We start from the raw sequence: 576716 nt of genomic DNA on the forward strand, positions 1-576716 counted from the left end.
CTCATGCTTTCATTGAATCTTAGCCAAATCGTAACAGAGCCCACACGTGTTCAAGGAACTACTTCCAACACACTTGATTTAATTTTTTTGAGCCATCATTTTCCTTTAGAGCAAACGCGCCTTGAACTCATTAATGGCATGTCTGATCATAAGATTACTCTATGTGTTGTACCTGCTCAGAATACATTTTCTTCCCAACCACGCATCACTTACCCGGACTTCAGTAGAGCAGACGATACGAGTATTATTGACTACTTATCTAACGAACTTACCGCCTTTGAAGAACTTTCAATACGTTCCACTACAAACATCGAAACGTTGTGGCATGGTTTCAAAAAAATTATGTTTCATTGTATTTCTAAGTATGTACCTTCTAAAGTTAAAAAAACGAGAAAGCACAATCCCTGGATCTCACGTGACATCATTCATGCCAAACGTAAAGTCAAACGTCTGAAAAAATCAATGAAAATAGCACCTAAACCTTCATCTCGAAGTAATCTTACTCTGGCTATCCAAGACATGAAATCTAAAATAAAGACAGCGAAGTCAAACTTTTACACAAACACACTTCAAGGATTTCTAAGAAATTCACCGAGCAAATTCTGGAACTACCTTAATCCTAAGGCATCAAGTGATCCCCAAGTGTCACCCGAAACTAGCAAACAAACCGCTAATTCACTAAATAACTACTTTTCTTCTATCTTCACATCTGACGATGGGAAACTACCCCAAATTGACATCACCGTTAACAGCACACTAAGCCCCCTCACCGTCACGGAGGCCGGAGTACTGAACCTTCTCCTAAACCTGGACACAAAAAAAGGGCCAGGCCCGGATAAAATACCCAACGCTTTCTTGAAACGATACGCAGAATGGATGACGAAGTACCTTTGTATAATATTTAACAAATCATTATCATCATCTGTTCTTCCACAGGACTGGAAATCCGCAAAAGTTGTCCCAATACATAAGTCAGGCTCCAAAGACGACCCGTCCAACTTTCGGCCGATTTCACTTACGAGTACCGTGTGCAAACTTCTAGAACACATCATACTAAAACACATAACCGTTTTCTTAGACCAGGAGAGTATCATATCACCATATCAACATGGCTTTCGCAGAGGCCTTTCTACAGTCACTCAACTACTGGAACTAACCCACGACATATCATTTAATATCGACCAACACAGACAAACAGACCTCATCCTACTCGATTTCTCGAAGGCATTTGATCGGGTATCACACAAAAAGCTCATAAGGAAACTTCAGGCTACATTAGGTACAGGCCCCATAATTGACTGGATTTGCGACTATCTTACTAACCGTACCCAGTTTGTGGAAGTGAATGGACAGATTTCCCAGACAGCCCGGGTAACATCGGGAGTCCCCCAAGGAAGCGTTCTGGCTCCCCTTTTATTTCTAATTTTTATTAATGACCTACCCGCAAAAATCACAGGAAACATTAGGCTATTTGCAGACGACTGCATCCTTTATCGAAATATTAACTCATATGATGACCATATAACATTAAACAACGACTTGAAAGCTGTGTCTAACTGGTGCGCCCACTGGCAGATGACCATCAATACTAAGAAATCTGCTGTTCTTTCAATCACCAGAAAAAAAAATAACTCGAGCTTTATGTATACCGTTAACGACGTGCCACTAATACGAGTTCATGAACACAAGTACCTCGGATTAACGTTAACACATGACTTCAGATGGAACTCCCATATAAATAATGTTACAGCAACTGCAATGAAACGCCTTTTCTTTCTTGGAAGACACCTCCGACTAGCACCACCCGATACAAAACTTCTTGCTTACAAAACTTTCGTCAGGTCAGTCCTTGAGTACGCAAATGTTATCTGGTTTCCACATACTAAACAACTAATTAAAAAACTAGAAGGTGTACAAAGGAAAGCTCTACGGTACATATACAATAAACATAAATTAACAGACTCGCCCACCGAACTACTTAACAAAGCCGGAATCCTAACAGTACAAAACCGAGCTGTACTAGCCCGTTCTAAACTTATGTACCAGCTGTTACACAACAAGCTTAAGATTGATACCTCTAGATACATCTCCAGAAATGAAACACGGCCAACGCGGCATAAGAACACACAAACACTCAATGAGCATTCTTTTCATACCGATTGCTTTAAGAATTCATTCTTTCCTTTAGCGATAAGAGAATGGAATCAACTGAGTGAATCCATTAGTAACAGCTCCTCATTAGATACATTTGCTAATTCAGTGGAAGAACACCTTCTTGCCTTACAGCTCTGACTTACATAGTCAGGTTTGTTACCGATCTTCATAGCCTAACACTTTAATCTATGAGTGTTCCTTTTGTATGATGCATCATACGCATGACTGCATACTGTTTGTCATGTTCATTAGGTATTGTATATCACAGGTGATTTCAGGTGTTTCTTTTTCTTTTTTCGTGTTTGGTTTCTTGTTTCCTCAGATTCTTCCTTGTTATAGTATATTGTACCCAAATATTGCATTTGTGATGAACTGCTTCATTCTTTTGTTTAGTGAAACTAAAACCTTTGCAATAACACACTTATGATTATATAATCTATATATACACTTGTTCGCAAATACTACCATATGTACTTGCCCTTCCTGTTATAATCCCATGAGGGATTGACAGTATGTGAAATAAATAAATAAATAAATACTTTGCCTGATGGAACCAGCAAGTGGGTCAACCAGATGTTCAACAGGCTTTCCACTAGTTTTCCCAGAGTCTCCTTTACCAGGGTGCTGCTCACAGATATGTTTTCTTGACCTTGCACTGCACTTCAACTATGGCCACACCTGCTAAACTTATAGCATGCGATCAAAATTGTGCTATACATCATGTAGCTCCAAACTCCTGAAATGTGCTACAAGGCCTTGAGAAACACCCTCATTTATTTCCGCCCTCATCATACTGTACGAAGCTTCGCATGATAAGTGCGACAATTAACATCTGCTGACTTTTCAGTGTTATTCATGTCCAGCTTGCTGAAGGCTATCCTGAGTGTTTCAAAAGCAAACGACCACTGCTGGACAAGAAGTGCTTAAAACAAGGGTCGCTATAACCACATGTCACACGAAATGAAGAAGGCCACTGAGTATACAGGTGGTTTACTTCATATCCAACAAGCTTGGTTCTCCCTTTGCTAGTGAGTAAACTCAACTTGCCCCGAATACATGGCTTGTAACGAACTATGTGCCAGATGCTGTGTCCCCTGCAAAGCTAAAGATGTGTATGAGATCCTGACACCCTGCAGCGGCTTCTACACTGGGCAGACAGGCTACTATAAAAATGACTGCCTTTACTAATACGCTAATAACATGAAAACGGGCAGAAATTTGGCTATTCATTGGACCCAACTGCAGGTGCAAGCCACTCTTCAACCAGATGTGTGTTGTTCACAGAAACTGGAGTTATAAAAATGCACATAAAAACAATGATGTTTGAAGGTAGAAGAGTTGAACTATATTCTGCACAAGCAGTGCTACCTGCAGCGCTGGTGCCTTATAGCCACAATTCATGGCTCCATCACCATGCAAAGGCACTATTCTTGAATTAAATAACTTCTATTATATTTATGGTGGCCATATATTGCAATTACATATCATCCACATTGTGTGCAATATGGTTAAATGTCAATTATGATAGCCATTCCTAATCTGAAATGCAACAAAAGAGCAAATATAGGCAACAAATTGCAATTCAAAGAGAACCAGTGCACAGGATAAGTGACAGACTTCCTTTTATTGAAAAATAAATGTCACATGTGTCATGCCACCAGCAGTAGGTAGCAATCTTTCAAGCTTGGGTGACAGAGGCAAAACTTAGCAAAATGCTACAATCGCACTGTAAAATGGCCTTGGACAAAAAAAAACGACATCATATTGTGCAGAATGAAAGGGCAAGACTCCATCTAAGAACAGTCTATAATAATAATAATATTTGGGGTTTTACGTGCCAAAACCACTTTCTGATTATGAGGCACGCCGTAGTGGAGGACACCGGAAATTTTTACCACCTGGGGTTCTTTAATGTGCACCTAAATCTAAGCACACGGGTGTTTTCGCATTTCGCCCCCATCGAAATGCGGCCGCCGTGGCCGGGATTCGATCCCACAACCTCGTGCTCAGCAGCCCAACACCATAGCCACTGAGCAACCACGGCGGGTGGGAGAAGAGCAGTCTATGGCACCACATACTTGACATGGTGTAAAAAATGCTGACATGCCCTACCCATAAAGAAAACGCAACAAACACAGAAAACATGCCTTAAATGCAATGTGCAGAGTCTGAAACCAAGAATAAACAACCCGAAAAAGGCTTCACTAAGGCTTGCAATGATTAAAATTGCCAAACTTTCTCATCACTTCTTAATGAACCTGCACAGCTGAAAAGGAAGGAAAGCCCAATAGCAGGGCTGCAGAAAATGTCACCGAATAAATATACTTTGCTTAGCAACGATACCTTTGGTTTAGTTGTGGTCTGTGTATAAACTAATTGCGTATAAACTTTTGTTTAGAATGGTTTAGCGGATAGGAAAAAAATGACCATAAGAGCACCAGGTGTATGCATAGTCTATGCAACAAAAGCCACTGCTTTCTTACTTTTATTTTTGTTCTCTCTACTATTATTCATGAGTATTTAAGTGCCTTAATAGCACTGCTAACATCCTACTGCAAAACACAAAATTGGGCAAGTTGTGGCATAAAGAAAATTGCAGTTTCACTCCTAATTTGAAACAATGATGCAGTAGCTGGTAAAATATGCACAGGAAGCTTACTTCATGCAGTGTTTGTTGAAGTGAACACTTGCCAATGCAAGTCGGTAATCTCCTTAAAAAAAAGTAAAATAAGTAAGAGTCGTATTTATTCGTGGGAGCTGTGCCTCCCAGTGTTGAAGTGGAAAGACTCGGCTTTTCTTCCTCCTCTTTCATATCCGGACTTGGCCAGTGGTCTACACCGAAACAACCCTTTAGCTTCTTACTGCTGAATTCGTTTTGGTTTTCTCAAATCTATATTTGGGCTACCCATTGCTAGGTCTCACGCTTAATCAAAGAATGAATCACTGAAATGAATCATTTCTCAAAGAGCATGAGCAGTCCAGCCAAGAGCAGGTGCAAGAATCCGCATTGTGCTCCTGCATTGAAGGTGAATAACACGTACCATAATGGCGAATGTGCTTTCCCTGCAATATTAATTTGTAATGTACAAATAATTGTCAATGAAGCTTACCACGAGCAAAGATGCACTTGCAAATTATGTCACAATTGAAAATAATGAGCACAGTGTAAACCTATGTGCCCTTTCCACTCTTAGTATGCTTTACTGCACGATGCTTATTTACACCCCTGTATTGCGGTGTAGCAAGCTACAAAAGAAACATTGCATAATTAGGCTTTTTACGATTATCTTTCTCGCAATACACTAATATTTCGCGGTGAAGCCTAAGCAATGTACTGCGGTGACGCATACTAAAAGTGAAAAGGGGCCACTGTCACTGGACATACTAGGAGTTCTTTAATTATACACTCGCGCACACGCCGCTTCTCAGGTCGCCTAAGTGGACATACTATGTTGGCTGATAGCGGCCCCCTCCCACTTTCAGTATGCTTCACCGCGTAACTAAAATGTACTGCGGCGAAGAAGCCGTACATTTGTATAGAGTGAATAAACAAATGGTTTTTACAACAGTACAGCAATTAGCGCGCACCATGCACCAGTCTACCACACGGAAGAGCGTCGCAGCATATGGTAGCTGATCCACACAGGCCGTGTAGCCCACTTATCAGTCGTGTCGTAAAGGGTATTATGGGTAATTCAAAATTTCAGACACACATATGTGTTTATGTTTACGTTCGCACTCCTTGCGTAATAAGACTCCCAGAACTTCCACAATAGAAAGTAATTTACAACACACAAATGCGAAGAACACCGGCATAAGTCTCGTTTTCAACTCGGCCGTCATGCAAACGACATACAGCGCGGAAAAACGTGAACATGCAGTGTGTTAGCGTCGTAAACTTCATACTAGGCAAGGAGCTAGCACACCACAACCGCGCGACAGCCGCTAATGAGACCAAGACGGGAGCACATATCTGTGAACACGAAAACGGAGCCCCTAAGCCACTCTGCTCCTCCGCCACCCCATCTGCACGGCTGCACCACTCGTTTCAAGCACAGCACACCAAACACACATTCAGCGCTGAACAGTGGGAGGTCGACGCAGTTGCATTTACATGACTTGCAGCGAGCACATCCCTCGATGTCCGTTAAGCAAAGTCGGACACGGCGACGCCACATCGCGGTTCGCTGCCAAGGCGCTAGGCCATTTCATTATTTCAATTGTCACCACCGCCGGGTTCTCAAGCAAGCACGGGTCACACAACGCAGATTCTGTACTGCCAGAGCTCACCGAGGCCAAAGCCGCACTGCCGCACCGCCACTTGTCACGGCTTTCCGCCAAGTAATACAGAACCTACAACCAACACACAAGCAACGCACGCACAATCACATAAGCAATGTTGAACAACGCGCGGTCCACAGAACCATAGAGTTTCCTGCAAAATTGTAGGAAACTCTATGCAGAGAACGATATCACAGAACACCTATAGACGATATCACGCCGCGGGATGAACACGCCACGGCGTAGCTCGGCGCCAGCATCGCGCCTTCTCAAAGATCTGTAAACTATGCTGTCCCTAGGCACCTAGGATCAGGTCACGTGAGGGATTTTTGTACGACAAATAGACGCACGCCTTTGTACGATAGACGCGCGCATAGTTAAGGTACAGTGAACTAGAAAGTATTCTAGTACACTGTAGTTAAGGTCATAGAGTTTCTAAATAAATACTATGGTCAGTGTAGAGTGTGTAATTTTGTAGGAAACTCTATGGGTTGAGTGGACTGAGCGGCGCTTTCCCACTGAGGCGCCGAGTGTGGAAAAATTTTGCGAGGGCGCTGCGAGCGAACTGAATTGGGACGGAGACGCGCTTCGCGGTATAATAAACAAAATTTCGCTGCGGGCGCTAAGACCGATTACGCACGTACTCTCTTATTTCATTTATTTTCACCTTAAAGACCCGGAGGTATTACATAAGGGATGGCTTTAATCCTTCTGAGAATGTTAGAACATATGTAAAGAGCACTAAAGAAACAGCAATAAACAAAAACAAGCCATGAACAATTGTGAGAAGGGGGAACATCGTGTTGGAGTAAGGGTGGGTAACGGTAATTAAACGGTGTGGTTATTTAACATTTCGCGGAACGTTTTACGGTCAGTGCATAACACGATATCTTCTGGCAGACTGTTCCGATGGGTTATTGCTTCAGGGAAGAATGAAGTGTTCATGACAGATGATCGGGTGTTAATGTGTGCCGACTGTGGCTTAAACGAGAAGTACGTAAAGGTGGATTCAAGGAGGATATATAGAATTCTATACATCCTCCTTGGGTGGATTCAAGGAGGTTACATTAACCTCCGTGGGTGGATTTAGCAGGGAATGCATGGAGTGTGGATGGTAATAAAAGGTGTGAAGCAAGCAGAGACGAGAGATGGGATCCAGCGGGAAGAAAGTAAGTGATGGTAGTTCAATTATACGCTTTATTGCGGTTATGCTGGTTTCACGAGAGTAATTGGAAGTTATAAACCGAGCAGCGCGATTTTGTATTGCTTCTACGCCATAGGTAAGATATGATTGGGAAGGCTGCGAGATAGATGGCGCATATATATTCTAAGTGCGGACGTTCGAATGTTAGATATGCTAGCTTTTTTTATTTCTGGTGATGCGGCTTTCAGCTAGGTTACGTTTTGAATATCCAAAGGCACGTGAAGGATTAGAACAGATGATGTTAATATGAGTTGATCATGATATTGTCGATGTCATGTTAACGCCGAGGTATAGACATGATGACAGGAGCTGAATTTATAAGTTTCACTGGAATCGAGATCCTGTTGAAGTGCGGTGATCTCATTCGAGCCTTTAATAGGGGATTATAGGACACAGTCGTCCGCGAAAAGAAGTAATTTATTCTTATCGTTAGCAAGTAAGTCATTAATGTAAATGAGAAAAAGTAGAGGCGATAAACCAGCGCCACACCAAATGTTACGCTGCTAAGGGACGAGTTACGGTTATTTGCAGAGGTAAGCTATCTGTGTACGCGCTTTTAAAAAGCGTTCAAGCCAGGTAGGCAAGCTATTTGGGATTCCGATAGATGCTAGTTTTTGATGTAGGTGATTGTGGGAAACGCGGTCCAATGCTTTCGAGTAATCCAAGAAAATGGCATCAATCTGCAATGAAGGTCCATGAATTGCAGAATGTCATGGGTGAAATCGGCGAGTTGGGTCTAGCATGAAAATATCTTTCTGAAGCCGTGCTAGCTGGTGAGGGTAAAAGAAGTTGATAGATTCCAGGTGAGCCATTAGGGAGATTATATATGTTCTAGTAGTTTGTAAGGAATGCTGGTCAGAGAAATTAGGCGATAATTTATAGCGCTGGAGCGGTCGCCAGTCTTAAAGATTGGTACGATATGGGCCTTTTTCCAGCCGTCGGCCAAGTTCTCCGTCTTTAAGGATTGCGTAAATATTAGGTGTAGTATCTGGCTAGAAATGTTACTGGTGTTTTTGGCGTTAAGGCTGTCATCACACCCAGATGAGGTGGTTAGTTTCAGTGAATTAATAAGGCTACATATGCCATCAGGGTTCATCCTGATGTAGGGCATTAATTTTACTTAAAGTGGTGGTATTGGTTAATGGGAACGTCATTAGTGTTGGAGAAAACTGAGGTGAAGTATAGTCGTTAAAAGCTGACGCACATTTCTCAGAATTAATAATGGTGCTTTATTCGAACTCCAAATTTGTATTGACACCCTTTTGCAACGTATATATACTACAAGACGACGTGTTCAACTTTGCTGTTCCGGTGCGTCGTCTGCTAGCGAGAGCGCGTTCGTTGCGCGGACGGACGCCCCGTTTTTTTCTCGCAGAGAGTCCGCGTGCAGCGTGGTTTTACCTGCTTTGGTGCGCAGCTGTGACTCTTGTCGGCCGGTGCAATTGTGGCTGTAGGCAGGTAAACTGCTATTTTAACGCGATAGCGTTAAGGAGCTCTTGTCGCAGAAAAGCCGGTGTCGTCGGTGTCGGCGTTGGCCGTGAGCGATAAATCACGGCAGGCACTTCATAAATAAAAAGCAACTTCCAAGATGGGCTGGGTGGGAATGGAGCCAGGGTCTCCGGAGTGTGAGACGGAGACGTTACCACTGAGCCACGAGTTCGATGCTTCGAAGCGGTACAAAAGCGCCTCTAGTGAACGCGGTGTTGCCTTAGAAACGAGCTGTTTCTAAGGCTCAGGCGTGCGTCGCTTGCTCAGGCGCACATTTCTTTGTCGCGCCGAACGCTGCGTTGCTCGACGCTCACCGCGTCCGATGCGGGGCGCGTAGTCGCTGCGCCGTAGCCCATTGTCTTACACCCCTTGGCGGGTCGACGGGAACGCTGTCGCGTTCCACTCTTGAAGGCGAAGCTTAAGCGTCCTCCAATTTTTAATATTGTTTCCTAAAAGTAACACGTAATTTTTGCCACAGAAGTCGCCTAGCTATCTGCAACATGAAGCTACGTAAGAAAACTTTATTGATATCGTATCATTTTACGCGCGTTTCTTGTCGGTGGAATATCGATAACGTTGATTAAATATCGACAATGATGACAGAAAACAACATTATAGTGGAATAAATAAAGTTTATTGACTGCATGGCGCGAAGAGATGCGTGAGCAATGCACTTCTATGTAAATCTAAGGATACGAAAGCATATGTATCCACAACATATATGTAAGAGAAAAATGGTCAAATATTATAAGCCCGCTTATTTAAAAAGTGAGAACTCCCGACTGGAATAAGCGTGTTTCTTTTAAAAGCTGCAGTCCTGCAGGTGAACCAATCTACTTTCCGAGAAAAGGAATCAAGGCAATTATTGGACGTTAATAATGTGAACGACAGTGTTATGGAAAAGATATTGCTTATGTGCTCAGATTGAATCGGGGAGACCGGAAAGTTTTTACCAATGTGAGCTCCGTGGCTTGTCTGGCGATCTCCTTCAACCTGCCAGCATGCGAAGTAGAAACATGCAGTCTAATCGAATGGTATTTGCTATTCAAATCGTATTTGACTTCAAAATTCACTATTAAAAAGACCTAATAACCGTTTCCGTTCGAATGTAACGCTTAACATCATTCGAAGGTGAAGGGTCGAAGCAAGTGAGGACTCTTATTCCGAATGATTGTGCTGCTGGAGCGTCGTGGCTGTCGATTGCGCAGAGGCGCACAATTCCCGAGAGAGAACACGCTTCTGCCTTCTTAGCTGTCATTCAATATGTTTTGGGGCAGACTGGAAATCTGCGAACTTGATTCTGGCAAGGAAACCATTTTTCTGACAGTCTCACCATATATGCAACCCATTAAAACTGGGTGCCCGGTGTGGTACCACATTTACCTTCAACGAACGCAGCAAATCTACAAATATATCTACGGGTATATATATGTGAGGCATGGGGAACCAGCGCTGGAGTTTTCACGGCGCCTGCAGCGCCGCCCTGGCGGTCAGAACGTGCACAATGCAGCCTCCCCCGCGGACGAAAATTACGTTGCGTGCCCTTAAAGTCGAAGGAAAACAAAAGGGCGCCGACGATACTGTTGCGTATACAAGTGCCACAACTAAGTCGGGATGAGGGAGGATGTATCCTTCTGCGTCTTTCCATCTAAACCCTACGAACAAGAACGGAGGCGGCGTTGGATCCAAGCAGTCAGGCGAGCGGAGTAAGCTCCCGTCTTGTCGCCCTGTCAAGCGGTGTCGGGCTGGTTTCTAAATCAAATTTTGCGTGTATCCTTGGTTTATTCGATAGTGAAGACGGTCAGCCATGGCAGACAGTACCAAACAGCAGAATCTGCTGTCGGTATTTCGTCGGAAACAAAATGAGCAATAGCATGCACCATCCGGTACATGTACCATTTTTCCTTCGCAATGCCACCGCCAAGCCCCTTCCAACGCCACCGCACCAAGTGAACGATACGAAAGGTAAAAATTATCCATTCATTGCCAAGAATTATGTAGGAGGGAAGCTGCATTGTAATACGAGTTGTATGCGCATAGTGCCAGCGCACGCGCGACTAAGCCACCTATGTGTTTATAAATATGCGCATGCGGATGAGGACTCGGCGCTGAGATGCATCCGGCAAATTAATGTAATTAGTGCTAAATATAGCCAGAATTGTTACGGATCAAGCAGCCGAGCACTCAAACCTTTGCTTGCGCGAGTCAGCTGATGCGATAAAGCTTTCTTCTCCATTGACTGCTGTGGCGAAGTAACATCAGAATTTTTTATGTCTAGCCAGAGAAATATGGAATGTCTTCAGGCCAACTAATACTTCCGAAACCATAGCGCAGCACGACCGGAGCCATAACTGCTAGATTTGCGAGGCAGGCAGCCACGCAAGCATGGCATCGATACACGACGCAACCGTTAAAGAAACACACGTGCTCGCCGCGACGCACTGTGAAAAATGTATAAAGCTTAGAAAGCTTCTTTCGTCATTTCTTCACTTGATGGCGCTAGCTTCTTTACAAAAACTCCACTTGAAGCGGCGCGAAAACGGAAACATACGAACTATAATACGACTGCGTATGCGTGTGTCGTCTGGTTGTGTGGCTGGAATATGCCGCGTTTCGTCGCCAGGGCGGCGTGCAACGCATTCTTTTCGACGCGCCGCCTATCCAGCGCTGGTTCCCCATACCGTTCCTTTATTTGCTTAATTATTTTCCTTGTAATGCTATACCGGATCAATGAAAGCAGCCGTATATTTAACGCAGAAGCTGTTCAGTTGAGCGGACGTATGTTTGGGAACGGCATTACATTTAGGCGCGGAATATGATAGGCGCAACATGTCTTTTTCTCAGAAAGCGAACTCGAGAATAATTTCTTTCGTTTACACCCATAGAAGAAAGCCGAAGGATGCAGGTATACCTTCTATTTTTTTTTTTTAGTTGAACAAGTTCGGGCGTGCTAGGCCTGGCGATATGATTATGAGACAGCCACCCTTCAGTTCTCACCACTTGGGGATCTTTAACGTGCACCTTAACAGAAGTACGAGTTTTTCTTTTTCATTTCATTCCCATAGAATTTCGCGACCTGGTTTGAACTTGTGAGCTTGAGTTTAGCAGCGTAACGCCATATCCACTATGTAACCAATTGTTGGGCTACCGCGCCGCTTTTTTTTCCTTTTTTATTTTTGTTAAAAGCATGGACTGGACAAAAATTTTACGCGGCTTACGAACGAACGAATACCATATATGATATGGCTTCCTAAAACTGTTTTCAGCGCCCGAGGTCCGACCGCAATAAAAGAACCCGCACCAATTACTCCGCATTCTGTTATGTGAGGAAGACGGAAACATGAACAGAATGTTGCACCGCAGTTTTTTCTTCTTTTCCTGTAAATCTGTGTACAGCGTGCCGGATGGGGCACATAAGTTTTATTTGTTTGAAGCGGCAAGGTGGAAGTTTACATATGTCTTTCCGTCTCGCCCGAGCTACTGATGGAAAACTATATGCACAAAAATACACACGAGAGGTGCATACTGCTTGAAGAACAAGAAAAATATTTGTTCTCCAGAGGGAACCGTCGATAACATAGTAGAATGAAAGCCGGCACTGCGGTTGCAATGCACGCGCAATCACAGAGCGGCACTTAAAAAAACGAAACAAAGAAACAAAAGAAAGCCACCTGTCGCTAAGGCATAAATACATGTCATATTTAATTATAAACTCCGTTTGAATTGTCTGAACGCATATATCAGCGCGCGAAGTAGTACGAATGGCCCTTCTGAGAAGGATCACCAGCAGTTTCCAACGGCGCGACTTTGTTGAGGCCTAATCCACTTCGATCGCAGCGCCGCCACAGTATTTTTCGTCGTCGCGTGCACGAAGCATGCGCCAGCCCAGCCGCTCGCCCCACTCAACCACATTCTAGAACACTGTCTTACGGACATCGAAACTGAATATTTATGTAACGTTACTTTCGTTCTTGTTTTAAGAAAAGTGTCTACATAGATACAAAGTTATCTTATTTCTATTGTACTACATTTAAAATAACTACGGCAATATAACAAGCCGTATAGATGTACGTGTTAGGCAGCGCAGCGTCCTTGCAAGTAGATAAGGGGGCCCCGCGCAGTTAAACACAGAATGGCCGCCATTTGTGTAGTACGAGTGTTTGAATGTGTGTCTCCCAAGTGCCTGGAGAGCTTGAAGCGCTAGAGTGTTCCTAGGTGCGTGACTTCGGAAGTGTGCGTTCGTAATTTTTCAGCCAAAGAAGACATCCGGAGACCATTCAAGTGATTCGGCTCGGCGAGCAAGTCGTAAGCATCGGTGGTGTAGCCGAGTGGGCGCTCGCTAATCAAAAGAACACCCGATTGCCTCTGAGGGAGCGATAGTTGCTCACAACTTCGTGCACAAGGCATGCATACTCGACCGTAGGCTGCGGCTCTTCACAGAGCTCAGGTGAGCAGACTTGTACGATGCCTGCGTTTTGAGCCTTGACGCTTCGCTCGCTACAACCATTTAGCTCATGCGAAAATGTCAAGCATTGACGAATGGAGATAGTTTTGCTTATGCTGCACGTTTAGATTCTTTTTTCAGTTGTCTGTCGGCGTCCTTGTGTGTCTGAACTGCTCTGCTGGTTGTAACGACAGCGCTGAATTAGGTGATGGATCCATGCACAAGTGCCCATGCTGTGCTGTCATGAAAGCAGTTTCACTTGCGATTACGCACTGCGTAAGCACGTCTGACAACGTCTGACACACCCTTGAACCTGCTTGAAAGACAGCGCAGTCGACGGCCTTGCGATTCGTGTTTCTCTATGTCTTAGGCTTAAGGGGCCAAATGCAGCACAGAGATCGCATCATGCTGTCGAGACGAGCGTTGGAATGCACTTTTTCACATTGACATATCATGTAATATGCGCTTTCAGACATCGCATTCGGCGTGCATGTTCGCCACATCCAGCAGCACCTGTTCAGAGTATGTTCGTAGACGTTACCATTTGTACTCCTGTAGCTTTCGGAAACGCTTTCCCACTTGGCTGCAAAAGGGAGTCGCGGTGTGTAAGCAGCTGAGACGTACTTCGTAGACATTGTTTTTTCGCGAGTCTTTCTACTGGCAGGAGAAAACAGTCTTGAGCGCTTGCTCCATAGTCGGGATAGACATTCTTTGCACTGTGACCGCCATTGTTGTCGCGTCATTACGGGATCCATGGTAGCACCTGCGTTATCGTTGTATGCATAGTAAACACTACTGTTGCTGCGTGCCTACATTCACTCGCGCATCTGCGGCCACGGATCTCCACTGTCTTACCACAATGTCACCGCTTGGGTTCGATTCGACCCACGTCACTTGTTAGTTGCAACCCGTTAATGGGTGATATTGCCTTCCGCGACACGAACCCAGCTCTTTCGCTCGCTTGTTCCCGGAAACGCTGACCGAGGCCCAAAAAAAGCGTGGGAATGTCTGTGGCGCCATCTCTCCACTATTGCTGCAATTACTGTCGTCTGCTCGTTTCGGGCAGCCGCTTCACACACGGCGCCAGTGCGTGCGACAAGGACGCACTGCGGGAAACAAAAAAGCGTTTCACGCAAATTGCATTCTGTTCTAATGGTGCATTTCTAAGCGCTGCCCACATTTTGCATCCGTGTAATCATTTTCCGTGGCGGCGGGCTTGACGGCAGTCTTGCCCCCTCTGTGAGCCCGGCCCATCCTGGGGGGATAGCCGCCATTGTGTTCCGAACAGCGGCTGCCCCCTTTACGTGTGGACGCCCCCCCCCCCCCCCCCCCCCCCCTAAAGCCCGCTTTTGTCTGTGACCGCCTGTTCGATTCGTCGCTGCGCCTTTCCACGCTCGCGTTGTTGGTTTCACTTTCAGTTTGATCGGTGTCCGCTTGCATTAATGCTGTGTTATCTCGAGGGATAAATGGCTCATTGGTACCTCGCGGCTTGCTCGTACCCCTGGGTGGGCCCCGATATTCTAGCGCGCATTCATGATGCTAGCGAATCTGCGTGTTCAACAAATGAAACGCGCTGCTGACAAGCCAGAAGTAAGCTCGTCAACAGCCACAGAGGTGAACTTAGAGCCTTGTGCTCTTTGTACATGGCTTCATTTATAAAGTACGCTGGGGCTTTCTTTTTGTTTTTCTTGATGCTTGCTTCGCAACTCCTCTTTCTTTCTTTTTGAGGAGGAGAGGCGCTACAGCTTCTCCTGAACAACAGAAAGTGATCTCGAATGCTATTCTTTTGTAAGGTTTCACGCCCCAGAAGTGATAGGTGATATCTAAAATATTGGGACCGTGATGTCTTTCAGGCTCCTGCAATCACTTCCAGTGCATGCAGTACACAAAAATATAGCCTTAGACATTGGCTACTGTTCATGGAGGCCATAATATGAAGCGTGAAGTGACAATCTGGAAGCCCATTCATAAAAAAAAAGTGCGGATACATTGCAGTGTTAGAATCTGCATGATGCAAAGTTTACTTGAGTTAGCAAGGTAGCAGCAGTGGTGGTTGTCACAAGGTTGGAGGCTCTATAGGGGAACGTTGATGAGTGTGACTATGTCGCACATAGTCACGCCAAAGCCATCCCCGGGAGCCTGTGCAATGGAGCTGCACTTCGGAGCATGCACGCTGATGTGAGCAGACCATGTCACTGTCTGGATCACTTGTCTGGATGCCATAGCCCTCCTCTACCTCGGCCTACATAAGAAGACCAGCGAGCCATCAACACTTTAGTGGGCATGTCAGCTGGCCATCTGTCAACGTCTTGACAAACCCCCTTGCGTTTTTCATGCAGGTTAGTGACATGTATTCAACCATCAAATCAAGCAACTGATTTTTGATCCAGCTGACATCCCCCAAACTATGTTTGCGGCTTTCTGACGTGTATATGAAACATTGTACTGTCCTTGCTTATGCTTTGTGGCCATTGGCCATACCATGCTGAATACGCCGGTTCTCGTCCGATCCCCGAAGCTAAGCAGCATTGGGCTCGGTCAGTACTTTGGAGGGAGACCACCTGGGAACACAGAGTGCTGATGGCACCGTTCTTTTCCCCGCAGGGGTGTCTGCGTCAGCAGGCGTTTGGTGTGTTGCGACACCACGTATCCGAGCACATGAGGGTTGGACCCTCCCGCGTGTAGCCGTGCGCGGCTTAGCCGTGTCCGGGGAAAGGGGGATCCTGGGGGTTGATCCAATGCCGGGTGTTTGGACCTTTAAGGCCCCCCGGCGGAGGCAACACACCTCTTTGGCCTCTGCTTCACGTAGACGGCACCCCCGGACTGACCCACCCAGGGGAAATCGGCAGTCGCCTTTTCCTGTCCTCCTCTCCAATCTTCGTCTTTCTCTCTCGCCTTTCTCATCTTTCCTGTCTTCTCATCACTTCTCCTCACTTCCTAGTTTCCCGGCGGCAAGGGTTAACCTTGTGTAGCTAGCCAGCCTTGGTTATGCTGTATTTGGTTATAGCAGCGATGTACGGCTGGCGTTGGCAGGGTTTCTCTAGCAGGAACTCTTGTCACGTCCCCCTGTTGGGCTCCATGGTGGGTGGTCGGCATCGCGGCCGAAAACCCAACTGTACTTATGGAAAACGCTTTTCCTAAACTCCCTGATCGCCCTCAGAAACGAGGGCGCACCGAAGAGATCTTTCAGTTTTTCGGACGCCAAGTCCACAATTTTCCTCGTTTTCATGTGATCCACGCAGAAAAACCAGCTAAACAAGTGCGAACAATCTCCCCTTTCCTTGTTTCTAAGTGTCTTACCGAAGTTTTTGGTCCAGGATATAAGGTGTCGAGGATGGCTACGGTGACCTCCTCTTGGAGCTCCGCGACCTGAAACAATTTGAGAAACTGCCTAAACTAGTATCATTTGGGGAGACCCAAGTAGTAGTAACCCCGCACCGCACGATGAATACCACCCGCGGCGTTGTCTCGGACGATGATTTGCTGGAGCTCACTGAGACTGAACTCTTGGAGGGCTTCAGTGAACAAAATGTCATAAATGTCAAAAGAATCAAGATGAGGCGAGACGGTAAGGAAATTGCGACCAAACACCTAATACTCACCTTCAATTCAAGTGTCCTGCCCGAGTAAATCGAGGCCGGGTATATCAAGCTTCGTTTAAGACCGTATGTGCCAAATCCCTTGAGATGTTTCAAATGCCAACGTTTCGGCCACAGCTCGCAGAGCTGCCGAGGCCGCCAAACATGTGCGAAATGCAGTGCCCTTGAACACGCCACTGAAGCATGTAAGAACTCTCTACACTGTGTAAACTGTGATGGGGATCACGCCGCGTACTCGCGGTCGTGCCCCTCCTGGAAGAAGTAAAAAGAAATTGTAACCATAAAAGTAAAAGAGAATATATCGTTCAAAGAGGCACGAAGGCGGGTAGCATACCTGCCAAAGAAAAGCTTTGCCGAAGTGGCGCGTCAGGGGGCAGCGTCACAACGGCCTCCGGCGGCTGTCCGACCCACAAGCAGTGAGTCGGCAGTCACGCCATCTGCCCCCGCGGCGGTTGCAGCTAGCGCTGCTCCGTCAACCGAGGAGAAGGGACCATCGACCCCGAAGGTGGGCGCAGCCGAGGCTGCCTCAACCTCCCAGGTCCCTTCCAGCGCTGGCAACGGCCGGCGTAGCCAAATCCCTCAGGGAGCCCCATCGACCTCCGGGCTGGTGGGCGCAGGGGTCTTGCCGTCCAAGGCGGGACTCCCCCCGACAACTTCTTGCTCGCAAGAGCATGTGTCCGGCGCCTCACAAGAGGCAATGGATACAACACCTATCCTCAAGGCGCACCAAGCGCCTAAGGAGCGGCGAGGCTCCCTCGAACGCTCCAGAAAGGGCAAAACTCCCGTTACAGGGCCTCGAAAGGGCTCTGTAATTTAATCACTTTAATTTCCGTAATCACTACTTCCGTTTCTGTACACACAGCACCTATTAACTCCCAATATGGATACACAAATAATTCAATGGAACGTCAGAGGTCTTCTCAGAAACCTTGATGATGTGCAGGAACTTATACAAAAACACAATCCAAAAGTGCTGTGTTTACAGGAAACACACTTAAAAAACAAACACACAAACTTTCTTCGACAGTATCAAACTTTTCGCAAAGATCGCGATGATGCCGTCGCATCATCGGGCGGTGTTGCCATAGTCACTCATAGGAGTATAGCTTGTCAACCTTTACAGCTACAAACGCCCCTTGAAGCAGTGGCGGTTCGAGCTGTCCTACTAAACAAACTGATCACCATTTGCTCGCTTTACATACCTCCGCATTACCAACTAAACAAACATGAATTTCAGTCCTTGATAGATCAATTGCCAGAACCTTATGTTGTTCTTGGCGATCTCAATGCGCACAGCAGCCTGTGGGGAGACTCTCATATCGATGCGCGAGGTCGTCTCATTGAACAGTTCCTTTTTTCGTCCGGTGCGTGTCTTCTGAATAAGAGGACACCCACATATTATTCTCTCGCAAACAGAACATTTTCTTCAATTGACCTCAGCCTAGTTTCCCCTTGTATACTGCCTGAACTCGAATGGGAAGTTACCAACAATCCTTACGGGAGTGACCACTTCCCCATACTGCTAAAAACACATAAAGAAAAAGAATGTCTATCACAGGCTCCTAGGTGGAAGATCGATACAGCCGACTGGGAGAAGTTCCAACACTTAACTAGTATTTCATGGAATGACATGTCTTCTTTAGGAATTGATGCTGCTGTGCAGTATCTCACAGCCTTCATTATAGACATTGCATCTAAATGCATATCAGAAGTAAATGGCTTGGCATGTAAACGGCTGGTCCCGTGGTGGAACCAAGATTGTAGGATCGCTCGTAAGAAACAAAACAAAGCGTGGGGGTTGCTACGCGCTTCTCCCACTGCACAGAATCTAGTCAACTTTAAGCAAGTAAAATCCCAAGGCAGGAGAACCCGCCGACAGGCCAGAAGAGAAAGCTGGCAGAATTATTTATCGAGCATTAACTCGTTTACAGACGAGGCCAAAGTCTGGAACAGGGTAAATAGATTTAGAGGGCGACAAACATATTCACTCCCTCTGGTAAATACACAGGGCGATACACTGCAAGATCAGGCAGACTCACTTGCGGAGCACTTTCAGAGCGTGTCAAGTTCAAACAATTATTCGCAATCTTTTATAATATATAAACAAATAGAAGAACGTAAGCCATTAACAAGAAAAAGTCGAGAGAATGAGCCTTACAACCGTCCTTTCAGTATTGCCGAATTGAGAGCTGCCTTGAGCGCATGCAAGAGCTCAGCACCAGGATCTGATAGAATCATGTACGAAATGCTGAAAAACTTACACAATGACACGCAAGTGACACTACTTACACTTTTCAACACTATCTGGGATGCAGGGTACCTTCCGACCGCACGGAAAGAAGCCATTGTGGTCCCTGTTTTAAAACAAGGCAAAGATCCTTCCTCAGTGGCAAGCTACCGCCCGATAGCCCTCACAAGTTGCATGTGTAAGGTATTTGAAAAAATGATAAATCGGCGACTGATCCATTTCCTTGAACAGAACAAAATGCTTGATTCCTATCAGTGTGGCTTCCGAGAAGGGCGCTCCACAACCGACCATCTTGTACGTATTGAAGGAAATATCCGGGATGCATTTATACATAAACAGTTCTTCCTCTCGATATTTCTCGATATGGAAAAGGCGTATGACACAACGTGCCGTTACGGAATCTTAAGAGACCTGTCAGAAATGGGCATCCACGGTAATATGCTTAATATAATAGAAAGCTATCTGTCAAATTGTACCTTCCGGGTAAAAGTCGGCAATGCACTCTCACATCCTTTTACGCAAGAAACGGGTGTACCCCAAGGAGGCGTGCTCAGCTGCACGCTTTTTATCGTGAAGATGAACACGCTTCGTGCTTCATTACCACCCGCCATCTTTTACTCCGTCTACGTGGACGACATTCAAATAGCTTTCAAATCTTGTAACCTCGCAGTCTGCCAGAGACAGCTACAGCATGGCCTGAACAAAGTGTCAATGTGGGCAGACAGGAATGGATTTAAGATCAATCCTAGCAAAAGCTCTTGTGTTCTTTTTACAAGAAAGAGAGGACTTATCCCAGATCTGTGCATAGAACTGCGTGGACAACAGATACCTGTAAACAAAGAACACAAATTTCTAGGTGTCATACTTGACTACAGACTCACTTTCGTCCCCCACATTAAACATCTTAAAGAAAAATGCCTAAAAACAATGAACATAATTAAACTTCTATCCCAGACTACATGGGGTAGTGACAGGAAGTGCTTAATGACTCTATATAAAAGCCTCATTCGATCACGACTAGACTATGGCGCCGTGATTTATCACTCTGCCGCCCCGAGCGCACTAAAGATGCTAGACCCAGTCCACCATCTAGGAATCCGACTGGCCACTGGCGCTTTCAGAACGAGTCCCATACAAAGTTTTTATGTAGAATCAAATGAGTGGTCATTCCATCTGCAGAGTACATACATCAGCCAAACATATTTTCTGAAAGTCCACTGAAATCCTCAACATCCCTGTTTTAATACCATTAATGACATGACATATGCTACACTCTTTCGCAATCGTCCCTCCGTAAGACAGCCTTTCTCGCTGCGTGTGAGGGAGCTTAGTGAAGAAATGCACGTTCCACTCCTCAAGCTTCGCCTAATGCGTCCAGCCAAGCAGCTACCTCCTTGGGAGTGGCAGCTCATACAATGTGATATATCTTTCGTGGAAGTCGCAAAGCATGCTCCAGAGATTGAAATCCAAATGCATTTCCGGGAACTCCAGCACAAATACTCCTGCGCGGAGTTCTACACAGACGCATCAGTCACACGACGGGGTGTCCTATGCAGCCGTCGGTCCATCCTTCTCGGAATCCGACGTACTGCATCCGGAAACTAGTATCGTTACGGCTGAGGCCTACGCACTGCTGTCGGCCGTAAAGCATATAAATAAATCACAACTCCAGAAATCAGTTATATATACGGACTCCCTCAGTGTTGTGAAGGCCTTGATGTCTTTCTGTAATCACAAAAATCCAGTATTTATTGAACTCTACTCCGCACTATGTAAAGCATACATATCTAACCAACATGTGATTATATGCTGGGTGCCTGGACATAGGGGCATCGAGGGAAACGTTCTAGCCGACCAGATGGCCACATCAATTTCATTGCGTGCAGTTAACCCTACTGCTTCGGTCCCTGTCACAGACCTGAAGCCTTTGTTAAGAAGGAAACTACGAAACCACTGGCAACGCATGTGGGACGAAGAAATAATAAACTGCATGTAATAAAGCCACAATTAGGTTTCTGGCCTCCTGTAACAAAATCCCACCAGACAGATGTCCTATTCTGCCGTCTAAGAATAGGACACACATTTGGCACACATAACTTTTTACTCACGGGAAACGAGCCTCCAACCTGCGGTAGATGTGGGGAGAGGCTGACCGTCCTCCATGTCCTCCTGGAGTGTCGGGTAGCCGAATCTGAGAGAAGGAAACATTTTTCCCTTGCATACCGGCAGCACATCCCCCTACATCCCGTAATGCTACTCGGCCCAGAACCTTTATTTAACACCAACACAGTCCTAAGTTTTCTGAAAGATGTTGTCTTGTATGTTGTTAGCCCCACATGTTCGTAGCGGGTCCTCTCTTCAGAGGATGCCGCTGTGATTGCTCTTTCATACAGCACATGCCTCTAGGCCCTTGTGCTTCAAGGGCTCTGGCGAGGCAGCAGTGCTCCAAGTAATTTTACCATCCTATATTTTTCTATTTTGCATCATTCTCCTACGATTGATTTTAATGTTCATAGTATTCGTCATTAATCATCGCCATAATTTTATAGCACGTAGATTTTATGCACGTTACAGCGACTATTTTTAGGCCACTTTACAGCCAAGTCACATCTTCCATAATACATCGTTAACACTACCACTTGTCATGGCGCTCTTTGGCCAAACCTGGCCCTTGCGCCATAAAACACTACACATCATCATCATCATCATCATGCTTTGTGGAGACATAGTCTAACCCTGGTCCGAATGCTGTACTGGTTTTACAACAGCTACTTGACGGTCAAAAAAGCATGCAGCAAATATTTTACGCAATAGAGAGAAAACTTAAGGGCGTCTCTGGCTGTGGTGAAAGAAGTTCGTGAAAAAATGACTTATATGGAAAGAAATTTAGTTTACCTCGAGGACTGAGGCAGAAGAAATAATACCCAACTTTACCAAATACGAAGTACAAAATTTTTCTTCAACTGCGAGGCTTTTCTTTCAAGGAACCTGTATGGGTTTTCTTTGTAGCAATTGCTACGATTGGGCGGATGTCTCATTTTCCATTTATTAATTACTTCTCTCCACCTTGCTGGTTTCCGCAGAACTATTATGCCAAACTCTTGCCTTTGCTTTGAGTTGTCGAAAAATTGACTTCACCCTGCCATCTTCTAGCCGCCTGGTTAGTTGAGATGGTAGTGCGACTGCCCCAGAAAGGCAGTGGTCCTGGGTTTGAGTCACGGACCAGGATGAATTTTTCTTCAGCTATGAAGCTTTTCTTTCGAGGAACCCGTATGAGCTTCCTTTGTAGCAATTGCTACGATTGGGTGGATGTCTCATTTTCAGTTTATTAAGAAATAATCTAATCATATTTGGTATTCCTGAAAATGCTCGGGAAATGCCTGAATCTTTCACAGAGAGCGTGGTTGACCATCTATTTTGGAACAAACTGGGCTTGCAAGTACTATCTGTCAAAAGAATTCACATATTGGGAACGAGGAAATCGAATAGACTGTGACTTTTGATACTGAAATTGTTCAATCATCGCGCAAAAATTATGTTGCTAAAAGATAGCTTTAAGCTCAAAGGAATCAGTGTATTGATTCTTGAAGATTTTTCAGCCGCAACCAGACAGCTTAGGAAACACCTTTGGGCTAACACTGCTGACGAGAGACGTAAGGGCAAAAAAGAGGCTGGTTCACAATAAAGTCAAAATTGACAATGAATTATTTGAATAAAACACTGCTGAAAATAGCATTGTCCCTCTTCATAAACACAGAAAGGTGTGTGCACAGCCAAAATGACAAGGAAGTTGCAACGAAAGAAAACTTTGTTGTGTGAACATAAATACCCACAGCAATAATGTCAACAAATTGGCAGACCTTGAAACTATTGTGATTACTCATAACCTTGCGACATTAACAACTCGGAAATTGCACCAGTCGGGTACAGAATTTACAGGAAAGATAGGGGCTCTCGTGACGGTGGTGTAGCAGTTACGTTTCGCAAATATGTGACTGTGACTGGGTTACCAGATATCGCGTATGTAGAATGTGGCTTAGTACAATTTCCTTCAGGATATTTTTACCTTCTGGTTTGGGCATTTTATCACCCACCAAGTTCAACAAGTGTTTTCTTTCAGAGACCTAATGAATTCCTGTGTGTACGTAGAAATGGTAAAAGCAATTTATTGTTAGTCTGAGATTTCTACGTTCCGCGTGCCAGCTGGGCAGACGAGTTCCCTGAAGCACTTTGTTTCCCCTGAACCACTCGTTGACGTCAACTGCTGTTATCATTGTCAACTGCGATGTTGACATCGTCAACATTGCCATGCTTTAACCTAACTCAGTAAAACTGCCAAAGTGCATTGACGGAAACAGTGCCTCAGTTTTAGACTTGTTCCTCGTTAACGATACACTGCTCAAGCAAAGCCGGACAGTGCCTCTTTTTGAGGGAATATCAGATCGTAGGCACCGACTACGATCTAGGTGCTCGGGGAGGGGGGGGACTGAGCCCCCCCTGTTTCGCCATTTCTCTACATGAGTAGTCGCTTCCTGGTCTGTTTGTTTCGCTTTTTATTTTTTGACAGGAACCTGTCTTAGCACCATGTGTAGGCTTTCATGAAAAATAAAATGCTCCCTTTAATTGGGCTTTGGTACGAAGCAAGTTTCTGGTGCGAAATATAACTTTGCGCGCACTCTTTCGATGCAGTGCGAGCAAAGCCGGAATTTTGAAACATTCTTTGCCTGTTACATTGCTTTTTGGCAAGGTGCGCTGCGGTGACCATAGGATGATAAGATCTCGAATTAGCCTGGACTTGAGGAGGGAATGGAGGAAACTGGTACATAAGAAGCCGATAAGTGAGTTAGCGATAAGAGGGAAAATAGAGGAATTCCGGATCAAGCTACAGAACAGGTATTCGGCTTTAACTCAGGAAGAAGACCTCAGTGTTGAAACAATGAATTATGGGCATCATTAAGGAGTGTGCAATAGAAGTCAGTGGTAACTTCGTTAGACAGGATACCAGTAAGTTAACACGGAAGACGAAAGATTAAGAAACCCCAATGTATGAAAGCCTCTAAACCTACAGCTAGAATAGAACTGGCAGATCTTTCCAAGTTAATCAGTAAGCGTAAGATAGCTGACATAAGGAAGTATAATATGGATAGAATTGAGCATGCTCTCAGGAATAGAGGAAGCCTAAAAGCAGTGAAGAAGAAACTAGGAATAGGCAAGAATCAGATGTATGCGCTAGAGACAAAGCTGGCAATGTCATTACTAATATAGATAAGATAGTTCAAGTGGCTGAGGAGTTCTATAGAGAGTTATGCAGTACCAGTTGCACCCACGATGATAATGGAAGAGGGAATAGTATAGATGAATTTGACATCCCACAAGTAATGCCGGAAGAAGTAAAGAAAGACTTGGGAGCTATGCAAAGGGGGAAGGCAACTGGAGAGGTTCAGGTAACAGCAGATTTGTTGGAGGATGGTGGGCAGATGGTTCTAGAAAAACTGGCCACCCTGTATACACAATGCCTTATGACCTCGAGCGTACCGGAATCTTGGAAGAACGCCAACATAATCTTAATCCATAAGAAAGGGGACGTCAAAGACTTGAAAAATTATAGCCTGATCACCTTACTGTCCATTGCTTACAAAGTATTTACTAAATTTACTAAATTACTAAATTTACCAATTCGTAAAGGCTACTCAACAATAGATCATATTCACACTATCAATCATGCGATAGAGAAATGTGCGGAGTATAACCAACCCTTATATATAGCTTTCATTGATTACGAGAAATCGTTTGATTAAGTCGAAACCTCAGCAATCATGCAGGCATTACGGAATCGGGGCATAGACGAGCCGTATGTAAAAATACTGAAAGATATCAATTGTGGCTCCACAGCCACCCTAGCCCTCCATAAAGAAAGCACCAATATCCCAATAAAGAAGGGCGTCAAGCAGAGAGACACGATTTCTCCAATGCTATTCACAGCGTGTTTACAGGAGATGTTCAGAAACCTGGATTGGGAAAAATTGGGGATAAGAGTTAATGGAAAATATCCTAGTAACTTACGATTCGCTGATGATATTGCGTTGCTTAATAACTCAGGGGACCAATTGCAATGCATGCTCACTGACCTGGACAGGCAAAGCAGAAGGGTGGGTCTAAAAATTAATCTGCAGAAAGCTAAAGTAATGTTTAACAGTCTCGGAAGAGAACAGCAATTTACGATAGGTAGCGAGGCACTGGAAGTGGTAAGGGAATACATCTACTTAGCGCAGGTAGTGACCGCGGATCTGGATCAAGAAACTGAAATAATCAGAAGAACAAGAATGGGCTGGGGTGCGTTTGGCAGGCATTCTCAGATCATGAACACCAGGTTGCCATTATCCCTCAAGAGAAAAGTGTATAAGAGCTGTGTCTTACCAGTACTCACGTACGGGGCAGAAACCTGGAGGCTTCCGAAAAGGGTTCTACTTAAATTGAGGATGACACAATGAGCTATGGAAAGAAGAATGATGGGTGCAACATTAAGGGGATCAAAAGAGAGCAGATTGGATGAGGGAACAAATGCGAGTTAGTGACATCTTAGTTGAAATCAAGAAAAAGAAATGGGGGGGGGGGGGGGCATGGACAGGGCATGTAATGAGGAGGATAACCGATGGTCATTAAGGGTTATGGAATGCATTCCAAGAGAAGGGAAGTGTAGCACTGGGTGGCAGAAGGTCATGTGGGTAGATGAGATTAAGAAGTTTACAAGGACAACATGGCCACAATTAGCACTTGTCAGGGGAAGTTGGAAAAGTATAGGAGAAGCCTTTGCCCTGCAGTGGATGTAGCCAGGCTGATAATGATAATAACATCGCTTTTCACATTTTGTGCATGGACAGAGCGGCGCTTTGGCCGCATTAACAAGGGGCTTTTATTATCAATGTGATCAGTCGGTACCATTATCAAGGTGGTGTGCTGTCTCTTAGGGTTTGCGATAGGCACTGCAGTTGCTTTCAATCAGCTTATTTGAGGGCGCAACTTATGATGTTGGTGGGAGTTCACTTACATGGTATTTTTCATACTTTGTGAGGTTTCTTTGCTAGTTGGAAAAAATTGTACGCAATTATTACGTCGCTGACAACATCGCAGTTAGATGTCATTTTGGGTGCCTACAAATGCCTCATTGACACTTTGAAAATTGGGACAGTACTACTCTAATTGGATAATTAATTGCAATTACTAAATAATTACTGGCACCTACTCCACTGTACTGGAAATAATATGCACTAGGCTTTCTTCGAGCAACGCAACTGCTCTTTTTTTAAGTAAGTCTTAGTGCATGATAGTTGGGGAACACTCCATGATTCACTCAGTAACCGAAATTAGGCCAAGTTGGATTCACTCGAAACCAGAATCAACGGAAATCATGCTCAGCAGCGCTTATACTCGGACTCACAGAAAAAGAAAGAGAGAGAGGCTGCGATTCTGCCGGTAAGGCGAAGCAGTTTTAGTGATAGCCAAGTATGTGACAGTTACACAATGAAAGATTACACCACTGAGAGGACTCAGGCTGTGAAATTGTACTGTCTCCTACTACAGTATAAGGTCTTGTATATAGGTACTCATATAACACCATCACTTCAGCGCTCAATTTTTCGAGGTCACACGAAGTTTCTTCTAGTACAAGAAATATGGATTCGGGAAGCTGGTCGGGCCCCAACACCCCCCCTCGGAAAAATGAAAACTCTCTGCCCGTGTATCGGATCATAAAATGACGGTGTCTCACAATGTGCCCGAAGAACAAAAAAAAAGGGAGGCTAATTCCCTTGTTTGCACAAGCCAACAATATTGATATACTACAGTGAACTCCCATTAAGATGAGAGAATTGTTCCATATAACGAACAACATGGAAAGGTTCGTTTGGTTTTCCATAGGCTTAATGCCAAAAAAATATTCACTAAGGTGAACCACCTCAGACATACGCTTCAGTTAAGAGGAACGTTCGGATTGACCGCCACCGCTACTGATCCTGTAGGCACCTTACTTGACCATGATTTTGTAGCAATGCCTTTCCTAACACTTATGCCTTTTGGTGCTTTTCGCATTCGTAAGTGGTAAGTGGTCAAGAGACGCTTCACACTGGGTGGAGCATCGAAGGCGGCCTCTAACGAATGTGAAAAGTGCCAAAAGGCATTAGCATTGAGAAAGGCATCGCTACAAAATCGTGGCCCTGGAGGCCTGTGGTGCATATCGCCCGTGAACAAAGGTTAGTGACGTTTCACTTTGCGAACGTGGTTGACGTGCAAGCGTATGGGTGCTATAGCGCACAGGAACTATCGGTCCTTGGTGCACCTAGACGCGTACACTGTCCGCATTGCAGATCATATTCAAGACAGGGCTCGTGTGGCGGCGTCATACGCAGCAGCCGCTGGAGTAAAATACCCCCTTGTAAACATTTGCTTACTAATTTAACAGGCATGGTGTCAGCGTGGACTGGCAAAGATGAACACATCACACTCGATGACCGCAGACGCTCACTATCAAAACGTTGCCGTGGGGAATTGGGGAAGCAGCAGCGAGCAAAATGACCTTTGTGTTGTCTATTGCTTCAACGCAAACTTAGCAGTGAGAACCAGTGGCGTAGCCAGAAATTTCATGCGGGGGGGGGGGGGGGGGGGGGGGGGGGGCTCACAGTGCTCCTCGGCCTCCTCCCCATAAAATTTGTCGAGGGATCAAATACATGAATCACTACGTTGCCATTGCCAAAGATGCTGCAAACGAATTCTTGAAGGCTACACATTATCAAGACAAGTAAAATATGTAATGTTTTACAAAAGAATATTCTCGTATGTCTCAAAAATTGCGCCTGAAATAACTGGTGTCAATGCTTCCACGTTTTGTCTCTTTAATAAGTAACAAAAATATCACACAAACTTATGAACTACATCAGTTCGAAACCAGCAAAGCAGTGTATGCTGCTGATATGAAAAATGTAAAGGCCATGAAATGAATAAGCTGAGGACAAATATTTTAATGAAACTTTGTCATTCAAGAACCTTTACATTTTTGTACATATGCAACGGCCAGGGAAAAATATCAGTGATGCTGTCCTTTGTTCCGATGTATTGTGCAGGAGCAGCTGTGACCGGTTGTGTATTGTGAGTAATTGCACTGAAATTATAGTCTCAACAGAGAGAATATATAGAAAGCAGAAGTTGTGAAAAATATACGAAAATGAGGCAAATGAAAGTGAGCCAATGCAAATATATGAGAAACGGGGCACTTTGTTTAAAAGTAGCCTCCATGAGCATTTAGACGTTTGTCCCATTCACTGAGTCACCTGATTCCTGACTCAGAAAGCTCCTTTGGTTGCTGCTTCAAAAAGTCTGACTCTTTCACATCATCGTCTGACACGAATCAGGTTCCCTTGAGCTGTTTTTTCAATTGCCCCAAAATGTGGAAGTCCCAAGGCGACAGGTCTGGACTGTATGGCGGACGTTGCAGCTTTTCCCAATTAAACTTTGCCAGTTTTGCATTAACCACATCAGCGACGTGGGGACGGGCATTGTCGTGGAGCGAAATGACCCCATTCATCAATTTTCCACGTTGTTCTTGATTTTGACACGCAGCCAATCTGGCGTTTCAGAGTACCGGAAACAATTGATGGTCCAGGTCCATGAAACAATGATGGTCCAGGTTTAGCAAATTCGATCAGTAATGGCCGCTGGCGATCGAAAAATATAAAAACTAAACAGCACTTTTCTGGTGGAAATGATGGCCTTTGCTTTCTTTGGGGTGGTGAATTCAAATGTTTCTACTGTAAGCTTTGCCATTGTATTTCAGGCTTGTAGTAATGGCACCATGATTCGTCGCCCAGTCCCTATTGCAGACAAGAACTAGTCACCCTCATTGTGATACCGGATCAGATGAACCAAGGCAGCACCGAACTCCGTCTTGTGGAGGTGGTTCAAAATGTTGGGCATCAATTTCGCACACAATAGCCGACAACCAAGATGTTCATGAATTATGGTGTGAACTGAACCGTGACTGATGTTCACACGCTCTGCCAGTTCATCAGTGTTTATCCTCCTTTCTTGTCTAATCAGCTCATGCACCTTTGCAATTGTGTTGGGGATGATTGCACGGTGGCTTTGGCCGGTCTTGGATCGCCTTTGCAAATTTCACATCTGTTTTTGAACCGTTTGCTCCAACCCTTCACAGTGGCCAATGAAATGCAATGTTCAATGTAAAAGGCAGCCATACAGCTACTAATTTTTTCGGAAATACCTTTAGATGTCAAAAACCTCACTACACCATGCTGTTCAAATTTTTATAAATGAGAGATGCCTAGTTGCTATGCGCATGCCTCACAGATAAATGAACTGAACCATTATTGGGCAGGGTGGGTTGTGTCACTTTCATTTGATACGGCCGCATTAGAAATGCAGAGATACAATGGAACGTACAAATGCAAGGATACAGCTTGATAAAAGGCAAATGAGTGTCACTGGAAACAAAGTTCACTGCATGTATACACAAAACCTTGCACAAAAAAAATTGAATATGCGTAAAAGTCTCCGATACATCTAGGTATCTAAGGAAAAGTCACTATATATGATGCGTCAAACAAGGCAAGTAAACATGTTGGGAAATCAGATTCACAGATCACCGAATCCTAAGCCCCCCCACCCCTCCCTCCACTCTCCCTGATAATCGCGTGTGACGGAAGGCGGTGCCCTTCCCCGCCACTTTTCTCCCTTGTGCACACAAGACAGCCACCATCGTCGGCTCACCCATGCAACCTCCCACCCGCCGTGGTTGCTCAGTGGCTATGGTGTTAGGCTGCTGGGCACGAGGTCGCGGGATTGAATCCCGGCTATGGCGGCCACATTTCGATGGGGGTGAAATGCAAAAACACCCGTGTACTTAAATTTAGGTGCACGTTAAAGAACCCCAGGTGGTCGAAATTTCCGGAGTCCTCCACTACAGCGTGCCTCATAATCAGAAAGTGGTTTTGGCATGTAAAACCCCATTATTAAATTTTTTTTAACCTTGCCCTTCCCCCCCTCCCCACTTTCAATTGCACATGCAGTATGCGGCGCATGGTCACGATGTTATCGCCCTTGGACTTTATATGGAACATGAGGGCAACGGCAGGAATGCGCCTGGAGTGTCCATATAATTGCTGCCGCAATAATATAATAAGAGTATCCGGCAACTGAAGCGTCCTGAGGCCCATTACTTACCGCAAAAGAAGAAGTAACAAAATTGAACTTTCACCATACGACAATTCGTAGCGCCACAGCAATGTCTTTTCCTTTGTGGGGCTGGGGCACCGAAATGAAAGAGCGCAAGGTATGTTGGCCACAATCAAATGCCCACTTTGGGCACCTAACGTAGCTACACGAAGAAAATCAAAGAAAACGTGAGACGCTTGGTCCACCGAGAACCATATTCACATGCTTGATATCCTACTCTGGCAAGATGAAGACTTTCCGGAGAGGTGGCGCTCAAGCGAGCACGTTGCAATCCGTTGAGTCCCCACAGTGATGGTGGTGAGCGACCATTGTTGGTTTTACTCGTCTGCTAGTCAGAAAGCGTCCCAAACTCTGCCAGGGGAAAATCGACTCGGCCATAGAAAAATGAAAGCGCACCGAAGTGTTCCCCGCGGTGGTTGAGGCAACACAAGAAAAATGCATGCGCTCTAGCTGGCTCCGGCAGCCCGCGGGTAGTGAGAACGAGCAAATTGAAAAAGCTCAATGTGTCCTCATGAATAAAAGTTAAATTAGAAAAATAAATGAGAACCTAGTTACCTTTGTTGGCTTTAGTGTCTTCACATGGATGCTTTGGAGCAGGTGAAAAAAAATTGTGATATTCTTTTATGTGACATGACGGCACAAATGAACCACCACAATGCTTTGACTCGTGAAACCTCGCTGTGTGCTTTGTCAACTTTGGAGTAGTACACTCTAGTCAACTTGTCTGATAGTGTATTGATTTGACTTGTCTCGTTGTATGGGTACGACTTCAGAAAAGTCACTGCACGTTTGGCGTCAAGTGTTTATAACAACATTAAACACACAAAGTTCCGGAACTAAAAATTTAAAGTATTACTTTGGAAATGTCAATGCACCTTTCACATCAAAAGTTTATAAAAACTTTGCACCCATAAACTTTCGGAATTGAAATGCAATGTCTCTGTATATTCCGTGGCCTCTGCGAGATGCCGCGACAAGCCCGCTCGCCATCGAAACGTCCTTGAAATTTCGCACTTGGATGGGGGCTCCTTGCTTTATGTGACTCGTGGTGCATACACGTTGCCACAAAATCCAGAGTCCGCAGTGATCGCGCCAAAATGTCTTTTCGAGCATAAAAAGACATTCTAGACAAAATCCGAAAGATTTCTGGCCACAGAGGCTGTTTTGGTCGGCGGTGCATGACAGCATGAAAAAATTTGTAGGGGGGGGGGGGGGCTGAAGCCTCCCTCTGGCTACGCCCCTGGTTAGAACACTGTGCAGGCAAAACTACGCACCATCGGCCCACCTACACTGTGACCCCAAAGCAGATCGCTTTGGGGGTCACTTTGGCCCACACGACCGTGTACATCTGAAGTACGCTTCCCTCCCTTCCCTCGCTGCCGTGCATGCGACAGAATAGGGTGTGCTTCCTCCTCTTTTGTAATGCGAGGTTGAGCCACTATCATAGGCTCACTGTGGTACGCTTTCACTGGCATACACAGTGCATGATTCGCAAGGATGATGTTATCACGAGACGAAGCCGGTACATCCATATCACAAACAAAACCTGTAGGAACTCCTAGAGGAGGTCAACCCAGCGCGCCTTTGCTTACCTTCCTCCTCTGCGATGCTTCGCCTCGTTTTTCGTTTCTTTATTAAGTTTTCTATTTACTTCAGCTAAATAAATGCTTTTTATGTCATTTTCTCCCCTTTGTAAGTCTACTTCATTTACTGTTTTGAAGTCAGATATTTTGGTGCACCTGGTCATGTTGCCAATTATTCTTCTGATAAGACGAACAAATTTTCATGGTCCCTTCAAGTTCGTCTACTGTAGATGCGTTAGATTTTTAATTTTCTCTTTTTCTGTCGCTGTGTGAATCAAGCATATTGTTGCAGGAAGAAAGCAGGCCCACAAGTGTAAACTAGTGTATATTTACAACTGGTGTATAGGTGTTCAGGCAACTACCAGACTTCGTCTTCCTCTAGTCCATGTCACCTTCTTCTTTCCCTTCACCGTAACATCGCCCTCCCGGCGGGGTTAGCGCCGTCCCGGTGCAAGTTATATAGCCTCACTTAATGGGGGGACATAGGGCTTGAACCTGCCAACGGGAACAACATCGCTGGTGACGTTGGGAGTCACTGAAGGCTGACCGACTGGAGCGATCTCGTATGTCACGTCGAACATTTGACGTAAGATCTGCTACGGACCAGAATAACAGGGAGGTAGTTTTTCCGACAAGCCGACGTGACGTGGAGGCGCCCAGAGAAGGACAAGGGAACCAGGTGAAAAATGGTGGTCTCAGTGCTGAAGGTCGTAGCATCGCTTTCGAGAAGCTTGTGAGACTGTGAGGTGATGACGGGTGACATCTCGGGCCTGGACGGCTAAGGCAATAGCATCGCGAGCATAATCAGTGCTGGGTGACTACTGTGGAAGGTAGCAACGTGTCGAAGGGCAAGGTGGGGGGTCGGGGCCACACGATAGGTAAAATGGTGAAAATCCAGCAGTGACGTGATGGAATGAGTTTTATGCGAAAGTGATGTATGGTAAAGCGTCATCCCAGTCGTGGTGATTGTCGGAGACGTACATGGCCAGCATTTCAGTTAGTGTGTGGTTGAGTCGCTCAGTGAGGCCGTTCGTTTGAGGGTGATACGCGGTAGCAAGCTGGTGTTCTGTAGAACAGGAGCGGAGCAGATCATCGATGACTTTCGACAGCAAGTAGCGGCTGTGATCTGTGAGGAACTGGTGAGGGGCACCATGGTGCAGGATGACGTCGTATAGTAAGAAGTCGGCGACATCTTTAGCATAGCTGGTTGGCAGCGCTCGTACGATGGCATATATTGTGGCATAATCTGTTGCTACAGCAATTCATTTGTTTCCTTTGATGGAAATTGGAAAGGGGCCAAGGAGGGCAAGGCCCACACGGAAGAAGGGCTCTGTAGGGATATCAATTGGTTGAAGCAAACCAGCAGGAGGCCTGGCAGGCGTCTTCCGGCACTGACACTGGTCACAAGAAGCGACATAACGGCACAGAGTGATAAATGCCGGGCCAGAAGAAGCGGCGCCGCAGTGCGAGTGATGTAAGTACGAGTGATTTCAAGATGTCCAGCAGTAGGAGCGTCATGAAGTTGCTGGAGCATGGCCAGTCGAAAGTGCTTGGGAATGACTAGGAGGAGCTCCGGGCCATCGGGACGAACGCTACGACTGTATAAAGTTCCATCGCGCAAGGTGAACATCTAGAGGGACGGGTCATTGGGCGAGGAGCTTAGGCAATCCATAAGTGTTCGAAGAACAGGATCTTGGCATTGCTCGTCACCAATATGGAGGAAGCCGAAGAGGGATAGAACACTGATGTCCGAGTCTGCATCAGTATCGACCGGTTGATCCACGGGATTGCTGGACAGGCAGTCAGTGTCTTTGTGCAGGCGCCCTGACTTTTACATAATGGAAAATGTATATTCTTTTAGACGCAATGCCCAACGTGCAAGTCGTCCAGTTGGGTCCTTCTAACAAGAGAGCCAGCAGAAGGCGTGATGATTGGTTACGATGCAGAAGCTCCGACCAAAACGGTACGGTCAAAACTTTGCGACCACCCATATGAGCACGAAACATTCTCTCTCAGTAATGGAGTAATTTCGCTCGGGCATGGAAAGAAGGCGGCTGGCGTAAGCGATGACACGGTCTTGGCCCTGTTGATGCTGAGCAAGGACAGCGCCGATGCCATGACCACTCACATCAGTTCGTACTTCAGTGGGTGCAGAAGGATCAAAGTGTGACAGAATCGGGGAAGTTGTGTGCCGCTCAATCAAGGTAGAGAAGGCTTTCTCCTGCAGTGGTCCCCAAGAGAGACATCTTTCTTAAGAAGGTCAGTGAGAGGGTGAGTGATGTCGGCAAAATTTTTCACAAACCGCCGGAAATAAGAGCATAAGCCCAGAAAACTATGGACATTGTTTGTTGAACAAGGTACAGGAATATTTCGCACGGCGTGAACTTTCTGTGGATCAGGTTGGATTCCGGCGACGTTTACGAGATGGCCAAGCATGTTAATTTGACAGTGACCGAAATGGCACTTGGAGGAGTTTAGCTGAAGGCGAGCCCTGCGAAACATGGAGAGTATGGTTGTGAGGCACTGCAGGTGGCTCTCAAAGTTCGGTGAAAACACAATCACATCGTTTAGGTAACAGAGGCATGTAACCACTTCATGTCGTGCAAGAGAGAGTCCATCATGCACTTGAATGCAGTTGGCGCATTGCATAATTGAAAGGGCATGACTTTAAATTGGTACAGATCGTCCGGTGTGACAAAGGCGGTTTTCTCGCAGTCGATCTCATCGACGCTAATCTGCCAATAGCCGGAGCGGAGGTCACTTGATGAAAAGTATTGGGATCCATGAAGGCAGTGAAGAGCGTCATCAATGCAAGGCAGGGGATAAACATCTTTCTTTGTTATCCTGTTGAGGTGACAGTAGTCAACGCAGAAGCGCAACGAGTTGTCTTTTTTCTTCCCTAAGACAACTGGTGATGCTCACGAGCTACTGGAAGGTTCAATGATGTCCTTGTCCATCATCCTGTCTACCTGTTTCTGTATGATGGCCCTTTCTGTTGTGGAGACAAGATATGGCCGCCTATGAATGGGGCTGGCATCACCGGTGTTGATGCTATGCGTGACAACAGATGCTTGGCCCAGTGGACGATTGTCCAAATCAAAGATAACCCGATAAGATGACAGGAGGTGACGAAGAGCTGTTATTTGCTCGGAAGGAAGGTCAGGGGCAATCATCTGCAGAGATCATCTGCAGGCGTTGAGTATGAAGGAGTAGGTGACAAAGGTCCGTTGGTACTGAGGTGGTAGTGACAAAGGTCCGTTGGTACTGAGGTATTCAGACGTCAAAGAAGAAATCTCAAATTCATCCAAAGGTGTGATATACACTATGGCGATACCGTGTGGTACCACATGCGATGAAAATCCAAAATTGAGGATGGGCACGTGAGAGCAGTTTTTGCGGAACCGGATTAAGGTGCTCGGTAGGGCAATATTGCGTGACAAAACCACGTCAGTAAGCGGCGACATGACATACTTGCCATCAGGTACCGGAGAACAGGGCGTCAGGAGGACGTTTGCAGCCGCCTGTGGAGACAGCCTTGCAAACTCAGCAGAACATAAGCGGTGTGAAGCAAAAGTTGTTGCGTCGGCAGGAAGTGGCAGATCTAACTGTCCAACACCTGCAGAGCAGTCAATTTGGGCAGACTGTTTCGAAATGAAGTCGAGGCCGAGAATTAGGTCGTGTTGACAGTGCTCAAGGACGATAAATAAAACAATGGTTTAATGGCCCCCAGTGGTCACACGTGCTGTGCACATTCCAAGAACAGGGGAAGTACTCCCATCGGCGACTCTCACAGTGCACGGTACGGCAGGCGTCAGAACCCTTTTGAGCCTTCGGCGGAGAGCAGTGCTTATAATTGAAAGCTGCGCTCCTGTTTTAGCGAGAGATGTAACAGGAACGCCATCAATTTCAATGTCCAGTAGGTTTCCACATGTAGGCAGGGTGAACAGAGGATTTGTGGGCTGGGTCGGAGTTGCAGCTTCACCTACGGCAGCTGCACTGCCTACGGTAGTTTCCCGAAGTGAAGCGACCGGTTGCAGAAGGGGACGAAGAGCAGTGAACGAGAGGCGAACAGGACCTACGACCTTGTGGAGACGGGGAGCAGCTGGATCTTAGTGGAGCACTGTCTGCGTTGATGTTCCTAGTCAGCGTATAGACCGAGAAAGTACAGTTGTCTGGTGTTTGGCAGTAGTGACTCGGAGACGACCACTGAGGAGGTGACGACCAGTGGTTGTGGCAATGACGGGCGATGTGTCCAGTACCGGAACACTTGAAACAAAGGGGTTTATCATCTGCTGTGTGCCAGTCAGCTGGGTTGCGACGGAGTGGCAGAAACTTTGCGTCTGGGAGCGAGCAGCGTGAGTAATCTGGTAGGTGCTTGTATGGTGGACTGAGCAGAGTGATGGTATGCCCAAACTTGCTATTTCCTCGCGGACAACCGCTTGTATAAGGGAGATAGTGGGCACGCTTTCCTGCCAGTCAGAACGAACTGGAGCAGGAGCCATGGCCTCAAGCTCACAGTGAATGATGCGTGTTATTTCTTCCAGTCCTATCGGCTGAACGAACTGTGGCGGGTATTCGCAAGAAGATGTCGCGGCAGTATTGGGCAATCTGTCGAAAGTATGAGCGACGCGGCGGCCCTTCGCTTGTTCGAAGTATCGGTACTCCTTTTATAATTGCATCCACAGCGGCACAATCGTTACACATCAGGAGATTGAAGGCATCGTCTGCAATACCTTTTAGTATGTGACCAATCTTGTCTGCCTCAGTCATGTTGTTAGCAGCCTTGCGACAGAGGACTAACACACCCTGTATGTACACGACATAGGATTCTGTGGACGTCTGAGCGTGGCACGCAAGTTCTTTTGCTGCCAACTGACGACTGACAGGTCTGCCAAACATGTCTCGCATTTTTTCTTTGCAGACATCCCAGCTCGTTAGGTCATCTTCATGTGTATCGTACCATTGATTCGTAGTTCCTGCTAAACCTGATAAAATATCAGGTTTGCTAGCATCATTGTTGGATCCCACCTGTTGTTGTCGCACACTCACTCGTACATCGTAAGGCAGTCCTCAACATCGGCATTGTCCGTGCCACAAAATGTTCCCGGGTCCTGCGGATGAGTGAGGATGACGTTGGCATGGGCTGCTGAAGCGTTGCATGTGTCGATTGATTTGCCATTGTCGCAGCAAGTAGATGACGTCCGCTGCAAAGTTCCGTGATTGTAGCCCGCACCTTTCACCAAAATGCTGCAGGAAGAAAGCAGGCCCACGAGTGTAAACTAGTGTATATTTACAAATGGTGTATATGGCGTTCAGGCAACTACCAGACTTCGCCTTCCTTTAGTCCATGTCACATTCTTCTTTCCCTTCACCGTAATAATATTATAAGCCAACAGACATTGACACCAAGGACAACATAGGGGAAATTATTTGTACTTACTAAATGAATTCAAGAAAATGAAAGTGGATGAAGAAATGAATCAAGCAACATATGGTGTCGACAGCCTGTGGTGTTTTTTCAAAGAAACGGTTTGGCAATGCATGAACATTGTCCCTTGGAAGTGTAAACAGCGGCATATTACGAATCCTTGGATGGGAAAAGATATTGCTCGACTGGGAAGGAAAGTAAAAAAGGCAAGTAGGCAGCATCGGCGACACCCTTCTGCTCATAGTGCTGATAAGTTATCTCAACTGCAAGCTTGACTAAAGCACGACATCGAAAGGGCAAAGGACTATTATCAAAGTGTATCTTTAAAACATTTTCTTTCTACATCCCTTGAAAAATTGTGGTGACACCTATCCCCCCCCCTCCAAAAAAAACTATCATGAGTCTCCTAATTAATGGCACGGCTAGAACTGATAAAAAGAAAATGGCAGATGCGCTTAAATATTACTTCTGCTTGGTGTTCACTGACGACAACGGTATTGTCCCACATTTTGCAACGCTTGAAGAAGTACCACCCATTGATGACATCACTACCAGTGAGGAGGGAATGCTATCGATTTTACTTAAACTAGATGTCAAAAAGTCATTTGGGATAGACAGAATCCCTAACGCTTTCCTACACCGATATGCTTCATGATGTGCATTATCACACCTGGAAATTTCCAGTGATTGGAAAGAACCACAATACCTAAAAATGGGAATCCATCCATTGTTACCTCATATAGGCCTATTACTATTCTCTGCACTTGTGCCAATGTATTTGAACACATTATTTTCAAGCATATTTAGTACTTCATTGGAGATAGTAAAATAATTTATGGTCGCCAGCATGGTTTCCGACGAGAAGTTTCTACAAAAACGCTACTAGAGAGCATTAATGACTTTGTCGCAGTGTTGGATAAATCTGGTCAGGTTTATATCATAATCCTCGACTTCCAGAAAGCTTTTGACTGCATACCACATCCTAAACTTCTTCTGAGACAGACCTATACTTAAAAATGGTGGATTGCAGCATACTTCTCTTTTAGGCAGCAATCAGTGTCCATCGATGATGTGAGTTCAGATTCTGACTCCATTCATTCAGACATCCTACCAAGGTTCTGTTCTTGTGCCTTTATTCTTTTTGATCTTCATAAATGACATTGCTCAAGACAAACTGGTAAAAACCAGTTTATTTTCAGACGATTGCATTCTTTATAACGAGATCCATAATTCTCATGATCAGTTTCTTTTAATAAATCCTTAGCCCAGATTAAAAATTGGTGCATTTCGTGGCAGATGCAAATAAACCACAGCAAAATGGTAGCAATGATACTTACACGTTAGAGCAATCCACTGATTTCACCTATACTATCAGTGGTAACAGTCTGTCTGTAGTCTTAAGTTACAATTACCTGGGGGTAGTTATTACATCTGATCTTTGATGGAAGGGTCACGTCGCCTACATATGAAAGAAAGCCACGAGACAATAGGCTGCTTACGGCGAACACCTCCCAAAGCTTAGAGGGATGTAAAACTTTTGGCTTATAAAACGTGCAAAAACGCACATGTACTGTGCATTGCGTGCACGTTAAAGAACCTCAGGTGCTCAACATTAAAGGGACTGACAACTGGCCAGAATGTCATGTGAGACTTGATTTATTTATACATACTGCAGCCCCTTTATGGGGCTATTGCAGGAGTGGGTTAGACAAAAATAAGTCTCACACAAAAAAACAAGTAAACAATAACATATTAAAAATTCACAAGAATAAGGCAGATGACACAAATGAAACTCAAAATAACAGCAACACTGAGAGTCAGTACAAAAACGAGAATGAGTCAATACACTGTAACAACAACAAAATACATAAAATCAGGTGTGGTTAACTTTCAACAGGAAATTATTTAATGGCAGTGACCTAATTGCTCCGGGAATTAAGCTCCAGAATTCAATAGTACGTGGGAAAAAGCTGTACAGTGAACGACTGAATTTTCGGACGCCCAAATTTTCGGACATGCCTGATATTTCGGACGTCTTCGCGGCACCGCCACGAGCCCCATAGAATCAATGTATAAAGACATCTGAAGTTTCGGACGGTCGAACCCCCCGCCGTCCATATTTCCGGACTTTTTGACGCGGTGGAAGGTCCTTTGGCTCCTCGCGCAGCGCCCTTGCGAAGGAAATCGACTTGCAGCCGAAGCATATCACCGCTTTGAACCACAACTAGCCGAATCTAGCCGTCACACACCGATTTGGTCTGGCCACGCTGGCTATGTTTATCGCCGCACTTCCGCCAAGGTAAATGTACCTGGTAGCGAAGCTTCCATAGAAGCCCATACGTTCAAAACATGGCGGTTCATCAGCAGCTCATGGGGCTTAGCACCATCTGTATGTGGTGGGAACACTTCCGGCGGAACAAAAAATACAGCGGATGTGACGCAATATGATGACCATATAACATTAAACAACGACTTGAAAGCTGTGTCTAACTGGTGCGCCCACTGGCAGATGACCATCAATACTAAGAAATCTGCTGTTCTTTCAATCACCAGAAAAAAAAATAACTCGAGCTTTATGTATACCGTTAACGACGTGCCACTAATACGAGTTCATGAACACAAGTACCTCGGATTAACGTTAACACAAGACTTCAGATGGAACTCCCATATAAATAATGTTACAGCAACTGCAATGAAACGCCTTTTCTTTCTTGGAAGACACCTCCGACTAGCACCACCCGATACAAAACTTCTTGCTTACAAAACTTTCGTCAGGTCAGTCCTTGAGTACGCAAATGTTATCTGGTTTCCACATACTAAACAACTAATTAAAAAACTAGAAGGTGTACAAAGGAAAGCTCTACGGTACATATACAATAAACATAAATTAACAGACTCGCCCACCGAACTACTTAACAAAGCCGGAATCCTAACAGTACAAAACCGAGCTGTACTAGCCCGTTCTAAACTTATGTACCAGCTGTTACACAACAAGCTTAAGATTGATACCTCTAGATACATCTCCAGAAATGAAACACGGCCAACGCGACATAAGAACACACAAACACTCAATGAGCATTCTTTTCATACCGATTGCTTTAAGAATTCATTCTTTCCTTTAGCGATAAGAGAATGGAATCAACTGAGTGAATCCATTAGTAACAGCTCCTCATTAGATACATTTGCTAATTCAGTGGAAGAACACCTTCTTGCCTTACAGCTCTGACTTACATAGTCAGGTTTGTTACCGATCTTCATAGCCTAACACTTTAATCTATGAGTGTTCCTTTTGTATGATGCATCATACGCATGACTGCATACTGTTTGTCATGTTCATTAGGTATTGTATATCACAGGTGATTTCAGGTGTTTCTTTTTCTTTTTTCGTGTTTGGTTTCTTGTTTCCTCAGATTCTTCCTTGTTATAGTATATTGTACCCAAATATTGCATTTGTGATGAACTGCTTCATTCTTTTGTTTAGTGAAACTAAAACCTTTGCAATAACACACTTATGATTATATAATCTATATATACACTTGTTCGCAAATACTACCATATGTACTTGCCCTTCCTGTTATAATCCCATGAGGGATTGACAGTATGTGAAATAAATAAATAAATAAATAAATATCCGGTAACAAAGTGACGTCATCTTGTCGGCACTGGCGCGAAATTTGACCTTAAGATTGTTTTCGTAGGCCTGCATAGCCAAGGACTCGCGTCGATTGCAACCGCAACCGACGCGAGTCCTTGGGGTGTTCGCTTCAAGTTAATGTCAGCTTTCTATCTCTAAGCTAATATACACTACTGACTACACAGTTGTGTTTAAGCATACTGCCGTTGAAATTGCCTGGGTTTTACTAGGAGGTCTTATCGCCTTCCCGGCAGCTTCCTCAGCTGCAATAAAGGAAGCAGCAGTGTACCACTTATATTTATAGCGTTGTTTATTTATTTCACAGTACGCAGGTATCTTAATGTGTACATTGCTTGTGTGGCTTGTGCTCTAACAAGCAAAAATAACGCCTGGTCATGCCCAAAATTACGACAACGTTTCAATTTTATTGACTCAAATGCACAACACAAGTTCACGATCAGCACCGACTGGACAATAAATATAAAAAGTGCGTCTACACAACATGCACTATGCGCTGATAAATTGGCCTTGCCCATAGCATATAGCACAACGCACAATCAACGTCTCGATAGCAACTGCTTTAAAACAATAGAAAATATCCCGAAAATCGCCTCAACAACCATAACATATATATATATAGAGACGCCAGTGTCAACGTCTCAAAAATAAAGATCGACCGTCCGCTTGTGTATCTAGAACTAATATATACACTGACAATATTTGATCGGCAGGTAGGCTAGAAAGATTTCAATTTACGGTCAGGGTGGCCATTTTGTACTGTTAATATGGTTAATTTTACAGGTTTTCAAAACAAAGCAATGTGTTTCCAACATCTTAAACGTATTACTCAATATTTCGCCTTTGTTTCAGGATTGCAGGAAAAAAAGCATGCGAGCGCGGCATCACACATTTGCCTATCTGATGTTGTGCACAAGTGCAATGTAAAGCGCACCTAAAGATTTTGCAATGGGAAATGAAAAGAAGGCTGGTGCACTCCAGTAACAGCAGGCGGAAGAACATCAGCCGCGACGAAATAAGCAGCTCCGAGTTGTTGCTTTTAGCAAGTTATGCTGTTTTTGTCTTATTACTCGCACTTACATGCCTTATAAAAAGACGGCGACAGAATTGCCGACACTCAGTCACCAATCAATCAATCAATCAATCAATCAGCAAATGAAACGTGTCGTGATGGCAATGCAAAATAAGGAGCGTATACGAGAAAAAAGGACTATATTCTGCAGCAAGATTCACTCGATTAGTCGTTTTTATATCTGCAAGCTTCCATCACAACAGTACAAAAATGCTTTAGATGAAGTTTATAAAAACATTAAATGTCCACTGACTCGAGTTAATTGAAAATCGTGTTTCGCAGAGCAGCAGCCGTGATTTTACTCCTCAGTCAACCCGCCGATGTTAATGGTGGTCACGCCTCTAGCACTATGAGAGCATCACGTTGTGCCCTACCACTCATCTGTAAACGAAAGGAAATTTGTCACTTAAATAAATGCAGTGGTAAAATGGCAAGGCAGGACAGAAACGAAGAGGAAGAAATTGCCCCGTCTCTCTCCTTTACCACTGGTGAACCCCCAAGTACACGTTGGTAAAATTTAGCTTCTTTTCAGAAGAGGATATCGCTCCGGGTACGTATGCAAATGTCTACGTGTTTACTGTTACAACACCGCACGAAATAGTGCAAGCCTTACTGCGCGTAATTGCTACAACAAAAAATAATGATGCACCAGGAGAGCTACGATTGCGTGAGGCCACGAAGCCAGCGCTAAGAAGCGAAAGGCAGGAAAAGAAAGAAAGAACAACCTGTGTCTCTTTACTTCACCGCCACGGAGCGCCACCTCTACAAGCCAGAGGAAATGGAAGTCGACATTAAAGGAAGTTTTCTTTTTTGGAACCAGATTGCTCGTCCACATCTCCGAATATTTGTTCCATCCGATAGTACGCGAAAAAGCATAGAAAGAGTGCACAATTTACTACTTATATACCAGCCAATACCAGCTATCATGTTACTCCTATGTTACTCCTTCAAATTATATACCAATCTGCTTTTTTTTCTCACATGTGTTTGCCTTCTTTGTGAGGAGACTCACAGCCACACTCACCGCCTGGCATATACCCTGGAAAATTTCATCTGCTTAGCCTTTGGACTTGTTGCTTAGCTTGACGCTTCACTTGTGCACATTGAAATTCAACATTTCTTTTTCATGCAAACCAATGCAACCTGACTCGGGTAAAGAGAGAGAACAAGGCGTTTATACACATCCTCTTCACAAACGGTGAGTGTCTTTTCTACCTTCTCATGAAGACGTGTACACAACGTATGTCCTACTCTCTACATGGAGAAAAGGCTACCGATGCCTTCCTGAAAAACATTTTCGCAGCTTTCAACAAAAGATACGAATGGAGGGGAAGGAACTGAGAGGCTTCCAAAGTCAGATTCCGCAGTACCTTTTACGCTTAAATAAAGCAGAACTTGGTTGCCCTTAGTAAAGGATGCATCTTCTACCCTCAGAAGACATTTCTGTAATGTTCCAACGCAGGCATGGAACCTCAAAAATTTCGCCGCTAACCAACCAGCAAAATAAACGAGGTTATTTTGCTCTACGTCCAAAAGTTCATCTGAGGAAGAATCATATGTAATACTAAGCGTGACTGTGCTTCCGATACCAAGAGTGGGAGACGGTGCCGAAACGCCAGCAGGAAGAGTTGCCAAGACCGTTGTCATGTCCTCGGCACAGTTAGAGTTGTCAGACAGCTTGAACAGGTTATTTATCAAAAGATGTCTGAAAGCCGCCTGAAACTGACGAGCTGTAGTGTTAGTGTTCGCGCCTGATTTGGACCTGATAATGGAAAAGCTGTTTTCAAGTGCGTCCTGATTTAATCGTCTGGCCAGAAGAGAATCTATAATTAATTGTGAGATAATCAAAGAGCATTAAAAGAGACCGCATGCTTAAACAGAACCCGCGTATGCAAGGTGGCTGCCTTGGACAGCCAGCTACTTGCAGGCCTTCAAAGACTGCAATACATTCCTCCAGAAACTCTCTGTGAACAGAGCCTTTGCACATCGAAGATGCATAAGGTGTCTTTGCAACCCTGCGTGAACTGTTAAGGCAGTCAAACAAGCGATCTATCCTTTCTACAAATCGTGCAGTATGAATTGCCTCAGCGGGAAGCTCCTGAAAAGTGACCAGGGTGTACATTGCAGCAGCACAATGGTTGCTGAAAACTTGTGCGGCTAATTTTACAGACATCTTTGATGTGAAGGTTAGGTTAAAATGTCTGTCGTTCAACCTCAGAATCGAACGTATCTCGTGCGTGCGGTCCTTTTCATAAGCCTGCCTAATGTAACGGCTCTTAACAAGGTGATCACCTACTCTGAAATCATACTTAAATAGCATGTTTCGGAGGCATTTAAGTAAGTGCGGAGCATCAAAAAGGAAGAAGAGCCGGCTTCCATCTATGTCTCTATACGGCTCCTCGGTGGTGACTAGGCTTGCAAAAAGGGACACGTTCTGGCTTCCCTGGTCACAGACTACCGCTACTGGCTGCAAGCCAGAGTCCACAAGGGACTTGCAGCATTGCAAAAAGAAGGTCCTTCAAAATACTAGCGGGTCTTCCTCGATGGGCGAAAAAATAACCAAGTGGTTGTTTCCAGGCCGTTCGGATTCCTTTTGCCATAAAGACAAGAGCCTTGTTGCAGAAGTTATTGCCTTGAAAACCATTATATTCTTCAAGACCTTCAAACCTGTCATGCGATGGGTTGTAGGAAAGTTCCTTTTTAATGTGCATTTCATCGAAAACAATGCAACAGGCTCTGTCACTCATGGAAAAGCTAGTCGCTCGTCTCTTTATAAGGTCAAAGATTTCCGTGAAAAACCCAGCCCTTAGTGGCACACGCTGAAGCCATAACTACAAGGATCGCACTGACGGCAGCCTAAGAAGTCGCCTGCAGTACCTACAGTGAAACCTCGTTAAACCGTAGTTGGCCGGAGCTCGGGAAAGGTATGTACTAAAACGGTAGTACTGTTTAACCGAATAGCATGAGATCGCCCACTTACCTGTTGAAAACGGAACTCAGAGAGAGTGCGATGAAAGGGGAAAAAACATGCAGTATTTATTCGCTTCGCGCGACAAAAGCGTTATTTTCGTTTTATGCCACGGCGGCCTAGCACGCCGACGACAGCGGCCTCAAACTTACTGAAGCTGCGTGCCAGCTTTTCAGCCAGCCCCCTCTTCTCGGCAAACACTCGCATGGCAGATTCCTCGTTGGCGTTACGTATTCACCGTGCACGTGCGCAGTAGTGCTGCAGAAGTCCCGGGGGCGCCTTTTTCATTACGGGTGCCGGAGTTTGGAATAATTTTTATTTGGAATAGAGTTACGTTATCGCGCCCCTATTGTCGTCGCGACGATTGCATTCATGAGGCTGACGCAACGCGCAGCTTATGCCACTGTCGGGCCTGAATCGCCCGTGCTATCGCTTTCCGTGTCGTCCTCGTCACTGTCGCTAGTCGACACTTCGGCAACAACAGAGGCAACGATGGCGAAAAGTCAAACCTCGTAGCCGACATATCTTCGCGGTCACAGCAGCGCTGCCGAGCAACTTCTTCGCATTCCAAATGCCACACACTGTAGTCAACAGCAGATACCTGTTGCATGTCAGCGCCGACTTCTTCGTGTCACGTTCGATAGCACAGACGATGTCTAATTTTTCTTCTATGCTGAGCACCCGGCGTCTTTTTTATCCAAGCTTCGGAACGACGAGAGTCCTTGCTTGCACGACGCCATAACGCTCTCTGGCACCGCGTCGAAATGATGTTGATGTTGATGTGGCTTCACGCGCAAACGCACAGGGCGCTTGGAGGCCGTTCCGATCTCTGAGGCGTGTTGTTCTGCCGGGCCGCCCGATGGAGACGGCGCAGCGCCGTGTTTGCGCGACGAAAAGTTCAAACGCTACGTTTTAACCGATGCGTACACAGTAAGCTGGTACGGTTTATGCGGATACGAAACACATTATGTTCATTGGCCGCTGAGTCGGGGACTTGACTTTACTACTTATAAAACGAAACTACTGTTTAAGCGGGTACGGTTTAACGAGGTTTTACTGTATAACCCTTCGGACTATGGAAGTAGAGCCCTAAGGCAAAGGATTTGTTTTGGCTTGACCATTGGCGACCAAACCGGCTCACATCGTTCTTTCTCAGCTGAGCCTCCACAAGTGCAGCAACAGCTGGAGACACGTGTGAGCGGACGCTCCGGATGACTTCCTCAATCGTTAGGGCTTGACGCTGCCTCTGCAGTCTTCTTTGTAGCCTCCGGTTCAAATCCTACTGTTTTTGCAGTTTTGCCTTGAGCTTCTCGGTTTTCCTCCGAGCATCGGGATGACTGCACTGGTTACTTGTACAGGGCGCTGTGGGGGTGGAAAGATGCGAGTTTTTTAAGAAGTGTGCTTCGTTGATGTTAAATGTATGTTAGAAGCCTTTAAGATGAGCATGTGATATTTGCCACTTTTTATGACAGGGTTCTGAGCTTTGAAGGCAAATACTTCAATCTTTCCTAAGTAAAAGATGCAAAATGCAAAGCACATGCTGTTTGTGATATGCTACTACGAACAAGTGCTCTGTGGAAAAAGGAACAGCCGGCGGCAATTACCCAGTGCGCGTTGTCTTACACCTCTGCAAAAAAAAAAAAAAAAAAAAAAAAAAGAACCCTAGGACATCTGCTGTTATATTTAACCTTTTCGTATATGCGGATGTCAATGCAGAGAAAACAGATAAGGTGACTGACATGAAAAATACATATAATAACTGCGTCAGAACACAGCTCGCAAACCCAACAGGTCACTCGTCTCGCCAATACACACGCATGACTAGATTGTGTTTTACTTTTTACAAAGCTATTTATGTAACATTAAGGAATACTTATTACTCTAGCACCGGACGACATTTACATCGTTGAATAAAATTATGCGAATGTTTCTGCGTACTTGAGAAACGAGGCGTCCGCTTGGCAAATTGTTCATGGCGCACCGGCAGAGTTGCTTTCTGCACATTTCATGTTGTATGAATTTGCTCTCAGCGCAGTGACACTAAGTAAAATTATTGCTCGAAAATAGACAAACATTTAACAATGCACTGGAACATAAGCCTATCTTAATGCCCCCCCCCCCCCTCCTTTTGTGGCGCGCACACAAAAAGCGTGACAGAAATAGCAGAAATAGATCTTCTGTTTTTACATATTGAGCCTTATATAAATGTGTGAAAGAACGACTGCTCTCCTGAAAGACTTTCAATTGTTTTCTTATCATTATCGCCTCTATGTACATACCTTTAGATTTTTTCTTTTGCGTTTTGGTAAAACTTTTCCATTATCTTAATTTAGCTCAACACAAGCAGCCGATAGCAGGCGGCCACATCAACAGACGTCTTGTATTCGTAAAAGGGTGCTGTCACGATTCTTCAAAATGTATTTCTGCACCCGTGAGAAAAGTTCCATATAGCTTGTGTCTTGTTTGTTTCTTACACTTCTGTAAAATTAAAATGACACGTTGACGGCCCAGATGATATTTCATGATGTAATATGCTCACAGTTGCGAACAGTCTCAGCAGCTGTGCCCGGGACAGAGCTTTTCCTGGATGTCTGTCCAAATGACGGAACCTGGGGAGCCGCGTCACCGCTGGCTTCTTGTGCAGGAACGGAGTCCTTCAGCTGAATTTTAATGGAGTGTTCTGCGGAGGAGGGAGAGAATATGGTGCATTTTAGCTTGTGCAACCTCTAACAATAGCAAAAGAGGCAAAAAAAAATGAGAGTGGCTCAAAGATAACATTGCACCAGAAGTTACCAGCGACTTCCTGCGGTGCTGCGGCGCATCGAAGTGAAGGACTGGCGTACGTGTGATCCCAGTGGTCCCTTAGTGCGCTCCACCCTGCAGCTTCTTTTTTTTTTTTTCGGGAAATTATTTTTGGGAACAGTGGTGTCTTCCCTCCTTAAATATGGCCTTAATATAAAGAGGCACAGTTACCTTCTATACCAGGCAATTCCTTCTCTGAGGTGCTTCTTTCGGCAAGCGGGTGAATTGTCGGCTCAAGAACTGTCGGAACTTGGGGAGGCGCGTTACTGCTGGGCTCTCTTGCAGGAGCAGTGTTCTCCAGCTGCATGTTGTGACGGTGTTCTGCGAATGAGGGAGATAATATGGTGCATTTTAGCGTGTCGAGCACGGAACAAAAAAAGAAAAAAAAAAGGAGGCGAAAAGATATGACGATTGAGAGTGGCGCAGAGAGCAGCACATTGTGCCAGGAGTTACCTGGGACTTCCTGCGGGGGCACTACAGATGCAAGTGAAAGGCAGGAGTATGTGTGATCGCCGTGGTACATTAGCGCGCTCCACCCTGCAGTTATTTTTTTTTTTTTTGGGTGCGGGGAGGGGCGACTTATTTTCGGGGAACAGTAGCGACTTCGCTCCTGATATGTGGCCTTAACATAAAACAGCAAGGTTACCTTCTACATTGGATAATTTCTTCACGGCAGGGCTATCAAACAATTGGCCGCCCCTTGGCGAGACACCATCCGAGATGGACGAGCTCACGTGGCCTGACAAACTCGACTCAGCAAACGTAATGTGGACGATTTATTTTATGCCCTATGTAGCTATACGTGACAACCTAAAATGAAAGTCACCTGCAGTCTTGGAAGGCTGGACAGGGTTCAGGCCAACGTTACCACAGCTGTCGTCATGGGTGTTAGATCCGTCGCCTGTCATAAAGGTGTAGTAAACATACCTTGTTTTTTTACATAGGAATGCGAAGGCGATTATTTCGATCAATTCTCTCGATGTATTCCTCTTGTTCTATTAAAGATAAGCACACTGCTTTACAGACGACTTCAACTACAGGCATGCCTATTGTCGCGCAATAGATGGCTCAGCGATATGCTTACGGATAACAGGAAATATGGTAGGCTCTGCGTCTTGACGAAGTAATAATAATAATAAGAATATTTGGGGTTTTACGTGCCAAAACCACTTTCTGATTATGAGGCACGCCGTAGTGGAGGACTCCGGAAATTTTGACCACCTGGGGTTCTTTAACGTGCACCTAAATCTAAGCACACGGGTGTTTTCGCATTTCGCCCCCATCGAAACACGGCCGCCGTGGCCGGGATACGATCCCGCGACCTCGTGCTCAGCAGCTCAACACCATAGCCACTGAGCAACCACGGTGGGTAAACCGTGGGTAAACGAAGTAAACCGGGCCGCACAAATGCTGATCCATCAAAGTGCAGCGAGCACACAACTCTGTACCGTAGTTGTCGCGGCGTCTTATCTAGTAGGCATGGGTTCCTACAAAATTTCACCCAGGATTCGCGCCTGCAAATTCATAGTAGCAATGTTTAGGTGAGCGTTAAGATAAATGAGGAAAAAAAAAGAGAAAAAGTTTCATTAAAGTCAAACAGAGCAATGACAGCAAATTAAAAAGTTATGGCAGTAAAGATTTGGCTGCAGCACAGAAACTCAAAGTATGAAGTGCTACGTTTGAGAGATTAGTTGTGCATCTAAACACAAGAATAACGATCACAAGCCTTGTTTTTATACAGACAACTAAAGCGATGCGAATTTGAATTGACTGAAACACAATATTTGCGCTATTGGAATAGGCTGTGAAGCTCAGACGTAGTTCACACCAAAAGCTCCGAGCCAAAACTGAGGTCAAAACGAAGAGTTAATTGTAAAATAACAGAAGCATCAGAAAGATTTCTTTTCCAAGCGCTACGGAAACACGCCACACAGCCCTACAGGAAGGCATTAATAGTAATAGTGTTGTCTCACCTTGGAGAAAAGAGAGAAAACCGGTGCAGTGGAACGCCAGCCGTATGGGTGTTGGTATTGCACCCTTGCACAGCACATCGTTTCCGCGGGTACCGAGGAAAGCATTCGGTGTCCACTGTTGGTCGCATCGTCCCGTGGGACGCCGTGCCCGTCGGACACAATAGTCAACACATTCACCCACGATAAATGCACCTCACAACACCACGCTCAGCAAAAAGTAAATCCGCGCCACAATAATTCACAGAACGCATGCGGGAGCGAAACACCAAACATGCGAGGGGGCGTGTCGTAGCAGACAAACTTTACGAGCGCGCCTTTCCGTGCACTACAAGGGCTGCACTGCATAATTATGGCGTGCGCCCTTTCTTCAGATGGCGCTGAGAAAAAGGTATATTTTGATAATGATAAATCACTGTCATAATTTATTTACGGATTGCGCCTAAATCAAATTCACTGGGAAATAATTCTCGAATAATATAAAGAATTCATTCGCCCTTGACTAAAGGTTTTTTTTTTTTTTTAATCAGTGGTTGTTCCCTCCTCCCCTAGTCGCGCTTCAAGCGCAACTCCCATAACTCCGCTTGTTGATGTCGCTGGCAATAGGTTCTGAACCACTTTTCGCCCGAAGCTTTGCGACCTATTTGAATCGACCTTGCTTCCGCCTCCGGCGGAGTTTCCGGAGCAGCGCCATTTCATTTGTTTACGAAATGGCTGGTAGGTAACCTAGGTAGAATATTAGGCAGCATAGTAGCAAGAGCTTGGTGGCGCAACCCACCGCCCCGTTCCAAAGGGGACGCTCATAACATCCATCCATCCATCCACGCCGGCCACGTTTTGGCTAGCGTGGTGTGTGGTTGTGCTGTTCAAGTGTGCTCTGCGACGCTAGGCCTAGGTGCTTCGACGCTCGTCGGCGAGCTCCACTGTTCGCAGCTTGAGGATTTCGCTTGCCTTCGATGGCCCCTACTCCGTCTTCGTCGTCCTCGCTGATGGCATCGAAGCGCAGAAAGCAGTACCGTCGTTTAACGATGGAGAAGAAAGCTGCCATTATTAAGCAAGTCGTGAGCGGCCGATCCCAGGCTGGCGTGAGCAAGGAGTTCGGCGCCCATGGACGACGTGATCAACGACCTCCGCTCTGCTGGGGTTTCCATACCCACGGAAATAACTTTCGAACAGTTTGTTGACGCTGACAACGAGCTCGACTTCTGTGCAGAACTGACTGACGAGGAAATAGTCCGTCAGGTTGTGAGGGATTCAGAAGACTCCGATGTTGAAAATGAGGAGCCTATGCCTGCACCGACTACAAGCCGAGTTGACGCGTGCACTGTTGACTCTTTCATCGGTGTACAGTGCTGACATGACCCTTGCTCAGATCGAGGCGAATATGATCGCATGCAACCGGAACGCCGTCCAAACAACAAGCAACAAGTTCTTTAAGCCACTGCAGCAATAACACCGGCTGCCCGACGATGCAATGTACATAATAAAGCGGCAGTCGGCTGCATACAGTGTTTTTGAACGCCTCGTTTTATAGCCACTTCACTGATGCTTTGGCAGGGTTTCGGAAGCCTGGTACTTTGCCCTTTACCTCAAGATCCGATAAAAAAAGAAAAAGTGCGTTTTTTTTTCATGCATTCATTTTTTCGAACTGCCTGAATTTTCGGACGTTTTTACGTTCCCTAGAGGGTCCGAAAAATCGGTCGTTGACTGTATTTAAATTTATTAGATCGAGCAAAGTAAGGCTTAATATTAAAGGGACACTAAAGGTTACTATTAAGTGAACGTGGACTGTTGAAATACCATCCCAGAAACCTTGAAATGCTTGTTTCGTGCCAAGGAGAGACTTATTTTAAGAGAAAATGCGTTCTGAAGCGTCCGCGTACCTCTAGCGCAGTTCAAATCGCCCGCCCTCCCATCGAGGAGTACTGACATCATGGTCTCATAGTGACGTTGCGCCATCGGCGAGTAGAACGGCGTCCGCAGACGGCGCTACGGCTTTTCAGCGCAAAACGCAAACGCGTGGCCAGAAACAGAGCCAAGACAGAGCCGACAGTAGAGCGAAAGCGGGAGTATGGTGGCTAGCGGAAGGAGAAACGCGCGACCATAAGCTGGTACTTTATTCTACGACGCGAATTTCGACGCTCGTCGCAATGGACCTTGACAACGACAGACTGGCTCGTGATGCTGGGCTCAACTTCAGCGATTTGAGCACTGACGAGCGCGGCGTGCTGCTGAGGGCTCACGCTGCCGGCATCGTTGTGTACTACAACGGCGGCCTCGACACCGGCTCTCCGGAGCGGGAAAGCAACGAGGGCTTCCCACCACGACATCACAAGGACGTGGCATTCTCACTGCTTGTTCGAAATGAAAGTTTCGCGAGCCAGCAGAGCCCACACAGCACGACGCGATAACGAAACTACTGAAACTCCAAACCGTTCGCGGCGCAGAGTCGAGCGAAAATGAAACCTTTCAACCACCCATACTACTGAAGGGTAACGTCAAAATGTTATTTTTTCTTAGAATCGAATAGATGTAGACAAGTAGCATTTTCTTCCGTCTTATAATCGAATGAAATGATATTTTCAATATGAGTAGTTGAGTATTAGTGACACAAATTATGAGGAGTGCTTTCATCATCGGGCTAGTACCGCAATGTCGCTGGGGGGTCTCAAATCGTTTCATGCATTTACCTCAATTTCTCGGTTACTAAAGCTCTGTTCGCTATTATATTGACGCCTTAGACGTTCTAGAACATTGCTCTACCACTTTAATTTGACTTTCTGGTAACCTTTAGTGTCCCTTTAAGGTTATGGTGACTCCTACTTGACCGAGGAATGTCTGAAGGAATATATATGGGATGTGAGACACTATAAGAAAAATCGACGATGCCATGCAGAAACTTCAATGACTCAATGTGACGGCTTATGGATAAAGGGGTTAGGTTCAAAGAAGATAAGGCACGAGAGGGTGAAAAATAGTGATCATAGCGACAATATATAAACCGAATAGATTTTCGTTGTATGCTCTCAAGGGAGTTAATGTCGCACTGCTTATGAGGGTTCCAGACAGGAGAAGCATAATCTAGGATTGGGCGAATTAAAGTTTTATACATTAGTAACTTAGTTTCCTTTGGAGAATTGTTAAAATTGCGCCTCAAATACCCGAGCTTCCGGAGTGCTGTAGTACAAATGAAATTAATGTGTTTTGACCAGGACATGTTAGTGGTAAATATGACGCCAAGATATTTGTATTCTGAGACCCTGTGCAAGGATAAGTCGTTGAAAGTGTAATTGGTCAATGAAGGAGAGGCACTATTAGAAAATGACATTATCACAGTTTTAGTAAAATTTATTTTCATTTGCCAAGTGTTGCACCAGGTAAAAAAAAATGAAATGACCATGATTTATAGTGATAAGAATCCAGCATGCTGTTCGGGATTTAAGTAGAAAATATAATTTTAAATAGGCAAAGAAAGTCGGAAAAAACAATAAATGGCGAGGCCTGGTGGTGAAATCCTGATACTTTGAAATGCAGTCAAGAGATTAGTGTACGTAAGTCGACTGTAATTAAGTACTGTATAATTACTGCTTAAAATTGCAGTTAATATATTAGACACTTGCACTTTATTCTATGCACATTATGAAGTAAAAGAAGTCCATGCTACTGAACGGCACTTGCGTTGTCTCGCATGCTGTTGTTCGCACATAGAGCGCGCCGATGGATGTGCCACTAGTGGTGCCCTTTCGCAGAACACTCTGGAAAGGATCCAGTCGTGCGCTGTAGTTTGCTGTGTCATTGGTCGTGCTTCTCTGTCTTATTTACGTTTTAAAAGTTAAATAGGCAACATCCTTCGCACACGTGTGATGGCCAAAGCTTCAAGAAATGTCGGAAGATTGTTGCATGGTGGAGTGCTCAAATACCATCGATACGGTTCTGATTATTCTCCGCAAAGCCTCATCAGCGGGAGAAACAGTAGCAATCGATCTTGGCCTTCGGTGGGGAATTTCTTGTTCTCATGCTTTCCTTTGTCATATTGGTGTTTTTTCCACTCGATCATATTTGGACGGGTAAGCGACGAAGTTCGTCTGCAGTGCAGCATGCCGTTTAAAGGCATTTCACTAAAGTTCGTGGGATCTCACACGCATCCCGATATCTCCGCAGTGGCCACGCGGTTATCACGCAATAATCACGTGCTCACTCGCGGAGGGTAGCAGGGAGAGGGCACTCCCGCTGCTCTTTGCGCCTGGCCGCGATGCCGCAGCCCAAGGCCCTCCTTTCCCTTTCTTGGAACCGGGGAAACTCCCTCTCCGCCGTTCAGGGAGAAGCGCTATTCCCCCGATGCACCTTTGTCTTTCGGCTGAGGAGCTTGCGACTGGCCGCATCTCAATTCAGCCGCTGCGCTCGGCCTTCGTGAGCAACTGACCACCCTAGGGCCTGAGCACGGATCCACTCTGGATGAGCTGAACTCTTATCAGCCTCTTTTGTGGTTCCAACATTGTGCGGTTTCTTTCACCTCAGACGTGCGGAACGCTCCGCCGCTGTGGTTTTGTATTTGTGTTTGTGGTTGCTGTTGCTGCTTGTTGGTATTGTACTATAACGTGAATAAACACCTTAGGTCAGAGACTCACCCTGTCCCCCTGGCCTGAATCCACCGGGGTCGCAACTCACTGTGAACCGCAGGTTAGGAGTCACAGCTCTGACTGTTAAGGCTGCTGCGAAAGTGCTAGCGAGGGACTGGCGCTGTGCAATCCAGAGAAGGGCCAGGTGCGCACGTGCAAACTTGAGTAATACCCCTATAAGTTCTGAATGCCATTTGCCGCTTTTACTGCTTGCTGCTTCTTTACTGCGTTGCGCTATCTAGGCAGCACGACTGCATGAGCGCATTGTGCTGTATGTTAAAGCTAGTGAAGCTTGCAAGAACAGAAATTATTGGTTTTATGCCACCTGGTAAATCCTTGCACCAGCTGTTGTACACTTCATGCTTTTGCATCTATTTTATGTGTGGCTTCACGCATGTTGAACTGTTGCTCCATCTATAACTGTTCCTGATTTTTTTGAAGTGCCACGTTTTCACTTTTCCTCGTTTATGCCAGACTCTATGCTACTCCGATGGAGGTCCAAGCGTGCTCCATGCTTTACTGCATGGGCCTGCAAGCCAAGGTTGTCCTTGCGTCCACTACGCTGCGAGAGGTGGAACTGAAGGATGTCACTGCAGTGAAGACATTCACTGACCAATTCGTCCACCCGCCGAATGAGCTGTATGAGTCAGCGTGCTTTCACTGCCGTACACAACAACCGGTTGAGACGGCCGGCGTATTTTTTACTGTGCTCCGGACGATGGTCAAGTGCTGCGACTACACTATAAAAATAGTTTACATCCTGGGTTGTATTTTATCCCCAAACAATAATAGCCATCTGTCTTGCCCACATTTCCTTCCTTTAATGCTGCGTGCTCGGTACTTCCTAGTCATGAATGGCTTGTGTGTTATCAGCTTGACACAGCATCTTCAAGGGGAGTATGGGAAGCACCATCAAATGAGAAGCACCATCAGCCACAACAAACTTGCCGAAATTAAAGCTCAAGCAGGTCGGCATGAAATTTTATGCGTATAAGACGTACCTGATATCCTGCTTTTTCATGTCTTGTGAAGTGATGACAACGCCAACTCATCAATGTCGCCGGTAGGCGACGCGATCGCTGCGAGCAGGGATCCTCGAGCTATCGCTTTCAAAGATACAATCGCGCTCGGATTTTGTGTCTTGTCACCGGACGCGTAGGAGCCCATCTATTGCGCTGCACAAGGTGACGTTGGTCCAGGGCGCGTCCTGTGCCGAGTTGCGCGAAACCGCACGAAAGTGGTCATATCCCTGAATACAACTATATATTTTCGCGCTGGCAATGTATAAATGGGCAGACTACGCCGAGCGCGCGCCGGCCTCGCCAGGCACTGCATACTCACTCCGTACTCCCCTTGAAGATGCATTACCAACAAGCCTACATTGCAACCCTCGTTGACCAGCATTCTTGACAGGAAAGTAGTAGTGCCGAGTTTTCAAGAGAGGAAACTCAAGCAAGGCAGATGACGATTATTGTTTGGGGACAAGATAAGCCCCAAGGGGTGTAAACTTTTTTTTAGAGTGTACTCCTCGCCCGACGTTGAAGAGCAGCTTGTCCAAGACCGTTTTCTCGTAGGCTTGCTTGACCGCAAGCTCTCGCACCAGCTTTGCCGGAATCCGAGAACGACATTGCACGAAGCGCTCACGCATGTTTGCCAATATGAAGACGCTAATAACGAGCACAAGCCTCGTGACTCGGCTGATTCATCATCGCTTGCCGTCGCAAGGGAAAGCCAGCGCCAGCTGATAAGACAACTCAGCAGCTGCGCGCATCACACCCTTGCGCCGACTGTATGGCTTGCAAAGCGTCCTGCCACTTTTGCCGCAAGAGTGGCCACTTCGTGTGCCTCAAGAAAAGCATCAACGGGAAGCACACACAGAAGCCTTCTGCCAGTTCCATCGAGCTACATGCAGTTGAGGGTGAGCACCTGAACGTAAAGTTTGTCGAGGTACTCATCAATGAGTGGCCACTTTTCTTCAAGGTGGACTCCGGCACCGAAGTTGCTTCATACCCAGTACATTTCCTGGCATCCCTCAAAGCTTCAAGACCCCAAGAGCTAGTTGAAAGGCCCTGGCAACAACATCCTGCCTGTCATAGGCACTTATGTTGCTACCCTGTCATGGCATGGCAGGTCCACCAAGAAGCTGCTCTACGTCCTGGCAACCAAGATGGTCCCGCTGCTGGGCTTCCCGGCACTCCAAGCTTTGGGCGTCTGTCTCGGGGACTCCACAGCCCACAGGCGACTTGTGTCTATCCCAGCCTCTTCCGAGGACTTCGGACGCTCCCCGAAGCCTACACTGGGCCTCTGATTTTCAGAGTTCTGGTAGCCTGCTGGCAGCCAGGTGGTGGCCAGCTAGTTCCGGTCCTGATAGGAAGTCACGTGAGCTGGGATCCCAAGAGAACCCAAACCTGCCCAAAGTTTGCAATATTGAACGTCGGGACAGCTGGCCGAATGTTAACATGCTACCAGAATGGCAGTGCCTGGCGAGGCCGGCGCGCGCTCGGCGTAGTCTGCCCATTTATACATTGCCAGTGTGAAAATATATAGTTGTATTCAGGGATATGACCACTTTCGTGCGGTTTCGTGCAACTTGGCACAGGACGCGCCCTGGGCCAACGTCACCTTGTGCAGCACAATAGATGGGCTCCTACGCGTCCGTGACAAGACGCAAAATCCAAGTGCGATTGTATCCTTGAAAGCGATAGCTCGAGGATCCCTGCTCGCAGCGATCACATTGCCCACCAGCGACATTGATGAGTCCCCCGCAGGGGTGTCTGCGCAAGCAGACGTTTGTTGTGTTGCGACACCACGTGCCCGAGCACACGAGGGTTGGACCCTCCCGCGTGTAGCCGTGCGCGGCTTAGCCGTGTCCGGGGAAAGGGGGATCCTGGAGGTTGAGCCAATGCCGGGTGGTCGGACCTTTAAGGCCCCCCGGCTGAGGCAACACACCTCTTTGGCCTCTGCTTCACGTAGACGGCACCCCCGGACTGACCCACCCGGGGGAAATCGGCAGTCGTCTTTTCCTGTCCTCCTCTCCAATCTTTGTCTTTCTCTCTCGCCTTTTTCATCTTTCCTGTCTTCTCATCACTTCTCCTCACTTCCTAGTTTCCCGGCGGCAAGGGTTAACCTTGTGTAGCTAGCCAGCCTTGGTTATGCTGTATTTGGTTATAGCAGCGATGTACGGCTGGCGTTGGCAGGGTTTCTCTAGCCGGAACTTCTGTCACGTCCCCCTGTTGGGCTCCATGGTGGGTGGTCGGCATCGCGACCGAAAACCCAACTGTATCCATGGAAAACGCGTTTCCTAAACTCCCTGATCGCCCTCAGAAACGAGGGCGCACCGAAGAAGTCTTTCAGTTTTTCGGACGGCAAGTCCACAATTTTCCTCGTTTTCACGTAATCCACTCAGAAAAACCAGCTAAACAAGTGCGAACAATCTCACCGTTGCTTGTATCGAAGACTCTTACCGAAGTTTTTGGTCCAGGATATAAGGCTTCGAGGATGGCTAGCGGTGACCTCCTCTTGGAGCTCCGCGATCAGAAGCAATTTGAGAAACTGCCTAAACTAGTATCATTTGGAGAGACCCAAGTAGTAGTAACCCCGCACCGCACGATGAATACCTCCCGCGGCGTTGTCTCGGACGATGATTTGCTGGAGCTCACTGAGGCTGAGCTCTTGGAGGGCTTCGGTGAACAGAATGTTATAAATGTCAAGAGAATTAAAATGAGACGAGATGGCAAAGAAATCCAAACCAAACACTTGATAATCACCTTCGGTTCGAGTGTCCTGCCCGAGTCAATTGAGGCCAGGTACATCAAGCTCCATGTCAGGCCGTACGTGCCCAATCCTCTTAGATGCTTTAAGTGCCAAAGGTTTGGCCACAGTTCACAGAACTGTCGAGGCCGGCTGACATGTGCCAAGTGCAGTGTCAATGAACATTCCTCCGAAACGTGCCAGGAAACTCCACATTGTGTCAACTGTGATGGCGAGCATGCCACATACTCGCGGTCCTGCCCGTCTTGGAAAAGAGAAAAAGAAATTGTGACAATCAAAGTCAAAGAAAACATATCTTTCAAGGAGGCACGTAGGCGGGTGTCATACCTATCTAAGAGCAGCTTTGCCGATGTGACGCGTCAGGGGGCAGCAACACAACGGCTTCCGGCGGCTGTCCGACCTGCAAGCAGTGAGTCGGCAGTTACGCCACCTGCCCCCGCGGCGGTTGCAGCTAGCGCTGCTCTGTCACCCCAGCAGACGGGGCCATCTAGCTCCGGCAGGTGACCTCGATGGTCTCGTCGTCCAACGTGCCGAGGCCTTCACGTCAAGCAAAGCGCTCGGAAGAGCGCGTGTCCAGCGCCTCGCTAGAGGCGATGGACACAACCACCAGCAAGACGGTGCCACCACCGCCTAAGGAGCAGCGAGCATCTCTCGATCGCTCCAAAAGAGATAAAACTCCCGTCACGGCGCCTGCAAAGCGCCGGTGAACTAACCTTTCCTTTCCAGAACACACAGTAACCAACTCTATCAAAATGGATACACAAATTATGCAATGGAATGTGAGAGGTCTCATCCACAATCTTGACGATGTAACAGAACTCCTACACAAACTTAATTCAAAGGTACTGTGTGTTCAGGAAACGCACTTAACAGCTACACAGACAAATTTTCTCCGGTAACACATTATTTTTCGTAAAGATCGTGACGAGGTCAACACCTCATCCGGCGGTGTAGCGATAATTGTCCATAAAACTGTTGCTTGCCAACACTTGCCGCTTCGGACGTCCCTCGAGGCAGTTGCGGTTCGCGCAATTCTTTTTAATAAGTTAGTAGCCGTCTGCTCTATCTACATACCTCGAAACTATCACATGAGTAAAATTTAATTCCACGAACTCATTGATCAACTTCCAGAGCCATTTCTTATTGTCGGGGACTTTAATGCGCACAACAGTCTCTGGGGAGATTCCAGGACTGATTCGAGGGGTCGACTGATCGAATCCTTTCTTGTTACGTCCGGTGTGTGCCTCTTTAATAGGAAAAACCCACCTACTACAATGCTGCGCATAATTCATACTCCTCCATAGATTTAGCACTTGGATCTTCCATACTTTTCTCTTACACTGGAATGTTATAGAAAATCCATTTGGGAGTGACCACTTTCCGATAACTTTAAACTTACTAACACGATAAGACACTCGCCCACAGGTACGTCGCTGGAAACTTGACTCCGCTGATTGGAAGGGTTTAAGGAATCTACTTACTTATCACAAGATTTTATACGCGATTTTAGCATGGATAACGCTGTAGCATATTTTACCGCTTTTATTATTGATGCAGCTCAAAAGTTCATTCCACAAACAAATGGTCACTCATCCAAGAAACGAGTTCCTTGGTGGAATGAAGACTGCAGGGATGCACGAAAAAGACAAAATAAGGCGTGGGGCAGATTGCGCCAATATCCTACGGCGGAAAATTACATCGCATTTAAACACATCAAGTCACAAGGACGGCGCACAAGACGGCAGGCTAGAAGAGCAAGTTGGGAGAGTTTTCTTTCAGGCATCAATTCCTATACCCAGGAGGCTAAAGTATGGGATGGGCTGAAAAGGCTAAAAGGGCAGCAGATCAACCCATTACCTTTGATTGATGAGCGAGGGAATACATTGGAAAAGCAGGCCGATGCCCTTGGATTACATTTTGCACGTGTATCAAGTTCCATAAGCTATTCACAAACATTCATTCAATATAAGCAAATAGCAGAACTTCAGTCAATAAACCGTAAATGCAGACCAAATCTACCGTACAACTGTCCTTTTAATATTGCCGAGCTTAGAGCTGCGTTGAGCTCGTGCATGAGCTCTGCACCTGGAGTTGACAAAATCATGTATGACATGATTAAAAACCTACACACTGATACACACATGACACTTCTGGCACTTTTAACTCTGTTTGGGCTGCTGGATACCTCCCATCCTCATGGAAAGAAGCTTTAGTAGTGCCGGTCTTGAAACAAGGCAAGGACCCATCCGACGTTTCAAGTTACCGTCCAATAGCACTGACAAGTTGCTTATGCAAACTGTTCGAGAAAATGATAAATCGTCGTCTTTTACATTTCCTTGAATCGAATAAAATGCTCGACCCTTATCAGTGCGGCTTCAGAGAGGGTAGGTCGACTACTGACCAGCTCGTGCGCATAGAGGCAGGCATTCGTGACGCCTTTATCCATAAGCAGTTCTTTCTTTCTGTTTTCCTAGACATGGAAAAGGCATATGACACGACTTGGAGATATGGGATATTGCGAGACCTCTCAGAAATGGGTATTCGAGGGAATATGCTTAATGTAATTGAAAGTTACCTATCAAACCGTACATTTCGAGTAAGGGTGGGCAATGCTCTATCCAAGCCATTTACGCAAGAAACCGGCGTGCCGCAAGGAGGGGTATTAAGCTGTACCCTTTTTATAATCAAAATGAATTCCTTACGCTTATATATACCGCAGAGCATGTTTTATTCGGTGTACGTAGATGACGTGCAATTGGGTTTCAAGTCATGCAACCTTTCTATATGTGAGCGACATGTCCAGCTTTGCTTGAACAAAGTGTGTAAATAGGCAGAGGAAAATGGCTTTAAACTGAATCCTGTTAAAAGCTCATGTGTACTTTTCACGCGAAAAAGAGGCTTATTTGCAGAACCCAGCCTAGAACTACATGGACAGCACATACCAGTTTTCACACAACACAAATTTTTAGGAATCATATTAGATTCAAAACTGACCTTCATTCCACAGTTAAAGCGCCTAAAAGAGAAATGTCTAAAAACAATGAACCTTCTTAAACTTTTATCACATAAAACATGGGGCAGCGACAGGAAATGTCTGATGAACGTTTACAAAAGTCTTATACGCACGCGCTTAGACTATGGGGCCATAGTATATCAATCTGCCAGTCCAAGCTCCTTGAAGATGCTTGACCCTGTGCTGGCTGACCAAATTGCCACATCGATAGCTTCACAAGATACACATTCTACCACTGCACTACCTGCCTTAGACCTAAAGCCTTTCATCCGAAAGAAACTCAGAAGCCACTGGCAGCGCTTATGGGATGCTGAAACAAATAATAAGCTTCACTTGATTAAGCCAAAACTGGGTTATTGTCCCCCCGCAACAAAAACACGACGAACAGAAGTCCTATTCTGTCGTCTCAGAATAGGACACACATATGCCACACACAGTTTCCTGCTAACTGGAAATGAGCCACCATCCTACGGTAGATGCGGTGAAAGGCTCACCGTCCTCCACGCCCTCCTGGAGTGTCGGGAAGCCGAAACAGAGAGAAAAAAACACTTTCCGCTAGCATACCGGCAGCACATCCCTTTTCATCCTGTAATGTTTCTTGGTTCAGAACCGTTGTTTGGCACCAGAGCAGTCCTAAGCTTCTTAAACGATGTTGTCTTACATGTTGTTAGCCCTACGAATTTGTAGCACATCCTCTCTCCAGAGGATGTCGCTGCGATAATTTATTCTTCTACAGCACATGCCTTCAGGCCCTTCAGTTTCAAGGGCTCTCTAAGGCAGTAGTGCGTCTTGCAAACATTTTCCTACATGTATTTTAAAATATGATCAATCTATCACAATGTATCTCTTGTGTTCTTAGTAGTACTCACTAGTCATTGCCATAATTTTATTACATATAGCTTTTATGCACATTACAGAGATCGCTTTTAGGCCCCTTTACAGCTACGTCACAATAACTCACGGAACTCATCTACCCACTGCAAACTCATCAACACAGACCTGGCGCTCTTTGGCCATAATTGGCCCTTGCGCCATAAAACAACAAATTCATCATCACATTGATCAGTTGGCGTTGTCATCACTTCACAAGACATGAAAAAGCAGGATATCAGGTACGTCTTATACGCATAAAATTTCATGCCGACCTGATTGAGCTTCGATTTCAGCAAGTTTGTTGTGGGGTATGGTGCTTCTCATTTTGACCCTAAGGAGCTGGGGTTGCGGCTGGCACATGAAAATGCGCGCATCCTGTGACCAGCGTAAAGCTTCCCACGAAAAACAATATTGGTCGCGATCTTGAGAGCAATAAGCCAATGTCTGTGTGTCTAATGTACTTGTGCCTATTACTTAACCAGTTCATTTTCACCAATGGCCTGCAGTTCGAACACATATCGGTTTTGAGCTGCCACCCAAACATACGACGGAAAGACGGAGCGAACACGGGCTAGCAGCAATGCCTTCGCTAACTGCAGAAAAAGGATACATATGCTCGCATACATATGCGAGATATGTGAAAAGGAACACCACCAGAGAAAGACGAACCGAACATGTACCGCAATATGTGTGAATGAGCATCTACAACTTGCATAGAACACAATGCAGATAACATGTACACATGAGAATGCAGCGCACTGATCGCCGCGAAGAAGCCTTGGGGACGCACCCACATACTGTGGGGATGCGCGATTTTCACGCGTCCCCTGCTATGTTGTTTCCCCGCATAGCTCCTGTCTCCTGTAATCCGACTACGCCGCGTGGTCTGGTGCCCGCGGCAGTCGGTATGGTTGAAGTGCAGTGCGAGAGATGGCGCGAGTGTTGCGCTGCTAACGCCACCTAACAGCGGGGTTACTTGGGCGTGGAAAGAAGGCTCTTCCTCTTTGGTTCTGGTTCGGCAAGCAGTGCAGACGTTTCGCGCTTGCCCCGATCCATGCTTCTGCAAGACCGTCTTGCGAGGGCTCGTTTAACTGCACCGCCGTTCGCGTGACCGCGTATGCGCGAACGACCAACCGTTAGTGTCCATCCAGCATGGGGCGAACATATTTGCTCGCTATCCGGTTGTGGTGAGTCGGACTTCCGACCATCGGCATGTTTTGTGGATAGCAACTCGGCTAGCAGGCATTGATCTATGAAAGGTGCAATAAATGCCCTTGTGATTGTTGGCACTACTGTGTTGTCGTACCTTAGCCCAAGAGCACAAGTGAGGACCCCACAATACACACACAAAAGCTTCAAACAGTTCACCACTGCTCGTATCACATCGCTTCGCAATGTGTAACAGTGCGTTAGCACCTAAAAAGATAACGCTAGAAGTAAGGAAATCCTAAGATGACCGTAGACAGTTGGCTGAGCAAGGTAAATAAATTTAAGTCCTCAAGCGCCCGCGTTGCAATCCGTGAAGTCCCCGCAAAGATGGTGGCAAGCGCCCATCGCCTCTTTTGGTCGTCTGCTAGCCAGAGAACTTCCACAGAGCAGCCAGACCAAATCGTCCTGGCAGGTTCTGGCAGCGCGCAGGTAGCGAGAACCGTCCAGCCCAAGCAAAACGAACGCCCAGTGGGCTGAGCAACCCAAGAAAAACGAAGGCATTCTGGCTGGCTCTGGCAAACCACGGGTAGCTAGAATTGGAAAATCGAAGAAGCCCACTATCAGGCTGCAACCCAATGCTACGCCTTTCTCCTTGAGCGTACCCCGGCTCCTTCGACTCCCTCTTCGGGATGTCGTCAAGACTGAGCTAGACAAGCTAGAAGCAGAAGGTGTGATTCGTTGGGGGGTGGACACACTCACCGACTAGTTTGCTGCACTGGTTGTCGTCCCCAAGGTCTCGGCATCGGCCGGCTATCGGCTCTGCGTGGACCTGACTGGCCTCAACAAAGTCATTCTCAGAGAATGTCGGGTCCTTCCTACTGTAGAGCAATGCCTCAGGTTGCTCGGAAAAGCTACAGTTTTCTCCAAGTTAGATGTCATGTCGAGCTTCCACCAGGTCAAGCTGCCCCCTGAATCTCAAGAATACACCACGTTCATAACCCCGTTTGGACCGCCACTGCTTCCTCCAGCTGCCATTTGGGATCGCATCAAGCTCACTCAGGTCTTCGAGAAACGATATCGGAAATCAGAAGCGCATGCTTGGCTACAGCAACACGAACCCTGTATCACGTGTAAATGAGTAATTTCATTTTCGATGCACTTGGGTTCACTTTGACTAGTCAAATAAACACCAAAGCAGTTGGACAGGAAACTGCAAAAACGTGTAGCCATTATCGCAGAAATACTTTAACACTTTGGAAAACATGAATCGCAGGAACATCGACTTAATAAACAAAACCTATGGCCTCACTTGTTGTCTACCTCCCACTAGTGCCGTCCTATAATTGCTACCGCGCTCACCTATCTCAGTTTTCAGCATGCTTTAACCCATTTGCTGCCGCGCGCACATGCCGTCCGTCCGTACCGTGCATTTTTTTACCGAAACGGCGCGCGCATGCCGCACGCTCATCTTTCTGTGTGTAACGAGCCACCAAGCAAAACATTTGCTGGACAATTATAGAAATACATTTATTGACATTTGAGAAATATTCACATCTTATTCTGTGAAGTTTTTTCAAGTCATAGGCATTTCACTGTGTGAAAAATCTTGAAACACTCTGGCATGTGCAGAGCAGCACCACACTTTTCGCACTCCCGGCGGCTTTGGCTTTTCTTTCCTCTGGCCTTCCACACCTAGCATTGCCTTGAGGGGTTCTGCTTGACAGGATTTGGCGGGATTTGGCGTCGGAAATGGGCCCATTCGGTAGCCTCAAGGCGCATTGGAGATGGTCCCGTAGTGTGTGCACCTCGCCTTCGATATCCCAGCGCCGCCGTCTTTTAAATGATTCCTTCTGCAAGACTGTTCTTCCATTCAGTGTAACACTGTTTCTTCCCAGTTTTCTTAGCTTGCAAAACGTATGAATTGTAGACGGCAATATCAAGAACATAAGTGTATCAAGTGGGCATGGCAGCAGCAGACACGGCGACATGCTGAGCAATCCTTTTTGCTTTGCGCTGCAGGTCTTTCTCGGAGCTCTGCTGGTGCCGCATGATTTTCATCAAAGGGCACGTGGCGACCATTTTCAAGAATTTGATGCTGTATCAGTGACACTGCTCTACGACGGTGTCATCTCAGGACCGGATCATCCCTGGCTATCAGCGACTATACCTTTGTCGACATCGGCGACGTCATGTCACGTGGCACTTCCAACGACTATAAGAGTACTGTCGGAGCCGTTCTTCGCCAGTGGGCATGGCAGCAGCAGACACGGCAACATGCTGAGCAATCCTTTTTGCTTTGCGCTGCAGGTCTTTCTCGGAGCTCTGCTGGTGCCGCATGATTTTCATCAGAGGACACGTGGCGACCATTTTCAAGAATTTGATGCTGTATCAGTGACACTGCTCTACGACGGTGTCATCTCAGGACCCGATCATCCCTGGCTATCAGCGACTATACCTTTGTCGACATCGGCGACGTCATGTCACGTGGCACTTCCAACGACTATAAGAGTACCGTCGGAGCCGTTCTTCGCCAGTGGGCATGGCAGCAGCAGACACGGCGACATGCTGAGCAATCCTTTTTGCTTTGCGCTGTAGGTTAGCGATTTTAAATGTGAACATTGCTACCGAAGTGACTACCGTTTTTTAGTGCTGCTGCCCTGCCCACTGGGTGTTCAGAGCTTTCTGTCTTCTGTTTTTTCATTATCGAAAGATCTGTTGTCTTGCGGCGATATTGAATCAAATCCTGGTCCGGCAGAAAAAGAGATGCTAGTGGAAATACTATCTGGCCAGACCAAGTTCAATTCAACCTTGGAATACCTGCAGGTATCCCGGAACGAGATACAGGACAAACTTTCCTCTTTAACTGAGCGGATTGACTGTATTGAGAGGCAGTTATCCAGCCTGAAAGTCTTAGCCACGAAGGTACAAGATATGGAAGCTGCAATATCAGAACTTCAGGGGCAGCTTACTTCAGTTAGTAACCAGATGGACAACTTGGAAAACAGAGGCAGAAGAAATAACCTGATCATTTATGGTATAGAGGAAGATAGCATGGAGTCTGGTCAGGAACTGGAAATGAAATTAACCCATGATGTTTTTCAGAAAAAATTTGGTTTAACTGTGAGTGGTGTCGAACGATGCCATAGACTGGGGAAAAAGCAAGCAGGCCGAGTGCGACCAGTCATTCTGAAACTTCTCGACTTTCTTGAAAAAATGTCAATACTATTACAATCATGTCATAAGCTTAAAGGCTCCGGAATATCGATAGCCGAGGGCTATTCAAAGCGAGTTCGGGAGACACGTAAACAACTGTGGAAAAGTTGCGAAAAAGAGAACGCAGACGGAGCCAAGGTAAAACTAATTTTCGACAAACTAAGCATTGATAACGTCTTATTTGGTTGGGACAAATCAACGGGTTCTCACTACAGGCTTAAAAAAAATTCAAACTGACTTTTGACTAAGACATCTCGAACCCTGAAAGTATTAAATGTCAATTGTAGGAGTATACTCACAAGACCACTCAGTTGGAGGCTCTTCTGGTCTTGCACAACCCAGATATAGCGGTCTTGACTGAGACTTGGCTTAATGACACCATCTTTGACGGTGAGTTCGTTCCCACTGGCTACAGTTCGTATCGGAAAGACCGTGATGGTAGAGGTGGGGGTGTTAGCATACTTTTTAAATCATCCTTGCAAATTTTTTTAATGCCTGAAATACCCAATGTAGAGTGTATTTTCTGTACAGCTTACTATGCAAATGTTAAATATGTTATTGCAGCAATATACCGACCCCCTAATTCCACCATTGCCGTATTTGACGCGCTTAGGCAATTTTTGTATGCGAATGTAAAACCCGGTAATCGTATCATATTATCCGGAGATTTTAATTTGCCTAATGTCGACTGGCAAACATTCTCACTTAAAAAACATGACCCTCTAGGGGAAGCTATGCTGGACATTGCTTTTGCTTTGGCTTATGGCAAATTGTGGAACAAAACACACGAATTCAAGGCAGTTCTCAGTCAATGCTTGACCTTTTTTTTGTCAGCGGATCCATTAGTGCCAAAACAAATTGCGAGATAGTATCTGGCATATCTGATCACGAGGCTGTACTACTCATCGTTAAAGACACCGTGTTAGATAAGAAATCTGAATGTTCATCTTACCGAAACTTCTCTCGAGCCGATGATGTATCAATTATTGATATACTTTCGCTAAATTTCGACGACTTTTCAAGTAGCATGGAAGACGTAATGTCATTGTGGTGCAGGTTTAAAAAAATAGGTAAAGAGTGCATTGATTGTTTTGTCTCCTTGTCGACTAAAAAGAAAAATCACAATAATCTCTGGAGCACCCGCGAGACATTGAGGCTCCAAAGGAAACTGAAACGTGTAAAGAAACAATTTAAAATCGAAAACGTGCAGTCGGTAAAACAAAAGATGGGCGACATTTCTTCTCAGCTCAAAAGTCAAGTGCATGCCGATAAACAACGCTACTATGGTGAATCGCTACCAAGTTTCATAACCACGGCTCCAGAGAAATTTTGGCGTTCTATTTCTCCGACCTCCAAGGAATGTGATTTATTTCATGTTGATGGTAAGGCAGGCAGTTCACGAAAGCAAAGAAATAGCAAATGCGTTTAACAAACAATTTAAGTCCGTCTATACAAATGATAGTGATGTAATACCACCTTTCGAAATGTGTGTGCCGCCTATACCTGATGTTCAATTAAGCGAACCAGGCATACTCTTCATGCTTTTGCAATTGAACACTAAAAAATCTTCTGGCCCGGACAACATTACAAACACATTTTTAAAACGGTATGCAGAATGGACATCAAAGTACTTGCACGTTCTGTTCACAAGGTTATTGTGCAAGGAACAAGTACCGAGTGACTGGAGGACAGCCAGAGTGAAGCCATTACATAAAACAGGAAAAAAGCACTGCATTCAAAACTACCGTCCAATTTCTTTAACATCTGCAATATGTAAACTTTTGCAACACATAATCCATAATCATATCTCAGAATTCTTGGAAAACAATAATGTACTAACAAAGCATCAACACGGATTCAGAAAAGGCTACTCTACAATTACCCAATTAGTTTTAACACTGCACGACTTTGCGAAAGCAATTAATAATGGAAAACAAATAGATGCTATTTTCATGGACTTTTCAAAGGCTTTCGACAGGGTCTCTCACAAAAAACTACTTTACAAATTGAGCAAGATACTGAAAAACTCCAGACTAATTTATTGGCTCACAGCATACCTTGATAGCAGAGAACAATTTGTTGTTTTTAATAATCATTCTCCTGAACGACTTCCTGTAGACTCTGGTGTTCCCCAGGGCTCGGTCCTTGGACCTCTCTTGTTCCTTTTATTCATTAATGATATGCTGCATGGTATTCCAGTTATGGCTAAGCTTTATGCAGATGACTGTGTATTGTACTCAGAGATAGACAATATTACTGACCAGGAGTTGCTGAACGATGCTTTTTGACAAATTGTCGACTGGTGCGCTGCCTGGCAAATGTCAATTAATTTCGAGAAAACAGTTATGTCCATCTCGCATAAGAAGCATAAACTAACGTTTCCATACGGTATTAATAACATAATTATTTCTGAAGTAACACATAAGTATCTAGGACTCTGGATCACAAATGACCTCACTTGGGCTAAGCACCTTGAATATGTAGTAGCTAATGCTAACTGCAAGCTTTATTTTTTTAAGGAGGGCTTTGAAACTTTCTACTCCCATTGTACGCCTACTCGCATGTAAAGCTGTAATACTGCCTATGCTAGACTATGCATGTGTAATTTGGGACCCTTTTACTAAAACTGGCACTAACAAGATAGAAATGGTGCAAAGAAAAGCAGCTCGTTTCATTTATAACAACTTTGGACGCACTTCAGTGTCAGACCTCTTAACAAAAGCAAACCTGCCACCATTAATGCAAAGAAATCGTGTATCACGACTAAAATTTCTTTTTCAACTTATTAACGGTCATTATAAGACAGATCTCACGGGAATAATTATTTTTTCATCTGGTTATGCTACTAGGCAGCAACATAGCCGAACAATAACCCCATTTAGTACACGTAATAATTGTTTTACGTATTCCTTCTTTCCTCGAACAGTCGTTGATGGAATCATCTAACCAATGACCAAGTTTTAAAATCATCACTTTCAGCGTTTGTTTCAAGTATTGAGTAACAATTTGTTATCTTGCTGTGCCACTGCTATGTTCAAGCTCTGTTAACCTGATTTGTATTGTTTTTGTTGCCTATGCTATAGTATTCTTTAGATATGTATTGTTTCCCACCCTGCTAAAATCCCCAATGGGGATTGCAGTATTGATAAATATAATAATAAATAAATAAAAAAATATCTTCTTGTACCCTTTCGCATACCGCTGCGTAATGGGAAAGGAAGCCAACTGCTGGTCTTCACGGTCAACGCCTCCCATTCCCTTGTTGTAGTCTTGTACAACTCGCGGTTTCAGCACTGGCTCATTCCCCTTGTGTCGCCCTTTCCCAGTGTCTATGCTGTCTGCTTCTCTGTGGCAAGTTGACAGCATGGTGACGGGCTTTCTGTCCTTCCACTGCATCGCCATGATTCCATGAGAGAACGAAGTTTTGCACTCGCCCTTCTTCGGCTTCAGCTCTTTGAATTCTTTCGGCATGTTCTTACTATTCGTCCTCACGGTTCCAACAGCGTTTGAACCAGCACTTCTGAGAGCCAAGAAGAGATTCGGTGACGAATACCAGTTGTCCGTATAAATAGTGTGCCCGTCGGCAATTCTGTCTCCAAGAAGATTAATTACAACAGCCTCACTGCACAGCATTGAGCTGGTAGCACTTGACTTCCTGTCTTGACCTGTACAAGTTGAAAACCTTAAGCAGTATCCGCTAGAAGACTCACGTTTGTAAAATTTTATACCAAAACGAGCCCGCTTGCTTGGGTTGAACTGGACATAGGGCAGGCGTCCGCGGAACTTCATGAGGCTTTCACCAATCGCAAGGCTCTCATCAGGGAAGTAAGCACTCTCAAATGCCTTTAGCATATAATCTAGGACAAGGTGCAGCTTGCGAAGCCTGTCTTGGGTGGCGGTTTCCTCTGCAGTGGAAAAATGTAGGTATTTTGACAGCTCCCAAAAATGTTTTTTTGGCATTACTGATAGAAAAATTGGTGTGGTTATAACACTCCTATTAGACCAGTATCAGTTTATATATGATTTCCTCACTTGACTCATCAGTATACACAACGCAATGTACACTTTGACTTCCGCGGGCGTTGTGGTGAACCAAGCCGGGTCTGGCGCAGAATGCTGCTTCTCCAGGGCAAATGCATTTGTGCACTCAGATACCGACTCCAAAAACTCTTCCTTTATCAATGCATTTAGAGATTCAAGAGGTGGGCTGTTGTCATCCAGGGCCGAGCTAATTGCTCTTTTCAAGCCCGGTGGTCCAGAGAAGGGAATTTTGCTCACATTTTTGGAAGAATCGTTGACATTCCAAGTCCATTCGTCAGTCTTGAATTGCTTTGGCATGGTAGGGCATGGAGTGCCTTCCTCTGATGAATCCGAGTCGCCATTACCATAATATTCATTTTCTTCAGAAGAATAAGGCTCAGAGCAAGCATTGTCACCGAAAGGCTGCTCCTCGTTGTCGCTATCAAAGAGGATATCCAAAATCTCGCGCTTGGAGAGAGCATGCCGTCCACTGGGCGCCGCCATGCCTCCTGCCTCCGGAGATCACGAAAAACAAACAGCTGAAAACATTGAAAAGTGCATTCAAACAACACAGGGCAGTACTGCCATCTATCGGTAATATATCCAAGTATCTTCAGATAAGGTGACAAGTGCTGCTATCTGTAAACAGCTTCAGGAAATCCTAAATGCTGCAGCCTCTGCAGGTATACTCATCGATTCGCCATCTTTGGTAGCCAATGGGTTAAGTGAACGACTTCATCCTCACTGCAGATTGAAAAATTCTGATAAAAAATTTTCCACGGCGTTTTTCACTTTACTGCTTCATGATTAGACGCTCAGGCCAGTAAGCTTTCCATTGCACTAAAAAACGTGCATACCACGAAAATTGGTTGTCTGTCCCTTTAAGTCAAAGCAGGGGAGTGGTAATGTTGCACAGGCCATAACTGCCCTTTACTTTTATCGCTGAGTAAAATGGCACTTGTTGGATGGCACTTCGGTTTCGTGGGGGAAATGCAAACGCTCGGCCATGGAGAAACCAAGCCAAGGCAGAGCGTCGAATTCACCGCTGCCGCTGCTCTTGGTCAAGTGGCATGGACCGTTCGGCCAACCCGTGGCATTACATGGACCACATGCTGTAGTGCTTGCAGTTTGTGTGGGTTTCATGAGCCAGGAAAACCAGTGCAGCACTATGCGATAACAAAACTACTGAAGCACGAAAGCAAGGGCAGCGCTGAGCCGAGCGAAGATGAAACCTTTTGACCGATTGTGTCGTCGTCAGCTGTAATGTCAATGAACCATTAAAAAAAATTTTGTAAATCTAGAGAAGTAAGATTTTCTTCCATCCTATTATAATAAAATGCAATGATCGTTTGGTCATGAGCGGTTCAGTACTTTTGACACAATTATAATTAGGAATGCCTTCATCATCGGGCTAGTAGTTGAATGTCCCAAGAGAGTCTCAAATCGTATCCTGTATTTGCCTCGATTTTTCAATTAATAAAGCTCTTTTCTAGATAATTTTGACGCCTTAAATGTTCTCTAGCATTATTCTATCACTTTAGCATGACTTAATATTTGCCTTTAGTGCACCTTTAAAGCCTCTATTCTTGTGTTTACCGCTGCACATAACCTCGCATTGGCTGGGTGCCTTCATAACTGCATAGTCGTCATCCATGATTGCATCGATAGCCACCACGGTTTTGTCCACAGTAGTTGCGGCAAACAGTACGTACATATTGACTCCGTGTGCGAGTAAGCAAAACCGCAAGGCCGCCGCCGTCCGTGATTGCGTCGATAGCGGCTGTGGCTTCTTCCACAGCGGTTGCGGTAAACAGATGTTTTGGACTCTGTGCAAAGCTGTTGAGGATGAAGAGCACCGGTTACATTGCGATGGATGGATGATATGTTGGCAGCAACTCAGTGGAGAAAAAAGTAATTGGGATGTCCACACAGTAGTTGAAACCGTGTCTCGGATAAAGGAAGCGTCTCTCACTGCGAAGGAATTCGCAAGGACTTCGCCACAGCGAGAGCCAAATAGTCGCAAGACGATGAGCACTGCAGCTTCTGCATTGCTTTTGTGGAAAATTGAAACGGTTTGCTCATTAATTCAGTAAATAAAAGCTAATTCAGTAAACCCTCATTAATTCAACATGCGATTAATTCTGAAATTTTTTTGAGCCCCATGAAATCTGAAATAAGGAGGTTTTACTGTATGTCCTCTGCTAACCTCTTTCTCGCCAGCTTGGGTCGCTGGGTAGCCTATGGCCAAATGGGTAGAACATGGGGCTGCTGTGTTGAGGGAATCAGGTTCAAAAGGAACCCTTGGACCAACTTGGTTTGCTGGATATGTTCCACTAGGTACGTGCTGCTCTTCAGTGACCTTCTTTCATGGTAAGGCTAGTGTACACAGCGAACAAAACAACATGTAGTTTACAAACTAGCACTGACTTGCAGATGAGTTTATTTCGGGAACAAATTTTACATACTCCTGCTAACTGCAATGAGTATGTGCACCATATTCACAGCCCCGGCTACATTCCAGCAAATGATGGACACTGTCCTCACTGGACGGAAATGGCAGACTTGTGTACCTCGATGATGTCATATTTCCTGAAACGTTCGAGCAGCATCTTCACTGCCTGTGGAGTGTGCTAGAAGCCATCCGATTGGCAGACCTCACACTTAAGTCTGAAAAGTGCCAGTTCGGTTATAAAGAGCTGAAGTTCCTCGGGCGCAAAAGATGTTCGACCCGATCCAGACAAGCTTGCCGCTGTGGCCTCATTTCAAACTCCTGCTGATAAGAAGGCCTTCCGGCACTTCCTGGGTTTGTGCGCCTACTATCGTCGGTTTATTAAGGGCTTTTCGAAGGTACCGGAAAGCCTGACTCGCCTTACAAGGGATGGCACACCATTTGTCTGGCATAATGAGCAACAGACAGCTTTTGCTGAAATACGACACTGCCTACAGTCAGCGCCGATTTTGATGATGATGCCGATACAGAGGTGCATATCGACGCCAGTAGTAATGGCCTTGGCAAAGTGCTCGTCCAGAGCCAAGATGGAGTGGAAAGAGTTACAGCCTATGCCAGCTACTCACTGTACCATGCTGAGGTAAATTATTAGACTATGGAGAAGGAGTGCCTCGTAGTCATGTGGGAAATTATCAAGTTTCGCCCCCACCTCTATGGTCATCTCTTCAAAGTAGTGACGGACCACCACGCCCTCTGTTGGTTGGCAAGCATGCACGATCCTTCAGGGCGACTTGCACGGTGGAGCTTGTGGCTACAGGCATTTGACATCACCATAGTTTATAAGTCTAACTGCAAGCACGAAGGCACTGATACACTGTCCCGCACACCCATTGATCTTGTCAGTCCAGAAACAGAGGACGATCACAGCTTCCTGGGCTCCATTAGTTCGTTGGACATGATCAGATGGCAGTGTAATGACACTGAGATTCAATCGATCATCAATTGTTTAGAGGGCCGTGGCACAGCCGTACCATGCCACCTGTCCTGCTCTTTGACATCCTTCTTTCTAGGAGACAATGTCCTGTATAAGAAGAATGCCCATTGAAACTGCTGTGTTTACCTCCTCATGGTTCCAAATGACATGCAAAACAATGTCCTCCTTGCTTGCCATGGCGAACCCACATTGGCATTTAGGCTTCTCACGAACACTCGCTAGAGTAACTGAGATGTACTATTGGCCTGGGCTTTTGGCAAATGTGAAACAACGCATTAGAGGCTGTCGTCAATGCCAGCAACAAAAAACACCGTCCGTTGAGCCGGCTGGCTTACTCCAGCCAATTGAAGCACCTGACACACCTTTCGACCAAGTTGGCATGGTCATTATCGGCCCATTTCTTCTGTCTGCCAACACCAACAAATGGGTGATCGTCGCAACTATTTAACATGCTATGCTGAAATGCAGGCGAGCCCATGAGCCATGGCTTCAAAGGTAGCGCAATTCATGCGTCACATCTTATTGCATCACGGTGCTCCTGCCACTGTCATGACAGAGGGACAGCATTCGTCCACAGCGCAGCATATGGACAAAGTTTTTGAATTAAGCAACACCAGGCATCTAACGACGACTGCATGTCATCCACAGACCAACGGACTTACCAAGTGACTGAATAAGATGGTCACAGACATGATCTCAATGTACATCGACGTCCAACACAAAATATTGGATTGGATCTTGCGTGACCTTCGCATAGAACCCCTCACTGCAAGAGATGATGCGATTCATACCATTTCGCCTTCTCCGTGGTTGTGAAGTTGAGACGATGCTGGAAGCTATGCGGCCCTGTCAAGACACTGACCATATGACAACTGACACCAAAGAATTTGCTGAGTGTAATAAGAAAGCTCAGCAGCTCGTGTGGCTGCACATCAGCCAGCAACAGCAGACAGATGCATGACGCTAAATCTGCCACAGGTACATATCCTACAACCCCGGAGACCAAGTTTGGGTCCCCTGTTTGCTGCCGTGGCCTCTGAAAAGTCGCTGAGGCAGTATTTTCGTCTCTATAAAGTATTCTGCCAAGTCAGTGACGTTAACTACGAAGTGGTCCCGGACACACCATCGCAGACACGGACCAGTACACAAGGACAACCGAGTTCAGACATAGTTCATTTTATGCGCATGAAGCTGCACATTGTGCATTTGTTATTTTTTTCTATCATTCACTCTTCTTTGTTACTCCTTTTCATTTATCTTCGTGAGTTTGCCTCTTCGTTCATTGACTGAGTCGGCGGTATAATTTTTTTTTACTTTCGCTTTGTCTGCATTTACTTTGTTTACTTACATGTATTTTACTGCATCGAGACTTTGCTTTTGTTCAGAAGAGGGGATAATGCCACATGTAGGTAGTGCGTCAAGGGCAAGAGTGAGTCGAGCCTAAAAGAACAAAGATCATGTGGCTCCTTCCTGCTCGTGAGCCAGCCCCAACTAACGCGCTTTTCAGGAGCCAGCTGTTCTACGGTTTATTAAACCCCCAAGAGTACTTCTGAAGGCTCGTTACAATATGTGCCTCTAGGTATGTGCTGCTCTTCAGTGGCCTTCTTTCATGGCAAAACTAGTGTGCACAAGAAATGAAGGAGCAGGTAGTTTGCAAACATGTGGTGACTCGCAAATCGGTTCACTTCAGGAAAAGATATGTACATATTCCGGCTAACTGCAATGAGCATGTGCACAATATTCACAGCAATAAAATTAAAAGGCCACATTCAAGGTGAGTTTTTTGTCAATGAGTAGAACGCATGGATCACTCGTGCTCAAGGACGTCTGCAGAATTTTTTGCAGGGCGGGGGGCATTGGTTGTTGGCGCCCAAGGGGGAGGGTGCAGCGGTATGTTTGCAACAAAAAGGCGCGATTTGCAGAGTAAATTTATTTATTTATTTATTTATTTATTTATAGATAAATAAGTAAAATACACACATGAAAGAAAAATTGCAAACAGCAAATTAATGCATGGTTTGGAGAGATACATTAGAGTTTATTAATGAACAAACAATTAAAATTAATAAAGAAATGCAAAAAGATACTAGATACTCCTTGAGTGCTTCAACTATGGCCACGTAATGCTGAGCGAATATTTTAATAGATTTGTATTTTGCAGACCATCTTGTCTCACACAGCATCGAAATGTTGGGCACCAATTTTTCCCGGAGCATGCTCTCGCGGAAGAAGTTTGTGGTTTGTTTGATTATCCCAATTGTGTTTCGAATTTCAGAGACGTCATTCAAATCGCTGATGACGAGATTTAGTTTGTGACTTGCGCATTGGAAAAATAGTGCCTTCGGGAACTGTTTCTGTATTATTTTGTTCACTCCAGCTTCTTTTCCAGCCATTGTAGAGCATCCATCGTACCCCTGTCCAATGAGGCTCGAAAGAATCGGCTTGGCATTCGTCAAAAGCTTCAAGATTGCTGCAGCGATGCAAGCGGAGTTTAATTGCTCCAGCTCTACAAATCCTAAAAACTGCTCTCAAACGCACACTTCGGCTCCTGCCTTGTCAATAAAGCGAACACCTATAGACATCTGCTCTTTTCCTGAAATATCTGCAGTTTCGTAAGCAAGAACGGAAAAAGCAAATGCTGTGTTAGCTTCGGCAAGTATCTGCTCGCTCAGGATGTCACCACAGATTGTGATGATCTCGTTCTGGACGCGGACAGAAGTGTACTTAGCATTGCCAGCAGAAGAAGCGAAGTGCTCCTGAAGTCTAGTATCTCCAGCTTCTACCCGAAAGCCAAGGACATCATTTAAGGCTCCACTATCGGATTGCTTGCCGCGAATTGGCAAGTCATGCGTTGCGCAAAAGACAATGGTGGAAACTATTGGAAATAGTTTCTCACGATTCTTTTCAACTTGCTCGTGCAGTACTCTGTTCAGCTGCTGTACAACGGGTAGCTGCTTGCCTTTCATCACATCCATAAAGTTTTGTGAGGCCGTCATTGCCTCCTGGTGCCATTGGGATTTTACGTGATCCCTGCATGCCTCATGCATTTTTCTGTAGTTACTGAAAGCGCGCATGATAAAACTACCTAGAGTACCCCAGTGAACACGCGGAGGAAAAGTGATGAAGCAAAAACGACAAAGGGCGCCTTTCGCTGTCACTGAGTACGCAAGCCAAGAGGCGTAATCTCCCAGCCATTGGTGGCGAAAAGGCCTCTTTCCAAGTGTTGCATCTTTCTTAGTGTCGTGTGTAACATTTGGCGACCATGGCTTAGTAAGAAGACGTAACTTCAAAAAGTCTGGGATGCCAGTGAGTTTAGCTTTGCCTAGAAACTCTCCTAAGTCATGTTCTTGAGGCAAGTTTTCTTGCTGGTTTCTTGCTGTTGTCTCTGGACTTCAATCCCAAGAAAGGAGAAAGGGAGTCATCTCCGCTTACTGCGTGACTGGCGCTCGCTGTTGGTAGAGTGTTGGTGGAGTTGGTGGTGTTGGTGGAGCTCGCTGTTGGTGGAGTCAACGACATCAGCTACTGTCCTGTGATGAAAGCTTGCATCACTCTGGTCAAATGCTACACCGTTGTCACATGTTACACCAGAATCTTCAGGGGCACAGCTGGATATTGCTTCGTCAGACAACCGCTGACCCTTGAAGAAGCGTCGGATGTCCATCATTTGGGACCGCGCGAGACATAGCTGGCTATGGAGTTCATCGTGGTTGATAGTGTTAGAAAATATATACACATTGATTGGAAAAACAGTTTAACGCTCACTTTGAAAACAAAAAATGGCTATATATACAATGAAAACTTATTTACAGGTTAAATGCACGCTCACAGCTTCATACACCTCGCTCGATCTTGCTTGTGCATCCGCACAGTCGAGCAACCGCACACACACTGCTCGCCACTCGTCGCTCTCTCGTCCACTGTCTTGGTCGTTCTCAGCTCCGTTGACAACCGGCCACTTAAAAAGACCGAAGCAGAAACAAACACGGAGGCATGCATACGTGCAAGGGCTTACTTGCCGCAATGTCCCCGAGTGCGCATTTTGGGGGTATGTCTGCAACAGGTCGCACTTCTGCAGAGCTAACGATGGCGTCGTTTCAAAACAGCGGAACGACGCGTGCCCAGACCCGGCATTTCGCAGGTGTGACCCAAAGCATGGAAGTGGGGCTGCTTTTACCCTTTTGGCTGAGTGCACCGCCACCCCTAGCGTGCGGCGCTTTCCCCTACGTTTTCGCCATTGACGCAGCCATCACTCACGGTTCGAGTGAGGAGGCGCGTCGCAGTAGCACTCAATGCGAGGATGACAGTGGTGATGTGCGGGGGGCGAAGGAGAAGGCTCCCGACAGGAGAGGGCTCGGATGCCTTTTCAGGAAAGAGGGATGTTGTATTTAGTCACGGTGTACGAACATAATGCACCATGTATTTGGTTTTACTTTGCTTTGTGTTATTGGCCAGGCGCTGTGTTTGAGGCTGTAGCATGGTGACCGCTTTGAAAGCAGGATCTGCTCATTGTCGGTCCCTCGGCTCCCTGTTAAGTCGCTGACTCGCTGGTCATTAAGAGCGTTCTGCCGTTTGCCAGCGCCCGTTCTCGAAGAGTGCCGGCTATGTTCTATGGCCATCATTTCCCCTCTTTTGCCATTTCATATGCTTTTACTTGTTCTCTCCGAAGCCTAGCTGCGGCGTTCCTTTATACCTGTTTTCATTACAGTACGGAAAAAGCGTGTGGGCCTCCATTTTTGGTGTTTCTCTCGAACACTTCTTATATATGAGAAAAAACGTTACCTCCTTCCCTTTTCTCCGGCAAATCATACCGCAGACGCACTGCAGCCGTTTTCATGGCAGTGTGGCTCTCTGGGTGTTTACACTATAAATTTGTCCGAAGCACCTGACAATCGTTTTCATAACCAGAAAATGAAGCAAAGCATAGACTCCTACAAATTACACTTTTCCATTAATAAAAAAGCTTATTTAATTGACTATTCTATTTTGATAGTAGCCATACCCAAAATTTAGTTGCGGTTGCATTTATCTGGGACCAAAATAATTATGTGTTCCTATCTGAATTCGTTGAAATGGATCGCATAATGACACTACTGGCCTCGGCTTTCAGTGCACTACAAGCGTACAAGCTTTTTGAGGGGCGGATTTATATAGGCTTTGTTTGGGTGACGGGGTGGTCGAAATTTCGTCATTTCGGCAAGGAGTGTTTACAAGCAAATGTGACGCCACAGGAAAGTGTCACACTTTTCTTACTAAGTGTGGCGTTCTAGACTTTTTTCTAAATGTAGCCGGCAATTTATGAGAAAGCGGAAGTTCTTGCGATAATACACTCTAGATCTCGAAGTTAAAGATAGAAAACCTCAAGTGTTCCTCTCAGAATTGTTCGCTATCTTCAGCCTGTCATTCTTTCACTGCCGTGCCATCACTAGCAAGATTATGTCATAGTGGGCAGAGTGCGAAGTTTGCTCGCAATCCTTAATGGTGCTTTACGAATATGAGGAACCTGAGTTGCTAATCAACTTTTAACTAGAGCGAAAAAAATTGTCTAAATTTCAGGGGGGTGCAGCCGCGCCCCCTCTTGCCTCCCCCATCTGGACGCCCATGCTCACGCTTATATCTGCACACATTCTGATATGGGAGGCCTCTGTTATTTCAGGTGCTAGATTATTTTTATGTGCAAACAGAACCGTTGTCTCACAGAAAACAAGCTTGCAATGACAGCATTTGTAGTGGTTGGCTAAGTGTCAATGGCTATCTTTTCCAAGTGATTGAAGATGCTAAGGCGTGAATTAATACACTGGCCAGTTTGCCCTCTGCAAACATAGCTGTAAGGTAAAGGCAACAAGTACACTGCACCTGTTTTACATTTAGTGAACATTGATTTTTTTTTTTTTTTTTTTCAGAGCACATACACATTGACTTTCTGTTTTGCAAATAGTTTTGCCACAGCTTGGCAGAGTTGTAGCTTGTTAGAGGCGCTGAAGAAATCAACACCAAGCCGCTTAGCTACGCTAAATATGCCACGAGAAAAGCAATGGACATAAGGCATGACTGCGACGTGCTTCTGCTCTGTGCCTTCTCTGCGCTTTCCCGACCTTCTTGGTCCCGCACCTTTGACCATTTTAACAACTTTCTCTGCTGTTCTGCATATAATGTGCTGTGGGAAACCTGCCGATTTTAGTTTAGTTACTTGATTCGAAAAGCTTTTTGCAGTCCCGATACGAATTGAGCAAGGCCGCAATTCCGCTTTTTACAATTTTCGAATGACTGGAGTTGTAGAGACTGTAGAGTGCTGGCAAACAGTGCCGCCAAACAGTGCCGTGAATGGCAGCAGTGAGAGCATTGGCATATGAAGCAGATAATGCAGCGAAGGTATACATAGCGCATCCAGTGATTTTGCACTTTGAATTTTAGGGTGTGATGCGCCGGAAAATCCATTTTCCTGTTTCTGCTCATGAGAAAGAGCACCGCTTGTACGAGGCCGGTCACATTTATGGCATCATGTAGTATATAAAGTAGAAAGGAGAGCTAATTGCGATGCAAATATACCCCTTAAACAGCTCACCATGGCAACCGAAGATGTAGAAGTGCGGCAGTTATAGTCCAGATAGTATATCTCTTTGCACGTGAAAATTGTCACGCATTTAATCATGTTCATTGGGGAAGCAGCACAAAAATTATTGACAAATTAAAAGACTTATGTTCCCATTTTTACTTTTTACTTTGCTTCACTGATTGCGCGGATCACCAAGCGGCGTCCGCGCCCACTGCCTCACTGCGCGGGCAGCCAGCGGCGGAGGGTATAAACCAACTCGACCGAACTCTGCAATGCCGGCATGTCTAGGGGACAAACGAATACAACGCGCTCTAAGAAACCTCCTCCGTAGTGCCTAGGCTGAATCATATATTCAAGGAGCAAAAGCCCCCAGATTTTCTCTCTCGCGCCCGCTCTTACTTGCGCCTGCGCAGAAACGTCGAGCTCCGTCAAAAGTGGCACCGCCCCGCTGTATCTACGAGCAATTCTAAATACGCCGCCTGGAGCCGTGTTCAAATTGGAAGTGGACGACCGTGTACATTGATCGTGCGCGCCTTTAAAAAGTGCAGCCTGTCTAATGCGCTTGACGGTACCGAAGATAGTGCACTGTTTGAAGGTGACAGTGACAAGGAACACAGCGACGAGTCTAGCAGTGACAACGACATTGAATGAGCTCTGCACGTTGAGATTCAATAAATGCTGTTTGCATTTTGTGAACATTGTCCTCGCTTTTTTTGTTCGGCCTACATTCGAGGTAATATATATATATATTTTTTTGTTGGCTTTGGGACTTTAGGGGGTCAGTTTAGCATCGGGGTTGGCCTAGATTCGAGTAAATACAATACTAACTGCGGGCCTATATCTATCCTCTGCCCTTTGTCAAAAGTGTTTGAATCGGTATTGCATTCCTTGCTTTCTCTTAGTGTTAGGAACTTTTTAATAAATGAACAGCATGGGGTTGTATGCCGACAACTTAAAGCTGTTTGGGGCTGTCAACAGTGTTCACCACTGTATCGACCTCCAAAAATAAATTTTTTGACTACATCCAGAATAAATTGACATCCATCTTCAAGCACTACTTTTGCCATTCTGGCAACCATAGTCCAGCCTTCTCGAATATACCTCAACTCGCACCTCTAGACTCAAGTCTTAATTACATTTTGCACCTGTATAAGGTGGTCCGTGGCATTACACATTCCCCTAAGCTACTTGACCATATGCATTTGTTTGTGCTGCAACAGTACATCAGGCAGCATTCCACATGCCATTCCATTTGCCTGGCCTTATTGCAAGACTGTGCTATATATGGCTCGACTCTAAAACACATGTAACATATAACTGTGCCTGTATTGACATACTTCAGAGCTCATTTCCTGTGTTTTGTGTATCTGTAGATAATTGTGTGTGATTAACTCCCTTTTCCTCTTTCTCGTTTTCTTTTTTTTCCTATTTGTTTCTCTATCTTGCATTTTTTTGTCTACCACATTCATGTTTTCTGTATGTTTTGTCTCACATATTACACATATTATTTGTCTCATTTTGTCTCACTTTAAGTGCACCAGTACAAAGCCTCTCTAGCTGTTCCTGGGCACTACAATGAAAATTTGATCGATTGATTATTATTGTAGTATAAAATCATGCTTTTTAAGTATGTATTAGTATACTATTCCAGTACAGTAGCTTTCGTGCAATTAAAAAAGAATTCATGAATTAAGAAAGTGCAGTAAAATGCTATGTGCCTGATCATATGCATTGTGCTATTAATTTCTTCTGAGTTTTAATTATGGTTGGCTACTGTATCCAGTGTTGTGCAATAAAATAATATGCCACAGCAATTATTGCGTGCTTCACAGAACAAATTGAATGTCTTTCTCAGTCAAAAACATCATAGTAGGCTGAACACAATAAACTGGTATTTTTTTTGTGTGTGTGTGGTGACAACGCATATAAATTGTGAAAAAAAAAAACTGTTTATATATATATATTTCTTATATTATGCAAATGAGCTGCCCCACACATTAGAATAAGCACTTCAATAGTACGTATTGGCAAAGGGCAACAAAAGACACCTATAAAATCCACATATTCTCAAGCTTGTATTATCTGACGGTATAGGTCGGGCATGGGTAGGTGCCCGTCTGAAGCCGCCAGTACTTGTACTTCTTGTGCTTTGAGTGCTTTGTGCGGTAGTGGCATGGTTCTCTTGATCAACTTATAAATCTGATGGTATGTCCTTTCATAAATGTCCAGAAAAACAAACCTGACATGTTCAAACCAGTTAGAATAGAACATGGCCTTTACACTGAAAATTTTTTCTAGCAATACACTCAATATGAAGGCCTCCCAATGCGGTGTTCATGCATCAAAACAACCTAGAATAATGAGGTTCTCCAGGGGCCAGATTTGACAGAATCGAGCATCGGATACACAGATATTTTATCTGTATCTGTATATGTATCTGTTATCACCATGCCTGGCACACGTGTATGGTTCAATATGCAAATGTTTTTTTTTTCCTGTCACGTTTGTTTCCGCTCATACAATGTATATACATTGATGTGTGCAAAAATAAAATCTATAGTTGAAAGTGAAGCGCTGTCTCTATGTATCTGTTTCTTTCTACACCCTCGTTCAGTCGTGCTTATACACTCTATCATGTATCCGGCGACCGTGTTTCACCTGCTAAAAAATGTTATCGCTTGGTGCAGGACATGCCTCCATGTATTGGAAGTTTCACGAATGTTATCGACGGTTCTGTCGGTTGTCTGTTATTGACAAACCTTGTATAATCTGATTGCATACGCTACATGAATTGTGTAGTAGTTTATGGAAGGTGCAACAGCACCAGCGAATATGCTAGAACTTTCTACGACTGATATATCAAAACTGACGTGCTTGACTCGCAGCTGAAATTTTTGACGATCGCCGACTTTGCTCGCCACTATCGTTGCGACTGAATGTTGCTTTTGCTGTGCACAAATTCGCCTAATAAGGACTTAAATTTGCAGCTCCCAGTTTTGACTCTGCATCATTTTCACCATCACTACTATGTGGCAATATTTCTAACACGCATTATTTTTCAGTGATACTTTGCACGCTTAATTCTTGCATAGTTGGCTGTGCAATGAGCTACCTAAAATAAAATGGTACAACAGCTTTTGATATGATATGGCATCGTCGTGCAGGTGTTTGCAAAGCGATCTTGTAGACAGATGGGGGAGGACGCGCGAGCATTGGTGTCAATATTTTGTGCACTATTGTTACTTTAAAGATACAAAGAAACTGTTGCAGCAGCGTACATTCATTAATCAGATGTGTTTTTATATCTAAAAGAGCACACAGATCACTAACTTATTGTTTCAAGCTTAGTTTACAGCAGGCTGTTTAGGCCGGACTTGGACGGTTGAAGACAACATAGTCCAGCAACAGTGCGCCGCAGCCGAAGAGCGAGCATCGGCGCGCGTCAGCGCTTGTGCTCAGTTCTTGCGGACCCTCTTCCTTCGACCAACACGAAGCGAAGCATTCGCTTGTCGGCGCGCGCCAAAGCTTGCCGATGCGTGCCAGTGGTTGGGCCTTTAGGTATGCCAGCATGTGAGCAGGTTTCCTTGCCAGCACTTAAATTGAGCACGATGTGTGCAGGACATTGCTTTTTCAGAATTGAGCTTGCATTAAAAGAAATATGCCATCAAATGGACTGCCTATTTAATTGAGAGGTCATGGAGTGCATGCTCGGCTAGCGTCACCCCCAGCAGAACTTTGGTAGCCGGAATAAGCATTGTTAGACACGGGACCCTTTCCTGAGCCTCCTTCGAGTTCACCAGACCACATTGAATCGCGCCACACCTAAGTAAGGAACGCAGAAGCAAATCTACCCTGTTCCAGAGGCGCGGCACATGCGAACAAGTTGGCGCTCCCCACCTTGTGTGCCGCAGGTGGAGCTATTCACTGCTTGACTCTTCCCGAAAGTGTAGCGGGCGCCTGGCATGGTTCCAGGTAACGTGGTACCAAGGCAAGATGTCTGTAATGCACCGTGAAGCCCTGGCAGCAAACCCCCTATCTGCCTTTGTGAATGCAGTTGCAAGCCAGGAAGGCAATACTGCAGAGAGAAGTAAGCCCTTGGACAATTAGGGCCCAAGGAGCGGACCCTCTGCGCCGGGTGTGACACAATCGCACGGGCGCCTACCATTGGCCGAAAATGACGTCACCTGAGCGGGCTCGCCGATTGGCCGAACATGGCATGCCTTCGAGACACCGAAAGGGTTAAAAGCCAGAGACCGAGAGCAGTAAGAGAGCATTCCTTCATTCATCTCTTTCACGCTTCTTGCCACGGGCCGCAGCTTCCGAGTTGCTGCAGGCCCGTAATGGCTTTATGACTATTAATTTCTTTGTACTCTCACTGTAAATAATGTAAATAAACCTCCAGTTTTCATCTCAAAGTCCTTCTCAACCTCAGCCAACTCCCGCACCGAACGGCAAGGTCCAAATATCTGGGGGACAGCAATGCGGATTGTCCTCCAGATCCTACAGCATTATGAAACATCGTTCCAGTGCACAATTGAACACTGACGAGAAGAGAAAGACAACACGAACACCGGACTACAACTGAATTTTATTCATGGAAAACAGGGCTTTATGTACACAGATTTGATGTTTTACCTGCAAATAAAGTCTATTTATAGATACTGACACAGCGAATTTATAAAGAGAAACTCCACAGTATTTACACACCTGTCTTGGTGCAATATGACATCCGTAACCCCAAACGCAGAAATAAAAAAGTCAGAACAAATTATGGAAAACAAGATCTGGAATATCAGGTAATAGACATGTTAAATAACTGTGCTTCTATTTTGGATTTCTGCCTACCCAGAAAAACGTTCAAACGTGAACTGCGGTCAATTTTGTTTACCGTCGATCTTGTTTTCCGTTGAAATTGTTATGTTACAATGATAAATGTAAACTTCCATTTCACTTGTTGACTTCCTTTTAAGTATTTTTGTGATATGAACGAATCTTCAATGTGACTTTTAAAAAATCAACGGTTCATAGTGCTTAAGAACACCCATATTGTATAGGATGTATGATGTATGTATGGTGTAGGCTGTATGCATGTACTATTTGTTACGCCGCTTCTCTTTTGTTACCAGCTCTCTGCTGTATTGCTGTAGACTGCTCCTTTTGTTACGGGGGCAGAGACCTCGTCAGGCAATCGTGCCTTTAGTCTCTGCCACCCGCAGGATGATGTGATTTTCCTGCAAATCAAAACTGACTGACTGACTGACTGACTGACTGACTGACTGACATGAGGAAGGGGGGGCTGCTAGTGCGCAGGACCACCCAAAAATATCTCCTTGATCCAGGCAACAGTCATCAGAAGTGTCAAACCAAAAGAAGAAAGGAATAAAAGCAAGAAGTGAAAAAAAGGTGAAGAAAACGTTTCCCTCTCTTTTCTTCCCCTCTTTTTTACATCACTCAGTACAATCTTGCTCATCTCCTTTTTGGGTGGTCCTGCGCACTAGCAGCCCTCCCTCCCCCTGTGTACATAAAGCCCTGTTTTCCATGAATAAAATTCAGTCGAAGTCCGGCGTTCGTGTTGTCTTTCTCTTCTCGTCAGTGTTCAATTGTGCACTGGAACGATGTTTCATAATGTTAATCACAACCAACTAGCCCAGCTGTCCATACTTAGCCCTAATAAGGTCCTTTCCTTCATTAATAAGAAGGCGTTATGCTCCTTTGAGCGGCTCAATGCCAGACAGCTCGCAGTTGGAGTGGCTTTCTTCAGCGTCATCTTCACCCAGACGATCGGTTGGATTTGGTCATTCCCAGACATATCAAGTCTGAACGTTGCTTCTAGAACCATCATATGCTGAATGTTCTTCCTCCACTCTTCCTCCGTTGCATACTTTTCTCCCTCAAGATGTCTTTGACCATGGACAGCTGAAGTCGTTCATAGCCATGCCATTTCTGATCTTTGTCTACATGAGCTCGATGGGATTAAATGCACAGTGGTATGGCGGGAGTCGTAGTACAGTGCAACAGGCCCTCAGCAGGGGTGTCTACGTCAGCAGATGTTAAGTGTGTGCAACACCACGTACCCAAGCACATGAGGGTTGGACCCTCCCGCGGGTAGCTTTCCATGGCTTAGCAGTGTCTGGGAAATGTGTGTGTGTTGGGGGGGGGGGGGGGTGTTGAGCTGATGCTGGGTGTTCGGACATTTATGGTCCCCTGGTGGAGGCAACACTTCTCTTTTACCTCTGCTTCACATATGCTCACTTCCTTTTATTTCTGATTTTCTGGGTGGCAAGGGTTACCCTTGTTTGGGTAGCCAACCTTGGGTATACCATATTTGGTTATAACAACAAACACGGCTGGTGCTTGCAGGTCCTGTTTTCCACATTCTGTGGCATCCTCTTGTTGGACTTGATTGTGGGTGGCTGCCAAAAACTCTACATATCCTTATGGCTAGTTCCTTTCCACTACTCTCTGATTGCTTTAAAAAAGAGGGCACACTGAAATTGTGTTTCAGTTCATTGAACGTAAAAAACAATTTCCACGATTCTGTCATTCACTAAAAAAATAAATACAGAAATACAAGTACCAACTCCCCTTTTTTTGTTCCTAAATCACTGAGGCTCATTTCAAGGAATCGTTTCAAGGAATGTATTTGCTTATCATAACATTTTATTAGTGAATTTATTATTGATGCAGCAGCATATTTTACTGCTTTTATGATTCGGGCAGCAAAAATTCATTCTACAATCAAGCCGTAGATCTGGTGAAAGGATGAGTGCAAGAAGGCACAGAAGCAAATTAAAGCGTGGGGCATACTTTGCCAATCCCCAACTGCAGAAAATTTGATTGAATTTAAAAAGCATTAAATCACAGGGAAGGCATACGTGATGGCTAGCTAGAAGAGGTTCCTCTCCGGCATTAATACATACTCACAGGAGGCGAAAGTATGGAACAGGCTAAGGAGCCATAAGAGGCAAAAATAAGAGGCCATAAGAGGACCAGGCCGACGCTCTTGGTGAACACTTCGAGCATCTGTCTAGCTCCACCCACTATTCGGATACCTTAATGAAATATACAGAAATGAGTCGCTGAAGCAGAAATGTAGCCCAGATAATCCTTATAGGCATCGTTTTAGCATTGCCAAACTTAAAGCTTGCCTGACCGCATGTCATAGCTCTGCACCGGGTCCCTTGACAGAGTCGTGTACAATATGATAAAGCATCCCCACTCTGACATGCAAATCACACTACTTGCACTTTTCAATACTATCTGTGCTGCTGAGTATCTTCCATACTCGTAGAAGAAAGCTATTGTTATTCCAGTTTAAAGCAGGATAATGACTCTTCCTTGGCAGCAAGTTACCACCCGATAAGCTCTCACAAGTTGTAAGCTCTTTCAAAAATAATTAATCGTCCCCTTATACATTTCCTTAAACTGAACAAAACGCTTGATCCCTATCATTGTGGTTCACAACTGATCGTGACCCGCCGTGGTTGCTCAGTGGCTATGGTGTTAGGCTGCTGAGCACGAGGTCGCGGTATCGAATCCCGGCCACGGTGGCCGCATTTCGATGGGGGCGAAATGCGAAAACACCCGTGTACTTAGATTTAGGTGCACGTAAAAGAACCCCAGGGGGTCGAAATTTCTGGAGTCCTCCACTACGGCGTGCCTCATAATAAGAAAGTGGTTTTGGCACGTAAAACCCCATAATTTAATTTTTTTTCTCAACTGATTGTGTGCACATCGGAGGAAGTATGTGTTGTGTACAGATGCTGGTCGCTGAGTTCAGCGGATGACTTATCTTTGTCAGTCAACCCTGGTGTTGAAGAGTGCCCTCTTCCGGCCCCAAGAGTGTATATATTCCAATTGTTATCAAGTTCCCCTGTTCAGTGTTTTGTTTTGTGATGGCAATAAAAGGTTATTGCCGATACGCCTTGTAGCGATGGTGCCTTGCGATATGACCCATGCAGCAACTGGCGATGAGGGTGGGATTAAATGAGACCGCCGCAATGGGAAGCTAGCTCCGTCCAATACGTACTCGTTCACAATGATGGCCACCACAATGGAGGGGCTCGAGCCTTTCAACATCACTCACCCTGAAGAGCGGGAGGACTATGCAGAACGTTTCCAGTTCTTTCTTGAGGCACAGGATGTTACGGATGCCAGCAAGAAGAGATCGACATTCCTCAGCTGCTGTGGTCCCGCCACATTTTAATTAGCCAGGGTGCTTGTGGCACCAGCCCAGCTGAAGGATACACCGTTCGAAACAATCCTCGCTATTCTGTGCTACCACCTAGCGCCAAAACCAGTGGAGCTTGCCACACGATATGAATTCCATCGCCGCGGCCAGGCACCAAGTGAGTCTGCTGCCGCCTACTTCGCTGCTCTTTGGACGACGGCACAGCACTGCAACTTCAACAACCTCGACACCGTGCTACGGGATCGATTCATGTTCGGACTGCAGAATGACATGGTGAAGAGGCAACTACTGGCCAAAAAAGAGATGTCTTTCACCAGTGCTGTCGAGGAAGCAGTCGCCACTGAGGCCATTGCCCAGGAAGCCAGCTTACCCACGTTTTAGACCACGAACATGCCACCTTTCGAGCCTGTGCATCAAGGGATGACGACTGGCGATGATGGTGAGCAAGACACCGCCGAAGATGTTCTTCGGTTACGTGCAAGCCCCACTCAGCGACGGGACACCGAGAGATTGGTAGGCGGCCCCTGTGCCAGCTGTGAAGGCCCGTACGAACGGCACTTGGTGTCGGTTCCATGGTGCCCAGTGCAGGGAATGTGGAAAAATCGGGCACATTGCTAAGGTCTGCCGGTCCTGGAGGCAGCTTAGCCCACGTCGAAATTCCAAAACCCAAGCCCGGGCGCAACAATTCAAGACTACTCCTCGCACAAAGATTTCATACTGTGACGACTTGACAGTTACTGCTATCAATGAAGTGTCTAAACCCGCCAAGAGGATGATACGTGTAAGTGTAAAAATCGAAGGCACACAATGTCAGATGGCAGTGGATTCGGAATAAACCTTTTTCGTTATCTCTGGTGCCACAGCCAGACGCATTTTTCCATAGGGGCGTGTCCAAAACTTGCAGCCACTTCACGTCATCATGAGGGACTATCAAGCCAACCGTATCGCTGTACGTGGAGTTGGTTCCGTCTGAGTGCAGTTCAAAGATACAGCCCATTGTCCCTGGTCATTGTCAAGTGCGAGCGCCCAAGTCTTCTCGGGCTGGATTGGTTTCCGGCACTTAGTACCAATATCACGGGAGTGCAACGCATCGATCAGCAACCATCCTCACTTGACAACATATTCCGGGCCTTTGCCTCTATGTTCGACGGGAAGCTGGGCTGCTACAAGGGATCGCCTGGGCAGTTTGCAGTTAACCCTGAGGTTGTGCCTATCTGCCTGAAAGCAAGAAGGGTTCCTTTCGCACTGCATCCAAAAATCGATGCTGAACTGGACAAACTGATACAACAAGGAATCCTTGAGCCGGTTGACCACGCTCGGGAAACCCCTATTGTTACGCCATTGAAGGCAAATGGGGACGTCCGCATCTGTGCAGACTACAAGTGCACCATCAACAAAGCCTTGCAGCAGCACTCATATCCGGTACCAGCTGTCAATCACCTGCTGACATCCCTCTCTAGTGGAACTGTCCTTGCGAAGCTAGACTTAGCACAGGCCTACCAACAGCTCCCAGTGACTGATGAATCTGCTAAGGCGCAGACCATTGTGACACATCGGGGTGCTTTTTGCATTCAACGATTACAATTCGGTGTCAGCGTTGCACCTGGCATTTTCCAGAGTTTAATGGAGAACCTACTGCGCAAACTACCAGGCGTCATTCCATATTTTGATGATGTCCTCATTTAAGGTGCATCGCACCAGGAATTGCTTATTGCCTTCAAGAGGTCCTTCAGTGGTTCCAAGATGCAGAGCTTAAGGTCAAGAAGGAGAAATGCCAGCTAGGAGTGACTCAAGTGGAATTTTTGGGTTTCCAAGTCGATGCTAAACGAATGCACCTCACACTGGCCAAGACGCAAGCCATCCTTAATGCACCGCGGCCGTTGAAGCCGAGCTGAAGACCTTCCTGGGTCTTCTTAATTTCTATCATGCATTCCTTCCACACAAGGCCACTGTCGCTGAACCCCTTCACCGTTTGTTGAACAAGAAGGTCCGCTGGCTGTGGGGAAACCTACAACAAACTGCGTTCGACAATGTGAAGAAGCTACTGGCATCCGAACAGTTGCTGACGAGAAGCCGGTAATCCTTGCCTGTGATGCGTCCCCGTATGGAATAGGAGCGATGTTGAGTCACAGAATGCCGGATGACATGGAAGTACCAATCGCTTTTTATTCAAAAACCTTGTCCTCTACAAAGCGGAATTATGCCCAGATTGATAAGGAGGCACTCGCTGTGATTGCCAGAGTAAAGGAGTTCCACGACTACGTATTTGGCTTCCCATTACAGATCCATACAGACAACAAGCCACTCCTGGGGCTCTTCACATCAGATTGGCAAATGCCACAGATGCTTTCACTGCAAATGTTGCGTTGGTTGATTTTTCTGGATGGATACCAGCATACTCTCCACCACCGACCAGGAAAACAGTTAGGCCACGCAGATGGTCTCAGCAGACTGCCTCAAACGGACCAGTGCCAGGATGACCATTCATCAGCAGAGGTCGTCATGCTTCTGGACATACTTCCAGAATTTCTAGCCCATGCAGACGATGTGGCTAAGTACTCTGCCAAGGAAGCTATCCACTCCCGTGTCCTCAACTGGGTGTGGAGGGGTGGCCAAGGTGTGCTCCGAGTTCCGAATTCACACCAGTCGTGTCCAGGCAACATGAGCTGGCCGCCCACAAGGGATGCTTACTGTGGGGTGACCGTGTGGTGGTTCCACAGAAGTTCCGTTTCCGGGTCCTCGAAGCTCTACATGTCGGACGCCCTGACATCGTCAGAATTAAAGCACTTGTCCGCAGTTATGTATGGTGGCCCGGCATAGACGCAGCCATTGAGGAGTGGATCCGGCGGTGCTTTCCTTGCCAGGAAACATGGCCAGAGATGCCTTGGGCAGCTGTGCACCTATGGGAGATGACCCAGACTACATGGTCACGCCTGCACTTTGGTTTCGCTGGTCCATTCCAAGGACAGACCTTGATTGGTGGATTCTTATTCCAAATGGCTGGACGTCATACCAATGTTGACGATGACATTGAGTGCTGTAATCACTACCTTACGAAGATTGTTCGCAACTCATGGCCTGCCAGATACCCTCGTCTCGGACAGTGGCCCACTATTCACTTCCACAGAATTTCGAGGGTTCCTGAATGCCAACCTCATCCGCCAAGTGACATCTGCACCGTTCCATCCATCCATGAACGGGCAGGCTGAAAGGATGGCGCGGACCACCAAAGAGGCATTATCTCGGATAATCCGAGGAAGCTGGGCACAGCGCCTGGCAGACTTCACTCTAAAACAGCATGTAACTCCACACACAGTCACGGGACGCTCCCTGTGCGAGTTGTTGATGGGCCGCCGACTGTCTACCATGCTGGACCGGCTGCACCGTGGGCCCCTGACAAGTCCTCTCGGTTGGCAGAAGCTCTGCCTACACCACGCACATTCCAACCCGACGACCCTGTATTTCTACGTAACTACAGCCAGGGCCCACCATGGGTATCTGCTGTGATTTCCAGAGCAACTAGCTCGATCTCTTATGCGGTTGCTCTTCTGGATGGCTGTGTGTGTCTCCGGCCCGATGGCCGGAGTTCAGCGGATGACGTATCTTTGTCAGTCAATCCTGGTGTTGATGAGCGCCCTCTTCCGGCCCCAAGAGTGTATATATTCCAGTTGTTATCAAGTTCCTCTGTCCTGTATTTGTTTCGTGACGGCAATAAAAGGTTATTGTCGATACGCCTTGTAGCGATGGGGCCTTGCGATATGACTCACGTAGCAACATAACAGTATCCGTGACACATTTGTTCATGAATAGTTTTTCTTATTGATAATGCTCGATTTGGAGAAGGTGTATGACGCAACATGGTGTTACAGAATTTTGAGAGACTTGTGGGAATGGGCATCCATGGATATAGGCTAAATGTAATAGAAAACTATTTGTCTAATCGTACCTTCCATGTCAAAATTGGTAATGTATAGCCAGTGTCTATTTATACAGGAAATTGGTGTAAACCGGGGGGGGGGGCATGCGCAGCTGCACACTGTTTTTCGTTAAGATGAACATGCTCCATGCTTCATTACCAACAGTTATTTTTTGTTCCATCTATGTAGACATACAAATAGTTTTCAATGCCTATAACCTTGCAGTGTGTGAGAGGCAAGTACAGCAGGGCTTGAACAAAGTGTTAAGTGGGCAGACGAAAATTGGTCTAAAGCTAACCCCCACAAAAGCTATTGTACTCTTTTTACAGAAAAGAGGCCTAGTTCCAGATCTTAGTGTACAACTGTATGGACAACAAATACCTGTCAACAAAAAGCACGAACCTTTAGGCAAAATAATTGGCGCTAAACTTACTTTCATTCCACACATAAAATATCTCAAGGTGAAATGCTTGAAATATATGAACTTACTGTAAATGTTATCTTGCACAACATGGGGCAGTGACAGGAAGTGTTTCATGAACCTTTACAAGAGCCTCATTCAGTCACAATTGGATTATGGTGCCGTGGTATAGCACTGTGCCTCCTCAAGTACGCTGAATATGCTTGATCCTGTCCACCATCTTGCTATCTGCCTGGCCACTGGCGCTTTCAGAAGAGGCCCCATCGAAAGTTTGTACGATAAATCAAATCAGTGGTCACTCCATCTGCAGAGTATATACATCAGCTTCATATATTTTCTCGAAGTGCGCTCTAATAATGAACATTCGTGTTCTAAAACCATTAATTATTAATGCGACAGCGTTAAGGAGCTCGCGTCGCAGAAAAGCCGGTGTCGGCGGCGTTGGCCGTGAGTGAAAAATCCCGGAAGGCAATTCAACTTGCAAGATGGGCTGGGTGGGAATCGAACCAGGGTCTCCGGAGTGAGACGGAGATGCTACCACTCAGCCACAAGTTTGATAGTTCAAAGCAAGACAAAAGCGCCTCTAGTAAATGCGGTGTTGCCTTAAAAATTTGCCGTAGAAAGTTATACTGCGGTGTATATCGGTAATTATGAGCATGTAAATTACAGAAGTCGCAGTTACACGAGTAGCGAAGTATGTTTTCGCTACATTTCTTATGCGCTCTGCGCACACGCAGAGCCATCTTGCAGCAAACACAGAAGGCCCCCTCCTTGCAATGTACGGCGCTGCTCTGACACGTGGCGCGCCACTCGCCCCATGATCGTGTCCGCCTTTATGGCGCGTCGCGGCCCTGCTGTCCGTGCCGATCACAACGTTTGGCTCGCTTAGATCGTTTTGAGTGGGCGGTGCGAACAGGGTGCGATAACGCTATCGCGTTCCACCCTTGAAGGTGAAGCTTAAGCATCCTCCAATTTTTTTACATATGCTACACTTTTCATAATCAACGCTCTGTGAGACAGCCTTTCTCACTGCGTGAAGGGGAGCTTCGCAAAAGAATGGATGTCCCACTCCTCCAACATTGCTTAATGCCTCTAGCTAAGCTGTTACTGCCTGGGGAGTGGCAGGTGATAGAATGTGGTCCATCTGAAAGTAACAAAGCATGCTCTAGAGCTAGAAATTCGGATGCATTTCTTTGAGCTGGAATCGAAGTAGTCTTGCTTTGAATTCTACACCAACACATCAGAGTCGCATTGCAGCGTATCCTACGTGGCTGTTGGTCCCTCTTTCTCTATATCTGGCATATTGAGCCCCGAAACAAGTATCTGTACTGTAGAAGCCTATGCAGTCCTGTCTGTGGTGAAATGCACAAATAAAACTAGAGAAGGCAATAATATTCAGACTCGTTAAACGTTGTAAAAGCGGTAATGAGTTTATAAAAAATTACCGACGATTACGTTACTTCCTAATGCGAAATTTGAGCGCAGCAAATAAGCTGTTTCACCTTTTCGATAGATTGAGGCAAAGAAATCGAGCAACACATGTATGCGCTATCACAGAATTTTTTTTTTATTTTTCACACGTATTCCTTTAACAAAGACTCCACTAGGTAAGCTTCTGCTTCGGCGGCATGCACCTCTGGATTCTGACGGCGACGGCGCTGGGCCTCTGCTCTGGCAGCTCGTTTAGCAGCAGCAGCAGCAGCAGCAGCAGACGGAGGACTTCCATCGGTCGTCTCGCTCATGGCTCAGAAAGAACTGGCAGATAATTTCGCAGTGGCGAACGGCAGCGGCAATTTCGGCTCGGGCGGTGCACATATACAGATCCGCCGCCACCGATCTGGCTCTCTGATTGCCACCGCACAGGGCGAACGGCAGCGGCAATTTCGGCTCGGGCGGTGCACATATACAGATCCGCCGCCACCGATCTGGCTCTCTGATTGCCACCGCACAGGGGTTGCATTGGAGGAGGAGCGAAGAAAGGAATTAAGTTCGAGCCGGCGCTTTGACAACCGGAGACTCGCAGGAAGAGGGGGGAGGGGGGCGGCGTGTACACCCAGCGGCAAACGATGGGGGCAGAAGCGCGCGCAGCAAGCGGACAACACGATAAAGGGAGGAGGGAAGAGATAGCAGCGACTGACTGATGCCGCTGACGCCGATAGTGAGTCAACCCCAGCTGCGGAGTTGGTTTCAGGGACAACGCCGCCAATGCCGACACAAACAATATGATACCCTCGCTTCCGCAGCGCTAAGAACCAGGTCTAGCCGTGGGAAGGTGGTCACGTATTCGTCGACGTGCCGGGGCCTACGTGAAATAACCGGCGCGTCTGCAACTGAAGAGCACCCTATCCGCCACACAAGAACAGGGGGGGGGGGGGGACCCTTTCCTCCTCTTTCTGCATGGCGGCGACGGTGTACTATGCAGTCACGTTATCTTGAGACTCTAGCGGCGTCAGCGGCATCCAGCGGTATCAGTCGGTCGCTGCTAGCGCTGGGGGGATGAAAGGGGGGCGGAGCTGGTTACGAGGCCGACGACAACGCCAACGACGACGCGAAACCCAGGAACGGACGCCAAAGAGCTGCGCTCTAAAACATAAAAATACAGTTTTTATTGAGCTTTGTTCACTCTTATCTGCATTGTATGTACATGACATTCTTACTCTTGTGCAACGTTTATTCATCTCGTAGTATGTAATAGGATGTTGGGTTCCTGGGCACAGAGGAATTGAGGTACTAGAGTGCTTGCCAATGAAACTGCCACAGCAGTAGCATTGCATGGTATTAATCTTTCCACTGCTACTCTCGCTGCAGATATGAAGCCTTTCTACAAACAAAACTGCAAAGCCACTGACAATGCTTGTGGGACGCTGAAACGAACAATAAGCTTCACAGGATTAAGCCGCAGTTAGGTTCCTAGCCCTCCACAATGAAAACACGACAAACGGATGTCCTATTCTGTCGTCCCAGAATAGGAGACACATATGGCATCCACAGTTTTTCGCTGTTTTTTGGTAATGAACCTCCAACTTGCGATATATGTGCTGAGAGGCTGATTGTCCTCCACGTCATCCTGGAGTGTCAGGAAGCAGAAGCTGAGTGAAAGACTTTCCTGTAGCATACCGGCAGCACATCCCTTTTCATCTGTTAATGTTTCTTGAATAGCAACCAATAGCACGTAGAGGATGCGACAGCAAAAACCAGACACACACGAACAGTATGAGCGCTTGTATTGTTCTTGTGTGTCTGGTTTTTACTGTCTCGTCCTCTGCGCACTACTTGTTGCCATTCAAATCATGCACCAACAAGCCCAAAGAGTTATGCTGCTGAGTGTTTCTTGGTCAAGAACTGTTTTTTTTTTACACCAGAGCAGGCCAAATGCCTAGGTTTCTTAAACAATGTTGTCTTGCATGTTATTATACAGTCAGCACTAAAAAACTCGGACGAAGAATAAACATGAGCGCTGACTCATGACTAAAAGTTTATGGCATTTAAACACTCATACATATAGGAAAACTCAACATGTGTACACCCGCACACCAACATTCCCCAAACCAAAAGCAAAGCAAGAAGTCCGATAATTTTAACGATTAGATGCTCCTAAAAAACATTTTCTTTGTTGTGTAGTGCGAATGACGCCCTGCTTACACACCTGTCGCCACATTTATTGATTAGGTAGGCCTCTGAAATGAGGCGGCCCTTTTCATTTTTGTTTGTCCAGACTATGTGTGTGCATTCAAAAAATGGGCTTGCAACTGCAAGCTGCGCAATGGGTGGCCAAATTTGATAGACCAGCATTCTTTAATCTGGAGGAACATTGATGCATCACATTTGGCCACTCATTGCGCAGGTTGCAGTTGCAAGCCCATTTTTGAACGCACTCACGTAATCTGGAAAAACGAAAATGAAAAGGGCCGCCTCATTTCAGAGGCCTACGTAATCAATGAATGTGGTGACGGGTGCTTAAGTCAGGCGTCACTCACACCACAGAACAATGAAAAATGTTGTTTAGAAGCATGTAATCATTAAAATTATTGGACTTCTTGCTTTAGTGCTGCCTTTGTTGCTTTGCTTTTGGTTTGGGGAATGTTGATGCACGGGTGTATGCATGTGTGAGTTTTCCTGTATATATACATGGGTGTTCAAACTGAAAGACTGAAAGTCTGAAAGCCTATATAAAAAAAAGCCAATGGCACAGAGTTTATATATTCATAATATTGCACCAAAAACAGTTGCTATCATCTGTTCAAGCTTCTGCAGTGGACAAGTGTGTGTGCATATGAATTGATAGCCCATGTGAAGTTGTTTACCAGAGCTCCTTGCTATTCTAAAATTATAGATGCATACCACATCAATTTTGTCGCCTTAAATGTAAATTAGGTGCACTGTACAGAATTGTGATGTCTTTTCCCATTTATGAGTTACATTGGTAATTTGATAGTTCCATTTTTTAAATTTAGCAATTTTTTAACAGTTTTATTAAATTTATTGGTAGTTTAAGTGCAAAGTTCGGCAGCATGCCACACTCCTGTAACACATGAAGGCAAAAGCCTGCTGTACACTTCGTAATGCGCAGTCTCGCATCGTTGTGTTGCTGCTTTTGCAGTTCGGCATCTTCGGCTCATTTTCTACGCTTAGCTCCGCCATAGTCCATCAATTTTTTTTTTTTTCTGGTCACGAAACTGCCGCCTCAGTTTCATATAGAGCCAGCGCCCGCTGCTAGAGGTGCAACCGTGCATGAGAGGGCATGCGAGCACCGCTACCACTGTGGTTGTGTGTGGGGCAGCCGCGGTATTCTAGCTTTCTCAACTTCCTCAACCATCACTTTAGTTTGTCGTAACTATTTTTAACATTGACTATGCTTAAATGACTGCCTGAGCGCGTCTTCTGCCTTGATATGAGTGCCCGGGACGAAAAAAAAAAAGCCGCTCACAACATGGAGCTTGCGGCGATCTCAGACAAAAAAAAAAAAGAAAACTGGGATTTTAAGAGCCAGAACCATGAAATGATTATGAGGCACACCGTTGTGGGGGACTCAGGATTAATTTTGACTACTTGGGATCCTTTAAAATGCACCTAAATTTAAATAAACGGGTGTTTTGCACTTTGCCCCCTTCTAAATGCGTCCGCTGCGGTCTCGGTCCAGATTTCTTCATCATTGCCGTTCGCCTCAACACTTTGGTGGGCTTCGCTTTTTTATATTTGCCTGAAATTAAACACCGCGCATTCGCAACAAAGCGCCAGTGGTCCCACTTATCACCAGATGCAAACATATGGGCTGTTGCACCCCCGCTTATCCGTAAGTAAGCGCCAACTCTCCGTTGTGCATAGCGCCAGATTGTTCGCCGAGCACAGCTGTTCACTTTCTGTTAAACTGTGGTAGAGAAGGACTGTGGCAGAGAAGTATGTTATAAGGAGATCAAAAGAATGAAATTGTTATTGCAAAGGGCTGCTACCGTAGAATACTTAATGACAAAGAAAAGGAAATTGAGCTGCTCCGTGCGCTGAAGATTTCTCTGCAAAGCGATGCCATTTCTGAATGAGATTTAGGTAGGATTAATGCAAGACAAACTTCGCTACTAAATGTCTTCGGTGCGGCTTTTAGCAATGGATTAAGGCGAACGTGAAGTGTTAGGACCTGCATAGTTGGAACTAGCTGTATTGTAATTAGGCAATTGCCTTAGCAAGCAGTTGTTTAGAAGCGTCAGTAAGCCCAGCACTTATTCACGCTGCTCGTGGTTTTGACGCAGAAACGACAAGACTAAGTATTTTGGTTCTTTTTGTGCAACTATTTACAATATGTTAAAATGCTGTAATCACCGGTCCTGATATTCTTATCATGATTTAAAAATGAAAAAAGAAACTTTGTAATTCAATTAAGAAAAGAAATAAAACGTGTTGATGCAAAAACAACATACAAGCACGATCATTTATTTATCATGGAAAATAAGCGGAGCGAAATACAGACAGCACAGAGGCGTCTGGTCACGAACGGTCCACCATTCACAATGCAAGAAGTTTGTTAAAAGCATGACACTGATATAATAAGCATAAAGGAATAACATCAAACGTGAGAGATATGCATTGGGGTGCAGGAAACAAACACCAGCAAACGAATGGCAACAAATACAGAATGCATAATCGATTATTTCTATAAACAAGAAAGTGTAAAGCATAAGCATTTCATAACACATGGCAAAACAACTCTCAAACGAACACAAGTAGCCACGTCACAAATACAGCATTTTTTTTTTTTAAATGGCTTGTTAGAGATACCACCATTCTACTTGTTCAGCTGTTACTTGCAACACGTGTTCAGCATCGTTGTCCCACTCCACCACTTCAACTAAACAGCCCAGCACTCGAAAAATAGCGCGGCACATGCACAGAATGCACCCGATCACTCAGCTCGCTTTGTACTGTGCACGCGTTTCAGTACGCGAACGATGCCCTCTGCGGCACAGTGGCGCCGCGTCGCGACACCTTTGGGCAGCATATGAACCTCTCCCATAGCGTGACGGCGGAGTTTCGTGACCAGAAAAACATGGAAGGACTCCGGCTGCGCCTTCGGGCGCCCGTATAGTGGGGTCAGACTCGCACCAACGATGTTTCTCTTCGACTTTACGTTGCATCCTCTCAGCAGGGTATTGAAATGTATGCTGTTCTGTGTGTTATATAGGGGATTTCAATGAATGCAGTTGCACTGTTCGCTTTGCTTTGTTGAGCGCTTGTAGCCTCTACATTACTAGAGGGATGAGCCATTGCATATTTTGTTTGCCTATTGGGGTATGAGCCATTGCTGATAAGTTTTTGTACCATTGGACCAGACAATGCATTTTTCTCAAGGCCATTGGTGGTATGAGCCACTTGAGGCTTTCGCCTTAAAAAAATTTGCTTCCTACAGTCACTAAATGTAACTTTTTCTTTTAAATATAACAAGCCTCATAAATATTCTCACAGTACCTGCTGAGAAAAGCAATTTCTCTGTTCCCATGTATTTAGATAGGTGCCTCCAAGCTAAAGCTTCCTCTTAGAACTCTTCGGTGGCCCTTGTGCCAAAAAATAAAACGCCGCCACATAAATCATTAAAGCTTCCTGGACTTTTTTTTTTTTGAATGGCAGAAATGAGTAGTCGCTGTCAAGGCCAGCAATGCTATCGTGAAAATGTGTGCAGCCACTTTTCATGCTGTGCAGTTATGGTGGCCATTCCAGTATGAAGAGAATTAAGCTAGATATGGCGCTTCAGTTGTTAAGTACTCATAGGTCTGTTACTCATTTATGCCTAATACAGAAATACATTTGTAGCATAACGCTGTTCCCATTGCCACATGAAAAAACATTTTAGGCACAGGCAGGCATCTTTAAATCAGCTTTGCATCAGGCTTATGTCTGGCGAATATTTTCACTTGTTTAGCGTAGCCATCAACTATTACACTTTGGAATGATCTTCCAGATAACATTGTTTCAATACCAACCATGGACTTTTCTGTGAGCATTTGTAGGCACATTTCTGCCATTAAACACCTATGCGTTTTGCTGCTAATAATTATTTTTCTTTGCCTTGTGGTTTAATTTTATTACCAGTAGCTTAATGCTTTGACCATGTGTAAAGCTGCACAGCCGTGTACATTTGCACCAGTCAGGTCTGGGTGGGTTCACAATGCCACATGACCGACAGTGGCAGTCCGTGTGTTTTCTGGCGAGCGGGTCTGGGCGTGGTGGTTCAGCGCCAATAGAATGTCTACTCCACCTTGGTATGAATAATGTAATGCCTTTGCTTAGGCTTTGCTGAAACAGCTGTGTTTGTCCTTGCAGACCACCATGGTGGCGCGGCCACCCTTGAGGCCTGGGCAAGCCCGCTGGAGCGTGGCGGCGGCAGCAGCGGGCTGCTGGCTGCGGTGGCGGCGGCCGAGGAGCTGGGCAGCATGAGCCTGGCCCTGACGCAGCAGCCCCGGTGCCTGGGGGGGCCCGACTTCCTGCTCGACACGGTGGCGAGGTGAGCTCTTGCATCAATGTCATGAAACATGTCAACATCTGCTTATGTGTTTTGTTTCAGCGTGGTGGACGGTGTTCCAGCGGCCATGGGGGCGGAGGAGGAGGCCTCGTCAGTGGAGCCAGTGGCCTCACCCCCTCCACCTGCTGCCAAAAGCCGCACTTCACACCACAACTGCTTCGGCCTGCCCTACCAGGTGTGTGTAGTGCTGATCTTCACATTGCATTGAAGATGCATGTGGCAAGCAGGACTCCAGTAGTGGCCTGTGTGCACCTAGTAGAGTCGGAGAGTTTCCAGGGAAAAGGATCGATTAATGCCCACATGCTTACAAATTCATGTGGGTTGGTTACCTCACAAATCTTTTAGGTTTCTTGCAGCACAAGAATTCTGTTTTCAGTCTCCATAATAAAGGCATTGATCAGCAAATTATAGGTGCAGCACTGGCTTCCATCTTCACACAAGTGCTCACTTAGCCTCTGCATGCACCTGCAAGACTGCACGACCTTCTACTGCAGTAAAGTTGCTTGTGTGCAGAGCTTGCTGTCGTGGTGAACCATATTGAGAGTGGCAGGGGTGAACGTGCCATTTGAGTTCCCACGATGAACAGAAGGTTTTAGTTTTTTTAGAAGCGGTTTCCCTATTTTTTTGGGAGTTGGTGCCATATAGCAGCTACATCGTAGCCAATAATATGCACTTTTATTACAGACAGTTCTTATCCAGTGGGATGAAACTTGAGCATTGGAATGGTAATGGGGAGCCGTGCCTCGTGGCACATCGACTCTGGGTCATGTTAGAGAGGTCAGGATGGAGACTGGCGCAGAGGAGGCGTGTCAGTACGGTGGTGGAATACTTGAGGTTCAGGCTGATTGCATTCAAAGGTTGCATAGCCATGGTGTTAGTCTTATTTGCATAGTACGAAAAAATGGTAAGTATGGTCTCTGATCCCACATAGTAGCACATTGTGCATCGCAGTCACCAAGCAGATGAGTAAGGTGGTCCAGACGCTTGGACCCTCAAGGGCTCATTCACACTGGAGGTTCGCGATTAAGTGGTTTGCAAATGGCCGCTTAGGTAGGAAAGCAACTATTTTGAATCAGTTGCGCACTGTGCAGTTTTCAGTGGCGCAGTTGTTGCAAACCCTTATGGACAAATTAGCAGCACAGGAACAGGGTGTCTGTGTACGCTGATGTTACTTTTGACATACTAGTTCTGCGGAAACCCGCAAGGTGGAGAGAAGCAATGAATAAAGGGAAAATCAGAGATCCACCCGATCGCAGCAATTGTTACAAAGGAAACCTTTGTAGCAATTGCTACGATCGGGTGGATGTCTGATTTTCCCTTTATTGATGTTACTTTTACGTGGCAATGGCAGTGCAGCATCAAACTGAAGACATTTCAGCATCAGTTGCGAGATATTTCGTTATGACGATGAGCAGGTCGTACTAGCTGGTGTGCATACTGGTCACTCGACAGTCACTCCTTGGTTACCAGTTGTGGTCGGCTGTGCAACCTCTGTCGATTGCTGGTGGTGAACAGGCACAGGTGACGTGACTGGAAGGCAGGCAGATGGCATTGAAGTCGTCTGGGTGTACAAAGCTTGTGGTAGGCAAGGGGAAGTGTCCGACTTATTGGTGCTGGTCACAGAAGCCAATTCCTCTGTAGTTACGCCACCTACACCGGTAGCAGCAAATTCAAAAGGAGCGCTGACGAGAATGGTCAGGTCGAGTGCTCATAATTTTGTATGAATTTGAGCTTGAATCAAAGTTGAGAGCTTTGAACTACTGACGAAGTGGGTACCAGCCATTTCAGATTGTAAACAGGGAACTGTAGCGTATTGGGGTACTGGCACATAAAAGCAATGTTGGTTACAATAGTTGGATTTTGCGCTGCTAGGGCATTGAAAGCAATAGACCCAATGCCTATGAGAAAGATGCTGCACTAGATGAGTTTTCAAGGTAGCACTGTCAACACAGCGGCAAAGTGCGAGAACATCTTCTTGCACAATGTGTATGATTCACTGTAATACTTAGTGCACTCGGACAGCTTCCTCTTTGGGATATCTGAACAGACAGTGAGCACTCCAAAAATTATGTGGAGATTCTCCTAGATAGAAGGCATATTACAGAGTCCCACTCGTGGTTGAGAAACCAGGTTGTCTGTGAGGAAGAAGGCAGCGTTAAGTAATTTTGTAGCATCATCCCATTGGTCGTAGTTGTCCACCCAATCTTCCATGTCATTGCCAAGAAGCCCCTTAGAGGTTGGGTTGGCTGGGACTTGATATTGTGGCTTCTCAAATGCAGGGAAGAAATCAGGTTTTTTCATTTCATTTATTGAAGCCTTAAAGGCCCAGAGGCATTACATAACGCGGGGGCAAACAAAGTGTGAGGAACTCTTCATCACGCAAAGGAGGGAAAAGAGGAAGAAAAGATAGACGAAGAATAGAAAAGGAAAAAACGCTCAGGAGGGAACCGAGCAAGCGGTACTATCATCAAAATCACTGTAAAAAACTATAAAATATAACAAAATACACACTACATAAATACTAGTAAATACATACTATGCATGAGAACGAATCACTATCGATTACCGTATAGTGCGGAATATAGGTCGAGGTTTTTTCCAAAAAATATTGCTAAAAGTTCACCCCTCGACTCATATACCGGCCCTTGGCACAACATGAATAGTCGTCTGGCAACATGTTGGAGCGCAGACCTTTCGGCATCCGCATCGTTATCGCACCCATGGTGACCGAGCGACGCGGCCCAACTCACGGGCGCCGCGCGGTTCTTCATTCTATGGCGCGGTGCACCCGGAGCTCAAAGACAGGGTGGCGGATTTCGTTCGCGAGCATCATACCAGATCTTTGCCAGTGACAGCAGAACTCATCCGCATCAAAGCTATTGAGATCGCCCGAGAATCCGGACTGCCCAAGGAACAATTCAAGGGCTGCATTTATTGGGTTCGTCGCTTCATGCGACGCAAGGGATTCGCACTTCGACGGTGCACATCAATCTGCCAGAAGCTGCCAGAGGCATACGAGGACAAGCTGGTCAAATTCCAGCGCTATGTTATCCGTCTCCGGCAGCAGCATGGCTGCATGTTGGGACAGATCGGCAACGCTGATGAAACGCCGGTGTGGTTCGACATGCTGTCGCCCAGCACAGTGTGCGAATGCGGTGCAACAGAAGTCAAGCTTCTTTCTACGGGGAACGAGCATTCGCGCTTCACGGTATGGCTCGCGTGTACTGCAGATGGCAGAAAGCTGCCCCCATACATAATATTCAAGAGGAAGACGCTGCCGAAAGAGGCTTTCCCGCGGTATGTCATCGTTCGCGTGAATGAAAAGGGCTATATGGACAAGGCCCTTATGCTCAATTGGATTAAGACCGTCTGGAATCAGTGACCCGGCACACTCCTGCGGTGTCCGAGCATGCTTGTCTTGGATGCCTTTCGCAGGCACTTGACCGCAGGTGTGAAGCAGGCACTCCGCGACGGAACTCGCCGTCATTCCGGGAGCCATGACGTCAACACTTCAGCCACTGGACGTTGTGCTCAACAAGCCCCTTAAAGACCGTGTCCATGAACAATATAATTAGTGGATGGCCGGCGACAACCCGACGATGCCAACCGGTCGGCTGCGCAGGGCGCCTCTCGCCACTGTGGCCACATGGGTGTCGCAGCCTTGGCGCTCACTGCCCGACGATATGGTGGTGCGGGCATTCAAGAAGTGTTGCATTAGCAACTCCTTGGACGGCACCGAGCATGACATGTTGTGGGACGAAGCCAGTGAAAAGCAGTTGTCTTCGGACAAGAGTTCAGACAGCTCAAACGAATGAGCAGGTGACAAGTCTGGCGGCACCACTAAATAAAACGAAGTTTTGTGCCTTATAATTTTTATGTTTACTTCTTTGCTTCAATGTGAGGGGGTCGACCTATATTCCGCCTCGACCTATATTCCGCATTGTACGGTAATTACTTAAAAGGGGTCAAGTAGCAAATGCATTTTTAACAAACCTTTCTAGGTGCAGTGGATTGTTAGTTTCTCACGGAAAGTCGTGTGGTCGGCGGAAGAGACAACACAGTCGGGCAGAGTGTTCCACAGCGCTATTGCATTTGGAAAAAAGGAATCCTTCATCGAAGACGTACAGCACTGAATGTGCACGATTGGACAGGTGTGGTTGAGGCGGGGAGAGATTCTAGGCGGGGGTTGTAGTCGAGGGTGTCTGGCTACTGGGTGATAGTAGAAAGGGTGAAGCATGCAGAGACGCATAAGCGACAGGTGTGCAGGACACCGGCATCGTGCAGACCCGTCCGACCGCTCGATTTGTGCTTGTGTCTGGAGTCAGCCAGATTGCACGTTTCTCACCATCGTCTGCTTGCATAATCTCTCACTCACGCTTGTTTTGTCTGGCTTGGTTTAGTCTCGTTTGTGCTTGCTTTGAGTGCTTTCTTCGCAATGATGAGTTTAAACCGATGTGTCCAGATGGAAAAGTTTTCATATCCGATTCTGTACGACCACACGGACCCTGAATACAAGTATGCGGAGGCGACACCCAGTATGTCATTCTCCTTGTCTTTTGAATGCGGCGACACTGCTACAGAAGGGAGCACACCAACGTGATTTTGATCAGTGGAAACGTCTGCACCTTCATAGGACATGACTCGCGTTAAGAACGAAGGACGTAGACAGAGTGCCGATCTGTTAGCAGATAAAGCATGCGACATCTCGCACCTACGCGCAGACGCGAGAATTTTATGCTGTCCTGCCGCAGCGCCTCACCACCAGATGGTGTGGCCGTGCTGCTGCAGCTGAGTTTTAATGCCACTAGTATGAATGGGTCCCTGCATGTTTTTTTCACCTTGACCTGATCAGTGACCCTATCTTCTCATCATCATCATCATCATCATCATCATATTACCTGACCAGAGAAACTTTTGTCGAACTCTCGACTGTATCTAGCATTTTGCCTACCTGATCTTGATCTTAACTTTCATATTTAAAACCTCTATCACTGTGCTGTACCATTACCTGCACTTAGAGTGATTCTGGTTCTGTCAATCTCTTCCCTGCTTTTCTTGCACCAATACTCTAATCATCTCTAATAGTCTGTTACTCTAATCGTCTCGACTGCTGACCAGTTAAATCTTCCATCTTTGAATAACAGCGCTTTTGGAAGATGGTACACTTCCTGTGCGTCTTGCTGAGTCAATATCTTGACATTCCATTACAATGTGCCGAGTCAGTCCCGGGCATTTTCCTTTTTTTTTGTAGCACGCACGCACTTCATCCTGTGGTGTATATTTGCTCCAGTATGTTTTTGTCCTCGGGCAGCCAGCTTGGGCCTCAAATTGTTTTTAATTTGTGGGCGCCATGCGATGACAGCTGTGAGCATTAGGTATGGTCAGCCATGGTTCCAAATCTCGGACACTGTGCACCATGCCGATGCATTGCTCTTGTCGGGATTTGTACTGCACATGCTGGTGCTATTGTAGCCCGACCTTCTTGCAGTTTGTTGACAAGTTTTTGCTGATAAGACACTATCCAGCAGGAATGTTCTGGAAATAGGTGAAGTTATTTCTACTGCTGAAACTTTAAAACCTTGAAATAATGAAAGTTGCTGTTTAACCAAGTTTTTCGCTGCAAGTACAAGTTTTATTATATCGAGGTTTGACTGTATTGCATAAAATTTAGAATGCAATAGTTCGTTCAGGAAAAGAAATCTAGCCCTGTGAAATGTGGCCATTTCCCCACATCAAAAAAAGAATGAACCATTTCAGAGTTATACTCAGGGTGTCTACCAACCGGGAAAACCGGGAATTCTCAGGGATTTTTAGTAGTCTGGAAAAACTCAGGGGAAACTCAGGGAATTTGTGCCTCTATCAGGGAAAATTATCTGTAATTTTATTGAAAGGGTAGAAAGTCGTGGTAATGCTGGCTCGAGTAACAGACAGGAATTGTAACGAATCGTCTTTGACGCCCTGTCGTCGGCTGGAGGAGTTGCCAGTGTAGAGTCAACGACCGACTTTCCGGATTCCCCATAATTTGGACGGCTTCGCAGCACCACCCATAGACTCAATGTATCAGAACGTCTGAAATTTCGGACGCAAGAACTCTTTGTCGTCTGATTTTCCGGACGTTCTGCATGACCGCAGGTCCGAAACGGCATTAATCAAAGCCACCACCGCTGCCATTTTGATTACCTCGCCGCCTCGAACCGGTGCTATTGCACGCAGAACCGCAGGCAGCCGTAGCCACCACTGCGGCAACGCTACGCCTAGCTGCTTCGACATTCGATATTAAGCATCTTGCCGTTTGGTGCCGTGTTTCTTCATTTCTCCGCTGTCAGCAATAATTTTGGCTTCGAAGCTCGGAAAGCACGACACATTCCATAATGCTGGTTCCTGGAAGTTAGTTTCGCTTCAGTACAGTTGTGTGACGCGGTGAAGCATTAGCAAAAGTATTGCGGTGAAGCTTAACAAGTGTAGAAAGGGGCAATTGTCACGGGACACAGTATGTATTCCTTAATTTTACACGCATGCACCCGCCCTGTCCTGTCACAGTATGAGCACCGCTATGCCTAATAAGTGTACTGACAGGCATTCAGAGCTTTTCCAGATGTGCATATGTCGATTTGAGCCCTTAAGAGCAGTAAAAGACATGCATTTATTTTTTCGGATTGCTTGATTTTTCGGAAGTTTTCACGGCCCCTAGGGGGCCCGAAAAATTGGACATTGACTGTAAACTGACGAAGAGTATGCTTCAAATGGTCCGTAGTGCGAACGCGTGACAAAAGGAGCACGAGAACAGAAAGGACCGACGCATTGTGGAATGAACGGGGAATGAAGTATGCGAGCGCTTCTTTGAAGGAGCCTGAGCTCAAAAAACACTCTTGGCTGATGCTGAGATACAGGTGTCCCTCATACAAACCAAAATAAACTCTTTAAAACCGTGAAACACAACACTGAGGCATCGTGCGCGGGCTGAGAGTATGTCAGGACAGTTGAGGTTGACTTACGAGCTGTTGAGAGAGACTCTCAATTGTGACAAAATTCGGGCCTCATACCACTGAGCTTGCTATCAGTTGGTATAAATAGCTCATATTCGAAAATATTTGCTTCTGTATTCATCTCCTTTTTATTTGTATTTGAGAATGTCTGACTCGATTTGCAATTTCTTTCGAGGACATTTTATTTGCTGTGCATTTTACTAACCCCCTGCCTTATATTCTTTTTTTGAATAATATAGACACTACTCCTTAGTATTCATATTGGATTAAGTCGGTTCTTTTAAAAAAAATTTTTCATATGCTGACTAAAGAGTGACAGCATCGGGCGATATGGTTCCAGCCCGTCTTGACATAAAACATAGTTCTGCATCACTCGGGAAATTTCGCAATGGCACTCAGGGAAAACCTGGAAAACCCAGGGAATTTGGAAATGTCAACTTGGTAGACACCCTGATACTGAACCATGGGAACTGTGTACGAGTTTCATAGCATTTCAGATTTAAACGGCTGCGAGTTTGACTCGATCGAATTTAAGTGAAAAAAATACATAAAATGGCCCCAGAACTTGCAATTCATTTTTTGTGCCTGCATAGTCTCCTTTGTTATAACGAGTAAGCATTTTCTTAGTTGTTTTGCTGGAGAGTAGATTACAAGGAAAAGTATTATGGACAACACTGTAATTGTAAATTTTTGGTAAGTATGCGAGATAGAAGTTATCGGTGTGCTGCTTAAAGCAGGCTGCTGCGAGTGTTGGAGAATGGGTAGTCATGCATGTTGATTCACTGAACGATTGGGATAAGCCAAAGTTTATATGTGTGCTCAAGAACTCACTAGCCAAGTTGTTTCTTGATAGTGTAGACATTAGATGAGCGCAGTCTATTGAAGGGAAATCAAAATGGCCAAAAAGCAGAACAGGCAAATTTGGGTATGTAGCAGAAATAGCGTCATGGAACAATGACATGAACGGCGAGTCGTGCGTAGAAGGGTAGCTTTGCAACATACCCAGACCATTTCCAAAGGTTTTGATAAGCTAACAGGCAATGTGCAGCGATGGGTACACCACTATCAGCCCATAGACTGCTGTCTCTATATCTACGAAAGATGGCATAATTATAGAAGGCTGATAGGATCATTGATGAATCAGTTGAGCCATGTTTCTGTTAGAACTAGATGAATGGATGAGATCACATAAGGAGCCATGCTTAGGAATGATGCTGCATATATTAATAAAAAAAAGTAGGGACTGGGTCTGGTTGGGAGTGATGTTTGTGCGACAGTTGGTTGAGAGCTACAGGCTGGGTTCTTTTTGCAATGGTTATTTTTTTAGGTAGCAAGGTCAAACGCATAAGTTTTGTTACCGCATAAGAGTTTGTCAAACCCGGGTCAAACCAGTGTCAAACCAGCGTAAATGGGACTTGCATGGATTTACTCAACTTAAATGAGTGTTTTCGAGCGAGGCGTATACGAGGCCAGAAACCTTAGCTGATGCTGAACCACTTAGCTTACTTCCTAAAGATATCAAGTGATTTTTGGGCTTGAAAAAGGGCAAATTTGGCAACGATTGGCCTTGACTTACCCTGGCGAAACGACCCTAGATGGTAAGCATGCTCAGGGTTATGAGGTGCACTTTGCCATGTTCAATTAGGTGTTTTTCAGAATACTTCCATGTTTTGTTTTGTGTGTCCTTCAGGCTATAAAGCATAAGATTACACCGCTGAAATCTGCAGGGACTGCCAATGATGAGACTGGGGGCATGCAGCCTGTGCTAACAGTCTTTATTCACTTGCCTATTGAAACAGTGCATATTCACTTGTCTTTGTAACATTGTAAAAGACGCAATCCAATTCAATTTTAGTCAGTACAGTTTCAAGTCACTGAATTCCTTTCATGGTCATTGAACATCTGCTTGATTTAATTGATTGATCAAGTTTTGCACGTTTGGCTACACGGCAGTTTTTTCAATGTATTCAACAGTTCATTAGGGTTGGATCCAGGGTTTACTAATACTGCATGAGTTGGTCCTCTTATCGAGGTACATTTGACCTTTTTGAGATAAAGCCTACACTGTGCAGGATCACAACTATGGTGCTCCACCGCCTGTGACGCCCCCCCAGAGCCCACCACCATCACCACTGTCTCCACCCAGTGAAGGACAGCCAGCCCTCAATGGCACGCCCCCCCCGGGACTTCTGCTTGAGGTGGGCAGTCCTCCCCCGCTGACTAATGGCGGGTCGCCTGCCGACAGGAAAGAGGAGTGCGCCCCCAACGAGGAAAGTGTGACGCGCTGTATCTGTGGCTTCAACCAGGACGACGAGTACATGATCTGCTGCGACCAGTGCCTGGTTTGGCAGCATGTGGACTGCATGGGCCTGGACCGTAGCCGCATACCTGAGACATATCTGTGTGAGCGCTGCTGCCCAAGACGTGTGGATCGGCAGCGGGCCCGCTCTCTCCAGACACGCAAGAAGCATCAGATGGCCCGTGAGTGTGATTGCTAAAACATTGGCAGTTGTTTCTTAAAAACACTGGAAGCATAGCACGCAAAGGAAGATCCACAAAGACTAGACAGGACAAGTGCTAACTTTCAACACAGCGTTTATTGCGAAACAGGAACATATATACGCAACTGATTCTCCTAAGGGAAAGAAGGACATAAAAGCTTCACAAAAAATGCCATGTCGTCATGCCATGAATTCAAGCTCTATAGATGATAATGCAACAGACGGCCTGCTGACGCATAGATGACCTGCCCGTGCAATCTTGGATGCTTCCTTGATTTCCCTTGTCAGGTCATTGCGGTGCCAATACAAAATGACCGTCTTATTGAGCGAAAGATGGCAAGGTGGTTGTCCAACACACTTCTTACAATGGGCTGCCAGATGACCGTCTGTGGAAATATTGCCCACTTTATTACTGTGCTCTTGGAGACGGACATTCAAACATCTGCCCGTTTGGCCAATGTAGTACCTTCCACACGAGAGTGGAATTTTGTGCACAACCCCTCTCCTGCAAGGCATGTAGGCATCTCTGTGTTTAATTGCGCATTCAGGCTTCCACAATCGAGTAGGGTAGCTCTCTTTGCAGACACTCAACAACTTTCTTGGCACCGTGAAAACCCCTTTTATGCCAGAATGTTGCCCTACCCTCCTTAGATTGCGTACACCTTATGCAGGTAAGGTATCATGGCTACTTTTTCTTTCTTCCTTTTTCTACCATTTTCTTTTTCTCTTCCGCTCTCTGCTCGTCTTTCATGCGTGATGCAATTTTCTTCCTGTGATGCAAGCCTCTGGCGACAGAAACAATAATATGTTTGGGATAACACGCAGCCTCCAAATGCTCTACCTGCTTTTGTACACTTTCTTCGACAGCATGTTCGCATGAGTTGCAGAGTGCGCTCGACAAGAAGGAAAGAACAATGGTTCTCCCTTACGAGCTTTGAGTGAGCAGAAATGAACGGCAAAGGAGGCTTGTTAGCCCTAGCTCATACACCCAGCAAGCATGATTGTTGTTAAGACGGAGCCGCGTATCTAAAACCTAATGCTGCCCTGCGCGGGCAATCATGAGTAAACGTAAGCGGTCTAAAGCATGCGATAAGCAAGTCTAAAATACGAGCAACGATAGGGTCTGAAAAAACCGGTCCATTTAAAACAATTAAAAATTCATGAACATACCGAAAGATTTTTAAAACCCTAAGATCATCTAGTCGCTCAAAAAGAGCCTTGCCATAATGAGTTAAAAACAAATCGCTTAAAGCCGATGCAATACATGATACTATGCAAACACCCTGCTTTTGCAGGTAAATGTTATTGTCAAAGGCACCAAAAGTTGATGTCAAATACAAGGATAAAAGCTCTAAGAAGCCTGCTGTACTCATACCACAGGCATTCTGGAAATTGACGGTACCGCATTCATCAATTGCGACCTCAACACAGCACAGCAGACCATCGTGCGGCAATGAATAAAACAAGTCCTTGATATCAACAGAAAAAGCTTTTATATTTTTGTGGTCACTAGATCTGATAAAGTCAATAACGGCTGAAGAATCTTTTGTCAAGAAAGGATCAACCACACTAAGCACTGTCAGGTGCTCTTGCAAAAAACTTGTGACACACTCTGCCATGTACCTGACTCTTACACTATGACGCGAAACGGGCGTTCTACTTTATGAGTCTTGACCGAAAAAACATGTCATGACAGTCATAGTCGCCACCCTTCATTTGCTTCAGAACGTTCATCAGGTTGAGCTGCTCACACAAGTTCTTTGCTCGCGACTTGAACTTCCTCAGTGAAACGTGTGGAGTTGCCTTAAAGGGACACTAAAGGTTACCCGAAAGTCAAGTTAAAGTGATAAAGCAATGCTCTAGAACGTCTAAGGCATCAATATAATCGCGAACAGAGCTTTAGTAACCGAGAAATTGAGGTAAATGCACGACACCATTTGAGACCCCCCAGCGACATTCCGGTACTAGCCCGATGACAAAAGCACTCCTCATCATAATTTATGTCACTAGTACTCAACTACTCGTATTAAAAAGATCATTTCATTAGATTATAAGATGGAGAAAAATGCTACTTGTCTACTTCTATTCGATTCTAAGAAAAAAACATTTTGACGTTACCCTTGAGTAGTATAGGTGATCGAAAAGTTTCATTTTCGCTCGACTTTGCGCCGCGCGCGCTTTGGAGTTTCAATTGTTTCTTTATCGCGTCGTGCTGCGGTGGTCCTGCTGGCTCGCGAAACTTGCATTTGGAACAAGCCGCGAGAATGCCACGTCCATGGGATGTCGTGGGATGCGCGAACGGTCCGTGGAACTTGACCAAGGGCAGTTGCAGCGGCGAATCCAACGTTGCTTATCACTGTGTGCCAACGAGTGATCCTCTCCATTCGAAGTGCGCTGGCAAAGAGCCAAAAAATCACGTAGTGTGCTCACTGCACTTTCGTCCAGAGGATTACGAGTTCAACGCCGACTTACTGAAATCGTGTGAAGTGCCTTTCAAAGCAGGCCGTCGTCGTAGTAGTATGCAACGACGCCGGCAGCGCGAGCCCTCAAAAGCAGGTCACGTTCATCAGTGCTTAAATCACTGAACTCGAGCCCATATCGCGAGCTAATGTGTCATTGTCAGGGTCATCCATTGCAAAGAGCGTCGAAGTTGGCGTCATAAAATAAAGAACCAGCTTATCGTTGTGCGCTTTCCCTTCCGCTAGCCACCATAGTTGCGCTTTCGCGCTGCTGTCGGCTTTGTCCTAGCTCTGTTTCTGGCCGCGCGTTTGTGTTCTGCGCAGAAAAGCCGTAGCGCCGTCTGCGAGCTTGCCGTTTTACTCACCGATGGCGCAACGTCACTATTAGACCATGACGTCAATACTCCTCGATCGGAGGGCGGGTGATTTGAACTGCGCTAGAGGTACGTGGATGCTTCAGAACGGATTTTCTCTTAAAATAAGTCTTTTCTTAGCACGAAACAAGCGTTTCGAGGTTTGTGGGATGGTATTTCAACAGTCCACATTGACTTAATATTAACCTTTAGTGTCCCTTTAAGGGGGGATGCGAATCTTGAAACGGCAAAAAATCACAAAAGAGTCGATTTTCTAAAAAGTGCATTTTCGCTACATTTATACATTCAAGAATCCCTCCGCGAAATCTAGAAGCTAAATTTAATCGGAAAATCATAAAAAATCGCGCTTAAAGGGGCCAGAGTGAACGCGAAATCAGCAAAATTTGGTCAAAAATGTTCAAACTTGGCGCCGTCACCATTTGCGAACGCGGTGGCCGATGGCCGCCATCTTGTGCTTGTTTTGAAGCTGTTTTCTTTGTGTGCATTTTGCGCTAGTTCAAAATGGTGTCAGGGAAGGGAAACCGACGCTATCGCGTCATTTCTGGAGGATGCATCCGTGCCGCCGATTGGCCAAAGCGCGCACACACCCCGCGTGCCTCGCTCCTATTGGTCCGGTGCTCTTTGGCGCGCTCGACTGCTCTCGCATTTCACTACGTTTGTTTATCTCTGGTTTCATCACGCTGCTGTCTACGTTTGTTCAGCCGCTTGCTTCACGACGTTTGATAAGGTGCTCATTTCGCTGCCCGGATGGCTGGAAAAGATCATCATCTCTAGGCTACAATGCGTCAAGCGGCTGTGGAATGCACGATGGAAGGCGGCTAGGCCTGTCATACTTGCGGAGTTGCTGGTTGCTGGTCTGCCTGGACATTCTACCGGATCGAGTTCCGAGCTGCAAACCGGCATGTCTAGCGTCAACACTTCGTCCGTCCACGCCATGCGTGGGCGGACGTTTCCTTCACGACTGAAAAAAGTAGCGAGCGTGCAGCGAGTGCTGGAAAACGTGCCTGGCGTCGCAGTCTGCAATGGAACAAAAGTTCAAGCTGCTGGGTGTCAACACGAGAGAGGACGTCAACGACAGCGGAATTAAATTTGCGATCGTGGATTTATCCGTCGTACGAGAGTTCCTTGGACTCTTGCTGTGTCCGGGTGCGGCTAAAAAGTGGTGATGCTTTCAAGGACCCCGCCAAGGAGTACAGGCTCTCAGCAATGTTCATGTGGCAGAAGCAATGCTGCCTGTATATATGTGGCTATTTGGAAAAACCCTGCTCCAAAGATACCAGCGATATCTCTCTTTGCCGTGCAAGCTGCTGTTGGGGAAGCTGCCCTACGCTTCAACACTGGGAATCTGCTTGCGTCCACTGCAATTCTACAGCAGCTACACATGAATATTCCTGGCACTGCATCTCAGCGAGCAAAGGAGAAAGACGACCATCGAAGTGCTAACTCCAGCAAGAAGCGAGAAGCCTCTTTGAGCGCAAGGAAGCTGGCCAAAAAAATGGCATAAAGATACTAGTATGTACCCAGATTATGCCCCGGGTGAATTTCCTTGAGATTTTATTGGTATGTTCTCAATAAAGATGTTGCAGAATGTTTTTCCTTGATTGTTCAAAACAACAATTCTAACAGACTTCCAATTTTGGAGGTAAAATAGTTTCTCTCCTATTTCAGCTATCAACTTCATTTCTTTTGCCAGAAAGAGAAATGTATGCAGTAAGCAATATGCACCTTTTCAAAGCAGTACTCTTAAAAAGTTTTTGAAATGGGTCACTTGCTTGACATGTCAAGATGGCATTTTTTTCTCACAACTTTGATGAGCTCTAACTCTTGCTCAGATTAGCCTAGAACATTGATTAATACCTTATGGCACTCCCTGAACATTCTAGATAGTCTTTGTACTCATATTACTGTGTTAGGGTTTTCTGTTTAAATGCTAATTTTCCTCCAAACGAAGGACCCAGCTTATACAATGCTTTTATAGTATATCAGAAACTACTTATCCTATGGCGAAATTAATTATATCTTTAGAATCTGCATATTGCATATCTGCATATCTGAAGTGTGAAAATTTCGTTCAGATCTGTCCACAAATAAAAAAGTAGTATTTCAAGTGTAGTCTCCCCCCCTTAACGGGGGAGGCTACCCTGAAGACCAAACTTTCTTATTTTTTAGGATATCCGGATGAAACTTTTAGGGTATGTTCACACCACCGAACTATGAGGAACTGCAAAGTTTCATGAAGATGTGTTTATTAATTCCAGAGTTATTGAGGTCTTAACTAGGTAGTTCATGTATATGCCTGAGGAAGAGCCTGGAGAAATGCCAGGACATTGTAGGAAGCTGAAATTCACCGTGATGATCCCTTGATAGATATCCAAGAGGGCTTCAGAGCCCCTTTTCTTTAATTTCCCCTCCAAAAAATTTTAAGGCAACATTGAATTTGATGTAGCCAGTAATGACCATATTCATCAAAAATTAATTGCTTATTATAAATTAACTGCACCAGCTTTCAAAAAAAGAAGCATGTTACCCCTGGCAAAGTCATTCAGGGACAGAATAAAAAAAAAATGGCATAGAAATCTAAAGAGCGGTCCTTGAGATATCGCCTTCCCCAGCACCACTACTAATGAAAAAATCCATTCTGAGAAAACAGGCCTTAAAGTTGAACCCATGTGTTTTTTATTATAAAGCTCCCGCATAGCTCCTAATTAGCTCTTGGGGCTCCAGGCACACTCAATGTGTCGGATTTTTTACTGGCGACAGCTGACAGCACAGTTCCGCCGCTGAAAAGCGTCTACGCAGTTGGCACTCGCTGCGGAAGATCGGACGTTCGATGCTCGTACGGTAAAAGCTCGTTAATTCAGACTTCTAGGGACTGTAAATTAAGTTCAAATTAATCGAATGTCCGAATTATCGAGCGGACAACAAAAACAATAAATGCACGACTTTCATCAACATACCTTTACTGCACAACGTAATCGAGGATGCTCATCTGCTTTTGCGCAGAAACCTGCCTGGTTACTATTTTTTGAAGTCCTTCCAGGTGCTTAGCAGCTCGCATGCTGTCTGCAGTGTCCCAACAAAATTCTTCCAACACAACGAGTGCCTCCACGGCTTCCTTCACAGTGCAAGGGGGCCGAGGCTGCTCCTCTCGCGGCTCCTCTTCCTCCTCAGAATCTTCGCCGTGCAGCACGTCCCTGACAATTTCTTCTTATGTAAGTGAGCCGGCTGTAGCAACGCCGCCATCAATGCCAATGCAATCAGTGACTGTCACCGCATCTGGCAGAACTCCTCCGAAATCCTCGCAGTCATCTCCATTGTCGTCTAGCGACACTTCGGCCACTGCATCATCGCCAGGCTCACGCACAACGAAGCCACTGTGTCTAAAACAGTTGGCGACGAAGTGCGCGGGCGTGTTGTGCCAAACGTAGGCAAGAATGTTGACCGTGCTCAAAAGATTCACGTCGTACTGCTTACCAACTTCATGGTACAGGAGCATACGTTCCAGCACGCACCTGCGGTATTTGGCCTTGACATACTGAATTATGCCTTGGTCCATTGGTTGGAGGGCCGATGTTGTGTTCGGCGGCAAGAAAACAACTTCTATGTTGTCCAGTCCGGTGACATTGTTATGCGCACTACAGTTGTCCAGCACCATTAACACTTTGCGATTCTTTGCAGAAAGCTGTTGGTCTAACTTCTGCATTTAGCCTCGAAAAATTTCCGATGTCATCCAGACCTTTCTGTTCGCTTGGTATTCCATCGGAAGAGCAGGCATGTTCTTAAAGCACCATGGCTTTTGTGCCTTTCCAATGACGGCAAGTGGCAAGCACTCTGTTCCTGTCATGTTGGTAGCTAAAAGAATGGTGACGCGTTGCTTGGATCTTTTGCCACTGATGCACGGATCTCCTTTCATGGTCACAGTCTTGTCTGGCCTAGCCTTAAAGAAAAGTGCTGTTTCATCAGCATTAAATATGTCATTTGGATCAAAGGCGGCGGTGTTTTTGAGCAGCTGAGCTTTCTTCCAGTTGTTGGCAGCGTCTTCGTTGACAGCACCTCTTTCGCCACACAGTCTTAAAAACGAAGCCATGTCGCTCTCTGAAGTGCGCACACCACCCTTCCGATGCTTTGAATTCATCAATATGCATCATCAGTGCAAACTTCTTGGCTTGTGCCATGATGAGGGGTCCACTCAATGGCAGGTTTTCGTTACGCGAGTCGACCACCCACCGAAGCAAAGCCTTTTCCAACTCTGGATGAGCTGCTGTTCGCAGACGCCTTTGTGACGCTCGGAACTTCTCGCTTTCGAACGCCTGAAGAATCCATTCTTCATTTTTCACATACGTGCTCAAGGTACTTCTTTTCACATCGTACTTCTTCGTGGCTTCTTGTCGAGAGAGCCCGTTCTTCAGGGCCCGCAAAATTTCCACCTTGGTAGCCAAGTCCTTTGCCTCCTATTTGGGCCACTTCGCCGGCGTTGCCATCGGTGGAGAATGCAGTGACACGGGCGCACAACAGAAAAGCACCAATAAAGTTCAATAACTGAGCTGCGCTAAATCCAGCGGTCCTCGGCAAAACAGCGTGCAATGATGCAGTGCACCGACAGCAACAAAGCGACAAAATGGCCCTGTCGATAATGCTGATACGAGCAAAAACAAAAAAGGCACCCATCCAGCCACAAGTCGAGCCAATTGGATTTGATTGGCCAAGTTTCAGCCACTTGATGTCAATGGCGATGCTGCGTTTGGGTATCACTGTTGTGCCGCGTTTGCCGTATTTTCGTTTTCGAGCCTCGGTAGCTGCCCGAAATTGTCCGAATTATCCGAGGTGGGCTGGAATCCGTCCGAATTAATGAGAGTTTCGTCCCATAGACTCCTATATATAATTGTAGGGACCAGGTGCGAAGGTCAAATGATCCGATTTTCCAAATTAACAAAAGTCGAATTAATGAGCTTTCACTGTACAAGACGCATATTGCGCTCCCGCGCACCGAACATCTCCACTGTCTTGGGCTTTGCCAGCGTAGCGTGCAGCAAAGAACTAGCGAACAAAAAAAAAAGGAGCTGGGAAAATAATCTAAAAAATAGCGCAAAGCGATGAGCAGCTCGCAAGCAGGCGTCTGTTTAGGTGGATGGAGCAAGGGGCAACAACGACGCGAGCACGGCGAGTGCGGCATCAAAGGGAGCAGTCGCCGCCGCCTGTGGTGTTTGAACATGCTGCTCCGGCCAATCAGCGCTCTGCATCGCATCGCGGGAAAACGGCAACAGCGCCTCAACCACCCTCAACCGCGCCGACAATGCCATTTTGCAAAGTGGTAAAACAGAGACAAAGAATTCACAGTCAAAACGACACCAAGATGGCGTGGGCAGGCCGCATGGGCCGGGAATGGCGTGTGCGCAAAGTTTGAGTTCATTTTGGCATTTGCGCGTGTTCTGTGCGCCACGGTGGCCTCAAAAGTAGCGTTTTCTTGGTACTTGCAGTTGAATTAGGTGCTGACAATTACAGAACAGGTAGTTTAAAGACATACAACACAATAATACTATTTTTCAAAAATTTCGTGATTTTTCAGTTTTTGAGGGCTGCGTCCCCCCTTAAAGACAGCATGGACGGCTTCGTATGCCTTTGAATGGAACACCTCATGCCTCAGGATTGCAAACCCACCCTCTTTATCCGCTGTCAGAACACACAGGCCGTTCTCCTGAAGGGAAGAAACCACTCGTTTCAGTCGCACATCAGGACGCTCCTGTCTGCATTTTAAGAGAACAGTCACTCCCTGGGACACGCAGGAATCACTTTCGTCCGTCGGTGTACGTTTTTCTACTTCCCGGACACAGGTAAGAAGGTGCGCTGCGTGTGTCCTTGGTTGGACAACGAAGTACCGATGCGTACGCTAACGGCCGAAAGTGATTCCTGCATGTCCCAGGGAGTGAATGTTCTCTTAAAATGCGAACAGGAGCGCCCTGATGTGCGACTGAAACAAGTGGTTTCTTCCCTTCAGGAGAACTGCCCGTGTTCTGCCAGTGGATAAAGAGGGTGTTTTTGCAGTCCTGAGGCATGAGCTGTTCCGTTCAAAGGCATACGAAGCCATCCATGCTGTCTTTAAGGCAACTCCACGCATTTCGCTGAGGAAGGTCAAGTCACCAGCGAAGAAGTTGTGTGAGCAGCTCAACCTGATCAGCGTTCTGAAGCAAATGGAGGGTAGCGACTATGACTGTCTGGACATGTTTTTTTCAGCCAAGACTCACAAAGTAGAACTCCCGTTTCGCATCATCGTGGCAGAGTTAGGTATGTGACCGAAGTGTGCAGCGAGTTTTTTGCAAGGGCATCTGACATTGCTTAGTGTGGTTGATCCTTTCTTGACAAAAGATTCTTCAGTCGTTATTGACTTTGTCAGGTCTAGTGACCACAAAAATATCAAAGCTTTTTCTGTTGATATCAAGGACTTGTTTTATTCATTGCCGCACGGTGGTCTACTGTCCTGTGTTGAGGCAGCAATTGATGAATGCGGTACCGTCAATTTCCAGAATGCCTGTGGTATGAGTACAGCAGGCTTCTTAGAGCTTTTATCCTTGTATTTGACATCAACTTTTGGTGCCTTTGACAATAACATTTACCTGCAATAGCAGGGTGATTGCATAGTATCATGTATTGCACCGGTTTTAAGCTATTTGTTTTTAGCTCATTATGGCAAGGCTCTTTTTGAGCGACTAGATGATCTGAGGGTTTTAAAAATCTTTCGATATGTTGATGACTTTTTAACTGTTTTAAATGGACCGGTTTTTTCAGACCCTATCGTTGCTCGTATTTTAGACTTGCTTATCGCATGCTTTAGACCGCTTACGTTTACTCATGATTGCCCGCGCAGGGCAGCATTAGGTTTTAGATACGCGGCTCCGTCTTAACAACAATCATGCTTGCTGGGTGTATGAGCTAGGGCTAACAAGCCTCCTTTGCCGTTCATTTCTGCTCACTCAAAGCTCGTAAGGGAGAACCATTGTTCTTTCCTTCTTGTCGAGCGCACTCTGCAACTCATGCGAACATGCTGTCGAAGAAAGTGTACAAAAGCAGGTAGAGCATTTGGAGGCTGCGTGTTATCCCAAACATATTATTGTTTCTGTCGCCAGAGGCTTGCATCACAGGAAGAAAATTGCATCACGCATGAAAGACGAGCAGAGAGCGAAAGAGAAAAAGAAAATGGTAGAAAAAGGAAGAAAGAAAAAGTAGCCATGATACCTTACCTGCATAAGGTGTACGCAATCTAAGGAGGGTAGGGCAACATTCTGGCATAAAAGGGGTTTTCACGGTGCCAAGAAAGTTGTTGAGTGTCTGCAAAGAGAGCTACCCTACTCGATTGTGGAAGCCTGAATGCGCAATTAAACACAGAGATGCCTACATGCCTTGCAGGAGAGGGGTTGTGCACAAAATTCCACTCTCGTGTGGAAGGTACTACATTGGCCAAACGGGCAGATGTTTGAATGTCCGTCTCCAAGAGCACAGTAATAAAGTGGGCAATATTTCCACAGACGGTCATCTGGCAGCCCATTGTAAGAAGTGTGTTGGACAACCACCTTGCCATCTTTCGCTCAATAAGACTGTCATTTTGTATTGGCACCGCAATGACCTGACAAGGGAAATCAAGGAAGCATCCAAGATTGCACGGGCAGGTGGTCTATGCGTCAGCAGTAAAGCCCCTTAAACTTCGTAAAGTAGCGACACTGTCCTCCTCCGCCTTCACTCCTCCTCGTTTCTCTTCTCTTTCACGCTCGCTCCTCGACCGTGGCGCCGCCTACGATGCTCGAGCGCAGCAGACGACCTTTCGTAGAGTGAATGCACGCATAGCAAGGCAGTGCTCTTTAGGCGTTCATGTTGGCTTTCCAGATCCGCGTAACTTCCTGTACAGCATATAATTTCTAATCGGATGGTTATACAAGTTCGGTAACGGCAGCTTTTGTTTCATCTTTTGATACCTATATCTTAAAATACCTGAAGGAGTCGCTGTGCATTGACGACTGCGAATGTATCGCGTGCCCCACATTTGGGTACACAACATTTGTCGAGAACATGTCGCAAGATCTTGTTGCGAATGGTTGTAAATAACGTGTTTATGATCAAATGCCAACATCTTGACATCCAGCAAGCCCTCAGCTTAAAGAATCCGCGCTGCCCATACCATGTGAATTCGCGGCGTGTATGAGCATGACATACAAAGGCTGACGAAGATCACTGCTCTGAAGGTTTGAAAGTGTATTACAAGCTACAGCGCCGCCAACGCGTGTGTTTGCCAATCTAAGCGCGCGCAAAGGCTCAGAGGTGGGCGCTGGTGCTATTACGTTTCTCGTGTCTCAACGTCGACAGAAATACCGCGGCCGACCATCGAGTCGGCACTCTGCATACACAAGTAAATAAAATAAGTTTTTAGCATTCGTGCGCGAAGCGGGAGCGCGATATCGATGTTTGACTCAATCTCAAACAAGACCACTGTGGGCTTCAGTAATTTTTTTCTGGTTAATGACTTATCACGAATAACACTTCATCGTGCGTTGGTTCGCCCGTTTACTAAGTGACGTACATGTTGCGAACCGAGTTGCGCTGAGGTGAATGCATTGAGGATGGTTACACTCCCTCCGAAGTAACATTTGCGAGACATGACTTTATTAGGGAAGTCATAATCGCGCAAAGAATCCCCCCGCCATAACGTGGCCGAAATTGCGGCAAGTGAAATGATGTTTTATCTATAGGTCAAAATGATATGAAACGGCTTTCGAGTTGCAAGTCAACAGTTTATTTTCAGCATAGATGCATTACAGATTTGCCTTTGCAGTCACAAGTCCGTGTGCACCATTTATTGTCTCAATGCGTAAATAAACGCGCAAGCCTAAGAGTCCTACAGCAAGCGAGTCTCAATTAGGCATAGTGACTGTAGAAACTAATAGTGGAATGAACGAGCAAGCGAACGACTATACGAGCGCGCGAACTAAATGAACGAGCAAACGACTAAACGAGCGTGCGAACTAACGAGCAAACGACTAAGCATGAACGATGACTATACGAGCCTGGGAACGGGCGGGCGACTGCACGTTTTCTTTGTGAGTGCTCCACCGCCGCATCTTAAGCTTCGCACACTTTAAAGCTCACGCGAATTAGCATATACGTCTCAATTACCTATGATGCTGTCGCTCGGCGACGAACGCACTGCGTAACACGGTTTCGGGAGAGCAAGCACGCTTTTCATCGGTGCCTCTGTATCACAAATCCACTGGGTGACCACCAACGAGGAACACGAACGAATGAAGCAAACAAAGCTATTCTATCTAAAGAAGGCTAGTAAGTAACCACAAAAGGCAGAGAGTTGCTCTCCTGGGGCGCTTTCATGATAAAGACTGAAATTTTGTCAAAAGGACTGCGCTGAACCTTAAAAATTTCGTAATCATGTTATCTCACGCAACCTCGCGTGCCCGCCAACTCAAGCCGGTTGGCGTACAAAACGATTAAGTGCACCAAATATTACTTACACGACCACGTAGTGCGTATATAAACAAAGCAGATGCTGCGTAAAATTCGTGTTATAGTGTGCGTACAAATGACAACATGCACAGTGAACTGTGCAATATCTACTACCTTGTTGCCCGCAGCACAATACGGGCACATACGAGAGACTCGCAACTTACCTCGCGTAGTCGCGCGGAGGAAGTTGGTCGGAAGTTCTCCCTCCCGATTCGGTGAAGCCATGTCTTTCTTCTTAACCCGTCGCGCTTACCGAATGGTATTGCGAACAGATTCTTGCCTTTGCTAAAACTATATTGGCATCCAAACGCGCAGCAGGTCATCGTCACAGAAAATGAGGTGAAGCGACGTTGCACTTGCCACAAAACATCCTTCAAGGCGTTCACAAAATCAAAACAACACAGAATAGGAATGGAAGGAGTGGCGCCAACAAGCGCAGCTTCTCGAGCAAAAATGGCACTGAAGCGCGAACTGTAAACAATTGAAGCCGGCGCAAGGGGCCACATGATGCCATTAGGCCAATAGCGACGCGGCGTTGGCTTCGGCGAGAGCGTTCGAGGAGGAGGCGGCATTCTTCAAAGCATGGCACTACTTTATGAAGTTTAAGGGGCTTTAGTCAGCAGGCCGTCTGTCGCATTATCATCTATAGAGCTTGAATTCATGACATGATGGCATTTGGCGTTTTTTTCAAGCTTTTATGTCCTTCTTTCCCTTAGCAGAATCAGGTGCGTATATATGCTCCTGTTCCACAATAAACGCTGTGTTGAAAGTTAGCGCTTGTCCTGTCTACTCTTTGTGGATCGTCCCTTGCGCGCTATGCTTCCAGTGTAACTATGTTTTACCAACCAGCCCAAGCCTATACTCTTCTGCTTCTTAAAGTGGATGTGTATGGGGTGAAATTATATTGTAGGTCAAGTATTGGCACATTGGGGCCGGGTTTCGACTCGCTCACTTTCAATGAATTTAGGTAAGGTGGGACTGCTCCGTAACATTTGCATCAAGCTGTGCCAAGTCTGAAAAACCAGCCACACTGCACTAAAACACAAAGCACTGAAATTGAGGATTTCTGTTTAGGCTAATGTTGGTGGAAAGTGCAGTAGCCATGTAAATATACTTTGCTCTTGCTTTTTTTTTACTTTTTTAATTATTTCATTTTAAAAAAAAAAAAAAGAAATGGGAGTTGCCCTAGTCGTCCTAGAGCCTCGTATGATTGCGGCCTGCGTTACGCTACATTTGCAATGCCATGTGCAGCACTCCGTTACGGTGCCTGTGAACACATGGCTGTTTTTTGTTGAGATCGAAAATCTTCTTTTGATGAATGTTAGCTAAAGGCAGCGTAGCAGAAAAAAAAGCTTTTTTTTTTCTTGCTAAGTTTTCGTATTGAGTACGAAGTTTCTGGCTAAATGTCATCAGCCCACACTGAATAACATGCAGCATGTATAATTTGTTCGTTCGAGCATGAACACAGGACGAGGTGGAAGTAGTTTGGCATGCAACTTTCTTTTTTTTTAAAGCGTGGATAGAAGAGACCGATGCAAGATCTCTGGCAGCAGTGCGACACATGTGATCTAAAGCAAATGAAATGTGCATCTAAGGTTCACATATTATGAGAGCTGATGGTGAAAATTCCAGTCATAGGTGTCTTGGAGCGAAGCCCACTTCCACTTTTCTGCTCTGGGGCTTCCCCCCTATTGCCAAAAAAAGTTCCCAATATACATTTTTTCTTTTTTTTTTATTAGGCCTATTCTCAATGTGTCGTGCACATTTAGAAAATAAACGTTCTTTCCATGTATTTATATGCATCGTTATTATAGGGTTAAGGGCATATTTTTACACTTATGTTAGATTCCAATGCGTGTACAGTGAAACTTCGTTAAACCGTAGTTAGCTGGAGCTCGGAAAAAGTATGTACTAAACGGTAGTACTGTTTAACCGAATAGCATGAGATCACCCACTTACCTGTCGAAAACGGAACTCAGAGAGAGTGCGATGAAATGGGAAAAAAACATGCAGTATTTATTCACTTCGCGCGACAAAAGTGTTATTTTCGTTTCATGCCGTGGCGGCCTAGCACGACGACAGCTGCCTCAAACTTACTGAAGCTGCGTGCCAGCTTTTCAGCCAGCCCCCTCTTCTCGGCAAACACTCGCAGGGCAGATTCCTCGTTGGCGTTACATATTCTCCGTGCATGTGCGCAGTAGTGCTGCAGAAGTCCCGGGGGCGCCTTTTTCATTGCCGGATGCCGGAGTTTAGAATACTTTTCATTTTGAATAGAATTACGTTATCACGCCCCTGTTCTCGTCGCAACGATTGCATTCACGAGGCTGATGTAACGTGCAGCTTGTGCCACTGTCGGGCTTGAATCACCCGTGCTGTCGCTTTCCGTGTCGTCCTCATCACTGTCGCTAGTCGACACTTCAACAACACAGGCAACGATGGCGAAAAGTCGAACCTTGTAGCCGACATGTCTTCGCGGTCGCAGCAGCGCTGCCGAGCAACTTAGCATTCCAAATGCCACACACTGTAGCCAGCAGCAGATCCCTGTTGCGTGCCAGCGCCGACTTCTTCGTGTCACGTTCGACAGCACGGACGATGTCGAATTTTTCTTCTATGCTGAACACCCGCTGTCTTTTTTATCCGAGCTTCAGAACGACGCGAGTCCTCGCTTGCACGACACCATAACGCTCTCTGGCATGACCATAGAGAAAGCACGGCGTCGAAATGATGTTGATGTTGATGTGGCTTCGCGCAAACGCACTGGGCGCTTGGAGGCCGTCGTTCCGATCTCTGAGGCTTGTTGTTCTGTTGGGCCGCCAGATGGAGACGGCTCACCACCGTGTTTGTGCGACGGAAAGTTGAAACGCTACGTTTTAACCGATGCGTACGCAATAAGCTGGTACGGTTTATGCGGATACAAAACACGTTATGTTCAATGGCCGCTGAGTCGGGGATTTGACTTTACTACATTTAAAATGAAACTACTGTTTAAGCGGGTACGGTTTAACGAGGTTTTACTGTATAATGTTATACTTTGTGTCCTGCCAGTGGTCTTGTCCTGCCATGTCTTGTAAGCCTAATGGGCTTTATTGGGTCAGCCAGCATGCTTCAAATTATTTGGTCTGTTTTTTCAATTTGTGTATGGTTTTGCTTACACGGTTGCAAATGCGCTGTGCACATGTATTAAGGCGGCCTTGAAACACCCCTTGGGCTTGGTAAAGAATTCCGCCTCTTGATGGCATACGCTGCTCTGAACATCTTAGCCAAATTTTACAGTCTTGCGCAGCACGTTGATCTCAAGCGGAGTGGGAAAATCCTCTCTTCTCAACAGAAGCCTGCTCCTCACTCTTTTCTGGATGCTTTATTTCCTAGAACAGCAGATTCCCATACGAGGCTGCTATTGGCCAATTGCTGACATCAATCAAGAGCGGTGTTTGGGTCAGTGCACTGGTTCCTACTGTTATTGTGTGTATTGTTATGGTGGGAAAAGAGGACAAGGTCGTCGATGGGTGAAGACGACGAAGTGGCAACGGCCTCTCGGGATTCTCGGCTGCTGTTTATATATGTCTTGTAAATACATCTTGTAAATAGTTTTATACCCGTGACATTTTGATGGAGATACGAGGTACGTTTCTTTGCCACGGAACTCCGCAGCGGATGTCTCACGCAGCCTGGGACCATGCTTCCAGTGGAAGGCACTGCATCTGCAGCTGCAATGCTGACCACACCTACCCAGTACATTGCTCTACCTCAGCTGCAAGACCCCGGCAAGTTCACTGGCCTCGATGGTGTTGACGTTGAAGAATGGTTGAAGATGTGTGAGTGCATCAGCAAGGTGAGGAGGTGGGATCCCACCATAATGCTGGCCAATGTCGTGTTCTACCTTGACAGAACACCGCGAACTTGGCTTTACACACACGAGGAAGAGTTAACCAGCTGGGATTTGTTAAAAAAAAAGTTGTCCGACGTTTTTGGCAATCCGACCGGTCGTCAACTAGCTGCCAAGCAACAACTCGCCATGCGTGCCCAAACTGCTACTGAGACGTATGTCTCCTACATTCAGGATGTCCTAGCCCTCGGTCATAAAATCGACATGTCCATGCCAGAGGCGGACATGGTTGGACACATTATCAAAGGCATTGCGGATGACACATTCAACCTTTTAGTCTTTAGAAACTTGTCGACTGTCGACACCATCATGAAAGAGTGCCGCCGCTTTGCGCAGGCGAACAGTCGCCGTATATACAATCAGTTTACACGGCTTCCAAATACTGCGGCGACCTCTTCCTGTACCGACCCCACCAACCAATCTAGCTCTCCACCACCAAGTGGAAACGTGACCCGAATTGTACGCTGGGAACTCAAAGCAGCGTTTCCTGCCTCCCCTCAACAGACATCATGGAACAACACCACTGAGACGATATCGCTCATCCAGTCTGTGGTTTGCTAGGAAATCTCTAATATGGGTTTTCCCAGCGCCTGCTCCTTGAGTTGCCCTGACAGCCGCCCTGCTCCTACGCCTCGGTCCTATTGCAGTCCACCTCACAGTGTCCGTTATCCCTACACCACGAGGAATCCATCGGACTGGCATACACCTGACGACAGGCCGATCTGTTTCTGCTGCGGCCGAATCAGTCACGTTTCCCATCACTGCTGGAGCCGCTGGCCATCCCCTCCTTGAAACACCTTCCGGAATTCAAGTTCACCCCGAAGTTCCTCACCCCGTCGCTTCTACGATGTTCCCAACAACACTACCTCGACTCGCCGCTATGCTCGCATGCCCTCGCCTCAACGTCGCCAACCACGTCCGCCCCAGCTTCACCGCTCGCCGTCGCTGACCTACCCAGAACCGTTCCAGCAGGAAAACTAGGCAATGCAGCACCTCGAGGTGGTGCTGCAATGTCAGATTTGCTGCAAAATCCTCCTTTGACGCTGTTTATGAGAAGTAACCTTATTGACGTCCAAGTTGATGGCACGCCCGTCACAGCCCTCATAGATACCGGAGAACACATATTGATTATGACCAGCCGCCTACACCACCATTTAAGGGGGGACACTGTTTTTCAAATAATGTTCATGATGTTTTCCATCAATATTCATGAAACTTTCCATTCGTGTTAAGACTTTTGTGCTGATTTCAAATATGTAATTATTTTTCCAATAGGCCATCTAGCTCTGAAGATAAATGAAATCAATTGTTCATAATTTGCACAAACAATAGGGGGAAAAAATGCGCTACAAAATTAATATTGGCACATGCCTGGGTGCTAGAAAACATAAGGAACACAATGGTAGGAATACTATTTTGATACATCAAATATTAGCAATTTTATAGCAATTCAATCTTTACTGTACGAATTGTGGCTACCCCCTGTCTGATCTAAAGCAGAATTGAAAATTTTTAAAGCATAAATTCCAAAATCTGACCCTACCATTGTGTACTTTGCACACTCAGCTACAAGCCACAACAAAAATTATGGCTCTATCTGCTCTGAAGGCAGAGATATTGCCGTGGCAAATTAGCAACAAGTCAAAAGTCGGTGTTTCGAGAAAACGAGAAAAAAGGAATACATTCACTTTTAATCAAAAGTACAGAAATAATTTTGCATGATTTTGCAGTGAAAGTGGCTAAAAGCCACCAGGAATGTAGTCGCTCTGACCACGGCCACCCAAATGCGGCAAAAACATCGTTTGGCACCACTTTGGCAGCTTTCGCCGATTCCCGGTGGCTCGCATTGCGCGCGTGGCAAGGTTGTCGTTCATGCGGGTCGAGCTCCACGCCGACGCGATATCGCCACAACACATGCACGTGATAACGATCTTTATGACGAGGCCAAATTAGTGTTCGCTTTTGCCTCCTGCGACGCTGCCGCCGCACACCTTGCACTTGACAAACGACATCAGTGCGTTCACGGAGTCCTACTGAGGATAGCGAAGCCTGCCTCGGTGTCGACTGGCGCGGCTGCAGCGCCGTCAGTGCGAGTGAGCAAATCCAACACACGCTTTGTTGCTGGCGTTGACGCAAGAACTTGAAGTTTTTCTTAGCATTCATATCCCTCTGCAAAAAAATCCGCACGCTGCAACATTGCAGCGTCACGCCGAACGCGGCCGCTGTCCGTAACGATTTCACTCATTTGTGAGCTGGCTAGGCCTACTTCGGCATTGTCCGCGCCTTCGGCATCATTTGCGGTTGGCGGCGAGCTACTCCCGATGCTTTCAGAAGCAATGGAGCGCTTTTGAAAGCTATAAGCTGATCGCTTCTTTTTTCCGAACTTGTGCCTTGTGGTGAACTTCCCCGGTGGACTGGACATCATTGGGCATGTGCCAACAAACCTAGGAGACGCGCCGTCGCGTTGTCTGCGGAGTGGTGCAGACGATGGGAACCTCGCGCAGCCAACCACAGCACGCGTTTTTGGTCACGTGCGCTAGTCAACGAATCGGGCTTTTTTTCTTCCCCGGATTTCAATGTCACTGGCGTACTAACAGAGTCACTTTTGGCGGGAAATTAAAGAAGGAAGGCTCCTCTTCCAACGAGACCAAGATAGCTGCGATTGCGTGCATAGAAAAAGAGCTACGCGCCGCAATAAATAGGGCTGTTTTTGCGTGGAATTCAGCTCACAGTGATGTTATAAATTGATATTGCGGACGAAATACTCTTCCCTGAGATTCGAAACTTGGTGAATTAAAGGAATATTAGCTGTAGAATTCGAAAATTTCATTTTCTAAAAATAGATTTTTTCGCAATTTTTTTCGCTGCAAAGGCCCGTGTCCCCCCTTAAAGAGAATTGTTACACCTGCCATTACTCGGTTTGTACGAATCGCCGACGGTAGCACGGTGACCATCATCGGAATGTGTACCGCACATGTGAGCATTTCCGGCTGCCATACTGTCGTCCTTTTCACTGTGCTTGACCAATGCCCCCATGACCTTGTCCTAGGCTTAGACTTCCTTTCCGCCCATTCAGCGCTCATCGATTGTTCCTCAAGTACTGTGCGTCTTGACCTGCCTCTACTGGACGTTCTCAAACACCACCTGAAATTCGCCTAAGACCAACTGATTTTGTTCACGTTCCACCACAGGTCTTGACATACATCGAAATGTCGCCTTCTGTGTCAGTTCCCGATGGTGATTACATTTCCGCTCCCACAACTGCCATCGTTCTCACCCACAGCATTACTGTCCCGCACACAATACTAAGGGTCATAGACAATCGCACACACCTCCCTGTGGTGAATTTCGGGCTTGCTAAGCAAATTCTATTTAACGATATCACCTGGCTACAATCACAGCTTTAGAAGTTAGTTGCGTTCAGGCTTTTGCCGTCGACGCTTTCTGTGAGCCTTTCCGGTCTGCCAAAAGTACTGACAACGACATTAGGAAAATGATCGCCCGGAATCTCGCTCCTGCAGAGACTGAACAACTGTGCAGTCTATTATTTTCCTACAAGGATATATTCGACCTGAACAACCATTTCTTGGGCCAGATGTCACTTGTCAGACATTGTATACATACAGGCGATAATCCATCCAACCATCGGAGACCCTACTGAGTTTCAGCTTCGGAACGTCACATCTTCAAAACGGAAGTAGACAAGATGCTAGCGAAAGACATCATAGAACCATCTTCAAGTCCCTGGGTGTCCCCTGTCGTACTGATCAAAAAGAATGGCTCATGGAGATTCTGCGTCGACTACCGCCACCTGAACTGCATCACGAAGAAGGACGTTTACCCACTACCTCGTATCGATGACGCCCTCGATTGCCTATACGGTGCACAGTATTTTTCGTTCGTCGACCTATGGTCCGGATATTGGCGAATCGCTGCCGATGATCTAGATTGTGAAAAGACTGCCTTTATAACGCCTCATGGTCTTTACCACTTCAAAGTTATGCCTTTTAGACTATGCAACGCTCCGGTTTCCTTTGAGCATATGATGGACTCATTACTTCAAGGATTCAAATGGTCGACTTGTCTCTGCTACCTAGATGATGTTATTGTGTTCTCATCCTCATTCAGCACACACATTAAGTGCCTTTCAGCTGTACTTGCCGTTTTTCGCAACGCCGGTCTACAGCTCAACTCCAAGAAATGTAACTTCGGCCATCATGAGATTGTTTTTGGACATGTCATCAATGCAACTGGCATCCGACCGGACCCAGAGAAAATTCGCGCCGTGAAAGAATTTCCTGTTCCATGGTCCGCAAAAGATGTCCGAAGTTTCATGGGCCTTTGCTCTTACTTCCGCCGCTTTGTTAAAAATTTTGCCACCATAGCACGCCCTCTCACAAATCTCCTGAAGAGAAGTGTGCCATTTTCACGGGGATCCTCTCAGGCCACCGCCTTTTTTCGCCTTACCACTATGCTCACTACCCCACCGATTCATGGACACTTCGCTACTTCAGCCTCTACAGAGGTGTGTAGTGATGCCAGTGGCCGCGGAATTGGTGCCGTCTTGGCACAAGTTCAACACGGCCATGAACGTGTTATCACGTATGATAGCCGTCTTTTGTCACCTGTGGAGCGAGTTCCGCTCCGCAGGTGACACCGAGCGCGAATGTTAGGCCGTTGTGTGGGCAGTGGTGAAATTTCGCCCCTATTTATACGGCAGGCCTTTTTCTATTGTAACGGACCACCACGGCCTCTGTTGGCTTTCATCCTTGAAAGATCCCACAGGGAGGCTTGGGCAATGGGCTTTGCGGCTACAAGAGTATTCCTATTTGGTGGTGTATAGGTCTGGTCGCCTACAGAAGGACGCTGACTGTTTGTCCCGTTACTCTATGCACACGTCCACCAACGCCGACATGAACGCTTCCGCAAGTGTTATTTCCATTTTCCAGCTTTTGGACATGACCAACGAGCAACACCATGACACTACTTTGAGGACCCTCATTGACCGAATAGAATCTGCTCCTACTGATCCATCGTTATGGTGGTATGTTCTCAACGACGGGATATTGTACCAACGCAGTTTTCATCCTGACGGTCCTCCCCTTCTCCTTGTCGTTCCTCAACACCTCCGCTCAACTGTGCTTCAGGAGCTTCATGATGCCCCAACTGCCGGACACCTTGGCTTTGCTCGTACTTACGACCGCATGCGCTGCTGCTTCTACTGGCCGGGCCTCGCACGCTCCATACGGCACTATGTAGCTGCTTGCAAGCTCTGTCAACATCACAAAAAGCCAGCAACGCTTTCTGACGGGTACTTAGAGCCGATCGACATTCCACCTGAGCCGTTCTTTCGCGTGGGTTTGGATCTCCTTGGCCCTTTCCCCGAGTCCAGCTCTGGCAACAGGTGGATTGCTGTCGCTACTGATTACGCGACGCGCTATGCCATCACTTGGGCACTTCCCACGAGCTGCGCAACCGACGTCGTGACAATACCCGGGACAATATTTATTGATGCAATTTAATAAACGGGCTGAAGTAAGTGAAAATTTGCTTTCGAATTTCAACAATAATTATATACTTCTGGAAGAAGCCGATTATGATATGCTCACGCTCGGCCTGGGCCACCCACATAGGAAATACACTTTGGCCACCCTGCTTATCGGTATCGTAGCCGTCGGGTCTCGCTAATTTCAGCTAGCTTTGAACACTGAACTACCGTCTAACCACATGAAACTTAAGGTCAAACCACATGCTGGCTTGCCAGCCCGTGCTCACTCCTGGCATTCCTGTTTAGACGTCTTGGCAGATTTTGCTTCGTAATGATCAAGCTATTGATATCGCTTCAAAATGTGCAAGTTGGATGTGGCTTTTATTTGTCGGTCAAGCTGGTGCAGGACATAGCTGGTCTGCACCACATAGCACAGCCAGCTAGACAGGTCGAGCCTTTCACATCAGACCAGACAGGATTGACAAAGGCAGCATGCATTTTGGAAAGTGCGAAAGTAGGTGTGGTGATCGTGCTGATTAGCCACTAGAAGGCTTGCATATATCGGATACCTGCGTGGTCCCGGGTTCGAGTCCCGGACCAGGACGAATTTTGCTTCAACTGTGAGGCTTTTCTCTCAAGGAACCCGTATGGGTTTCCTTTGTAGCAATTGCTACGATTGGGTGGATGTCTCATTTTCCCTTATTTAATTACTTTTCTCCACCTTGCGGCTTTGCGCAGAACTATTACGTCAAGTTGTACTTTTGTCGCACTTAAGTATCAATAATTTGAGTTGCCACAAAGGTAGCATTGTAACTATGTTACCTGTACCATCGCCCGTACTTGCTGCTAGCAGAACTACAACGATACGTTTGCCCAGTGCACAGAGTTTTGTACAGTGAAGACGCAATTTACATGCACAACACGTGCAGATATGTGAGGTGCTTGCATAGAACCCGATGGACATGTGGAGTGCACTGCAAGGTATCAATTTTTGAAATGCGCCATGTTACGGCTGCTCGAAAAGCTTGCCCTGCATTCCAGTGATGAAAAACGCAGCCCACCTGTGCCGCCGTTGCTACAGCTGCTCGTCGCTCACCTATGAAAAAGAATTCTCATTTGTCTCGAGTCTTTCCCTTCCCCCGCTTTTCCTTCAAGTATTCCCAGCATGTTTTTTAGTTGCTGCCATGTCGTCAGAGGCATTGTGTGTTGGCTGTTGAACTCAGTTGCCAATTCTTCCCACTTCTCTTTCTTTCTGGCAAGTGACACCGTGTAAGTTCTCTTGTTTTCCAGAATGTCCTGGTATTTCCACTCCAGGTCAATGAGCAGAGCACAATCTTCTTTGGAAGAGTTGACTTTCTTTTAATCCATTGAGACGATATGCTGCACACGCATCGCACACAAACACCCACAATGCTCACAAAGCTGCTCAAAGGATAATGGAAAGGCAGGAAGCATGTGGCAGTCAAAAAAGAAGAAAGAAACAAGAAATAAAATGCAGGCGTGAGCATGAGCCACTCAAAAAAGAAACGAAGCACATGCAATGCACAGGAGGTTTTCACATATACATGTACTAATAATAAACAAACAAAACACACTTGAAGCACATGAGACTCCTAAAAGAAAAATAACCAGGAGCAAAACACACATACAACGCATTCGAGGTTAGGGAGGCACAAGCGACGCCAACAGAATGACCACTATAGTGACGGCCAAAGTCAATTCACATGGTTGCAAAAGCAAGGCTGAAATATGGTTCCGTACCAATGAGTGGCCACATCAATTATGGTCGTGCAATTGAGGTGTAATTATGTCTTATGGGACAAAACACATGCTGATGAAAATTACACATCCAATACATCGCCAATAGAAACATTTGAAAAAAGTACAGACAATGTGATTAAAATAGGAAAATATGTAGTCACAAACTTTTTTCCTTAATCTACGAATACTTATGAGTATGAAACTGTGCAGGCATGCTGAATTTTGCTCATGGTAATGTTTGTTGAGTTAAGCCACATTGTACAGTAGAACCTCGTTAGTGCGTTCCCATCCCGTACGTTTTCCCGGTGCCAACTTTGCAAGTGCGAACACAAGAACGACCCAATGGAGTTATGCTCATTTTTAGCGGTTCATACGTTCCCTGAAAATGCAATTTTTCGGCACCAGAGGTGCGATCGGAGATCTTTGTTCGATACACATTCTGTTCGGTTGCTGCAACGTCACAAAGGGGGCAGTATGCAGAATATGCGAGAACGGTAGGTATAGAGCAGCCAATCGACAAGCGGTGAACTCTCTGGAATTTTACTTCACTTGTTTGTCGTCTGCTTGCAGACAATATGCAACATGAAATATTTCTTGTCTTCCAATATAAAAAATGTATTTTCTTCTTCTCAAGCTTAAACACATTCTCAAATAGTAATATGTATGACTACTACAATTTATAGCTATTAGTTTCCCTCTGTGGTCCTTAGCTGGCGTTTGCACAGTGAGGGGGAAAAAAACATACGACTGGAACAGTGACGTACATTTCAAGAAGCAACAGCGACATTCCACTGGCTCGCTGGCACCTGATGATGGGGTTGAATTCCCCACACAATCAACACACTGTTTCGAGAAACGAAAGTGGCACCGGAAATTGCTTTCTCTCATCTCTTCAAATGCACCTCCAACCACTCTCCTTCACCTTCGAGCAACGCAACAACCGAAGTTCCCATCGCAAACACCATTTTCTTGAATTCGACTATGGATTTGATCCAAACATGCCATTCCGTGGCTGCAGCTGCCGTTTGGATCCAATCCAATCCCCCAGACGCGCCATGCGAAACCAGTCTCGTAACAAGCATATTATTATGGTCCCTAGTATTTTCTGGGAACCATAGTATGATCACTCCAACTTCGCGACTCCCGTCACATTTGGCTATTAGCAGACGACGTGCTCAGTTGCAGGATGATTGACCGGAGCGTGTTGCCATTTTGATGCCACCAAAAACGTAGCCGCGCCTCGTGGCTGGGGACATTGGCGTGGTGTAGGCCAGTCGTGCGCGCCGGTAGCTGAACAAATATGCTGAACAACGATCTTTGATCATGCCCCAACGTTAAGTACGTTGTCAAGCTTCGATCGTATGATACGTTTTCTGGCCGCTAGATCCCATGTAAGAAAGAAAATGCATGAGGCACTTGCGATTGAGAACAGCATATTGTCGCTTGGTAGTAACGGTCAAGAACATGGTGCCAAAATTGAATTATGAAATGAACTCTTTATTGGGTGAACCTGTGCCCACAAAAGCAAGTTACACTCAAAGCACAACGATAGCGGTGAAAACAGTCGACGATCATCGAAAATATGATCCGCTGAAAATATACATAAGTCATTGAAGTTTCCAGAGTAATCGCTGGTGCCCACGTGTCTTTCAGAAAGTACTACACAATTCACGTCACTCGTACAATCAGACTACACAAGCATTTGTGACAACAGACACTGGGTAGAGCCATCGATAACATTCGAGGAACTTGCGATACATGCAGGTGCGTCCTGTGTTGAACGATATTACATTCTACATTTTTTGGCCCGTGAAAAGCGGTCACTGGGGAAAGATAAACAAGTAAAGGTGCCAATATCCCCTTCTTAGAAATCATCGTCCCGATGCTGCAAACACAAAGTGGAAAGCAAAAACACCTGTATAGAAAAAAAAGAAACAAACAAAAACAAGCGAACACAAAGTGCAGCGGGGAATGTAAGACGGCGATAGCGAAGAGAGCGCGAGGAGTAATTCAAAGGAGGAGGGTGCATCGGAACCATAGCTGGTTCTAGTAACGTTGAGCGGAACTATGAGGTGGAAAGTGGAGGACGGAAGTACGGCGAAAGCGTGAGAAGAAATTACCGTATTTACACGATTGTAAGTCGACCCCCCATATCGCGTGACACGAAAAAAAAAAAGCATACCCGAGGGCGCATTCCACAGCGAAAATTTATTAGCAGCTGACATGGTCAGTATACTCGTCTTCACTTGTGCAATCGTCCTCACTAGTGCTGCCATTGTCATCGCTGCTACGGTCCCACAGCGCGTCGTCGTGTAGCGAAATTCCACATTTGGCAAATGACCGCACTACATCTTGTCGAACAGCAGCCCATGCTGAATGCAGCCAACCACGCACAGCAGCCAGGGAGGTTCTTTTGACAGGTCCGGTTGGCGTAAGTTCGCTCATAGGAAATTTTTCGCTTGCCGTCACAGGCAAAAATTTTGCTTCGCTGCAGTCGCCACTCTTGCACCACCCATTCAGAAACATCAAACTTGCGGCCCGCTGCGCAGTGATTTGTTTCTTCGGCGTAAAAGATGACAGCCCTCTAGAACGCTGCTGTGAACGTGGGCCGAATGTTTAGTGGGCCTGGAGCACTCATGACGACTGTGGAAGCATGGAAGTAGCACGTAGCTGGCAGTCAAGTCGAACGCGTCTCTATGCTAAAACAATGGCTAAGAGCTACAGGGAAATAGAAGCATGTGAGCAGCGTCTGCTCTTCCATGAACTATCGATACTCCCTGCAAGTGCCGCCGTTCTGGGTGTGCTGCCGCAAATGGAACAGCGGCACTTCCATCGACTATCGACACACCCCATGAGTGTTGTGTGCGCTGTAAAACTCTAAAAAATGTTAAAAACCCTTCCAAAAAGCGAACAAATGCACGGGATTGCAAAAACTACGGGTAGGCATCTTCGAGGGGAGTATGGTAGCGCGATTTCAAAGACAGGACAAGAGAAGACACAAAGGGACACGCACAGCGCTATGTGTGTCCCTTTGTGTCTCCTCTTGTCCCGTCTTTGAAATAGCGCTACCATACTCCCCTTGAAGATTCATTACCAACAAGCCCACATTGCAAACCTACGCGTAGGGCCATAGAGCAAACATAAAATTGTAACTATGTTGTAGCTCCCCTGATATCTCATTGGTCTGGCTTTTTTGATGGTGCCATGTTTTGGTTTCGATTGTAAGTCTACCCCTCCCCCCCACTTCAGATTTCCAAATTTACTAAAATAGGTGGACGAATCATGTAAATACGGTATGCAGATCGCACGCACATGCTGTTTGCTTTGATTGACAATACTTAGTGATGATGTTGACAGCGAAAGTTTAATTTCTTCAATGTTTTGTTCGACACGAGAGTGGTGAGTTGACGTTAAACATTGCCTTGCGTGCACCACTGCTGTTTGTCTGCGTAGTTGCTTGAGGCGTTGTGGTGCGCCATATGTCATGACCTCTGAGAGGGTTGAGCATTGTCATTGCCTCACGTGGCACATCGCATTGTCGCAGAAGCATTAAACTTGAATTGGATTATGTGGCTGTACGTGCCATAACTACAATCGGATTATGAGGCAGGCCGTAGTGGTGCACACCGGATTAATTTTGGTACCGTGGTGTTCTTTATTGTGTCTGTAAATCAAAATGCGCGAGCGTTTTTTGTTTCGCCCCTGTCGAAATGCGGCTGTCTCAGTCAAATTCGCGACCTCGAACAATGCCATAGGTGCGAAGCTATCGCGGCTGGCACCGACGTGTTGATGTGACGTGTGGCCGCTTCTGTTGTGTTGCTTAGACCCTGCGGTGCGCTATAATTAATGCGGCTCTGCTTCTGCTTGCCCAGCATGAGTTGTCCGCTACACATATTTCCATGGTTTTATTTTTCAGAAATAGCACAAGCACCGTACTGTACGTTCAACTTATATTTATCCAGCATTTCCTTGCCTTCTCGCGTCACACTTTCCTTATCCCCCCCCCCCCCCCCGTCTCTGTATTTGCATGGGAACTGTGAGCGATGAGTGGCAAGGCTGCTATTCACTCGTTTTGCAACTGTGTCGGTTCTACGGTTCTACCCATTCTCTGCCTCCTCTCCCCCTCCTCGCTTCCATTCTAACTTCCCTCTGGACTGCTATCCGCTATCCCCGCGCGAGGTGCTTACTTTGTGGCGATTTCAACTTCCCTGACATTAACTGGCTTGTCTTATCGGCGCACAGTGGCCAATCGAAAGAGTTTATTAATTTAGTTCTTACTTTTAATCTTACACAAACAGTTAACATGCCAACCCGCCAAAACAATACCCTTGACCTTGTTCTTGCTTCGAACCCTGAATCCATTCAGTCACTATCATGCATTCCCGGTTTCAGCGATCATTGCTCCTTATTGTTCAAGCTGTCCGTACCCATCCCTACTCGTCAACCATCTGTGAAATATATACGAGACTATAAGAAGGCTGATATTCAGATTATTATCATCGAGCTGGACAAGTTTTTTCATTACTTCCACATGTCCTCCACTTCCGGAACAGTAAATGAAAATTGGCTGCTTTTCAAACAAAAATCGTTATCACTCGTTGACCGATATGTACCCCTTGTTTGCATTCGAGCCGATGCCAGCAGACCCTGGTTTTCTAATGCCCTCAGAAAACTCTCAAATAAAAAGAAACAACTCTTCCGGGCAGCAAAACATCCGGCTAGCGCTTTGCGTTGGGAAAGATATTCCTGTTGTGTTCGCGATTACACAAAACTTTTGCGATGCTCAAAAAGAAAATTTTATCATCTGGATTTACAGGACATCATTTGCTCCAATCCAAAAAAATTCTGGAAACTTTTAACCCCCGCCATTAAGTCATCACATAATATCTCATTGGTTAGCAATAACAGTTCTGAAGTTCCACCAGACAAACGCAGTGATGTAATAAATTCTTACTTTTCCTCAGTTTTTACTAATGAACCGACCTTAGATATCCTTCCCCTATCTAAGTTTCTGTTTTCACAGATGCCGCCCGTTATCATCATACACATGGTATCCTAAAACTTATTGAAAGGCTCAAAGTTTCAAGCGCCCTTGGACTGGATAATATATCGTCTAAGATACTGAAATGCACCAAGGACATGTTAAGCCAGTTTCTGCAAATAACATTCGTGCAATTGATTGCTACTGGCTCACTTCCAGACGACTGGAAGCTGAGCAAGGTAGTACCGGTTTTTAAAGCAGGTAATCGTTCTGATCCTTCTAACTGCCGACTGATTTCACTAACATGCATTGCTTGCAAACTACTGGAGCATATAATATATTCACAAGTTGCATCTCACCTTAATTCCAACAGCTTCTTTTTTCCCAACCAGCACGGCTTCAGACCCGGTTACTCATGCGAAACCCAACTTTTCCATTTCACAACCGATCTTCACCTAAATTTAGATTCCTCATTTCAGACGGACGTTATATATCTCGACTTCTCGAAAGCTTTCGATTGTGTACCCCGTCAGCGCCTTTTAGCCAGACTTTCATGCATGTGTCTTGATCTGCTGATATTAACATGGATTCGTTGCTTTCTATCCGGTCGTTGTCAATTTACTGTTATCGATAATGATCATTCGCCCACAACTGAAGTTCTTTCTGGTGTCCCGCAGGGCTCAGTGCTCGGCCCACTTTTGTTTTTAATCTTCATAAATGATCTTCCTTCCAGCATTTCGTCGTGCATTCGTCTTTTGGCAGATGACTGCGTCTTGTACCGCCGCATAACCACATCCAGTGATCAGTTATTGCTTCAAAATGACTTGGACAGAATTGAAGACTGGTGTTCGACATGGCTAATGAAGCTGAATGTATCAAAGTGCAAATACATGCTGGTAACACGCAAGTGCACTAAACTCTGCTACGCATATTCGTTGTACTCAACCACCCTTTCCCAAGTTTAATCTTACCGTTATCTTGGAATTCACATCACCAGCAAACTCACCTGGTCCGAGCACATCACGGAGATTGCAGCTGATGCATCGAAATCACTTGGGTTCATCAGACGGCACCTCAGCTTCTCCCCTCCCTCTATTCGCAGTCTAGCTTACAAAACTTTTGTCCGAACCAAACTAGAATTTGGCTCCCCAATTTGGAATCCACATCAGGCTTACCTAACCGATAGCCTAGAAGCCATTCAAAACTGTGCAGCCCGATACATTTCATCCGACTACGACACTCACTCCAGTGTTACCATTATAAAATTATCGCTTGACATCGAGCCTCTGACACACAGACAAAAACTTGCCCGTTTGTCATTATTTCATAAGCTATACTTCTGTTTTCCTTCGCTTCGGGACTCTCTTCTGCTTCCACCTCTCCGAACATCGCGCCGTCTTTTCAACTCCATGACCATTCTACGTCTGCACGGCTCCTCTAATGCATTTAACAAGTCATTCCTGCCTCTTGCAATTAAAGAATGGAATTCATTACCAGACCATATTGTAATAGAACGCGATCCATATAAGTTCCGGCAAATGCTGACATCCTATTTGAAAACATAATGTAAAAATTCTTGCCTGCTTCTATTTGCCTCTGTTTACTGTTGCTATTTTTATATTTGTTAATGCTTATTTAAAGGGTTCTTGCACTTTTTCTTTCTGTATATATCCTGCTGATCACTGATTGTGACACTGTTTAACAGTGACCTAAGTTTTTGTGTTCAATGTCCCTCTCCCCCCCCCCCCTTATGTAATGCCCCTTCCAGGGGTCTTTAAGGACCAATAAATGATGATGATGATGACTTGCGCATTGGTAGAAAGGTAAGTGCTTGTGGGGGGGGGGGGGGGGTCACGGATAGTTACACCTGTCAAGAAACTAATGTGATGACGACCCGGGAGCACCAGAGAGACCACTTGAGGTCGTGAGCGGTGCCGCTGTGATAGCGAAATGCCGTCTAGCACCACCTCATAGTCCAGTGTGCCAATATGTCGGATGATCTTGTAGGGCCCAAAATAGTGCCGTAATAGTTTCTTGCTCATATTCCAATCGCATTTAACGCTAGAACGTTATCTAGTGAGGTGAGTCTAGCAGTGCTATTGGAGGAATTAGAGGGCAGTAAATGGGATATAATAGGGCTCAGTGAAGTTAGGAGGCCAAAAGAAGCATATACAGTGCTAAAAAGTGGGCACGTCCTGTGCTACCGGGGCGTAGCGGAGAGACAAGAACTAGGAGTCGGATTCCTGATTAATAAGAATATAGCTGGTAGCATACAGGAATTCTATAGCATTAACTAGAGGGTGGCAGGTCTTGTTGTGACACTTGATAAGAGGTACAAAATGAAGGTTGTACAGGTCTATGCCCCTACATATCCAGTCATGATGACCAGGAAGTCAAAAGCTTCTATGAAGACGTGGAATCGGTGATGGGTAGAGTGAAAACAAAACACACTATACTGATGGGCGACTTCAATGCCAAGGTAGGCAAGAAGCAGGCTGGAGACAAGGCAGTAGGGGAATATGGCATAGGCACTAGGAATAGCAGGGGAGAGGTATTAGTAGAGTTTGCGGAACAGAATAATATGTGGATAATGAATACCTTCTGCAAGCGGGATAGCCGAAAGTGGACGTGGAGGAGCCCGAACGGCGAGACTAGAAATGAAATAGACTTCATACTCTGCGCTAACCCTGGCATCATACAAGATGTGGACGTGCTCGGCAAGGTGCACTGCAGTGACCATAGGGTGGTAAGAACTCGAATTAGCCTAGAGCTGAGGAGGGAACGGGCGAAACTGGTACATAAGAAGCCGATCAATGAGTTAACGGTAAGAGGGAAAATAGAGGAATTCCAGATCAAGCTACAGAACAGGTATTCGGTTTTAACTCAGGAAGAGGACCTTAGAGTTGAAGCAATGAACGACAATCTTGTGGGCATCATTAAGGAGTGTGCAACAGAAGTTGGTGGTAACTCCGTTAGACAGGATACCAGTAAGCTATCGCAGGAGACGAAAGATCTGATCAAGAAACGCCAATGTATGAAAGCCTCTAACCCTACAGCTAGGATAGAACTGGCAGAACTTTCAAAGTTAACCCTTTGAGGGCCGAATTATTTTTTAAAAAAATTTCCCAGGTGGTCAAATTACTTTATTGCGGATCTTGAATGTACAAAATGTATAAAGTCGGGAATAAATACTAAAAAATAATTAGGAACGGTATTTTGGTGTTGGCGTCACTCAGAACTGCAAAATGGTCAATAGTACTTTTGAGCGTGTTACTACTTCAAACACGGGTCTGCGCACAGCGCCTTATCGCAGTCTGCACACATAAAATGCGTGTCTGTTCTCTTGGAGCGAGGAGTTGTGTTGGCGCACACATGACATCTCTGCGTGCGGCTACCTTGGGCAGAGGTCTGATGCACCCTCTTGCGTAAGTGCATTGCCGCAGACAGCCAGAGTACCTCGTGAGCGGTGGTGATAAACAAGCTAAGAGCAGTGCCAATCAAGATAAAAATCAACTTCCGCCGCCCCTGCGAGAGCGTGCTGACAAAGAGTTTCGCGCGCCCCCCTTGCGATCACGCGGCGAAACCGAAACCGCGAAAGCGCGTTGCCACTGAGAGCGAGAATACCTCGTGATCGCGAACGTCGCTAATAAACAAGCTAAGAGCAACGCCAATGAAGATAGAAATCAACTTCCACCGCCCTGCAAGAGAGTGCCGACAAAGAAAATGAAGTTTCGCGCGCCTCCGTTGTGATCACGCGGCGAAACCGAAACCGCCAAAGGGGCGTTGCCACAGTCTGAGCGACGCGCTGAAGCTAGCAATCAGTTCTGTTTATCTCCCCAAGAAGGCAGCGCAAATTTCAAATGCTTCTTGTAAGTGCTAAGAGGTGGCAGCACCTCTCGGTGAGCCCGCATCGTCATTATGGCGCGAAATTTCAAACGGAGGGTCGGAACCGTACCCGTACGGCAAAGACCTTGCGGGACAGAAAACCACCGCCGTACATGTACGGCAAAAACCTTCAAAGGGTTAATCAACAAGCGTAAGACAGCTGACATAAGGAAGTATAATATAGATAGAATTGAACATGCTCTCAGGAACGGAGGAAGCCTAAAAGCAGTGAAGAAGAAACTAGGAATTGACAAGAATCAGATGTATGTGTTGAGAGACAAACCTGGCAATATCATTACTAATATGAATGAGATAGTTCAAGTGGCTGCGGAGTACTATAGAGATTTATACAGTACCAGTGGCACCCACGACGATAATGCAAGAGAAAATAGTCTAGAGGAATTCGAAATCCCACAGGTAACGCCGGAAGAAGTAAAGAAAGCCTTGGGAGCTATGCAAAGGGGGAAGGCAGCTGGGGAGGATCAGGTAACAGCAGATTTGTTAAAGGATGGTGGGCAGATTGTTCTAGAAAAACTGGCCACCCTGTATACGCAACGCCTCATGACCTCGAGCGTACTGGAATCTTGGAAGAACGCTAACATAATCCTAATCCATAAGAAAGGGATGCCAAGGACTTGAAAAATTATAGACCGATTAGCTTACTGTCAGTTGCCTACAAGCTATTTACTAAGGTAATCGCAAATAGAATCAGGAACACCTTAGACTTCTGTCAAGCAAAGGACCAGGCAGGACTCCGTAAAGGCTACTCAGCAATAGACCATACTCACACTATCAATCAGGTGATAGAGAAATGTGCGGAATATAACCAACCCTTATATATAGCTTTCATTGATTACGAGAAAGAGTTTGATTCTGTCGAAACCTCAGCAGTCATGGAGGCATTACGGAATCAGGGTGTAGAAGAGCCGTATGTAAAAATACTGAAAGATATCTATAGCGGCTCCACAGCCACCGTAGTCCTCCATAAAGAAAGCAACAAAATCCCAATAAAGAAAGGCGTCAGGCAGGAAGGTACAATCTCTCCTATGCTATTCACAGCGTGTTTACAGGAGGTATTCAGAGACCTGGATTGGGAAGAATTGGGGATAAAAGTTAACGGAGAATACCTTAGTAACTTGCGATTCGCTGATGATATTGCCTTGCTTAGTAACTCAGGGGACCAATTGCAATGCATGCTCACTGACCTGGAGAGGCAAAGCAGGAGAGTGGGTCTAAAAATTAATCTGCAGAAAACTAAAGTAATGCTTAACAGTCTCGGAAGAGAACAGCAATTTACAATAGGCAGCGAGGCACTGGAAGTCGTAAGGGAATACATCTACTTAGGGCAGGTAGTGACGGCGGATCCGGATCATAAGACAGAAATAATCAGAAGAATAAGAATGGGCTGGGGTGCGTTTGGCAGGCATTCTCAGATCATGAACAGCAGGTTGCCATTATCCCTCAAGAGAAAAGTGTATAATAGCTGTGTCTTACCAGTACTCACCTACAGGGCAGAAACCTGGTACAGGGGAAACCTGGTCAAATCAGGTCAAGTACAGACGGTGAGAGTACTTCTGTACTTGACCTGATTTTCTCAAACTCTGAAGGGTTGGTGGAATCTGTCTTGCCTGTTCCTGGGATTAGCGACCATGAAGCCGTCTTGGCACAGATTTCATGTCTGCGATTTTATCCGATTAAAGCCCCACCGCGCAAAGTGTTCTTTTTGAAAAGGGTGATTATAGCTTAATTATGCACTGCCTGGAAGTGTTCTACGAAGAGTTTCTAAAGTGCACCGATACTTCCAACATTAATGAGCTATGGGAGCTTTTTAGAAACAAACTGCTCTCTTTGATTGACAAATACGTACCATCAAAAATATTATCGAGTAAACAGAGACGGAGCAAGCCATGGTTCAGTACTAAAATCAAGCGTTTGCTGAATCAAAGAGGTCGCCTTTTTTGCCGATACATTTACTCAAACGATGACAGGATATATAGGCAATTAGACTAGTTAGGGAAACAGGTCAAATTAAAGATAAAACATTCCAAAGATGATTTCAATGCCTTGCTTAGTGAAAAACTGAAACATAACCCTAAAGAACTATGGAAATATGTAAAAGCCACTGGCAAAGAAGAAATCTCCATTCCTACGATCTTGACTGTTCAAGGCCAAATTGCTGATGATTCAGAAAAGGCTGCTCACTTAAACAGCTATTTTCAATCCGTGTTTTCTGCACCTACTGGGTGCCCTATAGCTGGTCCGATCCCGCACAGCCTGGACACGTATGCCGGACACGATTATCTCCTACGAGGGTGTCCTGAAGCTTCTACAGGAACTAAAAACTAATACAGCTACTGGCCCTGACAACATTCCATGTCACGTGCTTAAAATGTGTGCCCCTAGTTATCGCCAAATTTCTAGTTTTACTGTTCATCGTATCAGTATCCACTGGTGCTTTGCCATGTGAATGGAAAACGGCGAACATTGTGCCTGCACATAGAAATGGTCCTCGATGCCGAGTTGAAAATTACAGGCCAATATCTTTAACCAGCGTGTGCTGCAAATCATTAGAGCACGTTCTCTACCCTTGTATATTTCGTCATTACCAATTTTTTGTCAGTTATCGGCATGGCTTCAGAGCTGGCTTGTCATGTGTGACCTAACTTGTTGAATTTTCACATATTTACTTATTTTTTGACAATGGTAAACAAGTTGATTGCCCATTGCTCGACTTTCAAAAAGTGTTTGACACGTTATCACATTCATTGCTGTTTAAGCTTTCTTGCCTAGGTTTGCCGAGTAATATTGACACGTGTACTTATCTTTATCGGGCGACCACATTTCGCCGCCTAACAAATGTAATCGCACAGCGTGGGACGTGCCTGCCTGTATCGAAAGTTTCTGGAAAGTTATTGATGCTTCTACCCGGCTGTCTGTTGTCGCCGAACCTTGTGTTATCTGATTTCATTCGCGTGACGCGAATGGTGTAGAACTTTGTGGAAGGCACGCAGGTCCGAACGATTAGTCTGGAACATTCGACAACTCACTGTATAAAAGCCGACGCGCTTGACCCGCTGATCAGATTTCCGACGATCGCCGACCATGTTCGCAGCTATCGTTGTGCTATAAGTGTAGCCTGCTTTTGTGGGCACAGGTTCGCCCAATAAAAGTTAGTTTTGTATTTCACCGTATTGCTGCTTTCTTCACCGTCACTACCACGTGACAATATCTTACACTGGATAAAAGACTACCTTCATGACCGCACTCAAAAAGTCATCATCAATGGCACACAATCACACTCCGTAACGGTAACATCTGGCGTGCCGCAGGGATCCGTCCTCGGCCCACTTTTGTTTTTAATTTTTATAAGTGATATTGGCCCAGGCGTGACACCAAAAATTTGTCTATATGCAGATGATTGCATACTGTATCAAAAAATAGAAAATGAATACAATACAGCTGCATTAAAAATGGACCTCAATCGGATTATTGCATGGTGGAGCAAATGGAATATGACTCTAAATCCTAAAAAATGCTGCCACATTAGCTTTAGTATATATATATATATAGAGAGAGAGAGAGAACAACTTTAGTAAATATGCCTGCAGAGTCAGTTAGGATCCCTCCACGCAGGGAGGACAAGCTTTTACCGCGACGCCGCCACTACGTCAGTCTCGTGCATTGTGCTCCTCGAGGCTTTAGTATATAAAAGGTAAAAACACTCAGTACCACACACATGCCCACAGTTGACGCACTCTAGCACCAACTACACATTGCACACACACGAACATGTGTGGCAATACACAAAGCATAAATTGTCATCGGTGTTATCTGAGCCTTCATGTATGGATGTCGACTTGGCTAGTCAGCAATTTCGAGTCAGCATGCCACACAGGTGTTCTGCTCCGCGATGGCACGAGGATTATAATAAAATGCGCCCACTGCAAAGTTGCCTCTAGTTCTTGTTTGATTGTTTCTTTTCCTTTTTGGTAATTGAAATACTAATATTGCATCTCTGGTTCAGACATTGTGCTGTCACCCTATGTGATGGGCAAACCATCATCATCATCACCGTCGCCTGTTGCGAGGTGCAACTGCTCCACTCTGCAACTTTTTTTTTTTCATTCAAAATAATGGTGGCGGCCACGCAAGTGCGCTGTCATGGTAGTTACGCAATTTAAGGGCACAACAAATGCATTTGACAGGTTTTGGTCACAGTTCAGGTCACTCTCTCAAGTCATTGCAGACAAATTGTCTGTGTGTGGTGTTCGTGGGAATCCTTTAGATTCGCTGAAATCTTACACAAGTGCCAGCAGTACGTATGTTTGCGAGGTTTACAGTTGTTTCCTGTTTTAAGAGGTGTACCTGAAGGAGCATTCTAGGTCCCTTTCAATTTAATGTACACACCAATGATCTCGTGAATATTGACAAAACAGCTAAATTTATTTAGCTGTTTTAAAACAGAAAGCTGAACTCGGCACGCAAGGTCTTTCTATGCAGTACACTGGTGGCCAACAGGCTTGCCAAACAAATCGGTGAGCTGCACAAGTTTCAACTGGTAAGTTCCTCTTCGTGGGTCTCAAATCAGATGCATGCCGTTCCCGCCAGGTAAAAGATCAGGTTAGCGAGCATGACAGTCTGTTTCCTGTGATTTCTTGCACTCACCCGTTTGTATAGTTGAAGCCGATCTTCAACGTTGCTATTATTCGTGCCAGAAAAGGTGCCTGGGTCGCGCATTGTGCCACGATTACAGTGGGTGTGGGCGGGGAAGTGCCCGAAGCAGTCTTGCCTTGAACTGGCAATGCCGATGCAGCCAAGGAGTGTGCGCTGCGTAAATCCATCATGCGTCTTGGAAAGCCTGCAGCCTAGACCAAAATGTTGCGGAGAGAAGAGAGGTTGAAGTATATTTGCAGGTATTTACAATGCAATCACTGGCATACAAGATGGAAGACAGTCCGCACGACATCAGCGAGCATCATCGTCTTCAGTACTGTCCTCAGCTTCGTCTCTGGCTGTGCTTGGTAACAATATGCTGACAACAGCACCGTACTATATTCTGGCCCCTATGTCAACGATTCGGCATTTAACCTAATAATGCAGTTTCAAAGCTCTACTTGGTTGTTGTATTAATCCTTTAAAAACAAAAGTAATTATATTCCGTGCAGGAAATAAAGCACCTGAACTGCTAAACCCTATTTTATATGACGGTCAGACCATTACTATAGTAAGCAAGCACAAGATACTCGCCGTTACATTTTACGCTCACATAAGTACCCCCCTTGAAGGCAAAACTGAGCTTGTTACACTCTATTTGCACTGTATCTTAACTACTGCAGCCTAGTATTGACTACTACAACTAAATAGAACTTACATTTTGCTCTTGCAAAAGAAGATTCTTTGATATGTTGCAAGCATTCCTCACTTGGCTTCAACTAACATGGTCTTTCAAGATTACAGTATCATGAATAAAGGGAAAATCAGACATCCACCCATTCGTAGCAATTGCTACAAAGGAAACCCATACGGATTCCTCGAAAGGAAAGCCTCAGAGTTTATTCATTACTTCTCTCCACCTTGCGGGTTTCCGCAGAACTACTACGTCAATTACAATATCATGCGAATTCAGCACTTGTACAAATTTTGGGTTTTACAAGCCTTTTACTTTTCAAACACTTATAATGAATTCCTTACGACGATGGCATGCCTAAAACCTAATAACACTAATATGCATACACGGCAAACTGCCTCATGGTTCACACCTTGTTTCTGAACTAACTACAATTTACAAGCTCTTCATTTCAACTTGCCATCAAGTTTAAATGAATTTCGAAAAATAATGGAAACCACACGGAAGCCGTGTTTACCGAGCTGAGAGGCATAAAACCTTCAGCTTAAAACTGTGTCAATAATCACTTCAGGCATCTTGTGTGTGTTGGCGGGAGATTGCCATCGTTTCAGTTAAGCGTGTGTGGGGTTGTTTGGATAGTCAGAGATTCCAGATACTGTCGCTTTGTCCAGTTCTTTCTTTAGGTGATGACTGAAGTTTGGCTCCAGTTGAATCATGTTGCTTGGTGACAGACGGGACAGACAGTGGTTATCTTTCAAAGTTCACAGGAAGGACACGCTCACAGGGTGGCACCTTCATTTCACTTCTGTGAACCCTGTGTGCCACAAGCGGTCCTTGGCATTGTCATTATTACAGAGAGCCCAAAGGATTAGTAGTAAGCCAGAAGACTGGATTTTGATTTGGCCTGCATTTGACCCGAGCTCGGCATGTGCATCTGCCTAAAAAGACCGTTAATTCGGACCTCACGGGGACTGTGGAAATGTCTAAGTAAACAGGTGTCCAAAAAAGCAGATTAAGAAAAAAAAAAAGAAATCCTTTATTTCCATGCACTTATTCAGGCTCAGAGAAATTACGAATGCGCTGTTGCACGCTGTTTCGTTTACACGCAGTCAGATAAGCCTGAATCTCGGAGAGGGCAGTACGGTCACTATAGGTGGCTGAAAGCACAGTCACTGCTTGTACAAGCTCCGCATGCAACGGCAGCATAGCACATGGTGCATCATCTTCTGACTCTGAGTCATCATCCGACCGTGCAACAGAAACCTGACGAATGATCTCGCCGTCATTGAGTTCTGCGCATGTCAATACAGCAGTGTCAGCACCTGTGAAACTGTCAAATGAGACGGGGTCCGGAATCGTGATGCAACCACTGCGCAGGTCTCGGCAGAACATTTTCGGCGTCAGTAGGGAGCACATCAGAAGGCGCCAAATCCTAAGCCTCCTGACACCCGCTTACCGGCATTCCCCAGCTAATTCTGCGCGGGCACTGGCGGCACCATTAGGCACGTTACGCTATGTTTCCGTATGCCGCGTTGGATCATCGCAACTTCGACACAGCGTACAAAGCAAACATCACCACACCGACACCAATCTCACAAACGAAAAACGTGGCCTCCTCACAGTGTCGTGCATGAAGAGACAAGTCAGCTGCTGGATTGTCTTGACATGGCTTACTAAGCTGAGACAATGCCTCCTTTACTAGATGCCCACCACGTCGCTCGCTCTCCCATTGTAATGGCGGTTCCCTTAGTTCAGCACAAATTCCGTGAGGCAACGCTCGTTGCCTTTTCAACTTCCGGCGACGACGGCAGTGGCTGCCGAATGTTTCCGCCGGCATGTTTGTAGCGCCGATATGCACGGCCGTCTGTTAGCGAGTGTTCTCGCGGCCCTCCGAGGCGGTGAAAGATGCCATGGTAATCTCAGAGGCTGCAGCATGTGAACTAAGTTGCAGACGTTCGCCATGAGAAGCGCTCGTTGCCTTTTCGTGAAGACGAGAAAAGGGAGGGCACGGAACCGAGTTTACTGAACAACAAGGCAGGCATCTAGTACAGGAGGCATTGACCAGGCAGAAACGATGATGATGAGCGGGGATGATGATGATGATGACGAGATGATGATTGCAGTAGCACCACTTGACGGGGTGGCAAGGAGGCTCCGTTCAAAACAAAAATGGCGTTCAGCAAGTCGAACCATGCACCGGTCAGAGTCGGTGCATAGTGCTTTCGATCGAGTTGGTTCAAGGAGTGTTCGAAAAATCAGACAAGAGGCTGCAAGGTGTCCGAACTTTCGGCAGTTGTTATACATTATGGTCTATCGGGAGGATGGCGGTGTCACGAAGCAGACCGAATAATCGAGCATGTCCGAATTTTTGGAGTTCGAAAAATCAGTCGGCGACTGTATTGCTTCAGAAAGAAAAGAACTGTACGACCTACGGAACCACGTGATGCCCCTAACCCACATTGTGCCGCCATTTCAGCTTCAACGAAGCTTTGGCACGTGTCCTGTGTAAATCTAATGTGCAAGTCGCCCATGTTCCCAGCCGCAAGTTCTGTCACGAGCTTGTCGATGTCAAGGACAAATTAAGAAAAGGGTTCCCTGGCATTGTAATAAGGTACCGTATGTAGACTGCGGTTATGTCTACATTGGTGAAAGTGGCAATTTTGAGCTGCACCTAAAGGAGCACAAGAGCGATGTGAAAAAGAAAAAAGTCACTTCCAGTGCACTCACTGAACATGCAGAAACCAAGCAACACGATTTCAACTGGAGCGAAGCTTCAGTCATCGCCCAAGAAAAGAACTGGACGAAGCGACAGTATCTGGAATTTCTTGACTGTCCAGACAACCGCACACATGCTTAATCAAAACAATGGCAGCCTCTCGCCAACATACACAGGATGCCTGAAGTGATTATTAATGCAGATTTACGCTGAAGGTTCTATGCCTCTCAGCACAGTGAATGAGGCTTCTGTGTGGCAGCTGAAACATGTTAAGAATTTTTAGACCACCCCGTTTTGGTCGGCATTATCCTTTCCTTGCTATTATGCTGTTATTCCTGGCCAGACAAGGTTTCATCAAACTCTTTAGGTAATTATTTATACTAACAATTGACGGCTTAAATCAAAATTCAGTTTCCTACAGTGACTAAATTTTATTGCTTCCTTTTGAATTCAGCAAACCTCATGAAATTCGGGCGTAGTGGCTGCCAAGAAGGATTTCTCCATGTTGATGTGGTTAGATAAGAACTTCTGAAATGTTAAACATTTGGTGTGCTTCGTAATGCAATTGTAATCAAACGCTTTCTCGTAATCAATGAAAGCTATACAGTCGCCGACCGTTTATTCGGACCTCACGGGGACTGCGGGAATGTCCGAATAAACAGGTGCCCGAAAAAGCAGATTAAAAAAGGAAAGTCCTTTATTTCCACGCACTTGTTCGGGCTCAGCAGTAGGCTTCAAGAAATTGTGAAAGCGTCGTTGCATGCTGTTCTGTTTACGCGCAATCAAATAAGCCTGAATCTCGGAGAGGGTCGTACGGTCACTTTAGGCGGCTGAAAGCACAGTCATTGCTTGTACACGCTCGGCATACGACGGCAGCGTAGCACATGGTGCGTCATCTTCCAAGTCGGAGTCATCGTTCGGCGGTGCAGCAGAAACCTGACGAATGATCTCGCCGTCATCGAGTTCTGCGTATGTCAGTACAGCAGTGTCAGCACCTGTGAAACTGTCAAATGAGATGGTGTCCGGAATCGCAATGCAACCACTGCGCAGGTCTCGGCAAAACAATTTCGGCGTCAGTAGGGAGCACATCGGAAGGCGACAAATCCTAGGCCTGCTGGCACCCGCTTGCCGGCATTCCCCAACACACTCTGCGCAGGCATTGTCGGCGCCATTAGATACTTGACGCGGTGTTTCCGTTGTGGTCTCCTCGCTACATGTACGGCGCGCACGCTCCGATATCGCACGCGCCAGATGACCACCGCGGGTTCGAGCTCTCCGAGCTGCCATGCGTGCAGGGCACCGCGTCCGCACCTGCTTCGGTCCATGCGCGCGTACGCGCCCCGCCGGCCCCTGGTTAGGGGAAGGCGAGACCGCGCGCGCAGCAAGGGAGACCCTAGGCGAAGCTCTCTAGAAGCCACAAAGAACATTTATTGAGCTGGGACTCAATACAAACATCAGTTTTAACGTCACGTCCGAATCTGAAGCTAATTACACAAAACATGGCCAAATGGTCGCCGGTGGCCTCTCATGGTGCACCGCAACAGAGAGAGAACAAAGAACCCCAGCACTAAGAGGCTGCCTATCCTTCGGTCAGCGCCTGCCATCGCGCGCCCCACAGCAGAGAAAAGGGAAATAGAAAGAAATGGCAGACGAACAGATGGCAGCACGATCGGAAGACGCTGCCTCAGGACGTCGAGACGACGGAAGAGTGCCTGCGCCCGCCGAGGCCGGGACCCCGACGAGCCGAAGTAACCATCGGCCGGCGGCGGACAAAGGGGGCCGCCGCCGGCAGAGAGGAACACGTACGCACCTTCCGAAGCCCCGATGTGGTCTCCCCGGGCCCCGTCTTGCGCGCGCTTACCCGGAGGGCACGCAAGCAGCGTCCGAATCCCGCCAAAATGTCAGCCAATGGGGAAAGCTTGTTGACGTTCCCGTGGGCGAGATGACAGCAGAGCGACAGTGTTTTATGACCCGCTGCCACCCCGTCCAGGCAGGAAGGAGAGGAACACGAAGCCCCCGGCAACCCAACGCAATGGCTCCACACAACCACCGCGAGAGCCCGAAAAACGCCATGAGAGCCAGAGGCCCCACATCCCTCCCTCCTTAAGTGCTCCCTACCAATGCAAGCCTAGTGGCTCCGCTGTCAGCCAAAGAAGAAAAGAAAACAAAGAACAAAGAAATAGTCAATACATTGCAATACTGGAGCTATCCATTGGCAGCTAGAATCTAAAATCACCAGCCCCCAAAAAATAAATAAGAAAGACATCAAAGGAAGAAAAGCAAGCTATTAGAATAAATTAAATAGGGAGGTCTGAGGTACACAACAGCAACACAAGAAGGTCCACACGAACCAACGCTTTAACTCGAACATGCACAATAATAGCATCCACCGAAGAAAATGTAAGGGTAACAATAAAAGACAAACGCTTAAAGACATAATGACATTCGGACACAAACGCTGACAAGGGAAAATAACAAAACGTTGGCCTATACCATCAATCAAAACAAAAAGAATAACAAACGGTTCAGACGACGTACAGAGAATGTCCGCGCTAAAAATCTCCGGCGAGCATGAACAAAGCCCACATGCCACGCGTGCGTCTCCAGGCCACTTTAACAGCGTCCGGCAACGGCCTCTAGTGCCGGTGCTTCTGGCATTGTCCGCTCCATAGTACAGCCATGATCTGCACCAATCATCGTGACCGCACAGCCCGATTCAGAGCCCCGCCGTTGCCAGGCTTTGATCCAGGTCGACATCGCCCATTGACGCAACACGGCAGCGAAAACACACGCAAAACATTCTCGAAACGCAAAACACATAAGATACAAATAAATTACTAACATAAAAGCAACACGAACCATACCTAAGGAAACATTTACACAAAAGCGAAACGAAGACGGCTAGGTAAGACACAGAGAAACAAGTAGCCTAACGAAGTAACACTGAAAGGGACACTAAAGGTTACCAGAAACTCAAGTTAAAGTGGTAGAGCAATGTTCTAGAATGTCTAAGGCGTCAATATAATCATGAACAGAGCTTTAGTAACCGAGAAATTGAGGTAAATGCATGACACGATTTGAGACCCCCCAGCGACATTCCGTTACTAGCTCGATGACGAAAGCACTCCTCATAATTTGTGTTACTAATATTCAACTACTCATATTAAAAATATCATTTCATTCGATTATAAGACGGAAAAAAAATGCTACTTGTCTACGTCTATTCAATTTTAAAAAAAGATAACATTTTGACGTTACTCTTCAGTAATATGGGTGGTCAAAAGGTTTCGTTTTTGCTTGACTCTGCGCGCTCGACTCTGCGCCGCTCACGTTTTGTAGTTTCAGTAGTTTCGTTATCGCGTCGTGCTGTGAGGGTTCTGCTGGCTCGTGAAGCTTTCATTTGGAAGAAGCAGCGAGAATGCCACGTCCATGTGATGTCATGGGAAGCCCTCGTTGCTTTCCCGCTCCGGAGAGCCGGTGTCGAGGCCGCCGTCGTAGTTTGCAACGACGCCGGGAGCGCGAGCCCTCAGCAGCAGGTCGCGCTCGCCAGTGCTCAAATCGCTGAAGTTGAGCCCAGAATCGCGAGGCAATCTGTCGTTGTCAGGGTCCATTGCGACAAGCGTCGAAGGTTGCGTCATAGAATGAAGTACCAGCTTATGGTCGCGCGTTTCTCCTTCCGCTAGCCACCATACTCCCGCTTTCGCTCTGCTGTCGGCTCTGTCTTGGCTCTATTTCTGGCCGCGCGTTTGCGTTTTGCGCAGAAAGGCCGTAGCGCCGTCTGCGGACGCCGTTCTACTCACTGATGGCGCAACGTCACTATGAGACCATAATGTCAGTACTCCTTGATCGGAGGGCCGGCGATTTGAACTGCGCTAGAGGAGCGCGGACGCTTCAGAACGAATTTTCTCTTAAAATAAGTCTCTCCTTGGCACGAAACAAGCGTTTCGAGGTTTCTGGGATGGTATTTCAACAGTCCACGTTGACTTAATAGTAACCTTTAGTGTCCCTTGAACAAAGGGAAAAGAAGGACAGAGAAAGACGGATAGCAGTCTGCCTGATTGCAGCGAAGTGGATAGCTGAGAGCTTTTTGAAAAGAAATGGGTGGCTGATCCAAAGTTGTGGATCCGCATAGGCATGCCTCATCTCAGTACAAATGGTTACTCCGTCTTGAGTTCAGCCGGATACAGTAAATGTGGTCTTCACTAGCGTGATGACATAGGACTTCAACTCTAGCAGAAATTCCTTCCACGGATGCACGCTGTTCATCCGCGATACCAATCAAAATTGACTCTGACTACGCGATGTCTATGTAATGAACAGACATGGAAGGTTCAGCGATAGACGAAAAGTCACTCCACGCCGGGCCAAGTCACAGCGCGAATCGATTTTAATGAAAACCTTGGCGCTCTGATGACCATGCGGTACTTGCCGGAGTGGTGCTAAATCGTGTTTCTCCGGCGCTGGGGGTTACTACCTTGAACACAGCTTTCACATTGCAGTTTTAGCGGGTGGCACGCGATCTTCATCGGCCGAGCTTGTTGTGACCCCACAGAGCGAACCCAACCGGGGCAACAGCGACACACGCTGTATCCGGCCCCGTGCGCCCGTTGCAGTACCAGCAACGCTACGGCGCCCGCGCCCGTGCAATACCAGCCACATTACGGCGCTCCGCCTCCCTGAGGCCATCAAACAACTATGTACAATTATTTACAAACGGGTCACTCTGCGGTCCCTTCGGCACTCTTTGGGCCGTTTAAAAAAAGATACAGAAAGACGATTCCGACACCCTAGTATGGGTGGCTGGTTTCGTTCACCCGGCTGCCTTTCCACCTGAGCTGTCCTCCCCGTCATCGCCGCGGGGTTGCGGGGGAGCGTCCCCTTCTGTGCGTGCGATGGTGGGATGTCCGGGGTGCTTGCCTCTTCGCGGATCGGGCTTGTTTTGTGGACTTTGTCTCTACTCGGCTATTGCGCTGCCAGTTTTGCCCCTCAATTGATGGTGCAGAAGGCACCACCACTAAACTGTCTGCCTAAATGGAGATTTTCGGTGACAGAGGGCATATTAATGGTGCGTCAGCTATCATGGCTTGAATTTTTGCGAGCAAAGGCGCGCATCAACTGAGAACTGCCGAGCAGGCCACTGAGCCGCGCCAATAGCAAAAGCGCATATATTTGCAGAATTAGCTGGCGTTAGAGGCACTGTTCCCAAGCAGTCCGCGCAATTACCAGCTGCCAGAATGGTAATGATGCTAGAGACTCACGGAAATCCGTCGGACCCACTAAATCGTTGAGCAGATGGAAGGACGGAAAAGTCAGCCCTCCCGGTATGAATTGGCGAGACCTCCGGCCCCGCATGGTCTCCACAATCGAGGACGACTGCAGCATCTCGGCAGCCACTTGACTCCTTCCCTCGTCCGCGCTTTGCAGCACGGAACTTCGAAGCGGTTGTCCGATACGCTTACCACGCTACTTTTACTGAGGCGAGGTATGACAGAAAGAGTGAGAGGAAAATAGACGAATTCGGCACACGGATGAAAGACATGGCTCGGTTGACAAAGCGCGTTCGCAACGCAGCCTCTGCAATGCAGCAGCTTGGACATTCGGCGACCAGAGGCTGATTAGGCCCCTGGTCCCACGTTGGGCGACAATTTGTGGTCTCCTCGCTACACTCACGGCGCGCGCGCACGACCACCGCAGGTTCGAGCACTCCGAGCCGCCATGCGTGCAGGGCACCGCGTCCGCGCCTGCTCTGGTCCGTTCCGTGTGCCGACATGCAGCTGTGCACGTACGCGCCCCGCCGGCCCCAGCTTAGGGGAAGGCGAGACCGCGCGCACAGCAAGGGAGACCCTAGGGGAAGCTCTCTAGTAGCCACAAAGAACATTTATTGAGCTGGGACTCAATACAAACATCAGTTTTAACGTCACATCCGAATCTGAAGCTAATTACACAAAACATGGCCAAATGGTCGCCGGTGGCCGCTAATGGCGCACCGCGACAGAGAGAGAACAAAGAACCCCAGCACTAACAGGCTGCCTATCCTTCGGTCAGCACCTGCCATCGCGCACCCCACAGCAGAGAAAATGGAAATAGAAAGAAACGACAGATCAACAGACGGGGCCTCGATCGGAAGACGCTGCCTCAGGACGTTGAGGCGGCGGAAGAGTGCCTGCGCCCGCCGAGGCCGGGACCCCGATGAGCCGAAGTAACCATCGGCCGGCGGCGGAAAAAGGGGGCCGCCGCCGGCAGAGAGGAACACGTACGCACCTTCCGAAGCCCCGATGTGGTCTCCCCGGGCCCCGTCTTGCGCGCGCTTACCCGGAGGGCACGCAAGCAGCGTCCGAATCCCGCCAAAATGTCAGCCAATGGGGAAAGCCTGTTGACGTTCCCGTGGGCGAGATGACAGCAGAGTGACAGTGTTTTATGACCCGCTGCCACCCCGTCCAGGCAGGGAGGATAGGGGCACGGAGCCCCCGGCAACACAACGCAATGGCTCCACACAACCACTGCGAGAGCCCAAAAAACGCTGCGAGAGCCCGAAAAACACTGCGAGAGCCAGAAGCCCCACACCGTATGCCGCATTGGATTACCGCAACCTTGACACATCACACAAAGCAAACACCACCACGCCATCACGCTGACATCAGTTGCACAAACGAAAAATTGGCCTACTCGCAGCATCGTGCACGAATAAACAAATGAGCTGGTGGATTGTGCAGCTCTTAATGTGCGGAATCTAGCCAACCCTTATATATAGCTTTCATTGATTACGAGGACGTGCTTGATTCACTCGAAACCTCAGCAGTCTTGGAGGCATTACGGAATCAGGGTGTAGACAAGCGGTGTGTAAAAATACTGAAAGATATCTATAGCGGCTCCACAGCCACCATAGTCCTCCATAAAGAAAGCAACAAAATCCCAAAAAATAAAGGAGTCACGTGGGGAGATACGATCTCTCCAATGCTATTCACAGCGTGTTTACAGGAGGTATTCAGAGACCTGGATTTGAAAGAATTGGGGATAAGAGTCAATGGCGAATACCTTAGTAACTTGCGATTCGCTGATCATATTGCCTTGCTTAGCAACTCAGGGGACCAATTTCAATGCATGCTCACTGACTTGAAGAGGCAAAGCAGAAGGGTGGGTCTAAAAATTAATCTGCCGAAAACTAATGTTTAATAGCCTCGGAAGAAAACAGCAGTTTACGATAGGTAGCGAGTCACTGGAAGTGGTAAGGGAATACATCTGCTTAGGACAGGTAGTGACCGCAGATCCAGATCATGAGACGGAAATAATCGGAAGAATAAGAATGGGCTGAGGTGCGTTTGGCAGCCATTCTTAGATCATGAACAGCAGATTGCCATTATCCCTCAAGAGAAAAGTGTATAACAGGTGTGTCTTACCAGTACTCACGTACGGGGCAGAAACTTCAAGGCTTACGAAAAGGGTTCTACTTAAATTGAGGACAATGTAACGAGTTGTGGAAAGAAGAATGATAGGCGTAACGTTAAGGGATTGGGTGAGGGAACAAACGCGAGCTAATGACATTTTAGTTGAAATTAAGAAAAAGAAATGGGGGGGGGGGCATGGGCAGGACATTTAATGAGGAGGAAAGATAACCGAGGGTCATTAAGGATTACAAACTGGATTCCACGGGAAGGGAGCCGTAGCAGGGGACGGGAGAAAGTTAGGCGGGTGGATAAAATTAAGAAGTTTGCAGGGACAACATGGCCACAATTAATACATGACCAAAGTAGTTGGAGAAGTATGGGAGAGGCCTTTGCCCTGCAGTGGGCGTAACCAGGCTGCTGCTGATGATGATATTGTAATTGTAAACATCCATTTAAATTGCAACATGTTCGCTTTCATTTCTTTTTTGGCTGTACAATGAATGTCACGTGCTGCCAGTGTACGGAGCCTCAGGGACCCAGTCAAGCTGCCTAGAGCAGCCCTGTGGAGGCATCTTAGTCAGGGAAGCTGCCTCGATATCAAGAAAGAGCAGGAGGTAATGACCCTAAAGGCGAGGGAAACCGGCTTTCCAAGAAGCGGGGAGAAAGAAAGGAAGGAAGGAAGGACGGCCGCTACAACATTATTAGTCATATTGTTTTACTTAACTTTATTTTTACGGTATTCGAGGCACACCTCATTCCCTGGCATGTTTTTTCCGTGTTATTTGTTGGTCATTTATTCCCATAGTTGTGTGGGTTTTATCACTGACTGGGCCTTAGGCGTTTGATTGGTGTTATGTTTTGGATAGTGACAGTCTGATAGTGAAGCATAGACGGTACTTTTTGTCTCGTTTTTTTCTCCCCATTGGCTTGGTAAAGACTGCTCGATCAATTGCTTCCTGTGTTGCTCCATGTGGGGTTCCTGTTCGCTGATTGGATCTTTTGTGCCAGATATAATTCCTGAGTGGTCGATAGATTGCTGTATTTTATTTCTAACGTTTGTGTGATTCGGCTTGATTGACCTACATAAGGCAGGCTTGTTGCGGAAATAAACTTAGTTGTGAGTGGCGCCAGTCCTGTCGTTTGTGTCCTCCTTCAGTCCTGGTCTTTTGCGCCTTGCCTTTACATATTCAAGCATGAACCAACTAGCCCAAGCAAGAATTTTACTTGAGGTTGAACCTAGATTGGATGAGGTGAGATTTCTCTGTTGTATTTGTGATATCAGTTCAGTTCAGTTTATTACCTTAAAAGTCCCCCTTAGGGGCATTACACAAGGGCTGGGTTTTTATAAGATAGAGAAAACATGGTGAGAAATAATTATTTAACAAAATGGTTGGTTACAAGTTCTGTGAACGAACATGGACAAGTGGTATTAGCGATGTTGGTGGGAAAGCCGTTCCCGTCTGTGGCGGTATGGAAGAAAAAGGAGGCTGCGAAAATGGTTGTCCGTGCACATGGGCACGCTACTTGAAGTGGATTGCTGGTGCGATGAGATATGCATGCTGCTGCTGTGGTGTAAGGCTCTTGATTAAGGAAAGAAATGAAGAACTTGTGGTACAGGGAAAGACTGGAAATGCGACGTCGACGTGGAAGCATTGAGTAGCCGGATTTTGATTTCAGAGATGAAACACTGACATCGTATGAGTATGAGGTATGAATTACTCTAACAGCATGATTTTGAACTGATTCTAATGCGTCAGTGAGATATACGTGATGCGGGTTCCAGATGGCTGACGCTATTCCAGTTTCGGCCTGACAACTGACATATGTGCTAGTAATTTTACATCTGATGGGACGTGCCATAGATTTCATTTTATAAAACCTAAGGTTTTATTAGCTGCGGAGATAATGCTAGTGACATGTGTGCACCAAGACAAATCGTGAGAGAGGCTTACACCTAGATTTTTATAGGATTGTACTGATTCTAATGGTGTGTTATTAATTGTATATGGGAAGAAGGAAGGGTTGTGATGGCGGGAGGACACGAATTTACATTTGTTGGCGTTCAGGGCCATCAGCGAATCACTGCGCCATTCTAAAACACTATTAAGATATGTTGAATTCCAATGGCGGAGTCGGAGCAGCCGATGGACTCTGCGAGCGAGCACTCGACTCTGGCGTAGAGCAACGCCTCCAAATCCGCGAGTGGAACACAACCTGCGCCGCCGGAGCAAGGTGGAAGCAAAAGTTCTATCACCAAGTTACCCAGGATACCTTGCGTGTTGTCATTTCCTTCCGCTGTTTGCTCCCAGCACCGCCGCACCGGTCACTTGTCTCTTCAGCGCCGTTCACCTGTTTTTTTAAAAGTGCGGAATGGATATCTCGCCAAGCGTGGAGCAGCTTTTGCTTCCTCGCGAGTCGTGACCGGTGGCGCCTCCCAGCAGACAAACGTGGTAAAGGAAATATGTCACGGAGAGTTCCGGTCCACTCCGCCGATTTTGGCGGAGCATCTTTTTCTGCTCCACGGAGTGACTCCCGCTCTGAATCCCCTCCGACTCTCTCATTGGAACACCTTACTCCCGCCCTCACTCTGCCATTGGAACAAACTTGCTCCGAAACGAGCAGAAAAACTTGCTCCGACTCCGCCATTGGAATTCAACAATAATTTTGGAGAGCAGTATGGCCAGAGGAGTTATGGATAGAGTGGTAGATGACGCAGTTGTCTGCAGACATGTGTATATTACAGGAGACACACTGAGGTAAATCATTAATATATATTAAAAATAACAGGGGACCAAAAACAGATCCTTGGGGCATGCCAGAGGTTACTGGGAGGGGACTTGATAGGTTATTGTTGACTAAAACCATTTGTGTGCGATTAGAAAAAAATTCCTTTATCCAGATTAGAACGTTAGGGTCCAAGTTCAACAGTTGAAATTTTAGTAGCAAATGTTGGTGGGATACTTTATCAAATACCTTTGCAAAATCCAAAAATATTACGTCAGTTTGCACATTGATGTCAGGGTTAGCATGCAAGTCATGAACGAAAAGAGCTAATTGAGTTTCGCACGAGAAACCTTTGCGAAAACCATGTTGTGAAGGGTGAAAAAACTGGTTACTGTCCAAGAAGGCAATAATTTGAGAGTAGATGAAATGTTCCATGATTTTGCACGGCACGCTTGTTAGTGAGTTGGGTCGATAATTTAATGGAGAATTCCTGTTACCTGTTTTGTAGACTGGAACTGCCTTTTCTACTTTCCAATCACCCGGCATGTTTCCTGAAGAGAGTGACTGTGAGAACAGTAAGGACAAGTATGATGCAGCCATGTGTCTTGTGTTTCTTTGAGGTTTAGAGTTAATTTCATCAATGCCAAATGAAGATGATAGCTTAGTCTTCTGGATTATGCATGAAATTCCGTCAGCACAAAATGTGATGCATGGCATGTGACCTTCAATATTGTACAAAGGCAAAGAAATATTTGTTTTGATTTCTTTCGTGAATACTGTTGCAAATGCGGAATTAAAACTGTCGGCGCATTCAGTATCAGTAATTGTCTCATGTGAGTCATTGGTGAGCGTAATAGTGCGAACAGGATGAGGGTTTATTACTTGCCAAAATTGACTTTGGTTAGAGCGCGGCAAATTTGGGAGCTTGGTGCCATGAAAGGAACGCTTTGTGCTGTAGATAGCAATCAGCTATTCGTTTTCAGCTTTGTAGTAAATTTCCCATTAATGCGAGTTCCTGTTATTTTTAGCCGTTCGGTAAAGACATTTCTTTTTATTTTCTAGTTTTCTTAAGGCGTTAGTAAACCATGGTTTTTGATTACTGGGGCGAATGTGAACTTATCCTTTAAACATCGACCAGTTATCAAGTATTGACTGATTGTGATATGCGGCTTCAAACGTGGGGAAGAAGGTCTCAAGTTCGCAATTAATTGTGTCATAGGCACCCTTTTCGTAAAGCCTTATAGTTTTCTTATGTGTCTTATTTAATGTTACAGGAAAAGAGAAAGTAGCATGAATGACGTTATGGTCACTAATTCCTCGAAGGTGTGTAATTGATGAGAGGGTACTGGGATTATTAGTCAGGATTAGGTCCAGAATGGTTGCGGATTCTGGTGTGACGTGCGTTGGGCTCTGAAACTAATTGTGCCAGATTAAAGTTCAAAATGTTGATAAAATTTCTTGCCTCTTTGGAGACCTACTATTGAAGAATATGGTAAGTTGCTCCAGTCTATTTTTGGGAAATTGAAGTCCCCGAAAAGTAGGATGGAGGCATAGGGTAGGTTGTCGTAAGTTGTATTAAATTGTTATTGAGCTCCCCACAGAATTCAGGAGTGGCATGGGGAGGCCTGTAGCTAACCCCCAGCAGCACTGTAAGTGGGTATGCACGATATAATAGCCATAGTATTTCGAGTTTTGATGAAATGTTAATAAATGAACACAAATGTTGCCGGTGAACTGCTACAAAAACTTCGCCGCCCCTTGTGCCTACCTGGTCAGTTCGATAAACTTGGAAGTCGGGTAGCTCGGCCGAAACTTCGGTCTCAGTGACGTCTTTGTGTAGCCAGGTTTCTGTTAGAATGAGCAAGTTGCTGCCTGTTGATGATATGATGTTAGATACAAGCTCGTGCTTCGGCAGACAGCTGCGTGCGTTAGTAAAGACTGCGGAAAATGAAAGATCATTTCTGGGTGCAAGTTCTGGTTGATTCTTTTTTCGCAGAGGGCGGGATGATTGCTACACAATTTCTTTTACAAAGTTAGATGATTCCTTAAAAACATGTCGTTTAGGACCAATGTACAAGGTTTTATAGCGTAGAGAGAGTATGCAAGTGATTTAGATTTGGCGAAATGCAAAAGGCCCTTCCGTGCTTTCTGAGTCAGGCGAGAGAAATCTCCACTTACACTATAATTAGTTCCTTTCAGCATTCGGACTTTTGACAGAAGGGCGTCTTTCGTTTTCCAATGCGCGAGTTTTACTATAATTGGACTACTTCTATCTTTGGTGTGTTTCCCTAACCGATGTGCCCGTTCTCTATCTGTGGGCTTGATGTCAGTTTGTAAATGGTTACTGCAGATCTGAATTATTAATTCTTCAGACTTAGTAAAAGTTTCATTTGTAGTGGGGTCGGTAATTCCGTAGAAGATCAGGTTATTGCGGCAGGATCAGTTTTCGGCGTCATCGAAACGGACCTCTAACACTGTGACAAGGCGAGTTGTTTCAGTTTATGTTGTCTGCAGTATTTCTATGTCTTGGCGTAGAGGCATGAGGACCTAATAATGGACCTCTAAGTAGGGCATGCGCTTATTCAGGTCGTTGTTTTGTCTGTGGTGGTCAGCTGCAGTTTCAGGCCCTTTAGCTCCTGCACATGTATTGTTTGGCCTGCGGTTAGTTTCTGCAATTCGGCCAGTACAGTGTCTAGGCTGGCAGGACCAGGGTTAGTCAACGTCGCCATATATGATTAGTAGCAGATGGATGACATAAATGTACTCAGTGGCAATCACGACGCAGCACTGTGGGCTCGGGAGCTGTACCAGAAGATAATTGCTTGATTCTTTAGCAAAAAGTGCATATGTTTGACTAGCCTGCATGGCGAGAGCAAAGCGGTTAGTGAACTGCACCAAGGTACAGTCACCATGCCCAGAGCTGCGTCGACGGTGGTTGTCTGTGGTTGAGCTGCGTCAACGGCGATGATTCTTTCCAAGCTGGCTCCAGGACCGGTAGCTTGCATTAAAACGGTGAGGTCGGTGGAAATGGTGATATGTAGAAACCAGGCAAAGGACGGCACATGGCCACCCCGTTTTCATGACAAGGGGAAGCCTGCACTGACGAGGCACTCGAGGATGCACATGCCAGAACAGGAAGCAGCAGGTTGGAGATGAGATAGATCAGCATAGCGAGAGCAAAGCAGTTAGCGAACTGCACCAAAATATAGTCACCGGGCCGACATATAAATCGAACAACTCTCTTGCACCGATTCTAATCTGATATATGTTAATCTTGTTTATGTGGGCGGCAAAAGCTGCGCAACAGTTATTTTTGACCAAGTTTGTGACTCTTGGCGCCATAGGTGAAGGTTAGATGCCTGGCTAGCTACCGTCTGTAAAAATGATGAGGCAGGAGGCCTTCTGACGTCATCGCTAGTTATAGGAGGAGTTTCTGTATCCTGTTCATTACTGTTTGTAATTGAGTTATCCTGACTCCTCTGGGTATTGTACAGGGCAGTATAGAATTATTCCACTGCTTTTACTATACCTTCGAGATTGCTGATCATATTACCCTGCTTATCTTTCAGTGCATACATCTTGGCTTGTCCTATGCCAAGTTTCGTTCTCACTGATTTCAGGCTGCATCCATTTCTTACGGCTTCTTCAGTCTTTCTCATGTCGTAATTTTGAACATCACTTGTTTTCACCTTGTTGATTAGTTTTTACAGTTTCACGAATTCGGTCTTATCTCTTGAGTTGGACACTTTCATTCCTTGTCGTTTCTTTATTAGGCCCTTTTTTACTTGGGAGAGCTTGCCTACTAGTTGCCTTGGTGCCTTGCCTCCCACTTCAATTGCTGCTTCTGAAGCCAGCCTAGTTACAGTTCCATTCATTATCTGTGTCATCTTCATCTCTCTGTTCTAAGGCTGCATATTTGTTTGCCCGTACCAGCCTGAATTTGTCTGCTTTTACCCTTACTGCCTCTAGGTTGACCTTTTTCTTCTTGATCAATTTTGCTCCTTCTCTATTCAAATTCAGGTGAATCCTAGCCCTCATTAACCTATGATCATTGCACTTTATCCTACCTATCACTTCTACATCCTGCACCATGCTGGCATCGGCAGAAAGTATGAAGTCAATTTCATTTCTTGTTTCACCATTAGGGCTTTTCCAGGTCCACTTTCTGTTGCTACGCTTCATGAAAAAGGTGTTCATTATTCGAAGCTTATTCCTTTCTGCGAATTCTACCAGCACCTCTCCTCTAGCATTCCTAGAATCGACGCTGTAGTTGCCACTTGCTTGTTCACCAGCCTGCTGTTTCCCCACTTTTGCATTGAAGTCGCCCATTACTGCAGTATACCAAGTTTGCACTTTTCTCATTGCTAATTCAATATCTTCATAAAACTGGTCTACTTCCTCATCATTGTGTCTAGATGTTGGAGCGTAGGCTTGTACTACCTTTAATCTATACCTCTTATTAAGTTTGATTACGACTACAGCTACTCTCTCATTAATGCTGTAATCGTTCAGAACCACCACGCTGTGGAGCGTCCGTCTATCGGAGGGTGCCACAAGCCCTCCCTTGTTCACGACCCGAGGTGGATTGTGACAGTTGTACCTGGATTAGTATAATCTCACTTGCTCTCAGCATCTTTTGCCGGTGACAGGTGTCACCCCAAGCCTGCAGATGTTGTGCACTGGAGGAGGTGAATTTTCAAGCTCACCATTGCAAAAAAAAAAAAAAAAGAAAACCCTTATGGAGGGCTTCAAACTTGCGACTATGGCAACAGAGCATTCGACATAGCTCGTCAGATAAATCCATAGGTAGCGAGGCTATCCCATCACCGACAAGTACAGCCCAGAGGGCCCTACATGCCTAAAAACTTCTTTGATTCATCCGCGATAAAAGTTTTCCTGATCGCGATGGGTAACTCAATATAGAACAACTTCTAAATGGTTCTGGCCTCATAGTTCCGAAATTGCATTTGCGCAGACTGCCGTGAACTCGGCTAGGCAAACCCTACAGGCGTACCGACAACCGTTCACAGTTGCGAATACATGCTCGTGATCTACAGGAGTACCAACGGAAACCCGGGAAAACGAATGTAAGTGCGAAGAAATAACTGGATGTAAACTACGACGTTTTTTTTGTACTTGATGAAAATCTGTATGTGAGCTTTGCAACTGTTGACATTACATTATTTATTTCTTACTGTTTGCGTGCTACTGCAAACTTTCTCATCACTTTTTCTCTTCCTTTAGCGCTGCAATCTTTTTTTTGGGGGGGTGGGTTAGCGTGAGACATGTAGGTAGAGTCAGTTTAAGTCCATTTAGTATATCAACTGCCTGAGAAGATGCTTGAATTATCTGCGGTATACAGTTTTTGATGATCGCGGCAGGTGGCATGGCATAGTATTTGTCAGTGGTTCTAACATCGGGGTTTTGGAGTCCCTCGTGTGCAAGCGGCCATGAACGCGGCTAGATACACCATACATTTTCGGCGGAATTGGACATCACTTAAAAGTAGTGCGTAACAAAAGAAAATTCAAAAATGAAAAAGTTTTCAGCGCTTACCGCGAATTCACTACTTGTCTGGAGGAATGTACACCAAAGAGTTCACAGTCTCGGCTGCCTGTCTCATGCATCGGAGAACTCTTTCTGAATGAGACGGAACTGGTAGTGTTCTCCGCGCAAGGCTGAGACGTCAGATGTGTGGGGGGTGCTTTGACAGACTTTCGCTCTAAGGCAAATTGTCAGTGGCGAGACGGGCCGCCAAACAATAGTTCTGAGCTGTGCGTAAAATAGGTGACCTTGGAAGCGGCCTATACGACGCCTCCGTTAAGCTACAGCATAAGCTTCTGCCTTCGATCAGTTAGACATTGTTTGTACACTTCACGCGAGAAACCTATTGACGTCCTGTTTGCCGCTGAACTTGAAACACATACAATTTAGCAGTTGCTCGTGATCTACAGGAGTACAAATGTAAACCATGAAAATGAATGTATGTACATATATATTTGGCATATATATACACACATATATACACTGTGGGATTGTCACACCCGTCCTCTTGGGACAAAGGAACGACAACGCAGTAGCGCAAACAATCACAAGGGCATTTATTGCACCTTTCATAGATCAATGCCTGCTAGCAGAGTTGCTATCCACAAAACATGCCTATGGGCGCGAGACAAATCTAGAAGTCCGACTCACCGCGACCGGATAACAAGCGAATATGTTCGCCCCATGCTGGACACCAACGCCTGGTTGTTCGCACGTATGGTCACACGAACGGTGGCGCGTTCGCACGAGGCCTCACGAGACGGTCTCGCAGAAGCATGGATCGGCACGTCCGCGCTGCTTGCTGTCCCGAACCAAAGAGGAAGAGCCTTCTCCTTTCCGTGCCCAAGTAACCCCGCCATGAGGCGGCATTAGCAGCGCTACACTCGTGCCATCTCTCGTACTGCGCTTCAACCACACCGACCGCCGCGGGCCCCAGGCCACGCAGCGAAGCCAGATTGCAGGAGACGGGAGCTATGCGGGGAAAACAACATATCAAGGGGCATGTGAGAGTCGCGCATCCCCACAACACACACGTATATGTACAGGGAAACTTTCGCCCACGAACAAATCGGAAGACTTTGCCACCATCTAGGTGGGCTTGCATTAGCAATGCAAGCCCAACTAGCCCAACAATCGGTTCTTCTTGGGTACAAAAACAGGTTGTGCATGTGCTGAGAACTTGACTTTTGCATTACAAAAAAAAAAGCGAACAACACCCGTTTTCCTAATCTTGTCCTATTTTTCGTGTAGTTTCCAAGAAGTCCTTTGTACCAACAAGCTTGGTTTAAAATTAAAGTTTGATGCTCGCCTGGCATCCAATCTGTTGCCACATCCATCGGAACTTGTTGGAAGTCGCTGGTGTTGGTATGACTAATCAGATGCCAGATTGGACGCCACATCGTATCATACATGTTCTATTTGTTGTGGTAATCTGCAAAATGAATGCATGTTTGAAGCAGCTACTTTCCATACCGCGCCAATAATATTGCTGGCAGTGTTAAAAGCATTGAAATCGATTTTACTGGTCAGGTTGCTACCCAATTATTTGGAAGTTTTTGTTGCCCCCTTCAGGAATACAAAAGTTTGTATGACAACATTGCATTCTAATAAGTTTTCACGTGTGTGCCTTTCTTGATGCTTATAGCTAACTTAAAAGAGCGCATATAGGACATGGACAAGACAAAATAACACAAGCGCGTCTGTTGTTCTGGATTGTCCAAGTCATTTTCTGTGCTCTTTTAGTTTTACTATACATCACCATAAACCAACAGCTATCCCAGCAGTGAGCCTAGTTGCCGTTGTTGCTTTTGTAGCGACATATTTTCTTGCGCAAAAAAAAAATCTCTTTTAGTGGAAGAAAGACAGAGTAGCGCTTGTCTTAAGCTGACAAATTTTAGTGAATAAATAAAAAGACCAACTTGCTGCACCGGTGTGGTCCCATCTGTGTAGTTTTCTGCTGTTACCAGTCTTGGGCTTTGGAAGAGTTGATTGCTGGTTTAGTTGGTTTTCCATAGTTGAAATAGTAACTTCATGCAATAAAAATCAGAGACAAGAAAGGTGGGCAAAGACAAGCACTTGTCTTTGTCCACCTTTCTTGTTTCCTTGGTTTTTATTGCGCTAAGTTACTACTTCAATTATTGGGCTTTGGAAATGGCTGCCTGTTGATTCATAGCCAACATGTTTGGGAAGGACAAGTGTTAAGCTCGAAAATTGGTTCATTGCTTGGTAAAAGCAGCACAAAAGTGACAGTTCTTGCCTGTTCTGTGATAGTCAACACGGTTTGCTGTACGACACCAGTTTCTGTAAGGAAGTAATTTGACTTGACAAGTGTGAAAGCGTTTTGCTCTTGCTCAGAAGTGCTGTACAAATACTGATGAAGAATAAACAAGGGACGAGAAAGGAACACGACACGAGTGCAATTGCCGTTCTGCATTCGTGTCATGTTCCTTTCTCGTCTCTTGTTTTCTCATGCTATTTTTCGGCAGTTTACTCTTACTGTGCCCTATTGGTTGCTAGATTACAAATATGAAGTTTAAACGTAGCCCAAAACAATAGTTTTCTTTATTTAAGGTGAGACTGGCTTTTTTGAAAGACAAGCACTTGGACAGCTTAAAGGGCCTAACTAGGTATGGCCATTTTGAGCTGACAAGTGTAATGCATACAATGTGTGTCCATGATCATGTCTGCTTAGGATTACCTCACTACTAGTTGTAGAAAAAGCTGCAATTTAAAACTAAATGTCGTTTGCCCTTCTTCTCGAGGGCGCTGTGTTCCAAGAGGGCGGGGTGACGTATATAGGCAAGTGTGCCTATGTACATGTATATGCTGTGACGTCACTCATAGTGACCTGTGACTCTTCGAGAATTATTCGAGGCAACATCTGTTATTTGTGTAATCTGTTCGACAAATTAAAGTTTAGAGAAATAATAAACTACACAAACCAAATGTCTGCGCAATTTTGTTTTACTTTGCCCTGCAGCAGGACTGTTTCCATTTCGTCTGCTTGTTCCCACGTGATGCAGTCATGTGCTAAGACAACAAAACATTTTCTACCACGTTCCAGCACTCAATCATGCTCTGTAATTTGCCTGCGTTTACCTCAGTGTTCCTGTAGCACTGATTTATACCACTAGTCTGGTGTTCTCATGCACAGCACACAAAATCGTGTGCTGTGCAAAACGAGACAAACAGCTTGCATGCGCAACCGTGAGTGAAAGTTCACCGCACAGCGAAAAAGTGTGGCGAAAAAAAAAAGCTAGAAGGCAGGACCCGTGATGTCTGTATCACACGATCCTCAAGCTGTGGTATGAGAGAATGTGGGGAAGGAATTTTGCTTGTGGAGGCTAGATGGGGGCAAGTAGTTAATGTCTGTGTTAGCAGTGACACTCACCTCCTGAAATCAGGGGTTCGCAGCACTGAAATATGCATATCTCGACTATTAATGAACCAGTTTGAAAAATTCTTGTGGCAGAACGCTCCCTAAAGGGCATGTAATAATTTCCAGCATATAAACAAAATTTGCTATGTGGCTTGGTGAGTGGCCCTTTAATGCACTAAGTCTTGTGAAGAACACAATGCTGATGACTGCATTTGGCTGTGATGCAGGGCTGCTGAGCCGACTTGAGTCAGCTCCCGAAGAGGACCCCAAGGGGGCCGAGCCTGCCACCAAATCGCGAGTGGTGCGACGCAAGCGGCAACGCTCAGAGTCATCACCTGACCCTCCAGTGGTGCACAAGGTGCATGCCGTTTCTCTCACCATTATTGTGCATTAATGGGCAAAGTGAGCTGTCTTTCTTTTGTCAAGTATGAAAGCAGTTATGAGCTCTTTAAGTCTCATACTAGCATTGACTTGAGTTGGAAGCGCAGTGCAACTTTTGTACTTTCTTGCCTGACTGCTACTTCGAGTGACTTTAAACGTGTGCTACTTTGTAAAAGCCATCATGAGGATATCTCCTCAGTATTTAACTAAAGAAGCATATCTTAAAGGGGGCATGACACACATTTTACAATCATAATTTATTTTGTGTGAGGTAATGCTTGTGTGTTCAAGAACACATTGGCAAAATTTTAGCGCACTTGAGCCAACACGCAATTTGTGATTCAACTTTTTATGTTCGCTCAAACGGCATAACAGTCGAGCAGCACTGGCATGCTCATGTTAAGTCACTAGTTGCATGCTTGCTGAGTGAGCATGTGTATTCCTGCGAAGTATCGGCGTTGCAGCCGGGAAATTTCCGGTTTGTTCAGCCACCATGGTACCTATGCTGTGGGGTGCCAGAGCTAATGGAGAAAGGAGTGCTGCATACCGTTCTTCAGGTTCCCCAAGGAGCCCGTCAAGCATAAGGCTTGAGAGATGAATGCGGGCATGAAGGACTGGCGCTCTTCTGATGCTTTTATTTTGTTCTGGAAACACTTTATGCCAGACAGCTACAATGACGATTTGCACTTGCCTGCCAAGTTTCGGATACCTTTCAAAAAGCTGAGGCCACGGCCAGATGCGATGCCTACCATGCTCACGCACTGACCCATTCGGCAGGCAGTGGCCTGGCAAACGTCAGCCTTGCTATATTTTTTTACCGATATTGGGTGTAATAAAGCAAGTTCAAGTAAAGGTTCAGCCAAAGCATACATTACGCAAAATCCTTGCGCTGCGGACACATTTGCCCGGGCATTTGTTTACGTATGCTGCACGCAACTGCAGAGTGGAAAAAAAAACTGTTTGCAATGCATCGAATGCATACCAGCAAACAATCTGCAGGCATAACAACTTGCATTGTGCAAAGCAGCACCAGACCTCATCTCCCGTAAAGGGCTCGCTAAGCAGCGCAGCGTGCATGAAATATGATGAAATAAAGCTGTAGTGCTCAAGAGTGTGGAAAGACATAAACAGCATTTCGCGCAACACCTATGTCGCCATCTATGTTAAGTACGTTTGCTACGCTGTCTTCATCCATTGCCTCCAAGATTTGCATGTGCCAATCTTGGAGGCCGTGTTTCATCACTTGAGCTGGTGGTGATGGGGTTGAAGTCAAAATGCATGGCATTTACGACATCATCGCTGCTTTTGCTCCTCAAAGATTTGTCACTTGGTCCTTTGCGCAAAGTTGGCAGCATTGAAGACATGGCACGCGTTATCTGGAGCAGATATGGAAACAAACGACCGCCGTGGTCCGACCTCGCGTGGCATCGTGGCTGATTTTGTAGCAAATGATGGCTCGGTTCCATGCAGCACACGATGTCACACATGGCATGGCATTATGGCGGTTGGCATCGGAGGGCGGGGCTTAGAGTCTGCGAGTTCTGGCTCATATTTTGGACTGAAATGTGCTTTTACTGCCCAGTTTTAACACGTGTATAGCCATGATAGGCTGTCTATTACAATTTCTTTTGGTAAACCGCAAATTGTTGGGTGTGTGAAGAAAAAGACGCGCCTCGCGGCACAGCCGCATCGCCAACGCGCGGCTCGTCTCGCCTCGCGCTGTTGATTGCTGGCGTCCGTTTGGACAGTGTTTCGGGCTGCTTCGCCGTTCCCGGTTGCTGTGCCTTTACATTAGGAGCCGCCAATAAACCTTTTCTCAACTGGTGGAGGTGCTGGGACTCAAACCCCGTCGCTTGAAACCCTGGAGCTGAGATCAAGAACGCTACCACCCGCCATGACCGACAGCTCCTCCCAAACGGCACCGACGCCACAGTCCATCACCTGCACCGGCGTCCCCCGACAACGGGACCCCAAGGTCTTCAGCGGTGCAGACGACGAAGACGTAGAAGACTGGTTTGCGTCATATGAACGGGTGAGTGCACACAACAAGTGGGATGATCCAGCCAAGTTAACTCACGTCATCTTTTACCTGGCTGGTGTTGCCCAACTGTGGTTTCACAACCACGAAAGTGACGTGCCCACATGGTCAGTCTTCAAGACAACCTTTACGGAAGTGTTCGGCCGACCCGCTGTTCGCAAGCTGCGTGCCGAACAACGCTTGCGCGGCCGAGCACAGCAGACGGCGGAAACATTCACAAGCTACAGAGAAGACGTCGTGGACCTTTGTAAACGAGTCAACGCCGCAATGCCCGAAGCTGAGCGCATTCGCCATATACTGAAAGGCATCGATGACGGCGCATTCCAGATGCTCCTAGCCAGGAATCCGCGCACTGTGTCTGAAGTTGTCAGCCTGTGCCAAAGTTACGATGAGTTAAGGAAGCAACGCGCTTCGACTCGGCGTCCTTTGGGAAGCGACGAGTTGTTGGCGAGCCTTGACAACATGTACGACCCATCCTCATTCTTTCAGCGGGTCAAGGACTTTGTGCGTGAGGAAGTTGCCCGCCAACTTTCTTTAGTCCCCTTCACTCAGGAGCCCACCTCCCATCTTCCAAACTCGCTCCGCACCCTCATTTCCGAAGAGGTCGCCCAAGTTGTCCCTTCCGCACACCATCAGCCGCCTGCATCTTCGATGTCCGCGCTTGAGGAAACGTCCAGGGTTGCGTTCTTGAATGCCATCGCCGATACCCTCACACCTGCCGAACGCGCCGACCTTCTTGATTTCCTGCACAAATTTAGAAGTTCATTCGACGTTTCACAACCTCACCTGGGCTGCACGTCGGAAGTACAGCACTACATTGACACCGGTTCACATCAGCCGTTACGTCAACGACCATATCGCGTCTCTGCCGAAGAGCGTCGTGTCATTACCACCCAAGTCGAAGATATGCTGCGCTGTGATGTTATTCAACCTTCGCACAGTCCCTGGGCATCTCCTGTCGTTCTTGTTCGCAAGAAGGACGGGTTATATTTGCTTTTGCGTCGACTACCGTCGGTTAAATAAGGTAACGCGCAAAGACGTCTATCCTTTGCCGCGCATCGATGACGCCCTCGACAGTCTTCAGGGAGCAGAATTCTTCTCGTCCCTTGACTTGCGTTCAGGGTACTGGCAGGTCCCGATGGCTGCAGCCGATCGCCAGAAAACCGCATTCATTACGCCTGACGGTTTATATGAATTTAGGGTGATGCCTTTCAGGCTTTGTAACGCCCCTGCCACCTTTGAACGACTCATGGACAACACGCTGCGTGGCCTCAAGTGGTCTATATGTCTGTGTTACCTCGACGATGTCGTGGTTTTCTCGCCTGATTTTCCTACTCACCTGCTCCTCCGCCTCAGACAAGTTTTGACCTGTCTAACGAACGCTGGCCTTCAACTCAACCTCAAGAAGTGCCGCGCGAGAGCTCACCATTTTAGGCCACGTTGTGTCCAAGCACGGCGTTCTACCCGATCCTGCAAAACTTCGAGCAGTCGCCGAGTTTCCGAAGCCTCAGACCATCAAAGAACTTCGAAGCTTCGTGGGCCTATGCTCATATTTCCGGCGCTTTGTTCGAAATTTCGCATCGATCATGGCGCCATTGACTCAGCTTCTATGCGGTGACGCCGCCCTCTCCTGCTGGTCCCCTGCATGTGACTCCGCCTTTGCTACGCTGCGTCGTCTTCTCATCTCCCCACCTATTCTTTGCCATTTCGACCCGTCAGCTGCAACTGAAGTACATACAGATGCCAGCGGGGAGAGGAAGGCGCGACCTCGATCGCTGAGGAGTTCCCGAGGTGCGCCGTGTCGAAGCACGAAGCGATGTAGGACGAAAGAGGCTACATCCCGCGCTGTAGCACTTGGTAAAGCAGCAGTTTCGGCGTAGCGTGTCAAATGATCAATAGCAACTACGATCCACCGATTGCCATCTGGTGTCATAGGAAGCGGGCCGTATAGGTCGATGCCGACACGATCGAAGGGTGTGGCAGGGCACGGGAGCGGCTGCAAGGCACTGCAAGGTCTCGGCGCCGTGCTCGCCCAACGAAAGGTGGGCTACCCCGAATATGTAGTCGCCTATGCGAGTCGCACACTGACGAAGCCTGAGGCCAATTACAGCGTGACCGAAAAAGAGTGCTTGGCTTTAGTATGGGCACTTGGCAAGTTCCTCCCATATCTGTACGGGCGCCCATTCGACTTGGTCACAGATCACCATGCGCTTTGTTGGCTCGCCAACTTGAAAGATCCCACTGGCCGCCTAGCCCGTTGGGCACTACGCATCCAGGAGTACGATATTCGCGTCGTATACCGCAGTGGACGCACACACTCCGACGCAGATGCCTTGTCTCGTTCACCTTTACCTCCAGACTCGGCCTGCGCAACAACTTCCGCACATTCCGTGTCATCTCTCGACATGGAATCCTTTGCAACCGCACAACGTCGTGACCCGTGGATCGCTTCTCTTTTCGACTATCTTTCTGGATCGTCGACCATCCCTGTATCCCGAACCCTCCGACGCCAAGCAGTTCATTTTGCCATTCGTGACCAGCTGCTGCACCGACGCAATTACACTCCTGAAGGTCATCGGTGGCTTCTGGTGGTTCCCCGCAGCTTAAGGTCTCAAATATGTGCCGCTTTCCACAACGATCCGCAGTGTGGCCATGCCGGAGTCTTCAAGACGTACGAACGAATTCGCCACCGCTACTACTGGTGCGGCATGTACAATTTTGTTCACAAGTTTGTTCGGTGCTGTCTTGACTGTCAACGCCGCAAATCGCCGCCTTTACGCCCATCTGGTGCCTCGCAGCCGCTCCCGTGCCCTGCCACACCCTTCGATCGCGTCGGCATCGACCTATACGGCCCGCTTCCTATGACACCAGACGGCAATCGGTGGATCGTAGTTGCTATTGATCATTTGACACGCTACGCCGAAACTGCTGCTTTACCAAGTGCACGGGATGTAGCCTCTTTCGTCCTACATCGCTTCGTGCTTCGACACGGTGCACCTCGGGAACTCCTCAGCGATCGAGGTCGCGCCTTCCTCTCCGAAGTCGTCGAAAGTTTGCTTTCGGAATGCCATATTATTCATCGGACAAGCACGGCATACCATCCACAGACTAACGGGCTCACAGAGCGATTTAACCGCACACTTGGTGATATGCTCTCTATGTACGTGGCATCTGATCATGGTAACTGGGACCGCATCCTTCCATTCGTCACGTTCGCGTACAACACTGCGATCCAGGCCACTACGGGATTTTCACCTTTCTTCCTCCTGTATGGCCGCGAGCCTACGCATACCATCGACATGCTCCTTCCATACCGTCCTGACGCCTCCGAGTGTCTACCTGTTTCCGAAGTCGCCCGACAAGCCGAAGAATGCCGCCAGCTAGCGCGCTCCTTTACGGCAGAGCAACAGCAGCGCCAGAAAGAAAACCGCATCGACACGCATCCCAACACGACCTACGCTCCAGGCGTTCTTGTGTGGTTGTCGGTCCCTTTCCAAACGCCGGGGCTTTCCTCGAAACTCGTCCCAAAATTCGAAGGGCCTTACCGAGTCTTGGAGCAAACATCCCCGGTGAATTTTCTCATTGAGCCCCTGTCACCACCTGAAGACTTGCGCCGGCGTGGACGTGACATTGTCCACGTCTCGCGTCTCAAGCCCTACCACGCCCCTCTGCCTCCCGATTCTTAAGGTGCCAGGATGGCTCTTTTTGTCCGGGGGGAGATTGTGCAGAAGAAGACGCGCCTCGCGGCAGAGCCGCATCGCCAACGCGCGGCTCGCCTCGCCTCGCGCTGTTGATTGCTGGCGTCCGTTTGGACAGTGTTTCGGGCTGCTTCGCCTTTCCCGGTTGCTGTGCCTTTACATTAGGAGCCACCAATAAACCTTTTCTCAGGTGAAACATTTCGTGCCCCCTTTAAGTGCTCGGTAAAACCCAGGTGTGCATCATGTTCACAGTTATGCTTTAATGAATACTAACCCTTGATGCGAAGAGTGCCCGACTGTAACAGTGGTGTTTCTTTTTACAGAAGGCCATGAAAGAGAAGATTGAACGCAAAAGGGTCAAGTTAAAAGGCATGGTGAGTGGCCTGTGGCTGGGTTTCCCAGCAGTATGTATAGGATGAATACATACAGTTAAAGCTAAATAATTCGCACCTCCTCAGTTCTAATTATCGGATGATGGGTAACAATGGGAACTGTGCTTCCAGCTGTCGGCCGGCAGCCGCTTTTCGATTCGATTGACATGTTCTCACCACCATGAAGTCTGAAGGAGCAGATGGTGCCTACAAGGTGCTTTTTAATGCTACAGTGAAACATCTTTAAACCATAGTTGGCCAACATGAAAATTGTAACAGCGCAAACACATGCAACCACAAAGTAGCGACGTAGTTGGCCGGAGCTCGGAAAAAGTATGTGCTAAACGGTAGTACTGTTTAACCGAAATAGCATAAGATCGACCACTTACCCGTCAAAAACGGAACTCACAGAGGGTGCGATGAAAGAGGAAAAAAAAAACATGCAGTATTTAATCACTTCGCACAATAAGTGTTATTTTCGTTTGATGCCGCGGTGGCCTAGCAGCAACGGCGGCCTCAAACTTACTGAAGCTGCGAGGCAGCTTTTCAGCCAGCCCCCTCTTCTCGGCAAATACTCGCATGGCAGATTCCTCGTTGGCGTTACGTATTCCCTGTGCACGGGCACGGTAGCGCTGCAGGAGTCGTGGGGCGCCTTTTTTATTGTGGGGTGCTGTTCTCGTCGCGCTGATTGCATTCATGAGGCTGACGTAACGTGCAGCTTCTGCCACTGTCAGGCCTGAATCACCCGTGCTGTCACTTTCCATGTCGTCCTCATCACTGTTGCTAGCCGACATTTTCGCAACAACAGAGGCAACGATGGCGAAAAGTCTAACCTCGCAGCCAACATCTCTTCGCGGTCGCAGCAGTGCTACCGCGCAACTTCTTCGCATTCCAAATGCCACGCACCGTAGTCAAGTGCTGTCCAAGCGCGTGCGTCTGCCGGCCGTGAAGACGAACCGTGCATCAGCAACGGCCGCGCCATACAGTCACATCTTGAGCCACAGTTCATCTTGTCTGAGGAGTTGACTATGACCACCGCCACTGTCCGCGCGTCACTTGCTTCTGTGCCGGCAACCGAACGGAAGATAGGGTTGATGGCTGGAGGAGCATGCTCCGTGGCGATGCACTCAAGTGAGCTTTTGCTTGTGCAAGTTGCCGCAGTGAGTACACTTCTCAGCAAAACACCATGCCATCAGTGCTTCCAGCTAGGGATAGCGGTAGTGCCAGAAACCAGGCTTGGCCTTGCCGTGAAAATGGTTTTACATTCCTCAGCATGCGGTGCTTTGGAAGCACAGTGGTCTTCACTAAGAGAAAAAGGAAGCCGGGCCTAAGCAATCAAGCGCATAGGGAAGGGTGCCACTGCCCTTACAGACCTTTGGTCTGTGATGAATGCTTCGTATAGGGAGCTTCATCAAAAGACATTTCAGGGGCACCTGAAAGCTAAATTCAGGCCTGATGCAAGCAAATCTGCAACAAACGTGTGCGCTGATGCTGTTGTAGCTGTGAAGAGTCTACACCGAAATGGACCCAACATTCCATAAGAACATCAGTCATATATGGGGGTACGTGGATGACCTGGGGTCACAGTAGCCACATTGGTGTAGGGGCTGTAATTGAATTTTACAGTGGCTTGGTACTGGACTTTGTAGCCCTCACGAACTACTATCATGGGTGCACATCGGGGCCAAAGCCAGGTGACAGTGATTATGATGTGTGGAGGCAGGCGCATCAATGTCAGAAGAACACGAACGTGAAATCCGGCAGAATGGAGGTGGAGGCCGCACTTGAGCTCTTTCATCGTTCCTTGACAAAGAACAGTCTGCATTACACCAACATCGTGTGCAATGGGGACAGCCAGACGTACTTGGCGCTGTCTGAGGACCAAACCTACGAGTTTATCCAGTACTCTAAAGAGGAATGTGCAAATCACGTTGAGAAAAGGATGGGGACTAACTTGTGCACTTTGGTCACCAAGAGCAGTAGAGACCAACCACTTGGTAGCCAAGGGGGCCTGACACAAGACCTCATAAAGAGGCTGACAAGCTACTATGGAATGGCCTTGAGAGGGAGCGAGAATGTGAAGGACATAAAGAGAGCAGTCATGGCAACATTTAACACATCACCTCTACAGATGAGGAACCGCACCACGAGCTCTGTCCTGTGGGGCCGTCAAGTTGGTGTAGGCATCGAGCAGCAGAAGCAAAAGAGGAGCCGCAGCCTGCTCACAAGTACAGGTTGAAAGTGTGTAGCTGAAGCCATGTTGTCAGTTTTCCAGTGTCTATCTGAGCCTCAGATGCTGGAGCATTGCAATGGGGAAAAAAAACTCAAAACGCAGCAGGAAGCCTGCACTCCGTGATATAGTCAATCATGCCAAAGGATAAAAATGCTTCCCTGATTGCTGTAGAGACAGCTGTAAGTGAGGCAGTGTGTCGCCTCAACAGTGGCACCTTTCGAGCTTACACAGAGTTTTGCGCCTTGCATGGCATAAAACCTGCAGGACATGGTCTCCGTCAAGCGGCTGAGAAAGATGCCTTGCACAAGAAGAGGACACACAAAGCACATGAAGGCTGACATAAAAGATCCAAGAAGCCAAGAGATCAATCAACTTGACGCTTGCAACTACAAGGCCGGTGGTTTCTAGTCTAATAAATATGGCCCAAAACTTCGAACATCTTTTTCTCAAAACTTTTTTATACCACCAAGGTCAACTTGCAAAGCCAATATCTCGGCCACCGTTATGAATATTTTTACAGCGTTTGTTTTTTACACTCGTTATGCATCACGGCACACGATGACATAGTTTGTTTTCGAAATAGTTGCTTCAATGATTCGTTATCTTTTGTTTTCACGGTCGAGATTTTCATGCATTTGGAGTAGCTGCCAAAGAATGAGAATATAAAAAAATTCTGTTAGGTTAAATATATTGCGGGAATCTCATTGTGTGCAGAACACATACAGGAGTGCTATCAATGTTTGCTTGAACTCCTAGCATCAATGTACAGGTGTGCAGGCATTTTGCAAAAATAAAAGCAGAAAAATTTTGTAAACAAGAAAGCACTTGAGATATTACAGCCATATTTTCAGTTTTGTTTATGTGATATTACTAACACCTGTGCAAAATTTCATCAAAATCTGCTGTAAATAAAAAAGTTAGCTTTGATCCCCATGTCTCCCCTTAAAGAACCTTATTGGTATTCAGTAGAAAAGAATGTCACTAATTCATTGGTTTCAGAGGAACAAATGCACTTGATTCTGTTCAACAAAAATTATATTAAAGAAAGAAAAAATTTTCCATATACTATTATTGAGCTGTCATCAGTGCTAACATACTAATGTGGTGTTCCCTTTAATAAGTGTAGACTGTACTATATATCTTGATTTCTATGTACCTAAGTTACTGGTGGCTTGCTAAATTCTTGTTATGCAATGCTAAGAGACTTCCAAGCATGTACAGCACCTTGTTTTCTTGCCCAAAATTTGTAAGCATTAAATTTTGTAAAAAAATTTTCTGGTATTGGATATTTGATTTCATTCTTGGATTTTAAAAAAAATTCAATTCGGTGTTCGATTTCAAACCTACTATTCGGTCTGCACTGTTACGAACGGCCTGCAAGGGTATCGACCTACAAAATTTTCCCAGCCAGCTGGTGCACCGTTACACTTCCTCAGTGCTAATCGCATTGAGCTTGGTAATCATCGGGGGAGTGGGTTGTGCAAATTTTTCTCTTTTGTTCAGATCTTTGCTATTTTTAGGCATGTGTGAATATTTGAATTTTAAATTTCAGTTCATTTCAAGCAACATTTGTCCAGGAGTCCAGTACTAAAGGCAGCATACCATATTTACACGATTGTAAGTTGACCTGTTTCTTAAAATTTGAAAATCTGAAGTGGGGGAGTCGACTTACAATCGAAACCAAAACATGGCACCGAAAAAAACAGTGAGACGAACGGGATATCAGGGGAGCTACAAAGTAGTTCCAATTTTATGTTTGCTCAATGGCCCCACCTATCGCTTTCCACTATCCCACGGGTTTGTTTGCTTTTTGGAAGTGTTTTTCAACATTTTTGAGAGTTTTACAGTGCACACAACACTCATGGGGGGGGGGGGGGTCGATAGTTGATGGAAGCGCTGCTGTTCCATTCACGGTGGCACCCTCAGAACGGCGGCACTGGCGGGGAGTATCGGTAGTTCATGGAAGAGCAGACACCACTCGCGGCTTGCATGTTTCTCTTCCCCCTGTAGCTCTTTAGTTTCATGCGTTCGATTTGACTGCCGGCCACGTGGTACTTCCGTGCTTCCTCAGTTATCATGAGTGTTCTGAGTCCACTAAGCATTCGGTGCTCGTTCACAGCGGCGTTGAAGAGGGCTGCCATCCTTTATGCTGTAGAAACAAATAACTGCGCAACGTGCCGCAAATTTGATGTTTCTTAATGGGTAATGCAAGAGTGGCAATGGCAGCAAAGCTAAATTTTCACCTGTGATGGCAAGCGAAGAGGTTTCTGCGGGCCGAAGTCGGGATACTTTCTGGAGCTGAAGGCCAATCTTGCGGCGGTCATCACCGAATTGCATGATCGGTCCCTGCCAGTGACATGCGACATGGTCATGAGACAAGCCTGGGTCTTCGCCTTTTAGGGACCTGCTCCGCCGTGAGTACGAGTGGCTGACAGCCGAAGGCCCCGAGCTTATTCCAACCGGACCTGTCAAAAGAGCCTCCCTGACGGCTGCGTGTGGTTGGGCGCCTTCGCCGTGGACTTATCTATGTATGCGAATGCGGAATTTCGCTGGACGGCAATGTGCTTCGGGACCGTAGCAGCAATGATGATAACAGCACTAGTGAGGAGGAGTAGTCCAGGGACCATGCCAGCTAGTACTAATAAATTTTCGTTATGGAATGCGCCCCTGTGATATGGGGGGGGGGTTGACTTACAATCTTGTGAATACCGTATGTGCCTGATGTGCATTGGCCATGGGGTGGCTGAAAAAATCGTACTCTATGAAGTGTCGAAAGAACAGTGAACCCTAGTTGTTTATTCAACATGCACTTTACATACTTGCAGATAAAAGAGAAGATGCGTGGTTAGTGAGATTACTGTATGATTACTTATGCATTGATAGCTGGTGGGCTCTCAGCCTGTGCACATAATTGTGACACATCCTGTTCATTTGCAAAATAAGAAAAATGCACCTTTCATTATTTTGAACTGCACACCCAATATGAAATTGTTTTAATCCTTTCAGGGTCACTTTGTTTTTTAATGTGTCCCCCAAAGTCACATGTTTTCATTGCAGGTTTAAATGCTTCAGAGTGACTTATTTCGAAAAAAGGAGAGCAATTACAGTCAACGACTGAATTTTCGGACGCCCAAATTTTCGGACATGCCTGATATTTCGGACGTCTTCGCGGCACCGCCACAAGCCCCATAGAATCAATGTATAAGGACATCTGAAGTTTCGGACGCTCGAACCCCCCGCCGTCCTATTTTCTGGACTTTTTGACGCGACGGAAGGTGCTTTGGCTCCTCGCGCAGCGCCCTTGCGAAGGAAATCGACTTGCAGCCGAAGCATATCACCGCTTTGAACCACAACTAGCCAAATCTAGCCTTCACACACTTTGGTTTGGCCACGCTGGTTATGTTTATCGCCGCACTTCCGCCTCCGGCGGAGTTTCCGGAGCGGCACCGTTTCGTTTGTTTACGCTGGCCACGTTTTGGCTAGTGTGGTGTGTGGTTGTGCTGTTCAAGTGTGCTCTGCGACGCTAGGCCTAGGCGCTTCGACGCTCGTCAGCGAGCTCCACTGTTCGCAACTTGAGGATTTCGCTTGCCTTCGATGGCCCCCACTCCGTCTTCGTCGTCCTCGCCGATGGCATCGAAGCGCGGAAAGCAGTACCGTCGGTTAACGATGGAGAAGAAAGCTGCCATTATTAAGCAAGTCGTGAGCGGCCGATCCCAGGCTGGCGTGAGCAAGGAGTTCGGCGCCCATGGACGACGTAATCAATGACCTCCGCTCTGCTGGGGTTTCCATACCCACGGAAATACCTTTCGAACAGTTTGTTGACGCTGACAACGAGCTCGACTTCTGCGGAGAACTGACTGACGAGAAAATAGTCCGTCAGGTTGTGAGGGATTCAGAAGACTCCGATGTTGAAAATGAGGAGCCAATGCCTGCGCCGACTGCAAGCGCCGAGTTGACGCGTGCACTGTTGACTCTCATCGGTGTACAGTGCTGACATGACCCTTGCTCAGATAGAGGTGAATATGATCGCGTGCAACCGGAACCCCGTCCAAACAACAATCAACAAGTTCTTTAAGCCACTGCAGCAATAACACCGGCTGCCTGACGATGCAATGTACATAATAAACCGGCAGTTGGCTGCATACAGAGTTCTTGAACGCCTCGTTTTATAGCCGCTTCACTGATGCTTTGGCAGGGTTTCGGAAGCCTGGTACTTCGCCCTTTACCTCAAGATCCGATAAAGAAAAAGTGAGTTTTTTTTGCATGCATTCATTTTTTCGAACTGCCTAAATTTTCGGACGTTTTTACGTTCCCTAGAGGGTCCGAAAAATCGGTCGTTGACTGTAATATTTTTGAGGTCTCAAAGTGACAAGCATTTTTTTAGTGTCTGCAGTTTATATGTTTATTGTTGAACAAATGGGTAAATGGTTAAACTAGCATAATTATATTTCAATGTCCTGTGTAATAAAATTCACAGGACATTGAAAAGCTGGGCTAGTGAGTAATCCTTGATAAACTGCTTCAGAGTGCAAGAGAACACACATACACAATGCACAAACACCAGGAAAAAGAATGAAACCTACCCTATTAGAGCACAGCTCTTAGTGCCCATTCCTTTGTTGAGCGTCGGCAGCGTCCGTCGGCGTAACCGAGAGAAAGAGCACAGCAAAAAATTAAAGAGCGAATGGGGAGCCCTGCGCTCCCCATTCGCTCAGAATAAAGACCGCAAGAGCAAGGAGGAAAACTGAGGAGGAGAGTATGGCAAAAGGGGGAGGAGGAAATCGAAGTGCTGCATGAAACGTGCTTCATGGTGCCGCCCAGCCATGTGGCGAACGTGTCCACCGCTACCATTCATGAAAACAAAGGGCTGGCGTGGGCTTCGGACCCTCTGCGCAAGCGCCACTTCGCCTGTGTTGCAGCCGCCGCCACTAGAGAATGTGCTCCACACCAGCCACGCATTCATGCTTTCTTTCTGAACAATGAGCGTCGCAACGGCTTGAAATGCTTTGGCTGCTGCTGCTACCAAATGAGCTGCTTGAGCAGAGGCTCAGCGCCGTCGCTGAGAGTATCCTGTCTCTCAGAGTAAAATTCTTTGCCACAATATATCGCGAACTCAAAACACCTAAACAGCTAGGCTCAAAATTAGCATTAGGGAGTATTGTAATTGTCGCTAAATTTTTATCTTGCAAATACTGCTGAAGTAAAAGTTCACACGATAAGCTAATGCCATTTATTTCTTCTGACAAGCACTCACACAGGACTTAGTTGTCTGATTTGAATAGGTTTCACTGCCCATATGTCGAGGTATTTCATTTCATTTTTCACTTTCATCATGTGTTGTGCCGAGCATAGCGTTTCCAACTTAAACCACTAGAGGGAGCTCTGGCACTGCAATCAGAAATGCAGTTGTTTGCTTTAAATCAGGGGTACAATCAGTACTTGGTGGGAAACGAAGGTCAGTGGGTCGCTTCGCATTGGGCACTCACGGGAAGACTACAAATGAAGCTGTGCAGGATGATATGGGCTGGACTTGTTTTGAAGTGAGGGAAGCACGCAGTAAAATTGAGTATGAAGAACGACTGAGGAGTATGGAAGAAAGTAAACAGGCTGGGAGAGTGTTGAGGTATCTGTACCGGAAAAACTTTGATTCACAGTGGAGGAAAAGAACTAGGAAGCTTAGCAGCAAGTATGCAGCCTGTAGGGTGCACAACACAGCAACAGAGAACGTCAAGCGGAAAGTCAGAGAGCCTAAAATAATCTCATGGGTGGCGGCAATGGAAAAGAAACCGGCCATGAGTAACTACTTAAGAGGAAAAAAACGAAATCAGGAAGGAAACAATTTATGATATCTCAAAGGGAAGCTCATTACTTTTCGAAGTGAGACCGGGATGCCTTGGAACACGCACCTAAAAGTGAGAGATAAGAAGGAAGAAAAAGCATGTGCTTGCTGCGGTAAAGTTAGGGAGACTATGGAGCATGTTTTATTGGAATGTGAAGACGTCTACCCAGCGGTCTCCTTGAAGCCCTTGGGTTCAACGAGAGCAGTGGAAAAGTAAGCATGTCCGCAATAAGGATTAATAAGAGGCAATTGGAGGATTGGTGGATGAAACGTAGGGAAACGCCAAAAAACAGAGACGTACAAAAGCATAGTTCGAAATAGAGGATCAGAAAATTTGGGTGGGGTAGTTCATAGTGTTTTTTTTTTCTTTTTTATTGCTTAACCTAGGTAGGACATTAGGCAGTACAATAGCAAGAGCTTGACGCAATCCGCTGCCCCGTTCCAAAGGGGACGCTCATAACATCCATTTATCCATCCATGTTCAGCTACCATGCAGATGACGGTTAGTTCATGAATTTGGGTTGTGGCTTCCTTTAAACATTCTTTTGGCTTTACTTCCTGCACTTTATCTGCCTTTATCGGCCAAATACCATCTCTCATGAGTTATTGCTATATAAAATGCGAGCTATAAAGGTTGATGACATTGTGATAAATGTCATTGTTGATTACCTTAAAGATAGAAAACAATGGTTTAGCATTAGTTAAAAATGAAATATTTGCTGAAATTACTTTGGGTTTTCCCCTAGACTCGGCTCTGGGGCCACTTTTTTTTCCTGATCTATGTGAATTATATTGCTTCAAATGTTTCCTTCAACAACAGGTTGTTTGTGGACTGCCTACTCTAAAAGGAATACGGTCGAACCTGACTATATCGAACCCGTTTACATCGAATTATTCTATATATCAAACAATTTCTGGTCATGGTATAGTTACAATGAATACATATAGCAAAAATTATGCTTACATCAAACAAATATAGCAGCGACTCCCGATACATTGAACGTCAAGCGGCGGAAAAGTGCCCCAAAAGTTGGCTTTCCCTCGTTGTAGCGGAGAAACCCGGCAGCGCAGCTCCATCCAACCGCTCTCCCTACCGTGACTGCACTGTTCAGGCGAGCCGTCGACACACCCCAGCAAGAAATTATCCTGGCCCGCCCGCAGCGCTTGCTCAAACAGCCAATCAGAGGTTCTTGTGCTCTCGTCGTGCAAGATGGCGCAAGTGCGAGTTGTCTCGCTGCTTTTCTGGTTCATTGTGTCTGCGCCTTGTGGGCCTACTCCCGCAGTGTTGCTGGGTAAAGCGGCAGAATTTCAGTTTTGTCGTGAAGTTCGAAATCATAAATCAGGTCGAATGCGATGAGAAGTCTGATGTCCCCGCAGCGTGCTAGATTCCGAGGAGCACTCGCAGCCCGATTAGGGGTAAGGCGGCCAGACTCGCGACCTGGTGTACGTGGCGCCCAACGTGTACGCACGGCCGTATGTGAGTGGTTTTCATACGTGCTGGTTTCCGCGTGCTCGGTGATGGCTGTAAATTCTGATGAATGCGACGAAGTCGCTGCCGTTGTTGCCGAAGTTCGGATCGAACTGTCGGAATTCCCGGAAGGTGTTGATGAATCAATGGTGGACGAGTTTCCGAGCGCAAATGATGGTGTCACAACCACGGGAGAGCCTGAAAACGAAGACTACATTGCCGACATCGCACCGAGCACAAGGGAAAGTGGCCACTATGAGGAAAGCAAAGACAGTCCTTTGCCCACATCTTCCGAAGTGATTGGTGCACTCACACTAGTCCGATGCTTGTGCACTGATGCGGAAGGTTGCGACCTCAGCTGCTCCGGCTCCTTAGACAATGTGGAGAAGTGTGTGCGTCGCAAGCAGCGAAATTGCCCAAGCAGAAGAAAATGCAGGGCTATTTCACGCGAAACTAAGCTGGTTTCATCAGTAATCAATAAAGTGATTTTATAAATGGTATGTGCTTTTATGAGACCCAATTATTTAGCAGGCCTATATCGAATTATGCTCTATATCGAACTGATAGGCGTTTTTTTGTGAGTTCGATATATGAATTAGGAAGGAACAGCGCCAACTAAGACGATCACAAGTGAGGAGAACGACACAGGACAAGCGCCAACTTCATCTATCTTTATTCACTGAAAAAATCAGCAAATATAAGGAAAATTACAGACATGCGCACAATGACCATAATGCATCATCTGCCAAAAAAAAAAAACATGAAAAGCAGTTTGTAAAGTGCTGCACCGGTGTGGTATATGAAATACCTTTGACCTGCGGGAAAACCTATGTGGGCCAAACGGGCAGCTGAACATGTGCGGTCGCTGAAAGAAGGAGGTGCGCATCTTTCGCATCTTTCGCAACATTGCGCAACTTGCACTGCGTTTGACCGAGCGGCAGAACATTCGCCACGAAAACAATGCCAGTACTGCAAGAAGTGTGAAACATGGTTCGAAGAGATAAAGATTCTTGGCAGAAGCAGGGAAACAAAGGCACGTGAGGTTTTGGAAGCCTTCCATATAAAGAAAAGAGGAAAAAACTGTGTTAGTGATACTACTGTGACCCTGTTCAAAAGCGAAATGTCCTATCTAGAACGGTTTGGCAGATGATGCATTATGGTCATTGTGCGCATGTCTGTCATTTTCCTTATATTTGCTGATTTTTCAGTGAATAAAGATAGATGAAGTTGGCGCTTGTCCTGTGTCGTTCTCCCCACTTGTGATCGTCTTAGTTGGCACTGTTCCTTCCTAATTCAAGTATGCACCATCTAGCCCAAATGAATGCCATCCTGAACTATGAGTTCGATATAGTTGGGTTCGACTCTACAAGATGCAAAAGAATGCAGTGTTCCTTTAGCAGGATCTTCATAATATCAGCTTGTAGAGTGAAACGTGGAAACCGGCCTTAAATACTAAGAAATGCTACCTCATGACCTATTATATATTGAAACGTTGATTCAATGCTAACTACAAAATAGGTCAAAGCACGCTTAGATAAGTATCTGATGTTAAAGTACCTAGCGCTAGCACTTTCGTAGGACCTGACTTCAAGACCTTGTAAATGGTCAGTTTTAGCATCTTCATCCAATTAACATGCCATCATCGTCATTCCAGCTCTGTCATTCCCTTCGTCACGCCATCGTTGTCATACCATCAGCGTCATCCTAGTATTGACGTCACATTGTCATACGTCATTGTCATACCATTGTTGTCATCCCAGGGTCATCACATTGTTTTGATGGCATTGTCATTGCTATATAGTGGTCTTTTTTTCGTAGTGGTTCCGATGTCGTCATGTGATTGTCATATTCAAGCCGTTGTGGTTGTTCTATCATTATTATTCCTTTGTCTTCATGCGTGGCATATGCATGATCACGCGCAACAAGGCCCATATTCTGAAACATTCGCCTTCCGTGATAGTTTTGCCGTCGCGATAGTCACATTGAATGAATTAAGTGACGGCTTACCTGTGACGTCGGCGTGCACTACCGACACACGCTCTCGAACACTTCACATCACCTGAGAGAGCGTGCCATGCGAATGCAGAGCGGCTTGGGTGTGTTGCTTTCCAGTGTTGCGGCGACAGTACAGTTTCCGCGCACTTTCACTAGGTAAAATAAATTGAAAAAAGAAGTGTGAAATGTTTTATTTTAAATGAATCAACAGATATCACTGCGAAACAATGCGTGTAAGATACCAGCAAAGAGACTACTGTAAACTACCATCTCTCTTATCTCTACTACACTCCACTACTAACTGAACACCTAAGGGATGTTTGTTTATTCATTATATGTGGAGAGCACCCATTGACACCATGACATTAAGGGACGATGCGTGGATCAGATAGAAAAAATTGCGAGAAAAAAAACTAGATTTTTGGCAACGATGCATTTCGGTATCTTAAACGCCTATTCTGTGTTGTATCAAAATGGTTTGGCTGAAAATGCACTAAAAGTGGCCGAAAAAATTAATTTACTAGTGCACAGGGCGAGAAAAGAGCTTTAAATTGCATAAAATCACCACAGTTCACGGAGCCATATCTCACCTTTCCCACCACTGAGTGCCACCATCTTGGTATCATTCCAAAGCTCAAAGTTTCGTCATTCCGTTTCTGAATTCTTTGGTCATCGCCCTCTTGTAACAAATGCACAAACACAAAAGCGCGGTCTGCTAGAGGTGGTCACGTGGGCCCTGCAAAGAAAGCGGGCCTCCGATTGGCTGCCATGGAGAAAAAAAAAAAAAAGGCAAGGCCTTTGACGTATGCGTCATGCTATCCTTGGGGTCCGGTATGGGAGAACGCAGGGAAGGAATTTCGCTTGTGAAGGCTAGACGGGGCGAGTAGTGGAGAGGTAGTCTCACTATGCAGTGGAGCCCGCTTGCTGAAATCATAGGTTCGCGGCACTGAAATATTTCTATCTTGGGTATTGATGAGCCAATTTGAAAAATTTTTCCGGCAGAATGCTCCCCAGAAAGCACATAACTTCCAGCGTATAACCAAAATTTGCTATGGGGCCTGGTGAGGGGCCCTTTAAGGGGGGACACTCCTATTGAAATAATGTTCATCTTTTTCATAAATATTAAGGAAACTTTCGAATATTATTAAGATTTTTGGGCTGATTTCAAATATGTAATTAGCTTTGTTGTAGGTCAATTAGTTCCTACAGTAATTAACATTTCACTTCCACTGTTTAAGGCCACAATGGAAAATAAATGGCACAATAAAAATATTTGTAAGGCATGTTTAGATTATAGTATAAAGAGTGAGAAATAAAAGATAGCAAGCACATTTCTTATCTAACCCTTAATAGATATTCTACAGCCCATTGAATACAAGCCCACGAAATATGGCAACCATGTGGCAGAAATTGTAGCAAAATAATTAATTTCCAAAGTGAAAAAAAAAATTGCTTGTACACTTCATAGAGCATACATTAAATTAGGCTCCGTTCTGCAAAAAAAAAAAAAAGTTAGTTCTACCTGTTCTTGGTGTTGAGATATCGAGGCCTTAATATTGCGTGGAGCTCAAAATTTGTGTTTTGAGAAAAGTACAAAAAGCAAGCAGCACTAGATATGAGGGGACATTGCATCCAGAACAACCATTTTTGATACTTGCTCTACACACATGAAACTTTCAGGACAAATCCAGTCTTGTGTACTGCTTATAAATGTGCAATTAGATGTTTTCTGAGGTCAATAAAAAAATAGTAGTTACAATTCTTCCTGTGGGAAAAATTTGGGATGCAATTTGCGAAAGATGTACTGCAACAACATAGCTAAATTTAAGTAGCTAGGTTCCTGGATGTTCAAATACTGCAGGTTAGCACTTGGATATTTGTATCTGTACTTTAGCCAGTGTTATGAAATTCTAAAGTTGCAGCTTTAAAAGTGTGAATTCTTGTAAGGTGATTTTCTACAGGATTCTAAAACATTTTAGTGTCCTATGACTCTATATCATAGTTTTTGTGCACTCTTACTCTCTTGCATTCAGGGAAAAAACAAAGACAAATGAATGAGTTGAATGAGTGCTGACTCCAAAATTTGAGGCTAGGAAAGCTATACCTGATAAAAAAAAAAAAAAACTAGGGAAATATAATTTCAACACGAACCCACATACGCGCGAGAGGCATGGGAATAGGCATCGGCACATCGCCTGCAGTCTTCAAAGTAAACCTACACGTAGGGCTAAAGGGCGATGGTTAGCTTCGCTGCTGCGTTATTGCCGATGCAGTATGAGATAGCCTGACACAGTGACTAATCTCTGGTGCGATCTTATCGGCTCGGCTGAACCTTGGGATAACCTCCTCCTCTTTCTTGCCATAGGAAGCAGAGGCAGCTTGCGCTTCACTTTTCGTGGGTACGTGTTCGGCTTAAGTTTTTTTAGAGGGGGTTGATTTCTTGCTTGCATTCGAAATACAATGAACACAGAAACGGCGAATCAGCGGTTTTTTGATGTGACCCGCTGCCAGGCCTAGCAGACAAACTCGTTTGCTAGACCTAGTTGCCATAGCAACAGCCAATCAGAAGGCGCCTCTCAGCGCGCGAGTGCTCTGAAATAATAGGAGAACTGAGCTTCATCTGATTGGCCCCTGATTGTTTTACGTTTGCTCTTTTTCTATGCTGCCATCGTCGGTAAGGATGAGGGGAAATGAAAGGGGGGAACATTGAGGGCTTTCGAACAATAGCAAAATGGTTGCGCTCAGCTGCGGGAAAGATGAGAAATACCTCCGTGAACTCCGGTGTTTCTGCACGATTTTGGGGTCCTTTCTTGCCGTCCACTCTGACAAATCCTCCGAGCACAAAGCTATTGCAGAGCAAGTCAAGGAGATGATGAACAAAAGTGTCGTTCAAGAATCGTCTAGTCCATGGGCAGCCCCAGTAATCCTAGCCCAAAAAGAAGATGGGTCCTGGGGATTCTGTGTGGATTATAGATGGCTAAACGCAGTGATGAAGGAGGATGTCTATTCTGCTACCGCGAATCGATGACATCTTTGATTGCTTACACACTGCTTCTTACCAACGCCTCCTCTAACTATATATATGCCGGTCAAACGAGCAGCGAGAGCATTGCCGAACCCTTTCCTACCACCCTCTCAGGGCGGCCGCTAGAGGCGCTGAGGTCCGACGCTACGTTCCCTTGTGGTGCTGCGGTGTGCCGCACTCGTGGTGCTGCAGTGTGCTTATTGTGTGTCCTTGCTTGTTCCAAGCTTTTTGAGGCCTCTCTAATGCTAAATACTGCAATTATGCGGTATTGCTGCGTTCCATTGTGGCACGCAGAGTCAGCATACAAAGGAGCCAGCTGTCCAGTTTCATGAGATACCTGCCGACTTCAACGCACGTGCATGGTGGCTCAAAGCGATTTCCAGGAAGGAGTGGGAGCCAAATCTACTTCCAATTATTCTGTAGTGTGCAGCCTGCATTTCAACGCATCGCACTTCAAAGATAATTGCAAAATTTTCTTTGGCTACCCTTCGTACATGAGAAAGGCTCCCGCAACCACAAGAAGTGATGCCAGCATTCGGAAACGTAAGCGAAAGCCTTCAACAGACGGTTCGTCAAAGCTATGCTCGGTCGACGGGAGTACCAGTGGAACAGCTACATCAAGCATTGCCTCTCTAAGCAGCGAAAGTGGATGTACTCCATACAATGGAAGGCAAGTTGGGCATGAGTGTGCCTTGACCAACGCATTCTACTAAAATTGAGGATGACGCAACAAGCTGTGGAAAGAAGAATGATAGGTGTAACGTTAAGGGATAAGAAAAGAGCAGATTGGGTGAGGGAACAAACGCGTGTTAATTACACCTTAGTTGAAATCAAGAAAAAGAAATGGGGGGGGGGGGGTGGCATGGGCAGGGTATGCAATGAGGAGGGAAGACAACGGATGGTCATTAGGGTTATGGACAGTACTCCAAGGGAAGGGAAGCGTAGCAGAGGGCGGCAGAAAGTTAGGTGGGCGGATAAGATTAAGAAGTTTGCAGGGACAACATGGCCACAATTAGTACATGACCGGGGTAGTTGGAGAAGTATGGGAGAGGCCTTTGCCCTGCAGTGGGCCTAACCATGCTGACGATGACGATGACCCAACGTAGATAAAAGTGCAGCGTGGTGTTGCTTAATCAACGCAGCGACTCCGGATGCTGTGCTCGCTCAAGGCAGTCCCAAGGACACAGGTAAGGGTTGAAATCTGGGCCAGTTGGTACATACTTGAACGAAAAAACCAGTCAAAAACACCAGTCGTTGTGGTGTGAACCTCTCCTCTTGTCCTTTGTGTTTTTGACTGGTTTTTTCTTTCAAGACACAGGTGAGGCAGATGCTAATTTTTCAGGTCTTATGCCACAGACCAAAGTTTATGCAACACGCTCTTACAGTGTGCAAACATTCACAACAGCATGCTGTTCAAGCGTTTTTGTCGAACATAAACGATGGCGGGGAAAAGAACGTGCACTCAAAAAGAAAAAAGGAATGAAATGCTTCAGAGGACTGTAGATTCCTACAGGAAAGAGCTCCAAAAACTAAAAGAGCAAAGCTACGTGAACACATTTTTGGAAGTTGCATCCGATGCGGAAGAGGGAAATATTAAGGCGACGTTTCTTCTGGACCAGATAAATAACTACAAGAAGAAACGGCCAGCATGGTCAGAGCCAACAGTGAGACATTGCATCATTCTAAGAAACTTGTCTGCCAAAGCCTATGAACATCTAAGGTCCGAAGAGCTGCTTAACCTTCCATGTCGAAATACCCTGCAGAAATATATTGGCACAATATCTGGAGAAATCGGATTTAGTGAATTGGTGCGCTGTCGGCTACAAGCAGAACTTGAATTGTTACATTGTCCGGAGGCTAAAAGCATGTGGACTTGTTGTGGATGAAATGAGAATCCAACAAAAGCTGGAATACCATAGGCAAAGAGACACTTTTGTTGGGGAAGTTGGTTTCAGTTTTTACCTACAGCATCTTGTTCCTGAATCAGAAAACTGCACTCTGGCTAACTCTCTGTTGTGCTTCCTGCTTTGCGGCCTGCATGGGAAATTCAAAATACAAGTTGCTTACTTTTTTACAAAGGAATGCACCGGCGAGCACCTTCACTTGCATTCGCCACGTCATCCGAAGAGTAGAAGATGTGGGATTTGATGTCGTGCGTCTTGTTACCGACAACCACTGGATCAACGTCATTGCGATGGATATGTTCTGCAAAGGGGAGGCGAAAGCACTTGCTCCTCATCCCTCTAATCCCATAAAACCTCTATTTCATGCCTTCGACCAAAGTCACATTGTAAAAAATATAATATCGCAATTCTTGGTGAAAGATATTGGTAGCTCGCAAAAAATATCAAGTATTTGAAGACATTGTACAGAATCCAACAGCACTCGACAATACGGCCATACAGTTCCTTTTGTGCAAGCACTTGTATCTCTCAAACATTGAAAAAATTAATCTGCGGTCAGCCGTGCAGTTGTTCAGCGTTCCAGTAACAGCAGCATTAAGTTACCTGAATGATGAGGCTGGCCATGCTTGTGATGCAGAGTTCATTAACTACAGCAGGACCAACAATATACTTCATGAAAGTCACATAGAAGTGGTTTACTCTCATGGATGTGAGCAACTGTCAAAAACACATTCATCGAAATGATCCTAACGCTCATCAATTCACATCAGTTGATGATGAGAGACTGAGATGGCTTTAATTTGAATTTCTTGCTTACGTGGAGGTACTCAGAAAAAAGAGCAAACCTGAGAACTTTCTCACAAAGGAAACTTACCATGCACTCGTGATAACAACGAAGTCGAATGTCGAGTGTATCCAACATCTGTTTGCTTCTTGTCAGAAAGTTTGAGTTTGTGTTGACGAGAAAAATGCAAATGACCCAATTGAATCCTTGTTTCGATTCCTGCATAGAAGTGGTGGGTGCAATGATGCGCTAGATGTGAAAAGTGCTGTATACGGGCTGGAGAAGATGCCCAAGTCTGGAATTGTTGCTGCTTCGAGTGATAGCAACGTGCAGAGTTCATCCTCTTTCTCATCCAAAAACTAATTCCAGCTAACCAGAACTACCACCCGCTCAATGAAGCGATGGAGAAGCTTCTCAATGTAGCAGAGGAGAAACTGTATGACCAATGCATCAGCACAATGCCGCTCGTTTCAAACCTGGACGTGGCCAGTGTAGCTTTAATAGCAGGGTTCATCGTTTGCGCAGCAAGTGAGTGAATTCCATGCGGAAATTGCATTTCGCTCCTGCAGGTGCCTAAAAGCAACAATACCCCACACAGTCTCATCGCTCACCAGGGTTGAGGAGGACTTTACTACCCCAGCGAGGAGCTGGTAAATGCTCTGAGAGGGCTTCGGAGATTTGCTGATACCATGCTGAACAACAGAAGCTCTATTGCTAAGCCATTAAAAGTCTGCGTTGAAAGAAGCGTCTGGGCTCTTGTGGAGCTTCCTGTTCTCCGTTGCGAAAAGTGCGACGAAAAGCAAAGAAAGATGGTTCTGCATATCATCGCAAAGAAGTTTATGAAGCCCATTTTTATGTACTATGCCGTTGAAGTGACGGACAGAAACAGGGCGACAAAGCTTCTTGAGCGGAAACCATTGTCCCGCAAAGTGTTGAAGCTATAGCTGGCCAACTCTGTGAAGCCGTGATGTTGTTCTTCATGAGGAAGTAGACAATGCGTAATCATTTTACTTGCCGACAGTAAGAGTGAAGTAAACACAGTTTATACGCATACTTGTGTCTCTACCACATGGCGTCTTTCATTTTTGCATGTTTACCGAACCAGACCGATCGCTCTTCTTCCTGCTTGGTGCCGCGCCGGTACCGCAAGCTCTTTATGATTTTCTTGGCACTGATGCGAAATATATTTAACGTCTACATGGGATAATCTGCTAGCAGCCACAGCAAGTGTTTAAATTTTAATGCCCGAAATGTTGAACGAGAAGTTGCTGCTGCACCCCGCCCATTGGAATGGTCCTTCCCGACCCATAGAAGTGCTGCGTGAGACAGTGTCAGAGCTTGGCGCCACCCCTCAGTGAAAGTGCGCAACTTCGCGGCGGAACGCCAACAATGGGAGAGCGAGCCGTCTGCCTGGTATCTAGTTAGAAAAGGCATTGTTCTTACTTCTCAACAGTTGATTTGCGATCGGAGTATTGGCAAATTCCTATGGACCCTGCCGACAAGGAAAAGACCACTTTCGTGACTCTAGATGGCCTATTTGAATTTAATATTATGCCATTTGGCCTTTGCGATGCTCCTGCCACATTCTAAAGATTCGTGGACACAGTACTACGTGGTATAAAGTGGGAGATATGCATGTGTTACCTCGATGATGTTGTAGTCTTTGGCCGCAGGTTTGAAGAACATAACGAATGTCTCAGCCTTGTTCTTGACTGCATCGAGAAAGCTGGACTGGTTCTAAACCTTAAAAAAATCGCGGTTTGGCGAATATCAAACACTGGTCCTGGGACACTTAGTCGACAAGGATGGCGTCAGACCCAATCCTCGTCAGATTGAAGCGGTGAGCTCCTTCATGCCACCGCACGCAGCACGAAAACTTCGCTCATTCATTGGCCTATGTTTGTATTTTCATTGTTTTGTTCCCCGGTTTGCCGACATTGTTTACCCGTTGACAAGTATTTTGCAACAAGATGCTGCATTCAATTGGACACCAGTGTGTGCCGCATCATTCACTCAACTGAAGTTTATACTAACGTCAGCACCCCTTTTGCATCACCTCGATCCATCTTGCCCGGCTGAAATTCCTACTGATGCTAGTGGAATCGGGATAGGAGCGGTGCTTGTACGTCACAGTGGTGCACAACATGTTGCATATACCAACCATTGCCTGAGCAATTCTGAAAGCAATTATAAGGTTACGGAACAGGAATGCCTGGCAGCTATTTTCGCTGTACAGAAGTTTCCGTGTTACCTTTACGGTAGACCATTCAAGATTATCACCGACCATCATTCTTTATGCTGGCTGGTCGGTTCGCGTCATCCTTCTGGTCGCCTCGCACGTTGGGCGCTTTGCCTCCAGGAATGTGACTTTGTGGCATCGTAGAAGAGCGGCCGTCGTCACGCTGATGCAGACTGCCTCTCTCGGATTCCTCTTGCATCTACCGACTGCGATGTTGAGAACTTTGACGACTGTCTCGCTGCTGTTACTTCTACATTCCCTTACGTGGCAGACTTTCAGCAAGCATAATGGAATGATCTTACCCTCGATCCACTTTTTGTCGCCACCCGTACTTCTCAAGGCAGCGATCGCTTTACTGTACATGATAAGTTGCTCTACAAAACTAATTACTCCGGGCATAGAGTGCGTTTTCTGCTTGTTGTCCCCGAGAGTCGTCATGGCCCACCACGTGTTATCATCAGCGACCATGGTCGCCAGTTCACTGCTGATGCGATTGAAGAGTTACTTTGTTTGTGCACTTCACAGTTCCGTCATTCCACGCCGTATCATCCACAGACCAATGGCCTCGTTGAAAGGACAAACCGAATGCTGACGAACATGCTTGTCATGTACATCTCCTCCAATCATTAGAACTGGAACGACGTGCTGCCCTTCATCACTTACACATCATCATCATCAGCCTGGTTACGCCCACTGCAGGGCAAAGGCCTCTCCCATACTTCTTCAACTACCCTGGTCATGTACTAATTGTGGCCATGTTGTCCCTGCAAACTTCTTACTCTCATCCACCCACCTAACTTTCTGCCGCCTCATGCTACGCTTCCCTTCCCTTGGAATCCAGTCCGTAACCCTTAATGACTATCGGTTATCTTCCCTCCTCATTACATGTCCTACCTATGCCCATTTATTTTTCTCGATTTCAACTAAGATGTCATTAACTCGTGTTTGTTCCCTCAGCTAATCTGCTCTTATCCCTTAACGTTACACCTATCATTCTTCCTTCCATAGCTCGTTGCGTCATCCTCAATTTAAGTAGAACCCTTTTCGTAAGGCTCCAGGTTTCTGTCCCGTACGTGAGTACTGGTAAGACAGAGCTGGGTTATACGCTGTTCTCTTGAGGGATAATGGCAACCTGCTGTTCATGATCTGAGAATGCCTGCCAAATGCACCCCAGCCCGTTCTTATTCTTCTGATTATTTCAGTCTCATTATCCGGATCCGCGGTCTCTACCTGCCCTAAGTAAATGTATTCCCTTACCACTTCCAGTGCTTCGCTACCTATCGTAAACTGCTGTTCTCTTCCGAGACTGTTAAACATTACTTTAGTTTTCTGCAGATTATTTTTTAGACCCACCCTTCTGCTTTGCCTGTCCAGGTCAGTGAGCATGCATTGCAATTGGTTCCCTGAGTTATTAAGCAAGGCAATATCATCAGGGAATCGCAAGTTACTAAAGTATTCTCCATTAATTCTTATCCCTAATTCTTCCCAATCCAGGTCTCTGAATACCTCCTGTAAACACGTTGTGAATAGCATTGGAGAGATTGTATCTGCCTGCCTGACGCCTTTCTTTATTGGGATTTTGTTGCTTTCTTTATGCAGGACTACGATGGCTGTGGAGCCGCTATAGATATCTTTCAGTATTTTTACATACGGCTCGCCTACACCCTGATTCCGTAATGCCTCCATGACTGCTGAGGTTTCGACAGAATCAAACGCTTTCTCGTAATCAATGAAAGCTATATATAAGGTTTGGTTATATTCCGCACATTTCTCTATCACCTGATTGATAGTGTGAATATGGTCTATTGCATAGTAGCCTTTACAGAGTCCTGCCTGGTCCTTTGCTTGACAGAAGTCTAAGGTGTTCCTGATTCTATTTGTGATTACCTTAGTAAATATTTTGTAGGCAACGGACAGTAAGCTGATCGGTCTATAATTTTTCAAGTCCTTGGCATCCCCTTTCTTATGGATTAGGATTATGTTAGCGTTCTTCCAAGATTCCAGTACGCTCAAGGTCATGAGGCATTGCGTATAAAAAGTGGCCAGTTTTTCTAGAACAATCTGCCCACCATCTTTCAACAAATCTGCTGTTACCTGATCCTCCCCAGCTGCCTTCCCCAAGGCTTTCTTTACTTCCAGCATTACTTGTGGGATTTCAAATTCCTCTAGACTATTCTCTCTTCCATTTTCGTCGTGGGTGCCACTGGTACTGTATAAATCTCTATAGAACTCCTCAGCCACTTGAACTATCTCATCCATATCGGTAATGATATGCATACAATATGGTGAAATATGAAACCACGAACTATATTCCATTTTATCTCCTGTACGCAAGGTTACCGCGAAGCCCTCTGGACACTTTCTTACCGTTAGTTCTACACAATGGCGATTCTGTATCGAGGACTTTGTGTCTCGCCAAAGAAGCCCGTCGAATAGCTCATCTTCATACTCTGGCCTCGCAAAGTCTTTCGAAAGAGCAATATGACGGCCGTCACGTACAAGTATCGTTCGAAAAAGGTAACTTGGTCCTTCTTTGGACACCGCAACACAAGCATGGATTGTGCCGAAAGCTATGGTCACAAAATTCAGGCCCATTTGTAGTTGTGGACCGCCTGAGTGAACTCACTTATGTAATAGCTTGCCTCCTGTGCAATGGTCGGCAATCAAGCAGAACTCAGATGGCTCATATTGCTCACCTGAAGCCTTTCTACCCTGCTTGTCCATCCTCGCTCGCCCCACGAGCTTCGTCTGCTTCGTGGGACATATTCAATTCCGGTGGATTCGGTGGGAGTCCAGCAAGGTGATGGCTTCGTCGAAGAACTTGTGGTTGAGCCTCCGTCTTCAGGTGTCGATTACCCGGCACCTCCACCACAACTGTTACAAAGAGTTGTGAAGAAATGGTTTTATTTACAGGAGAAGGAGGATGATCGTAGTGTGGTCGTAGCACAGCCCGGCCTCTCAAACTCTTCGTTCTCCTCATCTACTCTTCTTTCTTTTGTACCTACCGTGACCTGTGCATAACATCGCCGACGAGCAACATCGGGATGCCTATTTAAGGGAAAGAATCAAGTGTCTGGAATCCTCTTCTAGCGGTGCCTCTGTGCATATGTTCACCCTGAAGGATGGTGCCTTATATCGGCGTAACATGTATGCTGATTGTCCTGGTCATCTCCTAGTTATACCATCAAACTTGCACTCGACTGTTCTTCATGAGCTTCATGACACCCCAACTGCTGGCCACCTTGGTGCTACTCGGACACATGAATGCGTGCGCTGCCTCTTCTATTGGCCTAGATTAGCCTGCTCAGTGCGGTATTGTGCCAGTGCCTGCGAGCTCTGTCAGTAGCGAAAGAAACCGTCTGTGCTTCCTCCTAGGTATCTCCAGTCCATCGACGTCTCACCTTCGACGTCCCACTCCCGGCATCCATGTTTGTCATTTCTTTCTTTCTCGTCTACGTCCTTTTCACTCAAGATTTTTCCGCCTTAGGCTTTCCATGTCGGTTTGGACCTTCTCGGACCGTTTTCTACATTTACCTCTGGAAACAAATGGGTTGCCATCACTGCTGATTATGCGATGCGCTACGCAATGACATAAGCGCTGGTGACCAGCTGTCTGACCACTGTCTGAGAATTGCTGACTAACCGTGGCCGTACCTTCTTGTCAAAAATCATCGACGATATCCTGCGCTGAGGCTCTGCGCAGCTCAAGATCACCATGTCATACCATCCCTAGACGAACAGGCTCACTGAGCACTTGAATCGGACATTAACAGACGTGCCTTCAAAGTACATGTCGGCTGAAGGTCCCAATAACAGTACTGGTCCCAATAACAGTACTGTTATTGGGACCTGGTACTGGCATACGCGACGTTCGCATGTAATTTCTCAGCATGACATTGCGGTATACTTTCCCTTTTACCTTTTGTTCCAATAGGAATCAACTTTACCGTTGGACACATTCCTTCCTTCCGCTGTTACTTCGACTAGTGAATATGCACGTGGGGCCATTGCAGGGGCTGAATACGCTTGGCAGATAGCCCGTAGTAGACTTGCTGCTTCCCAAAAGAATCAGAAGTGCCTTTACGACCAGTGACACTTAGATGAATGTTTTGCTCTGTGTGCCCTTGTGCTGCTTTGGATCCCGTCCCGTCATGTGGGTCTTTCTCAAAAGCTTCATCCTTGCTACACCGGCCCATACTGCATCCTTCAACAATGACTGACGTCACATAGTTTGAGGTTGTGTGCCAGTTGCACAACATTTGTTCTGTTGTCTACCTATGTCATTCACATTTCAAGACTTGAGCATTACCACCTGTCCTCTGCTGTTGATACTTAGTGGCGCCGGGGGTCATGCTACATGTTATTCGAACAAGATGTTGTGGACGCTTGGATTTAGTGGAACATTTCCCATAAGTGGACTGGTCTGAGGATGACAACTTGTTTTGCTGGATGTTGGCTGGCTTCCATGTTGGCCAGTGCTTCTACCCCTTGTAAATACACCGTGTAAATAGTTTACCTGCTGTGCTTCCACATAACAATTTTGTTCCAGGTTGTGGGCACTGTAGAATCTTGAGTCATTTTGATGATTGTTTGTGGTTGTCTGATATCATAGCTGCAGCTTGACATTGACACCCACAGTGGCATTTGTTGTGTGCAGGTGAAGCGAGCTGCCAGCCGGCGTTTGGCACCCTCAGCCGAGGAGGAGGAGGCAGCAGTGGGAGACCCATGGCGGGGGGGAAGCGGAGGTAGCGAGGGACCCCCCAGCTACGAGCAGGCTCCTGCCAACCAGTACAGCCCTGAGGTGCAGCTGCTTGCATCCAGCCTGTTCCAGGTGAGAGTGCAGTGGCACATCAAGCCAGCTGTGCTCATTCATTTCCATAATATCGTAGCACAGGCTGCATTTGGGAGCATGGAGGGCATGTGCTGCGCAGTTCTTTTTTTCTTTTTTCATAGTCCCACCCAATTTGTAAATTCCAAATACAGTGAAAAAATACACATACACTTAAAGAAGGCATGACAGATGCGGATGTGTATGTGTATTTTTTTGCTTTGTATTTGGAATTTACAATGTTGGACCAAGTAGCCCAACAGACGGTCCTTCCATCCAAGTTCATATCCCATTGCTGTTACACTGAGAAAACGATCGTATCTCTCCAGGAAATACCTTGATGCAACAGACTGGATTCTAACGGATTAACATTCTTGGGGTGTTTTACATATATACGTACGTATGGGTGTGTGTGTGTGTATGTATGTATTGTTGAGATGGGTTTCGACAAGGCTTACACTACGAGCAACGGTTGGGAAAAGGCGCAATGCTTCTCAACACTGCAACGCACAAAAGCGCTACGGCAGGGTTCATCGACTCTCCAACGCGACGCAGAGATGGCTCCCGAGTCAGATCGCCAACAAGTGCGAGTTTATTCACCCAAGATACAGCACAGTGCGACAGTCACAGCTCTTACGGGAAAGGCTCACTGCAAGAATGATCGAGTATGCGTGTCTGCTGTGCTAGGGCTAACCTGTAAGCGGTCCACCAATCGCAAGAACAAGAAGTAGTGGGAGCAAAAGTCCCATGTAGCGAACTCGTTGCGGGCCTGTGTGCATCTGCCGCGGCAATGAAGCGCTCAGCGGAAGAGAGCTCGGGTGGAGAGGAGGGCGCCCGGGGGCCGCCATTCGGGAGGCCAATGAGGGCACGTCCCAGTGACACTTACTCGCCCGATGATTCGTGCCGGGAAGAGAGAAGCACGGTTTGCGTGGGAAATTACCTCCGGCGTGCACGCCATGTCCGTCATGTTGCCGTAACAGCGGCGGTTCCAGGAGATCGAACTAAGTGTAATGCACGAGCTGGGGGAACGAGGCCAGCCTGCAAAGGAGGCTGACCGAGGCCAAGTGGCAAGGTTGTCATCAGCAAAACTAGGCTAAGCCAACAGGGCAATATCCAAGAGGGTGCCGCCGTCATCATCAGAACCAGGTCCTGGAGAAAGTGCCACAGTACAAAGAGGCGAAGATGTCGCTCCTGTTGATGCGAAGCCAGGGGAGCTAGCCTTGGTCACGAAAGTTCCACACCCCAGGAAGAGCCCACAGCCAGGAGGAAGGGTTGCCAGCCCAGGAAGGACAGCGTGGGGCTGCCAACGACGTGCAAGGTGTGGCTACCATTTTGACGCAGCGGCCACAACGAAAGTCACTGGGCTCCTCGGATTGCGTGCTGATAGGAACGGCAGTCCGGGATGACGGGCAGGCAGGCTAGGAGCTGCAGCCGGAGTAACCACCCTCAGCCAGGCGCTAGCGCTTGACTGGGCGCACCAGCCGAAGCGAGCGGCGGCCTAGGCACCAGGAGTCAAGGCTGGCACAAGTTCGTAGCCCCCCTCCCCCCCCCCCCCCCCCCCCAAAGTAGGAGTCAGTCAAGGCGGCAGGACCAGGGACAGCAGGCCTCGTGGTCAGCAAGACTGGTGGCACAGTTTGACCAGGCACAGGGAGGAGACTTGATGACGCTGGGAAAAGGACAGGAAAGCCCTCTGGCATAGCCAGCTTGCCAAAAAAGTGCCTGGCCGGCTGATTTCTCAAGAAGGGACGTTTGCCAGGCTGAGCCATGGGCAACACATAAGAGGGAATACTAGGCCACAAGGGTCTGTCACAGCTTCGATGTGTGCCCTCGCACTGTAGCTGCATTTCTCCATTCACCTGCCTGGTAGGGAATGAAGTCCGGCTACGAGATGATGGGAGAAAATTTGTCTAGGTGCGTTTCCGCAGGTTGTACCGGTGGTGTGGCTCGGAGCCAGCCATTTCATTGTTTGCCTGTGGTTCGTTAACTGCCTCCCCCTCTCCCCAGCCACTTCTGGCAACGAAAGGTTTGAGGTTTGAGACGTGAACTGGACCACCAACAGAGACTCCCTTGGGAGTCAGCCAGCTTGTATACCAGAGGGGACATTTTGGTCTCCACTCGGTACCTGCCCGACCATCTGGCCAACAGGGAATTAGAGATGCCTTTGGCAGCGTCGCTCAAGACATGGTTGCATCTGAGGACTAGATTGACAACACCGTAGAGCACGTTCCTATATGACCGGTCGTATTCAGCCTTCTGTCCAGCTCGCGCTTTTGCCAGGTTGGAATGGGCCAGGTCAAGGGCCGCGTCCATCCGTGAGCACAGTTCTGCCGCATAGCCGGAAAAGCCGGCTTACGTGGCGCCCACCCTGCTGCTGGTCCGCAAAACACGGTCCATGGAATTTGGCAGCTCTCTCCCGAAGCGTGTGCAGCCAAACAGTTCACCGTGGACTGCAAGGAGAAGCCTATCTCATTAAGATAGACATCCCAATCCCTGTGTTGCTGGGCAAATGCCGCGAGCAAGGGCTTGAGGTTCCTTTTAACTTGCTCTGTCGGGTTGGCCTGTGGATGATGCATGGGGGTCTTGCGGAGCCTGATGCCAAAGGCAGCGCACGCATCCAGGAACACCTTGGCTGTGAAGTGGGACGCGTGCGATATCAGCTCCGCCAGAAAGCCGAAGTGGTTAAAGACCTCGGTCAGCTTGTCCCAGATTGCACGTGCCATTAACTTCCGAACTTGTTATTTTGATATGATATTGACTATCCCAGTGCATTTTTCTGATGGTGTGAATATCGTTTTTGCAATACAAAAAAGCCAACTTGTTCCTTTTTTTCTTTTGCTCTCTTCCTTTTTCTGTTCCGTATGTCTAGCACAAGAGCACATATTATTCTTGTCCTACATGAGTGTTTGCAGAAATACGCCCACCCGCTTGGTCCGTATAGACTGCAGTATGTACAAATAAATAATAAATAAAGTCTCCCCTTCCTCATCAAGCAGGCAGGTCATAGCACAGTCACTGGAGAAATACGCCCACCCGCTTGGTCCGTATAGACTGCAGTATGTACAAATAAATAATAAATAAAGTCTCCCCTTCCTCATCAAGCAGGCAGGTCATAGCACAGTCACTGGAGATGGTGGTGGCAACTTCCTTCATAAATCCGGCGTGTTCAAAACACCGTCGAATAACCGTGGCCTCCACTTGCCCCCACACAATGAGGCATATCGCACCGAGGAGGTCAGTGACATACTCCTTGCCATTATCGTAGCAAAGGAGCATTTGCTTCAACAAATTGTAGCGATATATCTTCCTCGCGTGAAGTATAATGCCTTGATCCGTCGGCTGCAATAGTGACATTGTGTTAGCAGGCAGAAATACCAGCTTAATTGCTTGCAGGTTCTGAATGTCGCTATGCGGTGGGCAATTATCAACGACAAACAGAACATTATGCCCTGTGGCTGCAAACTTTCAGTCAAAGTGCCGCACGTATTCTTCGAAAATTGCCACTGTCGCCCAAGCTTTCTTATTGTTCTTGTAAATTAGGTTGGCCTTGGATGGCAGTCGTGCATTTTCAAAACAACAAGGCTTCTCCATCTTGCCAGCAACAAACAGCGGCCGTTTGTCCTCACCGCATGTGTTTGCATTGAACAAAACAGTGATTCTGTCATTGTTTTGTTACTACCTCCTTCACAGCAAACGTGTTCGTAGGCAACATTTTGTATAAGAGAGCAGCTTCATTAAGATTGTACACATCTGCTGCATCGTACTTGGCAAGTAGTGGAATCAGATAAGCCTGAATCTCTGAGAGGGTCGTACTGTCACTGAATGCCGCTGAAAGCACAGTCACTGCTTGTACACGCTCCGCATGCGACGGCAGCGTAGCACATGGTGCGTCATCTTCCGACTCGGAGTCATTGTCCGGTGGTGCAGCAGAAACCTGACGAATGATCTCGCCGTCGTCGAGCTCTGTGCATGTCAGTACAGCAGTGTCAGCACCTGTGAAACTGTCAAATGAGACGGTGTCCGGAATTGCAATGCAACCACTGCGCAGGTCTCGGCAGAACATTTTCCACGTCAGTAGGGAGCATATCGGTATGCGACTAATTTTAGGCCTCCCGGCACCCGCTTGCCGGCATTCCCCTGCGCAGTCTGCGCGGGCACTGTTGGCGCCATCAGACAATTGACACGATGTTTCCGTACGCCGCGTAGGATCACCGAAACCTCGACACAGCACACACAGCAAACACCACCGTCCCGACACCAGTCGCACAAACGAAAAACGTGGCCTGTTCGCAGCGTCGTGCGCGAAGAAACAAATCAGCTGCTGGATTGTCTTGACATGGCTTACTAAGCTGAAACCGGAACTGCTGTAGAGCCACTCTATCGAACCAGCCAGAAACGATGATGATGAGCGGCAATTTGCAGTAGCGCTACTTCGTGGAGCAGCAAGGAGGCTTCGTTCAGAACAAAAATGGTGTTCAGCAAGTCGAACCACGCACCGGTCAGAGTCGGTGCATGGTGCTCTCGATCGAGTTGGCTCAAGAAGTGTCCGAAAAATCGGACGAGGGGTTGCAAGGTGACCGAACTTTCGGCAGTTGTTATACATTATGGTCTATGGGGAGAATGGGCGGTGCCGCGAAGCTGACCGAATAATCGGGCATATCCGAATTTTTGGAGCCCGGAAAATCGGTCGGCGACTGTACACATAAATGTTCAGGCCAGCACATATAATACAAATTATCTGGGATTCCCAATTAACTAAGTATGAATTACCAAGACTCTGCTCTATATATTAGGCTATAGAAGCAATGCATGGCTGACATTTACGGGTATTCTTCCAACCAGTAGCGTCTTGTTGGGCTCGGTGGTACACGGCTACCACTGCCGCTGAATGATTCAAGGCTTGCATAGCAAATGCTTTTTGCCCCCTTCAAGCTTGCCCCCTAAAAAGTAGGTGCTGTCACCTATGCTCTTGGAACAAAGAAACGACAACACAGTAGTGCAAACAATCACAAGGGCATTTATTGCACCTTTCATAGACTAATGCCTGCTGGCCGAGTGGCTATCCACAAAACATGCCAATGGGCGCAACAAATCTAGGAAGTTTGACTCACCGCGACCAGTTAACGAGCGAATATGTTCTCCCCATGCTGGATCCCAACGCCCGGCCGTTCGTGTGACCGCACGCGAACGCGAACGGCCATTCGAATGAGCCCTTGCGAGACAGTCTCACAGAAGCATCGATCGGCGCACTCGCGCAACGTCTGCGCAGCTTGCCGACCCCGAACCAAAGAGGAACAGCCTTCTCTTTTCCGCACCCAAGTAACCCCGCCGTTAGGTCGCGTTAGCAGCACAACACTCAAATAAATTTAATTTATAAAGGTAAGGGGGAGGAAGATATAATTCACTCGTAGAGACCGTAGACCATTACATTGGTAATATACAGGCTAGCAATGCATGCAATCAAATTAAAGCTTCTAGCATGGGCAGAGAATAATGGCATTTTGGGAGAACTTCAGAATGGCTTCAGAATAGGTAGGCATTTAGATGATAACTTATTTGTTCTTACTCAATGTATTGAAATATCAAAAGTAGAAAGCAGACAGCTATATGTGGCCTTTTTAGACACAACAGGAGCCTATGACAACGTAGACCGCAACATTTTGTGGGATATTCTGGAAGAGGAAGGCTTAGGTGACAATTGTCTACAGATTTTGAGAGAGATTTACCTAGAAAATACCGTTTGCGTTGGATGGGAAGGGATGAGGAGTGAGGAAAAAATTCATATCAACAAGGGACTGAGCCAGGGATGCCCTTTATCCCCACTACTGTTTATGATGTACATGGTGAGAATGGAGAGGGTGCTAGAAGGAAGTAATATTAGTTTTAATCTCTCATACAAACAGGAGGGTCAGTAGTAGAGCAGCAGCTTCAACGTTTATATTATGCGGACGATATTGTGTTGCTAGCTAACAAGCAAAGTGATTTGCAACGTCTGGCTAATATCTGTGGACAGGAAGGCAACAGTTAGGTTTGAAATTTAGTATTAGAAAATCAGGTGTTGTGGTATTCAATGAAAACAGTGAACACACAGTGGCGATACAGGGCCAGGAAATACCTCGGGTAACAGAATATAAATACCTTGGTATATAAATAAATGAAGGCAATAGATGTTTGGAAACACAGGAAAAAACAATAACAGTGAAGCAGAAGAGAAATGCAGCCATAATGAAGCACGGAGCACTATGGGGATACAATAGGTACGAGGTGCTCCGAGGTATGTGGAAAGGTCTAATGGTTCCAGGGCTTACTTTTGGAAATGTTGTTTGCTTTAAATCAGGGGTACAATCAGGACTCGATGTGAACCGAAGGTCAGTGAGTCACCTTGCATTGGGCGCTCACAGGAAGACTACAAATGAAGCTGTGCAGGGTGATATAGGCTGGACTAGTTTTGAAGTGAGGGAAGCTCGCAGTAAAATTGAGTATGAAGAACGACTGAGGAGTATGGAAGAAAGTAAATGGGCTGGGAGAGTGTTGAGGTATCAGTACAGGAAAAACATTGATTCACAGTGGAGGAAAAGGACTAGGAAGCTTACCAGCAAGTATGCGGCCTATAGGGTGGGCAACACAGCAACAAAGAATGTGAAGCGGAAACTCAGAGAAGCTGAAATAATCTCATGGGTGGCGGCAATGGAAAAGAAACCTGCCATGAGTAACTACTTAAGAGGAAAAAACAAAATCAGGAAAGAAACAATTTATGATAACTCAAAGGGAAGCTCATTATTTTTCGAAGCGAGATCAGGATGCCTTAGAACACGCACCTATAAAGCAAGATATAAGAAGAAAGAAGAAGCATGTGCTTGCTGCGGCAAAGCTAGGGAAACTATGGAGCACATTTTATTAGAATGTGAAGACGTCTACCCAGCGGTCGATTTAGGCACCACAGGCCTCCTGAAGCCCTTGGGTTCAGCAAGAGCAGTGGAAAGGTAAACATATCCGCAGTAGGGATTAGTAAGAGGCGATCGGAGGATTGGTGGAATAAAAGTAGGGAAACGACAAAAAGTGGAGACGTACAAAAGCAAAGTGCGCAATAGAGGATCAGAGAACTTGGTTGTGGAAGTTCATGGTTTTTTTTTTTTTTTTATTGTTTAACCTAGGTAGGACATTAGGCAGTATAATAGCAAGAGCTTGGTGGCGCAACTCACCGCCCCCGTCCAAAGGCGATGCTCATAAGAGCCATCCATCCATCGCGCCATCTCTCGTACTGCACTTCAACCACACCGACTGCTGCGGGCAGCAAGCCACGCGGCGAAGCCGGATTACAGGAGACGGGAGCTATGCGGGAAAACAACATTAGGGCACGCGTAAGAATCGCGCATCCCCACAGTGTACTGAAGCAACTTTCCAGTTCCCATTGAAAGAAAATAAACACCTTCCCAAAGTATCATGTCCTTCACAGTGAAAGCAACACAACTGTAAGAAAACTGTCACTTTTCCCAGTATCTAAATACCTAGTAAACATGAGTTGACCTAGTTACAAAGCCTCAAAGATGGCAAGTGGTGACCTCTTCCTCCAACTGATAAAGAAAGAAAAGTTGAAAAGCTTGCTGAACTCTCCAGTATCAGTGACATTAATCTGCGAATCTCTGCACATTGTTTGTTCAACACAAGCAGGGGAGGAATATGAGAAGCTTACTGAACCTCAGTGACAAAGAGTTCCCTGAAGGATTCCAGGAACGAAACATTATTAAGGTACAAAGAATTACGCTCTAGTGAAATGACCAACAGATCCCCACGAAACATGCAGGGTGTCTACCAACCAAGAAAACTGGGAATTCTCGAGGATTTTGAGTAGTCTGAAAAAACTCGGGAAAAACTCAGGGAATTTGTGCTTCCGTCAGGAAAAATTGGCTGTAATTGTATTGAAAGAGAATGAAAGTCGCAGTAATGCTTGCCCGACTAACAGAGAGGAAATGTAACGGATGGTCTTTGACGCTGCATCGTCGGCTGGAGGAGTTGCCAGAGTACAGTCAACGAGTGACTTTCCGGATGCCAGATAATTTAGGCGGCTTCGGCACACCACTATGTACCCCATAGGGTCAATGTATAAGAACGTCTGAAATTTCGGATGCAAGAACCCTTTGCCGTCCGATTTCCCAGGCTTTTTTTCAGTGACCGCAGGTCCGAAACGGCATTAATAAAAGCCACAACCGCTGCCATTTTGACAACCTTGCCGCCTCTAACTGGCGCAGTCGCACGCAGATGTGTTGGCAGCCGTAGCCACCACCGTGGCAATGCTAGGCCTAGCTGCTTCGAGGTTCGGTATTAAGCTTCTTGCCGTTCTGTGCCGTGTTTTTAATTGAAAGAATTTGCTGCTGTCTGCAATGCCACCGGCACCGCCTTTGTGGTCATCGCGATTGGCTTCGAAGTTCAGAAATCACAGCGCGTTGCATAATGCCGGTGCCCAAAAGTCAGCTTCACCTCATTACACCAGTGATACGCTGTGAAGCAAAACAAGTGTGGGAAGGGGTAACTGTCATGGGACACTGTATGTATTTCTTAATTATACACGTGTGCATCTGCCATTTTCTGTCACAGTGCGAGCACCGATATGCCTATAAAGTGTACTGGCAGGCCTTCAGAGCTTTTTAGGGTGTGCCTGTGGCGATTTGAGCCCTTAAGGGCTGTAAAAGACATGCATTGAATCTTTTGGACGTTTTTGCGGTCCCTAGAGAGTGTGAAAAATTGGGAGCTGACTATACAACTGTCCAAGAATATGCTTCAAATAGTCTGTGTGGCAAACGCGCAGCCAAAGAAGAACAAGAAGACAAAGGACCTACACATTGAGAAATAAACAGGAAAGGAAGCAGGCCACTACTTTTTTGAAGGAGCTTGCACTCTGAAAGCAAAGTGTTGGCTGACACCGAGATGCAGGTGCCCCTCATTCAAGCAAAAGAACTCTTTAAAACAGTGAAAGGCAACACTGAGGCGTTGTCCGTGGGCTGAAAGTATGTCAGGACAGTTGAGGTTGACTTACCAGCTGTACAGAGAATCACACTTGTTATAAAGTTCGGGCCTCATACCAATTAGCTTGCTATCAGTTGATAGAAATAGCTCATATTCTAAAATATTTTGTATGCATCTCTTTTTTATTCGTATTTGAGAATGTTCGACTCAATTTGCGATGGGTTTTACTATTTCTTTTATCATCATCATCATCATCAGCCTATTCATGTCCGCTGCAGGATGAAGGCCTCTCCCTGATTTCTTTCGAAGATATCTTATTCCTTGTGCATTTTACTAACCCCTCCCTTCTGGTTTCTTTTTGAATAAAATAAACCCTACTTACTATACAAACTGGAGTAATTTTTTTTTTTTAACATGGTTACTTGAGAGACACCATTGGACGACATGATGTAGGGAGCCCGTCTTGGCATAAAACAAAGTTCTGTGTCACTCAGAGAATATTGCAGAGGCACTCAGGGAAAACCTGGAAAACTCGGAGAATTTGGAAATGTCAACTTGGTAGACACCCTGACATGATACCGTATTTACTCAAAGGTAACGCGACGGCTGCAATTGTAATGCGAGGGTCTACTTTCCAGTCACGTGAAAAAAGAACTGTGAATGTAATGCAAGATGAATGGAACAAGAAATGGTACTTTTATTCAAGAACTCGCAATTTTGAAACAAAAGTTCTCTTCACTTGTCATCGTTCGAGGTTGAGACAGCTTTCCTTGGGCGGCACTCTTGGGCGATCCCTTTGGGAGATGCACTCAAACCTTGTTACAACGAAATTGAAGTGGGAGCCGTAATTACTTCGTTATATCTGTTACTTCTTTATATCCGTTAATGCCATTTAATGCAATATATGCCGAATAGGGTGCACAATTGTAAACAATGAATAAAACGGCTTTGCGAACCGTGGAACCGCTACATGGCCACACTTGTGATGAAATTTGAATAAAACAAACAACAAAAGAATTTTCTACGTGATCAATGCACAACTTGCAGCTGACACAATAGCCTTTAGATAGGTGCCTTCTGTCCATTGGGATGGTCTTTCATATCCGCTTTCCACTTGACTCGTCACGGTCGAGCAGCACGTGGCACACAACAGAGCGCTACGCTAGCTTGGCTTGGCCGGCTTACGGCCTTCGAGATTGCTCCGAATCCAGTGCGATCTCGGAGGCCATGGGCGTAACCCCCGATGTTGCGGCGGGAGGTTTCTGAGGCTAGGCACAGCTATGGCTGCCTGAACGGTGTGCTGTGGACAAAAAAAAGAATTGAATGCACTAATCTTTCACGCCGCTGCACGTAGCCATGCAGCATGGCATGACTCGTGCAAAGTAGCGCGTCTGTGCAGTAGAAGCGAATGCACTATATTTCACAGTGCTGTGCGTCACGCACCCAGGCACACGCAAGAGAGAGATAGAGAGAGAGAGAGAGAGGTCAGTTGAGAAGTACGATAGTGAGCTGCTGCTTGTGCACGGGTGCGCAGCCATGCGCGGCGGCTAGAAAGACCACTCTTGCTTGAAGACGTAAGACGTGGGGATGCTGGAGTTTTGAACTGCCACCACGAACCCTGCGGAAAGTGATGTACTCGGCATGCAACAGTCGGCTATTTTTTAGAGACGAATCTAGTTCATTATATCCATTGGCAGGACAATTTACTTTGTTATATCCATTATTTTGTTATATCCTGTTTAGTTATAATGAGGTTTGAGTGTAGTTTCACTGTTGCTACATTCCGTGTGACTCAGCACCAAAAGAACCCCCAACAAGTGTGTTTGGAATTGTGCCAACCTCTTCATCAGTGCGAAGAGCAGTATCGCCCATATACTTCGAGGGGTTCAGTGCCGGGACGAGTTGAGTGTCGTGAAAGTTAAACTACTTCCATAAGTAATTGAGTGAGATCATGTCATCTTCGAGCTTGTTTAAGATTAAGTACTTCTTAAGAGGATGCACAACCATTTCATTCAGGGACAGTACAAGGCCACTACGAGGTCCACAGAGCCCTTCCAATTGGCCTTGCATTTAAGGAGCACATCCCGTTTGTCCTGCCGTCCGCAAATAGTTGACATCGAGTCACCGCACCAGGTCGGAGTTTGGCTTTTTCTCTCCCATCAAAATCGCTCATCTCTCAAAGTGGCCATCGTATTCTTGTAAGCTATTCTTGTAATGTCCTCTTGTGTGGCGACTTCATTATGCCTTCAATCGACTGGAGTACCGTTTTTCCTGAGCCCCTTCCTTGTGCTGCTGAACCTTTTGTTGACCTCGTAGTATTCTGTGATTTAGCTCAGTTAGTAAAAGAGCCCATGCGCAGTCAGAACAATACAGCTTCAATTTTAGATATATTTCTTGTGCAGTGCTCAATCGTGATGCCGAAGTGCATATTTTTCACAGAATCATCATCATCATCAGCCTGGTTACGCCCACTGCAGGGCAAAGACCTCTCCCATACTTCTCCAACTACCCCGGTCATGTACTAATTGTGGCCATGTCGTCCCTGCAAACTTCTTAATCTCATCCACCCACCTAACCTTCTGCCGCCCCCTGCTATGCTTCCTGTCCCTTGGAATCCAGTCCGTAACCTTTCAAGGGAAGCTGAAAGCTTTTCCAGAAAAAATGAGTGAAGAGCAGTATGCAATGATTTTCAACCCTCTGAATTCGAATATCGCATCGAAATTGAGCGAAAGAAAGCGCAAACATATTTTATTTTGACGAAAAGTGCAGCAGCAGACATGCCCAGCTCGCGTGCCTCGTTTCCGCCTGTGACTGGTCGGGCGCCTCGTGACGTCAACAATGGTGTTCGTCCGGACCGACTGCTGCCGCTACACACGAAGCACGGTGCAAAGTAGTTTGGTGGTGTTTTGCTGAGACGGTCATGGAAATTTTCGAGAGCTTGCGTTTCTCTGAGGAGTTAGGCGTTAGGTCCAAACTCTATGAGAGCGATTTTGTGCGCGACAGTGACGCGCGACGGCTTCGAGCGACAAAACTGGCCGTCGTTTGAACAAATCGCTCGGTGTTGTCGCTCGATCGCTCATTTCTAGAAATCTGGAACTCGTCGCTTGTCGCCCGGAAATGCTATGAGCGACTAGCCAATTGTGCGAAGCCGAAACTGGATGTACATAACTCAAATGCTACTGTTTGTCGCACGGAACGAGCAAACTATTGAATTTTACACGTGCAAGAATAAGAACCTAGTGCAAGACCTTCAGAAATATTTTATGCTCCTTCTTCAGTAAAATACATCAACTTAAATTGATAATGCATGCTTCACGCTAGTTTCGGCCCATATATTGCTGCCCTCATACCGGGAAGTCGTTGCTCAAACCTGTCGCTCGCGTGGAGTTCGCGACTTGCAGACGACGAGTGAATGCGACAGCCATCGCCACGCTTGTAGCGCTGTCGCTGTCGCGTGCAAGATCACTTGTAAGGGGTTTGTACTTGTACATACTACACATATGTACATACTTGCACATACTACATGTACGAGCAGGTTGCGAAGAGCCGGCCTCTCCAAGAAGCAAAAAATGCTGGTGCAAGCACTGCTTTCCACGTGAATGAAGGCGAAGTGTTAGCATCTCCTTGTGTTGGAAATGTTCTTTGGCGAGTATGTTTTTTGCTAAGCTGCATTCAGCGTTCCAGTGAGTATGTTTCCGGGCAAATAACTGTAGTGTTATGTTCCTGCATGCCTCCTCGTAGAACGTAAGCGGTGATGCGATCTTCAGCATTTGTGCGCTGCCCCAAAGCTGTCGGCAATCTACACAGACGGTTTAAAGGCGGGAAAAGTCTACCAGCTGTTGTAGCACGTGTAGTATAGAACCTTCATCAGCGCGCCATCCGCAAGCTACTCGTAACCGGCGAATTCCGTCGGCTACGTGAGATGGTCGGTTTCTTATGTGTGCGAGAGAAGGGGGAGCGCAGCGTCTTGTTCTTGCACAACACTTGTTCTTGAGCGCTTGAAGTTGTTTCGCTTCACAGCAGCCTCCCACTTAGCTGAAAGCTTCTTGTCTTGCAGGAAATAATGGAACGTCGGAACATCGTCGCGGCCACTGGTGTTCGTGCAAGCGTGGGCTGCACAGAACGCCAGCATGATCGGCCTACAAGTTCAATTGATGCTGCGCACGTCAACTACCACTCCTATATACACACAAATAAAGGAATGTCGGCTCGAGCGAAGCAGATTAGGACGGCACGCACGCAGAAATAAGCCCAGTCAGGCACGGTTGCGGAGACTGCGAAGGAGCAGAACACCAGTGTTGACGTCACTAAGCCGTGATTTCCGGTCTCCGCTTGCATCGTCGGTGTCAGCAGCAGCGCGCGCGCTCTACGGGGGGCGGAGCTACAGCGCAATTTTAACCAACAATTGCGTCGCTCCTAAGTGAAAAATCCCCCCCAAAATTTTACCTTCATGGTTTATAAGGTTCCCGCATCCGTATATGAGCGTCTTATCGAATTCGACAGACTCTTCAGCTTCCCTTTAATGACCATCGGTTATCTTCCCTCCTCATTACATGTCCTGCCCATGCCCATTTTTTTTTCTTGATTTCAACTAAGCTGTCATTAACTCTAGTTTTTTCCCTCACTCAATCTGCTCTTTTCTTATCCCTTAACATTATACCTATCATTCTTCTTTCCATAGCTCATTGCGTCGTCCTCAACTTAAGTAGAACCCTTTTCGTAAGCCTCCAGGTTTCTGCCCCATAGGTGAGTACTGGTAAGACACAGCTGTTATACACTTTTCTCTTGAGGGATAATGGCAACCTGCTGTTCATGATCTGAGAATGCCTGCTAAACGCACCCCAGCCCATTCTTATTCTTCTGATTATTTCCGTCTCATGATCCGGATCCGCCGTCACTGCCTGTCCTAAGTAGATATATTCCCTTACCACTTCAAGTGCCTCGCTACCTATCGTAAACCACTGTTCTCTTCCGAGACTGTTGAACATTACTTTAGTTTTCTGCAGATTAATTTTTAGATCCACCCTTCTGCTTTGCCTTTCCAAGTCAATGAGCATGCATTGCAGTTGGTCCCCTGAGTTATTAAGCAAGGCAATATCATCAGTGAATTGCAAGTTACTAAGGTATTCTCCATTAACTCTTATCCCCGATTCTTCCCAATCCCGGTCTCTGAATACCTCCTGTAAACACGCTGTGAGTAGCATGGGAGAGATCGTATCTCCCTGCCTGACGCCTTTCTCTATTGGGATTTTGCTGCTGTCTTTATGGACGACTACGGTGGCTGTGGAGCCACTATAGATATCTTTCAGTATTTTTACATACGGCTTGTCTACACCCTGATTCCATAATGCCTCCATGACTGCTGAGGTTTCGACTCTTTCTCGCAATCAATGAAAGCTGTTATATTCCGCACATTTCTCTATCACCTGATTGATAGTGTGAGTATGGTCTATTGTTGAGTAGCCTTTACGGAATCCAGCCTGGTCTTTTGGTTGACAGTAGTCTGAGGTGTTCCTGATTGTATTTGCAATTACCTTAGTAAATAGTTTTTAGGCAACTGACAGTAAGCTGATCTGCCTATATTTTTCAAGTCTTTGGTGTCCCCTTTCTTATGGATTAGGATTATGTTAGCGTTCTTCGAAGATTCCGGTACGCTCGAAGTCATGAGGCATTGTGTATAAAAAGTGGCCAGTTTTTCTAGAACAATCTACCCACCATCCTTCAACAAATGTGCTGTTACCTGATCCTCCCCAGCTGCCTTCCCCCTTTGCATTGCTCCCAAGCCTTTCTTTACTTCTTCCGGCGTTACCTTTGGGATTTCGAATTCCTCTAGACTATTTTCTCTTCCATTATCGTCGTGGGTGCCACTGGTACTGTACAAATCTCTATAGAACTCCTCAGCCACTTGAACTATCTCATCCATATTATAATGATATTGCCGGATTTGTCTCCTAACCCATACATCTGATTCTTGCCAATTCCTAGTTTCTTCTTCACTGCTTTTAGGCTTCCTCCGTTCCTGAGGGCATGTTGAATTCTATCCATATTATGCTTCCTTATGTCAGCTGTCTTACACTTGTTGATTAACTTTGAGAGAATATCTGATCACAAAATGATATTTCTTTAACAGTTCAACTTGGCTGTCTGACTGAAAAAAAAAAGAAATGCTTCACGTCAAACTTTTGTCGTGCTGACGACGTTGACATATTGGACACCATGGTGAGGTTGCTGGCTGATTTCATACTTCTTTCTGAATCAGGCACGTGCTGCGTGAACAAACTGTGGTGCTACTTTAGGAACCTAGTCTTAAAATGCATCAGGGACTTTGTTCCAATGAGACTAAGCATTGCACAGCGCACACGCCCATGGATTACAAAGGAGATAGTCCGGCTGGAACGGAAGGCTATACGAATAAAAAACAGCCCCGTCAGTGTACCACAGAGGGCAATGCCAGTTAACTTTCCATCATACGTCTGCAACTAAAGGCAAGCATTAGAAAAGCAGAATACTATCAATCTTTATCTTTGAAGAACTTTCTCATGTCTTCCCCGGCAAAGTTTGGCGTCATTTTGCTTCGAAAAAGCAGCCCTTGTCCAGTTTCTGCATCGATGTGGAAACCATAACTGATATAAGTTTGATTGCAAAATTTTTCAATCGGTTTTTCTGTGGGGTATTTACGGATGACAACGATCGCAAACCAACCAAGCTATTACCTTCCAGTTGATTGCCTGCTCATTGCAAATATCTCAGTGACCGAAGAAGGCATTTTATCTCTCTTGTTGAAGTTGAATACAAAGAAATCACCTGGAATGGACGGTACACCTGCTGCTTTTCTCGCAAGATATGCCTAGTGGTGCTCGAAATATCTGTGCATCCTACTTAGCAATTCTTTATCGCGTGCAGAAGTTCCGGATGACTGGAAGCACGTAAAGGTTAGCCCAATCCCCAAATCAGAAAACAGGTCGCTTATCACTTTGTACAGACTGATTTCATTGTTACCCACATGTGCAAAAACTCTTGAGCATATTGTATTTGAACTTATTTTGGTTTTCCTGAATGACAATATAATTGATCCCAGGCAGGATGGGTTTCGGACGGGACTGTCTCCAACAGCATAGCTACTCGAAACTATCCACGAACTCGCAGCAGTTCTAGACAGACGGGGCCAAACTGATATAATATTCATATATTTCGAAAAAGCATTCGACCGTATGTCTCACACTAAACTGCTATTAGAACTATAAACCATACTTAAATATGATTCTTTGAGTTCATGGATTTCTGCATATCTGTCGTTAAGGCAGTAAAGTGTGTTTATCGACAGCGCACATTCTTGATCAGCACTGGTTCAGTCGAGCATTCCACAGGGGTCCGTCCTTGGGCTTCTTCTTTCTAATCTTTGTCAGTGACTTAATAAAAGAAGTGAACGTGAAAGTATGATTATTTGCAGATGACTGTATACTATATCAAGAAGTTAATAGCGTAAATGATCAGGTCTGTTTGAATGCTTCACTAGCCAAGGTAGTGCGCTACATGGCAAATGAATATTAATGCAGAGAAAACGGTAGCTATGTCAGTAACACGAAAACACCACCCCTTAAAATTTTCTTACAGTTTCAGTGGTAATAATCTATCTACAGTTAGTAGCTACAACTACTTAGGCCTCGTAATTTCATCTGACCTTAGATGGAACGAACACATATCTCATATTACAAAAAAAGGCAATGCACCAACTTGATTACTTGTGAAGGTAGCTACGACAGTCCACACAAGAAATTTGTCCTTTAGCGTACAAAACGTATACAGTTAAACCTGGATGTAACGAACCTGTATGTAACGAATTCCTAGATTTAACGAAGTTTTTGAATTCCCCAACGCTGCCCCCATTGAAGCCCATGTATTTTCGACCTTGATGTAACGAACGCGTTGCGGCGGTTAGCCTTGATGTAACGAACTCCCAAAGCTGATCAGTCATTACTTTTTGCACTTTTAAGGATAATTCGGCGGAAGAAATGCTCTAGATTATTGAATATCAATATTGTAAGGAGCCAGCAGCGACGCGAACGCCAGGGATTGCCGCGACCGAGCAAAGTTAGCGATGATGATGATGATGGTGGCAACTAGCGCCGCTCCGTGCCTAACGTAGCAGTCTTTTCAGGCTTTGCTTGTCTAGCGTGACACCAGGTGGCATTGGTATCGCCAGCTGATTTCTCTTTCAGATTTATTCTGTTTCGTATGGATTTGAGGACAAGCATTGTTATTTTGTGATTTTCATTTGTTTCAACGGCTTAGACACACTTATGTGTAACAATTCACTTGAAAAGCAACGCTGATAGCCGGTTCTTTCATTGCCAGGGCGCGGGAAGGGAGAGGGGGAGGGACGATGACGAACGACATGCGCCACTTTTTTTTCTTTCTCTATGGATGCGTTGCATTCGCCATTTTGAGTGTCGTCCTGCGTTCTGCACGTGTGCGTGTATCAACTGTGCTCTGGTACTGGTTTGTCCGACTTGTTTTGGAGGTGCTAGGCCTGCCTGTCGGCGTGTAGTCGTGCGTCTCCGCTTCTAACTACGTCTTCGGTTGGTCGTGATGAGTTCTACTGCCAGATAACGAAAAGTTCTGTCTTTTGAAGACAAACTCGCAATTTTAAATGCAGTCTCCGCGGGCGAGAAGAAGGACGTTGCCACCCGTTTCAGCATTCCAGCGAGCACACTATCAACGATTTGAGTGCGGAACACAGCATCAGAAACGCAGTGGAGTCGGGAACAAGCTCGAAGAAAAAGAGACTGAAGCTGTCCACATACGCTGATGTGGACAAGGCAGTGTTCACGTGGTTTTTGGACACGAGAGCCAGAAATGTGCCCATAAGTGGCGCGATCTTACAACAGAAGGCAAAGGATTTTGCGTGTATCTTGGGCCATGATGATTTCAAGGCAAGCAACGGGTGGCTGCAGGGATTTAAGAGCCGGCATGGTGTCATCGGAAGAGTAACCAGTGGCAAATCTGCCTCCGCAGACAGCGATGCTGCTGCTTCGTGGGTGGCTGACAAGCTGCCTGGAATCCTGAGTCGCTTCAAGGCGGCTGATGTCTACAATGCCGACGAGACAGCTCTATTTTATCAGATGCTTCCGGGCCGCACGCTAGCATTAAAAGGCGATGACTGCCGCGGCGGAAAGCAGAGCAAGCTCCGCATAACGATTCTGCTGTGCGCCAACCTCGACGGCACAGACAAGCGAGTCCCGCTAGTTGTCGGCAAAAGTGCCCGTCCCAGGTGTTTTAAGGGAACGAAGTGTATGCCCGTGAAGTATGTGGCGAATTCCAAAGCGTGGATGACTCGGCCAATATTTTCTGAGTGGTTGAAGGAATTTAACCAGGACGTCAAGCGGCAAGGCCGTCAAGTTTGCCTACTGCTGGACAATTGCTCGGCGCACCATGTCGAAGGCCTGCAGCTGTCGAACATCGAACTGCATTACTTCCCGGCCAACTGCACGTCCCTAATACAGCCCCTGGACATAGGGGTCATTAACAGTTTTAAATGCTGTTACCGGCGCCGACTAATCCTGAAGATACTTCTCCACATCCGTCTAGAACGGGAGATGAAGATCGACATTTATCAAGCAGTCGAGATGCTTACTGCCTCCTGGCAAGAGGTCAGGGCAGAAGTTATCGCGAATTGCTTTTTAAAGGCCGGAATAGCCAAAAACGCACGGGCTGGTGCCGACGAGGAGGAGGAGGAGGAAGACCTTTCTACTCCGTCCGATGTGGCAGAAGCGTGGAACGACCTATGTACTAACGGTGGTGAACCCGACGACGTTGAACTGACTGACTTTTTGTTTGCCGACAACGCCGCCGTGGCTACAGAAGAAATGTCTGATGCAGCAGTAGCTGAAAGCGTGCAAAATCTCGATGGCGGTGATGATGGTGCTTGTGAGGCAGATCCGTGTGACGTGCCTACTGCCAAGGAGGTGATGAACGCAATGGACGTTATGCGCCGTTTCGTCGGCTCGCTCGACGATGAAGGAGCTCTACACGATTTAGCTTCTTTGGAGCGGCGTGTTGTGCCTTCACTCGTGCCGAAGAAGCAAGCGGAAATTACGCAGTTTTTTGGTGTAAAATAAATGCTTGAAGGGTGAGTTCACCTTCACGGATATATTGAGCTATTTGGTTTCGTTTCTGCATCATTCATAAGAGCCTTCACGCGAAACCTGCATGTAACGAAAACCTGCATGTAACGAAAAATTGCGAGCTTTTGTCAACTTCGTTATATCCAGGTTTAACTATTAGATATGCCTCAGTAGTGTGGGACTCGTACACCCTGAAGAACATTACACAATTGGAAAACATTCAAATAAAATCTGTTAGATTTCTATTTAACTGTTATAGCTGGCACATATCTCCAAGTGTTCTTATTAAAAAAACCAACATGGAAACAATAAAATTAAGGTGATATAGGGACCGACTGAAATACATGTAATTCCTTTATCATGATATGCTGGGGATTTTAGTTACCAGGTGTGCAACACGACCTAATCATCCAGAAAAAAAATAAAGGAATTTTCTTGCAGAACAAACTTATTTAAAAACGTGCTTTTTCCTCAGACAATAGGTGAGTGGAATGCGCTCTCCGCCAGTACAATGGAATGCCTGACCGTCCAGTCATTCTGCAACATGCCGAATAGCATTTAGACGTGATATTATATGTATGTGTATGCATATGTGTGTGCATATGTACATAAATGCATATACTATTTGTATATGTATTTATAAGTGTAATTTTTCTTTTTTCTTTTTGATTTACATTATATGCAAATGCTTTTTTCGCTTGCTTGTCATTCTTTGTAGATTTTTGCTGCTCAACCAACCGAGAATGCGCAACGTCTTTCAGCATGCCAGCATGAATGCTACTCTTTCTTTTTTACTACTTTTTTTTCTCCATGTTATTAATATCGTGTTGTCATCAATATGCTCTGTACAGCTCGTGCGGTTCAATGAATATGTATATTATAATATATATTGAAATTTTGTCAAGCTTTTTGTTGGAATGCTCTGTACGGCTCGTGCTTATCAGGAAATATGTCTATTGCAATGTATTTAATTCTTGTAATGATTTTTGCTGTTCATTGTTTTGTTCATTTGTATATAGCGCTGTCAATTCCTGCCTGATGACTAAGACTAAGGCCGGCAGTATCCTTTAAGTAAATAAATAAATAAATAAATATTGAATGCACTACGTCGCCATAATGTCACATACAAGCAAAGTCAAACAATGGAAGACCACAGGGAACTACAGGACCTTTAACACCTGTCACAAGTACAGTGAAAAGTGGTGTCGGTTCCAAAAAAAAAAAATTAAAAATCACTTTGATTGACTTGTCTATGGATTGGATTAATACGTAAAGGTACAGATTTTCAACGTAATGCTAAAAATTGTGGAATTTAGGATACTTGATTTAAAATTGAGAATTTTGCTCTTATTCATATGTGAGCATTGAGTTCGTCCAACGAAAATCATGAAAAAAATAAAAACTCTCATTGCAATCGGGTAAATACAGTACTCACATTTCTTAGAAGTACTGTGCTCAGTCCACTTGATGCAGGATATTTTAAAACCAACATCAGACCGTACGTAGCGAACCCAAGCCAGTGCCTAAAGTGTCCAAAGTTCAGGCATGCATCACAATCATGTGGAGGCAAAGATACATGCACAAAGTGCAGTGCCAACAATCATCTTGCTGATGATGCAATGCTCCTGTACAATGTGTCAATTGCAAGGGAGACCATCCAGCTTACTTACGGAGCCGCCCTTGCTGGAATAGAGAAAAAGATATCATCGCAATCACCATAAAGGTAAAGCTCAAGCGAGGAAAAGGCTAGGACACTTACCTCGAATAAGCTATGCCAATGCGATGCAGCAGGGGGCAGCGCCACACCAGTTTCCGGGGTCTACAAGGGGTCGACGCATGATGTTCCTGTAGAAACTCCATTTGCTCCCTTGGTGGCAGCAGCCAGTGCTGTTCAATGATAATCGAAGATGCGCTGGTAGACTGCAGTGTCACAGGGCCAGAAGCAGAACCGAACTCCATTGCCCGAGATATGCCTCTCAGCACCTGGCTCTAATCATCCAGCGCCTCAGAGAAGGTGATGAAGGTTGATCCAAAAATCTCAGCGTCACCAATGCCAAAAGCGCTCCTTGGAGCATGCCAAGAAGGGCAACCTTCCTGTAACTGCATCAAAAAGGGGACAGGTGACCTAAGTAGTCACCATCTTTGTATACATGTACAGGGTGTCCCATGTAACTAGAACCGAATGCATACTATGTATTTGCTATAGCCTATAGTAACTTGGGGAATTTTTTGTTTTCCCCATAATTCACTAATTAAGTTTAAGTACTGAACTTTGTAATAATGGCTGAGGACCCCAGGAATGGTATACAGATTTTCAGAGTGTAGGAATTGAGGAGGACCTTGGGATGAAAACTTTGGAGGTTTATTTACATTATTTACAGTGGGAGTCAACTAACAGTCTTAGAGTCATTACGGGCCGGCAGCAACTTGGACGCTGCGGCCCGCGGCAAGAAGCTCGAAAGAGATGAATGAAGGAATGCTCTAGGAATGCTCTCCTGCTGCTCCCGGTCTGCGTCTTTTAAGCCCTTCGGTGTCTCGAAGACACGTCACGTTCGGCCAATGGGAGAGCCCGCTCAGGTGAAGCCATTTTCGGCCAATCGGCGAGCCCGCTCAAGAGTTGTCATTTTCGGCCAATGGTAGGCACCCATGCGATGGTGTCACACCCGGCGGAGAGGGTCGCTGCTTTTGTGTTTGTCCAAGGGCTTACTTCTCCCTGCGGTCTTGCCTTGCTGACTTGCAATGCACCGTCACAATAGGCGGATGGGGCACCGCTGCCAGGTTTTCATGGTGCATTACAGCCGTCTTGCTTCGGGACCCACTTTACCCGCAACAATGCCAGGCTCTCGCTTGACTTTCGGGAAGAGTCAAGCCGTGAATAGCTCCACCTGCGGCATACGAAGTGGGGGCCGCCAACTTGTTTGCACGTGCCGCACCTCAGGAATGTGGTATCCGTGCTTCTGCGCTCCTTAATTAGCTGTGGTGCGACTCGATGTGGTCTGGTGAACTCGAAGTAGGCTCAGGAAACGGCCCTGTATCTAACAGCTCGTCCTCGCCCCGGAAGTTCGGAATGGCCGGTGAACTCAATTCGCTGGCCATGAGGAACACTGAAAGAACCTGCAGGGTACTGTTGTCGAGCCTTGTTTGACGAACTTCGGGATCCTGGACCCTGGAGAACATACATCAAACAAACAAAACAACACAGCGCTGCACCATGTGTAAGTGCAGGCTCTTCACCCCTGACTCGCCAGGCTGTTACTGAGTCAAAATGAACCCTGTTCCTTTATCTCCCCAATTTTGACAAAGCAGTTCCATCCACCTTTCCAAACTGCTATAACTACTCGAACAGCATGTGTCCAACCTATCGCAGTGCCGTACTTATCCCACGTATTGGTGCCACTGAACAGTCTGGTCAACTTCACAAGAACGTAATCACAAGCGCGCTAGCCTTGTGGTCACTAATCAGAATGCGTACTTGTGTCGTAGGCAAACTTTTCATTACGCCTACTCACGTGTCTTTCTCTAGTCCATACAGGACACGTACCTTAAACGAGAACTTAATTTGCATAACTCACGCACTCTGCAAAACCCTTTTAAAAAAATGCGTCTCCTACTTACTAGTTCTATGCACGCTCACTAAAGAAGTCAGAATACGGCTGCCCTCAACACACACGAGCAACCCAGTCAAAAATCTGCTTCCTTCCGTCCACACAGGACACGCGCTAATGGAACTAAGAACGCTTCTAAGTGCAAATCAAGCACTCGCTGAAAACCCACGCGGTTAACCTTAGAAAATAAAAAAAACGCTTATATATAAAAAAAGAAGGTTAACTAAAACACGCGCGCTACGATAGGCCTCTCACCAATAACCTTGACACTCAGGTTACTCACACACACAAAAAAAGAAAGCCTGTCTACTTATTAATGAACATCTCGCGATACTACATGTTTACAAAAAAAATTCGTCTTTCAAATCTCGAGCTTCTCAAACAGAACATAAACAGAGCTCATACCTTACATATTGAAAGAAACTTAAATCGCGAAAATTATCCGAGTGCTCAAAAATAAAACAAAAAAACTTGCTTTACTTCCACGGAAGCTCTCTTGGCCTCCCGTTCCAAATGCTTACATCTGACTCATACTTTGAGCTGTACCCAAGGTGGTCGCGGTCCGAAAGCTATCCTGGCTACCGAGGAACAACAAAAGGGCTGACTCACTATCAGCTCCCCCAAGACGTTACAGTCCCCTGCCAATTTGCGTCCTGGCGCCCCGCTTTCATCACGACCTTGATTGACTGCGTCGCTACTCCCCACCTGGTCTCGTCTTGCCACCTTGCGCTTCTTTGTACTACACGCTGAGCTTCGAAAAGAACGACGGAACGACGAGGAAGTTAACTGCCCCGTGCCCTTTGTCCGCGTCCGTGCAGAACATGCTTCTCGGTCTCTTTTTGACCTGTGGCTCGAACGTTTATGATGTGTCAGCATCGTCAGTGACGACCGCACCTTTCTTTTCTCCGCGCCCTGCCTTTTCGCGCCTGTCGCCGTCTTTGGCTTCGCTACATTAGCCACTGCATTCCGATCGTTACGGCGCTTCTTTCTGTGGCGCTTTCTCTTTGAATTCCCTCTCATGTCGCCTTCTCGCACCTCGTGCTGGCCGGTACACATTTCGTCGGCCCGGATCGGTCTCTTACCCGCACAGTCTGATTGATTCTCATTTAAATCAACACTCTCTCTGCCTCGACTGACGGACAGCTCAACCGACTCTTGAACAATGCAGCAGGCTTTACTCGAGTTATGCAACTCGCACTCTTGTGAACTGCCCTCTACTGCATTGCCCAGCTCACGCTATGCATCGGCACACAGCCCGTCGGTATCGATCGCTGTCTCACGCACACATTCCGAATGATTAATAACTGAATCATCCCTATCTAGGCTACCTAGACTGGCGGAGAGCTGCACCGATCCCTGAACAGTGCAGTTGTATTCTCTTGAGCTACGCAGCTCGCAATCCTGAGAACTACCCTCAAGTGCATGCATGTTCCAGCTGGCACTTTACTTCGGCACGCAGATCTGACTCTACATCGGTGCTCGGGTCTGTCTGGTCAACAGTACCCTGTACCTCGCTAATGACCTCGATATCATGAGAAGCGATGCACACGCGCGGTAACTGTGCCAATTTATTCGCAGCTGGCCTAGCTGTCTCTACAGTCATCTGTTGGCACAGCACCTCGTCGCTCTCACTGCGGCCTTTAACAACCTCTGTTGCCACTAAGGCATCGTTAGCAGCTAGCTTTTTCCCTTCACCTATGAATGTGCAGCCAATCTCACAGGCACTACTGTTCTCGTCGGATTTTGGCGAAAATCCGCTAGACACTTCCTCATTCTTGTGCTCTGTACTACCTACAGAATTTTCAGACAGGCGTTCCCTTTGTTCCTTTAACTGCTCAAAATATTGTATCTGTTTTTCCAATGCGGCTATCTCTTTCTCGTGCTTTTGCTCACGCTCAAGTTCTTGATACTCACGTTCACGTTCATTCTCGCGTTTTTGACGCTTACGCTCACTCTTACGTTCACAACGCTCATGCTCACGTTCACGACGCTCACGCTCCCGTGGTTCTTGTATCACCTCCCAAGCAAGCTCAATGCTTTTATCATCATTGCCACTATCTTTAATTGCCTTTATGATAAGCTGGCGTTTTCATCTGTTTGTCCGCCTCAACTCCCAAATCGTCACACACCAACAACAAGTCTAACCTCGTCAACCTTCTGAGATCCATGGCAGCTGCCCCGACTGGTGGTTAGAACTGTTTTCCTTAATTAATTTGTGCAAACACACAACGCAACAAATTCCCGATTCCTAGAACTATCAAAATGAGCATACAACATTTGAAGTCTGGCGAATCAAAAGGAGAAAAACCACGCGCTCACTTATGGTTGCAGCACCCTGCCATCTGGTTCATTGGTCCGCTGTTCCCGGTTCCTCAGGACTCCCTGGGTCGAAGGCTCGCTCTTCTTCGCTACTCCCAGTTCCTCAGGACTACTTTGGACAAAGGCTCTCTCTTCTTCGCTGTTCCAAGTTCTCCAAGTTCTTCGGGACTCCTTTGGATGAAGGCTCTTTTTCGCTGTTCCGGGTTCCTCAGGATTTCTCTCGACGAAGGTTGATCCGTAGCGCTGCCACCAGTTGTTGCATTTGGAGGCGATCCCACCACTGGCAACCAGTTGTAGTAGTTGAGGACGACTTTGGGATGAAAACTTGGGAGGTTTATCTACATTATTTATAGTGGGAGTCAATTAACAGTTTTAGAGTCATTACGGGCCGGCAGCAACTCGGACGCTGCGGCCCGTGGCAAGAAGCTCGAAAGAGATGAATGAAGAAATGCGCTAGGAATGCTCTCCTGCTGCTTCAGGTCTGCATCTTTTAAGCCCTTCGGTGTCTCGAAGACACGTCACATTCGGCCAATGGGAGAGCCCGCTCAGGTGATGCCATTTTCGGCCAATCGGCGAGCCCGCTCAAGAGTCGTCATTTTCGGCCAATGGTAGGCGCCCGTGCGATGGTATCACACCTGGCGGAGAGGGTCGCTGCTCGTGTGTTTGTCCGAGGGCTTACTTCTTCCTGCTGTCTTGCCTTGCTGACTTGCAATGCACCGTCACAATAGGCATATGGGGCACCGCTGCCAGGTTTTCACGGCGCATTACAGCCATCTTGCTTCGGGACCCACTTTACCCGCAACAGTGCCAGGCTCTCGCTTCACTTTCGGGAAGAGTCAAGCCGTGAATAGCTCCACCTGCGGCATACGAAGTGGGGACCGCCAACTTGTTTGCATGTGCCGCCCCTCAGGAATGTGGTATCCGTGCTTCTGTGCTCCTTAATTAGCTGTGGTGCGATTCGATGTAGTCTGGTGAACTCGAAGTAGGCTCAGGAAACGGCCCCGTATCTAACAAGAGCACTTTCAGGAACCACCGATCGAGTTGCTACCTGTACGATACGTCTCACATTGTCCTTTTTTTCCAGGTTGCAAAAAATACCTGTGAAATATGAAAAAAGCCACAATGGAGTGCTTGCACAGTGGTATCTTGCTGCTCTCAAGCGTGCGTTCGGTGAACAAGGTTTGCTGCATCATGTCTGGTGATGGGGAAGTGGCAGGGTGTTATGATTGTTATACGCTGCTGGGCTGGCGGCGCCTGTCGGATGATGGCGCAAGAACGTGCTGCTGGCCGAGCGCTGCCGTCGAGATAAAGAATGCCTTGTTGCTTCCCCATCGCCAGTCACAATACAGCTGACAATAATTTATGAGTAACTGGGTACATTCTTACCTCTTTGAGGGATGCTATTATAATTCCTATCCTTAAGGAGGGAAAGGACCTGTTCTTATCAAGCTGCTACAGACCTTGACTAGCTGCCTCTGTAACGTCCGAGAAAATGATAGACCGGCGCCTAATAGATTTCTTAGATATGAACAAGTGATTAGATCCATTCCAGTTCGGTTACAAGGAAAGTGGGTGAACAGCTAATCACCTTGTCTGCATGGAGTCAAGCAATGGAGACTTGTTCATACACAAACAACCTTTTCGCTCAGTGTTTCTTGACTTAGAAAAGGCCTATGATACAACTTGGCACTATGGAATCCTGCAAGATTTCTCTGCCATGGGTATCCGGGGAAACGGGGCTAACTGTAACAGAGAGTTACCTCTCAAACTGAATATTTTGTGTAAGAATTGGCAATACTCTTTCTCGGACCTTTTTTCGGGAGACTGGAGTGCTACAGGGAGGTGTATTCAGCTGCATCCTCTTCGTGGTTAAAATGAATTCTTTGCATGCACCATTACCACCAATAGTGTTTTACTGTGTGTACATATATTATGTTCAGTTGGGTTTTAAGTACTGTAATCTTTTCCACCTGAGATACAGGTTCAGCTCGGTCTGAACAAAGTATGAAAATGGGCAAATGAGAATGTGCTTAAGCTGAATCTGAGTAAAAGCTCCTGCATTTTCTTCCTGCCTGGTCCCAGATCCCGATGTAAAGCGTTATAGACAGCAGTTATCGCTAAACACACAACACAAAATTGTAGGTATCATATTAGACTCGAAACTAACCTTCATTCTGCACATAAAACACCTCCAAGAAAAATGTCTAAAAACAATGAACCTTCTTAAAATCACATAGAACATGGGGAAGTGATAGGAAATGCCAAATGGAGCTGCACAAGAGCCTTGTATGTGCAGATTTGGACTATGGCACTGTAGTGTATCAGTCTGGTACACTGAGCGCCTTAAACATGATTGGTCCTGTTCACCACTTTAGCATCCGGCTGGCCACAGGTGCCTTCAGGACAAGTCCTCTGCAATGTCTTTATGTAGAATCGAATGAGTGGTCAGTTTATCTGCAAAGATGTTATGTCAGTTTCATATATTTGTTAAAGGTACATGCCAACTCTGAACATTCTTGTTATCCAACTGTGAGCGAACTGACATGTGCCACACTTTTCCAGAACTGACCTGTAGTGATTCAACCCTGTTCAGGGAGGCGCCGAATGATGACACCAGCCACTCTGCCCTTAACAGCAAGAAGAACCTTTATTGCTGCCTGCCCGATAGATATATACTTGTTGTGAGGTGCCACCCCTTGCTCTCAGTGCCATCTTGTAGCTGCAAACTCAAGCACAAGGCGGTGACCACTAAATCTTCCTTCCTGAGATAGCTACTGATTCAGCTTGTGTGGTAATCTCATTGCACGGCCGTATTGTGTTCGCTTCCGTCCATCATGTTGAGGTGAACTTGTTTCCTTAGGCAGTCCCTGTATTATTCGGGCGAACACGTCCGGGTCTACCTCGGCAACATAATCACATGTGCCAGCCCGTTCCCGGTGCGTCATGCATACCTTACACGTGTCCTCATCCAGGTTGAGGCCCTAGTTCCTATCGCTTAGCACTTTAACAAACTCGTCCGGCGCTGTGTTGGGGGCCACTTGGGCCACCCACGCCACTTGCGCCATACTCGGCCTCGACCTGGAGAAGGCGTTAGATAACATCGGGCACTCGCCAATACTTAAGGTGATTGCTGTTTAACAGGCCTGGATTGCGGTCTGATCCCGGTGACCAGAACCGGTAATGCACTCCCTCACCAGAGCAGGATTGGCCACCCTGATGCAGTACTTGGTCACAACCTCCTATATGAATACAGCAATCAAACCCTGGCCCTCAGTCCCCAGCAGCTGCGAAGCAACTGACCACGGCGGCGGTCTGACCTGCAGCAGAGGGTGCTAAGAATCCCTGGTTCCGGAGAGGCTGCCATTGGAATCTGAACCTGGCAATGTTTAACGCTAGAATGTTATCTAGTGAGGCGAGTTTAGCAGTGCTATTGGAGGAATTAGAGGGCAGCAAATGGGATATAATAGGGCTCAGTGAAGTTGGGAGGACACAAGAAGCATATACAGTGCTTAAAAGCGGGCACATAGTATGCTACCGGGGCTTAGCAGAGAGACGAGAACTAGGAGTCGGATTCCTGATTAATAACGATATAGCTGGTAACATACAGGAATTCTATAGCATTAACGAGAGCGTGGCAGGTCTTGTTGTGAAACTTAATAACAGGTGCAGATTGAAGGTCGTACAGGTCTACGCCCCTACATCCAGTCATGATGACCAGGAAGTCAAAAGCTTCTATGAAGACGTGGAATCGGCAATGGGTAAAGTCAAAATGAAATACACTCTACTGATGGGCGACTGCAATGCCAGGGTAGTCAAGAAGCAGGCTGGAGACAAGTCAGTGGTGGAATATGGCATAGGCTCTAGGAATAGCAAAGGAGGGTTATTGGTAGAGTTTGCAGCACAGAATAATATGCGGATAATGAATACCTTCCTCCACAAGCGGGATAGCCAAAAGTGTACGTGGAGGAGCCCGAATGGCGAGACTAGAAATGAAATAGACTTTATACTCTGCACTAACCCTCGCATCATACAAGATGTGGACGTGCTCAGCAAAGTGCGCTGCAGTGACCATAGGATGGTAAGAACTCGAATTAGCCTAGACCTGAGGGAAAATAGAGGAATTCCAGATCAAGCTACAGAACAGGTATTCAGCTTTAACTCAGGAAGAGGACCTTGGTGTCGAAGCAATGAACGACAATCTTGTGGGCATCATTAAGGAGTGTGCAATGAAAGTCGGTGGTAACTCCGTTAGACAGAATACCAGTAAGCTATCGCAGAAGACAAAAGATCTGATCAAGAAACGCCAATGTATGAAAGCATCTGACCCTACAGCTAGAATAGAACTGGCAGAACTTTCTAAGTTAATCAACAAGCGTAAGATAGCGGACATAAGGAACTATAATATGGATAGAATTGAACAGGCTCTCAGGAACAGAGGAAGCCTGAAAGCAGTGAAGAAGAAACTAGGAATAGGCAAGTATCAGATGTGTGCGTTAAGAGACAAAGCCGGCAATATCGTTTCTAATATGGATGAGATAGTTCAAGTGGCTGAGGAGTTCTACAGAAATTTATACAATACCAGTAACACCCACGACGATAAGGTGAGAGAGAATAGTCTAGAGAAACTTGAAATCCCACAAGTAACGCCGGAAGAGGTAAAGAACGCCTCGGGAGCTATGCAAAGGGCGAAGGCAGCTGGGGAGGATCAGGTAACAGCAGATTTGTTGAAGGATGGTGGGAACACTGTCCTAGAAAGATTGGCCGCCCTATATACACAATGCCTCAGGACCTCGAACGTACCGGAATCTTGGAAGAACGCCAACATAATCCTAATCCATAAGAAAGGGGATGCCAAAGACATGAAAAATTATAGACCAATCAGCTTACTGTCAGTTGCCTACAAACTATTTACTAAGGTAATCGCAAATAGAATCAGGAACACCTTAGACTTCTGTCAACCAAAGGACCAGGCAGGATTCTGTAAAGGCTACTCAACAATAGACCATATACACACTATCAATCAGGTGATAGAGAAATTTGGGGAACATAACGGACTTTTATACATAGCTTTCATTTATTACGAGAAAGCGTTTGATTCAGTCGAAACCTCAGCATTCATGGAGGCATTACGGAATCAGGGTGTAGACTAACCGTATGTAAAAATACTGAAGGATATCTATAGCGGCTCCACAGCCACAGTAGTATGCCCTAAAGAAAGCAACAAACTCCCAATAAGGAAAGGCGTCAGGCAGGAAGATACGATCTCTCCACTGCTATTCACAGCGTGTTTACAGGAGGTATTCAGAGACCTGGATTGGGAAGAATTGGGGATAAGAGTTAATGGAGAATACCTTAGTAACTCTTGATTCCCTGATGATATTGCCTTGCTTAGTAACTCAGGGGATCAACTGCAATGCATGCTCACTGACCTGGAGAGGCAAAGCAGAAGGGTGGGTCTGAAAATTATTCTGCAGAAAACTAAACTAATGTTTAACAGTCTCGGAAGAGAACAGCAGTTTACGATAGGTAGTGAGGCACTGGAAGTGGTAAGGGAATACATCTACTTAGGACAGGTAGTGACTGCGGATCCGGATCATGAGACTAAAATAATCAGAAGAATAAGAATGGGCTGGGGTGCGTTTGGCAGGCATTCTCAGATCATGAACAGCAGGTTGCCATTATCCCTCAAGAGGCAAGTTTATAACCAGCTCTGTCTTACCAGTACTCACGTACGGGGCAGAAACCTGGATGCTTACGAAAAGGGTTCTACCTAAATGGAGGACGATGCAACAAGCTATGGAAAGATGAATGATAGGTGTAACGTTAAGGGATAAGAAAAGAGCAGATTGGGTGAGGGAACAAACGCTAGGTAATGATGTCTTAGTTGAAATCAAGAAAAAGAAATGGGGGGGGGGGGCATGGGCAGGACACGTAATGAGGAGGAAAGGTAACCGATGCTCATTAAGAGCTACGGAATGGATTCCAAGGGAAGGGAAGCGTAGCAGAAGGCGGCAGAAAGTTAGGTGGGCGGATGAGATTAAAAAGTTTGCAGGGACAACATGGCCACAATTAGTACATGACCGGGGTAGTTGGAGAAGTATGGGAGAGGCCTTTGCCCTGCAGTGGGCATAACCAGTCTTATGATGATGATGATGACAATAAGTATGTGTTGGTGTATAGAGAACTTTCCTGTTATTGTACGGTATTTCCCCAAGTACACGTCATGGCTGGCTGGCCCCTGTTGCCACTATACTGTTGATAGACGAGTTCCAGCTGGTCCTTCTTCGGCTCTCTCTCTGCAGCTTGTTCCTCACGCGCTCGCGCCTCTCGCTCATCGAACCATGCTTGCAGTGCCGCTCCTTCCAACTCCATGCGTTTTGCCAGTGCCATTAACTGTGTGTGTGTTCATTTTTTTTTTCTTTCTTATGAAAAACAACAACTGTACGAAATGCTCAAGTCCTGTCACGGACGCCAATTTGTCATGGTTCATTTATAGAGAGCGACTTAAAATAATATCGCTTTCATGTTTTCTGTTCAAATAAAGGATGAGAGCGTTTGATTTCAGAAGGGAAAGAAGAATATATATTTACATATAAAAAGTGGAAAGAAAACACACATAAACAAAGGATATATAAAGAAGAACAAAAGGCTAAGGAGCACTCTACACTGCTTATAACGAACACAGTTCTCATTAATTAAAGTTACCGCTATTCTAATCCTATAGTCATGCTAAGGTAGACTCACTCGAGAGGGTTTGGGTGCAACGTTTAACACCCGAACCCTCTTGAGTGAGGCTAGCTTAGCAGGACTCATCAAAAAACTATCAGACATTGTTTGGGATATTATTGGCCTTAGTGAGATTAGAAGAACTGGTGAGGCTTACACATTGCTGAATAACGGCCATGTCCTCTGCTGTAGAGGTCTCCCGGATAAGAAGCAAATACGGGGTAGGATTCCTAATCCATAAGGACATAGCAGGCAACATTGACGAATTCTACAGCATCAATGAGAGGGTAGCAGTAGTCGTGATCAAACTCAACAAGAGGTATACATTAAAGGTAGTACAAACCTACGCTCCAGCGTCCAGTCATGACGATGAGGAAGTAGATCAGTTTTATGAAGATGCTGAATTAGTGATGAGAAAAGTGCAAGCTCGGTATACAGTAGTAATGGGTGACTTCAATGCAAAAGTAGGGAAAAAGCAGGCGGATGAACAGGCAATGGGCAACTACGGTGTCGGTTCTAGAAACGCTAGAGAAGAGATTTGGTAGAATTCGCAGAAAGAATTAAGCTTCGAATAATGGACACCGCTTTCAGGAAACGTAGCAGCAGAACATGGGCCTGGAAAAGCCCTAATGGTGAAATAAGAAATTAAATTGATTTTATACTTTCTGCCGATCCCAGCACAGTTCAGGATGTAGAAGTGATAGGTAGGATAAAGTGCAGTGATCATAGGTTAGTCAGGGCTAAGGTTCGCTTCAATTTGAAGAGAGAAAGAGTAAAATTGGTCAAGACGAAACAGGTCAACTTAGAGGCTGTAAGGGTAAAATGAGACAAATTTAGGCTGGTACTTGCAAACAAATATGCAGCCTTAGAACAGAGAGATGATGATGATGACATAGAGGTAATGAATGAAACCGTAACGAGGCTGGCTTCAGAGGCAGCAATTGAAGTGGAAGGCAGGGCACCAAGCCAACCAGTAGGCAAGCTCTCCCAAGTAACAAAAGACCTAATAAAGAAACGACAAAGAATGAAAGTGTCCAACTCAAGAGATAAGATAGAATTCGTGGAACTGTCAAAACTGATCAGCAACAAAATGAAAATAAGCGATATTAGAAATTATAACTTGAGAAAGACTGAAGAAGATTTAAAAATGGACGCAGCCTGAAATCAGTGAGAAGGAAACTTGGCATAGGACAAACCAAGATGTATGCAGTGAAAGATAAGCAGGTCGACACCATCAGCAATCTCGAAGGTATAATAAAAGCAGCGGAAGAATTCTATACTGACCTGTACAGTACCCAGAGGACACAGGAGTACTCTATTCGAAACAATAAGGAACAGTATACAGAAACTTTTCTTATAACTAGAGATGAGGTCAGAAGGGCCTTGCAATGCATGAAACGGGGAAAAGCGGCAGGAGAGGACAGAATAACAGTCGATTTAATCAAAGATAGAGGAGACATAATGCTAGGAAAACTGGCGGCTCTCTGTACGAAGTATCTGTCGACTGCAAAGGTCCCAGAAAACTGGAAGAATGCAAACATTATACTAATCCACAAAAAGGGCAACATTAAAGAATTGAAAAATTATAGGCCCATTAGCTTACTCCCGGTATTATCTCCAACAACATAATCTCCAACAGAATAAGGGCAACATAGGACTTTAGTCAATCAAGGGAGCAGGCTGGCTTCAGGAAAGGATACTCTACAATGGATCACATCCATATCATTAATCAGGTTATCGAGAAATCTGCAGAGTACAATAAGCCTCTCTATATGGCTTTCATTGATTACGAAAAAGCATTTCATTCAGTAGAGATACCAGCAGTCATAGAGGCATTGCGTATTCAAGGAGTACAGAACGCTTGCGTAAATACCTTGGAAAATGTCTACAGTGGTTCCACAGCTACCTTAATTCTACACAAAAAAAAAAGGAGAAGATACCTATAAAGAAATGGGTCAGACAGGGAGACAGAATCTCGCCAATGCTATTCACTGCATGCTTGGAAGAAGTATTCAAGCTATTAAACTGAGAAGGCTTAGGAGTAAAAATTGACGGCGAATATCTCCGCAACCTTTGGTTTGCCGATGACATTGTTCTATTTAGCAACACTGCAGACGAGTTACAACAAATGATTGAGGACCTTAACAGGGAGAGTGTAAGTGTAGGGCTGAAGATTAATATGCAGAAGACAAAGATAATAATAAACAACCGGGCAAGGAAACAAAAGTAAGATCGCAAGTCAGCCTCTAGAGTCTGTGAAGGAGTACGTTTACCTAGGGCAACTAATCACAGGGAACCCTGAACGTGAGAAGGAAATTCACAGAAGAATAAAAATGGGTTGGATAGCATACGGCAGACATTGTGAGCTCCTGACTGGGAGCTTACCATTATCATTGAAAAGGTAAGTATACAATCAGTGCATTTTACCGGTGCTGACATATGGTGCAGAGACTTGGAGACTGACAAAGAAGCTTGAGACCAAGTTAAGGACTGCGCAAAGGGCAATGGAACGAAGAATGCTAGGCATAACTTTAAGAGACAGAAAGCGAGCAAATTGGTATAGACGATATCCTGATAGACATTAAGAGAAAAATATGGCACTGGGCAGGTCATGTAATGTGCAGATTAGACAACCGTTGGACCATTAAGGTGACAGAATGGGTACCAAGAGAAGGGAAGCACAGTAGAGGACGGCAGAAGACAAGATGGTGCGAGGAAATTGGGAAATTTCCAGGTGCTAGTTGGAATCGGTTGGCACAAGATAGGGGTAATTGAAGATCGAAGGGAGAGGCCTTCGTGCTGCAGTGGACATAAATAGGCTGATTATGATGATGATGAGTTGTTAGGTGTGTCTGAATACACAAGGACACTGGAATGAGAGTGGGATGTGGCTCACCAACAGTTCTTGCACATGGTCGCGTAAGGTAAGATCGCAGCAGTCTTCGACGGAAGGCACTGGTCGCTCCTTGAGCAAACTCCAGGTTGTCACGTGATGGGACCTTGTCCTAGCTTCGGAGGCCAGGTTCTGCCGGTAGGAGTCTGGAAGCTCGGGCCCACGACCCAACAGCTTATTCCCGCTCCCAGCGAACGCTGACTTCTTCGGCGCTCAGTTTCGTCTGAGCGCCACCGCGCCAATCTAGGATCTCTCCATCATCTCTTCTTCTTCTTCTTCCTTCCTTTCTTTCTATGTCACCCATCGTGTACGACCCTTAATGGTTCCTTTCTTAGTATTTTGTTTTGACGGTGCTGCATCAGATATCACGCGCTTCGCTTCATCGTCGGCTTCTTGCGCTCACCCATTCCTCTCGATGTTAAGTTGTCTTCGCCGCACCTCTCCCTTTATCTATGACGCTGGCTTTGCTCAGTGTCACTCCCTAACACACAACAAGCACAGACTTCGGATGCACACTTAACTCATTGGATCGGGACATATATGGCCCTCCCCTGTGATTTCATGTCTAGAACATGGCCAGACCACAAATCCTGAAGTGCTCTTGACAGCTCTAGGTCTCATGCAGTACCTTTTGTGAACACATTTGATGAAAGAACACGGGGATAGATACCTTAAAGCATGAATACCTTCGCAGGAACCCCTCCAGAACATCCTGTTGTTGGTAAGGGAAGCCTACTCAACCCATCTGCATCGACTATCAGGCCTCCAGACCTATAGCTCAGGCTGTAGCTGTACCCTGCCAGCAGCAACACCTAGCAAAGAACCCTCGGTGACATGTCAGGAATAGGCCTTAGAGTGCCTAACGGACCCAACAAGGGTTTGTGATCGGTAACCGCTTCAAATTTTCATCCCCACAGATACAGCCTGAACTTTGTGATACCACACATGAGTCCAAGCCCCTCTTTGTCCATTTGACTAATTTTTTTCAGCAGTGATGCACAGGCTCCTTGATGCAAAGGCTACGTAATTGGCACTGTTTTGGTCCAGCATCAGAATGGGGTTGCCCGTGTTATCACCTATGCCGTCTCCTTGCCGTCTCGTTTCCCCAGCCGAACAGAGCCACTCCATCACGGAACGGGAATGTCTTGCTCTTGTATGGGCGGTGGGCAAATTCCGCCCCTATTTACATGACCGGCATTTCACCGTCGCTACCAATCACCGCGCACTTTGCTGGATTTCGTCCCTCAAGGATCCCACTGGGCGTCTTGGTCGCAGGGCACTGCGGCTCTAAGGATACACATACTCTTGCTTCTTACAAGTCTTGCCGATCGGACCGGGATGCTGATGTCTTGCTATCTTGTAGATCTGTCTGAAGCCTCTGATGGTGTGCCTGCATGTATACTCTCACTCTCCGCTTTAAGCCACATCCGTGTTGAACAGCGCTGTGATTCCACCTTACGTGATCTTATTCAGAAGCTGGATTCCGCAGCACCTGATCTGTCCCTTCACCTCTTCATGCTTAAAGACGGCACATTACATCGCCACAGCGTCCGCTTGGGCGGATGCAAACTGCTGCTTGTCGTTCCTATGCATCTGCGTTTGAGTGTTCTCGGCCAGCTCCACGACGCCCCAATGGCTGGTCATCTTAGTGTCTCCCGGACATATGATCACGTTCGGCATCACTTTTGGTCTGGTCTTTACCGCTCCGTTCGTCACTACATCGCTGCATGTGAACTGTGCCAACGCCAAAAGAAACCACCTATGTCTGCTGGTGGCCTCCTTCAACCCCTTGACGTGCCATCTGACCCCTTCTTCCGAGTTGGTCTTGTCCTCCTAGGTTCTCTTCCTGCCTCTACAGCTGGCAACAAATGGATTGCTGTTGCTACGGACCACACCACCCGATACGCAATTGCACACGCTCTCCCTACCAGTTCAGCTACGGACATTGCTGATTTCCTGCTACGTGGCATCATGGCGACCCTTGTCAACTCCTCACCGACCGTGGTCGCTATTTTCTCTCTAGCGTTATCTATGACCTGCTTCGATCCTGCGCGACAAAACAGAAATTTACGACTGCTTACCACCCACAAACCAACGACTCGACTGAACAGTTCAATTGGACGCTAACGGACATGCTTTTTATGTATGTCTCTTCTGACCATCATGACTGAGTCACTGTGTTGCCCTTCGTTACACTCTCCTACAATTCCTCCCATCACAATACTGCTGATTTTTCATCCTTTTATCTTCTGTTTGGCCGCGACCAAACATTATCCTTTGGCACTATCATCCTTGCTGCCGACCATTTGTGCACTGAGTACACCCACGATGCCATTTCAGAAGCTGACGAGGCACATCAGATTGCTTGCCATCACCTTACGATATTGCAAGAACACCAGAGGTGCCGCTATGACTTTTGTCATTGCAACGTTATCTATACTCCATGTGCCCTTGTGCTTCTGTGGACACCAACTTGGTGCATTGTACTCTCTGAAAAATTGATTTCCTGATACTCCAGACCCAATTGTGTCTTAACACGTGTAACAGACATCACTCATGAGATTGGCCCGCTCGATTCTACCTCTCCCTTCGTTTCGCCGGCTACAGACGTTCACGTATCCCGCCTTAAACTTTACTACTCCCATACACCTTAACAAGCACTATGACGGTGCTTCAGTAGCCGAGGGTCATGTTACGGTAATATTCCTATAGAGGACCGTCAATGAAGAAGACGCTTTTGATCTGTTGCACACATTCGACCATATAGTTCATTGTTTACTCTCCTTGTAAATATACTGTAAATATTGCTGCCAAACCGACCCGACGCAAAAATTCTCTTCGGACCTTGCCCACACATCGGAACCTCATTGAAGTGAACGTGGATGGTGTACCTGCTACGGCTCTGATTGACACTGGCGCGCACATATCTGTGATGAATGCTCAGCTTCGGAATCATCTCAAGAAAGTCCTCACCCCTGCTCCGTCGCCTGTAATCCAAGTCGCCGACAGTGGAACACCAGCCGTTATTGGCATGTGTCCGGCTCGCGTGAGTGTCGCCGGACATCATACTTCTGTTTTATTTTATGTTCTAGAGCACTGGCCTCACGACCTCATCCTGAGCCTCGACTTTCTGTCTACGCATTCCGTTTTGATAGACTGTTCTGCTGGTGTTGTGCAACTCGCTCTACCTGCTGCTATTGACACTACTGATAGTGCTCCGATACGGCTATTTCCCTGTTGTGTTCCCTGTTGTGTCTGCCTCCGTGTAGCAATATATACTAGTACATTAATTTAGGCTGGTGTATTCTGTGAACTGCTTCGCCAGTCGCTCTTTGTTTTGCAACACACTACATTAAAGTTTGTTCGCAAACAACGTCATGTGATACACTGATTTGGCTACTGGTGCCTGCAGTAGTTTTCCATTTATTCCCTAAAAGTTCATTCACAGCAGCAGTTGCAAACCATTGCACTCTTTTATAATCAGGATACATGATGTTCAGTGGACTTTGGGTTGTCAATGCGTGTTGCACTTTCTCCAGGCCAAAGGTGGGCAGGAGCAGCAGCTGGCCGAAGAGGAGCTGTTGCGGGGTGGCTGGGAGGGCACCTGGCAACTGGACGAGTGTGCCCCCCCTCGGGGCCGCCAGGAGGGCCGCCACCGCCTGGTGACTACCCGTACTGTACCTGCCCAGCAGCCACTGCTTGAGGTGCGCGGGAAGTTTCTCTCAGCCAGCCAGTTCCGCCTGCAGAACCCCGTGTTCCAGAAGAGGTAATTATTCCACTGCACATGCCCCCCACACAATGTCTCACTGTTCGGGTCAGGTCGGAAAAATCATCCACTATCATCCAGTAGTACAAAGCTTAATTTCAGATAACATTGCAAAAAATCATCTTAAAAGCAACACCACAGTGCGAGCGTGTCTTGACCTCTCGACTTAAAACATCTTTGAGAGGTGGCAGTGCATGTTGAACCCAACAATGGAAAGGAGCCTGTTGTCTGTGCCAACTGTGGTCGACCAGCACAGCACTAACAATGGCTGATCGAGTCACTTGGTGGGTAGTCTGCGCTTTCATGGAGGCGGGCCTTACAGTAATCCAGCTGCCAGAAAGATGGGACAGCCCTTCAGTATTTTGGAGAAAAACTGAAAAGCAAGATTTTCTGTGCAATAAAAGATTGAAATAAAGCTCTGGCCCGCTATTAAACTGAGAATGTCATTTATATTCAGTACAGTATAACCTCACTAATTCTTTAGCTTCAGAAGGAAAAAAAAGAGCGCTTGATTCTATGCAATGGCACCCAGCTAGGTGCTATGTTCGTTTGTGGAGCATTTGGCAGTGCTGCAATCCTTCCACGCAAGCAGACATGTCGCGTGGTATTTCTTTGTATTCCGCAGGCATCTTCAGCAAGCAGAAAAACACTAATTCCTAACAGATAGAAGGTGAATGAATGAATGAAACCATGTTTATTCCACATTAAAATGTGCCGAAAATGCTGCGGTGGAAAGGGGAGGGGTGTTACTGCAAAAGGGGAAGGGTAAGGCTGCCTCCGTTTTATTAATGAGCGTCGTGGAGGCAGCTAAATGGGGGTCGCATGACGCTTGTGGCTGTCGCGGAGCCGATCGCCGATGGGTGGTGCCGCCGGGTTCTGGAGGAACAACAGCAGTGCTCGCCAGAGCTCGATGGCATGGTCCGGAGACGTGGAGCCCGAGTCCGGAGAGAGAAGAAGGCCAGCTGTATGGTGGCCAGGGCACGAAGCCTTGGCGGGGTGTGGAGGGGGCACTCCCAACACAGGTGGTTGAGATCAGCACGACATGTGCAAATGGAACAGAACCCACTTGGAACAGAACCCACACCACCACAGGGGTGGTGTGCCACCCCTGTGGTGCCACCCCTCCACACAATAGTGAGCAACATGCATTTGGTCGCATTGCCTTAGGGTGCATCGGCATAATTTAAACTCTGGCTAAAGTTAGCTGGGACACCCTGTATATTTGACATGCGCTCACAAATAATTAATTCTTGTCATTCGATTTTCTGTGTAGACCAGTGGAGATGAATCATATGATGTCTGCCAGCTTAGTTTTCAAGGCACGTACATATATAGGATTCTGGCTATGTGAAAAGCGCACTATTCATACCAGGTGCAACAGTGCCTAGCCTTCTTCTTGCAGGCTGTACCCATGTGTGCTCTTCTACAAGGGCTGGGCGGATAACGAAGATGGGGTTTGTGTGGACGCCCGAGTGTATGGGAACGAGGCACGGTTTGTGCGCCGTTCATGCCGTCCCAGCGCGCGGGTGCGGCACACCTTCCAAGAGGGCCTGCTGCGGCTCTTCCTGGTAGCTGACCGAGACCTGGCACCTGCCGAGGAGATCACCATCCCCTTCGACTTTGACTACCGACACTGGTGAGGGCCACTTGTAACGTAACCACTTATGGGAATCTTTGTCACGTTTGCACCTTGATTGCTCTCAGTTTAAGTGGCTTTCTGCAGATATAGTTCAGAGCTTTTAGGCCTTATGTCCACATGCCAGCTTCTGTTGTTCCTACCACTACGCGCACTTGGAAACTTGGTAGGCATTCGCAGTCGTTGCAGCTGCTGACCACCCAAAGCAGACTGTTTCACACATGCCGCTGTCAGTTCAGCCTATGTGCGTGGTCGCATGCCCGACCTCTGTGTTGATGTCTACAAGTACGAATGTACCAAGGGCAAGCTTTCCGCAATGGCCTGCTGCCCAACACCCTTGCTGGCTAAGCCTAACCACCTCGCCTGGTCGCGAGTTGGCAACCAAAGTTGTGGTTTGATGCCGATTTAATAAAGATGTGTCACAGTGGCTGTACAGCACTTGGAAAGTGGAACAAGAACAAGAAGGAGGGCACAGATGGCACGAGCAACATTCGTGGGTCAGGAACTTGGTTTGCAGTCGCCATGTTTTCGACATTGCGTGCACATGAATTAGTCCAAGCAGTGGAATGAGACACTGTACAGATTCGAAATTTCGGTCACCATTCTACAGTTAAACTTGGATGTAATGAACCTCTGTGTATCAAATTCCTCGATTGAATGGAATTTTTAACACGAAAGTGTTTTATGCTGGCATCCACACTTGACCTCCTGTGATGGATCTGGCGTCAGCATCAAAAAGTAAAAGAGCTGGCTGGTTGCAGCACTGTGGAAGCTACATGAATTCTTAGCCAATAGGAAGGCCCAATGCCCCTTGAGATGTGCTCATCTGCGATACATTGTCTGCTCAGCGTCTGCTTGTCATCCTTTTTGTCACAGTCTCAGGGTGGTAAACACGACGCAAGGAACGTTGAGTTAGGAAAATCCTTTACGGGGCATGAGCATAAGAACAATATATATATCCAGAAAGCATACGTTGCCAACCTAATGGCAAAACCCTAACATACGACAAACTATATACGAAGTTAGTTAATTGAAAATATTGTCTTAAGTCCTCGCGCACGACGTATTATGAAGTTGAAAATATTTACATAAAGTCTATCGACGTGGCCACATCACCTCGTCGTCGCTGTTTCCGACAACACGTCGTTGGGCCCGCCAATGTATTGTAGACTCGACGTTGCTGTGTCCGACGTTCGGTCTACGGTTGGCCTGGTCCCCTGACCAGGCCAACCGGTCAGGGGACCGGTTCAGGAGGAGGAGGGTCAGGAGGATGGAGTGACTTAGGCGCCTGGATCGCACGGTCAACTCCGCAAGCTGCGGATCATAGCTGCAGGGAATCCGGGAAGCGGCGCCGTCAGCCTGTAGCTGCGGCTTCCGGCGGGAGGTCTACTCAGCTCGCAGTTCGTGACCGCAGGAGCTGAAGAACTGCTTCCATTGGGTTGCTGCCGTCTCCGCGATCCACCCGTCCTGTTCGGCCTCCAGCCCCTTCTCCCCCCTTCGTCCCAGAGCGTAGCTGGGCCGCTCTCATCGGCTACGTGTCCCTTCTCCCATTGGCCACGTAGCTGCGCGTGCACTTTTGCGCTTCTTCTTCTGCTTTCATATTGTATTCTTTTTGTTCATACGCTCTTATTTTCTACCTTGTGTTTTCTTTATTTCTGCCATCAACTCCTCATGTCTTCTTTTCTTTTTATCTGCTGCTTTTTCTTCTTTCTTTCTTTCTTTCTTCCTTTATTGGCTCATGACACTGTTACATGCTCCAAAGTTGGTGAACTGGCGAAAAAAAAAATGTTTTGACACCATAACCATAAGCTGTGTTTACATGCATGCAAGAACAGGGCTTCGCTTTCCCTGCAGTTATCTTGCACCCTCCTTCGCAAGTAGTGCGGGTGAATGCCCTTACAAATGTTCAGCTGCACCACAGCATCCGCTCAGCATCTACTTGGCATCTGCTCGCTACCGTAGTCACATACCGTGATAGAGTGTGGTAGTAAATTAATGATGCCGTGAACAGTTATGCTTTTATGGCGTTCAGCATTGTCAATGCATCACTGCTAATGCTGTGGCGCCATCCGCTGACTAGATATCAAACCAATTTTACAGCTCGGTGCCGTGTCTGTAGTCGTTGCCGCTGAAAACAAACTGCCGATCTGGATAATTACGACAAAACATACCTAACGTTTTAACCTCAGCTTGAGATGAGACTTAGTGATCACAGATTTTGCCGCGTGTTTCTTGCTGACAGGGTGGAGAGCAAGTAACAAGCGTGAATTTGGATTGAAGCAGGCGGTCTGGGCTGTGTGGGTGCTGCCATGTTGGTTGCGTAATCACAGTTAGAGTGGCTACTGCGGTTAACGGCGGTAACTGCCACAGTTATTCTTGGTATACAATGTGCATTCGCACACGTGCATGTGCATTCGCATAACATGTCACTTGTCGCTGTACCGTTTTATGTAACAATCAAAAATGAAACTTTCTAGTGTATACCCAATAATCAGCCACTTGCGCTTGGAACTATATACTGCTGCACAAGGATATTGCCTGTGTACGCCTCGTACCTTCAGCAGTGCTGCTACCAGCTTACAAAGACGGCGCCGAATAAAACAACAGACGAAGAAGGGAGACATGAGACAAGCACGTAGGTGCACGAACAACTGAGTGTTTTATTTCTTGACATAGTAATATATAGCTGCTGTCAAGGGTCAAAACAACAAGAATAAACAGGGCAGTCATCTGCATCGCACAAGGGAGCCAAGATACAGAATAACTTCTAAGTGTCTCAAGATACGCCAGTTCATTTGTCGAAAGAGAAACTGAGGCTTCACTGATACAATCAACCAATATCTTCCAATATCTCCCTTGTCAGTTGATCAGCAGCTCTGTTCAAAACACTGGTTCTATCAAAATCTGGGATGCACTTGTGAGCCTTACAATGCGCACTTATATGAACGGAGAGCTGGCTTTCCATCTTATATCTACGCTCATGCAATCTGAACAGAGCTGATGATCTTGAGAGCCACACTTGATATCTTGAGAGCCACACTTGATATCTTGAGAGCTACACTTAGAAGTTATTCTGTATCTTGGCTTCCTTGTGCGATGCAGATGATTGCCCTGTTTATTCTTGTTGTTTTGATCCTTGACAGCAGCTATATATTACTATGTCAAGAAATAAAACAATCAGTTGTTAGTGTGCCTATGTGCTTGTCTTGTGTCTCACTTCTTCGTGTGTTGTTTTATTCGGCGCCGTCTTTGTAATCATGCTTAACCAACTAGCCCACCAGCACATGCTCAGTGCAACCAGCTTGTGAGATGGAGATAGCAGTGGTGAAGCGTAACTGCATCGTGACACTAGCAAGCGCCGACAGGGAGCGCTTCGGTAGTGACAGCCATAGAGTTTATAGAGGTATTTCTCAAGCATGCGCGTGTGCACCGGACCCATCTCTGGATTGCACCGCAACGGCGGAGCAGCAGTCACTTGCTAACACTTTTGCTACAGCCCTAACAGCCAGAGCTGTGACCCCCTAACCCGGGGCTCGCAGTGAGTTGCGGCCTCGGCGAGTTCAGGCCAAGGGAGCCAGGGGGAGCCTTTGGCTTAAGGTGTTTATTCACCTTAAGTGTTGAAATGTCTCTTAAGTGACATTAAAACATTTAAATGTCACTTAAGCGTTTAAGTCACTTAGGGGGGTACACGGCCCTTGAAAACCGGTAAATTGCGAAAAAGTCTATTTTTGAAAAAAGAAAATTATTTTTACGTCGTATGTCTCATAAACTACCTGTTCTGTAATTATCAGCACCTAATTCAACTGCAAAGTATAAAAGAAAACAGCTTTTTAGGCCACCACGTCCCACAAAACACGCGGAAATGCCGAAATGAAGACAAACTTCACGCTCGGGCCATTCCCGGCCCATGCAGCCTGCCTGCGCCATCTTGGTGTCGTTTCGACCGTGAATTCTTTGTCTCTGTTTTGCTGCTTTGCAAAATGGCATTGGCGGTGCGGTTGAGGCGCTATTGGCATTTTTCTGTGATGTGATGCGGAGTGCGCCTGCCATTGACTGCTGCGCAGGCGGCGGTGGCGGCTGCTCCCTTCGCAGCCCCCCACTCCGTCCGTCTACTTGGGAGCAGCTCATTGTCTTGCGCTATCTTTTAGATTATTTTCTCAGCTTTTTTTTCCCTAGTTTTGGGGCCTTCATCTTCATTGTTGCACGCAATGCCGGCAGTGAAGCCCAAGACAGTGCGGATGTTTGGTGTGCGGTAGCGCAATACGCAACTTGTACGAGCATCGAACTTTTGATCTTCCGCTGCGAGTGCCGACTGTGTAGACTGCGTGGACAGCGATGGAACTGTGCTCTCGGCTATCGCCAGTCAAGAATCCGACACATTGAGCGTGCCTGGAGCCACAAGGACTAATTAGAAGCTAGCTTTCTAATAAAAGCACATGTTCAACTTTAAGGGCTGTTTTCTCGGAATTGATTTTTTCGCGAGTAGTGGTGCTGGGGAAGGCAATATCTCAAGAACCGCTCTTCAGATTTGTGTGGCGTTTTCTTTATTCTGTTCCTGAATGACTTTGCCTGTGTGTAACAAGCAACTTTTTTTGAAAGCTGGTGTAGTTAATTTATAATGAGCAATTAATTTTTGATGAACATGGTCATTGCTGGTTACATCAAATTCAAGGTTGAGTTAAAATATTTTGGAGGGGAAATAAAAAGAAAGGGCTTTGTAGCCCCCTGGGATATCTCAAGGGATCATCACAGAGAATTTCAGCTTCCTACGATGTCCTGGGATTTCTCCAGGCTCTTCCTCAGGCATACACATGAACCACCTAGTTAGACCTCAATAACTCTGGAACTAATAAGCGCATATTCATGAAATTTTGCAGGTCCTTATAGTTTGATGTTGCGAACGTAACCTGAAAGTTTCATCCAAATATCCTGAAATATAAAGAAGTTCGGTCTCCAGGGTAACCTCCCTCGTAAAATGTGTTTGTTTGCGGTTGCTGCTTTGTTGGTACGTGTAACTACATGTACCAACAAAGCAACAACAGCAAACAAACACATTTACAAAACCACAGCGGTGGAGCGTTCCACACATATGAGGCGAAAAACCACACAATGTTGGAACCAGAAAAGAGGCCGACAAGAGTTCAGCTCACCCAGAGTGCTCGGGCCCGGGGCAGTCAGTCGCTCACGAAGGCCGAGCGCTGCAGGGGACGGCGGTATCAGCGGCCGCATGGAGAGGCGGTCAGTCGCAAGTGCCTCAGCTGACTGATGATGACGCATCGGGGGAATGACACTTCTCCCTGCGCGGCGGAGAGGGAGTGTCCCTGGTTCCAAGAAAGGGAAAAGGAGGGAACGGGGTGCCTTGGCTGCGGCACCGCGGCCAGGCACGAAGAGCAGTGGGAGCGACGTAACGTGCCCTTTCCCTGCTACCCTCAGCAAGTGAGCACGTGATCATCGCCTGATAACCGCGCTGCCACTCCGGAGATATCGGGCTGCGCGTGTAATCCCACAAGTTTCATGCATTAATTACTAAAGGGAACTCTGGCGCTAGTGTCTACGGGAGCTGCAATGGGAGCGGTTGTTGAGCCAGCATGGAAAGTGGATGGATTTGCCTCAACTTCGTCCGTCTGGCTTCAAAGGGCTTCGTGACTTTGTTAACTCGTCATTTTCAACGATGTACTGAGTAATAAGGAATTAAATAAACATTATTAAAATTCTCACACGGTACGATTCAAACACTGGACTTCTAGCACAGAAGCCCGATATCGAAACCATTACACCACAGACGCGTGCATCGACAAGCGATGTGAAATGTCCTTATGAATTTATCACAGGCATGCCAGTGCATTGAGACACTTGGTGTGTGCCGATTTGGCCACCTTGAGAAGCTCAGTCATTGCAATTAGCAGCGATTGTGCATGTTCGCAGCATCTTCTGCACTTGAAAGTATAGACTGCTTTGAAATTTACGACCATGAAGGCATACAAGGCGTAATAACCAAATCCACAAGAACGCGCGATTCCACAAGCATGAAGATCAGACAAATTCATGTACTTCCCATCATTCCCTTGGTGGGTCATCGACTGCAGCACCAGAGTTCCCTCTAGTATATTCTAGGAAACTATGGTCACAGCGCAGCGGAGGCTCTAACGCGGTATAGCCTGATGTTGGCACTTGCAGCACATGGTTTGTCTTTTGGGTCGGATTAGCCTGTGGCGGCTCGTCGCCTACGACGTGCAGCTCCAATGTGCATCAGCAATGCTTACATGCCGCCTACTGCTTTGCTTGCAATAGTACCAACCAAGAAAACTGCTGCACTAAGTGGCGCAGAAAGGTAACGGCGTCGACAGGTGAATCTCGCTTTAGTCATGCGAGAGACATGGCGGCATGAAGCAGAATACCCTCGCGCATTCGCGGCACACAGTGTGAACTCTGCCAGTCGCATTCCTGAAGCTGAGTGTGTCGCAACTCAGCTGGCTGCCCAAGACACTATGGAGTCAGGCCAAAATGCTCGTACCGTCGTCAAAGCGACTCGGCAGCTGCACTGGCTTGCCAACAGGACGCCGCGTACCAAGAAAATCTGCAACACGGTCACCAAACCTCTAATCGTGCACCTTTCGCTGCAGCGGACCGTGAGTCCACAAAGTAATCATGGAACAGCTTCTGTGGAGACATGTTTCACTTTCGTGTTCTACCGATTCCTATAAAAGAGGAATTAGCCCTATTTTTTAAAGCGAAGCTTTCTTCGCTTCTTCGACTTTCCCACTGCTGCTGCTGCGGCTGCTGCTGTCCTGCACACCGTGTTTGGGGCTGGGGGGGAAGGCGCTTCAGAGGGTGCATATACATGACAGGAAGAGTCAGAGCGGAAAGACGACACAAGAAACTCGTTTTCACCCCACCGCGTCGAATGTGTACAATACCCTCCTTAGCTTCCTGGGCGTTGCCACATTAGCCTCTTGACAGTTGTAATTATCCGTGACTCCCCTCAGAAGCATTTGCAGAAACTGCAGTGCTTCCCTTTCTGGGAAGCGCTGGGCTTCCTAGAAATTGTGGGCTGTCCAGCAGGCTCACAACGTGGCCGTGAGGCTTGGCCTTCTGGTCCCAACGTGGGAGCGGCCCGCTTATTGGTTAATTATCACTACTTGCAGGACCAAATAAAGTTTTCCATCCATCCATCCATCCATCCATCCATCCATCCATCCATCCCTTTCTACTAAGGTGTGAGTCCAGAGGGGACGTAGATAGAACTGTAGAGAGGAGGGAGGAGAAGGGGCAGTTCCCATACAAGAGAGGGGGGGGGGGTGGCAGGTGACGTGAGAAGGCAAGAAAACTGTACTACAATATGACAGTGGTTGCAGGGAAATTGGATAATGTTAAGTTCAAGGTACAGCGCAGTACGTTGCTGCTATTTCTTAAGGTTACCACCATGCAAATATGTCAAGCGGACGAACTACGCAGGGCGTGTAGAAGCAGAGCCGCATTAATTAAAACACACCGCAGGGTCCTGGCGACACTATGACACTATTGAAGTGGTCGACCGTCAAATCAACACTTCTGTACCCGCTGCCGTAGCTTTGCAGCTATGGCATTCGTAGAGGTTGCAGATTTGATCCCAACTGCAGCAGCCGCATTTTGATGGGGGTTAAATAGAAAATGCACATGCATTTAGATTTTGTGACACCTTAAAGAACATCGCAGTGTAAAATATAATCCAGAGTCTGCCACTACAGCATGTCTCATAATCCAATTGTGGTTTTGGCACGTACAGTCCAATAATTCAAGTTTAATACTTCTGCCACGGTGGGATGTGCCATGTGAAGCAATGACAATGCTCAACTCTCTTGGAGGTTATGAAATATGGCGCACAACAACGCCTCGAGGAAACACCTTTCCCTGTGTGTTCTGTGTACTACGCAGACAAACAGCAGTGTTGCAGGCAGCCTAACATTTAACATCAACTCGTCACTCCCGTGTTAGACTAAACGTTGAGGAAATTAAGCTTTAGCCGTCGACATCACCGCTAATTATCGTCAGTCAAAGCAGCCAACACGAAAAGCTTTGCTTACATCGATTCCCACTGCGTGGGATCTGCGTAATTTTTTAAAAATTCCTCAACACTGCCCCCATGTAAGCCCGTGTATTTCTGACCTCCAAGTAATTTAGGTATTGTGGCAATTGACCTTATTGTAACAAATTTTCGACGCTTGTCATATCGCGAGCACTAGCTCTACCGAAAATTTTAGTAAATGCGTAGCTTTAGTTATTAATAAATAAGGCAAGCGGCCGATCGCGAGAGGATCGCAGCGAGCCAAAGTAATCGATCCAGTGTGACGCAATGATGATGATAGAAGCTGCTAGCTCCCCTAGCGCTGCTCTGTGACAGGTGCATCAGCCTCTACATTTTTTGCTTATCCATTGTGACACCAGGTGTCACAATGGATGCCTGTTTTTTAGTTCTTTTAGGCTTATGCATGTTGCGGAGCACGGCAGCAGGTGTGTGTAAATGAGAGCAGATGCGACGCAAGTGTTAACTTGAGCAGTGTATTGCACATTTCTTACAGTGTTTGTTTGCTTCGAAAATGAGTTCAGTGAGGAAGCGCAAAGCTTTCTCTTTTGAGGACAAGCTTTCAATTTCAAATGCGGTTGCCGAGAGTGAGAAGAAGGATGTCACCGCCCTATCCAACATGCACCCTGTTGACTATCCTAAATGCAAAAGGAAGCCTTCACAGTGCAGTGGAATCGTGCACAAGTTTGAAGAAAGGATAAAGTAGTCGACTTACGCCGATGGGGGCAAAGGCCGTGTTTACGTGGTTTTTGGACACAATGTCATGAAACATGCCCACAAGTTGTGCGATCTTGCACCAGAAAGTGAAGTATTTTGCATGCATCTTGGGCCATGAGGGCTTCAAACCTAGCAATGGCTGGTTGCAAGGATTGAAGAGGCGAAACGGAGTTGTCGTGTTAATCAGCGGCGAGTCTGCCCCTGCCTACAGCGATGCTTCTGCATCGATGGTTCCCGAGAAGCTGCGTGGCATTTTCAGCCATTATGAGATGGCTGACGTCTACCATACTAATGAGACGGCTCTGTTTTATCAGGTGTTGCCAAATCGCACGCTGGCGCTTAACCCTTTCAGGGTCAATGACGTAAATATACGGCACTGCGAACAAGTCCAAAATGGTCGATGCCGTATATTTACGGCGCCGTCTGTATGTTTAAAAAGCACGCCAATTTCCAAATTTTTTCTTTCCTGGCATGTGCTGCCACTATGTGGGAATACAGGGAATTTTTTTTCGTGCCTCCCTCTCTCGATTTTCGTTGCATGGTTTGTTCTAGAGCTAGTTTGCTCCACCACGTCTATAACTACCGCTCGCACATTGGCGCTTGCGCGGGCGGGCGGCGGTTTGGGTTTTGTTCCGTGGGCGGTTTCGGCTTCTTGTGCTCGCAGAATGATGGCTACTCATTACTAATTGCTCAAAGGGCGGCCGCCTGTTTCTCGCTCGTTTAGTGCCCACAGGGCTTAGCATAGGAAGAGCATAGGACCTTTGCTTTTTCTTATTTACATCAATGATCTGAACAATAACATCTCATCCTGCATGCGTGTTTTCGCTGATGATTGTATATTATATCGACCAATTTGCAGCCTTGATGACCATCGCATTCTTCAAGAGGACCTTCATCTCGTTACCAAATGGTGTGAAGACTGGCAAATGAAACTTAACTCATCTAAATGCCAGCTGATGACATTCACGCGAAAAAGATCAATTCATAGCTTTTCCTATTATGTAAACACAAATATAGTGCCTCAGGCATTAGTATATAAATATTCAGCCGTAAATCTTACACTGAGCCTTTCCTGGGCCTTTCAAATTGTAACCATATGCGCAAACGCTTCCAAATCTCTTGGGTATATTCGTCGCAACTTGCGTTAACCGCTCGTCTAACATCAGTAAATTAGCATTCCTATCATTTGTACACCCTCAGCTTGAGTTCGCATCCCCTATATGGTCTCCCTACCATGAATACTTCATCCACATGTTAGAAGCCATCTAGAACCGAGCTAGTCGATCTATTTCCCGAAATTACAGCTACCAGTCAAACATTACCCAAATAAAACTCAACCGTTCCTTCAATTACTGAGTAGCCGACGTGACATAGCACTCCTGTCCTTGCTCCTTAGATATGTTCAAGTGAAACCATCAAACTTGCCACTGGAACACGTGTCTTGCACATCACGACAACTTTATAATGATTTAAACCTCACTCACATTTACGTCAACACTAATGCATTTAACTTCTCGGCTCTACCACGAGCAATTCGGTTATGGAATTCGCTTCCTAACAGCACTGTCGGTCAAATGAGTAATGATAAATTCAGACAACCACTGAACCTGCAGTCTTCATCATAACAAATATATTCATCTGTACATATGTCATGTCATCTAACACGTGTCACATATGGGCCATGCCTTTTTTTGTCAGTTTTGTTTGCTTTATGTGCTCGCGCTATGTACATTATTTTGAGCGAATGTTACATCTCTTTTTATGTTACCATGAATTGTACTTTTCAATCCTTTCCCGACAACTCTCTACATTGATTTAGCGTTTTTATTTGTTACACTGTTTTGCAAACACTTGATCATTATAAACATTTTTAGCGCTCATATGTCTGTTTTCTCTTGTAATTTGTTCAATTACGCCCCCCTTACTCAATGCTCCCCTAGGGGTCTGTGAGGTACTTTGAAATAAAATAAAAATAAACCTTTTCTTTTCTTTTTTTGGTGGAGACTCGTGATATCTAATTGCCTCTAGTTGGCGATAAGATCAAGATTAACGGAAGTTTGCCACATGTTTCGCTTTTTTTTTTTGACGGGCACTCAACCACACAGTTTTCTTGAGCGCACTCACCTACACAGTTAGATTACGCTATGGACGTAAATATTAGTGTAAGAGCAGGAACATTTGAGATTTGCGAAATATTTTCGTGTGCACATATCTAAGCCTTGAACTATAACAATGCATCAAATGTTTAATTCTTATTTGCTTATTTTCTTTTTTATTGTTATTCAATAATGAAGAGCACATATATACCAACGCAAAATATTTTTCACCTTACGGTCACCTAGAAAAATTATGGTAAATTTTTTTCAAAATAAGTCTCTCAGAGGAATTGAAACCTGCAATAAAAAACATTTACCCTGAAAGGGTTAAGGGAGAATAGAGCTGTGGTGGCAAGCAAAGCAAGCTCTGCATGACGTTTTTGCTTTACACCAGCAGCGATGGCGTATAACAAATGAATCATGTTAATTATTGGGAAAAGTACCAAACCCAGGTGCTTCAAGGGAATGAAGCGAATGCCAGTTTAATACCGTATCTACTCGCATAATGATCATACTTTTTGTCAAAAAAAATTGTATCAAATTCAGGGGTGCGATCAACGCGGGTTAAATTTCCCGCAAAAAGAAAATTTTTTATTTTTTTTCAGTATGACAACAGGTTAACAAAGAGGCAGCTGCCGCTGTAACAGTGCAGGACACCAAAACAAAAATGGCAGCCGATGGAGCAAGCCAAACACACTGAACGTGATTTTTTTTTCTTTTCGTGAGTACATCACGCACATTGAAACAGTTTCTTCCACATCAGCAATGAATAATATTGTTAATATCGGCAAGTCTGTGGCAGTAACATAGCCATGTCCACTTTGAGGAAACAGAAACAGAGATGAGCGTGCTTAGCTGCCAATGACATAGAAACACATGGCGGGTATGCTGGGGAAACTGCAGAATTTGTCTTCACTACTATCCTAATACGGCACATTTCCGCTAAGGGTGGGCGAATATCTTAGCTGTGTTACAAGCATCAGCATATGAATAGGGTACACTTCTAACGTATCAGTGTAAAAGTGGCAACTATCATTGCTGCTTGTGATTTGTTGCATGCCCACGAGTGCTGACGAAAGGAATCGAAAGGTGCTTTTTTTTGTTGTTGTTGTTGTTGTTGTTGTTGACCACAACCGTTATAGAGCCTACAAGTAATAAAGCCAAGGGAAGTTTGGTTGTAACCTTTTTTTTTCTTTTTTCATGGAAGCGCGGAAAGTGATTAAAGGAATGAAATGGGGCATCTGCTCAAGAATCTGGTTGGTGCGTGCAGACCGCTTGGTATGTCTTGAGTCGTTTGCATAGCATTTAACAGCATTCGACAGATGGTAAGCATGATCATTAGCTAGACTTGACACACGATACATCACTGCGGCAAGTTCGGGGTGCGATCATTGCACAGGAAAGAAAAAAAAATTTTGACGACAAAATTCAGGGGTGCGATCATTACGTGAGTGCGATGATTATGCAAGTAAATACGGTATGCGGCCAATTCTAAAGCATGAAGGTCATGGGTGGTCTTTTCCGACTGGTTGAAAGAGTGCAGCGAAGATATCAAGCGATGAGGCCGCCAAATCTGCTTACTGCTCGACAATTGCTCCGCGCACCACGTCGATGGCCTTCAGCTATCAATCGAATTGATATATTTTCCTTCCAATTGCACATCCCTGATGCAGGCATTGGACAAAGGAATCAACAGCTTCAAATGCTGCTACCACTGTCTGGTGATAGATAAAAACTTGCTGGACATCCATTTTGAATGGCAGATAAAGGTAAATACATATCACACGATCGAAATGCTGTGTTGTGGCAGAAATTTTTAACCAACATGGTTTCAAATTGCTTCGCCAAAGCCCAAATAAAGGTTGTTCAAGCTGGAATCTGCCACGTCAAAGCGTGGCCTGAAAACTCACCTGATGTCACCGAAGCATAAGATGCACTACAAGCGAATGGTGGAGTTCCCGACGATGTTGAACTCGGCATACTTTTGTATGCTGACAATGGCGTCGCATGTACTGAAGAAATGTCAGATGCAGTGCTTGTTGAAATCATGCAAGATCGTGGTGACGAGGAAGGTGCATCAGTGGCAGATCCGCTGTTTGCTTAGAAGAGAGGTGATGGACATGTTGGATGTCTTGTGTCATTCCATCAGCACTCAGAATGATGAAGCAGCATTGCATGATTTAGATTCTTTGTAGCGCCACTTTATGTTGTCAGTCATGCCGAAGAAAGAAGCTAAAATCACAGTTTTTTTTCTCCTGAATAAATATTTGAGAGGTGAGCTCACTTGAAATGTAATCCGTCTCATCTTGGTTTTGTTTTTTCACGATACTTGCCCCTTTTTCACAAGAAACTGCATGTAATGAAAACCTGTATATTGTCATGTAGTGACAGTGAAGAAAGGAAAACTGTGAATGGCAAAAGTAGCATTTTATTGGGTGACCCTCAAAAGCAAGTTACACTCAAAGCACAGCAAGAGCGGCAAACACGGCCGGCGGTTGGCAAAATCTTATCTGCCGGTCAAGCATGTCTGCTTTTACACACGAGTTATCGAAAGTTCCAGAGTGATTGCTGGTGCACACGTGTCGTCCAGAAAGTTCTAGACCATCCACATTGTGCATACGCGAAATCAGATTGCATGAGGTTCGGTGACAACAGGCAGCGGATAGAGGCATCGATCACATTCAAGAAACTTCCAATACATGAAGGCGCGTCCTGTGCTGTGCAATAATGTAAGTGGTCACCCGAAAAAGATAAAGAAGTACATGTGTCAATGCCCCCCTGTCAAAAAACATCCTCCCGATGCTACAAACACAACAGGAGAATGAAAGACAGAAAGGACAGTTATTAAACAAAACTAACAAAAAACAATGAAACGAAGTCCAATGTAACACAGTAAAAAGAAAGTCTAAAGTTCAGCTATGCAAAGTGCCAAAGTTTGTTAGCACTGGTAAAACGGCTTAAGTCGCATAACATGGACTACTCCAGGCCGTTAGCCGTGATAGCGAAATGCTGTGCGGAACGACCTCATAGTTGAGTGTGCCAATGCATCGGATGATCTTGTAGGGTCCGAAATTGCAGCATGAATGCTTCTCGCTCAGTCCTCGTCGGCGTATTGGGGTCCAAACCCAAACACGGTTGCCGGGATGGTACTCGATATAATGTCGTCGAAGGTTGTAGTGTCGGCTGTCGGTCCTCTGCTGGTTCTTCATCTGCAGGCAGGCGAGCAGTCGGGCTTCTTCGGCACGTTGGAGGTCGGTGGCAACGTCAAGATTCCCTTTGTCGGTGACGTGCGGCAGCATGGCATCGAGAGTCGTTGTCGGGTACCTGCCGTAAACCAGGTTGAATGGTGTGATCTGTGTTGTTTCTTGCACCGCCGCGTTGTAAGCGAAGGTTACATACGGCAGGACGGCATCCCAAATCTTGGGTTCAATGTCAATGTACATTGCTAGCATGTCAGCGAGGCTCTTATTCAGGCTCTTTAAGACTATTTGTCTGCAGGTGGTGGGCCGTTGTCCTCCTTTGGCTTGTCTGGCTGCATTGCAGAATGATTTGGGTGAGCTCCGCTGTAAAGGCCGTCCGGTTGTCGGTGATGAGGACTTCTGGGGCACCATGCCGCAGCAGGATGTTCTTGATGAAGAATTTCGCCACTAATGCTTCACTACCTTTCGGCAGAGCTTTCCATTCGCAAAGCAGTGTGAATGGAACAGCGGCGCTTCCATCAACTATCAACACCCCCCCATGAGTGTTGTGTGCACTGTAAAACTCAAAAATTTTGAAAAACCCTTGCGAAAAGCGAACAAGCACGCGGGATAGCAAAAATCTACGGGTAGGGCCATAGAGCAAACATAATATTGTAAATACGTTGTAGCTCCCATTGGTCTCACTTTTTGGTGGTGCCATGTTTTGGTTTCGATTGTAAATCCCCCCCTCCCCCCCACTTCAGATTAATAAATTTTAAAAAATAGGTGGACTTACAATCGTGTAAATACGGTACTTCTCACCGGCTTGCACGAGAAAAGCCTATGTTCGTCAGCCATGCATGCTTTATGTGAAGCTTGCCGACATCCTTCTCCAAGGCATCCAAGTAGAGTGCTCCACGTAGTACAGTGGAAGGGTTGTCGTGAAAAGCAAGCCCGGAGGTACTGAAACATCTGCCGGGCCTCCTGTGAGGACAACGTTGAGGCAGCCTGCTCTACCGCATCATCGTTGCTGCCGTTGCTATCCAATGCAAGCACATTCACGACGATCGCCTCATCGGTTTGAAGCACTAAGTTTCCAAATATATAGCCGTGCGCTTTCTTTTCACCGGCAATGTCATGCAGCACCGATGATCAGCGGGCAGATCAGCCATCTTCCATTTTGGCGGCGAGTCAAACGAGGCTGAGAAACCATGTGGCCAGGAACGAATTAGACGCAACCAAACAAAGACGAATGCAAGCAATTAAGCTGTTTGCAGAACTGTGCTGAATGAGGAGCCAGCAAGCAATCTGGGAGCAGCGCAGTTCCATTGAGCGGTCCATTCGTGTTTCGGAGGATGGTGCAGCATTGAGCCGTGGGCGATGCGTGGTCAGAGAGGTGGATGGGCAACCGGAGAGAGGCGCAGGGAGAAGGCTGGAAAATTAGCACAGGGCGGCTGTTGGGGAAGCGGGCCATCGTGCAGCGGCTCGAATTCCTCGTTTTCTTTTTCCTTTGCAAGGATTTCACATTTAACTACCTTTCGGCATGGACACCACAGCAGCCACTCTTCATCGTTATAACCGATAATGCAGCATTGGGGCATTGTAGTTAGCGGGTTATTTCCCCATGAAAAACATACAAAACTTGACGGTGCAGCAGCTTCTGATTGTTATAACCAATATATTGTCAGAACCGGTATTGTGACAAGTGGGTTCTACTGTACAAAAGCCAACATGTTTGACCCGCTGACAAGATTTTCTACGATTGCCGTCTGTGCTCGCTGGTATCATTGTACTTGACTGTTGCTTGTATTCTTTCTGGACGCAGGTTTGCCCAATAAAGGGCTTCTTTCATGATCCACAGTTTTCGCTACGGTGTCCTTCTCTGTCACTACAACATGACAATGTGCACTACCTGGAAATGCATCCTGTAACGAGGATGCACTTTTTTTACGTTGCTGTAACAAGAATTGGACTTAACTTCTTGCAAAAGTTTTTCATTGCTAAGCCACGCAGCTACTTCGCATCAAATTATGCTGTCATCCTTATGCTATTTTTAAAGATATAAATTAAAAAAAGGGACTATAACATTTCATTTACAGATTGATGCATTTATAATGGTATGTTAATGATTTAGTTGGTACATGACTTGCAAAAACTAACCAGACCAAAAAAGACAATACAGCACACTGTCTTGTGTCTTCTTGTTTAGCCCCGTTTTTAGTGCTCTTTCCTTTTCTAAGTATTTATATAAGCACCAGTATTTACAAACACATAGCAAACAATGTAATGCATTCTGGCCCAACTTTTGCAAATGTATTCTGTGCCTGCGTGAGAGATGCATTTTCTGACCAGATTATTCCTGTACACAGACTACTAGTGGAACAACTTATTCTTACTGCACAGCTTCACTTTTATCACTTCAAACCTCACTGCTCTATCCTTTAGGTATCATCGATGGTAAAAGCACTTGAATTGCAAGAATACATCTCCTCTTGGTGGCTAGGTGTGAGATCGAGAACCATGAGGACCACAAATTCTTCTAGGCAGTCTTAAGCCTTTGAGCTTGCACTCCTTCTTCTGAGAGACCGCATTTAGGTGGAGGGATAGTGTCTATAGAGAAGAGTTAAAATCCCCGTCAAGATTGGCAGTGCGTATTAAATAGATAAAGGGCCAAAGAGCCACCCATTACAGCAAACTTGGGTTTCTGCAAGTGGTAATTCGCCGTCAATTTTTGCTCTGTGAACAGAAAAAATTATTAACGTTTCCTCTAATCATTACTTGACGAAAAAAATCTGAGGTGAAATAAAGGTACTGGAAAGAAAGGAAAAGCGCAAGAGGCTGATTGCAGCCCATGTAGCAGTGGAGATGAGCGTTGTTTTCCAACCAGGTCTGCTAGTGAGTGGTTCGGCCATGGCTACGTGTGGAAGAGATCAGGCACTATTTTGCAAGTCGCCTGTTACTCGGTTGCGCTTCCAGGATTGTGAGCATGCAAGCTCTTCATTTAAAAATATGCAAACGAATCTTTGCGCTAGAACTTCGATATTGTGGATCTTTTATTTATTTATTTATTCATACCTCAAATACTCCATTTGAGGTTTTACATTAGGAGTGGGCATATAGAGGCCATATTTTCAATGAATGCCTTGAATGATGAAAAACTGGAGTGGTGCACCGCTTCAGCAGGTTCCAGTCTTTCACTGTATGAAGGAAGAAAGAGTTCGGATGAGCGGCGGTGCCAGCTGGAGAGGGATGAACAGCCTTCGAATGGCCACGAGGGGATGAAATGCGATGTGATGTTGGTCTGGTGAAGCAGCGAGTGATAAATCTTGTAAAAGAGACATCGTCTTGCTAGTCTGCAGTGGTGCTTGAGGGCTGGAAGGTTCAGAGATTGCTTAAGTTTAGCGACGCTAGTGTGGCAAGAGTAGTCGGAGCAGATAAACCTTGCTGCATGATTCTGTAAGGATTCCAGTGTTGTTGCCAGGTTAGATTGGTACGGGTGCCACACTGAGCATGTGTATTCCAGTTTGGGTTGAACAAGTATTAAGTATGCTAGTAGTTTTACTGAAGGAGGAACAAAACATAAATTACAGTGCAGGTAGCATAGAACACGATTGGCATCATTGCTAATGCTGCAAATGTGTGAGGACCAACCGCAGTTACTGGACAAGTTAATACTCAAGTACTTAAAAGAAGTCACAGCACATATTTCACCGCCAGCAATAATATAATTAGCTGGAATAAATTATTGGTGGCAGTGGAAAGTAGCATCGTTGTTTATTTTATTACGTTGAGGGGACCTTAGCCAGTTATTACATTGGACAATGAATACAGAATACTGACACATGGACTTGTTTATCTTTTTCGGTTGAGCGCTCTTCACCGTCTAACAAATGTTATAACTCAGCGTGGGACGTGCCTGCATGTATCAGAAGTTTCTGGAAGGTTATTGACGGTTCTATCCGCTGTCTGCTGTCACCGAACCTCGTGTAATGCTATTGCACGTATGCACGATGCGAATGGTGCAGAACTTTCTGGAAGACACGTGTGCACCAGCTCTGGAATGTTCGATGGATCGTGCATGTAAGCCAACGTGCTTGACCGGCAGATCAGATTTTGCCCCTGTCGTTGTGCTTTAAGTGTAGCCTGTTTTTGTGGGCCCCAAAAAAGTTTGTTTCGTCATTCACACTACTGTATTGCTACTGTGTTCTTTACCATCACTACTACGCGACAATACAGTATACAATGTATACTGTATTGTATACTGTATACTGCAAGCTCATCAGTTCATATTCCACCACGTAACTTCAATAAAGTGCACGATGCTTTTTTTTTTTTTCCAGTTATGTGCTCTCTTGTTTATGAGATCATTTTGCTTATTATTCTTGTATTTTTTAGTATTGCTTAGTATTTGTACTGGAGTGGCAACATTATTTTTCGTTGTTTATTAAAGGAACTGTATCGTTTGTCTTTTTCTAATATGTACATTCCAGACCTTGTTATTTTGTACAATGCTTTTAATACTTGTATAAAATATGTATACATTTTTCCACTGTCAATTAATAATGTATGTCTATTATGTTTTTATATGCTCTATATACTATTTTAATCTTATTGTAACGCCCCCCTTACCCAGTGCTTCATACGAGGCCTGTAAGGACATTGTTAAATAAATAAATAAATACAGGATGAATAAGGTCACTGACATTAAGGTCGGACTGGAGAGCACGAGAATCAGCGTTATTAGTTAATAGGATGATAGATTAGGCAATCATTGGCAAATAAATGAATTTTTGTAGACCAACCTCTCAGTAAGTGGTTAATGTATATTAAGAAGAGTAGTCATCCCAGGACAGTGCCTTGTGGCATGCTGGAGATAACAGGCGATAAATAACACGAGCATTGGTTAGCATAAACGAACTACTCACGGTTAATGAGAAAGTTGCGTATCCCTTGGAGAACTCAAGATTTAAGATTAAGACGCGATAGCTTTAGGAAGAGACATTCGTGAGGAACCTTGTCAAAAGCCTTTTGGAAACCTAGGAATAGGGCATCTATAGGTACGGTTTGATCAAGGTGTGAGCTGATGTCATTAATGAAGAGAGAAAGCCGAGTCTCGCAGGACATGCCTTTCCGAAAACCACTTTGATTAGGATTAAAGAAATTAGCGGATGTTGGATACTTGACAACAGGAGAATAAATTATATGCTCCATTAGTTTGGAACAAACACTGGTGAGGGTATATCAGACGGTAATTCTGGCACTATGACGATTATCCTTTTTTTAGTACTGGAAATATTATACCTATTTTCCAGTCTTGTGGCACCACTCCAGATGATAATGATTGCTAAAAGATACGACAACAATGCACTAAAGATGTGTGCAGTGTTCTTAAACATTTTAGAATTGATTCTATCAATGCCGGCCTACGTTAATTTCAGGGATTCTGTTAGTTTGGTGATACCGTATACCTGAAATGTTGTCTGGCATGGTTGTGGTAAGGACAGTCTGGGAGGTCAGTGTTAGGTTCAGAAGTGAACGCAGAAGAGAAGACAGAGTTTGGTACTTCAGGTGCTTTATGGCCAGGAACACTGTTATTGTCGTCATAGTATAATAATAATAATGGTTTATAGTTATTTAGGTTAATTTATTTCCAGAATAGTTTGGGATTGTTTTGCAGCATGCTAGTGAGTGTTGTTGAATAAAAGGTCCATTTAGCTGTTGCGGCCATAAATCAAGAACCTTTTCACTGGCATGATATTTTTCCCAGGCAGGAGTGGTATCGGAATGTTTGGCTTTGCAAAATAATTTTTTATTTTTATTGTTTAGTCATTTTAATGTGCTGGTGAACTATGGGGATGAAGGTTGCTCGGTTAAGGTGATAGTGTGCAAGTTTCAGCAAGTTTGGTCATTTTATTTTTAAAAATCGTCCAGTTAGCGTCTACTGTGCTCTTCAGGAAATCTATAATATACCAGCTGTAAAATTTTGTTAATGCATTGTTAATACTGATGTAATCACCTTTATCGTAAAGTGTTATTTATTTATTTATTTTTGCCCTGAGGTAGTTGCCAGGATAATTCTGCATGCAGTACTGAGTGATCACTTAGTTCTGGTAGACGTGTTAAAGAAGAAACACTGCTGAGATGGGATGTTAAGATAAGGTCAAGTATGTTAGAGCACTGTTTGTTTTTTCACGTTGGGGCAGATACTAGCTGCGTCAAACAAAAGGTGAGGCATGCATTAAGAAAATTACCTTCGAGGTTATTTTAGACAGCTTTATGGCTCGTGCGGGTCATGTTATACCAGGAAGTTTAATGTCACCTAAGAGGAGTAGTGGCATATGATTGAATGACGTCGTAACAGATTGCAGTGTCTCGTGGAAAAGAATAGTGAAGGAAGCTTCTGCGTCAGGGGGTCGATAACATACACCGACAATAATTTGTTGGTATGAAGAATTGCACAATACGAATAAAATTTCTAGATATCGACAATGGAGCAACAAAGGCTGCAGTGGGCAGCTATCAGAACACCACCTCCACATTTGCCTACATGATCCCACCTAAAAATGTCAAAATCAGGGAGGAATGAATTGAACTCTGTGTTATTGACAGTGGAATTGAGCGATGTTTTTGTTAGTACAAGATGCTTACAATAAGAAGGATCAAAAAGGCTACAGAGTGCTTCACATTTGGGCAGCAAGCTTCTTATGTTCTACAAAAAAATGATACAGGTATGCTATTTGGTTTTGTGGTAATCTATGATGGTAGGTATGAAGTTTATACAAGTCTATTTACAGTGTTATCGTACTTGTAAGTTCTGTTCTTCATGATTAGTTCATTAAACCAAAGTTTATAAAGGTTTCTACTGGGTCTTGCCAAACTCGGTTAGTTGTTTATGTGCACGCCGAGTGTTAGAGGAATAGTCTTCTGATATGCTGTGGTTGGACCCTCTTTATTGTTTAGCATTTGAAAGAATATGTTGTTTTACTTTGAAATGTGCTAATTTGACAATTATAGTTCTGTTTCTGTTAGTGCTGTATTTGCTAATTCTATGAGCGCGCTCGACATCGAAGGGTTCTAAATTGATGTTAAGGTTAGAAGTGCAAAGCTCCGCAATCTTATTTTCTAACTCTTGCCATATTTCCCGCTCAATGTGAGCTACACCAAAAATCACAAGGTTAGAACAATGAGCCCTATCTTCTGAATCATTTAGTCGTGATATGTCGGAAATGGCTTTTGTGCTTTTATCACCTACTGGCTTGATGCAACTACAGTCTTCAGTGCAGTTATGGAGGAAACATAGTCTTCAAGTTTTGTCAGCCGCCTTTTAATTTCATCAAAAATTTTATCATTCTGTGATAGTTTCACTCGAATTGATTTCATTTCACTTAGGACAGATGCCTGGCTTGATCATATTTCCTCAATGCTGCAATTATGTCGCAGGATGCCTGCGTAGAACCGGAATAGGTTTTGAGGCCGGGATTCAATTATATGTCGCCAGAGAGTGCGAGAAGTTGTAGGATGACAGACGTGCAGTTGTGAACAATGTTAATGCGTCAGCCTGGACTTGGCAATGCTAGCAAAGTGGCGTAGCGGGAACAACGCGCATAGATAGTGTAATGGGTAATGCGCCTCAACTCATCCCGTAAAACGCCCAGGCCCAGTTCGCTTGTTCTTGCATTGACCCAAATACGGGACACTCGACACACTATTGTAATTTATAGTATTCTTTTGGTGTGAAGTGGTGGATGCAAATGCGTACAGGCTGGTGCCGATCGGATACCGACAGCCCGATGCGTTGCAACCACTACGCTCGCATGTTGCCTTTTAGAGGGACATGATGTCGTAGCTTGACATGTTGCCGATTCTTATGCTTGCAGCCCACAACACAAGGGTGAACTATGGTGCTCGCAAAAAGACGTATCGAGACTAACACAGACTGCGCAGCTCACATCAACACGGAGCACATTGTAATACAAGCAGACAACGCTTGCTGTGTGCTGGGAGTGCTTGATTGTAGTGATAAACTGTCCTTGTGCATTCTCTTGCTGTTACTTTCATTCTTATAGAAAGAGATTAACTAAAATTCCGACTATTATGAACAACTTTTGTTCGCCATAATGTTGGAAGAATTATCGATAATGCACCTTGGGCTGCCAATCGGATAGCTCACCCTACTGGCATCATATGGTCACCTCGCATCACTTGGTCAGGGGCAGTTGAAAACTTGGCGAAGTGGCACGCTACATTCGGTAGCTATGTACATTTTTAAAACCTTGTAATATTATAAGTTACTCGCTTCACACGGAGCGCTTAAATGCGTCACTTAAAGATCAGAAAGTCCAACACTAACAACTCAGTATGTTTGTACAATATTGTCAAAATTGTTTCAGGGTCCTTTTAATAATCCCTTTTTTTAAATGCTGTAATTATTGTAAATAGGCCCTCTGCACTTTCTTGCTCCCCACTCTGTGCTGTCTCCAATTCTCTTCCCTCTGCCTTGCACCATCCCCCTTTCTGTTAGCCACCAACAGTGGGACCGGGAGTGATGCGAGGTGACCATATGGAAAGAAGGATGATGGGTGTAACGTTAAGGGATAAGAAAAGAGCAGATTGGGTGAGGGAACAAACGCGAGTTAATGACATCTTAGTTGAAATCAAGAAAAAGAAATGGGGGCATGGGCAGGACATGCAATAAGGAGGGAAGATAACCGATGGTCATTAAGGGTTACGGAGTGGATTGCAAGGGAAGGGAAGCGTAGCAGGGGGTGGCAGAAAGTTAGGTGGGCGGATGAGATTAAGAAGTTTGCAGGGACGACATGGCCACAATTAGTACATGACCGGGGTTGTTGGAGAAGTATGGGAGAGACCTTTGCCCTGCAGTGGGCGTAACCAGGCTGATGATGATGATGGGTGGGACCTGCAAAATTCTCTTTTTTTTTCTTCCGCCAAGCCACAAATGCAGCCGCTTTTTTCCACAATCGGGCATGAGCTGACGCGGTCATGTAGTAAGCCACACCCTTCGGCTGTTCTTGGCGTGAAGACCTTTTGTGCATGTGCACAAGAAAGGCCTTCCTGTGCAAGCACTGTCCTGTCTACTTCCTCTCTGTGTCTGCATCTCGGGTGTAACTCGAATGTGAACGCCAACCAACTAGCCCAACTCACCAATCTTGTCGCAAGAGGGGGAGGAGAGTTTTGACCACCCACCCATGCTTACACCAATGCCCCTGATACAATGTTTTGGCTGCAGAACACACTTGGCATAGCTGTGTTCAGAAATGCAACTGTTTCATGCCAAGGTGGCCATATAGTAACCAGCATGTACCTTTCATTTGTCCTGATTCTCGTAGATAATGCAACTCATGAGTCGTAATGTTCTTCTCATCGGGTGCGCCAACTGAAAAGTCGCTTATCTATTGAGCACCTATTTGCACTTTATAAGCTTGAACTGTTTTGCGCCAAAATAGTAACCATTGTTTATTATTATTTTTTTCACTTCAGGGTTGGTTTGGGTTCAGGCACGTCCTAAGAACATTCAGGTTCGGGTTCAGTTCTAGCTAGAATTCTGGCTTGGGTATGGTTTTCTGTTCGAGTTCGATTCAATACCCTGGTTGACCTTCTATTCTTCACCAACGTAGACAGCAAATGTATCATTTGGCCATCTATTATTGGTGAGAGCATGTCTTTGTTGTAAGTGAACACCATAATGAGCCAGAAGTTGACAAGAGTTTTTCCTCTGTGCAGCATCCACCGTGTGACCTGTGCCTGTGGTCAGGATGACTGCCTACTCCACCGGAGAAAGACCAGCACAGCTGCATCACCGTGAGCATTGTTATTTGCTAGAAGCTCTTGATGTGATGCTCACTTGCACAGGTTTTCACTTTGGCTACGTGTGTTACAAGAATGTCACGACTTCACAATCACCATCAGTAGCAATGAGGTTTCTGGTAAAGAAAAGGCCTACACTATGAAAGGCAATATATTTTTAGTGGTTGTTACAATCAATTCTTGTGATAATCCTGTGCGAGCAACTTGAGGTTATTTTTATGCTTGAACATCAATGTAGCTCTTGAGGTGCAGCATCCATCACACTGCAGAAGCAGTGTTTGCAACATTCGGGCCAAGAGGTAGGTTCATTGCTGGTGCAGACACAGCGCAAGACATGCCCCTTTTTGTTCCTCCTGCCAACAATGCTGGAGATTTCTAGTTGGGGTGTTTGTCAAAATCACGCCACTAGAGCAGGGCGATAGCTATCGTCCTAGAGCCAAGAAAGGTTTTTCGCCTTTTGATTCGGCCCAATCAAAAACTGTCAAGAGGGCTATTGCGACTCTTTCTCTTTAATCTGCACTCGTCAAGTAATGCCCTCACATTATGCAAGCGAACTTTAAGGTAGAGGTAGCTAGACTACGAAAACTAGGGTTCCCTGACCCACGTTTTGGCAGCCGTGCCTAAGGCACTGTTACAGAAAATCAAGGGGAGACCGAAGAATCTACGGAGACAACAACGTAGCAGCACCAAACCAGTGGTGATCCCGTATATCCATAGGGTGTCCCACAATCTGAATAGGGTTGGTGACAATAGGGTGGTCAATTTACGAGGCAAATTGGCCAAGATCTGCCCAAAGTCAGCAGTGGCGGCCCTGCGACCTCCGGCTGTGTAATGGATCACCCAAAGCCATATGTACGGTGTGCCATTGGGTGTGGCCTACGAGGTCCCACTTCTTGCGGCAGAGATTATGTTGGTCAAACTAGGCACTGAGTCAACGAACACGCCAGGGAACGTGAATGATCCTTAGGAGGCATGGTTCCAGAATCTGCCCGCCCATTACCACTCCTGCCATTCAGAATTGTGAGCCACGACTTGAGGGAACAAAGATTTTAACCAGAAGTAAGGACAGATTAGCTCACAAGCTATCACAAGCCTTTTTTATCATGCAGAGAGGCGACGTGTGCGTCAGCACCGCATCAGTCTCGCTGCATGCCAGTGAATTCAGATTATTAAAAAAGGGAGATAATATGCGGTCTGTTCACCTTAATCTACCGTTTTGTGCAAGTTTTTCCTGCACTCATGATTGCGTGTGCACTCAGTGCTTCCTTCATAAATGTAGCGGGCCTCCCTTTCAGTTGTGCCCGTCCTGTCAAGTCTTTTTGTGTAGTCTTAAAAAGTATCACTGGATTACTTTCGTAAGAAAGAAAAATAGAGCAGGGGTTCTCAAGCATGCTGGTCCCAAGGAACCTTGCTATTCTCCATGAAGGGCCAAGGAACATCCCACAAGGCATGCCGAAAAAGAGTGACAGATTTCAATGCATTTTGCACGGGCTTACACATTTCATCACAAGAGCTCCTAGAATTAGTGCCAGCTCTTCTTTGAGAATTGTAAAACTTTGTTAACTCGTATTTTATGGGACCAAGAAATATGTCCGAATTAATTAAATGTCAAATTATCGAGGCTATAAGAGGCGACATGGGTCTTAAGAACCGAAACTCGAAAAAAAAAGATCATTTTTGAGAACTACTTGTTTCGGCATCTGTAATGCCTATCTAAACTGTATCAAAACGATTTGCCCCAAAACGCACCCTAAGTGTACGAAAAAATATTTTGTCAGTGCAGACAGCAAGAAAGGATCCCAAAATCATGCAGAAACACCGAAGTTAAAAGCTATTTCTGGTCTTTCCTGCCACTGATCGTTGCCATCTCGGTATTGTTCGAAAGCTCAATGTTCTGCCTTTCAGTTGCCCGCATCCTCGCCAACGATGGGCGCATAAAAAAAGCGTAAACGTAAAACAATCAGGGGCTGGTCTGACGAAGCTCGCAATGCATGCGGCCCTCCTATTGGCCCAGTGCACCAGTGCGCTAAGAGGCACTTTCTGATTGGCTGTTGCTATCGCAACTAGGCCTAGCAGACTAGCTCATCTGCGATGCATGGCAGTCGAAAACTGCTGATGCGCCGTTTCTTTGTTCGTCGCATTGCGAACGTAAATGGCAAATCTACCCTCTCTAAAGAAAGAAAAAGTTTGAAACTGAACACGCGTTCACTAAAAGCAAAGCGCAAGCCGTCTCTGCTTCCTACAGCAAGAAAGAGGAGGCGGTTATCCCAAGATTCAGACAAGCTGACAAGATTGCACCGTAGATAAGTCGCTGTGTACTTCCTCTCGTCCTTCGCCCGAGTTGCGCTGCCCACCCATAGGAACATGTTCAATCACCAACTCACACAGCTTGCCATGTTAATTCAGTGTTTGTTGGTGATCTGGCTCCAGAGCCTTCTCTGTGCATGCCGGGAATTTGAAGAACCCTGCCCTTGTGCATTGCGGAGGGCAGGAGCGTCATGACCTTTGCTGGCCGTCACTCATAGGGTTTTAAGCCTTGTGCAAACCCATCTCCACAGAACAAGGTCAAAAACAAAGCAATTTTATACTTAACTGTAATGAACTAGTACCGAAATTATATATTCCAAGAATATAAGTGCAAAATTATCAATAATGGATTTGTAAGGCTGTAAAAAAAGAATTTTTTTTTTCATAGGAAATTAAAATGGCTGCTCAATCTGCTAAATATGCTGTCTACTTGGCAAACCAAGCTACATTATGGCATCATGTACAGGATCCTTACGAATCAAGTCTAGGAGAAAAATTAAACAAAAGTTGTGCGACACATAGCGCAGCTTATTTCATCGTATTTGCTTTCATATTCTGTAACATAACTGGTTCACCACTTTAATTGGTAAGTATTGTTTGACCAGTGGCTTTTCTTCTTGATTTTGAGGAACCTTTAGCAGACCAACTAAGGCCTAGTCATTCTCGACTTCAATAAAGTGCTATCTTGGGCCGGTTAGTACACATCTGCAAAAAAAATATGAGTAACAGTGCAAAAGAACGAAATGTGCAGACTGAGATAATGCACTGACTATCAACCAATATTTTATTGCACACGCAGCAACATACACCAAACCTTGAATAGGTAGGAGAGAGAGGAGGACATGAGAGAGAGAAGGACAGAAAGATAGCCATGATGAAGACAATTAAATGGTTGCCATCATCCACGTACACGATAAGCGAGTTCATTGTTGAGGAGCAGTGTCAAAGGCACACACATGCACATACAGTCAAAACCCACAATAACCAAATTGCCGGGGAAAGCAAAAAAATTTTACTTTTGCGAAAATTTTGTTAGCGTGAAAATGAGACGAAAAGGCAGAGAATTGGCCTGCAGAGAGATGGATGGACGGATGGACCGACGGACGGACAGACAGACAGACAGACAGACAGACGGGCGGGCAAGCGGGCGGGCGGGCGGGCGGGCGGGCGGGCGGGCGGGCGGGCAGGCAGGGAGAGAGAGAACTTTTTTGACAAGGTCCTGAGAAGCTTTGCCCTAGGGTAGCCTGCGTCGACAAAGCATGCCGAGTAGGGATCGTCTTTGGTACTCTTGAAGAGGGCGAGGGCTCTTACGTCTGCCTACGTTGTGTTCAAGATGAACATTACGGGGAAACGGTGCGACTCATATGTTGTTCCTTTGATCTCTTGCAAAAAAAAAATTATTGCCAAAAGTTGGTAAGCCTTGCAGCAATTTGACAGCTCTGAATTCGCACTGGAAAAAGTGGTCCATTGCCACATCATCGTTGCACTCACTGAAAAACGAACAAATTGTGTTGAAGGTGTGCAACACATCCCGCAGGTTCATCATGGTTTTTGGTGGTTGTCAGCGTCACCAGCTACACGTTACTTATGATGGCCTCATTGGCCATCTCTTTGTGCACAACGTTTTCATCTGTGCGAACAAACTCATTGATGCTGAGGCCATCTGGAACTCCCATTTTCCACAGGATGAAGTTCACCATATGCTTTGGTCAGCGATGACTGCACTCCACCATCAGCACTGTCATCGAGTGCACCTTGGGGCAAATATTCCTCCGGTCCTGCTGGATCAGCACATGTTGCCTGGCCATGAAGCCGGCAAGTTTGAAACAATTTGCTGTCACAAGTGGACACCTTGCAACCCATGCGGCGGCTACTATCTCAAGCGTCATGTCCACGTCAGTGGTACACTTGAGCTAGAGGTTCAGCAGCAGATGCTGAATCAGCCTTTCTCTGTAGGTGCACTTGATGCAAATGACACCTTGATCCAGCGGCTGCAGCACAGAAGTGCAGTTTGGTTGGGAAAAAAAATCAAGCACACATTTCCGAGGTCCATATCATCAACATGATGGGCGCTGCAATTATCCAAACAAGGGCCGACCAACCTGCCTGCCTTCCGCATGTTGGCATTGAAACCCTCCAGCCAGCCGTCAATGGCCCGGGTCATCCATGACTTCAGCTTCACGGCGTATTGTATGGGCAGCGTACAATTTCCCTTGAAGCAGCAGAGCTTCTTGCTTCTGCAGATTACAAGCAGTGGCCGTTTGCCTGTGTCGTCCATGTTAGCACACAACAAAATTATTGCATGCCACTCTTTATTTATTTATTTATTTATTCATACTGCAGGCCAACACACTGGCCCATGCAGGAGGGGCAATATAGTTGACAAGGTAATGACAATGCAACAAAGATAATAGTAAAAGAATGTATATAAATGTGGGGATGCGCGACTCTGATAAGTCCCCTGACATGTTGTTTTCCCACATAGCTCCCGCTTCCTGCAATCCGGCTTCGCCACGTGGCCTGCATGATGCCGTAATGCTCGCGGTGGTCGGTGTGGTTGAAGCGCAGTACGAGAGATGGCGCAAGTGTAGCGCTGCTAGTGCAGCCTCACGGCGGGGTTACTTGGGCGCGGAAAAGAGAAGGCTCTTCCTCTTTGCTTTGGTACGGAAAGCAGCGCGGATGTGCCGCGCGTGCGCCGATCCATGCTTCTGCGAGACCGTCTTGTGAGGCGTCGTGCGAAAAAGTCCCCGTTTGCGTGACCGTACGCACGCCTGACCAGGCGTTGGGATCCAGCAAGAGGCGAACATATTCACTCGCTAATCGGTCGCGGTGAGTCGTACTTCCGCGATTTGTCGCGCGCCCATCGGCATGTTTTGTGGATAGCAACTCGGCTAGTAGGCATTGATCTATGAAAGGTGCAATAAATGCCCTTGTGATTGTTTACACTACTGTGTCGTCGTTCCTTTGTCCCAAGAGTACGGGTGAGAACCCTACATCTAGCTGCCCAATGTGGACCTCTTGGGGCATCGGACGATAGATTTAACAGTTTTGCTTCGTTCGAGACCTTTGTTTGAACGGAAGCATAGGGCTAGCGCGGATTTTGATCGCTAGCATTGGCGGTCTGCTTTCTTGAGCTAAGGGACGGTGGCTGTAGTGTGTTTGAACATGTGAACGTGCTAAGCCTTTTCGCAAGTGTTTTTTTTTAATCACATTCGTCGGTACGAGAGCCACGTGGTCTGCATCCTGGGAGAGCGAGGCTTAGCGCCGGCAGAGCATTGGCAAGCCTGAAGCGAGTGAGTACGGAAGCCTCGTGGGTGGTCCGAATTTCTTATGTAAATAGCTTCTTCTATCTCTTTGACTCTGATGAAGTCACGGCTCTGGGAGCCAGGTGGCCGCGGGCCACGGGTGCCACTACGGGCTGACTGGTATTGCGGCCTGGCAACGGACGCTCTGACACCATCTGGGACGGTGGGCGCCGTCAACTCGGATGCTGTATGCACCAAGCGGGGTAGGACCACCTAACAGAGCTGACGTCTCCTCGCGGCTGCCTGTTTTGCTCCCATTTTGGGTGTTGTTTTTTGGATGCCGGTTGTTGTCAGGGTAGCGACGCTTTAGACCTGAGGCTTAATGAAGCTGCCTGTCGCACGTGGAGGGACACAACCTGGTGGACCGTGGCATTGAGGTGTTGCACTTTGCTTCCCTCATTCTAGTTAGCCTCACACGAATCGAAATTACTCGTTCGACTCAAGGAAGCGAACTTCGTTCACGTAACTTAGCATCTGAGTAGCTGCCCGACCTTTTGCTAGCCGAGTTGAACATCATACCACGTGGGCGATGCGCATGCAGAATTCCTCTCCCTTGCACTACTTTAGTGCTTGCCGAGTGTGTTGAGTGTACGCAGCGTGATTGGAGTCACCCCTGGTTTGCCGTGACCTGCACATCGTGTGCGCTGCTGCCCCGGACTACGATCGAGCCACCGGGCAATGGTGATGCTGTGGCGAGTTCGGCGCAGCCACTTCGGCGGCCGCCTGTATCCAGCTCGCAACCCTCAGCGGCGGAGAAAAGAGCCGGCGATCACTGACAGCTACCGCGGCTCGCCAGCAGGGCGCGTCGACGCTTTCTCGTGCCGACTACTGCGTCGCCGTTTCCGGAGTTCTGGCCTGGAATCGAGCCGTCGAGTCTGCAGAGCTGCTGCTGTGACCAGTGGACGCCAGCGGTGTACCCCAAGAACAATGTCTGCTCGCATGCTGTGGACAGCGTGGGGACATTTCCTCGGCGCGGCCACTGTTGCATGTGCTACCTTGTTTGCAAAGCATGCATTCATGTTAGACCGTGTGAAATGTTTCGCCGGAATATGTACTGATTTAAGGTTGGGGGGATGTGGGGATGCGCGACTCTCACGCGTCCCCTGATATGTTGTTTTCCCGCATAGCTCCTGTCTCCTGCAATCCGGCTTCGCCGCGTGGCCTGCGTGATGCCGTGATGCTCGCGGCGGTCGGAGTGGTTGAAGCGTAGTACAAGAAATGGCACGAGTGTCGCGCTGCTAACGCCACCTACAGGCGGGGTTACTTGGGCGCTAAAAGGATAAGGCGCTGGCTCTTCGGTTCGGGATGGCAAGCAGCGCAGACGTGCCGCGCGTGCGCCGATCCATGCTTCTGCGAGACCGTTTAATGAGGCCTCGTGCAAAAGAGCCACCGTTCACGTGACTGTACGCGTGAACGACCAGGCGTTGGGATCCAGCAAGGGGAGAACATATTTGCTCGCTATCCAGTCGCAGTGAGTCGGACTTCCGCAATTTGTCGCGCGCCCATCGGCATGTTTTGTGGATAGCAACTCGGCTAGTAGGCATTGATCTATGAAAGGTGCAATAAATTCCCTTGTGATTGTTTGCTCTACTGTGTCGTCGTTCCTTTGTCCCAAGAGTACGGGTGAGAACCCCACAATAAACAGTGCATGAAAAGGATGCAGCCCATAGCCACATTACAAAAATCAAAATGCTTGCCTTAGCACAGTAACTACAACAAAAAGAAGAGCACATTTGAATTTACATGTGGATAAAAACGCTGTGCCAACAACAAGTGGGCACTAAACATAACAAAATACAGGAACTTTCACATAAAAAAAACTAGAAAAATTGAGAAATACTGCTTATGGTTGTGTTATTGTACGTGACAAATAGTTTTCCAATGCATTTGTGAAGTTCCCTTGATTGAAGTACATCAACAGGGAGAGAATTCCATTTGTTTATAGTACACGGATAAAAACTATTCAGGTGAGATTTTGTTTTAGCCAATAATGGCGTAAGGGAAAAGTTCTGCCTATGTCTTGTTCTTCATGCATTAAGAGGTGTTACATAATGAGGCATTTGAAGCCCGATTTTTCCATGTATGATGCTATGCAAAACTGGAGACGACTAACTTTACGCCTGTGTTCTAGTGAACTGATTTTATTTCTAAGCATTAGTAGGGACGGGGACTCCTCTCTTTTATATTTTCCAAAGATAAATCTAACAGCCTTCCTTTGTACACGTTCCAAGTTCGTTATGCCCTTTTTGGTGTCAGGATCCCATACAACCGCTACGTATTCAAGTTTCGATCGCACAAATGTGTTATATGCTAAAATTTTGGTGTTTACCGATGCCTTTTTGTGTTTCCTTTTCAAGAACCATAATTTGCGCAAAGCTGCTGAACATGTAGGTAAGGGAAATGCGGTCTGACCAGGAAAATCTGTTAGTGAATGTGATGCCTAAGTATTTGTATTGTTCAACATCAGTTATTTTTGTGTCGTTTAGAACATACGAAAATATACTATGTTCCTTTTTTCATGTTACTCACAGCAAGACTTTTTTATGTACATTTGATTCCATGCCCCAAAGTTTACACCAACTGGAAATTGCAATAACTGACTCCTGCAAGCATGCGTGATCGTTTCGTGAAGCTATTTTTTTAAATATGACACAGTCATCCGCAAATAAGTTAACATGCACATCATTGGGGATTTCCTCTATTATATCATTAATATAGATCAAAAATAAAAGGGGTCCTAATACGCTGCCTTGCGGTACGCAGGAAGTTACCTGACGGACACTTGAGGAACATTTATTAATTTCTACAAACTGCTGCCTGTGTCGGAGATAGGCTTGGATTCATGATATAATATTTGATGGAAGACCAATGCACTCGAGCTTGTAGATCAATTTTCCGTGGGTTACCTTATCGAAAGTTTTGCTAAAATCTGAAAAGAGTATGTCAACTTGTCCGGACGAGTCAAGTACTTCAGATATTTCATGAACGACTGGCACAAGCTGAGTTCGTCTATAAGCCCTTTCTGAACCCATGCTGTAGTGGAGATATGACATTGTGATCTGTCAAATACCGACGAATAAAGCCTGTGACAATGTGCTCTAATAATTTGCTGCATGTGCTTGTAATAGAAACAGGAGGATAATTTGAATTTGACACTGTGAGGTGATTGCCCTTTTTATGAATTGGGACAACCCTTGCCTTACGTCAGTCTGATAGTATCTCGGCTAAATGTAAGGATAATTTGAAAAAAATCTGTTAAGAATACAGTCGCCGACCGTTTATTCAAACCTCACAGGGACCACGGAACTGTCCGAATAAACAGGTGTCCGAAAAAGCAGATTAAGAAAAAAAAAAAAGGAAATCTTTTATTTCCACGCAGTTATTCGGACTCGGCAGTGGGCTTGCCGCTGTTCCGTTTACATGCAATCAGTTAAGCTTAAATCTCTTAGAGGGTCCTACGGTCACTATAGGTGGCTGAAAGCACAGTCACTGCTTGTACACACTCTGCATGCAACGGCAGCGTAGTACATGGTGCGTCATCTTCCAACTCGGAGTCATCGTCCGGCAGCGCAGCAGAAACCCGATGAATTATCTCGCCATCGTTGAGTTCTGTGCATGTCAGTACAGCAGTGTCAGCACCTGTGAAACTGTCAAATGAGACTGTATCCGTAATCGCAATGCAACCACTGTGCAGGTCTCGGCAGAACGTCTTCGGCGTCAGTAGGGAGCACATCGGAAGGCGACAAATCCTAGGCCTCCCGGCACCCGCTTGCCGGCATTCCCCAGTGCAGTCTGCGCGAGCACTGTCGGCGCCTTTAGACACTTGACGCAATGTTTCCGTATGCCGCTTTGCATCACCACAACCTCGACACATCACGCAAAGCAAACATCACCACGCCGTTACGCCGGCACCAGTTGCACAAACGAAAAACGTGGCCAACTCGCAGCGTCGCAACAAATCAGCTGCTGGATTGTCTTGACATGGCTTACTAAGCTGAGACCGAAACTGCTGTAGCTACGAATCAGGCAGAAACGATGATGATGATGAGCATGGATTTGCAGTAGCACCACTTCATGGTGAAGCAAGGAGGCTCCGTTCGAAACAAAAATGGCGTTCAGTAAGTCGAGCCGTGCACCGATCAGAGTCGGTGCATGATGCTCTCGATCGAGTTGGCTCAAGGAGTGTCCGAAAAATCAGACGAGAGGTTGCAAGGTGTCTGAACTTTCAGCAGTTGTTATACATTATAGTCTATGGGGAGACTGGCGGTGCCGTGAAGTAGACCAAATAATCGAGCATGTCCGAATTTTTGGAGTACGAAAAATCAGTCGGTGACTCTACGCATATCTGTTCCACATACCTTCGTAAACACGCATTCGGAAGCTTGTCAGGGCCTGCAGACTTCCTAACGTTGATATTAAGGAGCATTTCCAAGACGCCTTCTCAAAAAATCATATCACATAAAATAGACCTATTTGTATTGCATCGTTCGAATTCATCTAGGTCAGAGAATACACTACCGAAGTAATCATTAAAATGCTCAGCAATTATGCAGGTGTCTTCAATAATTTTGCCATGAATGTTTATTTTATGTGCTGCCTCTTTTGATTGACTTAAATAGCGCCAAAACTTCTGTGGAGCATTTAAAATAAAATCAGCAAGGCTATAACTGAAGAGTCTTTCTCGCGCAGCTTTAACTTTTCACAGTAATTCATTTTTTAATTCTTTGACATGCGAACTCATTTTTTTATGTTTTCATTTTATTCTTTTCAGCTTCCGCCTAGTTTGGATGATATCTCTGTTGATCCAAGGGTTTGATGGAGGTTTCTTGACCGCCTTCAATGGAATAAATCTTTCAATGCAATAAGTAACAGTGTCCTTGAACCTTCGCCATGAAAGCTCGACATCATCTTGGACAATGTTAAGGTGCAAGTCCAAGTAATCAATAATAGATTCATCATCTGCTTTAGCATAATCCCTCATCTGAATTTTTTTTCGGGGTAGTCTGACATTATTCACAGCCATTGATGACGAAAAGGAAATCAGTTTATGGTCGGAAATGCCAGTTTCAGTTTCGACGGTTCCTTCACCAAAAACTTCGCTGAGGAATAAGAGGTCAAGAATATTGCCTCCCTGAGTACATACACTGACAACCTGCTGAAGACTGAAAGTTAGCATGATATCAATGAGTAAGTCAGAGGAAAGACTGTGTCCATAACTCCAATTTTGCCATTCTATTTGTGGGAGATCGAAATTACCAGTAATTAAGCTTCTTCTTCTATATTTCAAAAGGTGATCATATAATTTCTGCATAAAGTGATCATCAGCATTTGGTGTCCGATACGCACAACATAATATGCATGGCATACCCCAAACAGAGACACTCAAAAACAAACTTTCATAATTATCTATCTGATCTAGTTCCCTTACAACAACACTATTTTTTGCAATAACTGCGACGCCACCGCCTCAGGATGACCTATCTTTTCTAAACAGCTGGTGGTTTGGCAATATGATCTCATCATGCACCCCGTCGTGCAACCAAGTTTCATATATAACACACACACACACATGAGAATCGTATACTAGAAGATATCTTGCAGTTTCTCTATTTTGTTGACTATACTTTGGGCATTTAGTGAAAGCAGCCGAAACTGCTGCGACTGTGACTGCTAGTCTGTGGGGTTTGGTCGCAATTCTGCGCTCTTTTTTCTTCGCATTGAGTTTCTACGTGTGCTGTACGTCATCCCAAAATAACAAGTCATCAACGCAAATCGTATCATGAATAAGCCTATCTTTTCTGCCGATGTCTTTTTCTTCTTTCGCACTGCTCCAAAGCAGACAGCGCTTGCGTAGTTTGTCTGCACAATAATCGTTTTGCAACGATATGCCTGTTCCCTTCAATTTGCTTGTGTTTTTCAAGAGAGCTTGCTTTTCAGAATAATCCTGTAAGAATGCAATGACTGGCCTTTGTGTGGCTGCTTTCCCAAGTCTGTGAATTCATGCCACAGATGTACAGTTTATTCCTAACTTATCTTCAAAGACATCCCGGACAACCTTATCCCGCAGTACCGCTTCTGCTTCATTCGGATCCTCAGAAATTCCAAAAACTGCCAAATTCGAACGGCGGCTGCGGTTTTCCGAATCAGTAAGTTTTTCTTGTGGTGTTTTAAGTATTTCCTGTACTGCAGTCACAGTTGCCTTTACTTGTTCGTTCTCGTGGTTTTTTGCTTTTAATACAGTCATACTGCCTTCCAAGTTGTTTAAATGCATTTCAAAATCATGTATCGCTTTCTCCGTCGACTCGAGGCATTCTTTCAAAGAAGCAATGTCTTCTCTAATTGCCTGTTGGCCACTCATTAATGACTGGAACATTTCCTTGACGGTTGGGCCCGGGTTCTCTTTTATATCGCCACATACTAAGAGCTTGCAAGAATTAAAACACTCATAAGCAATACTCATACACACATGTGGGCACGGCAGTACAACTAGAAATCTATCATCACTGCGTATTGTGTTCTTGTAACTAACCTGTACAAAAAGAACGAGACGCATAGTCGGCAATGTGCACCCAGCGCTTGCGCCGTGCCCACTGGCAAGTCCATCGTGCGGTGCTGTCTTTATAGGACTTGAATTCGTTGACGTCAGGAACCCGTGACTTGTAATCGCTACATCATCCGTGGATGGAGGGAAGCATGCAGCTTCACCGTCGATATCGCATGTTGTCGCTGTTGATAACGGCTTGACTGAAGGTGCAGCAACGGCGGATGACAGGAACAAAGCCTGTACAAGAAAAACAAGACGCATGGTCAGTGATGTGCACCCAGCGCTTTCGCCGTGCCCACTGGCAAGTCCATCGTGCGGTGCTGTCTTTATAGGACTTGAATTCGTTGACGTCAGGAACCCGTGACTTGTAATCGCTACATCATCCTTGGATGGAGGGAAGCATGCAGCTTCACCGTCGATATCGCATGTTGTCGCTGTTGGTAACGGCTTGACTGAAGGTGCAGCAACGGCAGATGACAGGAACAAAGCCTGTACAAGAAAAACGAGACGCATAGTCAGTGATGTGCACCCAGCGCTTTCGCCGTGCCCACTGGCAAGTCCATGGTGCGGTGCTGTCTTTATAGGACTTGAGTTCGTTGACGTCAGGAACCCGTGACTTGTAATGGCTACATCATCCGTGGATGGAGGGAAGCATGCAGCTTCACCGTCGATATCGCTTGTTGTCGCTGTTGTAAACAGCTTGACTGAAGGCGCAGCAAGGGCGGATGACAGGAACAAAGCCTGTATAAAAAGAACGAGACGCATAATCAGCGATGTGCACCCAGCGCTTGCGCCGTGCCCACTGGCAAGTCCATCGTGCGGTGCTGTCATTATAGGACTTGAATTCGTTGACGTCAGGAACCCGTGACTTGTAATCGCTACATCATCCGTGGATGGAGGGAAGCATGCAGCTTCACCGTCGATATCGCATGTTATCGCTGTTGTAAACGGCTTGACTGAAGGCGCAGCAAGGGCGGATGACAGGAACAAAGCCTGCACAAAAAGAACGAGACGCATAATCAGCGATGTGCACCCAGCGCTTGCGCCGTGCCCACTGGCAAGTCCATCGTGCGGTGCTGTCTTTATAGGACTTGAATTCGTTGACGTCAGGAACCCGTGACTTGTAATCGCTACATCATCCGTGGATGGAGGGAAGCATGCAGCTTCACCGTCGATATCGCATGTTGTCGCTGTTGTAAACGGCTTGACTGAAGGCGCAGCAAGGGCGGATGACAGGAACAAAGACTGCACAAAAAGAACGAGACGCATAATCAGCGATGTGCACCCAGCGCTTGCGCCGTGCCCACTGGCAAGTCCATCGTGCGGTGCTGTCTTTATAGGACTTGAATTCGTTGACGTCAGGAACCCGTGACTTGTAATCGCTACATCATCCGTGGATGGAGGGAAGCATGCAGCTTCACCGTCGATATCGCATGTTATCGCTGTTGTAAACGGCTTGACTGAAGGCGCAGCAAGGGCGGATGACAGGAACAAAGCCTGCACAAAAAGAACGAGACGCATAATCAGCGATGTGCACCCAGCGCTTGCGCCGTGCCCACTGGCAAGTCCATCGTGCGGTGCTGTCTTTATAGGACTTGAATTCGTTGACGTCAGGAACCCGTGACTTGTAATCGCTACATCATCCGTGGATGGAGGGAAGCATGCAGCTTCACCGTCGATATCGCATGTTGTCGCTGTTGTAAACGGCTTGACTGAAGGCGCAGCAAGGGCGGATGACAGGAACAAAGCCTGCACAAAAAGAATGAGACGCATAATCAGCGATGTGCACCCAGCGCTTGCGCCGTGCCCACTGGCAAGTCCATCGTGCGGTGCTGTCTTTATAGGACTTGAATTCGTTGACGTCAGGAACCCGTGACTTGTAATCGCTACATCATCCGTGGATGGAGGGAAGCATGCAGCTTCACCGTCGATATCGCATGTTGTCGCTGTTGTAAACGGCTTGACTGAAGGCGCAGCAAGGGCGGATGACAGGAACAAAGCCTGCACAAAAAGAACGAGACGCATAATCAGCGATGTGCACCCAGCGCTTGCGCCGTGCCCACTGGCAAGTCCATCGTGCGGTGCTGTCTTTATAGGACTTGAATTCGTTGACGTCAGGAACCCGTGACTTGTAATCGCTACATCATCCGTAGATGGAGGGAAGCATGCAGCTTCACCATCGATATCGCATGTTGTCGCTGTTGTAAACGGCTTGACTGAAGGCGCAGCAAGGGCGGATGACAGGAACAAAGCCTGCACAAAAAGAATGAGACGCATAATCAGCGATGTGCACCCAGCGCTTGCGCCGTGCCCACTGGCAAGTCCATCGTGCGGTGCTGTCTTTATAGGACTTGAATTCGTTGACGTCAGGAACCCGTGACTTGTAATCGCTACATCATCCGTGGATGGAGGGAAGCATGCAGCTTCACCGTCGATATCGCATGTTGTCGCTGTTGTAAACGGCTTGACTGAAGGCGCAGCAAGGGCGGATGACAGGAACAAAGCCTGTACAAAAAGAACGAGACGCATAATCAGCGATGTGCACCCAGCGCTTGCGCCGTGCCCACTGGCAAGTCCATCGTGCGGTGCTGTCTTTATAGGACTTGAATTCGTTGATGTCAGGAACCCGTGACTTGTAATCGCTACATCATCCGTAGATGGAGGGAAGCATGCAGCTTCACCATCGATATCGCATGTTGTCGCTGTTGTAAACGGCTTGACTGAAGGCGCAGCAAGGGCGGATGACAGGAACAAAGCCTGTACAAGAAGAACGATGTGCGCCCAGCGCTTTCGCCGTGCCCACTGTACTCTGTGTTTTCCCCTGTGGCATTACTGGCCTTTCAAGTCCAGGGTCTTCGATGGAAGCACCTCTTCGAATACGGCCATCTCATCCATGTTGTAAATGTCCGAGGGCTTGTACTGGTCCAGTACTTCTTTGTTGGTCTGCAGCCACGACAACGTTGCCGTAGGGGCTGCTGCCACCCTGGAAAGGACTTTGGCCGCTATGTTGTGGTGGGCTTTGAGATGGCTCAACCAGCCAGGGCTTGCCTTAAAATTATTGTGCCCGAGTATGCACGCAAACTCCAGCACCTTCTACTGAAGCACTCCGCCAGACAATGGCACTTTGTTGGAACGCTGTTCACATAACCACACAAACACCGCCTTGTCGACATCTGGGAACGCCGCAGCAGTCACTGTTTTGTTCTCTGCACTCACACCATTCCCAAGTGTGCAGAGAAGAGAGGCCTTGCTTTTCAAAATTGCAGACGTCGGGCTGCACACAATTCCAAATTCGTTGGCAATCTCCATTTTCTTCCTGCCCTTTTCAATCTGGGCAATGATTGCAGCCTTATCCTGTAGCGTGATAGGTTTCCGCTTTCTGTCTCGAGGCGGCTTCTTAGCAGGCTGGCAGGGCAGACGGTTCAATCGCCGCATACACATTTGACGCATCCTAGCACCAACCACACACAGCGGCCACACAGCATACACATGACTAGGTGCGGCGGTACACAAAGCACAAGGTGTCACCGGGGTTATCTGAGCCATGTGGATGTCAGTTTGGCTAGTCAGCAATTATGAGCCAGCATGCCGCACAGGCATTTTGCTCCACATTACCACATGCCGTGATGGCATGCAGGTTTGTGATAAAATGGGCCCACTGTGAGGTCGCCTCCAGTTCTTGTCTCCTTAAAGAAATTTAATTACTAATATTGCATTTTTAGTCCGGACACCCCACAGTCACCCACTGCGATGGGCAAACCATCATGGCCATCTTCATCATCACTCACGCCTGATGCAAGGTGCAATTGCTTCACTAATAGCTCCACTGCAGCTTTTTCTTTTTTTGTGACCAATAATGGCAGCAGCCATGCAAGTGCGCTGTGCCGCTAGTTTACACAATTTAAAGGCACGAGTGCATGGAAGGGGTTCTTATACAATGTTTAGTGTTATGTGAGTAGATTATCGGCGGAATGTCCTTTCAGAAAATTTTGTTAATGTGAGATTGCTATAAAAAAAAAGTTTTATTGTCGTGAGATATGAAACACACTTACTCCATGGGCGTTCGCCGGGGATCTGAAAATATTTCGTTGCGGCAAGAACTTCATTGCCTCGGGATTTCATTATTGTGGTTTTCGAGTGTATCACCTTTCTTCTCGATGCAAAAGGCCTCGTGTATCTCACATGTACACTGGTCACCATAGCCGATGTAGCATTGACAGCACAGGAGGGGAACCTCATGCTCTACAATGGGGCAGCAATCAACAAACATTTATGTCTGTTTCTTATCACACCTACAAGGTCCCTTGTCTTTCCTATTCACTTTCCTATCCTCTCGTGTGATCGATGCTACATCGGCCAAAGTGTGTAGATGGCTACCTCAGTTCCAATTTAATGGAGGGGTGTACTGGCAGCCACTAACCTTGCATGGCTCCTGTTGTGATTGTCGCGCATAATTTAATCAATGTAAACTACTAAGGCACTTTGGTGAGCAGCATGCACATGAGAAATATGAGGCCTTTTGCATCAACAAAAACAACTGTGTGTGTGCGTGTCTTCGATATTGCTCCTCACCAAGGAACTTTCATATGTTGCATGTGGTTGATGGCAACCATTTTGTTGTGTTTGTCGCCGTGGCTATCTTCCTGGTGATTAATTCCTACTTTGGTATTTTCTCCTCTTCCTCCTGCGCATTAAAGTTCTCTGTCTGTCTGTCTGTCTGTCTGTCTGTCTGTCTGTCTGTCTGTCTGTCTGTCTGTCTGTCCGTCCGTCCGTCCGTCCGTCCGTCCGTCCGTCCGTCCGTCCTGCCTGCCTGCCTGCCTGCCTGCCTGCCTGCCTGCCTGCCTGCCTAATGAAGCTCCTGTATATACTGCTGTATGTACAGTAGGGAAGGGAAGCGTAGCAGGGGGCGGCAGAAAGTTAGGTGGGCGGATGAGATTAAGAAGTTTGCAGGGACGACATGGCCACAATTAGTACATGACCTGGGTTGTTGTAGAAGTATGAAAGAGGCCTTTGCCCTGCAGTGGGCGTAACCAGGCTGATGATGATGATGATGATGTACAGTGAAATATTGGTTGATAGTCAGCGCTTTGTCTGTCTCAGTCTGCGCATGTCATTCTTTGTGTTGTTACTTTCGACTTGATTCTCATAATCCTCCGCCATGGTTGCTTAGTGGCTTTGGTGTTACATTGCCAAGCACAAGGTTGCGGGATCAAATCTCTGCCACGGCGGCCCCATTTCGATGGCAGCAAAATCGAAAAAAACATGCAGGTACTTAGATTAAATCCCGAGTCCCCCACTATGGCGCGCCTCATAATCAGATCATAGGTTTTCACGTAAAACCCCATCAATTAACTTTAATTTAATTCTCATAATCAAAGGAACGGCATTACAATGTTTGGCACAGCAGTGAGTCTGAATGGTGTGCTTTTTGCCGTGCAGGATGGAGCGCAAGCAACGTGGCCGTCGCCGCAGCAGCAGCAGCCAGGTGGAGGCTGAAGTGAAAGAGGAGGGCGATGCCCCCCAGGAAGAGGACGGGACCAGCAGCGGGCCCTCTCTGGATGACAGGCCACCACCTGTCACAGATGCCTCATCCAACGAGCACCAGGTTGGTGAGCACAGAAACTGCAGGCTGAATGATGGGGTATTCTTTAAACAACTTTTATAACACTTCCCAGCCCGTCTGTACCAGTGGCAGAAGCATTATAGGCACGATTGACAATAAACAAGAACTTTATTGAAGTGTCCTGAGGAACTTGACAATCGGCTCCGCCCATGACGGGAGGTGGTGACTCTGTGCGACGTCGCGGGCCCTCTGGATGGCCTGTACTTGGTGCATGAATTCCACGCTCTTCAGCAAGGCATCCCACTTCTTTGTTAGTTCGGAGCCCATGTTGTACAGGCACAGCCAGAGCATGTGGCAAGTTGGGGTCTATCCAACTAAGCGCTCTGGGGGTGAGGTACAATCTCATTTGTAAGAGCCTGAAAGTTACAGCCTGAGCCCTGGTCAGTTTCGGGCTGGAGGGAGGGAATTTCCTCCTGCTTTGTCTGAAATGTGATGTAATTTTGTGATAGGTGGTAAGAGGATCTTTAAAGGGGCAATCCTGTGGGAGAGGCGGACCGTTAGCTTGGGCGCGATTCATGAATTAACGTGCCAGGCAGTTGGCTCATTCGTTAGAATTGCAATCCGCGTGGTTATTTCATTCACGTGGGCCGGAGACCACGCTATGCCATGACCTCCAGTTTTTTCGCCCATAGTACTACGAAAGGATCTATTGATGATGCTAACTGCATGTTTAGAAACTAGAGCAGACGAGAAAGCCCTGACCGCCTTGCGCACTTCTTTTGGCCTTGCTTTTCCGTTTCTTTTTCCCGTTTGGGACGAAACATAGTTGTGGACAAAACACCCCTGCCAAGTAGCATTGTCAGCAGCTCGATGTTCTTGTCTGCTACTTTTCAGACATCAAGAAGGAAGTCATTTCCAACATTTGTGATCATTTCGCTTTTGAAGTGCAATTGCAGATATACTTCTCAACAGGATAAATGAGGTGCTTAAAAACATTCCTCACAGAGGCTTTTTTTTTTTTTCTTTCTTTCTTCCATGACAATCCAAATGTCACAATACCATTGAAAGAGAAACTTGTTGATGATAATCCTTCACTTGTGGATGTTGGAGAATGCTGATTGCACAAAGTGCACAATGCCTTTTCGTACGTGCTGGACTTTATTAGTGTTTAAGTTGAAGCCGTGGTGGTTGATAACCTATTTCTTTAAGAGGGATTAGGTTCACGAAAACATTTTTTTTTTCAACATATGTTGCTTAAATTTTGTGTGTAGATATATCGTAGAATGCTGATTTCAGATATGTATAGATTTAAGGTATCCCACTTGGAAGAAAAGATATGACAGAATACTATAGTCCTAATTAGGTCATTTCTTACGGGCCTTTGTAGCAATTTCTTAATCAAGTAAAGTGTTGGTAAGAATATGCAGACATTTCCAAAGGCCCACTGCATATCCTAAAGCTAAGCAAATACCAATAAACTAATTGTGATCATCACAAATAAATACCAAAGTTGGGAAGAAAAAACAATCTGGCAGTAATTAGCCTACATTTGTTCTAATTAATAATCTATCACATCTAAGAAAAAAATGGAAAGCTTTAGAATGTAGCTGTGACATTACTAAAAAAATTATACCTTTTTCACCGAAATCAGTTGATGAAAACATTATCAAGACTTCCATAAGGCAAAAGCACTTAACAAAAAAAGAAAGTTGAGAAAATTGCGTTTAAAGTTTTACTGGCACTACCTCTTTTGTCGTTGAACATATGGAAAACCTTTAGGCTCTAGCACGTTGCCCAGGTGTTACTGAGCCCAAGAACACCAAATTTAGTGAAATCGATTCATGAAAACTTTATCAAAGCCTTCCTTAAGGCAAAGGCACTTGAAGAAAAAACACATCCAGAAAGTCACTTTCAAGTTTTCACTTCCAAGCGCTACCCCTTAAATGGAAGCGCTGCTTAAATGGAACACCAGCCTCATGATTGGTTGGTTTTGTATTCATGCAATGCTCTTGAAACATTAAACTTTCAAGACACATCTAATCTTGTGTGCTGCTTACAAATATACTAGTGTTTTCTAAAGTCAGTAAAAAAAAGTAGTTGCAATTTTTTTTGTCATCAAAATTTGGCATGTGACTTGCAAAAAATGTACTGCAACAGGATAGCTGAAAGTAGGCAGGTATGTTCCTGGATTTTCAAATACTGCAAGTTAGCGCTTGGATATTTGTATCTGTACTTTAGCCGAAGTTATGAAATTCTATATTTGCATGCAGCTTTACAAATGTGAATTCTTGTTGGTGATTTCTATAGGATTTCAAAATATTTCAGTGTCCCAACACGCTATATCATAGTTTTTGTGCACTCTCTGACTCGCCTGCATTTAGGGGGAAAAAATTACCGTAATTGAATGAGTAGAAGGGACACAGTTCTGATCCCAAAATTTGGGACATTAAAAAGCTATACTTCAGAAAAACAAAAAAAAACTAGGAAAAGAAAACTAGGGAAATATAAATTTCAAGCTTCAAAACTCGGAAATAATAATTACAATATAATTAAAAGTGCAAAATTCTTACTCTGATGTGGACATTAGGTGCACGTATAGGCTCCTAGCAGAATCTGAAATGCACTAGCACGAACCCGTGTACGTACGAAAGGCACGTGATTAGGCATTCGCACATCGTCTGCGGTTTCCGAAGTAAACTTACATGTGGGGATAAAGTGCAATGGTTAGCTTCGCTGGCTGCGTTATTGCCGAAGTGGTATGAGATTGCGCGCGATGCAGTGACTTATCTCCGGCGCGATCTTGTCTGCTCGTCTGAAACTTGAGATAACTGCCTTCTTTTTCTTGGTGCTTTGCTTTTCAAGGACGTGCATTTAGTTCCAAAGTTTGTTTTTTTTTTTTAGTAAGGGCCGGTTTTCCGCTTACGTTCGTAATACGATCAACCAAGAAACGGCGTACCAGCGGTTTTTGAAGCAACCCACTGCTGTGCCCAGCAGACAAGCTTGTCTGCTAGGCCTAGTTGCCACAGCCAATCAGAAGGCGCTTCTCAGCGCTATGGTGCACTTAGCCAATACGAGGGCCGCATGCATCGCAAGCTTCAGTCAGACCGGCCCCTGATTGTTTTATGTTTGAACTTTTTTTTTTATGCGACCACTGTCGGCAAAGATGTGGGAGGGGACCTGAAAGGCAGAACTTTGAGCTTTCGAATGATACCGAGATGGCAGCACTCAGTGGTGTGAAAGACGAGAAATAGCTCTGTGAACTCCAGTGTTTCGGCGCAATTTCCGGGTCATTTCTCGCCATCCGGGCTGACAAAATAATTTTTTTCGGACACTTAGGGTGTATTTTAAGGCAAATCGTTTTGATATGGTGTAAATTAGGCATTACAGATGCCAAAACAAGTAGTTAAGAAAAATTTTTTTTCGCAATTTTCTGTTTTTGAGACTCCCGTCCCCCCTTAAACACTCAGCTGTGCAGCGCGGTCACCTGAAAGAACAGCAGGGCCCCTCTTGGATTACGTGATACTGTGTTTCTGTACCACGTCAGCAGGCATTGGTCGTCACTTATGCCAGATCCGGAGTGTCTGCTTTGAAGAGCGTACTTACTGCCCAAACACCAGTGCACAGTGGTAGCAGCGTGAAAGATAGCTTAATGAGGAACATAAATGACAAAGCTTTTTATGCGAACGCTCTGCTCATAAAAAATGCAGCTGAACTCTCTACAAAGTTCCTTACATGGTTTCAGAAAAGTGAGCCCCTTACCAGAGTCTGTGACGCCCATAAAAATATTCTTAAAGATTTCTCCGACTAAATGCCTTTCATAGTGTCAAGTAGTACTGACAGCGAATGATACAACAACAAAACTGTGAATGACAAAACTTGTGCCCACAGAAACAGGCTACACTAAAGGGAGAGCGATAGCGGTGAGCACGGTCGGCGATCGTCGGAATCTGATCTACGGGTCAAGTGCATCGGCTGTCATGCGGGAGCAAGGGCGGTTTTCCTGCGCCATCCTGCTCCATCACCTGCCAATAGCACCAAAAATGAAACCCTGCACCGCGCTGTTTAATGCAGGAAATTTTACCACAAATAAGGGCACTTTGGTTAGTTTCGATTTCAGTTACTAGTCAAGCTCATCTTCTAGCTGTCTGACTAGCTCAATTTAGTCTGGCTAATATTTGGCTGTAGTCATAATTTTTTCATATACGGTGGTTGAAATTGGCGGCGACTATCATTGTGCACCGGGAAGTTCCAGGACGGAAAAATGGCCAAAAGTAAGTACTATCCTCCTCGTATTTTTTATAACCACAACTTAGCGTCCAGTCGCGAAAGGGTAAGAGTCATGTTGAGCACCCCAGCTAACGTGTAGGCAGCTATGCGGCATCGGAAGCGGTCAGAAGCAAGCGGTAGGCCTTAAGCCTTTTCGGCATGCTTGCACGTTTTTGTAACTTTGTTCCAATCATGAAGTACAATAAACAGGCGAAGTAGCTCTGCTTGTAGGCTGGGCACGTAAGAACCACGGCATTCTAGGGTTTAATATATAGCGCTGACAGCAATGTTTGACTGGTTATTGCCAAAAGGCTCGCTGTCTGAACATACCGTATTTGTTCTACTCCAGAAGGAACTGCGTATGGCATGGCCGTGCGGGCCCTGCCTTGAAAGCGGTCTGTGAGTCTAGGTGAGCCGACGACTCATAGCTTCCTGTGCACTGCGTTCTTGCAGCTCAGTTTGTGTGGAAGCGACGGGTGGCATCACTGCGCTCACTGCCACGCTGTCTCACGCCAGCGTTCTGACAGCGAGGGCTTGCAGTCATCGAGTGTAGTGTGTTCGTGTGTGCCTGTGACGCCATGCTTGTTAATTTAGTTACCGAATGTTTACAAATTCATACAGCCGATAAAACTACTATCCTTACTTCGTAAAGCTGTCTACTTATTTCCTATCGCAATCGATGCTTCGCACCTCACAGACAAAACTGCGTCTGTTTGATAATATTGCATGTATTCACTGTGTTGTTACGCAGTTTTCAACTTGAAATAGTGAAAAGAATTTTTTTGCTGCAGTTCCCCATTTTTGTATTTTTTTGTTTTGTAAACTTACTCATGTACCACGCTGCTAAGATCTTGTTTAGGATAGCGGTATTTATAAATAAAATAAATACAGCAAAACCTTGTTAAACCATACCCGCTTAAACAGTACTTTCATTTTAGATGTAGTAAAGTGAAATCCCCGACTCTGCGGCCATTAAACATAATGTGTTTTGTATCCGCATAAACCGTACCAGCTTATTGCGCACGTATCAGTTAACACGTACCATATTTACACGATTGTAAGTCGACCTATTGCTTTAAATTTGAAAATCTGAAGTGGGGGAGTCAACTTACAATCGAAACCAAAACATGGCACCACCAAAAAAGCAAGACCACCGAGATTTCAGGGGAGCTACAACGTAGTTACAATTTCATGTTTATTCTATGGCCCTACCCATAATTTTTACTATCCCGCGCATTTGTTTGCTTCTTGGAAGGGTTTTTCAACATTTTTCAGAGTTTTACAGTGCACACAACACTTATGAGGGGGTGTTGATAGTTGATGGAAGTTCCGCTGTTCCATTCGTGGCGGCACTCCCAGAATGGCGGCGCTTGCAGGGAGCATCGATAGTTCATGGAAGAGCAGACACCGCTCACGTGTTTCTCTTTCCCGGTAACGCGTTCGACTCGACTGCCGGCAACGTGCAACCCGTGGTGCTACTTCCATGCTTCCTCAGTCGTCATGAGTGCTCCAGGCCCACTAAACATACGGCGGTTCTGCGAGAATCAGTAACTCAAGGCGAAGGGTACTGGCAGAGCAGTCAATAAGAGCAGAATGCATGGAGAGAAAATCGAGGCTGAGAAGTAGGTCGTGGGGGCAAAGAGCAATCACGGTGAAGAGCACAGCAGTGTGGCGGCCGGCGATGCTGACACGTGCCGTACACATTCCGATGATAAGCACAGTACCGCCATGCGCAACACGGACGACGTGGGCCATCGCTGGGGTGAGGAGCTTGTTCAGTCGTCGTCGGAAGGCAGCACTTATAATAGAAAGATGTGCTCCTGTATCGATGAGTGCCGTGACAGGATAGACGTTGTGGGGACTGCATAGTCCATTTCGTTGCAGCACCATAGCGCAGCACGTTTTGCGCATAGGAGCCGCAGTGCGGCGAGGTCGCTTTCGAACTTCGCGCATGCGGTCCACCGCTTTCCCTCTCTCTGTCGTTCCTCTGAGGGCGCCGAACAGCAGTGGGACCGTAAGACACTTGCTGCTGTCCGCCCCCGAACGGTACAGGGGCTCACCCGATTGGTCTGTTTGGGTGGGAACCCGCATTCTCTCTCTCCTGGTGGCTCAAGTCGGCTGAGGAGCAGCAACGCGGGGAGAAGCGCTCGGACAGCGAAACGGTGCGTACTGACTTTCAATTCTTCCGGTCACCCCTTTGGTTGACCAGTCTTACTGAAGGTCCTCAACCCGAGGCGGTTGCGTACCTATTCGCTGCTCCTGTTCTGAAGGCTACGCCAAAGTGACGCGGCTCACTTGACGTGCGCGGTCGTACTGCACCGAGTCGCCCTCGGACGCTACTCCGAGCTGAAAGAACGTTGACCTGGTAGCACGGTCGTTGGGAGCCATCCTCCCGTATAGCGACGTGTTACCGCGTTTTGAGATACTGAGTGTCACCCTTGACTTGCGGGAGCTTTGGCTCGCGGGCCCCGCGCCAATACGGGTGTAACAGATATCCTGAATGCCAAGGTGGTCGTATAATAAACGCCTTCCTTGTATTCTGGGCCTTCTCCTTGCGGCGCTCTGTTTCGCTCCCAGAGGCGACCGAACGAGCGTCCACTTCGGGCACACGCGGCTGAGCTGATCGTCCCCCTGAGGGGCTCGGATCCTCGGACCCGCGCAGTGGTCTAGGTGACTCCCAGTGGAGCACCCCGATAGATGGAGACCACACCGTCAACGTCAATAAGGTTTTGGTTCGTAGGTAACGTGAGCAGAGAATTTGAGGGCAGGGTCGACAACGCAGCTTCAGCTCCAGAAGCTGCAGTGCCTAGTTTTCCGGCTGGATCCGGGAGGCTATAGGCGGCGAAGAGAAGCGACGGGGTTGGGGCGAACGTGAATGATGGCGTCGAGGTGAGGGCGAGCGGCTGTAGCGAAGGTTCGGAGCAGGAGCATCAGCGGCAGTGGGTTCACGGCAGGTAGTATAGGGAACAGAAGGTCTAAAGGTGCGGGAATAAGCGGCGGCATAAGTCCGAGGAGGTGGTGGCCATCGGTTGCGGCAGTGACGAGCGACGGGGTCCGGTGAGATGTGGCAGAAAAAGACTGCCGGGGAGGAGGAGGGCCGCTAGAGAACTGGAGAACGCTGGGCTTCTTTGAAACTGTCCCAACTGGTTATCTCGATCGTCGTCATGTGTTTGGTGCCACACACGTGGTGTGCCGCCGAGATAATAGATGACATTGGTGAGCATAATGGTTGGGTCCCACCTGTTATTGGCACTGGCATGTTCATAAAGCTTGATCCTTTCGTCAACATCCTGTCCATCCAGGCCAGTGAACACACCAGGGTCGCGATGTTGGGCAACCGTGACGACTGGAGCAGTCGGACAAGCTGAAGTCGTTGCAGAGGTGGTCTCGTCACCGGGAGGCATGGTGACAAGCTCAATGTACCGACCACTTCGGAGTTCCGTGGCGAGGACGGGGACCACTAACCTCCACCAGAATGTTACGTGTGGAAAGACACAGACGAAAGAGGCTATTAACAGGCTATTTACACTGGAGCCAGAAAGCCAGGCCAACACTCGCTCGCGCCAAAGGCACAGACCGACTTCGTCCCTTGAGCATCTTGCGGATAATATCATAATAATATATAATGGGGGTGATAACTTTGAGGCTAAGAATCCTGGGGAAAGAAAAAACAACCTCGGCTTACGTTCAAATAAATGCGATTAGCATTTTGTAATCTACAAAATGCCACTTTTCAAGAAAACTATTTGTAGATTACAAGTACACAGATAACTAAACGTAATTAGTAACATTACGAAGTAAGCATTTTTATGAAATTATAGATGTAGCATTTGAAATGAACTGAGCCCTGTACATCTATTTAGAATTGAACATTGTTTCTAGAAGGCTTATTTATTTATTTATTTATTTATTTATCAATCATACCTTCAGGGCCAGAGGCATTATAGAGGGGAGTGGCTCAAAAGAAAATGTGCAACATAGAAAATAAACAAAATGCAGAGGTTAATATGAACAAAACACGATGCTAAAATACGAGAGGTTTCTTTCTATACAATGTTAGCTGCTGTGTCACAAAAAAGAAGTTTCTGGTTATACAATGTTAGCTAAAGTTTCACGAAAAAAGCTGTTATCAGTAGTATTTACAATATCAGCAGGAAGGTGGTTCCAATCTATACATGTGTGAAGGAAAAAAGACTGGGAAAAATGCTTTGTGTGGTATAGATAGGTCCCAACTTTATGACAGTGATCAACACGCTGTGATACATAATGGGTTCTTGTAAAGAATTGCGCGTGCAGTGTAGGATGATGATAAATTCTATGAATGAGTGCTAGACGTGCAATTATGCGTCGAACAGACAGCAAAGGAAGACTAAGATTATGTTTCACTGAAGAAATGCTCACGGTTCTATTATAATTAGAAAAGATAAATCAAACTGAGTTAGAACTGAGGTGAAACAGCGCGAAAAAGACGAGGACACAAGGAAACAAATACCACAGACAAGCGCTGACTCCAACTGTCAGTCAGCGGCAGTCAGCGCTTGTCTGTGGTATTTGTTTCCTTGTGTCCTCGTCTTTTTCGCGCTGTTTCACCTCAGTTCTAAGTATGAACCAACTAGCCCTCATCAAGATCTTACAAACTGAGTTATTTTGGACAAGTTCTAAAGCCGTTTTCAGCTTATCTTGACCAGGATCCCATACAGAAGTAGCATATTGTAACTTAGGACGTATTAGCGTTTTATAGAGTAGGTGTTTTAGGTTACAAGGTTAGCTAGCAAAGTTATGGTGCAAGTAGCCTAAGATACGGTTAGTGTTGTTAATAACGTATTCAGTTTGAATTTACCATGACAGGTTTGTAGTTACATGGACACCTATGTACTTGTAAGAGCTAACTGTTTTTAAAGGAACGCTGTTTAAGTGGTAAGTGGCATGTTGGCGAAAAACACGGGATACATGTAGTACTTTACATTTGTTAATATTTTGTTTCATTAACCATGAGTTACACAAGTTAGATATTGCATCAAGATTAAATTGCAACCTGTTAATGTCGTTTTTATTGGTTATTTCACGAAAAATAACACAGTCATCAGCAAACAAGTGTATGTTAGAAGACAGTGTAGCAAGAAGGTCATTGATATAAATGAGAAAAAGGAGAGGGCCCAGAACTGAGCTTTGGGGTATCCCAAAATGTACATAGCTGAAAGAAGAATTAAAACCATTAACTGTAACAAACTGAGTGCAGTTTGTTGAAAAGAGCTTGATCCACGTGAGAAGGTTAGAATAATAAGTTGAACATTTAACACGTGAGAATGTTAGTTTGAAGGGAGGCTGAAACACTTTTTGAGAAAAATGAGTTCTCTACGGCATTCTACAGTTTTTAGTCCCCTGAACACGAATATCTGGTTCAAAAAGGGCGGAAACAAGCGCAAGCGGCTGTTTTTGCATGAAAACGCGCACCAGCGCCTCAGGGTATCGCGCGAACGCCGCTGTTGCCCGTGATTGGTCGGGGCCACTGTGACGTCACTCGCGGCAGTCGGCGGTCGGCGCCGCCGTTTCGGAGCATAAGCACGCTGTTCTGTTCTGGCTTCATAGCTGAGTTGTAAGCATTATGGAAAGTTCTCACTGTCTCAAACAGCTTGTATTTTCGCCGTACATGTTCGAACCGACAGCCAATACCGAAAACGATGGTGGCAACGGCGGCAACGACGATGTTGAGTGTGCCAAAAGCGAGAGCGATGTGTGCACCTTCTCGCGCGTTGGAAATCTTAGCTGGTACGTATGTTGTTGTTTTTTTTTTTTTCATGTAGCTGCACGTTCCAATGACGGGAGAAAAAATGCGCTAATGTGTCACTGGGAACTTGCTGCTGGAAGAATGCCGAAGCACTAACTTCTCATTAGATTGTAAACACGGGTGCATTTCCGCGATGTCAAGCACCTTGCCGCTGCTTGTCTAAAGTCCCGTGGTTTTTTTAGTGTTGATACACGATCGCGAACATAAGTGCCGCGTTTCAAAGCGCGCACATGCAGTGCTGCGAGGCCCAGTCATGGAAGTTGCTTATCATACACATCCAGAGATGGCCAGAGGTATTATATGTGCAATATTCATACTATGGTTCGATGACTTTGAGATTGTGGCTCAATCAAGAATCGGTATGCATGCTCCATGCTAGTGTTGACATAAAGATATTAGGCAGTTTTAGCACCGCCGTGTGGTAAACACGATAACTGCAAGCGTACATCGAATGTCACTAGGCAAGCCTATACTCCATTTCATACCTCAGGTGCAACGCTGTGGAAGCTACGCACGAAGTCCGGTCACCAAAATTTATTACTGCGCACGTTTCCGTCTATGCTTCGCAGCATGCCAGCGGCGTTTGCTCGCGCGAGCATGCACGTGAAGCTGCCGCGACGGGCTGCAATTAAAAAATGCCGAAAAGAAAATTGATTTAAAAGAACATGTTAGCAGCCGTATTGTTTCTATGGGTAAATTCTTTTTTTTTTTTTTCATTCAGAACTGAGCTTATATATCAAAAAGTTTCTAAAAAATCGGGTCAAGAAACACCGAACTTTTTCTAAGTGTGAATGCAGCCACTGCAAGAAGTATCTCAAGCCTCCACAGCGTTGCACCTGATGTATGAAACGGAGTATAGCAACGCTGGCAACAACGCGTTTCCGCATTTGTCGTAAGGCTATCCAGCTATGACGGAAATGGTCCGAGCACAGCACAGTTGATTTCGTCGGCACGAACTTATCTCTCCTCACCGCACTGCGCTGCAAGCTTCTTGTCCTTCGGGAACCTGTGAAACACCACATCGTTTCGCCCGCCTGTGTTCGCGTAGCCGAATGCTGCACAGAACGAGGGCATGTTGGGCGCCCTTGGCTGTAGGCACTCACGCAGCACCAAAGGAAAGAACAGTTTACGAAAATCGCAAAAGAAAACAAACGTGAGCGGCGGCGGCGGTGGCAAATCTCTCGTAGCGTCATTCAGTAAAGCGCAGGACGGAAAGAGGCATGCCAACACATGCCAGCACGCCGGTCCGGCAGCTCGGTCCCCGCGCGTGACGTCACTCTCGCTGGTTCTCTCCTCTGGCAACCACCTCACCCGGCGCTCCCGGAAGCGATGGGGGCGTGTCCGCGGGGGTGATTTAGAAAGCGATTTCCGCCTCTTATATTAACGAAACGAAGAAAAAAATTTCGGAACCGTAAATTATTAGGTCTGTTCTTCCCAATCCCAGCAATTCATGCAAATTGAAAACCGTTTCAGCTTCCCTTTAATAAGATTATAAGTTTCGTTGCAGTTAGTCACTCCGCATCATTTTTGCATGAATTTCAGGGTTCCTAGCATTGGGATTCAAAATCTTTTCATCTGCACAATTACCTCGAGACACACTGCGGATGGTCATCGGTCCCTTCTAGACAGAGACATCTGAGAAGCCATTGATGTCATGAACTACGGACATGCTGTGTGCAGGAAGGAAGCCCACCGCTGGCGTCTCCCGACTCCGGTGGTCAGGAACCTGGGACAGGAGACGATGGGGACCTGCCCGACTCTGGTCACAGCAGCCGCAGGCGAAAGATGGTGAGCCAAGTTTCCCTTGCATTGCTAGCAAAACCAAGTCCCATGATATCTCCACCCAAAGAAAAATCTATAAGAAAATTTGGCTTGTCTGAGTTCGAATCTGACACCAGCATAAAGAATTTGCTTCTGATGAATGCGCAAGACGTAGAAGATAACAGGAGAGTGCATTTCATGTTCTCTGGATGCCAACTGGCTGGTATAGAATGAATAGTTTCTTAATAAGGATGACTCATCATGGCATACTAAATGAATACAGTAGAACCTCGTTGATATGTTTCCACTGTGTACGGTGCCAACGCTTGCAATCGAGAACACAAAGAATTATCTAATAGAGTTACGCTCATCATTTACCGGTTTTACCAGCTATCCCATACCGGTTCTACTGGTGCCAAAACTGGTTTTACCAGTTATCGCCACCAACGTTCAGTACGTCGTCAAACTGCAATCGCATAATATGTTTTGTGGCCGCGAGATCCCATGTAAACAAGAAAATGCGCAAGGTGTGCGCGGCCAAGAACAGTACAGTCGACTCCCGTTAATACGAAGTTCACGGGGACCGCAAAAAACTTCGAATTAAACGAACTTCCAATTAAGCCCAAAACACAAAAAACAGCATCTTATTTGTGGCGAAATCGATTATTTTCTCTAAGAAAAATAGTCGGTCATCTTGCTTTGCTTCTTCTTGCCGAATCGCGCTGCTGAAAGCAAGTTCTGCAGGCTGTAGATGTGGCGGAACGCTTCTTCCGCGTTACCTTCAGCGGCAAAGAAGCGCTCCGCGAGAGCAAGGCCCGCAGCTACATCGGCAGCCTTAGGTTGCGGCTCGCCTTCAACGTCATCGTCGCTTTCCTGAGTCGCTTCCTGGGGCCGAATAATCTCTACAATTTCGCTATCCGTCAGCGCACCACACGTTTCGACCGCCTTGTCTACGGCGACGTAATCTTCAAAATTGACGTCCCCGAGAGCATCACCAAAATCAGTGCCGTTAAGCTCGCTTGTTGACGCTTCCTCCGCTGAAATTTCAGAGGCATCCTCCGAAGAAGCTGCCACAAAACCGCAAGCCCTGAAGCAGTTTGCGATTGTTTCTTGCTTCACACGATCCCATGCTCGTGCCAACATGTGGATGGCACTAAGCAGGCTCACCTCGTACTTTGTGGAGCTATCCATACACAAAATCATGCGCTCGAGGAGGTGCCGCCTGTACAGGACTTCAACATTCTTTATGATGCCTTGGTCCATTGGCTGCAAAACAGCCGCTGTATTTGCAGGCAAAAATGCGAGGCGTATTGCACTCAAGGCTGGCACATTCACGTGAGCACTGCAGTGATCGACAAGGAACAACACCTTGCGGTTCGAAGCAGCAAACTTGCGGTCCAATTTGCTTATCCAGCTCTTGAAGATTTCGGCCGTCATCCACGCTTTTTTGTTCGCCTCATAGTCCACAGGCAGCGTCTTCACGCCTTTAAAACATCTCAGCTTCGCGGCTTTCCCGATCACAAGTAACCGACATCGTCCCGTGCCAGTCATGTTTGCCGCGATCAGCACCGACACACTCTCCTTGCTGCGTTTGCCCCCAGCACAGTCGTCGTCCTTGAATGTCAGGGTCTTCTCTGGTAGAAGCCGATAGAAGAGTGCAGTCTCATCTGCATTGAAGATGTCTTCCGGTCTGTATTCGGCAAGATATTCACGCAGCTTTCCGTCCTTCCACGTGGCGCATGTTTCCTGTTTAACGGACGCCTTTTCACCACACACGCTCTTGAAAACTAGGTCATGGCGATCTTTAAAGCGCGTCAGCCATCCATCTGACGAAACGAAGTCATCGATCCCCAACATTGCTGCAAGCGTTCGGGCTTTCATCGCAACGATGTCTCCGCTGAGAGGAAGTTTGTTGCTCCTGGCCTCCCTAATCCAAACCAGCAGAGCCTTCTCCAACTGGGTAAGCGCCGGTGCGCATTCGCTTCCGAGAAGTCTTGAACTTGTCGTTCTCAAATGCATCCATTATTGTGCGCTTGTTCTTGATGTAGTTAGAGAGCGTGTTCGGCTTGATCCCGTACTTCCGCGCTATGTGTTGTTTGGCGGCACCTCCCTTCTCAACTTCCTTCAAAACCTCGACTTTCGTTGCCAAGTCGAGCGTGCCATAAGAGCCACGGTTTGCCATGGCTATAAACTGCGCGACTAGGTAGAGTCAATTCCGAATCACTCGTGGAACAACCTAGCCTACGAGCTTCCCGCACAAAGGCGCACGCCATACGCTGCGCACGCTGCAAGACTAATCTCGCACAATCTCGCCACTGCCAGTATGCAGCGCTGCGTGCGCCTATGGCACCTGCGTGGCCTCCGCGATCAGCTCCGGCCACGCGCTGCAGCCGCGCGTGGCCTCCGGCGGGACCCGCTTCGCCTCCCGCCGGAGTTGATCGCGGAGGCCACGGCAGCCGTAGCAATGAATAATCGCGCCGCTCCAAGAAGGATGGCATTGCGGGCGGCTGCGGTGGCGATGACACCAACGGGGAGCACGGAACTGTTGCAACACTTGAAAAATTGCACATTCTACCAAAGAATGACGGTCACCTCGAGGATCCCGGCTGAAAATTAACTTCCAATTAAACAATATTACTGGATGAGGACTTCAAATTATTGAGCGATTTCTTCTATAGGATTACATGCAAAACTGACGGGACCAGCACTTCACTTCTACTTAACCGAAAATTCCAATTAAGCGGCTTCGAATTATCTATACAATGCTATGCTATACAATGCCCTTACTTACAATTTAAAGCACCCAGAAAACACTACAGAAACAAGTCAATATACAGTGGAACCCCGGTATACATGCCCCGGTTTTGCGATGACCCAGGTTTTACGACGACTTAGCGCAGTCCCAGCGAAGTCCCCATAGAAGAAATGCATAAAAACCGAGGTTATCCGACGCAATTTTATGGCTGACCCGCGTTATACGACGACCCTTGCGAAGTGCAAGACAGAATGGTGGACGAAAGCAGCCACCCGCAACGCTCGCTGTGCTGAAATAGTAGCGCCTTTTCTTCTCCACAATCACCTTCTCCCTCTCTTCTCGGTGGCGTCGCCTCTCGTCACATTGGGTAAGGGTTTCTATCCTTCCATTTTCCCTGCTGCAGATCACCGACAAGGTAGCATGGAAAGGCCTATGTTTATCACACGTGTTCGTCGTAATCCTAGCGACCAGCGTTCAGCAGAGGTTTTGAGTTGTGTGGAGCAACATGACGCACAATGTCCTGAAAGTGGACAGTTCTGTCGCTCGGCGATAAGCTTAATATTGTCAAGGAAGCGGAAAAAGCGGCATGGAGCCACGAAAGCCAGCACTGCCCGGGACCTTAAGATACCCGAATCTTCGCTTAAGACGATCCTGGCAAACAAAGCAGTGATATTGCAGAATGCCAACAAGTTCGGGCTCAAGCGGAAAGTGGCAAAAGAAGGACAGCATGAGAAGTTAGAAAAGGTTCTCGTCAAGTGGCTGCATCAAACACGGAGCTCTGCAATCAATGTTGATGCCGCCATTCTAAAAGAAAAGGCGGACCTTGTGGCATAGTGTCTGGCCATTGACGACTTTCAGGCATCGAACGGGTGGCTGGATCACTTTAAAAAATGAAACAGGGTTGTGTGCAGCCACTCCTGAGGAGAAAGCACTTCCATGGACGTTTCGACGGTGAACGAGTGGATGGAGTCGCTGCCGAAGATGATTGCTGCATACAAGCCCTGCAACGTTTTCAACACCGATGAGAGCGGTATTTTTTACCATATCCAGCCCGAGCAAACCCTTGCATTTAAGGGTGACAGCTGTCATGTGGCAAGCATAGTAAAGAGCATGTGACGGCACGATTCTGTGCTAACAACAGTTCCAAGAGGCTGCCCGTGCTCGTTGTTAGAAAGTTTGTAAAGCCACGGTGCTTTAAGAACTTGAAGACGCTGCCGTGCAGCTACAACTTCAACAACAAGGCGTGGATGACGTCTTCACTCTTCAGAAATTTTTTGCAGCAGCTGGATAACAAAATGGGTGCTAAGGCAAGGAAAATATTGCTTTTCGTGGACCACGCACCACGCCACCACCTGATACGTCGAGCCTGAGGATCATAAAGGTTGTTTTTTGCCGCCCAACTGCACAAGCCGGCTGCAGCTGCTGGATGCCAGCATCATTAAGTGCATCAAGCAAGGGTACCAGAAGCGGTTAGTGCAACGTCGGCTGGCGGCTATGGAGCGCAGCAAGTTGGAAAAAAGATCATTGTGCTCGATGCCATGAATTTTATTGCCAGTTCGTGGAGAGAGAGAGAGTAAAACATCTTTATTAATAATATCTGAGTGGCGAGAGCAGTGTGGGAGGAACCCTCAGTCCAGGGTCCCTAAGATGATTCCGACGATGTTTCGAGCCCATTGTATCACTGCTCGGAGGACCTCGGGAGGTCCGTCGCGGAGGGCATCGTCCCACAGCTCTTTGTTTCGTAGGGGGTAAAGGAGAGTTGGCAAGGGAGGAAAGAGGTTTGCAGTGCACTCAGTCGTGGTGTGGAAGATTGTGGGCGAGCTGCCACAGCCAGGGCAACGATCTGCATAACAGTGTGAGTCGTGAAGCATAATCGCTAACTCGTTCAAGCACTGTGGCTTTAAGTTAGAGACTGCCTCTTTTGCTGGGGACGCAAAAACCTCGAGGCCACTTGAGGCCGATGCAGGCTTCACCACCGACGATTTCGAGGATTTAAACCGCACCACGACCTTCGCCGAGTATGTGGAGGTTGACAACAACGTTGCGATCTGCGACGAGGTGTCGCTGGATGACGCCATCGAGGAGGCTTTGCCTAGTGCCGACATCGCTGCGATATCGGACGAGGACGACGTCGATGCCACAGATGCCATGCCTGTGCCTACCGCGTTCGCCGAGGTGCTACGGCACATAGACGGCATCCGGAACTTCATCTGTTCGCGCGACGCCGCAGAGGACCTCCTTTTGGACATTGCCCAACTCGAGCGAAAGCTCTTGGTTCACGGATCAAACAAGGTCCGAAAGAAACTTAGACTTTTTTAACATTCGTACCGGCTGGCGCGAATCACTGAAGTGGGCAGTGGAGTGCCGTAAGGTTTGTTTGAATAAAGCATGATTGGTACCTGTGCTGCAGCATTAATTCTTATCACACTTACTTTTTGGTAATTAGGGTTTCCAAGCCCTGCAGAGTATGTTAGTAGTTTACATTGAAGTTTCTTGTAAATCCATCGCACGAAATTAGTATTTTTGTAGGCATAAGTTATGTTCGTATATTACGACGCTTTTTTGTGGTCCCAAGAAAGTCGTATAATCGGGGTTCCACTGTACTTGGGGAGCACTTTTATAACATCCCGAGCTCCGTGAACTGTTCAGAGACGTTTCTAAGACACAGTGAGCAGAAAAGGAGGAATTACCAACTTGTGTGTCAAAGGAAAAATGCAGTAGAACGTCGTTCATATATTTTAGAAAAAACAAGAGAAAAAATGTACTAAACAGGAAAACGTACCATCTGAAGTCACCAAAATAGTTGACGGACTCCCAGCTGTAGTTGACATCTACGTAAACTGTTGTGGCATGGAATGCCGATGCGTGCCGAGCTGAGCTGTGCTGAGGCCCCGAAATGCATGTTGTCATTTTTGCACCTCTTCAGCAAGATGACGTTTGTGCTTCTCGAATTTGGCCTGGGTTGATTTAATTAAGTAAATTCTTGAGTTTTACGTGCCAAAACCACGAGACGACTATGAGGCGCGTCGTAGTGAGGGGCTCCAAATTAGTTTTGACCACCTGGGATTCTCTAACATGCACCCAATGCACTGCTTTTTGCCCCCATTGAAATGTGGCTGCCATGGCAGTATTTAATCTCGTGCCCCTCTGGCTTAGCAGCGCAATGCCAAACCCATGGCAGGTAATTCGGCCTGGGTTGGGAGCTTCCATGGACGGAGCATCTTGGCTCGCTCGGTGTGAATCGTCGCAGCGCAAGGCGCCGATGCCCATTGAGCTAGGGAGCTAGCCCAAGGGGACCGGGACGTGCATTGTCGTTTTTCTATTGTGCAGTGTTCAAGGCAGCGAATGGAAACTGAAACTAAATTGAGCTGGTGACTGAAACCTGAATACGATTACACCAGAGCAAAACATGACGCTCACGCGTCGCCACCTGCTGCAAGGAACAATGATGCATTTGGGTTATTGCCGATTAAAAGTCTACTGTACGCTGGTACTGGAGATTTGCTGGTACAAGAAGAGGAAACTGAGTGCATGCTGGAATTTTCACATGACACGGATGGGTGATTTGCCTTAGCGGGCGCATCGTGTGTGCTTTTTTTTTTGTTATTGTTGTTGTTGTTGTTTATGTGAGATCTAGCGGCTGGAAAACATATCATATCATTGCAGTTTCGGGAATGTATCAGCCAGTAAAAAAAAAAAGGAGTGCAACTTAACTGTGTTGCATCATTTATTGTGTTCTCGATCACAAATGCGGACACTGAGACATTGTACAAACAGGATCGTATCAATGAGGTTCTGCTGTATAATGCTCCATTTGCTTTGAAGAAACTAAACAGGGTACTCTGTGCTGGTAGAAAGGACAGCAGTAGGACCTCAATATCCATAATTCAATGCTGGCACACCTGTCCCCCAAGCATCGGTAGATACTTTCCTTGAATCTCTCAAAACATATGGGAATCTCGAATAATGCTATAAGATGAGAAAAACGCAGTAGTAGAGCCTTTTCTAAAAGCAGGTAAATCACTTACATCTCTGAGCAGCTACAGACTGTAGTGTTCTCACCCCTGCTTTTGGGACAAAGGAACGACAACACAGTAGTGCAAGCAATCACAAGGGTATTTATTGCACGTTTCATAGACTAATGCCGGCTAGCCGAGTTGCTATCCACAAAACATGCCGATAGGCGCGCGACAAATCTAGGAAGTCCGACTCACCGCGATTGGATAATGAGCGAATATGTTCGCCCCATGCTAGATCCCAACGCCTGGTCGTTGCAGTGTACGGTCACACGAACGGTGGCGCGTTCGAACGAGCCCTCGCGAGACGGTCTCGCAGAAGCATAGATCGGCGCACTCGTGGAACATTCGCGCAGCTTGCCAACCCCGAACCAAAGAGGAAGAGCCTTCTTTCCATGCCCAAGTAACCCCGCCGTTAGGTGGCAATAGCAGCACAACACTCGTGCCACCTCTCGTACTTCGCTTTAACCACAACGACTGCTGGGGGCATCAAGCCACGCGGCGAAGCCGGATTACAGGAGATGGGAGCTATGCGGGAAAACATATCAGGGGATGCGTGAGAGTTGCGCATTCCCACAAGACATATTGCCTTGGCAAGCTGTTTGGAATAATCACACGAAAGTACCGTCAATGCAAGCGCTCTCGAATTCCAGTGCAAGGGTCAATAAGATAGAAAATAGGGCGAATTGGTGTAGCTCCATGGTAGCTCCAGCATGAAAGATGTGGATGAAAGGAATAGAAGGGGACGCAATACGGCACTGACTAACAACTGAAGTTTATGGAAAGAAAACACCGAATATATACCATGCATAACATGGCCAACATCCGGCACATACGCAGATACACACTATCAAAAACCACCTTCGCATCAAGGAAGGCGCGTGTTTCGATGCTGGTAAAAGGTAAGGGCTGATTAGCCACCATAACAACGAAGTCGCTATGGTACAAGGCAATAATAATAATAATATTTGGGGTTTTACTTGCCAAAACCACTTTCTGATTATGAGGCACGCCGTAGTGGAGGACTCCGGAAATTTTGACCACCTGGGGTTCTTTAACGTGCACCTAAATCTAAGCACACAGGTGTTTTCGCATTTCGCCCCCATCGAAATACGCCGCCGTGGCCGGGATTCGATGGTGCTCAGCAGCCCAACACCATAGCCACTGAGCAACCACGGCGGGTGGCACAACGCAACTCAGTGGCTTTAATCGATGCAAGGTTACCTAAAATCCTGTGAAAGTGATAGTGGTATTTCTGAAAATGATCGTTTGAGAATACTACGCTTGTGTGCTTGGTATCTGTGGCTGGTAAAGCATAAATGGTAACGATTGTGCACCAGTATCGTTATAAAAGCTCATTAAAAGAAAGTTATAATTTTGTAAATTGTGCATGTCTAGATTTATCTGATTGTGAACGTTTAGATCTTGCTGTATTTTTCCTTTACTAATGGGGGGAGCGGTAAATTCAGGTGCACATTTATTTTCAATAAACCCATAAAAATTTGGTGTACATTAAATTAGAGAATGCATTTCAATTGGTGATTACTGCATAAGTTGCACCAGTATGTAATATGCACCTATTTTAAGTCGGTCCACGCATGTACACTCATTGCAAAATGACAAACTTGCCCATTTCAGAGCAGTAAATTCGCATAAACAAAATTTGTGTAAGCCAAAAATTCTGCCAGGAGAAAAAATTCAACCTATGCTCCTCTTAGGTGTAGTAAACCAACATTTATTGTATTGCACACGAAGGCCTCATCCTCTGATGCAGCTTCAACCACTTCAGCCTGCAGCATTGCTAGGTGACCGTTGTCGGCCTCTGAATAACCTTCATGCAATGTTGTAGGTACGTCACTATCATTGCCTCTGTGACTCAGCGTGCTCGAAATTGACACGTGAACAATAACACGCACACCCAAGCCAGCCTGAGCTCCAGCATAAAAGAAAAATTGCAGGGTTTCTCAAGATCTCTTTATGAAGTGAATGGTGAAAGCTTACTCTTCCTCCTTTTATCATTCGCTTTTTTCTCTTTGCCTCTTCTCTTCTTTCTTTTAGTCATTACTGCTCACTACTAAGCATTTTTAGTCATTTGCAATCAATTTTAACCATTACAAGCCATTGTTAGACATGTTGGCCATGTCATAGTCATTAGTAGTCATTACAAGCCATTTCAGTCATTATTAGTAATTACTGATCATTACTAAGCATTTTTAGTCATTTATAATGAATTGTAGTCATTACAATTTATCGTTAGGTATATTGGTCATTTCGTAGTCATTACTGGTCATTACTAAGCATTTTTAGCCATTTATAATCAATCGTAGTCATTTCAAGTTGTCGTTAGACATATTGGTCATTTCATAGTCATTACTGGTCATTTCAGTCATTACTTTCACTTTATTTCATTAAAGACCCCTTTTCAGGGTATTACGTAAAGGTGGGTTACAAAGAATATGAAAATGTTACAAGGCATAATGAGAGGCAATTTCTTCTATGAAGGCAGATGAGCTGGGTGTAGAAACGATGTTGTACTTAAGGCCATTCCAGTCTTTGGCTGTTCAAGGGAAAAAAAGAAGATGCAGAAGTGATAGTGCACGCGTGTGGACGAGCTACGTTTAAGGGATATGCGATGGGATATGCGTGATATGCGATGGGATATGTGAGAATATGCGATGCGATATGCGTGATGGTGGCAAGATATATGGTGCACGATTGAGTATGCTGTGGTAGAATTTGTGAAATAATGATAAGCTGGCAATTAAACGGCGGTGGGAAAGATTTTGTATGCCAGATTCTGCTTTTATGAAGTTACGCTGACATCGTATGAAAAAGCGGAGTGAATGAACCGGATGGCCCGATTCTGAAATGCCTCAAGGGTGGTAATGAGGAAAGTCTGGCGAGGGCTTCAAATAGCTGATGCATATTCTAGTTTGGGTCGTATTAGTGTCTTATAAACTAATAGTTTCACATGCTGCGGTGCGTTTTTTTAAGTGATGTCGTAGGAACCCAAGTGATCTGTTAGCTGAAGAGATAACGTTACTCACATGCTCACACCAGTCCAGATCATTTGAGATGGTAACACCCAGATACTTATAATTGTTTACACATTGAATTTGTTCGTTAGCAATTTCATATTGAAATACCAAGGGGTTAGAACGGTGGGAGAACAACATTGCTTTACATCTAGTAGGGCTTAGGACCATTAACCAATGTTGACACCAATTTCGAATATTGTTTAAGTCTTCCTGAAAAGCGATTTGATCATTATCGTTAGTAACTGAGCGGTAAATGACACAGTCATCAGCGTACATGCAGATTTTGCATGACACGTGTAGTGGTAGATCATTAATGTATATTAAAAATAGGAGGGGGCCTAGTACCGAGCCCTGAGGCACATGTGATGTTACGGGTAGGGGCTCAGAAGTATTGTTATTGACGTACACCGACTGCATGCAATTAGTGAGGAATTGTTCTATCCATGTTAAAACTGCAGGATGTAGGTTTAACCGTGAAAGTTTAAGGAGCAGTCATTGGTGAGCTACTTTGTCGAATGCTTTTGCGAAGTCAAGGAAAATTGCGTCAGTTTGTATGTTAATATCGAGATTAGTCATTACTGCTCACTAGTTAGCATCTTTAGTCATTCGTAATCAATTGTAGTCGCTACCAGCCGTCATTAGACATGCTGGTCATTTCGTAGTCATTAGTAGTCATTTTAGTCATTACTACTCATTACTAGATATGTCTAATCATGACTAATCAATTGTGGTCTTTACAAGCCGTCATTAGATATATTGGTCATTTCGGAGTCATTAGTAGTCGTTACTAGTCATTATTAACCTCTAGCAATCTCTGTTATAATGTTATCATTCACTGTCGCTATCAATCATTTTTCATTCTTTAATATGTCTCTAATTTGTCTTCATATGGCGTGATGACGCTTCGGCAGACACTCCGGTGGTCAGGTCTGCTGACACAAACTTCACCATGAGCCTAGAAAGGCTTTCGCCTTAAAAAGTGAAATGGTGAGCATAAGCCAGGAACACTGAGTTCTCCTGCGGGCAACTGATGATGAGGATAAGCATGTCGTGGTTTTTGTACGGGGTATATCATGGGCGTCACAAAGTAATAATAAAAGAACTGTGGCACCCCTTAGTTACTGATTGTGTCAGTTCCGTGGGTTTAACCTTTCCAGAAAAACTAAACTATAACAGCAAGCTATAGCATGACCTATAATCATGGAGGCCTCACTATAGTGGCCTTCACAGCTTCTGCTGCATCACCTGCATGGCGAGCCCTAGAAGCTAACAGTTGTACTAGCTAATACAAGATTTGACCTCTGAGATGCTGCATGGGGGCGCATGGTTCCTTGTGCTGTCAACTTATGTTAATTCAACTCTGAAAAAATTGATTGAATTACCTGGAGAGTCGAATTGAACAAGATGTAGAAAAAATTCCAAAACATACGGGTGGTTCATTTGCGAATATTTGTCTGAGCCTAACACACCCTCGAATCAAATGTGTGCTCACTTTCTATTTGCTCAAAGCAGAAGACTAACATAGAAATACAATTAAGCTCCTAAAGAAAGCTTAACGCGCACCTGATTTTTCAGCAAGGGTCGAATATGTGTTGCACAATGGTGGCTGGTTTCCTAAAATTAGCTTTGCCACACAATTTTTTAAAGTCAGCGTCGCCACAATACATTTGTTTATTGATGAAGCATCCAAATGCCGCAAAGGCAGTTTTGGTATTGGGTCCGATTGCACCGCGCAGGCACTGAGCCCATTTTTGCTGAAAAATAAAAGAAATATATGTATATGTATATGTATATGTATATGGGTATATGCATTAGAACTGGGTAAATATAGTATTCAGAGTTTCTGAACTACTGTGCTTGCTTGAAAAGCTTCCTAGGCAGGCCGCAAATAGGTGTTTTCGACAGCACAACATTTGTTCAACGCATTCACTGTCCACTGAGCTCTGCCACTAAAGGGGCTGCTGTTGATGTCACCATAGGGGTCAGGTGTTTGCGTACTGGCTGGTAAAGTTAAATGATCCAGTGAAGGCCAATTTTAGAAATGAAATAACGACTGTTTCGGTCTATAAAGAAAGCATGGGCACCAGCCGGGACCTTTGGTAGGGATTTAATTAACTGTAGTTGAATTAACAGAAGTCTACTGTACTTGTAAAAAAAATGCACATGATGGTTGCTCCAGCACATCTTGTTTTATACATATGTCGCACTGTTGTATAAACGCGCCATGCACGCCGACAGACATGCCACCGGTGGCGGCCTGGTGCAGAACACGCGGAAGAGGAGCCTGGCGCGCGCCGTAGTTTGTTGTATCGTTGATCGTGCTTCTCTGTCTTATTCACGTTTTCAGAGCAAGATAGGCAACACCATTCGCACGTTCGCACCATTCGCACGCCAAAGCTTCAGGGAATGTCGAAAAATTGTTGCAAGGTGGGGGGCTCAAATAGCGGTGAAAACGTGCCGGCGATACAGTTCTAATCATTCCCGGCAAAGCCTCATCAGCGGGAGCAACGGTAGCAAAAATGGATCGTCGCTTCGAAGGGAGATTTCTTGTTCTCATCCTTTCCTTTGTCTCATCGGTGTTTTTTTTCCACTCGATCATAGTTAGACGCGTAAACAGCGAAGTTCGTCTGCTGTTTGCCGCTTATATTGTTTTCCGCTTCCTTACCGCGTTGCGCTAGCTAGGCAGCACGACTGCACGAACGCATTGCGTTGTATGTTAAAGCTACTGAAGTTTGCAAGAACTGAAATCGGCGCGGTAAATCCTCGCACCAGCTGTCATCCACGCATAAATAGATGTTTTTACATCTATTTTATGCATGGCTTCGCACATGTTTAACTGTTGCTAGTTGCTCCATGCATAACTCTTGTCGATTCTTTTGAGCTGCGAAGTTTTCACCCTGCCTTGTTTGTAAAGGGTATAAATCACACTGTGTCTTATCGGAATGACACCAAGGAAGTGCTTCTTTAACAGCTTTATTCTTTTCGCCCAAGGACATCTTAGATATTGTTTGTGTTTTTTGTAATGTGTTTAGAAAATAGGTAGTTCAGGGCGAGAATTGCTAATAGCTGCTGCATATGGTATTTTTGTTCCATTTCTCACTGAAAAGTTCGCGTCCCGTTTGGGAAGTCATCACACCTCGATGCTGCCTGAGCAAACTTAACACACCGAGTGATTTGTTTGTTTCACAACGTAGTCCCTTCTTGCATGTGAGTTTTGTACTCAACTGAATTCTTTCTTATACTTACGCTGCAGACAACTAATACGGCCCTTGCTGCCAGCGCTCATCTACTATGACTGGCGCTGCTCTGCCTTTAAATATATCATGTGGCACCTCTCTCTAGTAATATAAAAAAGTACTGAAAAGCTTTGTACGTTTCCAAGCAGCTCCCTTGGGGAATTTAAAATTGCACAAACTGCAGCGGGAACAATAGTTCATCAGCGTATGCATCAGAATTGCATCGGCGGTACAGCACTAACACGCGCTTTTATTAACCCGTGTGTTTGGTGACTTCGTTGGCTAGTGTATGCGTTTCCATCAATAAATTGGCAATTACTCTTCTTGAGGCGACTTCGACTGCACTTGTTCGACGATGTCACATGTATTCATCGGCAGAAAAATCACAACGGCATATGCAGCGATTGCACCTGTGTGGATTTGTTTGATATAAGTCTGCACTAACGACGGGTGCTTATTATTCAGGTACAGAAGCAGCATTGCGACAAGGGTAGAATAAAAAAAAACCATCGAGAGATCGCATCACTCAACAAAATTTATCGGCTAGTCAACAGGAGCTCCATGTCATGTAATTGGGGTTCATGGCGTTTGTCTGCGGGACACGCCTTGCACATATGTGGACCATGTTGTCCCAAACACCGGTAACATCATGTTTATACCCGCTCGCACAGAGGTCAGCATCTTTCCTACAGCTGTCACCGCAGAAGAAGCAGCCTGGCACCCAAACAAAGGAGAAATCGCAGCCGCGAACTTCAGCCATCCTTGCTGCAAAGGGTTGTCGTCTGCTACTGCTCCCACGTGTACTGTTGGAAGCGTCCGCTAGGTGGCTTTCAGTGGCGCCTCTATAGGCGGTGCAGGAGGCGTAAGACGCATTGGCAAACATTTTGGGGAGAAGAAATGTGGCTTATACACTGAGAAATGCGGTAATAACAATCCTGCATCAATAATGAAATCCACTTGCTCCAGACCAGAGTGACCAGACCAAAGCTAAACAAAACTACAAAACTTTGTTCATCTCGGTTCAGTGAAAACAGTTAATTTCCAGTTAAACTCTGGCACAAAAATTACTGGTTCATGCATAACATGAAAAGAATTGCAGGAAAACAATTTAAATTTATTTTGTGCAAATGTCTACCTGCTGTGCTACACAGAAAGACTGAAAAAATAAGTTGCATTTCATTTTCTTGATGCCTCTAATAGTTACAACAAAAAAATCTTATTGTGGAAGTGCACCTCACAAGAGCAACACCATCTCTATCCACCTACTTAAGTTTCAGCAGCAGTTGGTGAAGGCCTCCCATCATAGGACGGCCACTCGTTTGAAACAGTCGCCCGTGCATAGCCGACCCCCCTGCCTCCTGATGAGCCACCACGGTGGTGCTTCCACTTGTAAAATGACAATGTGCATGCAGCCAGAAGTGCAGGAGTTGACCTGGAGTGAAAGAATACTCGGTTTCCATTCCATGCAAAAACAGTGAAAAACGTCACGTCTGTTTCAGACTTATCCAGAATCACAATTTAGCAACTCCCAAGTGCTCTGAATGGAAAGTTAACCTGCTAACAAAGAATTTCTTCAAAATGAATTTGGGCTGTGACCCAGGTGTTCGTACACCTCCTTGAAATCCGTGAAAACTGTCGAATTTGCGAAAACAGATTTAAGTGCCCTTAGTGCCCCTTGAAAATAAATATGCTTCTTGAATTTCTTGAAAACTGGGCTTAGAGACAAGTTTTGAGCATTCAAAATAACGAACTCCTTGTAGGGGCTTAGCCATAGACTGAAGCAAGGTTTGGGTACAGGCTAGTTAGTATTCCATGGTATCAATCGTCACTTACAGCGCATACGTAGACGAGGGGCAAAAAGGACGACGAAGACAAGCGCTTGTCTTCATCGTCCTTTTTGTCCCTCGTCTACGTATGCGCTGTAAGTGACGATTGTTTGCCATAGACACTGATTCTCAGGGAAACAATTCTAGATGTTTCCTTTAGAATGTGTCGCTAAATAATTGTGATGTGGCATTTCCAATGCCACCAATGACAGGTTTGTTTAAGTTACTGTTGCCCTCAGTGAGCTAGACAAAGCCAGGCCAAGCCGTGCCACCATTGTTTCTTGTTTTGTTGGTTGGTTTACACCACAGCCACTATTATGGCCTTGGGCCTGGCAGAAAGTATGTTTCAGCCATTTGGATTTAGCAGGATGAGTGACTTAATTTGGCCCAAGTCAGGCTTTACGCACCACTGTGCGAGAAGGACAACGGGAAAGTCAACTTGGAAAAGGGACCTGAAGAGCTTAAAGCAAGTGTCCAGCTTAGCAGCTGCTTGCCTACAAAAAATTTCAGCTGAGAAGGAGGTTTCGGTGTTTTTCAATCTATCTGTGAATATGATTTGTACCCCCTCCTTGAATTTTGGTCATGGGCATTCTTGAATTCTTGTTGAATTTGGAGTCGAGCATGCTGTACGAACCCTGGGGATGTCTCACTCTTTTCACGGCAGCACTTGTTTTGAGGTGTGTTGGTTTGTTTGTGGTTGTTTAGTTGGTTAGTTGCAGGATGCGTTGAAAAATATTACACTGGACCTGCCAGCTATAATTACCACAAAAATTTGAATGTAGAAAAGTAGTCCATCACTGGACAAGCCAAGAGGCCCATGCTTTTGTAAAAATAGGAGCAAATGCTCTGCTTTTGTGAAAGCATGCATAGTTTTCAATTCTGAGTCCAGTGAAGGAGAAAAAATTTAATTGTTGATATGTGTTTGTGCAGTGCAAACTCAACATGCAGCAGAGTCGTGCTGTGTGTTCATTCATGTTGGAGTTGCACATGGAGGTCAACAGCAATGACTGCGGCCTAGATGGAGACTAGTGTAGGCATAGAGTTGCCTTCGTGCAAAATTCTACACTTGAAATACAAGTGGATGCGTCACACAAGGATCACAAAAGTAGGCATTTTTGATTGCAAAGCTGGAAACAAAAAAAAAGTTGTCATTATTACTTGCCAGAACATGACCTCTTAGATTAGTGGCAACCCAGGGTGCTCTTAAGAAATCCCAGCATATTGTATGCTAGCACTCTTATCATATCTACTTATCACCAAGTGTGTCTGCTTAGGTGCTATTGAAAGGCTGCTAATAGGGCACAAAAAAAAAAAAAGCAGCTTTGAAACACTTACCAAGATCACTTGAGTAGTATTCAGTACTCATTTATTATCAATTTGGTCCGTGTGAAATTATATTGCAGTTGTCTTCTAAGTTCCCGTTCGAAGTCCTTTCCTACAAGTTGGTTCTTCATAGCCTAATAAGCGTTAACTCCCTCAGCAATAAGGTTTAATGTAATCCATTATATTTGGAGTGTTCAAATGGTAAAGAGTAGAATCCAGGCAGTGAAAAAGTGCCAATATGGAGTGGAATATCGTATATCGAAATGTAATGCATTTCTAGTGCTTGGAAGTTTTGTGTATGAAAACCAGCTGCTGCACTCCAGTGGCCACCTAATACTCATCTTCCTGAATTTTGCATCTTGTGTGAAATGGTCACCCTCATTGACACTGCGAGGGAAGTAATGCGGCTCCTTCACAAACGATGGCACTCCCCTAGCAACTGGAGTTTATCCACTTGAGTAATATGCCACCAGAAAGATGTGCATGGCAGTCACCACAGTAACGAAACTAGGTGCGAGAATACACCTCGTGTCAAGGATGGAACTGCAGTCTCTTCTTCTCGTCGTGGTTTTCACAGACCCGGGAGGAGCGCAAGATCGATGCCATCATGCGTGCCTTTGAAAAAATGGAGCGCACCGAGAAGCGGCGCCAACAGGCCTTGGAGCGGCTGCAGCATCGAGGAGGGAGGGCTTCGATGGATGAGGGCAGGGGGGACGAACGCTCCAACGAGGACCACCCGGCGGCCGGCGACCCCGACCACCCTGCGGCCGCCCTGCCCCCCGAGGAAGCGGAACGCTTGCGCTTACTTCGAGGGCCCACTCGCAAGGGGTCAGTGGCTGCACCAAATCGAGACCACTCTTTTCACTTTTTGTTGCTGAAAGGTGGTGGTGGTGGTGGTACATCACTGTGGTGTGGTGTTGGGAGCTGCTTGGATTTGTGTGTGTGTGTGTGTGTGTGTGTGTGTGTGTGTGTGTGTGTGTGTGTGTGTGTGTGTGTTTGTTTGTTTGTTTCATTTCTGCCGGTCTAGGTTCAGAACTTAAGCAGGAGTGGGTTACAATTGTTTTTATACGTACAACAGATATACAAGAAACACATATGAAGCATATGAAGAGATACAGCAGTAAACGTCAACATGCCTGCCAACTGTGTTGTAAACCAACCTAGCCGATGTCCTCTGTATTTTTCCAATATTTAAATGTTTCTTTTTGTGTATGGATCACATACAGCTGCAGAGTATTCTAGTGGGCGCCAAATAAATGGTTGGTGTGCTAGGAGCCTAATTTCTTGTGTAGACTTACCTAAACACCTCCTTAAGTGTCCAAGCTTTTTCATCGCCTTCTTTTGGATATAGTCAACGTGGTTGTTCCTTCTAAGATCGTTAGAAATGCCGACTCCCAAGTACTTATGCTTAGTTACTGCTGCTAAGGGTTCGTTATCAAATTTTTACGGGAAGCTTATGAGGTACTTCTTGCAAATAATAGACATTGCCTCGGTTTTCTTTTTTGTTAATGGTCATCTGCCAATTTGAACACCATGTATCCATTCGGTCCAGAGATGGACTTAGTAAAACCTGGTCTGGGTGAAGTAACTTCGTGGTATATAGTGCAATTGTTGGCAAAGAGCCGTATCTTGACAGGAATGTTCTGAACAATGTCATCAATATACACGAGGAAAAAGAGAGGACCAAGGACAGATCCTTTGGAATGCCTGAAAGTACTGAAATGACATGTGAATTTATCCGTCAATGGACACAACTTGACGTCTACATGAAAGGTCAGCTTCAATCCAAACTAGTAATGTGGTGTTCTTTAGTGTCAGCTTCAGCTTCAGTAATAGTTTTCTATAGGAAACACGGTCAAATGCCTTTTCAAAATCTAGAAATATAATGTCAATCTGGTTATGTCTGTCTAGGGCAGCTGCTATATCATGGATAGTCTCAATGAGCTGAGTTATTTTTGAATAACCATGGCAAAGAGTATGAGCTGGAAGGAACTTATTAGGCTTTCATTTTCAAGAAAAGTAGATTTATGTTTAAAAATCATGTGCTCTAAGAGCTTTGCACATGTGCATAATAAGCAATCTGTCTATATGATCACGCATCTGAAGGCCCACTTGTTTTAGAAATTGGGGTGATTTTCACGTATTTCCAGTCGCTCGGAAGTTCCACATTAAACAGCAATTTCTTAAATAATGAATATAAATATTTTGAGCACATTTTGCAAAATGTGTTAGAAATATATTAGGTATACCATCTATACCTGGTGATTTCTTGACATCTAATTTTAACAACAGCATCAGTATGCCTTCTTCTGAGATACATAAATCAATAATAGCTTCTGAAATTCTGGGGTGTAACCATCATCAACAGAAAATACAGAACTGAAATAATTATTAAGTGCTTAGGCAATTACTGCACTATCGCAAGGATACCTTTGACAGAAAGAGTAGGTGTAGATTTTTTATTTTTTTTTCCTGAAATGTGTCACCAAAGCTTGTCTAGTGACGACGTCAGAAAATTTTTGAGGCGAATGCTTTCATAAGAACCTTTGGCCTTTTTAATGTTATCCTTTAGTTGTTCCTGCAGCTCGGATATCTTATCTGAACCACTGGAACACTGATGCAATCAGAGCTGTGTCATTACGTTGTTTAGTTTGTGTCGCTAGCGTGCAACGTCCTTCGTCATCCATGGGTTATGTGTATGCTGTAATTTGCATTTACGTGGAGCAAAGCTTTCTACACAGGTTAATACAAGATTTCTAAAAAAAACACCATATATATTCAGCAGAATATGCATCCGATTCATATAATGAGGTAAACAAAGAAAATGAATTATCCAAGGCATGCAATATATCGACGTCACTAGCACACTAGTACACAGGAACAATACATTCCTTTTTTACCAGTCTCGATTGGAATTTTACTTCCAAATTTAAGCACAGCAGTTTATGGTCTGAGATGCCTTTGAATACACGAGTGTTCACGTCGCGGCCAAGTATACTGTCGCTTATAAGAAAAAGATTCAAAATTGATTGGCTGTCATTTTGTATTCATGTAAGTGCCTTTCTTATTAGGTGTGTTAAGCCATGTAACAAAACAATGTCTATAAGCAGTTCAGCGGAACTAAAAGTGCTTCTGGAAGATCATCGTCGTAGTTCACTGATAGAAAGTCACCAGTTAGCAGCACCTGATTAAAAGTGTGGTTCTTGCACAAGAATTTGTCGAGTCCTTCGAAAAATGTGCTGTAACATCCATGGTAGTACGTTACCATCCATGTTACCATCCATGACATGGTAACATCCGGCAATTATCAAACTGAATTTTCACCAAATTGCATTCTACGCCGGCAATATCCAGTAGTCTTGTAATGCGTCACGACTCCAAGTATGAAATAGTGCCGCTGCCGCCAAGGGAGTCCCTGTCCTTGGGATGAATATAGCAACCATGCGGTACGATTTCCGAGTCACTTATGTTGCCACGCAGCACCAGGTTTCTGTAATGACTATTACACGGGGTTTATGGGCAATAACTATACTTTCCAAATTGGCTCTTTCTTTACTGTACTGTACATTGAAAAGTGTTTTTGCGACCACTGGTTCATTGTCGCACCTCCCCCCCCCCCCCCCCCCCATATATGGGCGATGCTGGCAATCCACCACCTGCTCGTTTCCGTGGTGTTGATTGTTCGGTACTCGTATCTTCCTTGCTCTGTCCCAATTATATAATTCAGCGCCAATCTTTATTTTATCGTAGACCAGTTTTACATCTGTTCCATCTTTGTTCATGTCTATTGTGCTGTCCCAAATACACTTTCGAACTTCTCTAGTGACGACCCGCCTTGGTTGCTTAGTGGCTATGGTGTTGGGCTGCTAAGCATGAGGTCGCAGTATCTAATCCAAGCCCCGGCACCTGCCATGGGGGATGGGGGCAAAATGCAAGAACACCCGTGTACTTAGATTTAGGTGCAGGTTAAAGAACCCCAGAGTCCCACACTGTGGTGTGACTCGTAATCAAATGTAAAACACCACAATTAAAGTAACTTCTCTAGTGAGGGCCGAGAAATCTTCCAAGACCGAAACGATCTTTCCCTTTAATTTGTAGCAGTTTCCCAAGACAGCAGCTTTCGTATGATGGTCAAACAGTTTCAAGATTACAGGGCATGATTCATTAGTATTGTCATCATCACCACCCTATTCTATGTCCATTGCACAACGAAGGCCTCTCCCTTAGATCTCCAAATACCCCTGTCCTGCACCAACTGATTCTAACTTCTGCCTGCGAATTTCCTAATTTCATCACCCCACCAATTCTGCAACTCTAATGGTCCACCTGTCCTACGCATTACATGGCCTGCCGCGCTCCATTTTGCTTTTCATGTGTTAGTATGCCATTGGCCAATTCTATGAATACACTTTACGGAGAATACCTTCACTCCTAGTGTATCTCAAAATAAGCCATCAACCACTGTCTGTGCAAGTAATTCTGGCGTTTCTCCAGCAGGCTCCGAAACACCGAACACAAGAAGGTTCCGCCTACTATCCTCAAGCTCATTCAATTTCTTGTCGGTTGTCGAGGAACGATTCAACCTTCGGCTGGGCCGGCAACAAGCGAAATGCCCCGGCGCTGTTTATTGACATGATATATGTACACGAATGCCTGGAACCACTTCAGTGGCGCCCTCTGTTAGATGGGTAAGCAGCGTTAAGTGTTAGTGGTGTTAATGGTGCCACCGTGGATTGAATGTAACAAAACACAACACAACTGTTTCACAGTTTATTGCAATATTGCAATTATGGTCCCAAGGTCTTTAAAAATTTCCGTTGATTCTCCAACATTCTTAAGCCTATTCTTTAGCTTCAATGAGTAAAGACAAGGCACAAAAGACAAGAACTGAAGAAGGAGACAAACGACAGGACCGGCGCCACTCACAACTAAGTTTATTTTCGCAAAGAGCCTGCCTTGTGCGGGTAAATCAAGCCGAATCACACATGAAACATTAGAATTACAATACAGCAATCCATCGACCATTCAGGAATCATATCTGGCACAAAAGATCAAACGAGCAAACAAGAACCACACGTGGAGCAGCACGGGAAGCAATTCATCGAGCACAGTCTTTACCAAACCAACGGAGAGAAAGAAAGGAGACATACAAAATACCGTCTACGCTTCACTATCTACTATCCAAAACATAACACCATTCAAACGCATAACGCCCAGTCAGTGATAAAACCCACACGACTATGAGAATGATGACCAACAAATAACACGGAAAAACATGAAGAAAGGGCGTCTAAGTACAGCATCTGTGTCAAAACTAAAATCTCTAATAGTCACTCACCTAACAAAACTAATAAAACGTGTGACCGCGTGAAAAATGAACCATATGACAAGCAATGAAATAAACAGAACAGTTGAACGATAAACAGTCTAAAGAACATCGTCTGCATCAAAAAAAAAAAAGAAATGAGAAAACTGGAAAAGGCAACAAACCCTGTAAGAGCCACTAGAAAATCCTCAACAAAATAAAAACTAAATGAAAGGAAGACAGGCGGAAAAACCTAAATGAAATCACTCTAACACGAGGCCTCAATGAAAACTTCTAAAAAATTTGTCTCCTTGTCACTAAGCACAATGGACGGCATGCTGACGCATTTGTTTCCCTCTTTCTTGATGAAATAGGCTTCCACAATCTCCCGCTCGAACCTGTCTTTTCCAAATTTCAAAAACTTAATTTTGTCGAACTGAGGGCAGCAATTAGTGCAGTCTCTGCAATGCTCTGCAAGGAAGCTCCCTTCATTGTTGCGCAGATTACAGCAATGTTCCATTGCACGCTCATTAATACATCGACCTATTTGTCCTATATAGCTGCAACCGGAGCTTAGAGGGATTTGGTACACGACACGTGTCCGGCATTCAGTGAACTTCTTCTGATGCTGAATTGAACAAGCCGGGGGTTTCTCTCTGTTCATGGCACAAAGATTAGACAACTTGCAAGACGCCGAGAAGGCAACCTGAGCACTATGCCTGCTCGCCACTTTCTTAACCCATTCGCTGCCAAAGCCGGCGAATCGACGGGCATACCTGCAGTGGCAATGTTGCCAAAGCCGGCGAATCGCCGGGCTGCAGCATTTAGGATTTCCTGAAGCTGTTTACAGATAGCAGCACTTGTCACCTTATCTGAAGATACTTGGATATATTACCGATAGATGGCAGTACTGCCCTGTGTCGTTTGAATGCACTTTTCAGAGTTTTCAGCTGTTTGTTTTTTTTCGGGATCTCCGGCGGCAGTAGGCATGGCGGCGCCCAGTGGACAGCGTGCTCTCTCCGAGCACGAGATATTGGATATCCTTTGTGATAGCGACAACGAGGAGCAGCCTTTCGGTGACAATGCTTGCTCTGAGCCTTCTTCTTCTGTAGAAAATGAATATGATGGTAGTGGCGACTCGGATTCATCAGAGGACGGCACTCCGTTCCCTACCATGCCAAAGCAATTCAAGACTGACAAATGGACTTGGAATGTCAACTATTCTTCCAAAAATGTGAGCAAAATTCCCTTCTCTGGATCACCGGGCTTGAAAAGAGCAATTAGCTCGGCCCTGGATGACAACAGCCCACCTCTTGAATCTCTAAATGCATTGATAAAGGAAGAGTTTTTGGAGTCGGTATCTGAGTGCATAAATGCATTTGCCCTGGAGAAGCAGCGTTCTGCGCCAGACCCGGCTTGGTTCACCACAACGCCCACGGAAGTCAAAGTGTACATTGCGTTATGTATACTGATGAGTCAAGTGAGGAAATCATATATAAACTGATACTGGTCTAATAGGAGTGTTATAAGCACACCAATTTTTCTATCAGTAATGCCAAAAAAACATTTTTGGGAGCTGTCAAAATACCTACATTTTTCCGCTGCAGAGGAAACCGCCACCCAAGACAGGCTTCGCAAGCTGCGCCCTGTCCTAGATTATATGCTAAAGGCATTTGAGAGTGCTTACTTCCCTGATGAGAGCCTTGCGATAGGTGAAAGCCTCACGAAGTTCCGCGGACGCCTGCCCTATGTCCAGTTCAACCCGAGCAAGCGGGCTCGTTTTGGTATAAAATTTTACAAACGTGAGTCTTCTAGCGGATACTGCCTAAGGTGTTCAATTTATACAGGTCAAGACAGGAAGTCAAGTGCTACCAGCTCAATGCTGTGCAGTGAGGCTGTTGTACAGTGGAACCCCGTTCATACGTTTTTCACCGGACCGGGGAAAAAAAACGTAACAGCCGGGAAAACGCAACAGTGAGGAAAGCTCCGAAAATGAATGAAAAATAGGGCAGCTTCAACTATAGACAATTTATTTCCACAGAGTGCGCTTAGGACTTAAAAAAGTCTAGAATGATGGCTTGCCGTTTCTTTCGCTCGCTAGAAATCGCCACACGTTTCTCAATAGCCTGGAAGGCCGCATTGCTGTCAGCGTCGCTGTGAGGTGCGACGTACCTGCGGAGGAGGTCTAGAGCCGCGACGGCTTCTCCAAAGCTAGGATTTGGCCACTCCCCGGCATCATGCGGCTCGTGCTCCTCGTCGTCACCGCGCCACGGCAATGGCAACGGACAAAGGAATATCCGCGGGAAATTTTGCCCTCTTTGGCGTAATCATGCTAACCTGCTAACGATTGTTTAGTATTGCTGCGGAGCGCGCGCGTCCGAGCAGCCCGGTTGCGCGCGGCGCGCCGTGGGAGAAATGTAAACAAGAGAGGAGAGCTGGCCCGATAGGCGGAGCAACGCCACGAGCAACGCCAACTTCCGGTTTCACTTTTGCTTCACAAAGAGTGACGCGAGGGCCTCTCCCGAGTTTCCTTCCTCCGTGAGTCGACCCGTCCAACAACCATGCGGTGACCCTAATCACAGTGATGATAGTGAGAGCATTTTTCACGAATGGCCACTTAGTGGCGGCCTCTCGAACTGGCGTGCGGCTTCTTGCAGCCAGTTCCATAGCCAAGCCCGGCCAAGCCCAGCCAAAACTTGTCAAAAGCCAAAATGGCGGCTGGAGCGCGTTGCCTACTTCAGCCCAGGCGGGCTCGGAGTGCTAAGTTGCGACGTATCATGCGGGAACGTTTTCACAGCTACGACGTAACAGCGGGGTTCCTTATACATTGGATCCTATGGAAGCTATGCCGGGACCGCATGAAAACGACGTAGCAGCCGGGAAAACGCAGCAGTGAGGAACGTAACAGCGGGGTTCTACTGTAATTAATCTTCTTGGAGACAGAATTGCCGACGGGCACACTATTTATACGGACAACTGGTATTCGTCACCGAATCTCTTCTTGGCTCTCAGAAGTGCTGGTTCAAACGCTGTTGGAACCGTGAGGACGAATAGTAAGAACATGCCGAAAGAATTCAAAGAGCTGAAGCCGAAGAAGGGCGAGTGCAAAACTTCGTTCTCTCATGGAATCATGGCGATGCAGTGGAAGGACAGAAAGCCCGTCACCATGCTGTCAACTTGCCACAGAGAAGCAGACAGCATAGACACTGGGAAAGGGCGACACAAGGGGAATGAGCCAGTGCTGAAACCGCGAGTTGTACAAGACTACAACAAGGGAATGGGAGGCGTTGACCGTGAAGACCAGCAGTTGGCTTCCTTTCCCATTATGCAGCGGTATGCGAAAGGGTACAAGAAGATATTTTTTTTATATTCTTGATATTGCCATCTACAATTCATACGTTTTGCAAGCTAAAAAAACTGGGAAGAAACGGTGTTACACTGAATGGAAGATCAGTCTTGCAGAAGGAATCATTGAAAAGATGGCGGCGCTGGGATATCGAAGGCGAGGTGCGCACACTACGGGACCATCTCTAATTCGCCTTGAGGCTACCGAATGAGCCCAATTCCCACGCTAAATCCCGTCAAATCCTGTCAAGCAGAACCCCTCAAGGCAATGCCAGGTGTGTAAGGTCAGAGGAAAGAAAAGTGAAAGCTGCTCTGCACATGCCAGAGTGTTTCAAGATTTTTCACACAGTGAAATGCCTATGACTTGAAAAAACTTCACAGAATAAAATGTGAATGTTTCTCAATTGTCAATAAATGTATTTCCATAATTGTCCAGCAAATGTATTGCTTGGTGGCTCGTTACACACAGAATGATGAGCATGCGGCACGCGCGCGCGGCAGGCGGCAGCGAATGGGTAAATGTTGTGCGATACCTTATGAAGGTACGGAATTACCGCAACAGAACTGCGTGAAACTGGCTCCCTGATAAGAGGCGGGTGCTTGAGTTTTTGGAGCATCGTTTCGCAGACAGCTGAAATCAGACATGGCGGGAAGCCTGCCTGTCGTAGTCATTGCACTTGAGTGCTAAAGCTACTTGACACCAAATGGATACAAGACTTAGTTAAAACAGTTTGCAGAAAATTGGTCGCAATTGCACGCTTTACAATCTTGGAATGGGCGCTCTCAAACGGTAGCAGGTCTTAAAGAATGCGGATTGTACATCCAACAGATGCCTTCCTTTGGAAGCACTAGCCGGATATCCGAAAACTGGAGTTCGGAACTTCCTTGGTAAACCTGAGAACCTGGCTGTGGTTAGAGAAGACAGTCGCGGAAATAAACTTAGTTGCGAGTGGTGCCGGTCCTGTCGTTTGTGTCCTTCTTCAGTCTTTGTCCTTTGCGCCTTGCCTTTACTCGTTCAAGCATGAACCAACTGGCCCAAGCAAGAGTTTGTCTTTAGCTTCACTTGCTTTTTATGCATCATGCGTTGTCCATCAAGAATTTCACGCAGCGTCTTTTCCATTTTGGGCCCTGGATTGGGTTCCACATGACCAGAAATCATTAAAAGACACAACGCGACATCTTTCACATAACAAAACAAAGCACAAAAGCATTTCTCTTATTTTAGTTATTATAGAATTTCCTTATAGAGCTCAACTTATTTCTCACTTTCACCCAGACTTGGACTTCCTGTATAAAGTCATGTTCGCGTAATTCAGTTCATTATTTTAAGCAACATTAAAGCAGCCAATATGGTTATTCACACACACACAAAAAAAAAACTGCACACCCACCTCACATTGTAAACTGAAATCGCTGCATCTAAAAAGCCCCTCCCATCAAGTGTGACCACCATTTGGCATTGCTCGTGGAACGTCGGCAAGTGCAGGGGGGGGGGGGGGGTCAACGGCCTGCTCTGCTCTGAATACCCTGTGCCATGCTGGATTCTTCCTCACTCTGTGGGATCAGAAGGGCATGGTATTGTAGCCGCAAGTATTTCGCTTGCACAATAATCTCAAGTGGGCTACAGAGACGCACGTACATAAAGGAAATTTGTGCACATTGACGGTGCAGGATGCACCCAATTTCACCCCCTGTCAGTGTTGCAGACTGTTGTACAGTTCAGCTGCAATATAAAAAAATCTGGCAGAGACCACAGTCACCATGAATGCAAGTAGCGCTGAAGTAGTGTAGTGGCATGCCGTACTGCCGCCACCAAAAATGCATTATGTGTGGGCCCTTGAGGCGCGCCAGTGGTGTGCCACCAAACCTGCTGCGGAACAGTGCTGTGAATGGCAGAAGTCAATGGCATATGAAACAGACGATGGGACGCAGGCGCCCACTGGGCTTCCTGCGATTTTCCACCACGGGTTTAAGGCCCGACATACCGGAAAAAGCATTTTTGTGTGCTAGCTTTAGAGAAAGGTTGCCACATTCATGGCATTAGGTAATATATAAAGTTGTCAAGTATGCTCTTTCTTTTGGGAAATCTTCAGCACACGCACATAGTCTGCATTCCGTCCCGCCACACCGCACGCGGCTTGCTCCGCCGTTGTCGCACGCTCCTCGCATGCCGACCGCGCGCACACTCGCCTCCTCCCCGCCACACACACCGTTGCCTACCGTCCCGTGCCTGCGACTGCCGTCAGCCCGGTACCCTCACAAAATAGAAAACTAGCACAAATTCTGATGCGAATTCACCCTGCGAACTGAGCTCATCGCAGCAAGCTAGGGTGTGGAACTACAGTAGTTATATTCCCGATCTTGCTGTGCACGTAAACATTGTTGCGTATTTAATCATGTAAATAGGCGAAGAGCACAGAAATTATAGAAAAATAAAGGATGACATCTTCCTTCTTTTTGTTTCTTGAGCTGCTTCCCCGATCGCACATGTGTCAGTTCCCGTTCTGTCTGTTGCGATTCCTGTTATCCTTGCAATGCTTCGCTACTCTTGATGTCTCAGAAAGTAACCCAATCTTCAGTCATGTTCTATTTCGCACAGCTTAGCGTGACATCAGTTACGGCGAGTGCGAGAGCACACGGCTGCTGCCCTTTTTTTTTACGTCTTAGGCAATCGCCGTGGGACCAAAGGCAGTCACAGTGTGTCGCACAGGTTCTTGCTTTCACTGCACACCACGTTACACCAGCTCGGTGACACCAGCACCTACAGTTGATGCAGAAAGCGCCGGCGCTTCGAGTATCGCGTTTCAGTACCTGGGCACTGTATGTACTGTTGCCAACAGACCGCTCATATCCCGTCTTTCTGCTCTTCTATCTGGTGAGGTGGCGATGAAAAACGATGGTAGTAAATGGCCTAACCAGCTCAAGCCATGTTTCTGTAACTGTTCGCGCACCCAATAATGCAACATATTTGGTCAGATTTGGTTTCACGTGGTATTTCGGCAACTCCAAACAGAAAAGCAACGGAACATATTGTCACATGGTGGTGACGTTAAGAACACAGTAGCAATACTGTGAAAGGCAAAACTAGATTTTATTGGGCGAACCTGTGCCCACAAAACAGGCTGCACTTATAGCACAACGAAAGCGGCGAACAGAGTCTGCGATCGTCGGAAATCTGATCAGCGGGTCAAGCGCGTCGGCTTTTATAGAGCAGTCGTCGAATGTTCCAGACTAATCGTTTGGACCCGCGTGCCTTCCACAAAGTTCTACACCATTCGCGTTACGCGATGAAATCAGACAACACAAGGTTCGGCGACAACAGACAGCCGAGTAGAAGCATCGATAACTTTCCAGAAACGTCGGATACATGCAGGCGCGTCCATCGCTGTGCGATTACAGTTGTTAAGCGGCGAAACGTGGTCGCCCGATAAAGATAAGCACACGTGTCAATATTAAGGGAAGATGTACCAATGAAAGCTCTTTTTTTATTTATGGGAATATAATGATGAAATTTGGCATGCAGTCGTGATTTGTTATGCTATCATAAGTGAAATCAGTTTTGTACTATCTATTATAGTTTTCGAATTACAGCACTTGACAGCCTCTAATGGTCATCCCAAATTAATTAATTAATTACACATGAGTTGCCAAGGTTTCCACATCGGCATGTTCACAAAGGCCCACTCTGTGCAATAACGCTATTGGTTTATTTTTTAAATGCCGAAATGAGCATACATTTTTTTTTTACTTTCTTATGCATATTGTCTTACTAATTACATTTGGGAAAAAACTCATTATAAATTTTTAATGAAGTGCAGACAAATATAGATAGCTTTATTGCACTCATCAACGTTTCAGGATCTACAACCTTTGTCCATACAGTTCCAAGACAGTCCATTAAGAAAAAATTCGTTTAACATTCAAATCCATGAATACTTTGTTTAGGGCAAAACAACAGACACAAGAAAGACGACAGGACCTGTCGTCCTGTCGTCTTTCTTGTGTCTGTTGTTTTGTGCTAAACAAAGTATTCATGTATTCGCACCAACTAGCCCGCCAACGCATTGTGCTGAACATTGAAATCATTTGTGCAGCACTCCTTCGAAATACCGTATTTACACGATTGTAAGTCGACCACTTTTTTAAATTTGAAAGTCTGAAGTTGGAGGGGTCGACTTACAATCGAAACCAAAACATGGCCCCGCCAAAAAAGCGAGACCAATGGGAGCTCCAACATAGTTACAATTTTATGCTTGCTCTATGGCCCTACCCGTATCTTTTCACTATCCCGCGTGTTTGTTCGCTTTCGGAAGGGTTTTTCAACATTTTTTCGAGTTTTACAGTGCAGGCAACACTCATGGGAGGGGGGATGGGGTGTCGATAGTTGATGGAAGCGCCACTGTTCCCATTTGCAGCAGCACCCTTAGAACATTTTTCTTTCTCTATGCGGCGGCGCTTGCGGGGAGTATCAGTAGTTCATGGAAGACAGAGCAGACACTGCTCGCAGGTTTCTCTTTCTCTGTTGAGAGGCATTGGCATTGGTTTGATGCGTTCCACTTGGCTGCCGGCTACGTGCTACTTCTATGCTTCCTCAGTCATCATGAGTGCTCCAGGCCCACTAATCGTTCGGCGCTCGTCCTCAGCAGCGTTCAAGAGGGCTGCCATCCTTTACGCCGAAGAAACAAATCACTGCGCAGCGGGCCGCAATTTTTATGTTTCTGAACGGGTGGTGTGAGAGTGGCGACTGCAGCGAAGCGAAATTTTCACCTGTGACAGCAAGTGAGAAATTTCCCACTTGTTGAAGTCTGGACGCTTTCCAGAGCTGTAGGCTAAGCTTGCGGTGCACGTCGCTGAAATGCGTGATCGGTCTCTGCCAATGAAGTGCGACATGGTCATGAAACAAGCTCAGATCTTTGCGTTTTAAGGACCTGCTCCGCCGTGAGTACGAGTGGCTGGCGGCAGAAGACCGCGAAATTACGCTAACCGGACTTGTCGAAAGAGCCTCCCTGACAGCTGCGTGTGGTTGGGTGCATTCGGCGTGGGCTGCTGTTCCACAAGATGTCCTGGTGCGGTCGTTTGCCAAATGTGAACTTTCGCTGGACCACGATGCGCTGTGGGACCGCAGCAACGATGGCGATGTCAGCACTAGTGAAGACGAGTAGTCCAGTGACCGTGTCAGCTACTAATAAATTTTCGTTATCGAATGCACCCTCTGGTATGCTTTTTCTTTTTTTCCTGTCGTGGGTTGGGGGGGGGGGTCGACTTACATTCGAGTCGACTTACAATAGTGTAAATACATTACACTATTGTAATGTATGGTGGACGTGCTCAGCAAGGTGATGATAATGATAGTGATAGAAATTTTGTCACGCTGAGAGCACTGTGCGGCCTTGCGTTATTGTGGAGAAGGCTCCATTTTCCATATGCCCATAAGTCAGGGCGATGGCGTCACAATGCATCACGCAAGTGTTGGAGCACGCGGATATAAAACTCCTGATTCACCGTCTGCCCCTGTGGGACAAACTCGTGGTGGTGTATGACACCTCTGGCATCGAAAAAAACTGGCAGCATCATCTTTGTTTTGGTCTTCTGTCGCCACACCTTTCTCGCCGCCGGAGAGCTTGTAGACCGCCATTTGGCACTCTGCCTCTTTGTTTGAGGATCATATTGAAAACACCATGTTGCATCTTCAGCAATGATGCTGTCGATGAATGCAGCATCCTTCTCTGCCTTGAAGAGCTCACTGATGCCCGCGTGTCCTTCTGGTCCTGTGTGAGGGAGTGCGGCACAAGTCTCGCATTCAGCTTTCGGTTCCCCAAGTTCTCACAAAAAATTTGGTGGCATGTTGGCTTACTAATGTCGAGAGCATCCGATAGCATGCGTACTGTAATGGTGCACTCTTGCTGTATGATCTCCCTGATCCGAGCCACGTTGTTTTCATTCCGTCAGGTTGCAGGGCGCCCCTACCTTGTGTCGTCTTCCACTGACGTTCTCCCCGAAACGAACCTCTCGTGCCACTCGAAAACTCGCGCCCCCGATAATGTCTCGTTGCTGTAAGCCTCACGAAGGAGCTCATTCATCTGTGTGGCTGTCTTGCCAAGCTTCACACAGAATTTTATGTTTACCTGCTGTTCGAGGTGGACGTCCATCTCTCCACATTCACTCACAGTAGGACATGCAGACGACTAGTGGCAAGGTATTTTTCTACATGTAGTTCCATCTAGCGGCTGCCACAGCAATTAACATAAATAGCTCAGGTTAGCCCGAAAATATGGCGCTACATATACGCATCAACATTTGTTTTTGGGGAATCATTTCTAGAGAAGAAAATAAATCATTCTCGAAACTTTCCGGACAAAGGTTGTAAGTGCAAAAGACAGAATGATTCTGTGTTCATTCGTTGTGAAATGGTACTGGGGATGACTGAAAGCAACTGCATAAAAAATAAAAGCTGAGAAAATGGAGCTCACAGTTTCATTTGTTGTAAACATTTAAACCTTTACTTTGAGCACCTAAAACCTGCCTGGGATGTAGTCCCTTGCCTGTGAGGGCACATTTTCTTAACATTTTGATGTAGTTTTTTGCTTCTTTGCAGTAGTTTCGTGCACCTTAGTTGCCTTTTTGATGCGTCGTACAGAGGTAGATGACAGCGCAGTCAAAACGTCTGCTATTATTCTCCTCTCGTTCCGCAACCTCTTCATTAGAGAGAGTTGGAGCTGAAATCCGCAGCTGAACATGTTACGCGAAAACTTCTGCTCTTGCCGATGTCATGTTGCTGTCACGACCACTCGCGGACTCGCCGTCACCGCAGCCCACGGTTGCATCAACAGCGGTGCACGCATACGTGCTTTTTCACTCACCCACGTGCGCCGATCGTGCCTCGTCAACAAGGTCAGCGGCATCCGCTTCTATGAGTATTTTTGTGCCTCTGTTCCACGTCTTTCGTGGTCTTCCATACGTGTGGGCTGTTCAGAACTTGCTTCCTTTGGAGCTCATCGCAGAACACGTCTGTTAAGCTGTCACGATCATCAATCACATTGATTGGAACGCTCAGCTCGCTGCTTCGCTGATGTGCGCGCGAGAGGTTCGTCAGCAATTGAAATCCACAACAGCCTTTAGTAGTGCACCCAATCGCAACGCTGCTTTTGCCTTTTTTTCGTTCAAATTTGCTGGTTTATTTTTTAGTGGAGAAACACATCACTGCGGCTATCTTGAGCTTCGATCTCTCCTCTTTACAATACCAAGATAGTGGTGCTGCGTCAACGGGAGAGTGGAGTGATCTGTGGTGCAACGGCACCTTCCAAGGCCTGATCTTTTTGTAATTTTTGATGGCAGCACTCTAGGAAAGGGCTGTTTTCTTTATTTCTACCACATATTTTGTTATAATATTTCACCTAGAGGTAAACAAAAGTTCGTGGATAGAGAAAAAAAAGACGGCAAATGAAAAATTTTGGCAATTTGACCACTTCAATCCCCCCTTAAATCAATATAGCTGGTGGCAGCACCTGCTTTGCCCGGCCCTTTTGTTGTGTTCATTCTGTCAGATGGCGCTGCATCACGCCATTGTAATGTGTGCCTAAGGCCAGTAGGAACTGGAATAATTATTTTAGGATCTATTAACTCCTTAATGCCACAATTATTAGAGGCACATCAGAAAAAATTGTTGCAGGAGATATTAACTTCATTTACTCCTTGTAATCAAATGTCACCAAAAATGTTGTGTGAAGGCGAAATTTTGTATTATCTTTGGGAAAAATGTTTACATATATTGGGGGAAAAAAATTAATTAGTTAGCGGCAGTTCCCAGCTTAACTTCTGTAAAATTGAGTAGAATATGTGGCCAGCCAAGTGGGTTCATATAAAATTGTGTATTTTAAACTAATGGCCTTACAGCAACGAATGGGGGACCAGTGGTCGGTGCAGTTGCTGAAAGCATTTGACATTTTTGTTCTGACAGAGGCGCACATTGCCTTTGCGCACCTAGAACTCTGTTGATCCTTTGCATGCTAGTTGCTTGCATGACTGACGTCTGCTCCTGAATCCTCCATAAGAGGAGCATCCCACCGTAAGTGGACCTTAAACCCCTGTCGAAAGAAAAGGCACATTCTAGGGCAACAGGTAACTATAGCTAACGAGTGCCACAAATGCTGAATGTCATGACATACCGTAACCAAAGTGCTAATGCAAAAATTAACTGCATCCTGAAGCTCATACATACCCGTTATAATCATTGGAACCTAAACAATCCGAAGAATACTTTACAAGTATGAGCTCACTTTGTTTTTAAGAAACCTGTAGAAAATAGTTGACGTCGCACATGGCAACACATGGTCGATCACGACTGCAAACAATGCTTTGCCAATTTTCTGCTATTGTTCCCAGATGGCGTCACATGTCAGTACTGGAAAACATGGCATGGTGACGGGCACTTCTGCCAGAAAACATAATGCCAGGGCTGCACTTATTCGGCATGTCGTGAATTTGCGACAACTGGCTTTGTGACAACTGGCAACTGGCAATTTGTGACAAGTGCGCTTGTCCTTGTCTCTCTTCCTTGTGTCCGTGGTTTTATTTTGCGCTAAGCTACCTCTTCAAATATGGACGACCAACTAGCCCAACAGTCAACTCTTCTGGCATTCAAGAGTCAAGTACAGAATATAGTAAAGCGAGCTTGAATGAGCTGGCAGCACAGCTCTAATAGAAATAGAAATACCTTGATTTAACAAATCACGCGGGACCACCGAAAATTGTTCACTATTCTGAAAGGTCATTATAGTGAAAGCCCCACAACGAACTATTCAGCCCATTAGGTCATAAGTTGTCACCATTTGAGCTGTTCACGAAAATGTCGCTGTTGGCTCTCGCTCTGCGCTGTTGCTATTTGGAATTCATAGATTCCACTGCCATGCACCACCGAAGCACCGGGTAGTAAGGGCGGTGTATAGCAGACAAAGCAAAAAGTCGAGTGGAACTTTTTGCTGGGCAAGTTGGTTGAGATCTAACATTGTTGCGCTAGCAGCAAAATAACGACTTAGGAGGGCAAGTAAGAAATGATAGGTTGAGCGCCGAACTTCAACTGATTTTATTCTTACAGCAGAGCAGGGAGAATCAACAAATTCGCATGCACCACAAATGCGCAAGACACCACTGATGCACGCATGCGCATTTGTTGATTCTTCCTGCTCTCCTGTAAGAATAAAATCAGTTGAAGTTCAGCGCTCAACCTATCATTTCTTACTTGCCCTCCTAAGTCTTTATTTTGCTGCTGGCGCAACAATGTATTCATTACTGGCAAAAAGGAAGCTCCGTTTCATCTCAAAAGCGCAATGTTTCTTGTTGTTTGCTTGTGTCTCTCATTCCTTGCCATGGACACTGCAACTGTCTCACTCGAAGCGGACACCTGAACTATTCCAAAGCGCGCGTAAAGACACCGTCCGGAAAGTGCAAAGTGCGACCGTGTGGCATCCCGGCAAGTATGGAGGTACCATTTCTCCACATGTGTAGCTAGTACGACCCCAGAAAGCAGCACGAAAGTAAGAGGCATGCACAGAAAGGAGGGCAAAAGAAGGAAGGCCTTCGTTGCTAGGCAACCCTCACCCGAGTGGAGCATGCACTGGTGAAACCCGATGCACCATCGCCTGCGCAGCAATGGAAACAAAAGTTCTTTTTACTGAGCACCATCTTACGTTTTTCGCTTTCTGTGCCTTTACGTCTGCTAGCCTACTGTTTCAGCTGCCATGAAGGATACGCCGAAATCTAAGAATCCCCAGATTTCAGAATATTAGTTTGTAGTACTGAGGCGCTGTTAACCTGACAAAGAAACTGAATAATGATTGTCATTCTGAAATGTTTGGTATTCTGAAGTTCGTAGTACTGAAATATTTTTACATGGAAATCATAAGAAGTCTGCAAGGGATTTCTGAAAAGTTTACCTATATGAAAAGTTCGTTAATGTGGTGTTCATGGTAACGAGGTTTCACCGTTTATTGTACGATTAATGTTTTTGAAACGCAATGCATATTGTCATGTAGTAGTGACGGTGAAGGAAGCACCAAGAGTGGGAATGACGAAACTAGTGTTTTATTGATCGAACTTGTGCCCTCAAAACAGGCTACAATTAAAGAACGGTGACAGCGGCATTCACAGTCCGCGATTGTCGAAAATCTGATCAGCTGGTCAAGCACCTCAGCTTTTATACATGAGCCAGCGAAGATACCAGAGTAATCACTGGTGCCTGTGTGTCTTCCAGAAAGTTCTGCACAATTTGCGTAGCACTTGCTATCAGATTATGCAAGGATCAGTGACAACAGACAGGGGATAGAACCATAGATAACATTCTAGAAACTTCCCATACATGCAGGCATGTCCTGCACTCAGTGATAACATTTGTTAGACGATGAAAAGCGCACACCCAAAAATAGTCCACATGTCACTATAGATTAAAAAAATACTTTTTGTATTCGTGGTCCTAATATTGCTTCACATATTATGTTTAGGCTTTTATGGTATTTTTTTACTTTGACTATTAAAACTGAGTGTGCATTAAATTAAGGAGCATATTAGGATCAGTTAGATGTAAGTACAGCAAACCTTTGTTATAACCAAGTGAATAGGATGGTGAAAGAGTTTGATATAAGTCGTAATTAGGTAAAAGAGCCTACCCCATAAAAGCTAAGAAAGTAAAGCTGAAATAGCACAACAGCTATGCAGAATTGTAATATGGGTGTCGCACGGCACATTTTCTATTGCTATCGAGCCATATTGGGACCGAGTTTTCTTTATTTATGTCGTCTTTAGGTGTCGTTGCGTTACGGAAGCATCGCAGCTTTTCCGCCTTTTTTAGTATCGGCAAAGGGAGCATGTCCTCGGTGGTCGCACGTGTAACGGGCAGCACACTGACAACACTGTGCTGCTCGCATTGTGTGCCTCCGGACGAGGATCCTCCCGATGTGCAGTGCACTTGGGCAACAATTCCTTAAAGTGAATGCAGCCTTGTCTAGGTTGTAAATGTCTTTCTCCTTGTATTGCTGAAGTAAGGAGCTCAATCAATGCTCGCTCCATCTGTCCTCGTTAGCACGGTCCACGGCTGCATTTTTGCCAACAAACGATTTTGAGCTGCAATTTTCAACTGCAGACCACAAAAGCACATGCCAAGGCCCACATACTGCAGCAGTCCACAAACCATGTGTTCACAAAGCCTGTGCCAGCCAAGGCATGTGTGCACACAAGCTCTGTGGACATAGTGTGCCTTGGTTTTGGTGACCCTGGGCACGCTGGGCAAGGCGGCAGCGAGCAGTGTCTGTTGGTTCCCTTGCGCACCACTTCGATAGCGCTGCTGACACACTCAGGCGCACATGGAGGGTGCGCCACAGAGAGGTCGCTCGCTTCTTAAAGGGGTGGAGACATCAAAATTTTCGTTCATGCGTTTGTTGATTCAAACGTTGCGTCATGCTTCAGGGAGCACGATACACACAGCGGGATTCATATATATCCGATAAATAATTTAATAATAGCATTATTATACCGAGCGATTTCGGTTTCGGTTTCTGGGCTCCGGTGGATGCTATGACGTCACAGAGGAGGAAACGCAACATGGCTTGGTCACGTGGCCCACAAAAAATAGTGACGTAAAACTATGCTGCGTCGTCTGCTCACGCATACGCATGCTCTGCCAGCAGGGGTCAACCACTGGCGATTCGAAGTGCATGTCGTGATTATTATAATTATTGCGAAGAGCGACAACAACGGTAAGAAAATATTGCGGCTTGTGAGAGTCGGTGATTCATTCCGAAGCGCCGTAAGCTCTAGCTTTGAAGTGAACTGGAAAAGGCCTAGCGACGATATCGGCGGCGCCGAACGATCAGAGGCGGTGAAGCTGCCGTCGATGCCAGAGCGACCACTCCTCGGTCGCTGATTGGCCGCTTCGCCGTACGGCTGCCGCACAAATGGGTCCTGGGCCCGTCCTCTCTACGGCAAGGAAATCTCGCCGTTCGCGAGCAAAACCGCCGTCACACGGGAGCCCGCGAACTGCAAACGGCGTGCGGCGAGTTTCCGTGCCGGTAACGTGGACGGGCCGGTAACGTGGAAAGGCCAAGCGAAGGAGAGTCCGCTCCGAGCTGCCGAACTACGCGACTATGCGAGGAGAGAAGCAGACAACACGAACGCCGCATATCCTGGTCCCTTTCGGAGTCGGCCGGCTAGTGTTACACTCAAACGTGTAAAGGCCCGTCCGCAGGGCAACTCGCCGCACGCAGTTTGCCGTTCGCGGGCCGGCGTGCGGCGTTCATGTTGTCCACTTCTCTCCTCTTGTGTCCGTGTCTGCACGCCTTACCCCTTCTTTGCATTAAGAAAGGATTTCTATATGCCTGTAGCTCGGTCGTAGTGGAGGCTATGCTCGGTTGCTCGGCTCAGCAGGCTCCGTAATCGGCATTTCATCGCTACTCATCATACGTCACGTTTTTGTGCTGGTGTGCTATGACATCAATATTTTCGTTCCTCCTCTGTGACGTAGTAACTGCCGCGCTAGCGATGGGTCTCGACTACGAGAAGGAGTTTTTAATGACTCTTTGGAGCTCAATTAAAATTATTTTGAAATGTTTACAGCGTCCAATACCTCGTTCTGGGTGTCCTTGCATACGGAAGCAGCCTACAACATGCTTTTTATAGCCTCAAAATTTGGTGTCTCAACCCCTTTAAGGTAATGCACATGCGCAGCATGGAGGCAGTGCCATGGCACAGCTGCTTGCTCGCCTGTCACAAGTGCCGTCATGGGTGTACTGTACACCACCCTTTACAGTCCGCTCCAAGTGGATCAGCTTATCGGCATGCTTCGAGTAATCTGGGTTCAAATGCATTCCTTGTGGCCAGGTCTGGGAGAAATTTGGAACAAAGCGATAATTAAAGTAATGCAGCTTCATTATAACGAGCGCTTGCTGTACTTGAATCTTCTCATTTGTTGTATAATCGGCATCTGCTAGGGGATTGTACTAATTTTCAGCATGTTCAGAGTGAATAGCTCAATAAAACCCCGAACACAGGTTCTTCCAACTAAGTTATTGGGGAAATAAATGAAATAATATTTAAATAATTAATACAAAGTTTGAGCTGTGTGATTAGCATAGTGATGATCAACACTGTTGCAAAGTGCAGAACTGCAAGCAGTAAGAAATTGCAAGAAAGAAAGATGATAAATAAAACACGTACAGAATGTGGTTAACCAAATTCCTTCATCCCTTCAAAAAGCAAGCATTGCATCAAAAACCAATAGCCAGAAAAGAAATAACTCATAACCTAAAAGCAAGAAGCTCATTGTAAATCCCAAAACTAGAAAATAAAATGTAATAGCTGTATCTAAAGACACTATCCTTTGAGGAAGGCAATTTCATTGACAAATAAATTGCCTTTCTCAAAGGATAGTGTCTTTAGATGCAGTTATTACGAAAAGAGAAGGCATGCATTAGGCATTTTGATAAGTCTTTCATGTCTCCATGTCTGTCAGCTGTTATGCTGGCATCTCACACTGTTGATCCGGTTGTGGTCAGCATCAGTGGCCGCCATATGTGATGTGGTCAGTAGTTGTTCTGCACTCATTCTGTGGTCCTTGGCAACGGCACTGTCAGAATCCAACTGCTACCAGAGTCGGAAAAAATGGAAAGATGTACAGTATTTGGTGGTGGCAGGCCTAGCTGCATGTTGCTGGGTGATGAAAAGGATAACAGATTTGCCTCATAATAAATGCATCATGCCACCCTAAATATAAAAATTCCCCTTTACGAGCATCAACAATGTTCAATAGAAGTTGTACTGCTTTAGTGGGATCTTGCACACTAAAGAAGTGCCACAAACTGTTTTCAGTTAAGCACGTTCTGATTATATGTCAAAATGGGAGTCACATTCAAGATATGCTGATTTACCAACTACTATTTCGTTGGTCTGTGAAGCTACTCATGTCCCAGGCGACTGTTTCCAAGTTTTGTTGAGAGGAGGGCAGCTTTTACGCAAACTCAGATGGCCAGCTGTGAGCCCTGTTGTGTAGTAGCTGCCTGAACGTCATTGATGTGTGTGCCGATGCAGCAAGCGACGAAGGAGCACGCTGTCTCGGCGCCGCACACGCAGCAACAGTGGTGGGCCCGAGCTGCTGCTGGCGGCTGCGGCCACGGTGGGTGCCCTGGAGTGCCCCGAGGGGGTGTCCTTCCCGCCCCCGGCCTCCTCCTCGCCCGAGGAGGAAGAGGAGGAGCCACCGCCACCACCACCAGAGCTGTCCCCCCCGCCGGGATCTCCTCCTCCGTGCCAGCCACCCCTGCCCAAGTCCAAGAGGGTGTGTACACGTAGGTGTACTGTCAGACCGAATGCCTGGCCCAGTGCCTCTGAGCATTCGCTGCAACACGTGCAGCAGTTGCTGAAACTGGTTGTGACCGCAGCAGCTAAAATGCAACTGCTGGCAAAATTAGTACTTGTAAAGATGTCACTTTAGGCAAAAATTCGGCAGAGCCCGTCTGACGACAACTGTGGATTGTAATGCGGTTAGGATCGAATCAGTATAGTGACATTATGTATTGCCACCATCAAGAAATGAGTCGTGGATGAGGCATTTGTACTGTAGCGGGACTCCCCTTTCGTGCTCCCCTCAGAACACTCGGTGCCATTTGGTGCCTGGAAATATAAATAGCTTGAAATACAAATAAGGAAAATATGCAACCTCGGTAATTTTGTTGATCTGCCAGGGTAGGGAGCAGAAAGCTGGTGAACTGACATTGTTCATCTGATCCTGCTTTTGTAGCGAACAAAACAGTTCTTTCTGCTGTTTAGGTACAGAAAAGGTTGCACTTAGCACACTGGAATCCATATATGCTCAAACGTTGTCATAACAAAATGGGATATAACACGAGATATATAACATATATGCCGCGAGGTCCGGCACTCGTTTGAAACTTTCGCGTCCCCACGTCGAGTACGCATTTGAGCAACACTGGTCTCTCTCACCGCTGCGTGCAGCTGTGCACAAGCTCACGGTTCTCTGCCTCCTCTCTGGCCTGGCTGCGCCGCCACACTGCGTGGCCACGCGTGCCGGTGAGCCACAGCGGAACACTGGTTGATGCCATGTGCTCTACCGCAGCGAGCCAAGGGGAACAGTCTGGAAGCCTTTAGATTTTCTTTTGTTCTTTTATTCAAATTTTGTCACACGCATGGCCGTGCAGCACTACCGCGGGCCACAAGGTTGTCGCGTCATTTCCACATTTACAATTGTGCACCCCATTGGGCATTATACAGTCGAACCCGACTATATCGAACCCGTTTACATCGAATTATTCTATATATCGAACTATTTCAGGACACGATATAGTTATAATGAGTATATATCGCAAAAATTACGCTTACATCGAACAAAAATAGCAGCGACACCCGATATATCGAACGTCAAGCGGCGGAAAGTGCCCCTGGAAGTTGGCTTTCCCTCGCGGTGGCGGAAAAAACCCGGCTGCGCGGCTCCATCCAACCGCTCTCCCTACCGTGACCGCGCCTGACCGCGCTGCTTCGGACGAGCCATCGGCACCCCCCCCTGCAAAAAATGATCCTGGCCCGCCCACAGCGCTTGCTCAGACAGCCAATCAGATGCTCTCGTGCCCTCGTCATGCAAGATGGCGAAAGTGCGACTTGTCTCGCTGTCGTTGTGTGCGCCTTGTAGGCCTTCCCTCGCAGTGTTGCCGTGATGAAGCGGAAGAATTTGCCTTTTGTCGTGAAGCTCGCAATCATAAATAGTGTCGAACGCGGTGAGAAGTCGGATGTCCCCGCAGAGCACAAGATTCCGAGGAGCACTCTCGGCACGATCTTGAAGAATAAGGGGGAGATTAGGGCTAAAGCGTCCAAACTCGCGACCCGGTGCCCGTGGCGCCCGACCCGTACGCACGGCCGCGTACGAGTGGTTAATCTGAAATTGCTTCAGCCGTGCGGACTTCCGCGTGCTCGGTGATGACCGTAAATTCCGATGAATGCGACGAAGCCGTCGCCAGTGTTGCCGAAGTTTGGAGCGAACTGTCAGAATTTTCGGAAGCTGTTGACGAATCAACGGTGGATGAGTTTGTGAGCGCAAATGATGTGTTGCGACCACGGGAGAGCCCGAAAACGAAGACTACATTGCCAACATCGTACCGAGCACAAGTGAAAGTGGGCACAATGAGGAAAGCAACGACGGTCCTTGGCCCACATCCTCCGAAGTGATTGGTGCGCTCGCACCAGTCCGGTGCTTCTGCGCGAATGCGGAAAGTTGCGGCCTCAGCTGCTCCGACTCCTTAATGTGGAAAAGTGCGTGCGTCGCAGGCAGCGAAATTGCCAAAGCAGAAGAAAATGCAGGACTGTTTCGTGCGAAACTAAGCTAGTTTAATCAATAAAGTGATTTTATAAATGGTATGTGCTTTTATGACATCCAATTATTTAGCAGGCTTATATCGAATTATGCTCTATATCGAACTGATAGGCGTTTTTTTGCGAGTTCGATATAGCCGGGTTCGACTGTATTGCAGTTTGTGGCAGTAATGGATGTAATGAAGTAACCGTGTAATTGCAGCTGCCCCTTCAACTTCACTGTGGCGAGGTTTGAGCGTGCACCCTTGTGGCAGAGCGCCCTCTCACCCCAGCGACGACTGGCCTCAGATTCTCATGCCTCGAGTCGACTGTTGGCATAGCATGCTTTCGTGCCGAAACGTGGGCTTGGAGTTGGCATAGAGGTGGTCGTCGAAAAGGACAGGGGCTGACAACTTGGTCAGTGGTCTTGAGTGCATTTCCCACACAGATACCGGGAAAGGTTTCGGTGGCCTTGCTTTCCCCCCAGTGCTTCACAGCCCACTTGTATATAAGCCAACCATTTGTGATGCAGACAGCGCATCCAAGCAGAGGAAGATCCCATCTGTGAGATTTGGCTGGGGTCTTCTACAGGTGGACAAGCATATAAGAAAGGTCTGTTCCACCTATGTGCTGTTTGTAGGCTTTCACTACTGCAGGACATTTCACAGGCACTCTTGATTTTTTGTGTGCTGCTGTACCTTTGCACTGTGCTGACTGGCTCTACGCCATGGGCATTGCTCCAAAGTGTTTCGCACTTGCTATCATGCCACAGCTATTGCTGTGTCCCTGGAGGGGTACAAGGCTATTGAGCTTCCTCTGGAAGTGCCTTGTCACTCTTCAGGCTGCTGTTGGCACTGCCTGTTCTGTTTGCACCTACTCTACTGACGCAGTGGATTCCAAGCTTTCCCTTCGTGATGTCTAACAGGTCATAGTTGGTGAAGTTGTCACAAAACACAACTGTGGTCTGGGGTTCGTTGGTGATGCTGGATAGTGCCATCACAACTTTCTCACCTTTGTCAGTCATACTTGGAAGCACATCGTAAAAAGTGTTTGAACCCTGGTAGAGAATGAGGTCGTAAATTATTCCATTTGAGCTGGATCAATAAAATAACTCAAATCCCCATTTGACAAGCTCGTTGGCGACATCCTGCAGCATGCTTCTGCCATGTGTGCCCTTGTAGGCTATCGTGACTTCATCGGTGCTTTGCTTGCTTTCTGTCGGAATTTGCTGGAACTGCTCTCTGATATATTGAAAAAGTGACCTCGCCTTGATGAACTGGTCACCATCATCTACGTGGGCGAGGTTATCAGCAAAGTGCACGTATTGTCGCAGAGCCTGGAACCGTTTCAAAGGCATAACAGCAGCTACTGGAGGGAATCGTGTGTCTAGTGGCCAATAGTCTTCAAGTGATGGGAACGTATATTCACCCATTAGCACAAGAATGCCCAGGAATCGTCGAATTTCTTCCGAAGTTGTATCCAGGCTCTTTCCTTGCTGCTGAGAGCTATACACATTTGTTCAAAAGCTCATGTGCTCAACAAGCTCATCTGTGAACGACGACTAAAATTAAGCGTACGGGGAAAGCACCACTTCTGGAGGAGCTACATTCACTTTTTCAGGAACTTGTATGTTCAGTATATCTTTTTCTCCCGCCCTCTTTGCTTCTTCTGATGCCTGTTTCTTTTCAAAACTTCCGTGTCATCTGGCTCATCAAGCACCGGAACTAGGACTCGGCAGCATTTTTTCTTTTTTTTTTTAAGGAACGCCGGCATACAACATTGAAGAGCGCCTTCAGTGCCCGTTACTGAAACCCAGAGCAGCTGATGTTCTAGCTTTCTCATGAGCACTATTTGGCCCTGAATCGCTGAGCTTTTCACAGAGATTGTCATTACTGGTTTCGAGCCGCTCGGGTAGTGGAACCAGTGCAGCGCTCTTAGTTGGTCGATCTGCTTCGTGGGATAGTGCTGTGTGCATTCCTAAAAGAAAATGAAAATTCCCTATATTGCTTCACTCAACGAGCTCTATGTCGTGCAGGTTGAACACTGCATAAGTACGATACATCAGAATTCACAGAAAATAGGCAGGCGGCAGCAAATCGGGTGCACGGAACCAGGCACACCTTTTTCCAGTCAACTGGCAGTTGAATAATGTTGCCGACTGTTGTGACACACCACTTGTAAATAGTCTAACATAAAAAAAGCCTTCAGAAACCTCAATATTGCTTACTGAAGTGCACTTCTACACAGAGAAAAGTTAACAACTTGCGTACCTGCAATAAACTTGTTTTTCCAGCGACAAAAACAATGGCAGCTCATGCAATCCGATGAAATTTGCTCGTTTAGTCGTGTATAGAACAGTTGACGCCACCTGCTCCCAATTTTGTGAACAAAACTGAAAGGTTGGAGACTAAACAAAGCTAAACTTAGTGCGGAAGGTCAGATGTTCAAATCTGTATTGTTTTGGCAGGCCTTTTTCTTAGGTCCACAATATTGTTCATCTGCCAGTTAATACAGTACGACCCATGACATGCTTTTTTTAAAGAGACAGGCAGAAAGAATTTCACCGGCGATTATTATACTCCCTATTGCAAATTTTGAACATAGCTGTTTAGGTGTTTTGAATTTGCGATATATTATGGCAAAGGATTTGATTCTGAAGGACAGGGTGCTCTCGGCGGATGTGAGCTTCTGCTCGGGCAGCTCATTTAGCGGCAGCGGCAGACAAAGCATTTCCACCGGTTGTGTCGCTCATTGTTCAGAAAAAAAATGAGAACATGGGAATGCGTGGCTCGCACAGAGCGCATTCTCTAGCAGTGCTGCAGGCAAAGTTGTGCAGCGGGTCCCACTTTGTTTCTGCGCTGGCCGCATGCCTGGTCGTGCCAGCACTCCACTTTCCTCCTCACCCTTTTTTGCCATACCCTCCTTTGCTTTCCGCCTCCTGGTTGTGCTGCACCCTCCCCTCTGCTTTCCTGCCTTTCTTCCGCATTTGCTTTAACCTTTTGCTGGGCTTGTTCGCTCGGTTACGCCGAGGCCAACACCGACCCTCGCCTCTGGAACGGGCGCTCAAGTGCTGCGCTCCACAAAACAAGGCAACAATTAATTGCCCCAGCAAAGGCAGAAACTGCTCCGAGTAGCTGCCAGTACAGTTGTGCAACGTCTCGGCACTCTTACCGCGATTGGAGACGGCGCACCTGTGCTCGCAAAGGCCAGGATACTCGGAGAGAACGGCGCACTTGGCATGGTATAAATAAATGTGGCAGCACAATGCTGACGGTTTGCTGCTTTGGCTAAACAGAGTAAAAGTTAGTGTTGCCGGACTCGATGAGCGTGTTTTTCTAAAACAAAAAGACGATAAAAATAGTTATCGTTGTTTTATCTCTTGTTAATGGCTAAGCAATTTAAGAAAGAACTTTATAGATGCATTTACAAACTATGTCTATGCATTCTATTGAGCCGTAAGCATTTTAGCAGGCTCGCATTGCACCGTCCGGCTACATTGCGATGTGGTACAAGCTTGGTGCGTGCCCAGTGTAATGCGTGGGTGCCTCCCATTTCACACATAAGCTTGCAAGCAACTGTGCGGTATCCAGTACTGCAGCCAGAAACGATAGCATTATCGACATTTGGTATGCAATGTCGGCGTTCCGTGGCGGCTCTTGTTATAGATGCCGCCTACCATTCCGTGTACTATCTGGGCCATACAGATGCGCACTGCCTGGCACAGTTTATCTGTTATCTCTCGTGCCTTTTTAGGCACTCAAGCACCTAAGACTCTTGAAGCCAACATAAAGCACTTGCTCACGACCAGCTGCCGGAAGTTTAAGGAAGATGGCTCATCGCGATGCCTGGCGAGTATGCAAGGCACGCTCACTGCTTCCGGCAGCAAAGTTTCCAGTGGACCTCTACTTTTTGGGTGCCGAGAGTCGAGCATTCGCCACTGGGCAAATTTCAATGTTCTGAATTCCACTCCACGTTGAGGGCCCCTCACCAGGTCTGGCCATTTTGAGCTGACAAGCGCTGAGCAGACAGTGCGCAATAACGATTACATTGCTACGCACCGTAGAAAGGTCAGAAATTTCAAATCGAACGCCATTTGCCCTTCTCGCAGCCGCCACGCTCCAAGCCGGAGGATGACATACACTTGCTAGTGCACCTACGTACACGTGTTTGCGCAGTCACATCGCTCGTGGGAACACGGGACTTTGAGAATTACTCGAGGCAACATCTGTTATTTGTGTAATATGTTGCTTGAATAGACGAACTAAAGCTTAGAGAAATAATAAAATACACAAACTGAATGTCTGCATGCTTTTGTTTCATTTGCACCGCAACAAGAGAGATGTATTTCTGTTCGTCTGCTTGTTGCCACATCGTGCAGTCACCCACGTTGACACCGAAACTATGTTATTTTCTACCGTGTTCCAGCGCGGGATCGTGCTCTGTGATCTGCTTCTGTCTGCCTCAGTATTTGTGTAGCACTGACTTATGCCGCTAGTCGGGTGTCCTCGTACATGGCATGCAAAATCATCTGCTGCGCGAGACAAGACAATTGCAACAGCTTGCATGTGGCGCCGTCAGCAGAAGTGCACCGCGTCCAAAAAAGCGAGGGGAAAAAAATGAAGGTGGGGCCCGTGACATATGCATCGCTCCCCAATTCTCGACTCGCTTCCGCATCTCACCTCTGGCCCAGGGTCTCTTGCACAGCTAGCTCTTCCTTGCAACACTCCTGGGCTTTCCTCGAAACTCGTCCCGAAGTACGAAGGGCCTTACCGCTTCTTGGAGCCAACGTGGCCGATGAATTTTCTCATTTAGCCACTTTCTTCATCTGATGATGTGTGCCAGCGTGGACGTCATCCACATGGCACATCTCAAGCCCTACTATAGCCCTCTGCCCCCAACCTGTTAGGTTGCCAGGATGGCTCCTTTTCTGTGGGCTTGATTGTGAAGAAGGTGCGCCTTCGTCCAGCAGCAACGCCAAGGCTTGTCTTGCTCTGTTCAGGCTTCAAGTCGCCGTTGTCATTTGAGACGGGTGTTTTACGCTGCCTCGCCATTCCTACTTGTAGTGTCCTGAGGAACGCACCTCCAATAAACCTCTTATCAGGACAAACGATCACATAATTCTGGCATTTCGAGGTGGGGTTACAGGTGGAGCTTGAAAAGCGTAGCCATGAGTATGCATTTATTGTCTTCGTAGCAGTGAGCGATAGCAAATTTGCCTCTGCATTTCTAAGTTTATGTGCATTCCACATGCAAACGCAACGTAAAGTGCGGGACGAAATGGCGACGCATAAAACGAATGCATAATATCAATGGGCTCTAGGTCGCGACTGAGAAAATGCATCATCAGGGAATGCATCATCAGAGTTTCACTGCAGTGCATTTTATTGTAAAAAAGTTCGGGGGAGACACGGGTCAAAAAACGGCGATTTTCATTTAAAAAGTCAGTTTTATGTTTTCGACTGTTTCAGCAAGGTCGAAAACACATATAAAGAAATCAGAGTCGTAAACGATCGGGAAATTATAAACAAACTCGGTGAAAGCACTCGAGGTGGCAAGAAAAGGTACAAATCCGGCGCATGTTGCGTCAAATCGTGGCGTCGCAAGCCATTGGGCAAGGCAGTAGGCCTATGCTTTTTCTCTCCCAAGGTCGGCTTTGCCGCATCACAATCTCCCAGGGAAGTAATAATAAAAACATTTCTCCACCAAAACCAAGCGCTTTCGTTGGATATTTAAATTATGGGGTGCGGTTCTGGCCACGCCATTGGCTGCTGGCGCGCGACGCAGCCACAGCTCCTCTGCTCTTCCTGCAACGCGCAGCTCTCTCGACGTTTTCCCAGGCTTTCACGCATTTTTATGCTCCTTGTTTCGATGGATCCCGTGAATAAACACGATTTTCGGTCGATCTCAAAAGTATCGGTCGAAGCACAAGTTTAAGGGAACCCGCCGCAAAGTCAAGCGGCGTGCAACGGAGAGATCCGCGGCAGCAAAGCTTAACCTCGGTGACGGCGATGCTTTTGATGGTTCAGAGCTGACCAGCTGCTCAAGATTCGTAGACAGCGTAGACAAATTCATCAGCGCATTGGAAAAAAAGTTGAGAATCTTCGAGAATCAAGATAGTAGCGACGAGGAGACAGCAAGCACCTTTATCTGCAAGATCGGCATCGTGAACACACTGGCGAGCGCCACAGCATGTCCGGCGTGCGGACGGTGCGACCTTCTTATCTGTGAGTTGGCCAAACAACGGAAAGTACTCGTGTCGGTTTTGGAGTTGTGTTGCAACAATGCAGCGTGTGCCACGTCCGTTATCTCGTCAACGTATTCGTCGCGGCATGCATCTCCGGCAGACGATGCTAACGATGGAGCGCGCCCTTCGGCCAGCCCAAGAGAGAGTTTCGCTGTGAATGTCAAGGCAGTGGTTGCGGCGCGCGTAATTGGAGCTGGACACACTCACCTCATCCAATTTTGTGCAGTTCTTGGTTTGCCAAAACTGATGCACCATAGATTGTTCACCGCCATAACAAAGAAAGTGCACCTCGCTGCTGCAAAAGCAGCGGCTGATAACTTGGCGCAGACAGTGACAGCACAGGAAGTGGGATCTGCCAACCTAGCTGTCATGTTTGATGGTACTTGGCAGAAACGAGGCCACAGGAGTCTTAATGGCATAGGCACAGCGATTTCTGTGGAAACAGGGCTTTGCTTCTGTCCAACTATTCTGCCAGAGTTGCAGTGCACGCAACACATGCAGTACGCAGTGGTGGAGATGGCAGCAGCACTCGCTGTCTTGTGGCATCACCAGGCTCGCAAAGGCTGTGAACAAGTTCTGCACGAACTAGGAGGGCTTCCCTCCAGGGAACCAGTTGCGCTGAGCAAACATGGTAACAGAAGAAAGATCTCCAGCATGTCAGTGAATGTCACAGCGGAGGCAAGGTCTCAACGTCGCCGTCTGGCCAAGAAGGCTCATCTTGAGCATGGTGCTCACAAAGACTGAGGGAACGACATATGGCGCAGGTGAATTCTAAAGTTGTGCACTAGATCTAGATACCCTAGCCTGCATTATGTGCAATTTTTATGCAGATTTCAGTGCTACAACACAAATAACGAAATTTCATAACTTTCGATAGCATTTTTCTCAGCATAATATTTTCAGCCGAATAGCTTTTGTGCACGACATTTGATGTACTTATTGTGGTCCAATCAAGACCAAATTTGGTGTGCACAATCTTTAAGGTGTGTAGAATGCACTTATCTAGGTTTTAATGCAATCAGTTTATTTTTTAAAATTGGAAATGTTCCGTACACTTGGGAACCAGGCACTGAAAACGAAGCAGCAGATATGAAATTCTCTCAAAATGTTGCCTGTCAAGGAAAATACATTATATTGGTTATCAGCACTCAGTCAAGTGTTAGGGACAAGAAAAGCCATTTTTCACGGCTGTGTCATGCCAACTGCTAGCTACGTCCAGCAGCTGCACAAACATGCACTGGTTCTCACTTATGCATGGCACTTGGAACATGAAAGCATCGAGCTATCCTAAAACTAAAAACAGATTTGGAATGAGAATGTCAAGCTATATAAGTGGTACAATTTTCATTTGCCTAGCATTAATATTAAAAAAAAAAAAAAAGATTTGCGAGGAGCGTCTCCCCTCAAGACTCCTTACGTGTGGGAATGTGAAAGCATTGTAGTCGCTTTGGGGAAATGTTCTTGCATAGATATTAATCCGTATGTCGTCTTGCATGTTTTAAATTTGCACGGCATTCCTTTTTGTGTTCCCTTGCCTCGTCTTCTGTGGCGTGCTTCCGTGGGCGACCACATTTCACAGATGCCGCTGAGGTAGACGCTTCGAAGTTCATCCCAGTAGACACTGCACCAATACAGTCGACTCCCGTTAATACGAAGTTCACGGGGACCGCAAAAAACTTTGAATTAAACAAACTTCCAGTTAAGCACAAAACACAAAAAACAGCACTTTATTTGTGGCGAAATTGAGTATTTTCTCTAAGAAAAATAGTCGGTCGTCTTGCTTTGCTTCTTCTTGCCGAATCACGCTGCTGAAAGCAAGTTCTGCAGGCTGTAGATGTGGCGGAACGCTTCTTCCGCGTTACCTTCAGCGGCAAAGAAGCGCTCCGCAAGAGGAAGGCCCGCAGCTACATCGGCAGCCTTAGGTTGCGGCTCGCCTTCAACATCATCGTCGCTTTCCTGAGTCGCTTCCTGGGGCCGAATAATCTCTACAATTTCGCTATCCGTCAGCGCACCACACGTTTCGACCGCCTTGTCTACGGCAACGTAATCTTCAAAATTGACGTCCCCGAGAGCATCACCAAAATCAGTGCCGTTAAGCTCGCTTGTTGACGCTTCCTCCGCTGAAATTTCAGAGGCATCCTCCGAAGAAGCTGCCACAAAACCGCAAGCCCTGAAGCAGTTTGCGATTGTTTCTTGCTTCACACGATCCCATGCTCGTGCCAACATGTGGATGGCACTAAGCAGGCTCACCTCGTACTTTGTGGAGCTATCCATACACAAAATCATGCGCTCGAGGAGGTGCCGCCTGTACAGGACTTTAACATTCTTTATGATGCCTTGGTCCATTGGCTGCAAAACAGCCGTTGTGTTTGCAGGCAAAAATGCGAGGCGTATTGCACTCAAGGCTGGCACATTCACATGAGCACTGCAGTGATAGACAAGGAACAACACCTTGCGGTTCGAAGCAGCAAACTTGCGGTCCAATTTGCTTATCCAGCTCTTGAAGATTTCGGCCGTCATCCACGCTTTTTTGTTTGCCTCATAGTCCACAGGCAGCGTCTTCACGCCTTTAAGATATCTCGGCTTCGCGGCTTTCCCAATCACAAGTAACCGACATCGTTCCATGCCAGTCATGTTTGCCGCGATCAGCACCGACACTCTCTCCTTGCTGCATTTGCCCCCAGCACAGTCGTCGTCCTTGAATGTCAGGGTCTTCTCTGGTAGAAGCCGATAGAAGAGTGCAGTCTCATCTGCATTGAAGATGTCTTCTGGTCTGTATTCGGCAAGATATTCACGCAGCATACGCTGCGCACGCTGCAAGACTAATCTCGCACAATCTCGCCACTGCCAGTATGCAGCGCTGCATGCATCTATGGCACCCGCGTGGCCTCCGCGATCAGCTCCGGCCACGCGAGGCAGCCGCGCTTCGCCTCCCGCCGGAGTTTATCGCGGAGGCCACGGCAGCCATAGCAATGAATAATCGCGGCGCTCCAAGAAGGATGGCGTTGCGGGCAGCTGCGGTGGCGATGACACCAACGCGGAGCACAGAACTGTTGCAACACTTGAAAAATTGCACATTCTACCAAAGTATGACGGTCACCTCGAGGATCCCGGCTGAAAATTAACTTCCAATTAAACAATATTACTGGATGAGGACTTCAAATTATTGAGCGATTTCTTCTATAGGATTACATGCAAAACTGACGGGACCAGCACTTCACTTCTAATGAACCGAAAATTCCAATTAAGTGGCTTCGAATTATCGGGAGTCGACTGTAATACCTGAAGGGGAAATGTCGTGCAGGAAGCAGTGATGGGACGGGTTCAATGACTCATGCATTAGGCACACTTCAAAAGACGCAGCGCAACTGGGACGGAGACAATGAAACACAAACCACATCACAAGCGCTGATTAACAGTCATCCAAGTTTTATTTTTGCCGCAGACAGTACATTATTACTGTGAAAATAGGGGGCCCGAGACAAAAGCTGCATCTCTGCAGTTTGACTAAGCTCTAGCCACCCGTACAGCAGCAGTGACACGACGACTTGTTAAATGGATACAGTTATGTAAACATATCAGCAAATACAGAAACAATCAGACAATCCCATCACAAATGGCAGTTACAAGGACAATTACATAGCATACACATTTCGGTGAACAATTAGACACATAAGTAAGCAGTTTCAATGCAGTCAAACAAACAGGTCAAATAAGCTTTTGTTAGTAAGGGCCAGGATGTCCACATTTTTCCGGTCTAGCTCATTTAGTGTAGTTGCCAGTGCGTAGTCAAGTCTTTCTTTCCCATAATAGGTGCGCGAGAAGGGATGTGGCGGTTGATATCGGAATGGGTAGGAAATTGTATTTTTTTCTGAGATTTGGTGATTCTTGAAATAGTTCCACCCTACCTAATGTAGCGTTTTTATAGGTTCTTAATAATTTGTATTTGTATATATTGTGGCTTTTCCTAATTTTATGTTTGTGAAAGAGTGGTTCTGTGTGTTTAAGAACAAGGAATTTTCTATTGATCTAAGTGCTTTTTTTCTGAATGAGGAAGAGTTTCTGTAAGTTCAATGCTGTTTTGTTTCCCCATATTAGCATGCAGTAATGTAAGTGAGAGTTAAAGAGCGCAACATACAACATCTTTTTAATGCTGACTGGAAAAGTGTGACGGTTCTGGCTTAATAGACCGGCGGCTTTACTTAATTTTGGTAATAAAGTTTTCACATGTTCATTCTAAGACATGTTTTCTGAGAAAATGACACCTAGAATTTTAACAGACTTTTCTATTTTAATTTTGAATTGCCCGAGAGCAATATAGTCGTTTATTTTTTCCAAGGTGCCGTGGGTGTGTTTCCAAGGACCACCAAGACATTGCCCTTCCTTATGTCACATTTGCATATAATTCTTCCCGGCACGACACCGCTGGATTTTCTCCATTTTATCTACTGTACGGTCGCGAACCGACCTTGCCCCTCGACACGGCACTTCCTCCTGCTGCGATCTCAACAAGCGAGTATGCACACGACGCCACCGCCCTCGCCGACCATGCACGGCAGCTTGCCCGTGCTCGACTGACGGCCTCACAAACCACTCAGCAGTGTCAGCACAACGCCCACCATCGTGATGTACAGTTTTCGCCTGGTACGCTCGTGCTCCTGTGGTCGCCCTCTCGTCACGTTGGACTTTCAGAGAAGCTTCTTTCGTGATACACAGGGCCCTACCGCGTGCTGCGCTAGGTGACGCCTGTGACATACGAAATTGCTCCTGTGGGTTCAACCTCGTCCTCTCCTCTGGCATCTAGTGATGTCGTGCACGTCAGTAGGCTCCAGGCCTACTACACTGCTTCCGAGTCCGGCCTTTAGTTGCTCCGGGACGGCGCTTCTGCCGCCGGGGGAAGTGCTACAGAACAGTGTTTACAATGACGAAGAGGCGAGCAGTGTGAAGACGACGACGACGATTGGAGGCTAGTGCGGGCTGTTGCCTCTTGGCCAAGTGCGGCGTATTGCCTTGATAATATACTTGTATACAGCTCTTCGTCTGCGTCTTGCTACATAACAGTATTCAGCACACTTAGTTTATGTAATAGCAGCGAATGGCTTACATTGTCATATGCTTTAGCAAAGTCTAAAAATATGCAGTGAATTACAAAGCCAATGTCAAAATGTGCATGCAGGTCATTAATGAATGACAGGAGCTGGGTATCACACAAGAGGTGTTTGCGGAATCTGTGCTGTGGGAGAGTGAAAAAATTGTTGTCCTCCAGAAAGTTTACCAGACGTGTGAAGATAATGTACTGCATTATTTTGCAGGTTACGGGTGTTAGTGACACAGGCGTGTAGTTGCAAGGATTATAAGCTTCCCCAGATTTGTGTGTCGGAATTAGGGTAGAACCTTGTTGATACGTTTTGGAAAAAATCCAAGAAAAATCGTACTAACCAAGAAAACATACAATCCGAAGTAACTAAAAAAATTTTTACGGACTCAACTCTTGTTGACATCTACGTAATGCGAAGCGTCGCGCTAGTCATTGCAGCACCAGACGCCGATGTTCGTCTGGTGGTGGTGCTCTGGTGGCCCAAGACGCATTTTGTTGTTTTCCTATTGCGTGGCGTTTTAAGAGGGCGATGGGAAACCGAAGCAGAATCAAGCTGGTGGGCGACACTGGATGCCGCCGAAGCAAAACTTGATGCCCACGTCGTGCCGCCTGCAGGAGGGAATGGCGGCGCATTTGGATTATCGCCTACTAAAGACACGCAGTGCGTTACCAATGGCACTACGCACCACAGGCTGTTGGGTTAAGATGCTTATCGCAGTAGGTTTGGCGGCGATAGCAGTGAATGCCGCGTGCGACGAACCGGGTGGAGATTTGCTAGTACTGCAGTAAGAAACTGTGCACGCTGTCCTTTTTACGCAAGATGGACAGCTATGTACTGTTCTCTATTGCGCGCGTCTCGCACCTTTTCTTGTTCACATATGATCTAGCGACCCGAAAACATATACGATTGCAGTCTGCAGCAGGGAACGGCAGCGCGTTTTGGCTATCGCCTATTAAAAGCATGTGCTATGCTTTCAATGGCACCAAGCGCTGTGAAACGGATAATCGAAGAAGCTTATTGCAATAGGATTGACGGTGATAGCTGTGAATGCCGCGTGCGATAACCCCGGAGAAGATTTGCTGTTACCGAAATCAGAAGCTGAATGCACACCAGCATTTGCAGGTGGCACTCAGCAGGTGGCTCAGCAAGTTGCCATAGCGGGCAGCTATTTATTGTTCTCAATCGCGCATGTCTCACGCATCTTTTTGTTTACATGCGATCTAACTGCCAGAAAACATATCATACAATCGCACTTTGGTGATGTACTAAATGTTGTTGCCGAAAAATCTTGTTTTCCAGGAACGTATAAACCGGTAAAAAATTATCGTAGCTCTATTCGGTCATTTTTTCTGTTCTCGACCGCGAGCGTTGGCGGCTGGAAAATATACGTAATGGGAACATATGAACGATGTTGTATTGTACTTTGCTTGTTTATACTATGCTATAATATACTGTACGATTGCAAAAAAAAAATACATTTAAGAATGATGAAACAGTATTCAACCGTATTAAGCAAGAATTTTGTATTTATTTGGTCAACTCCATAAGAAGACTTTAGTTTTAAATTCTGGATGAATGCCTTTATTCCTGTTGCACTGGCTGCAATAGAATCCATTTTATAATAGTAAGAAAGCCATGGTGCAGGAAGTTTGACGATGTAAATGAATTAACGAACAAGTCATTTAGCATGCTGGTGCAAACATAAAGGTCCACAGGGTCCACCAGATGGTGTTGATAACAGGATTTTATTCTCACTATTTACTCTTACAATATTCCAGAAATGTTTAAGATTGGATTTCAGTAAGTTTGGAAGAGTTGTGTTGAAGGAGGACAGTTTAGTAGCTCTTGAAGCAGACAGGTTTGCAGCATATCTATGTGCGAGTCATCGAGCGGTTTTATTGCATCACTTCGCAACATGAAATACAGTTAAACCTGGATATAACGAAGTTGCCAAAAGCTCGCAATTTTTCGTTACATGCAGGTTTCGCGTGAAGGCTCTTACGAATGATGCAGAAACGAAACCAAATAGCTCAATATATCCGTGAAGGTGAACTCACCCTTCAAGCATTTATTTTACACCAAAAAACTGCGTAATTTCCGCTTGCTTCTTCGGCACGAGTGAAGGCACAACACGCCGCTCCAAAGAAGCTAAATCGTGTAGAGCTCCTTCATCGTCGAGCGAGCCGACGAAACGGCACATAACGTCCATTGCGTTCATCACCTCCTTTGCAGTAGGCACGTCACACGGATCTGCCTCACAAGCACCATCATCACCGCCATCGGGATTTTGCACTCTTTCAGCTACTGCTGCATCAGACATTTCTTCTGTAGCCACGGCGGCGTTGTCAGCAAACAAAAAGTCAGTCAGTTCAACGTCGTCGGGTACACCACCGTTAGTACATAGGTTGTTCCACGCTTCGGCCACATCGGACGGAGTAGAAAGGTCTTCCTCCTCCTCCTCGTCGGCACCAGCCCGTGCGTTTTTGGCTATTCCGGCCTTTAAAAAGCAATTCGCGATAACTTCTGCCCTGACCTCTTGCCAGGAGGCAGCAATCATCTCGACTGCTTGCTAAATGTCGATCTTCATCTCCCGTTCCAGACGGATGTGGAGAAGTATCTTCAGGATTAGTCGGCGCCGGTAACAGCATTTAAAACTGTTAATGACCCCTTTGTCCAGGGGCTGTATTAGGGACGTGCAGTTGGCCGGGAAGTAATGCAGTTCGATGTTCGACAGCTGCAGGCCTTCGACGTGGTGCGCCGAGCAATTGTCCAGCAGTAGGCAAACTTGACGGCCTTGCCGCTTGACGTCCTGGTTAAATTCCTTCAACCACTCAGAAAATATTGGCCGAGTCATCCACGCTTTGGAATTCGCCACATACTTCACGGGCATACGCTTCGTTCCCTTAAAACACCTGGGACGGGCACTTTTGCCGACAACTAGCGGGACTCTCTTGTCTGTGCCGTCGAGGTTGGCACACAGCAGAATCGTTATGCGGAGCTTGCTCTGCTTTCCGCCGTGGCAGTCATCGCCTTTTAACGCTAGCGTGCGGCCCGGAAGCATCTGATAAAATAGAGCTGTCTCGTCGGCATTGTAGACATCAGCCGCCTCGAAGCGACTCAGGATTCCAGGCAGCTTGTCAGCCACCCACGAAGCAGCAGCATCGCTGTCTGCGGATGCAGATTCGCCGCTGATTACTCTTCTGACGACACCATGCCGGCTCTTGAATCCCCGCAGCCACCCGTTGCTTGCCTTGAAATCATCATGGCCCAAGATACACGCAAAATCCTTTGCCTTCTGTTGTAAGATCGCGCCACTTATGGGCACATTTCTGGCTCTCGTGTCCAAAAACCACATGAACACTGCCTTGTCCACATCAGTGTATGTGGACAGTGGACAGCTTCAGTCTCTTTTTCTTCGAGCTTGTTCCCGACTCCACTGCGTTTCTGATGCTGTGTTCCGCACTCAAAATCGTTGATAGTGTGCTCGCTGGAATGCTGAAACGGGTGGCAACGTCGTTCTTCTTCTCGCCTGCGGAGACTGCATTTAAAATTGCGAGTTTGTCTTCAAAAGACAGAACTTTTCGTTTTCTGGCAGTAGAACTCATCACGACCAACCAACGACGTAGTTAGAAGCGGAGACGCACGACTACACGCCGACAGGCAGGCCTAGCACCTCCAAAACAAGTCGGACAAACCAGTACCAGAGCGCAGTTGACACACGCACACGTGCAGAACGCAGGACAACACTCAAGATGGTGAATGCAACGCATCCATAGAGAAAGAAAAAAAAGTGGCGCATGTCGTTCGTCATCGTCCCTCCCCTTCTCCCTTCCCGCGCCCTGGCAATGAAAGAACCGGCTATCAGCGTTGCTTTTCAAGTGAATTCTTACACATAAGTGTGTCTAAGCCGTTGAAACAAATGAAAATCACAAAATAAGAATGCTTGTCCTCAAATCCATACGAAACAAAAAATAAATCAAAGAGAAATCAGCTGCCGATACCAATGCCACCTGGTGTCACGCTAGACAAGCAAAGCCTGAAAAGACTGCTACGTTAGGCACGGAGCGGCGCTAGTTGCCACCATTATCATCATCATCGCTAACTTTTCTCGGTCGCGGCAATCCCTGGCGTTCGCGTCGCTGCTGGCTCCTTACAATATTAATATTCAATAATCTAGAGCATTTCTTCGGCCGAATTCTCCTTAAAAGTGCAAAAAGTAATGACTGATCAGCTTTGGGAGTTCGTTACATCAAGGCTAACCGCCGCAACGCATTCGTTACATCAAGGTCGAAAATACATGGGCTTCAATGGGGGTAGCGTTGGGGAATTCAAAAACTTCGTTAAATCCAGGAATTCGTTACATATAGGTTCGTTACATCCAGGTTTAACTGTACCAGCTTCTTGTTGGAGAGTCTATTTAAGTAGTGATCATACCAGGGGGTGTGATTAGTTGTGTAGACGCGTCAAAAAGGAACATCTTGAATAATTAATTCTGAAACTGCACCAGTTTTCTCCAACTGAGCGATGACGAAACTGCAGCAAAGAAGTGCCGGCTTTCCAAAGTCTGTGCCGCAAGACGGCCGTATTGTGCACTGAAAGTGTGGAAAGGGTTCACTGTCACGAAGCATAAGACCTTTAGTTGTACGCACGCAGCTGTTTCTGACAGTGTTTTGGCGATTTGGACCCTTTCCTCACTGTTATGTTTTCGCATCTGTTACATTTAATTTTTTTTCCATAGCCCCTTCAAGAACATATCAATGGGTTTCTGTTGTATAATGAACGTCAAACCCGAGTCTATCCTTAAGTCATTAAATAAATGTTCTGCACTGCTTGTCATACTGCTGTCGTTGTAAAGAAATCTTTAACTTGCATTTCTTGGATGAATATATCTGCATAACAGGCACTGAAAATAGACACTTTCTATGCAACTAAGATGCCCCCCTCCCTCTTCTTAAATCTTTTTTTTTTCCACTTCTGTCCCTTGTTTCAAAATTTTATCCAAAGACCACAACTACAGGATGTTTGGGCAAATCAAACACTTCTAGTTAAAGACGAAAAGAGGCAATAACTTGAGCAAAGTGAAATGTATTGGAAACATGGAAGGGGGACATTAAGCTGAAAAGATGGCAAAGTGAAATCGGTCAAAGATGCCAACCTCAGCAAACACGACTGCCTTGACGCGGCTTTGGAATCTGGCATATGTGACCTTCACGGTGTCCGGAGGGAGAGCTTCAAGAGACGCCCGAATCTTGCCGATCAGCTGGCTTATTGGCACTGTGGATGATTACCTGCTGAACTGTGCCCCACATTTAATAATTCTTAGGATTGCAATCAGGGTGGTGAGGGGGCCAGATGTTGGGACCAGTGAAATTGCTCTTGGACTACTGTTTTCGTAGCCAAGACTTGTTGCCACACATCTAGCCGTCGCTCTCTACAACCACAAAAGTGTACAGCAGCTCTGCACACCCATTGAATTGAGCCCTGTGGAAAGAATCACGTTGCCTTCACACATACCAACACATTAGGGAAACTTGATCAGCTGCAGCTTCATAATAGTCTCCGTTGCACCTCTGCAGCATTTCATGTCGTATTGCTTTCACAGCGTTCAAGGTGCACTGAGAAAGCTGTCTTGATTGCAGGCACGAATCGTCACGATGCAAGTAACTCTTTTATAATGCGCCAATGACTTCCTTGCAGAAGGCCAGCGGATCGGGCAAGTTGGTGTTCCATAGTAACAATAAAATTCAAACAACGCTAGACAACAGGACCAAAAAGAGGAGGAAACAAACACGGCGCTGAACTTACAACTGATTTTATGTGAAGTAAGAAGTCAATTTATACGTACAAAACTGGGCACGCATGCACCTGGTTATACATCGATGATCAAATACAAACTCCGGGCAGCCAACATACGCACGCGATGTACCTGCCTTGCAATCTGCCCTTTATGCAGCAATGCCATTTCATCCTGCTACGCTTCCTTCCCTTGGGATCCAGTCCGTTACCCTTAATGACCATCGGTTATCTCATTGCATGTCCTGCCGATGCCCATTTATTTTTCTTGATTTCAAATAAGATATCATTAACTCGCGTTTGTTCCCTCACCCAATCTGCTCTTTTCTTATCCCTTAACGTTACACCTATCATTCTTCTTTCCATAGCTCGTTGCGTCGTCCTCAATTTAAGTAGAACCCTTTTCGTAAGCCTCCAAGTTTCTGCCCCGTAGGTGAGTACTGATAAGACACAGCTATTATACACTTTTCTCTTGAGGGATAACGTCAACCTACTGTTCATGATCTGAGAATGCCTGCCAAACGCACCCCAGCCCATTTTTATTCTTCTGATTATTTCCGTCTCATGATCCGGATCCGCCGTCACTACCTGCCCTAAGTAGATGTATTCCCTTACCACTTCCAGTGTCTTGCTACCTATTGTAAATTGCTGTTCTCTTCCGAGACTGTTAACCATTACTTTAGTTTTCTGCAGATTAATTTTTAGACCCACTCTTCTGCTTTGCCTCTCCAGGTCAGTGAGCATGCATTGCAATTGGTCCCCTGAGTTACTAAGCAAGGCAATATCATCTGCGAATCGCAAGTTACTAAGGTATTCTCCATTAACTTTTATCCCCAATTCTTCCCAGTACAGGTCTCTGAATACCTCCTGTAAACATGCTGTGAATAGCATTGGAGAGATCGTATCTCCCTGCCTGACACCTTTCTTTATTGGGATCTTGTTGCTTTCTTTATGGAGGACTATGGTGGCTGTGGAGCCGCTATAGATATCTTTCAGTATTTTTACATACGGCTCGTCTACACCCTGATTCTGTAATACCTTCACGAGTGCTGAGGTTTCGACAGAATCAAATGCTTTCTCGTAATCAATGAAAGCTATATATAAGGGTTGGTTATATTTCGTACGTTTTGCTATCACCTGATAGATAGTGTGAATACCGTATTTACACTATTGTAAGTCGACTCCAATGTAAGTCGACCCCCCCATATCGCTTGACCGAAAAAAAAAAAAAAAACCGAGGGCGCATTCGATAACGAAAATTTATTAGTATGTCATTGGACTACTCGTCTTCACTAGTGCTGCCATCGTCATCGTTGCTGCGGTCCCACAGCGCGTCGTGGTTCAGCGAAATTTCAAATTTGGCAAAGGACCGCACCAGGACATCTTGCAGAACAGCAGCCCACGCCAAATGCACCCAACCACACGCAGCCGTCAGGGAGGCTCTTTTGACAGGTCCGGTTGGCGTAATTTCGCAGTCTTCTGCCGCCAGCCACTCGTTGTACTCACGGCGGAGCAGAACCTTAAAATTAAGGCGAAGGTCCGGGCTTATTTCATGACCACGTCGCACTTCACTGGCAGGGACCGATCATGCATTTCAGCGACGTACGCCGCAAGCTTAGCCTACAGCTCCGGAAAGCGTCCATACTTCGGCACGTGGGAAATTTCTCACTTGCCGTCACATAGGTGAAAATTTTGCTTCGCTGCAGTCGCCACTCTCGCACCACCCGTTTGGAAACATCGAAATTGGGGCCCGCTGCGCAGTGATTTGTTTCTTCGGCGTAAAGGATGGCAGCCCTCTTGAACGCTGCTGTGAACGAGTGCCGAAAGATTAGTGGGCCTGCAGCACTCATGACGACTGGGGAAGCGTAGAAGTAGCACGTAGCCGAAGTGGAGCGCGTCAAGAAGTTAGTCAAACCAATACCAATGCCTTTAAACAGAGAAAGAAACCCGCGAGCGGTGTCTGCTCTTCCATGAACTACCGATACTCCCCGCAAGCGCCGCCGTTCTGAGGGTGCCGCCGCAAATGGGAACAGCGGCGCTTCCATCAATTATCGACACCCCCCATGAGTGTTGCATGCACTGTAAGACTCTCAAAAATGTTGAAAAACCCTTCCGGAAAGCGAACAAACACGCGGGATAGCGAAAAGATACGGGTAGGGCCATAGAGCAAACATAAAATTGTAACTACGTTGTAGCTCTCGTTGGTATGGCTTTTTTTGGCGGGGCCATGTTTTGGTTTCGATTGTAAGTCGACCCCCCAACTTCAGACTTTCAAATTTTAAAAAAGGGGTCGACTTACAATCGTGTAAATACAGTATGGTCTATTGTTGAGTAGCCTTTACGAAATCCTGCATGGTCCTTTAGTTGACAGAAGTCTAAGGTGTTCCTGATTCTATTTGCGATTACCTTAGTAAATAGTTTGTAGGCAACTGACAGTAAGCTGATTGGTCTATAATTTTTCAAGTCTTTGGCGTCCCCTTTCTTATGGATTAGAATTATGTTAGCGTTCTTCCAAGATTCCGGTACGCTCGAGGTCGTGAGGCATTGCGTATACAGGGTGGCCAGTTTCTCTAGAACAATCTGCCCACCATCCTTCAACAAATCTGCCGTTACCTGATCCTCCCCAGCTGCCTTCCCCCTTTGTATAGCTCCCAAGGCTTTCTTTACTTCTTCCGGTGTTACCTGTGGGATTTCGAATTCCGCTAGACTATTCTCTCTTCCATTATCGTCGTGGGTGCCACTGGTACTGTATAAATCTCTATAGAACTCCTCAGCCACTTGAACTATCTCATCCATATTAGTAATTATGTTGCCGGCTTTGTCTCTTAACGCATACATCTGATTCTTGCCAATTCCTAGTTTTTTCTTCACTGCTTTTAGGCTTCCTCCGTTCCTGAGAGCATGTTCAATTCTATCCATATTATACTTCCTTATGTCAGCTGTCTTACGCTTGTTGATTAACTTCGAAAGTTCTGCCAGTTCTATTCTAGCTCTAGGGTTAGAGGCCTTCATACATTAGCGTTTCTTTATCAGATCTTTAGTCTCCTGCGATAGCTTACTGGTATCCTATCTAACGGAGTTACCACCGACTTCTATTGCACACTCCTTAATGATGCCCACAAGATTGTCATTCATTGCTTCAACACTAACGTACTCTTCCTGAGTTAAAGCCGAAAACCTGTTCTGTAGCTTGATCTGGAATTCCTCTATTTTCCCTCTTACCCCTGACTCATTGATCGGCTTCTTATGTACCAGTTTCTTCCGTTCCCTCCTCAGGTCTAGGCTAATTCGGGTTCTTACCATCCTATGGTCACTGCAGCGCACTTTGCTGAGCACGTCCACTATCATCACCTTGCTGAGCACGTCCACCATACATTACAATAGTGTAATGTATTTACACTATTGTAAGTCGACTCGAATGTAAGTCGACCCCCCCCCCCCCCATATTGCATGACAGGCAAAAAAAAATGAGAGCATACCCGAGGGCGCATTCGATATAGAAAATTTATTAGTAGCTGACATGGTCACTGGACTACTCATCTTCACCAGTGCTGCCATCGTCATCGTTGCTACGGTCGCACAGCGCGTCGTCGTCCAGCGAAATTTCACATTTGGCAAATGACCGGACTACATCTTGTGGAACAGCAGCCCCCGCCATATGCACCCAACCACACACAGCCGTCAGGGAGGCTCTTTTGACAGGTCCGGCAGGCGTAATTTCGCGGTTTTCTGCCGCCAGCCACTCGTACTCACGGCGGAGCAGGTCCTTAAAAGGCAAAGATCTGAGCTTGTTTCATGACCATGTCGCACTTCATTGGCAGAGACCGATCACGCATTTCAGCGACGTGCACCGCAAGCTTAGCCTACAGCTCCGGAAGGCTTCCAAAGTTCGGCACGCGGTAAATTCCTCAATTGCCGTCACAGGTGAAAATTTCGCTTCGCTGCAGTCGCCACTCTCGCACCACCCGTTCAGAAACATCGAACTTGCGGCCCTCTACGCAGCAGTTTGTTTCATCTGCGTAAAGGATGGCAGCCCTCTTGAACCCTGCAGTGAACGAGTGCCGAATGATTAGTGGGCCTGGAGCACTCATGACGACTGAGGAAGCATAGAAGTAGCACGTAGCCGGCAATCAAGTGGAACACGTCAAACCAATGTCTTTCGTCAGACTATTAGCGTCGAGAATTAGCAGTGGCGCCCTCTCGCGAGTGACGTCACGGCCTGGACCCTACTCGTTCCGGCTCCCTCGGCGGCCGCGCGTGCTCGTTGCCTTCGTGTACGCTTGGGGTATGGGTGGCTCGAGCCATAGCTGTTAAAGGTTATGTCGGCTTCTTTCTGCTGACATATCTGAACCACTGTTCCTTCTTCAAAAGCGCGTGAGTCGAGAAATTTTGCGGCTTGGATATCGCAAGCAATGTAGCATTGAAGGGCTCTACTGGTTTTGCAATGCATATATGCGCCGTGTCTGTCCATGAATTTTGCGTAAAGAAAGAATGTCTGCAAATTCAATACGCGAAGTTGTGTACGATGCTTCACTAAATACGTAACATTCCCTTGGTACTGAGCTGTGAAGCTCTCATCATGATTCTTATTACTCTTGTGAGTTGTTTTGTCAAATATGGGCACTTTATTAATGCGTAAAAGAATGAGGCGCGCATTTCGTATGACAAAGTTTGCTACTACTTTCACCGTCTCTGAAACAAGCCCCTATAAAACGAATTGCTCATGGCTGCTAACACAGCGGCGTGTCATGTAGATTATTTACATAGTTAATTCACAAATACTGTAGTAGCAATCACCTGAAAGAAAAGTTTCGTGGTCAAGATCAAGAGCCAATTAATAGCAAGCGTTGAAATGTTTCATGGTGGCCCTCAGTAGCCTTTATCAACAATATGGCGCTGACCTCAGACAACGGTAGCAACCGACTGTACTTATCGCGAGGCACGCATTGTTCGCGAAATCCATCAGTGCCGTACAAGTTTGAATTGAAACCATAAAGTAGTTTTTTACAGCACCAGTTGCAATGCCTAAACTATACTCAAGTACTGCAACGCAGCTTAGGCTGCCTAGAAAAAAAAAATTCAAGCACCTTCTGCTTCACCATGTCTCTATCCAGCGTTGTTTAACTCTTCAACCGGAGAACTATTCGCTTCGTCAGTACATAAAAGCGAACCTCGCAAACCTTTGTGAGGAAGACTCAACAAGCCTTACACATTTCACTTGATTTCTGACCCTCCACCGGGGAATTATATCCTCAATATGTCCCATACTGCTAGTGAATGACAGTTCGGCTTCTTTCTGGCTGCAGCCATGCGGTCCAACAGGCATATTTCACTAAAGAAATTTGGGCAGAGCGGCCTGTGTCAGATCGCCACACAGATTCTTCATGTATATTCCTCAAGCAACAAACACCAGTAAATTGCTCAAGCAAGTTGAACGTGTAGCACAGTAAAGGGAATATATATTGGGACATTCCTTTTCATATTCTGCAAACAGCTGTAAGCCTCAATTAGCTTTACTTCAAGTTCCTGCCATTAAACACGTGAGAAACCACCTAATTTTGATAAGTAGTTGAAGAAGCAAGTGGGGCTGGTAGAATGTAAACTGCAGTGTTAAGTCCCAGCGTTACTGCTGAGCGTTCCTGTGAAGAAATGCAAAAATTCGATATTATACCATGAACTACTCATCATGAGCAAACCTGTTGTGGCAGATTAAAATCGAGGGAAATGTTGTAGAAGTCATACATAGCCAGCGTTTGTGACATATTTGTTGCACCGCTGCAGGTATGGTATCATAACTGGATTCTTATATGCTATGTTTTTGTGGTTGTCGATCCGCGCATGAAAAAGCCGCACTTGGCTGGTCTGCACTCGTTCGGCTGGCACTGTAGCGTTGCCTTTGAGAACTGTATTGTCGTCTAAGAAATAAGCTCTTTGCATAAATTTCCCCGAACAAAGACATCGTAAATATTTGAGACGACCGCCATAAGTATGCAAGCAGAGAGAACGAAAGCGCACAAACGAAAACACAGCAGAAGGCGCCCGGACACCACTCAAACTGCTGCAGACGACAAGTGCGAGTACTTGCCCCGACGTCACGCGAGCCGCGCTCGCAGCGCCCCTGTAGTTCGTTCTCAGGGCTAATAGAGAAAGCTAAGCGCAACAGGGAAAAAAACCTGCGAGCGGTGTCTGCTCTTCCAGGAACTACCGATACTCCCCGCAAGTGCCGCCGTTCTGAGGGTGCTGCTGCTAATGGAACAGCGGCGCTTCCATCAACTATTGACATGCCCTACCCCCCCCCCCATGAGTGTTGTGTGCACTGTAAAACTCTCAAAAATGTTGAAAAACCCTTCCGGAAAGCGAACAAACATGCGGGATATTGAAAAGCTACGGGTAGGGCCATAGAGCAAACATAAAATTGTAACTAGGTTGTAGCTCCCGTTGGTCTTGCTTTTTTTGGTGGTGCCATGTTTTGGTTTCGATTGTAAGTCGATTCCCCCACTTCAGATTTCCAAATTTTAAAAAAGTGGTCGACTTACAATCGTGTAAATACGGTACTTGTTCCAGCATCTTCAATGCCTAATCTACACCGCGTCAAAGTGGTTTGCCCAAAAATGCACCCTAAGTGTCCGGAAAAATTTATTTTGTCAGCACAGGCGCCGAGAAACGACCTCAAAATTGCGCAGAAACACCGGAGTTCACAAAGCACAAAGCTATTTCTCGTATTTCCGGCCACTGACGCCACCATCTTGGTGTCGTTTGAAAGCTCGAAGTCCTGCCTTTCAGTTCCCCGGCATCCTTGTCGATGATGGCTTCATAGAAAAAGTGCAAATGTAAAACAATCAGAGGCCTGTCCGATGAAGCTCGTGATGCACGTGGCCCTCCTATTGGCTCAGCGCACCAACACACTGAGAGGCGCCTTTTGATGGGCTGTTTGCTGTGGAAAGTAGGCCTAGCAAGGCCTGGCAGTGGGTGGCTTCGAAAACTGCTGATGCGCCGTCTCTTTGTTCATCGTATTGCGAACCTAAGTGGCAAATGGACCCTCTGAAAAAAAAAAACGTTTGAAACCAAACACGCGTTCACAGGAACCGAAGCACAAGCCATCTCTACCTTTTACGGCAAGAAAGGGGGAGGGGGGGGGGTTATTCCAAGGTTCAGCCGAGCGGATATGATAGCGCCAGAAATGAGCCATTGCGTCACGTTATCTCATACTGTATGGGCAATAATGCAGCAGCGAAGCTAACCATTTCCCTCTATCTCCGCATTTAGGTTTACTTTGGAGACCGCAGATGGGGGGGGGGGATGGACCAATGCCTATTCCCGTGCCTCTTGCGCGTACACAGGTTCATGGTGGGGCATTCCAGATTCTGTTACGACCCTATACGTGCATCCTAAGGGCAGCGTCAACGGAATAATTTTGCATTTTTAATTATATCGTAATTATTATTTCCCGGTTTTAAAGCTTGAAATTTGTTTTCCCTTTTTTTTTTTTTTTTCTCAAGTACAGTTTTCTTAAAGTCGCAGATTTTGGGATCAGCACTGTGTTCTTTCTCTTCCTTCAATTCTCGTCATTCTTTTTTTCCCTGAATGCAGATGAGTCAGAGAGTGCACAAAACTATGAGATGGTTTCTTAGGACACTTAAATGTTTTGAAATCTTGTAGAAATCACCAAGAATTCACATTCTTAAAGCTGCAACTTTGGCTAAAGTACAGCTACGAACATCCAGGAACGTACCTGCTTTATCTTAGCTATGTTGTTGCTGTACATTTTTCGCAAATTGCATCCCAAATTCTTAACACAAGAATAATTGTAACACCTTCTTTATTTTATTGACCCCAGAAAAAATTTAATTGCATTTGTATAAGCAGCACACAAGATTGGATGTGTCCTGAAAGTTTCATGTGTCTAGAGCGAGTATCAAAAATGGTAGTTCTGGATGTCATGTCCCCTCATATTTAATGCTGTTTGTTTTTGTATTTTTCCCAAACACAAATTTTACGCTCCACGTAATATTCAGGCCTTGATATCTCGACACCAAGAACAGATAGAACTAAATTTCTTTTTTTTTAGTTTGATGTATATTAAACATTTTAGCCTGACGTATATTCTATGCAGTATATAGCAAGCAATTTTTTTTTGTTTTCACTTTGGAAAATAATTATTTTGCTAAAATATCTGCCACATGGTTGTTATAGTTTGTGGGCTTGTGTTCACTGGGCTGTAAAATATCTTTTAAGGGTCAGATAATGTGCTTGCTATCTTTCATTCCTTAGTCTTCATGCGATCTAAACATGCCTTACAAATAATTTTATTGTGACATTTATTTTCCATTGTGGCCTTAAACAATGAAAATGAAATGTTGATTATCATAGAAACAAATTGCCCTACAACAAAACTAATTACATATTTGAAATCAGCATGGAATTCCTAATAAGACTGGAAAGTTTCATTAACATTGATGAAAAAGAGAATAGACATTATTTCAGTAGCAGTCTCCCCACTTAAGTTGTGGGTTACACTGTGCGTAAGGTAAGGCCTCACCGCCCTGTGTGCTTGCTCAGCCTTGTGCTCTTCGCTCTTGAACTTCTGGACTCAGCAACAGCAGTAATGAGCGCGTGGGGAAACCCACAGTCAAACCAATTTGTTTATTTATTTATTTACTCTCAATGCCATTCCGGCATTACAGAGAGGAGTGGTTATACACGTTCAAAATGCTAGTCTTGAATGATGCAGGCTCAGGGTTGCTGGCAATTGAGGCAGGCAGTTGTTTCCATTCAGATGTCTTCGGCACGTAGGAATGAAAGTACATGTTGGTCTGGCAGAGCGGCACTCGAACTTCGAAGTTATGTTCGACGCGGGATGAAAGGTAACAAGGCAGCGAGAACAAGGTGCCTTTCAGTTCAGGATTCGTAAAGAAGATTTTATGAAAGAGACATAGGCGGGCCTGCTTCCTTCTTATAGAAAGGTTAGGATTATCTAGAGAAATCTTTATTGAAGTAATACTGGAAGTGCGAGAATAATTAGCAACAATGACCCAAGCTGAACGATTTTGGATGGCTTCTAGTGTGTTTACAAGTGTAGAGGAGTGAGGATCCCAGATTGAAAAAGCGTACTCGAGTTTCGACCTGACTAAAGTTTTACAAAGAAGTTTTAAGGAACCAGGAGCCAAAGCAAAGTTGCATCACAAAAAACAAAGAGTGCGATTCGCATTTTTAATGACGTAGTTAATGTGAGTATTCCATGATAAGTTGTTATCTATGTGGGCACCTGGTATTTATAAGTATTGACAGTTAGCATCTGAAAATTAGTAATGGGATAAACAGGGACAGTACAAGTCAGCAGTTCTTCGGGAAATTGTTTTTATTCTGCATTTGTTAACATTCAATTTCATAAACCAGAGTGAACACCGAGAAGCAATGCTGTCAAGATCATATTGAAGTTGAAAAGAGTCATAAGGGTTAGATATCATGCGGTAGAGGACATAATTATCGGCAAATAGCCTGATTGTTGATTTAATGCAGGTGGGAAGGTCGTTAATGGAAATTCGAAACAATAGGGGTCCGAGGACGGAGCCTTGCGGTACACCGGATGTGATAGAAAAAGTGTACAAATTATGGCCGTTAGCAGCTACAGGCTGGGTTCTGTTAGGTAAGAAGCGTTTAATCCAGTGCAATGAATTCTACTCAGTATTTAGCATACTTCGTTTTAGTAAATGTAAACGGTGAGAAACGGTGTCGAAAGGTTTTTGGAAACTAAGGAAAATACAGTTGATAATAGAGCCATTGGTAGATGCCGAAAGTAGATTCTCAGTAAAGAGAAGTAGTTGAGTTTCGCATGAGCAGTGTTTCCTAAAACCATGCTGACTGTTGTGAAAGAAGTTATTTTGTTTTAGAAATGCGATTAGATTAGAATAGATAACGTGTTCGAGAGGGTTACACAGGATACTAGTCCAAGTGATGGGTCTGTAATTAGAAGGGCTAGATGATTCACCTGGTTTATGCACTGGAATCACTTTCCCCGCCTTCCAATCCCTGGACATTGAAGCATGTTGCAATGACTGCAGCAAAAAGCTGCGATAAAATGACCGAGCAATAACTGGCAGCCTACTTCAGGAATTGAGCAATTCCATCCATGCCAGGTGCTGATGTTTTCATTTTAAGTATGAGATTAAAAAGCCTTAATTAATGATAGGTTCCATACAAGAAAGTTCAGCATCAGCTAGAATTGGTAAATCACAAGAGTTGTCAGCAGAAAATGCATTTATAAAAACATCCTTCAAGGCTTCACAGCACCTGTCACTTGCAATCGCTGAACCAAGTTCATTACAAAGTTCAGTGTTTTTATTTTTAGGACCATTAACAATCCTCTAGAACTTACGAGGGTTAGACTGTAAACGAGAAAGAAGTGTATCACCAAAAAAAGCATGTTTAGCAATTGCATATGCTTCCTTGTACTCTTAACATTGCGCTATGATAAGCCGGCCATCTCTCCGTGGAATCAGATGATAAAGCGCTGCAGTACAATTGCTTCTTTTTATTATGTAAAGCGAAGAAGTGATGATGTAAACCATGGAGAGCGGAATGCTGCGCGAACAGTTTGCACGGGAGCATAGCAATCTATTAGTGAGTTAATCTTATTTTTGAATAATACCCAATTTTCTTCCACAGAGCGATCTGAAGCGCATTCTATGTATTGTTCAGCAAAACTTTCGAACATATAGATACGAAATCAACATTGACATAATCTTTTATAGCTTTAGTTGTATGCAGAGGACGCTGTGGCTGAAATGCACAAGTGCAGTGCGCAATGTGGTGGTCGCTAAGGCCAGGTAAGTAATAAATTGTTGAAGTGACAGAAGGATTTGTTGTGAAAACCAAGTCATGTATTACAAAAAATGTGATGCGCGTGGGTGCAAAGATTACTTGGTTTAAAATCATTACATACATTTATAAAAAGTTTGCTTTCTGCTGTATGACAGGCAGCTGATCCATCCAAGTAATGTATGGAAAGTTAAAATCTCCCATTAAAAATATTTGCGAATTTGGGCATTGGATAGATACTGCGTACAAACAGTCATGCAAGTTCACGCAATAGTTCGGGGAGCAATGAGGTGGACAGTAGCGTGCACACAAAACAGCATCTTGATATTCAAAGCATGCGCATACCAGTTCAAGAGGCGAGGCTGTATGAATTATGTTAGAGTGAAATTCATTGGATATTGCTATGAGAACACCACAACCTGTCCTCGTTATTCGATCAGACCTGTAAAACGTGTGTAGTTATTTTTACTTTAATTGATTCTTAAAGCTTGCTTGCATTGCATGAGGGCACGACCATACAAGAGCGGATTCTAAGCTAAGTTTAACAATGGCTCTCTTAACTGTCTTGGAATGTGCCGACTCATATGGCAGTAATTCCTTTGGTGTCCGAGGCGAATAAATCCAGCAGGTGTGACCCATCTGCAAGGTGATGTAATGATCTAAAATTGCGAAGTATTGCAGGAAGGTACCTTGTGAGTAAAAACCATTCCCTTCCCAAGACAGCAAAAGGACGGTAAAGTTTTGTCAACAATGGTCTGATAGGATGCAATGGATTGTTGCTTTAAAACAATTAAAAAATCATCAACATACCTAAGAACATTCAGAACGTTCCCCCCCTCCATTAAAATTCTGGTGAAAAGCATGGTCAGTAGAAGATAAAAACAACTTACAAAGCACAGGAGCAACATAGAAGCCAATACAAATGCCTTGGCTTTGTACATAAAATTTGTCATTAAATTTGATGAAGGTGACATTAAGATAAAACTCGAGAAGAGATGAAAAAGCATCAACAGACACACCTGCAGCATTCTGGAAGGCAATGACACTGCTCTCGTCGATGCAGTGTCACCACAGCACATAAATTGTTACAGGTGTTTCATGTTAAAGAGCGAGAGGTTTGTCTTGTATTAGTGACACATCAGTTTTACTATACAGAAAGAAGGTTTTTTGATAGCCGGCTGTGAATAGGGCGTTGTGCGATTCAAGCTGTTTTGTATGTTGCACATTTGCCTGCGTGTGTGTGTGTGTGTATATATATATATATATATATATTGCATGTGATACAGCAGAGAATAAACAATCAAAAGTTGGCACTCCCCTTCTTTCCTTCTGGCCTTCCTTATTTGCACCAAAGTGATCATATTTATGGTCTGCTCAGCAAAAAACATTTTTCCCTGAAAAACTGAAGCAAAGTTAGAGGGTGCTTTAAATTATGCGGGGTAAATCTTATAACGTTTTTAAACCAGCAAAGACTGATAAGTGAGATGGCAATGATTTGAAAAATGGATTAGATAATTTACATTTACAGCAAGAAACACGTGTATACCATTTGCAAACTGTAGCAGCATTTTTATTGCACCTGACTCGGCATTGAAGTCACCAGACTCGTCCAGGTTGCTGGCCAGTTGATCCACATAGTCATTCCACAACAGCTCGTCCTCGCAGCCGCTTCCAGCTGTCCTATCGCAAGTGTCACGTTAAAGCGTTCCTTTTCGACACCTGTTGTTTTGGCAAGCACACTGGGTCCACCTCTTTCCTCGGCCGTCCTGTTCGTCGGCATGTTAAAGTTTATCAGTGTCTGATCAGCGTTTCCATTTTGGGAGCAAATAAACTCTTGTTTCGCAGCAAGCTGTGCCCATTGCACACAGTGAAATTTTGTTTACATCATCTCGACACGTCTCACATGGCATTAATAAGGATTTCCAGCACAGCAATGGGCATAGAGATAAAGTAAGCCTCCTCTAAACACATATGCAAGAGTAAAAGATTCTATCTGGTCTCTCAAAAAAACTACCGCACAGGCGTTCAATCGTGCAATTACGCAGGACCAAAGTTAGGGGTGTGTTTATTATGCATGCTTGTCCATTAGGCAAGGATATGCAGTCTATTGGTAACGTATATTCCTGTCTAATTATATTGACCATAAAATTTACCCCAATCACCTGGTATTCAGTTTGAGCCAATAAATTGGCATTTGTCAATTGCCATGCTTAATTTTAGGAAATGTCGCTACATTGTTTTTGTTTTTTTTTTTCACCAAAATGTGGGATACACACTACTCCTATTCAAACTATTCGATGTGAAATTATTCTAACATAAAATCTACTATTTGCGTATCCCTATTTTTCATGCAATCATCAGGGTGAATAAACATGACTTAAGAGGTGTGCCTTTTATGGAAGGAAGCTTTTTTATGGTCCCTGGCAGGACCGGCCTGCAATATATTTGCAATTTCATGATTGTGGGGTGCCAATGTGAGATAGTTGCCATTGTTTGGCAATATCACTTCAGTAACTTCACTAGAAGAGCCATTTCATCACCATCAATGGACGTTAGATGATGTTGCGCAGAGTCATGGGATCCTGGGGTCATGAAATTTTTTTGTTCACGTTTCATGCTCATAGAGGTTGCATCATTCTTTAGTGGTATTGGCATTTGTGTTTTAAATATTTCTTTAAAGTAGGTGTTTAGTCGAAGTGAGAATAACCAAGCATAATTACATCTCACGTCATGATAAGCTATGACAACGGTGTTGACGCCTCGAGGTTTCATTAATGTACAGCATGAGAGGAAGGTCCGCGGGCACATATGTCATGCAAGTGGGGGCATGTGCAGTGTGTCTACCAACCGGGAAAACCGGGAATTCTCAGGAATGTTGAGTAGTCTGGAAAAACTCGGGGAATTTGTGCTTCTATCAGGGAAAATTAGCTGTAATTTTATTGAAAGGGAACCAAAGGCAAGGTAATGCTGGCTCGAGGAACAGAAGGTAATCGTAATGAATCGTCTTTGACGCCCTGCCATCGGCTGGAGGAGTTGCCAGTGTACAGTCAACGACCGATTTTCCGGATTCCCGATAATTTGGACGTCTTCGCGCCACCACCACGTGCCCCATAGAGTCAATGTATCAGAATGTCTAAAATTTCAAACGTAAGAACTCTTCGCCATCTGATTTTCCGGAGGTTTTGCCGTGACCACAAATCTGAAACGGCATTAATCAAAGCCACCACCGCTGCCATTTTGATTACCTTGCCGCCTCGAACCGGCGCTCTCGCACGCAGATCAGCTGGCAGCCGTAGCCACCACGGCAGCGTCACTAGGCCTAGCTGCTTCGACGTTCGCTATGAAGCTTCTTGCCGTTCGATGCCGTGTTTTTTATTGAACGAATTCGCTGCTGTCAGCAACGGCACCGACTCTGCCTTTGTGGTCCTCTCGATTTGCTTAGAAACTTGGGAAAACATGGTGCATTGCGTAATGCCGGTTCCCGAAAGTCAGCTTCGCCTCTGTACAGAAATGTTACTTGGTGAAGCATACGCAAAAGTGTGTAGTGAAGCATAACGAGCGTAGGTTTTTTTTTAGGAGGTTGTGGCCAAGTACTGCACCAGGGTGGCCAATCCTGCTCTGGTGTGGGAGCTACCCTATAGCTAGAATAGAACTGGCAGAACTTTCCAAGTTAATCAACAAGCGTAAGACAGCTGACATAAGGAAGTATAATATCGATAGAATTGAACATGCTCTCAGGAACGGAGGAAGCTTAAAAGCAGTGAAGAAGAAATTAGGAATTGGCAAGAATGAGATGTATGCGTTAAGAGACAAAGCCGGCAACACCATTACTAATATGGATGAGATAGTTCAAGTGGCTGAGGAGTTCTATAGAGATTTATACAGTACCAGTGGCACCCACAACGAAATGGAAGAGAGAATATTCTAGAGGAATTCGAAATCCCACAGGTAACGCCGGAAGAAGTCAAGAAAGTCTTGGGAGCTATGCAAAGGAGGAAGGCAGCTGGGGAGGATCAGGTAACAGCAGATTTGTTGAAGGATGGTGGGCAGATTGTTCTAGAGAAACTGGCCACCCTGTATACGCAATGCCTCATGACTTCGAGCGTACCAGAATCTTGGAAAAACGCTAACATAATCCTAATCCATAAGTAAGGGGACTCCAAGGACTTGAAAAATTATAGACCGATCAGCTTACTGTCCGTTGCCTACAAAGTATTTACTAAGATAATTGCAAATAGAATCAGGAACACCTTAGCCTTCTGTCAACCAAAGGACCAGGCAGGATTCCGTAAAGGCTACTCAACAATAGACCATATTCACACTATGAATCAGGTGATAGCAAAATGTACGAAATATAACCAACCCTTATATATAGCTTTCATTGATTACGAAAAAGCATTTGATTCAGTCGAAACCTCAGCAGTTATGGAGGCATTGCGGAATCAGGGTGTAGACGAGCCGTATGTAAAACTACTGAAAGATATCTATAGCGGCTCCACAGCCACCATAGTACTCCATAAAGAAAGCAACAAGATCCCAATAAAGAAAGGCGTCAGGCAGGTAGATACGATCTCTCCAATGCTATTCATAGCGTGTTTACAGGAGGTATTCAGAGACCTGGACTGGGAAGAATTGGGGATAAAAGTTAATGGAGAATACCTTAGTAACTTGCGATTCGCAGATGATATTGCCTTGCTTAGTAACTCAGGGGACCAATTGCAATGCATGCTCACTGACCTGGAGAGGCAAAGCAGAAGAGTGGGTCTAAAAATTAATCTGCAGAAAACTAAAGTAATGGTTAACAGTCTCGGAAGAGAACAGCAGTTTACAATAGGTAGCAAGACACTGGAAGTGGTAAGGGAATACATCTACTTAGGGCAGGTAGTGACGGCTGATCCGGATCATGAGACGGAAATAATCAGAAGAATAAGAATGGGCTGGAGTGCGTTTGGCAGGCATTCTCAGATCATGAACAGCAGGTTGCCATTATTTTTCAAGAGAAAAGTGTATAATGGATGGATGGAAACAACTTTATTCTGAATCCGACAAATTTCATGACCCAGGCTCAGGTCTCCCATGAGGGGACTTCGAGGCCTTGCCTCGTCGCCGCCTCTCGGGCTTGCTGGGCAGCCCACTCTTGTGTCTTGAGGTTGGAGCTGCGCAGAGCGGCGGCCCACTTCGACGCAACAGCCTCCGGAGCTACTGCCATTGTAACTGATGCAACCCGACACTCGCACAACATGTGTGACAGCGTCGCTCTAATTGCACAGACTGCACGGAACTGGCAGCCCCGCTTGTGTGGAATGCGGCGAAGAAGAGACTCTCGAGCACCTCCTGTTGCGGTGCCCGTACTGCGCTTTGTGCGTCGTATCGTCGCGTGGGACTGCCTTGCGACACGGAGGGAGCTCTTCTGTTTCCCGCAGCGCACGCCGCAGCGCACGTCAAAAGAGCGCTTGCTGCCCTCCTTGACTTTTGCTGCAAAACACAGCTCAGAGCGCGGCTATAAGCCCCGCATCGCTTCTTCTTCAACCTTGTCCTTTTCTTTTACCGCTTTCTTTCCTTCTCCTCCTGATCCTTTTCTCCCCACTACCTTTACCCTGTGCAGTGCTGTGGAGGTGTCCTCCTTTGAGAGACAGTTACGGCACTGCTCTTCTCTCTTCCCTTCTTCTAAAAATCACTACTACACTACTACTACTTTCCTGACATAATTTGCAAAGAGCAGACGGGTATTGCGCGGGGAAAATGGGCTGCAATCGCACCGGACTGGGGAATGTTTGTGTTTGCAATTGTCGCCAGATGACTGCCTGGTGACGTTTCAGCTTGGGGTGAGGTGGGGGAGCAACCGTCTGCCTAGCTGGTAGTGCTCGGTGATGTCATTGTACCTGACCAGGCGTTCTCGCGTGTTTTGAGCCAGGAGTTCCGAACTGGAAGAGGCGGTCTCCGATTCTGCGGTGCGGGTCAGTTCTCGCGCAGAGCGGTGTGCTACCTCGTTCAGGTTAATGAGGGCCTCATCAGTGGGGGTGGCGACGTGCGCTGGAAACCATATGATCGCGGTGTTATCGAAGTGCTGTCGACCAGCTTTCCTTAGAATCTGGACAGCTCCGGAGGAAATGCGCCCCCGCGCGTAGTTGCGAACTGCGGATTGTGAGTCGCTAAACACTACCTCGCAGAGGGGGTCGGTAAGCGCAAGCGCAATCGCTACCTCTTCTGCTGTTTCGGGGAATTCCGTTGCGACACTACACGCGTGCGTAAACCTGGAGCTAACGTCTACGACTACCGCCGTGAACCGGTGTTCTCGTGCGTATTCTGCGGCGTCTACAAAGCGCGTAGTCCTCTTTCCACCCAAGAAGCGCAGCAGTGCCTTGGCACGGGCCTGGCGTCGGCCCCGATTTTGCGAATAGCTTCTATGTTTGACCCGTTGGCTGTTATATGCATGCCTAGGATGCGTATCTTCGGGACTCGGGGAATGCAGGAGCCGTCTTGCGTATAAAGGATTATGTCGTCACATTGGCGCGATTCGGCTGTAGGCTTGGGCCGGCGGCGCGAAAAGTGTATAACAGTTGTGTCTTACGAGTACTCACCCACGGGGCAGAAACCTGGAGGCTTACGAAAAGGGCTCTGCTTAAATTGAGGACGACACAACGAGCTATGGAAAGAAGAATGATGGGTGTAACATTAAGAGATAAGAAGAGAGCAGATTGGGTGAGGGAACAAACGCAAGTTAATGACATCTTAGTTGAAATCAAGAAAAAGAAATGGGGCATGGGCAGGACATCTAATGAAGAGGGAAGATGACCGATGGTCATTGAGAGTTACGGAATGGATTCCAAGGGAAGGGAAGCGTAGCAGAGGGTGGCAGAAAGTTAGGTGGGCGGATGAGATTAAGAAGTTTGCAGGGACAACATGGCCACAATTAGTACATGACCGGGGTAGTTGGAGAAGTATGGGAGAGGCCTTTGCCCTGCAGTGGGCGTAACCGGGCTGCTGCTGCTGCTGCTGCTGCTGCTGCTGCTGCTGCTGCTGCTGCTGCTGCTGCTGCTGCTGCTGATGATGATGATGATGATGATGATGATGATAACGAGCGTGGGAAGGGGCTACTGCCATGGAACACAGTATATATTCCTTAATTATACACACGTGCACCCGGTATTTCCTATCACAGTACGAGCACCGATATGCCTAATACGTGTACCAGCAGGCCTTCAGAGCGTTTTCGAATGTGCCTGTGGCGGTTTGAGACCTTAAGGGCAGTAAATGACATGCATTTATTTTTTCCAACTGGCCAATTTTTCTGATGTTTTCGCGGCCACTAGGGAGTTCGATAAATCGAACGTGGACTGTGCAACTGACCAAGATACTTCAAGTGGTCAGGGGGGTGAACGAGTGGCAGAAGGACAAGAACAGAAAGGACCTACACATTGAGGAATGAAGGGGAAAGGAAGCATGCTGCCACCATTTTGAAGGAGCTTGAGCTCAGAAAACAAAGTGCTGGCTGATGCCGAGATGCAGGTGTCCCTCATCCAAACCAAAATAAACTCGTTAAAGCACTGAAACACAACACTGAGGAGTCGTGCACGGTTTGAGAGGATGTCTGGACAGTTGAGGTTGACTTACGAGCTGTTGTGAGGGAATCTCAATTGTGACAAGGTTCGGGCCTCATACCACTGAGCTTGCTATCAGTTGATAGAAATAGCTCATATTCGAAAATATTTGCTTCTGCATGCATCTCCTTTTTATTCGTATTTGAGAATGTCCGACTCGATTTGCAATTTTTTTCGAGGACATTTTAGTTGCTGTGCATTTTACTAACCCCTCCCTTCTATTCTCTTTTTGAATAACATAAACACTACTCCTTATTATTCAAAGGGGATTATGTCGTTTCTTTTCAACTTTTTTCATATGGTTACCAGAGAGTGACTGCATCGGGCAATATGGTTTCAGCCCGTCTTGACATAAAACATAGTTCTGCATCACTCAGGGAATTTTGCGAAGGCACTCAGGGAAAATCTGGATAACTCAGGGAATTTGGAAATGTCAACTTGGTAGATACCCTGCATGTGGTGTGCGCATCGCTATCGGTGATATTACGGGGCTTGTTGGCCAGCGTCACCTGTGTTTTCTCTCTTTGTGATGGCGATAACATGGCCTCAAATGTGTGCTCTTCACCACTGGTTGGTTGCTCATGCTGCCTCAAAGTATAAGAAAAAGTGTGATGGCTCCCGTGCACAATGCATCACTAAGTTTCCTGGAGAGACAGATATATTCGTGTAGGCTAGACTGTTGCAGTTGATGACTGATGGTAGGGGTGTTTTCAGCAGAATAGTCTTACGCTTTAAGCTAGATTTATATATATATATATAACTGAGGGGGAAAGTTTTGTTTTTCAGGTATGTTAGCTTCTTTGCTTCTGTTTCATTTTCTTAGCAAAACATCAGCATTGTGCCACATTATGAGAGCAAACTTGGAGCTTTGGTGCACTATTAGTGCAGTTATGTATGCATCACGCTTATGTCGCAATCTAAAGACTGTGGCAGAATGTCCAGGATAGCACCTTAAAACAGCGCAGACAGCACGAATGCGATAGGGCACATATGAGTGCTGATCGTGTGTGTGCAAAATGGAAGCTTGCATTATGTTACGAGGGTGTGATTGTAACTCAGTAGAACCCGCCTTCTTCTCGCGCGAGGAACAGCCCACATCCTGTGGTGCAGCAGATGTTAATGCCCGCCCGCGTGCACAGTTCCTGATGCAGGGCTGGCTGCACGAGAAGCAGCACGAGGGAGCCGGCCCCTCGTCTGGCGAGGGCCCCCCCGTGTACGTGCGCTGCACCCGAGACACGGCCAGTGGTGGCATTTCGGCTGCCCACCTTCGCCGGCACAGTGGCTCGGCTGGCACCAACTGCAGTGCTGCCGGCTCGGCAAAGAAGGTACTATTGTGTTGTTTATGTACAATACAGGACAGACGATCGGTAACGTAACTAATTATAGTGCACGATTCTGACTCCTCCATTTGCCTTCCCATAGAACTTCAGCTACAGTTAATTTCAGTTAATTTGACCCTGATGGGACCAGTAAAATTGATTAAATTGTCTGGCCGTTGAGTTAATGGTGTTAAACAAGATGCAGAAAGAATACCAAAACAGGTCGCTGATTCAAGTGATTGTAATTGCCAGATTCTAATGCACCCCTGAGCCAAACGCACACCAACTCTCTCTTTCCAAAGTAGAAAGCTAATGTAGAGATGACATTAAAGCTCCTAAACAAAGTAGAAATCTAATGCGAACTGAATTTTTTAACCAGAAAAATAGGCAAGGGTCTGATATGGGTTTTACAGAAGCAGCCGGTTTCTAAAGTCAGTGTCGTTGCAATATGTTGGTGTTACGCGGTAAAGCATACAGATGTCTCAAGAGCGATTTTAGCTTTGTTTCCTATTGTACAGCACAGGCTATTTTGTGCCAAGTGTCTTGAAAAAAACAAGACAAGGCTAGAATCGGATAAATACCATACTCAGACATTGTGAGTTACAGTTATTGCTTGAAATTCTTCATAGGGCAGGCAGAAAACGGGCACTTTTGACTGGAGGTGACACCTGTTCAATGCATTTACTGTCCCCCTAAGCTCTACCGAGACATACACAGCTACTACAGCGGGGTCGCTATTGGGGCGAGCATACGGGTCGGGCGGCATGCATGCTCACGTTCGAATCGTGCAGCGAAGGCTAATTTTAGGATCGAAATAATGAACATTTGGGCCCATATATATGCATGGGCAGCCGGCCAGAACGTTCAGTCTCGATCAAATTTACAGAAAAATTAAATTAACCAGTCTTGAATTAACGAAAGTGCTGTATAATAAGCATGCCGCTTTAGTGCAGCCACGCAAAATGAAATACCAGTAGCTGTCAGGAAAGACCAGGATGGCAGCAAGCGGAGGTTGAGAAGCCGAGTGAAGAAACAAAAAAAAACAGGGAACCAAAAAATGCAACAGCGGCACATTGTATGTCTGCAGGCTTCCTAGATGGCATTCACTCTGGCCTTCTTCAGCTTTGTGCAATCTGCATCAAACGCGTGTGCATCTGTGCTTTTTGGCTTTTCGAAAAATAGTGTTTTACAACTCCAGCGTTGTGGAAAATGGTTTCTAGAATTTTGTGTATGCTATGCTTTACTGAAATTATATCTGTTTGAAATTTTGACAGTCCAGCCTGGGGGATGTGTTTCGCGTTCGCCCATGTAGATGTGCACTGTCGCGCAAAGTGCAAAGCGCACCTTGACTTCAGCAACTTACATTATAAGCAGTGTAGCACACGGTGTGCTGCGATTGCACCAAGCATTCATTATATTCAATATTTGATTAGCATACATGCTGATATCAGCCAAAAAGGAATCTCACTCACGGCAATGGGCCAGCAGAGCATTTCTTGCAGAATTCCGTCGGCGGATTGCCATGCCAATTATAACGTACACCTGTTTTCATCATTGCTAATATGCAACCGTGCGATTGGTGGGTTCGCACAGAACTGGCTTGCTGGTCGACTGGCCGAATAGCCCGTCCCAAATGTGCCATTTGAAGTTGCTGAATTCAGTTGCAATTTTTTTATCGCAAGAAGCGAGCCACAGGCAGATCCTTGTGCTCCTGCCACGGCCATCCTTCGCATGCTCAGCGCAGAAACCGTAGGCCTGCCAACAACAAAGTGATGAATCTTATGTGCTGCTGCCACGTGGGTCTCTCTCACAGACTCTATCAGATCGCAGGTTTGGCTTGCTTTGCTAAATATAAAATGCAATGCGAAATTCCTTCTCTAAATTAAAGAATTGTGAAATGCATTAGGCAAAACGGGATGGGGTCGGATTTGTTATCACTCGCAGAACCCCAAAATGTTGTTAGCACAAACCAGTTTGAAAACTCGGTGGTAAATAGCGCTGCCACTGTTTGACATTTTTACTAGGGGTGTACTTGAATATCACAAAAATGAATTGAATTGTGAACAATCTAATAATTCAATTTGCGAACTTGCACCAAACTACCATAATTATAATGCAACTAGCCCAACAGTCACTCCTGTATTTGACCGTCATGCCGCCCAAGCAAGCGTCACTTTGTTTTGGGCGCCAATGGAGCGCCGCAGACCGGCCACACCCTGGCTGACGGGATGGCGAACTTTGTCATTGCGAGTCCACCCCGACATCGGCCCAATGCAGGATGGCACACTGACGCGTGATGGTGCCGTACAGTTGTTGGTACATGGCCCACATGAGACAACAGGGCCACAATTGGCACTTGACCGGGGTAGTTGGAGAGGCATGGGAGAGGCCTTTGCCCTGCAGTGGGCGTAGTCAGGCTGATGATGATGATGATAATGATGATGATGATGTTAACACCAAGGAGGTGAGGGCCCTCTAAAAGTGAAGCCAGTGGCCGCCATCATCATAGTAGAGGCAAAATGCTGAGTCACCGCAGCAAAATGCAGAGGGCACTTTACCGATGTGCCATTTTCATTCCAAGCAGGAAAGCATGCAGTAACACACATTGGTGGTGTTGTGTATAACAGTATACTGCAGTACAGCGTTAGTGAACTCAGTCGCATGTACTTCAAAGCAGTCAAGTTGAGCGCTGTCACTGTGAAACCCCACAGCTACTGTGTAATCCCTGATTTACACCTGAGATGGTTTAGTATCCATAAGTTGGCTCCCAATATTTTTTTATGAGTATGAAGAAAATCAAACGGTGCATTCCAGAGGAACCAAAATGTAGGGCTTCTCAGGATTATCATCAGTACAGCTACACATTGCCCCAGAAAGGTCACACTTTTCTTATACCTTATGAACTTGCGATGGGCCTTGGCGCACCTTATGCACTGATCTAGAAGCGCCTGTCTCCTCAAGCAACATGTCTTACATGTCTGGCGAGCATCCGCCTTCCGAAGGCCTTGTTGTGAGAATCATTGTGAACCTTGTGTTGTGTGCTTGTGTGCCTTGTGAGTTCGTGGTGAACTTAATTCTCTTCAGCATCAGCAGGTTTGAGGTCGCTCAAATGCACTGATGACATCGCCAAGGCCATGATTTCCTCTCCTGCAGTCCACCCTCTGTGTGTGGTGCAGGCAACAGAGACAAAGCAGTTGCCACCTTGTTTTCAAAACTTCAGCAATATGGCACTGTATAGGCATAGCACACTAGGCCACCTTGTGATGCACGTTGTCCATTACTGTGAGAGGACAGGAGCATCATTAAGGTTTTCCTCTGTGCACAATTACATGTGCAATTTATTGCATGTGATTTTTTGTGTCGGTGCTGCTTCATTGTGCACCACAAGCTAAGGTTGTGCATTAATTCTTAAATTGCAGCGAGCATGCAGCATACGAGAGACAAAGCAAAGGTAACACATGTGGGGTTCTCACACACATACTCTTGGGACAAAGGAACGACAACACAGTAGTGCCAACAATCACAAGGGCATTTATTGCACCTTTCATAGATCAATGCCTGCGAGCCGAGTTGCTATCCACAAAACATGCCGATGGGCGCGCGACAAATCTAGAAGTCCGACTCACTGCGACCGGATAGCAAGCAAATATGTTCACCCCATGCTGGATCCCAACGCCTGGTCGTTCGCGTGTACGGTCACGCGAACGGTGGCGCGTTCGAAGGCGGCCACGCGAGACGGTCTCACAGAAGCATGGATCGGCGCACGCGCGGGACGTCCGCCACGCTCGCCAGCCCACCGCCCAAGAGAAAGCGTGTTCTCCCTTGCGACCAAGTAACCCCGCCACAGCTAAAGTGCAACACTCGCGCCATCTCTCGCACTGCGCTTCAACCACTCCGACCACCGCGGGCGCCAGGCCACGCAGCGAAGCCGCACTGCAGGAGATGCTATGCGGGAAAACAAGATATCAGGGGACGCGCGAGAGTCGCGCATCCCCACACACACAAGCGCTGACTCGCAACTCAGTTTGTGGCTTGGTGCAGCATCGACACAGATTTACTTGCAGTGACTGCACAACACTCTGAAAACCGGAAAACCGCCTGACGAGCGCAAGCTGGCACGAACATTTGTACCAGTTTAGCATACCACATATGGCTGCCATCTTTACTACACACCGCCCAGCAGTAGTGGCTGCGTTTCGATGCGGACGCCATTTCGAGATGGTCTCTTCGCACGGTCTGCTGTCGATCTACCTCGAACGACCCATCACAAGAGTGTCCTAGTGCGCTGACCGCCTGACACGGAGCGGCGCACATTGCATGAACTTGCTAGGGGGCTCATTTTCAGACCCGTTGACCGGGAGCAGACTGTGCTCCACCTGACAGTGTGCCACAGTCGAGGCATGCATAGCTGTGACCCCTGGTCGCGTTTTCATCTGTTGTGTGAATTGGTCCTAACAAGCTGGCAATGAAAACAGAGCCTTTAACTATAGAAAGAATCCATTGGCTCGAAAGACAACAAAGAAGAAAGCTAGGCCAGTGATATGAAGCTCACTGACGCTCAAGAAAAAACGAGTACTGAAAAATTACAAGTTAACTGACTCAACAACTAGTCTACTAAAGCAAGCTGGTATGCTAATCATGCAAAATTGAACTAAACTGGCCCGACTTAAGTTTCTGTCTCAATTAATCCATGGAGATATAAACATAGACACATCTAAAGTTATCTCTTTATCACATATAAGACCAACACGTCATAAACATCCACACAGGTACAACTCAGACTGTTTTAAATGCTCCTTTTTTAATTGTGCAGTTAGAGAGTCGAACCGACCATTCAGTCACGAGCACTCCGACTTTAGAAAATGTTCTAATGTTGTTAAAGGAAATAATACGTGCATAACTATTTATCACTAATTTTACATCTTCTCTTCTACATTTTTTAGCTGTATTATGTTCTCTGTGTTCAGATTTCGCACTTGCTTCTCAAAAATTGTGCTACCTTTCTTTATGTTGATTTAATTTTGTTTCAGTATAGTTACGTTCTTTATATTTGTTACCGTTGACTTCATGTATAATATTGTAACACTGTATTGCATTGTCACATACTTGTATTATGTATATTTTACACTGTGCTTATATATGTGTCCTTTCTGCTATAATCTTGTGTGAGATCAGAACTATTGTTAAATAAATAAATAAGTAAATAAATAACCCACAAAGCCCACTTGCGATGAAAATGGAAAAACCTTCGTGCTTTCTTGAGGGAAACTGGCAAGCACTGCTTCCTACAATGTAGGAACAGTGCTAGAAACACGGGACACACACAAGTGGAAAACATGCTGCAGTGACTAACAACTGATTTATTGACCCAGTGGAGGAGGTTTAAAGTTTAAAGAGAATGCATCGTCAGAGGCATAAAAAACATCAGAGAAGGAAAGCTGTGTGTTTATCGCTCTTGCATGCCTATAATGAAAGGTAAATGCATCTAGTCCTAGGTGGGCCAATAGAAATGCAATTTCTTTGTCAGATGTGGCATGGATACCTCGCGTCTATGAACCTGGGTATCTGAGATTTTGGAAACGCTCATGCTTACAGTGGCTGCATGTATTCTTGGGGGCCTGAGGCATGCATAACCTTGAAATTTTCAGTTTAACTAGCTTTTAATCAGCGCTATAAAATGACGAGATTGTGTTGTATTGATACTATGAACCACGCAATAAGGAACGAAAATGGCTGCTAAGAACTGGTGGACGTTATAAGTGGTCACAACAGCCAACCCTTTCGTACCATATTTACTCGCATAATAATCACACCTTTATTTCTTTAAAAAAAAATTATGCAAATTCAGGGGTGCGATTATTACGCGGGTTAAACTTCCAGCAAAAAAAAAAGGATTTTTTTTCATCCTGCATTTGCTGCGGGATGACAACAGGTCAACAAATAGGCGGCTGCCGCTGTATGTAGTGCGGGACTCCAAAACAAAAATGGTGGCCGGCGGAGCAAGCCGAATGCACCGAAAGATTTTTTTTCTTCTCATGAGTACATTACGTGCATTGAAACAGTTTCTTCCGTATCAGTAAGGAATAATATTGTTAACATGAGTAAGCTTGCGGCAATAACATAGCCATGTCCACTTTGAGGAGACAGAAACAGATGGGCGTGCTTAGCTGCCAGTGACGTAGGAACACATGGCGGGCATGCTGCGAAAACTGCGGCATTTGTCTTCACTACTATTTTAATGCGGGACGTTTCCGCTAAGGGTGGGCGAATAACTTAGCTGTGTTAAAAGCATTGGCGTAGAATAGGATACACTTTTAACGTATCAGTGTAAACGTGGCTGCTATCGTTGCCGCTCGCGATTTGTTGCATGCCCACGAGTGCAGACAAGAAGAATCAAAAGGTGCCTTTTTTGTTGTTGTTCTTGTCGACCACAACCATTATAAAGCCTACACATAATAAAGGCAAGTTTAGTTGTAGCTTTTCTTTGTCATGGAAGTGTGGAAAGTGATGAAAGGAATGAATAGGGGCATCTGCTTAAGAATGTTTGGTGCGTGCAGACTGCTTGGTTTGTCTTAAAGAGTCGTTCGCGCAGCATTCGACAGATGGTAAGCACGATTATATTAGCTAGACTTGGCACACGACATATCGCTGTGGGAAGTTCGGGGTGCCATCATTACTCTGGAAATAAAGAAAGCGAATTTCGACGACAAAATTCAGGGGTGCAATCATTACGCAAGTGCCATCATTATGTGAGTAAATACGGTGAATGTGCTTGTGTGCGTGCAGCGCTGGTTGCGGCAGGCCATGTTTGAGTCGAGCGAAGACGTGCCAGACGAGGGGCTCCTCCTGGAAGGGGCCGAGCTGCCAGTGAGCCCACTGCTCGAGGACAGCATCTCACCGCCACCCGGTATGCACCAGCACACTTCTTTGTGAAATTTTGTGCTAACACTGTATTTATGCGAATATAAGGTTAAGACCCGTCCTTACCTAGCAGCTACAAACCTATTGCTTTGACCTATTGTCTCTGTAAGCTCTTTGGAAAGATCATAAGCAGTCGCCTTGTCCATCTCTTAGAAAGCAATTCCAGCTGAAACACCAAATTCCACTGTAAACAGCTGTATGCTGTTTACAGTGGAATCTTGTTGATGCGATCTTCGTGGAACCGGAAAATAAAACATTGCATCCGAAAATCATATTATCCAAAGCAAGTGCCAAAATGTATGAAAATAGGCGTACTCAGTTACAAACTCAATAGGAAAGGTACGTGTGGTGTCGAGTGATACTGCTCTGGTAACATGTTCTGTGGAGCGGCACTTCTCGACTCCACGCGAACCGCAGCCAACGCACTTTTATTGGGCAACATTCAAATAGCTTGTCAGTGTTGTGGGGGTTCCACTCTGCGTGCAGCTAGGGCTGAAGGCGAGCTCCGGATCTAGCCCCACGCAGTCGCTTCGTGGTACTCCAAACCCGTAGCGCGGGAATCGCGGCTATGCCAGGTTCGAACGAATAAGGCAACCAGCGGCGTCAACGGTAATAATGTTTATTGCTATTAGCAATAACAAACACTCGCAGAGGGACGTCCTCTCAGTAATAGTAGTAAATAGGCTTGCCTCGTTGCCTGGGTGGGTCAGACAAACGAGATCACTCACGAGTTGCGGCAGGTGCTTTCGTCCAGGCAGCAGGTGTCCGGCGTCCCAAGAGCGCAAGTCTCTCCCGGTGGCGCGCTTTTATGCCTTCTTACCTTTTTGCGAGGGGAAGTCCTCCTCGCCCGCCGGATACGTTTCCCTTTCTCGTGAGCTGCGTGGGGGGAAAGGGGTACGCGCGTCAAGAGAGCGACGGGGAAACGGAGGGCGCGTAGTGCCTCTCTCCCTTGTCTACGCCGGCTCAACCCGTCCGCCACGTGCGAACGGGACGACGCAAGTACGCGGGAGGAAATGGGGGCGGGTGCTCCCCACATCCTCCCCTTAAGAAGGCCCTCGGACGCAAAGAGTCGGACACCGCTTTATTCGTCGAGAATGGCCCAGAAGCCGGGCTCCATCTCCTGGGGCTCCTCCGCCGCGTCCAGATTTGTGGCCGCCACCTCCCTGTTGTCGCTGTCGGCCACCGCCGCAGCATCTTCGGTCACTCTGCCAGCCATCGTCTTCGCGGCTGGCTGATTTGCCGTCCCAGCAGTGGTGCCTGGGTGGCCGGTCGCCACGTGGAGCAGCCATTCCACGAACTCATTTTCGCGGGCCGCTCGGGCCAGCATGGCCTAACAGCTCCATTTGGTGGTCATTGCTGCGGCGGAGGCGTACTTGTTCCTCTCGTCTGGAGCCGGTGCAGGGCCCCCTCGGTCGTGGCTCTTGTGGATGCGGACAGCGCCACAGCCGCATAGTCTTGTACCCGCCGGCAGGGGCAGGCAGGCGCCCTCTGCCCTCCGGTCGGCATCGCTTAGAGTCCGGCCCTGGAAGAGCCGGAACAGCCGTTCCGGAGGCATTCCGATTCGTGCCCTTTCCTGCCGGCGCCAGGGTCAGTCGGATACGTATGCGGCTGGCTGGTCAACGCCATCCTGTGACGTCCAGGTAGCCACGTCCCGGGTGCCGCGGCTTGGCTGCCTGGGGTTCGTTGCGCCGGGTTCCCTTGGTGGCCCTGACTGGGCATCGGACGGAGAAGTCAGGTGGTGAGGTGATGGGTCCACGAGGAAACGGTGACGTCGTCCGTGATGGGCCGGCCCTGCGAGCGTCCGGGGTGAGGCCTGGCGACCCCGGACGCCCGCAGGGAGGAAATGGGTGAGGCCCCATTTCCTCCCTGGTGGGTCGAGGGCCCTCGAGGGGACACCTCAAATGGTGGGCATCCCGCCGCCGATTCGTCGCAGCAGCGCTTAGAGTTGGCGTCGTGGTCCATCTGTGCGGTGGAAGTCGGCATAGATAACTAACACTCACATTGCACGTAACGCCTTGTACTCCACCGGAAACATCAAACAAGCGCGGCAGTGCTGGAGGGTTCCCTCTTGCTACGCAAGTTGTAGCGCGGCAGTGGGCTCGTCGTTTGGTTCTGGCTGCTCTCTCTCACCGATCGTTGTTGAAAGAGGTTCTGGTTTTCATCCCACTGCTCATCACGCTGCACGTAGCGTTTCAGGTCGCATACATGTACTAGCCCGCTGATCGGCTTTCCTTTCATGTTCTCGAGCCGATAAACGAGCGAGGAAACCTTCTCTCGCACTTGATACGGCCCAGTCCGCTTCGGTGCCAGTGAGGCAGCGAACTGTTTGCTAGAATCGCTGAGAACGTGCTGGCATCGAAGCACCAGATCGCCCACTTCGTAGCGGACGTTCCAATACGAGCGGTCGTACTGCGCCTTCTGTTGCGCGCTAGCAGTGCGAAGATTACGGCGTGCTTTGTGTAAAGCTTCCATGATCTTGGCACGTAGGTGCGTCGCGTATTCAGCTCGTGCTGCAGGCGCGATCTATATTCCGCTGCAATCCACGAGAACTCTATCCATCGGATTTGGCAGCTCTCTCCCCAGGTTGAGAGAAGAAGGCGCATACCCAGTCGAGCGGTTCACTGTCGATCGCAATGCAAACCTGATCTCTGGAAGGTAGGTATCCCAGTCCTTATGTCTTTCAGAGAACACAACAAGCATGTGCTTAATGTTGCGATTGACCCGTTCAGTGGGGTTCGACTGAGCATGATAAGTTGTCGTTTTCTTGTGCTTAATGCCAAGTGCAGCGCACGAGTCGACGAAAACCTTCGCAGTGAAGTAAGACGCATTGTCCTTTATCAACTGCTCCGGAAAGCCAAATCTGGTGAAAACCTCGATCAACTTATCAATGATCATTCGTGCTGTCAGTTTTCACAAGGGGAACAGTTCGACCCATTTACTGAAGTGATCTGTGACTACAAGCAAGAATTTGTTCCTGCTCGGTGTGGTGGGATACGGTCCCATGACGTCATACGCCGCGATTTGCGAGGGAGTCTGGCTGTCGATAGGCTGCATGAGGCCGGGCGGTTGTCCACCTCGGGGCTTCACGCTTTGGCACACATGACATGAGTGTGCGTAGCGCATCACGTCCCGTTTCATGCCTGGCCAGGTAGCGAGGAGACACAACTTAACGTAAGTCTTGGGGCCGCTCGCGTGCCCAGCGATACACGAGTCGTGAAAGTAGCGTAGCAGTGCTCCTCGCAACGCGCGCGGTATCACCACCTTAAACGCCTCACTTGTGTCGTCCTCGGTGGGCATATACCCCAGCAGGAGGCCATCGGAATTCAGCAGATAAGAATCCAGCGCACTCACAGCATCACCAACTGATCCCGAGCGCTTAGCACCGACAGCAATACCAGCTGCCTCCATGTGTGCGGCGGCCGCGCCTCCCTGCTCCCGAAGCTCGTCGAGCACTTCGACAAAACGGGCCCTTCTGCTGAGCCTCGAACAGCTCCTGTCTGCTGAAGACGACTCCTGCTGAACCGACAACATCTACGTGGTTCACGCTCTCGCCCAGGATCGACGGTTGTTCCGCGTCCCTTACTTGGGCCTTTCCATCGCCTCGGATTGGAGCTCGCGAAAGTGCGTCAGCTGCGGCATTGCTTTTTCCTTTGCAATAGCGCACGGTGAAGTCGTAACGCTGCAGCAGCAGTGCCCAATGCGCCAGGCGGCCACTCGACTCGCTCAAGCTCTTCAACCAAGTGAGAGCCATGTGGTCAGTCTCAATCTTGAATGCCACTCCATCGACGTAATAGTCAAACTTTCGCAGAGGGAAAACTATCGCGAGGCACTCCTTCTCTGTAACCGAGTGGTTCCTGTCTGCCGCCGTCAACGAACGACTCGCGAACGCAACCGGTCGGAGATTGCCTCCGTGCTCCTGAAGCAAAATTGCACCTAAGCCTAGGTCGCTTGCATCTGTTTGAATCACAAAAATCAGGCAGCTGCAATTCGGCCGTGTCAGCGAGCACCTTCGTGAGGCCACGGAGTGCCACCTCCTGCTCTTGATCCCAAGTCCACCGTTTGTCTTTCCTCAAGAGCTTCGTCAAAGGCGCTTGCACTGCCGCGCAGTCTGGAATGAATTGGCGATAAAAGTTCACCAATCCCAGAAAGCGCCTCAGTTCGCCGATATCTTTCGGCGACGGGTACCTCAGTATAGCCTCGAGCTTATCCTCACTCGGCAGGATGCGGCCGTTGTCCAGTGTGAATCCCAACAGCGCGATTCTGCTCGCAGCTATCTGAGCTTTGTTCGGGTTCAGCGTGATACCCGCGGACCTCAGTCTGTCTAGGACGTCTCTCAAGTGGCGCAAGTGCTCCTCGAATGTTTTATAATAAACCACTTTGTCGTCCAGATATGCGAGGGCATGTTGCCACTTCGCGTCTCCTAGTACTCAGTCCATCAACCTTTGATAAGTAGCGGAAGCTCCGACCAAACCAAAAGACATTCTCTTAAATTGAAAGAGCCCCCGGTGACAAGTGAAAGCTGTTTTCTCTTGTCACGCTCGTCCATTTCGACCTGAAAGTATCCACGACTAGCATCGAGCGTCGTAGAGTACTTCGCCCCGCCTAGGTTAGACACTGAAGAGGAAATGGAGGGTAGAGGGTACGCATCCTTCTTCATAACCTCATTCAGCCTGCGGTAGTCTACACAAAGGCGATAGGTATCGTCCTTCTTTGGGACTAGAACTACCGGGAAGCCCCATGGGCTGTTCGACCTTTCCACCACGCCTGTGTCGATGAGTTCGTCTAAGACGCTATCAAGTGCTTTCCGCTTAGTCAAGCTAATTGGCCGAGGATTACATTTCCATGGCGCAGCGTCACCCGTGTATATCCTGTGCCTGACTAGCATAGTGCGGCCGGGACGGTCAGTGAAAATTGCGTCGCATTCGTACAACAGCACCGACAGTCGTGCCCGTTCTCTCTCCGGCATATTGACCTCTGACAAAAGCGGGTGCGTTACTCCTCGCAGAACAGTGGCGCACTGTTGCGCCACCGTGTCTCTCTCCTCGCCTGCGCCGATTACGGTTCGCTCGCTTGACTGTGGCCGGAGACTGGCGTGTCTCCGCTGCCACGGGCGCTTTTGCGAAAAGCTTTAAAGCACCCGTTCCGTTCTCTCAGTAACCTCCGTTGCCGATGTCTATTACAATGCCCGACTTGACGAGAAAGTCTCAACCCAAAATAGCAGGCACTGATGAACCCGGGAGATGTATGAGGCGTTGTTGCCTGACGCGTTTATCCCAACGGATCACTAACCTAGCTGCACTGCTCGATTGTGCTGTGCCGGAAGCAAGTCAGAAGGTGGTTTCATTATCTCTCAAGAGGATATTGTTCTCGCGGAGATGATGCAACACCTCGTCACCAAATAATTAAGCTCTTGCTCCGGTATCCAATAATGCAGCGAATTTCTTTCAGGCTATCGTTAGCTCGATGAATGGCGCCTGCGAGTCCGCAACACCTCCTACGCAACAAGCCGAAGGGGCAAGTAACTCGATACCACCGGCTATGTTCAACATCGCCGCACGGGACCCAAGGTGGATCACCGGCGGCCTCGCCCATTTCCCGAGCCACACGCTCAGCCTCGGCCCGGTGTGTGGCCGCAGTCACGGGCGATGTGCCCTGGTCGGCCGCATTGGTAGCAGCGGCCGCTGAAGCCTCGGTGGCCTGGGCGACCGTCGCTCCACTCCGGCCCGCCGTAGCTTCCTTGAACTGCGTTCGGCGTGCGCCACTCCTCCAGTCTCGCATCGGCCTCTCGTTCCTGTCGCGGCGCGCTGAGTGCGGCATTAATCGGTGCTGTTCTCAGCGCGTAGGCGTACGGGTCCAAACTACGAGTCCCAACATACGGGCCCCAACGTACGGGTCCCAACTACGCTGGACCTGCTGCTCCGCGAACGATGCCGACACGTGGAAAGTGATCGCGCCGCCGTTCCATGCGCAGCGAGGCTCGAGTGACAGCGCTGCGGGTGGAGGCGGACGGTATGTTTGCGCCGCGAGAATGTCTCCCTGGATGCGCTTCGCCTCGGCGGCGACTTCGTCTAGGTCTCTAAACCTACACCCTCTGAAATAGGCCGCGAAAGTGGGGTGCGCCTGCCGTGTGACGCGCTCAACTTTCTCTTCATCGGTGGCGAGAGTGTTCGCGAGACAATAAAGTTCGTCCATCGCTCGAATATATTCCAGCAGGGACTCGTCCGGATGCTGGGTACGAAGCTCCAGCTCTCTCCTCAAACGCCACTCGTAATTGGCTGGAAGAAATTTTTCGCGGAAGTTCGCGCGGAACTCTTCTACTGTGCGGCATCGGTGTCCGGTCAGTCGGAACCATCGAGCCGCCTGGTCGGTCAGTGAAACCGAGATCACGCGCGCGACTAGTTCGGCTTCTGAAAGCCCGGTTGCCTGCTGGTAATACAGCAGACGGTCGAGGTACTCACTTGCACTCGTGCGATCGTGGTACCCACTGTAGGTAGGCATGTCTACCTTAATCCGTGGTCGCTCGCTCTGCGACGAGGCCTGCATTGTGCCTTGCAGGGCACCGGCTAAGCTCTGCATGATTTGCAACGCATTTTGCAGCATTGCCTCGCTAGACGGCAAACTCTCGCCCAAAGGGCCAGATGCCTCCGCTGTCCGGGTCAAGTTATTTAGTGGCAAGTGTGCCTCTGTGTCCGCGATGCGGCAAGGGGCTCGACGTGGTACGCCTCGTATTAGGGTTAACCTCTGCCCACGTGGCATTTGCGCCAACCTGTCTGTTCCACGTGAAACACTCAAAACCAAAGCTGCTGGTTTGTTCAGCAGCTGCCGCCGCGTTAGCAATTGGCTGCTGACTTTGCGTCGCTACATTTGACAACATGAACAAATCTGAGAGGTCAGACAAGCCAGCCGCCATTGTTTGCTAAAACGTGGGTAGTCCTAGCGCCAACACCAGAAGACTCGCCGTGTTGCCGAATTCAATCCACGTTGGTAGTTCCAAATGTGGGGGTTCCACTCTGCGTGCGGCTAGGGCTGAAGGCGAGCTCCGGATCTAGCCGCACGCAGTCGCTTCGTGGTACTCCCAACCCGTAGCGCGGGAATCGCGGCTATGCCGGGTTCGAACGAATAAGGCAACCAGCGACGTCAACGGTAAAATGTTTATTGCTATTAGCAATAACAAACACTCGCAGAGGGACATCCTCTCAATAATAGTAGTAAATAGGCTTGCCTCGTTGCCTGGGTGGCTCAGACAAACGAGATCACTCACGGGTTGCGGCAGGTGCTTTCGTCCAGGCAGCAGATGTCCGGCGTCCCCAGAGCGCAAGTCTCTCCCGGTGGCGCGCCTTTATGCCTTTTTACCTTTTTGCGAGGGGAAGTCCTCCTCGCCCGCCGGATACGTTCCCTTTCTCGTGAGCCGCGTGGGGGGAGAGGGGTATGCGCGTCAAGAGAGCGACGGGGAAAGGGAGGGCGCGTAGTGCCTCTCTCCCTTGTTTACGCCGGCTCAACCCGTCCGCCACATGCGAATGGGTCGACGCGAGTACGCGGGAGGAAATGGGGGCGGGTGTTCCCCACAGTGTGCACTGAAGTTCCTTATTTTTAATGTTCGTAAAAAAGTTCCTCTGGAAGTTAAGGAGGGACACGTGTTTTGCATCCCAGTAAATGGCAAAAAAATAGATTTTTTGAAAATCGCATTTTCAGTTTCTATAACTCTTTTTCTATCTGATTCCCGAATATCATCACTGTAAACCACGTGGAAGTGCTCTAAAAAATTTGTTTTATCAACCAAGGCGACAAAAAATCTGGGGGAAATCAAGAAAGAACAGCATTCTTCAAGCCACAATATTTCCGAAACGCCGCAACCGAGCGCCACCATCTTCGTCTTAGAAAGCACATTTCTCCGTCTTCAAATTTACTGCTTCAGCTGTCTCCTCCATACAGAAACAAGCAAACAAAAAGCAAATGATTGAAGGTCATGCCGGAGTCTGCGATTGGCCGTGCCCACCATATGACTCCAGCACAGTTCACCATTGGTCCAGCGCTCGCATCGTCTGCTCGGCTGTTTGCATCTCGCAAGTCTGGACGTCTCCACTCACCGTAATCTCGACATGTCAAAACAGGTGCTACGCGGACATCACAGTAGCGTGGCCGATCCCTATGCTTGTAGACATCTCAGACTCGCGGCTAATCATTCCAAGCATTGGCGATGCAGACTTCGCAACCAAGATTCACTCGCGGAATCCTCAGACATGCGGCTAAACCTTTGAGCACTTGGTGCTTCGAAACTTGGGACCAAGCACATCACGCACGCAATCCTCGGACTCGCGGCTAAGCATTTCGCGCATAGGGAGTCTCTAACTCGGCGATTGAGCACATCACGCACGGACTTCTCAGACCCTCACCTGAGCATTTTGTGCATCGGCGCCTCCGACTGCGCGACTAAGTACATCGAGGGTGGACTCCTCGAGCTCACGTCTAGGAATTTTGCATGTCAGCACCTCGGACTGCGCGAATAAGTGCATCAAATGTCGACTCCTCGAGCACGTGTGAGGCATTTCGCACATCAGCGCCTCCGACTGCGCGGCTTAATACATCGAGTGTCTACTCCTCGACCCCGCATCAGGCATTTCGCGCATCGGCCCCTCGGACTGCGCGAATAAGCACATCAAGTGTAGACTCCTCGAGCCCGCGTCTAGGTGTCACACTGATCTAGTAGGCCATGCGGATGTTGGGAGAGATGGAGTCGGGAGACGCAGGCGAGCACAGCAAACAGATTTTAATTTACCCAAACTCGAAATAGAAAAGTCAAAACTCGATAAAGAAAAGTCAGAACTCAATTGGCAAAAAATAAAACTCCACACTTTCATAGCCAAAACAATGTCCTTATCCTCGCCTATGTGCGTCCTTAACGCTTCTTGCGGAAGTTTGGCAACCCTGGCCTATGGTTGCACGCTAACAAAAAGGAACGCTCTTACAAAGTTCCGTTGTCACACGTAACTCCAAGTCCGGTGCTCCTGCCGACTTCGCAAGCTTTGTTGCCTTGGTATCGACCAGCCAGCTCCTCTGTCTCGGATGTTGGTGTCCCGAACTATGTTGGTGATGTCGCACTCCGGCCTCCCTGGTTAGGCCTACGGCTGGGCTCCGCCACTACCTCTCTGAGTGCCGACGAAAAGCCCCAGGACTACCGTTCATGCTGGTCTGCCGAAAAAGGGGGATACAATTTCTGGAGTACCCGGCAGCGCCGTGGGAGGCTGCAGAAGGTCCAGGGAGCCTCGCTCAAACGTCGCCGAGGTCGATGGCCACACCCTGGGTAGACAGCGCCACGGGCCAGTCTGAACCTCTATGGCTCTTGTCGCCAGTGCGAAGCTGGTTCTCCAACCTTCTTGGCCCAGAGCCACGTCGATAATCCCAGCTTGGCGCCGCTTCTCCTCCTATCACACCTCGGGTCATGCGCCGAAGGCTCGTGCCGTTCGGACCGGTCAGCGCACATTGTCCTCTTCTTTTCTTTTTGTGCCCCATGCCTCTTACATATGACATAGGCCCCCTTTTGTGGAGTTTTCTTTTTTTTTTTTTTAAACACTGCCTTCTGTCGGTCTTCGTGGTGGCGAATTTGACTCTCCCGCTGTGACTTGGGTGCTTTTTCTTTCGTTGTCGTGGCTTACAACACATCGCCACACTGTCACACACGTTTCACGACATGCACAGTTCACAACGTTTGCGAGTTCATTGTTCTCACCACTTTACACATGTACACTAGTTCACAACGTTTGCAAGTTCATTGTTCTCACCACTTTACACATGTACACTTAATCGTCCGTGTTACACTCTTACCATTTCATCTCTCTAACGCCCTACTCATGAAATCCACCCCACTACTACTATAGCTCACATCGCACTACTTCTGTCCGCCCTGGGAGGTCTGCAAACACTTCCTCGAATTTATGAATCAACTTCCTTAACTTCTGTACTTGTGTTGCCGCTATGGCTTCGTTCAACCTAACCCTCTCTGCTCCCAAGGTCTTCTCCCCAAAATAAGTGTGCACTTCCCCGTGGCCTTTGTCTATGGTAATCGCCGTGCAAAGTCTAGTCTTCTCGTCGTTCTTCCCCCTTTCTATCTCCTTTCTCTCTTCGTAGTTTTTTACGCATTTCGCCACTTTCTTTTGGCATATATCACATGATTTCACATACTGTTTCACATCACTCTGCACCACGATCCAAAAGAACTCTTTTGTGATCCTTTCTAATGTATCCTTTACTCCTTTGTGACTACCATGCCCTATCTTCAGTACCGTGTCCCTCAACTCCTTCGGGACCATTAACTGTAGTACTTCCCTACCGAACACATACACTTCCAGTATAATAGGTTATTCTTCTTTATGAACTCCACCACTGTCCTACTCCTTTTCCTTCGCACCAGTTCTCCTACCTTTAGTTCGCACTTTCGTAATGATTCATCCCTGTTATGAACTTCTTTAAGGGGGGACGCGCCTTTCGCATCATGAAAAATTTACAAAAGATCAATTTTTTGAAAATTACATTTTCAGTTTCAATTGCCCTTTTTCTCTCTGATACCCAGATATCATCACTGTAAACCACTTAGAAGTGCTTTAAAAAATTCGTTTTATCAGCCAAAGTGGCAAAAAATCTCACGGAAATCAAGAAAGAACAGCGTTTTTCAAGCCACAATATCTCCGGAACGGCGCGACCGAACGCCGCCATCTTGTTCTCATAGGAAAGCGCTTTTCTCCGTCTTCAAATTTGCCGCTTCAGCTATCTCCTCCATACAGAAACAAGCACACAAAAAGCAAATGTTTAAAGGTCGTGCTGGAGTCTGCGATTGGCCGCGCCCGCCATGTGACTCTAGCGCGGTTCGTGATTGGTCCGGCGTTCGCGTCTGCTCGGCTCTTTGCACCTCGCGAGTCTGGACCTCTCCACTCGCCGTAATCTCGACGTGTCAAAGCCAGCGCTACACGAACATCCCACTATCGTGGCCAATCTCTATGCTTGTGGACGTTGCAGACTCGCGGCTAAGCATCGGCGACGCAGATTTCACAACTAAGATTCACGCATGGAATCCTCGGACATGCGGCTAAGCCTTTCAGCACTCAGTGTTTCAGAATTCTTGACGAATCGCACCACACACGAAATCTTCAGACACACGGCTAAGCAATTCGCACCTAGGAAGTATTCGACGCAGCGATCAAGCACATCATGCGCAAGCTTCTCAGACCCTCGCCTAAGCATTTCGCGCAGGTACAACACTGGAACTATATTCATACTCGCACAGAGTTCTGCACCTCACTTTGTTTGAAACCCAGGCACCATGCTCTTTGTAGAACAGCAGCAAAGAATGCCATACAAAAAGAGGGGGTGGAACGAAGGCACACCAGACCAGAGGCCGCATGCACAAGAAGCCCCCCACAATACAAAACACCCCAACGACTACAAATTTGGTGCCCTTTAGAGAACTGAAGAGAAGGTGAAACTTCGAGAGCTGTTTTCTCAAAACTGTTGTTTTGCCTTTCTGCTCAGTTTCTGGAGCTGATTTCTTGATACTGTGTAGCATATTTTTACTCTTTTTTTTTTTTTTTTGGTCACGTTCCTTGGGCTACAGTGCAGGTCGGGACATTCTCGCTTTCTTATGTTGACCCTTTGTAAGTTTACGATATGGCTATTCGTCTACCCCGAAAGTGTGCTTTAATGCAAAGGTTACGTGAAAAGTGACAATCCAAAAACTTGTGTTGTGAAAAAAAGAAGCAAGAATGTCATGACCTTCAGCACGCATTTAGCTATGCAGTCAATAGTTAACAAACCTTCCATCACATTTTTTAAGTTCCCCAGGAAGTTCTCCAGAAAGTTAGAGGGAGAAAAATTCTGCTCAATTAAATTGAACAAAATGTTCTCAAGATATCACTCTGAAACTTTTAGGGAAGCATCAGGGAGACATTCTAAACGTTTGTGCCAATTTTCATCAAAATCCATGAAGAAATGAGGAAGTTGAGTTTCAGGGCCACGTCCCCCCTTAAAACAAGAAGCCGCACCATTTCCCCACTCAGCTGAGCACCGCCAGTCGGCGTGGCCGCACTGCAGCAGCAGCAGCAGCGTTTGACCACCACCACTACCGGCGGCAGCTTGCGTTTTCCCTCCAGAGTGGCTGGGGCATAACTAGTTGTTGGTAGGTCATTGCATTGTTATTTAAGCTAGTACACTGGAGTATAAACCTGCGAATTTTAAAAAAAGCAGTAAAAGCCCACTTTTGCAGTTGTATTATCCAATTTCAGGTGAAAACGCGATCACAATAACTATATGAAATTCCATTGCTCCTATGGGACTCGGGTGGTTATTGGGGTAGTTGGTAATTCATGATAAAAACGACATACAGCGCAAAGATCAAGAACTGTGAGTGACGACATACACGCAGTGCATGTCGTCTCTCGCAGTCGTTGGAAAAACAAGAAAAAAAGCATGTTATCCCCAAAAACTTATTAAGCAGAATCGTATCAACGAGATTCCACTCTGTTGTGAAAATGAATTCTCTGCGCACAGCTATGCCAAAAACAATGTTCTCCTCTGTATGTGTAGATGATGTGCAGATCGGTTTTAAATCGTGCAACTTTTCTATCTACCAATGACATGTCCGGCATGGCTTGAAGAAAGTGGCTAAATGGGCTGATGAAAACGGTTTTCAGTTGAGCCCATAGAAAAGTATGTGCATTCTTTTCACAAATAAGAGAGGAATACTACTATTGAGCTCTCTGGCAGCACACAACTTTTCAGTGCTGAGCACAAGTTTCTCGGCATCAGATTGGACTCAAAATTCACATTCGTTCCGCATGGCAAATACTTGAAGGCTACCGTATTTACATGATTGTAAGTCGACCTATTTTTTTAATTTGAGAATCTGAAGTGGGGGGGTCGACTTACAGTTGAAACCAAAACATGGCACCGCCAAAAAAGTGAGACCATCAGGAGCTACAACGTAGTTACAATTCTATGTTTGCTCTATAGCCCTACCCGTAGCTTTTCGCTATCCCACTTGTTTGTTTGCTTTTCGGAAGGGTTTTTCAACATTTTTGAGAGTTTTACAGTGCACGCAACACTCATGGGGGGGTGTCGATAGTTGATGGAAGCGCTGCTGCTCCATTCGCGGCGACACCCTCAGAACGACGGCGCTGGTGGGGAGTATCGGTAGTTCATGGAAGAGCAGACACCACTTGCAGCTTGCGGGTTTCTCTTCCCCTGTAGCTATTTAGTTTCATGCGTTCGATTTGACTACTGGACACGTGCTACTTCTATGGTTCCTCAGTTGTCATGAGTGCTCCAGGTCCACTAATAATTCGGCACTCGTTCACAGCAGCGTTCAAGAGGGCTGCCATCCTTTACGCTGAAGAAACAAATCACTGCGCAGCAGGCCGCAAGTTCGATGTTTGTGAACAGGTGGTGCGAGAGTGGCGACTGCAGCATAGCGAAATTTTCACCTGTGACAGCAAGGGAGGAATTTCCCACGTGCCGAAGTCTGGACGCTTTCCAGAGCTGTAGTACAAGCTTGCGGAATACATCACTAAAGTGCGTGATCAATCCCTGCCAGGGGAAGTGCGACATGGTCGCGAAACAAGCTCGGTCTTCGCCTTTTAAGGACCTGCTCCGCCGTGAATACGAGTGTCTGGCGGCAGAAGACTGCAAACTTACGCCAACCGGACCTGTCAAAAGAGCCTCCCTGACGGCTGCGTGTGGTTGGGTGCATTCGGCGTGGGCTGCTGTTCCACAAGGTGTTGTGATGCGGTCGTTTGCCAAATGGGGAATTTTGCTGGACAACGACGAGCTGTGGGACCGTAGCAGCAACGACAATGGCAGCACTAGCGAACACTAGTAGTCCAGTGACCATGTCAGCTACTAATAAATTTTGGTTATCAAATGCGCCCTCAGGTACCATCTTCTTGTTTTTTTTTCCCTGTCACACGCGATATGGGGGGGTCGACTTACATTCGAGTCGACTTAATCGTGTAAATACGGTAAGTTCCTGAAAACAGTGAACTTTAAAGCCTCTTATAGGTGCAACATGGGGCAGGGACAGGAAATGCCTTTTGAACTTGTTTGAGTGCCTTGTCAGCTGACGTCCCCCGCAGGGACGTCTGCGTCAGCAGGCGTTTGGTGTGTTTCGACACCACGTACCCGAGCACAAGAGGGTTGGACCCTCCCGCGTGTAGCCGTGCGCAGCTTAGCCGTGTCTGGGGAAAGGGGGATCCTGGAGGTTGAGCCGATGCCAGGTGTTCGGACCTTTATGGCCCCCCGGCGGAGGCAACACACCTCTTTGGCCTCTGCTTCACGTAGACAGCACCCCCGGACTGACCCATCCGGGGGAAATTGGTAGTTGCCTTTTCCTGTCTCTCTCTCCCTCCAGCCTTCGTCTTGCTCTGACTTTTCATCTTTCCTGTCTTCTCCTGGCTTCTTTTTACTTCCAATTTTCCAGGCAGCAAGGGTTAACCTTGTGTGAATAGCCAACCTAGGTTATTTCATATTTGGTTATAGTGATGACGTACAGCTGGCGTTTACAGGACCTGTACATACAGTCCCTTTAGCGCCCCCTTGTAGGGCTCCATGGTGGGTGGCTGGCGTTAGTGCCGAAAATTCAATTCCTTTATAGCTAGCTCCTTCCCTCCACTTCCTGATTGCCCTCACAAAAGAGGGCGCACCGATGAAGATTTCCAGTTCCTTAGACGTCAAAGACCAAACTTCCCACGTTACCATGTGATCCACTCAGAAAAATCCGATAAACAAGTACGAAACATTTTCCCTTTTCTAGTTTCCAAGTCCTTAACTGATGTCCTTGGCCCAGGCTACAAGGTATCAAGGCTGGCAAGTGGTGATTTCCTTTTAGAGCTCCATGATCAGAAACAATACGAAAAGTTGACCAGTCTAGTATCATGTGGAGATGTTCCACTGACAGTAACTCCACACCGCACTCTCAACACCACCCGCGGCCTTGTCTCGGATGACGATTTGCTCCAGCTGACAGAGGCTGAGCTCCTGGAGGGCTTCAGTGATCAGAATGTTGTCGATGTGAGAAGAATTAAGATGAGAAGGGATGGAAAAGAAATTCAAACGAAGCACCTAATACTCACATTTGGTTCAAGTATTCTGCCCGAGTCTGTAGAGGCGGGGTACATCAAGCTCCGTGTCAGACCATATGTGCCAAATCCCCTAAGATGTTTCAAATGCCAGCGTTTCGGCCACAGTTCGCAGAGCTACTGGGGCCGCCAAACATGTGCGAAATGTAGTGCCCTTGAACACGCCACTGAAGCTTGTAAGAACTCTCTCCACTGTGTAAACTGTGACGGGGATCACGCCGCGTACTCGCGGTCGTGCCCCTCCTGGAACAAGGAAAAAGAAATCGTAACGATAAAAGTAAAAGAGAATATATCGTTCAAAGAGGCACGAAGGCGGGTAGCATACCTGCCAAAGAAAAGCTTTGCCGAAGTGGCGCGTCAGGGGGCAGCGTCACAACGGCCTCCGGCGGCTGTCCGACCCACAAGCAGTGAGTCGGCAGTTACGCCATCTGCCCCCACGGTGGTCACAGCTAGTGCTGCTCCACCAACCGAGCAGAAGGGAGTATCAAACCCGAAGGTGGGCGCAGCTGAGACTGCCCCAACCCCCCGGCCTCTTCCAGCGCTGGCAACAGCCGACGCAGCCAAATCCCTCAGGGAGCCCCATCGACCTCCGGGCTGGTGGGCGCAGGGGTCTTGCCCTCCAAGGCGGGACTCTCCCGGGAAACTTCTCGCTCGCAAGAGCACGTGTCCGGCGCCTCACAAGAGGCAGTGGACACTACACCTATCCTCAAGGCGCACCAAGCACCTAAGGAGCGGCGAGGTTCCCTCGAACGCTTCAAAAAGAGCAAAACCCCGGTTACAGGGCCTCGAAAGAGCTCTGGAACCTAATCTCTGAAATCTCTGTAATTATTACAGTGCAGTCCACTTATAACGATATCGAGAAAGACGAAAAATATGATCGTTATAACCGATGATCGCTATATCTGGACTGGTTATAAAAAAATTTTTTTAAAAAACGCGGAACATACCTTTGCAGCTCCGAACTCGAATTCGCTACTTGCTCTAAAGAATAGATGATGTAGAAAGTAGGCTGTGAAAAACAAACTTTATTTCTAGCGCCAATGACCGTGCCAAGCGTTAGGCGTGCCGAAATAGTCCAAAATCTGCTTTTGCGGCAGCTTCAGCTTCACAACCGCCGTGTGCATGGATTCCAGCTGCTGCGCGAACACTGGCGGCAATCCTTTGGCATGCATAAAATCAATTAAGGAGTCGATCGACGACAGTGCACTTTGCGTGGACATCGTGGTCGGGGTCAAGGAGCCACTGCCAATCTCGTTGTCACTGTCGCTGCTGCCGTCACCACAGTCGCACAACTTTGCCGTCTGTCGAGACAGCACTTCTTCGGCGATCGCCTCGTCGGTGACCTCATCACAGAACGAGGCAGCACTGTCTGCAGTCAAAAACTCTCCATCGACGCACCACCTGTGTCACCAGTAGGAACGAGCTCCCAGAGCTCGGTTATGTCAGCGGCTTCCACCGTGTTGGTCTCAGTGGGTTGGGGAAGTTCGTCCTGACGCACAAAGCCCGCCTTTTTGAAGCAGTTGTATATGGTTGACTGCTTTACTTCATACCATGCACCGTAAGCAAAGCGCACGGCTTTCAAAAGGCTGATCTTCAGGTCAGGGGCCCCGTCTGCATGACCCGACGTTCCAGGAGCTGCGCGGTCAGTGGCTAAAATTAGCCACTCCAGCATGCGCCGCCGATACAGGACTTTAAAGTTGGCGATCACGCCGGCGTCCAACGGCTGAAAGCCTGCCGTAGTATTCGGAGGCAGAAACATCAGTTCTACAGATGTTAGCTTCGGGTTAACGCTGTGTGCGCTACAGTTGTCAAGTAGCAACACTACTTTTCTTCCTTGGCCTTCAATTAAACTGTCGAACTCGAGCAGCCATTCTTCGAACAGGTCGCGGGTCATCCACGCCTTCTTGTTGCTGCGATAGCGGACCGGGATGTGCTGATTCTTAAAGCACGTTGGCTTCTTTGATCGCCCGATCATGAAAGGCTTGAGACGATGGCTCCCGTCCATGCTAACGCACAGCAACATGGTCACCCTAAGTTTCTAGTGCTTCCCGCCGGGGCATCGATCTCCTTTAAGAGCGTGAGTCTTCGACGGCAACATTTGAAAAAACAAAGCAGTTTCGTCGCAATTATATATGTCCTTCTCCGCGTAGCGCTCCAGCACGCTGGGCAGCTTTGTCTGCAGCCACTGCTGCTTTGCCTCTGTGTCCAAAGACGCCGCTTCCCCTACCACGTTTTTGTAAACGATTCCGTGCCGCTCTTTAAAGCGCTGAATCCAGCCTCCCCCAGGCTCAAAATTTGGCCGTCCCAGAAGAAAAGCGAAGTTTTTCGCTTTGGTGGCAAGTATTGGCCCACTAATAGGCACATTATGCGCGCGGGTTGAGATGAACCATTGGTAAAGCGCCTCTTCAACATCGGCGTACAAAGGGTCTCTAACCCTTTTCCGCTGATCGGCATGGCCGCTGATAGCTCCTGCCTTCACAATCGCGGTGCTCCCGGTTTTCAAGATGGTTGATATCGTCGACTGGGCGAGCTCATGCTTCTTCACGAGGATGCTCACCTTGAAGCCACGTTGAGAGTCCTGCAAAATATCCATCTTTGTGTCAAGCGACACAGCTTTACGCTTTGTCGGCGCCATCTTCGAACTGGGTTGTACCGTTGGTCACGTTGGCTGCAAGCTGCTTCGGTGGCGTCAGCCTTCTATCGCGAGAGAGAGAGACTGAGTGCGGGACGGGCGCCACCGCGCCGCTTTGCTTGTTGCTTTTTTTTTTCTCTCTCTCTTTCGGAGCAACTGTGGCCGACGCGCATGAAGCAGCTAGCGCCACCTTGTGGCGCGCTGCGCCTACTCAAGTACCCTCCGGTGCGCGGGCGGCGCGGGACGCGCAGCGTGGTAATGGTGGCAGATACGAACTTACGGATGTAAACATCGCCTCGTCTCGACATCGTTCGTTTCAGGGAACTAAGCAACGCAAATGTTACGATTGTTTGGCACGGGAAAAGCCATCTGGGCGGCAATATTTTGATCGTTATATCCGATATGCGGTGAATAACCTGTCGTTATAAATGGTTTTTTTCCCCATAGACCTAATGCATAAAATGACACTGTCATGTCGACCCATCGTTATAACCGATATATCGTTATATGTGGTATCGTTATAAGTGGACTGCACTGTACTACTGTTTCCGTATACACAGCACCTATTTACTTCCAACACGGATACACCAATAATTTAATGAAACGTCAGAGGTCTTCTTAGGAACCTTGATGACGTGCAAGAACTTATCCAAAAACACAATCCAAAAGTGTTGTGTCTACAGGAAATAAAACGAGAAGAAAGGGGGTTAACCGAGGGGCCCGATTTTTATTAGTCATATCATGAGAAGCCAACAAACACTGACACCAAGACAACATAGGGGAAATTACTTGTGCTGAATAAATGAAATAAAGGAACGATAAATTAGTAGAAATTAAAGTGGATGAAAAAACAACTTGCCGCAGGTGGGAGCCGAACCCACAACCTTCGCATTTCGCGTGCGATGCTCTACCAATTGAGCTACCGCGGCGGCGTTTCCGCATCCACTTTCTTGGGTATTTATGTGTACTAGTAGAACCCTGGGAGTGTTAGCCAGCGCCACCACTCATAGACCTTGGCGGCGGACATGGAACGTCGTTTTTGCCGCAGGCGTCACGAGAATGTGATCTTTTTGGGTGAAGGCAACTGGTCAATAAACCCACATATGCTGCCTGAAGGCATCAATGTTGCCGGATTCGAGACCCTCGTTATGTAATAAACGAGAAGAAAGGGGGTTAACCGAGGGGCCCGATTTTTATTAGTCATATCATGAGAAGCCAACAAACACTGACACCAAGACAACATAGGGGAAATTACTTGTGCTGAATAAATAAAATAAAGGAACGATAAATTAGTGGAAATTAAAGTGGATGAAAAAACAACTTGCCGCAGGTGGGAGCCGAACCCACAACCTTCGCATTTCGCGTGCGATGCTCTACCAATTGAGCTACCGCGGCGGCGTTTCCCCATCCACTTTCTTGGGTATTTATGTGTACTAGTAGAACCCTGGGAGTGTTAGCCAGCGCCACCACTCATAGACCTTGGCGGCGGACGTGGAACGTCGTTGCCGCAGGCGTCACGAGAACGTGATCTTTTTGGGTGAAGGCAACTGGTCAATAAACCTACATATGCTACCTGAAGGCATCAATGTTGCCGGATTCGAGACCCTCGTTATGTAATAAACGAGAAGAAAGGGGGTTAACCGAGGGGCCCGATTTTTATTAGTCATATCATGAGAAGCCAACAAACACTGACACCAAGACAACATAGGGGAAATTACTTGTGCTGAATAAATGAAATAAAGGAACGATAAATTAGTGGAAATTAAAGTGGATGAAAAAACAACTTGCCGCAGGTGGGAGCCGAACCCACAACCTTCGCATTTCGCGTGCGATGCTCTACCAATTGAGCTACCGCGGTGGCGTTTCCCCATCCACTTTCTTGGGTATTTATGTGTACTAGTAGAACCCTGGGAGTGTTAGCCAGCGCCACCACTCATAGACCTTGGCGGCGGACGTGGAACCTTCGCATTTCGCGAAGGTTGTGGGTTCGGCTCCACCTGTGGCAAGTTGTTTTTTCATCCACTTTAATTTCCACTAATTTATCGTTCCTTTATTTCATTTATTCAGCACAAGTAATTTCCCCTATGTTGTCTTGGTGTCAGTGTTTGTTGGCTTCTCATGATATGACTAATAAAAATTGGGCCCCTCGGTTAACCCCCTTTCTTCTCGTTTATTACATAACGAGGGTCTCGAATCCGGCAACATTGATGCCTTCAGGTAGCATATGTGGGTTTATTGACCAGTTGCCTTCACCCAAAAAGATCACGTTCTCGTGACGCCTGCGGCAAAAACGACGTTCCACGTCCGCCGCCAAGGTCTATGAGTGGTGGTGCTGGCTAACACTCCCAGGGTTCTACTAGTACACATAAATACCCAAGAAAGTGCATGGGGAAACGCCGCCGCGGTAGCTCAATTGGTAGAGCATCGCACGCGAAATGCGAAGGTTGTGGGTTCGGCTCCCAGCTGCGGCAAGTTGTTTTTTCATCCACTTTAATTTCCACTAATTTATCGTTCCTTTATTTCATTTATTCAGCACAAGTAATTTCCCCTATGTTGTCTTTGTGTCAGTGTTTGTTGGCTTCTCATGATGTGTCTACAGGAAAGACACTTAAAACCACAACACACAAACTTTCTCCGACCGTATGTCAAGTTTCGCAAAGATCGCGATGATGCTGTCATATCATCAGGCAGTGTTGCCATTTTTATTCATAAAAGCATTTCATGTCAGCGTTTACAGCTACAAACGCCCCTTGAAGCAGTGGCGGTTCGAGTTGTTCTCCTAAATAAACTCGTCACGATTTGCTCGATTTACGTACCCCCACACTACAAATTAAACAAACATGAATTTCAGTCATTTATAGGCGAATTGCCAGAACCTTATGTTGTTCTTGGCGATTTAAATGCACACCGCTCCCGTGGGGCGACTCTCGTATAGATGCGTGAGGTCGTCTTGTTGAACAGTTCCTTTTTTCTTGTGGTGCGTGTCTTCTGAATAAGAAGGAACCCACATATTACTCTCTAGCAAACAACCTTTTCTTCAATCGATCTCAGCATAGTTTCTCCTTCTATTCTGCCTGAACTCGAATGGGAAGTTACAAAGAACCCTTACGGAAGCGATCACTTCCCCATACTACTACGAACACCTAAAGAAAACGAATATCCACCACAGGCACCTCGGTGGAAGATTGAGACAGCTGATTGGGATAAATTTCGAACTCTTACTGGTATCTCATGGCATGACATCTCCTCGTTAGAAATTGATGCTGCTGTGGAGTATTTTACAGCCTTGATAATAGATGCCGCATCTAAATGCATATCACAAGTAAATGGCTTGGCATGTAAACGGCGTGTCCCGTGGTGGAGCGACGATTGTAGTATCGCTCGTAAGAAACAAAACAAAGCGTGGTGGTTGCTACGCGCCTCCCCCACTGCGGAGAATCTTATAAACTTTAAAAAAGTAAAATCCCAAGGCAGGCGAACCCGCCGACAGGCCAGAAGAGAGAGTTGGCAAACGTTTTTACCGGGTATCAACTCGTATACAGATGAGGCCAAAGTCTGGAACAGGTTAGTAGGATAAGAGGGCGACAAACATACTCCCTCCCTTTGGTAAACACACAAGGCGAAACCCTGCAAGACCAGGCAGATTCACTTGGGGAGCACTTTGAGCGTGTGTCGAGCTCAATCAATTATTCCCAGTCCTTTCTTAAACATAAAGAAATAATAGAATGTAAGCCAATCATACGAAAATCCAGGCAGAACGAACCGTATAACCGGCCTTTCAGTATTGCCGAGTTCAGAGCTGCCTTGAACACATGCAAAAACACTGCATCGGGACCTGACAGAGTCATGTATGACATGATCAGAAACCTACATACTGACACACAAGTTACTCTACATACACTATTCAACACTATTTGGGCTTCCGGATACCTCCCATCCACATGGAAAGAAGTGATTGGGGTTCCTGTTCTGAAGCACGGAAAAGACCCTTCCTTGGCGGCAAGTTACCGTCCGATAGTTCTAACTAATTGTCTGTGTAAGCTTTTTGAAAAAAATGATAAATCGCAGACTTATACATTTCCTTGAGCTCAACAATATGCTCGATCCTTCTCAGTGTGGATTCCAAGAAGGGCGGTCGACAACCGATCATCTTGTGCGCATTGAAGGAAATATCCGCGGTGCATTTATACATAAACAGTTTTTCCTATCGATATTCCTCGATATGGACAAGGCATATGACACGGCATGGCGTTACGGGATCTTGCGAGACCTGTCGGAAATTGGCATCCGTGGAAATATGCTGAACACAATTGAAAGCTATTTGTCAAATCTTACCTTCCGAGTAAAAGTCTGTAATGCACTGTCGCGTCCTTTTACGCAGGAAACTGGTGTACCTCAGGGAGGCGTGCTCAGCTGCACTCTCTTTATCGTTAAGATGAACACACTACATGCTTCACTGCCACCGGCCATTTTTTATTCCGTATACGTAGACGATATACAAATAGGCTTCAAATCCTGCAACCTCACAGTATGTGAGAGACAGGTACAGCAGGGCTTGAACAAGGTTTCCAATTGGGCAGACAAAAACGGATTTAAAGTGAACCCCAACAAAAGTTCTTGTGTGCTTTTCACAAGAAAGAGAGGGCTCATTGCAGAACTGAGTATCGAAATGTATGGTCAGCGAATGCCTGTGAACAAAGAACACGAGTTGTTAGGCATCATACTTGATTCTAAATTAACTTTTATTGCACACATAAAGTACCTCAAGGTCAAATGCTTACAAACAACGAACTTACTTAAAGTGTTATCCCACACATGGGGCAGCGACAGGAAATGTTGTAAGGATTCCTCATTCGATCATGGTTGGACTACGGTGCCGTGATCTATCATTCGGCAGCCCCGAGCGCGCTAAAGATGCTAGATCCGGTCCACCATCTAGGAATCCGACTGACCACTGGAGCTTTCAGAACAAGTCCCATTGAAAGTTTATATGCAGAATCAAATGAGTGGTCACTTCATCTGCAGAGAACATACATCAGCCAAACATATTTTTTGAAAGTCCACTCTAATCCTCAACATCCGTGTTTTAAGGGGGGAGGCTACCCTGGAGACCGAACTTTCTTATTTTTTAAGATATCCAGATGAAACTTTCAGGGTACGTTCACACCACTGAACTATGAGGAACTGCAAAGTTTCATGAAGATATGTTTATTAGTTCTGGAGTTATTGAGGTCTAACTAGGTGATTCATGTATACGCCTGAGGAAGAGCCTGGAGAAATGCCAGGACATCGTAGGAAGCTGAAATTCACTGTGATGATCCCTTGATAGATATCCCAGGGGGCTAAAGAGCCCTTTTCTTTAATTTCCCCTCCAAAAATTTTTAAGACAACTTTGAATTTGATGTAGCCAGTAATGACCACATCCATCAAAAATTAATTGCTTATTATAAATTAACTGCACCAGCTTTCAAAAAAAAGAAGCTTGTTACCCCCTGGCAAAGTCATTCAGGAACAGAATAAAAAAAACGGCATACAAATCTGAAGAGCGGTTCTTGAGATATCGCCTTCCCCAGCACCACTACTAACGAAAAAATCCATTCCGAGAAAACAGGCCTTAAAGTTGAACACATGTGTTTTTTTATTATAAAGCTCCTGCGGAGCTTCTAATTAGCTCTTGCGGCTCCAGGCACACTCAGTGTGTCGGATTTTCGACTGGCGACAGCCGAAAGCACAGTTCCGCCACTGAAAAGCGTCTACGCAGTCGGCACTCGCTGCGGGAGATCGGAAGTTCGATGCTCGTACAAGACGCATATCGCGCTCCCGTGCACCGAACATCTGCACTGTCTTGGGCTTTGCCGACATCGCGTGCAGCGAAGAACTAGCGAAAAAAGAAAAGCTGAACAAATAATCTAAAAGATAGCGCAAGGCGATGAGCAGCGCGCAAGCTCATGTTGAGGCGGACAGAGCAAGGGGCAACAACAACGCGAGCGCGGCATCAAAGGGAGCAGCCGCCGCCGCCGCCGCCGCCGCCCGCGCAGCAGCCAATGGCAGGCGCGCTTTAGCCCGCGAGATTTGAATGCGCTGCTCCGGCCAATCAGCGCTCCGCATCACATCGCGGGAAAACACCAATAGCGTCTCAACCGCACCGACGATGCCATTTTGCAAGGCGGCAAAATAGAGACAAAGAATCCACGGTCAAAACGACATCAAGATGGCGCGGGCAGGCCGCATGGGCCGGGAATGGCGCGCCCGCGAAGTTTGACTTCATTTCGGCATTTGCGCGTGTTTTTTGGGCCGCGGTGGCCTCAAAAGTAGCGTTATTTTTGGTACTTTACGGTTGAATTAGGTGCTGATAATTACAGAACAGGTAGTTTATGAGACATACAAACCAAAAATATGGTTTTTCAAAAATCGACTTTTTCGCTGTTTTTCGGTTTTCAAGGGCCGCGTCCCCCCTTAATACCATTAACGATATGACATATGCTAAACTCTTTCATAATCGTCCCTCCGTAAGACAGCCTTTCTCGCTGCGTGTGAGGGAGCTCCACCTAATGCATCCAGCCAAGCTGCTACCTCCTTGGAAGTGGCAGCTCATACAATGTGATATATCTTTTATGCAAGTCACAAAGCATGCTCCAGAGATTTAAATCCAAATGCATTTCCGGGAACTCCAGTACAAATACTCCTGCACGGAGTTCTACACAGATGCATCGAAGTCACACGACGGGGTGTCCTATGCAGCCGTCGGTCCATCCTTCTCGGAATCCGATGTACTACATCCGGAAACCAGTATCTTTACGGCCGAGGCCTACGCACTGTTGTCGGTTGTAAAGCATATAAAGAAATCAAAACTCCAGAAATCAATTATATATACGGACTCCCTTAGTGTTGTGAAGGCCTTGATGTCATTCTGTAACCACAAAAATCTGGTAATTAATGAACTCTACTCTGACCTGTGCAAAGCATATATATCTAACCAGCATGTGATTATATGCTGGGTGCCTGGACATAGGGGCATCGAGGGTAACGTTCTAGCGGACCAGATGGCCACATCAATTTCAATGCATGCAGTTAATCCTACTGCTTCGGTGTCTGTCACAGACCTGAAGCCTTTCTTAAGAAGAAAACTGCGAAACTACTGGCAACACTTGTGGGACCTGGAAACAAATAATAAGCTGCATGTAATAAAGCGACAATTAGGTTTCTGGCCTCCTGTAACAAAATTTCTGCTGGACAGATGTCTTATTCTGTCATCTAAGAATAGGACACACATTTGGCACACATAACTTTTTACTCACGGGAAACGAGCCTCCAACCTGTGGTAGATGCGGGGAGAGGCTGACCGTCCTCCACGTCCTACTGGAGTGTAGGGAAGCCGAATCTGAAAGAAAGAAACATTTTCTCTTAGCATACCGGCAGCACATCCCCCTTCATCCTGTTATGTTACTTGGTCCAGAACCACTCTTTGACACCAACGCAGTCCTAGGTTTTTTGAAAGATGTTGTGTTGCACGTTATTAGCCCCACATGTTCGTAGCGCCTCCTCTCTTCAGAGGATGCCGCTATGATAATTATTTTGAATAGCACATGCCTCTAGGCCCTTGTGGTTTAAGGGCTCTGGCGAGGCAGTAGTGCTGTAAACAATTTAACTTCTCACATATTTTAAATAATGCATCATACTTCTACGATGGATTCTAATGTTCATAGTATTCGTCATTAATCATCGCCATAATTTTATAGCACGTAGATTTTACACACTTTACAGCCACTATTTTTAGGCCCCTTTACTGCCAAGTCACATCTTCACAGAACTCATTATCATCACCGTGAAATCACTAACACTGTCTTGGCGCTCTTTGGCCATATCTGGCCCTTGCGCCACTAAACCACACACATTCATTCATTGTCAGCTGACGTCATGACTACGGCGCGATAGTATATAAGCCGGCTGCACCGACTACTTAAAGATGCTGGATCCTATCCACCATGTGGAAATCTGCCCTGCGACCAAGGTCTTGTGGAGAAGCCCCACACAAAGCCTTTATGTAGAAGCAAACGTGTGTTTGCTCCATCTTCAGAGATTGTGTACCAGTTTTACAGTTTTACATATTTCCTGAAAATAAATCAAACTGTGAACATCCGCCTTATTCAAACATAAACGATACGATCGCTGCCACCCTCTTCCATAACCAGCCTGCATTGAGAAGGCCTTTCTCTTTGCGTGTGACGAACCTTAGTGATGAAATGGGCATTCCACTGCTTGAACATTGTCCTATGGCTCCACTGAAACTATTGCTGCCATGGCACTTGCAGCTGATAGAGTGTGACACATTATTTGTAGAAGTCACTAAACACGCACCAGGGGCAAATATTAGAATGCATTTTCTATAACTCCAGTCCAAGTACTGGTGCACAGAGTTTTACACGGACGCTTCTGAATCACATGCCGGGGTGTCTTATGTAGCCGTTGGTCTATCCTTCTCGGAATCCGATGCACTGCACCCGGAAACGGGTATTCTTCATGGCTGAGGCGCATGCACTGTTGTTGCCTGTGAAGCATGTAAGCAAATCAAATCTTAACAAAGCAGTTGTATTTACAGATTATCAAAGCATCCTAAAAGCCTTAAGTCACTCTGTGACAACAAAAATCACCTACTCATTGAGCTCTATTCCATTCTGCGTAGAGCGTATACAAGGTGCTTCAGCTAACACTTTCAAAAATTTTTAAATGTTGCCTGTGGCGGATATCACAATTCTAGTTCATGAGCTGGTCTACTGGAAGACGCAAGCATTAATTGCACAAAAAATTTAAATGCATAATCAACTAATTAAGTTTTTAACTAATTACCTTGTGGCCCATATTGCAATTTACAAAGCCGAAGAGCTCGCAAGGCGATCCATCTTCCGAGCTCTAGTTACTTTATTCTAGTACTTTACTCTAGTGACTTTATTCACAATACATTGTTTCATGCATTGAAGCACAAAGGTAACTGGAACGCCAATGCATTTCTCTGCAAATTCGAGAATTAATATCTTGAAACTGGGGCCATCCCGAGAATTTGTTGCAAGTGCATCCGCCTTGTGAGCTCCACGGCTAGAATTTGTAAATTGCAATATGGGCCACAAGGTAATTAATTAAACTTAATTAGTGGATTTCTAATCATTAGTTAATTATGCAGTCAAATATTTTTGTGAAAGAAATGCCTGGCTCTTCGAGTAGACCAGCTCATGAACTAGAATTGTGCTATCTGCCACAGACATAACATATAAACATTTTTTGAAGTGCTCGCTGAAATACCCGGTATATCTAACAAGCATGTCATTATATGCTGGGTGCCTGGCCATAGAGGCATTGAGGCTAATGTGCTAGCAGACCAAATGGCCATATCAATTACGTTGCACGCTCTTAATCCTACTGCAGCTGTCCCTGCCTCAGATCTGAAGCCTTTCCTGCAAAAGAAACTGCGAAGCCTCTGGCAACACTTGTGGAATGCTGAAACAAATAATAAGCTTCACTTGTTTAAGCCACGGTTAAGTTTTTGGCCTTCCATAACCAAAACACGGCAAACGGTTGTCCTATTCTGTCATCTCGGAATAGGACACACACATGGCACCCACAGTTTCTTCCTGTCTCGTGATGAACCACCAACCTGAGGGACATGTGGTGAGAGGCTGACCATCCCCCAACTCCTCCTGGAGTGTCGGAAAGCCGAAATAGAGAGAAAGAAACATTGTCCTACAACATACCGCTATCATTTCCCTCTCTATGCCATTATGTTTCTTGGTGAAGAACCGCTTTTTAACTCCAAATCAGTCCTAGGTTATTTGAACGATGTTGTCCTACATGTTGTTATCCCAGAAAATTCGTAGTGCATCCTCTCTCCAGAGGATGCCTCTTTGATGTTAGTTTTGTCTAGCACATACTTCTAGGCCCTTCTGTTTCAAGGGCTGTGTTTAGGTAGTAGTGCTCTTGCCCGCTTTAACATCTGACATCTATTGTATATTGTATTGTGGGCGAGGAAACGCCAAAACAGACGTTAGTGCCTGATGTGCACAAATTATATTTAACAGGGCCCGCTCAGTCGGGGGAGCGGGACTAAGCGCCGCTGGCTTCGATTGCCTCTGCTTGCGCACCATGAGCTTTTTGGTCGAATCACTGCGGCGAGTAGCAAATTGCTACAGAGACCCCCTTCTAGCGAGGAAGCTGTGCACGCAGGACGAATGGCGAACGGCGGGTGGTGCGCACGTGGCTGGTAGGGCTTGCCCGGTTGGGAATGTGACAACAGAAGTGGCCAAATTCCGAGTGAGTGGGCTTCAGAGGGTCAACGGAGACCGTGTCTTCCCAGCCGTTGATGAGCAATAGAAGGTATTTAGGTGCACGCTTGAGTATCGTAAAGGGACCGACCATGATACGGGGGCCTAGGATGTCGTGGTGTACAAAGACATGCGTGCAGTTCTTAAGGTCAGGCACCACTTGCTGTGCAGCGGATAGGTGAAGAGGCTTATTGCAATAGGGTTGGCAATGATAGCCCCGAACGCCACATGCGACGAGCTAGGGGCAGATTTGTTGGCACCGGAATAAGTTTTCACACGAGTCATGCAGGTGTGTACTGTTCTTGATCGTGTGCACCTCGCACATTTTCTTGTTTACACGGGATATAGCAACCGGACAACCTATATACTATATCACACGATCTCAGTTCGGTGATGTACTCAACGTTGGTGCCGAAAAATCATGTTTTCCAGGAACACATTGTCTCATTGTAGTGGCAATGAAGAAAAGAGTTGCAAAACTGTGAATGGCAAAACTAACTTTTTATTGGGCGAACCTGTGCCCACAAAAGAAAGTTACACTCAAAGCACAACGATAGCGGCGAACACAGTCGGCAATCATCAAAAATCTGATCTGCGGGTCAAGCTTATCGGCTTTTATACATGAGCCATCGAAGGTTCATGAGTAATCGCTAGCATCCTCTTGTCTTCCAGAAAGTACTACACAATTTGCATCATGCATACATACAATCAGGACCCGCCGTGGTTGCTCAGTGGCTATGGTGTTGGGCTGCTGAGCACGAGGTCGCGGGATCGAATCCCGGCCACGGCGGCGGCATTTCGATGGGGGCAAAATGCGAAAACACCCGTGTGCTTAGATTTAGGTGCACGTTAAAGAACCCCAGGTGGTCGAAATTTTCGGAGTCCTCCACTATGGCGTGCCTCATAATCAGAAAGTGGTTTTGGCACGTAAAACCCCAAATATTATATTATTATTATATTACAATCAGTCTACACAAGGTTCGGTGACAATAGACAGTGCATAGAACCATCAGTAACATTAGAGAAACTTCCGATACATGCAGGTGTCATGGTTTGTTTATGGAAAGCGACTTAAAATAATATTGCTATCCATGTTTTCTATTCAAATAAAGGATGAGAGCGTTTGATTTCAGAAGTGTTAGAAGAATGTATATTTACATAAAGAAAGTGGAAACAAAACACACAAACAAAGGATAGAAAAAAAAAGGATAAAGAGCACTCTACACTGCTTATAACAAATGCAGTTCTCATTAATCACAGTCACCGCTATCCTAATCCTATACTTGTGTGTGTCCGAATACACAGGGACAGTAGACTGAGAGCAGGGTGCAGCTCACCAACAGTTCTGGCACATGGTCGCTTGGCTGAAGACGGAAGGCACCGTTTGCTCCTTGAGCAAACTCCAGGTTGTCTCGCAATGGGGCCTTGTACTGACTGGCTCAGGAGGTTAGACAGTCCAGGTTCTGCCTGTGGGAATCTGGAAGCTTGAGCCCGTGGCCCGACAGCTCACTCCACTCACGTGGTGGGACCTTGTCCTAGCTCTGGAGGCTAGGCAGTTCAAGTTCTGCCAGTAGGAGTCTGGGAGCTCAGGCCCACGGCTCGACGGCTTACATCCGCTCCCAGCGGACGCTGACTTCTTTGGTGCTCACTTGCGTCCGAACACCACCACGCCGTTCCAGGGTCTCTCCCTCATCTCCTCTTCTTCCTTCATTTTCTTCGTCACCCATCATATATGGCCCTTAATGGTTCCTTTCTTCATAGTATTTTGTTCTGACGACACTTAGATATCACACGCGTCGCTTCTTCGTTGTCGGCTTCTTGCGCTCACCCATTCGCTCTCGATGTGAAGTTGTATTCACCGCACTGCTCCCTTTATCTAAAACACCGGCTTCGCACACTGTCAATCCCTCACACACAACAGCAGGCACGTCCTGCACTGAGTGATAACAAGTGTTAGGGGGTGAAAAGCGGTCACTCGATAAAGATAAACGAGTATACGTGTCAGCATTAACCAGTAAAATATAAGCGTAACTCAGTTGGGTAATTTTTTTCATTCTCGATCACAAACATTGGTGTCAGGAAATTGTACGTAACAACACTGAGCACGTGCTGGTGGGCGAGTTGGTTATGCACGATTACAGCGAAGGCGCCAAATAAAACAACGGACGAAGGAAGGAGACACAAGACAACCACGTAGGCACACTAACAACTGAGCGCTTTATTTCTTGACAGGTATTTATTCCTGTGTCAAGAAGTAAAATGCTCAGTTGTTAGTGCGCCTGCGTGGTTGTCTCGTGTCTCCTTCCTTCTTCCATTGTTTTATTTGGCGCCTTCGTTGTAATCGTACGTAACAAGATTATATCAACGAGGTTCTACTGTATATGTGTTTTGCACCGCCATAGAGGCACCACTGATGGCCACTTGTGGATGCTTTCAATAGTGCACTCGGGATGCACACTATCATATTTTGCAGCAAGGATGACTGAAGTTCGCAACTGCGGTTTCCTCTTCTTTCAGGTAGGCCCTGCTCAAATTCATTGCTCAGCCTTGTAAACATCATTGAGTGCAGCAAACATCGAGATGGCAAAAGAAAGCGTAAGGACAAGAAATATCCCACCAAATGGCAGCGATCCATTGCTGCTGTTGCTGTCGCTCGTGCGGCTTTGCAGCAAATGATTAGAACCGTGTCGCCAGCAAGCTTTTGCAAGTATTTGAGCACCCCTCCGCACAACACTTGTTCTTTGACATGCTTTGAAGATTTTGCTCTGAAATTATGCATTGGAGAAGCCTGAGCAACTATATCGGAAACTATGATGGTTGGCTGCCTCATTTGCCTCCGTTCACTTGGCAGTTCTACACTGGCAGGCTCTACGAGTATTGTTCAGTCAGTCATACTTTTATTTCCCGCCTTTTTTGTTTTGTCCTTTTTTCATGTTCTGCACAAAATTCTCTCCGCATGGTTAGACTTCCCTTGGTTAGATCTCACCTGCTCTTACGAAATAAGTTGGTTGCTAGAATTGCTGCCTCATTCATGATCATGTTCTACAGTAGGTAATTGCTGGGCTAGTTGGTGCATACCTAATGACGGGATTTAGCACAAGGACACAACCACAAAAAGAGACACACATGCCTGGGACGGGTTCTGTGTGCCATGTCATTTATTTACTCTCGGGACTGTTCGGCGCTACAAAGGGGAGTGGGTAATAGACATGTGCAGAAGGCAGATTAATGAAGATAATCACGTACAGCAGGTTTGAAGGCACTGCGATTGACACGACGGAAGGTGGTTCCAGTCGGCACTGGTCTTCAGACCAAACAAATCAAAATAAAGGTTAGTCCTGCAGCTTGGCACGTCAACTTTGAACCGGTGGTCCATGCGGGATGAAAAGTAAGTGGGAGTAATAAAAAGTGATTGCTCTAAAGTTACATTGGTGAAGTATATTTTGTGAAAGAGGCATAAACAAAAAATGTGACGGTGTAAGGAAAGTCAGGAGGATCTAATGCTTTCTTCATAAGCTTTACACTGGCTGACGAGAACACCTGCAGTTGTTGCTTAGTGGCTATAATGTTGGATTGCTAAACACGAGGTCGCGGGATAGGACAAACACTACCGCGGCAGGCTCCTGTGGCTAGCAGTCATGCCCACCTCGCATGGTCACACCTTTTCTTGTTTGCATGGGAGCTAGCAGGCAAAAAATGTACCATGCAATCACAGTTCAAAAAAAAAAAAAGTTCACTTTCAGGAAACGTATTAACCGGTCGTCATTCACAATGTTGTCATGAGGGGGGATGTCTGCTCTCTGTATTGCACATATTATGAAGCACCCATCACTACAACACACGCTTTACAGATGGTCCTAGAGTTCACAAAATAAGGCCTTCTGAAACGCTACTTTAGTAGCCCAAAGGTGTTCTCAGAGGTAACCCTCTGCTGGCTGTGCACCTACTGCCTTTGTAAGGCATTGGCAGCCTAAGGCTTTAGTGTCTGTGCAGAATATGTAGCTATCACCACAGGAAAGGATACTCTACAATCGATCACTTCCATGTCATTAATCAGGTTATCAAGAAATCCGCAGAGTACAATAAGCTTCTCTATATTGTCACGTGGTTGTCACGTCAAAAAACACATTAGTAATACTGTGAAAGGCAAAACTAGCTTTTATTGGGCGAACCTGTGCCCACAAAACAGGCTACACTTAAAGCACAATGAGAGCAGCGAACACAGTCAGCGATTGTCGAAAATCTGATCAACGGGTCAAGCGCGTCGGCTTTTATACAGTGGTCGTCGAATGTTCCGGACTAATCGTTGGGACCTGCGTGCTGTCCACAAAGTTCTACACCATTCGTGTCAGGCGATGAAATCAGATAACACAATGTTCAGTGACAACAGACAGCGGATAAAAGCATCGATAACTTTCCAGAAACTTAGGATACATGCAGGCGTGTCCTGTGTGCGGTAACATCTGTTAGGCGGCGAAATGTGGTCGCCCAATAAAGATAAGTACACGTGTCAATACCCCCCTCTTAAAAAGCATCGACCCGATGCTGCAAACAAACGAAAGTAATAAAGAAAAGCACTCTTAGCAACGAAAACAACAAAATAAGAAGTTCGTTAGCGTCCGTAAAAGGGTTTAAGACGCACCACGTGGATCACTTCAGATCATGCGCGGCGCCGCTGTGAATGCAAAATGCCGTCTGGCGCGACCTCATAGTCCAGTGCGCCAACACATCGGATGACCTTGTAGGGTCCGAAATAGCATCGCAGTAGTTTCTCACTCAGTCCTCGTCGACGTATCGGGGTCCATACCCAAACACGGTCGCCGGGCTGGTACTCGACGAAGCGTTGTCGGAGGTTGTAGCGTCGGCTGTCGGTCCTCTGTTGGTTCTTGATCCGCAGACAGGTGAGCTGTCGGGTTTCTTCGGCGCGCTGGAGATATGTAGCGACATCAAGATTCTCCTCATCAGTGACGTGCGGCAGCATGGTGTCTATCGTCATCGTCGGGTTCCTGCCGTATACTAGCTTGAATGGCATGATTTGTGTTGTTTCTTGCACCGCCGTGTTGTAAGCAAACGTTACATACGTCAGGACCGCATCCCACGTCTTGTGTTCAACGTTGACGTACATTGCTAGCATGTCGGCGAGGGTCTTGTTCAGGCGCTCCGTGAGACCATTCGTCTGCGGATGGTAGGCAGTTGGCCTCCTGTGACTTGTCTGGCTGTATTGCAGAATGGCTTGCGTGAGCTCTGCTGTAAAAGCCGTTCCTCTGTCGGTGATGAGGACTTCTGGAGCACCATGTCGCAACAGGATGTTCTCGACGAAAAATTTCGTCACTTCGGCTGCGCTGCCTTTCGGTAGAGCTTTAGTTTCAGTGAAGCGGGTGAGATAGTCCGTCGCCACGACGATCCACTTATTTCCAGAAGTTGATGTCGGAAACGGTCCCAACAACTCCATCCCAATCCGCTGAAAAGGTTGGTAAGGAGGCTTGGTCGGCTGTAGTAATCCCGCTGGCCTTGTCGGTAGTGTTTCACGTCGCTGACAGTCTCGGCATGTCATGACGTAACGGGCGACATCGGCAGTTAGGTGCGGCCAGTAATAAAGTTGTTGAAAGTCGGAACTTTCAACAACTGGGACTCCGACGACAAGCTGCGGCATGTATACTTCGCCTTAGAAGACGCTGCCAGGACGTGGTTCGAGAACCGAGAAGCCACCTTGGACGACCTGGGAGCTGTTCCGAAGCGGCTTCCTGCAGACATTTGCAAGCGTCGTACACCGAGAACGAGGCCAAGCGCTATTAGAAACCCGGGTGCAACTACCAAATGAGACCACCGCGATTTTTACAGAAGAAATGAGCCGCCTATTCCGCCACCCCGACCCGGAAATGTCCGAGGAAAAGAAAGTCCGCCTACTCATGCGTGGTGTGAAGGAGGAACTGTTTGCCGGAATGGTACGAAGCCCACCGAAGACCATCAACGAGTTTCTTCGCGAGGCCACCAGCATCGAGAAGACACTCGAGATGCGAAACCAGCAATTCGACCGCCGCACGAACTCGACAAACTACGCCGGAGTTCAGTCACTGGCCACCGACGACCTACGCGAGACTATACGAGCGGTCGTGCGGGAGGAGCTACAGAAGCTGTTCCCATCATCACACCCTCAAGTGGCTTCGATTGCCAGCACCGTACGTGACCAGCTCCAACAAAAACTCGGCAGTGCAACCATGATCACCGCAACCTCAGCCAGAAGCGATGACCTACGCCGCCGTCGCCCGCCGTCAAGGTCCCCCTCCGCGACAACGCAAGGGCCCTGTAACGCCGCTATTCCGTCGTCCACCGCCGCTGTCACCAGCATGCCCACCCGTCGCCCAGCGCAGCTACGCGAGGAAGACGGACATTTGGCGAGCCCCCGACCACCGCCCGCTGTGCTACCACTGCAGCGAAGCCAGCCATGTGTACCACCGATGCCCATACCGCGACCTGGGATTGCGAGGGTTCGCCGTCGACGCACCGCGCCCTCGGGAAGGTGAACGCCCTCATGACATCGTGGACTGCCTCGCCGCTACTCAGTGGAGCCCTCGACGACCGTCCCGTTCGCCGTCACCAGGCCGCTACCTGTCGCCGCAGCGCCGACCATACACCGGCCCAGCCCGGGGCCGCTCTGCGACCCCGTATCCGGAAAACTAAAAGCAGCAACCAATTGAGGTGCGGTTGCTGTTCGTCGAACTGACGAAGATACTCCGCCGCCGCCGAAGACGCCGAAGAGACCATCTCGACGACATATTTTATAACGACACGCCGCCGTCCCGACGAAGTCCGGAAGCCAAGACTACACCGATGAAAGATGACTTGACGACGCGACGTTCCAACTTCAGTTCAACACGACGCAGCCATGATCCGACACCAAGACCTAAGTGCAACGCCAGACAAAGAACCACCGACCTCGACGTGCTTCTCGACGGCCACGCAGTTACCACCTTAGTGGACACAGGGGCTGATTACTCCGTAATGAGTGGACACATCGCCGCACGGTTGAAGAAAGTTAAGACCGCATGGGAAGGCCCTCAAATTCGGACCGCTGGAGGACACCTCATCACGCCGACTGGAATGTACACGGCAAGAATAACCATTCATGACCGGACTTACCCAGCACCTCCACCAGATGTCACGTGGTCGTGACGTCAAAGAACACAGTAGCAATGCTGTGATAGACAAAAGTAGCTTTTATTGGGTGAACCTGTGCCCACAAAACAGGCTACATTTAAAGCACAACGAGAGCAGCGAACACAGTCGGCGATCGGCGAAAATCTGATCAACGGTTCAAGCGTGTCGGCTTTTATACATCAATCGTCGAACGTTCCAGACTAATCGTCGGGATCCGCGTGCCTTCCACAAAGTTCTACACCATTCGCGTCAGGCGATGAAATCAGATAACATAAGGTTCGGCGACAACAGAAAGCGGATAGAAGCATTGATAACTTTCCAGAAACTTCGGATACATGCAGGCGCGTCCCGCGCTGTGTGATAACATTTGTTAGGCGGCAAAACGTGGTCACCTGATAAAGATAAGTACACGTGTCAATATGGTTTTCATTGATTACGAGATTGATTGTTTGTTTCAGTAGAGACACCAGCAGTCATGGAGGCATTGCGTAATCAAGGAGTACAGACCGCTTACGTCAATACCTTCGAAAGTATCTACAGTGGTTCCACAGCCACCTTAATTCTACACAAGAAAAGTAGGAAGATACCTATAAAGAAAGGGGTCGGATAAGGAGACACAATCTCTCCAATGCTATTCACTGCGTGCTTGGAAAAATTATTCAAGCTGTTAAACTGGGAAGGTTTAGGAGTAAGGATCGACGGCGAATACCTCTGCAACCTTCAGTTTGCTGATGACATTGTTCTATTCAGCAACACTGTGGAAGAGTTACAACAGATGATTGAGGACCTTAACAGGGAGAGTGAAAGAGTGGGACTGAAGATTAATATGCAGAAGACAGAGACAATGATAAATAATCGGGCAAAGGAAGAGTTCAGGATCGCATGTCAGCCTCTAGAGTCTGTGAAGGAGTATGTTTACCTAGGTCAACTAATCATAGGGAACCCTGACCATGAGAAGGAAATTCACAGAAGAAAAAGATGGGTTGAATCGCATACAGCAGGCATCGTGAGCTACCGACTGGGAGCTTACCATTATCATTGAAAAGGAAATTATGCAATCAGTGCATTTTACCGATAATGACATATGGGACAAAGACTTGGGGTCTGACAAAGAAGCTTGAGAACAAGTTAAGGACCACACAAAGAGTGATGAAACGAAGGATGCTAGGCATAAGAAACAGAAAGAGAGCGGTTTGGATCGGAGAGCAAACAGGATATAGACGACATTCTAATAGACATTAAGAAAAAAAGATGGTGCTGGTCAGGTCATGTAATGTGCAAATTAGATAACCGTTGGATCATTAGAGTGACAGAATGGGTACCAAGAGAAGGGAAGTGCAGTAGAGGATGGAGAAGACTAGGTGGTGCAACAAAATTATGATGATGATGATGATGATGATGATGACATCTGGTTGCACCCACTTGGAACAAAGGGGCCTTCTCGCGACACGTGACCGTCATGCGCATAACCAAAGAATCCTATAAATGCATCTATGAATCTGTGTTTTGGTCATTACACACACCTTGAAGAATTTGGAAGGCCACTTATTTTCTGTTCATGTAGGCGGCAGTACGTTCTTTCCACGCTTGATATTGCTACACGCGTGTGGTATTTGTTGGTCTGAACGAGGTGCATGGGCGCCAACACTCCAGAAAAGAGGAAGAACGAACTGGGCTCGTGCTGGGAATCTCCTGACATGCGGAGTTTTGTGGGGCTCTGTTCTTATTTCCGACGGTTCGTGAAAGATTTCGCAGCAGTCGCTCGACCACTCACTGAACTTTTGAAGAAAGATGTGCCTTTTATGTGGGGTTCCCCTCAGGCTGCCGAATTTTCACGCCTTATCACCACGATTCTCATCAATCCACCGGTCTTGGCCCACTTTGACCCGTCCGCACCTACAGAGGTTTGAAGCGATGCCAATGGTTATGGGATCAGCACCGTCTTATCGCAACGCCAACGCGGACACAACCGCGTTATAGCCTACGCCAGCCGGCTCCTGACAACTGCAGAGCGAAACTATTCGGTTACCGAGGGCGAATGTCTTGCTCTCGTCTGGGCTGTTTCAAAGTTCTGCCAATATTTATATGGCAAGCCCTTCTCAGTAATCACGGACCATCATGCGCTCTGTTGGCTTTCGTCACTGAAAGACTACTGGCCGGCTTGTTCGTTGAGCCCTCCGACTACAAGAATATCCCTACACAGTGACTTACAAGGCGGGACGCCAACACCAGGACGCAGATTGCGTCTCTCGCTACCCACTCGAAGACGCAACCTCTAAGTCTGATACTGACACCGACGCCTGTGTTCCCTCTCTTTTTCCACTGCTCCATGTCGCTGACGAGCAGCGCCGTGACCCGTCCTTGCGTATCGTCATTGACCTCCTGGAATTGTCGTTTCCCGACAGTTCCCTCCGCTTATTCACACTTCAAGATGGCGTACTCTACCGCCACAGCATTCACCCTGATGGCCCTGTATTACTCCTTGTGTTCCCTAAACACCTTCGTTCGGCTGATCTCTGCGAACTTCACGACCTCCCCATTGCCGGCCACCTGGGTGTGTCACGTATCTACGAGCGGATCCGCCGACGCTTCTTTTGGCCAGGGCTTGCTCGCTACATTCGAAGATACGTAGCGGCGTGTGAGAAATGCCAGCGACGCCATCGACACTCCCTGCTGGCTACCTTCAACCACTCGACGTTCTTGCGGAACCATTCTTTCAGGTTGGTTTGGACTTACATGGCCCTTTTCCTCTTTCTACCTCTGGGAACAGGTGGATTGCTGTGGCCACGGATTATGCCACGCGCTACGTCATCATCCAAGCGCTTCCTACAAGCTGCGCCACAGATGTCGCCAATTTTCTTCTACACGACATGATTTTATTACATGGAGCTCCGCGACAACTTTTCACTGACCGTGGCCGGACATTCCTATCAAAAGTTATCGCGGACATCCTGCAGTCCTGTGCCACGAGGCACAAGCTATTCACGTCATACAATCCGTAAACAAATGGCCTCACGGAGCGTCTCAATCGCACTCTCACAGACATGCTCACGAAATATGTCTCTTCACACCACACTGACTGGGACCTCGCTCTACCCTTTGTCACATTTGCTTATAATTGCTCGCCCCACAACACAGCCAGTTATTCCCCATTCTTCCTTCTGTTCGACCGAGAACCAGCAGTGCCCCTCGACACAACCCTCCCTGTTCACGTAGCACCGACCAGTGAATATGCATGACGCCATCACCTGCTGTGCCCACGCAAGGGAAATTGCCCGTGACCGCCTTCTGAAATCCCAAGAGAGTCAAAGGCGTTTGTACAACCGGCGACACCGAAACGGGCACTTCCCGCCTGGTTCTCTGGTGCTCCTATGGTCTCCGTCACGTCAGGTCAGCCTGTCAGAAAAACTGCTGTCTCGTTACACAGGCCCATACGGAGTGCTTCGTGCCATGACTCCTGTCACCTACGAGATCGCCCCTGACACCCCATCCGCTTCCCAGTCCAGTGATATCGTGCATGTCACACAACTGAAGCAGTATCACCCTCCCAGTGATGACATTTAGATGCTCCGGGACGTCGCTTCTGCCCCCGGGGGATTATGCTACACGCGTGTGGCATTTGATTGTTTGAACGCAGCGTGTGAGCACCATCACTCCAGAAAAGAAGAGGAAACACGAACTTTTCTGAGCGAAAAATGAATTTTTTAGAGTGCGAAGCTTACATGATGCTGTGAAGCCATCTCGCAAGCAGTGCAGCAGAAGTGAGAGGCGGGCTCCGAGTCGAACTTGGCTCGTGCCTTAGCCCGTGTTTACACTACAGGTTTGACAGTGGTCATCATTTGTCACAAGAGATAAAATTGAGACAATTTATTCAACCAACCAGTGTGAAAGACAGTAGCCGATGTTTGTATCACCAGCGGCAGCGATGTGCACAAGCTGGGCAGTCAGAATGGTGGGACACTGGGCCTAAGCAGTTTAGCTGGTGGTGTTGTGGTGACAAGTCATCACAGGAAGCTTGCCACCAATAAGTTCAAACTCGTAGATCTTGTCAGCAATTGACTGCGAGATCAGATGTGTGGGCTAGACTGATTGCCGTAGTAGTAGAGTACTGATACACGTGCTGTCCCCTTCGTGTCAGAAAAGTGTGTAGTCGGTGCTTTTTTTTATGTTTACACTTCAAGACATTGGTGATTGGCTGCAGTGGCAGAGTACAGGCCACGTGTGTTGCCCTCCATGTATGAAAAAACTATTAGGAGTGTTTTGGACACTTTTGGCTTGGTTGGACTGATTTGGCAAGCCAACGTGCCGATCCTGCTCGCTAACACCGATCGCACGGTTAAGTATTCGCGGCGGTGCGAAGCATGCATATGTTATAATTATTGTTCCCATGCCTCATATCAGCATGGCAAGTTATCAGAGCGTAATCGAAATCCACGGAAGACCCTTTGCTGACCCATCGGAGGCTTTCATTTTTTTGCATTGACCCATTCGCGTATTACAATATAACGAAGGTATTTTCATGTCCAATGTGACATTGTTATAATGAGATTGAACTGTGTTGCCTTATAAGGAATACTGGACAGCAAGTGACATCTTGCTCATCCAGTTCGTGGCCATTGTCGTTAAAAAAATTACCGCTGACGCTTTATGTCTGCAGCTGGTTGGAATGATGCACCTCAAGATGGTGCCTGCAGTCTTGGTTATCCATGAAGCTCTCAATTTAGTTCACCCTGCACAACCAGCTTCAGTGCACGGCATAAACTGCACCTTTATTGTGAACCTTCTCACAAGTTGGTTGCCCCATTGGATGCAGGATGTTTGCAGCTTTCGCGTCTTAAAGGGAAGCTGAAAGCTTTTCCAGAAAAAATGAGTGAAGAGCAGTACGCCGTGGTTTTCAACACTCTGAATTCGAATATCGCATCGAAATTGAGTGAAAGAAAGCATAAACATAGTTTATTTCGACGAAAAGTGCAGCAGCAGACACGCCCAGCTCGCGCGCCTCGTTTCCGCCTGTGATTGGTCGGGCGCCTCGTGACGTCAACAATGGTGTTCTTCTGGACCGACTGCTGCCGCTACACACGAAGCATGGTGCAAAGTAGTTTGGTGGTATTTTGCTGAGACGGTCATGGAAATTTTCGAGAGCTTGCGTTTCTCTGAGGAGTTCGGCGTTAAGTCCAAACTCTACGAGAGCGTTTTTTCGCGCGGCGGTGACGGGCGACGGCTTTGAGCAACAAAACGGGCCGCTTGAACAAATCGCTCGGTGTTGTCACTCGATCGCTCGTTTCTAGAAATCTAGAACTCGTCGCTCGTCACCAGGAAATGCTATGAGCGACTAGCCAATTGTGTGAAGCTGAAACTGGATGTACATAACTCAAATACTACTGTTTGTCGCACGGAACGAGCAAACTATTGAGTTTTACACGTGCAAGAATAAAAACCTAGTGCAAGACCTTCAGAAATATTTTATGCTCCTTCTTCAGTAAAATACATCAACTTAAATTGATAAAGCATGCGTCACGCTAGTTTCGGTGCGTATATTGCTGCCCTCATACCGGGAAGTCGTCGCTCAAAGCCGTCCCTTGCGTGGAGTTCGGCTTGCAGGCGACGAGTGAACGCGACAGACATCGCCTCGCTTGTCGCGCTGTCGCTGTCGCGTGCAAGATCACTTGTAAGGGGTTTATACTTTACTCCCTACATGTACGAGCCGAGTGCGAAGGACCGGGCTCTCCAAGAAGCAAAAAATGCTGGTGCAAGCACTGCTTTCCACGCGAACGAAGGCGAAGCAACTCCTTGTGTTGGAAATGTTCTTTGGCGAGTATGTTTTTTGCTAAGCTGCATTCAGCGTTCCAGTGAGTACGTTTCCGGGTAAACAACTGTAGTGTTATGTTCTTGCATTCCTCCTCGTAGAACGTAAGCGGGGATGCGATCTTCGGCATTTGCGCGTTGCCCCAAAGCTGGCGGCGATCTAAACAGACGGTTTAAAGGCGGGAAAAGTTTACCGGCTGTTGTAGCACGTGTAGTATAGAACCTTCATCAGCGTGCCATCCGCAAGCTACTCATACCCGGCGAATTCCGTCGGCTACGTGAGATGGTTGGTTTCTTATGTGTGCGAGAGAAGGGGGAGCGCAGCGTCTTGGCGTGAGCAGGCTTTCCAACACATGCAAACTTTACGCTTGCGCTGCGTTATGGTAGCTGCATGCAGGCTGTTTCACAACACACGTGCGAATAGAAAATTCGCGGCGCTTGGCGATGAAACCTGCGTCAAGGGTGGACGATAAACATGCACCTTCCGTTCAGCATGCTATTTTTTTTAGGGGAACCCAAAGCACGCATTATTGATAAACTCCGGTAGTAATCGTCATGGAAGTGGTTAGAGCACAACACTGTTGTTCTTGAGAGCTTGAAGTTGTTTTGCTTCACAGCAGCCTCCCACTTAGCTGAAAGCTTCTTGTCTTGCAGGAACTAATGGAACATCGGAACATCGTCGCGGCCGCTGGTGTTTGTGCAAGTGTAGGCTGCACAGAACGCCGGCATGATCGGCCTACAAGTTCAATTGATGCTGCACACGTCAACTAGCACTCCTATGTGCACACAAATAAAGGAATGCAGGGTCGAGCGAAGCAGATTAGGATGGCACGCACACAGAAATAAGCCCGGTCAGGCACGGTTGCGGAGACTGCGAAGGAGCAGAACACCAGTGTTGACGTCACTAAGCCGCAGTTTCCGGTCTCCGCTCGCATCGTCAGCGTCAGCAGCAGCGCGCGGCGCTCGACGGGGGGCGGAGCTACAGTGCAATTTTAACCGACGATTGCGTCGCTCCTAAGTGAAAAATCCCCCCCAAAAATTTTACCTTCATGGTTTATAAGGTTCCCGCATCCGTATATGAGCGTCTTATTGAATTTGACAGACTCTTCAGCTTCCCTTTAAGTCCTCTTGGCCGCCTATTTCCGACATGTCTCAATTGTCGGCCTTTGCATGCGTTGCTATGAGAGCATCCAATGCACTGCAATTGAACAGAAAATGTTTATTGGGGCAGAATAATGACAGATTGTTGCGGTTTGTGGTGCAGCCGACCTGGTGACACCCCTGAAGAAGCGGCGGCTGATGCGTGGCTCCCTGGATTCGGTGGGCGGGCTGTCTCCAGCCACAGGGGAGGCGGCTGCCACCCTGCTTTCCTTTCAGACGCCGCTGCTGCTGCACCGCTATCCAGATGAGGAGCACCAGCCGCAGTCGCAGCACGGTCAGGTGAGCCACAGCATGCACCGGCTGGCCTCTCCAAACACACTCGAACCTCGTTGTAATGAAGTTGAAGGGGGAGCCGAAATTACTTTGTTATATTCATTGTTGCCATTTACTGCAATGTATGTCCAATGGGTTGCACAATCTTAAACATGTGAATAAAGAAACGGCCTTGCGGCCCATGGAGCCACTAGCTACATGGCCCCTCGTGCGATGAAATTGGAACAAAACAACAAAATAACCTTCGGCGTTTTACACAACTTCTCAACACCCGATGCACCTTCCTTCTGTCTCATGTGAGGGTCGTTTTCCACTTGGCTCATCGGGGTCGAGTGGCACGCAATGCGGCGCTCCCCTGTGCGATCGAGGAGGGGAGCGCATTTGAGCCTCGCCTGCTGGACTGGCTCACGTCCTCCAGAGTGGCACCGTTGCCAATGCGATCGCAGAGGCCCAGCTGCCAGCCAGTGGCGGGCCGCAGACTGAGGAGGAGAACTGACGGCATGGCCTGGGCGTGACCCCCCAAGATTGCACCGGGGTGCTTTTTGAGGCCAGCTGCAGCTGCCTGCGCAGCATATCATAGAGAAATGTACAAGTGAATGCACTAATGTTTCGCACTGCTACGCATAGCCGTGCCGCATGGCAAAACTCGCACAGGCTTGCGCGTTATCCTCGAAATTGTGCCCGAGAGATCTTGGGGGCCACGCCCAGCTGCACCTGCCTTTGCGGCGCGCCGCACAGAAATGAATGCACTGATCTTTGTCAGTAGAGAAGTACGATAGTGAGCTGATGCTTATGCATAGGTGTGCAGCTACACGCGACCGTGAAAAATACCATTGTTGATCGACGACATATTTGACGCAGGGGCGTGGGAGTTTTGTACTGCCGCGTTAAATGAGTGCTGAATCTCATGGAAAGTGATGTACTCCATGCGCAACAGTCAGGTATTTTTTGGTTTCAAAGACGGATCTAGTTCATTACATCCATTGGCCAGACAATTTCACTTTCTTAAATGAGGTTTTAAATACATGGATCTCTATGGTGATTTCAAGGGGAATTTCATTTTCTTTGTTATATCCATTATTTAGATATATCCCATTTTGTTATAACGAGGTTCGAGTGTAGTAGGGTCAGGAGACATAATAACGAAAGCCTCCTTCCATTACTGCTGGCATAACGAGAACGTAGCCAATGCCATTTGCTGTTTTCACTCTTTTGTTGCATTTCTCACCAGTGGATGTTGCAATGTACTGCTATTTGTCTGTGCTGCAGTTTGGTATGCCTCATACCAGCGTGGCATGGAGCTTGCTCACGGGCCTTGTCGGATCAACAAGAAGCCTCGAATAATATACAGTTGCACATTGTTTGGCATAGAAAAGATGTGCACCCTGTGGGGCATATCTTTTTCAGAGCAATTATCTTTTTAACATTTCTTGAAAACTGTTCGCTTTCTGGTCAAGAATGCTAGGTCATGCTGATAACATGCATGCCATTTATGACCAGGAAGTACTGGTGCAATTACAATTATTGTTTGGGGAGACAAGATGAGCCCCAGAGGTTGCAAACATTTTTTACAGTGTTGCCAGGGCCACTTCAAAAATATCCTGTAATGCCAAATTTGGGGTTTCACATGCCAAAACCACAATATGATTATGAGGCACGCCTTACTGGGGGATTCCAGATTATTTGGACACCTGAGGTTCTTTAAACCCTCAAACGCTTAACTGCCGATGACGACTTAATGCATCATGACAAACATTCCACTACCTTCTAATTGACACATTATTATATTATACAGCAGGGCCACTAAATTGTATGCATTCAAAAAGCCGATGTTCGGTTTCACCTCACGCGATTGGCCTAGATCGGCCTAGGCTGTGAAATTGGCGTGGCTTAGGACAATCACGAGAGACAAAACCGAACGTTGGCTTTTCAAACGTTTACAAGATAGTGGCCCATGTCTTTTGCTATTTTTTTTTCATCAAGAACAGTAAAAGCATTACAGTTGCACCCACTTATAACGATAATGGTTTTAACAATATATCGGTTATAACAATGAAAACCTGCCTCGCCCTCAACTTTTCTATGTTTTCCATAGGGAAATAGCCCACTTACTACAACGTCCCAATGACGCATTATCGGTTATAACGAAGAAGTCTAGCTGCTGGGTGTCCGTGCCGAAAGGTAATGGAATGCGAAATCCTTGAAAAGAAAGAAAATGCGAGCTGCTGCACTGTCTTCCACCAACCCAACTGCCGCCGTGTGCTTCTCTCCATGAAAGATGCACGCCAGCCTCGTGTGCATCCCTCCCGTCGCCCTTCTGCCCTTCTGAACACAAATGGGCTGCGCCCATAGCTCTGCACCGAAACGGGAATTTACTGCGCCAACTGTACTGACAACATTGCCAGTGCTGCTGCCAGTGCTGCTCCCAAATTGCTGGCACTCGCAATTGGTTCTTTATTCTGGGGCCCTCATTCTGCGCAATTCTGCTAACGGATTAAGCCGTCGAGCTTGTCTTTATTTGTTGTGTCGGAGTCATTCTTGGCTACTGTTTGAATCCCACCGATGGCAACGGTTGTTGTGGTCGCACCGATGGTACGACCTGTTGGGAACTCGGCGCTGACGCCCGTGGTTGCACCTGGGTCGCAAGCCCCAAGGGTAGCGTTGGCCTGGTGGCCTGGGGTACAACTGGAAGCATCCGAAGGTCCCGGCAAAGCATGAGTTGACTGGTAACAACAAAACAACTTGTTTATTTTAACATCGCAAAGAGTTGGCGGTCAGGTTGACCGAAGTAGAGAGACGGGAGTGCACTTTACTCGACAGAAGAAATCGGAGCCCTCCTTTGGCGTCCGGGGGCAGCTGCTTTTATACTCTCGCAGTTGAGGGCAAGAAGGAACCCCTCAATAGACGAGCACGTGATTGTACAATGAGATAAGGTGACGCATACTGTCGTAGCGCCGCCGGTCGGGCACAAAGACTGGGAGGAGAAGGTAACTCCTACTCTCGTAGCGCCTTCGGTCGGGTACAATGGCTGGTAGGAGAAGGAGACTTCTACTCTCGTAGCGCCTTCGGTCGGGCACAATGGCTGGGAGGAGAAGGAGACTTCTACTCTCATAGCGCCTTCGGTCGGGCACAATGGCTGGGAGGAGAAGGTGACTTCTACTCTCGTAGCGCCTCCGGTTGGGCACAATGGCACATACACTCACACACGCACATGAAGACACGTGGCATCGGAACATGCCTGGACGCGCTGGGCGGGGAGCGTAGCGGCGACGCCGAACGGGCCAAAATGTCTGCCGCTTTGTTGCAGTCGCGCCGGCTAAACCGCGCGTCGTAGGCGAAACGTAACAGACCGCCCCACCGGGGGAAGGAGATCCCAATGGACAGGGGACTGTATCCGCTGTCCGGAGGGATGTCGCTCGATGATGCTCATAACCGAAGTCGAGCGTCCCTCGACGTTTCTTGAGCGCAGCGCACAGAGAAGGCCTCGTTCTCTCGTTCAGGTTCGCACGGGACACTGCAAAGTGACTTCGGGAGAGTTCACATTTTTGTTCTCGTTCCCGGCAAGCGTTAGAACTACGCTGAAACTCAACCGCTCAGTCAGCAAGCACGGCACAACCCTCACTAAGCCCTGCCAGGCTCTTTCCCCTTTTATACCACTGCCTAGTTCCTTACAGTAGTCTAGCATCACTCAGAACGCGTCCACAAATTGGAAAATTGCACTAGAAAGCATATCATCACTTTGAAACACTAAACAAAAGCAATATGTTAAAAAAAATCCTGCCTCAGGAAGAAAACATCAGTAACAAACAATTTTGAGGCTGATTCCTACGTTAGGGGCTTCGACTTAAGCCATCGGCGTTACCGTTGAGACTCCCCTTTTTGTAACGCACCTCAAAGGAATATTGTTGCAAAGCGAGGCTCCAGCGCAGGAGGCGGCCATTTTTGGGAGAGATGGTCTGCAGCCATTGGAGAGGGCAGTGATCCGTCTCAATGATAAACCTCGAGCCGGCTAGATAGCATGACAATTTCTGAACGGCCCACACGAGACATGCACACTCTTTCTCGGTGGCACTATACGCCTGCTCACGACTGGTCAGCTTACGACTAGCATACAGGACGGGGTGTTCTACTTCTCCATTTTCCCGTTGGCACAGTACAACGCCCATGCCTCGCTCACTAGCATCGCACTGAACAACGAACCCTTTTGTATAGTCTGGCGATCGTAGCACAGGCTGGCTTGTTAGGGCACTCTTTAGGGCGCTAAAAGCTCTTTCCTTTGTCTCGTCCCAGGCGACTGTTTGAGGCTCTGTCTTTCTTAGAGCATCCGTCAGGGGAGCCGCGATATCAGAGTACCTGGGGATGTACCTCTGATAGTAGCCGGCGACACCTAAGAACGACCGAATATCGGTCTTCGTGCGCGGTTGCGGGAAGTCTCGCACAGCCGCCACCTTTATTTCAGAGGGGCGGCGACGACCCTGACCAATCACGTGACCGAGGTAGACAACCTCGGCCTGTGCTAACTGGCACTTAGGAGCCTTTACTGTCAAGCCCGCTTCGCGCAGGCGGGTTAGCACTGCCCGCAAGTGTGCCATATGCTCAGACCAGGATGCGGAGAATATCGCTACGTCGTCTAGATACGGTAAAGCAAATTCTTGCTGTCCCCGCAACACTTTATCCATGAGGCTTGAAAAACAGTATGGCGCGTTCTTCAAACCAAAACTCAACACTTTAGGACGGAATGTTCCCATTGGTGAAATGAACGCCGCATACCTACTAGCCTCTTCTGTAAGTGGAACCTGCCAATAACCCCTGACAAGATCCAGGGTGGAAATAAACTGAGCGCTACTAACTTTCTCAAGGCGCTCCTCGATGTTAGGGATCGGATAAATTTGATCCTTAGTGATGGAATTAAGCCTGCGGTAGTCGACGCAAGGACGAGGTTTCTTGCCCGGTACCTCAACTAAAATCAAAGGGGAGGTATAATCACTCTCACCTGCCTCAATAACACCGAGCTGTAGCATTTTCTTTACCTCAGCCTCCATAATATCGCTCTGGCGGGGTGACACCCGATACGCCTTGGATCGTACTGGCTCTGGGGAGGTAAGTTCTATATCATGAGTAAGGACAGAAGTCCTACCAGGCCTCTCACAGAACAGACCTTGAAACTCTTGTAAGAGCTGGTGTAGTTCGGTTTTCTGCTCAGGCGACAGCGATGCTCCACTGACTAAGTCACTAATGACTTGACCGGTGTCTTCCCTGTTCGTCACTGAGCCTAGTCCCGGAAGCTCGACCGGAAGCTCTTCAGGAACGTTTACCATCATGCACACTACTGCTTCCCTTTGTCTATAAGGTTTGAGCAGATTACATTGGTAAACTTGCTGTGCTTTCCGCTTTCCTGGCAGACTCACCACGTAGTTAACGTCCGACAGTTTCTGAACAATTCGTGCTGGGCCCTCCCACTGCACGTCTAGTTTGTTGTTTAGCGATGTGCGCAATATCATGACCTCATCGCCCACCTCAAAACGACGGGCCCTGGCGGTCCGATCATAATAAACCTTGGCCCTCTGCTAGGCCGTTGCGATTGCTTCACCTGACAACTCCTGTGCCCTTCTTAAGCGTTCGAGGAGCTTAAGCACGTACTCCACCACGACTGGGTCGTCGCCCCTGCCTTCCCACGATTCTCGAAGCATGTGAAGCGGAGACCGAAGCGAGCGACCGTACACCAGCTCAGCTGGCGAAAACCCCGTAGCCGCATGCGGCGCGGTTCTTAATGCAAACATCACCCCAGGCAGACACAGCTCCCAGTCAGTTTGATGTTCAAAGCACAAGGCTCTCAACACGCGCTTCATGACGGAGTGGAGCTTCTCAACGGAATTCGACTGTGGGTGGTACACTGAGCTGTGTAGCAGCTTTACCCCACACCTTTCGAGAAAAGTTGTCGTCAAAGCGCTAGTAAACACTGTGCCCTGATCTGATTGGATTTCCGCAGGAAAACCAACTCGCGCAAATATGGACAGTAGTGCATTGACTATCTCAACTGAGCTGAGTTCTTTAAGCGGCACTGCTTCAGGGAACTTTGTCGCTGGGCAGATCACAGTCAAAATGTGTCTGTACCCCGTGGCTGTTACCGGCAGAGGTCCCACTGTATCAATAACGAGCCGTCTAAAAGGCTCCGTAATGATAGGTACCAATCTCAACGGCGCCCTCGATTTGTCCCCTGGTTTGCCCACCCGCTGACAGGTGTCACATGTCCTCACGAAATGGTCTGCGTCCCGAAAACACCCTGGCCAATAGTACTCTTGCAAGAGACGGTCCTTAGTTTTCTTAACTCCTAGGTGTCCGGACCACGAACCCCCGTGCGACAAGCGCAACAGATCCTGACGGTAGCACTGAGGCACGATCAGCTGATCGAACTCCACTCCCCTGCGGTCTAGATACTTCCGGTACAGGACTCCACCTCTTTCCACAAAACGAGCATTTTTCTTGGCGATACCTTCCTTGACAATGCAGCGTATGTTTTCTAGGCTGCCATCCTTCTTTTGCTCGGCTATCAAAGCCGACCGGCTGACTTTTAGCAACCTCTTAGGTCCGTCTGACGTAGGCGCGATGAGCAAATCTGCAGATAGCTCTTCTAACTTTCCCTTATCGGGCATTTCCTCTCCAGTATCTGGCGCCTTCAACGCTACAGGCTCAATTTTATTCAGTTCAGGCGTGCTCTGAATATCAGCTTGCTGCGCCTCTGACCCTTTTTCATTGTTCGATAACGTCGGCTCCGCAACTACCGCCTTTGCAGCGAGCTCCCGAACCTTCGACCTGGTTAAGGCCTGAACGCTAGCCTCACCAAACAAAAGCCCCTTCTCGCGCAGGAGGTGATCGGACCTGTTTGAAAATAGGTACGGGTACTGGGGAGGCAGCATAGATGACACTGCGGCCTCCATCTCAAGCGCTCCGAAAGGTCCTTCAATAAGCACTTTTGCTACCGGCAGACACACGCTATGAGCTTCCACGGCTTGCTTGATCCATGCGCACTCGCCCGTGAACATATGGGGTTCTACGTAAGACGGGTGAACTACATCCATCGTAGCTGCGGAATCGCGAAGCACACGGCACTCTTTCCCGTTCACGAGGAGGTCTCGCATGTAAGGCTCGAGAAGCTTCATGTTCTCGTCAGTGCTGCATAATGAAAAAAACACAACTTTTGGTGTTGTTTCCGGACACTGCGCCGAAAAGTGACCCGGCTTCTGGCACGTATAACACACGCGCGCTTGCCTCATCTCGAACCGCTTTCTGCGTTCGGCTTCGGCTACCGCCGTCTCTTTACGTTTGGTCGGACTGCTTTCACTCGCATCCTCACTACGCGTGTTCCCCTTTGCTCTCATGGGTGTGAACTTCGGCCTCTCAAACTTAGAGCCAAATTCACCCTTTTGACCGTCCTTAGCTCCGCGAGCCCGACGCGTCACAAACTCCTCGGCTAGCTCAGCGGCTTTAGCCACCGTACAAACGTCTGGCCTATCCAAGACCCAGTACCGCACGTTCTCAGGTAACAGACTATAAAACTGTTCCAGCCCGAAGCACTGCAGAACTTTATCGTGGTCACCGAACGCTTTCTCTTCTTTGAGCCACTCCTGCATGTTTGACATAAGCTTGTACGCAAACTCCGTATATGACTCACTTTTGCCTTTCTCATTTTCCCGAAACTTCCGACGGAAAGCCTCCGCTGACAGCCTGTACTTTTTTAGCAGACTCGATTTCACTTTGTCGAAATCCTCTGCCTCCTCTCTATTCAAGCGAGCGACTACGTCGGCCGCCTCGCCGGGTAACAAAGTGAGCAAGCGCTGTGGCCACGTTTCCCGAGAGAACCCCTGCTTCTCGCACGTTCGCTCAAAGTTAACCAGGAACAAACCAATGTCCTCTCCAAGCTTAAACGGCCGCATCAGGTCAGTCATTTTGAACAATACGCGTTCTCCTGCACCGTGTGCCTGACTTCCATTACGAGCGCGTTCCATCTCTACCTCAAGACGCTTCATTTCCAAAGCGTGTTGACGGTCGCGCTCTTGTCGCTCTTCTTTTTCTTTCTGTTCTTTACGTTCACGCTCTTCTTTTTCTTTCTGTTCTTTAAGTTCGCGCTCTTCTTTTTCTTTTTGCTCTTTAAGTTCGCGCTCCTGTCTTTTTGCAGTCTCCCTCTCCTCAATGGTCTCAAGGCATTCCGACAGCTCGTCATCCTCAGCTTCTAACTCCAGAATAGCCTTTAGCAGTTCAGGTTTTCTGAGTTTGTCTGAGACATCCAGACCCAACTCTCTTGCAAGCTCCAGCAATTTCGGTTTGCGCAACGACTTCAAATCCATGGCTGCTCTGAATGCTGCTTTCTCTACTGCTTACTATTGTCTTGCCGCCAACTAACCCGGCAGCAACGACAACCACAATTACCAGCTCTGTTTCTGACACTAACAAAAGCCTGGCAAAGCTCAGAAGAAGAAAGTCCCGCACTCACCAAACCTCGCAGCCAAGAGTTCAGCGCAGTCGTTCCGCTGCAGGCAACCAGTCATCACACAGGGCTCGTTGCACTGCTCCCGGATCGTCGTTGAGCTGCTCAGCATACAGTCAACTGCATATCTTCGCTGCTGGCCTCCGTTGTCGCGATCCCACCGCTGCCACCAGTTGTTTGAATCCCACCGATGGCAACGGTTGTTGTGGTCGCACCGATGGTACGACCTGTTGGGAACTCGGCGCTGATGCCCGTGGTTGCACCTGGGTCGCAAGCCCCAAGGGTAGCGTTGGCCTGGCGGCCTGGGGTACAACTGGAAGCATCCGAAGGTCCCGGCAAAGCATGAGTCGACTGGTAACAACAGAACAACTTGTTTATTTTAACATCGCAAAGAGTTGGCGGTCAGGTTGACCGAAGTAGAGAGACGGGAGTGCACTTTACTCGACAGAAGAAATCTGAGCCCTCCTTTGGCGTCCGGGGGCAGCTGCTTTTATACTCTCGCAGTTGAGGGCAAGAAGGAACCCCTCAATAGACGAGCACGTGATTGTACAATGAGATAAGGTGACGCATACTGTCGTAGCGCCGCCGGTCGGGCACAAAGACTGGGAGGAGAAGGTAACTCCTACTCTCGTAGCGCCTTCGGTCGGGCACAATGGCTGGGAGGAGAAGGAGACTTCTACTCTCGTAGCGCCTTCGGTCGGGCACAATGGCTGGGAGGAGAAAGAGACTTCTACTCTCGTAGCGCCTTCGGTCGGGCACAATGGCTGGGAGGAGAAGGTGACTTCTACTCTCGTAGCGCCTCCGGTCGGGCACAATGGCACATACACTCACACACGCACATGAAGACACGTGGCATCGGAACATGCCTGGACGCGCTGGGCGGGGAGCGTAGCGGCGACGCCGAACGGGCCAAAATGTCTGCCGCTTTGTTGCAGTCGCGCCGGCTAAAGCGCGCGTCGTAGGCGAAACGTAACACTACGTAGTATATTGGCAAGTGAACTTGCCTATCTTTATCGGGCGACCACATTTCACCGCCCAACAAATGTTATCGCACAGTGTGGGGCGCGCCTGCATGTATCGGAAGTTTCTGGAATGTTATCAATGCTTCTATCCGCTGTCTGTTGTCGCCGAACCTTGTGTTATCTGATTTCATCGCGTAACGCGAATGGTGTAGAACTTTGTGGAAGACACGCAGGTCCCAGCGATTACTCTGGAACATTTGACGACTGCTGTATAAAAGCCGACACGCTTTACCCGCTGATCAGATTTTCGACGATCGCTGAGTGTGTTCGCCGCTATCGTTGTTCTTTTGAGTGTAGCCTGCTTTTGAGGGCACAAGTTTGCCCAATAAAACGCTAGTTTCTATATTCACAGTTTTGCTGTCTTCTTCACCGTCACTACTACGTGACAATATCAGCTTCGTTCATCTCGCCGCCAAAACAGAATATGGCTGATCCTCCCGAATCATCGGCAATGCACGACATTGCCGGTGAAAAGAAAGCGCACTGCTTTACATTTAGAAACGAAGTGCTTCTTACCGATTAGGCGATCTTCGCGAACATGCTTGCATTGGATAACGACAGTGACGACCACGACAGCAGTGCTGATGCGATAGGGCAGGCTGCCTCAACATTGTCCCCACGTGAGGTCCCGTGGATGACTCAGTCCCTTGTGGGTTTGTTTTCGGGAGGGCCCTTCTGCTTCACTTCATTACAAGTGGACTGCACTGTGCATGCGCTTCGTCTGCCTGTTCCCATGGTCGTGCAGTCATGTGCGCAAGTACCATAGCTGTGCCAGATTCTACCGTGTTCCGCCGCGGGATCATGCTCTGCGGTCCGCTTATTCTGCCTCAGTGTTCTTGTAGCACTGAATGTCAGGTGCATTTGTCTTTGCACGCATTCCACTTATCCAGCATCTGAAACAGGCTCCACTATACGGTCGTAGCATTCGGCAATGACGTGAATGAACTGCTTGAGGTTTTCCGCCAGATGCTGAGTGCACTGATTATACTGATAGTCTTGTTTCCTTGTGCACAGCACACAAAATCGTGCGCTGCACGAACGAAACAGCAGCTAGCCCGCAACACCGTCAACGGAAATGTGTAGCACCGGGAAAAAGAAATGCGAGGAGAAAGAAATAATGAATGGTGTTGGGCTGCTGAGCACGAGGTCACGGGATCGAATCCCGGCCATGGTGGCCGCATTTCAATGGTGGGAAATGCGAAAACACCCGTGTACTTAGATTTAGGTGCTCGTTAAAGAACCCCTGGTGGTCGAAATTTCCGGAGTCCTCCACTACGGCGTGCCTCATAATCAGAAAGTGGTTTTGGCACGTAAAACCCCATAATTTAAAGAAATATTGAAGACTGGGCCTGTGATCTATGTGTTACGCGATCCTCGAGGTCTGGTATGGGAGAACACAGGGAAGGATTTTCGTTTGTGAAAGCTAGACGGGGCGAGTGGAGAGAGCATCATGCTTGGCACTGGAGCCCACCTGCTGAAATCATAGGTTCACGGCACTGAAATATTTCTGTCTCGGCTATTAATGAGCCGATTTGAAAATTTTTGTGGCAGAACGCTCCCTAGAAGACGCATAACAACTTCTATCATATAACCAAAATTTGCTATGGGGCCTGGTGAGGGGCCCTCTAAGGGGGGACGCAGGTTTCGCATCGAAAAAGATGGCCCAAAAATAAATTTTGTTTAAATCACATCTTCAGTTTCTATAACTCTCTTTCTATCTGATTCCGAAATATCATCCCTAGAAACCACGTAGAAGTGCTCTAAAAAGTTTGTTTTATCAGCCAAGGTGGTGAAAAATTTTGCGGAAATCAAGAAAGAATAGAGTTTTTCAAGCCACAGTATCTCGATAACGGCGCTACCGAGCGCCGCTATCTTGGTCTCATTGGAAAGCGCATTTCTCCGTATTCAAATTAGCCGTTTCAGCTATCTCCTCCGTACAGAAACAAGCCCACAAAAAAGCAAATGATTGAAGGTCATGCCAGAGTCTGCGATTAGCCGTGCCCGCCACGTGACTCCAGCGCGGTTCACGCTCGCTTCGTCTGCTCGGCTCTTTGCATGTCACGAGCCTGTAAGTCTCCACTCGCCGTAATCTCGACGTGTCAAAACTGACGCTGCATGGGCATTGCAGTAGTTTGGCCGATCCCTACATTTGTGGACCTCTCAGACCCGCGGCTAAGCATTCCGAGCATCGGCGACGCGGACTTCGCTACCAAGATTCGCGCGCGGAATACTCGGACAGGCGGCTAGGCCTTTCAGCACTCGGTGTTTTGGAATTTGTGACCAAGCACATCACGCACGCAATCCTCGTACTGCGGCTAAGCATTTTGCGAATAGGAGTCTCCGACTCGTCGATCAAGCACCTCGCGCGCAGACATCTCGGTCCCTCGCCTAAGCATTTTGTGCATCAGCACCTCTGACTGGTACATCGAGCATCGACTTCCGAGCCCTCGTCTAGGCATTTCGTGTGTCGGCACTTCAGACTGCGCAACTCAGCACATCGAGTGTCGACTCCTCGAGCCCGCGTCTAGGCACCTCGCACATCGGCTCCTCGGACTGCGCGAATAAGCACATCGAGTGTCTACTCCTCGAGTCCATCCTCGAGCCCGTCATCAGATGAAAGAAAAAAGCATGCAACATGTCACACCTACATGCAGAGCTTTAAGAGAGGAGGCAAGATTTTCATGCTGTCATGTTACTGCTGCCATGGTGCGCTGTGCACATTTTTCCACTAGTGTGCAGGTGCCTTTAGGCTTAGCATTGCAAAAAACCATTCCGCAGCACAAGCGACTTGCAGCATTCGTAAGCAAAAGATAAGCCTACTTTTTTCAAACGACGTGATCTTGGGGAAGCAAATTGGTAAGTTCTGAATTTTCATGATCTCGGGAAACTGTCAGAGATATGCAGAGATCCAACACGAACTGCTTGCCTATAGGCGGCTAATCAGCTAGATCTTCGCACTTTACAAAATATGCATTGCTTATGTTGTCGTTCCTTCTGTCCATGTCGCATTACATTTCGATCAGTCTGGTCGACCTAGACGAATCTTATACCAACAAAGGCGCCTTGGCCGACGAACTACCGTTCTGCGAATTGCTGTGTTTGGGCATTGCATGGGCAATCCCTGCACCGAGCCGGCCTCAGGAAGCGCTCACATTGACAAACTAACGTTTGTGGGGTCTCAAATGGGCCTTTGAGACAAAGGAACGACAACATGCTAGTGCAAACATTCAAAAGGGCATTTATTGCACTTTTCATATGCTCATAATGGCTGCTAGCTGAATTATTACCCTCGCAGCATGCCGATGGGTGCACAACAAATCGAGAAAGTCCGACTCAGCGTGACCGGATAGTGAGCAAATATGTTTGCCCCCATGCTGGACACCAATGCCTAATCGTTCGTGTGTACAGTCATGCAAATAGTGTCATGCTAGAACGATCAGGTTCATCCATCCCAGTGTCTTACTTCTAAGCCTTTAGCAGGACGGTACCGCTAACAGTGGACAAGCAAGTAGAACACCCACGCTGCTCACCGACCGCAAGCCAAAGAGGAACACTCTGCTCGCTTTCGCGCTTGAGTAACCCCACCATTGGGTCACATTAGCAGCACAACACTTGTGCTATTTTTCATAATGTGCTGTAACCACACCGACGGCCGCTGGCGCTTAGCTACACAGAGAAGAAGGATTACAGGAGACGTGATGCGGCAAAAACAGCATCAGGGGAGGTGTGAGAGTCGAGCATCCCCATATGCGTCAGTCAGTGACCTGTCTGTAACATGCCCAGTGGTCCAGAAAAAGCAAAGCTCACTTGGCCGGCATCGAGCACGAGGGACTCCGTGGCACACGCAACACTGTGCTGGTCTCTAAGCAGACGGTGTTGAATATTCGAGAAATCGAATAGTAAATATTCAATTTGCAAGGATGCACAAAAAGCATGCCACACGCTTTGCACATTGTCAGACAAGCGTGGTGCACTGCATTCCTCTTTCCTGCATTCCTATTTCCTAGTTGACCACGATAAGAGGATTATTTGAGGCTTACTGCATAAAGCGCCTTTTGCATTAGCACTGCATCCATTGCCCTGTCGAAAAAATACGACCCCTTATCTTTATAGAATGATGATGTGTGTGCATGTGCTATGTAATGTGCACAGTGGCATTGTTTTTTCCTTGCACATTTTCTTCACCCCGTGCAGCAACTGCTTCTGCAGTGTGCATCAGTTAGGTTCCGCATCTGTCCCGTGTATCCTGCTGTGCCCTGTCTGAAATTGCGCTGTGGAACCATGTTTCATAATGTCCATTGGTTCCACTTGTAACTTTATTGCACTGTTCGCTGAGGCAATGACTGGTTTGCCTTGTATGTGCACTTCCGCAGGAAAGGGGAATTTTATGAACGGCCCTTTTCTGACAATGAACAAATTCTTCTTTAATGTTCACAGTGCAGCCCCATAGCTGACAGGTTGCACTGTGAATAGTGTCAAACACCCCATGAACGAGGCACCAACGTCACGCCAAATTCCAAAGCTGACTTATCAGCTTCGGAACATAAGCCCATGAAAGCAAGGACAATTAATAAGGGACCTTCTAGTGTGCCAGCGAATGCCAGTTGTGATCCAAAGACCGAGTCAGAGCCCAGAGTTGTCAAAACTCAATAAAATATATTCTTCAAGTAAGGCAGTTACATACACACATGCACACTTCAGCTAGACACATCACAATGCAGTTGAGATAGGTATTAACAAAACTCTGGAAAATAATTAACAGCAACCCCTAAGAGTTCAGCACGTACAGTAAAGAATGAATAGGAACACAAAGTGTCCACTCACATTCACCTGCGTTGGTCTTGAGCCAGAAGTCCTAGGCTTAGCTCGAGGAAAGTCTCAAAGATCTTCCGGAGGCGCTCGAGGAACTCGTCGGCCAGCTTGTCGGGCAGCCCCCCCCCCCCCCCTCTTCCTGCAGTCTACGCTTCGCATCTCTTCACCAGTGCGGTCTCCGATCCCCTCTGATTCCAGCATGGTGCCCTGATCGCCTCCACCGGTGTTTGCCGAACTTTCTGACGGAGTCGTGCTCCTATGGCGTGTACAGAGCTTTGGAATCTTCTAGACATTTCTCGCATTTTCGGCTGCGGCCGCAGTGACTCATCCGTCGGCACAGCTCGGGCCGTCTCTCTCCCCTGTCGCTATGCTCGCTATGTGTCGATATCTGAGAGGGTGTTTCAACATGTGCTCTCTCTTCTTCCAGCATCTTGTAGAAGTTTCCAGTCACCATTGACCGCATCGGCTGTCTGTGGCATGTGCGCTCTCTCCTTCTCTTGAAGCTGTCGAGCGGCCTACACTCCTTTTCTGGCTTGGGTGATATGCGAGGCGCGCTTTGATTATGTGCACTTTTGTGACGAATTGTTATGAAAAATTTGTTCACTGGGCAGACGAGGATGTTGACAGCAGTGAAATATTGCAAGACAGAATGGCCCGAGAAGGTGCCCTACAACCTCAGTTGGGCTGCATTCTTTGGACCGAACGCAGCACATTTGTGTACTAGAATGCACTAGCAGGCAAACTCAAATTTGTGTCTCTTTTCATGTGTAAATAATAATGCAACACCATCCAAAATGAAAGTTTTTGCAAATTGATGGCCCTGCGCTATGAAGCATCCATTCCTCATGCTGCCACATGATCCAGTGTCTTGCTGAGCTATTCTTGTGCTGGCATGCTGCGCCTGGCCATTTGTTTAGCCAACACGGGTTGCTTTCATTTCTGCCAGCAAGGCACACTGCTTGCCTCCTGTTACTGCTCGTATTGCCTTAATAAAAGTATGCTTCTAGTGGCACCACATGCTGACACGAGGAAGTGATAGAGTTGTTCATATATGCTTCCTCGCTGAAGCCATTGGTACTTTTGAACCGCAGCGTGGCTCCAGCTATGCCGCGAATCAAGGCTGTGCAGTTAGCCTCTGTGCAACAAGGGCAGGCGCTAAACAGCAGGGACGAACATTGCAGCTTTCAGTGTTCAGTCAATATATTAGGCTTTTTGGTGGAGACTGGGTCAGATATTCATTCCTTTAACCGTTAGTATGCACCACCCACATGCTGACAAAGTTTTATAGTATTTCGGGAGGGCGTGAAGGAGCCTAGTTTTGCCGGCAGGGGGAGCCCAGCAGTGCAGGCAGCCCCCCACTGGACGACCCCCCAACCCCCTTGGACGACGAAGGGTCGGTGGACTGGGAGGAAGGGCCGTCCCCGCCAGCAGCTCTGGGACCGCGGCTGCTGCCCCCCTTGACCAGCGGCCAGCCGTCACCCCTGGAGCTGGCAGGCCGCACCCTGGAGGGCGGTCGACGACCCACGTCCGCACCTCGCCTGCCCGAGCCTCTGCCAGGTCCACACGATGAGGATGAGGGTACCCCAAAACCGGTGGGTTCACGACATTCCAAAACAATGACGGCTGTGAACTAAACTCAAAGCTGTAAAAACCGGCAATAATTCTTACTGGCTCTGTGCCAAGAGGTAATTCATCCTAAAGCAGCACTCGAAGTCCATCATACACGTTCATACAAACTACAAAGCACAAAATGTTGATGCAAAATGTTGATGCTACTAATTTCTGCAACGTAATGAATTCTGGACAGTTTCACTTAGAAAGCCAGACTTGAACTGCAGAAAAGCTCAGCTGTCATGCTTTTAGCATATGCCCACTTGTAACAATCTGTTTGTGGCTCACAGGTCGCAAACAGGAAGCGAGTGGCTTTATCAAGTCATGAAGGAAAAATTGCTAATTAAATCGTTCAAATCCGCAGTATACAGAGAAGCACACATAAAAGGGCCCACAATACACTAAAGATAATTCAGTAAGAAGCCTGTTGCTGGGCTAGTTGGTGCATGGTTAATTACCAGAAATGTGGTCAGCTGAAGACGAGGGACGATAGAAGCAGCACAGACAGGCGCACACCCAACTGGAATGTTGCAGGAGGCTGACTATTCGCCTCTCGAGGTGTCTGCTTCTCCTCCTGGGGCGTGTCTCGCAATGGGTGGGGGAAACACCCCTTCGGGATTTTTTTTTTTTTAGCCCAAAGCTATGGCTATGCCTGCTGCACAACTGTTCACATGTAGTTTGCTTTTCTTGCACTATTCCATTTGCGCCTGTCTATGTTGCTGCTCGTGTTCCTCATCTTTCGCTGTGCCGCTGTTCTGATAAATACTTCACTGAGGTAGCTACTTGTTGGTATGCCGTAAGTATGTACAGTGTTGCGCATAAAGGACACGGACACCAGAAAAAGCAATGCGGCACACAAGGCACAAACTATTTTATTTCAGAAAGATTGTGACCCCTTTTTTTCGCTTGCTACAACACAGCACATGTGCCGAAAAATATCTTTGCACACGTGTGCATCCACGCAATAAAGCTATCTTGTTTGCTGACGGTGCATTTGATGCCTCGCTGATGCACACATCTTTTAATTTAGAGATGTTATATGCTTCTACAGTTAAACCTCGAGCGGCTGCTTGCAAGCACACCTCTCAAATCACCTGCCGCACTGCGCCCCGAGCACTGCGTGCTTTAGGTGCAGGTGTGCGGGGGTGAGACAAGAAAGACAGTGGCCTCACGAGTGCCGCCTTCCCGCGCGAGCAAAGGGGAAGGTGGAGTGGGGAGCGAGCTCGTGGTAACACGATTGAAGGAGCCTGTCTCAGTTTCTGGCACGCGTCTTCGCTGTGGCTGCGCACGACTCTAAGCACGGCCGAGCACACGCGCAGCCGGCTTTGGAGGGGATCAGCCGTGTGTGCAAAGAGTGGGCATGCCGAGACAGCGTGGCATTGTGTAAGCCATCTTCCCGCGCGTTGTGTACTGGAGATGGCGTAATCTCGATTTGTGGTTGCCAGTTGAAGCAAGAGGCAGACAAACCATTTGCCAGCACTTTTCGTGATGGCGTCGCCCCAGTGCGGGTGGCGCTGTCTGCCTCTGGGGCGAAGTGCATGTGAGAGTGTGTCTGGCTTCGCTTAATTCAATCATCAATAAATCAAAAAGGGAACTTTATTACATGATTAGGAAAAGTTAATACAGAAATACTTGGTCTGATAGTCTAAATGGCTTGCAACTGGTCCAATACAGAAATGATTAGCAATTTTGTACAACTGTTACTGGTGGTAAATACAGATTATTGCTATACATAGGTACTAATTAGCAACCAGCTCTAATTTTACGAGGTAAACAACCACTTCATAATCTACATCAATGACAAAACACCCGCACCAGGCAAAAAAAATATAAACTAAGGATAGTATACAAAATGAAAAATATATCATCAAAAGGCCGAGACAATACTTGGTTAGAGAGGAAGTAGCGCTTACATATTCTGTCGAAATTTGTTGCAAGTTTTATTTCAAGAGGTAAGTCGTTCCACAGCTTAGCACCGTAAAATTCAATTAGCCTTTCACCGTACACATTGAAGCATACAGGTAGATTAAGATTGCCTTTACTTGCATGTCGAGTGTTTAGAAATTGGAAAATGAAGACGTTACGATGCAGAGCTGTGCTAGTGTTTATTATCTTGTTTACTAGGCAAAAGATCTTGTGGTTCCACGTAGTATTAAACGACTCTCAGTACTCTCAAAGTACTCTCAAAGCGAGTACTTCGGGAATGATGCACTGGGTAAAAAGTAATGATATGCACAGCCCGCTTGGCACCACCGAGAAGATATTGTCAAAATAAGTGGCATGAAACCGTATCATTAATCACCAACTCCTAAATTTATCAAAATGAATTGTTTTCTCATTCAAATTTGCTTTTTCGATTGCCCGATAACTAGGAAAATTCTGCAGACCCGTCCTGTGTAAGAAAAATCGATCGGCGACTGTACTTATTTGCATAAAAGGTTGAATTTCAATACCATAAAATTTCATTATAATGAAGCAAATTCCCAATTTTACCGACTTCATTATATTGAGATTGAACTATTATCAGACTAGTCACTTCATTTTTGCTTGTTGCTATCATTGTGCACTGGTCAAGCCAAGGTTTGCATCTGCAATCTCTGCTGTGAATGGCTGACCTGTCTTATTTTTAACATTATTCGCCCGCTCGTGGAGCCTCTCATTAATTCAACGACCTGATTGTTCCACGTAAAAGCATTTGTGCGACAGTGGTATGCGGTAGACTATACTTTCATTACATGCTACGTTTGTGGTGCTACATACGTGGTGCTACATACGGCAGAAGACTAGGGGGAGCGATGAAATTAGGAAGTTCGCGGGCACTAGTTGGAATCTGTTGGCGCAGGACAGGGGTAATTAGAGGTCGCAGGAAGAGGCCTTCGTCCTGCAGTGGACATAAAAGATGATGATGATGATAATGATGATGATGTGCAATGTTGCATACAATGTAATGAAGACATAGTCTACACGCCATTGTTTTGCAAGTGCTTTAACGTAGAACAATCAGGTCGTTGCATTAATGACGGACTGCACGAGCGTGCGAATAATGTTAAAAGTAAGACAGGTGGCTGGTTAGCCATCCGCTGCAGAAATTGCAGATGCAAACCTAGGCTCGACCAGTGCACAATAATAGCAAGAAGCAAAAATGAAATGACTCGTTTAATAATAGAAGCACATAATATGTTTAAATTAGAAGATGGGTGCATCAGTGAGGCATCAACTAGACTGAGCAAAAGAGTTAGTTTTTTTTAGTGGATGCACACATGTGAAAATATTTCTTGGGACATGCGCTGTGTCGTTGTAAGTGTATAAAATGGTCACAATCTTCCTGGAATAAAATTTTGTACCTCGTGTGTCCCATCATTCTTTCTTGTGTCCTTTATGCGCCACACTGTACGTCCATACTTCTGGTGCTACACCAACTAGCCCAGCCATGCGTCTCGTTGAGCCTGTTCATTCCTTGCTTCAGACTGTCATCTGTCAGTGCCTCTGTTTTGTGGCAGGAGCTGTGTCAAACAAACTGGAAGAATGTGTGAACGTCAGAATTAGAGAGCATTAAAATTAAAATGGAAAACAAGGACTGATTTTTAGACCTTGTCCTACACTATGCAAAGCCTGAATGCAAGCCCGTAGCATGCTAAGCTTCCAATGTTGCGTTCGGATCAATCATTGCCTGGTACACAGTTTTGGCACGGTGTTGCCCATGGACACTGGCATGTCTGGTGCTGTCAAAAGGGGTCGACAGTATCGCTGGTTTGGAAAGGCTCCATGTGGTGCGTATGTGCAGCCAGCAGGCTTCTATCTTTTGTGGCACACAACCACCAAGGAGGCATCACAGGCACTGCTAGCAGCTTTGTTAAAGAAGCAGGGAAGTAATGCTGTACTTTCTTCCACTGCGCAGGTGCATCAGCCACAGCCTACGGAGGGTGTTCATTGCAGCCAGCAATATCGTTTGAAAGATCTTGGAAAGCTATGCTCCGCGTTATACAATGCAACAAATGTTCTAAACTGGACTTTTCGCAAGTGAGGTGCAGTTCATGTGCCACCCAGATGGCAACTGTGTCTCAAATCTGCTAACTGATTAAGCTCTCATGCTTGTCTTTGTTCTTTGCATTGAAGGCGTTCTTGGCTACTTAGTATATCAGCTTCATTCAACTCACCACCAAAACAAAATATGGCTGATCCGCCCGCTGATCATCGGCAATGCACGACGTTGCAGGTGAAAAGAAAGCGCACTGCTGTACATTTGGAAACGAAGGGCTTCTAACCGATTAGGCGACCTTCGCGAATGTGCTTGCATCGGATAGCAACATTGATGACCCCGACGGCAGCACTGACGCAATAGGCCAGGCTGCCTCAACATTGTCCCCGCGGGAGGTCCTGTGGATGATTCAGTCCCTCACGGGCTTGTTTTTGTGAGGGCCCTTCTGCTTCACTACGTGGAGTACCTGGATGCCTTGGAGAAGGATGTCGGCAAGCTTAGAGTAAAGCAAGCAAGGCTGACGGACATGCGGTTTTCTTAGGCAAGCCATTGGGAAGTACGGGGCGAGATGCTTGTGGCGATCTCGTCCCAGCGTTTCTTCTGGATTTCTCAAGCTGAGATGCTGCCACGGCAACTTTCTCGCATTCTTTAAAAGGCGTCTTTTGGGGCGACCAAAGCGATACCTCAGCGAAGCTCGTGTGTCACTGGCCGCCCGTGACTCCTCTTTGCAGTTATAGCAGTGCCATTCTTGAACGCCAACAGCCGCAGCTCGCTAACAACACGCAATCGCAGCGTGCAGGAACCACAGTTAAACGAGTCAACACAGTCGGAAGCTGAATGGAGGAAGGTGGTGGGGAGAACTGGCCTCCCTGCTATTATAGTTTTCTCCGAACAGCTATGCCATCCCCCATTTTGATTTCTTTTTTCATGCAACCTGGTTATAATAGTTATCGGTTATAACAATTGAATTTTTGTGGCACTTGAATATTGTTATAAGTGAGTTCGATTCTACAGCGTACCTCACTCGTATCAAGTCATTAGTGGCATCTGTGATCTTTCTGCCTTCCTTGTGGTTGTGCCCTTGTGCTACACAATCTCAATAAATAAGTACCAACTAGCCCAACATGACCTTCTGCAATCTGTCTTGCTTATCTCAAAATTTGTTTCGAGTTTTTAAGGCTTTGAGTTGATTTACTGTAGCCATAATGGACTCCTGCAGGCAGAGACCGAGGTGAGACCACCGCCATCGTGCTGGGGACCCGAGGCCTCGGACTCCTCGTCCTCTTCCCCCAGGGGAGGCAAGCGCAAGGTTTGTTTGTGGCAGCTCCAATCAATCTGCGGCATCCCTCTGATGATCATATGATCAGTACGGATGAGCAACATGCATGTGAATTATCGTAACTGATCTTGTGGTAGTGAAACGTACCACTTGCAATCAGCTGCCCTCCAATGTCGCATAATTGCATGATTTGGGCCAAACCATCCTGTTACACATCAAAGAACTGCAATTTGCCAACCACACAAGCTGTATTTCGCCACTGCAGTGAAACCGCATTAAACCATAGTTGGCCGGAGCTCGGAAAAAGTGTGTACTAAACAATAGTACTGTTTAACTGAAATAGCATGAGATCACCCACTTATCTGTCAAAAACGGAACTCAGAGAGAGTGCGATGAAAGGGGAAAAAAACATGCACTATTTATTCACTTCGTGCAACAAAAGTGTTATTTTCGTTCGATGTCACGGCGGCCTAGCAATGACAACAGCAGCCTCAAACTTACTGAAGCTGCGAGCCAGCTTTTCAGCCAGCCCCCTCTTCTCGGCAAACACTCGCATGGCAGATTCCTCATTGGCGTTACGTATTCTCCGTGCACGCGCACGGTAGCACTGCAGAAGTCGTGGGGCGCCTTTTTCATTGCGAGGTGTTGTTCTCGTCACGACGATTTCATTCATGAGGCTAACTTAACGCGCAGCTTCTACCACTGTCGGGCCTGAATGTCCCGTGCTGTCACTTTCCGTGTTGTCCTCATCACTGTCGCTAGTCGATACTTTGGCAACAACAGAGGCAACGATGACGAAAGGTCGAACCTCGTAGCCGACATCCCTTCGCGGTCACATCAGCACTGCCGAGCAACTCCTTCACATTCCAAAATCCACACACCGTAGTCAACAGCAGATCCCTGACGCATGCCAGCGGCGCCTTCTTCATGTCACATTTGATAGCACGAACAATGTCTAATGTTTCTTCTATGCTGAGCACCCGGTGTCTTTTTTATCCGAGCTTGCTCGGCATGACGCCAGTCCTCGCTTGCACGACGCCACAACGCTCTCTGGCACTCCGCTAAAATTGTGTTGATGTTGATGTGGCTTTATGCGCAAACGCACAGGGCGCTTGGAGGCCGTTGTGCCGATCTCTGAGGCTTGTTGTTCTGCCGGGCCGCCCGATGAAGACGATGCACCGGCGCGTTTGCGCAACGAAGAGTGGAACCACAACATGTTAACCAATATGTACGCGATAAGCTGGTACGGTTTATGCTGACATAAAACACATTATGTTCAATGGCCGCTGAGTCGGGGATTTGACTTTACTACTTTTAAAACGAAACTACTGTATAAGCAGGTACGGTTTAACAAGGTTTTACTTTAGTACATGCTCCGCTTGTGTTCTACCCATAGTTTACTCATTCAGACTCGGACCAACCCATGAGTCTTGGGGAGCCCCGCAGAGTAGAGTGTGAGTCCAAGTGAGCCGGACTGAGTAAAATATTATTTATGAGTGAGTCGGAATTAGTTCCACTCATTTTGCCAACCTATGATTCCACTTAATCCGTTGTTGTCGAGTAGCTTAACTGATGCCACATTCTATGTGCTAGTTAGCACTGGTGCACATAATTTTGTATTGCTGTTCAAGGCAGCTAAAGGTAGCGGAAGGTTTCAGGCTATTTGGTACCTCATTGAACAGTTTGTAGAGGAGGGTTCTCTCAAGCCACCTTGACACGTAAGGCTAAGGCTTGACTCTACCAACTCCCTGTTGCTCACCTTGCACGGCCGGGCTTCGGCGGTACCAGGATAAGCAGATACGCGACAACACACTGTTGAATAACAAGTGCATCAACGTTTTATAGATAGTGGTAATGTTTCTGTGATATTATCTTAGAAATCTTAAATTTATATGTCAACAACTTTATTTGCAAATTTCTCCTCCTTTTGGGCTTGTCCCAAGCCTGAACAACTTGCAAAATGTGACAGAAGTCTTGTTCGAAGCACTGTGCATTCCAAAATGAATGGTTGAGGGCATGAAATTCTTAGAAATATTTATTTACAACATGATTTCTTTTAGTTCTTATGTGTTATGAGGTGGCTTACAGCAGGCACCTAGACTGGTAAAAACTAGTTAAATCATACTGCGAATTGACGCTCCGATAAGACAAAGCAGATAGTTTGTTTTCCTGAGCTTTTACCAGCCGGCAGGAAACAGAAGACTGGCAGATGATCACTGATACCTAAAGTCAGCAGACCAGCAGTAGCTTCCTGGCAGAACATATTTGCGATACAAACATCAAGTAACGTTGCACTATCTGCCGTGATCCTCATCGATAAGTTGATAAGGTTTTCAAATGCGTATAATTTGATTATATTTTTGAATTCCCTTGTGCTTATGTTGTTTCCAAGCATAATAATATTCAGATCACCAGTAATTAGGAACATAGCACCACTATTAAATAATTTACGAGATTTTCTGCAAAATTAAGAAAATGTCTCTTGCTACCGTAGGGCAGCCTCTAGATAACACAGGAGTACCCGCATTTTGTACGAATAACAAGGCATTCTAGGTTTTCATTCATGACGGTATATTCACGTAATACTTCATACTGGATACACCTTTTGACATACATAGCAAGACCACCGCCATGACTACAGTTTGTTATTAGTCCTTCATACGTATACCCATCAAACTATGGTGGACTATCCCGTTCTGTGAACCACGTTTCTAAAAAACATAGAATGTCAAATTTGCATTTCATGTTCTCAAGTGCTCTTGCGCTTTTTCCCGCTTATTTCTCATACTTCGTGCATTCAGGTGAAACACGGATATCCATCTTTTATAAGTTATATCGCCATAATATGCATTAAAAGAGCCATCCTATGGTCACTGCAGCGCAGTGACCATAGGACTTGAGGAGGGAACGGGAGAAACTGGTACGTAGGAAACCGATCAGTCTGTTAGCGGTAAGAGGTAAAATAGAGGAATTCCGGATCAAGCTACAGAACAGGTATTCGGCCTTAACTCAGGAAGAGGACCTTAGTATTGAAGATATGAACGACAATCTTATGGGCTTCATTAAGGGGGGACGTGGCTCTTGCATCGCGAAAAATAGCCAAAAAATCAATTTTTTGAAAATCATATTTTCAGTTTCTATAACCCTTCTTCTATCTGATACCCAAATATCATCGCTGTAAACCACTTCGAAGTTCTCTGAAAAAAATTGTTTTATCAGCCAAGGTGGCGAAAAATCTTGCGGAAATCAAGAAAGAACAGCGTTTTTCAAGCCACAATATCTCCGGAACAGGACGACCGAGCGCCGCCATCTTGGTCTCATTGGAAAGCACTTTTCTCCGTCTTCAAATCTGCCACTTCAGCTATCTCCTCCATACAGAAACAAGCGCACAAAAAGCAAATGATTGAAGGTCGTGCCGGAGTCTACGATTGGCCGTGCCCGCCACGTGACTCCAGCGTGGTTCGCCATTGCTCCGGCGCTCGCGTCATCTGCTTGGTTCTTTGCACCTCGCGAGTCTGGACCTCTCCACTTGCTGTAATCTCGATGGGTCAAAATGGGGGCTACGCAGACATTGCAGTAGCATGGCCGATCCCTACACTTGTGGACGTTTCAAACTCGCGGCTAAGCATTCCGAGCATCAGCAACGCGTGACCAAGATTCACGCACGGAATCCTCAGACATGCGGCTAAGCCTTTCAGCACTCGGTGTTTCGGAATTTGTGACGAAGCACATCGCGCATGCAGTCCTCGGGCACACGGCTAAACATATTGCGCATAGGGAGTCTCCGACTCGGCGATCATGCACATCGCGCGCGGACCTCTCGGACCCTCACCTAAGCATTTTGTGCATCGGCGCCTCCGACTGCGTGAATAAGTGCATTGAGTGTCGACTCCTCGAGCCCGCAACCAGGCATTCTGCGCGTTCACTCTATTGTCACGATAGCTTGTAGCAATATCTGACATACCGCCCTTTCATAAAGAGAACCTCATCTTGAGCTCTGTTCACTAGGCCAATTGGGCTGGCACAGACACCTGGCTGCAGAAGTGATTGAGGCCCAAACTGCACACAAGTTTCGCTGTTTGTATCCGGGACACCAAAAAAAATATATCGTTTCGACAGAGCCAGTTTTCTGCATCATTGCATTTTTCTTTCAGAATTTTTACTTGAGAAGACAGGTGTTCAAGCTCGGAACTAGTAGGGGCAGAAGCGTACGGCATTTGAGCTCGTTGGTTCATGATTATGAGCAGAAAACAGCACCAAGTGACAGAACGAAGGAACACGCGGTAGTAGTACAAGCATGCAGTAGTAGAACAAAAGTAGTCGTGTGTCCTTTTCTGTCGTGTAGCGCTGTTTTGTGCTCATAGCAGGGGCAGTGGATGCAGTAGGTGAGTAGTATGCATGATTTACTCCGTGACAAGTGTGGAGGCGAACGCAAACAAGCCATCCACTCAAATGATTGCATCAACACGAGAAGAGAAACCACTAACCAGGATTTCAATGTTAGATTGAGTGCACAAGAGAGCTGGGGTTTAACTACCAGCAAAAGGAGCAGATATGAAACAGCGTAAGAAGTCTGTTAGAATGAACATAACTCATAGAGCAAACTTTAGCAACAATCAAGCAATGGTAGAATGGTAATATAAACTATGGAACAAGCAGAATACATTAGGCTCTTTGGAGACTGGATCGTGAATTTGTTGCAAATATTGTTTTAATCATTAGCACTACCCAGTTAGTGTTAAGATTGCAAGATTTAAAAAGAAATAGCCAAACCTTTCTCCAGTATGAACATGCAAAGATTACTCTGCATACTTGCGTGTTGCTCCAAAAAATTTTGCTTTTCACATATGCCAAGCACATGAAGTTGCAATTTGAAATTTGTTTTGGTCAACTCATAATCGACAAAAAACAGTTTATTCGCAATGCTGAGTCTGATACATCTGTCACATGTCGCATCTGCACATCAACAGAAAACTTTAAGACGAAAAGATGGCCAGTAACAGAGGTGAAATGGACTGCATTATATCAGGCGGATGAATTCAATACAGTTTGCAAACAATAAAGAACTGACAAGGTGACAGACAGCAATCCTTATTTGGCTACCAGCTGGAAAGACTAACTGCAACAAAAGTAAAGGTGGTACAGTAAAAATGCATAAACACATACGTGCTTGAAAAGTGCTAATGGTTAAAACAATAGTTGCAACAAATTCACGATCCAGTCACCAAAGAGCATAGTGTATTCTGCTCTCTCCAAAATTCCTGTGACATGACACGGTCCTTGAGGAACACCCCTTATTTCCCTAGGTGAGCCTGTCCGAGTACCGGCAGCGGATGCGAGACACTGCCCGGGCCCCCGCCGCTGCCGCAGTGCCCCCTGCCCGAATGGTGGCCAACAAGAGCCCGGACCACAAGCAGCACGGTTCGCTCGGCCGGCCACAAGACGTCCCCTGCGGTGCACCCGATGCCAGAGCCTTGGACGACGACGAGGCCTGGCCCCAGCGGGAGCGGCTGAGCCAGCGGCTGCGCCGGGAGTTTGGGCTGCTCGACGACGATTCCGACACGGAGAGGGGCACCACCCCATCAGGTGAGGGGCACGCCAGTGCCTCCTGCAAGATGGAGGAAAGTACTTGAAAGTGAGAGGTGGATGACGATTTGGCCTTTCGTGCAGCTCCTATAGTGCCTTTATTCTGTCAGACTTGTCATCTTGTACCTCTGTCACATGGCACGTGTGATGTTATTCACAGTAAATCACATTCATGCCGAGTGTCACTGCGGTCTTGCCTTCCCTGTCTACACTACACAGGTATGCACAATGGCATTCGCAATGGATGGTGATGTTTATCAGCACCTCGCCCACGCAGGCAGTCGATGTGTGTACTTTCGGGTTGCCCTTCACCCTGTGGGTTGGTCCTCCCACACTCGGCGATGCACGTGCCTCGTCCAGTGCACTTTTCGCTTCTCATTCCCCACCAATCAAGCTGCAGGGTTGGCCTGTGTGGTGGGTGGACAAGGCGGCACCAGTTTGAAAACAATATGCAGCAAAGGGAAAAAAGATAGGTGAGCGTTTCTGAACATGGCCGACAAGAGTGGTATCACGGCCTACGGGCCGGCGAAGAAGAGAGCCAACCAGCCCTAAACCAACAAAGGATCCCCTTTATTTTCTGACACCCAATTATATTCATGGGGACAACAGCACCACAAGTGTTCACAGGGTTTGCAGGCGGGGTATCGAAACCAAAACTAAGGACATAACATATTCCCACCCTCCCTCTTAAATCTATCAGTGGTTTAGTTAGCTGTTAGTGGGTTAGTACTGGAAGGTGCTTTGTACATTAACGACTCGCGCTAAATAAATAAATAAATTTATTTATTTATTTATTTACATACACTGCAGCCCAATATAGGGCCATAGCAGAGGGGGAACAGTATGCATTGCTATACATTACACATTAAAAATAGATTTTTTTGGATTACTCGCGTCACACCAGCGTCACTTCATTGAAGAATCGTGCTGAACTGCAAGTTTTATCATGTCGCTGTAAGATCGCTCGCTCATCACTTCTTCATAAGATTTACCATCACGCATCAATTCGCGAGGACTTCTTTAGGCCACCTCGGCCATCTTTCCCTTCCGTGATCATCCTTTTAAATTAAATCGAACGCTTCACGTGTCGCACACTAACTTATGCTACATTGTTCATACCGCGCGCAATAACCAAGTGGAATAGCTTGCCATCAGACATCGCAACCGTTGCCAACGTTAATGAATTTCAGAAACTTCCAATCATGAATAAAAGTGTATAAACCTTTCATGTTTCATGTCCCCCACCCTTTTTTTACACTACCAACGGTGTTAAAAAATGATCTTGGCTTCTGTGTAACATACATATTTTTATGGTTATTGTTCCTGTTTTTATTGCGGTGATTTTCCCTTTCCTTTTAAGTTCACGTGTTGTGTTGTTTTCTGATTTGTTATACATTAATGGCACGTGTGCTTTTTATGAATCAGATTAGCCTCCATTTTTGTGTGCTTTGGATTCGTATTTTTTTTTACATGTCTGATTATTATTAATACTATGGCAATCTTATTAGCCTTGTATTACTTTTTTGTTATTATAGTTTAACAGTTCCCATCTTTGTTTCGACTTATTACTCACTTGTTACATCTGTATGTGTTACTGCCCCCCCCCCCATGTAATACCCTCCTGCGAGAGGGCCTTTAGCGGTATTCTGAATAAATAAAATAATTACACAAAAATATGAATGATCAAAAAGAAGCACTTTACATGTTAGTGAAGTGCTTACCAGTGGTAGCTATAAAATCTTTTAGTGATAGTGAACGAATGTTACTGGGTAGAGAATTCCAAAGCTATATTGTACATGGAAAAGAACTGTACTTGAATGCGTTCGTACGGGCAAAAATAGGTGTTATGTTCAAGGCGTGAGAGCTATGGGTACAACTTTCGTTAGTAAATGTGATATAGTTAGTCAGAAAGACCAGAGGTGGAGTTATTGATTGCATATAAAAGCTTTAAGGCTTCAGTATGGTAACATAAAAATAATGGCTCAATGTTCAAAGATTGTTGAGCCTGTGTTGGTGAGAGACTGGCTGTAATTCTGGCAAATGAAATGTATAGATTTTTGTTTAACGTTTTTGAGCGAGCTTATTCACATTGTTTGTAGGGGAACCAAACGACAAAAGTATATTCTGCAACAGGGCGAATTGACGTTTTATATTGTCACGTACGAGTTTGTGCTGCTATAGACAAAAGGACGGGAGGTGAAGAGGAAGTTGAAGTGTCTCGACAATCAGTAGGTGGTGTTACCCTGGCCACTGAGCTACAACCTTGTAACTGTATATATTGTAAATACCGTATTTACTCGCATATTGATAGCACATTTTTGTCAAAAAAATTTACGCAAATTCAGAGGTGCAATCATTACGCGGGTTAAATTTCCCACGAAAAGAAACATTTTCTTTTTTCATCCCGCATTTGCTGCGGGATGACAAGCAGGCAGCTGCCGCTGTCAGTGTAAGACACGAAAACAAAAATGGTGGCCAGCGCAGCAAGCCAAATGCACCAAACGCGATTATTTTTCTTCTCGTGAGTACATTACACGCATTGACACAGTTTCTTCCGCATCAGCAATGAATAATATTGTTAATATCGGCAAGTTTGCGACAATAACGTTACCATGTCCACTTTGAGGGAACAGAAACAGAGATGGGCGCACTTAGCTGCCAGTGACATAGAAACACATGGCGGGCATGCTGCGGAAACTGTGACATTTGTTTTCACTGCTATCCTAATACGGCATGTTTCTGCTAAGGGTGAGCGAATATCTTAGCTGCATTACAAGCGTTGGCGTGTGAATAGGGTACACTTCTAATGTATCAGTGTAAACGTGGCCACTATCGTTGCCGATTGTGATTTATTGCGTGCCCATGAGTGCAGACGAAAAGAATCAAAAGGCACCCTTTATGTTGTTGTTGTTGACCAAAACCATTATGAAGCCTACAAATAATAAAGCCGCGGCAAGTTTGGTTGTACCTTTTTCTCTCTTTTTTTTTTTTTCCATTTAAGGGCGGCAAGTGATGAAAGGAATGAAATGGGGCATCTGCTTAAGGATGTTAAGTGTGTGCACACTGCTTGGTATGTCTTCAAGAGTCGTTCGCCTAGCATTCGACAGATGGTAAGCGTGATTATATTAGCTAGACTTGGCACACGACATATCACTGCGACAAGTTCGGGGTGCGATCATTACACGGGAAAGAAAAAAAAATCGAATTTTGACGACAAAATTCAGGGGTGCGATCATTATGCAAGTAAATACGGTACATATATTTTCTTCCCTATAACATTTTGGTGGAGTTGCTGGGTACTCTTGCCACAAGCCGGCACTGGATGTTCGCAACGGGCGTCACATCGGTTCCGCTGTTGTGGCTACTCAAGCTGCCTCCGCCACTGACCCTGCCTCCACCAATCAGACACCAGCAAAAGTAGTGCTTACCCAGCTACGTCACCCGGGAATCTTCATCGGCACTGGCAAGGTCAACGTCGAAGACTGGCTGACGTCATATGAACGCATCGGTAAGCACAACAAGTGGGATGCCACACTTTTGCTGGCCAATGTGATCTTTTACTTGGGAGGAACCACGAAGGTATGGTTCGAGATGCATGAAGCCGACATTAGAAGCTGGACTCCTGCAAGGAAAAGCTACATGATCTTTTCGGAAGACCTGTGAGACGTCAAATGGAGGCCAAGCAAGAGCTAGCGTCTCATGCCCAGACATCAGCCAAATCGTACGTCTCTTATATTCAAGACGTTCTGGCTCTCTGCCGTAAAGCGCATGCGGACATGCTGGAGGTCGATAAGGTTGCACACATCTTGAAGGGCATCGTGGACAATGCGTTCAACGTCCTGCTTTGCAGGAACTGCGCAATGGATGAGTCCATCATTAAGGAATGCCGGAATTTTGAGCAGGCGAGGAGCAAGCATATCATACAACGCTTGGACCGTCTTCCGAATACGGCTGCCATTTCCTCCTGCAACGACCCTCCAGCGTCCTATCCGCCTACAACGCCAAGCTTGACACAGGTCATCCGTCGCGAACTTGAGGCTATGGCTCCAAGTTCTCACTGCTCCAATACGCATGACAACATGACCATCTCGCTCATTCAAGCTGTTGTCCGCCAAGAAATTGCAAACATGGACATCCACTCTGCCGTCCGCCCACGTCCCAGCCCTACTGCTCCTGTCATTGCCTCTGCTGCACTTCGACACTCGTTCTCGAATCGATATTGGAACCCCTCTGAGTGACGAACACCGGATGACAGGCCAATTTGCTTTGCTCGCTCCCGGGTTGGTCATATTTCCCACCACTGCTGGAGTAGCCGTTCGTACTCCTCGCCTCGACGATATGTTGATCACCGCTTCGACCGAGACCTTTGGCCTCTGTCGCCCCCCTCTGAACCATACCATGCTGGCCTTCCCTCTTGGGGCACACCACTAGCCGCTCGCCGCAACGCCGTCAGTCCCGCACGCCTACTCCTCGACGTCCCTCGTGCCCATCCTACGCAGGCCGCTTCTCGGGAAACTAAGCAGTACAGCCACCAAAGGTGAGACTGCATGGACGACTCGGACTGCAAAAACTGCTGACCCCTGCTGCTCGACCGAACCTTGTTGAAATTTTTGTTGGGGATGTGCCCGTTCAAGCCTTCATCGATACTGGCGCTCAGGTGTCGGTTATGCGATGAGATCTTCGTAGCCGTCTCTGTAAAGTCCTGACACCTGCCAAGTCGCCTGCCGTCCAAATAGCTAATGGCAGTACAACAGCCGTGATGGGAATGTGCGCCGCCCGTGTTACCATTGCCGGCAGTCCAGTGTTAGTCCTGTTCACTGTACTGGCCGAGTGTCCACACGAAGTGATTCTTGGAATCGACTTTCTGACTGCCCATTCAGCACTTATTGACTGTGCATCTGACACCCTTCGCCTTGAACTGCCCCATTACTTTGCCGACCTGATCGATGACCACAAGTCCTGACCTCGTTCTACTGAATTTGTTCGACTGCGACCTGATGCTTCGACTTATGTCCTCATGTCGCCTTCTCCACCACTTCGAGATGGTCCTTACGTGGTGTCCCCACTTTGCGACGTCCTCCTGCCACGTCAAATAGCACTGCCAAGCTCAATTGTAACTCTTATCAACATTCAAGCATGTTCTAACCTTCGATTCGTGTCTGCAAGTGCTACTTGAAGGTGTTTCTCTCTGTGCTGGCCCCTTTGGAATACTGTGGAGTAGCTGCTCTTACACCCGAACCACTATTCGACACTGCTGCAAGGTTCTGCCCGTCCTACTTCACGCAACGGCAAGTTTACACCAATGATAGCTGCTGATTTATGACCTGCTTACGCCGATGCCCTTCGCCGCATTCTGATGTCCTATGAAGACATTTTTTTTATTTTGTCAATCGCCCGCTAGGTCGAATCCGTGTCGTCACTCATCCAACGCACACTGGTGACGCTCCTCCTATACACCAGAGGCCCTACCGTGCGTCTGCGGCTGAACGCCAGGTCACCCAAACGAAGGTGGACAAAATGCTCTCCAAAGATATTATCAAGCCTTCCTGTAGTCCGTGGGTGTCACCTGTTGTTCTGGTTAAAGAGGAGGACAATACCTGGAGATTTTGTATCGATTATCGTTACCACAATAAGATTGCCAAAAAGGATGTGTATCCGCTTCCGTGTATTGATGACATGCTGGGCTGCTTACACGGTGCCAGTTATTTTTCGTTGATTGATTCACGCTCTGGCTACTGGCAAACCGCACTGGATGAACGAGATCGTGAAAAGACTGTCTTTGTCACCCCAGATGGTCTCTACCAATTTAAAGTGATGCCTTTCGGACTGTTTAATGCCCCTGCTACCTTTGAGCACTTGATTGACTCTCTTCTGTGCAGATTCAAATGGACCACATGCCTTTGCTACCTTGATGACGTCATTGTTTTTTCACCGACATTCGAGAGCCACCTCTATCGACTCTCAGCTATCCTTGCTGTTTTTCGACAAGCTGGCCTACAACTCAATTCTGCAAAATGCCATTTTTGGCCACTGCCAAATACGAATACTTGATCACTTGGTTGACGCTGCTTGTGTCCAGCCTGATCCTGATAAAGTTTGTGCTGTTGGTGAGTTTCCACTTCCTCGTTCTTCTACTGATGTCCGAAGTTTCCTAGGCCTGTGTTCCTATTTTCAGCGATTTATCCAGAACTTTGCTGAAATCGCTCGTCCTCTCACAGACCTCCTCAAAAAGGACACCACTTTTCATTGGGGACCTGACCAGGCTGCAGCATTTTCAACGCTTATCAGTCTTATTAACGCTTATTACCGTGTTTAGTAATTTTGATCCGCTTGCCAACACAGAAGTTTGCATTGATGCCAGTGGCCATGGCATTGGCGCTATCTTGTCCCAACGACAGCAGCACACTAATGGTATGATTGCGTATGCTAGCTGCCTTCTTTCAGCACCAGAGCACAACTACTCCATAACAGAAAGTGAATGCTTGGCCCTTGTTTGGTCCATTGCTAAGTTCCGCTCTTACCTGTTCGGTTGGAATTTCATCGTCGTGACAGATCATCACGCCTTATGTTGGCTATCCTCATTGAGAGACCCAACAGGCCATCTTGGCAGCTGGGCTTTACGCCTGCAAGAGTACACTTTTTCCATCTCCTGCAAACCTGGGCGGCTACATAAGACCGCCGACTGCCTCTCCCACCCTCCCGATGGTACCGAAACCGATACAGATACCTGCGTTTTGTGAAGGCAGGAGCTATCAGCGGCCATGCCGATCAGCGGCAAAGGGTTAGAGACCCTTTGTGCACAGATGTTGAAGAGGCGCTTTACCAGTGGTTCATCACAACCCATGCGCATAATGTGCCTAGTAGTGGGCCAATACTTGCCACCAAAGTGAAAAACTTCGCTTTTTTTCTGGGACGCCCAAATTTTAAGCCTTGGGGAGGCTGGATTTAGCACTTTAAAGAGTGGCACGGAATCGTTTACAAAAATGTGGTAGGGTAAGCGGCGTCTTTGGACACGCAGGCAAAACAGCAGTGGCTGCAAACAAAGCTGCCCGGCGTACTGGAGCACTACGCGAAGGAGATATATAATTGCGACAAAACTGCTCTATTTTTTCAAATGTTGCCGTTGAAGACTCACGCTCTTAAAGGAGATCGATGCCCCGGCGGGAAGCACTCAAAACTTAGGGTGACTGTGTTGCTGTGTGTTAGCATGGACGGGAGCCATCATCTCAAGCCTTTCATGATCGGGCGATCAAAGAAGCCAACGTGCTTTAAGAATCAGCACATCCCGGTCCGCTATCGCAGCAACAAGAAGGCGTGGATGACCCGCGACCTGTTCGAAGAATGGCTGCTCGAGTTCGACAGTTTAATTGAAGGCCAAGGAAGAAAAGTAGTGTTGCTACTTGACAACTGTAGCGCACACAGCGTTAACCCGAAGCTAACATCTGTAGAACTGATGTTTCTGCCTCCGAATACTACGGCAGGCCTTCAGCCGTTGGACGCCGGCGTGATCGCCAACTTTAAAGTCCTGTATCGGCGGCGCATGCTGGAGTGGCTAATTTTAGCCATTGACCGCGCAGCTCCTGGAACGTCGGGTCATGCAGACGGGCCCCCTGACCTGATGATCAGCCTTTTGAAAGCCGTGCGCTTTGTTTACGGTGCATGGTATGAAGCAAAGCAGTCAACCATATACAACTGCTTCAAAAAAGCGGGCTTTGTGCATCAGGACGAACTTCCCCAACCCACTGAGACCAACACGGTGGAAGCCGCTGACATAACCGAGCTCTGGGAGGTCGTTCCTACTGGTGACACAGGTGGTGCGTCGATGGAGGAGTTTTTGACTGCAGACAGTGCTGCCTCGTTCTGCGATGAGGTCACCGATGAGGCGATCGCCGAAGATGTGCTGTCTCGACAGACGGCAAAGTTGTGCGACGGTGGCGACAGCAGCAGCGACAGTGACAACGAGATTGGCAGTGGCTCCTTGACCCCGACCACGATGTCCACGCAAAGTGCACTGTCGTCGATCGACTCCTTAATTGATTTTATGCATGCCAAAGGATTGCCGCCAGTGTTCGCGCAGCAGCTGGAATCCATGCACACGGCGGTTGTGAAGCTGAAGCTGCCGCAAAAGCAGATTTCGGACTATTTCGGCAGGCCTAACGCTTGGCATGGCCATTGGCGCTAGAAATAAAGTTTGTTTTTCACAGCCTACTTTCTACATCATCTATTCTTTAGAGCAAGTAGCGAATTCGAGTTCAGAGCTGCCAAAGTATGTTCCGCGTTTTTTATTTTCTGAAATTTTTTTAATAACTGCAGTCCAGATATAGCGATCATTGGTTATAACAATCATATTTTTCATCTTTCTCAATATCATTATATGTGGACTGCACTGTACTACAATTGATCTTAATTTGCCACGTTTTGCGCCACGCGCAGAAAGACATGAAGGGATTGGGCAAGACAGTGGTGGTCATGAATTGGAGTTAATAGATTCATTTAATACGCAGACTATTTGCATAAATCTGCACGCCAACTAAAAGACTTTAGTTAGGGTGCTACAAGGTAAATCTTTGATGTATGTTAGAAATAATAAAGGGTCTAATACGGATCCTTGAGGAACGCCTGATGTAACATCGACAGGAGTGCTTCCACTGAGTTAAAAGAAACAAATTGTGAGCGATAGCGAAGAAAACTGGCTATCCGACAAACAAGACAGAGATTATTGAATATGGCGTTTAATTTTACGAGTAGTTTAGGATGAATCACAGAGTCAAAAGCTTTAGAGAAATCAGTAAAGATGGCATCCACTTCATTACCTAGGTCTATGTTAGGAACGATATTACGAACAAAATTGGCTAATTGCATTACAGTGCTATAAACACGATGAAAACCATGCTGGGCAGATGTTAGTTAACCATTAGAGTTAAGGAATCCAATTATATGTTTTTGAATAATGTGCTCTAACATATTGCATGACTGAGGTGTGAGAGATATCAGCCTGTAGTTGGAAGTTGTTTATCACCTGATTTATACAAAGGCAGGACAAAGAAAATGATCCTGCACAATGTTCAAAACAACATAGCCTATACAAGAAGAACACAAAAAACTAGTACAGTTGTCACACATAGTCACCGTAACGTTTTGGAGGTTGTCTTGTTCGTGGCAGTTGGACGCGAACAAGAGCCAGCCCCGGTTGTGGTTCAGGGGGGGTCTGGGTCGGGAGTAGCCCGGTCGGCCACAACAGTTCAGTTCAGCTTTATTACCTTAAAGGCCCCTTTCTGTGGAGCATTACATAAAGAGGGGATTTTTTACTTATATAATGAACAAGCAAGGAAGATGTTGAAGCGATGATGGTGATGTCCCAGGAAAGGCCGTTCCAAACTGTAGCTGCTCGATAAAAAAACAAGGTGAAAGAAGTAGTAGTACGCAATCATGGGACGCCCAGCCTGAAATTGATGACTGGTGCGGTGAGATGTGCGTGTTGCAGCTGTTGCACAAGGTGGCTGATTGAGTGAAGAATATTTCATGACAAAGGGTGAGACTGGCCATGCGGCGACGCAATGAAAAGGGCTGCGATTCGGACTTAGCTTTCAAATATGAAATGCTGATGTCATACGAGTATGAGGAATGAATTAATATAGCGGCGCGATTTTGAACTGCTTCTAATGCATTCATTAAATACGCTAGGTGCGGGCTCCAGACGACAGATGAATATTCTAATTTTGGTCCGATGAGTGACTTATACGCGAGCAGTTTTACATTCGGGAGGGGGGGGGGGGCAAGGAGGAGATGGATAGGTGGATGGAGGAACAACTTTATTGACGTCCCTCGGTGTGTGCGATTAGCGCGCAGCAGGCCGCTCCCACGTGGGGACAGAGGGGCCATGCCTCTCCGCCGTGTCGCGGGTGCGATGGACAGCCCAGAGCTGTGCGTCAAGGTCCAAGCTGCGTAGAGCTTGGTCCCACTCTTCCTTGGTGGCCCCCGGCGCCAGGGGGCAACCCCAGAGCATGTGAGCAAGGCTAGCTATATCTTTACAAAAGCTACACGCATTGTGAGGGTGCGCATCCAGAAAGATATCGTGCAGGAAGGCCGGGCATGGGTAGGTGCCCGTCAGAAGCCACCTGTACGTGACTTCTTGTGCTTTATTGAGTGCTTTATGCGGTAGCGGCATAGTTCTCTTGACTAACTTATAGTGCTGGGTGACATCGTTGTAAGTGACGAGGGGGTCTGACTCGCTCCCCCATCCTGCCGAGAGGGAGTCCGGACTCGCACGGTGAGTTAGGTCTCGTGCGGCCTCGTGTGTTGTCTCGTTGAGGTTAGGAAGCGGCCCCTCCCATGGTCCCATGTTTGCCGGGAACCAATTGATGTAGTGTGGGGTGAGGAGTACCAAGTATTCTGCCGATGGTCGGGGATATACTCCCTGTTCCGAAGGACAGAATTTCCCTCTTGGAGTCGCAGTATACGCATCTTTTACCGTCTCCTAGGAGTGCAAGGCTGATGGCCGCCTGCTCGGCCCCCTCAGGACTATCAGTGCAGACCGTGCATCCATTGATGACCGTGCCATCTTTGTTGACCATCGCTGCTACATAGGCTCGTCTGCCAGGATATTTGGCTGCGTCCATAAAGCAGCATGCTTTCCCGGAAACGGCTACCTGTCGGAGGAGTGCTTTGGCAAGTGTTCTGTCAATGTTGTGCTCGGGGTTCATATTCGTGGGCAGGGGGGGCTACCCTGATCTTTTTCCTCTGGTCGGGTGTTAGCCCGTGGCTGTTACACTCAATCTCTCGAGACACGACGCCGATTTCTCGTAGGATCCATCTGCTCGCAGGTGTGCTGGACAGCCTGGTGATCTGTGCCCATTCCTGTGCCTCCGCAATCTCACTCAGCAGTGCCTCCGTTAATATATATTGGGAATAAAAGAGGACCGAGGGCAGTTCCTTGTCTGATGTGACCGGAAAGGTATTAGACAGGTGGCTTTTAACAAAGACTGATTGAGAACGATTCTCTAGAAATTGTTCAATCCATTGAAGAATGTTAGGATATAGGTTTAGCTGTGAAAGTTTTAGTAAAAGACCATGGTGCGGAATGTTATCGAAAGCTTTCGTGTAATCTGGAAAGATGGCATCAGTCTGCATGTTACGGTCAAGGTTAGCGTGCACGTCGTGAAGGAAACGCGCTAATTGTGTTTCACAGGAGAGGCCCTTACGAATCCCAATATGAGGGATGGAAGAAATTGCATGAGTTCAAAAAGTTCATAATTTGTAACTATATGACGTGTTCCATAATTTTACAGGGCACACTAGTTAAAGGGCCCCTGAAACGGTTCGGACAAATTTTGTAGACGCGTAGGATACAGCTTAAGTAGAACATTCGCACCACAATTTGAGTGAAGCGTTACGTATTAATGGAGCTACAAGCGATTAGAAGTTACCCTCCTCCCCATCCACGCTTTTCCTCCTCAACTCGTTCGCCGAGCGAGCGGGGCTACGCTCCGCCTTCACTGGTCCTGCGTCACGATTCGACGTCACATCGTCCACTTCCGTTTGTTTTGGAGCCCGCCCCCGCCCGCGCGAGACCTCTCCGCTAGCCGCTTGGCTGTCGACCCCAAGCGAGAGCTATCGACGCAGCGTGCGTTGCGAGCATTCTGTCGTAGCGCCGAACGTGTCTGGTATTCCGTTAACCACAGGCAAGCTGGTCATTTCGGCAAATCACTGGAGGCATAAACTCAAGCTGATGAAGGAACTTTGGCGTAGACGTACGTGAGCGGCCTGATCGGTCTACACGGTCCAGACACTTGTTGGCGCAGCGCTTAACCAGCCAAACAAAGCGCTAATATTGCTCTAACCAAGTGTAAAACATTTTAAACATTTATAAAAACAACGTGTCGATGATTACACTCCTGCGAAAAATACGCACCAGCAGCAAAGAAGAATACGCTTCGTTGCTGCTACTGTGCATGGTTGCGCTCTATGCCACCAGGTGGCTGCACCGTGCAGACCATTCACATTTGCCCTTCTGCTCATCTCGGCTCATCCCGTTACGGCACAGTCAAGCGGCCAGACCCTGTCCCCTTGCGCTTACGTTTGCCCTATACGGGACTCGCGAAACGCTGTTGCGTTAGTAATCTTCCGGTGTAAAGTGGCGGCCACAAACGCGCAAATCCTGGCGCCGATCGGATAGCGGTAGTCCGATGCGCAGCAGCCAGTTCGCTCGTACGCTGCCTTGCAGAGGGAAACCATGTCGCAGCTGGACATATTGCCAGTCGCTACGTTTGCAGTCCGCAAGGCAACAAAGTCGAATCATAGTGCTCGCGAAAAGACTGAGACCAACTGTGACCGCGGAGCTCTCGTCAAAATGGAGTACGTTGAAACACAAGCAGACGACACTTGCTGTGTGCCGGAAGTGCTTAATGTACTGAAAAATTGTTCTTGTGCATTCTCTTTATGCTACTTTCTTATCATAAAAACAAATTAACTAACATTCCAACTATTACGAAGATCATTTGTTTACCATAAAGTTGGAAAAATTATCGATCACGCGCCCTCGTCAGCCAATCGGATAGCTCGCCCCACTGACGTCATGTGGGTGAATTTGGTCATATGGGTAGGGGCGGCTTAAAATTCCGCCGAGCAGTGCGCTGCGATCGGCAGCGATGTGCATTTTTAGAACCTTATAATAAATTACACGCTTTACGCAGAGCACTTAGATGTGTCAATAAATAATCAGAAGGACCTACTCTAACGACTCAGTACGTTTGTAGAAAATCGTCAAAAGCGTTTCAGGGTCCCTTTAAGGGGGGACACGGGTAAAAAAAAGCATGAAAAAAATGGGTTTCTTGACAGTATTTTTATAATATGCAAACACTGCCGCATGTTCTGACTAAGTTTCCCACATCATGGATCAATATTTTAGCCGCAATGTCAATTTATGTAACCGTCACAAACTATATTTTGACAGAAAGAAGCACAGAAAGGGGGCTTTTTTCATGCCACGCTGCTGCCGAACGACGTATGCTGTCGCGGCCATCTTGGTCGTGTTGGAATGAACTACTTCTCTTCTTCAATATCCCGCCAAATTTTTGTTTGTCCCCCTATTTGCTATTTAGAAATACTGCACCGAAAAAAAGTCTCGGTGTGTGACCCCATTCGCCAATTCAGTGCACATGACTAAATAAAGCCCTGCAATTGGCTTAGGTGGCTGGCATCGTCTGCTAAGGCGCCCGGACGTGCTTGAAAAGCTAACCACAACGCCCAATGACGTCGCTGGCCGATAGTGATCGCACGAGCTGCGTTCGGCAAGACACAAAGATGGTGCAGCCAGCAGAATTGCTCCAATGGCAGAAGCAAGCAGTGGAAAACCTCCAACAACTGGCGGGAACTTCGGCAACAAAGGGCAAATTGGACATGTGTATGAGCGTCAACGACGGTGCGGACAGGCCAGCGGAGATGGAGTCACGCTTTTATGTTATCAGTGTGGAAGTGATAAGCACTTTGGTCTCACGTCTAAAGTGCATTCTCTGTGGCTTTTGACTCAGAGGAGCGAGAATACGGCCTTGTCGTCAATCTTCTCTCCATTTGTGAAAACTACAGCAATGTTGTTTCCAAGTAGAGCTCGCTGCGCATGAGAAGCAGCAAAACGGTCCACCCCTTCATAGTGAATATTCTCGCTGCTTGTGCAATGATTAGCACTGGAAATCGACAAACAGCGATGAACAACGTTTTTGCTGCAACGAATATTTCGCACTGTGGGCTTCATAACAAAACGCGGCAAGGCTATCTCAAGCAAAAGCTGGCGCCGGCGTCGTCTGCTGCCCAAAAGCTGATAGGCGCATGTGGGCTATGAGTGAAGTCATTGTATGACTTAAAACTTGCGAACTCTGGGAATGTAGTGGTATCCTATGATGGCTCATGGATGACGCGCGGCCATTCGTTGCACATTGGATTCGGCACGGTTATCGAACTGTTCTCCGGACTTGTGCTCGGCTACATTGTCCCGACCAACTTCTGTGCTAGATGTGTGTGCGCGGCCCGAAACCTGCTTACCCGGACTACCAAGATTGGAAGGCAAGCCATATGCGCAAAAAAAATAATAAAATACCGAGAAAAAAAAGCAGGGGAGATGGAAGTTGAAGTGGTGCTTGGTTCCAGAGGTCACTTCAGCTGCACGAACTCAGATGCACCACAGTACTCTCAGATGGTGATAGTCGCGCATTTCTTGCTCTCAGACAATCCAAAGTGTATGGCTTTGTGCCAGTCGAGAAGGAAGATTGCGTGAATCACGTCCAAGAAAGGATGGGGACTGCTTTGCACGCTCTCGTTACCAAACACAAGTGCTCTGCTTGTGAAACACTTGGTGGCAAAGGAGAATTGACGGGTGACCTGATCACCAAACTCGGTGCCTACTATGGGTGGCATCAGTGGCGTAGCAACAGGGGGGGCCGGGGGGCCGTGGGCCCCGGGTGCAAGGGGCCAGTGGGAGGGGGGGGGGGGGTGTCATACGCCTGAAGACGCCCTTCTTTCCGCCGGCTCGACTGGGCGCAAATGGCAAAAATTCTCCGGTATCCAGTAGCCCGAGATCATGTACCCGATGCATTGCGCTGAAGAATTGTCAGCTGCAGCTCTATCAACACCCCACGAAATAATTGCGCGAATGTGCGGGCTAAAAAAATTAATTAGCAAAATGGTCGCTAAGCTATTCGCCTTAGCGGAACGTTTCATGTGGGGTGCGCTCATGCCGTGCGTTGGTGCTGGGAGCAGGGGTCGCTAAACATACAGTGAGGAGTTGTAGGGCGTTAAGGCTCTTTAGTCCCTCTGCCGTTCAGAACGCGCAGCGAAGACGAACAAAGACAGCAGCAAGAGGGCGTTCAACGAACGCGCCCGGCGCTCGCGTTTACGGCGAAGCGTTCGTTGAGAGTGACGTTGCATAAGTGCGGCCGTCAAAAGTCGCGAATGGGATTCTCTGGATCGTCTTCAGACTCGGTGCGGCCGAAGAGTTTGGCGGCGTATGACTCGACAGGCTGTATAGTCGTGGGCGCCGCAATGTTCAGCTCGCTTTTACTTCCCCTTTCCCGCGTGCTCCGAGAAGCCGCTGCGAAATCTGTCGTTATGTTTCACGCTTTCCTTCTTACCCTCGAACGTTTAAGAAAACTGTTGTTGTTGTGTCACTTCATGTCACAAGTACAGTGTCTGTGTCGGCTGTACAGAATTTTACAAAAAAAAGCGTAAATTTTGTAAGGATATTTCCCAATATTCTATGAAGTTATGTGTCTTTGTGATTACTAGGAATTCGGTAGCGTGAAAAATATGGCAGATAAGTAATAACCATGTCCTTAATAGTCCCTCAATTAGTACTTATAGAGGAAGCACTTCAATTCCAGAATTGAGGACTCGAAGTCATATTATTAACTCAACAAAAGCTACTTAAACAAATTCGTTTTGGGGGCTACACTCTACAGTACTTTGGCACTGCGGGCGGCGCCCAGTATGGCAGTAGCGAAAGAAATATGAAATACTAAACCAGTGAGGTTGATCCCTCAACCTTCTCCATTGCGAGTGCAGACCAACAGGTTTCGCTGGCACGGGCTTCATCGCGGTCTTTTCTTTTTTTATGCTGACGCCAAGAATCGACGCGAAGCGTGCTCTATTCTGTTCCCAATCTTTTGGTGGTACCGTAGCTTGGATAATCACGTTTGTCCGTATAGCAGCAAATAAAAACAAGGCTTTATTGATCAGAATGAAGAGAACTCGTAATTGTCATAACAGTGGCGCCCGCGCAGCAGGGAGGCAGGTGGCGTTTTCCGTTTTTCTAATATGGTGGGGAGATCAGCGTCACTCAGACACAATTTAATTTTCATTTTCGTTCAGGGCTGCCCACAGGCAAAATACTGCGGGCCATAGTACCTACGACGATTTTTGTGAAGTTGTTGTTGGGCAAGATATGAATGTCGGCCTTCAATTTTGCAAATGAAATGTTGCCGCTAAAATTGGTAGTTAAAACATGGTTAAAACTTTATAAATTTTTTTTTTACTTGTGACGTGACGCGTATTTTCCACGATGCCGCATTTGTATTGGTTGCCAAGCCTTACAGTCTGACAGAAGATGTGCACACGCGCTTATCACAAGTTATCAGTGCAGCACCCTGTGTTATTTGGCGCAGAAAAAAACAGCGTGTACTGGCCTCGAGATGCACCACTAGAAAAGTTGGCGCCACCGTCGGCGTGACGTGCTATTAGGTATCACGTGGACATAGCGGCCGCGTCGGCTACTTCGAGAGCGCCGAAGCGAGCGGAAAACGAGAGTTTAAGTTCCCTCGTACGCTGCGGTCCTCATTTAGCAGCGAGATTTTCCCGCTTCGAGTGTCTCCTTTACAACGATTGAAAGCACTACAATAGGTAGTGGCTGCCTTTGAAGGCGCGCAACATGGTAGGCTACTGCTCGGGGCCGGAGTGCCGGGCATACGCAACGGAGCCCGGTGTCAGCCTTATTCACACGTAGCCGCAGGACAAGGAGCTGCGTGAAGCTTGGCTCGCGAAAAATAAAACCGGCAAACAGTCATCGGCTACAACTCGGGTATGCAGCAAGCACAGACGCGAGGAAGGTTTCTGCTACGGCGCCGGGTCTGCGGTGTTTGAAAAACGCGCACTGAGACCCTCGCCCGAGTCCACTGCCCGACTAATGTCATGACGGTTTGGTCTATGAACTTGTCGATGCTATAGATACTGGCAAGTTCACTGAAGTGGAAAGGGAGCAGTAAGAAGCACATTAAAAGAAAGCATGGCATATGGTCATGTTTGTGTTATGAATTAATGCACTGGATTACAATAAAGGAAGCAGCGGGAAATCGCACGCTGAGAACACTGATAAACATATAGTGCGACGCAACTCGAGAAATAATATTGAAACGTCGAAGAATTTAGAAAACAAAGAAAGATTGAATCGTCGCGACGGCACATCACAGTCCCCGTAGGCGTCGAAGTCTCTACAAAGAAATTATTTTTGAACAGCTCTGATAGCGCCCACGCAACAATGGTTGCTTAATTGTATACTGTCAAATGCTCATATTCTGCGGCCTAAAGCTCATGGCAAGGTGCGAAAGTGCGCACGCGGCGAAAGCGAAACTGCGCGGACAAGCATGCAGACGCGCAGTCTGTCGCTGCAAAGCTGTGCGATCGCTGCATTGAGGCTTCACTCTATTACGCTCCATTTATTTATACAAACACTACAAGAACATATTTCACATAGTTTGCTCTCAGCGTTTGCCTATCTTTCACGCAAGATGCCGGTTCGGGACTCCATCGCGGCGACCATGCACAGGGGCGTTCACTGTGCGTATGTACTCGGTAAAAAGATAGCATCTGTAAACGATTCTGTGATTTCAGTTTCCCCAAGATTATTATTTAGACAGTAAAAAACTTCTCTCGTTTCGAAAGCACTTACAGAAATGTCCGGGAGAGCTCGCACGTGGTGTTTTCAGTGAGCGCTGACAGCAAAACCTATGAGGAGCGCGCCGTGTGATCCCTCATACAACGCCAGCGAGGCGCTTCCGATAGATGGCGACTCCGTAACTCCTCGCCGCCAATACCAGCTGCATTCGCGATCTCTTGGAAAGAAAGCGAAGGAGAGGGGGACCAGGGGGACGCGCGCGGTATCCAAGGCGGCTGTACCGGTGCTGAAACCCGGAAATTGTCGATATCCTCGCCTTCCTCGACTACACCGGGGGGTGGGGGAAGGGAGGGGTAACAGAAGACCTATGGGCCCCGGGTGCCAGATGACCTAGCTATGCCACTGGGTGGCATTAAATTCCAACAAAGGGGATGTGGAGGCTATGCATAAGGATGTGATGGCAACATATCACCACATCACATCAAGCGACGAGGTTTCAAAGCAGTCTTTGCCCATCTGGTCCAGACTCTTGGTGCCGTCAGAATGCTGCGCAAGCAAAAAATGAGCCCATCCCAAAGCGTCGATATAATTTGCTTGTCCATGTTTGTCAAGCCCTTCTACCAGTGTATGAGCACATCTCAGAAGAAAAATTGCTTCAAAGGTGCCAGCGCAGCATGACCTAAAACATTGATGAATGCTTACATTCCATGATTTGGGCGTTGGCACCTAAGGAACAGCATGCCTCGATTTTTGCTGTTTAAGCTGCTGTGGCTGAGACCGTAATGAAATTTAATTCGGGGGTCGACAGAGCTTCATCTGCCATACTCCAGGAGCTTCATTTGAACCCGGGGCTACCGAACACCATGAGAATGGCCAAGAAAGATAACCGGCAAACAGCAGCATCCGCCCGCAAGCTTGCATCTGCAGAAAATCTGCGACAAGCCTTCAAAAAACGCCATTTGGGTAGCTGTAGGCAGACAGATTACATCCCTGGAGGCTACTCACCATTTAGATATGTCGATATATCAATACTTTTTGTTATACTTGAACAAAAATTAGCTTGTCCATTTTTTTACGTTTCCTTAAAACATGAATTTTTGAATATTTGCATCCTTCCGGGTGCGATTTCACAGTAATCGGTGCACATAGAATTGTAATTTTTGTTGCAGTCCTGAGCTACATGAATAATGCACACACTGGTAGGACCAGATTTTTGTATCTCCGTTTTAATATTTTTTCATTGTCTGTACATTAAACAGCAACTTTGAACCCATTTTGAACAGAAGGCTTTGGTGTGCTGTATAATTGTTAATAACTGCTATACCAAGAGACTATTCCTACTATTGTGAAGCTTATGGTTCCTAGTATCCAGCTATGTGCCTAAAGCAAGATTTCGATGAGTAGTTTGTGCTCCATTGTTCCCAGAAACAATGCTAATTAATTTCAGTTAACATTATAACTAATTGGCATGTCTTAAAAACAACTGCATACTTGGAATCAGCATAAACAAATGAACAAGGCTGTGCAGTTTCATCAAATTTGGTAATGGGGCTCTTAATGAAGTTCAGAATACCCACTTCCCCCCTTAATGGATGGTAGGGTCTCAGGGCCATTATTTAGTATCAAATCTAGGATGTTTGCGGTTTCTTGCACAACGCAGGTTGGTTCTGAGACTAGCTGACTGAGGTTAAAATTTAAACATACATCAATAAAATTCTTGACCTCCACGTGACACATTATTGAAGAAGTACCTAGATTCTGCCATTCAATGTCCGGATAGTTAGTCACCGAAGAGAATGCGCTATTTGGGTAAGTGGCAACAAGTTGTGTTAGGCTATTGTTCAGATGCCGACAAAAATCAGGATTAGCCTGTGGTGGCCTGTAACAAACGCCAAGAAGCACTGTTATGGGGGCAGCATGACAAATAAGCCATAATGATTCGATTTCTGATGTGGTGTGTACAAAAGAGCATGATACACCTGTGATAAAACACCCTTTAATCGTTATGGTACACGTGGAATTTGGGTAAGTCGGTTAAGATTTCGGCGTCTGAAACGTTCAACCAAGTGTCAGCTAGTATCAATACTTTGCTCTCAGGTGATGAAACTACGTTCAGTGCGAGTTCACACTTTGAAAGAAAACTGCGGGTGTTGGTGAATATCACGGAAAATGAGCGAAGATTGTTTAGTGCCATGCGCTGATGTTTTGCTGGTGCATGGTGATGGAATGACTGCTATGCGATTTCTTTAATGGCGTTGGGTGAAATATCGAAGGGGTAACCTTTTGAGCCGATGTGAAGGGTTTTAAATCTCAAGGAAAACTTGCCATTTCTAGCTTTTGCAAATGCAATTAGTTGTTTTGGTGCCTGTCGAACACAATGCGAAAAGCTCTCACCAATGCCAAAGTTAGTATTTTTTAGTTTATGGCCATTTGCTTCTTTAGTTTTGTAATGCGTGCAATTCCTGATTATGGGACGATTCTTACCAACAGAATGACGACCGAGGCAATGAGCTCTTTCTAAGTCTTGTTGTCCCCTGATATGTTGTTTTTCCCACAAGGCTCCCATCTGCAGTGCGGCTTTGCCGCGTGGCCTGGCGCCCGTGGCGGTCAGAGTGGTACAAGCGCAGTGTGAGAGAGGGCGCGAGTGTTGCGCTGCTAACGCCGCCGGTCAGGCGGGGTTACTTGGGCGCCGAAAAGACAAGGCGCTTCCTCTTTGGTTCGGGACAGCAAGCAGTGCGGACGTGCCGTGCCACGCGTGTGCCGATCCAAGCTTCTGCGAGACTGTCTCGCGTGGCCACCTTCGAACGTGCCACCGTTCGCGTGACCGTACACGCGAACGACCAGGCATTGGGATCCAGCATGGGGCGAACATATTCGCTCGCTATCCGGTCGTGGTGAGTCGGACTTCTAGATTTGTCGCGCGCCCATCGGCATGTTTTGTGGATAGCAACTCAGCTAGCTGGCATTGATCTATGAAAGGTGCAATAAATGCCCTTGTGATTGTTTGCACTACTGTGTTGTCGTTCCTTTGTCCCAAGAGCATGGGTGTGAGAACCCCACATCTGGCTGCCCAACGTGGGGCTCTTGGGGCATCGGACGATGGATTTAACAGTTTTGCTTCGTTCGAGACCTTTGTTTGAACCGAAGCATAGGGCTAGCGCGGATTTTGATCGCTAACGTTGGCGGCATGCTTTCTTGAGCGAGGCGACGGTGGCTTTAGTGTGTTTGAACATGTCAACATGCTAAGCCTTTTCGCAAGTGTTTTTTTAATGCCATTCATCGGTACGAGAGCCACATGGTCTGCATCCTGGGAGGGCGAGGCTTAGTGCCCGCGGAGCATTGCTAAGCCTGAAGCGAGTGAGTGCGGAAGCCTCGTGGGTGGTCCAAATTTCTTATGTAAATAGCTTCTTCTATCTCTTTGACTCGGATGAAGTCTCGGCTCTGGGAGCCGGGTGGCCGCGGGCCACGGGTGCTACTACGGGCCGACTGGTATTGCGGCCTGGCACCGGGCGCTCCGACACTGTCTGGGACGGTGGGCGCCGTCAACTCGGATGCTGTGTGCACCGAGTGAGGTAGGACCACCTAACAGAGCTGATGTCTCCTCGCGGCTGCCTGTTTTGCGCTCATTTTGGGTGTTGTTTTTGGATGCCGGTTGTTGTCAGGGTAGCGATGCTTTAGGCCTAAGGCTTTATGAAGCTGCCTGTCGCATGTGGAGGAACACAACCTGGTGGACCGTGGTGTTGAGGCGTTGCAATTTGCTTCCCTCATTATATTTAGCCTCGCACGAATTGAAATTGCTCGTTCGACTCAAGGAAGCGAGCTTCGTTCACATGAACTTAGCATCTGAGTAGCTGCCCGATCTTTTGCTAGCCGAGTTGAACATCGTACCACGTGGGCGATGCGCATACAAAATTCTTCTCCCTTGCACTACTTTTAGTGTTTGCCGAGTGTGTTAAGTGTATGCAGCGTGATTGGAGTCACCCCTGGCTTGCTGTCACCTGCACATCGTCTGCGCTGCTGCCCCGGACTGCGATCTAGCCACCCAGGGCAATGGTAATGCTGTGGCCAGTTTCGGCGCAGCGACTTTGGCGGCCTCCTGTATCCAGCTCACAACCCTTGGTGGCGTACAAAAGAGCCGGCGGTCACCGACAGCTGTGGCAGCTCTTGCCAGCAGGGCGCGTCAGCGCGAGCGACGCTTGCTCGTACCAACTACTGCGCCGTCGAGTCTGCAAAGCTGCTGCTGTGACCGGCGGACGCCAGTGGTGTACCCAGGGACAATGTCGGCTCGCATGTTATGGACAGCGTGTGGACATTTCCTCGGCGCAGCCAATGTTGCATGCACCAGCTTGTTCACGAAGCACGCATTGATGTTAGAGCGTGTGACATGTTTCGCCAGAATATGTAGTGATTTAAGGTTGGGGGGACGTTGGGGATGCGCGACTCTCACGCGTCCCCTGATATGTTGTTTTTCCCGCAACGGTCCCATTTGCAGTGCGGCTTCGCCGCGTGGCCTGGCGCCAGCGGCGGTCGGAGTGGTACAAGCGCAGTGCGAGAGAGGGCATGAGTGTTGCGCTGCTAACGCCACCGCTCAGGCGTGGTTACTCGGGCGCCGAAAAGACAAGGCGCTTCCTCTTTGGTTCGGGACAGCAAGCAGTGCGGACGTGCCGTGCCGCGCGTGCGCCGATCCAAGCTTCTGCGAGACTGTCTCGCGTGGCCGCCTTCGAACGCGCCACCGTTCACATGACCGTACACGCGAACGACCAGGCGTTGGGATCCAGCATGGGGCAAACATATTCGCTCGCTATCTGGTCGCGGTGAGTCGGACTTCTAGATTTGTCGCGCGCCCATCGGCATGTTTTGTGGATAGCAACTCGGCTAGCTGGCATCAATCTATGAAAGGTGCAATAAATGCCCTTGTGATTGTTTGCTCTACTGTACTGTCGTTCCTTTGTCCCAAGAGCACGGGTGTGAGAACCCCACAGTCGTGAGCTTCCACGGTTATTTCCAGATTATTTCGGCAAAAGTTAATGATTGCTTCTTCAGATTCGGCTCATGTTTTGCTGTCATTAGAGTCAGGTATACCATAGAAAATTATGTTATTTCGACGTGATCTGTTTTCGGCGTCATTTGGGCGGGTTACTAATTCTTCAATTGTTCAAGTCATGCTGCTGGTGTCGGTTTGAGTCTTTTCAATGTTATTTCAGAGGGGAAGGAGAGCTTGGTAGTGTGTTTATGGATCAACCATTCGTTTGCATAAGTCTGTTATTGCTTTATCAGTGGTACTTAGCTGGGCCTTGAGCCTCTGCACTTCACTGATTAGCTGGGTTCGACCTGTGGTTATTTTTGAAGTTCTGCCAGTACAGCATCATTTCCGTCAGGACCAAGGTTAGTTTCACTGTCTCCCAACGACATGAGCAAAGAATGAATTACACAAGCACACTCAGCGGCAATGGCAAAACAGCACTGCGGGCTGGGGAACTGCATCAGAACATAGTTATTTGATTTTTTCGCAAACAGGGTGCAGTGGAACCCCGTTCATACGTTTTTCACCAGACCGAGGGAAAAAAAACGTAACAGCCGGGAAAACGCAACAGTGAGGAAAGTTCCGAAAATCAATGAAAAAAGTGCAGCTTCAACTATAGACAATTTATTTCCACAGAGCGCATAGACCTTAAAGAAGTCCAGAATGGTGGCTTGCCGTTTCTTTCGCTCGCTAGAAATTGCCGCACGTTTCTCAATAGCCTGGAAGGCCACATTGCTGTCAGCGTCGCTGTGAGGTGCGACGTACCTGCGGAGGAGGTCCAGAGCCGCGACGGCTTCTCCAAAGCTAGGATTTGGCAACTTCCCGGCATCATGCAGCTCGTGATCCTCGTCGTCACCACGCCACGGCAATGGCAACGGACGAAGGAATATCCGCAGGAAATTTTGCCCTGTTTGGCGTAATCATGCTAACGTGCTAACGATTGTTTAGTATTGCTGCTGAGCGCGCGCGTCCGAGCAGCCTGGTTGCATGCAGCACGGCGTGGTTTCGTGAGAAATGTAAACAAGGGAGGAGAGCTGGCCTGATAGGCGGAGCAACGCCATGAACAGCACCAACTTCCGGCTTCCCTTTAGCTATAGCTTCACAAAGAGTGACGTCAGGGCCTCTCCCGAGTTTCCTTCCTCCGTGAGTCGACCCGTCCAACAAACCATGCGGTGACCGTAATCACAGTGATAGTGACAGCATTTTTCACGTATGGCCATCTATTGGCGGCCTCTCGAACTGGCGTGCGGCTTCTTGCAGCCAGTTCCATAGCCAAGCCCAGCCAAGCCCGGTCAAAACTCGTCAAAAACCAAAATGGCGGTTGGAGCGCGTTGCCTACTATACCCCAGGCGGGTTCGGGTTGCGACGCATCATGCGGGAATGTTTTCACAGCTACTACATAACAGCGGGATTCCTTATACATTGGATCCTATGGAAGCTATGCTGGGACCAGATGAAAACGACATAGCAGCCGGGCAAACCCAGCAGTGAGGAACGTAACAGCGGGGTTCTACCGTATATGATTTACTAACCTGCATTGTAAAGATTAGCGAGCCAGATGGCTGCGTTGAGGTGCAGTCATCGATCCCACGGAGTGGTGTTGGTGGCGGATGCACATTTATATTGGACGAGGTGGTTGATGTCGATGATGAAGTGGCCGTCCTTGTAACTGTTGTCAGCGGCAGCCACTGCTCCCCTTGTGGCACGGTCACCTCTGGCGTATTGTTGACCAGCGGCAAGTAGGGGCATCCTGACGCTGCCTAGGAGCACGGCAGAAATGCCAGCCAAGGTCGGTGGGTGGCGAACAGACAGAGCATCGCCTGCATCGCAAAGATTGGCTGCATGGAGGTGCAGTCACCGCAGCCCACCAGCAGGGAGAGGTGCATCTGCTTGCGGCTCAGGCGTCTCTGGGTCGAGAGCAGCACGGGTGGCCACAGGAGCAGGCAGAGACGCCACTTGAGATGCCTCACAAGCAGCTGTTGGCCCAGGGTTCCCCGATGACGGGAACCTCGGTGTGCTAGCCCCTTGCGCGTTGCAGGTTTCCTCTGGACACAGAGTACGGGGACCCGAAGGGACTTTGGCAAGCTTGGATACATTCCAGGTCCTGCCATCACCGAGGCAGAAAGAGGGCTATCCGTTTGCTCCAGCACTTTGCAGGGACTGCCCAACGAAGAGTCTCCCTTGAAGGTGACGGAGTGTTTCGTCACCCGGACAAACTCACCAACTGCGATGTTAGTCTTGTTCGCCACTCGGCGAAAGTCTTTCCGTTTCTTGCTGCTCTCTTGCTTATGCTTCACCCAACAACGCAGCTGACAGAGCTCAGTAACTGGGTGCTCGAAGAAGGAAGACGACGGGTGCACGGCAACATCCAGGCGGGTTCTCAGCAGCCTTCTATGCAGCGACAAAGCCGGGGCAACTCCTGTGGTAACGTTTGGTGTGTACACCGGTAGATGCCAAGGTATTCGATGACCGCTGGGCAATGTTCCAGCAAAGCTGTCTGCACGAAGTTCCCGAAAACGCGGTTGAATTGTTCTACAAGTCCGTTCGCCTGGGGGTAGTACACCGAAGAGTGCGAGAGGTGAATGGCACGATCCTTCAGGAACTGGTTGAATTCTCAGGAACAAAACTGAGGCCCATTGTCATACACGATCTCGTCGGGGTAGCCCTCTCGAGAAAATACTGAGAGCAGAAAGATTTTCACTGTGCACGTCGACACCTCACTGCAAAACTGTACTTCAGGCCATTTGGAAAAGTAGTCTATGAAGGTGATAGTGAACCTGCAATCGTGCAGCGCTCTTTCCATGGGACCGAAGATGTTGATGGTGACCTTCTGCCATGGACACTCTGGCAGAGAAACAGGTTGCAACAGAGTTACTGCTGTCCTGGCCTGGGAGGCTGGGCAGTTGTGGATGGCAATTTTCACATGCTTGGCCATGCCAGGCCACCAAAACCACTCTCATGAAGTCATGCCTTTGTGCACGGTGGAAATGACCTGTGGGGTAAGGGAACGAGGAACTATGATGCCGTTTCTCACGTAAAAGCAGGTCGTTGACCACAGACAGTTCTTCGCACACGGCGAAGAATGGTTGAAGTTCACCCGACATAGACTTGTGGAGAGACCAACATGACCTAAGCCTTGACTTGCTTCACGGTAGCATCTTCACGCAGGGACTGCTGGAACTGTTTTTTGGTGAGGCCGAGTGAAGCAATGAGAAACACGACCTCTTCGTTGAACGAAGCATCTTCTTGCGAAACAGACACTGGAAGGAGGGACAGTGCATCCGCAACTTGATTTTCTGACCCTTTGCGGTATTCCATCGTATAGTTGTAGCACAGAAGATGCTCTGACCAGCGTACAATGCAAAATGGGTGTCTTCCTGAGTCTTGAGACGACAGAAGAGAGACCAAGGCTGGGTGATTCGTACGAAGTGTGGAGTGCCGTCCCCAGAGGTATGTGTGCCAACGCTCGCCGGCCCACACGCACGTGATTGCTTCTTGTTCACTAACTTCATACTTCCTCTCTGCTGGGGAGAGTGTGCGAGATGCGAAGGCGACTGTGCGTAGCTGGCGCTTATCCATTTGTTGGAGAATGGCACCAAAGCCGCAGTCGGAAGCATCCGTGGAGACAACCACCGGAAGAGTGGGATCAAACATCGGGAGCACTTTGGTGGACAACAGGAACTTGACCTTCCGAAAACTAGCGTCGATGACATCGCTCCAGATGAAGGTATGATTCTTGCGGAGCAGAGCACGCATTGGATGCACGACGCCAGCGAGGCAGGGAACAAACTTAGTGTAGTACTCGACTAGGCCGAGAAACAAATGCAAACCAGTGGCGTCAGTAGGAGCGGGAGTGTTCAGGATAGAATTTACTCTCTCTGGCAGCGGTAAGATGCCTTGGGCAGTGCCCCTTTGGCGCAAGAAAGACAATTCTTCGATGCAAAAGGTACACTTTTGATTGAGCTCGAGTCCAACTGCCTCGATGCGGTGCAGAACAGCGGCCAAGTTCGTTAGGGGCTCTTGTTGTTCGGTCTTGCCAAACACAGTGATATCTTCAATGTAGAACACAACGCTGAAGCACCTTTTGAGAATCTGCGACACTAACTGCTGGAAGGCTGTGGGGGCGGATGCCAGCCCAAAGCATACCCCCCTTGAAACGGAACAGTCTGTCGTGAGTCACGAATGCAGTCTCGACTCTAAGGATGCAGTAGAACCTGGTGGTAGGTGGATGCAAGATCCATCTTGGAGAAGGTAGTGGCACCGATGAGGCTGTTCAGGAGCTCTTCAGTGTGACGAAGCAGGAAGCTGTCGACGATGACTACTCTGTTAGGTTCCTGGAGGCATAGAGTTTCTCACTATAACACCTAGAGGGTAATCTGGCGCCACCGTCTATGGGAGTTTCTTAAGGGGGCACCGTGCCGTCATGGGAATGCTGGTATATGTGTCTGCGAGGCTCGTGTTGGCTGGTGTTGTAAGAGGCTTCGTCTAAAACGTGGATATGGCTACGCAAATAACGCGTTCTCAAAGTAAAATCTTCATAAAATGTTTCCATTCACGCATATTACATCTTTACTCACCCACCATGCATGACCAAGCGAAGAAAAGCAAGAACAGACGACCAAATGTTTCAAAGCGAGCGCGAACCTTGTCGTCTGTCCTCCAACTTTAGCGGCCCGCTGATACTTTTTACGTAACATGTAGTCATACACACAATAACAAGTTCTCATAGTTAAACAAAACATGTTTTCGCGTAATAATAAAGCTAAAACAGCTTTCCATGTGCTGTTCTAGTAGAAAATGAATCATTGTGACAGACGGAACGGTACTTGCCAAGCGCGTCTTCAAGGTGTACTGTGTCTACGAGAACGATGTCAATCCGAATCCACAATATACCGGCATTCCCATGCATACCACAGCGCAGCAGCGCCAGATTTCCCTCTAGGTAATGTAGTGAGAAACTCTATGCCTGGAGGTAAACACAGAGTCCAATGCCGCCATCCTTCCTTACCATGACGATGGGGGACACACCCACTCCGAGGCATTAACGCGCTCAATGACATCCAGTTCTTCCAACCGACGGAGCTCTTCCGAAACTTGAGATTGGAGTGTCAGTGGGAGGCGCCATAGTTTCGATGCCACAGGAGGCACCGCGAGTCAGATCTTGATCCGATAGACGAAACCCTTGGCGAGACCAAGGCCTGGGGCAAAGAGGGAGCCAAACTCACTAGGCAGGGTCTTCGGAAGAGGTTTGGGTGGTGAGACAGGCCTGAGAGCTGGGCCACGTCGAGTGTTGCTGGCATGGTCGTTGTCTCGCAGCGATGCAGAGACAGCTCTTCAATGTGCAGGTCCAAGGCCTTGATCGCATGAATTCCGAGGATGGATGTGCCTTTCGGCACAACATAGAACAAGAGGTAGGCCGTGCATCCCTTGAACATGGCCTCCATGAAGAAGCAACCACGTATGGGAATGAAGCGCTTAGAGTAATCGAGAAGCTTCACTCGCAGAGTGGAAAGAAGTGACTCGCCAACAAAATACTGCTGGAAAATGTTCTGTACCAGAATGGAAACAGACGATCCAGGGTCGACAAGAAACTTCAAGGACTTGCCGGCAACGAAAACGTCAACGAAAATGTCAGCTTCAGCAGGATCGACCACTGTAAGAACACTTAAACATTCAGCATCATCGGGCGGGTCCTGGCAGTCTGTTTCACTGATGGCAACAGTGTAATGACGCTGTCGCTTGTTACAGACTGAGTGGAAGTGCCCAAGGCGGCCATAGTCAAAGCAGTGCTGACCTTGTGCTGGGCAGGAAGATTACGAGGGGCGGTGCTGGCGGAACCGCAATTAAAACAGTGCGGTTACGCCTTGTTCGAGTTGCGAGAGCGCTCAGGGGAAGTAAACCGACGGGGAGATGAGCGCAGCCGCATGGTATTCCCTGAATGCCAAATGCCTCATAAATAACTGCTGAACGTTTCCAGGTGCAAGCTCACAAACTTGCTGAGTGGCCTGCTCCAGTTGCTGTGCTGTGATGTGATGCCTTCTAATAACTGATCACAATGGGAGACGTCAAAGGCGACAATGAAGCAGCAAGCTCTTGTAAAGCAGCAAGCTCTTTTAAAGCAGCGACGTGTATCTTTGCCTGGTTGCTGGGTACGGCGACGGAAGCAATGGCGTTCTACGATGACATTGCTTGCCGAGGCAAAATAGTGCGTTAGCGCAGCAACGGTTTGGTCGTATAATGATGGGGGCAGTGGGCAACTTTTTGGCCTCAACAGAAGCTGTCGCGGTAGAAGTCCGCGGGGTGAGATCAGAAATGTAGGATGGCAGAGCAAAGAAAATGCGCTGACCTTGAATTCCCAGGCTGTGTAACAGGAGGGCTTTGCGTCTTTCTGGCAGGAAGTCAGATGCTCCGGATGAAAAAAGAAAGGTGTCAAACATGCATTGCTGCCATGGAACCGGTGGGTGGCCCTGCGCAGACAGAAACGGTGGCGGTGGAGCGAGGCTGGAAAAACCAATGACGTGGCCGGCGGGGCTGCAGGGGAGATATCGCCTGCAGAAAAAAAATTAGAATGATCTCGAACCCCCGTTGCCAATGTGGTATCGCGGCCTGCAAAATGACAAAGAAGAGAGCCAGCCAGCCATAAGCCAATGAATGATCCCCTTTAATTTCTACGCCCAATTATATACATGGGGACAACAGTGGCACAGTCGTTCACAGGGTTTGCAGACGGGGTATCGAAACCAAAACTAATGACACAACAAGGAGGTGCTAGCGTCTATTCAAGACTGAGAACAAGAATATAGTTGCACAAACTACTTCAACTATTGTGCTGCACGTCATAAAATTATTAAAAAGTTCATTAAAACATTTTCGCTGCAGCCAAGGCCCATCTTTCTTCGAACTAGCGAGACTAGCTCTCCACCACTTGGGAGATGTGTGGTTCACCCTTGTGACATGAGCTTGCAACTGACTGACTGACTGCCCAAGGGCCCGAGAGTGGATCCACGCTAGTTGAGCTGAGTCACTATTGGCCTCTTGTGTGTTTCCCCCATTTTCCGGTTTTTGCCTCAGTTGTGCGGAACGCTCTGCCACTCTGGTTTTGTAGGTGTCTGTTGTCGGTGCCATTGTCGGTGTGTATGACTAAAGTGAATAAACACCATAAGGCCCACCATGGTCACAACTTGCTGCAAACAGTGGGTTAGGGGTCACAGCTCTAAGTGTTAAGGCTGCAGCAAACGTGCTAGTAAGTGACTGGCGCAGTGTGATCCAGAGAAGGGTCAGGTATGCACGTGCAAACTTGAGTAACGCCCCTATAAATTTCATGTGCCATTGGGTGCCAGTACACTAATTACACCTTCTCTAGCTGTGGCTGATAGCTCCAGCAGTCATGATTACTGTGCTTTTGTTGCAGGTCCCGAAGATGCCCTGCTGCCCCTTGGCCCCCCCCACATGTATGGAGGATACCTGCCACCACCCTTGCAGGTGCGGGCTGAAACCTTATGCCATTTGGCCAGGGCCTCTCACCAGGTTGAGCCATGGCAGAGAAATTGCACTGCACAGGTCATGTGTGCAAAATATTACTCTGATAAAGAAGGGACGTAGAATGTCACTAACAATCAAATGTTTATTTTTCCTGCAGCATTAGTCATGTGCCAATACAGTCAAACCTGACTATATCGAATGGTGTTGGGCTGCTGAGCACGAGGTCGCGGGATCGAATCCCGGCCACGGCGGCCGCATTTCGATGGGGGCGAAATGCGAAAACACCCGTGTGCTTAGATTTAGGTGCACGTTAAAGAACCCCAGGTGGTCAAAATTTCCGGAGTCCTCCACTACGGCGTGCCTTATAATCAGAAAGTGGTTTTGGCACGTAAAACCCCAAATATTATTATTATTGACTATATCGAACCCGTTTATGTCTAATTATTCTGTATATCGAACAATTTATGAACACAGTATAGTCACAATGAGTATATATAGCAAAAATTACATTTGGATTGAACAGAAATAGCTATGACTACCGATATATTGAATGTTAAGAGGCACAAAAGTGCCCCCAGAAGTTGGCTTTCCCTCGCGACAGAGGGGAAACCCGGGGGCGCGGCTCCATCCAACCGCTCTCCCTACCATGCCGTGTCAGACGAACCGTTCAACACCCCCCCTGCAAAAGATGGTCCTGGCCTGTCCGCAGCACTTGCTCAGGTAGCCAATCAGAGGCTCTTGTGCCCTCATCATGGCGCAAGTGCGAGTTGTCTCGCTGCTTTTCTGGTTCATTGTGTTAGCGCCTTGTGGGCCTTCTCCCGCAGTGTTGCTGTGTAAAGCGGCAGAATTTGAGTTTTGTCATGAAGCTCGAAATCGTAAATCGAGTCGAACACGGTGAGAAGTAGGATGTCGCCACAGCGTGCAAGATTCCGAGAAGCACTCTCAGCACAATATTGAAGAATAATGGGGAGATTAGGGCTAAAGTGGACAAACATCCCAGCGTCCATGGCACCCGACGCATGCGCACGGCTGTGTGCGAGTGTTTCGTCTGAAATTGCTTCAGACGGGCTAGCGTGCCCAGTGGGGACTGAAAATTCTGATGAGCGCGGCGAAGCAGTTGCCAGTTTTGCCGAAACTTGGAGCGAGCTGTCAGACTTTCCGGAAGCTGTTGACAAATCAACTAGCGACGAGTTTGTGAGTACGGATGATGGTGTCGCAACCACGGGAGAGCCCAAAAACAAAGACTACATTGCTGACATCGTACCGAGCACAAGTGAAAGTAGGCACAATGAGGAAAGCAGCGGCGATCCTTTGCTCACATCCTCCGAGGTGATTGGTGAACTCGCACTAGTTCGGCGCCTCTGCATGAATGTGGAAATGTGCGTGCGTCGTAGGCTGTGAAATTGCCCTAGCAGAAGAAAATACAGGACTATTTCATGTGAAACTAAGCTAGTTTCATCAGTGAAGTGATTTTATAAATGGTATGCGCTTTTATGACACCCAATTCTTTAGCAGGCTTGTATCGAATGATGCCCTATGTCAAACTGATAGGCGTTTTTTGGGCGTTCGATATACCCGGGTTCGACGGTATAATGTTACTGGATGGCTTTGCCTGCAGGTGTTACCCTGGCATTCTAACGAAGCATTGTGTGAAAGTCTGCATGCACAAGCACTCAGATAAGGTCATTAATCAAGCAAGGGATGGCCATTTGGTACTGCATTGCATTGAATTGCTTTTAGCCACTTTTGAAAGATTGCACCATTGTGTGAAATCACCATGACAGTATGCACAACTGTCATCCGAAGCCCTCCACATCTATGCTCAGGGTGCGCTTAGGTCCTTGAAGGTCCTGGATTTTTTTTCAACTGCTTCAAAAAATTCGACAAGATCTTCGTACACATGGCACCTGGCTCGAGCGCAGGTAGCATGCGGGAATCAGAGGCACAACGACCATCATGGCATTACGAACGGGACGATATACCCATTGGCCCAAGTTAATAGAAAATTTGGTCCACTGGATCAGCATAAGTTCTTTTCATGGTAATAATTTCATGCTGTGCGTGCATGCATATGTGTTGTGAATTTATGTTCTTGTCGTGCATGACATAACATTCATGGGAGTTATGTCGTGGCTTGACTTATGTCGTGGCATGATATGGTATTAATGTCAATTATGTTATAACTGGCATATCAGTCATTCATGTTACACATGCATGTCATGTCATCCAAGTTATGACACGATTGTCATTCATGTCAGGTCCATTTTTTAACAACTTGTGTATCAGGATATCCATGACATTAATGAAATGACATGCATTACATGAATGACCTGTATGTCACAAAGTAATTGTCGTGAATTGCATAAGTGATTATAGGTAATGGCATTGTGGTCATTTCTTTGACTGGATGTATCAGGATATATGTGACAAGACAGGTGTGCAAGACACGAAAAGAATTACATGTCATTACATGCTCATTCATGTCATCGCACTGATATCATCCGTGTCAGGCCATGCATGCATGCAATTGACATCCTGATATGCTATACAGGTTGTCCCACATAACCTGAGCCATAGTTACTGATACTGACACTATTACTGATACGGAAGAAACTGTTTCAATGCATGTAATGTACTCATGAGAAGAAAACAATATCGCGTTCGGCTTGCTCCGCCGGCTGCCATTTTTGTTTTGTTGTCCCACCCTACATACAGCGGCGGCTGCCTATTTGTTGACCTGTTGTCATCCCGCAGCAAACCTGAGATGAAAAAAAAAAATTCGTTTTGCGGGAAATTTAACCCACGTATGTTCGCACCCCTGATTTTGCATCAATTTTTTTTTTTTTACAAGAAAGTGCAATAATTATGTGAGTAAATGCAGTAAATCCGACCAACTATGGTTTAACGAGGTTTCACTGTAATATCTGCTCAAAATACAACAGCCTTATGGAAACGCTGGGTCAAATATGCTGTACTAAGCGACTCGTTCTTCGATGTCACTCCTCAAACGGCCTGTGTACTACCCGCACTCCTCCCCCACACCCCATGCACTGAGCCCCCTTCAGCCAGTCGCTTCATGCATATCTTGTTCACACTTCATTGACCTGAAACACACATCTCAGGCCAGTCTCAACAAAGCGTTAGTTGCTTTCAATAGCCCAGCATTGTGGAGTGGCAATTCAGGAATTGGAATGATTCCAGAAGTATTACTCATTTTTATAAACCCAAAATGGAATGTGAATGGAATGGGAGCTCGAGATTCTGGAATAGAGTTAAAATGGAATGGCACATAATCCCAGAGCGCTAAATGTTGGCGAGCCTACAAAGCCGATAGATTTGCCAATTAGTCTGTTGGACTAGAATTGGTCAATTTATTACATTTCGAAATTTTTGCTCGCTACTAGAGGTAGGCAAATATGAATTGAATAGGAATAGCAAGTATAGAATATTAAATTGAAAAATTTTGAGGACGCTTAAGCTTCACCTTTAAGAGTGGAATGCGATAGTGTCATGTGGTAGTCACAGTCAAGAACACAGTGGCAAAACTGTGAATGGCAAAACTAACTTTTTATTGGGTGACCCTGTGCCCCGAAAAACAGGCTACACTCAAAGCAGAATGACAGCGGCAAACAGTCTGCGATCGATGAAAATCTGATCAGCGGGTCAAGTGCGTCAGCTTTTATACATTAGTCATCAAATGTTCCAGAGCAATCGCTAGTGCCCGCATGTCTTCCAGAAAGTACTACACAAGGTTCAGTGACAACAGACAGCGGATAGAACCATCGATGCCATTTGAGAAACTTCCGATATGTGCGGGCGCTGAGCGATAATATTTGTTAGACTGAATGGCACTCAGCCGAGAAAAATAAACAAGTACACATGTCGGTACCTTCCCTTTGAAAAGCATCGTCCCAATGCTATAATCACGAAAATGAAAACAAAACTATGCATAATAAAGAAAACACAACAACAACAACAAAGGATGTCCCTAAGTTTGCCAGCGGGCATAAAAACGCTTAAGATGCGCCACGTGGATGACATCTACCATGTCACTGCGAGACGTCTGGAAAACTAAAACTGGGCCTGCATCTTGATATGGCAAATTATTCATAACTTGCTGTGTGTTGGCGTGGCGCAGTGGTAACGTAGTGGGCTTAGGATCTGTAAGTCAGATGATCGAATCCTAGTGGAAACGTTTTTATTTTTACTTTCTTCTTCTTTTCTTTTTATTGAACTAAAACACTCTCTGGTTCCTTTCTGTATTAAAATAGATATATACTATATATACGGTTGCCAGGGACTGCGTATTCCACGCGCTAAGCTGCTTTTCGCATCAGTGTGCAGCACCTGCCCAGTGTCCCAGCATGGAGCACGCAACACTGAGCCCATAATCCAGCATGGAAATGGATATGAGATGCTGAGTTTCGCAGTAGGGCATCCAATCTGATTTTGATTCTATATAAGTTTTATAAGACACACCGACAAAAAATTAAGAAAATAAATGACTTGTACATTGGAAAACACAGCAATCGAATAATACATTCCACTTCGTCGCCTGTCTTGCTTCAAGTAGTCACTGTGGTTTAACATATCCCTGAATCGCATCTTTCCCGAGTAGAAATTGCGTAAAACAGTTATAGCTCACCTGGCAATTGCTGCTGACTGCAAATGTGTGCTCAGCGGTACACTTTTTTTTTTTCATGAACACTTCCTTCTTCACTCTCCACTAATCTGCGAATATCTTGGCCCACAGAGCAAGCTAAACCTAATTATGTACCCTCCGCGATGGTGTTATCTTCACCAAAGCCTTTCTCGTGTTCCTGGGATACTAAAGCTTCTTCTCTATAAGACCAAGCTGGGGGACGCTTCATCCGTTTGGGACCTGCATACGCAATTACTCATTAAAACCATCGAAGCCTTTCGGAATTAGTCTATTCGCTTTATCACAGCTGAATATTCTCGCATGTCTTGTGTTACAAGTATGAAGAGAACATTAAGCCTTTCTGATCTTTGCACTCGTCATGTCATGAATTGTCTTTTTAACGCTCCTAACTGTGTGTGTCAATCTACATGTGTCGATCACCATATTAAAATTTGTATATTTCATCGTGCTAGAACAAGAACTACTCTGCCTCGTTTATCCCAAAAGCTAGTCCAGACTGGAACCGCCTGCCCATCACCATCGTCTCCATTATGGACTGTGGTGATTTTAAGTCTTCAATTCCCGCTCATTTTTTTGCAGTGTATTTTATGAATATATATGTATTTTTCCCACTCCCCTCAGTAAAGTTAAAGTGGCCCTGAGAGTTAACCAAACATATAAAATAAATAAAAAAGTCACTGATGGACTTGCATGCTGTTGACACATCTAAAACGACCTGCTGCAAGGAAAACATCATTTGTTGTAGCGTAAAAGATAAAACTGCAACATGACTGGACTGCAAGAAACCGTAAAATGCAGGCTGCTAGCAAAAGTCACAGGTTGTCAGTAGGCTTCCACCTCCAAACTGAAAACAAAGCTAGGAATGCTAATTTTGTTTCTGCATTGCTTTGGAAATGTTTGCACATTGTTTTACCTGTGATAATTTGCAATACTTTGGGATACTTTACTTATCAGAAGGACAAAAAATGAGGCGACTTTAACAGTTAGTTATATGTTTAGTTAGTTTCGGTATTCAAAAATATGGAATAGATCATTTTCGAATACAAATAGTTAATGCCTAATACTCTATTTGAAACTCCTAATCAAATACTATTACATACTCCTACTCAATAGCCCTACTCAATACGACTCTTTCAGTATCTGCCTGTAAGTGACTATGTCTGCTGTGGTAATTGTAAACAGCACTGTATTCTACATATTCTGCACTTATGATGGCTTGGAAACCTTTCTGTGGAAAATGTGGAAGTGCATTGAAATATAGTAATGTTTAGTTAAGAGTTAAGTTGTTTGCTTAGCTTAGCTTTTAACATTTAACTTTTTAAATTTAATTAACATTTAATTAAGGAGTTAAGTTGTGAAGCATTATAAGATTTAGCAGGAGCATACTTGACCCGTGGCAAAGGAATGGAGGCCAAAAACAGCCGTGTCGCAAGCATTTTCACCCTGCGCAGCTCCACAGTGATTTGGGAAGCGCGTCATGTTTTTTTGCACTGTCAAATATCCAGAATGCACGATAACAGGCCATCAGAGCTGGAAAACAGTGCCCATTAATGTGCCAGTAAATGTGAAACAAGAAAAGGCAGCAGGCATTCCTTCTGCTCGGAGCTCGTTTACTGTTACGACAGTATTATGCAACTGTAACGAATATTCATGTTCATATTCACACAAGAGTTGTCCACTTCTCTACTCTTGCGTCCTGTCTGCACGCCTCACTTCTTTTTTGCATAATGTAAAGACCACTGTCTTAATTTATCTTGCCTGCTTTTTCCTCAAATAATTGCACTCGCTCACTATTGGGGACACAGTGTAAAATTATTTTGTACTTTGCTTTAGTCGAATGATAACAGTATATTGGTGTGTGCAGGTTCCCTTTGGCGCAACCCCTCACTCTGCAGCAACAAGCCTGCCATCATCGCACCGGCCAGGTTACTTCCACCACAGCTAGACCACGGTCTGCAGAAGACTTGTACATATAAGAAGGCCTGGAACCGCTCGCATTGTTTTTGCGCTTTTGAGTGGGATGGCCCTCGAATGCCAGTTGATGACAGCAGGACTGGGCACGGCATCAAGGTGGTGCTGTCAGACATGCCAGACCATTCCAAGGCACCCTTGTTGACACATCCTCCTGTGTTTTCCGCAGCGCTCTCGTGTGAGGTGCAGTCGCATCCATTGTGTACATAGCTATACATAGCCTCCCAACGTGTCTCTTGTCATGTCACAATTTTCAGTGGGTTGACCAGTGAACGTTTTATCTGGTTCCCTTGCCGGCCATCTTTTGAGGCTTGCGTTGCTGCAGTGTGGCTGCAGCATGCCTGTGTGTTGGGCAGACTGCATTTGTACATAGTGTACATAAGAAGGCCTATTTATCACCACTGATTCCGACATGTACAGGTGTTTTTAGTTACGCTGAACGAGACCAGAGCAGGTGTGGAAATTTGGAATTCTGTGTTGTACAGTTTATCTGACTGCTGCTGCATGTGCCTGCCCAAGGTGACTTGTTGTGTGAGCTTTATTAAAGTGCTGTTTTGATGTGTTACTTGGTGGTGCAGAACACTGGTGGCTTGGCTGACGTGTGGGTTGCCCCTAGGACGATGTGTGCAACCTCTACTCTCAATAATGTTGCCATTTATCAAACTGTACTGCTCTGGTTTTGTCTACGGGCAGTGGTGTTGGCGATGCCAGCTTTTATCCTCTTTTTGATGTTGCCATGTGCTTTGTAATCCTGTTGCACTCAGGATTTGATTGATGTGGTAGAGCCTGCCTCTCACCTCTTTTAATTTTCCTGTGTGTCTGGCAAAAGCTAAATTGACAACAGCCTGCGTGATAACTTATTTTATATACCCTGGGCTCAACATGTGTGTCCTTATGCGAGCAGTGCGGGAAGCCACGTGCCGGCTGCGAAGCACCTCCCAACGCTGTAAATAATAAACAAGGCTGCCTTCTTGAGTCGTGCGTTTGCTGGCACCTGTGAACATGGATGCTTTCACCGAGCACATCAGTGCGCAAGTGCCCACAAAATGCTGCTATGTGGCCCACACTCTCGGCATTTGCATTTCTTGCTTGGCCTACGTACTGCGGAGGCGATCTGTGCCTTTTGTCAGTCTCGAGCAAAACCACCTTCAGACGATTTTAACATGTTGATGAACTCGGCACACAAACGTACGCCACAAAGGAAAACACTGTCCTTGTTTTGTTTACTCGTGCAGTTGATCATAACAGAAATGCAACAGCAGAATGTAAACACAACACAGATCCACGGGACAGAGCGTTCTGTCCAATATGTACCAAACAGCCCAAATTAACATACCGTTAAAGAAACGGAACCACTAACCTACCAAGATGCCATTGAAGTGCTTGTTAAATACCAGTTACAGATGCTTACTGTCAACGATATAAACTTGCTGCTGAAAATTTGTTCAATTTGTTTTGAAGGGCAAGGTTACCCACAAACTTCGTCACTTTAAATTTACAGTTGCCTCCTACATAAAACATTGTTGTATGATCTTGAACGCTTCTGAAAATAACATTTTTGAGAAAACGCAAACATTGCAGAGAAAGAACACAAGTTTTGGTCAGCATTTAAGCTTAAAAAGCAGCAAAGGTGCATTCACAAGGTTCTCTTTAGAATAAATTTTTCTTGTAACTAATGTTTAAAAATAGTACTTATTCTGTTTTAACAGCTGCAAGAGCTATACCGCTCTTCACATTAGCTTTTAGAACAGTTTCTCACATCACACACACACAACTGATTTCAGGTGCTTTCAAAACTTTACCGATTGATTCGCGGGTGCTAGTTGGAATCAGTTGGTGCAGGACAGGGGTAATTGGAGATCGCAGGGAGAGGCCTTCGTCCTGCAATGGACACAAAACAGCTGGATGATGATGATGACTGATTGGAAATACAACTAAATGGCCTACCACAGAGCTCATTGTAGGCCGTGAAGCCATGTTTTGATCAACAGGCTCACCATTCCTGCTAATTGAAAATGCTTGATTTTCACCCTGGAATACTTAATTGAATTCTTTGGTTGACAAATTGGACTCCCATGCAGGAAGTTGGTTGATGAAATCGCATGTAGAGAACTTCCCTTTTTCATGCCACCTCAGGAAAATGTGCAGCTGCATACAGAAGGATTCACGGGTTCAATGGTTTCGGCTATTCTGCACCAGTTAAAACAAGACATCAACAGTGTCTTTTTATGACTCCCTCTTAAAAGCAAGCAGTGAATACAGGAAAAATTGATTACAGAGGTACTGATGCGAAAATTGTGTCCCACCATTATGACATGGAGCCTCAATTCCTTGAGCACCACTAATAAATGTTAAGTCACATTTTATGCAACTAGCAAGTAGGGCTGCACATCAAGTGCAGCCCTCCTTGTGAAGCAGGAGGCCATCCACATTACCAAAGCCAGCTGGTGCTCATGCGTTTCCACAACTCGAGCACAAGCCACTTTGTATTAGTTGACATTTGTACAATGACAGTTTCATTGAAAACTTCCATATTCACCCTTGCAAATGTGGATGTCTCTTGGAAATGCCGTACTCCCTGAATGGTCTCAGCTTTCAGCAGCATGGTCATCATAGTGTGTGTGCATGTATTGGTTGTGTCTGGTACCATGAGACTGCCACATCAAGTTTTGCTAACATGGTTACACTTCTGTTTCACATCCAAAGTCATGTTGCACTTGGAGTATGATTTGAAGAGGGAGGGGTGATGATTACACAAGTGTCCACCTAGTTACAGCAGTCCTAGTTTTACTGTTCATTTCAGCTGCTGATGATTGACTTGGCTGGGGAACTAGCAAGAAGGAGAAAGCTTCCCCTCAGCCAGTCTCCTCCACTGGTACAGCTCCAGTGAATCAGTGGCAACTGCAATGCAGTCCACTAGGTGGGCACTTACAGAATACCCCCCTAGTCACACTAAACTTGTCGAACACTGTTGGATGATGGGGAATAGCTTCGACCTTGACAATGCGATGACTCTGGCCCGAGAGCAAGAGTGGAGGAAAACTTATGGATTCACGATTCATCCATCATGACCGCATACAACACTAACCGTGTGGCCCCCTGCGGGACGTTTACAAGGACGTGTGGGATGAGTAGACTGGACCTCCCCTCATTTGTGTCTGTGTATGCCACCTGCATAGGTGGCAAAACGTCTATACCCTTTTGTTTTAATTTGTTATGTTAAGTTAGAGTAAACCTATTTTCAATCATGAATTCACCCGGCTTTTGGAACACCTTTGCGTTCACGCTAAAAGGTAGGTATTCACTATTAATAATACTCTATTATTGGACAAGGAATTGAGGCTCCATAGCATACTTACTGGGTTGACAGCTATCTACTATTGGTGTAAAAACAAGACAAATCTTTTACTGCATACTCCAAGAGAAAAATGTAAGGACTCTCAACATAAACAATTACAAACAACCTTATTGTTGTTTGGATATTCACATTGGATATGGTAAACTTCAAGAGAAAAAGGTCATTTTCCTTTTTGACAGGTAATGCAATCAAAATTATTTTATTAACAGCTCAAGCATTGGTGTAGCCAGGGGGGGAGTCCACGGCCCTCCTTCCCCCCTTTCACGTGGTCAAGAAGTAGGCTCCAAACATGGATGAAAGGGGAGCTTGAATGTGAAAGCAAAGCGAGGGCTGGTCCGAAGGAGGGGCAGTGTAGTAGAGGTACCGGCTGTTGGGCCTATTGGTCACCTATACTCGTCCTTGTTTGTGCCATTCTTCCTTGAGAGGGGGAGTTGTCATGCGGGCGATCCCTTCTCCCATGTACAGAACATTGTCGCCTCACTCATGGCATGCCTCTACGTCATTCCAGATTGTGTTGACCATAATTGCTGATGGGGGCGATCAACACTAAAAATTCCATGCATAGATAAAGATAAAACGAGCACGTAGAGGCATTCTTGGTATTTACGAAGCCTTCGTGTCATTGAAGAGCTTCTCGTTCCTCGTACTTGACCGAATCGTCAACCACGTTGCATGGAAGAAAAGAATTCTGAAAACAATGTGACCTCCTTGTCTAGCATAAAAGGCATCAAGAACAAAGTTGGCAGATAATTATGGGCATAGAGAGTGAATTTCTGCAGCACTTCTTTTTGGCTTGCTCTCAGTCACGGGAAAGTTGAAGCGGTATGAGCCTTCGAATAGAAGATGAAGAAACGCGGGAATCGGGGGGACAGAGGAAGAGGAGAGAGAAGTGAGAAATAAATGTAGACGAGATGGACGCCCATTCCACAGCAATGCTTTACGTCTACTGTGTCCTTTAACTAGTAACGCTACAATATTTTGGCGCAGCCAACAACTGACTCCAACATGTGGGTGACATTTTTCCTCGAGGAGACCTCCGCAGAGAAGATCATCTTTTGGAGATACCGAGCTCAAGACGAACCAGCGGTGGAACTACCTCGCGAACTCAACTCGGCAGAACTCGCAAACCTGGTTTTAGGGAAGGCTTCCATAGACATTGCTAAACTACGTCGGAAGTGTGTAGTGAAAGTGAACTTGCGTCTGGCTATCTTCGACAAATTAGTTCTTCAACCGATGCGTCGAAAGGACTCTGGATCACGGTCTGCGACAGAAGAGGTGAGCCTCGTTTTGAAAGCTCTTCAGCTACGACAAGAACAGATGGCGCAACAAAACCAACTGGTGACGTCACTTATAAGCTCTCTAAACGCTGAGAAGCCGGCGACCAATTTTGTAGAACCCGATGCGTTCGACGGCATGTCTTCAAGCCCAGAAAGTTGGCTTGAATTCTATGAATATGCCGCTGGGAAGAACAAATGGCACTCTAATGAGGACAAGGTTACCAACATGCGTAGTTATTTAAGAGGTGTTGCACGGAAGTGGTACGATCTGCACATTATTGAAGATGTTGGCAACTCTTGGAACCAGTGGAAGAAAAAATTCTTGACGACATTCCGAAGCAACCCAGTGCAAAAATGGGACGCCCCGCTTAATTTCAAATTCAAGCAGGGCTCCCCCGTCGAGTATTTCTTCGAAAAACGCTACCCGCCGTGGTTGCTCAGTGGCTATGGTGTTGGGCTGCTGAGCACGAGGTCGCGGGATCAAATCCCGGCCACGGCGGCGGCATTTCGATGGGGGCAAAATGCGAAAACACCCGTGTGCTTAGATTTAGGTGCACGTTAAAGAACCCCAGGTGGTCGAAATTTCCGGAGTCCTCCACTACGGCGTGCCTCATAATCAGAAAGTGGTTTTGGCACGTAAAACCCCAAATATTATTATTATTATTCGAAAAACGCCGCCTTTTAAAGCTGGCCGAGCCTATGCTTCCTCCTTCTGCCATAGTAGCACTAATAATGCACGGATTGCCCGCGGAAGTCCTGAAGCTAATGCAAGCACGATCACCTAAAACTATAGACGGGCTCCTGGAGCGCCTTCACGACATACCATCTACTTCAGAAAAAAATATAACCGCTGGCTCAAGCAGTCGCTTCAGACGGACCGGCGCGGATTGGTCAAGTCGTAATCCGCGAGAACCGAGCCGCCTTGCAGGCAGTACAGAGAACTTGGGTTGGCGTGCTCCCAGAGGTCGAGTGAATAACGTCGACAACGACCCTGTCCCCCTACTTTCAGACGCTCAAGAGTCTCCGACGACAAAAAACTGATAAACAAGGGTGACAGTCCTACCTGATGACTACAACTGAGACTGTTTATTTAACTTGCTTTAGCCTACTTCACATTCCTGTCAAGGTGGGAAATAGACATATGATGGCTTTGGTTGACAGCGGTGCTTCTGTGTCTATAATAAATGCCAAGCTGGTAGATTCAAGTCACCTGCATAGTGGAAGAGTACTACGGGTGCAAGGGTACGATGGAAAAGTGACAATGCATAGTCAGTGGGCCTTAGTAAACATCGAGTTCCAAGGTCATGAAATAGAGAGTGAAGTACTGGTGATAACGGGGGTGACATAAGACTTTCTGCTATCCAGACCAGATATAAAGAAACTAAAAATCAACGTATACTGGGACGATGCAGTTTTAGTAGAAGGACTATCAAGGGAAGAGACACAGCAAGATAGAAAAGATAACCTGCGAACTGTCAAGTGCGCGGAGGATATTGCAACGACCTACCCTGAACTGATATGCATAGGAAGCTATCCACAAGCGATGAAGTCGCACAAGGTGCCTTTCGAACTAACTGACAAGACCGTCATCCGAAAATCACCTTATATTATGTCAAGAGAACGCAACATATGGTTGAAGAAAGAATTGCAGGAGATGCTAGACGCCGATATAATCCGGCCTTCAGTGTCACCCTTCGCTTCTCCCATAACTATTGCACCGAAGGAAGATGGAAATTTCAGACTGCACAGATTACAGGGTTCTCAATCGCCAGACAGAACTTATACCATTTCCCATGCCGAAGATAGACATGATTATAGATAATGGAGTTTTTCACGCATTGACTTGTGCAAAGGTTTCTGGCAGATCCCGCTAACCGAAGAAACAAAAATGTACACTGCTTTTATCACGCCCTTCGATCTGTACGAGTATAACCGGCTTCCTTTCAGCTGGAAAAACTCGCCAGCATGGTTCCAGAAGATTATGAACGAAGTCCTGAAGCCTTTCCTAGGTGTCTTTTGTAACGTGTACATAGACGATATTATCATCTTCTCCAAAGCAGAGGCTGAACATCAGGAACACCTTTCTCAGGTATTAAATGCCTTGAGCTTGGCACAACTCAAAGTTAATTTTAAGAAAAGTGCATTCTTTCAAAGAAAAGTTGTGTTTCTTGGAAGAATATTTGATGGGACTACCAAAAGCACGAAACAAGAGTCCGTCGAGAGAATATCCCAACTGGTGAAACCAGATGACGTCCACTCACTGCGTGTGTTTTTGGGATTAGCAGGACATTTCAGACCTTTCATAAAAGACTTTGCTATAAAAACAAGATGCCTCACGCGCCTAACGCAGAAAGAAGTTCCATTTGAGTGGGATGAGGAATGTGAGAGAGTCTACCGTGATCTGGTGCACAGAATCTCTACTGACCCTATTCTACGCATACCAGATTTCCCTTTACCCTTTGAACTGAATACCGACGCCTCACATTATGGAACAGGTGCAGTCTTTTACCAGAAATGTCCAGAAGCATCCGGCCGAGAAAAGTGACATGTAGTAGGCTACTACAGCTACACCCTCAAGCCACCTGAAGTCAACTACACCACTACTGAAAAGGAAGCTCTTGATGTCCTTAAAGCAATTCAGTACTTCCGTACGTACCTAGAAGCTGTGAAGTTTACTTTGTTCACGGATCACCAGGCACTCACTCATCTCTTGAATATGACCCAACCTAAGGGACGTATCGCCAGATGGGTGAACTACTTGCAGCAGTTTGATTTCACGATCTCCCACAGACCTGGACCCCTTTTGACTGATGCAGATGCATTGTCTAGACTGATGATACAGGCCAACAAAGAACAATTGGAAGAAGTCAATGAAGTAAAATTGTGGGAAGGCACTGAACAATTAATTTTTATCGCTGGTCGCTATCAAGTCCCGCCAACGCTGGTTCCCAGGGTGCTTTATTTGTACCACGATAGCCCAGAATCTGGAGGACACGATGGATTTTGGCGCACCTACAACAAACTAGTCAAGAGATTTACGTGGCCTCGCATGAAAGAAGACGTCAATCAATACGTTCGTTCATGCCACATTTGTCAAGCCAGCAAAGTGAAATATAAGCAGCCTACGGACGCCATGATAATACCTTGAGAAAAGACGGGGAATGCGGGAGATGGCAATTCAAGACGATGAGCAAAACGTGAACAAGGTGAATGCAGGAGCCAACGTTTCGACAAGTGGACTTGTCTTCTTCAAGGCGACATATGCTTTCCTCGCCACAGTATATGTAGGTGGGGTTCTTCTAAAGGGGAGGGGGTGTGAGGCGGGAGCGTGTGGAAACGAGGGAAAGTGTGTTAGCGTGTCGAATTAGTAAGGGAACGCTGTGTACAAGGTCAAAGCCAGGACCCCCCCTCCCCTCACCCCGTCTGTCAACCCTCGCGGGTTAGCCGGCATGTCAAGGGCATCTGACACGCCAGCTGACAAAAAAAAAAAATAGAGGAAGGGAAGGAAAAGGAAAGGGGGGGGGATACGCCAAGAAATCAAACTAAGTGTTGTTGCCTATAGCTTGAGGTTTAGCATAGCGAATAGATTCTAAAGCTCCCTTTGAAACGTTTATGCCTATTGGTTGCAATGTCTTGAACTTATGGATAAGGTATGATTCTCTGTATTTTCTTTCTCGTTCAGAACGGAAATTTGACTGTAAGATGTAGAGTTTAAGTTCATCAAAGTTATGACTTGGTTGGTTGAAATGCTCGGCGACGGCTTTGGGAAGCTTTTTAGCTGTGTCCGCGCGATGTCCGTTTAATCTGACGTTCATTGATTGTCCTGTTTCACCGATATATTGTTTCTTACAGAAGGAACATTCAAGCATATAAATCACATCCGAACTTGTGCAAGTGAAGCTAGATTTGACTTCATGTGTATAATTATTTGCGGTGCTTTTAATTTTAATGTCACTTTGAAGGTGCCTGCAGGTTTTGCACCTAGGGCGACAACATGCTTTTATTACGAGGGAATGCTGCTGGCTGACTTTTGCGTGCACTAACATGTCTTTAAAGTTCTTGTTTCGGCGATAGGTAACCCTGGGTACATCCGGGAACGCTTTTCGCAGACGCTCGTTACTTGATAATATTGGGTGGTATTTTCTTAGGATGTTGTTTGTGTTTGGGAGTGCATTAGAATATTTTGTTATAAAGGCCGGCGGTCTGTCAGATTCTAATGTGGGCTGTCTCTTCGCCAATTCCGACTGTCTCTACAATCTTGATGCGGTATCATAAGCTCTATCGAGAGCAACTTGGGGATAGTTCCTTTCTGCTAGCGTTGATCTAAGGTCATTTAGGTGGTGGATATAATCATGGTCTTCGCTGCAGATTCTTCTTATACGTTTCGCTTGTCCGACAAAAATTCCTTGCTTGCAATGTCGCGGGTGATGACTGTTGTAGTCTAAATATTGCTGGCTATCTGTAGGCTTCCGGTAAAGTGTCGTTCTCAGTTTTCCGTTTTCTATGTAGACCGTCGTGTCCAGGAAGTTGACCTGACTAGGAGAGTGGTGAGCAGTAAATTTAATACTCGGGTGAAAGCGATTGAAATGGCTAATTAAGTTGGTTAAGGCGCTTGTGCCGTGTTCCCATATTATAAATATGTCGTCAATGTAACGAAGATAGGTGTGGGGTGTTAAAGAGTAGGATTTCAGCAGGTCTGCTTCAAGCTGTCCCATGAAAATGTTCGCATACGAGGGAGCGAATGGCGTACCCATGCTAGTGCCGAAAATTTGCAGGTAGTGTATAGAATCGAATTCGAAATAGTTGAGCGTGAGACACAACAACAGTCATCACCTGCGACATTGGAAGCAAGGAATTTTTGTCGGACAAGCGAAACGTATAAGAAGAATCTGCAGCGAAGACCATGATTATATCCACCACCTAAATGACCTTAGATCAACGCTAGCAGAAAGGAACTATCCCCAAGTTGCTCTCGATAGAGCTTATGATACCGCGTCAAGATTGGAGAGACAGTCGGAATTGGCGAAGAGACAGCCCACGTTAGAATCTGACAGACCGCCGGCCTTTATAACAAAATATTCTAATGCACCCCCAAACATAAACAACATCCTAAGAAAATACCACCCTATATTATCAAGTAACGAGCGTCTGCGAAAAGCGTTCCCGGATGTACCCAGGGTTACCTATCGCCGAAACAAGAACTTTAAAGACATGTTAGTGTACGCAAAAGTCAGCCAGCAGCATTCCCCCGTAATAAAAGCATGTTGTCGCCCTAGGTGCAAAACCTGCAGGCACCTTCAAAGTGACATTAAAATTAAAAGCACCGCAAATAATTATACACATGAAGTCAAATCTAGCTTCACTTGCACAAGTTCGGATGTGATTTATATGCTTGACTGTTCCTTCTGTAAGAAACAATATATCGGTGAAACAGGACAATCAATGAACGTCAGATTAAACGGACATCGCGCGGACACAGCTAAAAAGCTTCCCAAAGCCGTCGCTGAGCATTTCAACCAACCAAGTCATAACTTTGATGAACTTAAACTCTACATCTTACAGTCAAATTTCCGTTCTGAACGAGAAAGAAAATACAGAGAATCATACCTTATCCATAAGTTCAAGACATTGCAACCAATAGGCATAAACGTTTCAAAGGGAGCTTTAGAATCTATTCGCTATGCTAAACCTCAAGCTATAGGCAACAACACTTAGTTTGATTTCTTGGCGTTTTCCTTTTTTCCATTTTCGTTTTCCATTTTCCTTTTCTTCCAATCTTTTTTTTTTTTTTTTTTTTTTTTTTTTTGTCAGCTGGTGTGTCAGACGCCCTTGACACGCCGGCTAACGCGCGCGGGTTAACAGACAGGGTGAGGGGAGGGGGGGGTCCTGGCTTTGACCTTGTACACAGCGTTCCCTTACTAATTCGACACGCTAACACACTTTCCCTCGTTTCCACGCGCTCCCGCCTCACACCCCTTCCCCCTTAGAAGAACCCCACCTATATATACTGTGGCGAGGAAAGCATATGTCGCCTTGAAGAAGACAAGTCCACTTGTCGAAACGTTGGCTCCTGCATTCACCTTGTTCACGTTTTGCTCATGATAATACCTTGCCACTCGAACGTGTCTTTTGAAGTTATACACCTGGATTTTGCCGAGCTAAATAAGAAACGAGAAGGAGTCCGAAAAATGCAAGCTTTTCTTCTGGCCATAGATGAGTGCACCAGGATGGTCGCGGCACGGGCAAGAAAAGAAGATGCGAATAGTGTCATCGCCCTTCTCGAACGGTATATGTTTAGGACAACCAGGACGATTGTATGTGACAACGGTCCAGCGTTCAAGAGTGAAAAGCTAGCAAGATGGGCTCGAGACCACAATATATCAATCCAATTCTGTGCGCCATACCATCCCGCAGTGAATGGACTTGCAGAGCGTGCTATACGAGATGTGAAACAATACATCAGGATGTACGATAGTTTCCCTGGTGGTTGGAAATGCTCTTTTGAAGCAGCTGTAAGACATCACAATCGCTCCTACACCAGTGGCTTGGGATGCAGCCCGCAGTTCGCTTCTTCAGGAGAGACCCCTATTCTTCAGGCGGACCATGAACTGGGGCTGTTAGAAAATCTCAAGATCGTTGAGGTGAGGAAACAAAAATCACAGGAGAAGAGGTACCGTAAACAAATGAAAAAAATTTTGACAAGAGACATTGCTCAGATATCCCAGACATTCAAGTCATCAACCTCATTCTAGTTAGGAAAGGAGTAAGAGAATCCAGTGCCAAATTTTATGGTCCTTACTCTGTGATAAAGACAGCCACTCAGAAAGGAATATTGAAGACTGTGCTGTACATTTGTGAACGGGGCTCAGTTGAATGTGCTTCGATGGGAAACATTTTCAAGTATTACCCCAGGAGGGGTTAGCAAAAGAAACCTGGAAGGGTGAAGCGGTATGAGCCTTCGAATAGAAGATGAAGAAGCGCGGGAACCGGGGGGACAGAGGAAGAGGAGAGAGAAGTGAGAAATAAATGTAGACGAGATGGACACCCGTTCCACAGCAATGCTTTACGTCTACTGTGTCCTTTAACTAGGAATGCTACAAAAGTATGTGAACCTCTCTGCATCTTTCTGTGTGAGACAAAACGAATCGCATGCTAGAATTCTTAATACTTGTTATGTTCTCATAATTATTTTTTATGCAACACCTAGGTAATTAATTATTCATATGTGTAACAGTAGACACTTTAAGTCCCATTTGCAGGATACTTATTTCATTTCACCCCAATTTATTTTTTTTTTTAATTCATGTTTCCCCACCAGCAGATTCATGACCAATCCCCCAGAGTGGGTTTATTATTTTGTTTATTCAAAATGCCCCTAAAGGCCCTCTGATAGAGGATATTACATGGGTGGGAGGAACGCAAACACTCTTATAACAATTCTTTAGAAAAATCAATGAATGCGACAATATGCGCAAACACGACTGTGTAGTAAAATGAAAGTTCAGATAAAACCAAATTAGCACATAATTAGAAGAAATGAGAAAATTGAAGCACCTAGACTTCAGAATACACCAAATGCACTCGAAAGAGAATAATTGGAAACAATAATTAACAGCGAAGGTACCAGGTGAGTACAATACAGAAAATAACAAAAAAAGAAGTACATTTTCACATTGCACAGAGACTTCATGTTCTGATACACGTACGCAGCATTTGTTGAAACTTATCAGGGTGAGCTTCAGAAGCAATGTCTGATGATAGGTTATTCCAGTCAGGTATCATTCTGGGTATAAATGATTGCACATAAGGAGCTGAGTGGACACGCCGGGCGTTTGACTTTAAAAGGGTGATCTTGGCGAGGGAAAATGATGGAGGGTGTCTTAAAGAAGTCATCATGAAAATGCTCATGATGATAAAGTTTATGAAAGAGTGATAGGCGCTCGTGTTTCCGTCGTAATGATAGGGGATCCCATTTGGCTCGCTTCCTTAAAGATGTAACACTAGAGTACGGGGAGCAATCTGAAAAGATCAAACGAGCAGCAAGGCTTTCCAAGGATTCAAAGTTACGTACAATGTAGTCCTGGTTCAGATACCAGATGGCACATGCATATCCAATTTTAGGTATGATTAATGTAGTATATGTGAGTTTTTTTTTAAGTGTGAAGGCGCTTGCCTTAGTCTGTGTTTGATTCATCCAAACGTGCAGTTCGCAGATGCAAGAGTGATGTTGATGGGATGATGCCAGGTTAGATCAGATTGAAAATTGACTCCTAGGTATTTATACGTGGTAGTAAGCTCAACAGTATTATTATCAAGAAAGTATGACGTTGCAATGCGAGACAAGGAGCGTGTTTAAATGACATGCATGTAGTTTTAGGACAATTTAGGGTCATTTGCCAGTCTGAACGCACAGTATTAACAAGCTCAACAGTATTATTATCAAGGAAGTATGACGTTGCAATGCAAGACAAAGAGCGTGTAAATGACATGCATGTAGTTTTAGGACAATGTAGAATCATTTGCCAGTCTGAACACACAGTATTAACAAGCTCAACAGTATTATTATCAAGAAAGTATGACGTTGCAATGCGAGACAAGGAGCATGTAAATGACATGCATGTAGTTTTAGGACAATTTAGGGTCATTTGCCAGTCTGAACATTCAATGCGTTTAGGTCTGATTGCAGTGCTTCATGGTCAGTGTCAGTAGAAATTTTACGGTATATAACGCAGTCATCAGTGAACAGTCTTACTTAATACATCATCAGCAGCAGCCTATTTTATGACCACTGCAGGACGAAGGCCTCTCCCTGCGATCTCCAATTACCCCTGTCCTGTGCCAACCGATATTCCAAATAGCACCAGCAAATTCCCGAATTTCATCGCACCACCTAGTCTTTTGCTATCCTCTACTGCACTTCCCTTCTCTTGGTACCCATTCTGTAACCCTAATGGTCCAACGGTTATCTAACCTGCGCATTACATGACCTGCCCAGCGGCATTTTTTTTCTCCTAATGTCAACTAGAATGTTGGCTATGCCCGTTTGCTCTCTGATGCAAACCACTCTCTGTCTCTCAACGTTATGCCTAGCATTCTTCGTTCCATCACTCTTTACGTGGTCCTTAACTTGTTCTCAAGCTTCTTTGTCAGTCTTCTAGTCTCTGCCCCATATGTCAGCACCAGTAAAATGCACTGATTGTACACTTTCCTTTTCAGTGATAATGGTAAGCTTTCAGTCGGGCTGACAATGTCTGCCGTATGCAATCCAACCCATTTTTATTCTATGAATTTGCTTCTCATGGTCAGGGTTCCCTTTGATTAATTGACCTAGCTAGATGCCAGCCGAAACGTCAGCCTCTAGAGTCCTTCACAGACTCTAGAGGCTGACTGGCGATCCTGAACTCTTGTTCCCTTGCGATCATTATCTTTGTCTTCTGCACATTAATCTTCAACCTCACTCTTACTCTCTCTGTTAAGGTCCTCGATCATTTGGTGTAACTCGTCTGCAGTGTTGCTGAGTAGAACAATGTCATCGGCAAACTGAAGGTTGCTCGGGTATTCGCCGTCGATCCTTACACATAAGCCTTCCCAGTTTAATATAGTGTTAAGATGCGTTATAGTTTGATTGATTGGACGCTCGGATAGCAGAGCACGTAGCGAGAGGACACAGAGCTTCGGCAACACAGACACAACGCTTCCAACCACACGTTGTCGTCGTCTTTCTCGAAGCAATGCCTGCTGAGCGTTCTTCTCCAGTACAATTGCCTCCCCGGAAAAGAGGAGCCGTCTCAGCGACCTACAGGCAAGATAGCACAGGTGGATCAAAGTACGGCTTGAGCCGCTGAACATGCACGATTTCGCGCCCTCTGCGGCGCTTATCGGAAGGCGGCTCAAGGAGTTCTACCAAGTAGTTCACAGGAGACGTTTGACTGACGACACGGTAGGGACCCTGGTACTTGGAAACAAGCTTTGGTGAAAGTCCAGGGCTGGTAGCGGGAACCCAAAGCCAGACTAGTGAGTCAGGGGCATAGGGTGCCAAAGAGGAGGGAATATCCCGAAGGTGCTTCTGTCACTGCCGATCTGCCGAAGTAAATGTGCGGGCGAGCTTTCGGCACTCTTCTACGTGTGCAGCAGCTTCGGACAGGGTAGTAGCCTCCGTTGTGTCAAGGCGATACGGAAGGATGGTGTCCATTGTACGGGAAGGCTCGCGTCCGTAAAGAAGAAAGAACGGAGAAAATCCTGTAGTGGTCTCTGTGGCGGTATTATAAGCGTACGGCACGAAGGGTAGAATTCGGTCCCAATTGGTTTGGTCAGATGCGACGTACATGGCTAACATATCGCCAAGAGTGTGGTTAAAGCGCTCAGTCATGCCATTAGTTTACGGGTGGTATGCAGTAGTAGTATGGTGAATTGCGTTGCATTCCTTGAGCAGGGCTTCTATAACATCAGACAGAAAGACTCAGCCTCTGTCGCTCAGCAACTCTCTGGGGGCTCCATGGCGAAGTATGATGTTACACAGAAGGAACCCGGCAACATCCCGCGCTGATGCATTGGGCAGAGGCGAAGTTTCCGCGTAACGCGTGAGATGGTCTATCACCACTATCACCCAGCGGTTGCCATCTGAACTACCAGGAAGGGGCCCATAAAGATCAACTCCGACCCGGTCAAAGGCCCGTCCTGGGCAAGGCAAGGGTTGCACTGGAGCAGCTAAGGCATGAGGGGTGTTCTTGCGGCGTTGGCATGCGAGGCAGGAGCGGACATATTGGCGGACGAATCGGTACATCCCACGCCAGTAATAACGAATTCGCAGGCGTGCGTATGTTTTTAGTACTCCTGCATGTGCGCATTGCGGGTCATCGTGAAACACTGCACATATGTCCGAACGTAGATGCTGAGGAACCACAAGTAACCATTTGCGCCCGTCTGAGAGGTAGTTACGGCGGTATAGGAGCCCGTCACGAACAGCGAAGTGGTGTGCTTGGCGACGCGACGCACGTCCAGTAGAAGGCGCTGATGGGTCTGACAGAAAAGCCAGCATAGCAACAATCCATGGATCCTTCTGCTGCTCCGAAAGCATATCCGTGGCAGTGAGGGAGGACTCGCATATTTGCACTTTCTGATGGTGGGGCCGGCCAGACACTGGGGAGCAAGACAAGGCATCCGCGTCCGAATGTTTACGGCCTGAGCGGTACAGCACTCGAATATCATACTCTTGGAGGCGAAGCGCCCATCGAGCGAGGCAACCTGAAGGATCTTTCAAGGACGACAGCCAGCAGAGTGCATGGTAGTCCGTGATGACGTCGAACGGGCGACCGTAGAGGTAAGGACGGAACTTATTTATTGCCCAAATGATAGCCAGGCATTCTTTTTCTGTAACGGAATAGTTTGCTTCCGCTTTCGTGAGTGCGCGGCTAGCGAAGGCAACAACGTATTCATCGAAGCCAGTCTTTCGTTGTGCAATAACAGTGCCAATGCCGATGCCACTGGCATCCGTGTGTATTTCTATTGGTGCGCTTGGGTCAAAATGTCGAAGTATGGGGGGTGAGGTTAGAAGACGTCGCAGCATCGTGAATGCGGCATCACAAGCTGGCGGCCAAGCCAAGAGGTCGTGATTACCCACGAGAAGCTGCGTCAAAGGCGCTGTTATGGTGGCGAAGTTGCGGATGAAACGACAAAAATAGGAGCATAATCCGATGAAGCTGCGGAGTTCTTTTGTGGTCTTTGGTCTTGGAAATTCGGCAACGGCTTGGAGTTTGGTTGGATCTGGGAGCACACCATCTTTCGAAACAACGTGGCCAAGGATGACAAGCTGCCGGGCGGCGAAGCGACACTTCTTCAAGTTGAGCTGGAGTCCAGCATCGGCAAGGCAAGTGAGCACGCGTTTGAGGCGGAACAGGTGAGAAGAAAAGTCCGGGGAAAAGATGACAATGTCATCTAGATTACAAAGGCATGTCTGCCATTTGAGGCCCCGGAGTATGTTATCCATCATTCTTTCAAAAGTTGCTGGTGCATTACAGAGGCCCCAAAGGGCATCACGGTAAATTCATATAAGCCGTCAGGCGTAACAAATGCCGTTTTTGGACGGTCTGCATCAGCCACCGGGACCTGCCAATAACCGGATCGTAAGTCTAAGGACGAAAAGAATTCAGCGCCTTGGAGGCAGTCCAGTGCGTCGTCGATATGGGGAAGAGGATATACATCTTTCTGGGTTATCTTGTTGAGTCGTTCGGTAGTCCACACAAAAACGAATTGTCCCATCTTTCTTTTTGACCAGCACTACCGGAGAAGCCCAAGGACTGTGTGATGGCTGTATCACAGCGCGTCGGAGCATGTCTCCTACGTGCTCATCGATGACACGACACTCCGTCGTGGACACACGTTATGGACGTTGGCGTGGCGGCGTGTGGCTGCCGGCGTCGATGTCGTGAACGACTGTGGAGGTACGGCCTAAACATTGTTTCTGGAGGTCGAAAGAAGATCGAAATCAGTTAAGAAGGTCGACGATCTGCGTGCGCTGACTCGGAGTGAGTTTGGGGTCAATAGACGTAGCAAACTCTCGGTCACATGCAGGCGGAGGCGCAGAGACAGGGAGAGTCATGGCGTCAACGTGAAGGGGAGTCGAGTCATCAGGCACATCGTAGACAAAGCTCGTGTCGAATTCATCAGCAAAACCGAGGCACTCGCCATGAGGTAAGCTTGATGGATACGAAAACGGATTCGAAACGTAAAGTGCCCTGGAGCCCTGGCGAAAGGGAAGGAGGGCAAAGGGAAGCATTGAAGGGATGACGGCGTGCAGCAAGTTGAGATGGCGTGAAAAGAACTGTGGAATTGTAGAAAGCAGCACAGGAAACGGGTACAAGGGCGAAAGAGAAAGGAGGGATATCAGTGGCGGTGGCAACGAACACTCGAGCAGAAGGTGGAGGCAAATCTTCAGAAAGACTCAGTTCTTGCCTCCGGAACTGCGCCTTTTAGTTTTCCTCCACAGCCGGAGGGCGGCGGACGATGGGGGACAGGGAACGTCGACGGGGAGATGGAGACCGACGAGTGTTGAAGCTTTGTTTTTTTTAACAGGAGATGAAGGAGCGAAGTGCGGAACTCTTGGTGAATAGCGGGACTGGGAGTCAGAAGCATTCCCTTGAAGTCTCGCAGTATCGGGAGGATACCAACCTCGCCGGCGGCAGAACCGTGCCACGTGTCCAGCAAAGCCACACGCGAAGCAGATCGGCCGATTGTCTTGGGTACGCCACGGATTATCAACAGGGGGTCTAGGTAGCGGAGCACAGTTTGGAGCTGGGCGTAGGGGCTGCATGCGGAGGCGCGCAGAAGCCGCTTCTGGGCACGTGGTTCCCAGCTGCAGAAGGCGAGGCGTAGAAGCCGCTTGTGGGCGTGTAATGCGCAAGTTCAGGCGGAGGTCTTGGCCTGGCAACGACGGCAGCGTAAGTGAGCGGGACCGTCGCTGAAGGTGGCTGATTATAGCGAGAGGTAGTGCGTCGCTGACTTGTTCATGGATGACGCGTCGCAGTTCCGGGGACAAAGAGGACTCAGACGACTGGGTAGCAGGCAGCAGTGACAGTTGGCGCGCGACTTCTTCACGAACAAATTGCTTGATTTGGTCGAGGAACGAAGAGTGGGCGGAAGCAGCACTAGAACTGTCAAAGCCGAAACCGTGTCGTCCGCCGCGACAGCTCGGCGCGTGGTAAGGCGTTGTTTGCGGAGCTCATCGTAGCTCTGGCACAGTGTAATGACCTCGTCGATCATTTGAGGATTTTTCGCCAAGAGCATTTGAAAGGCGTCATTCTCTATGCCCTTCATGATATTCTTGATCTTTTCAGAGTCGGGCATGGCGGGATTAATGCGCCGGCAAAGGTCAACTACGTCTTCACTGTAGCTGGTGAAGTTTTCACCCTTTTGCTGAGCGCGACCACGCAAGCGTTGTTCTGCGCGAAGCTTGCGTACAGCAAGGCGACCGAAGACTTCTTTGAAACAATGGGTAAATGCTGTCCAGGTGGAAAGGTTGGATTCATGATTCCGGAACCAGAGATTCGCGGCTCCAGAGAGATAGAAGATGACGTTAGTCAGTTTAGCTTTGTCATCCCACTTAATTGTTATGCGCACTCACGCGATCGTATGACGAGAGCCAATCCTCCACGTCATGGTCGTCGTTGCCGCTGAAGACCGGAGGATCTCGTTGGCGTAGAGCACCGGAGCAGACGACAGGCTATACCATGGGAGGATCGGGCTGCGCAGCGTCCTGAGGCATATCAGAAACGGTAGGGAGCGCCCAGCTGCGGAGTTTCAGGTTTGCGAAGGGTCCAGCACGTCCACCAAATGTTAAGATGCGTTATAGTTTGATTGATTCGACGCTCAGATAGCAGAGCACGTAGTAAGAGGACACAGCTGGAGCTTCGGCAACACAAACACAAGGCTTCCAACCACACGCGTTGCCGTCGTCTTTCTCGAATCAATGCCTGCTGCGCGTTCTTCTCCAGTACAATAGCTTAAATACTTCTTCCGAGAGATTGTGTCTCCTTGTCTGACCCCTTTCTTTATAGGTATCTTCCTACTTGTGTAGAATGGTCCAGCTATGGAATCTCTGTAGATATCTTCCAAGATATTTAAGTAAGCGGTCTGTACTCCTTGATAACTTGCCTCTATGACTGGTGGTATCTGTACTGAATCAAATGCTTTTCATAATAGAGGCCGCTTGTACTCTGTGGATTTCTCGATTACTTGATTGATGACATGGATGTCATCCATTGTATAGTATCCCTTTCTGTAACATGCCTGTTCCCTTGGTTGACTAAAGTCCAGCGTTGCCCTTATTTTATTGGAGATTATCTTGGTGAATAGTTTATATAATACCGGGAGTAAGCTAATGCGCCTATAATTTTTCTATTCTTTAATGTCTCCCTTTTTGTGGATTAATACAATGTTTGCATTGTTCCTGTTTTCTGGGACCCTTGCAGTCGACAGACACTTCGTATAGAGAGCTGCCAGCTTTCGAGCATTGCGTCTCCTCCGTCTGATTAAATCGGCTGTTATTCCACCTTCTCCTGCCGCTCTTCCCATTTGATGTCTTGCAAGGCCCTTGACCTTATTGCTAGCTATAGGAGGAGTTTCTGTATCCTGTTCATTACTGTTTCGAATGGAGTTATCCGGAGCCCTCCAGGTACTGTACAGGTCAGTATAGAATTCTTCCGCTGCTTTTACTTCGAGATTGCTGATGGTACTACGTACCCTGCTTATCTTTTAGTGCATACATCATGGTTTGTCACACTTAAGGCTTCTTCAGTCTTTCTCACGTTATAATTTCGAATATCACTAATTTTCATGCTTGTTGATCAGTTTTGGCAGTTTCGCAAATTCTATCTTATCTCTTGAATTGTACACTTTCGTTCTTTGTCGTTTATTCATCAGGCCCTTTTTTACTTAATTGTGAGAGCTCACTTACTGGTAATTGCCTTGGTGCCTTGCCCCCCCCCCCCCACTTCAATTGCTGCCTCTGAAGTCAGCCTAGTTATGGTTTCATTCATTACCTCTATGTCATCTTCATCTCACTGTTCTAAGGCTGCATATTTGTTTGCAAGTACCAGCTTGAATTTGGCTGCTTTTACCCTTACTGCCTCCAGGTTGACCTATTCGTGACCAATTTTACTCTTTCTCTCTTCGCATAGAAGTGAATCCTAGCCCTCACTAACCTATGATCACTGCACTTTACCCTACCTATCACTTCTACATCCTGCACTATGCTGGGATCGGCAGAAAGTATGAAATAAATTTCATTTCTTGTTTCACCATTAAGGCTTTTCCAGGTCCACTTTCTGTTGCCACGCTTTCTGAAAAAGGTGTTCATTATTCGAAGCTTATTCCAAGCTTTCTGCGAATTCTACCAGCATCTCCTCTAGCGTTCCTAGAATCGATGTCGTAGTTGCCAATTGCTTGTTCTTCAGCTTGCTTTTTCTCCACTTTTGCATTTAAGTCGCCCATTACTACAATATAGACCAGAAAACCATGGCCAGGCGGCGCTACTGCGCCTCCTGACAGCGCCCCCAATGTGGAAACGTCATGCAGCGCGGTCGTGCCGTGGCGCGGTCTCCGCTTCGTTTACATCGGTTCGCCCGCGCGTTTCTCACGGCGCTCAGTTTTCGACGGCGGCAGATCGCCTGCTTGCGCAACAGCGATATGCAAAGATTGCAATGCGGTTTCAAGAATGTTGCCGACGCAGACAGATTTTTTCGAGGCGGAAACCTCACGAAAGGGGAGCGTCTGCTTCCGCACGTGTACGGCGTTGAACAAATCGTGGACGGTGATGGGACAGTGAACGCCAAGTGCGTGTCACAGGTGTCCGACAGGATCGTATACGACGTCGAGTTAGAGGTATGCACCAAGTTCAGAAGTTCAGCCACTTTTATTTCTATATGATGCAGGCACAAAAAGCGGTCATGCATACTTGCAGAGATGTGCAGGGACGGTGACGATTGCCGTTAGTTTCCTCGGTAACTGAACGGGCGCACACGGCTGCTCTCATTTTGTGCTTCCACCTTTTGCTGCTAAATTTCTTGGCTGGGGCATTAGTAATTTACACGTTTGTGTTCGTTCTGATTTGCGAGGAGCTGTCAGCGAACAACGGCAAGCGTTATCGATGTCTTCGCTTCGCGAAGCCTGCTTGTTTTTGCGTTGAACCAGTGTCACTGCGAGGTTTCATTTGCCATATCACGTGTTGAGAGAGTTCAATGCTTAAAATATGCGATCCGTTGCCTGCATCTTCCGACGCTGCTCTCTGATTAAAAGATCATCATCGCCTACTCACAATTGCCCAATAAATAATTACAAAAATATCTTCTTTGCATCTGTGTTACATCAGCTATACCTTTTACGCTTATCTGCTGGGGCACAGCTCATTTAGGACGAGCGAGAGGTGGTGTTCCGGCATCCCAATATTCGCGAGCGTGTGTTTATATATAACCTATTTAGAGAGGGGGATTAAATGGGGGGGGCCATGGCTACGCTTATGCTTGTCTGCTCTACGTATAACAAATCGAAAATTGTGTACTTACGGGCAACGGCGCATATCTTGCGATTCCACCTTCATTGCACAGGTTAATCAGCTCTGCTTGTCACGAGACCAAATAGTGCAGTAAAGAGTGCTTTCAGGATTCACATGTTCTTTTTTTTTTTTTTTTTTGCAGTTACAAGCTTGAGCTACAGCAACTAGCGCTTGTCTGCCCTTGGTATGCATGGTAACAAAGCTCAAATTGCATATCCGCGTGATATGCGCAAATTCTTTTTATGCAATTGTGGACTGTCAGGAGTAATCTTTTAGCCTAGTTCAACTTACCTATAGTAGGTGCATGTTTTGGTTGAGCTTAAGTGCAGTGTCCTTGTGCTGCAATTTGTGCCGATTAACCAAATGCGAATTCTCAAATAATATGAACCCCCCTTTAGAGGCAGCAACACGGCAACCACACAACTTCTAGACATGCAGTCTTGCAGCCACTACATGCAGCAACCAGTGAAGGCACAGTACAATCAAATAAATTCGGGGGTTTCAACTGCCAAAACCATGCAAAACCACGAAATCATTATGAGGCACGCTGTAAAGGGGAATCTCGGGAATGATTTTAACCTCCAGGGGTTCTTAAACGTACACAAAAATCAAAGCACACGGTAACATGGGTGTTCTTGCACTTCGCCCCTATCGAAATACGGCCGCCGTGGCCGGGAATCGAGCTCGCGCTGTCAAGCTGAGCGGCGCAACACGCATGCATTTACCGCTAACAAGCGGCGGATGTCAACACAATTCAACTGCGCGGCACGACTAACCAAATCGTTGCGCGCTAAAAACAGGCATATCACTATTCCGTTTTCATCGAGCGGCCGCGATATTGCACGCGAATACGAAAGTATGGGACTTGACTCGGCGCACTGCAGTTATCCATGCTTGTCGTCTGTCCTTCTCGCACCCGCCATGGTTGCTCAGTGGCTATTGTGTTAGGCTGCTGAGCACGAGGTCGCGGGATCGAATCCCGGCCACGGCGGCCGCATTTCGATGGGGGCAAAATGCGAAAACACCCGTGTATTTAGATTTAGGTGCACGTTAAAGAACCCCCCCGTGGTCGAAATTTCCGGAGTCCTCCACTACGGCGTGCCTCATAATCAGAAAGTGGTTTTGGCACGTAAAACCCCATAATTTAATTTAATTTTGTCATTCTCGTACCACTTCCCCGGAAATCTGTAATATTTCACGGGCGGCGTTCGACCTTTCGTGTTTTCGAGGCTGTTGTAGCAATCAACAACACAGCAGTACTGCGTGCTATCTTTCCTGGATGATCAGGTCGCACTCGCCATCACAAAAACAACGCGCACGAGCCAGCGCGAGCGCTCCCGCCGAACAGAACACGGGCGCGCGCACCTGAACATCGCCCCCGAGTGCTCCGTGATCACTGCGCATGCGTGAACTGAGAGAAGGTGAGAAAGGAGAACAACTCGTTTTCGCAGGATGTGACGTCACATTGTTGCTTGTTTTTACTTTTTTGAAAGAGCTACTCTCGAACGTAGATTGGCCATTGCCGTCGTGTCGGCTGCAACACGTTCTGCGCGCGCTTGGCGTGCTTTTGTGCGTGTCGAAAGCGTATAACGTGCGCGATATTCGTGCGAGCGCAGTTTGACTTGAGCAATCGTGGGCTTGGACTCCGTGACATTTGTTTTCGTCATATGCGAGTTAGGGGCTTGCCGACAGGTAAACCGCCGCTGCACTTAGGTGAATACCTTGTTTTTCGTGGTCCTGAAATAGCGCGTCGCTGCGATGGTGACTTCAATCGAGTGCGGCAATTGCTGCGCATTACGGGCGATTTAATTGCACAATACGTGCTGCATTATCGGTGCAGATAGACAAAACTTATCCTGTGAACCTTACTTCCGTCAGACAGTCGGTTAGATGTTTCGCTCTTATCCAGTGCACATTGCTTGATATCCACTAACGATCTGCTTCAAATATCGACGAAGTGTCTATTCATCGTGCAGATGTTTTTTTATTTATTTTTTATTCACACAACTAGCGATGGGCAGTAGCGTTACGGCCGTGAGTTTTCCTTTCGAGCAAACCTTTTGAAATTGAAGTTTTCGCTCATGTTCGCGAGTTAGCAAATTTAAGTGTTACACCCGCTGCTGTATTTTTCGATTCCATGCGACCTAGATTTAAGCTGCCTCAGGTTGTATTAACGCGCGCAGAGGCTTTTCGAAAAATAGTTGTCACCTGAGAAATCAATGCAGTGTGCCAATTCTTTTGGAATGGTGCTATTTGTGAAATTGATCATATTTCCCCTAGTCATATGCTCAACTACTTACTGGTCAGATGCTTGAACTTCCGAAGAAGTATTTGTAAGGTTTCCTTCCAACTCAGCGTTGTAACCGACGCTTCTCGGAAGTATGAGTGGTATTTGCCCCTGCAACACTGCCATGAGTTCAAGTTCAAATTGTGCCCACCGACTGTCTATCCGTGTGCCACTAGAAAGCAAAGAACTCATTTCTCAATTGTCGCAACATTTCTTTTTCATTCCATCTTCAAGAAATTTGTTTACTTCTTTTCCTGGTCATTGTGGACTTGCACACATTGAAGTTTTGGATAGTTTGGCAAAAGCATTGCATAGTGGGCCTGTAGGGAGTTTTTTTTTTTTGTATTTAGCGCATTGCCCTTCTGACTGGACAAATTAAGTAACTGCATTACAAATATTTCACTTCCTTGGAATGTCTGTTCCATGTGCCTCATAACAGTACACGGTTGAATTTGGCACATATATATGCACCTTCATATGACCAAGTGTAGGTTTGTATTGCAATGGAAATAAGAACATGAGTGCTTCAATTGTCTTCATCACATTGCTGATGCCTTCAATGTGTGAAAATGGCTTGTAACAATATTGCTGCGTTTCATGTGAGGATATGGAATAGAATAACTTTCTTCTTTTATGCTGCGCCTTTGCCTGTGGCACCTTTTGCCTGTTGGGCTTCAAATCTTGTAGAAAATGGTGTGAGCAGCCTGGGGTGTGCCTGAAGAGCAATGCTAGTTTGTGCATGATCATATTGTTGCTGCTGGGAAGATGACATCTTAGGCACATTTTTTTCATACAATTAACACAAATGTTTCCATCTTTCCCCTTGTGGCTCAATCGTAGTAGACCTGTTCGTTTTTCAGTTACTTTGTTGTTTATTTTTGTTACATATCAGTATTATGTACTATCAAGTTAGTGGGAATATAAAGCTATTTGATGTTGTATTCATGGGGAATCCTAGCCGATCCCTCGTCATGTGTATGTCACAGGCAACAGTCATTCTAGTCTCTCTTCTTGTGGTAAAAGTATCCCAAAGCCTATTTTGTATGCTTGCAGATGAGTTGAGATTTACACATCAATGCCAGCTCACAATGCATCTAATACGGCAATCAGCCAGCCACCTACGCAGATGGAGAATTCTGCAGTTTCCAATCATACTGTTTCTGTTGTCCTTGGCAGAGATGTTGATTGTACACAGAGGGAATATATTGTAGGACAATAAAAATAACTTGTCATGACAAGGGCAATATATGGTAGAAATTATAGTAGACTATGACCAGCATTAGCGCAAGCCCTGCGGTATCTAAAAAATGAGTAAAGTGCTGGTTTTCATATGCTATAGCTGCTGTGTGCATTAAGCTCAAAACTCCCTTCTTGGCAACATAACCCGGGAATGCTCACTCCAAACACTCTTGCACATGCACTTTGACAGCATCTGCTTTGATCTACCTAATTGCATATCGGTAAAGATGGGTCTAGTTCACTAAAGACTGACAATGCTGCATTCGTATGGAACCAAACTGTTCTCGAAAAGTTCTTGAAACCAGTCAAGCAGGTTTTTGAGAACTTTTAATCTGGCAAAATGACAAAATAAAAGTTATTTGAAATAAGTGATGCAATGCTGATGAGGTTTGGGCATGCATTTCAAGGTGCTTGGCCTTCATCATCTGTAATCATAGTGAACCTGCCAAATTGGCAAGGATCTTGAATGAATTCTTCACTAAGCCCAACTATTTTGTTGCTGCCCTATATTGTCTCTATAGGAAGAGTGTACAACAAAAATCTTGTGGCTTCCTGTTATCATAACACCCTATAACTTCCTTAGATGTAGGGCCATTTGATATTCACCGATAAATACTTACACAGGATTTAGATGATGCCTTTAAAGATGTGTCCCTCATGCTTACATGTAAAGGAGCACTGACATTAAACTCTTGGACTTAATTTTTTTATATTAATCTGGTTCCAAATGGCAGCTTTCATGACCACACCATGCCACTGAATGCTGCATGTGCTTTGAGCGATTCTTAATGTGTGCTAAAACTTGCTTCACTAAATAAATTTTCTTATGACTCTTCTCAAACATCTAAATTAAAATTAATTTAATTCTAGTGTTCTATAAGTCACAACCACGATACGATTACGAGGCATGCCATAGTTGCGGACTCCGGCTTAACATTAATCGCCTGAGGTGTTTAACATGCACCCACTCCCCGGTGTGCACCAAGACAGAAAGGAAAGACCAATGTTGTGCTGCATAGTGGTCCTAACATGCTCAGTTTTCAATGACCTAATAATGGCATGGCTTACTCATGAACAACTGCAGCATGCATCATTTGTTTGTGACCTACCATGCAATGTTGTCACCAGATTATGGGGCCACACTGCCTTTGGCACATGTTTAAATGTTGGCGTTAAGGATATATTTGTTGCGCATAGAAGGAATTTGACGTTTTGTAGTGTAGTTAACTGAATGACAGCTACACACGCATAAGAGAAAAATTGTGCCAGGACTACTTAAACTCTGCAGTGTTTGAGTTTGACCAATTCTTGCGATTTTGCACATTTCGGATGACTGAAGGTCATTAATTACAGTTATACCAGCTTTTGTACTTTTTAGACATGCTGTTTGCCCCGGTTTTATACAGTGATCATAGATAGCCACACCACACGATGTCAGTAGAAGAATTCAGAATTTTAGTAAAATGGGGTTGCTCCATGTTGAGGTGCACCAGCATGTCATAGTAAATATAAGCCAGAAGCAGCAGCATTTTAAGGTATTGTGCCGCACCATGTAAAGTCAAATTATTGTGCCCCCCTCTACTCTCGCTGGCAAAACCTTCTGGTGAAGCATTGCGAGCAAGCTTTCGAGGTACGCTGCGCTCTTTCCAAAACAGCGTCCGAGGCAGCCATCTATTTTGCCTACAGGACGAAAAGTCCCTGGCCAGGAGTGCATCGAACATACGGAAATAGCTGTCAATTGTGCTGCTGAACTTCTAGAGATTTATAGTTTTGACCTCAGGTTAATAATAATATTTGGGGTTTTACGTGCCAAAACCACTTTCTGATTATGAGGCACGCCGTAGTGGAGGACTCCGGAAATTTTGACCACCTGGGGTTCTTTAACGTGCGCCTAAATCTAAGCTCACGGGTGTTTTCGCATTTCGCCTCCATCGCAATGCGGCCGCCGTGGCCGGGATTTGACCTCAGGTTGCAGAACACAGCAATGCTATAGCAAGCAGTGTGGTGAAAGCTGTTTCACGGCTCTACCATGGCATAGCCAGCACTGCATGCATATACTATACACAAGCATGAGGTTTTAGCAGCAATGCTTAACAGTAAATTGTATTTGTACAACTTCACTCTGTCTTTAACACTGCCAGGCTTTAAAATACATGAGAAGAGGTCACTGTCTTTCATTTGATGTGTTTATACAAAAAAAGTGTGTGCATGGAAGGGGTTAAGGCTCCTTTGTCAAGCCAAAATGCTTCCTGGCATGATAAAGTGAAGCCTTGTGCATTTCAGTCTGCAGTTGCTCACTGCACTTTCGAAAGTGCAATCAGCACAAAGAGCACAGGAAAACACACAAGCAATGGTTCAGCAATTTATTTGAAACAAATGCAACTTTGTTTTACAAAAAGACCACATTCCAAAAAGCAACCACATGCTATGCAGACAATACAGCCAACTTATGTTAATTGTACAGATGTTAACATGCCCTGCCTTTATATGTGGAAATGTTTCAGGTCTCAAAGTGTGCCCCTACTTTGTAGCTTGTCCTTGGAACAATGAATGATTCAAACAAATGCTAAATTTAGCACCATTGCCACACTGATAGAAGAAAACTACATATTAAATCTTGGAGAACAGAAAAAGGTGTAAACTTCCAATAATCTGACTCCGGTTAATTTAATTTTTTCAGTTAATTCGAACCTGGCCAACGCCCATGCATTTCTATGGGATTAAACATTCATCATTTCGATCCTAAAACTGGCATTCGCCGGATAATGCGAACTTGACCAGACCCCAATAATGACCCCTTTTAGTGGCAGCGCATGTCTCAGTAGAGCTTAGGGGACAGTGAATGCATTAAACAAATGCCATCTCTCTGAAATGCCTATTTTTGACCCATCCGAGAAAGATTTTCAAGCAGTAACGGTAGCTGACAATGTCCGGTTGTGGTACTTACCCGATTCTAACGAACACTTTTTGTTTTCGAAGGACATTGAGACGAAAATTGCCTAGCTGTGCAATCGATTGCGAAACTAAAACCGTGGTTGTAGCATTCATATGCTTTACCACATATCATGGCTGTAATACGGCGAACCTGGCTTTAGAAAATCAGCTGCCATTCTAAAAAATGAGGTACGCGTAGGTTTCTACTTTGGTGTGGAGTTAAGTCATTTCTACTTTAGTTTTATACTGTGGACAAATAGAAATTTGATGCACATTCGTTTCAGAGGCGTGTTACTCAAGCACATATTGCCAAATGAATCAACGGTGCTTCAGCAGATTTTTGCATCTTAATTCGACCCGTCAGTCTCGTGAGGGTAGAATTAATGGAAGTTGATTGTATAAATTGCGTGATGAAGCACCAAGAAAGTTACCTTGCTCAGGTAGTGAAAAAGCATGGAAAAAGTGCTTCACACAACATCCACTGATGTTCTGTTGCAGATGCAAAAGCTGCCTCCTTTATCAGGAACAGAATAAATTCCTTTCGAAGGCAAAATAAAAAACAGAAAGAGAAGTCATCAACGCATTCCACATCCATCTTATTCAGTCTTTACAGTGTCGCTACATCACCATTTGCTTAGCCTCCTATGCCAAAAAAAATTGTCGAAAATAAAATGACCTGATTCCCATGTTTTTCACCATTCAAGCAGTGTTTACTGCCAATTATTACTGCTTTCTGTAACCTCACCTGTAAATACTGTATTTTAACCTGTATGTTAACACTGAGCTATACGATAAGCTTAGCGAAAGTTAAAAAAGAATACTGGATGTTCATTTCTGTTTTTTTAGATATAAGAAGGGGTGCTTAAAAGCGAGCCACATTTGCAAAATGCTTGAATAAACAGCAACTACCCCGGTCATGCGCTAATTGTGGCCATGCTGTCCCTGCAAACTTCTTAATCTCATCCGCCCACCTAACTTTCTTCCGCCCCTGCTACGTTTCCCCTCTCTTGGAATCCAGTCCATAACCCTTAATGACCATCGGTTATCTTCCCTCCTCATTACATGCCCTGCCCATGCCCATTTTTCTTGATTTCAAGTAAGATATCATTAACTCGCATTTGTTCCCTCACCCCAATCTGCTCTCATCTTATCCCCTAACGTTACACTCATCATTCTTCTTTCTATATCTCGATGTGTCGTCCTCAGTTTAAGTAGAACCCTTTTTGTAAGCCTCCAGGTTTCTGCCCCGTAGGTGAGTACTGGTAAGACACACCAGTTATACACTTTTCTCTTCAGGGATAATGGCAACCTGCTGTTCATGATCTGAGAATGCCTGCCAAACGCACCCCAACCCATTCTTATCCTTCTGATTATTTCGGTCTCATGATCCGGACTCGCGGTCACTGCCTGCCCTAAGTACTACAGATTTATTCCCTTACCACTTCCAGTGCCTCGCTACCTATTGTAAACTGCTGTTCTCTTCCGAGACTGTTAAAAATTACTTTAGTTTTCTGCAGATTAATTTTCAGACCTACCATTCTGCTTTGCCTCTCCGGGTCAGTGAGCATGCATTGCAATTGGTCCCCTGAGTTACTAAGCAAGGCAATATCATCAGCGAATCGCAAGTAACCAAGGTATTCTCCATTAACTCTTATCCCCAATTCTTCCCAATCCAGGTCTCTAAATACCTCCTGTAAACATGCTGTGAAAAGCATAGGAGAGATTGTATCTCCCTGCCTGACGCCTTTCTTTATTGGGATTTTGTTGCTTTCTTTATGGAGGACTACGGTGGCTGTGGAGCCGCTGTAGATATCTTTTAGTATTTTTACATATGGCTCGTCTACAACCCAATTCCATAATGCCTGCATGACTGCTGAGGTTTTGACTGAATCAAACACTTTCTTGTAATCAATGAAAGCTATGTATAAGGGGTGGCATTAAAATTAGATCTTTCGTCCCCTGCGATAGCTTACTGGTATCCTGTCTTACGAAGTTACAACTGACTTCTACTGCACACTCCTTAATGATGCCCATAAGATTTTCGTTCATTGCTTCAACACTAAGGTTCTCTTCCCGAGTTAAAGCCCTATAACTCTTCTGTAGCTTGATCCGAAATTCCTCTATTTTCCCTCTTACCGCTAACTCATTGATCGGCTTCTTATGCACCAGTTTTTTCCATTCCCTCCTCAAGTCTAGGCTAATTCGAGATCTTACCATCCTATGGTCACTGCAGTGCACCTCGCCGAGCACGTACACATCTTGTATGATGCCATGGTTAGCACAGGGTATGAGGTCTATTTCATTTTTAGTCTCGCCATTAGGACTCCTCCACGTCCACTTTCGGTTATCCCGCTTGCGGAAGAAGGTATTCATTGTCCACAAATTATTCCGTTCTGCAAACTCTACTAATAACTCTCCCCTACTATTCCTAGAACCTTTGCCATATTCCCCCACTGACTTTTCTCCAGCCTGCTTCTTGCCTACCCTGGCATTGAAGTCGCCCATCAGTATAGTGTATTTCGTTTTGACTTCACCTATCGCCAATTCCACGTCTTCATAGAAGCTTTCGACTTCCTGGTTTTCATGACTAGATGTAGGGGCGTAGACCTGTATGACCTTCGATTTGTACCTCTTAAGTTTCACAGCAAGACCTGCCACCCGCTCGTTAATGCTATACAATTCCTGTATGTTACCAGCTATATCCTTATTAAACAGGAATCCGACTCCTAGTCCTCGTCTCTCCGCTAAGCCCTGGTGGCACAGCATGTACCCGCTTTTTAGCACTGTATATGCTTCATTTGTCCTTCCAACCTCACTGAGCTCTATTATATCCCATTTAATGCCCGCTAATTCCTCCAATAGCACTGTTAGACTCTCCTCACTAGAAAACGTTCTAGCATTAAACATTGCCAGGTTCAGATTCCAATGGCGGCCTGTCCAGATCCAGAGACTCTTAGCACGCTCTGCTGCATCACAGGTCTGACCGCTGCAATGGTCAGTTGCTTTGTAGCTGCTGGGGACTATTGTTCTATTCATATAGAAGGTTGTGGCCAAGTACTGCACCAAGATGGGCAATCCTGCTCTGGTGAGCGAGTGCATTACCGGTTCTGGTCACCGGGGTCAGGCCACCAGGCCTGTTTATACAGCTGTATCAACATGTGGATTTTCTTTTATCCACCAGTGGAAAATTGCATGGCACCGGGATTTCAACCACAGTCCTTTTGCACGTGAGGCAGATGCTCTACCTCTACGCTATCGCATCAGGGCGCATGTAGTAAGTAATTATACAGAAAGCGTTTTATTTACTGTAATTGGAGGATTGGAGTAGATTAGTTTGACCACTCAAGGAGTGGGAATGGTTCAACTGTCAGAACTCCGACAAAAGGACTGGAATCACATAAACCACAACTCTGAAGGAATGAAGTGGTAATAGAATGGAGTGCCCCCACTCTGCAATTCTGCACCATGCCAATATATCCTGTTCTTGGGCAATGCCAGTGCTGCTCTAGAACCACAAAGACGACCGCACTACCAGGGCGAGACACATCGAAGGCCCGTCAGCTGCTGCATGAGCACGTGCTGCCAACGAGCAATCCTGCACAACAAACACACACACACGCAGTGCACAGACTGGTACCCTACGTAGGGGCTAGGACTCGTGAAAACTATAGTGTTCTCCACAAATGTGACGAGTACCAGGCCGCCGAACTCCTTGCCCTGTGCACGTTGCTGTCTATCTTCATGAGCCTAGATCCTGATGCAACCACTGGTACCACGCTGCTATTTTCAAAGGCCACCACTAGGTGAAGCGCCAGGGACCGCCCAGGCCAGGGGACATCGGCTTGGTCCGATACACAAACGACAGTAAACTTCGAATTGACAGGACTACGAATTGGATTAGTAAATTCTTAACTAACCGGTACCAATTTGTAACTACTAATTAACTTTCTTCTCTGCGATCGCTAGTAAGATCTGGTGTGCCACAAAGCTCTGTATTGGGACCAATTTTATTCCACCACAAACATGGCTCCACACAATAGTTTTGTTTGAAAACATATGTGAGTGCATATGCTTGTATTGGACAGCGAGAATAATTAAGAGTCAGTAAGCAATGTCAAATACATGCAATCTGGCTTACAAAACAAAAGGAACTGGTCACTATTTAGTAATAGTTTTCCGTTAAACAAGTTCACCCTTGAAAAGTTCTACAAAGGTTTATATAGTGAAATATAGAAATATTTGGATGCATTTGAGTTATCACCTGGCCCAAGGAACTTCTAGTGGCAGCCTGTCTCGATCTCGCAATTCCTGGCACTGCCCAATATACAGCATGCCTGACTGCTGCAGTGGTCAAGTGCTCTGCAGCTGTAGGAAACCGAGGGATAAGAGTTGATTGCACAATTTATAACATTTCCAAATTTTTAACTTAGTACCATCTCTATACTATGTCGACACTATGCCACTAGACCATTGCTGTGCTGCAGTCATCATAATATTAATTACTCATCGTATACACAAGCTATACAACTGTTTAGGCAAAATTTTAAACTGCGCGAGGAAGACAGGACGTGAACTGAAACATAGACACACACAAAGCACAGGCTTCCAACGGGTTTTATTTTGTGAAAGCAAAGAATATATAAGGTACTTCAATATAGCAAAACAAGGTGCAATTGCAGATAATTTGTGCACAAGGTATTGACGAAAAATATCAAGGCCATGTCTGCATTAAGAGTGCAGGAGAGTCTTAATGTGCCCATCTAAGACTTTAATTCTTTCCTTGAGAATCTCCTCTTGCAGTGCAGGAGCTGCGACAGCAAAAGCTGCCTGCCTTATGAGGAACAGAATAAATTCCTTTCGAAGGCAAACTGAAGAACAGAAAGAGAAGTCATCCAAGGCATTCCAAATCGCTAAAAGGTGTGACAACTAAGTTAGCTCACCCTCTTGATCCCTATCAAGGAAAGAAATAGAATTCTTAGATGGGCACATTGGGACTCTACTGCGCTCTTAATGCACAGGTGGCCTTGCTATTTTTTGTTACTGCCTCGTGCACAATTTCTATGCGAATGTTCTTTGTTTTGCCATTTTGAAGAACCTTATAAACTCTCTGCCTTCACCAAACAAAGCCAGTCGGAAGTCTACACTTTGTGCATGCATCTATGTTTTTGTTCATGTCCTGTCTTCATCGCAAAGTTTAAAATTTTGCTGAAGCTACGAGCTGACTAGCCCAAAACATGCCTTACTTCAGTGTACAGCTGGGCTTGTTGGTAAAGCTACACAATGCAGCTCAAGTGTGTGTCTGCTCTTCCATGTTCTCATAATGTGGCTCAGCCTTGAGTGCATGTGTAGTTTCAATACTGGCTACTATATTTTAACGACTAATATAATTTCAATCTTCAACTTCCAGCCAGACAGAGTACCTCATACTACATTCTGAACATTGCTGCAGTGTAGCAGGATTTCTGTCTAATGCATTGGCCTCTACCACCAAATGCCCGAGAAATTTAAAAAAAATTATGTAGATTCCAAGCACAGTGGGGATTCATGTTACAGGAGGCATACTGCAGGTAAATGGCTACATAGTGTTGGTTCGGGTTCTTCCAAACATTGCAGTGTTGACCAATGTGTTTGTGTATGGTGAGTGATTGCATATATATTATGACACAAGCTTTGTGAGGAGAGTACGAATGCAAAGGCATGGTTTCTTTGCCTTTTTCCTAACACTTTGTGGCGGCTGCTGTTTTGACAAGTGGAAAACTTGGCTTATGCAGTATGCGCAAATGGGTTTGAGACTTTTAAGACCAATTTCCTTGAGGCAAAGTTTAGCATGGAGCCAGTTTTGTCACAAGGAAGTTATTCCTACTCGCACATGCCTGTTCTTTTTTTTTTCATTTAGTTTCAGGTCCACGTAAATTATTGCCGTCATGACAGCCGTCACATATAATATGGTAGCATCAATCTTTGTATTAATCATTCGAGTATTGAAATCTAAAAGTTTGCAGCAGTGTAAAAGGACAAGAGGAGAGAGGAGAAGAGAGGTTGCAGTGCAACAGAAATAGGCAAGCACTAATTGAGCGACAAGACCACTGGACACAGGAAAAGCAGATTTAGCTGAAACACAGCAGCCTGTAAGGAAGAGACGGAACATAATTCTTTGTGAAGCTTAGTCTGCATCACAGTTTTATATACCATCGGAGATCATGAACATGCCAGAGGCAAAGCATACTGTTACGGAGATGTTGGGAGTATAGAAAGACTGCATTTACAATATATATTGTCACGTGGTAGTGACGGTTGAGAAGGCAGCAAAACTATGATTAACGAAACAAGCGTTTTATTGGGCGAACTTGTGCCCTCAAAAGAGGCTACACTCAAAGAAGGATGGTAGCGGCGAACACGATCGGCGGTCGTCGTAAATCTGATGAGCGGGTCAAGCGCGTCGGCTTTTATACATCTGGCATCGAATGTTCCGGAGCAGTCACTGGGACCTGCGTGCCTTCCACAATGTTCCACATTATTCGCGTCGCGCACACATGCAATCAGATAACACAAGTTGCGGTGAAAGACAGTGGACGGAACCATCGATAACATTCCAGAAACTTCTTTTACATGCAGGCGCGTCCTGTGCTGTGGGATAACATTTGTTAGGCGGTGAGAAGTGGTCGCCCAATAAAGATAAAGAAGTACACGTGTCAATATACAAGATGAGGCAGAGTAGGTAAGATGGCTGACCACCAACAGCACGCAGCAGGCAGCGTGCTGCGGTCTTCTTCCTCTCTTTTTTCATCCTTCCGTAACAGGACCCCCAGGTGGTGAAGCGCCGTCTCGGCTCATGGTAGGCAAAGAATCGTGAACGAAGTATGGCTTCAGCCGCGAAACATGCACGACGTCAACAGGCGTCAGACTTGAGGATGCATCAAACTGAAGTGGCGAAATCTCATAATTTATGTCGTTAACTTGACTTAGGACTTCATAAGGCCCTGTGTAGTGAGACAGAAGCTTCTGGGAGAGGCCAACCCGACGACATGGTGACCAAAGGAGCATCCAAGCACCTGGTGCGAACTGAACATTGCGATGGCATCAGTCATAACTCTTTTGGTATATGCTGCGGGGCTAATAAACGAGATCGGGTGACTTGACATGCCCTGTGAGCGCGATCGATGACTTCATGAGCATGGTCAATTGCAACACGCGGCACAGAAGGGATTATGATGTCAAAAAGCAAAGTGGGGTTGCAACCATACAAACGATAAAAGGGTGAACATCCTGCAGTGTCACGTCGGGACAAGTTATACACAAACGGCACGTAGGCCAGCGTGGTGTCCCAGTCACGGTGATCGTTGGAGACCTCCATCGACAGCATCTCTGTGATTGTTCGGTTGAGACATTCCATAAGACCGTTTGTTTGTGGGTGGTAGGCGGTGGACAGCTTGTGCTCAGTGGCACAAGAGCGGACGAGGTCGTCGACAACTAGAGACAAGAATGAGCAGCTGCGGTCTGTAATAACTGTCGAGGTGCACCATGGTGGACAATGACATCGTGGAGGAGAATATCGACGACGTCTGTTGCACAACTAGTCGGCAACGCCTTTGGTATCGCATAGCGTGTCATGTAATTAGTAGCGATGGCAATCGACTTGTTAGCTCTAGTCGTTGTCGGAAAAGTGCCAGGTAAGTCAAGGCCTAAGCAAGAGAACGGTTCACAGGGAACTTCAACTAGATGGAGTCATCCGACAGGTGGTAGGGGAGGTTTCTTCCGGCACTGACACAATTCGCAAGTTGCGACATAACAGTGCACAAAGCAGTAGAGACCTCGCCAGAAGAACCGGCGTTGTACATGATCGTATGTATGCAAAACTACAAGGTGTCCCACTGTCGGTGCATCGTGAAGTTGTTCAAAAGCAACAGATTGCAGATGACGAGGACGGCCAAGGAGCAACTCAGGGCCATCAGCATTCATATTGCGGTGGTAGAGGATGCCGTTGCGCGGCAAGAACATGCAGCATGTGCCGTCAGTGCTGTCAGAGTGATTGCACTCCGGCAATGATGGACTGTAAGGACTCGTCGCGTTGTTCGGTGCGCATGTCAGTCATGTCAGTGAAAGCCATCACGCAGGTCACCGGATCATGCACAGAAGGATCAAGTGGATCCACGGGGTGACGAGAGGCAGTTAGTGTCCTTGTGGAGGCATCCAGTCTTGTAATTGCCAATAAATGAAAATTCCTGGAGCCACGAAGCCCAGCCACCAAGCCGTCCTGTCGGGTCCCGGAGGGAAGACAGCCGGCGGAGTGCGTGGTGGTCTGTAACGACCGAAAATGTACGGCCGTACAAATATGGCCGGAACTTGACGACAGCCCAAACTAAAGCGAAGCACTCCCACTCAGTGATGGGGCAATTTCTCTCGGCAGGTGACAGCAGGCGGCTGGCGTAAGCTATCACGCACTCCGTACCATTCTGTTGTTGATCGAGAACAGCGCCGATGCCAGGGCCGCTTGCGCCAGTGTGGACTTTGGTCGGTGCAGATGGATCAAAGTGGGCAAGTATGGGAAGGGTGGTCAGAAACCTGATGAGAGCGGCAAACGCACGAGCCTGCTCCGGGCCCCATGAGAATGGCGTGTTCTTCTTTTTGATCTGTCAAAGGCCGAGCAATGTTGGCAAGGTTTTTGATGAAATGATAAAAGTAAGAACACAAGCCAAAGAAGCAGCGCACGTCAGAAGCAGAATGTGGCACAGGGAAACTGCGTATGGCACGAACTTTTTCCGAATCTGGTTGGACACCGGATGCGTCAATGAGGTGCCCCAACACGGTAATCTGACGGCGCCCAAATTGACACTTCGTGGAGTTGGAGGCCAGCTTTTCAGAAGACCGCAATAATGGCAGTGAGTCGGGTAAGGCAGCTGCCCAACATGGGAGAAAAAACAGGTTCGTCAAGGTAACAAAGACAGGTGGTCCATTTGTAGCATCGCAGAAGGGAGTCCATCACAAGTTCAAATGTCGCACGAGCATTGCATAGGCAAAAGGGCATGACTTTGAATTGATATAAGCCATCCGGTGTGATGAAGGCTGTCTTCTCCAACCATTTCATCAACCGAAATATGCCAGTAGCTGGATCAAAGATCAATGGACGATAAGTATTTAGCTCTGTGCAAGCGGTCCAAGGCGTCATCGATGCATGGTAGTGGGTAGACGTCTTTTCGCGTGATCTCATTTAAGTGGCAATAATCGACGAAAATGTGCCAGGCACCATCTTTCTTTTTTTTCACACAGACGACAGGCGTAGGGCTGGCTGATGGCTCGATGACCCCTTTGCGGAGCGTTTTGCCCGCCTCTGATTGGATGGCTCGACGTTCAGCATGCGATGCACGATACGGACGCTGACAAATAGGATTTGTGTCTCCAGTGTTTATATGATAGTGACCAACAGATGTTCATCCTAAAGGCCTGTTGCCGAAATCAAAGATTCCACTGTACGATTCAAGCAGGAGACGTATGTCCCTGGCCTGTGCAGAGGTGAGGTTAAGTGCAGTCATTTTCGCAAAGTCGTCCGTTAAGGAACTAGAGCTGGGCGCTGCGATTGGCACTAATAAACCACTTTCAGAATTCAGACTCTCAATATCAAATTCAGAACCACTAGAAACGCTGTCCAAGAACATGCTGGCCGGAATCACTTGAGGGCACAGGCTGAAATTCAGAAGAGGTAAAACAATGTCATTATTAGTAACCGTGACCGGTTCAAAGCACATCGATGATGGGGCGAATCACATATTCACCATCAGGAACCTGTGGCTGGGCGGTCAAAGTGACGTAAGTAACTGCTTCAAGTGACAGACGCACATCACAAAGCGAGCACAAGTACGGTGGAGCGGTGCTCGGAGCATCGGCGATCTGGGGCAGTTCCAACTGAAGTACGCCGGCCATGCAGTCGAGGAGAGCAGAATGAGTGGATAAAAAGTCAAATCCTAGGATAACGTTGTGAGGGAAGATGTTGCTCACAGTAAAGAGAACAGAAGTAGGGCGGCCAGCTATACTTGCAGTACACATTCCAAGAACCAGCATTCCACCGTCAGCCATATGAAGCACTCGGGCAGCTGCTGGGGTGAGGACCTTCTTTAAACGACTACGCAGGCTAGCACTCGTCACAGGTATGTGGGCTCCACTGTCGATGAGTGCTTGGACAGCTATGCTGTCTATTTTAATGCCAATTACACTTCTCCTTGTGTGCATAGACAGGGGATTTGCTGCAGCATTAGGCAATGCAGCACCACCTCTGAGGGCTGCATTTCTTAGTTTTACGAACACATGCGGCCAAACGCCACAGGGGATGAAAGGTGACGTGGCTGTGGCGAACGCGAAGATGGGCGACGTGTTTGCGGTGAAAGAGACTGGTGTCCGTGCGGCGATGGTGAGCGACTGTACCACATGTTCCTAGCAGAGTTGGCGCTGTTAGATTCGGCGGTGGGCATAACATTGCGGGCATTTTCATCAAAACGGCTCAGGTTGGTTGGCATGCGAAGTGTTAAGGGCCACGAGTTGTGAAAGTATTGGCGACATGACCAATGTGCCAGCAGGTGAAACATATCGGCTGGTCGTCCGCAGTTCTCTACTCAGTCGGGTTGCGATAACACGGAGAGAAGCGTCGGGGTGAAACAAATATAGTAGAAGGGCGTTTGTTAGCTCTGGGATTGGCAACAGCACAGACAGAACGTAAGCCAATGTTTTCAAGTTCCTGGTGAATGATGGCTTGTAAGAAGGGGACTGAAAATGTTGTAGCATCAGGGATAGGCGAACAGAAATGCAGGCGCCATCGCATCCAGTTCACGTCAACGATTCGCACCACATCCTCCGATGGCGACGCAGGCTGCTGTGTGGGTTGATCTTCACACGTTGGCGTTGCAGCAGTAGTGGGAAGTCTGGCGAATGGTTGCAAGACGCATCGGCTTTTGGCGTGCTGGAATTGTCGGCACTCTTTAATGATAACATCAACTGTAGAGCAGCTTTTGCACATGAGCAGATTAAAGGCGTCGTCAGCAACCCTTAAGCACATGCCCGACCTTCTCAGCTTCTGTCATGTCGTGATCGGGTTTGCTTTATGACAAAGTGCCAGCATGTCTTGGATGTACAAGAGATAGGACTCCGTGGAGGTTGGGCACAGGAGGCCTGTTCCTGTTTTGCGTCAATTTTACGGCCGGCTGGTTTGCCAAACAACTCTGTCAACTTCTCTTTGCATTGGTCCCAGCTGGTTAGCTCCTCTTCGTGGTTTTCATACCACACATTTGCCGTGCCTCTTAGGTAGAACAACAGGTTAACTAGCACACGCGTGGGGTCCCATCTGTTGATTCCACTCCCACGTTCGTACATAGCCACCCACTTTTCAACATCGGTGCCATTGGTCCCACAGAAAGTTCCAGGATCCTTGGGCTGCGCAACCAAAACCTTGGCTATGCCCGATGACAAGGTACAGCAAGATGCTACTTTACCACCAGATGTCACCTCTTATGACATTTCAAGGCAGCGAGACTGAGACTGCACTGTATTCAGCGGCACTGACAACCATGATGTAGAGGATTGACTTTCCCCCTATGTACAACACATCAGCAGAATAAGAACAAGGAAATGCACCAAACAGGTGCATGGTACTAAACTGGACCCACTACCTGCTGTATGCAAGAGAGAATAAGGAAGAATGAGCTTCCCGTTACTCCTGAGCACCTACCTACAACTGCTTTTATGGGCACAGCATTGAAGCTGCAATTGAGGTAATGCCTAACACCATATGAAATACAAAGCACACTACGTCAAGACAGAGAAACCAAAACAATTGCACACACTTCTCACTGAAATAGACACAACACCTGCTTTGTTGCATCTGAGCTGAAACGGGTGAATCCCAAACTCTGTGTCACATAACATCTGAAAAAATTAGCTGCTATGAGAGAACCAATGAGATTAATCTGGCGCGCTATGCATGCATCTTTAGCCTAATGGGTAAAGAATTGGGCTGCTGCACTAAGGACCCAGATTAACAACCCACCATCAGGCACATTACTAACTATTATTGAGCCTATCTGACTGGATGTATGAAGAAGCCAGGAGACAGCTCATGATAATGCTTTGCATAAGAGACAACGAAGCTGAACCCACGTTTTCTGCCTTGTGCTTGCAATGCTCTACCAAGTGAGCTTCAACGGCAGTTGTCCCAATGTCAATTTTCTTGGATAGCTGCGCATATGTACTAAGCATAGCCGTGAGAGTGCTAGGCAGCAGTACTCACAGTTATGATGGCAGACGTGTAGTATCCTTTAAAACACCCACATATCAAAGCACATGATCTTAGAAGCTGACAACTGGCTAATAAACACTCGTTTTCTACCATGAGGCCCCAAGGCACCCGAAATCAAAACATTTGTATCTTATGAGCGAGAAAAATCAGGGGAATCATGCAGCTCAATTTTTTGTTTATAACAAGCATGTGATGGCAACAGACAATGAAGCAACAGTGACTACATAGAAAAATGGGTTAGAGCTGATGACAATCATTGTCAGATCACACTATAATGCTTTCTCTACAATTTATTGTCTCAAGACATCTGGCAGCAAATCCTCTGGATTCTTCTTCTACTATGTCTCTTGCAACTGAAATTTTAAATGTGTGTAACACTTCATGGCAACTTAGAACTCTTAAATGGTTAAGCATCTCCATATCTTAAATTTGTGGACTAGCTTTGTCTCCTTTCTAGAACAATAACTCTCTGGTGTCATACATCACTCAAACCAACTAATTCTCACTCAAACCACTACTTATTAAATCTACCTTTAGATGAGCAGTACCTGCATTAGACACAGCTGCATACCCTTTTAGCAAATGGATATACATACCACGCTCAGACTGAGCAAACCAAACAAACCAACAGCAACCAGTGCTTGTGTCCATTTGTCTTCAACAAGGCAGAGACAGGCCAGGTCTCGATAAACACAACAAATATAAGGTGCAGGCAGAGTAAATAAGCAGAAGCTGTAAAGACAGCAGCAAAGTGAAACAAATTAGACAAGCTTGCAGACAGTCAGCGATCTGGGTCGAGGACAATGCACAACGTTACTGCCACAATTAGAAGCAAATGCTCCTCATGTAACAAGAAAAAACACGTTTTAGCCGTAAACAACACGACTGCGCGGAGTTGGTTGATATTCTATAAACAGCACATACAACAATTAAAGCAGACACATTACTTGTGTCATCTGTCTCCTTGCTGTTTCTACAATATCGGTCACGGTTGCAAAGCTACGCACATGATCTATGAACGAAAGCAACGGACGTGCATATAAAGCTTGGTGAGCCGATTCATACTAATATATATATATGCTTAATTTTGAAAGTTCCCGTAAAAGTGATAGTAGCAGCAGCAGTAAAGTGGTTTCGTTTACCAGCTCGCTCACAACGTACGCATTGTATGATTTAACTCCACGGCTCGCAAAGGAGCTACTAAGAAGCTTTAAGTGAAGGAAATACGCTTTTATTATCTCACTGCAACGAATGAAAGCCTCTGACGCCCATACCGCGGTCAGCAGTGAGAAAGGTAATTAAATGCAGCAATGCGCTGCATGGGTAAATAAGAAAGGCATAGCGTAGTCATCCTATAGAGATGGAGAAAAATAGACTTAAGAACGCGATAAACATCATAGGACGACATCCACGCTAGTTGAGTGCATGCATTTCTGGCGCGTGGAAGATGTCGCTGTTTTTTTTTTCATTTTTTTACATCTGTGCAGCGCGTAGGAACTGCAGTGTTGAAGGCACGAACGAATAAATTATACTGCGATCACTGCGGGACCTGCGACAACCGTTTCGTGTTCCTTTGAATTTCGAGATCACATCGACCACAGCTCGAATGCGCAACCGGTTTTTTACGTGTCACCAAGAGAACGGGTAATCGCACAACACTTACCGTTGCTCCAAGTACGTCGCGGTAGCACCAGCAGCTGGGCAACAAATGTCATCAAACCCTGGCCCACCGCAGTGTCCGCAACTTGAAGCTTCTAAGCATTCCCTAAAAACTAAAAGCGGACCACATCCATACGTACGCGCGCGAACGAGACGCAAGCCATGCCGTCTGAGTTCGAGAGTAGTTATTTCATAAAAGCAAAAACAAACAACAATGTGACGTCAAATCCGGTAAAGTCAACTTGTCCTCCTTTCTCACCTTCTCTCAGCTAACGCATGCGCAGCGACCACGGAGCCCTCTGGGGCGATGTTCAGGTGGCGCGCGCCAGCGCAGCGACGACCTTCGAAGCTTCCCTCGGTCCGCTAGGGGAGCATTCGGCGCAGGTGCCGCGCGGGCAAACTTTAGCGTAGGCTTGTACTACCTTTAATCTATACCTATCATTAAGTTTGATTACGGCCACTGCTACCCTCTCATTGATGCTGTAGAATTCGTCAGTGTTGTTATCCCGTATTGCTTCTTATCTGGCGTGCGTCTATTTGTCGTACAAAAATCCCTCACGTGACCTGATCCTAGGTGCCTAGGGACAGCATCGTTTAGGGATTTTTAAGGCGCGATGCTGGCGCCGAGCGACTGTGTGAAGTGATTTTTGGAAAGGAAATGGAAGAGTGCAGCGCCGTAACTGTCTCTCACAGGAGGACACCTCAACAGCACTGCACGGGGAAGGGGGAATGGGAAGAAAAGGATGAAGGAGAGAAAGACTGGACGAACGTGGGAAGGGGGAAAAAAAGAATGTGAGTGCGGGGCTCACAGCCGCGCTCTCAAGTGCGTCGCATTGCAGTAGTCTAGCAGTGCCGAGAGAGTATGCTTCACGATGGACGAGTGGGCTGCAGGGAATAGCAGCGCGGTCGCCGTATCGTAAGTCAGTCCCAGTCGCCGATAGACTGTACACAAGTCCGTGCGCGCCGCATCGAAAGCAGGGCAGCGAAGTAGCAAGTGGTCGAGCGTCTCCGTATCGGCGCAGTTGCTGCACGCGGGGTCGCCAATTCCCTGCAGCCTGTGCGTTCTAGCAGCCGTCCTGTAGCAGCCGACGCGCAGGCGAAGCAGGAAAGAGCGGTCCGCCCGGGAGAAGCCCACGCGGGGGAGGAGCCGAAGTGACGCACCCGCGGCGACGCGCTGGTCCGGGTGCTGCGCACGGAGCGTTCGCAGAATGGTTGCTTTGGCCACGTCGAAGCCGCTGACCGAGGTAGCGAGGGGGAAGCGCAGGGAGTGAGCCTGCTTTGCGAGAGCGTCCGCGGCTTCATTCCCTTGCAGGCCGATGTGCGCTGGAACCCATTGCAACGCCAAATCGCAGCCCTGGCTGACGAGATGGCGGAGCTTTGAGCCGACGCGCTGCACCAATGGAGGTCCAAGGTAATCCTTCGCCAGCATACACAGTGCCGCGCGCGAGTCCGAAAGGATCGCGGCAGAAACAACACTGCGCTGTTGAAGCAGGAGATCAGCTGCTAGGTCGATCGCAGCAAGCTCGGCCACCGTCGACGACCACACAGCACGAAGGCGGCACTGCCGTGTAGCGCAAATATCCGGCGCCGTGCACGCTGCAGCACCAGAACCATCACTCGCCACGGAGCCGTCGGTGTAAACGAGCAGCCGGCCCCCTAGGCGCTCGTGTAGCAGTGCGGCCGTTTCCTGCTGCATAGCACAAACAGCTGTTTGACGCTTGGACTTGACGCCTGGCACCGTGGTGTTCACATCGAGTAGCGCGGAGGCGTGCGGCGATACCGGCAGTGGTAGGAGTTGCGGCGTCGACGCGACGAGTGCGCTGAACTCGGTGGCACGCTGGCCCATGCCCGAGCCCTCGAGGGTGTGGAGGCGACAAACGAGGCGTTGTCCCTGTGGCGAACGTTGAAGGCGCTCGATGTGGTTCATCGCCGAGCGACGCCGTAGTGGCGTGTTCGTCCTCGGCGTGATCGTTATCTGGACCGCGCGTTCTTCAATATTGCTCATGTGATTGTGCGTGTGTTGCTTGTGTGTTGGTTGTAGGGTCTGTGTTACTTGGCGGAAAGCCGTGAGTAGTGGCGGTGCGGCAGTGCGGCTTTGGCCTCGGTGCGCTCTGGCAGTACAGAATCTGCGTTGTGTGACCCGTGCCTTCTTGAGAACCCGGCGGTGGTGACAGTTGAAATATCGAAGTGGCCTCGGCAGCGAAGTTTTGCGAACCGCGATGTGGCGTCGCCGTGTCCGACTTTGCTTAACGGACATCGAGGGATGTGCTGCTCGCTGCAAGTCATATAAATGCAACTGCGTCGACCGTCCACTGTTCAGCGCTGAATGTCCGTTTGGTGTGCTGTGCTTGAAACGAGTGGTGAAGCCGTGCAACGAGGGTGGCGGAGGAGCAGAGTGGCTTAGGTGCTCGGTTTGCGCGTTCACAGACATGTGCTCCCGTCTTGGTCTCATTAGCGGCTGTCGCGGGATTGTGATGTGCTAGCTCCTTGCCTAGTATGAAGTTTACGACGCTAACACACTGCATGTTCACGTTTTCCCGCGCTATATGTCATTTGCATGACGGCCGAGTGGAAAACGAGACATATGTCTGTGTTCTTTGCGTTTGTGTGTTGTAAATTACTTTCTATTGCGGAAGTCCTGGGAGTCTTATTACGCAAGAAGTGCGAACGTAAACATAAACATGTCTGAAATTTTGAATTACCCATAATACCCTTTAGGACTGATAATCGGGCTACACGGCCCGTGTGAATCACCTACCGCATGTTGCGACTCTTCCGTGTGGTAGACTGATGCATGGTGCCCGTTTATTACTGTACTGTTGCAAAAACCATTTGTTTATTCACTCAATACAAATGTACGGCTTCTTCGCCGCAGTACATTTTAGTTACGCGGTGAAGCGTACTAAAAGTGAGAGGGGGCCGCTATCAGCCAGCATAGTATGTCTACTTAGGCGACCTGAGAGGTGGCGGGTGCGCGAGTGTATCATTGAAGAACTCTTATTATGTCCAGAGACAGTGGCCCCTTTTCACTTTTAGTATGCTTCACCGCAGTACATTGCTTAGGCTTCACCGCGAAATATTAGTGTATTGCGAGAAAGATAATCGTAAAAAGCCTGATTATGCAACGTTTCTTCTGTAGCTTGCTACACCTCAATACAGGGGTGTAGATAAGCATCGTGCAGTAAAGCACTAAGAGTGGAAAGGGCACATAGGTTTACACTGTGCTCATTATTTTCAATTGTGACATAATTTGCAAGTGCATCTGTGCTCGTGGTAAGCTTCATTGACAATCCTTTTTACATTACAAATTCATATTGCAGGGAAGCTTACTAAAGTACTTTCGCCATTTTGTAACATTATTCACCTTCAATGCAGGAGCACAATGTGGATTATGCCCATGATTTTGGCTCGACTGCACATGCTCTTTGAGAATTGATTAGTTGTTCATAGTGCACTGGTACTTTACTGTAATCTGGAGGGCTCAAGTTGATATGGAAGCAACAATTTTTATTAGGGGGACAAGATGTTGCCGAGATGGTTGCAGCACAGCTTTTTTTTTTCTTCCAGGCACCTTTTCTACTTGAAGCTTCCATTGCAGTGTTTCGAGCCTCTTTGAACCAGCACATAGTGTATATCAATATTGGACACTGATTGGGGACATCACCTATGTTCATGCCTATATATAGTAAAAAGATGTAGCACGACCAGACAAAAAGTAGGGGGTGGGCTGCAGCAATACTAAGTGTTAAATGGTGCTTTATCCTTTCCCTTGAGTTTTCTATTGTTATGGATCCTTCGCAGTGACCATGCAAGTGCCGAACTTGAGCTTGTTGGTTTCAAGTCTCATGGTTGTTACTAACAGAACAGTGTGATAAACGAACAAGGGCTTGGAGGCATCCGTTCACCTTGCTTGCCTCATGGTGCTGCTTCATAAGCACCGTGAGCATCCAGGCCAACTAGAAAGGGAGGTTTGTTGCAATCGCTTTTGAACTGTATTGCCACCAAAACAACAGTGCTCTCAATGACACCTTTTGGACAGTAGAATGCTTGCACCCAGCAAAGTCGTAAGAAGGAAGCATTCATAATGTGCAAAGTGGGCTTTTGAAGCTTGCAGCATTACTGAAGGGGCTTTGCCCATCTGCCCTCTCTATGGATTCACAAAGATGATTTCCTCTTTAAGAGGGATTGTTTCAGATGTCGTTACATGGCAACAGTGTTGGGTGTTTAGTAGCTTGTCTTTGCCCACTGTTAATAATCCGTTCCTTCTCCAGCGCCCTCGTGAAGTGCCTACTTTTTGGACACAATGTGCTCTGCATGCATGCCTGCATTTTTAGCTTGTAAAGACATCTATTACACCTTGCCTCAAGCTGGTCTTTGCTGATGTCACCCAAGAAGGCATTGGGGAGTATGGCAATGTACACTTACAAAACACTGTTGATACCAGTGAAACCAAATTAATGGAGCTGCTGTTCGTTTTTTGTCCACTCCATCCTGGTTAGTTACAATAAGCAATATCCGAACAGAAGGCATATGTAGTTGGTCGTGCATAGCCATAGCACTAAGACTTGTTGGCATGTTATGACCTTAGTACAGTGTTTATCTGTAAAAACCATCCGATGTGTTGATGATTTCCTTCTCTTTATCATACTTTGCCTGCTGGAGCCAGCAAGTGGGTCAACCAGATGTTCAACAGGCTTCCCACTAGTTTTCCCAGAGTCTCCTTTACCAAGGTGTTGCTCATAGATGTCTGTTTTCTTGACCTTGCACTGCACTTAACCATGGCCACACCTGCTAAACCTATAGCATGCGATCAAAAAAGTGCTATACATCATGTTGCTCCAAACTCGTGGCATGTGCTACAAGGCCTTGAGGAACACCCTCATTTATTTACGCCCTCATCATACTGTATGAAGCTTCGCATGATATGTGCGACAATTAACATCTGCTGGTTTTTCAGTGTTATTCCTGTCCAGCTTTCTGAAAGCTATCCTGAGTGTTTTAAAAGCAAACGACCGCTACTGGACAAGAAGTGCTCAAATCAAGGGTCGCTATAACCACATATGTCACACGAAATGAAGAAGGCCACTAAGTATACAGGCGGTTTACTTCATATCCAACAAGCTTGGTTCTCCCTTTGCTAGTGAGTAAACTCAACTTGCCCCGAATACATGGCCTGTGACAAACTATGTGCCAGATGCTGTGTCCCCTGCAAAGCTGAAGATGTGTATGAGATCCTGACACCCTGCATCGGCTTCTACACTGGGCAAACAGGCTACTATAAAAACGACTGCCTTTACTAATATGCTAATAACATGAAAATGGGCAGAAATCTCGCTATTCATTGGACCCAACTGCAGGTGCAAGCCACTCTTCCATCAGATGTGTGTTGTTCACAGAAACTGGAGCTATACGAATGCAGATAAAATCAATGATGTTTGAAAGTAGTAGAGTTGAACTATATTCTGCACAAGCAGTGCTACCTGCAGCACTGGTACCTTATAGCCACAATTCATGTCTGCACCACCATGCAAAGGCACTATTCTTGAATTATTAGCATCTATTATATTTATGGTGGCCATTACATATCATCCACATTGTGTGCAATATAGGTTAATGTCAATTATGATAGCCATTCCTGATCTTAAATGCAACAAAGGAGCAAATATAGGCAACAAATTGCAATTCGAAAAGAGAAAAGACAACCAGTGCACAGGATAAGTGACAGACTTCCTTTTATTGAAAAAGAAATATCACATGTGTCATGCCACCAGCAGTGGGTAGCAATCTTTCAAGCTTGGGTGACAGAGGCAAAACTTGGGAAAATACTACAATCACGTTATAAAACGGCCTTGGACACAAAAAACCGACACCATATTGTACAGAATGAAAGGGCAAGACTCCATCTGAGAACAGTCTATGGCACCACATACTTGATATGGTGTAAAAAATGTTGACATGCCCTACTCGTAAAGAAAAAGCAACAAAAACAGAAAACACGCCTTAATATGCAATGTGCAGTGCCTGAAACCAAGAAAAAACAACCCGAAAAAGGTTTCGCTAAGTCTTTCAACAATTAAAATTGTCAAACTGTCTCATCACTTCTTAATGAACCTGCACAGCTGAAAAGGAAGGAAGGAAGGAAAGCCGAATAGCAGGGCTGCAGGAAATGTCACCGAATAAATATACTTTGCTTTCCAACGATACCTGTGGTTTAGTTGTGGTCTGTTTATAAACTGTTCCTGCTTAGAATGGTTTAGCAGATAGGGAAAAAATGACCATAAGAGCGCCAGGTGTATGCATAGTCTACGCACAAAAAGCCCACTGCTTTATTACTTTTATTTTTTTCACTTTACTACTATTCATGAGTGTTTAAGTGCCTTAACAGCACTGCTAACACCCTACTGCAAAACAAAAAATTGGGCAAGTTGTGGCATAAAGAAAATTGCAATTTCACTCATAATGTGAGACAATGATGCAGTAGCTGGTAAAATATGCACAGCTAGGAAGCTTACTTCATGCAGTGTTAAACACTTGCCAATGCAAGTCGGTAATCTCCTTAAAAAAGTCAAATAACTAAGAGTCGTATTTGTGGGAGTTGTGCCTCCCAGTGTTGAAGTGGAAAGACTCTGCTTTTCTTCCTCCTCTTTCATATGCGGACTTGGCCACTGGTCTACACCAAAACAACCCTTTAGCTTCTTACTGCTGAATTCGTTTTGGTTTTCTCAAATCTATATTTGGGCTACCCATTGCTAGGTGTCGCGTTTAATCAAAGAATGAATCAATTCTCAAAGAGCATGTGCAGTCCAGCCAAAAGCAGGGGCAAGAATCCGCATTGTGCTCCTGCATTGAAGGTGAATATCACGTACCATAGTGGCGGATGCGCTTTAATAAGCTTCCCTGCAATATAAATTTGTAATGTACAAAGAATTGTCAATGAAGCTTAACACGAGTACATATGCACTCGCAAATTATGTCACAATTGAAAATAATGAGCACAGTGTAAACCTATGCGCCCTTTCCACTCTTAGTATGCTTTACTGCAAGATGCTTATTTACACCCCTGTATTGCGGTGTAGCAAGCTACAAAAGAAACGCTGCATAATTGGGAATATTAAGATTATCTTTCTCGCAATACACTAATATTTCGCGGTGAAGCCTAAGCAATGTACTGCGGTGAAGCATACTTAAAGTGAAAAGGGGCCACTGTCACTGGACATAATAAGAGTTCTTCAATGATACACTCGCGCACCCGCCGCCTCTCAGGTCGCCTAAGTAGACATACTATGCTGGCTGATAGCGGCCCCCTCTCACTTTTAGTATGCTTCACCGCGTAACTAAAATGTACTGCGGCGAAGAAGCCGTACATTTGTATTGAGTGAATAAACAAATGGTTTTTACAATAGTACAGTAATAAACGCGCACCATGCATCAGTCTACCACACGGAAGAGCGTCGCAACATACGGTAGCTGACTCACAGGGGCCGTGTAGCCCGCTTATCAGTCCTAAAGGGTATTATGGGTAATTCAATATTTCAGACACATGTGTTTATGTTTACGTTCGCACTCCTTGCGTAATAAGACTCCCAGGACTTCCACAATAGAAGGTAATTTACAACACACGAACGCAAAGAACCAAGACATACGTCTCGTTTTCCACTCGGCCGTCATGCAAATGACATAGAGCACAGAAAAACGTGAACATGCTGTGTGTCGTAAACTTCATACTAGGCAAGAAGCTAGCACACCAATATCCCGCGACAGCCGCTAATGAGACCAAGACGGGAGCACATGTCTGTGAACGCGCAAACGGAGCCCCTAAGCCACTCTGCTCCTCCGCCACCCCAGCTGCGCGGCTGCACCACTCGTTTCAAGCACAGCACACCAAACACACATTCAGCGCTGAACAGTGGGCGGTCGACGCAGTAGCATTTATATGACTTGCAGCGAGCAGCACATCCCTCGATGTCCGTTAAGCAAAGTCGGACACGGCGACGCCACATCGCGGTTCGCAAAACTTCGCTGCCGAGGCGCTAGGCCACTTCGATATTTCAACTGTCACCACCGCCGGGTTTTCAAGAAAGCAAGGGTCACACAACGCAGATTCTGTACTGCCAGAGCTCACCGAGGCCAAAGCCGCACTGCCGCACCGCCACTACTCACGGCTTTCCGCCAAGTAACACAGAACCTACAACCAACACACAAGCAACGCACGCTCAATCACATGAGCAATGTTGAACAACGCGCGGTGCAGAGAACGATCACGCCGAGGACGAACACGCTACGGCGTCGCTCGGCGCCAGCATCGCGCCTTCTCAAAAATCCCTAATGTCCTTGGGTAAAACCCCTCCATCCACGCGCCACCGCCGCTTTCATAGCGACAACCTTTGTTGTGTGTCGCCTTTTCCGCTCACACCAAATCCGCTTCCGGCATTTCCCGTTTAAAAATTTCCGGTTCCGGCGTTTCCGCTTCCTGGAGTTGCGCTGCTGTTAGACGATGGTGAGACGCCCGCGCGTGCTTAGCCAGAGCTGTGGCAGTCACCATAAGACGAATGCAAAGGGGACAAGTTGTATTCCGCTGAAGTAGTAGTTCGCGGTCGCTGTTTTCCAAGTGCACGAAAAACGGCAGTTGTCTCCAAGCGCCCAGGCACTACATTCCACTGTACGTTGTCGCTCGTGCCACAACCCGTCGCAGGTTGACGCGAAGCAGCGAACACGAGCAAATCGCTGGTTACAGTAGGCGGTGGTTCTTGGATGGAATCGCATTCACAGTTTCAACCGCAGCTGGTGCAATTAAAGCCTCTCCATCCACGCGAAAGCAAACAACGCTAAAAAACACAGCGTCACTTCCACTCGGAACAGGAAGCTGCAGCTACGTATGTTCCGTTTGGCGCCGGAAGCTAAGAGGGTGACTGGGTGGAGACGTTGAGGAGGAGGGCAGGTTGGCGGTACTTAAAGGGGCACTAAAGTTTACTATTAAGTCAACGTGGACTGTTGAAATACCATCACAGAAACCTCGAAACGCTTGTTTCGTGCCAAGGAGAGACTTATTTTAAGAGAAAATGCGTTCTGAAGTGTCCGCGTACCTCTAGCGCAGTTCAAATCGCCCGCCCTCCGATCGAGGAGTACTGACATCATGGTCTCATAGTGACGTTGCGCCATCGGTGAGTAGAACGGCGTCCGCAGACGGCGCTACGGCTTTTCTGCGCAAAACGCAAACGCGCGGCCAGAAACAGAGCCAAGACAGAGCCGACAGCAGAGCGAAAGCGGGACTATAGTGGCTAGCGGAAGGAGAAACGAATTACGTCCCACATTACGTCCCACGGCACACGGAGAGTCCGTTTTCGTTAAACTATAGGCTGCGGCGAGCTCGCAGAGTGGTCGGCGTGGTCTGTGAGAAATGACGAGCCTTTTCGCACTCGCAACAGGGCATAAAAAAGTGCGAATCGACGCAAAACTCGGCCTAGAAACGTGCTTCGCCACAGCCAGGGCTCAATACGACCCAAGCTGGCACGACCCAGATGTCGTTTCCCGCACCGCCACCAGGCGCCGCTACTGTACCTCAAACTCCAGCGCAAGACGCCCATAAGCTGGTACTTCATTCTATGACGCAAACTTCGACGCTCGTCGCAATGGACCCTGACACCGACAGATTGGCTCGCGATGGTGGGCTCAACTTCAGCGATTTGAGCACCGGCGAGCGCGACATGCTGCTGAGGGCTCGCACTGCCGGCGTCGTTGAGTACTACTACGGCGGCCTCGACACCGGCTCTCCGGAGCGGGAAAGCAACGAGGGCTTCCCACGACATCACATGGACGTGGCATTCTCGCTGCTTATTCCAAATGAAAGTTTCGCGAGCCAGCAGAACCCTCACAGCACGACGCGATCACGAAACTACTGAATCTCTAAAGCGTGCGCGGCGCAGAGTCGAGCGAAAACGAAACCTTTCGAACACCCATATTACTGAAGGGTAACGTCAAAATGTTATTTTTTCTTTGAATCGAATAGACGTAGACAAGTAGCATTTTTTTCCGTCTTATAATCGAATGAAAGTATATTTTTAATACGAGTAGTTGAGTATTAGTAACACAAATTATGAGGAGTGCTTTCGTCATCGGGCTAGTACCGGAATGTCGCTGGGGCGGCCTCAAATCGTGTCATGCATTTATCTCAATTTATCGGTTACTAAAGCTCTGTTCGCGATTATAATGACGCCTTAGACGTTCTAGAACATTGCTCTACCACTTTAACTTGAGTTTCTGGTAACCTTTAGTGTCCCTTTAACCTGGTCGGCGGAAACGTGTATGGAGGGGCTTTATCCTTATGCACCTAGGATCAGGTCACGTGAGGGACTTTTGTACGACAAATAGACGCACACGGTTTCACGTATGTGGCTTCTTGTCTGATGCTCCTAGATCTACTCTAGTCCACATGCGGTGAAGCGCCATACACAATCCATTCTTACCTGCAATGCACCAGACGTATCGTACAGTACTGGATATTTACAGTTGTTTGTTTTTTATCTGTGGAAACAAAAGCGACTGAATTATTAATTTTCCACAATGACAACCAGACAAGCGTCTTGCCTGAGTTCTTCCCAATTGGTGATAACAGTTCTGAGCGTAGCAGGTCATTCTCACACTGTGCTTCAATTTAAGCAGTGTCGTTCCAGTGTTTCCTAGAGAAAAATTAAGGAAAATACGTCACGCTTACAAGAAGAAAAAATGATATTGAAGTTTGAAGTTTATTGAATACTTAATGCAGATACAAAAATATTGATATTTAGTACAGAAAAAGGCCCCATAGTTTAAACACTGTAGGGGGACCTTTTATAAAGTTAAAAAAACACTGATACTACTTGACAGCAAAAAGGCAGCGAATTATAAAAATACGAAAATGCAAATACAAATGTAAATACATAACGAGGCAAAAGAATAATACAATGGAAAATATAAAACGATAGGGATAAGGCGTAAGCTTAAGTAAGAAGCGAAGCAAACAGTATTAAAAACGACAGAATTGAAGTGTTTTAAAAGACATATTCAATAAGCGGAACTATAGTTGAAACATAGTTGAAACAGGCCACTTTAGGATGGGATCTACTACATATGCGTAGGCAGAAGTTAAGGCTTAAACTACTGCACCGAATATATAATAATCAGACAGGTATTAATCGCTATAACTATCTCCTGGAACCAGATTATATATCGACTCGCTGTGATAACAACAAAAAGATCTCAGCCTATAACTGCAGAACATGCAAACACTTTTTACTACTCTTTCTTCCCCAAATCAATTTGACAATGGAATAGTTTATCAAATGATATAGTAAATGTGTCAAATAACGAACTATTCTATTAAATGCTGTGACGGCGCTCTTGTAAAACAAATGTATGTTATATGTCTTGAAACCTGCTTGTTTCACGTCGCTTATATGCCTTTCTCTAACAGCTATTGTAGTGCTTCTGTTCGTGAGTATATCTGTCCAAAAGCTTTTCTGTGTCACTGGTTATATTTTGTTCCCCCCTACGTAATGTTTTTATGGCGATGTAGGTACTCTGTAAATAAATAAATAAATAAATAAAATTGCGAAGCTGATGTTTGAATGACAATATAGAAATTTAAGACACATTTAATGTTAAAAGGCAATGAATTCCAAAGTTTGATTAAAACAAATGCTACTCTTTGTGAACCATGGTTAGTTCGTACCTTAGGGAGTATAAAATTGTTATTGGTTATTAGAAATATATACATGAAAGTACGTCTCACATTTCCCTGTCCCAACTCGAACGCTTGGTGCGTTCTCATATAAAGCCTCTTTTTTTTTTCTGTCAGAAAAAAAATAAACACAAAAAACAAGGAGTTTATCATATGTTGCAAAACAATTTACGCAATACAAAGCGAGTTTTGTTCACTTGAAAAAGACGGTCATGCATTACGCAACGTGAAATTAAGGATGCCACTTACGAGTACGCATATCTTGAACGGCGAGATACGGCGGCTCCACTGCATGGAAAGGGCTTGCGCTGTACTTGTCCATGTCACTTTTGTGTAGTTTGCGTTTATATGCGCAGTCCATGATAATAGAAATGCACCAACTAGTCTACCAAGAGACGCGGAACGAGAGCTAGCATTTGGCGGCAACTCACGCCACCGCCTGCGCCCCTGCGAGCAGGAGGCGTTGCGCCTGACGAAGCAAAAATAGATAGCAAAGAAAGCACCGCTTCGCTGGTGGGAGCTGATGCTGACGGAGAGAATAGAACCACAGAACACCTATACAAACTTAGAGAAGGAAAACTGTACCTTCCACAGTGCTACGGAAATAAGCGTAGCGGTGGCGTCGTGAACTAAAGTATGCGACCACAGGTGGCGCTGTACAACCGGAAACGGAAACGGGGTTTTGCACAGGATGGCCGCTTTACCAGGTGTTCTGTGGCTTTATTGGGTTTCTGGCTGCTGCGCCTCGATCGTGCTCCCGCCAGTTTAGTTGCTATGTGGCAAACCTAGCGCCTAAATTTATATGTAGGCGCTACATTTGCCACACAGCAACCAAACTGGCGGGAGCACGATCGAGGCGCAGCAGAATACATGTAGCGCTGAGTCATATCGAGTTAAGGCACACTCTGAACTGACTTTTAAGGGCATCCCGAGCGGTTTTTCGTTTATTACGCCGCCGTTGCCCCGAGTTGTGCCGCCGCGCTCCAGCTGTTGCATTTCGTGTAGGGCTACTGACATAATGCGGTTTCCAGGTGGCACGATGGCCTCGACTGGAATAAACGCACACGACACCAAAGATTGAGCAAGCCTGAAAATATTTTATTTTCATTTTACAAGTACAATAAAAAGCACACGTCTACGCATCCACACAAACGCGGTTACATAGTCAAGAACATAGACAAGAAATGGCTCATTAATAAGGGTACCACAAACGCACAAGAAAGAAGACCTAAACTACAAAACGTACGGCCGGCTGCTAAGTATAATAATTTCCCTGTCACCGCGTGTCACTTTTATACAGCATCTTTACAGCACTACCAGGCCGGGTAGTTTGGCGGAAAGAACGCAACAGCTTACGGCCGTCAGCTGCCTCTTCCTTACGGGTGTCATAATTATCCTAATCTCCGCATCAACGTCGTGCAACTCCGCATACAGGTATCTGTATCTGAACCATATGTGCCAGCTTATTACATGTGTAGTGAAATTATCATAACCACTGCGTCTTATCAAACGTATTGGTTTTGCAAATGCGCATTACAGCTGACGGAACAACATACTGTAAGTGAAGCACAAGAGAACAAGGAAAAAAAGAGGGTACAACACTTGAAGAAGAAATGAAGAATTAGTAGGCGTACAGCAAACAAGCGATGACGGAGAACACACAATGATGCATCGGGTGTTCTGTGACATCGATTTGCGTAGTTACGGTGTTATGGAGATCAACGGCATAAAAACGTACCTTCAAGCGTACTTCCTCAACCTCCGCCGCATTCATTATGATAATCAACGCCTAAACAAAATGAGGCACTATTTTTTGCCAAGCGTAGACCTCTTTACAGCAAGTCTATGTAATGACTCGCAGACGAAACCAGCATGCTTTCGAAAATGTTTTACCGCCGTAGTATTCGAACGCCAACGGCCAGGACACACATCGATGCCAATAGGCTGTCGGCTGTCGGTGGTTATTCAAGTACAAAAACCTTGACGCTATGACTAAAAAGCAGCTTCAACAATCAAATTTAAAAAAAATCAACTGCCTATTTGCCTGAGGTAAAGAAACATCCTTAGACACCTCGACTGTTTATGTCAATGATTTGTGTAAAGTAAAAAATTCAGCATGTTCAGCGCCCCTAGCAGAAAAAGCACAAATTAAAGTATTCGACCAAATTACAGTAACTCCACTTGCGCGCTCACGCTGAAACACGCCTCGATTGATTTTTCGCCCTCTGTGGCCATTTGTTGAACTTGAGAGTGTGCGGGGCCTGATAGAACCTCTTCATTCCTCTGGGAGAGGGAGATGCGACCGCGCAATACGACCGCAGTTCCCCAGACTTTTCCATTTTTTTTTTCAGGCGCCTCCTGTGAGCGCGTCGCCGTTTCCTTTACGTTAAGGCGTATCCGACGTAAAGCGCGCGCGCTCGCATACGCTACGTTATGTTGGCGAAAACAACTCCTTCGTCCGACGCACTGCAGCGCCGACGTAACCGGCGGCTGCCAGCTCGCCCCGACGTGCCCGGCGCAGATTTGGCTCTTGCTCCATTCGCGCGCCGGCGCCAGCCGGCGCCGCCGACTGCGCCGACCCACAATGCATCGCGCGGAGGAAAATGGCGGATGCCTGTGCGAACAACATGAGTGGCGCCAGCGGCTCAAACGTTGAACTTGCATCGGATAGCGAGGTGGAGAGGTTTATCGAAGCCATAAAGCAACACCCCTGTGTGTACGACACTAAGCGACTCGATTTCAGGGACCAACAGCGCAAAGAAAACGCGTGGGAACAGATACGGCACAGCAGCGGTCTCTCTACAGGTGAGCTGTGTTCGGCTTCATTTGCACGTTTCTAGGCCGAAGCATGCCACTTGCTGCATGCACCGTACTGTTTGATCGATATTTTTTGTCCCTGCTTTCCGTTTGTAGTTGAAGAATGCCACAAGTTGTGGAAGAAGCTCCAAGATCGCTTTACCCGTGAACTCAAAGCAATCGAGCTCGCAACGAGGAGCGGCAGCGCCTACGTCGCGAGGCAGACGTGGGAGTTTGCCGATGCAATGAGCTTTTACAAGAACTGTGGTCGTCCCAGAAAGTGAGTTCGTTTCTCTTTGTTTTGGAATGTTTGCTTTCGCTGCTTGAGGTACGTGGAGATACGCGCATGAAGTGTGTTCGTTGTACGGCATGAATTGGGTGCTACGTTCACGCACATGTTGTGCACTGAGCCTCCTTCGTTAATTTATGCTTTTGTACCGTGACTTTCGCCGTCCGGGCTGGAGGATTTAGAATCCGTTTTTCTTGCTTTTTCTTTTGTTTCATGTAACTGCCTATGAAATGCTGCGCTGTATCGCGTTTAACAGCATGGCTTCGGGAGAAGACCCTGGAGAAGTCTGTCAGCAATTGCTCGTCATTTAGGAATGTTTTACAGCTTTTATGCGGCACTCAGATGAGGGGACCGAATCCGTAGTAAAATCAGATGAACGTTTCGCCAGCTTTCGAAAGATAGAGTAATGCCGAACATGCCATCAAATAAACTTGCCGGACGGTCCGACATCTGTTGCGAAAATTCTGTAAATCCTCATGCTTCCGATTGTGCTTTGGTGTTGTTTTTGCATGTTTGGTTTCACGAGTTCTGCCCAACTGCATTCTTGGAACTGGCGTAGACTTCGTTTTGCGCTAACATGACATGTGCGTTGGCTTTTGGTTGCTTGGTTGTTCGGCTTTGCTGTTAGTGCTGGGGGTGGGTCGAGGGTTGCAAAGGGTCAGGATATCGGTCGGGCAGGTGGCTCCTGCTTCTGGAAGGCTTTACTCACCGACGTTTCACAACACCAGCATTTTCGCTTTGTGAAACTCGTACTAACGTGGACAATTGGGACAGTTCGTTCAGCATTTTGCGTATTGGAACAGCGCTACCCACAGGCACGAAAACGAAGGCAAGACAATTGCGTGGGCCCTGAATTCAAACTGAATTGCATACATCATTTGTAGTTAGATCTCATGTGTTGGTCTTACTTTTTCGTCTTCATCTCTGTGTGTAACGCTGTTTGACTCGGCACTCTTTTTGCAGTAAAATAAAAAAGGAAACGAGAAAACTGAACTAACTAGAGTCGAACCTATTTTTTTTTTCAGGTGTTGTAATCGCACCTCTGGCACGAGTTGTCGGGAACTCGGCGCTGACGCCCGTTGTTGCACCTGGGTCGCAAGCCCCAAGGGTAGCGTTGGCCTGGCGGCCTGGGGTACAACTGGAAGCATCCGAAGGTCCCGGCAAAGCATGAGTCGACTGGTAACAACAAAACAACTTGTTTATTCTAACATCGCAAAGAGTTGGCGGTCAGGTCGACCGAAGTAGAGAGACGGGAGTGCACTTTACTCAACAGAAGAAATCGGAGCCCTCTTTGGCGTCCGGGGGCAGCTGCTTTTATACTCTCGCAGTTGAGGGCAAGAAGGAACCCCTCTATAGACGAGCACGTGACTGTGCCGCTCGGGCACAATGGGATAAGGTGGCGCAGCCGTCGTGTCGGCGCCACTCGGGCACAATGGGAAGAGAAGGTGGAGCAGCCGTCGTGTCGGCGCCTGTCAGACCCCCTCGCTTCACAGTTGTTGGGAGCTCCTCTCCCCGGCTGCCGCGCTTCGACAAGCGTGGGCACCAATATGCACATACACTCACACACGCACGTGAAGACACGTGGCATCGGAACATGCCTGGACGCGCTTGGCAGGGAGGCGTAGCGGCGGCGCCGAACGGGCCAAAATGTCTGCCGCCTTGAACGAAGCCCCGGCGTCCGTTGCATCCGCGCCGGCTATACCGCGCGTCGTAGGCGAAACGTAACACAGGACTACCTGCAACGTGAGCTCAGGTGCCGTGCCAAGAGGTGATGACAGCGCCTCAACAGCAGAAGAAATCTTTAACGCAATACAAGGCAATTCGTCAGCACTTGGGCAAAAATTGTTGCCAAGCAGCGTCACGGAGTGTGAATTCATTCGGCCCTACAAAGCATAATACAAGGTTTCACTTTCATTCGTGCATTTTTATAGAAATAAAAACATCTGCTCACACACTTCACAGCGAGATAAAATCTACCCAAGAATAAAACGCACCCTTTATGCGAAGTCTATTTACCTGAAGTACTTGAGATGGTACTCTGGGTCCTTTCGTCGTAGTTCTTGCACAAGCTGGTGGTACTCGCCTGTGCTTTTCCGCTCAGCGAAAATCTCGCACATACATCGAGCGCCTGCGCTTTCGCCGCAGAAGGTGCACTAATAATGCGAGAGAAAGTTTCTGTCGCGCAGATAAAATCCTATCCATGGTTCGTAGTAGCCGCGATGCCGTGATGGAGCGAAACGGATGAAAAAGACGCGAACGGAATGCAGACGACCCGCGGGTCGGCGAGCGGCGCGCGTGTCTGCGATCGTTCTGCGCATGCTCCCAAGAGAACCGAGTACAGCGCGCAGCGCCGAAGTATAGAGGGGATCGCATTTGTTTGGCGTTGCGTAACCGGCGTAACTGACCGCGAGGGACGCTTAATTACCCGATTACCCGCGCGCCGCGACGCACTGCAGCGCCGACGGCGGCTGCCAGCGCGCCCCGACGAGCCCGGCGCAAATTTGGCTCCTGCTCCATTCGCGCGCCGGCGCCGCCGACCACATCGACTCGCAATGCATTGCGCGCGAAGAAAAAGGCGCCAACACAACTCCGCAGACGGCTTTTGCGGACGGCGCGCGACTTGGCGAACGTTCTGCGCATGCTCCGAAGATAGCAGCATCTCGGCTGGCGCAGTGCAACCGACGCAGCGTGATTGACCGCGAACGACGCTCGCCCGCGCGTGCGTGCGTGCAATGAAAATCTGCGTATATTTTGCAGGGATTGGTATCTCTATGGGGCTCTTGCATTGCCCAGGGGGCGCTGCGAAAATGGTGCTAAAAAGCGCCCTCTGTCCTGTACTGGGTAGTACCAAGCTCGGTCTTTTGCTTCGGAAAGCACGTTGAGAATATGGACCCGCCACTTTCGGTTTTTTTGTACCACGGCTTGCAGCGAATATCGGGCGCCAAATATTTTTTGCAGGCGTGGCACGCTGCGTAAAGGCAATCAATTATGCAACGCCGAATACGTGTACGCCGTTCAAGAAATAAGCGCTGAAGTTTTAGCGCGGTGTCAATCGCAGGTGAAGCGAGTCGCGTACGAAGTTTAACTTCAGGTAAGGTTTGCACGCTGCAAGATTCAGGCACATAAAAGCGAGCAAATGCTTGCTATAAATGAATTCACAGCAGCGATAAGCAGACATCATGTGTACGGAACTGCTCGAGCGCACGACGGTACGCGCCGCGACGGCAGCGGTCTTTCGACATGCCGTGAAACGGCGGGCCTGCTGCTATCTTTGTTGACTGCATGCCGCTAGACAATTTGTTATGGTTGCACTGTAGTAGCGGCCATCCGTCCCTTTAGCAACTGATAAATAACTGATGCAATGCATATGAGCTTGTAGTAACGTACGTGCGAGTCGCGCTGCAGCGCGAGCTCGTGCGCTGCTCGCTTGATGTAGCTTTTAATGACAGCGCTAGAACATCGACGTGCTGCAATCAATACTACCTCGCTGCGCTGCCTCAATGTGCTGGCTTGAGGTCAAGGATGAGCACATTTAACTCTCTAACCTGTGCTGCTCGTAGTGGGATAGTGAATTGTCACCGAATCAGCCTGACCATTTGTGGTCATTTGCACACGTACACCTGGTCACTTCACCACTTCGCACCAGTCGAATTGTTAATTGTCGCTGTGGCTGGGTCTCGAATCGTGAATCACTGCAGCCATGCCTGCTGCTATGTCGGTCTGTCGTCGGGACTGTAGGTGCAAAAGGCCGAATTTTAGAACGCAGATAAACAAGCAAGCTTCAAGACAGGCGAATCAGTCAGCATGGCGCGAAGTTTCCCTTACCCAGAGCGACGAACTGCAGATATATCCAGCGCGCGCGAAGCTCCGCTTCGTAAGGCCTTGAAGGAAAACGATAGAATCTGATGTTGGGATTCAGGCCTTCTTGTTCATGGCAGCCCACGACGCAGAAGTAACGACGGTGACGCTTTTTCGAGGCTGAGCTAAGGTCTCTCCGGATCGGCGTCGCCGATTCCTTCTGCTTCCAGCATTACGTCTCACGGATCGAGAGTCCATTTTCATTAAACTATAGGCTGCGGCTAGCTCGCAGCGTGGTCTGCGTGGTCTGTGAGAAGTGACAAGCATTTTCGCACTCGCAACAGGGCAGAAAAAAGTGCGAATCGACGTGAAACTCGGTCTAGAAACGCACTTCGCCACAGCCAGGGCTGAATACTACCCAAGCCGGTACTACACCCAGATAACGTTTCGCGTGTTTCCACCAGGCGCCGCTACTATACCTCAAACTCCAGCGCAAGACGCCCAGACGAATATGTATATAGCTTATGTATACAGTAATTTTGACCTCTTCAGTGCGTCGAACAGTACTAGGGTGGCCATTCTAGCCACCCTAACAGTACTTCGGGTGCTATGTAAGTTAGCATGTAGGTTCTGTTTTCTTTCTTGGGAGTATTGTATAAATATTGTATAATCTTGTTTTGTTTCCTTTTGTACTTGCTCATTATTGTATACATGTTATTACCGTGTGCAATTATCTTTGTTTTATAAGTCTCGCTGTAAAGGCTCTGCCAAGCGAAAGGGGGCTGCGGCTTTGTCAATCTGCATCTGACAGCTTTTTCTACGCCTCCGCTATCTGTACCTTTACAAGGCAGAAATAAATAATTTGAATTTTAATAAATATTTATCGTCAAAGCATCACGTCTATATATATGTGCACGAAGTTCGATAGGTGCGTGCATGCATACACAGTCAATACGCTTTCCAGGGAGCTTTGCACGAAAATAGCAGATATATGCTTCACAGGAGAAACTGTGGTACTGTCCAAAGGTACACTGTGGTACTGTCTAGAGGCTGTTGATACAATCCACGTGATTTTGGCAAAGGTCGCTGTTTACTAGAACTGAGTGGATTAAAATCATGATTAGAATCATGATTAAAATCATGATGTTCTCGCGCGGACGATGCCCTCTCGGTGAGCGCTTATTCCCCCTCATCTTTTAAGAGGTTCAATACTTACAAGCATTTGTCTCGCAAACCATATTTATTTCAAGGGAGTTTTCCACGCCTCAATAATTTCTCTCGTCGTATTCGAGTGCTGATTGCCGTGTTATAGTTTGTTAACGAAGTTTTCCCTCAAGTCTAAATATTTTAAGGCAGTTTGTCGTGTGCGTATCATGGCCACACACGCTTATATCGCCTTCCGTTTCTCTGCCACGGTTGCGTTTTAAAACCACGGTGCTGCAATTTTGCTTCAGAGACTTTCCTTTCCTTCCTTCTTCTCAGCCCTTAGAGTGGCTCTCTTAACTACTACACGCAGAGAAAAAGCAACAGCACGCGCATTAGATCCCATAGATGAGATGAATATTTACAATTATCATTAGGGTTATAATTATATTCGAGTGCTGATTGCTGTGCTATCGTTTGTTAACGGAGCTTTCCCTCATGTCTAAATATTTTAAGGCAGTTTATCGTGTGCGTATCATGGCCACGCACGCTTATATCGTTTTCCGTTTCTCTACCCCGGGTGCGCTTTAAAACCACGGCGCTGCAATTTTGCTTCAGAGACTTTCCTTTCCTTCCTTCTTCTCAGCCCTTAAACTGGCTCTCTTAACTACTACACGCAGAGTCAAAGCAACAGCGCGCGCATTAGATCCCATAGATGAGATGAATATTTACAGTTATTATTAGAGTTATAATTATATTCGAGTGCTGATTGCTGTGCTATCGTTTGTTAACGAAGCTTTCCCTCATGTCTAAATATTTTAAGGCAGTTTGTCGTGTGCGTATCATGGCCACGCACGCTTATATCGCCTTCCGTTTCTCTACCCCGGATGCGCTTTAAAACTACGGCGCTGCAATTTTGCTTTCCTTTCCTTCCTTCTCCGCCTTTAAACTGGCTCTCTTAACTACTACACGCAGAGACAAAGCAACAGCGCGCGCATTAGATCCCATAGATGAGATGAATATTTACAGTTATTATTAGAGTTATAATTATATTCGAGTGCTGATTGCTGTGCTATCGTTTGTTAACGAAGCTTTCCCTCATGTCTAAATATTTTAAGGCAGTTTGTCGTGTGCGTATCATGGCCACGCACGCTTATATCGCCTTCCGTTTCTCTACCCCGGATGCGCTTTAAAACTACGGCGCTGCAATTTTGCTTCAGAAACTTTCCTTTCCTTCCTTCTTCTCGGCCCTTAAACTGGCTCTCTTAACTACTACACGCAGAGACAAAGCAACAGCGCGCGCATTAGATCCCATAGATGAGATGAATATTTACAGTTATTATTAGGGTTATAATTATATTCGAGTGCTGATTCCTGTGCTATCGTTTGTTAACGAAGCTTTCCCTCATGTCTAAATATTTTAAGGCAGTTTGTCGTGTGCGTATCATAGCCACGCACGCTTATATCGCCTTCCGTTTCTCTACCCCGGCTGCGCTTTACAACCACGGCGCTGCAATTTTGCTTCAGAGACTTTCCTTTCCTTCCTTCTTCTCCGCCCTTAAACTGGCTCTCTTAAAGGGCCCCTGAAACTGTTCGGACAAATTTTGTAGACGCGTAGGGTACAGCTTAAGTAGAACATTCGCACCACAATTTAAGCGAAGCGTTACGTATTAATGGAGCTACAAGCGATTAGAAGCTACCCTCCTCCCTAGCCATGCTTTTCCTCCTCAACTCGTTCGCCGAGCGAGTGGGGCTAAGCTCCGCCTTCACTGGTTCAGCGTGACGATGCGACGTCACATCGTCCACTTCCGGTTGTTTTGGAGCCCGCCCCCGCCCGCGCGAGACCGCTCCGCTAGCCGCTTGGCCGTCGACCCCAAGCGATAGCTATCGAAGCAGCGTGCGTTGCGAGCATTCTGTCGTAGCGCCGAACGTGTCTTGTATTCCGGTAACTACAGGCAAGCTGGTCATTTCGGCAAATGACTGTAGGCATAAACTCAAGCTGATGAAGGAACATTAGCGTAGACGAACGTGAGCGGCCTGATCGGTCTGCACGGTTGGTGCATTGCACTTGTTGGTGCAGCGCTTAACCAGCCAAACAAAGCGCTAATATTGCTCTAACCAAGTGTAAAACATTTTAAACATTTATAAAAACAACGTGTTCATGATTACACTCCAGCGAAAAATACACACCAGCAGCAAAGAAGAATACACTTCGTTGCTGCTACTGTGTATGGTTGAGCTCTGTGCCACCAGGTGGCTACACCGTGCAGACCATTCGCATTTGCCCTTCTGCTCAAATCATGGCTCATCCCGTTACGGCAAAGTCAAGCGGTCAGACTCTGTCCCCTTGCGCTTGCGTTTTCCCTAATACCGGACTCGGGAAACGCTATTGCGTTAGTAATCTTCCGGTGTAAAGTGACGGCCACAAACGCGCAAATCCTGGCGCCGATCGGATAGCGGCAGTCCGATGCGCAGCAGCCAGTTCGCTCGTACGCTGCCTTGCAGAGGGACACGATGTCGCAGCTTGACATATTGCCAGTCGCTACGTTTGCAGTCCGCAAGGCAACAAAGTCGAATTATAGTGCTCGCGAAATGACTAAGAGCGACTCTGACCGCGGAGCTCTCTTCAAAATGGAGTACGTTGTAACACAAGCAGACGACACATGCTGTGTGCCGGAAGTGCTTAAGTGTACTGAAAGATTATTCTTGTGCATTCTCTTTGTGTTACTTTCTTTTCATAAAAACGAATTAACTAACATTCCAACTATTACGAAGATAATTTGTTTACCGTAAAGTTGGAAAAATTATCGATCACGCGCCCTTGTCAGCCAATCGGATAGCTCGCCCCACTGACGTCGTATGGGTGATTTCGGTCATATGGGTAGGGGCGGCTTAAAATTCCGCCGAGCAGTGCGCTGCGATCGGCAGCGATGTGCATATTTAAAACCTTATAATAAATTACACGCTTTACGCGCAGCACTTAGATGTGTCAATTAATGATTAGAAGGACCTACTCTAACGACTCAATAAGTTTGTAGAAAATCGTCAAAAGCGTTTCAGAGTCCCTTTAACTACTACACGCAGAGAAAAAGCAACAGCGCGCATGCGATCCCATAGATCAGATGAATATATATATATATATATATATATATATGTATATATATATATATATATGTATATATAGAAAATTATCAGTCATAGCTTTCGTAGTATAGCCATCTGGGCCGTTTCCTTTTTTTCTTCGAAAATAGTCCTATTAGGGTTATTATAATTACACGAAGGTATTTCGCCCTCGTCAGCAGCAGTCCCTGAGATAGTTACTCTGGCGGCTAGCTTCCCACGCTATGCGTGCCGCCCTCGCACCAGTTTAAGCTTTTCCTAGACGCTAGAGTTATACTAGGTCCGCGCAACCTTGAGCGATCAGAAAGCGCGTTTTCCGCTCTTGGCCGGCGCAGAAGAGAGGCTTTGTTCCGGCCGCAGAGTCCTCCCCGTCTCAGTAAGGTGCCTGGTGGTGGTCTCGCGCGGACGATGCCCTCTCGGTGAGCGCTTATTCCCCCTCATCTTTTGAGAGGTTCAATACTTACAAGCAATTTTCTCGAAAACCATATTTATTTCAAGGGAGTTTTCCACGTCTCAATAATTTCTCTCGTCGTATTCGAGTGCTGATTGCTGTGCTATCGTTGTTAACGAAGCTTTCCCTCAAGTCTAAATATGTTAAGGCAGTTTGTTGTGTGCGTATCATGGCCACGAACGCTAATATCGCCTTCCGTTTCTCTACCACGGGTGCGCTTTAAAACCACGGCGCTGCAATTTTGCTTTCCTTTCCTTCCTTCTCCGCCTTTAAACTGGCTCTCCTACCTACTACACCAAGAGACAAAGCAACAGCGCGCGCATTAGATCCCATAGATGAGATGAATATTTACAGTTATTATTAGAGTTATAATTATATTTGAGTGCTGATTGCCGTGTTATAGTTTGTTAACGAAGTTTTCCCTCAAGTCTAAATATTTTAAGGCAGTTTGTCGTGTGCGTATCATGGCCACGCACGCTTATATCGCCTTCCGTTTCTCTGCCACGGTTGCGCTTTAAAACCACGGCGCTGCAATTTTGCTTCAGAGACTTTCCTTTCCTTCCTTCTTCTCAGCCCTTAAACTGGCTCTCTTAACTACTACACGCAGAGTCAAAGCAACAGCGCGCGCATTAGATCCCATAGATGAGATGAATATTAACAGTTATTATTGGGGTTATAATTATATTCGAGTGCCGATTGCTGTGCTATCGTTTGTTAATGGAGCTTTCCCTCATGTCTAAATATTTTAAGGCAGTTTGTCGTGTGTGTATCATGGCCACGCACGCTTATATCGCCTTCCGTTTCTCTACCCCGGGTGCGCTTTAAAACCACGGCGCTGCAATTTTGCTTCAGAGACTTTACTTTCCTTCCTTCTTCTCCGCCCTTAAACTGGCTCTCTTAACTACTACACGCAGAGGCAAAGCAACAGCGCGCGCATGCGATCCCATAGATGAGATGAAAATATATATATATATAAAAAATTATCAGTCATAGCTCTCGTAGTATAGCCCTCTGGGCCGTTTCCTTTTTTTCTTCGAAAATAGTTCTATTAGGGTTATTATAATTAAACGAAGGTATTTCGCCCTCGTCAGCAGCAGTCCCTGAGATAGTTACTCTGGCGGCTAGCTTCCCACGCTATGCGTGCTGCCCTCGCACCAGTTTAAGCTTTTCCTAGACGCTAGAGTTATACTAGGTCCGCGCAACCTTGAGCGATCGGAAAGCGCGTTTTCCGCTCTTGGCCGGCGCAGAAGAGAGGCTTTGTTCCGGCCGCAGAGTCCTCCCCGTCTCAGTAAGGTGCCTGGTGGTGGTCTCGCGCGGACGATGCCCTCTCGGTGAGCGCTTATTCCCCCTCATCTTTTAAGAGGTTCAATACTTACAAGCATTTGTCTCGCAAATCATATTTATTTCAAGGGAGTTTTCCACGTCTCAATAATTTCTCTCGTCGTATTCGAGTGCTGATTGCAGTGTTATAGTTTGTTAACGGAGCTTTCCCTCGTGTCTAAATATTTTAAGGCAGTTTGTCGTGTGCGTATCATGGCCATGCACGCTTATATCGTTTTCCGTTTCTCTACCCCGGGTGCGCTTTAAAACCACGGCGCTGCAATTTTGCTTCAGAGACTTTCCTTTCCTTCCTTCTCAGCCCTTAAACTGGCTCTCTTAACTACTACACGCAGAGACAAAGCAACAGCGCGCGCATTAGATCCCATAGATGAGATGAATATTTACAGTTATTATTAGGGTTATAATTATATTCGTGTGCTGATTACTGTGCTATCGTTGTTAACGAAGCTTTCCCTCAAGTCTAAATATGTTAAGGCAGTTTGTTGTGTGCGTATAATGGCCACGCACGCTTATATCGCCTTCCGTTTCTCTACCACGGGTGCGCTTTAAAACCAAAGCGCTGCAATTTTGCTTTCCTTTCATTTCTTCTCCGCCATTAAACTGGCTCTCTTAACTACTACACGCAGAGACAAAGCAACAGCGAGCGCATTAGATCCCATAGATGAGATGAATATTTACAGTTATTATTCGGGTTATAATTATATTCGAGTGCTGATTGCTGTGCTATCGTTTGTTAACGAAGCTTTCCCTCATGTCTAAATATTTTAAGGCAGTTTGGCATGTGCGTATCATGGCCACGCACGCTTATATCGCCTTCCGTTTCTCTACCCCGGGTGCCCTTTAAAATGACGGCGCTGCAATTTTGCTTCAGAGATTTTCCTTTCCTTCCTTCTTCTCCGCCCTTAAACTGCCTCTCTTAACTACTACACGCAGAGGCAAAGCAAGAGCGCGCGCATGCGATCCCATAGATGAGATGAATATATATATATATATATATATATATATATAAAATTATCAGTCATAGCTCTCGTAGTATAGCCCTCTGGGCCGTTTCCTTTTTTTTTCTGCGAAAATAGTCCTATTAGGGTTATTATAATCACACGAAGGTATTTCGCCCTCGTCAGCAGCAGTCTCTGAGATAGTTATTCTGGCGGCTAGCTTCCCACGCTATGCGTACCGCCCTCGCACCTGTTTAAGCTTTTCCTAGACGCTAGAGTTATACTAGGTCCGCGCAACCTTGAGCGATCGGAAAGCGCGTTTTCCGCTCTTGGCCGGCGCAGAAGAGAGGCTTTGTTCCGGCCGCAGAGTCCTCCCCGTATCAGTAAGGTGCCTGGTGGTGGTCTCGCGCGGACGATGCCCTCTCGGTGAGCGCTTATTCCCCCTCATCTTTAAAAGGTTCAATACTTACAAGCATTTGTCTCGCAAACCATATTTATTTCAAGGGAGTTTTCCACGTCTCAATAATTTCTCTCGTCGTATTCGAGTGCTGATTGCCGTGTTATAGTTTGTTAACGAAGTTTTCCCTCAAGTCTAAATATTTTAAGGCAATTTGTCGTGTGCGTATTAGGCCATGCACGCTTATATCGCCTTCCGTTTCTCTGCCACGGTTGCGCTTTAAAACCACGGCGCTGCAATTTTGCTTCAGAGACTTTCCTTTCCTTCCTTCTTCTCAGCCCTCAAACTGGCTCTCTTAACTACTACACGCAGAGTCAAAGCAACAGCGCGCGCATTAGATCCCATAGATGAGATGAATATGTACAATTATTATTAGGGTTATAATTATTTTCGAGTGCTGATTGCTGTGCTATCGTTGTTAACGAAGCTTTCCCTCATGTCTAAATATGTTAAGGCAGTTTGTTGTGTGCGTATCATGGCCACGCACGCTAATATCGCCTTCCGTTTCTCTACCACGGGTGCGCTTTAAAACCACGGCGCTGCAATTTTGCTTTCCTTTCCTTCCTTCTCCGCCTTTAAGCTGGCTCTCCTACCTACTACACGAAGAGACAAAGCAACAGCGCGCGCATTAGATCCCATAGATGAGATGAATATTTACCGTTATTATTAGAGTTATAATTATATTCGAGTGCTGATTTCTGTGCTGTCGTTTGTTAACGGAGCTTTCCGTCATGTCTAAATATTTTAAGGCAGTTTGTCGTGTGCGTATCATGGCCACGCACGCTTTTATCGTTTTCCGTTTCTCTACCCCGGGTGCGCTTTAAAACCACGGCGCTGCAATTTTGCTTCAGAGACTTTCCTTTCCTTCCTTCTTCTCAGCCCTTAAACTGGCTCTCTTAACTACTACACGCAGAGGCAAAGCAACAGCGCGCGCATGCGATCCCATAGATGAGATGAATATATATATATATATAAAGAATTATCAGTCATAGCTCCCTTAGTATAGCCCTCTGGGCCGTTTCCTTTTTTTTTCTTCGAAAATAGTCCTATTAGGGTTATTATAATTACACGAAGGTATTTCGCCCTCGTCAGCAGCAGTCCCTGAGATAGGTATTCTGGCGGCTAGCTTCCCACGCTATGCGTACCGCCCTCGCACCTGTTTAAAGGGACACTAAAGGTTACCAGAAACTCAAGTTAAAGGGGTAGAGCAATGTTCTAGAACGTCTAAGGCGTCAATATAATCGCGAACAGAGCTTTAGTAACCGAGAAATTGAGGTAAATGCATGGCACGATTTGAGACCCCCCAGCGACATTCCGGTACTAGCCCGATGACGAAAGGACTCCTCATAATTTGTGTTACTAATACTCAACTACTCGTATTAAAAATATCATTTCATTCGATTATAAGACGGAAAAAAATGCTACTTGTCTACGTCTATTCGATTCTAAGAAAAAATAACATTTTGACGTTACCCTTCAGTAATATGAGTGTTCGAAAGGTTTCGTTTTCGCTCGACTCTGCGCGCTCGACTCTGCGCCGCGCACGCTTTGGAGTTTCAGTAGTTTCGTTATCGCGTCGTGCTGTGAGGGTTCTGCTGGCTCGCGAAACTTTCATTTGGAACAAGCAGCGAAAATGCCACGTCCATGTGATGTCGCGGGAAGCCCTCGTTGCTTTCCCGCTCCGGAGAGCCGGTGTCGAGGCCGCCGTCGTAGTACGCAACGACGCCGGCAGTGCGAGCCCTCAGCAGGAGGTCGCGCTCGTCGGTGCTCAAATCGCTGAAGTTGAGCCCACCATCGCGAGCCAATCTGTAGGTGTCAGGGTCCATTGCGACGAGCGTCGAAGTTAGCGTCATAGAATGAAGTACCAGCTTATGGGCGTCTTGCGCTGGAGTTTGAGGTATAGTAGCGGCGCCTGGTGGCGGTGCGGGAAACGACATCTGGGTCGTGCCAGCTTAGGTCGTATTGAGCCCTGGTTGTGGCGAAGCACGTTTCTAGGCCGAGTTTTGCGTCGATTCGCACATTTTTATGCCCTGTTGCGAGTGCGAAAAGGCTCGTCGCTTCTCATAGACCACGCCGACCACACTGCGAGCTCGCCGCAGCCTATAGTTTAACGAAAATGGACTCTCCGTGTGCCGTGGGACGTAATTCGTTTCTCCTTCCGCTAGCCACCATACTCCCGCTTTCGCTCTGCTGTCGGCTCTGTCTTGGCTCTGTTTCTGGCCGCGCGTTCGCGTTTTGCGCAGAAAAGCCGTAGCGCCATCTGCGGACGCCGTTCTACTCACCGATGGCGCAACGTCACTATGAGACCATGATGTCAGTACTCCTCGATCGGAGGGCGGGCGATTTGAACTGCGCTAGAGGTACGCGGACGCTTCAGAACGCATTTTCTCTTAAAATAAGTCTCTCCTTGGCACGAAACACGCGTTTCGAGGTTTCTGTGATGGTATTTCAACAGTTTACGTTGACTTAATAGTAAACTTTAGTGTCCCTTTAAGCTTTTCCTAGACGCTAGAGTTATACTAGGTCCGCGCAACCTTGAGCGATCGGAAAGCGCGTTTTCCCCTCTTGGCCGGTGGAGAAGGGAGGCTTTGTTCCGGCCGCAGAGTCCTCCCCGTCTCAGTAATGTGGCTGGTGGTGGTCTCGCGCGGACGATGCCCTCTCGGTGAGCGCTTATCCCCCTCAACTTTTAAGAGGTTCAATACTTACAAGCATTTGTCTCGCAAACCATATTTATTTCAAGGGAGTTTTCCACGTCTCAATAACTTCTCTCGTCGTATTCGAGTGCTGATTGCCGTGTTATAGTTTGTTAACGAAGTTTTCCCTCAAGTCTAAATATTTTAAGGCAATTTGTCGTGTGCGTATCAGGCCACGCACGCTTATATCGCCTTCCGTTTCTCTGCCACGGTTGCGCTTTAAAACCACGACGCTGCAATTTTGCTTCAGAGACTTTCCTTTCCTTTCCTTCCTTCTCCGCCTTTAAGCTGGCTCTCCTACCTACTACACGAAGAGAAAAGCAACAGCGCGCGCATTTGATCCCATAGATGAGATGAATATTTACACTTATTATTCGGGTTATAATTATATTCGAGTGTTGATTGCTGTGCTATCGTTTGTTAACGGAGTTTTCTCTCATGTCTAAATATTTTAAGGCAGCTTGTCGTGTGCGTATCATGGCCACGCACGCTTATATCGTTTTCCGTTTCTCTACCCCGGGTGCGCTTTAAAACCATGGCGCTGCAATTTTGCTTCAGAGTCTTTCCTTTCCTTCCTTCTTCTCAGCCCTTAAACTGGCTCTCTCAACTACTACACGCAGAGACAAAGCAACAGCGCGCGCATTAGATCCCATAGATGAGATGAATATTTACAGTTATTATTAGGGTTATAATTATATTCGTGTGCTGATTGCTGTGCTATCGTTTGTTAACGAAGGTTTCCCTCATGTCTAAATATTTTAAGGGAGTTTGTCGTGTGCGTATAATGGCCACGCACGCTTATATCGCCTTCCGTTTCTCTACCCCGGGTGCGCTTTAAAACCACGGCGCTGCAATTTTGCTATAGAGCCTTTCCTTTCCTTCCTTCTCCGCCCTTAAACTGGCTCTCTTAACTACTACATTCAGAGCCAAAGCAACAGCGCGCGCATGCGATCCCATACATGAGATGAATATATATATATACATATATATATATATACATATATATATATATATATAGAGAGAGAGAGAGAGAGAAAATTATCAGTCAGCTTTCGTAGTATAGCCCTCTTGGCCGTTTCCTTTTTTCTTCGAAAATAGTCCTATTAGGGTTATTATAATTACACGAAGGTATTTCGCCCTCGTCAGCAGCAGTCCCTGAGATAGTTAATCTGGCGGCTAGCTTCCCACGCTATGCGTGCTGCCCTCGCACCAGTTTAAGCTTTTCCTAGACGCTAGAGTTATACTAGGTCCGCGCAACCTTGAGCGAACGGAAAGCGCGTTTTCCGCTCTTGGCCGGCGCAGAAGAGAGGCTTTGTTCCGGCCGCAGAGTCCTCCCCGTCTCAGTAAGGTGCCTGGTGGTGGTCTCGCGCGGACGATGCCCTCTCGGTGAGCGCTTATTCCCCCACATCTTTTAAGAGGTTCAATACTTACAAGCATTTGTCTCGCAAACCATATTTATTTCAAGGGAGTTTTCCACGTCTCAATAATTTCTCTCGTATTCGAGTGCTGATTGCCGTGTTATAGTTTGTTAACGAAGTTTTCCCACAAGTCTAAATATTTTAAGGCAGTTTGTCGTGTGCGTATCATGGCCACGCACGCTTATATCGCCTTTCGTTTCTCTGCCACGGTTGCGCTTTAAAACCACGGCGCTGCAATTTTGCTCCAGAGACTTTCCTTTCCTTTCTTCTTCTCAGCGGGCTCTCCTAACTACTACACGCGGAGACAAAGCAACAGCGCGCGCATTAGATCCCATAGATGAGATGAATATTTACAGTTATTATTCGGGTTATAATTATATTCGAGTGCTGATTGCTGTGCTATCGTTTGTTAACGGAGCTTTCCCTCATGTCTAAATATTTTAAGGCAGTTTATCGTGTGCGTATCATGGCCACGCACGCTTATATCGTTTTCCGTTTCTCTACCCCGGGTGCGCTTTAAAACCACGGCGCTGCAATTTTGCTTCAGAGACTTTCCTTTCCTTCCTTCTTCTCAGCCCTTAAACTGGCTCTCTTAACTACTACACGCAGAGTCAAAGCAACAGCGCGCGCATTAGATCCCATAGATGAGATGAATATTTACAATTATTATTAGGGTTATAATTATATTCGAGTGCTGACTGCTGTGCTATCGTTGTTAACGAAACTTTCCCTCAAGTCTAAATATGTTAAGGCAGTTTGTTGTGTGCGTATCATGGCCACGCACGCTTATATCGCCTTCCGTTTCTCTGCCACGGTTGCGCTTTAAAACCACGGCGCTCAACTTTGCTTCAGAGACTTTCCTTTCCTTCCTTCTTCTCAGCCCTTAAACTGGCTCTCTTAACTACTACACGCAGAGTCAAAGCAACAGCGGGCGCATTAGATCCCATAGACGAGATGAATATTTACAATTATTATTAGGGTTTTAATTATATTCGAGTGCTGACTGCTGTGCTATCGTTGTTAACGAAGCTTTCCCTCAAGTCTAAATATGTTAAGGCAGTTTGTTGTGTGCGTATCATGGCCACGCACGCTAATATCGCCTTCCGTTTCTCTACCACGGGTGCGCTTTAAAACCACGGCGCTGCAATTTTGCTTTCCTTTCCTTCCTTCTCCGCCTTTAAGCTGGCTCTCCTACCTACTACACGAAGAGAAAAGCAACAGCGCGCGCATTTGATCCCATAGATGAGATGAATATTTACACTTATTATTCGGGTTATAATTATATTCGAGTGTTGATTGCTGTGCTATCGTTTGTTAACGGAGTTTTCCCTCATGTCTAAATATTTTAAGGCAGCTTGTCGTGTGCGTATCATGGCCACGCACGCTTATATCGTTTTCCGTTTCTCTACCCCGGGTGCGCTTTAAAACCATGGCGCTGCAATTTTGCTTCAGAGTCTTTCCTTTCCTTCCTTCTTCTCAGCCCTTAAACTGGCTCTCTCAACTACTACACGCAGAGACAAAGCAACAGCGCGCGCATTAGATCCCATAGATGAGATGAATATTTACAGTTATTATTAGGGTTATAATTATATTCGTGTGCTGATTGCTGTGCTATCGTTTGTTAACGAAGGTTTCCCTCATGTCTAAATATTTTAAGGGAGTTTGTCGTGTGCGTATAATGGCCACGCACGCTTATATCGCCTTCCGTTTCTCTACCCCGGGTGCGCTTTAAAACCACGGCGCTGCAATTTTGCTATAGAGCCTTTCCTTTCCTTCCTTCTCCGCCCTTAAACTGGCTCTCTTAACTACTACATTCAGAGCCAAAGCAACAGCGCGCGCATGCGATCCCATACATGAGATGAATATATATATATACATATATATATATATATACATATATATATATATATATATATAGAGAGAGAGAGAGAGAAAATTATCAGTCAGCTTTCGTAGTATAGCCCTCTGGGCCGTTTCCTTTTTTCTTCGAAAATAGTCCTATTAGGGTTATTATAATTACACGAAGGTATTTCGCCCTCGTCAGCAGCAGTCCCTGAGATAGTTAATCTGGCGGCTAGCTTCCCACGCTATGCGTGCTGCCCTCGCACCAGTTTAAGCTTTTCCTAGACGCTAGAGTTATACTAGGTCCGCGCAACCTTGAGCGAACGGAAAGCGCGTTTTCCGCTCTTGGCCGGCGCAGAAGAGAGGCTTTGTTCCGGCCGCAGAGTCCTCCCCGTCTCAGTAAGGTGCCTGGTGGTGGTCTCGCGCGGACGATGCCCTCTCGGTGAGCGCTTATTCCCCCACATCTTTTAAGAGGTTCAATACTTACAAGCATTTGTCTCGCAAACCATATTTATTTCAAGGGAGTTTTCCACGTCTCAATAATTTCTCTCGTATTCGAGTGCTGATTGCCGTGTTATAGTTTGTTAACGAAGTTTTCCCACAAGTCTAAATATTTTAAGGCAGTTTGTCGTGTGCGTATCATGGCCACGCACGCTTATATCGCCTTTCGTTTCTCTGCCACGGTTGCGCTTTAAAACCACGGCGCTGCAATTTTGCTCCAGAGACTTTCCTTTCTTCTTCTCAGCGGGCTCTCCTAACTACTACACGCATAGACAAAGCAACAGCGCGCGCATTAGATCCCATAGATGAGATGAATATTTACAGTTATTATTCGGGTTATAATTATATTCGAGTGCTGATTGCTGTGCTATCGTTTGTTAACGGAGCTTTCCCTCATGTCTAAATATTTTAAGGCAGTTTATCGTGTGCGTATCATGGCCACGCACGCTTATATCGTTTTCCGTTTCTCTACCCCGGGTGCGCTTTAAAACCACGGCGCTGCAATTTTGCTTCAGAGACTTTCCTTTCCTTCCTTCTTCTCAGCCCTTAAACTGGCTCTCTTAACTACTACACGCAGAGTCAAAGCAACAGCGCGCGCATTAGATCCCATAGATGAGATGAATATTTACAATTATTATTAGGGTTATAATTATATTCGAGTGCTGACTGCTGTGCTATCGTTGTTAACGAAACTTTCCCTCAAGTCTAAATATGTTAAGGCAGTTTGTTGTGTGCGTATCATGGCCACGCACGCTTATATCGCCTTCCGTTTCTCTGCCACGGTTGCGCTTTAAAACCACGGCGCTCAACTTTGCTTCAGAGACTTTCCTTTCCTTCCTTCTTCTCAGCCCTTAAACTGGCTCTCTTAACTACTACACGCAGAGTCAAAGCAACAGCGGGCGCATTAGATCCCATAGACGAGATGAATATTTACAATTATTATTAGGGTTTTAATTATATTCGAGTGCTGACTGCTGTGCTATCGTTGTTAACGAAGCTTTCCCTCAAGTCTAAATATGTTAAGGCAGTTTGTTGTGTGCGTATCATGGCCACGCACGCTAATATCGCCTTCCGTTTCTCTACCACGGGTGCGCTTTAAAACCACGGCGCTGCAATTTTGCTTTCCTTTCCTTCCTTCTCCGCCTTTAAGCTGGCTCTCCTACCTACTACACGAAGAGAAAAGCAACAGCGCGCGCATTAGATCCCATAGATGAGATGAATATTTACACTTATTATTCGGGTTATAATTATATTCGAGTGTTGATTGCTGTGCTATCGTTTGTTAACGGAGTTTTCCCTCATGTCTAAATATTTTAAGGCAGCTTGTCGTGTGCGTATCATGGCCACGCACGCTTATATCGTTTTCCGTTTCTCTACCCCGGGTGCGCTTTAAAACCATGGCGCTGCAATTTTGCTTCAGAGTCTTTCCTTTCCTTCCTTCTTCTCAGCCCTTAAACTGGCTCTCTCAACTACTACACGCAGAGACAAAGCAACAGCGCGCGCATTAGATCCCATAGATGAGATGAATATTTACAGTTATTATTAGGGTTATAATTATATTCGTGTGCTGATTGCTGTGCTATCGTTTGTTAACGAAGGTTTCCCTCATGTCTAAATATTTTAAGGGAGTTTGTCGTGTGCGTATAATGGCCACGCACGCTTATATCGCCTTCCGTTTCTCTACCCCGGGTGCGCTTTAAAACCACGGCGCTGCAATTTTGCTATAGAGCCTTTCCTTTCCTTCCTTCTCCGCCCTTAAACTGGCTCTCTTAACTACTACATTCAGAGCCAAAGCAACAGCGCGCGCATGCGATCCCATACATGAGATGAATATATATATATACATATATATATATATATATATATAGAGAGAGAGAGAGAGAAAATTATCAGTCAGCTTTCGTAGTATAGCCCTCTGGGCCGTTTCCTTTTTTCTTCGAAAATAGTCCTATTAGGGTTATTATAATTACACGAAGGTATTTCGCCCTCGTCAGCAGCAGTCCCTGAGATAGTTAATCTGGCGGCTAGCTTCCCACGCTATGCGTGCTGCCCTCGCACCAGTTTAAGCTTTTCCTAGACGCTAGAGTTATACTAGGTCCGCGCAACCTTGAGCGAACGGAAAGCGCGTTTTCCGCTCTTGGCCGGCGCAGAAGAGAGGCTTTGTTCCGGCCGCAGAGTCCTCCCCGTCTCAGTAAGGTGCCTGGTGGTGGTCTCGCGCGGACGATGCCCTCTCGGTGAGCGCTTATTCCCCCACATCTTTTAAGAGGTTCAATACTTACAAGCATTTGTCTCGCAAACCATATTTATTTCAAGGGAGTTTTCCACGTCTCAATAATTTCTCTCGTATTCGAGTGCTGATTGCCGTGTTATAGTTTGTTAACGAAGTTTTCCCACAAGTCTAAATATTTTAAGGCAGTTTGTCGTGTGCGTATCATGGCCACGCACGCTTATATCGCCTTTCGTTTCTCTGCCACGGTTGCGCTTTAAAACCACGGCGCTGCAATTTTGCTCCAGAGACTTTCCTTTCCTTTCTTCTTCTCAGCGGGCTCTCCTAACTACTACACGCGGAGACAAAGCAACAGCGCGCGCATTAGATCCCATAGATGAGATGAATATTTACAGTTATTATTCGGGTTATAATTATATTCGAGTGCTGATTGCTGTGCTATCGTTTGTTAACGGAGCTTTCCCTCATGTCTAAATATTTTAAGGCAGTTTATCGTGTGCGTATCATGGCCACGCACGCTTATATCGTTTTCCGTTTCTCTACCCCGGGTGCGCTTTAAAACCACGGCGCTGCAATTTTGCTTCAGAGACTTTCCTTTCCTTCCTTCTTCTCAGCCCTTAAACTGGCTCTCTTAACTACTACACGCAGAGTCAAAGCAACAGCGCGCGCATTAGATCCCATAGATGAGATGAATATTTACAATTATTATTAGGGTTATAATTATATTCGAGTGCTGACTGCTGTGCTATCGTTGTTAACGAAACTTTCCCTCAAGTCTAAATATGTTAAGGCAGTTTGTTGTGTGCGTATCATGGCCACGCACGCTTATATCGCCTTCCGTTTCTCTGCCACGGTTGCGCTTTAAAACCACGGCGCTCAACTTTGCTTCAGAGACTTTCCTTTCCTTCCTTCTTCTCAGCCCTTAAACTGGCTCTCTTAACTACTACACGCAGAGTCAAAGCAACAGCGGGCGCATTAGATCCCATAGACGAGATGAATATTTACAATTATTATTAGGGTTTTAATTATATTCGAGTGCTGACTGCTGTGCTATCGTTGTTAACGAAGCTTTCCCTCAAGTCTAAATATGTTAAGGCAGTTTGTTGTGTGCGTATCATGGCCACGCACGCTAATATCGCCTTCCGTTTCTCTGCCACGGTTGCGCTTTAAAACCACGGCGCTGCAATTTTGCTCCAGAGACTTTCCTTTCCTTTCTTCTTCTCAGCGGGCTCTCCTAACTACTACACGCATAGACAAAGCAACAGCGCGCGCATTAGATCCCATAGATGAGATGAATATTTACAGTTATTATTCGGGTTATAATTATATTCGAGTGCTGATTGCTGTGCTATCGTTTGTTAACGGAGCTTTCCCTCATGTCTAAATATTTTAAGGCAGTTTATCGTGTGCGTATCATGGCCACGCACGCTTATATCGTTTTCCGTTTCTCTACCCCGGGTGCGCTTTAAAACCACGGCGCTGCAATTTTGCTTCAGAGACTTTCCTTTCCTTCCTTCTTCTCAGCCCTTAAACTGGCTCTCTTAACTACTACACGCAGAGTCAAAGCAACAGCGCGCGCATTAGATCCCATAGATGAGATGAATATTTACAATTATTATTAGGGTTATAATTATATTCGAGTGCTGACTGCTGTGCTATCGTTGTTAACGAAGGTTTCCCTCATGTCTAAATATTTTAAGGGAGTTTGTCGTGTGCGTATAATGGCCACGCACGCTTATATCGCCTTCCGTTTCTCTACCCCGGGTGCGCTTTAAAACCACGGCGCTGCAATTTTGCTATAGAGCCTTTCCTTTCCTTCCTTCTCCGCCCTTAAACTGGCTCTCTTAACTACTACATGCAGAGCCAAAGCAACAGCGCGCGCATGCGATCCGATACATGAGATGAATATATATATATACATATATATATATATACATATATATATATATATATATATATATATATATAGAGAGAAAATTATCAGTCAGCTTTCGTAGTATAGCCCTCTGGGCCGTTTCCTTTTTTCTTCGAAAATAGTCCTATTAGGGTTATTATAATTACACGAAGGTATTTCGCCCTCGTCAGCAGCAGTCCCTGAGATAGTTAATCTGCCGGCTAGCTTCCCACGCTATGCGTGCTGCCCTCGCACCAGTTTAAGCTTTTCCTAGACGCTAGAGTTATACTAGGTCCGCGCAACCTTGAGCGATCGGAAAGCGCGTTTTCCGCTCTTGGCCGGCGCAGAAGAGAGGCTTTGTTCCGGCCGCAGAGTCCTCCCCGTCTCAGTAAGGTGCCTGGTGGTGGTCTCGCGCGGACGATGCCCTCTCGGTGAGCGCTTATTCCCCCTCATCTTTTAAGAGGTTCAATACTTACAAGCAATTTTCTCGCAAACCATATTTATTTCAAGGGAGTTTTCCACGTCTCAATAATTTCTCTCGTCGTATTCGAGTGCTGATTGCCGTGTTATAGTTTGTTAACGAATTTTTCCCTCAAGTCTAAATATATTAAGGCAATTTGTCGTGTGCGTATCAGGCCACGCACGCTTATATCGCCTTCCGTTTCTCTGCCACGGTTGCGCTTTAAAACCACAGCGCTGCAATTTTGCTTCAGAGACTTTCCTTTCCTTCCTTCTTCTCAGCCCTTAAACTGGCTCTCGTAACTACTACACGCAGAGACAAAGCAACAGCGCGCGCATTAGATCCCATAGATGAGATGAATATTTACAATTATTATTAGGGTTATAATTATATTCGAGTGCTGATTGCTGTGCTATCGTTGTTAACGAAGCTTTCCCTCAAGTCTAAATATGTTAAGGCAGTTTGTTGTGTGCGTATAATGGCCACGCACGCTTATATCGCCTTCCGTTTCTCTACCACGGGTGCGCTTTAAAACCAAAGCGCTGCAATTTTGCTTTCCTTTCCTTCCTTCTCCGCCTTTAAACTGGCTCTCTTAACTACTACACGCAGAGTCAAAGCAACAGCGCGCGCATTAGATCCCATAGATGAGATGAATATTTACAGTTATTATTCGGGTTATGATTATATTTGAGTGCTGATTGCTGTGCTATCGTTTGTTAACGAAGCTTTCCCTCATGTCTAAATATTTTAAGGCAGTTTGTCGTGTGCGTATCATGGCCACGCACGCTTATATCGCCTTCCGTTTCTCTACCCCGGGTGCGCTTTAAAATGACGGCGCTGCAATTTTGCTTCCGCCCTTCAACTGCCTCTCTTAACTACTACACGCAAAGGCAAAGCAACAACGCGCGCATGCGATCCCATAGATGAGATGAATATATATATATATAAAAAATTATCAGTCATAGCTCTCGTAGTATAGCCCTCTGGGCCGTTTCCTCTTTTTTCTTCGAAAATAGTCCTATTAGGGTTATTATAATTACACGAAGGTATTTCGCCCTCGTCAGCAGCAGTCCCTGAGATAGTTATTCTGGCGGCTAGCTTCCCACGCTATGCGTACCGCCCTCGCACCTGTTTAAGCTTTTCCTAGACGCTAGAGTTATACTAGGTCCGCGCAACCTTGAGCGATCGGAAAGCGCGTTTTCCGCTCTTGGCCGGCGCAGAAGAGAGGCTTTGTTCCGGCCGCAGAGTCCTCCCCGTATCAGTAAGGTGCCTGGTGGTGGTCTCGCGCGGACGATGCCCTCTCGGTGAGCGCTTATTCCCCCTCATCTTTTAAGAGGTTCAATACTTACAAGCAATTTTCTCGCAAACCATATTTATTTCAAGGGAGTTTTCCACGTCTCAATAATTTCTCTCGTCGTATTCGAGTGCTGATTGCCGTGTTATAGTTTGTTAGCCAAGTTTTCCCTCAAGTCTAAATATTTTAAGGCAATTTGTCGTGTGCGTATCAGGCCACGCACGCTTATATCGCCTTCCGTTTCTCTGCCACGGTTGCGCTTTAAAACCACGGCGCTGCAATTTTGCTTCAGAGACTTTCCTTTCCTTCCTTCTTCTCAGCCCTTAAACTGGCTCTCGTAACTACTACACGCAGAGACAAAGCAACAGCGCGCGCATTATATCCCATAGATGAGATGAATATTTACAATTATTATTAGGGTTATAATTATATTCGAGTGCTGATTGCTGTGCTATCGTTGTTAACGAAGCTTTCCCTCAAGTCTAAATATGTTAAGGCAGTTTGTTGTGTGCCTATCATGGCCACGCACGCTTATATCGCCTTCCGTTTCTCTACCACGGGTGCGCTTTAAAACCACGGCGCTGCAATTTTGCTTTCCTTTCCTTCCTTCTCCGCCTTTAAGCTGGCTCTCCTACCTACTACACGAAGAAACAAAGCAACAGCGCGCGCATTAGATCCCATAGATGAGATGAATATTTACAGTTATTATTAGGGTTATAATTATATTCGTGTGCTGATTGCTGTGCTATCGTTTGTTAACGAAGCTTTCCCTCATGTCTAAATATTTTAAGGCAGTTTGTCGTGTGCGTATAATGGCCACGCACGCTTATATCGCCTTCCGTTTCTCTACCCCGGGTGCGCTTTAAAACCACGGCGCTGCAATTTTGCTATAGAGCCTTTCCTTTCCTTCCTTCTCCGCCCTTAAACTGGCTCTCTTAACTACTACATGCAGAGCCAAAGCAACAGCGCGCGCATGCGATCCCATAGACGAGATGAATATATATATATATTTATATATATATAGAGAGAGAGAGAGAGAGAAAATTATCAGTCATAGCTTTCGTAGTATAGCCCTCTGGGCCGTTTCCTTTTTTTCTTCGAAAATAGTCCTATAGGGTTATTATAATTACACGAAGGTATTTCGCCCTCGTCAGCAGCAGTCCCTGAGATAGTTACTCTGGCGGCTAGCTTCCCACGCTATGCGTGCTGCCCTCGCATCAGTTTAAGCTTTTCCTAGACGCTAGAGTTATACTAGGTCCGCGCAACCTTGAGCGATCGGAAAGCGCGTTTTCCGCTCTTGGCCGGCGCAGAAGAGAGGCTTTGTTCCGGCCGCAGAGTCCTCCCCGTATCAGTAAGGTGCCTGGTGGTGGTCTCGCGCGGACGATGCCCTCTCGGTGAGCGTTTATTCCCCCTCATCTTTTAAGAGGTTCAATTCTTACAAGCAATTTTCTCGCAAACCATATTTATTTCAAGGGAGTTTTCCACGTCTCAATAATTTCTCTCGTCGTATTCGAGTGCTGATTGCCGTGTTATAGTTTGTTAACCAAGTTTTCCCTCAAGTCTAAATATTTTAAGGCAATTTGTCGTGTGCGTATCAGGCCACGCACGCTTATATCGCCTTCCGTTTCTCTGCCACGGTTGCGCTTTAAAACCACGGCGCTGCAATTTTTCTTCAGAGACTTTCCTTCTTCTCAGCCCTTCAACTGGCTCTCTTAACTACTACACGCAGAGACAAAGCAACAGCGCGCGCATTAGATCCCATAGATGAGATCAATATTTACAATTATTATTAGGGTTATAATTATTTTCGAGTGCTGATTGCTGTGCTATCGTTGTTAACGAAGCTTTCCCTCAAGTCTAAATATGTTAAGGCAGTTTGTTGTGTGCGTATCATGGCCACGCACGCTAATATCGCCTTCCGTTTCTCTACCACGGGTGCGCTTTAAAACCACGGCGCTGCAATTTTGCTTTCCTTTCCTTCCTTCTCCGCCTTTAAGCTGGCGCTCCTACCTACTACACGAAGAGCCAAACAAAAGCGCGCGCATTAGATCCCATAGATGAGATGAATATTTACCGTTATTATTAGAGTTATAATTATATTCGAGTGCTGATTTCTGTGCTATCGTTTGTTAACGGAGCTTTCCCTCATGTCTAAATATTTTAAGGCAGTTTGTCGTGTGCGTATCATGACCACGCACGCTTATATCGTTTTCCGTTTCTCTACCCCGGGTGCGCTTTAAAACCACGGCGCTGCAATTTTGCTTCAGAGACTTTCCTTTCCTTCCTTCTTCTCAGCCCTTAAACTGGCTCTCTTAACTACTACACGCAGAGGCAAAGCAACAGCGCGCGCATGCGATCCCATAGATGAGATGAATATATATATATATAAAAAATTATCAGTCATAGCTCCCGTAGTATAGCCCTCTAGGCCGTTTCCATTTTTTTTCTTCGAAAATAGTCCTATTAGGGTTATTATAATTACACGAAGGTATTTCGCCCTCGTCAGCAGCAGTCCCTGAGATAGGTATTCTGGCGGCTAGCTTCCCACGCTATGCGTACCGCGCTCGCACCTGTTTAAAGGGACACTAAAGGTTACCAGAAACTCAAGTTAAAGTGGTAGAGCAATGTTCTAGAACGTCTAAGGGGTCAATATAATCGCGAACAGAGCTTTAGTAACCGAGAAATTGAGGTAAATGCATGGCACGATTTGAGACCCCCCAGCGACATTCCGGTACTAGCCCGATGACGAAAGGACTCCTCATAATTTGTGTTACTAATACTCAACTACTCGTATTAAAAATATCATTTCATTCGATTATAAGACGGAAAAAATGCTACTTGTCTACGTCTATTCGATTCTAAGAAAAAATAACATTTTGACGTTACCCTTCAGTAATATGAGTGTTCGAAAGGTTTCGTTTTCGCTCGACTCTGCGCGCTCGACTCTGCGCCGCGCACGCTTTGGAGTTTCAGTAGTTTCGTTATCGCGTCGTGCTGTGAGGGTTCTGCTGGCTCGCGAAACTTTCATTTGGAACAAGCAGCGAAAATGCCACGTCCATATGATGTCGCGGGAAGCCCTCGTTGCTTTCCCGCTCCGGAGAGCCGGTGTCGAGGCCGCCGTCGTAGTACGCAACGACGCCGGCAGTGCGAGCCCTCAGCAGCAGGTCGCGCTCGTCGGTGCTCAAATCGCTGAAGTTGAGCCCACCATCGCGAGCCGATCTGTCGGTGTCAGGGTCCATTGCGACGAGCGTCGAAGTTAGCGTCATAGAATGAAGTACCAGCTTATGGGCGTCTTGCGCTGGAGTTTGAGGTATAGTAGCGGCGCCTGGTGGCGGTGCGGGAAACGACATCTGGGTCGTGCCAGCTTAGGTCGTATTGAGCCCTGGTTGTGGCGAAGCACGTTTCTAGGCCGAGTTTTGCGTCGATTCGCACATTTTTATGCCCTGTTGCGAGTGCGAAAAGGCTCGTCGCTTCTCATAGACCACGCCGACCACACTGCGAGCTCGCCGCAGCCTATAGTTTAACGAAAACGGACTCTCCGTGTGCCGTGGGACGTAATTCGTTTCTCCTTCCGCTAGCCACCATACTCCCGCTTTCGCTCTGCTGTCGGCTCTGTCTTGGCTCTGTTTCTGGCCGCGCGTTCGCGTTTTGCGCAGAAAAGCCGTAGCGCCATCTGCGGACGCCGTTCTACTCACCGATGGCGCAACGTCACTATGAGACCATGATGTCAGTACTCCTCGATCGGAGGGCGGGCGATTTGAACTGCGCTAGAGGTACGCGGACGCTTCAGAACGCATTTTCTCTTAAAATAAGTCTCTCCTTGGCACGAAACACGCGTTTCGAGGTTTCTGTGATGGTATTTCAACAGTTTACGTTGACTTAATAGTAAACTTTAGTGTCCCTTTAAGCTTTTCCTAGACGCTAGAGTTATACTAGGTCCGCGCAACCTTGAGCGATCGGAAAGCGCGTTTTCCCCTCTTGGCCGGTGGAGAAGGGAGGCTTTGTTCCGGCCGCAGAGTCCTCCCCGTCTCAGTAATGTGGCTGGTGGTGGTCTCGCGCGGACGATGCCCTCTCGGTGAGCGCTTATTCCCCCTCAACTTTTAAGAGGTTCAATACTTACAAGCATTTGTCTCGCAAACCATATTTATTTCAAGGGAGTTTTCTACGTCTCAATAACTTCTCTCGTCGTATTCGAGTGCTGATTGCCGTGTTATAGTTTGTTAATGAAGTTTTCCCTCAAGTCTAAATATTTTAAGGCAAATTGTCGTGTGCGTATCAGGCCACGCACGCTTATATCGCCTTCCGTTTCTCTGCCACGGTTGCGCTTTAAAACCACGACGCTGCAATTTTGCTTCAGAGACTTTCCTTTCCTTCCTTCTTCTCAGCCCTTAAACTGGCTCTCTTAACTACTACACGCAGAGTCAAAGCAACAGCGCGCGCATTAGATCCCATAGATGAGATGAATATTTACAATTATTATTAGGGTTATAATTATATTCGAGTACTGATTGCTGTGCTATCGTTTTTAACGAAGCTTTCCCTCAAGTCTAAATATGTCAAGGCAGTTTGTTGTGTGCGTATCATGGCCACGCACGCTTATACCGCCTTCCGTTTCTCTACCACGGGTGGGCTTTAAAACCAAAGCGCTGCAATTTTGCTTTCCTTTCCTTCCTTCTCCGCCTTTAAACTGGCTCTCTTAACTGCTACACGCGGAGACAAAGCAACAGCGCGCGCATTAGATCCCATAGATGAGATGAATATTTACAGTTATTATTCGGGTTATAATTATATTCGAGTGCTGATTGCTGTGCTATCGTTTGTTAACGGAGCTTTCCCTCATGTCTAAATATTTTAAGGCAGTTTATCGTGTGCGTATCATGGCCACGCACGCTTATATCGTTTTCCGTTTCTCTACCCCGGGTGCGCTTTAAAACCACGGCGCTGCAATTTTGCTTCAGAGACTTTCCTTTCCTTCCTTCTTCTCAGCCCTTAAACTGGCTCTCTTAACTACTACACGCAGAGTCAAAGCAACAGCGCGCGCATTAGATCCCATAGATGAGATGAATATTTACAATTATTATTAGGGTTATAATTATATTCGAGTGCTGACTGCTGTGCTATCGTTGTTAACGAAACTTTCCCTCAAGTCTAAATATGTTAAGGCAGTTTGTTGTGTGCGTATCATGGCCACGCACGCTTATATCGTCTTCCGTTTCTCTGCCACGGTTGCGCTTTAAAACCACGGCGCTCAACTTTGCTTCAGAGACTTTCCTTTCCTTCCTTCTTCTCAGCCCTTAAACTGGCTCTCTTAACTACTACACGCAGAGTCAAAGCAACAGCGGGCGCATTAGATCCCATAGACGAGATGAATATTTACAATTATTATTAGGGTTTTAATTATATTCGAGTGCTGACTGCTGTGCTATCGTTGTTAACGAAGCTTTCCTTCAAGTCTAAATATGTTAAGGCAGTTTGTTGTGTGCGTATCATGGCCACGCACGCTAATATCGCCTTCCGTTTCTCTACCACGGGTGCGCTTTAAAACCACGGCGCTGCAATTTTGCTTTCCTTTCCTTCCTTCTCCGCCTTTAAGCTGGCTCTCCTACCTACTACACGAAAAGCAACAGCGCGCGCATTAGATCCCATAGATGAGATGAATATTTACAATTATTATTAGGGTTATAATTATATTCGAGTGCTGATTGCTGTGCTATCGTTGTTAACGAAGCTTTCCCTCAAGTCTAAATATGTTAAGGCAGTTTGTCGTGTGCGTATCATGGCCACGCACGCTTATATCGTTTTCCGTTTCTCTACCCCGGGTGCGCTTTAAAACCACGGCGCTGCAATTTTGCTTCAGAGACTTTCCTTTCCTTCCTCCTTCTCAGCCCTTAAACTGGCTCTCTCAACTACTACAGGCAGAGACAAAGCAACAGCGCGCGCATTAGATCCCATAGATGAGATGAATATTTACAATTATTATTAGGGTTATAATTATATTCGTGTGCTGATTGCTGTGCTATCGTTTGTTAACGAAGCTTTCCCTCATGTCTAAATATTTTAAGGCAGTTTGTCGTGTGCGTATAATGGCCACGCACGCTTATATCGCCTTCCGTTTCTCTAGCCCGGGTGCGCTTTAAAACCACGGCGCTGCAATTTTGCTATAGAGCCTTTCCTTTCCTTCCTTCTCCGCCCTTAAACTGGCTCTCTTAACTACTACATGCAGAGCCAAAGCAACAGCGCGCGCATGCGATCCCATAGATGAAATGAATATATATACATATATATATATATATATATATATATATATATATATATTTATATATATATATATATAGAGAGAGAGAGAGAGAGACAGAAAATTATCAGTCATAGCTTTCGTAGTATAGCCCTCTGGGCCGTTTCCTTTTTTCTTCGAAAATAGTCCTATTAGGGTTATTATAATTACACGAAGGTATTTCGCCCTCGTCAGCAGCAGTCCCTGAGATAGTTACTCTGGCGGCTAGGTTCCCACGCTATGCGTGCTGCCCTCGCACCAGTTTAAGCTTTTCCTAGACACTAGAGTTATACTAGGTCCGCGCAACCTTGAGCGATCGGAAAGCGCGTTTTCCGCTCTTGGCCGGCGCAGAAGAGAGGCTTTGTTCCGGCCGCAGAGTCCTCCCCGTCTCAGTAAGGTGCCTGGTGGTGGTCTCGTGCGGACGATGCCCTCTCGGTGAGCGCTTATTCCCCCTCATCTTTTAAGAGGTTCAATACTTACAAGCATTTGTCTCGCAAACCATATTTATTTCAAGGGAGTTTTCCACGTCTCAATAATTTCTCTCGTCGTATTCGAGTGCTGATTGCCGTGTTATAGTTTGTTAACGAAGTTTTCCCTCAAGTCTAAATATTTTAAGGCAATTTGTCGTGTGCGTATTAGGCCATGCACGCTTATATCGCCTTCCGTTTCTCTGCCACGGTTGCGCTTTAAAACCACGGCGCTGCAATTTTTCTTCAGAGACTTTCCTTTCCTTCCTTCTTCTCAGCCCTTCAACTGGCTCTCTTAACTACTACACGCAGAGTCCAAGCAACAGCGCGCGCATTAGATCCCATAGATGAGATGAATATTTACAGTTATTATTAGGGTTATAATTATATTCGTGTGCTGATTACTGTGCTATCGTTGTTAACGAAGCTTTCCCTCAAGTTTAAATATGTTAAGGCAGTTTGTTGTGTGCGTATAATGGCCACGCACGCTTATATCGCCTTCCGTTTCTCTACCACGGGTGCGCTTTAAAACCAAAGCGCTGCAATTTTGCTTTCCTTTCCTTCCTTCTCCGCCTTTAAGCTGGCTCTCCTACCTACTACACTCAGAGACAAAGCAACAGCGCGCGCATTAGATCCCATAGATGAGATGAATATTTACAGTTATTATTAGGGTTATAATTATATTCGTGTGCTGATTACTGTGCTATCGTTTGTTAACGAAGCTTTCCCTCATGTCTAAATATTTTAAGGCAGTTTGTCGTGTGCGTATAATGGCCACGCACGCTTATATCGCCTTCCGTTTCTCTACCCCGGGTGCACTTTAAAACCACGGCGCTGCAATTTTGCTATAGAGCCTTTCCTTTCCTTCCTTCTCCGCCCTTAAACTGGCTCTCTTAACTACTACATGCAGAGCCAAAGCAACAGCGCGCGCATGCGATCCCATAGACGAGATGAATATATATATATAAAAAAAATTATCAGTCATAGCTCTCGTAGTATAGCCCTCTGGGCCGTTTCCTTTTTTTTCTTCGAAAATAGTCCTATTAGGGTTATTATAATTACACGAAGGTATTTCGCCCTCGTCAGCAGCAGTCCCTGAGATAGTTACTCTGGCGGCTAGCTTCCCACGCTATGCGTGCTGCCCTCGCATCAGTTTAAGCTTTTCCGAGACGCTAGAGTTATACTAGGTCCGCGCAACCTTGAGCGATCGGAAAGCGCGTTTTCCGCTCTTGGCCGGCGCAGAAGAGAGGCTTTGTTCCGGCCGCAGAGTCCTCCCCGTATCAGTAAGGTGCCTGGTGGTGGTCTCGCGCGGACGATGCCCTCTCGGTGAGCGCTTATTCCCCCTCATCTTTTAAGAGGTTCAATACTTACAAGCAATTTTCTCGCAAACCATATTTATTTCAAGGGAGTTTTCCACGTCTCAATAATTTCTCTCGTCGTATTCGAGTGCTGATTGCCGTGTTATAGTTTGTTAACGAAGTTTTCCCTCAAGTCTAAATATTTTAAGGCAATTTGTCGTGTGCGTATCAGGCCACGCACCCTTATATCGCCTTCCGTTTCTCTGCCACGGTTGCGCTTTAAAACCACGGCGCTGCAATTTTTCTTCAGAGACTTTCCTTTCCTTCCTTCTTCTCAGCCCTTCAACTGGCTCTCTTAACTACTACACGCAGAGACAAAGCAACAGCGCGCGCATTAGATCCCATAGATGAGATGAATATTTACAATTATTATTAGGGTTATAATTATATTCGAGTGCTGATTGCTGTGCTATCGTTGTTAACGAAGCTTTCCCTCAAGTCTAAATATGTTAAGGCAGTTTGTTGTGTGCGTATAATGGCTACGCACGCTTATATCGCCTTCCGTTTCTCTACCACGGGTGCGCTTTAAAACCAAAGCGCTGCAATTTTGCTTTCCTTTCCTTGCTTCTCCGCCTTTAAACTGGCTCTCTTAACTACTACACGCAGAGTCAAAGCAACAGCGCGCGCATTAGATCCCATAGATGAGATGAATATTTACAGTTATTATTCGGGTTATAATTATATTCGAGTGCTGATTGCTGTGCTATCGTTTGTTAACGAAGCTTTCCCTCAAGTCTAAATATTTTAAGGCAGTTTGTCGTGTGCGTATCATGGCCACGCACGCTTATATCGCCTTCCGTTTCTCTACCCCGGGTGCGCTTTAAAATGACGGCGCTGCAATTTTGCTTCAGAGACTTTCCTTTCCTTCCTTCTTCTCCGCCCTTAAACTGCCTCTCTTAACTACTACACGCAGAGGCAAAGCAAGAGCGCGCGCATGCGATGCCATAGATGAGATGAATATATATATATAAAATTATCAGTCATAGCTCTCGTAGTATAGCCCTCTGGGCCGTTTCCTTTTTTTTCTTCGAAAATAGTCCTATTAGGGTTATTATAATTACACGAAGGTATTTCGCCCTCGTCAGCAGCAGTCCCTGAGATAGTTACTCTGGCGGCTAGCTTCCCACGCTATGCGTGCTGCCCTCGCATCAGTTTAAGCTTTTCCGAGACGCTAGAGTTATACTAGGTCCGCGCAACCTTGAGCGATCGGAAAGCGCGTTTTCCGCTCTTGGCCGGCGTAGAAGAGAGGCTTTGTTCCGGCCGCAGAGTCCTCCCCGTATCAGTAAGGTGCCTGGTGGTGGTCTCGCGCGGACGATGCCCTCTCGGTGAGCGCTTATTCCCCCTCATCTTTTAAGAGGTTCAATACTTACAAGCATTTGTCTCGCAAACCATATTTATTTCAAGGGAGTTTTCCACGTCTCAATAATTTCTCTCGTCGTATTCGAGTGCTGATTGCCGTGTTGTAGTTTGTTAACGAAGTTTTCCCTCAAGTCTAAATATTTTAAGGCAATTTGTTGTGTGCGTTTCAGGCCACGCACGCTTATATCGCCTTCCGTTTCTCTGTCACGGTTGCGCTTTAAAACCACGGCGCTGCAATTTTGCTTCAGAGACTTTCCTTTCCTTCCTTCTTCTCAGCCCTTAAACTGGCTCTCTTAACTACTACACGCAGAGTCAAAGCAACAGCGCGCGCATTAGATCCCATAGACGAGATGAATATTTACAATTATTATTAGGGTTATAATTATATTCGGGTGCTGACTGCTGTGCTATCGTTGTTAACGAAACTTTCCCTCAAGTCTAAATATGTTAAGGCAGTTTGTTGTGTGCGTATCATGGCCACGCACGCTTATATCGCCTTCCGTTTCTCTGCCACGGTTGCGCTTTAAAACCACGGCGCTCAACTTTGCTTCAGAGACTTTCCTTTCCTTCCTTCTTCTCAGCCCTTAAACTGGCTCTCTCAACTACTACACGCAGAGACAAAGCAACAGCGCGCGCATTAGATCCCATAGACGAGATGAATATTTACAATTATTATTAGGGTTTTAATTATATTCCAGTGCTGACTGCTGCGCTATCGTTGTTAACGAAGCTTTCCTTCAAGTCTATATATGTTAAGGCAGTTTGTTGTGTGCGTATCATGGCCACGCACGCTAATATCGCCTTCCGTTTCTCTACCACGGGTGCGCTTTAAAACCACGGCGCTGCAATTTTGCTTTCCTTTCCTTCCTTCTCCGCCTTTAAGCTGGCTCTCCTACCTACTACACGAAAAGCAACAGCGCGCGCATTAGATCCCATAGATGAGATGAATATTTACAGTTATTATTAGAGCTTTAATTATATTCGAGTGCTGATTTCTGTGCTATCGTTTGTTAACGGAGCTTTCCCTCATGTCTAAATATTTTAAGGCAGTTTGTCGTGTGCGTATCATGGCCACGCACGCTTATATCGTTTTCCGTTTCTCTACCCCGGGTGCGCTTTAAAACCACGGCGCTGCAATTTTGCTTCAGAGACTTTCCTTTCCTTCCTTCTTCTCAGCCCTCAAACTGGCTCTCTTAACTACTACACGCAGAGTCAAAGCAACAGCGCGCGCATTAGATCCCATAGATGAGATGAATATGTACAATTATTATTAGGGTTATAATTATATTCGTGTGCTGATTACTGTGCTATCGTTGTTAACGAAGCTTTCCCTCAAGTTTAAATATGTTAAGGCAGTTTGTTGTGTGCGTATAATGGCCACGCACGCTTATATCGCCTTCCGTTTCTCTACCACGGGTGCGCTTTAAAACCAAAGCGATGCAATTTTGCTTTCCTTTCCTTCCTTCTCCGCCTTTAAGCTGGCTCTCCTACCTACTACACGCAGAGACAAAGCAACAGCGCGCGCATTAGATCCCATAGATGAGATGAATATTTACAGTTATTATTAGGGTTATAATTAT

At 46.6% G+C, this 576716-nt stretch overlaps 1 protein-coding gene and 2 pseudogenes across 7 annotated transcripts; 2 read left to right on the forward strand and 1 right to left on the reverse strand.

Moving 5' to 3' along the window:
• The first annotated feature begins 13074 nt into the window (after positions 1 to 13074).
• LOC142558600 (uncharacterized) lies at positions 13075 to 486194 on the forward strand. 7 transcript variants are annotated; one of them, XM_075670754.1, is made up of 23 exons: positions 13076 to 13574; positions 101127 to 101307; positions 101368 to 101500; positions 110384 to 110792; positions 170470 to 170600; positions 176683 to 176733; positions 200875 to 201048; positions 239213 to 239439; positions 240842 to 241075; positions 264871 to 264948; positions 282550 to 282715; positions 294408 to 294515; positions 311260 to 311510; positions 333406 to 333649; positions 334327 to 334401; positions 372368 to 372553; positions 379334 to 379454; positions 421760 to 421935; positions 437565 to 437840; positions 443058 to 443147; positions 448424 to 448703; positions 478515 to 478663; positions 485113 to 485336. In XM_075670754.1, the coding sequence occupies exons 2-23, from the start codon at positions 101237 to 101239 to the stop codon at positions 485191 to 485193; spliced, it is 3711 nt and encodes a 1236-aa protein (XP_075526869.1). In that variant the 5' UTR covers positions 13076 to 13574; positions 101127 to 101236; the 3' UTR covers positions 485194 to 485336. The 7 variants fall into 7 exon arrangements, with proteins under 7 accessions (XP_075526871.1, XP_075526869.1, XP_075526866.1 ...); XM_075670757.1 differs by having other exon boundaries at positions 13080 to 13574; positions 478515 to 478585; XM_075670751.1 differs by lacking the exon at positions 478515 to 478663 and having other exon boundaries at positions 13078 to 13574; positions 485113 to 486194.
• LOC142558631 (5S ribosomal RNA) lies at positions 16039 to 16157 on the forward strand (annotated as a pseudogene).
• On the reverse strand, positions 43441 to 44381 carry LOC142558601 (uncharacterized; annotated as a pseudogene).
• Positions 486195 to 576716: the final 90522 nt, after the last annotated feature.

Source organism: Dermacentor variabilis, chromosome 9 (assembly GCF_050947875.1).
Source record: "Dermacentor variabilis isolate Ectoservices chromosome 9, ASM5094787v1, whole genome shotgun sequence".
NCBI classification, from domain to species: domain Eukaryota; kingdom Metazoa; phylum Arthropoda; class Arachnida; order Ixodida; family Ixodidae; genus Dermacentor; species Dermacentor variabilis.

Bases quoted from the DNA above. Each gene is read 5' to 3' on its own strand.
- LOC142558600 (XM_075670751.1), top strand. From the start codon at position 101,237: ATGAGCCTGGCCCTGACGCAGCAGCCCCGGTGCCTGGGGGGGCCCGAC. The intron at 282,716-294,407 runs GTTGGTGAGCAC...TGCTGTGTGCAG, and splicing joins CCTCATCCAACGAGCACCAG to GAAGGAAGCCCACCGCTGGC. The intron at 421,936-437,564 runs GTGAGCCACAGC...GAAGGAGCCTAG, and splicing joins CGCAGTCGCAGCACGGTCAG to TTTTGCCGGCAGGGGGAGCC.